Below are 569274 nucleotides of genomic sequence, written 5' to 3' on the forward strand. Positions count from 1 at the left end.
ACCCGCCGGGTGCGCCCACGTGGAAGGGGGGGGGAAAGCAGCGTTGGCGTGGTTATGTGCATGGAACCAACCAACCAACACAGGCGCAGGCAAGGATTGGTGAGGAGCAGGTACAGCAGGGAAAAAGAAAACAGGCAGGCCGTAGGCTGTGCACGAACAAAAGGGCGGCGGCAAGACCTTTGTGTCTCCTCTGGACGTCGAGCACATTCCTGCTAGTCGTATACGCCCCCAAGGAGCGGACCCTGAGAGGTAGCCGGACAGCCAACCGACTGGGACGGCCGCGAGGCGAGACAGGCAGGATACTCCAAAGGGACGCGACACGGCCAACACTGGCATGGCATTGGCATGTAAGTCAATCAAGGTACTGCACGTCGCACCAGGTCTGTCTCTGCGGCTGCATGGGGTTTCTTGGGCGGCACGGACCACGAACGAGCCTTTGGAACGGACGGCCCCGGGGGCGGCGGCGGCGGCGGCGGCGGCGGCTTGCGACGGCACGGGACGGAACGGGAGAAACACACTGGAGGACGGAGACGGAGACGGAGAGACAGACCCACGCAACGCAACCGGCCAACGCAACGGGTGAATACAGTGTGCGGGGCTCTGCACGGCCACGGTATATAATTCGTAAAAACATTGCATATCGGTGCGGATGCAGGAGGCTTCCACGAGCAATGGCCAAGGCAGCAAGCAAGCCAAGGCGAAACCAAAAAAAAGGGAAGAAAAGAAGAGGCAGAGGCAGAAAAGAAAAAAAAAGGATGGAAGGGGAGCGCTAGTTACCGCCTCGCCCCGGCTAGCTCAATGCCGAGCTCAACAAGAGCAAGAGGGTTTGCGTCTGGCCAAGGACGGGGCCTTTCTTTTTCTGGGCTGTTGTGCGTCCGTCGTCAGCCTCAGTCCCCAAGGGATGGCGACTGCAGCAGCCGCCGCCGATTCTGGTTTGCAAGTAAACAGGGTGTGCGACGGGCTGCGCGGCCGAGGCATGTATGGCTCGGTGGATGCAGCATTCGTTGGCGAGAGGGGGAGAGTTCGACGACGGGGAACGGGGGAGCGAGCTGGGCCAAGCAAGGAGACGACGAGGCGCCCCCCCCCCCAGCAGGCGAGGGAACGAGGGAAGGGGAGAAAAAAACTCGGCTCCGTCCGTCATTCCACAACCACGTCACCCACCGTACAGTCCACGCCCCCGGTACGGCATACGGCATACGTACCCGCTCCCCCTTGCCTGGGCCGGCCCTGGAGACGCTCACCGTTGGATGAGGGTCGAGGCCGGGTAAAATTGCGGAAAAAGGTCTCTCGTGCCTTGTACAAAAATACTGCTGACTCTGGCAAGGGAAACAAGACTCGCATTTGCCTCGCCCGAAGCAACACGAGACCAAAGGAACCATGCCGGCGCGGCTCAGGCGGCGTCGCCTTTGCCCCGGCCACGTAGAACAAGATGAATAAATCAAAAAATCGCACCACGTACGCACTCTGGGACAGAAGTGGATTCGTAACTATCGTAGGTGCTGTTTTTTTTTGTCTTGGGAGCATCCTGAAACACGGCCATGTATGTACAGTACATGGACTCTCTGACCTTTCTTCTTGATTAACCACCTTACCGTACGTACTGTAACGTGATTGATTGAGTTTCTGTGGTAATGAGCTGCAATGTCCCGCGGGGCCCTTGGATGGATGTACTGTACATGCAGTAAATTGGCCTGGTGATTCCTGTCCCGGCGAGACCAACACGGCCATGTGCTTGGCGGGCGATCCGTGGGCGGGAGCTCCCGGGCCTGGCCAATGGATCCGAGTCCCGACGACAGCGATGCCGACGATCGGAGAAACAAGGGGACGAGGGGAAAAAATCAAATTGAAAAAGGCAACAGGAAGCGAAAAAATTGGCTCTCGGCAGACGGAAAAAGAGCCATGACAGGAGTCATTGCCTGCAGCCCGCTGGTACTTCTCATGCATCGTCCGAAAAAGTCGCATGACACAGCTGGGCCGGCATAATTGCCTGCTCGTCGACGCCGGCCCTGCGAGGCTTTATTGCCTGTGCCCCCCGGCATAGCGCATCCTCCCAGTATCCAGGCATTCAGGCATTGTGTGTGCACTTTCTCTTCAGCTCCTCACGTCGGCGCCCAGCTCGTCCACGCTGTATGTATACCACGCTGTATACTCGGTACAGCACAGCCCTACGAGGAGGCGGCGGTACCTCGCGTCGCACCGTCCGCTCCACCCGGTGCCAGGTACCTGGCGCTCCACATTCCTACCAACACGCCCTCTCTCTCTCCCTTGCAGTCCCGCAGAGGCGCTCTTATGAAAAAGCAGCGGGCAACAAAGGACCCGGCCAGCGACCATGCCGTCATATGCTACCATCTGAACCCACCACGATTTCTTCCTTTTTTTTCTACTTTTATTCTCCTCGGGAAAAAAAAAGAAGACAATCGGCGCCATTCCTTCGCCGGGGCATGCAACGCGAAACACACAACCCAGCAGCCCGAGTCAGAAAAAAAAGAGAAACCAGGGAGGCAAAGATCGGGAGTCTGTCTGCATTAGCGGACAACGCACAAGCTAGACGGGGACTAGCATGCAATAGAGAGAGAGAGAGAGAGAGAAGAAAATTTCCATGGTCCCCCGTCGTGCTTTACTCAGACGTCAGGCAGAGACAAAAGAGACGCATCTGCAACAGGGTTGGGCCAGTAGGAGATAAAGTCCGAGAAACAGGTAGATGGAACAACAAGGAAAAAGCGATTCTAGCCCTGTTGGTCGAGACACGCATCTGACTCTAAACCCTTTGCTGCATTTCCCTGCTTTGTGCACGTTCTCAACCCGACCAGGCTAGACGATTTGATCCCTTATTTATTTTTATTTTTCCTTCTTCTTCCAGCGCTGCAGTACCGTGCCGTACCGCACTGTACCCTACGCATCCTTTCCCATTGATTCTTCAGTGGCTTGCTCTCGTCGGCCCCCAAATCTCCACTTCGTCTGGGAGCCGTAGTCCGCATCGGGAGGACCCCACGGCTCGCTGATCTCCGTCCGCCCGCCGCCAAGCCTCCAGCCCGATCCGCCTCCACTCCCCGGCCTGCTGCGACGCTGGCACGATGCGACGACGGCGACGGCCTCCGCCAAGCCAGTGGGAGGAAAGGGAAAAAAAAGTCAGGCTTGTGTCAGGCCGGTGGAAAAGGCCGGCCGGGCTGACTCGCTCGACAGACCTTGTGCGCAGGACCGAGAGCCGTTCCAAGGAACAAAGGGCAGGAGAGATTGAAGGCCGTGGAATTCGCCCCCAAGCAAGACACAGCACAGCACAGCACAGCACAGCACAGCCAGCCCCGACGGGCTCGCTCGCGTGCACGGCCTGGCTGGCCGTTGGTCTCGTCCTCTCGTCCCATCCCCATCCCATCGTCCACGGTGCCCATGCGAACCCAGAAAAGTCAATTTGCATCCAGGTGCGACGAGTATTCGCGCCTTGCCAGGCATGTTTCGTCATCCCTCGTGGGCTTCTTCTAGTCAGGCCCGAAACGCCTCGCAAAACCAAACAAAACACGCTCAGTCAGTCGTCGCCTGGCCCCTCTCGCAGCGTAGACAGCGCACGTAATCCCTCCACTGACTCTTCCCCTCAGCCCTTTTGCTCTCGTGGTTTTTAACATGTTTGATGTACATGGAAAATCCGAATCAAGGTTTCGAGTCTTGGTTCCTGGCCGCCGCCCTCGACCCGCCGTGGCAAAGTAGCATTGCAACAGCCCTACCCCGAAGTAGGTTAGGTACTGTAGCTGCCCCCGAGAGGCACCTACTATGTAATTACAGTATGCCCTGCAAGGAACAACGAACGACCTCTTGTCTTGTGCCTTGGTTGGGCGTCGCAGCGGTAGCATCCATGTAGGTAGCGTGTACGCCACCACCACCACCACCGCCACCATCATCGTCTTCGGCTTGGCCGGGTAGCGCAGCCTCGCGCGACGCCTTGCACCGGCGCTTTCCCTGTGGCCATGAAGAGTTTTCAAGACAAGAAAAAAGACATGAAAGTGCACAGGGATGGGGGGGGAGAACAGAACAGCAATAATCTGCACCGGCAGTTCCGCCGTCGCACGAAGCGCCGTGGACCTGGGCCTTTGCCGAGCGACTGCCCCAGACCCCCCCCGGTACTCCGTACATGACGGGCCCTGCCGTTTCGACTCCATCCGCCCGTGTCTGGTCTGTCTATCTGTCTGTCGGTTTGCATGTCTGTCTGTCTCCATGTCCGAGTGCGCGATACATACAGTACATCGTACAAGCTTCCTCCTCGTCGCCAGCGCGAGCGAAACTTGAATCGAGGCAAGACAGCCGAGGCATCAACAGACGTCTGACACGAGGCTTTTTTTTTCGAGACACAGCCAGTATTGATTGATTCAAGCCGCCTGGCTTTCAGCTACGTACTCGTACTCTATCTCGCTTGCCAGCCCCACCTCTCCGACTCTCGCATCCACCCGCCGGCAACATTCTTTTTGCTTCTTCCACAGCACAGCTTGGACCGCCGCCTTCAATCCGTCTTGTTCGGCCTCTCGTAACCTCCCAGCTCGCCTACTTTTCGTCATCCCAGTGTCATGCTCATCCATCCAGTTTCTCCCGTGCCATGCAAGTAAACAACACCCAAGTCTGCATGTGGTACACACCGCCTCGCGAGGCGTCCCATTCCCCATAAAACTCCTTGCAGCGCAGGCCTTCCCCGGGCCCGAGGATCTTGCGTAGAAAAACAGTGGTGAAAGGAAACAAAAAATGAAAGCGACTTTTTCTCCAGGTCTGATATGCAGTGCTCCGAGCCATGCCCCCAGTTTTTGAACATAAGACAACAAAGTGAAGTTGGGAAAGAAAGACTCTAGACGAGGTCGTGTTGGGCAGGCTTGGCCGCCGAGTATCGTGCAATTTGTCCACGCCATGAGTGAGTCGAGTGAGGTCTGGTTGCCGTCCATCAAGGTGCGCACACAGTGCAGCGTGGATGGAAGCGTGTATAGTCTTGGTCGGCCCCGACAAGGGGGGCAAGTGGGTTGTGGTTCCACCAATCTAGTATGACCGCCTTCGTTGTATCCGGACTTGCTCAAAAGATATGGCATAAGCCTTGAGCTCCTGCCTCGACTTGTCGGACAGCTGTGCTGAGTCGACCGACGACGTGGTGCTCTGCATCGAGCAGAGGCTGCTGTGGGAGCTCGAAGGGGTGAGGTTCGAGGCCGAGGCGTCGAGGGCAGACGAGTCGCCCAGGTACAGGCCCACGCGGCTCGGGTAGCTATGCGTCGGCTTCCCTCTGCTGTGGCTGCCAAAGTCAATGGGCGGTGGCAGTTGGAAGCTGTTGCGGGTGGATGGTAGCGTCGAGGCCGTCAGGGCCATGGTCGACGTGGACCAAGGGTAGCCGTTGCAGGGGGGCGTCATGCCGGGCGAGCTGGCCTGGGAGCTGGGCGTCGTCGACGTCCACTCGTGGTCGGCTAGCCTGCACGACTCGGAGCAGTAGGCGGCGCCGTCGCTCTGCACCTGCTTGTCACAGGCCAGGCAGAACTGGTGCGTCCACAGATCGAGAGCCATGGTAGCGGGTGTGGATGGGAGAGGTTGTGGGTGGAGGAACGGTGCACCCGAAGAAGGACTTGCGGGACGGAGAGGGAGAGGAGAGTATCCCCTTTTAAACGGTTTGTCGACGGGCTCGAGCACAGAGGATTGCACGACGGGGTTGTGGCAGGCAAGCCCCTCGGGGTGGGCAGCGGGTTTGATGTCGAGCTCGTGAGTCAAGGCGGGACGGGGTGTATCTTGGAGCAGCAGAGTGGTGGCTCCGAGCTGGATGAGTTGTAGCAGTTCAAGATGGAAGACGAAGGAGAGGATGAGAAGCGGCAACAAGAGGAGAAGAAGACGAGGTGGTAGAGGCGATGATGGAAGAGGAGCTGGCGAGCAGGATGGAGATGGGGAGCAGGAGGAGGGCAGCGGGACGCATATGTATGTATTCGGCTGCTCACAGCCCACCACGGCCTGACAGTGGACTGAGTGGAGTGGTGCTGGATGACCACTTTTCCGCGAGACAAGAGGCTTTTTAGCGCCGTTGGCAGCTTGCGACTGGGCGCACTCTTGGTACCTGCCGACAAGTCCACATGTACCCATTTCGTGCGTGCATGTTAGCGGCACAGGCGGGGAGGGGAGGGGGGTGTCGACGGATCGGATCCCTCGTACCAGGGTACGGACGGACGGAGGCTGGCTTGCATATGGGGGGCCGGTATCGAGTACACGCCGGCGCTGCGGCAAAGTGGGAGGGGGGCTGGCGCAGGACCTAAGAGGCCCCATGGCGTGCATACAGGCTCGTGCCTTGTGTGGACGGGCGTCGCAATGGGCCTGGGGGGAAGGGGGGAGGGGGGTGAGAGAGGGGTCAGTTTAGGGAAGGGAGGGGGAAGGGGGGGTGTTTTGATGAGCGTGAATGGCAGTTGGTGGTGGATAGGTAGATTGGGGGATTTCACCACTGATCACGGTCCTCGACAGGTGGGGACCTTGTCGTTGTCGTTGTCGTCGTCGTCGCCGTGGTCCACGCCCTGCAGCGCACGATGGCGTCTGTCTGTCTGTCTCTTTCTGGGGGGAGGGCGCAGAGGTTATGCAATGCCTTGTGCGTGCGTGTGTGTATGTGTGTATGTGTGTATGTGTGCATTGCGCATGGAGAGCAGTCTACATACTCCATACTGTACGCATGTCGTCGTCGCCCTGCACGCATTCGTCGACAGAGCCGAATTGATTGACAGACAAGAGACCAGTTGCAGACACACATACACACACATACACACACATACACACACAAGCACACACAAGCACACACACACACACACGCACGCGCGCGCACACACACAGACACACAGACACACAGACACCCCGAGAAGAAGAAGAAGACGACGAAGAAGAAATGAGCACGAGGGACAAAGGGTCTCGATACCCGTCTTGGGTGAGTGCGTGCGCGCGTGCGTGCGCGGGCGTCCGGTGGGTTTGGCTCCCGGGCGGTGATCATGAGAGCAGAGGCGGCCGCCACGGCGCAGCCAGCTGCCCCGTTTCATGCTCCTCACCATAAACGGCCAGCTTGGCCAGCATCCTGGCCGCAAAACAACAGACAGGGACGGGGGCCTCAACAGGCTGCCGCTGCTCTGGCACTTTCCCGAGTCGCATGTCATGGCAAGAAGAAAAAGGCCATGGTCACGCCACGGCCATCGCGACCGTGTCATGTTTCGAGACGCCTTTTTTTAATGGGGTCTCTCGGTCTTCTCTTCCGGTCCCGGCCTCTAGTATGCCCCTCCAACAAGCGAGGCCGGAAAGCACGCCAGCAGAGGCCCGGGCCCTGCTTTCACGATGGGGATGATGATGCCATGCCACGCGCACGCCGTGGGTTCCAGGGCCACCATGGATGCCAAGCTCGCCAGGCACAGTGGCCAGCAAGTTGCCGGACCACGAGGCGTCCAACCCCGTGGAGGCTGGGCACGAGCTCGCACAATACAAATGCGAATAACGCCATCTATATTCATCGCGTGCATGCGCCCACCTGGATACTGTGCGTGCCGGGTGTTGGTGGGCCATGGACGAGACTCGCCATCGCCCTGCCCTTTGTTCGCCTCTGTCTGGCTCCCTCGGCCATGCCCTCCTCCGCCCCCTTGGATGTCCCCCCCCCTTGGATGCGCAGAGGAGCCTCGTTGGCAAGGGCCTGCAGCCTGAACAACGCTGGCGGGTTGCGAGATTCCTGGTGTCCGTCTGCACAAAGGGTTGACGAACCAGTGGTGGACGATGAATGGGTGGGTGGAGAAGCGATGCATGTTTATTACAGGCTCTCGAAATCCATCCATCCAGGCACGCACAATCCAGACACCCGTAACTTACGTGTACTGTAGATCTGTTGCTGTCAACAGCTGGGCATCTATCCGTCTGGCTGACTTTTCTCGAGGCTGCAAGCACCGTCGCAGCCGAGCAAAACACGCAACATGTGCATGGAATCTGCAGCGGCCGTGGCATGAGCAGCCACTCGGCGCAAATTGCCAAATGATGGGCATCGTCATGGCCGCCACCATGATCCTACCAGGCGCTTGCAGCAGGCAGCGGCTCGCTGCACTGCCAGCTGCTGCCTGCACCTGGCAATGCCTTGCTTGGCCAACCTTTTCCAGCAGGTTTTTTATTTTGTTGTTGTTGTTTTGCCCACGCCCTCTGCTGCAGCCCCTCTGGTGTTGTGCATTTTGCATTGAATTTGTTCACGTCGTCCTTGTCTTTGGCGGCTTGGCCCAAGTACAGTAAAACAAGAGCGCAGCGACGATGTATTCTCTCCCTTGGTCCCCCCCTCGCCAAGTGCGGTAAATACGTCGTCCGTGGCCCCTTTGTGGGCGCTTCCAACTGGAAATTACCCACCTCGGTCGGTGCCTGGCTAAAAAAGGTACCCGCGGTCGCGGCGCTGTTGTGAGCCGGCCAGAGCGAGGAGGGTAAAAACGGCTCCTCGGGGCCCACGACGAGGCGCAAGGAGGGGAGTGCATCCGCACCTGGTTAGTGGTTAGCAGTAGTCGGTGAGTCCCTACAAAGGGAGGGCAGAGAGACAGGCGAAAAGACGGCATCACGGACTCAGGCCTTTCTCATCATGTCTGGACTGGCCAGACCTGTTAGGCCCTTGTCTCAGCGCCCTGCCTTTGGGGGGGGCGCGCCTGAAGAATCTCGAGAACAGCAGCCAAGGGGCCTGGGGTGTGGCGTGCTGCAGGCCTCTCGCAACGCGGCCTAGCGCTGTCTCGCGCTAGAGGCCCTTTGCGGCCTGGCGCTGCGAACCAACGGAGCCAAGGCGTGCCGTTCCCCACTTGGCCCGGGCTGGCGTCATGTGTGCAGAGTGACTTGCGCCATGGTGGCGTATTTGCATTGTACATGATACAGCACGGTACGGAGCATCTGGAGTTTCTCTTTAATTACTACTGCACGAACCGTTTGGGCGGCCCTTCACGATACACTGTACTGTGTAGTGTACTGTAGGGACTGTAGGGACTGTATTGTATGTGCGTACATGCACGCACACAGAGAGACAGACAGACGACTCGCCCGCAGGGCGTCCGTCTTCTGCTTTGATGGATGGCATCGTCGTCGTGGCCCGAGGGCGCCCACCGCTTGCCCGTGCCCCCCGGCCTTTCCCACTCGTCGACGCCCCGCCGCGCAGCAGCGTGCGTCTGCCATGTTTCTTGTGGCGAGCCAGAGCACTGCAGCAGGCAGTCCCCTCTCGTCTGTCCTCGCCCGAGAGATTCTCGCCTCAGAGGTTCTCTCGCCTGAGAGGCGAGCCCGACACAAAGCGGCTCCCCAGGGGGGGGCCATGGCAGCGACCCGAGCTCGCCTCCGCCTCTGGCCCGCTGGCCGCGCCATCCAACGGCAACGGCTCGAGGGAAAAAAAAAAGAAAAGACATCGCGAAACCTCACTGGAACGTGATGCCGCGTGGGGGGTGGAGCCCGGGCTCCATGGCCTTGCATGGCCTTGCATCGCATGGCCTTGCATGCTGTTGCACCACGTTAGCCGTTGACCTCACATCAGTAGACCTCAGTAGACCGACCTTGGTGGCCCTCTGGCCACCCGTTCTCCAACTCGCCCATCAGGAACTGCCTCTGCGTGGAGCTGCAGACGACGTCCGAGACGGGCCAAGCTCTCGCTCCTCTGCATCGTTCGACCTGCAGCAGCCGTATGCACGCCCGCCCGCCGCCCATTGGCTGCCCAAGATTCTCGCCCTCCGCCCCGATCAATTGATTCGAGCAATTCACGCACACGTCCAATGAGAGCTTCAAATCCCTTCAAGGGCTACCCCGCGGATGGCTCATGGGTGCGTGGGTGCGTGTGTCTGTCAGTTCTGTCACCGTCCCCCTTGTCCATCGACGCACCTCTTCCTGGCCGTCTGGGTTCGAGTGCTCCAACTCATCTCAATGTGAGTCGTCGACTAGCCGGTTTGGATGCAACGCCCGTGACTATTTGAGGACTTGACACGGAAGCTTATTGAGACGGGCTGCGCAAAGGCCACGCCATACATTGTTCTGGAATCCCAGGGTGCGCAAAGGGGCTCAAAGTCCGAGCCCAACCGGTCTTTTCCCCATCCACTGCCGGGCCATGGCCAACGGCCAAACAAAGTCGTCAGCTCGCTGCACTATGATGTCTTGGTGTGTCGTGATGATCCTCGAGCCGTCTTGCTTGTCCACCCTCCTTTGGCTCCAGCATGGGGGGTCGGGTAGGCGGGGGAGGCAAGAGAGAGAGAGCTCTGCCGCGCAAACCAACAAGGGAACGACGAGACGAGCGACACCACATGTCATGTATAATCTATTAATCTGCATCGCTCTGGGCGCTGGAGCCATGTGGCCGACGCCGTTGGTGTGGCCCGCTACGTTGGCTAGGCATGTTTGGACCGCGGCCTGGCCTTCTGCTCGTCCTCGGGGGGAACCATCAAATCCTGTCCAGCAAATCATACTGTACAGACAAGCCTTCTCTCTCTCCGCGCTGGGCCGAGTTGACAGGGGACTCAGGACTCACCACCTGACCTCTTCGTATCGCCCTCCAGACAAGATTCGGGGCGCCGCGCTTCCGTTGATCAAAGGACCCTCTCTCCTCCTCCTCCGCCCTGTCTCGATTCGATCTTGAAGTTGCCGCTCCGGGGCGCAGGTGGGTGGGTAGGTGCATGGGGTGCCAGTATGCCAGTGTCCTCTCGCGACACTCACTCAATCAATACAAGCTGCGCGCGCGGACATCTTCTCCCCACATGGCCCGTTTCAACGCCTTCGACGGCGCTGCACAGCATGTGGGCGAGATGGGCGAAGCCCGCCAAAACAAGGGCCCCGGGGCTCGCGACTGGCATGCGATTCATTCGCCGGCGGGTCAGCTTAATGCCGATGCTACGCTTTCCCCCGGTCCCGGGAGCACGATGTGACGACGAGGCGGAGTCGGGGCGGGGAGAGAGAATCCGGGGTAGTCAATGTCTAGGCCCCATCTCATCTCCTTGTCAAGGACTGTGTGTGTTTGTCCGGGCTGCCGGTCGGGGTCACTTGGCCATGCCGTCTGCCCCGGACCACTGTTTGACTACACATGATCTGCAAGCCGTTGCAACGCTCAGCAGAGTGCCTTTTACCCCGTACAAGACCCCGGCTTGCTGCAAGTGCCATGGCATGGGTAGAGGGAGTGTAGGTTGCCTCTAGAAGAGAAGCCAGCGCCATTGTCGTCATGAGGGTCTGGTAAGCGCCAGCTTAGAAATCAGCGAGCTCAATGCCCTGGGAAGCCCGCATCTGCGCGACATCTGTTTGATTTTCTCTCGAGAGCGTCGTCATGACCAAGGGCGTGAGCACATGGAGAGAGGGCTAGCAGCAAGCTACCAGCTGACGTTGGCCTCGGTCCCTCTTGGAGAGGACAGATGGAGAGGAAAGAGTGGCCTCGGTGTGTGGGACAGGATAAAGTATTCATACCTGCTGTGCAACCGCTGACCTTGGCTCCCCTCGCTCAACGCCGCCGAGCATGCGTTATGCATGGCGCGCCGGGAGTTGGGTCCGCAGACGGCGTCTGGGGAAACAAGAGGGAGAGAGGCCAGTGGGTTCGTATGCACATACATACATACACACATACATACATACATTACTGTACATACATACAGCAGCCACGATGATGGTTCGCGGTCCATCCCTCACGGCGCATGTCCTGGGCCCTGCAGAGGTAGTGGGCATGCGAGGGCTTTACGAGGGGATACTGCACATGGCAGTGGGCACCAGGCCAGACTATCGAGTCTAGCCCCTGACAGGCAGATACTGCAGCCGTCTGCTGCTGCTCTGCTGCTGCTACTGCTGCTGCTGCATGTGCTGCCGCAGTGTCTTATCCGAGCCGTGGAGCCGAGTGGCTGGGCATATGCCCTCGCAGCGGGCATTTCCTTGTTGATTCGCTCCTTTGATTTTCCCCCGTCAACCACAACGCCGGTTTGCATTTCTACTCGTGCCAACCTCACGATGCTCTTTCCACGTGCGGCGACGGTCTCTCGTCTTGCGCCGCGGGACCTGGACACGAGGCCGTGCTCCGATGCTCAAGGCTGAGAGGAAGGAAGAGGGGGATACCGACTAACACACACACACTACCGTCCTTGCACTACCACACACACACACACGTGTACACACACACACACACTCGTACACACACACACGAGGGCCAAGATGGATAGCACGCCTCAGTAGTAAATGCAGCTAAAAGGAAGAAGAAAGGGGGTGCGGACACCAAACGGCCGGCCGGTGCAACGAACCCGTCTCGGCATGGTGTTTTCTTCTCATCGCCCCTTTCCGCCCAGATAAGCGCGCGTGGCCCACGGAATACACACACACACACACAAACACACACCCGCCAGGTAGGCGGCGGCGTGCAGCATCTACTTGCTGGGCACAGCCGGAGTTGACTGCCCGCCGGCGGCACGGGCGACGAGGAGGGAAAAAGCAAGGAGAATATAAAACGGGGGTGGGGAGCGAGACGCAACTGGGTTGTTTCTTTTTTCGTCGGCGTCGAGGACTGTGATGACTCTTTTCGGAGGGTTTCAGCCTGCTTGTCCATGACGATGGCATGGTGAATGGCAGGGCCTGGTCTCAAGGAACTCTTGCTGCGGACCGAGATGTTTCTGCCTGTCTGGGCTGCGGGGGGGGGGGCAGATTGACGCTCACTCAGCATGCCTCGCTTGCATCGAAAAGCGTGTGCAAAGGGGTAAAAATAGAAAACGGGTGCTGGTGAGGAATGTCGAGTAATTCATCCCATGCTCGTCCTGTTGGTCTGCGTCATCTTGGCCGTCGTCGTTTCTTTTCTTGGTTCCCTTGTGCTTCCATGTGTGCTTCCTTGTGCTCCATCATGTATGTAGGTCTCGATGGACATGGACCAGGGAGGGAGGATGATGAGAGCCGGGGTGATGCGAGGGCCTGTCGGAGGAGAAGGGGGGGAAGGGGGGGGAGAGAGAGAGGGAGAGAGAGAGAGGTCGTGTTCGGATGAGTGGAAGGCGAATGGATGGGCTGATTCGCAGATGGCCCATCTCGTCGGTCACGGGGCCTCGCAGCCAATCGAGGCTTCGTGACTGCGCCTACGGGACGAACGCCCTCCTGTCCCAATTCCATGGTTTGGGCGTGGTTTGGGCGTGGCTTGGGCATGGCGCACCCTCCTCCGACGGCGAGAGCCTCCGAACGAGTTGGGCCGAATCAGCCACCCCGGTGGAGGGCGGTAAGCTGACGGATACGGGGAGCTTTTGCTGCTGATGGTGGGCAGCCAGGGCACGGCGCGTCCAGAACGGGACAGAGGCGAGACCGAAGAGGCAATGGGTCATCTGCTTTGGGAAGCGCGCACGCGGTCCATGTCTCGCGCTTTGCTGCTTTGCCTGCCCGTTTGGGCCGAGGAGTTTGCTCTTTGTCGTCGAGAGAAGATGACGCTTCGTGTCTTTTGCAATGCAGGCAGTCTGTGCGGACCAGCCCCTTTGAGACGTTGATGATGATGACGACGACGACGACGACGACGACGACGAAAAAGGAGGCTAGAACATTCTGGTGGGTTGATGGAGACCGAGGTCATGTCCGAGACCAGCCCCTTTTCACCATCTCGTTGCTTTTTGCCCCTTCTCATGGCCGCATTCGATCGCGATTGCGAGAAAGGGAAATTACGGGGAACCTTGTTCGTATTGTCGAGGATGCTCCATTTATCCCAGACTGCCAACCAACCTGCCAAGAGATGGGCGGGGGCGGCCCGCCGCGACAGGGCCTCTCGGTGCTTTTTCCTCTCCCCCAGGGCTCTTTTTGCCCCTGGGCGGACTGTGGGCTGTGTGCGTGTGGGGGATGCGCTCCACTGATGAGAGGGACCGGGACGTTGCACCACCATCTGGAGTGGAGCCGGCTGTGTACCTGCTGTACCTACACTTAAAGTACGGTGGTCATGGGCGTTGACAAAGCAGAGAGGTCCGGCTTCTGTTTCCTTCACCATTAGCCTGGCCGTAGCCCCCCGAGGGTAGTTTCTCTCGGGCCAAGCAAGGCAGGCCACCGTCGGCCGCTGTCCGAGACCCGGTGAGAACAAACGCATCGTGGTGCGCAGGCCGCCGAGACAGCGAGACTTTTCTGTCTCACGACCACGGAGACTTTTGGTCAGTACAGTACGTGGATGCTGAGTGTATCAGACAGGTCCAAGACGGCAGATGCAAAGCCACTCTCGCGTCGCATCGTGGGGAGATGCAGCATCAAGGGGACGTCGGCTCGCGCGCGTCCGTTTCTCTGGACTGGAGCCTTGCCGCAGTGTGTACCGAGTAGATCTGGAAGAGGGACCTTCATTTCCAATCCACGGCCCTCTACTGGCTGGTCGGCGTGACCATGACGCTTGCATGACAAGGGACACTTTGTAGATATCTAAGTACCTAGCTAGGTATGTATCCGTACTCCGTACTGTGGTGCTTACCTCTGTACCTACCTTATCTACAGTACTAGTAGGTAGATGGCCATGCAAGATGCAGTTAATATGGACAACACTGGAGGCGCCGGATATCGCAAGACCCCCCGGAGCAGCCACCAACCTGTTAGTACTGTACTATACGGAGTACTAGGGTGGAGGTACTGTCCACTGTCCTTTGTCCACTGTCCACTGTCCACTGTCCACTGTCCACAGTTCTGTCCCACCACCATCCTCTCCTCCCCCATCCTCCTCTCCCCCCTCCACCACATCTGTGCCGGGGCTCGCTCACGAGGGCCTCTCTCTCTGCTCGAATCGCCACTTGATTGCCCTTGTGCAACCATGCTCTGCCGTGAGGGGGACCCCGCCGTTCGTGCCAAAAACAGCTCCACGTCGACCGTCTGTGTGACACATCACAATCTGCGCCAGCCAGACTTTTCTGCCCGCTCAACAATCCTCGATCCGCCGTGCTCGACTTGGGCAGATATCACGCCACCCCCGCCTCCGTCGGTAGCCAGGAACACGGGGGGGGGGGGGTTCATAGACAACGACGGCCATTGGTCATGGTCCCATGGCGGTGGTGGTGATGGCGATAATGGTGATCTGGCAACCTTGGACGAATGGAGGCGCCTCGGCATGCTGGTGCGGTAAGCTGGAGATTCAGTGCTCACGGCCACGATGAAGCCCTTCTTTCTCGCAACTCGCCCCGTCCCTCCCGCCGCCTCTTTGAGCGCCATTTGCACCCGCCAGCCCCGACCAGGCTGGAACAGAGGCTGTCCAGCCGCTCCGAGCTATTTATTGCCGCATTAGCAACCCCAGCAGCCTCGGTGGACGAATGGGACCCGTGGTCCTGCAAGGCAAAATCAATCTGTGCAAAGGGGGGCTGGCTTCGTCAGAGATGGCGGCTTTGAGGCAATTACATAGCCTTCCGTGTAATGCTGTAGGTCCGACTGCCGCCCATCGCCTCCCCCGTCGCTGGCCGCCGTCGTGGGGGTAACGGAGCCATGACGGCAGCGCACATACAGCAAGTCGCACAGCCGATCCTACATACACCAGACACGATACTGTACGCGTGCTTGTCGGCCTTGGCCAATGGACGCGGCTTTGCTGGCACACGATGCGACGGCACCACCTTGCGCAGAGCAACGCTGCGTGCATCTGTCAACTGCATGTGCATGGGCGGCGCAGCGGTAATTACAAGCAACTATGACTGCGCACCGTTACGGAGTAACCAGTTTCCATCCCTGGGCCCTCTGTTCTCCGGTTCCAAGGGGGAGCCAAATCGTCGCCCTGGGGGCGTCTCGTCAGCTCCTGTTTATATGTTAGCAGCAGGCCCAAACTTGGTCAGTCTGCTGGCTTCCAAGTCGCTGCCGGCCGCATCAGTTCCTGTTGATACCAACCTGGGCAGTGGTGCTGATGAGAGCTGCACCTCCCCCTCCCCCCCCTTCTCTCGCTCGCTCACGCTCTCTTCGGGACCACCAACGAGAAGGCTTGACGCGGCAGCACTTGAAATAGAGTCACATTGTCGGCATGACTCGTCGTCGTCTTGCTCAACTCCCCCGGGCCCCAGAGCGCCGCGCCGCCGTCCCCACAAGCTTCCCCAAGACCCCGGACTATTATATGTGACCAGGAGCATGCCCATGCGCCTTTCCGGGCGTGTGGGCCAAACCCCAGTGGCTTCTCGCGTCTCGGCCAAGTGGCTGCAGCCGATTGTCCGTTGCAATCACCTGCATCGTGGCCACGACGCCGTGCCATCCGCCACGGCGCCCTTGTCTGCGGAGGTGGCGTCGACGACGACCCGGCAAGAAACGCCACCGCCACCCCATGAGCGTCCCGTGTGAGAGGAGAGGAAAGCCGACGCTGCTGACTGGCTTGCCGTGCTTGCCAGGGTGAAAATTTGGCTTGCCACTCTGCTCCGGGGTGGGAGAGGGTTATCGATGTGCCGGACGACGCTGTGGCACCGTGGCTCTCGTTGGTCGACAGCCGCTTGTACGCAGACGTGGCACAACATGGCGTTGTGAGAAGAGAGACGTGGCTGTTAGTAGAAATCTCTGCTAACGTTGAGGATCATAGCTGTGATTCACGCATCCTCGAGATATTCCGTGCTGGCCATGATTGAGATGCAGGGAGGTATGTGTAGCTCTCGAACTCGGCAAAGAACCTCTGCAGCACAAAAACCTACTCATGCACCCCCTTATGTCCCCATGTATGCCAAGGCAACCGTGGTGTCAATGGACGCGGGCGCCGCATCTTGTCAAAAGTGACCCCAGTTACATAAATTACTGCCCAGGTTCATTTATACATACATATCTGGAGTATGCCCTCGTAGGTAAACATTCGGTGCAATCCATGAACAAAGCACCCTAAACTTCACCTCCCCATCTCTCTCTGCTGGTAGATGGTTCGCCGACGCTTCCAACAAAATTCCTTCATTCAGGCGCGTGCAACGACCACGAGGCCATGATAACCATGCGGGGACGTATGCGTTCCAGGGTGGGCATTACCTCGAGTGGTCAGCAAGTCGGGTCCATGTGCCACTTGACTTGAAGAGACGAGGCAACGAGCATCTGGTCACTCCCCTTTGTGCCCCTACGTGTTGGCCAAGTGCGTGGTGCTTACCGTTTAGAGAGACAGGACAGCGGCGAACGGGTCCGTATGGGTGTAAAGTAAAGTAAGGCACGGCACGTGACAGCTCCCCGCCTCCTCCAGCACAGCCTAACCCCCTTTCCTCAGCGCGTCCCTCTTCTCCAAATCATCGCTTCCAGATGCCGCCATGCGCGTCGCTTCCTCTATTGGCCGGCAGAATCACCCTGTCGGAAGCCCTCGACGCTGAAGATGACATCCTGGAGAAGCTGTCGTACCCCGAGAAGCGGCTGGACTTTTGCAGCCATCTCCACGCCCATGCCGACGAGATTGAAACCATTGTATCGCACCATCTCCACGTCTCCAGGGACTCGTGCCGGGCGCCGTGGGTCGACGAATGGGTCCACGGTAGCTTCAATGTCTGTGTTCCTGTGTACGTCAATGGTGAGAAAAGGGTCATGGTCAGGTTTCCCTTGCCCTACAAGATTGGTGAATCGACCCATCCGGGTAACGCCGATGAGAAACTCCGCTGCGAGGTTGCCACGTACGCCTGGATCCAAGCCCACTGCCCATGGGTCCCAATACCCCGTCTCTGGGGGTTCGGCTTCCCCGGTGGCCCAATTGTGAGGAGCCCACGTCGAAGCCCCGAATGGCACTTCTGACGGGAATGTGTTGCATCTAGTTTACAGCCCTCGATCGAGCGCCTCTTGTTTCGCAACTCGGATGGTACATACGACGGTCGTTGCTTTGGATGCTAGGCAGGCCTTGTCCTTCCGGCTATGTGACTTGTCCGCGTCGCCTCAACCTGTCGTCGGGTTACTTGGTGGTGGATTTTGTGCAGCATGGGCGCATGCTTTCCGAGACTTGGGATGCTCTGCGCCAAGACGACAACAGACGCAAGACCATCCATCGAGACATATCTCGCATCATGCTTGAGCTGGCCCGCGTTCCCTTCCCTCGGATTGGGTCCCTGACCATGGACAACCACGCTGTCGTTTCCCTGACAAACCGACCACTGACGCTCAATCTCCACCAGCTCGAAAACGAGGGACTGCAGACAAACATTGCCCGGGACCTGACCTACGCCACGGCCGACACTTACCTGCTGGATCTGTTGGCCTGCCATGACCATCGAATCCGTCATCTGCCCAACGCCATTCTCGACTACGCCGATGGACAGTCGCAGCTCTCCGCCTTGACAATTATGCGTGCGCTCCTGCCACACTTTACCGATCGCGAGCTACGGCATGGGCCCTTTGTCCTCATGCTCACGGACCTGCACCCGAGCAATGTCTTTGTCGACGACGACTGGCACATAACGTGCCTCTCGATCTTGAGAGGGCCTGCTCCCGACCGGTCGAGATGCTGCTTCCGCCGCACTGGCTGACGGGCCGGGCCATTGACCAAATCACGGGCGAGCATCTGGTCGCGTATGGGCAACGACTCGACGAGTTTGTTTCCGTGTTTGAGGAGGAGGAGAAGACGACGGCGGCCCGCGATACAGGTAGCGTCGTCGCCTACGCGGATGCGATGCGGACTGCATGGGAGACGGGGCGCTTTTGGTACATGAGCGCCGTAGAGGCCTCGACCGGGCTCTACAACCTGTTCCTGCAGCATATCCAGCCCATCTACGGAGATGCGGCCACGGAGCCCTGGAAAGAGTTTGAGCGGCTGGTGGCGCCCTACTGGGCCCCCGGGTCGTCCGAGTTGATCTCCCGAAAGGTGCACGAGAGGGAACGCTACCTGGAGCAGATACGCGAGGCCTTTGGACGGGGGGCGAGCGAGGGTTGAGAGGGGGGGTTTGGCAGGCAAACGGGAGAAACCTCCCCATGCCTCGTTTTGGACCAGGGATAGAACTAGATGGTGGGATGGGGGAACAGGAAACATCTAGAGCAAGGCGATGCTGCAGACGAGGACGAGTCATGTCTGCCCGACGGAGAAATACCCGTCGATCTAGCTGATTTCTCGGGCATTGGCCGGCTCTGAGGCTGGCTTTGGCTGGCTGAGAACAGGCAAGCAGCTGGGGCCACGCGTTCCCGCACCTCTCACCTCGCCTCACAAGGGGGGACGCGGCAACACACAGACTGTGCGGGACCCAGGCTTTGCCGCGTTTCAGGAATCCGGACTCGTCCTCCGTGCCCCCTCTCCACTGCGATTTGCCCGTCGTCTTGTCAGCATCAAGGCCCGTGCCGTGTGGGGAGAGAGAAGAGGCAAGGCGCTGCTGCTGCTGCTGCTGCTGCCGTCCTTGTTGTACGGCATTCTTGCTGTCAGCACGGGTCCCGCGGCGAGCCGTGGTGTCACGGCGTCGTTTGCAGTAGCACCTCCCTGATTGCTTGTCGTGGGGAGCTTATGGCCTTTGGTTGTTGGCGTGCTCGTTGACGCGGCGAGCTTGTGAGCTATCGCGGGGATAATGATGACGGGGATGAGATTGCAACCATTTGCTCTATGAATACCTGAGGAGACAAAGCGCTTTTCTGTCAACACCTCAAAACCTGCACTCGCATGCTCGCCAAACCGACATGTTCCCACCTCTTCTATCCATCGTCTCTCCATATCCGACCTACTTGAGCGTCACCAGCTCCTCGGCGCTCGTCGGGTGGATGGCGACGCAGCTGTCAAAGTCGGCCTTTGTGGCGCCCATCTTGATGGCCACGCCGAAGCCCTGCAGCATCTCGGCGCTGCCCTGGCCAACAATGTGCAGGCCCACCACCTTCTCCTCGGGCCCGACGACGACGAGCTTGTAGCTCGTCGGGCCCTTGTGCTCCGGCTCCATCATGGCGTAGTACATGGCCGTGAAGCTCGTCTTGTACACCTTGACCTTGTCCTTGCCGTACTGCTCCAGCGCCTGCGGCTCCGTCAGGCCGATGCTGCCCACCTCGGGGTGCGCGAAGACGACCGACGGCACGTTGGTGTAGTCGAGCTTGGCGCTCGAGAACTGTGCCGGGCCGAAGAGGCGGTGGGCCAGCTTGCGCCCGGCGGCAATGGCCACGGGGGTCAGCTCGACGCGGCCGGCCACGTCGCCGAGGGCGTAGATGTTGTCGACGCTGCTGTTCTGGAGCTCGTCGACGGCGACGTAGCCCTTGGCGTCGAGCTTGACGCCCGCCTCCTCGAGGCCGATGCCGTGCGTCTCGGGGGTGCGCCCGGTGGCCCAGATGAGGTGGTCGACGTCGGACACGGAGCTCTCCTTGCCGGCGTCGTCCTTGTAGGTGACGGTGAGCTTGCCGTTGGCGGCGCGCTCAATCTTGGACGGGTTGGTGCGCTTGTGCAACTTGACGCCGAGGCGCTCGTACTCGTTGGTCACCGTCTCCTGGACCATGGGGTCAAAGTGGCGCAGGAAGGTGTCGTGGCGGATGAAGAGGTGCGTCTCGGTGCCGAGGGCATTGAACATGCCGGCAAACTCGACCCCGATGTAGCCAGCGCCGACGATGGCGACGCGCTTGGGCTGCGTGTCGATGTCGAAGAAGCCGTCACTGTTGATGCCGAGCTCGGCGCCGGGGATGCGGGGGGGAGAGTTGGGGCGGCCGCCGACGGCGACGAGGATCTTCTTTGCGTTGACCAGCACCTTGGAGCCGTCGTCGAGCGTCACCTCGACCTGGGTCTTGGAGAGCAGGCGGGCGCGGCCGTGCAGGAACTCGACCTTGTCGTTGTCGAGGTTGCGCTGGTAGATGCCGTTGAGGCGCTTCACGTAGGCATCGCGCTTGGTCTTGAAGGTGGTCCAGTCAAAGGGGGCGGTCTGGTCGACGGAGAAGCCGTAGGCCTTGGCGTCGTGGATCGTCTCGGCAATGGCGGCGGCGTTGTACGTGACCTTCTTGGGGACACAGCTAGAGGGACGAGTCAGAGGAAGAAGGCGGATGGGAACGGATGGACGCGGCCGACATACCCGACGTTGACGCAGGTTCCGCCGAGGCGCTTTGCCTCGACGACGAGGGCCTTTGCGCCAAACTTGGCGCTGGCCATGCGGGCCGAGGCGAGGCCGCCGCTGCCGCCGCCGAGGACGAGGAAGTCGGCGTCTTTTGTGACGGGGGCCATGACGGGCGATGAAGTGGACAGATGGCGGGACAGGGAGGCGATTCGTAGCGGGGCGGCGGCGGCGGCGGCGGCTCGGGCGAAGAGGGACGACGGGGCGGCGCGTGCGAGGGTTTGCATGGGAGCTCGTGTCGCACAGGCAGAGGAGGAGGAGGGGGAGGGGGAGGGGGAGATGTCTCTGCTAAAAGAGGGGAGGATCTAAGGTAGTGGCGGTTGGTGGGGGCGGGGAAAGAGAAGGACGTCGTTCTTGTAGCTACGTAGTATGTATTTGTATCTGGAGAAGAACAGGGAGGCAGACGATGGCGACATGCCGCCCTGCTGTCGTAGCTCGGCTCCGAGGAAAAGCAGGGGCTCTGAATCGCCGACGGATGTGTAATCATTTCTGACTATCTCATGTACGATCGTGAAGACACGGATGGCCCGGCATGGGAAGATGCGATTGCTAATCAAGCGGCCATTGGGAGACGTTGAAGAGCACGACACTGGCTTGTCAATGCGGGCAATTGGCCGTTAAACCCGTTCACAAATATCCGCGTTGCCGCCGCCAAAGGGGGCAAGTAAAGCTGCCATGGCCGGGCTCGGTTATGCCGAAGATAACCTCACTCTTGACTTCCAGCGCCGTAGAGCGCCTTTGGCCTGGGCCGGGTGACAGACAGTGTACTCTGGTACGTACAACCCAACAGGATCCCAAAGCGGCAGCATCTATAAGCTCCACTATGACATTAAGATAGAGGGACTTGGTTAAGCAGCTATTTCATAGAGAAAGGAAAGTAGATATACTCCACCTCTATCTGGCGGGGTAACGTATATAACTACAAGTGCCCCATATCTCGAGCAGTTTCCTAACGCAATCCACCATCACATCGCCTGCACCCGAGACCATGAGGGTCATCTGCATTATATGCATCAGCTTTGCGATGCAATTTCTCAATAAAATAAAATCTAGTAAATATACTACGACTAAAACATATACTCTAGATCTTTCTGACTGGCCTGTGCAATCTCTATAGCTTCTTTTCAAGACAGAACTATATTATCCTTAGGAAAATATACTATTCCTTGGTGGGCCATTTGACTGGAAAGCCCCTAGACAAGCTACTGTAATAGGGTCGTCACAGAAGCCGAATTGCTGGCCCTGTCACATATAGCCGAGGAGCAAGTGGCATTTGGCCGGCTAATCCAAAGAGCTTGGCATCCATGTTGAAGGCACACCAAAACTCTGGCGTTATAAAACTTCAGACTATCAGATTTCTGACCGAATTGATTGCGAAGCTTAAGACGAACTTAAAGCACGTTGACGCCCACAGACACTGGCTTCGACAGGAGGTGCAGGAGGAAAGGATGAAAGTCAACTGGACCGCCTCAGCAGAGAACCCAGCAGACGGTATGACGGAGGAAGGCACTTACACAACAGAAGTTTATTATGAGCCCGGTTGCGGGTCCCCACTGAGCGAATTAGCAAGTGTTGAAACCCCATTCGGGAAGCTGCGCTAGCTGGTTGGCCTTCTATTGAGCCCCTAGGGAGGTTCTGATGTGATGTGGTGTCTGGCAGCCTAACCCAGTTATCAGGAGGGTTGCCTGTGCCTCCGAAACCTCACAGAGAAATATAGCCAGATAAGTCCTTTCAGGGCTTGAAGGGTAGCTTGCTGGCCAAACAAGTTCAGCTATCAACCTAGGGGCCCGCAAACCCAAAGGGCAGGGGATCTATCTAGACGGGGGAAGAAGCAGAGAGGGACGAAGCAGAGAGGGACGAAGCAGAGGCGCAAGAGCTACGTCGGCGTCGTCTGTAGTCGAGGAGGCAGTTGCGGCCACACAAGTGGACTAATTGACGGGATCTTACGATAGTTTCAGATGTATCATTTGCACGAATTGAGCTTTGCACGGCGCGCCGATACATGTGTTTGAATTCCATAGCCAGCCATGTCACTATACCTAGGTGACTCGAAAAGGGCAGGAGGGGTATTCTCAAGCAGGGGCTTGAGAGCACAGTGGAAGAAATAGGGGCATAGAAAGGTGAATTTAGTGATGTATATCTTAGTCTATCTATTAGGACAAGGGAGGGGCTTATATAGGTATAGTAACTATATATAGCTAGCTAAAAGAGGGCATTAAGATATTCCTATACCTAAGTTAAGCCTATATAATATCCTTAGGCTAAGGGAGTTATATTAGTTAAGCAGGCTTTATTATTTATAACTATTAGGTCTACTAAGTATAACTATAGCCTCTTATACCTACTCTCCTTAATATACCCCCTTACTACCTTAGCTTCTAGATAGTAGGGTAATAGGTAGAGGAGCGTTTAGTCTAATAAATATAAGGCTATTTTAATATTAAATTCGGCTACTTTATTATTTATTTAAGGAGGTTATCTAAAAATAAAAAAGGCTCTTAATTTTATTTTATAAAAAGGGAAGGTAAATATAGTAAAAGGAAAGTTTATTTAGTAGCTAGTACTCTATACTATTTAAGTACGTCGTACTAGCCGCCCCCTCTTACTTAAAGAGGGTTCGTATAAGAACGCTACTAGGAGGTATAGGCTAATAAAGTACTCGGGTACGTAGTACTAATATATCGGCAGGGTATCGGCAGGGAATCGTGCCTACCCCGCTTATATATTATAGACCTCTCGCTACTCCGGCCGAAGAGGAAAAAATCCCTCTTCTCGTAAGCTTTAGTCTTATAATAAGGAGAACGCAATATATATAGCGCAATACCTCTAGCTATCTCTACTACCTAACTAATTATACTATAATACGTATTCCCTTATAATTTCTAAAGCTTCCCTTTTTAGTTACCTAATAAAGATAGCTACTTAGAGAAGACTACGTAACGCTCTTATAGCGCGATATAGTAATTAACTAGTCGAGGCCTCTTTATTACGTATATTAACTATCTACTTAAGAGACGAAGAATAAGGAGATATATCCTTAGAATAGACCCTTATTATAGACGATATTCTAGCTATATTAAAGATATCGCTACTTATAGGTATAAGACTACTAACTCGCTAAGAAAAGCTTATAGCTCTATAAGCGCGTATTAAGGAGCTAGAGGAGACGAAACGCCTATAAGACCGCGTTATATAATTAAAGGAGGAAATTACTAAACGTACTAGTGCTATCGCTATCCGTTTAAGAAAGCGTTAATAGTCCTACTCCCTTAAATCGGACGGTAGCCGCGGTAGCGAGGTTAAGATTAAAAATATCGCTTAATTATCTTAACCTACTAATATATAGAAACGTCTAGACTAGACTTACGATCTAAAGGATGCCTTTAAGGCAGCGCTTAAATACTTTTATCGCGATAAAATAAAGATCCTTTATATAGTAGATTATATATATAGCGACTATAAAGCGAGATAGCGCTAATACCTTAAAGAATAGACGCCGATTAACTAAACTAAATATAGTATAGATTAAGTATACTTTAAGGAATAAATACTTATTTTAATTAAGGATATTATAAATAAGGAGATACTATTAGCGATATAATTAAAAGAGGCTCGCTAATAAGAAAGCTAGTCCTTTTTAGAGTTTAGCTTATACCTTAACTCCTTAAAGAGGTATTTTAAACGCCTATTAAAAAAGGCGTATACTCTTATATTTTTTACTAAGCTAGAGCTATAACTTTAAGACTAAATTAACCTTTATTTAATACCTATTTATACCTACTAATAAAAAGAGCTTATATAAGTCGCTTAACGATATTAAGATACTACTATTAATAAGAGGCAATATACTAATACTACTTTTACCTTTAAAGGGACTAAGAATAAAAATAGTACTATACCTTAAGGTAGTATATATAGGGGAAGGAATTAAAGAGGCTAATAAGCTAGGCTAAATTATTAAGGAATATTACGAACTAGCTAACTATAAGGGGAAGACGGTTAAAATATAGGCTATATAGCTAAAGCATAGGGTGCTAGGCGCTATAGACTATAAAAGAACTATTAATATAAAGGTTATATAATAGATTAGTTAGATTAGTTAGATTAGACGATTAATACTAAGTAAACTAAGTACTAATTAGTTTAATTAGTTAGATTAGCTAGATTAATACTAAGTAAACTAAACGGGCTAAATATAATAAGTAATATCGTTATAGTAAGGGGACTATAGGTATATATAGCTACCTACTTTTACTCCTTTAGATAGATAGCTCTTTAGCTTTTAATATAGATCTTTATTATAATTCTATCTTTAATTCTAATTACTTAGTTATAGTCTATAGTTTATAACCTCTAACTTATTACTAATATAATATACTTATTACTACTTAGACTACGTATAACGACCGGTATTATTCCTAGGGGATAAACCTATCGAGGGGTTTATATTAGTAGATATAATAGGGTATAGTCTAAGCAATAATAAGCATATTACGTTAGTAATAAGTTAGAGGTCGTAGACTATAGACTATAACTAGGTAATTAGAATTAAAGATAGAATCGTAATAAAGATCTATAATATATTAAAAGCTAGAGAGCTATCTATCTAAAGGAGTAAAAATAGGTAGCTATATATACCTATAGAGACTATCCTTAGATTATAGGCCTAGCTATAATCCCTAACGTTAGATCGTATAGGGCGTAGTAATCCTATTAATCCTAGATTACTTAGATCTCTACGATCCCCTCGATCCTATATCTATTAAATAGTTATGCCGACTATTTATCCGTTAGGCCGTATTACGTGCTTAACGCGGTCGACTATTAGCGGCCTAGTAGCTATAGTCGTAACACGATATCTCCCCTCCTTTTAGTCTTATCTATAAGACCTACTATAGCTGCCTTAGCCGCTATATATAAATATACCCTTATCGCGTCGTGCGTAAGTATATCGTTCCTTATTTCTTTATCTTTTTAGGATATACTACTAATAGTATATTTAGTTATATACTAAAAAATCGTTCTTAAAAAGCCTCTAAGCGCGCTGCTCTTACTAAATATATCGACTTAAGCGGAGATCCTACCGATATACTATGCACTTAATACTTTAAAGCAAAGAAGACGAATTATCGGATAGCCGAAAATTCTTTACGCTATAATAACTATATTACTAGTAGTCGTCCTTATTATAATAGTATTTTAGTAGCCTCTTCTTATAGGTGTCTTTTAATTCTTTCTACGCGTAGTAGCTAACGTATTTCTTTTAGTAACTAAATTATTAGCAGAGTAGCGTAGGCTATATTCTAAAGAGGAGGAAGCTAGGGAAGCCTTATTAGAGCTTTAGGTATAGCTTACGAACCTTTAGTTATAAATATCTATCGCCGTTAATTATTTAGCTCGTATCTAGAAGATTTAGAATTATATAAAGGAAAAGAGTTCTAAGTTATTTTATCGTAGTATCTAAGAAGTAGATACTAAGGATAGCGTTTTACCAACGCTTAATACGTATAAGTATTAGGTAGTAAATAACTTATAATCGTTAGGCGTTCCTAATAAGGTAAATTAGTCCTTATTTAGTATTAGCGAGGAGTTTATAGATCTTAGTCCTTTAATCCCTTCTAAACCTTCTAGTAAAATTATCGAAGTAAAGAGCTATAGTAAGTTAAGTGCTTAAGTAGTTCCTAGGTATTCTCTTTTAGTCCGTATCCTTTCTATTTAATAAGGTATTCTTATTACTAACCTTATTTTCTTATATTTAGTATTTATTTAGCTTTATATTCCTAATTATCGTTAACTTTAATTTTATCTTATAGTTTAGCGTCTTATAGTACTAGTTCTAATAATAAGATATAAAATATTAGGTATATCTATATTATTATTATTAGCGAAAGTTTATAGTTAACTTTTAAAATAGTTTTCTTAACCTTAAATAGTTTAAGTTTCTTAAAATCTAATTTATTACTTAGTTATTTTATTTTAATATTTTATCGTATAAGGTAAACTATATCTCCCTCTCGAAAGATTAGTCCCTATAATCTTTTTTAATTATAGTAAGTAGATATTTATTCTTTAATAAATTAAAGTTCTTATTATATTTCTTTATATAATTTTTATAGCTAATCTACTTATAGTATCGCTCGTTCCGCTTATAGTCCTTATTAAGTAACCTTAAATACTTTTAGGTTATATCTATAATTAGCGTATACTAGTAAGAGCTTAGTTATTTCTATAATTAAGCTATTATAAATTAGTTACGCTATTAATAGCTATTTAACTTAATCGTTTTATTCGTAGCTAATATAGTATCGTAAATATTATTTAAGCGTTTAGTTAAGTCGTTCTATTTATCTATCTATTTATAGGTAATAAGCTATACTAAGCTTATATTTCGTCCTTAATTATACTATAAGAGCTTACTAAAACTTAGCTATAAATATACTTTCTTTATTAAAGATAATCTCGTTTAGTAGTCTATAATTACTAATAATTATTTATAGGAATATATATACTAGCTCTTTTATATTACTTACTTCTTTATATAGTAAAAAATACCTATACTTCGTTAGTCTATCGGTAATAATAAATATACTATCGTACTTAATATTAGTTATAGGTTCTTTTAATAGTAGTAGCTTTATAATATAGTCGAAAGCTATTAAATCCTATAGTTTCTCTAGTACTAGTAGCGGTTATAATTCTTTATATAGTTTATATCGTTTAGCTTTACTTTATACGTAAAGTTTATATTCTTTAATAACTTATTATATTACTTTCTTAAGCTATAGGAAGTTATATTATCGTTTAATCTATTTTATTATTCTTTAAATTCCTTAGTATCTATATATTAGATATTTATATATATCTTATATAACTTTATCTTATAATTTTAGTAGTATTTAGATTTTATTTTTATATATTAGAACTTCTAAATATCCTATATTATATCTATTTAATACTTTATATTCTTTTATCTATTTTAGGATCTTTTAGTAAGTCGAGTTATTAGGTTATACTTTAAATATTATATTTAGCTATCGTTACTAGTAGTTCCCGTTTTCGTTAATTTCTAAGAGCTATCCTTCCGCTATAGGTGCCCCTATATCGTAGTTACTTCGTTAACTAAGGGTATTAGCTCGACCGTTTTTTATTCCTTTTCTATAGATTATTTTATAGTCGAATTCTAATAAGTATTTAGCCTATTAGATCTATCGTCCGTTTAACTATTATATTATTATAAAATATAAGATATTCTTATAGTCTATATAGACCTTAACTTTATATTTACTTCTAAGAAGGTAGTATTAAAATTCCTTAAAAGCTTAAATAATTATAAGGAATTCTTTATCGTAGATAAGGTAATTAAGTTCTACACTATATAGCTTCTTTAAGTAAAATATAATTAGTCGTAGTCTTTCTTTATTATCTTTTTATCCGATTTATACTCCTAAAGTAAAGTCTAATATATTAGTTTTAAGTTCGATTTATCGTTTTAGATTAAAGGTAGTTAAGACTAATTCTTATATAATTATAGTTTTAATATATTCGAAAGCTTTATTAGCTTTATCGTCCTATATAATTTTTTTTTCCTTCTTTATTAAGTTATATAATAGTATTATAATCTTTCTAAAATCTTTAATAAATCGTCGGTAGTAATTTATAAATCCTAGGAAACTTTATACGTCCTTAACGTTCTTTAGCGTTAGCTATTCTTTAACTAAGTTAATCTTATCTTATTATATTTATATCTCTCTTAGTAAGATCGTATATTTAAGGAAGTCTACTTTCTATATATAGAACTTACTTTTCTTTAGTTTAACTAGTAACTTCGTATTTTAAAGTACGCGAAGTACCTTATAGATATATTCCTTATATTCTTCTAATATATCTAAGAAGATTAAGATATTATCTAGGTATACTACTATAAAGATATCTAAGTATTTATATAGGATATTATTAATTATCTATTAAAAGGTAGTTAGTATATTTATAAGTCTAAATAGTATTACTAGATATTTAAATAGTCCGAATTTCGTTTTAAAGGCTATTATCTATTTATATCCCTTTTTTATACGTATTAAGTTATAGGCGCCTTTAAGATTAAGGGCTATAAACTATTTTTTACTATATAGTCGATCTTATAGTTCTAATATAAGCGGTAATAGTATTCGGTCCTTTATTATAATATCGTTTAAGCGTCTATAGTCGATAATTAGTTATAGCTTACTATTTTTCTTTAAAATAAATATAACTAGGTAGCTTACTTTAGATATTAACGTTTATATATATCCCTTTTATAGATTCTTATTAAGGTAGTCGTATAGCGTTTATAGTTACTTTTTATTTAAGTTATAGATTTTATAGAATATTAGCGTTATTCTATCCTTAAGATAAATTTCGTGGTCCTATTAGCTATATTTAAGTAACCCTATCTTAAGTTCTTTCTTAAAGAGTTTATTATATTTCTAGTATTCCTAGGGGATATTCTTTATTTTATCTTATAGGCTTTATTTTTTCTCTTAAGAGCTAGTTTCTCTTAACTTAAGCTCTTTATTAATTTATTTAAGGTCTTTCCTTAAAGTAGTAATAACTCTTTAAATCTTTATATTATATCCTTTATTTTATTTATATTAGATACTAGGTTATATAGCTATATTAATTAGTATATAGGTCTTATTAGTCGATTTTATTATATCCGCTAGTTTAGTTACTATTTTCGTTTATATTACTAAAGCCTATAATAATTTACTTAAACGGTTATCCCTTTTATCTTATTTAGTAGCTAAATTATCGTAAAATTTTACTTTCTTCTAAATCTACTAGTCTTAGAAACTTATATCTTCGTTTTAATATAGCTAGCTAGTTTTCTAGTTAATTAGTAGGTTGCTCTCTTATAGTTATAAAAGTCCTAATATAAGGTTATATTTTCTAATATCTATAATATTAAAGTTAACTCGTTCGTCGTAGCCTTAGATATTAATATTAAGGTAATTAATCTCTATATTAATAATTCCGTTATTATAGTTAAAGGCCTCTCCTTTAATATTTATAAGTTTATATAGATCTTTCTTATATCTCTATATAAGTCGGTAATAATTAATAACTTTAGGTAAAACGTAATTACTTATTGCGCTATAGTCTAAAAGTATATACGCGTAATATCCCGCGATTTAAATATCTAATACTATTTAGTTACTATAGCTTACCGTTACTATATATAAGGTCCTTAGATCTTATTATATTATACTAGTCTATAGCCCTTTTATAAATAGCGGACCTTGTTTTTTACTTAGTCCTTATTTATTTTATTTAGGTATTCTTCTTTAATTTATTATTAATATTATTTCTTTATATCTTCGTTATATAGTATTATATTAGGGCTTAAGAGACTAATTTCTTATAGCTAATCGAAGATTTCTTATTTCTCGATACTATATTATTTATATTATACTACTTTATAGTTAATTATATACTATACTTTATAATTTTATTTATTTTTATACTAAAGGTTAAGTTTTCGTTTTATATCTTTTTATTTTATATATAGTATTTCTATATCGATTCTTCTTTAGTCGAATATAGCTTATAGCCTTTATATATATTACTAATAATCTTTTAGTATACCGTTATATTATTTATACTATACTTATACTTTTTTATATTTATAAACTCTATAGTTCGGGTATATATATTTATAGTAATCTTCTTTATTATATTTAATTTATTATATAAGTCTTTAAAAGATTAATAGTTTAGATACTTTAAAGCGAGTAGCGTTATACTATTCCTTTATTTTAGCGTATTTATAGATTTTATATATCTTTAAAAGATATCTCGTTAATAAACTATAATTATTATAGTATTTAAGTAGCGTACTATAATTAGGTTCTAATAATATAACTTAGTCGTTTAGGTAGCGTTAATCGATTTTCTAGTAGTTTAGTTCTATACTTAGGTAGGGTTTTAAAAGTACTTATCCTTTAAACCTAACTAAGAAGGCGTTATATTATGCCTTTATCTAAAAGTATATTATATAATTTAGGTAAACGTATAATATCTATAAAATATACTTATAATACTTATAAGTAAGTAGTATTTATAGATTATTTTTAAATTCTCCTTATAGTTACTATTTTTATTATAAAGCTATAAAGGTATCGACTATAGCGATAGCTATAGTATAGTCTCCTCCGCGTAGTACTAGATAATATTAAATTAATATAGCTTATTAGTTTTCTATAAGAATTTAAGGTATTTATTAAGTTTTAATTTTAAGTATTTCTTTAAATTCTTTAAAGTATAGAGCGTGTTCTTTAATTATAGTATTTTCCCTTAGTAATAAGGGTAGTAGTATAAGTTTATTCTTATCTTTCGTTTCTTTAGGTATTTCTTATTCTTTAGAGCTTATATCGTCGATACTTCGTTATTCTTCCTTAGGTTATTATCTAAGTTTCGTAAGTATAAAGGCTATATCTATATCTTCTTTATTATATTATTTATAGACTACCTATTATTATTATTGATTTTTATTTTATATATCTTCTTAGAATCGTTTACTATTCTTCTTAATTTAGTCTTAAGAGACTCCTTTAGGATAAGGGTATTTTAGTTCTACGAATTTAACTTATTTCTATATTTTAGGATCCCTTTATTATATTATTATAAAGGTTTTCTTTAATAGCTTTAAGAACTATCTAGTACCGTTTTTATCGCTTAAGTATACTATATATTTATCGTTATAGTATATAGTCTAACTAAGGAGTTTATACTTTAGTTCTTATTTATTAGTAGCGTTTAAGTATTTCTTACCTTTTAGGGCTAGTACTTAATAGGTTTTCTTCTCCTTATAAGGTTATCTATATTCTTTAAAGTAATATCTAAGTTTCCTATAGTTAAAATACTTTCCTTTACTTTTCTATATTACGTTTAGATCTATCTTACCTAGGTTAGTTATATAGGTATAAGTAATAGGAGTTTTACGTTTCTTTTTATAGTTAGCGCGTTAGTTAAAGTTATTCCTATAAGAAGGGTTTTAGTTTCCTCTTTTTTATTTCTTTTCTTAGTATTACGTATACTATCTATTATCGATTTATACTACTATAGTAATATAGTTTAAGAGGCCGTTAGGTTAATCTTCCTTATAGAGTTTGTCCTTAACTTCTTCCTTAAGTTTATTATAAAATCGCGATATAAGGGGTTCGTTATCTTATTTAAGTTTTAAGGTAACTTAACGGAATTTAATAGTATAGTCTAATACTAAGGTCCTTTATTAAAGTTCTTAAAGTTTCTATTCGGCTTCTTATTCTTTATCGGTTATTTTAAATACCTTAGTAATAGCTTCTTTAAATCCTTAGAAACTAGTAAAGACTTTATCCGTTTCGCTATTTCGTTATATTAGTTAGTTATTAAGATAGTCCCTTATAATAGGTCTAAACTAAGCGAGTGCCGTTCTAGATAAATAATTTCCTATATAGAGTACCTTTTCGACTAAGTTTAAAAGTTTCGTTAAGTAGAACCGGTAGTAGGCCTTAAGTTAAGTAAGAAAGTCTTAAAGAGTACTATAAGTACTATCGAATAGTCCTAGCTACTTTAGTTTAACTACTTCTCTAAGGTCCTTAACTTATCTATTACCTCTTTTATTCTTAAGTAACTATACCTTATATCGAAGGGTAATAATCTCGCGTATTATATCTTAAGGCGATATAGTAGCTCTAGAGTTAGTTAATCTAGCTTACTATATAGGTATATTAATAGTTACGATATTACTTAGAGTAATATAGTATTATATTAAATAAGAGCTTTTAACGTATAACGACCGGTATTATTCTTAAGGGATAAATCTATTAAGGGGTTTATATTAATAGATATAATAGGGCGTGGTTTAAGTAATAATAAGTATATTATATTAGTAATAAGTCGGAGGTTATAGACTATAGACTATAATTAAGTAATTAGAATTAGAGATAGAATCGTAATAAAGATCTATAATATATTAAAAGCTAGAGAGCTATCTATTTAAAGGAGTAAAAGTAAGTAGCTATATATACCTATAGAGACTATCCTTAGATTATAGGCCTAGCTATAATCCCTAACGTTAGATCGTATAGGGCGTAGTAATCCTATTAATCCTAGATTACTTAGATCTCTATAATCCCCTCGATCCTATATCTATTAGATAGTCGTACCGACTATTTATCCGTTAGGCCGTATTATATACTTAACGCGGTCGACCGTTAGCGGCTTAGTAGCTATAGTTATAATACTACGCCTTATTATATCTATTAATATAAACCCCTTAATAGGTTTATCCCTTAGGAATAATACTAGTTATTATATATTAAAAGCTCTTATTTAGTATAATACTACGTTACTTTAAGTAATATCGTAACTATTAATATACCTATATAATTATAAGAAGGTATAAGTAATAAGCGTAAAATCGGGTAATCGATAACGTAAGCGGAAAGATCGGTCGAAGGAGTATAGGGTAGGATTTCGTCCGGAATTTATAATAAGTATATAAGGGGCTAAATAATATATTAAAAGAATAGCGTTATAAAAGATACTTACGAACTTACTTATTTTATCTACTACTCCTAGGGAAATCCTTTATCTTTTATAGACTATTGCTCGCCTACTAGTAGACTAATTAGTTAGCTTTCTAGTATATTCTATAGTACTTAAAAAGCTCTATCTATAGTATATCTTCCTAACTTAGTAAGTAGTCTAATTATAGCGTAATAGTTAACGTAAGACTATAGGTTCTAGTATAAGTAGTAGATTTAACTAGAATGTTCTATAAGAGTCTTTAACTATTATAGGTTATAGGCTTAGGCTACGGCCTAAGCTATATAGTTATATATAAAGGGCCGGATCCCGTATATATATATATAGGCTAGCTATATATAGGAGAGCTCTATATAGCTTATTAATATTATCTTATAGATAGTACCTACGCGTACGCCTTTGCTTACTCCGTAATAGTATAAGCTATTAATTAATAGATCTAATAGATATCTCTCTAAAGAGGGCGCCTCCCCCTTAAGGAAGCACTCCGCCCCTCCCTAAACGGATAGGAAGTATTATAGCTATCTTAGAAGCGATTAGAAGCGCGACGGCTAGCGAGAAGGACGAGGTTCTCGCTATACTAAGGGAGCCGTCTACGAGACCGGCTTTAACCCTTATAACCTCCGTAACGCCGGTTACGGCGGCGATACTACCGATAAAGAAGCCGCTCCCTTAGCCGACTTAGGATAGTAAGCCGGAGTCCTTTTACTTCTTCCTTAGCCGGCTATAGACGAAGTTTATAACCGACGAGAAATAGGGCTTAAATAGCTATTGCGATATAGTATAGTATTCGCTCCTTTATACGCTACCGGAGCCTTAGATATAGCGGATCTTTAAATTCTAGGATAAGGGCGGCCCTAAGGGTAGACGTAACCTATAAGACTTCTTTTAATACCTTATATATACGTTCGGTAATATATAGGAGCGGGAGAAGGTATAAGATAGGCTATAGACCCTTAAGTAAAGAAATAGATAAACCTTTAGCGAATTCCTTCTTAATTTTAAAGAGACGCTCTTATAAGTAGCGGGGACTATAGTATAGGAAGATAGCGCGAAGCTTATATAGCTATAGAATTCGATTACGCTAGCCCTATAAGAGCTACTTATCCTTATAATTATACCTACTAACTATAGCGAGTATATAAGCTAGTTAATAAAGGTAGCTTAGGGCTATAAGTAAACGCTACGTTTCTAAAAGCTTTATAAGTATATACTATATAGCGGTAATAGGATTACCGCCCTTCTATAAGATAAATAACCGGCTATTAATATAGACGGGGATACCTTAATATCGGCTACTTATATAGACTAGGCTAAACGCGGTAAGAAAACGCCGTCGACTACCCCCTATACTACCCTATACTCTAAGTAGCGGGCGAAGTAGGTAATAAGCGAGGAAATTAAGAAGAGGAAGGCTAACGGCCGCTACTTATATTACGGAGTATCTACGTACTTTATATTAAAATACCCTTTCTTTTTAGCTAAGCGGCCTATAGCGGTTTAAGTAGTAAAGATAAAACCGCTCCTCGCCTTAGATAATAAAAAGGACTCCGCCCCCCTAGGCCTAGAGGAAAAAGAGTAGCTCTAGAGTAAAGATAGGCTCTAGAGCCCTAATTACTAGTACTAGTAAAAGAGAAAGAAGAATTATCCGCCTATATAAAAGAGGAGCCTACTTTAATATAGGTTATAATTAATAACTCCTTACCTATTGCCGCCCTTATAGACGAGGGCTGCTAGTACTACGCTATAGTTAACGAGGCGCTTACGCGAGAGATATAAGTGCCGGTAAAAAAGATCGCCTTAAGGCGAGTAAAGGGCGCCTTAAGCGCAATAGAGGGTATAGTAATTAAGGGCATTATATAGCTAGCTATAGAGGTCGACGGCTACTATAAGCTTATTATAGCCTATATAATCCCTTAACTAAAGTTTCCCTTAATCCTTAGGAAACCCTAGTTATTATATATAGAGTTATACTTAGTTTTATACTAAAGGAAGCTATAGTTTAGGCCTATATAATAGTAGGTCTACTATAACGATAGTTTTATAAGCGTAGGACTAAGCGTGCGAGCTTTATACTTAGTATAAAAAGTCCTTACCTCTATCTTTATAGGAACTATATAACGGGTAGAGTAAAGGTAAGGCTAGGTAGCGGCTAATATAGCGGTCTATATAGTTAGCTTAGTAGATATCGATAAGGCCCTTTAAATAAAGAAGCTAAAGTCGCCCTCTAAGCTATAGTAATAGATACTAGAGCGCTTTTATAACCTCCTACCGCTATTTAAGTCCTAGGAAGCGGATAAGCTTAACCTATATAAGCTAAGGGTAAACTATAGGATTATACTCTATACTAATAAAAAGGGGTAGGAACTACCTATACTATTTAGACCGCTATATAGTATATTATACGCGGAGCTATTAGTACTAAAAAAGATATTAAGGGACCTCCTAGATAAGGGTTTTATTTAAGTAAGTAGCTCTAAAGTAAGAGCGCTAGTCCTATTTATACGTAAACTAAGGGGCGGGATATAGTTCTATTACGATTATAAGGCCCTAAACGTAATTATAAGGCTAGACCGCTACCCCTTACCCTTAATCTTAGATACGCTCTATAACTTTTCGAAGGTAAAGTAGTTTATAAAGCTAGATATAAAATAGGCGTTTTATAAGGTATAGATCTTAGAGGGTAATAAGTAAAAGACGGCGTTTTATATATACTATAGCTTATTTAAGTAGCTTATAACGCCCTTTAGCCTCTTAGGAGCGCCCGCTACCTTCTAGCGTTATATTAATAATATACTTTAAGAATTCCTCGATAAGTTCGCTTCTATATATATAAATAATATCCTTATCTATACGAGCGGCTCCTATAAGGACTATATATAGAAAGTATAAAGGGTCTTAGAGCGCCTCTAACTTTATAGGCTCTACCTCGACCTAAATAAGTACGAATTTAAGGTTAAGAGGGTTAAGTACCTAGGCTTTATTATCTATATAGGCATAGGTATATAAGCGGACCCTATAAAGATCTAGGCGATTTAGGACTAAGCTACCTTAACTACGTAGATAGGCGTATAGAGCTTCCTTAAGTTCGCGAACTATTATAGGATATTTATTAAGGGCTTTTCCTATATTATAATGCCCTTAAATAAGATTACTAAGAAGTAGACCGCCTTTTATTAAGGGCCTATATAGGAAGGAGCATTTTATACGCTTAAGGACCTATTCTCTTAAGCCCTAGTACTACTTTAGTAGGACTTTAACCGGTCTATATTAGTTAAAGTAGACTATAGCGGCTAGGCACTTAGAGAAACGCTCTCTTAGGAAGTAGATAGGTAGAAGTAACTAGTAGCGTTCTACTCTTATAAGCTAACCTTAGTAGAGCGGAATTACGCTATTTATAATAAGGAGATACTAGCGATTATTAGCTACCTTAAGTAATAGTAAGCGGAGCTCTAGAGCTATAAGAGTTTTAAGGTTCTTATAGACTATAGGAACCTTAAGTACTTTATAACTCGCTAGTACCTCTTAGAGCGGTAAGCCCGCTAAGCGAAGTATCTCTTATACTTTAACTTCTTAATTAAGTACCGCCCTAAGCGAGACTCCGCGGTCCTAGACGCGCTTTCTTAGAAGGATTAAGACTAGCTAATAGGAGCGGATATTAAGGCCTAGGATCTATAGCTTATCTCGTAAAAAGCACTATAGACTTATATAGGAGCTTCCCTAGTAAAGGAAGACGCGGTACTAGTAAATAAGCTTCCCCCCGCGCCCTTACCTTAGTCTAGCGAAGAGGGATAGACCGGCCTAAGGGTACGCGCGGCGAGAGTATTCTAAGATAAGGCCCTTTAACGCTTATAGGATAGGATAGCGGCTCTAGACTATACCTATAAGAGTATACGCCGCGCTATTAAGTCTAGCGCTCGATACTTAGATCTAAAGCTAAAGCTAAAGGTATAGGTAGCCGACTACTATATCGACCTATAGGGGCATTTACGCTAGCGGGGGAGACTATAAGTACTAGGCGCACTATATACTATAGAAGCTAAGGAGAAAGAGGGACCGCTAGAGCTAAATAAATAAAATAAGCTCTAAGGGAGGCTAGTCTAACTTATTTATAACTCTAGCGTTATAGGTTACTTAGGTAGATAGGGTATAGTAGTAGGCCTTATAAGGGACTTTTACTAGCCCCTCCTATAGTACTACGTTCGTCGCTTCCTTTATAACTATAATATTTACGGCCGTACGAAGATTTAAAGGGTATAGCTTAAGGGGCTACTTAAATAGCTTTTAGTACCCGACTAGTTCTATATATATATATAGATAGACTTTATAATAGACCTCCTACTTATAGAGGGCGGCAACTACTATATATAAGTAATTAAGGACCGACTTAGTAAGTCTATAATATTAAAGCTAATACTATCTATAAATATAAAGTCTTATATAAAGCGCTTCTTATAGTACTAAGCCCGCTCGTATAGCTAGCTAGCCTTTATTATAAGCGATAGGGGATCGAATTAAACTAGCTACTTTTAATAGTACTTATACTAGCTACTTTAGATTATATAGCTACTTAGTATAGTATATTACCTATAGACTAATAGAGGGCCTAAGAAGGTTAACTAAGAGGTATAGGCTTACGTATAGGCTATTATAGCCTATAACTAAGTAGACTAAGACCGGTAGCTCCCCGCGGCCTAACTTATATTAAATAGTAAACTATATACCTTTATTAAGATAGCCCCTTTCTTTATAATATATAGCTTTAAACTACCCTTATTAGTTCCCTTTACTATAAATATAGTAGCGGAGTAGTATAGTAATTTATTACTAAAGGGCCGCGCCTCTATATTTATATAAAAGCTATAAAAGACTATAGATTATTATTAATCTATAATAGCCGCTACGGCGTAAGATTAAAAGCGGTACGCTAATAAGACTAAGGCCCTAGTAGATAGGTTTACGGTAAGAGATAAGGTATAGCTAGACCTTTATAACTATAGGTTAGTATAACTAAAGAAAAAGCTTAACTAGCTATACGTAAAGTTTATAGTATAGAGGGTTATTAGCCTATAGGTTATAGAGCTTAATAGTCTCTTAATAGGGGTCTATAATAAGATTAATATAGACCTCTTTTATAGAGCTTCCTTTAACCCGCTACCTAGATAAGAAGTAGTAGATGCTAAACCGCTTATAATCGAAGTAAAAAGAGAGAACGAGTTTAAGGTTAAAGAGATATAAGCCGCGCGCTAGAAAAAGGTTAGTAAAAGGAAACGCTAGGAGGTCCTCGTTAAGTAGTATAGGTATCTCGACCCTACGTAGGAACCTATATATAAGTTTACGAGAACTATAGCCCTTAATAAGTTTAAAGCCTTATTTAAAATAATAAATAAAAATAATAGACTAGCGGACTATTAATAGTAGCCTAAGCTAGGACTATAAAGTAAGTAAAGTAGAGTAGGTAGTTACGATAATATAAGCGTAATTATATAAGCGGAGATAAAAATAGCGTTTATTTTAAGGTAGAGCCCTTAGACTACCTAAACTTACTCCTTATCCTTATCGTTATCCTTATCGTTATCCTTATTATCCTCCTCTACCTTATTAGCGGCGGCGGCGCTCTCTAAGGCGCTTAGGCGGCCCTCTAGGCCCGCGAGCTAGTCGGCGGTAGCGGCGGCTCTAAGGGCTCCGGGGGCAAAGGGGGCCCGGCTAGTAGCAGCGGCGGGGGCGGCGGCGGGCACGGCTAAGGGGACCGCTAATAGGGCGACGGAGGTAGTATCCCTAGTACCGGGAGAGTTAGTAGTAGAAGTAAAAGAGCTAGATAAGAGGAACTTACTTAGGGATAAGGCCCTAGCGCTTAAGGGCGCGGAGATTGCGATAGGCGGCGGCGGCGGCGGTAAGGCGCTTCTTAGTAGCCCCCTATACCTACTTATACGCGCTAGCCTTTTAAGCTAACGCTATAGCGAGTAGGATAGGAGGCGCCGCCTTATAAGCGCGGCCGGCACGCGCGTATTAATAATAACTACCGCTATAGCGGCGCCTAACTTAGTCGGCGTAGGGGAGCTCCTATAACGCGTACTATATATAGGGGGCCGCGCGGGCGGCTCTAGCCTATACTTAGCGTTTATACTTTAAGAAGTTAGCGGAAAATAGCTACTATACTCGCTAGGTAGCGGACTTATAGGGGTAGTAGTAGCGGAGGTAAGGGTAGAGGGGCTAGGCGTTATAGCTAGCGGCGGGGATAGTATCGTTACCTAGAAGGGCGACGTAAGGGCGGCTAGCGTAGTAGAGGTAAAGGCGGCGGTAGTAGGCGCGGTCGCGGGGGCGCGGGTAGGAGTAGCGGTAGTAGTAGAGCTATTATCGGCTATACTTAGTATAGCGTCGACGAACGACTTTATACGCTCTAAGAAGAAGGAAGTAAGGGAGGGGGAGGTAGATATATCTATCGCGGAAGTTAGTATTATAGATTATAGCCTCCCGCTTTATAAGGCGGAGAACTTACTAGTTAAAGTTATTATTATTAGGGCTATTATTACTATTATAGCTATTATTATAAGTATATATTAATAAAGCGGCCTATATAACTAAAAACGAATTAATACCTTAGGTAAAGTAAAACTTACTTATTATTACTACTACTATAGTTAAAGAAGGAGAAGAAGGAAAGAAAAGAAGAAGGAGGGGATACCGCCTTATATACCCCTAGGTAGAGAAGGCTGCTTAAGGCTAAGGGGACGGGTAACCTAAGGCTTACGTAGGTCTAGGCCGGCCGCCGGCTACCTAGGGGCATATATAATAGGTTACGCCCTTATTTAAATAGCTAGCTAGCTAATAAGTATAGAGCTTAGTTCCGGCTACTTAGGCTAATAGGCGCGGGGATAATAAGGCTAGTAGGGCTAGTATAATTAATAGAAAAGGGTAGGGTAGAGCTAGCGGCACGGGCCCTATAATACGGAAGCTATTAATAAGGCAACGCCGCGCCGCGCTTAAGGGAGGGTATTATATAAGAGTCTTTAACTATTATAGGTTATAGGCTTAGGCTATAGCCTAAGCCGTATAGTTACGTATAAAGGGCCGGATCTTATATATATATATATAGGCTAGCCGCGTATAGGAGAGCTCTATATAGCTTATTAATATTATCCTATAGATAGTACCTATACGTACGCTTTTACCTACTCCGTAATATATTCTATGCCCTACCTATTCTTATATCGCGGATATCTTTAGAACCGCTAGGCTAAAATAGGCAATAGGGTATCCGTTCTACTCGTAATTAACTTATATATTTTATATATATTTTTATTTATAAGGATAGGCTTATCCTAACCCGCTTTTCCTAGAGGAAGGTATAGTTATCTAGTAAAGGTCTTTGTCTTTTAAGGGTTATTCCCTTAGACCGTATTATAGAGCCTCTTTTTACTAGCTTATTCTATAAAGCCTCCCTATACCTATTATTTCTTTATAATAGTAAAATAGGAATATAAGGGTATATTCTTATAATAATAAACTAGATTAACTAACTCTAGAGCTACTATATTGCCTTAGGATATAATACGCGAGATTATTACCCTTTAATATAAAGTATAGTTACTTAAGAACGGAGGAGGTAACGGATAAGTTAAGGACCTTAGAGAAGTAGTTAAACTAAAATAGCTAGGACTATTCGATAGTACTTATAGTATACTTTAAGACTTTCTTACTTAACTTAAGGCCTACTATTAGTTTTACCTTATAAAACTCTTAGACTTAGTTAAAAAGGTACTCTATATAGGAAATTATTTATCTAGAATAGTACTTACTTAGTTTAGACTTATTATAAAGGACTTTCTTAATAACTAACTAGCGTAACGAGATAATAAGATAGATAAAGTCTTTACTAGTTTCTAAGGATTTAAAGAAGCTATTATAAAGGTATTTAGAATAACTAATAAAGAACGAGAAGCTAAATAGAAACTTTAAGAACTCCGATAAAAGATCTTAGTATTAGATTATATTATAAAGTTCTATTAAGTTACCTTAAAACTTAACTAAGATAATAAACCTCTTATATTATAATTCTACGATAAGCTTAAAGAAGAAGTTAAGGACGAGCTCTATAAGGAAAATTAACCTAATAACCTCTTAGACTATATTATTATAGTAGTATAAATCGACGATAGATAGTACGCGCGATACTAAGAAAAAAAATAAGGAAGAGGAAACTAGAACCTTTCTTATAAGAATAACTTTAATTAATATACTAACTATAAAAAGAAGCGCGAAACTCCTATCGCCTATACTTATATAACTAACCTAAGTAAGATAGATTTAAGTATAATATAAAAAGGTAAAAGAAAGTATTTTAATTATAGGAAACTTAAATATTACTTTAAGGAATATAGATAACCTTATAAAGAAAAGAAAACCTATTAAGTATTAGCCTTAAAAGGTAAGAAATACTTAAACGCTATTAATAAATAGGAATTAAAGTATAAACTCCTTAGTTAGACTATATACTATAATAATAAATATATAATATACCTAAGTAATAAGAATAGTATTAAATAGTTCTTAAAGCTATTAAAGAAAACCCTTATAATAATATAATAAAGGGATCTTAAAATATAAAAATAAGTTAAATTTATAGAACTAAAATACCCTTATCTTAAAAGAGTCTCTTATTACTAAATTAAGAAGAATAGTAAATAATTCTAAGAAGATATATAAAATAAAAATCGATAATAATAATAGGTAGTTTATAAATAATATAATAAAGAAAATATAAATATAGCCTTTATACTTATAAAACTTAGATAATAACTTAAAAAGGAATAATAAAGTATTAATAATATAAGCTTTAAAGAATAAGAAATACTTAAAGAAATAAAAGATAAAAATAAACTTATACTATTACCCTTACTATTAAGGGAAAACGCTATAATTAAAGAATACGCTCTATACTTTAAAGAATTTAAAGAAATACTTAAAATTAAAACCTAATAAATACCTTAAATTCTTATAGAAAACTAATAAGCTATATTAATTTAGTATTAACTAGTATTATATAAAGGAGACTATACTATAGCTATTACTATAGTTAATACTTTTATAGCTCTATAATAAGAATAATAACTATAAGGAGAATTTAAAGATAATCTATAAATACTACTTACTTATAAGTATTATAAGTATATTTTATAGATATTATATATCTACCTAGATTATATAATATACTTTTAAATAAAGGTATAATATAACGCTTTCTTAGTTAAGTTTAAAGGATAAGTACTTTTAAAACCCTACTTAAATATAAAACTAAACTACTAGAAAATCTATTAACGCTACTTAAACGACTAAGTTATATTATTAAAACTTAATTATAGTATACTACTTAAATACCGCGATAATTATAGTTTATTAATAAGATATCTTTTAAAGATATATAAAATCTATAAATACGCTAAAATAAAGGAATAATATAGCGCTACTTACTTTAAGGTATCTAAACTATTAATCTTTTAAAGACTTATATAATAAGTTAAATATAATAAAGAGGATTATAATAAATATATATACCTAAACTATAGAGTTTATAAATATAAAAAAGTATAAGTATAGTATAAATAATATAATAGTATACTAAAAGATTATTAGTAATATATATAAAGGCTATAAGCTATATTTAACTAAGGAAAAATTAATATAAAAATACTATATAAAAAATAAAAAGACGCTAAATAAAAACTTAACCTTTAGTATAAAAATAAATAGAATTATAAAGTATAGTATATAATTAATTATAAAGTAGTATAATATAAACGATATAGCGTTAAGAAATAAGAATTCTTTAATTAGCTATAAGAAATTAGTCTCTTAAGCCCTAATATAATACTATATAACGAAAATATAAAAAAACAATATTAATAATAAATCGAAGAAAAATACCTAAATAAAATAAATAAGGACTAAGTAAAAAATAAGGTATACTATTTATAAAAGGGCTATAGACTAATATAATATAATAAGATCTAAGGACCTTATATATAGTAATAGTAAGCTATAGCAATTAAATAGTATTAGATATTTAAATCGCGGGATATTATATATATATACTTTTAAACTATAGCGTAATAGGTAATTATATTTTACTTAAAGTCGTTAATTATTACCGACTTATATAAAGATATAAGATAGATCTATATAAACTTATAAATATTAAAGGAGAGGCCTTTAACTATAATAATAAAATTATTAATATAGAGATTAATTACCTCGATATTAATATCTAAGGCTATAATAAATAAGTTAACTTTAATATTATAGATATTAAAGAATATAACCTTATATTAAGGCTTTTATAGCTATAAGAGAGCAACTTATTAATTAACTAGAAAACTAGCTAGCTATATTAAAATAAAAATATAAGTTTCTAAGACTAGTAGATTTAAAAGAAAGTAAAATTTTATAATAATTTAGCTACTAAATAGGATAAAAAGGATAACTATTTAAGTAAATTATTATAGGCTTTAGCGATATAAACGAAAATAGTAACTAAACTAATAGATATAATAAAATCGATTAATAAGACCTATATATTAACTAATATAGCTATATAACCTAGTATCTAATATAAATAAAATAAAGAATATAATATAAAGATTTAAAGAGTTATTACTACTTTAAGGAAAGACCTTAAATAAATTAATAAAAAGCTTAAGTTAAGAGAAACTAGCTCTTAAAAGAAAGAATAAAGCCTATAAGATAAAATAAAGAATATCCCTTAGGAATACTAAAAATATAATAAACTTTTTAAGGAAGAACTTAAGATAGGGTTACTTAAATATAGCTAATAAGACTATAAAATTTATCTTAAGGATAGAATAACGCTAACGTTTTATAAGATCTATAACCTAAACGAAAAGTAACTATAAACGCTATATAACTACCTTAATAAGAATCTATAAAAAGGATATATATAAACGTTAATATTTAAAGTAAGCTACCTAGTTATATTTATTTTAAAGAAAAATAGTAAGCTATAACTAGTTATTAACTATAGATACTTAAATAATATTATAATAAAGGACTAAATACTATTACTACTTATATTAGAACTATAAGATTAACTATATAGTAAAAAATAGTTTATAGCCCTTAACCTTAAAGGCGCTTATAACTTAATATATATAAAAAAAGGATATAAATAGATAATAGCCTTTAAACCGAAATTTAAACTATTTAAATATCTAGTAATACTAAGATAAAATAATAAAAGATATAAATAAATACGTTTAGTTATACTTAATATATTAAGGTATAGTATTTAAAAGGCATCGCCTTTATAGTATTATATAATTATTACTATATCTTATATAACTATAAGAAGAATTATTAATAGACTTTATTATAGGTTTACTTAAAGTATAGTATAATAAATAAGACGTTAATATAATCTTAGTAATTATAGACTAATATACTAAGTATTACCTTTTCTTTTTTATTTTTAAGATAATAATAGCTTTAAAGCTAATAGAATTATTCTATTACTAAGTTAAATTAGTATATAGACCTCTAAAAGGTATTATCTTAGATAAAGGGTCCTTATTTATAAGTAAGTTTTAGTTAGATCTTTATTTTATCTTATAAGTAAAACGTAGGCTATCGATAGTATTTTACCTATAAACTAATAGGTAAATAGAATAAATAAACTAAGCTATATAGTACTACTTAAGATACTTTACTAACTTAAAATAAACTAATTAAGCGTTACTCCTATATATTACTTAATTTATATATAATAATATAAAGAACGTAATAACTAAGTTATTACTTAATAAAGCGTTAATAGGTTATTAACTAAACTTTTATATTAATACTAAGGACGATATTATTTAAAGGGGGGTACTAAAAGTAAGAATAAGAGTTACTAAGCTATAAGAGCTATAAAAGAAGCTTAAGGAATACTAAGGAAAAGCTATTAAATCGTAAGTAAAATACTATAATTTAAGGCACTAACCGCTTATATTAAAAGTAAGAGACCTTATAGTATTATCGATAAAGAACTTATACTTTAAGGATAAAAAAAGAAAACTTTTACTTAAGTATATTAAACCGTTTTAGGTCCTATAAGCTATTAAAAAGTAAGTATATCGTCTTATACTCCTTAAGAAGTACTTATACTTTTATAACGTTTTTTATATTAGTCTCTTAGAGCTATAAAAGGAGCGTAAAGGTACCTATAAAGATAGCGAAACCCTACTAATACTAAACTTAAAGGACGATAAAGGTAAATAAGAAGTCTAAGAGATTAAAGACTAAAAGAGATCTAAAAGTAATACCTTTTTCCTTATTAAATAAAAAGGATAGCTAGCTAAGTATAATTAATAGGTTAATATTAAAGATATAGCGAATAGCTAAGACTTTATTAAAGAATATACTACTTACTTAACTAGGAAAAAGAAGTATAAGACTAAGTAAGGTAGGGAAACCTATTAGTATAAGGAGACGCTACTAAATTAATAACGAATCCTTACTAAATCGCTACTAACTTATTAATATATTAGTACGCTTAAACGTCCTATAACTATATATAAAATAGTAAAATAAGAAAATAAGGGAAAAACTATTTATACTACCTATTAAATATTATTAAGGAAAATAAAACTAAACTATAACTTTATTAAGGCCTTAATAATAAAAGAGAGAAAGATAGTTATAGCTAAATAAAAGAAAGATAAGATCTATTTATTACTTTTAACTACCTCTCTTCTTTACTAGCATAGTAGGAACTAACTAAGGCGCCCCCTTTACTATATTAAATACCTTTAGAAATACTAAAACTACCTTATCCTTTACTCCTTCTTTATCCTTTATATTAAGACCTATCTTTATTAGTATAGCACTTACCTTAGCCTTAGTAAATAGTAAAGCGTATTACTATAAAGTATAGCCTATATTACTATCGATAAGGTAGAGTTTTAACTAGGATTCCTAGGCTTAGTACTTTAAGCTTATATAAGCGATATTAAATAAAGGTATAAGGTTAAGGTAAATAATAAGCTTATAGCGGTTATTAATTAGTATATAGTAGTTAGCACGCTTAACCTAGTATATCGTTAGGCGGTCGCTAATAAAAGGGTTAAATAAAACTTATAATAGTAGACTTTTATATACCTATAGTCTTAAAGGACTTATAATAAGCTATCTTAGTAGCGTTAAAAGCCTTAGCTAAATACTATACTATAATAGTAAGATAGCGCCGATTAGCCTCCTTAAAAATAAGTATACTTATATTTAAGCTATCGTCCTTAGTATCCTTATTACTAGTCTTTAGCTTATTAAGCTTACGTAGGTACTTAATAATAGCGACTATATTAGCTTAGTTACTAGATATAAAAGTAGTAGCCTTAAGAAAGATTAGCTTATTAATCGTAATATTTAAAATTAAGGGGAAACTTACTTAGTTATAAGTTACGGTATATCTATAATACTACTTATAGCGCGTTAAGGAAACCCTTAAGAAAATATAGCTAATTAAGAGCACCTTAATAGGCTTAGGCTTAGTCGTACTATACTCCTTAATAACTATCCTAAAATAATATATATACTAAAGCTTATAAGGGATAACCTTATAGGCCTTAACTAAGCGGGCTTTAGCCTTAAATTAAGTGCGCTTCTTTATAAGAGCGCGACCGCTTTATACCGCCGCTTAGGTGCCTTTATCTTTAGCGCCGCCGTTCTTAAGTTTATCGGTAAGAGGAGTTAGATCGCGGCTATCTTTATTATTACTATTATTATTATCTTAGCCCTTATTTAGCTAGGTATTAAGATAGTCTTAGCCCTTATTTAGCTAGGCCTTATTATTAATATTAGCCTACTTATTTTAAGGAGCGGCCTAGGTAACGATCTATTATTAGCTAAAGCCGCTTTATTAAGATAAAGTAGCTAGGTTATTAGCACTTACCTAAGAGCGCCTAAGTACGATCTCCTTATTAGTATTAGTATCGCTAACGGGGGTAATAGACTTATAAGTTTCCTAGCTTATAAAGGTAAGCTTATCGATAGCTAGAGCTAAGGCATTTAATAGGGTAATAAGGATATAACCCTCGCTAACGTTAGGTCTTAGACTAGAAGTCTCTTAGGACTAGGATTCCCTTATACCTTTCTTAGCTTTCTTTATTAAAGGGGAACTAGCGTTACTATAAGACTTTTAGGCTAATCGCTTATACTTTAAAGGCAAACCCGCCGCTACCTACTTCTATATATAGTATAGGAAATCGGCGTTATAGTTCTTTATCTTTATTAGTATAGAAAGTATTATTATTAATAAATTATCGATAAAAAGTAATATAAAAAGGTATAAGGGATTAATAAAAAAAGGGCGTAAAACTCTATAGTAATTATAAGTAAAAGAGTTAAAGAAGAAAAGAAAATAAAAGAAGTAAGAGATATATATATACGCTCTTTATATTATAGTTACGCGGCCGATATATAAGTAATACTATAACGGTTACTTAGCGGTAACCGTTAGTATAATAACTATTAATATTATAGAGCGTAGACTAACGTATACTTATATAGGCGTATACGCGCGATATATAACTAAAACTATCTCTCTTTTTAACTAAATATATATAGTATAGTAAAAGTAATATATATTAAAGATATAGCTAAGACGTCTATATAAGAAGGGAGATAATTATAAGAGCGCTATTAAGAGGTATAAGCTAATAAAGTACTTAGATATATAGTACTAATATATTAGTAGGGTATTAGTAGGGAATTATACCTACCTTACTTATATATTATAGACCTCTTACTACTCTAACTAAAGAGGAAAAATTCTTCTTTTTATAAGCTTTAGTCTTATAATAAGGAGAATATAATATATATAGTATAGTACCTCTAGCTATCTCTACTACCTAACTAATCGTACCGTAATATATATTCCCTTATAAGTATATAAAAAAGGTATTAAAGTTAATAAATTTTTTTCTTTATTTACTAACGGATATACTATTTTATATAGATAATTATAACTAAATAAAAAAACCTTTTAAGACTAGATTTAGGCTACTATATAGCCCTAAGGCTAAGAGATTCTATAATACCTTAAGTATATTTAGAAGTATCTTAGTTCTATTAATATTTATATTTAAAGGAGGTTAGTTATACTAGTATTCTTAAGAGGTCTTAGCTAGTATTCTAAGCTAGCTCTATTCCTTTAATTCTTAATTATATAATAACTAGCAACCCGTTTAATATATAATAATATATAAAGTAACGAGCGATTCTTATTTTATAAGATAGGATTTTATCTATAATTAATATACTACTTATTAGCTTATATAATTAAGAGAGTATATTATAGCTACTTTATTTATAGTAGGAATACCGTTCCTTATAGCCTCCCTTAAAGAGTAGATTTATATACTCTTTACTAATTTATTTATAGTAGTATATATATAGGGTAAAACCCTAATTTAAAAAAACTATTCTTATACCTTAATAGGATATATAAAAACCTATTCTTTCTTAGGAAAAAAAATCCTTAGGTATATACTAATAGAAAAACCTATAGTAGGAAAAATCTATAGTTATAATAATTATTTATAGGATAACCTTATATAAAGTAAAACCTATAATTACTAGGAAAATCTTAATAGATAAAAACCTAGTAAATATTTTTCTAAGAAACCTAAAAAGGAAAAACGTAGTAAGGGAAAGATATAAAAAGTATAAGAAATATCTAAAAACTACTTTTTAATTACTTAGGAACTTATATTAAGGATAGACTATCTCTAAATTTATAAAGTAATCTAGGTCTTAATTCCTTTATAAAAATATTAGCTATATTATCTTTTAATTTAATAAAAAAAACTCTAATTTCCCTTTCTCTTATATTAGTTTTAGTATAGTAATAAGCTAATCTTATATACTTAGACCTTTTATAAAATTCCGGATTTTCTACTAATTTAATAGTAGTAGTATTATCTATTAAAATAAGAGGTATAGTATTAAGAATCTTAATAAATAGATCCTTAGTAATATATTTAAAAAGTATATTTAAATAAATAGCTTCTTTATTTACCTCCTTAAGGCTAATATACTTTACTTTATAGGTAGAAAAGGCAATAACTTTCTACTTAAAGTAAGCCTAGCTTATTATATTATTATATATATAAAAATAGTAACTAGAAAAGGATTTTCTATCTATTAAATCTAACGCCTAGCTAGAGTCGGTAAAACCCTTTATATATAAATAGGTAAAAGGGATATTATAATTATATTTAATCTTTAGGCTAAGGAGTTTATTTAAATATTTCTAAATTATATTTAAAGCCTTAAAATATATTTAGTTAGGCTTAGCCGCGAATCTAATATAGGATATTATAGAATATAAGATATCTAGCTTAGTAAATAAGGCTAAGTATAATAAAGATCCTATTTCTTTTTAAAAATTATAATATATCTTCTTTAAAAGGTAATTCCTTTGCTTTTAAAAGCTTAAAGCTTACTATAATAGGTAAATTCGAAGTTCCTAAACCTTCTTTATTAAATTCCTTTAATTTATTTAAGGTATAATTTTCTTAGGATATATATAGCTCTTTATTTTCTCGGTTTATTATAATATTTAAACCTAAGAAGTCTTTTATATCTCTTAAAATAGTAAAATCTAAGAATTTAAATAATTCTTTAAATAATCTTTCTTTTATTATTCTTATATAAAGAGATATAAGAAGTATATAAAAATATATAAAGGTAAAATTAAAAGTAAGAGGTTAAATAAGTAAGGTAGAGATATATAATTCTTATAAGGGTAGTAATTATAGTAAGGGAATAATTATTATATTACCTTAATTATCCTTCTTTTCTTTATTTAACGCTTTTCTTTATACTTATTTAGTATCTTAATTAATAAAGAAGATCCTACTTAAAGAAGCTATTAATATCCTTTTAACTACTAAGCTTTTTATTAGTTTTCCCCTCCTTTTTAGCCGTTACTAGTATATCCGTCTTATCTTTCGCTACCTCTATAAAAAGCTATTATTACTTTTACTTCCCTTCTTACCTTTACCCTCCTCTTTATACCTCCTTTTAGCTCCTTTCTTAAAACTAATTTTTTAGCTTCTTAGGTCCCTCTTACTAAGGGATATCTCTAAGAACTATAAAATTAAGCTATACTTCGCGATATACCCCCTTAGCTATAGCCTACCCCTTAAGGGTAAAGCTAAATAATTAGGCCGGTAAGCGTATAAAAGAGGTCTTAGTTATAAAAGTCTTTAACTATTATAGGTTATAGGCTTAAGCTATAGCCTAAGCTATATAGTTATATATAAAGGGCCGGATCTTATATATATATATATAGGCTAGCTACGTATAAAAGAGCTTTATATAGCTTATTAATATTATCTTATAAATAGTACCTATATATATACCTCTACTTACTCTATAATAATATAAGCTATTAACTAATAAATCTAATAGATATCTCTTTAAAGAGGGTGCCTCCTCCTTAAGAAAGTACTCTGCCCCTCCTTAGATAGATAGGAAGTATTATAGCTATCCTAGAAGCGATTAAAAGCGCAACGGCTAGCGAGAAGGACGAGGTTCTCGCTATACTAAGGGAGTCTTAAGGTAAGTCCCTGCACATAGAAATGGGCACCCCCCTGTTTTGGGCACCCCAAAAAAATCACGACCATTTTCAACACCATTAATTCAATCCCTTCTCACTGCCCACCACCGTGCACTACGATACAATCGTCACCTATTTCTGAAACCTCAGCTTCGGTTTCATCAGATTCTTCATTCTCAGCTGCGTTCACCTCCTCCTGCGCCCGTCGTATTGCCTCAATATTGGCGAACCTCGAATTCGGGCTCGTGACCACCCTCTTCCTTTTTCGGCTTGACGGCCGCCAATTGTGTTTCCAGTGCCTGAATCTGCAATTGAGCTTTTGCTAAAGGCCATCCTTCTCGTCAAACCCTTTTGTGATCTTCCTGAACAGCAATCTCTTCGTGGGCACGTCGTCGTCTAGCTGGTTGAATTGAACTACCTGAACCTTCAGATCTTGCGAGCGCCTCGGGGTCGACCACGCAATCTGGGATGTGTCTGATTGCCAGTCACTGGTGGGTAAGTGGCTATTGAATGCATTGGCCACATTTTTCGCGTTCTTTTGCGTCTGTTGCTGTTCTCCAGCAGAAGAGGGCTCAAAGTGGCTTCGCCATCGACACCGGCCACAAACCCGTCGCTTTCCAGCCACCCTTGATGTTTGACACAGTGAGCGCTTGCTCGCGTGCTTTCTGGTAGCAGGAAAGAAAGTTTTGCTTGCCGACTGGGCTTGAATCGGTCAGGAGGCTGAGAAATCCGACCTGTTTGCGGTAGTAGTGCTTAAGAGCGGAAGACAGACAAATCGAGCGGTTGCAGCACATGAGAGGTATGGGGAGGTAAGAAAAGAAGGTGAATCTGATGCTGGTAGCATAGATACATGAAGTCAACCGTCTCGTGACTTCCGTGGCCGTCCAATACTAGCAGTCTTCGCTCCGAAGGGTCGGGTGGCTGGGTTCTTGGAATGAACACCTTTCGAGCCACTCCACCGCAGTTTGGTCCGAAGTCCAGCCGTTCTTTGTCGCAGTGAATTGCCAGTCACTAAAAGTACTGAGATCTTCTGGGAACCACTGTTTCTGGACCGATTTGCCCTTGAAAATGACGAGTGGAGGAGGAAGGTGCCGGCAGCGGACACGCACTCGATGAACGACGTCCAGACCCGAGAACCAGGCGTCTTCTTTTGTACAGATCGTTTTTCAGCACTGCCAACGACCAGGCCATTCTCCCCAAGTCCTTCCATGATGCCTGCTTCATCCATGTTGTACCTGTTCTCCGGCTTAATAGCCAGAATCTCGGGAAGGAAGAAATTGTTGAACCAAGGCCGAATTACCTCGGTAGAAGCGCCGTTGACACGCGCAGAGTCTCTGTGATGGCACTTCTGGGTCGAACTGCAGGATTTCGTCTTAAAAATGCTTGCATCCAGTGTTTTCCGAGCGGTGTGTGGTCTCCTTTGACGGCGAGCATGCGCTGCGCGAACTGCCTGATCTGCGAGTGAGTGGGAGGAAGGCCCAAGGCGTCCTGAATGAGAATCCATTCGGTAAGTTGCTTTTCCTGTGTCTGAGAAAGCCTCTGAAGAGCAGAAAATGCATCCTTTCTGCATTCGTGACCATGCATGCGATTGTAAAGAGTTGCCCTCAGGACGCCCCAATCGCGAGCAGCCTTCTTGGCGGATCCGCCATTGGCGATTGCCTCAAGGGCGCTGTGAATGTCAGACTCTGTATATTTCATCAGTAGTGGCTTGAAGACACATGCGTCAATTTTTTAGCAGATTGGATGCGTTTCCGCGGTGAAATTTGCTGTTGAAGTTGACGCAGCCGTTTAGGTTGGGCACCCATCTTGGGTGCCCAAAACAGGGGGGTGCCCATTTCTATGTGCAGGGACTTATATAAGCAAAAGCGGAATTTTAGGAAATCAAGGAATCACGTAAGACTACGTAATAGAGGGGAAGAAGGAGTATAAGGTAGGATTTTCAACGGAATTTATTAGTAGTATATTAGTATATAGAAGAGGTATTAAAGTTTATTTTCCTATCTATCTACCAGCGGACATACTGTCTTATATAGACAATTATAGCTAAACGGAAGAACCTTTCGGGACTAGATTTAGGCTGCCGTATAGCCCTAAGACTAGGGAATTCCGTGATACCTCGAGTAAGTCTAGAAGTGTCTTAGTTCCACTAATATTTATGTTTAAAGGAGGTTAGTCGTGCCGGTGTTCTTAAGAGGTCTTAGCTAGTATTCTAAGCTAGCTCTATTCCTTCGATTCCCGATTATACGATAACCGGCAACCCGTTTAATATATAATAACATGTAAAATAATAAGCGATTCTTGCTCTATAGGATAAGATTTTATCTATAATTAATATACTACTTATTAGCTTATATAATTAGGAGAGTATATTATAGCTGCTTTATTTATAGTAGGAACACCGTTCCTTATAGGGAGCCGTTTATAAAACTAGCTTTAACCCCTATAACCTCTATAACGCTAGTTATAGCGGCGATACTACTAACGTAGAAGCCGCTCCCTTAGCTAACTTAGGATAGTAAGCTAAAGTCCTTTTACTTCTTTCTTAGCTAGCTATAGATAAAGTTTATAACTAATAAGAAATAAGGCTTAAATAGCTATCGCGATATAGCGTAGTATTTACTCTTTTATATACTACTAGAGCCTTAGATATAGCGGATCTTTAGATTCTAAGATAAGGGCGGCCCTAAGGGTAGACGCGACCTATAAGACTTCTTTTAATACCTTATATATACGTTTAGTAATATATAAGAGCGGGAGAAAGCGTAAGATAAGCTATAGACCCTTAAGTAAAAAAATAGATAAACCTTTAGCGAATTCCTACTTAATTTCGAAGAGACGCTCTTATAGGTAGTAGGGACTATAGTATAGGAAGATAGCGCGAAGCTTATATAGCTATAGAATTCGATTACGCTAGCCCTATAAGAGCTACTTATCCTTATAATTATACTTACTAACTATAGCGAGTATATAAGCTAGTTAATAAAGGTAGTATAAGGCTATAAGTAAACGCTATATTTTTAAAAGCTTTATAAGCGCTCGCTATATAGCGGCGATAAGATTACCGCCCTTTTATAAGATAAATAACTAGCTATCGATATAAATAGAGATACCTTAATATCTACTACTTATATAGACTAGGCTAAATATAATAAGAAGACGCCGTTAACTACCTCTTATACCGCTTTATACTTTAAGTAGTAAGTAAAGTAAGTAATAAGTAAGGAAATTAGGAAAAGGAAGGCTAACGGCCGCTACTTACGTTATAATACGTTTATATACTTTATATTAAAATGCCCCTTCCTTTTAACTAAGCGGCCTATAGCGGTTTAAGTAGTAAAGATAAAACTACTCTTTACTTTAAACGATAAGGAGGACTCTGCCCCCCTAAGCCTAAAAGAAAAAGAGTAGCTCTAAAGTAAAGATAAGCTCTAAAGCCTTAGTTACTAGTATTAGTAAAAGAGAAGGAGGAATTATCCGCCTATATAAAGGAGGAGCCTACTTTAATATAGGTTATAATTAATAACTCCTTACTTATTACTGCCTTTATAGATAAGGGCTACTAGTACTATACTATAGTTAATAAGGCGCTTATATAAGAGATATAAGTACTAGTAGAAAAGATTGCCCTAAGGTAAGTAAAGGGTGCCTTAAGCGCGATAGAGGGTATAGTAATTAAAGGTATTATATAGCTAGCTATAAAGGTCGATAGTTACTATAAGCTTATTATAGCTTATATAATCCCTTAACTAGAGTTTCCCTTAATCCTTAAGAAACCTTAGTTATTATATATAAAGTTATACTTAGTTCTATATTAAAGGAAGCTATAGTTTAGGCCTATATAATAATAGGTCCGCTATAATAATAGTTTTATAAGTATAAAACTAAGCGTATAAGCTTTATACTTAGTATAAGAAGTCCTTACCTTTATCTTTATAAGAACTATATAATAGGTAAAGTAAGGGTAAGGCTAGGCAGCGGCTAATACTATAGTCTATATAGTTAGCTTAGTAGATATCGATAAAGCCCTTTAAATAAAAAAGCTAAAGTCGCTTTTTAAGCTATAGTAGTAGATACTAAAGCGCTTTTATAACCTCTTACTACTATTTAAGTCCTATAAAGTAAATAAGCTTAACCTATATAAGCTAGGGGTAAACTATAAGATTATACTCTATACTAATAAGAAGGGGTAGGAACTACCTATACTATTTAGACCGCTATATAGTATATTATACGCGGAGCTACTAATACTAAAGAAGACGCTAAGGGACCTCTTAAATAAGGGTTTTATTTAAGTAAGTAGCTTTAAAGTAAAAGCGCTAGTCTTATTTATACGTAAACTAAAGGGCGGGATATAGTTCTATTATAACTATAAGGCTTTAAACGTAATTATAAAGCTAAACCGCTACCCTTTACCTTTAATCTTAGATATACTTTATAACCTCTTAAAAGTTATAAGAAGGTATAAGTAATAATCGTAGAATCGGGTAATCGATAACGTAAGCGGAAAGGTCGGTTAAAGGAGTATAGGGTAGGATTTTATCCGGAATTTATAATAAGTATATAAGGGGCCGAATAATATATTAAAAGAATAGCATTATAAAAGATACTTATAAACTTACTTATTCTATCTACTACTCCTAGGGAAATCCTTTATCTTTTATAGACTATTACTCGCCTACTAGTAGACTAATTAGTTAGCTTTCTAGTATATTCTATAGTGCTTAAAAAGCTCTATCTATAGTATATCTTCCTAACTTAGTAGGTAGTCTAATTATAGCGTGATGGTTAACGTAAGACTATGGGTTCTAGTATAAGTAGTGGATTTAACTAGAATGTTCTATGCCCTACCTATTCTCGTATCGCGGATATCTTCGGAACCGCTAGGCTAAAATAGGCAATAGGGTGACCGTTCTACTCGTAATTAACTTATGCATTTTATATATATTTCTGTTTATAGGGATAGGCTTATCCTAACCCGCTTTTCCTAGAGGAAGATATAGATATCTAGTAGAGGTTTTTATCTTTTAAGGGTTATTCCCTTAAACTATATTATAGAGCCTCTTTTTACTAGCTTATTCTATAAAGCCTCCCTATACCTATTATTTCTTTATAATAGTAAAATAGGAATATAAGGGTATATTCTTATAAAAGTAAAGTAGTTTATAAAGCTAAATATAAAATAAGCGTTTTATAAAGTATAGATCTTAAAGGGTAATAAGTAAAAGACAGCGTTCTATATATACTATAGCTTATTTAAGTAGCTTATAACGCCCTTTAGCTTCTTAAGAGCGCTTACTACCTTCTAGCGTTATATTAATAATATACTTTAGGACTTCCTTAATAAGTTCGCTTTCATATATATAGATAATATCCTTATCTATATAAGCGGCTCTTATAAGAACTATATATAAAAAGTATAGAGGGTCCTAAAGCGCTTCTAGCTTTATAGGCTCTACCTTAACTTAAATAAGTATAAATTCGGGGTTAAGAGGGTTAAATACCTAGGCTTTATTATTTATATAAGTATAGGTATATAGGTAGATCCTATAAAGATCTAAGCGATCTAAGACTAAGCGGCCCTAACTATATAGATAGGTATATAGAGCTTTCTTAGGTTTATAAACTATTATAGGATATTTATTAAGGGCTTCTCCTATATTATAATACCCTTAAATAAAATTACTAAGAAATAAACCGCCTTTCGTTAAGGGCCTATATAGGAAGGAGCGTTCTATACGCTTAAGGACTTATTCTTATAAGCCTTAATACTACTTTAGTAAGACTTTAACTAGTCTATATTAGTTAAAGTAAACTATAATAGCTAAGTACTTAAAGGAACGCTTTCTTAAAAAGTAGATAAGTAAAAGTAATTAATAGCGTTTTACTCTTATAAGCTAACCTTAGTAAAGCGGAATTATACTATTTATAATAAGGAGATACTAGTAATTATTAGCTACCTTAAGTAATAGTAAGTAGAGCTCTAAAGCTATAAGAGCTTTAAGGTTCTTATAGACTATAGGAACCTTAAGTACTTTATAACCTATTAGTACCTCTTAGAGCGGTAAGCCCGCTAAGCAGAGTATCTCTTACGCTTTAACTTCTCGATTAAGTACTGCTTTACGCGGGACTCTATAATCTTAAACGCGCTTTCTTAAAGGGATTAAAACTAGCTAATAAGAGCGGATATCGAGGCCTAGGATCTATAGCTTATCTTATAAAAAGTACTATAGACTTATATAGGAGCTTCCTTAATAAAGGAAGGCGCGGTACTAGTAAACGAGCTTTCTCTTATACCTTTACTACTAAATAAGCTTTCCCTTATACTTTTACCTCGGCCTAGTAAGGAGGGATAGACCGGCCTAAGGGCGCGCGCGGCGAGAGTATTTTAAGATAAGGCCCTTTAACGCTTATAGGATAAGATAGCGGCTTTAGACTATACTTATAAGGGCATACGCTACGCTATAGAGTTTAGCGCTTAACGCTTAAATCTAAAGCTAAAGTTAAAAGTATAGGTAGCTAACTACTATATTAACCTATAAGGGTATCTACGCTAGTAAGGGAGACTATAGGTATTAGGCGTACTATATACTATAGAAGCTAAGGAGAAAGATAGACTACTAAAGCTAGATAAATAAAATAAGCTTTAAGGGAAGCTAGTTTAGCTCGTCTATAACTTTAATATTATAGGCTACTTAAGCTAGTAAGGTATAATAGTAAGCCTTATAAGGGATTTTTACTAGCCCTTCTTATAATACTATATTTACCGCTTCCTTTATAACTATAATATATACGGCTATACTAAGATTTAGAGGGTATAGCTTAAGGGGCTACTTAAGTAGCTTTTAGTACTTAACCGGTTCTATATATATATATAGATAGACTTTATAATAGACCTTCCGCTTATAAAAGAAAGTAACTACTATATATAGGTAATTAAAGACTAGCTTAGTAAATTAATAGTATTAAAGCTAATACTATTTATAGATATAAAAGCTTATATAAAGCACTTCCTTTAATACTAAGCTTACTTATATAGCTAGCCGACCTTTATTATAAGTAATAAAAGATTAAACTAAACTAGCTGCTTTTAATAGTACCTATACTAGCTACTTTAAATTATATAGCTACTTAGTATAGCCTATTACTTATAGACTAATAAGGGACCTAAGAGGGTTAACTAGGAAGTATAGGTATACTTATAGGTAATAGTAGCCTATAATTAAGCGGACTAAGACCGTTAGCTCCCTATAGCCTAGCTCGCGTTAAATAATAGACCCTAAACCTTTATTAAGATAGCCCCCTTCTTTACTATATATAGCTTTAAGCCGCCCTCTTTAATCCTATTCGTTATAGATATAGTAATAAAGTAATATAGTAGTTTATTATTAAAGAGCTACGCTTTTACGTTTATATAAAAGCTATAGGAAACTATAAAATACTATTAATCTATAATAGCTGCCTTAGTATAAGATTAAGAGTAGTATATTAATAAGACTTAGGCCTTAGTAAATAGATTTATAATAAGAGATAAAGTATAGCTTAACCTTTATAACTATAAATTAGCGCGGCCGAAAAAGAAGCTAAACTAGCTATATATAAAGTTTATAGTATAAAGGGTTACTAGCCTATAAGTAGTTAAGCTTAATAGTCTTTTAATAAGGGTCTATAATAAGATTAACGTTAACCTTTTTTACTAAGCTTCCTTTAACCTATTACTTAAATAAAAAGTAGCGGACGCTTAACCGCTTACTATTAAAGTAAAAGGAGATAACGAATTTAAGGTTAAGGAGATATAAGCTATACGCTAAAAGAAGGTTAGCTAAGGGAATCGCTAAGAGGTCCTTATAAATTAGTAAAGGTACTTCGACTTAATATAAGAACCTATATATAAGTTTATAGGAGCTATAGCCCTCGATAAGTTTAAGGCCTTATATAGACTAGTAAATAAGAATAATAAACTAATAGACTATTAGCGGTAGCTTAAGCTAAGACTATAAAGTAAGTAAAATAAAAGGGGTAGTTATAGTAATATAAGCGTAGTAGTATAAGTAGAGATAAAAATAGTATTTATAATATAGTAAAGCCCTTAAACTACCTAAGCTTATTTCTTATTATTATTATTACCTTTATTATTATTATTATTATTATCGTTATCTTTATTAGCCTCCTTTTACTTATTAGTAGTAGCGGCGGCGCTCTTTAGCGCGCTAAGTCGGCCCTCTAAGCCTATAAGCTAGTTAGCGGCGGCGGCGGCTCTAAGGGTAAAGGGGCGGCGGCTAGCTCCGGCAGCGGTAGTAAGAGCGGTAGTAGCGGCGGCGGCGGGCACGGCTAAGGGACCGCCGATAAGGCGATAAAGGTAGTATCCCTAGTACTAAGAGAGTTAGTAGCGGAGGTAAGAGAGTAAAGGGGAGAAGAACCTACTTAGGGATAAGCCCCTAGCGCTCTAGGGTATAGAGGTTATAGTAAGTAGCTACGGTAGCGGTAAGGCGCTTCTTAGTAGCCCCTTATACCTACCTATACGCGCTAGCCTTTTAAGCTGACGCTATAGTAAGTAAGATAAAAAGCACCGCCTTATAAGTATAGCTAGTATATATATACTAGTAATAACTACCGCTATAGCGGCGCCTAACTTAGTCGGCGTAAGGGAGCTCCTATAATATATACTATATATAGGGGGCCGCGCGAGTAGCTCTAGCTTAGACCTAGCGCTTATACTTTAAGAGGTTAGCGAAAGACGTTTATTACGCTTATTTAACTATAGACTTATAGGGGTAGCGGAGATAGAGGCGGGGGCTAAGGGGCCGGGCGTTATAGGTAGTAGTAGGGATAGCGTCGTTACCTTAAAGGGCGACGTAAGAGCGGCTAGCGCGGCGGAGGTATTAGTAGCGGCGGTAAGCGCGGTAGTAGTAGCGCGGGCGAGAGTAGCGGTAGCGGCGGAGCTATCGTCGGCCGCGCTTAGTATAGCGTCGACGAATAACTTTATATACTCTAAGAAAGAGGAGGTAAGGGAGGGGGAGGTAGATATATCTATTATAAAAGTTAGTATTATAGATTATAGCCTTTTACTTTATAGGATAGGGAACTTATTAGTTAAAGTTATTATTATTATTAAGGCTATTATTATTACTATAGCTATTACTATAAATATATATTAATAGAGCGGCCTATATAGCTAAGAATAAACTAATGCCTTAAGTAAAGCGGAACTTACTTATTACTATTATTATTATAGTTAAAAAAGAAAGAAAAAGAAAGGAAAAAAGAAAAAAGGTTACTACCTTATATACCTCTTAGTAAAGGAGGCTACTTAAGGTTAAGGGGATAGGTAACCTAAGGCTTATATAGGTCTAAGCTAGCCGCTAGCTACTTAAGGGTATATATAATAAGTTTCGCCCTTATTTAAATAGCTAGCTAGCTAATAAGTATAGAGCTAAGTTATAGCTACTTAAGCTAATAAGTATAAGGATAATAAAGCTAGTAGGGCTAGTATAATTAATAGGGAAAGGGCTAGGTAGAGCTAGCGGTATAGGCTTAATAGTATAAAAGCTATTAATAAGGTAGCGCTGCGCTACGTTTAAGGGAGGGTATTATATAAGAGTCTTTAACTATTATAGGTTATAGGCTTAAGCTATAGCCTAAGCTATATAGTTATATATAAAGGGCCGGATCCTATATATATATATATAGGCTAGCCGCGTATAAAAGAGCTCTATATAGCTTATTAATATTATCCTATAGACGTTACTTATATATATACTTTTACTTACTTTATAATATTAGTTTATACTTATCCCTTACTTAAGAAATCTAGGTTTTAGCCCTAGGCTCTTTTAGACTTACTTTAGGAAAAAGGGGCCTTAAAGAGGATATTAAGTCCTATAAGAAAAGGGGGCTTCTTTAAGGATAAGTCCCTAAAAAGGGGGCCTTTTAAGAAGAATAAGTCTTAATTAAGCTAGGGGCCCTCCTTTAAGATAAGTCCTAATTCCTCTTTTTAGCTATAGACGTCTCCTTTTTTTATATACTATTAGCTCCTCTTATAAACTCTTAAGGTAAGCTTTTAAGGATAGCTTCTCTTAAATGTTTTCTAGCTTAATTTACTATAAAAAGATAGCTAGCTTTTACTTTAATAAGGGCTTTATAAGACTATTAGCTTTTATTAATACTATTAAAACCTAATAGATAGAAATAAGTCCCTTTTAGACCTCTTAGCGTAACTAATACTAATAGATATTAATATATTATAGCTAGGTTAATAGCTTACTATTTTCCTTTATAAGAATTTATATAGTCTATATATTATTATATTCTATAGCTAATAGGGACGGAATTTATAGTCGTAAATATATTAGTAGCTAGCTAAGGAAAATCGCTTCTTTTAATACTTTTAAAAGAGTTAGTAGCTCTACCTCTATACTTAAAGTTATAATAATAGCTTACTTTAAAGCTTTTTAAGTAATAGTTCCTTTAAAAAGGGTTATAATATACCCTTATTATTATAAAGTAGGTAAAGGTATAAGCTTAGGTATAGTCTATTAAAAGAAGGTTAATAATCTATAAAAGGGAAAAGGAAGAAAAGTATAAGCCTAGCCTATATAAGCGCGGAGGCCGCTTATATATAGACTTAGCCTAGACCTTAGTCTAGGCCTATATAAGGTAAAAGCCCTTATATTATACCCTTACCTAGCTTTTAAAGAGGCGCGCCTTTAAAGAATACTTAATACCGCGCTTAGGGGGATAGAACCCTCGCGTAGACTATATACGCTTAGTCGTAGAAAAAACATTAGTAAATAACGTATAATACCTTCTTAAGTAAGCTTCTTAGATAGACTATATTATTAGTAAGGGCCGCGCCTTAAGAGTTAGGCTTTAGTACTTTTAGCTATAAAGTAAAGGTATATAGAACGGTATATAGCTAGCTTTAATAAGCTTATAGTATCCCGCCCCCCCTATATTAGCGTATAGTAGTAGCTCTTAGTACTATAACGTAAGGGATAGTACTTATAAGAATATACCCTTATATTCTTATTTTACTATTATAAAGAAATAATAAGTATAGGAAGGCTCTATAAAATAAGCTAGTAAAAGAGGCTCTATAATATAGTCTAAGGGAATAACCCTTAAAGATAAAGACCTCTATTAGATATCTATACCTTCCTTTAGAAAAAGTAGGTTAAGATAAGCTTATCTTAATAAGATAAAATATATATAAAATATATAAGTTAATTATAAGTAGAACGGATACCTTATTGCCTATTTTAGCTTAGCGGTTCCGAAGATATCCGCGATATAAGAATAGGTAGGGCATAGAATATTCTAGTTAAATCTACTACTTATACTAAAACCTATAGTCTTACGTTAACTATTATATTATAATTAAACTACCTACTAAGTTAGGAAGATATACTATAGATAAAGCTTTTTAATTACTATAAAAAGTACTAGAAAGCTAACTAATTAGTCTACTAGTAAGCGAGTAATAGTCTATAAAAGATAAAGGATTTCCCTAGGAGTAGTAAATAAAATAAGTAAGTTTATAAGTATCCTTTATAACGCTATTCTTTTAATATATTATTTAGCCCCTTATATACTCGTTATAAATTCTAGACGAAATCCTACCCTATACTCCTTTAACTAATCTTTCCGCTTACGTTATCTATTACCCGATTCTACGCTTATTACTTATACCTTCTTATAGGTTATAAGCCTAGCTTTTCTATAAGTTAGGTAATAACTTTAAAATTCTAATACTAACTATACGACCTCGAATTATTTAAAATAAGCTCTAGGGATAAGTTCGAATTTACTAAACTTAAGGGTAGTTCTAACTATACCTTTTAGGCTATTTAAATATAGGCTCTTTTAGTTAAAGAGAAGCTTTTTACTACTATATAGTAAGAAAATTACTTAAAGATAAAAGAAGTACTTACTTTAATTTTTCTTTATATTAAAGATAGTCCTTTAACCTAAATAAAGTATATAATAAATACTAAAAAGGTATAGGATAGGTTAAAAAACCTATATAACCTTATTTCCTTTACTTTAAATTACTTACTTATAAAAGAGCTTTTTAATACTTTAGTAATAGATTTCGAATCCTTAGAAGGCTACCTAAATAAAGTAAAAGAGGTATTTAAGGAGCTAAAAGTATAGAATATTATAATTCTAGAAGTAGTTATTATAGCTTAGATTTTAAATAGCCTTTTAGGCTTATTTTCTAGCTATATAACTAATATAACGTAAGCTCTTTAAAATAACTTTAAGGCTTTTAATCTAAAGTCTCTCTTTAGTAGTCTTATAGACGAATTTAAGAGGACTAAGCTTTTAGAAAATCCCCTTAAGTAAGCTTTCTTTACTAAGAAGCCCTAGAAAAAGATAAAAATTATATTATAATATATTTACTATAAGAAGAAAGGGTATCTAGTTAAAGATTATTATTATCTTTACTTAAAAAAGGCCCTTAAAGGCTTTTCTAAAAAAATAAAAAAATAAAATAAAGGAATACCTTCTAAGAGGCCTAGAAAGCCTCTTATAGAAGGAAGTCCTATTAAATTTAACTCTTACTTTAATAAGAAAACGAAAAAACCCTCTTCTCTATATATATCGGAAGTAGAAAAAAATAGAAATCGATAATTAAACGGATAAAAAACCGGAAATCGATTTTTCTATTCCTCCTCCTACCCTTAGAGGTTATAAAAGCTCTAAAGAAAAAGCAAAGGTATATATCTCTTTAAATATCCTTAAAAAAGCCGTATTTAATAATAAGTAAATAGGACCTTTAAATTCCTCTTAAATTAAAGACCTTATATATAAGGTAAAAGAGAAGGAAATCCCTTATAAAACCTTAGAGAATAGAAATTTCTATAATTTTATATATAATACTAGTACTACTAAGTATATAGTATTAGAAAAGAAATTCCTTATTAATTTTTAAACTATCTCTATTAAGGTTAATTAAGGAAAGGTATACTATAAATAAAGCTTTTTAAGTATTATAGAAAGTACTAGAAAGCTAATTAATTAGTCTACTAGTAAGCGAGTAATAGTCTATAAAAAATAAAGGATTTCCCTAAGAGTAGTAAATAAAATAAATAAGTTTATAAGTATCCTTTATAACGCTATTCTTTTAATATATTATTTAGCCCCTTATATACTTATTATATATTCTAAACGAAATCCTACCTTATACTCCTTCGATTAACCTTTCTACTTACTTTATCGATTACTTAATTCTATACTTATTACTTATACCTTCTTATAGTACTTTAGTATATAAAGCTTTACTCCCTCTTATATAAGGCTATATAAGTACTCCTTTTTTCTATAGTTATATTATATTAGCGGCCTTTTTATATCTTAGCTGCCCTTTTAGTCGCTATAAGTATATATCCTATCTATATAGTAGCTACTACTATAAGCGAGGGGACGCTAATAAAGCTTATAAAAGCGTTACTAAGGTTACTTATTACTAGAGTCGCTATCGTTAAACCTAACCTTCTTTCTATCTTAGCGTATACGCCCTTTTACTACTTAAAGTATATTTACTTATACCTCTTAGCGCGGGCACTTTAAAAACTAATAGGATTTACTACTATAGCCTATATAGCGACCCTCTTATCGCTACCTCTTTTTATCCTTAGTCCTTAAGGTAAAGATAGAGATATCTATAGTATTACTAGCGTTATCCTCTTTTTATATTATAAAAGAAGATAAAAAAAGAAACTTATTACTATTAAGCTCGTAAAGAAGGTAAATAAGATTAGTATATATATTTAGTAATATAGACCTTTTACTTAAATAAGTATACTAATTTATATTTAAGCTTATAATAAAGTAATTATACTTTACTATATTAAGCTAGCTATATACGTTTACTTAATAAAGCACCTCTTTAAACTATATAAAGTAGGCTAGAATAGCTTTACTTTACTTTTAATAGAGTATTATAAGCTCTTAGCCTACTAACTTAGCTATATTAAGTTCGTTATAATTAATATAAAGCTTCGCGAGGAGGTTAGCTAGTCTATTTATACTAGTACGCGTAAATAGTAAGAGATACCTTTATAAGTATAAGGATAAGCTTACGTAAAGATAGTCGAATTAAGCGTAGATATCCCTTATTACGGCGCTATTAATATAGAGCTTTGCTTTTATATAAAGTAGCTATAGCTTAAGCTCCTTAAAGGAGCTATTAAACTTACTAAGGTATAGTAATACCGCTTTTAGTTATATAGAGCCCTACTATTATAAGAGGCTCTTAATTACCTAAGTAAACTAAGTATTATATTTACTTTAATTTTATAACTATAAAAGTATAGATATTTCGCGTATATATATACTAGCGTAGGCGGTTTAACTAAACTAAGTAATTAAACGTTAGCTTTAAAGGCAGCTAAAAATAGCTATTTTATATATAGGGATATAATAAGGGTAAAATAAAAAGTAGATTATACTATTATAGAGTAAGTAAAGGTATAGGCTTAAGTATAGTCTATTAAAAGAAGGTTAATAATCTATAAAAGGGAAAATAAAGAGAAGTATAAGCTTAGTATATATAAGCGCGGAGGCCGCTTATATATAGACTTAGCCTAGACCTTAGTCTAGGCCTATATAAGGCAAAAGCCTTTATACTTATAAGCTCTTTCTATTTAATAAATTATTTATAAAGAACGAATCGCTTAAATAAGGAAAGATTTTAGTAGCTAGTTTCCTTCCCTACCCTCTTAAATATAAACTATATAATCTTATTAAATAAAGATAAAGGATTACTTAGTTTATTACTTCTTAGTACCTAAGGCTAGGATTCTAGTTATACTTAGCTAGCTAAGAGACCGTAAAAGAGATATTTAGTTTAGTAAAAATAGCTAAAAAAAGTAAGGAGCTTACCTTTTATTAATATTAGTATTTCTCTTACTCCCTAGCTTAAAAGGACGTATTAAGTAAAAGCTCTTTATTTAATATAAGCGTAGAAGGAAGCTTCTTTTTAAGGGAATTAAGGAGGAATTTATAAGCGACGTTATCGATATAAGCGTCTTAGGTAAGCTAGATTATAAGAGCGCTACTAAGAGGTATAAGCTAATAAAGTACTTAGGTATATAGTACTAATATATTAATAAGGTATTAGTAGGGAATCGTACTTACCCTACTTATATATTATAGACTACTTACTATTTTAATAGAAGAAGAAAAATCCCTCTTTTTATAAGCTTTAGTCTTATAATAAAGAGAATATAATATATATAGTATAGTACTTCTAGCTATCTCTACTACCTAACTAATCGTATTATAATATATATTCCTTTATATAAATAGTTTATTAAGACCTATTTTAAAGGATTTATATCCTTAAGAACTACTTTAGCTCCCTTAGCTTAGTTATCTTATACCTTTATTATAGGCCTTTTATAGCCTCCTTTATAGTAGCTTCTTCCTCTTTTAAGTAAGCTTAAATAATATTATTAATATAGAAAAAGACTATAATTTTACCCTTTTATATTATATATAGTTCCTAAGAGACTTTCTTAAAGCCTAGGGCTTTAAGGGAACTAGTTAAATACTATTACTAAAGAAAGGGTAATCTTTATAGTCTATATAAAGCTTTCCTAAGCTATAGAACCTTTCCTAGCTATTAAAAGCTTAGTAAAAGGTATATATAAATAACTTCTTTTTTTTTAAGTAGGTAGTTAATAAAGGCATTAACTATATCTATCTAATTAAGCTTAAAGTTAAATTCTACTACTATAGCTATAAGGGTCTAAAAAGATATCCTTACTAAGGTAGTTACTTTAGTAAGTAGATCCCCTTTTTCCTATTAATTCCTATAAATAACTAGCTAAGCTTTATACTTTTAAAGGAAGCTATATTTATTAGTCTTATAAATAAAGACCTACTTATAGCTAAGGACCTATTTTCCTCTTACTTTTTCCTTAAAGACCTCTTTAAAAGACCCTATCTCTTTATATAAAGCTAAGTAGTTTTTCTAGGCCTAGAAAAACTAGTCTTTAAAGGGGTGTTTTTCTAGCTACTTTTAGTTTACTAGTAAGTCTAAGAGGTCTCTTTTATATAACTTCCTTACTAATATTAGCTTAAAAAGCTAGCTTACTATAAACGCTTTATAGGAACCGTTTTTTATAAGCGTTAAATAAATATTAGAAAAATAATCGAAATAAGAGAGAGGTTAGTCTTCTTTTATATCGGGCCCTATACCTTCCTTTACTTTTCGAAGTAGGGATAAAAAGGTAGCTAGGTAATCCTTTAAGAGAGGTGCCTTTCCTACCCCTTTAAGGGTTAATATAAAAAGACTAATAAAGAAAGCTACTTTTAGATCTTCTTTTTATTCTATAAGAGGAGGTATAGGAAGGTAAGTATATTTTAGCTCTATTACTTTCTTATAGTCTCCTTCTTTATTTAGATTATTTAATTTAGTAGCTTCCTCTTCTTCTTTTTTAAAGTTAGCGTTATCCTTAACTACTTTAATATTAGTTTCTTTCTCTATTTCTTTATTTAAGACCTCTTTTTAAGACTATTAAGAAAGAGGGATTTAGATCTTTTAAATTAGCTAATATTAAGAGAGTAAGAAGAGCTATTAATTCCTCTTTCTATTAAAGAATCTAGATTCGTCGAAAATTATATCTTTAGTTAAAATAACCTTTTATAAAAAAAGAATCTAGATTAAAAAGATATTTATAAAATTATAACTAATAAGGTAACTAATAAAAGCTTTAAGATTAAGCTTTCTTTTCTTTTTTCTTTTTAGCTATATATCGGTAGTTATTATATATACCTTATAGCTATAGGTATAAAGGTAAGCTAGTAAGGCCCTTTTTTTATAAAGAGCTTAAGAGGGGATTTCTAGTTTAATCCTTAAGTAGTCCCTTTAAGGGTCCGGTTTTATAAGTAATAAGCGGTCTTAATAACTTTACTTTAAAGGTTATAAGGAAGCTTTATAGTAAGTCTTATTATATAGGCCCTTTTTATTATAGTACCCCTTAATCTTTCTACCTTTTTATTTTAGGCCTAGGTATATAGTACTAATAAGAGGGGTAAAATACCCCTTTTTTAAAGCTAATTTAAGATATCCTTTATAAATAACTCTTTATTAAACTATATCTTCTTTACCTTATAACTAAAGTAGGATTTTATTTAGTTAATAAAGTCTTAAAAGGTAAACTAATTATACTTACTTAGGTAGGTTTATAAGAAATAAGGGAAAACTATCCTTAAAAAAGCATTTATAAAAAATATTACTTTAATAAAGCTTTCTTAGTTCTTAAAGATATTAGTTTAATTAACCTAAATTTCCTTATATAGCTAGTCTAGCTATAAAAAGGTTTATTTAAAAATTTATCTCTTAGTTTTTTCTTAGCTAAAGTATATAAGGGAAGATATATTATAATATAATTAATTAAGTAATAAAGATAGCTAAAGGTACTATACTATATATATTATATTCTCCTTATTATTATAAGGGCTTTTACCTTATATAGGCCTAAACTAAGGTCGAGGCTAAGTCTATATATAAGCGGCCTCCGCGCTTATATAAGCTAGGCCTATACTTATCTTTCTTTTTCCCTTTATAAATTATTAACCTTCTTTTAATAGACTATACCTAAGCCTATACCTTTACTTACTTTATAATAGTATAATCTACCTTTTATTTTACCCTCTTTATATCCCTATATATAAAATAGATATTTTTAGCTACCTTTAAAGCTAACGTTTAATTACTTAGTTTAGTTAAACTACCTATACTAGTATATATATATATTATTATTATTATTATTAAGATTATACTAAGGACCTAGCTAAAGGTATCTAGAACTTTAATATTAAATAAGAGGGAAAAACTAAAGTACTTAAGGGAAAACCCTCCCTTTTTTTAGTATAGGTCTACCTTAAATAAGGTTATAGTAGTAGTATATAGGAAATTTACGCCGGCTACTATAGGCTCCTCTTACGATATTATATCTTAGCGTAGGCCCTCTTAGGCTATAGCCGCTACTATCCTAAGCAGCCGCGGCCCGGGCTCGCTAGCCCGGGCCTAGGGTTATAGGTAGTAGTCTCTCTTTAAGGGCCCGACTAGCGGGCGCTTCTATTTACTATAGCTCCTATATCGTAGCTATATAGCCGCGGTCGCGTTAGCTTATCTATCTATTAGTTAGTAGGGTAGGTAATATCCGGTTACCGGGCCGGGCGCTAGTATAGGTCGCTCTTAGGTAGGGCCGGCTAATCGAAAATTCGGTTAGCTAGCTCTATTAATCGTAAATCGGTTCCTATCTAGCTATATAATTTCCCGATTAAGGGCGCGGCGGCTTATATTTACCTTTTATCTCGTAGTTACTAATTACGCGCGCCCGGCTCGCGCTTATATATACCTACCCTCCCCCCCTAGTTCTATATATACCTTCTCTTATCTCTCTATTATCTATCTCTTTTATAGGCCTAACTACTACCTTACCTACCTTATTTCTATAACTCTAGGTCTCCTTAGTACTATATTTAGTTCGCTCGTTATTACGTTATAATATCTAACTAAGAAGCCGACTTAAGTAGTAGTAGCTCGCTTCCTTTAAAACCCCCTTTTTATAAGAAAGTCGCTATAGTAGTAGGATCGGAGCGCTCTATCCTATATTTTATATATATTAAGTATCTTATTAGTAAGCTTACTTATAAGTCCTTTACTAGCTATTAAAACTAGTCTTATAAGTATTAATCTTAGCTTTATCTTAAGTTAGTCCTACCTTTAGTATTTTTACTAACTTTAATAGCTATAAAGGCTAAAGCGTATATTACTTATACTAACTTTAACTAGTCTTATTACTAAGTAAGTAACCCCTTCCCGCTATAGTACTATCTAAGTTTAGTACTAATTTATATTTTAGATTACCTTTAAGGGCGAGGAGGCTACTAGTACCCTTTACTAAGTATAGTCTAAGGTTAATAGCCCTTCCCTTATTAAGGGTTTAGTATAAAAGCGCTTTTATCGTACTACTCTAGAAACTTATATTTATATTAGTCGGAAGGCCCCCGCCGCTAAGGGTAAGGGCGCGTTAAGCGAGTCCGCCCTTAGTCTAGCTATAGTCGCTAAGAATATCGAAACGCTTACGTTAGCTTTTACTTATTTTATAGATAATACCCGCTATATATATAAGTCCTTAGAAAAGCACTTAAGTAAGTTTAGCGATACTATTAAGACCTTAGCCTAGGTTAAGCTTAAGTCGCTCTTAGTTATAGTATATATATATATAAAATATCTATACTTTTATAGTCGTAAAATTAAAGTAAATATAATATTTAGTTCGCTTAGGTAATTAAGAGCCTCTTATAATAGTAGGGCTCTATATAACTAAAAGTAGTACTATTATACCTTAGTAAGTTTAACGGCTCCTTTATAGAGCTTAAGCTATAGCTATATTATATAAAAGTAAAGCTCTATATTAATAGCGCCTTAATAAGGGATATTTATACTTAATTTAATAATTTTACTATAAGCTTATCCCTATACCTTTAAAGGTATCTCTTACTATTTACGCGTATTAATATAAATAGACTAACTAACCTCCTTATAAAGCTCTATACTAATTATAGTAAACCTAATATAGCTAAGTTAGTAGGCTAAGAGCTTATAATACTTTATTAAAAGTAAAGTAAAGCTATTTTAGCTTACCTTATATAGTTTAAAGAGGTGCTTTATTAAGTAAATATATATAGCTAGCCTAACGTAGTAAAGTATAATTACCTTATTATAAGCTTAAATATAAATTAGTATACTTATTTAAGTAAAAGGTCTATACTATTAAATATATATACTTATCTTATTTACTTTCTTTATAAGCTTAGTAGTAATAAGTTTCTTTTTTTATCTTCTTTTATAATATAAGAAAAGGATAACGCTAGTAATATTATAGATATCTTTATCTTTACCTTAAGGACTAAGGATAGAAATAGGTAGCGATAGGAAGGTCGCTATATAAGCTATAGTAGTAGATCCTATTAGTTTTTAAAGTGCTTACGCTAAGAGGTATAGGTAAACGTACTTTAAGTAGTAAAAGGGTATATACGCTAAGATAGAAAGGAGGTTAAGTTTAACGATAGCGACTTTAATAATAAGTAATCTTAGTAATACCTTTATAGGCTTTATCGGCGTCCCTTTATATATAGTAGTAACTATTATATAAAGAGGATATATACCTATAGCGGCTAAAAGGGTAGCTAAGATATAAGAAGGCTATTAATATAATATAACTATAGCGAAAAAAAGTACTTATATAGCCCTATATAAAAAAGAGTAGAGTATTATAGAGTAAGTAGAAGTATATATATAGGTACCGTCTATAGGATAATATTAATAAGCTATATAAAGCTCTCTTATACGCGGCTAGCTTATATATATATATATAGGATCCGGCTCTTTATATATAACTATATAGCTTAAGCTATAGCTTAAGCCTATAACCTATAATAATTAAAGACTCTTATATAATACCCTCCCTTAAGCGCGGCGTAGCGTTACCTTATTAATAGCTTCTATACTATAGGGCTTATACTACTAGCTCTACCTTACCCTTTTTATTAATCGTGCTAGCCCTACTAGCTCTATTATCCCCGCGCTTATTAGCTTAAGTAGCCGGAACTAGGCTCTATACTTATTAGCTAGCTAGCTATTTAAATAAGGGCGCAACCTATTATATACGCCCCTAAGTAGCCGGCGGCCGGCCTAGACCTACGTAAGCCTTAGGTTGCCCGTCCCCTTAGCCTTAAATAGCCTCCTCTACCTAAGGGTATATAAGGCGGTATCCCCCTCTTCCTCCTTCCTTTCCTTCTCCTCCTTTTTTAACTATAGTAGTAATAGTAATAAGTAATTTTTACTTTACTTAAGGCGTTAGTTTATTCTTAGCTATATAGGCCGCTTTATTAATATATACTTATAGTAATAGCTATAGTAGTAATAATAGCCCTAATAATAATAACTTTAACTAATAAGTTCTTTACTTTATAGAGTAGTAGGCCGTAATCTATAATACTAACTTCCGCGATAGATATATCTACCTTCCTCTCTCTTACTTCCTCCTTCTTAAAGCGTATAGAGTTATTCGTCGACGCTATACTAAGCACGGCCGATAATAGCTCCGCCGCTACCGCTGCTCTTACCCGCGCCCCCGCGACTACGCCTACCGCCGCCGCCTCTACCTCTACTATACTAGCCGCCCTTACGTTGCCCTTCTAAGTAACGACGCTATCCCTACTACCGGCTATAACGCCCGGCCCCTCTCCCCTTACCTCTACTACTACTACCCCTATAAGTCCGCTACCTAGTAAGTATAGTAGCTATTTTCCGCTAACTTCTTAAAGTATAAACGCTAAGTATAGGCTAGAGCCGCCCGCGCGGCCCCTTATATATAGTACGTATCGTAGGAGCTCCCCTACGCTAACTAAGTTAAGCGCCGCTATAGCGGTAGTTATTACTAATACGCGTATACCGGCCGCGCTTATAAGGCGGCGCCTCCTATCCTACTTACTATAGCGTTAGCTTAGAAGGCTAGCGCGTATAAGTAGGTATAAGGGGCTACTAAGAAGCGCCTTACCGCCGCTACCGCCGCCTACTATAATCTCCGCGCCCTCGAGCGCTAGGGCCTTATCCTTAAGTAAGTTCCTTTCCTCTAGCTCTTTTACTTCCGCTACTAACTCTCTTAGTACTAAGGATACTACCTCTATCTCCCTATCGGCGGTCCCCCTAGCTATGCCCGCCGCCGCCCCCGCCGCTACTACTAGCTAGGCCCCCCTTACCCTTAGAGCCCTTAGAGCCGCCGCTACTACCGACTAGCTCGCGGGCTTAGAGGGCCGCCTAAGCGCCTTAAAGAGCGCCGCCGCCGCTAATAAGGTAAAGGAGGATAATAAGGATAAGGATAAGGATAATAATAAGGATAAGGAGTAGGTCTAAGTAGTCTAAGGGCTCTGCCCTAAAATAAACGCTATTTTTATCTCCGCTTATATTATTATACTTATATTATTATAACTACTTACTCTACTTTACTTATTTTATAGTCTTAGCTTAGGCTACTATTAATAGTCCGCTAGTTTATTATTCTTATTTACTATTTTAAATAAGGCTTTAAACTTATTAAGGGCTATAGTTCTTATAAACTTATATATAAGTTCCTATATAGGGTTAAGATACCTATACTACTTAACGAGGACCTCTTAGCGTTTCCCCCTACTAACCTTTTTCTAGCGCGCGGCTTATATCTCTTTAACCTTAAACTTATCCTTTCCCTTTACTTTAATTATAAGCGGTTAAGCGTCCGCTATTTCTTATCTAGGTAATAGGTTAAAGGAGGCTTTATAAAGAAGGTTTACGTTAATCTTATTATAGACCCCTATTAAGAGACTATCGAGCTCTATAACTTATAGGCTAATAACCCTTTATACTATAAACTTTATATATAGCTAGTTAAGCTTCTTTTTTAGTTATACTAACCTATAGTTACGGAGGTCTAGCTATACCTTATTTCTTACCTTAAACTTATTTACTAGGGCCTTAGTCTTATTAGCGTACCGCTCTTAATCTTATACTATAGCGGCTATCGCGGATTAGTAATAATCTATAGTTTCTTATAGCTTTTATATAAATATAAAGGCGCGGCCTTTTAGTAACGAATTACTATACTACTTTACTACTATATTTATAGTAAAGGGAACTAATAAAAGTAGTTTAAAGCTATATATTATAAAGAAAGGAGCTATCTTAATAGAGGTATATAGTTTACTATTTAATATAAGTTAGGCTATAAGAAGCTACTAGTCTTAATTTACTTAGTTACGGGCTATAATAGCCTATAGGTAAGCCTATACCTCTTAGTTAACCCTCTTAAGCCCTTTATTAGTCTATAAGTAATATACTATACTAAGTAGCTATATAATCTAAAGTAGCTAATATAGGTACTACTAAAAGCAGCTAGTTTAATTTAATCCCTTATTACTTATAATAAAAGCTAGCTAGCTATATAAGCGGGCCTAGTACTATAGGAAGCGCTTTATATAGGACTTTATATTTATAGATAGTATTAGCTTTAATACTATAAACTTATTAAGTCGGTCTTTAATTACCTATATATAGCGGTTGCCGCCTTTTATAAGTAAGAGGTCCGTTATAAAGTCTATCTATATATATATATAGAACTAGTTAGGCACCGGAAGCTACTTAAGTAGCCTCTTAAGCTACGCCCTTTAGATCTTTATATAGCTATAGATATTATAGTTATAAAGGAAGTAATAAATATAGTACTATAAGAGGGGCTAGTAAAAGTCCCTTATAAGGCCTACTACTATACCCTATCTACCTAGGTAACCTATAACGCTAAAGTTATAGATAAGTTAAACTAGCTTCTCTTAAAGCTCGTTTTATTTATCTAGCTTTAGCGGTCCCTCCTTTTCCTTAGCTTCTATAGTATATAGTGCGCCCGGTACTTATAGTCTCCCCTACTAGTATAGATACCCTTATAGGTCGATATAGTAGTTAGCTACCTATACCTTTAGCTTTAGCTTTAGATTTAGGTATTAAGCGCTAGACTTAATAGCGCGGCGTACGCCTTTATAGGTATAGTCTAGAGCCGCTATCCTATCCTATAAGCGTTAAAGGGCCTTATCTTAAAATACTCTCGCCGCGCGCGCCCCTAGGCTAGTCTATCCCTCCTCGCTAGACTAAGGTAAAGGCGTAGGGGGAAGCTTATTCGCTAGTACCGCGTCTTCCTTTACTAAGGAAGCTCCTATATAAGTCTATAGTACTTCCTATAGGATAAGCTATAGATCCTAGGCCTCGATATCTACTCTTATCGGCTAGTCTTAATCCCTTTAAGAAAGCGCGTCTAAGACTATAGAGTCTTACCTAAGGTAGTACTTAATCGAGAAGTTAAAGTATAAAAGATACTCCGCTTAGTAGGCTTACCGCTTTAAGAGGTACTAGCGAGTTATAAAGTACTTAAGGTTCTTATAGTCTATAAGAACCTTAAAGCTCTTATAGCTTTAGAGCTCTACTTACTATTATTTAAGGTAGCTAATAATTATTAATATCTCCTTATTATAAATAGTATAATTCCGCTTTACTAGGGTTAGCTTATAAGAGTAGAACGCTACCGGTTACTTCCGCCTATCTACCTCTTAAGAGAGTATTCCTTTAAGTACCTAGCTACTATAGTTTACTTTAACTAATATAGACTAGTCGAAGTCCTATTAAAGTAGTACTAAGGCTTAAGAGAATAGGTCCTTAAGCGTATAGAACGCTCCTTCTTATATAGGCCCTTAGCGAAAGGTAGTCCGCTTCCTAGTAATCTTATTTAAGGGTATTATAATATAAGAGAAGCCCTTAATAAATATCCTATAATAGTTCGCGAACCTAAGGAAGCTCTATACGCCTATCTATATAATTAGGGTAGCTTAGTCCTAAATCGCTTAGATCTTTATAGGGTCCGCCTATATACCTATACTTATATAGATAATAAAGCCTAGGTACTTAACCCTCTTAACCTTAAATTTATACTTATCTAAGTCGAGGTAAAGCCTATAAAGTTAAAGGCGCTTTAAGACCCTTTATACTTTCTATATATAGTCCTTATAAGAGCCGCTTATATAGATAAGGATATTATTTATATATATAAAAGCGAACTTATTAAGGAAGTCCTAAAGTATATTATTAATATAATACTAAAAGGTAGCGGGCGCTCTTAAGAGGCTAAAGGGCGTTATAAGCTACTTAAATAAGCTATAGTATATATAGAACGCTATCTTTTACTTATTACCCTTTAAGATCTATACTTTATAGAACGCCTATTTTATATCTAGCTTTATAAACTACTTTGCCTTTAAAAGGTTATAGAGCGTATCTAAGATTAAGGGTAAGGGGTAGCGGTCTAGCTTTATAATTACGTTTAGAGCCCTATAGTCGTAATAGAACTATATCCCGCCCCTTAGTTTATATATAAATAAGACTAGCGCTCTTACTTTAAAGCTACTTACTTAAATAAAACCCTTATTTAAGAGGTCCCTTAGTATCTTCTTTAGCACTAATAGCTCTATATATAATATACTATATAGCGGTCTAAATAGTATAAGTAGTTCCTACCCCTTCTTATTAGTATAGAGTATAATCCTATAGTCTACCCTTAGCTTATATAGGTTAAGCTTATCCGCTTCTTAAGACTTAAATAGCGGTAGGAGGTTATAAAAGCGCTTTAGTATCTATTACTATAGCTTAGAGGGCGACTTTAGCTTCTTTATTTAAAGGGCCTTATCGATATCCGCTAAGCTAACTATATAGACCGCTATATTAGCCGCTACCTAGCCTTACCCTTACTCTACTTATTATATAGTTCTTATAAAGATAGAGGTAAGGACTTCTTATACTAAGTATAAAGCTTATATACTTAGTCCTATACCTATAAAACTATCGTTATAGCGGACCTACCGTTATATAGGCCTAAACTATAGCTTCCTTTAATATAAAACTAAGTATAACTCTATATATAATAACTAGGGTTTCCTAAGGATTAAGGGAAACTTTAGTTAAGGGATTATATAAGCTACGATAAGCTTATAATAACTATCGACCTTTATAGCTAGCTATATAATACCCTTAATTACTATACCTTCTATCGCGCTTAAGGCGCCCTTTACTTACCTTAGGGCGATCTTTTCTACTAGTACTTATATCTCTTATATAAGCGCTTTATTAACTATAGCGTAGTACTAATAGCCCTTATTTATAAGGGCAGTAATAAGTAAGGAGTTATTAATTATAACCTATATTAAAGTAGGCTCCTTTTCTATATAAGTAAATAATTCTTCCTTCTCTCTTACTAGTACTAGTAATTAAGGCTCTAGAGCTTATCTTTACTCTAGAGCTACTCTTTTTCCTTTAGGCTTATAAGGAACGGTGTTCCTACTATAAATAAAGTAGCTATAATATACTTGTCGAGAAGAAGGTCCGAACGAGTTGAGGTCCCTAGGTCTCTCTAGGTAATACAGCTTGAAACCAGGTAAGAAGGGAAGTCTGCAGACTATTGTTTCTTCTTCCTAGACCACTGAGGGGTCCGGAGGATCTCCTATTCGATCGGGATCCTCCAAGGAGTCCGGTATATCTTTTACTGGCTCGGGGACCTCAAGAGATTGAACTATCGACCTAATAGCTTGGAAAGCTATTGATCGGGGAGATCGAGCTGAATGTGCTGACGTAGATGGCTTACGCGGCCTTCAGTGAGAGGCAAGGAGTGCCCTCTTCCTGATAGAATGTATATTATACCTGAACACGGGATATGAACATAGGGAAGGCACAGAGGGATATAAAAGGGGAGGGCTAGACGGATACAGGGCAAACAGAGGAGAGAAAAAACACATGCACATCACCGACTATCAGATCATCTGAGAATCTACCTACGAAAAGTCCCTTTATCCACTTTTATGCCCACTTATGCTCTCTTCTTCGAGAGTTATGAGCCCGGGAGAAACAGACCTGTTTCTGTAACTTCCGGTGGCAATGCAACCTTGAGAAAGAACCCTCTTCCCGCACGCTTCACACCACCTCGGCTTATCTTCGCCACCTTTTCGGCCCCTACGGCAGTTGAAGATGTCGAAGACCTCGGCTATGGCGCCGACGAAGCGGACAATTCTAACTGAACCCCAGGACTGGGACCGTTGGGTCAAGGAGCCTGAGCACGAGTGGATAAGCTTATCCACAAGCTGATCTTTCAAGATGGCTCTGAAGCTATGGAGCTACCTGAGCGCCCGACTTTTGACGACTTTGCACAAGGCGTTCGACAGTTTGTTAATCTAACCAGCGAACAGCAAAGAGCTTACTCGGCGGCACTTCATGAATATGAGGGCAGGCGTAAGGAATACCTTTACGAGACTAAGCTAATCACGGCAGCCAGGACAGCTATTACGGAGTCTATTAGCACTGCTAAACTAACCTCCCTTCGAGAAGGGGATACGCTTAGACAGTGGCTGCAGAAGCTAGAAGCATCGACTGCTCCTTCACGCGGCTTTATGACTGACCGAATTGGGAAGCAGTATTCGAGTCACCTTCGTACTAGTACTAAGACTAACATATTAGACTGGCTGACTAAGTGGGAAGAGATTATAGAAGAAGCTGACCTTTACTTCCTAACTGAGGCACTAACAGGCCAGTGGCTACGAGATATAGCTAGCGTCATCCGACCTCTTAGCGATGGATACGCCACTATCTTCTACGAAGACAGCCGAAGAATCGATGAAGAAGCAGCAACTGCTCAATATAGGGTCTATCAAGCTCTTCGACCAGACTCTATCGGAAGCACGCCTACTTTGGCAGCAGTACCACCTTCTTCGACTCACTGGACCTTTCAGCTTGTTGCTAGAAAAATCAGAGAAATTGCAGAGCAACAGCCGCACCAGCAGAAAGGAGGAATCAAGAGAGGTGGCTTTCTAGCTGATAAAGAAACTGATGAAAACGACCCTTCTGAAGAAAGACCGAAAAAGAAGAGAAAAGGGAAGAAACCTGACACAACCAAAAACACAGAGAAAACCGATAAAACCGATAAAAACCGATGCCCTGCGTGTGGACGGATAAGTCATGTTCTTTCTGACTGCTGGGCTCTCTTCGAAGATAAACGCCCCTCGTGGTGTGATTCGAATCCTCGAATAGAAGAAAGGGTGCAAAAGGCCCTTGAAAATGACCCAGATTTGAGAAAGAAGGTGGAAAAATCCGTCATGAGAAGGAGGCATAGCAACTACCGAAGAATCGGATAGTCGGAAGAATCGTTGGGCACGCAAACCCTGCCTTTGTCTTTAAGGCTAGCCAAACGACCGCCTCTAACGACTACCCTCTTCGAAAGTCGACTCTGCTAGACTCAGCAGCTTCTTTACATATTTGCAATAACCTATCGAAATTCCGGTCTTTTAGAAAAGCAAGAAACGAATACCTAGTCACAGGGGATTCAGAAGTCCGGATCGAAGGTTATGGCAGAGTCAACGTTACGGTCACGGCCCTAGGCGGGTCATTACGGTCTTTACGGTTAAAAACCGTTGCTTATTGCCCGAGATTTTCAGCAAGCCTGGTATCTTTCCAGGCTCTTCGAGACGAAGGAATCTACTGGGATACCTTCACAGAGCCAACACGGCTAGTCTACCGAGACAAGAGACCGATTTGTATTTTATTTCTCCCGGGACCCAAGACCGACAGCGTCAGCAGAAGCTAGCCTTTGGCACGCCCGACTAGGTCACCCGGGACCCCTAGCTTTACTAAAGCTAGGACTACGAAAAGGAGTGCATATTCGAGGTCCGAGGACCCATGAATGCCAGCACTGCGCTCAAGGGAGGGCAATAAGACAGGTTTCTCGAAGAACCCCTATTCGAGACGAACGTCAAGAGCCCTGCCAAGAGATTTGGATCGACTGGACCGAGCTTACCCTGATTTCGAGGGCTATGTCCGTGTGATGTTTATCACAGACGCATATTCGGGCATGGTTTTCCCTATTTCCTTAAGACCTATCATTCAAAGCATCACCTAGCCGCACTTCGAGATTTCGTTAGCTGGATGAAGCTTCGTTTTGACTACACGGTGAAAATCGTACGGTCTGACGGAGAGCTATTCACTAATAAGATTAAGAAGTGGCTACGAAAGAGAGGAATTTCAGCAGAAAAATCAGCCTCGAATACACAAGCCCAGAACGGAGGGGCAGAGCGGTCCGGTGGAATTGTTATTGAAAGGGCTCGCAAGATGAGGATTGCAGCAGGCCTTCCTCACGACCTATGGAAAGAGACCGTGGAAGCATCCTGCTATCTACGGAATCGAACCCCTCGAGCCCCTAGGACTACGAACTCGATTTCGAATTCGTCGGAAGACTGGAAAACACCTCTTGAGCTCTTTACGAAGAAGGATCAACCTCAACAGCATGCCCAGCTCAAGGCGTACGGCTGCAGAGCCTATGCCATGACTTCTAACGCACAGCTAGGCAAGAAAAAGAGGCAGAAGCTTGATCCACGGTCACATATAGGATACCTGGTTGGATATAATTCAACGAATATCTTCCGAATCTGGATTCCACAACGAAGAAAGGTCATTTCGACAAGGGATGTTATTTTCGATGAATTTACCTATTTTGATGGGAAATTCGAGCAGCCGACGCTGCTTCCTAGCATCAATGACCTAATTCAACGCGTTGAGATACCGGAGGACCAGAAAATCAACCAGGAAATCCTTGACGAAGAATCGGAGCTTGAGAGCGTGTTCGACGAAGACTCGGAGGAAGAAGAAGAGGAACAGACCGACCTTACCGATAACGAAGAAGACTATAAGAGGGCTAGGAGCTTGAAGAAGCTTCTCTTATAACACCTCCACTGACAGAAGAAGATCCTGAGGCAGGATTCTTGGTCTCTCTTCCGGTTGCTACCCCTAAGGGGTGGGGCGGTTTGACAACTCCTGAAAGCTTCCTTTTATCAATCGACGAGTCAAACAGACCTCTTTCTACATCGTCTACCAAGGAATCGTCTGATCAGATGATAGGGTAGATCCGGAACTCAAACCACTGCCGACTTTGGACCGATTTAATGACTTTTATCCTACTCCTATAGAGGACGGGGTACACGGAGCCTTTATTGCTGGACGACTATTCAAGCCAAAACCAAGGACCAAGGTACACAAGAAGGACCTACCAGACCCACCAGAAAACACCAAGCAGCTAGAAAAGCACCCTTTAAAGAGGAATTTGTTCAAGCTCAAAAGGACCACTTAGCCTCTCACGAGGAGATGGGGTCCTTTATCGAAGTTCCTTGGAAGAAGGCTGCGGGCAAGCAAATTCTATACTGCAAATGGGTCTTTACCTATAAAACGAATAAGCATGGGTTCCTTCTAAAGTGCAAAGCCCGCCTTGTGGTCTGCGGCAACCAGCAGGAAAGGGGGGATCTACCGACTCGAGCAACGACCCTAGCAGGGATGTCTTTCCGGGCACTCATGGCTATTGCAGCAGAATTCGACCTCGAACTTGATCAAATGGATGCAGTAAACGCCTTCGTTAACTGTCCACTCGAGGAGGAGGTAGTCTTTATGAGGATGCCTCCGGGTTTAGCAAACCAGGCAGAATTCTTTTGCTCCGAAAGCCCTATACGGTCTACGACGATCCCCTTTGCTTTGGCAACAGCACCTACCCGATCCCTAGAGGAATTAGGATTCGAAAAGGTCCCACAAGAACCTTGTGTGATGAAGAAGGGGGCAGTCATTGTCTTCTTCTACGTTGACGATATTGTCTGGGCCTATAAGAAAGAAGACCAAGGAATAGCTATGGAGGCTATGCGAGGACTGCAAGAACGATATAAAATGACATTGCTTGGGGAGCCCCGCTGGTTCCTAGGCATACACATCCTTCGGGACCGGACTAAGAAGACGATTTGGCTGACGCAAGATGCCTATATCGAGAAAATAGCCCACAAGCTATTAGGACCGGACCGACTTTCCTCAAAGCTTCCAGACACACCAATGACAACAGAAGAGCTACTCCCTTCTACTAGCCGAGCAAGCGAACAGGAAATTCATAGGTACCTACAGAAGGTAGGATCTATCCTCTTTGCAGCTATTTCGACGAGACCAGATATCGCCTTTGCGGTCTCTCGGCTAGCTAGACATAACCAGAACCCCAACGAATCACACCAGAAGGCAGCAGACCGGGTTATTCTTTACCTCTATAATACCCGTTCCTTTGAATTCGCCTAGAGGATCAACCGACAAGAGAGCCGATATCTTTATTTGCTCTAGTGATTCTTCCTTTGCCGATAATTCTCTTGACAGAAAGAGCTCACAGGGTTATATTATGACCCTATTCGGTGGACCTATTGCGTGGAGAGCTTCGAAACAAGCAACAGTCACTACTTCTAGCACCGAAGCCGAATTGCTGGCTATTTCAGAGGCAGCAAAAGAAGCTATTTTTCTTAGCCGGATGCTTAGGGCCCTATACCTTCAAATTCCGGACCCTTTGCAGCTAGAATGTGATAATAGTCAGACGATAAGACTGCTTGCAGAAACGAACGCGAAGCTATCAACGAGACTACGACATGTTGATATCCATCAGCATTGGTTACGCCAAGAGACTCAAGAAGGAAGAATTCAAGTCCGTTGGGTTCCAACGGCACAGATGAAAGCAGACGGACTAACCAAGGCACTCCCTCGTCAGAAACTACAGAAATTCCAAGAGATTATTGGAATAGTTGACTTAAAAACCAGGCTTCGGCTTGAGACCCGGATGGAAGACCTACGAGACCGGATTCTAGTAGGACGGTTAGGAGAGAGGCCCTTGACCGCATAGGAATATTAGGGGAGGTCTCCTGGCCACGACTACACGGTAACCTCGTTGAGGACCTATAACCCTTTGGCTGTAGCTTTGACCCGTTGGGACGGCTCATAGCTAAGGGGGTGTGTCGAGAAGAAGGTCCGAACGAGTTGAGGTCCCTAGGTCTCTCTAGGTAATACAGCTTGAAACCAGGTAAGAAGGAAGTCTGCAGACTATTGTTTCTTCTTCCTAGGGGAGGGCTAGACGGATACAGGGCAACTGGACAGAAAAAAAAAAACACATGCACATCACCGACTATCAGATCATCTGAGAATCTACCTACGAAAAGTCCCTTTATCCACTTTTATGCCCACTTATGCTCTCTTCTTCGCGAGAATACTCTCCTAATTATATAAGCTAATAAGTAGTATATTAATTATAGATAAAACCTTATCCTATAGAGTAAGAATCGCTAGTTATTTTATATATTATTATATATTAAATAGGTTACCGGTTATCGTATAATCGGGAATCGAAGGAATAGAGCTAGCTTAGAATGCTAGCTAAGACCTCTTAAGAATACCGGTACGACTAACCTCCTTTAAATATAAATATTAAAGGAACTAAGATACTTCTAGATTTACTCGAGGTATTACGGAATTCCTTAGTCTTAGGGCTATACGGCAGCCTAAATCTAGTCCCGAAAGGTTCTTCCGTTTAGCTATAATTATCTATATAAGACAGTATATCCGCTGGTAGATAGAGAGAGAATTATTAACTTTAATACCTCTTCTATATACTAATATACTACTAATAAATTCCGTTAAAAATCCTACCTTATACTCCTTCTTCCCCTCTATTACGTAGTCTTATATAATTCCTTAATTTCCTAAAATTCCGCTTTTGCTTATATACCTTAAGAGGTTATAAGCCCGGCTTACTCCTTTTAAGCTAGGAAATTAACTACTTATACCTTTAAAATTCCTCGTCGAAATATTTAATTAAAATTCCTTTCGAAATTCCCCTTAACTTCTTTTACCTTCCTACGCTCTTAAACTCCCGTCTAGACTTCTCGATCCCTACGAACGAAATAATACTGAATTTATATAAAATAAGTAGATAGAAAGAATATAAATTTACTAGACTTAAGGGAAATTTAAATTATACCTTATAGACTATAAGGATAGAGGCTATCCTTATAAAAGAAAAGCTTATTACTGCTCTAGAGTAAGTAAATTATATATAGACTATAGAGGCTTTATTTATAATATTCCTTTAAGTTAAAGATAGTCCCTTAATATAAATTTAGTATCTAAAAAATGCTAAAGAAGCGTAGGATAAGCTTAAAAAGCTATATAATCCGTCGAACTTTTCGTCGAATTATCTACTTATTAAGCAGCTCTTTAATCTTAGTCCCTTAGACTTTAATTTAGAGAAATACCTTTATAAGGTAAAGGAAATCTACGAGGATTTAAAATCCTATAATATAGAAATTCTAGAAGTTATTCTTATAGCATAGATTCTTAATTGCCTTAATAAGGAATTTAGAAGCTATATTATAAATATTACGTAGAGCCTTAAGTATAATTCTACGGCGTTTACCCTCGAAACCCTTATAGCTAGTCTTTTAAACGAAGCTAGAAGAATAGAGGATATAGACGAATCTTTAGAGAAAGCCTTCCTAATACAAAAGAAGCCTTAGAAATCCTATAGAAATTCTATAGATACTCCTTATTATAAGGAATATAAAAAACCAAGGCATTTTATAGTAAATTGCTATAAATTATACCTAAATAAGGCTCCTATTTATTAGGTATTAAATAAAGGAAAAAAGGATAATAAGACTTAAATTTCTAAGAAGAGAAAATCTTCTTCTTTTTTTAGGAAGAAATCCCCTTCTAGTAGTATTTCTACTACTAATAAAAGAAGGAAGGCTTAAATTACTAAGCTAGAGTCCGATTCGAAAGATAGTAATAAGGTCTTAAATATAGCTTTATAAGAAGAAAATATAGACCTAGATATCGACCTTATAGACCTTTCTAAGGCCCTAACCCCTATATAAACGTCTAAGGATTTAAAGGTAATTTTAACCTCTATAAATACCCCTATAGTAGAAGCTAATAAAGACTTTCTTTTAAGACCTCTAAAAGCCTCGATTCCTAGAATAAAGGAATTAGTCTTAAAGGTAAGAGAAGGAGGATTTCCTAGTTATAAGAATAAAAGGATCTTTAATTTTATTTATAATACCGGAGCTACTAAGTATATAGTATCTAATAAGAATTTCCTTATTAACTATAAAGAAATTAAGTCTAAAGTTTACTAGGGAAAAGCTTCCTTTATATTAGTAAAAGGAAAGAGGGACTTAGTATTTAAGTTCCCGTATAGTAGAAAAAGGTATATCCTTTAAGACTGCTTTTATATACCTAAATTAAGGGTAAATATACTATCCTAATCTTATTTTAATAATACCTATGCCTTAATAAAAGGAAATAAAGTCCTTTTATTAGATAATAAGGCTAAGGTCCTTACTAAAGGATTTCTTAGAAATAAATTATATTATATTCCTATAAAACCTTTATTAGAAAGCTAATCGATCCTTATTATATCTTTAAAAGTAAAGGATATAGATTTTTATACTTAGTACTTACGCTTAGGGTATATAAATAGTAGGGCTATTTTAGAAATATTAAAAAGATATAATAAGGATATAAAAATACCTTTAAAAGAGGAAAATAAAATAAGGCAATACGAAATATATATTAGAGCTAAAGCAACGAATAAGGTTAATAAACAACCTTCGTATAAGTCTTATTCTTATTTAGAAAAAATAGTATTAGATATTTAGGGGCTAATTAAAGTGCCTACTTATAATAAATATTACTATTATATTTCTTTCCTAAACGTAGGAACCTAATATCTAGAAATATACCTTCTTCGAAAAAAGAAAGAAGCTCTAAATAGGTTCCTAGAATTTAAAAATAGGGTAGAAAATAACCCTAAAAATACTAGGATTAAAGAAGCATTTTCTAATAATGCTAAAGAATTTATATATAAAATAAAGCTTTATTACGAAAAAGAAGGAATTACCTTTAATTCTAGTCTTCCTAGGACGCTAGAATCTAATAGTAGAATAAAAAGAATAAATCGTACTATATTAGAAAAAGTATAAGCTCTTTTATTTACTACTAGGCTTCCTAAATATCTATAGGGAGAAGCTGTTTTAATAGCTACTTATTTATATAATAGATTACTATATTCTACGATAGGATTTAAAAGTCTTATAGAAAAGAGGGATAATATAATACTACCCTTTAAGACCTTAAATAAAATTAAGACCTTTAGAAGCCTTATATATTATAAGAATAAAGACCTTAAAGATAAGCTAGATAATAAAGCTTTTAAGGGAATAATAGTAGGCTATTTAAAAAATATATATAAAATCTAGGATTTTTCTAAGAGAAAGATTACTATCTCTAAAGATATTACTATACTAGAAAATAAATTTATAAAAAATCTAGAAATCTCTAGTAGTAATAATACCTTTGATTTTAATTTTATTCCGAATAAAAATAAGCTAGAAAGCTATATCCCTATAGAGGAAGCTACTAAAGAACCTAGAGATAAAAGTCCCTTGCCCTTTATAGAAGAAGAGTCTTTAAATAACGATCCTATTCCTACTACTAGTAAAATAGTAGTAGAATTACCTAAGAAGCCGGAAGGGTTTAATTCTAACTATATCGAATACCCTAACGTTAATTTATTTCTAAACTGCGATTTTATAGAGTTAATTCTAGCTAGTATAGAAAATCAGGATCTAAAAATTCTAAAGACCTATAAATAGGCAATAAATAGCCCTAAAATAGTATTTTAGAAAGATACTATAATTAAGGAAATTATCTAGCTAATTAAATATAAAACTTAGGAATTTTCCTACCTCCCTAGGAATAAGGAGGCTATAGGAGGCCGCTAGGTCTATACTATTAAGAAGGATAGTTAAAATAATATAATAAAATATAAAGCCCGTTTCGTAATATAGGGATTTAAGTAGATCTATAGCTTATATTTCCTAGATACCTTCTCGACTATAGCTAGACCTAAATCTATTAGAATTCTACTTATTTTAGCTATTATCTATAAATTCGAAGCTTTATAAATAGATATAATAAATGCCTTTATATATACCGATATAGATAGCGAAGTATATATCGATCTTCCTATAGGCTACGAAGAATATGCTCTTAAAGAATATTATTTAAAATATAGATTAGCTTATAGAGCTAAAGGAATTAAATTAACTAAATTCCTAGACCTATATAAAACCGGTTAAATTAAAGCAAAGCTAAAGAAAGCATTATATAGCCTAAAATAAAGTCTTAAGCTCTAGTATAATTATTTAAAAATTATACTAAATAATCTTAGATTTCTTTCTCTTTCATAAATAAAGGAGTATTTATAAATAAGGACTATAGTATAGCCTTAGTAATTTACGTCGACGACTTTCTTATAGTAGGGCCCTCTAAATCTATAATAAAAGAAAGATTATTTAAAGAATTATCTAAATTCCTAGACTTTACTATCTTAAGAGATATAAAAGACTTCTTAGGTTTAAATATTATAATAAACTAAGAAAATAAAGAGCTATATATATCCTAAGAAAATTATACCTTAAATAAATTAAAGGAATTTAATAAAGAAGGTTTAAGAACTTCGAATTTACCCGCTATAATAGGCTTTAAGCTTATAAAAGTAAAGGAATTACCTTTTAATAAAGATATATTATAATTTTAGAAAGAAATAGGATCTTTATTATACTTAGCCTTATTTACTAGGCTAGATATCTTATATTCTATAATTTCCTATACTAGATTCGCGGCTAAGCCCGACTAAACGTATTTTAAGGCTTTAAATATAATTTAGAAATATTTAAATAAATTCCTAGCCTAAAGATTAAATATAATTATAATATCCCCTTTACCTATCTATATATAAAGGGTTTTACTAACTCTAGCTAGGCGTCGGATTTAACGGACGGAAAATCCTTTTCTAGTTACTATTTTTATATATATAATAATATAATAAGCTAGGCTTGCTCTAAGTAGAAAGCCGTTGCTCTTTCTACCTATAAAGTAGAGTATATTAGCCTTAGGGAGGTAAATAAAGAAGCTATTTATTTAAATATACTTTTTAAAAATATTACTAAGGATCTATCTATTAAGATTCCTAATACTATACCTCTTATTTTAACGGATAATACTACTACTATTAAATTAGTAGAAAATCCGGAATTTTATAAAAGGTCTAAGTATATAAGATTAGCCTATTACTATACTAGAACTAGTATAAGAGAAAGGGAAATTAGAGTTTTTTATATTAAATTAAAAGATAATATAGCTAATATTTTTACGAAGGAATTAAGACCTAGATTACTCTATAAATTTAAAGACGGTCTATCCTTAATATAAGTTCCTAAGCAATTAAAAGGGGTTTTTAGATATTTCTTATACTTTTTATATCTTTCCCCTACTAGGTTTTTCCTTTTTAGGTTACTTAAAGAAATATTTACTAGGTTTTTATCTATTAAGATTTTCCTAGTAATAATAGGTTTTACCTTATATAAGGTTATCCTATAAATAATTATTATAACTATAGATTTTTCCTACTATAGGTTTTTCTATTAGTATATACCTAAGGATTTTTTTTCCTAAGAAAGAATAGGTTTTTATATATCCTATTAAGGTATAAGAATAGTTTTCCTAAATTAGGTTTTCCCTATATATATACTACTATAAATAAATTAGTAAAGAGTATATAAATCTACTCTTTAAGGGAGGCTATAAGGAACGGTGTTCCTACTATAAATAAAGCAGCTATAATATACTCTCCTAATTATATAAGCTAATAAGTAGTATATTAATTATAGATAAAACCTTATCCTATAAAGTAAGAATCGCTCGTTATTTTATATATTATTATATATTAAACGGGTTGCCGGTTATCGTATAATTAGGAATCGAAGGAACAGAGCTAGCTTAAAATACTAGCTAAGACCTCTTAAGAATACTAGCACGACTAACCTCCTTTAAATATAAATATTAGAGGAACCAAGATACTTTTAGATTCACTTAAGGTATCACGGAATTCCCTAGTCTTAGGGCTATACGGCAGCTTAAATCTAGTCGCGAAAGGTTCTTCCGTTTAGCTATAATTATCTATATAAGATAGTATGTCCGCTAGTAAATAGAGAGAGAATTATTAACTTTAATACCTCTTCTATATACTAATATACTACTAATAAATTCCGTTGAAAATCCTACCTTATACTCCTTCTTCCCTTCTATTACGTAGTTTTATATAATTCCTTAATTTCCTAAAATTCCGCTTTTACTTATATACCTTAAGAAGGCTTAAGGGGGCGGAGTCCTCTTTATTATCTAAGGCGAGGAGCGGTTTTATCTTCGCTACTTAAACCGCTATAGGCCGCTTAGCTAAAAGGAAGGGGCATTTTAATATAAAGTATATAAATACTCTATAATATAAGTAGCGGCCGTTAGCTTTCCTCTTCTTAATTTCCTTGCTTATTACCTACTTCGCCTACTACTTAGAGTATAAGGCGGTATAAAAAGTAGTCGACGGCGTCTTCTTACTATATTTAGCCTAGTCTATATAAGTAGCCGATATTAAGGTATCCTTATCTATATTAATAGCCGGTTATTTATCTTATAAAAGGGCGGTAATCCTATTACTACTATATAGCGTATACTTATAAAGCTTTTAAAAACGCGGCGTCTACTTATAGCCCTAAGCTACCTTTATTAACCGGCTTATATACTCGCTATAGTTAATAGGTATAATTATAGGGATAAGTAGCTCTTATAGGGCTAGCGTAATTAAATTCTATAGCTATATAAGCTTCGCGCTATCTTCCTATACTATAGTCCCTACTACTTATAAGAGTGTCTTTTTAAAATCGGGAAGGAATTCGCTAAAGGTTTATCTATCTTTTTACTTAAGGGTTTATAGCCTATCTTATACCTTCTCCCGCTCCTATACGTTGCCGAACGTATATATAAGGTATTAAAAGAAGTCTTATAGGTCGCGTCTACCTTTAAGGCCGCCCTTATCTTAGAATCTAGAGATCCGCTATATCTAAGGCTTTAGTAGCGTATAAAGAAGCAAATACTATACTATATCGCGATAGCTATTTAGGCCCTATTTCTCGTTAGTTATAAACTTTATCTATAGCTAGCTAAGGAAGAAGTAAAAGGACTTTAGCTTACTATCTTAAGTCGGCTAAGAGAGCGGCTTTTATATCGGTAGTATCGCCGCCGTAACCGGCGTTATAGAGGTCGTAGGGGTTAAAGCTAGTCTTATAAACGGCTCCCTTAGTATAGCGAGAACCTTATCCTTCTTACTAGCCGTTACGCTTTTAATTGCTTCTAGGATAGCTATAATACTTCTTATCCGTCTAAGGAGGGGCGGAGTACTTCTTTAAGGGGGAGGCGCCCTCTTTAAAAAGATATTTATTAGATCTATTAATTAATAGCTTATACTATTACGGAGTAAGTAGAGGCGTATATATAAGTACTATTTATAGGATAATATTAATAAGCTATATAGAGCTCTCCTATACGCGGCTAGCTTATATATTTATATATAAGATCCGGCCCTTTATATATAACTATATAGCTTAAGCTATAGCCTAAGCCTATAACTTATAATAGTTAAAGACTCTTATATAGAGCTTTATATACTAAAGTACCGTCCCTTATATTATAGTACTAAGAGCTATTACTATATACTAATATAAGAGGGGCGGGATATTATAAGCTTACTAAAGCTAGCTATATACTATTATATATACTTTTACTCCTTAGCTAAAAGTACTAAAGCTTAACTCTTAAGGCGCGGCCCTTACTAATAATATAGTTTATCTAAGAAGCTTACTTAAGAGGGTATTATATATTATTTACTAATGTTTTTTCTATAACTAAGCGTATATAGTCTATATAAGAGTTCTATCCCTTTAAGTATAATATTAGGTATTATTTAAAGGCGCGCCTCTTTAAAAGCTAGGTAAGGGTATAATATAAAGGCTTTTACCTTATATAGGTATAAGGAAATATATATTATAATACGATTAGTTAGGTAGTAAAGATAGTTAAAGGTACTATATTATTATAAGAGCGCTACTAAAAGGTATAGGCTAATAAAGTACTTAGGTATATAGTACTAATATATTAGTAGGGTATTAGTAGGGAATTATATCTACCCTACTTATATATTATAGACCTCTTACTACTTTAACTAAAAAAGAGAAATCCCTCTTTTAGTAAGCTTTAGTCTTATAATAAAGAGAATATAATATATATAGCGTAGTACCTCTAGCTATCTCTACTACCTAACTAATCGTACTATAATATATATTCCCTTATAGCTATATATATTATATTCTCCTTATTATAAGACTAAAGCTTATAAGAAGAAGGATTTTTCCTCTTTTATTAAAATAGTAAGTAGTTTATAATATATAAGTAAGGTATTTATAATTCCTTACTAATACCCTACTAATATATTAGTACTATATACCTAAGTACTTTATTAGCTTATACCTCTTAATAGCGCTCTTATAATTATCTCCTCCCTTATATAAACGTTTTAGCTATATCTTTAATATATATTGCTTTCGCTACGCTATATATATTTAGTTAAGAAGAGAGGTAGTTTTAGTTATATATTATATATATATACTTATATAAGTATATATTAATTTATACTCTATAACGTTAATAGTTATTATACTAGCGGTTATTACTAAGTAACTATTATAGTATTACTTATATATTAGCCGCGGAACTATAATATAAAGAATATATATATATATCTCTTACTTTTTTTATTTTATTTTCTTCTTTAACTCTTTTACTTATAATTACTATAGAGTTTTATACCTTTTTTTATTAATCCCTTATACCCTTTTTTATTACTTTTTATTAACGATTTATTAATAATAATACCTTTTATACTAAAGAAGATAAAGAACTATAACGCTAATTTCCTATACTATATATAAGAGTAGGTAGTAGCGGGTTTGCCTTTAAAGTATAAGCGATTAGCTTAGAAGTCTTATAGCGACGCTAGTTCCTTTTTAATAAAGAAAGCTAAGAAAGGTATAAGGGAATCTTAGTCCTAGGAGACTTTTAGTCTAAGACTTAATATTAGCGAAGGTCGTACCCTTATTACCTTACTAAATACCTTAACTCTAGCTATTAATAAGCCTACCTTTATAAGCTAAGAAACTTATAAGTCTATTACCCTTATTAGCGATATTAATACTTATAAGGAGATTATACTTAGGCGCTCTTAAGTAAGTACTAATAACCTAGCTACTTTATCTTAATAGGATAGCTTTATTATAAAGTAGGTAAAGGTATATATATAAGTACTATTTATAGGATAATATTAATAAGCTATATAAAGCTCTTTTATATATAGCTAGCCCGCCCTTATATATATAGGATCCGGCCCTTTATATATAACTATATAGCTTAGGCTATAGCCTAAGCTTATTACCTATAATAGTTAAAGACTCTTATATAATACCTTCCCTTAAGCGCGGTATAAGGCTGCTTTATTAATAGCTCCTATATAATTAGGCCTATATTACTAGCTCTTCCCTACCCTTTCTTATTAATCGAGCTAGCCTTACTAGCCCTATTATCCCCGCGCCTATTAGCTTAAATAGCTAGAACCTAGCTTTATACTTATTAGCCGGCTAGCTATTTAAATAAGGGCGTAACTTATTATATATACCCTTAAGTAGCCGGCGGCCGGTCTAGACCTATATAAGCCTTAGGTTACCTATCCTCTTTACCTTAGGTAGTATCTTTTACTAAGGGGTATATAAGGTAGTATCCCTCCTTTTCCCCTTCCCTTCCTTCTTTCTTTTCTTTAACTATAATAGTAGTATTAATAAGTAAGTTCTACTCTACCTAAGGCATTAGTCTATTCTTAGCTATATAGGCCGCTCTATTAATATATACTTATAGTAATAGTAGTAGTAGTAATAATAGCCTTAATAATAATAATAACTTTAATTAATAAGTTCTATATATTACTAAGTAAGTAGCTATATTTTATTATACTAACTTCCGCGATAGATATATCTACCTCTCCCTCTCTTACCTCCTCTTTCTTAGAGTATATAGAGTCGTTCGTTAACGCTATATTAGCCGCGGCTAACGATAACTCCGCCGCTACCGCCGCTCTTACCCGCGCCGCTACTACCGCTCCTACCGCTACCGCCGCCGCCTCTACTACGCTATTCGCCCTTACGTCGCCCCTTAATATAACGACGCTATCTCTACCGCTACCTATAACGCCCGGCCCCTCGGCCCCTACCTTTATCTCCGCTACCCTTATAAGTCTATAGTTAGGTAAGTATAATAAATATTATCCGCTAACCTCCTATAGTATAAGCGCTAAGTATAAGCTAGCGCCGCCCGCTTAGCCCCTTATATACGTTATACGTTATAGGAGCTCGACTACTTCAACTAAGCTAGGCGCCGCCGCGGTAGTAGCTACTATTAGTATACGCGCGCCGGCCGCGCTTATAAGGCGGCGCCTCCTATCCTTCTCGCTATAGCGTTAGCTTAGAAGGCCGGCTTATATAGGTAAGCGTAAGGGGCTACTATAAAGCGCCTTACCGCCGCCGCCGCCGCCTATTATAACCTCCGCGCCCTTAAGCGATATAGCCTTATACCTAAGTAGGTCCTTACTCCTTTACTTCTTTACTTCCGCTTTTAATATACCTAGCGCTAAGGATACCGCCTCTATCGCTTTATTAGCGGTCCTTTTAGCCGTGCCCGCCTCTGCTACCGCCGCTGCCCCTACTACCGCCGCTAGCTGCCGCCCCTCTACCCTTAAAGCCGCCGCTACTATTAACTAGCTTATAGGCTTAAAGGGCCGCCTTAGCGCCTTAAAGACCGCCGCTGCCGTTAATAAGAAGGAGGAGGCTAATAAGGACGACGATAATAAAGATAATAATAAGGGTAATAATAATAATAAGGAATAAGCCTAGGTAGTTTAAAGGCTCTACTTTATAATAAATACTATTTTTATCTTTACTTATACTATTATACTTATATTACTTATATTACTATAACTACCTCCTTTACTTTACTTACTTTATAGTCTTAGCTTAGGCTACTATTAGTAGTTTACTAGTTTATTATTTTTATTTATTAATCTATATAAGGCCTTAAACTTATCGAGGGCTATAGCTCTTATAAACTTATATATAGGTTCTTATATAAGGTTAAGGTACCCGCGCTACTTAATAAGAACCTCCTAGCATTTCCCCCGGCCTACCTTCTTTTAGCGTATAGCCTATATCTCTTTAACCTTAAATTCGTCGTCCCCTTTTACCTTAAATATAGGCGGTTAAGCGTCCGCTACTTCTTATTTAAGTAGTAGGTTAAAAGAGGCTTAGTAAAGGAGGTTAATATTAACCTTATTATAAACCCCTATTAAGAGACTATTAAGCTTAACTACTTATAGGCTAACGACCCTTTATACTATAAACTTTATATATAGCTAGTCTAGCTTTTTCTTTAGTAGCGCTAACTTATAGTTATAAAGGTTAAGCTATACTTTATCTCTTACTATAAACCTATCCGCTAGCGCCTTAGTCTTATTAGTATACCGCTCTTAATCCTATACTATAGTGGCTATCGCGGATTAATAGTATTTTATAGTTTCTTATAGCTTTTATATAAACATAGAAGTATAGCTTTCTAGTAATATACTACTATACTACTCTATTACTACGTCCGCGGTAAACGGGATTAAGGAGGGCGGCTTAAAGCTATACGTTATAAAAAAGGGGGCTATCTTAATAAAAGTTTATAGTTTACTATTTAGCGCGAGCTAGGCAATAAGGAGCTAGCGGTCTTAGTCCGCTTAGTTATAGGCTATAACTACCTATAGGTATGCCTATACTTCTTAGTTAACCCTCTTAAGTCCCTTATTAGTCTATAGGTAATAAGCTATACTAAGTAGCTATATAATTTAAAGTAGCTAGTATAAGTACTACTAAAAGTAGCTAGTTTAGTTTAACCCTTTATTGCTTATAATAAAGGCTAGCTAGCTATATTAGCGGGCCTAGTACTAAAAGAAGCGCTTTATATAAGCTTCTATATTTATAGATAGTATTAGCTTTAGTACTATTAATTTACTAAGTCGGTCCTTAATTACTTATATATAGCGGTTACCGCCCTTTATAAGCGGGAGGTCTATTATAAAGTCTATCTATATATATATATATAAAACTAGTCTAGTATTAAAAGCTACTTTAGTAGCCCCTTAAGCTATACCTTTTAGATCTTTATATAGCTATAAATATCATAGCTATAAAGGAAGCGATAAATATAGTACTATAAGAGGGGCTAGTAAAAGTCTTTTATAAGGCCTACTACTATACCTTATCTGCCTAGGTAACTATAAGAAGGTATAAGTAATAAGTATAGAATCGGGTAATTAATAATATAAGCGGAAAGATCGGTCGAAGGAGTATAGGGTAGGATTTCGTCCGGAATTTATAACGAGTATATAAGGGGCTAAATAATATATTAAAAGAATAGCGTTATAAAGGATACGTATAAACTTACTTATTCTATCTACTACTCCTAGGGAAATCCTTTGTCTTTTATAGACTATTACTCGCTTATTAGTAGACTAATTAGTTAGCTTTCTAGTACTTTCTATAGTACTTAAAAAGCTCTATCTATAGTATATCTTCCTAACTTAATAGGTAGTTTAATTATAACGTAATAGTTAACGTAAGACTATAGGTTCTAGTATAAGTAGTAGATTTAACTAGAATATTCTATGCCTTACCTATTCTTATATTATAGATATCTTTAGAACCGCTAGGCTAAAATAGGCAATATAGTATCCGTTTGACTTATAATTAACTTATGTATTTTATATATATTTTATTTTATTAAGATAGGCTTATCTTAACCCGCTTTTCTTAAAGGAAGGTATAGATATTTAGTAGAGGTCTTTATCTTTAAAGGTTATTCCCTTAGACTATATTATAGAGCCTCTTTTACTAGCTTATTTTATAGAGCCTCTATATACCTATTATTTCTTTATAATAGTAAAATAGGAATATAAGGGTATATTCTTATAGCTTCCCTTAAAAAGTACTAGGTAAATAGTGCTCTTTACTAGTTATTTCTTTTATAGTAGAATTAACCTTATTAAGAATAAGGTATATAATAGGAATATAAGGGAAAATTTTAAAACCCTTTCTAGGAAAAACCTTAGTAAGAAAAATCCTAGTTATAATTATAATTTTTTCTCTTTTTTTTAAGTAAACCTTTATAAGGAAAAAGCCTTATAGAGTTATTATAAGAAACCTTTAATAAGGAAAAAACCCTATTTTTATAAGTTGTTTTTTACTAATAGAAAACCTTTTTAAAGGAAAAAACCTATTAGTTATATATAAAGGAAAAGCTAAGAAAGTAAAAGATAGCTAAAAAACCTTTATTAAAAGGATATAAGCTTTTCTTTTTTAAGGCTCTTTTAATTTACTAAGGGAAAGAAGCTCTTAAAACTTAAAGAATTTTTCTTTTCTTAGTTCCTTAGTAAATATATTAGCAATATTATCTTTAGATTTAATATAGAAAATCCGAATCTTCTTTTCCCTAATATTTTCTTAGGTATAAAAGTAAGCAATATCTATATACTTTATCTTTTTATAAAATTCCGGATTTTTAGCTAATTTAATAGCTGCCTCGTTATCCGTTAAGATAGGAGGTATAGTATTAGGAATTCTAATAGATAAGCTATTATTTATCGTATAAAATAGCCGATTTAGATATAAAGCTTCTTTATTAGCCTCCCTAAGGATAATAAATTTAGCTTCGTAGGTTAATAAGGCTATAGATTTTTGCTTTTAGTAGGCCTAGCTTATAATATTTTTATAAATATAGAAATAGTATCCGGAAATAGATTTTCTATCTATAAGGTTAGACGCCTAGCTAGCGTTAGAATAACCTTTTATAAAATTATAAGTATAAGGGATATTATAATAATAAATTATCCCTAGGTTAGGGTATTTATTTAAATATTTCTAGAGAGTATTTAACGCTTTAAAATATATATTATCTAGTTTCAAAGTAAATCTAGCATAGGAAATAATAGTATATAAAATGTCTAGCTTACTTATTATAACTAGATATAATATAGCCCTTATTTCCTTTTAGTAAATAAGGATTTCTTTTTATAAAGGCGTTATAGTAGCTTTTTTAAGCTTTACTCCTACTATAGTAAGCGTATTAAAAGTCCCTAAGTCTTCTTTATTATATTTTTATATTTTATTATAAGTATATTTTTCCTAGGATATAAATATCTCCTTTTTACTTTAGTTTATAATTATATATACTCTTAAGAAGTCTTTTAGTTTACTTAGAGGCTAAACCTTTATATAATCTACTACTTTTTTAAGTAGACTATTTATTATACCTCTATTAAGCCTTATTATTAAGAGGTTATCTACGTAGATTACTATTATAATTTTATATTATATATTTATAAATACCTCTTTATCTATAGGAAGGGCCGAAAATCCTATCTTAGCTAATATAGAGCTAAGATAGTTATACTAAAGCTTTAGGCTTTATTTAAGGCTATATAATACTTTCTTTAATTTCGCTACTAGCCTTTTCTTTTTATATAGCTCTAGAAACTATAAATAGCTAATATTATACTTATATTAGTTTTTATTAAACTAGTCTTTAAGTATTAGCCCTTTATAGCTTATAAGGATTTTTATATAAATATCTATATCTATTTTAGTATATATAAAGGCATTTTTTATATCGTATTATAGTAGAGTATAATTATTAAAAATAGCTATTATAAGTAGTATTTTAATAGATTTAGGTCTTACTATTATAGAAAAGGTTTCTAAATAATCTAGGCTATAGACCTAATTAAATCCTTATACTATATAGCAGGCTTTATATTTAATAATATTATTATTATTATCCTACTTTATTTTATAGACCTAATAGCTACTTAGGGCCTCCTTATTACTAGGAAGAGGCTTTAATTCCTAGGTATTTTAGTTTAAGAGCTCTTTTATTTCTAGAAATATAGCTCTTTTTTATTTTATAGCTTCTAAGCTATTTATAGCCTATTTAAATATTTTAGGCTCTATAAGATCCTTATTTTCTAGTAAAGATAGAATAATCTCTTTACTTTTACTATTTAATATAGTATTTATTTCGGGGTATATAATATAGTCTTTATAAAATCTATTTAGCTTCTTAGGTATATTAATATAGATTTTTAGATCCTTATTTAATCCCTTTTTTAAAAGAAGATTATTTCCCTTTTTTATAAAAGGGTTATCTTCCTTCTCTATAAGAAGGTTATCTTTCTTCTTTATAAGAGGGTTATATTCCTTCTTTATAAGAGGGTTATCTTCCTTCTCTATAAGAAGGTTATTTTCCTCTTTATTTAAAGAAGAGTTATTACCTTCTTTATATATAGGTTCCTTTTATAAATAATTATCTAGGACCTTATTTATAAAAGGTAAGGTATTAAAATCGAAGTTCTTAAGGTCTTCTTCTTTTTAATTTTCTATATTATTATTATTAAGATTACGCTAAGGACCTAGCTAGAGGTATTTAGAACTTTAATATTAAATAGGAGGGAAAAACTAAAGTACCTAAGAGAAAACCCTCCCTTCTTTTAATATAGGTCCGCCTTAAACGAGGTCGTAGTAGTAGTATATAGGAAATTTACGCCGGCTACCGCGGGCTCCTCTTACGAAATCGCGTCTTAGCATAGGCCCTCTTAGGCCGTAGCCGCTATTATCTTAAGCGGCCGCGGCCCGGGCTCGCTAGCCCGGGCCTAGGGTTATAGGTAGTAGTCTCTCTCCGAGGGCCTAACTCGCGGGCGCCTCTATTTACCTTAGCTCCCGCGTTATAGCTATATAGCCGCGGTTATATTAGCTTATCGGTCTATTAGTTAGTAGGGTAGGTAATATCCGGTTACCGGGCTAGGCGCTAGTATAGGTCGCTCTTAGGTAAGGCTAGCTAATCGAAATTCGGTCGGCCGGCTCCGCTAATCGTAAATCGGTTCCCGTCTAGCTACGCGACTTCCCGATTAAGGGCGCGGCGGCCTATATTTACCCTCTATCTTATAGTTACTAATTATACGCGCCCGGCTCGCGCTTATATATACCTGCCCTCCCCCCTTAGTTCTATACGTGCCTTTTCCTATCCCTTTATTATCTATCTCTTTCGTAGGCTTAACTATTACCTCGCCCGCCTTATTTCTATAACTCTAGGTCTCCTTAATACTATATCTAGTTCGCTCGTCGTCGCGTCGTAATATCTAACTAAGAAGCTAACTTAGGTAGTAGTAGCTCGCTTCCTTTAAAACCCCCTCTTTATAAGAAAGTCGCTATAGTAGTAGGATCGGAGCGCTCTATCCTATATTTTACGTATATCGAGCGTCTTACTAGTAAGCTTACTTATAAGTCCTTCGCCGGCTATTAAAACTAGTCTTATATATATTAATCCTAGCTTTATCCTAGGTTAGTCCTACCTTTAATATTTTTACTAACTTTAATAGCTATAAAGGCTAAAGCGTATATTACTTACGCCGACTTTAATTAGTTTTATTACTAAGTAAGTAACCCCTTCCCGCTATAGTACTATCTAAGTTTAGTGCTAATCTAAGTTTTAGATTACCTTTAAAGGTAAGGAGGCCGCTAGTACTCTCTATTAAGTATAGTCTAAGGTCGATAGCCCTTCCCTTATTAAGGGTTTAGTATAAGAGCGCTTTTATTATACTACTTTAGAAACTTATATTCGCGCTAGTTAGAAGGCCCCTACTACTAAAGGTAAGGGCGCGTTAAGTAAGTCCGCCCTTAGTTTAGCTATAGTCGCTAAAAATATAAAGACGCTTATATTAGCTTTTACCTATTTTATAGATAATACTTACTATATATATAAGTCCTTAGAGAAGTACTTAAGTAAGTTTAGCGACGCTATTAAGACCTTAGCTTAGGTTAAGCCTAAGTCGCTCTTAGTCGCCTAAAGACTCTTATAGCGGTTAACGATCTCGCTAACTATTTCTATCTTATTATTAGCGATAGCCCTAATATAGAGGATAGTAGCTTTAATCTTACTAGTCTTACTAGGCCCGTTCTAGCCCTAATCCCTATCGATAAGGGGAAGGGTAAAGGTAAAGGTAAGGCGGTAGCCGCGTCTAAGGCCCTATTTAAGGCTAAGGCTAAGGTATCTATGCCTATAGCCGTCGCGGAGCCGGCTTAGGAGCTAACTATATCTCCCTCTAACGCTAAGCTATAGCCCGGTAGTTCTCTTAGCGCTAAGCCCGCCCTAAAGCGTCCCTATCTTACGTCGCTTATTAATCCTATTAACGCTCCCGACTTCGTTTAGTAGCGTCTTTATAGCTATCGCGGTTTAGTCCTAGCTAAGATTATTATTAGTCTTAACCTCGATTAGATCTATAGTTATAGTATAGGCTATAGCGAACGCCTTTATACCGCTACTAGTATAGGTCCTACCTTAGTATAAACCTTAGTCGTTACTTTATCTTATAAGCTAGCTATCTAGGCTAGCTTTAGTTCGGGTTTAAGGTTAGGTCCGTTTAGTCGTCGTTAGGGTTCTTATAGCGGTAGTAGTCGCTATACTCCTCGTAAGCCTTAGGTTACTCCCTCCTATACTCTACGTACTACCTTAAGGAGGTCTTATTATTCCCGCCGCGATAATAAGGTAGACGTTACTACCGATAAGCTAAGCTAAGGTTATAGTTTAAGGGGGGCTAGTTATTAGCTCTATCTTAGTTTAGTTCTAAGTTAGGTCTTATTTAGTTATAGTCTTTTAATAGTAGGTCTTATTCTATAGCTATTAAGGTCGGTTTAGTTAAGTTATATTAGTTCTATTTAGTCTATAGTTTAATCGGCGAGGTTTACGCTTAGTCTAGGTCTAGTTTAGTTAAAGCTATAGTCTTATAATTATAAGTCCTCTCCCTTTCTAGGTCGCCTTAATAGGGGAGGTAGTTAGCTAAGGTAGTCTTAGTCGGGGCCGCTCTATCCCTAGCGCGACCTTAGTTTTATTATCCGGTATATCTAGATATAGCCTCTAAGCTAGGTCAAACTAGCGGAGCTTACCTAAGTAGAGGAACTATTATACTAGCGGCGCTATAGTCCTTTTCCCTTAAAGGCCCGCTCTTATATTACCTATATCCTAGGCCTATATTAAGAGGGACTCCCTTACCTTTACTATTAATAGATAGTCGATTATTATATAGTAGATAGTATCCTATCTTTATTTATAGGTATATATTAGCGAAACTATACTAAGGACCTATTAGTCGAAGAGGAAGTCGTTAAGCCCGATCTTTCCTATATATATCTAGGTAATTACTATGCTAATATACTTAGGGAGGCCCTCGTAATAGTCTAGCGTTATCGCTTTATCGAACTAAGGCGGGAAGTTAGTAAGGTAAAGGGTAGTCCGGTATTATTAGATCGCGTCTTCCTTAGCGTTCTATTAAGCGGCCTATTCCTCGTTTAGCCTTTCGAGTAACTTAGCTTTATCTAGGAGGTCGTTTATTCCTATTTAGCTCTAGACCCCCTTTATCTCCCCCGCGAGGGGGGGTCTACCTAGAGGTAGTACCGCTAGGGGTCTGCCCCTTCTTTAGTATCGCCTCCTTTTAAGTATACCTACGACTACGTTAAACGCGCGTTAGATTTAGCTTAAGAGCCCTAAGTCTTCTAGCCTTTAAAAGGTATTTATTATTCTTTAGTTTAGGTAGAGGTTAATTAAGGGCACCTATACCTCCGCTTTAACTTAGTAGACTAGGGTCGCGTAGTAGGCACCTATTACTACTTAGAGGCAGGCTAACTAGTCCTAGGTAAGGTCCTACGTAATTCTATATAGTTTCCCCCCCGCGGGCGTTATCTTATAAAATATAACTATAGCGTAAGAGATTAGGGACTAGATTACCTTACTATAGACTTCTTTAGCGTATAGTAGGGTATAGCCCTATATAGACGCCGCGAGCTTAGTTAAGGCTATAGTCTAGCGCTTTAACTTCGCTTAGAGTTATTTTAGGTATACCTTTTAGTATAGTTTCCGGTATACTTAAACCCCTAGTAAGCGGGCCTCTTAGACTAGGGTTACTATATCGGCCCTAAGGTAGACCGGCGTCGTTATCGCTTATTTCCTTTATATAAAGTATAGTAATTCGCTCTTTAACGGTTTAAAAGTAACCGCGAACTCGGTCGCTTATTCCGCGTATACCTTCTAAGCTTCCTCTAAGCGTGCTACTATAGTAGCCTTATTAGGTCTAATACTAACTATATTTATATCGTTAGTGAAGCTAATAGTATAAATACTATATATTATACTAAGCCTTTTATATAAGGGGGTTATATAGTATAGAAATAGGATTAAGGATAGGGGGGAGCCTTAAGGGACTCCCGTTAGTACTTAAGTTAGCTCTAAGGTCCTCCTATTAAAGTAAAGGGTCGATCTCTTATCGCTTACGAAGCTTAGTATTAAGCTCGTAAGCTACCTAGGGTATCCCTTAAGCTTTAGTTCCCTTATAAGCTTATTATAGTTAACCGTATTAAATACGCCCTTAATATCTAGCTATAAGAATAATACGATGCCCTTCTAAGCCTATATCGCGTATATTAGTTCTATTACTAGTAAGATCGCCGCCTCCGTAGAGCGTTCCCTTTTATTCCCTATTTATCCGTTTAATAGGATACCGTTCGCCTCTACTACTCCCGCGATCCTCTAGGCTAGTATCTACTTAAGTACTTTTCCTACTATAAGTAGGAGGGAGATTAGTCTTTAACCCCTTACTATATAGTAGGCGTCCGGCCTCTTACCTAGCTTCCGGATAATTACTATATTTACGCTATAAAACTAACCTAGGAAATATAAGAGTCGGGTATAGGCGTTAAAGATCGTAGCTAGTCGCTAGACTAAGGCTAAGCTATACTTCTTAATAAACCTTAAGGGGACGCCGTCTAGACCCGCCGCTTTCTAGCTTACTATCTTACTTAGCGCCCTTATAATATTAGCTAGCTAGATCTATTAATTAACTATAAGGGTCGCCTCGGCTATAGGCTAGGGTAGCCCTTAAGTTATACCGGCCTCTAGTAGGAAGAACTTAGCGGCTAGTAGCTAGGCCTTCCCTTTAAAGGTTTCTATTAGTTAGTCCTCGCCTTCCTTAACTAACGGTAGGATATAGGTTAGTTTTAGTAGTAGCTTACTACGGAGTCTTACTTACCTCTCTACGTTTTAAAGCTTAGTATTATTAGCGCTAAATTCCTCTAGGAACTCGCGCTAGTAGGCCCTCCTCGCCTTATAAACGGTCCGCTTTTAAGCCGTAGACGCTTTATATAGGTCTTCCTAGTTCGCTTTATTCCTTTCCCGCCTATACTTCCTCCTTACCCTCTTAGCCTCCCTCGTTACCCTCCTTACCTCTAAGGTAAACTATATATTACCCTTAAGTAATACTCGCCCTTAGTATAGAACTATAGCTATCGCGATCTATTCTAAAGTAGTAAAGATATAGTCTAGGTCTTTATCGATATCCTTAAGCGTCTAGAGTATTAACTAGTATAGTCTTAGCTAAGATATAGTCTTAGCTTCGACTAGCTTTACTTTTACTTCTTTTTACCTTAAGGCCGGTTTAGGTGCCTAGGCCTAGGTATCGACCTATAGTATAATAGTTTAAGGGATATAGTCTAACCTAGTTAGGTCTAGGTTAAGCCTAGTATACTATATTCCGGTTTCTAGCGTTACTTAAGCTAGGTCGATAGTACTATCCCTTTAACTATAGAAGAATCTTATATACTCCCCTCTTAGGGTAGCGAGTTTAAGTTATAGCTTTATTGCCTCTTATATAAGTTATATCGCGCTATTTAAGGTTTTATTATATCCGTCCTAGAGCGGGTAATAGATATTAAAGTCCCTTATTATTATTATAGGGTACTTTAGTTTAATTATACTTAGGTCGTATAGCGCTCTTACCCTCGCGGCCCTTAGTAGTAAGTAAATCGCCTATAGTTTAATACTATCCCTAAAAATTACCTTACTTTAGTTTAGTCCGGACTAAGGCGACTAAGTCCCTAGCCTAAGCCTTTTATATATATATAGCGCGTACCTCCCCTCCTTATAGACTAGGCTATAAGGCGCCGCTTTAGGGGGGGGGGGGCCGCTTCTTAGTATAGCTTTTACTTCCTATAGTACTATTAAGTTAAAGCTAGCCCGGTAGTAAAGCGCTAACTAAGCTAGCTTATATCTCTTCTATATATTTTAAAATAGTACTTTTAGTTATATATAAGTAGGGTCGGGGTAAAAAGGGTTATATATATAGGGAGGGAGGTGCTCTATCTCTTAGCGCTTCTCTATCTACTATACTTATAAATATCGTTCGTACTTAGTTCGGCCTCCTTAGCCCTACTAGCTAGCGGGTGTCTTAAGCTCGACCTCTTATCCTAGCGCGGTCTACTTAGTCCTTACTTCCGGACTACGGTCGATTTAAAAACGCCCTAGGTTTCGATAGTAGGGAGCACCCGTTACTCGGCATATATCTAGGTATTCGCGAACCGTTAAGGTTAACGTAGGTAGTTTTCCCTTGCCTTTTCCTAGGCTTTATTCGCTATAGGGTAGGTTTAGGTCTACGATAGGTAGTCCCCTTAGTATAAGATATAGTTATAAGGGATTTCGCCCTTCTTAGCCCTATATTCGTCCTTGCCTCTATCGTATACTATACTCCTATATCGGCTATAAAGTTATATTAATATATATTACCTAGCGATATAGCTATATCTATAGTAGTTATAGTACCTCTATAATTAGACCGACTTATCGTAGGGTTTATATCGGAAGATCTATACTTTAAGGACTAAGCTTAGGTTATAGAGCCTATTAGCTTCCTCTAAGCTACCGACCTTAATAAGTATAGTTATCGCCGTCGATATCTTAGATTAGGGGCGTAGCGCCTAGGCCTAGAGGACCTTAACTTTATTCGCCTCTATAATCTTATAAAGTAATCGCTCCCTATCTACTATTGCTACCCTTAAGAGGACGTTCTTTATAACTACTATATATACGCGGCGGGAGATTATAGCCTCTAGTCTAAATATAGCCTTAACCTAGCCTTAGTCCCTTTAATAGGCTCTCGCCGTAGTATTAAATATAACTATAATATCTCTACTTTAAAGGCGCCTCGCTACTATAGTACTTATAGCTTTTAGGGCTATATTTACCGCCTTTACTATATCCTTTAGTTCGCGACTTAGGATTTTAAGCGGTGCCTTAGTAGGGACTACGATAATCTCGCGTTTATAGCACGGTAGGACCTATTTTACTATAGCTTTATATTAGGTCGGTCCCTTAGTCTCGGCTACGACCGCGGCCTAGGTTCGCTTAGGGCCCCCTAGGCCTAAAGCGATGCCTAGGCGGAGTTCTTCCTTAACTACCTCCTTAATTATATCCCGGATTATCGTCTTAAAGCTCTTATCCGCGTAAAGTACCGCTAACGACGCGCTACCGGCGCGGCTCTTCGCCTTAGAGAGCCGTTCGACTACTGCCTATACCCTACCGAACTATACGCTTAGGATAAAGCCCGCGAGAAGTTTTCGCTTAAATATATTAATATATATTCTATATATTAATCTTAGAAAAATACTTAGCTCTTTAATAATAGTTAATAATCTTTAAAATAAGGGGTAAAGGGTACCGATTCTTTTATATAACTTAGTTAAGTCCTTAGTAGTCTATATATAGCTATAAGGTACTATCTTTTTTTAGAATAAAAAGGATAAGCGCCTTAGCTAAGCTCTTTAACTCCTAGATTATTTTCCTATTTATTACGTCTTAGATCTAGTCGCGTAATACTTAAAGTTCCTTTTACGATAAAAGGTAAATCGGTCTATAAAAGGGTTCTATATTAAAGACTAAATTAATTAAGTAATCTATTCTTTTTCTAGCTAGTAGTAAGTCGGATTTATTAGCTAAGAAAGTATCTTTAAACTAGTAAAGAGTTAGTAGGATTTCGGCTTATTCTTCTTATAGAATCCTTTTATCTTTATCTTTATTTAGTAGTAAGATTAGCTTAAGGTTAAGCGCTATTATATATACCCTTACTTTATTCTTATATTCTTAAAGGAATCTATAAGGGTTTTATAAGGTTTTACTACCTAGTTAATATTTAAACTACTATATTTATTTCTATAGGATAATATAGATATATTTATCCTTTAAGGTAGTAACTAATAAAAGGATTAATACCTAATCGTTTAGCGTTAACTTATTAGTACTAATATAAAAATAAGTAATTATCTTTTTAGTGCCTCTTATATTTATTATTTAAAGTAGTACTAACTATACTTTATACTCTTTTACCTTACTATTATTAAGCCTTAATAACTTAAGGTATAATAGCGCTACTTATAGTAATCCCTACTATTAGGTAAAGTATACGTTTATAAGGTTAATAGTACTATAAATATCTAAGTATATAGGGACTTTAATAGGGTTTTACTTTAATATCGTTATAGGAGTTTTAAGTAACTATCCTATAAGTATTAAGTTTACTAAAGGAAAGGCATTTACCTTAATATCTTACCTTTTCTTTATTTTATAGTATTAAGTCTAAGAGTCTTTACTAGGGTTTCTACCTTTAAAGAATTAGTATATTTTATAGATAGGTATCCTAGCTTATTATATTAAAAATATATAATTCCTAATTAAGTAAAAGATCCTCTTCCTCAATAATATCCCTTAGTTTAGCCTTTAATAGGTATATTACTAGCTTACTAGTTATCGGTCAAATTAATAGTATTTCCTTAATAATTCGGCCTAGCTTATTAGCCTCTTTAATTCCTTCCCTTATATATACTACCTTAAGGTATAGTACTATTTCTATTCTTAGTTCCTTTAAGGGTAAAAGTAGTATTAATATATTACCTCTTATTAATAGTAGTATCTTAATATTATTAAGCGACTAATATAAGCTCTTCTTATTAATAAGTATAAATAAGTATTAAGTAGGGGTTAATTTAGTCTTAAAGTTATAGCTTTAACTTAGCGAAAAATATAAGAGTACGCGCTTTTTCTAATAAGCGTTTAAAATACCTTTTTAAGGAGTTAAAGTATAAGCTAAACTTTAAGGGAGACTAGCTTTCTTATTAGCGAGCCTCTTTTAATTACGTCGCTAATAGTATCTCTTTATTTATAGTATCCTTAATTAAGATAAGTATCTATTCTTTAAAGTATACCTAATCTATACTATATTCAGTTTAATTAATTAGCGTTTATTCTTTAAAGTATTAGCGCTATCTTACTTTATAGTCGCTATATATATAATCTACTATATAAAGGATCTTTATTTTATTATAATAAAAACGTCTAAGCGCTACTTTAAAAGCGTCCTTTAGATCGTAAGTCTAGTCTAAACGTTTCTATATATTAATAGGTTAAGACAATTAAGCGATATTTTTAATCTTAACCTCGCCTACGCGACTACCGTCCGATTTAAGGGAGTAGGACTATCGACGCTTCCTTAAACGGATAGCGATAGTACTAGCGCGTTTAGTAATTTCCTCCTTTAATTATATAACGCGATTTTATAGGCGTTTTATCTCTTCTAGCTCCTTAACCCGCGCTTATAAAGCTATAAGCTTTTCCTTATAAGATAGTTATCTTATACCTATAAGTAGTAATATCTTTAATATAGTTATAATACTATTTATAGTAAGGGTCTATTTTAAGGATATATCTTCTTATTCTTTATCTCTTAAGTAGATACTTAATATATATAATAAAGAGGCCTTAACTAGTTAACTACTACGTCGCGCTATAAGAGCGTTATATAGTCTTTTTTAAGTAGCTATCTTTACTAAGTAACTAAAAAAGGAAGCTTTAGAAATTATAAGAGAATACGTATTATAGTATAATTAGTTAGGTAGTAAAGATAGCTAGAGGTACTACGCTATATATATTATATTCTCCTTATTATAAGACTAAAGCTTATAAGAAGAGGGATTTTCCCTCTTCTATTAAAATAGCGAGTAGTCTATAATATATAAGCGGGGTAGGTACGATTCCCTACTAATACCCTACTAATATATTAGTACTATATACCTAAGTGCTTTATTAGCCTATACCTTTTAGTAGCGCTCTTATATAGTATTTATATTTAATAGTCTTTAGGCCCCTTATTTATACGCCTTATTATTAGCCTAGCTTATATAAAGCTAAGGGGCCTAGGTAACTAAGTTATATATACTAAAGAATACTATCTCTTTAGGCTATTAAAAGAGGGTCCTTTATAGTAAACCTATTCCTCTTAGTAAGGAAAGCTAACTTCTTAAGAGGTTCCTTCTTAAAAATAAGTCGGAATTTAAGAATAAATTAACCGAATTTTTCCTTAATAAGCTTAATCGTTTAATTCTTTTAAACTAGCCTTATAGGCTTAGACGTTATATCCTAAAAGATTCCTTCCTCTTAAAGAAAGTAGAAGGAAATTAGGCTTATTAAAAAACAAGGGTAAAAAGCTACCCTTTTTCGTTAAAGAATTTATATAGTCCTATTAAGTAATTTTATTATAAAATTCACCCTTTTATACCCCTCTATCTATATAGTTAATTCCCTAGTAATAAGGTATTCCCTTTATACCTTTTTAAAAGACCGGAATTATAAAAGTATATTATAAATATTAAGGGAAGTACTAGAGTTAAAGATAGCTAATTTATTAAAAGGTATAAGTAATAAGCGTAAGATCGGGTAATTAATAGCGTAAGCAGAAAGATCGGTCGAAGGAGTATAGGGTAGGATTTCGTCCGGAATTTATAACGAGCATATAAGGGGCTAAATAATATATTAAAAGAATAGCGTTATAAAAGATACTTATAAACTTACTTTTTCTATCTACTATTCCTAGGGAAATCCTTCGTCTTTTATAGACTATTACTCGCTTACTAGTAGACTAATTAGTTAGCTTTCTAGTATATTCTATAGTACTTAAAAAGCTCTATCTATAGTATATCTTCCTAGCTTAGTAGGTAGTCTAATTATAACGTAATAGTTAACGTAAGACTATAGGTTCTAGTATAAGTAGTAGATTTAACTAGAATGTTCTATGCCCTACCTATTCTCGTATCGCGGATATCTTCGGAACCGCTAAGTAAAAATAGGCAATAGGGTATCCGTTCTACTTATAATTAACTTATGCATTTTATATATATTTTATTTTATTAGGATAGGCTTATCTTAACCCGCTTTTCCTAAAGGAAGGTATAGATATCTAGTAAAGGTCTTTATCTTTAAGGGTTATTCCCTTAGACTATATTATAGAGCCTCTTTTTACTAGCTTATTTTATAGAGCCTCCCTATACTTATTATTTCTTTATAATAGTAAAATAGGAATATAAAGGTATATTCTTATACTTATAGAGGAGGGCGGCAAGGACCCGCGCTTACTATTATCGTCGTTATTATCGTCGTTATTACAGCGGCCGGTAGCGGAGAGCGTAGCGGCGGCGGCGGCGGCGCGGGCAGTAAAGTTAACGGCCGAGAAGCCGGGTAGCGGGTGGCGCGGAGCGGCGGTAGGCGCGGAGCGGCGGTAGGCGCAACTAGGGCGGCGGGGGTAGTAGTTAGGGTAGCGGGCGAGGCGAGGGCGCGATCGACGAAGTCGTTAATCTTAGCGGAGAAGTAAGATAAGGCGGGGGAGGATATATTAAATTATTTAAATTACTAGTAAGGGTATAGGTTAGCTTATATATAGGCGGCAGCGCACGGCTAAGCGCTAGGAGACTTATAGTTATAGTTATAGCTACTACTACTAATACTAATAATAATAGTATAGTTAAAAGGAAAGAGTAATAAGAGCGCGCTAATAGGTTATTTACCTCCTAGCCGCGCGCCGAGGTATAAGATTAATGTTATAAGGGACCGCCTATAAAGAGAGGGGTAGGGACCTTATATAAGGGTATTTACCCTTAGTATAGGTCTAGGTATTAGCCTAGACCTTAGCTAATAGCGTTATAGGGTAAGGTAGGCTATATATATAAATATATATTTAGTAGTAGTAGGCGTAGCGTATAGTTAGATCCTATATAGCTTATTATTATAATATAATAAAAGGCACCTATAGTATAACCCTTTACTTACTTTATAATAATAAATAAAGATTTCTATTTATATAAATAGTAATACTTATAGTAATACTTATTTTTTTAGGCTCCTTAAGTAGAAGTATATAATCCTTAGTTAGCCCTTTATTTTTATATTTACTTAAATAAGTTTAATACTAGTTTATAATATATTCTAGGACTTAGTAGTTAAAATAAATAGGATATAAAAGAGAGTTAATACCTTAAAAAGCAACGTTATAAAATAAAACTATAAGTTTATAATTTCTAAACGATATACTAAAGGCGATTTACTACCTAAGGCTTTATAACTACGTTGTTATTAGGATAGGAAAGGGCCTATAATACGCGTTAGTAATACCTCTATTAAGGGTGCCCTTATTTTATATAGTATAGCGGTATTTTACTAGCTTAATAGTTATAAGCCCGGTTACGGGCCCCCGCTAGGCGAATTAGCGAGGGTTAAAAACCTATTCCGGAAGCTGCGCTAGCTTGTTAGTCTATTATTCGACTCCTAGGGTGGTCATGATACGCTGCGGGTAGCTGACAGCCTAAATCCAAAGAGTTAGGGGGGTTGCCTGTGCCTCCTTAACTACACAGGAAATCCTATCTATTTGCCAGACAAGGCCCTATTAGTCTTACGGGTAGCTTGCTAGCTCCATAGAAGATGCAGCCATCAACCTAGGGGGTGTGTCAGGACAAGAAAGGGCCTATAATACGCGTTAGTAACACCTCTATCGGGGGTGCCCTCATTTTGCATGGTGTAGCGGTATTTTACCAGCTTGACAGTCGTATAATCGCGAGAGATGTCGCCTTAGCATGGTAATCCTTAAAGATATAAGCAGACGCCTATAGACGGCATTAGCGGGTTTACGAGATAGCTGCTAGGAATGGGTCGCGTATACCAACTTATCAAGGGATCTTAAATACGCAAGTGACTCGCAATTTGACTTTCGTTTCTTATTATATAATTGGAAAGGTGGATAGGATTAGCGTTCCCTGCCTGCGCGCCTAGTGATGCATCTGCCGTTATTCGAACAAGGCCCTGTGAAAGCTTCCTGACAGGCGTTCCAAACAACGGTAAGTATCTCAGGCCAAGAAGGGTCCGAACCACTTTACCACTTGGTGGAAAACCATGCATGTTTTACTCTTGCTCGCAGGCTTTCTGCATCCGAGCACACCCGAATAACCGCTGAAGTGATGAAAAAAAACAGACGTCAGCTACGCAGTACGGATAGGTGGCATGGCTAGACCCTTGTTTTTCTTACACCACTTGCCGCCCCTCGGTGGACAATTTCGGGATCGAACACGATGACGGTGGTGCATGTCATGAATTGATGAGTCATTGGCTGACAAAGACGTGATTCAACGGAGTACTCCGTACGAAAAACACATTCCTTCTTCTCCACGGCACTTGATGTTTGAAACATGACGCCGGGAATTCGCCATACGCTGGAAGTCCAGTTCGTTTCAAGTCGTCGGGCACACCGCCGAGAAAAGTCGCCGTCGTCGCAGAAGCAGAGCACAGGGCTCAGCGGCAGGGCTGTGCCGTGCAAGACGAACGAGGGAAAGATGCGAGCCGACACTCGCGGCGCCTGAAACACTCGCGGCGGCCGTGGAGAGCCGCATAACCGGGCTGCTGTCATGGGCATGGGAAAGACTCGGCACTAGGCGCTTGCCGAGCGCTTCCTCTCAGCCGGAAGAGGCGGCTCTGCCGCTTTGGGCACTCGAGGATGAACAACGGGCCCGGGTGGACCAACCCATGGGGCTTGGCAAACGAAACAATCCGTCGGCGTTAACCTACGAGTCCTACCCGTGACTGCTCTCGCCGAGTATCCTGATGGAGGACAGACGACCCTGAGCCGGCATTCGGCGCTGATCCGGGCACGGACGATGGATCAAGCATCTTGTTCTTGTTCACCCTACTATCGTTCGTACCCAGCTCGTGAAACCTGGGCCACGATGAGGCTGCTGGACTCGACTTGCGTACGCGTCGCCTACCTGACACATGCACCACCTCGTCTGGCGGAAGGCGGGTTGTGAATGTATGTATGCCAGCTGTGTTGGACACGGTTTGTGCGACTATTCTTGCTCGGTCCGGTGCCGTGGCTGACGAATGCAGGGTGATTGCCACAGTCTGATGGGTGAAGCCGGGTGAGATTGTGTGAGCCAGAGGCACCCGGTTTCGCGCACGACGTGGAATGCAGACGACGAAGCGCTGCCGGACCATTCACCTTGACAACTGATGAGGATGGTGGCGACGAGGATTGGCCCAGAGCTTCCGATGCGAACAGGACGCATACAATCTTAGTTGGATACCGACATGCAGGTGGCCGCATGCCGTCACATGCGCAGTTTCAGTCCGCATGTGCGTCCGGACCGGCAATGGTGAATGATGATGCCGCTGCCGAGGGCGCCCATTGGCGACAGGCCGGCGCCTAAGTGAGCCCACCACGTTGATACATGGACACATGAATGTAGTTCGGGGTGTTGGCCCGGCCTAAATTTAGGCAAGAGACGCAGCAGTCGAGGCACGCACCTGGGGATGGCCTGGGCGGGAGGTTCTCACACTCGCTGACTTACGACACGGGGGCGGCAAGGTTGGGTGAGGAGAATACGAAGATAGCCCACAGGCGTCCCTGACTTTTTAAAGTTCAGAATGAGAATGTAGGGCTGATTTGGAAGACTAGGTCTTACGCGACTCCGGGACCCTTGGTTGGACGCGACACGGCGCAAGGATGCTGGCGCGGTGGCTACGAGAACGGCAGCAGGCAAGCAAGAAGGCGTCGCAAATGGATGATGCTGACTCGCTGGGTGGTCTGCAGCCGTCGTCGCCAGTCAGTTGACCGGGGGGTCGAGCGAGTCAACGGCAGAGCGACGACGTTTGGTTGTCCATGTGCTCTCTTCCTTTTCCTTTTGTTCTCTTGCCAGGCCATGCCCCCTTTGGTGCTAGCGAGAGCAGCCAACACGGGGAGTGGAGGGGAGGGGGGAGGGAGAGAGGGGGAGCAGTGAAAGCTGGCCCCCCGGCAGCTCGTCCCCCGGCAGCTCGCCCCGGCAGCACGCCGTCCCGGGCGTCCCTGCACTCACACCGTCATCCGAGACATGACATGGCCGCTGCTGCACGGCAACCGGGTGAAGGAGCTGAAGGATAAAAGGCAGGTATGCGCTCGAATGACGGCAATCCGCCTTGCATTGCTCCGCTCACGGCTTGGACTAAAATCATCTCGTTCTGTTTGTGTGCCCGCCGCCCGTTGATCATCAACAAACAGGCTGCCGTGTAACCCGCCAACAAGCCCTTTTTTAATTCACACCGCCCTGTCTATCTGCTACCTACAGTACACTACATACAGTACAACATTACATTACATACTCGGCTTCCTGCTTCACGCCCGCTTCACGCCCGCTTCACGCACGCTTCCCGCACGCAACTGTGCGTCGCCGTGCATAAAGCCGTCCTCGAGCCCCCGCCGCCCGCCTGTCTCTGGCGGTGCTCGTCCGCGCTCGCTCTCCCCATTTCTCCTGCCGTTTCTTCGTCCTCCTCCCTCGTTCTTTACCCCCTCCCTTGCCATCGTTCGTCCCCTCAGTCGCTTCGCCGTTGGCCAGCATACACAACAAAAACTCTTCCGTCGTTTGCATTCCACCGTCGTCCACCATGCGCGCCGCAGCCATCGTGACGGCCTCCCTCTCGGCGGCCCTCGTCGCCGCCCAGGCCACCCAGGACGCCCCTCGCATCTCGGGCAACCCGACCGACGTTGCGTACGAGGCCACGCTTCCCAACGATGCCTTCTTCAAACAGGGCTCCCTCAACGGCAACGTCAAGGGCTCCATCCGCGCCCAGGCCCCCAAGGACGGCAACGGCGTCAAGTTTACCGTCCGCTTCGACAATGTCCCTGCCGAGGGCGGCCCATTCCGTGAGTTTCCCTCGCCATGCCGGCCGTGGAGCCCCGACTGACGACGTCTAGTATACCATCTCCACGCTCAGCCCGTGCCCAATGACGGGAACTGCACCAAGACGCTGGCTCACCTGGATCCCTTCAACCGCGGCGAGCAGCCTCCCTGCGACGCCTCGGCCCCGCAGACTTGCCAGGTCGGTGATCTGAGCGGCAAGCACGGCAAGGTGACGCAGGACCCCTTCCAGGCCGAGTACCTCGACCCTTTTACCTCGCTCAAGGAGGGCGACCAGGCTTTTTTCGGAAACCGATCCTTCGTCTTTCACTTTGGCAACACGACGCGCATCACGTGCGCCAACTTTGCCCAGGTGGACGCCGACGACTCCGGCTCTGGAGACAACAGCAACCAGCAGCCGTCGGCCCTGCCGGCCGTGGGAAGCGCCGCGGGCGCCGCGGGAGCCACTGGCAGCACGAGCCCTGGCCCGACGGGCAGCCCCTTGGCTTTCCCGGGCGCGGCCACGACGACCAAGTTGTCGCTGTCCCTGGTGCTGGTGACGGTGGCGGCGCTGGCGTTTGCTCTGTAAGCTCTGGAAGCAGACGACGAGAGGAGAGTGATGCGAGTCCATGTGCCCGGTCCCATCCCCCAGCATGCCATTTGGGGCCCTTTCACTTTCATACCGGCTTAGATTCTTGTGTAATTATCATGAAAATGGCCTTGTAATCGTGGTAATAACGCGGAATGGCAGTAGATGAAGTCTGTTTTTTCATGTCCAACGCCCACCTCGTCGTACCTCTGCGATGCAAGGGCCTGCTCTGTGACGCTGGTACATTGCCGTCCCGGCACTGCATCCGCCGAAGGGAACTCGATCGATGCGAGTCTCGAAGCGGCTCCCTGGGACGAGTTGTTTCTAGTGCTGACTTCGTTGCGCAAGGCGTCTTAGTGAGGCCGTTTCTCGACCCAAACACACAGTTTATCGTCAGGACTTTTTGAACAAGAGGCGCATCGTGGGGAGGCTCCTGCGAGGCATTCTGATCAACCTCGCTCTCTTCCCTCCATCATCGTGCCAGCATAACGAGTCTTTTGGCTGCGAGCGGTCGTGTGTTGTAGGTACAAGGTACCTGCTTGCAGCGCAGAGGCACGCCAGGCAGCTGGCAGCTGGCAGCTGCTTGCACGTGATGGCAGGCACTTGCAACGACACGACGGCCATTCCTATTTCCAAATTTCAACTTCCCTTCTCCAGCAACGCCGTAGATTTTCCTCGAGCAGCCTTTTCTCTCCTTGACATTTCTTGCTCTCCCTCGCAGTCTTCCCTCCGCTCTTTTCCCCTCACGGCCCCGATGCCCTCGATTGGCCCTCCTTCGCTCTTTGCCTGCGCCGTCTGGGACCGCCTTGCGACGGAAAACTAGCGCCCGACCATTGCTTCGCCCTTTTGCCTCGTCTGTCGCTGTCGACAGCTGCCTGGGCTTGCGCCATGGCCAAGAAGAAACCCAAGCAGCCATCGGTCGCAGGAGAAGATGGCGCCGCCGACAAATCGCCTCGAAGCCCCGACGCCCCGGCCCCTCCTCCCCAGCAACCGTCGGCAGCCAAGAAGAGCTCCAGGGCTCCAAGCGAAGCATCTGTAACGCCTTCGTCCTCGTCGCTCATAATATGTCGCAACAAGTAGGTGGCAACCCCCTCCCCCAGTCACCTGTCGACGTTTGCGCTGACCGTCTCGGCACCTGCAGGCACTGGCGACACATTTCTTCCTTCCACGGCGCCTGGCTCCAGATGCCCACTGAGATCCTCGAGACCATCGCAAACATAAACTACAACACCCAGCGTCCTCGCCCCATCGATCCCGCCATCCTGTTTGACCTCATCAAGATTCGCAAAAACGTCGACGAGGCCGCCGACCTCGCCGTCAGGGCTGCCAGCGACACCGCCTCCCCGACGCTTTCGTCCGTCAATGGTGGCATGCCAGGTGTGTCCTCGATGAACGCCTTTGGCCTGGGCTTGACCGGTCACGGCACAAAGTTAAGTCGCGAGAGAAGGTTTCGCATGCGAGAACTGGCAAGCCAGAAGCTTGCCCGTGCCTATCGCTTAGACGAGATTGCTTCCAGTGTCGCCACCATGCAGGGCGCCTCGACCCTCGAGGACATTGGAGCCCTGGTGCTCCAGCACAGTCCCGAGGATCCTGACGCCAAATATGTCCACTTCTTCCACCAAAAGATCCCCTCACGCCACCTGGCCGAGTCGACGAGCCTGCAACCCCTCGAGGACATCATGTCCACCAGGGCTGGTCAGCCAGAGGTACTGCGCACCCTGGCCACGGTCAAGATTTTCAAGGGTGACTTGGACGGCGCTGCCCAGGATCTTACAGACGCCATGGCCCTGTCGAGATATCGTGGGGAGTCGCATCGGTCCAGTGCTGACAGTGTGCAACAAGCCCAGCAGGCACAAGGCAGTAGGAGGCGGCTGCCAGATGTGATTCTTTCCCAAGATGGCCAGCCAAGCGGTCTTGACTCGCAGCTTCTCTTCCAGCGCGGATGCGTCTACCTCTCCATGGCCAGCCTGTGCGTCTCGGACGGCATTCCCTGTCCGACAGCCCCCTCTGCCGAGGCAAACGGCTCCGAGAAGCATGCCGCCGACGACGCTGATCATGATGGGCCTGACGCCGAGAAACGAGATGCAGACACCAGTGCCGAGGCCTTGAAACTGCAGGCCGATTCGCGAAGACATGTCAAGTTCATGGCCAAGCGAGCGCTCCGGGACTTGATGGCCTTTCTCGCCCAGTTCGACTACACGCCCGACATGCCCATCAAGCTCAACAAGGAGTTCAATGAGCGCGTCTTCCTCGCTTCCCAGGGCGTCCGGAATCCTCGCTGCTCCGACGCAGGCGGCCCATTGGAGCCGCACACGCTTTACTCGCTGGCCGAGCTTTTCTCGGCCGTGCCGCCTTCGAATCTCCCGGCGTACCCAAGTCAGGACATGGTTAGGCGCGATGAACTGAGTCCACGGCCGGCCACTACTTGCGAGTGGGTGACTTACCATCCGCTTCTCACCGAGGCTCTGCACTCCCTCCTCCTGTGCCATTGTCTGGCTCAGACTTCGGTCAAGGAACTTCAGCGCCACGCATACATGGTCGCGCGCCTCGTCAGGCTGTGTGAGGGCTATCCTGTATTCCAAGCGAGCAGGTCGCCCGCACGTACAGACTGGGTCGAGGTTCTCCGAAGAGCTAAGAACTGGCTGAATCTCTCGCCGAGTTGGGAAAGTCTCTGCTTCCCAGCGCCCCTCCCGGTCTACGACCCGCATCCCCACCCAGCGTCGGCTGCGCATGATCCAGCCAGGGCCACTGCGGCCACGGCCCTCATTAACGGCAGCTCCGCCGTCTCGGCCCAGGAGAATCGCAAGGCTACCCTCCCCGAGCCGAATCCGGCGGAGGATATACCAGGGAAACGGACCGTGGATCGGCAGGTGACCCACCAGGCAACGACCTCAGCGAAGAAGAAGGATGCCGCCCTCGACGTCAAGAGCTCGGCGGGCATCGGGCCCAGCAGGAGCGATTCTACGCCGGCTCCGGCCCCGGTCAGCCTTGAATCTGCCGTGTGGTGGGCCAGCGATGACGGCAGAGATTACCCCATTGCGTCGGACCGCTCCGTGTGCATTGCGCAGTGGGTGCTGGAGGCGCCCCAGGTCACTGGAATCAAGCGCAAGAAGCGCGCGAAGAAGAGCACCGCCAAGGTAGGCGAGGCGGCCGAGGACCTCGCCAAGCTGGACTTTGGCGAGGCCAACGATGCGTAGGTGCCACGCCGCTACGGCGACGAAGCAGGACCGAGGGGGCCGTCTCTCTGCCAGTTTTGTACTCATGGATACTATCAGGATCCCCCCGTGAAGGAGCTTGGGGGGGTGAAGTTGGGGTTTGCTCCTATCAGAAAAGGAGAATACCGAGCGCGAGCGACGGAAGAATCAGAGTCGCATGCATATGCGTACTCTTAGCGACACAGATGATAGCATGGCCTCGAGACTTGGTCTCTGGAGCCCTTAACCCATCTTTTCATCATCTTTTTCATGCCCAGACACGTTGTGCAATTCTATCAAGACGTTACGTGACATGCCGCGGTGAAGAGGGAGGGTCGCACCACGCCGAACGCCAAGCCCCTGTGTTGCCCGCTCTTGTCCCCCCACCCCCCATTTCCCTCCATTATATGCAAGTACCTAGCTGGTTCCGAGGCCGCCAAACGCCTGTGCTAAGCCCTCGGCCAGGGTGTTCCGTCGCAAGAACCGAGCCCAGTTCCATCAACCCAAAAGGAGAAGAAAGGGACACGCGTAGGAATCCAAAACAGGAAGAAATCAAAGGGGAGAGGTAGATACATCATCCAACGCCTTGCGTGCTGCCCCAGCCGCAAGATATTCCAACAACCTCACAACAAAAGGAGTAGAAGAAGATCCAAAAAGAAGAAAGGAAAGGAGGGTGCGCCTAGTACCACGTCGCGTCCACCATGTTGTTGCTGGCATTCAAAAAGTTGTCAATGTCGCCGGCGCCCTCCGTCTCGAGCACGTTCATCAGCTCCAGCTGCTGCTCCTGCGTCAGGCTGCCCTGCCTGCCAGGCGGCATCAGCGACGAGGACGACGACGACGAGAGAGAAAAGGTGCCGACAGCGTTGAGATCCATGCCGACGTTTTGCAGACCGAGACCCGTCGGCGCCGTCTCGGCAAAGTTGTTGGGCATGGCATCGTTGAAGAAACCGCCGCTCATGAGGCCGAAGTTGTAGGGCGAGATGAAGGGGGCCGGCGGCGAGAACCAGTCGACCGGGCTCGTCGTCGTCGGCAGGGGACGCTGTTGGGGGCCGGGCTGGGGGGCTCGGGATGTGGTGAAGGAGGGCGTGGCCTGCGAGGGCTGCGGCGTCTGCGACGACATGAACTTCTGGGGCGGCGACGGGTTCATTTGCGCAGACAGCGCACCGGCGTCGGCCGACGTGTCCGACAGGTTCGAGCCCGGGGGCATGCCGGGCGGCGAAAACGAGGTGCTCGGCGTGGCCGTGGACAGACCGCCCGTCGGCAGCGACTCGGGCGGCGTCGGGAGCTGGTTGGAGGTTTGCTCCGACGGCGAGGTGAGCGTCTGATCAGGTGACGTTGTGGACACCCCGCCACCTTCAAAGGCGCCATCGCCCGACTTCAACCAGTCGGGCGGGAAGTACGAGAACCTTCGGCCGCTCGACTCCGAGGCCGGATTGCCAAAGATTGAATTGGAGCGGAAAGTCGGGTGCGGCGGCGGGAATCTATTGTCGAAGGCGTACGAGTTCATGGACTCGGCGGGCGAGTCGAAGACGAAGCCAAACTGGGGCGGGTTCAGGTAGGGAACCTGCTGCTGCTGCTGCTGCTGCTGTTGTACGTTTCCAGGCGACAGCTGCGGTTCGGCGCCAGAAGGCGGGCTCGCCAGGGAGAAGACGGGCCCTTGGTTGTCTGCTCCTCTCAGCTCGTAGCTCTGCAGGCAAGCCTTGGCAAAGATGCCGTACAGCTGAGAGGTGTAGGCCGTTCCGGGCCAACGTTCGGCACACCGGTCGAGGCTCAGCAACGACAGGTTTACCAGGCTCTCCACCTCGTCTCGTGAGTGCGCCCGCCGTACCTCCGGATATGACGTGGCCCAAAGCAGAGCGTTCAGGGCCGCATTGAGCGTCAAGAGAAAAACCCACGTAATGGACATTGTGCCACTCTCTATCTGCTTGTGGGACTGGTCCAGCACAAATGCCGAGCTTTCGAAGCAGACCATTGCCGCCTGCGCCGACGGTTGAGGCACTTGCGGGGACGGCCTGTACAGGGAGATCCTCAGCTGGTGGTAGTAGCCAGTGAACCTGTGCTTGTCTGTCAGTGACATGTGCCCCGTCCAGAAATGATCAAGGACGGCGTACCAAGGCCTGAACCATAGGGGGTTCTCCGGAGACCCGTCCAGCCAGTTCTTCAGCTTCTGCTCCAGGCTGCCGTACCAAGGGTGCGAGTCGTCCTTGGGCTCCGCCCGCTTCTTCTCATACAGTATCCTCCGGATCTCGGCCTGAAACTGCCGCGTCTTGTACAGGTGAATGGCCACGAGCTTGCGCTCGCTCGGCAGCCCTGACTGAATGCCGTTTGGAGTGATGTGCTCGTCGTCGACGGTCGAAAAGAAGCCGACTTCCATGCGATCCTCACTGGTGGCGAAGCCACTGGGCCGCCCCATGTGGCCTGCAAGACCGGACTCGACAGTCGCCACGATCCACACGAGGCGTCGACGCATGTCGATAGTCTTGGGATCCAAGTTGTAGCCTGTCGAGATTGTCTGCTCGTCGGCCAGGCCCTCCTGCTGACAGATGCGCGTCGCAAGGCCAATGACGTAGTAGAAGGGGGTCCTTGTAGGCGTGAGCAGCGAGTATTGACCTATCAACATCAAGCACTGCAGTGATTTCAGGTCCTTGGGCCGAATGAGAGTCTCGGCATACTGCATGGCAGCCACATAATAGCTGTCTGCCAACCCCGCGTAGTGGATGTCGAGCTTTTGCAGACTGACAGCGATGACCATTCGTACGACGAAGTTCTTGTAGGGATCGCCGTCGCCATCGTACACGGCGACCAAGTCGCGTTCGAGATCCTGCTCGTGCAGCACGGGCCAAAGCAGTTGAGCTGCGCATGTTAGCATTCTCCATAAGCCATGGGCCAGGGCGCGTGGTCTCACATTTCTGTTTGTAAACCTCCACCAGCTTGTCCGCAGTGTCGCGCTTCGGTAGTGACTCGGCCGGACGCTCGCTGACCATGGGATAGCTCTTCTTCCTGCCGCCAACGGCCGGGCCGGTCATCTGGATCGACTGCATACGCGCCTGGCTCCTTGCACGAACCTCGGGTATCAGCTCCGAGATGCGATGCGACTCAGTGTAGCGCTTGGCCTCCTCCATGAGAAGACGGGTCATGGCGATACCACTGCTGGGGCCTAGGTAGCGGGGAGTCTCGTCGCTGGCCTTGAGGCGGATCATGCCTCCGGGACGCACAATGTCTTCGTTGCTGCAGGGGTAGTCGGGCTCGTCGTCGGTATACTGGCCGAGCTCGGCCTCGAGGGCCCTGACTCTGTCCTGCAGGCTGATGACATAGTAGCGATTGATTTTCTTGCCCTTTGTGGTGTCGAGGTACTCGCATATGGAGCCGGATCTTTCGCAGGGCAGGCAGCGAGGCAAGGTGGGATCGCAGCGTGTTTTTCTCTGGCGGCAGCGGCAGCAAGCTGTCAAGGTATGGGCGACGCGATGGCCGGAGCCGTCATCATCCGAAAAGTCGTGGAGCGGCTGGGGATGGCTCTGGCTCTGGGGCTGTGCGACGTGCGCATGGTTCTGGCGAGGCGGGACCGAACCCAGGCCCTGGCGAAAGATGTGCGCAGGGTCCATGAGCTCCAAGTCGCACTTGACCAAGCAAGCGGCAAGGGGGAGCGAAGGGTCTCGAGGAAGATGGATCGAGGTTGCAGGGCGAAGGAGCCGTCAGGAAGGACGAGGAGCAGACGAGCGTCGGGCTGCGGCTGGGCAGGGAAGCGGCGACGAGGACGGTCTTGAAGGCTTGCCGGCAGGCGGCATCACCACCGACCGAGGGAAGACACGGGCCGGCGAAATGTCGAGAGGCTGGGCGATGGTCTAGGTTGGAGGCCGCATATGAGACGAAGGCAGAGTTGGTTGGGGAGGTAGCGAGGTCACGGGTCGGACAGAGGCGAGGCGAGGCGAGGCATGCCAGAAGGACGCTGCTGCTTCCAATTCGGATGGTGCTGCTGCTGCTGCTGCTGCTGCTGATGATGATGATGATGCCGGTGGTGGGTGAAGAGGCGACGTCTCGAGGCGGACGCCGTGTGCGTTGGGCCAGAGGGAAGGGAGGCTGGTTGGTGCGCTATCGGTACCGGGCCTTCGTACTTCTGCCAGGCCTGGAGGGGACGGACGGGCCGCTTGAATCGACAGGGTTCCTTGGCTGAAGTCGGACATGGACAGGGCAAGGACGTCCCTGGCCGGCAGAGGGATCGTCATGCTGGTGCAAGCGGCAACTACCTTTTAGCGCCCCAAGGTAGCATGCTCGGTGCAGTGGCCTGCCTGCCACAGAGGGCCTGGAACCAACAGGACGTGCCATTGCACACGGCCAGCGTCGACGGATACTCGGCCGCTGGTAGCCAGGTACCTGCCGCCCCGAGCGTCTGTGCCAAGCCCAGCAGGTATCGCGCCAAGACGCTCACGTACCACTCATCCCACATTGTCCAGCACCCAGGTAGCCTTGGCATCATTTTGATTCCCTCCAACGTGACATAGGGGGTGGGGGGAGAAAAGGACCGAGCTGGAACGTCTTCTAAAAACAGGTGCAATGAAGAATGAATTACGAAAAAAAAATGGGCAGGCATTGCGAGCCCCCGGTTGAGCAGGACCGGAAGAAGGGCGGGCATGGCCGGTTGTCGCGCTACTTGCTGCGTGGCACAGAGCAGAGCGGGTGTCTGGCCGGGCCGGCTCGGGGACCAGCCACAGGGGCTCGGAAGCCTGGGGGTTGCTAGATGCACGCGGAAGAGACAAGAGACACCACGAGAGTGCTTTGCTTGTGGCTCACTCTAGGTTCTCCACCCCCCTCCACCCCCCTCCCCCAGCAGCAGGCACAGTCGCATCCCGTGGGGCGGCCTTGAACAGCCAGGGGGGGACACGCAAGATGCCGCGCAGACGTCGATCGACGTGCAGAGACTCCCCTGTTTTCAACACCTCTGTCCGATGCAGGGCATCTATTCGTCTGGCGTCTCGGGGGGCTCCACGAGTGACGGGATGTCCATTGTACTGTACAAGGTGAGAAGGTGAGAGCTGCGAGATGGGAGAAAGCAGCGGACGAGGCAGAAACCCTATTCGCAAGCCATTCAACTCGTCATCGACCACCAACACACAGACCAAGGGGAGCCCGAGCTCAGTGTCTACAGCGCACTATTCCAGGGCACGCTATACCCGATTAATCCGTGGCACATGCCATGATCTGCGCGCTGAAGTGTCTATTTTACTACCTAGTATTATTACCTGCCTTACCTACGTAGCTTGTCTGGAGTACAGGATGAGCGGATGAACATGTTGTGTTTGACGGTCATGATACATTTTCACACACACACACACACACACATAAATATATATATATGACTCGTCGAATGAAAAGTCGGCCTCCCTCACCTGGGTCGGCAAAGTCCAAAGGCATGCCAAAGTCGTCTTGTACGCATGCGTCCCGAGCTGCCCGAAGCAGGCGCACGGGGAGGAGACTGGTTACCTAACTACCTGCCTATACCTACATAGTACTCGGGGCTACTGCACTCACAGATCACTTGCTGGCAAACAAACTTTGCGCCACGTTCTCCGCCTCCACCTGCCCCTCCCCCGGTGAGCCTCCTCATGTACCGGTGAGCTGGCTGGTGGTAGATTCGAACACTTGCTGTAGCTCCCTGCCGGCCTGCCTGTTGCTTTCTGCTGCTGAATCAAAGCCTCTCCATCTCGTCCAGCACGGCATTGTACATGTGCATGGGAACGGAGAGCCCGAGCGATGTATCTACGGGGTAACCGGAGCACACTTACAGTATAGCACCCTCGCCTTGCGCATTGCCAGTGGCCGGGGATTGCCCATGGATGCTGTGCCCATTTTTACCCTTTCCTAGAGTCATGTCCACATACGGAGTATGATGAGGCGACAAGAGGAAGATGTCAGCGGGGCACAGACCGCCAACCACAATGTCCGTCAAATTACGCACCGCAAAGAAAGACCCTGGTCATAATACATACAGTACATGATATGTAGGTAGAGCAAGGCGCAGCGGTTTGCGGCAGAGCAAGAGTCGTTATTGATGCTGAGCAACTATAGTAGACGTGACGAGACCTACTGTACTCGATCCTGTACCTGGGACTGGTTCGAGAGTACTTGGGCGGTACCTCCGTGTCAAGGCAGGCACATGCAGCGACGTCCGCGTTCGTGAATTTTCACCCAGCCTGCCTGTCAGAATGGGCCGGTCTTAGCGTCTACATTAGGTACCGCCGGGTAACTGGGCAGGCTGGTTGGTAAAGTGGTAGATACCCCTGCCTGTACTCCGTACTCCTGTAGACTACCCTCCCCCCTCTATTCAAGACGGGGGGCGGGGGGGCAACAGCGTCGTCGCCGTCTTTTCCTCTGCACGAGCATCCATCACCACCACCATCGCCTTTGCACTCGCGCGCATGACGTTTACAGGGTACCGTTGACTAGGTGGAATCAATCTCGCCTCTGGATCCTGCGGTGCGCTGCGTCGGCTGCGTGCACGACATCCGCACCGTGCGGCCGCTCCTGCTCTTCAATCTTGCTCTTCTTCATCTCAGCCAACGAATGCACGCGCGGCCAAGGCACTCGTCCTCACGATCCATCGTCGACGTCGCGCCTACACCATCGCCGATCCCGCCACAGATCGTTGTCCGGCCGGGTTCGTCTTTGGCGAGAAAACCATCGTCCACGCTAACCCTTACCTCGTGTCGGCTGCCCTGCTTTCAGCAATCCGTCTGCCACACAAGTCATCCTCGTCTGGCAATCCCGGCTGTCATTCCCGGCCAAGGCACTCTGAGAAGCTCGGAGCATAGCAGCTACTCACCTCCCTTGGCTATACAGCACTTTCTCTCGCCCGTCTACCCATCGTCGGCAATTCACCTCTTGCGACAACCAGTTCTTGACCGATTCCCGCCGAGGGCCCCTTGTCGCCTCGACAGCGAGCCGCCGCGCCGACGTACGACGGGCCAGCGGCCCCTCCAAACCGTCGGTTCGTGGGCCATGCCCCGCACCAGTTTCTCTCGCAATCCCCTGCTCAGGGTCTCGCGGCCTGTGTCGGCATGCTCGCGATGTGAGTCTTTTCCATCCCGCCTTCGTCATTTGCCGTCGTCCTGCCTGGTTTCCCGTGGTGCTAACGACGCCCTCAAATAGGCCGCGCCGCCAAGGTCAAGGTGAGAGAGCGCCGACCAACCACGTCCCTCCAGTCGCTGACTCGTCCTTTACCAGTGTGACGGCAAGCTGCCAGCCTGCACAGCCTGCGAAAAGGCCGGCCGCGAGAATGAGTGCTCAGCCGCCAACGACCAGTTTGCCAGGGGCAAGGAGCGGAGGTGAGTCTCAGCTTCTCCCAAGAAGCCGGCGCAAGCATGACTGACCCCCCCCAGTTATGTCGCTGCGCTCGAGTTGCGCATCGAAAAGCTCGAGAGGCGCCTGCAATATGCCAAATCACGAAAGGCATCCGTTGCTCTCCATGAGCCAGACGCCTCGGTAATGACCCAAGTCGACCGCAGGGATTCGCTTGCCTCGATCCGCGCAGCCATCCATCGCAAGGCCGCCAGGACCCGCGAGAACCATGACGTCAACTCCCTCGTCTCCGATTTTGGCTTCTTGTGGGTTTCGCTGCCGCGCCGTCTCCTCTTCCTCCAACTTGCTGATCCGAGCCAAGGTCCGTCGACGCCACGTCTCGCGACTTCGAGCCCTCTGCCAGCAACGTGACTTTTGCGAGGCTCGTCCTGGCCGCCACAACAAACGACAGCATTCCGGGTCCGGCCCCTCCGGGTTTGCCCCCTAGGCCCGTTGCCCATACCATTGTGCAGTACTTCATGACCAACATCTACTCCCTCTTTCCCTGCTTCTCCGAGACGACGCTCTTGACCATTCTCGACGACGTGTATCGCCAAGATGACCGCGTCGTCAAGGACGCGGGCTACTGGCTTCTGTACATGGTCCTCGCAATTGGCTCGACGGCACAAAGCCAGAGGATCAACGACGACTTCTACGCCCAGGGAGTCAACTTTGTCTCCAAAGCCTTGCCCTACGCCGACAGGGCTCTTGCCCCTGGATACGTCACCCAGATCCAGTCCATTCTGCTCTTGACCCTCTATTCCATGTTCGACCCCTCGCACTTTGACAGCTGGCACCTGATTGGCTTCACGGCGCGGGCGGTCGTGGACCTGGGCTTCCACCAGGAACCCCCACAGGCGTCGGGATCCGACAAGTCTGCCTTGGACATGCGGCGCAAGATATTCTACTGCGCGTACGCTCTCGATCGGTAGGTCAAGCCGTTGTGCCAAACCGGCCGTGTCGCCGCTGACTGGACCTTTGCATCAGTGCCATCAGCATGGCCCACGCGCGGACCTTCTCCTTCACCGACGATGCCGTCAACGTGGCGTTTCCCATCGCTTCGAGCGCCGGTCGGAAGCAGTCGATGCCGGGGCCAATCGCAGGTCCGCAATCCGCAGATCCGGCCCTCCTCCTCTTCCAACTACGGCGAGCGCAGTCTTTTTGGTACCAGGAGCTGTACCAGTCGGATCGGACTCCGCTCCCGAACTCATCGTCGTTTCTCTGGCAGATGTGCATGGAAATGCGCGAGTGGGGGGAGTCGCTCCCCGCTGCTCTGCCGGCGGGAATACGGCGCATGTTCGAGCAAGAGCTGTGGTACAGCTACGTCTACTGCATCGCTCCGTCGGCTCGGGCTCCGCAGATCACCGACTACAGCCGGACCCTCATCTTCGAATACTCGCTCGCCTACCTCAGCAGCATGCACGACACGGCGCGCGGCGGGCTCAATGCTGCTTTCTATACCTACCACGATGCCCTAAAGGTCTACTTCATGGCCAACCAGTTCATCGCGGTACTCCGCGATGCCGAGGACATGCTCATCTCGGGCACCCAAGTTCCGCCGCCGCCCTCTCTACCGGGTTCTGCCCCGGCTCCCATGGTTCCGCGCCGTCAGCTGCGGCCCGGCACCCCGGTCGAGGACAACTTGGGGAGAAGCCTGTGGTGTCTCGGACGGATCCCCGAGACTTTGGCCCTGTACGGTACGCGCTGGGAGGATGCGCTTATGCTCAAGCAGAGTTTCGAGCGGATATCGGCCGACACCATCGAACGGCTGCAGAAGCGTCAGCAGATGCGGAGCGTGCCCATGCCGCAGCATCAGAATTCCTATCACAATGGGGTTCCCTCGGCTGTTCCGCCCACGGTCATGTACGCGCAAATCCCGCAGCATCAGCATCAGCATCAGCATCAGCAGACGCCGCCGCCGCCGCCGCCGACGCCGATGGACATGAGGTGGGCAGTGGTTGATCCTTCACACATGATGCAGGTGGCGGGACGCCACTGAGCCGTTGCACGGTGCAGGAGAGCCGCTCCTAATGTATTGAGACCGACTTTGAAGTGACAGGCGCGGATTTGCTTTGGCGGGCTCTACCAGGCTGGGGTTGGGGGAGTTTTGTTGTTCGGATTTATACCCGCTCTGAGGCACTTCACATCAATTGTGGGCCAGTGAACAGATGTTTCAAAAGGCATTCTCATTCATAGACTACTCAGCTGTACCTAACTGTTGTTTCACACTGGCCCAAGAAATGCAATGAGAGGGATGACGCTCGTCCTGGCGCGATTAGCCAAGCACTTTAAGAGGCCACATCTACTGTGATATAAAGAGTGAGGGAGGTGAGGTGCCAAAAGGTGATGGATATATAAGTTCTTTATTCGCTCAAGACACTTTCATTTATATTTGTTCCACTTTGGACTCTTTCTTCCCAACGCTGCCTTGCGGGGCCCCTCGATTCCTCTCAAACCAGACTCTTGGATTGTCCCTTGGGCCTGATATCAGAGGTGCGAACAGGTGGCTCTCTGGTTATTGGAACACGTCCGGGCCTCGATGTCGCGCTGGAGGTAGATGACGTCGCGGATTTTCCCTGCGGGCTGACCTCCCGGCTTGTGCCTACAGTCTGTCGTGACCCTGCCCGCGCCCGCGATGTCGGCTTGTTCGAAGCCCTTGGCGGAGCTGTCGCTCAACTGGCTGTACTGCTTGGATCTCGGTCCGGCGACGCGGCCAACGTGGCTGAGTCCGACCGGGTCCGCCGAGTCCCGGTGTTGACCTGAACGAACGAGCTTTCAAGCGGCTAGAGAGGCTGGCGAAAACGGGCTTGACGTTCATCTTTATCAGAGACGCCAGCGTAGGGATGCGGGCGACTATAACGCTGAGCCACAGTTTGAGCAAGCTGAGCAAGGCGAGATGGAAGAGGTTGTAAGCAAAGTCGGGGTCATGGCGCGTCGTGATGATGAACTCGGGTCTCCATATCGTGCTGACGATGGCCCTGAAGGCAAGTGAGCTCTTGGAAGCGTACACACATGATGCCAATGCTGAACATGACTCGGAGCGAACTGCCAGCTGCATACTCCAAAGCACCGGCAGGGGCAGGATCAGAATGGCACTGTCGATGGCTATGTTTAGAGACATCGACGTCACACGGTTAACGCTGAGTTCTCGATACCATCCGCCCGGCTTCTCCTCGTCTCATTAATCAGACACGGGCCTGCATCTAGTCGTCAAGGTGACGAAAACGGTGACGCCGTAGCAGATGCACAGCACCACGAGACCGAATGCCCAGCGCTTGAACTTGAGAGCGCCACAGCTTCGCGTGTAGAGCCAGAAAACGGAAGGCTTGATGACGACGGTGCTGAAGATCCAGATTATGGAGTCCGCAATGATGGGATGCCATGCATCGACATGAGTGTACGCAACGGGGGCGTCGGTGCGAGATGCGGGAGGAGCATAACCAGAGACGGGAACATCGTTTGTGTGCTTGCCGAGGCCATGGTAGATGGCCCAGATGGTCACGCCACCCAGGGCCACGATATTGGCCTGATGGCCGGGAGACGGACGACGAATCAGCCGGCGTAGGGGGGGACTCGTCCGACGTGGCATCTAGGCCACGGCGAGCCACGGGGAACCCGCGATGCCCCCCAATGAGAGCAAAGACTGCCTGCTTCCAGGTTTTTGTTGAGACTTTACAGCACAACCAGCTGGCTCTTTCGCGGTTCCCGGGAAGGAAACGCCTCGCGGTGGTCGGGGCTGTGCATGTGGATGTCTGCTTGGGGGCCGGGACGGGAGGGTGTTTGCATTGGCCTCTTGCCCCCAATAGGCCCTCCTGTACAGCTGGTCAATGACTATACGAATACAAACCGGACAAATACATGGCTATATGTATGTATGCACATACCTCGGTAGCATGTATATGTGCACACCCACTGCCGGCCAGGGGGGTTTCGTGTCCGTGCGTGGGCTGGAAGAAGGCTCTCGTCAGGCGCAGTGCTGCTTTTGCGAGCCACAGTGGGCGACTGGGCGTCTGCGAGAAGATGACTGCATCCTGGACGCGGCTGCTGAGGAGCATAGCCAGCGGGGTTGGACGTATCACATCCGGTGTTGGCTCCGTGATGTTGAGCTGTCTCGCGTCGGGCTCCGTCTTACCACGTCAAATGCACCAAACCACACACAATGCCTGTGCGTCGATACGTGGGCGAGAGTGCTTCTGTTGGGCAAGGGTGCGTTGGCTTTGCCGCCTTTGAAACTGACGACATGGTATATACTTCATATGCAGCACATTCCATGCCCCCCGCGTGTGTCGGCGGCGGCACGGCCGGCCTGATGCTGGCCACCCGTCTCTCCAAGGAGGCGGATGCTCCCGGCGGGCCGACCCGACGCAGCGGGCCGAGGCACGGGGCCGACACTATTTCCCGGCTGCGGCTTGGACGAGTCCGGACGCATGCTCCCGCGACGCGTCCGGCCTCGTCACTGGCTGTCCCGGAGCCGGAGGGCGTCGATCCGGCGACCCGCAAGCGCGCAGCTACTCGGCCGTCGCCTTTGCTGGGGCCGGCGCGCGGTGGCGGGAATGCGCGGGTCCGGTTCCGGAGCGGGTCCGGTTCCGGGTCCGGCGCCAACGCCGGGGACCTGACCGTGCCTACGCACTGCAGCCGGCGCAATCCGTGGTGCAGCTCCTGTCAGCCGGCTACGTCGGCCCTGCTGCGGCCTTGTATTCGTGGTTGTTATGTAGGCCGGTGCTTCCTCCGGCCCCTCGTTGAGTTCCCGCTTGGCCATGATGGCTACTCCGTGCAATCTCGGCAACGCAATCAACTCCTTCTTCGAACCAGACACAGCCGTAACAATACAGCAACGGTAATGCGTAGTCGACTCTTACAACCGTCAAGGGAGCATCCAGCAGATCTGTCTACGGCTTCGGCCTCGGCCTCGGCTCCGTTCCAGGACCCGACCCTGCGCTCGAGCTGTCCGCTGCACGGCCAGGTTTGAATTTGTACCCAGGAAAAAGTGCTTGGCGGCCATTCGCCTTCTGATCTATTCTTCGCCTTGCTTTCCATCTACGTCAGCGGCTTGATGGTCCAAACGGAGTGCTTGCTTCATCCACTCAAACACCTCTCATCAACCTCCATCACTAGACGGCTGCTACGTCACGCACCTCCCAGTCATCGCTGCCCCCGTATCGTCTTCAGAGCGGCATGGCCCGTACCAAAAGTTCAAGGGATCGTAAGAACTGTAAGACGCGTGTATGTATACCAGCGAACGGGTTGCAAGACACAAGGCCAAGGGGCCGAGGGATACGACGGCCGCCAATGTTGAGCTCGGCCACGTTCGGCAGGCGGGTTTATAGGATGCGTGTGTGTGAGGAGCCGGCTGATGTGAGAGTCTGGCGCTGACCTATTGGCCCTTACGCAGTCCTTACGAAGTCCTTATGCAGTCACAAACCCGACTGTTACACAGACGAAAAGCCCTCCCCCCGAGGGACCTGTAACGGGCAAGCCGCTTTAACGGCGGCTGCGCCGCCTAGCTTCTAGAACCTTCCATTGGCTCGAAGCTAAAATACTTCGTCACGCCTTGCACTTTAGAGCAGTGGTGCAAGGCGTACAATCAGCCGAAGGCTGCAAGTCTGCTGTCAACGGTAAGGCAGGCCTGAAAATTCAAGAATCTACAGTCATGCATTCATTGCGTCATCTACGTCTTGGTAGCATCAAGTGGAGTTACGTAGCCCTAACCGTTCTTATACGGATTCTGAGTGAGAACCTGCCAACTCCTAAACCTTTCCTGAACTTTGTTGGGTCGGCGGCAGTGGTGTCCCCAGCACTACACGCGGTTGGCTCATCGAGTCCTCGGAAGAAAACCTCACTGTATGACGTTCCTGGAAACTTTCAGATGATGTAGGCTGGGCTTTAGGTATCTTTTGCTCGGGTTGTAAGCGAGCATCTCGGTCTGTTCTTTTCGCAGCAGGCCCGTCAGCGGAGGAAGGACGGACCGCGACCTCCCTCAAAGTCTGGGTTATGCGTCTGGACCTGGAGTACTTCAATTGATCAGCATTGAACATCTTGTGGAGCGCGAGATAAAGCCAACATGATAGGCGCGCTTATTGCGGCAGCCCAAGCAGCTCTTGGTGTGCCCAGCCGACTTTCTTCTGCCGAGGAAGTCTTGCGCTGGTTTCTCCTCGCCACAGCGAATGCATACGATGGAAACCACGCCACCTTGAGACCCTCGATGAGGCATAGGGTTCACTGCGGTTGAAAGCAGCTGCGTACGATGGGTTTGTTGGCGACCCGCGATGCTCAGAGTAGCTCTGTGACATTCAGGGGCAAGTGCAAAATTGGACCCACTTTTAGAAGGCCATCATCCAGTTGAGTTACGTTTTAGAAACCATACAACCAATCAGATGTCAGAAAACTTAACTGATCCCTGCTGCACCAAACCCTCATATTAGGGAAAACTTATTCGATTAATGTAAAGTCAGCCTACGGCTGAATAAAATGCTATTGTGCTCTCATGTAGTAGATTCTCTTTCTTTCTTTCTTTCTTCTCTATCTTGATAGTAAACAGCATAGGGACTAGTTAGTTGTATCAACTCACTAGAGGCCTTTCACATACTATCAAGATCACTGAAGACATTGAAGACACTGAAGACACCGAAGACACTGAAGACACCGAAGACACCGAAGACACTGAAGACACCAAACTGAGTCCCGTCGAACTATTAGCGTTCAGCGAAGTCGCGATGGCCGAAGATAACAACAACATGCAGCCGGACGTCCTCAGCGCCCTGGTTGCCGAGATACGAAGTCTGAGAGAAGAGAGTTCCCGAAGAAACACCCAGTTTGAAGAACGTTTTATTGCCCTGGAACTCCAACAACACCAGCAAGCCCGTTCGTCTGAACTCCTAGAGCCAACGCCATCTGTCACCCCGGCTGTCCCCATTGAGGACACTCGTGTGGTCGCCACTCACAACCCTCACAACCAAGCGCCCCAAATTACGAGACATACCGAAATTCGGCGGCGACAAGGCCCAGTGGCGAAGCTGGAAACTAGAAACCGAAGGAAAGCTACGAGTCGACAAAGAAGCCCTTGGAGATGCAGAAGGCCACTTTATGTACATCTTCATGAGCCTAGAAGGCAAGGCTAAAGACAACGTGACCACATTTGTGGAGATGCAAACCGAGAAGAAAACGTTCAATGTTGCTGAACTACTCAACCGCCTCGAATTGCTGTACGGGAGAGGGATCGCAAGCAGAGAGCTACACGCAACCTGCATTCGATTAAGCAAGGAGAGAATGAACCGTTCACGTCCTTTTACCCCCGCTTTGAGAGGGAGATCGCCAATGCCAACGCCGAGTATTGGCCAGATGACAGCAAGATTTCCTACCTCCAGGAGGCACTAAACGATAAAATGAAAGCAGCCCTCATAGGCTCTGACCCTCTGCCATCAGCAGCTATGTTGGGCTGGCGAGGAGGTGCGATTCGCTGAGCAGCCAGATGGAATTGTTGGGTCAGTGGAAAAGGCCTCGAGGCAACACAAAGAGTTCGGACAACTATGACAACCACCAGAATCATGGAGGCCAGGCTGCCCAGAAACAGCCTGGCCAGAAAACCGAAGTTAGACGAGAGGATATGATGGAATGGGAACCAACTCTACAAGCATCCGCGAAAGTGAACGCTGCGCGCACCCGCAGTGATAAGAACACATATGGTTACCAATCCAAGCGACCAGAAGACCAAGCGCTGTTGGGCAAGCGTGCCAAGTGGGTCGACCAGGCCGAGATGGACGCCCGTTACCGTGAAGGGCGTTGCCTCCGTTGTGGAAGAGACAACTGCAGAATCGAGCGCTGTCCATTGGCTGCGCCTATCCGACCCGCAAACACGACCCGACGCACTCAGGTCAATGCCGTGACCCCGTCACGACCAGCGGTCACTAAAGCCGAGGTCGCCGAAGACGATACTTCTTCTCATAACGATGAAGATTCAGACTAGGGACACGCGGCGGCTGTGAGAGAATGGGATGTGAGCGGAAAAGCAAAAATGGACGGAGAACCGTTCATAGCAGACGTCAGGGTGAACGGCACAGACTTCGTGCCATCTCTTGTCGACTATGGCTGCCTCTGCTACGGCGCGGTTAGCAAGCGCACATTTCACTCTCTCAGTTGCCACATATACGCGTCCAGCCGCGCATCTTGGAGAATGCAGCGGGAGACGGCAAGGAGGTCAAAATCGACAAGATCACGTATGTGTCGATCGACCTCGATGGACATCAGCAGCATCGTGTTTTCATGTACGTCATCGACGATCTGAACTGGGATATGATCCTGGGTAAACGATGGATGGAAGACCAGGATGTTCACATCCATGCGAAGGAAGGATATCTCGAGATCGGGTCAATGGAGTTCAAGTACGAGACCGACGACGTTACCAGCCTCCACAGCTAGATGTCTCTAATGTCATGGCCGCAACCTTTTAGCAGAAGCACGCCGTGACAAACGCAAAGGCGGCATTGGAGTTCACTCGGTCACGATGGCGGATATTGACAAGGCCCTAAGACCGAAACCGAAGACTGACGTAATGGAGAAGCTGCCACCACAGTACCACAAGTGGTCTCGAGCTTTCTCTCAGCAACTGGCCGACCAGCTGCCCCCTCATCGGCCAGGTGTGGACCTGAAGATCGAAGTGCTGAAAGACGAGCATGGCCGAGAGAAGCCCTACCCTGGGGACCGCTTTACAGCATGTCCCGCGAGGAGCTATTGGTACTACGGAAGACTCTCACAGAACTACTCGACAAGGGATTTATTAGAGTCAGCAGCTCGCCAGCCGCGGCACCAGTCCTTATGGTGAAGAAGCCCGGCGGAGGCATCCGCTTCTGCGTGGATTACAGAGGTTTGAACCATATAACGAAGAGGGACCGCTATCCCTTGCCCTTACTGAGCGAGACCTTGCGAACGATAGCCAAGGCAAGGTGGTTCACCAAGGTAGATGTTATAGCAGCGTTCCATAAGATCAGGGTCGCCCCCGGCGACGAGGAAAAGACAACTTTCAGAACGCGCTATGGATCCTTCGAATGGCTGGTAGTTCCATTCGGCCTGACAGGCGCACCAGCAGCCTTTCAGCGGTACATTAACAGCGCGCTCCAGGATTACCTAGACGATTTTGTGTCAGCATATATCGACGATGTCCTGATCTTCTCCTCTGGAAGCCTGCAAGACCACCGCGACAAGGTCGGCAAGGTCCTCCAACGACTGATGGACGCCGGGCTGCAACTGGATATCAACAAGAGTGAATTCGAAGTCAAGGCTGTGAAATACCTTGGGTTTATCATCGAGGCGGAGTGTGGGATCCGAGTCGACCCTGAGAAGGTTGAGGCTGTGAAGGAATGGGCAACCCCGACGAATGTTAAGTCCGTGAGGAGTTTTATTGGATTCGCGAACTTCTACAGGATGTTTATGCCAGAGTTCTCGGTGATAGCGGAGCCGCTAACGCGGCTAACGAAGAAGGACGTGCCATTCCGTTGGGATGAATTGTGCGAAGAAGCCTTCGAGAAGCTCAAGGACTTGTTGATCACGGCCCCGATCCTTGCACACTTCCATCCAGAAAGGGAGACTATCGTGGAAGCAGACGCTTCAGGATTCGCGTCGGGAGGCGTGCTCTTGCAGAGAGATGATAAGGATGGACTGGTACGACCTGTCGCATACTTCTCGAAGAAACATTCGGCAGCCGAAGCGAACTACGCTATCCATGACAAGGAGCTACTCGCCATTCTCAGATGTTTGGAGCAGTGGGAACCAGAGCTACGGGCAGTAGAGCACTTCAAGATCCTAACGGACCACAAGAACCTGAGGTACTTCTACTCGGAAAGGAGGTTGACAGAGAGACAAGTGCGGTGGTCGGGTTCCTGTCCAGGTTCCAATTCGAGCTCGAATGGAGGCCGGGCCGCAAGGGCGGATTGCCTGACGCACTCTCTCGACGGGACCAGGATATGCCGGCCAACTACTCCGATGAACGACTAAAGGGACGCATTATGAGGCTATTCCAAAATGATCACCTTAGAAGGGTCCCAATATCGACATTGTCTACCAACACCGAGGGTGCCCAGGAAATCAACTTCGGAAAAGATCAGGATATTTGAAGATGAGGAGTTACAGCAGCTGTGGCACGCCGCACGGCAAGAAGACAAGCTTTATCAAGAACTCACGAAGCTGGTAGCAGATGGAGCGAAGAGTGTGCCAACAGACTTACAGAAGGAGAAGGTTGTCAGCATTTCAGAATGCTCATTAGACAATAGAGGCCTGCTGTGCTTTAGAGAACGCGTCTGGATACCCGGTTCGGAGCCGCTACGTACAAAGATCATCCAGGAAACTCACGACTCTCATATCACCGGACATCCTGGAAGGGACCTCACGTACTCGACTCTGTCGAGACGCTTCTTCTGGCCGGGTGCCGCTAGCGATGTACGTCGGTTTGTGCGCAACTGCGAGGTTTGCGGACGAAACACCATCTGGAGGATACAAAGAAAGGACTCCTAAAGCCGCTCCCTATTCCGCAACGCATATGGAGCGAAATTACCATTGACTTTATTACTGACCTCCCACCGTCGGGGAAAGATGGCGCGACGAACTGCATGGTGGTCACGGACCGACTCACCAAAGGCGTCGAACTCGAAGGATTGAACGATATTTCCACAGAAGCGGTTGCAAGAAGACTCTTCGAACGACACTACCCTGTCCATGGCATCCCAACGGCTATAACCAGTGATCAGGGTCCCCAGTTTGTCAGTGGTATGTGGAAAAGTTTCTGTCAGATGCTAGGGATCGAGCAGCGGTTGTCGACGGCGTACCATCCACAAACCGACGGTGCAACAGAACGAATGAACCAAGAGGTAGAGAGGATTCTTCGGATATGGACGAATTATCTGCAGGAGAACTGGTTAGACTTGCTTCCAATCGCGATGGCGACTATTAACGAGAGGAAGCAACCTCCACCGGACTGAGTCCGTTCTTCTTCATGCACGGCTACCACAACGAGCCAATCCAATTAGTTGAGCATCGAAGAACGGAAGACACGACGCAGGGGGAAGCGACAGCGGAGGATTTTATTCAGAGACTACAGGACGCCACGGAGTTTGCGCAAGCAGCGATAGCTATGGCCCAGGAAATACAGCAAGCGCAAGCCAACAAGCACAGGACAGCCGCACCGAGATACGAGCCTGGGGATTGGGTATACCTCAACTTGAGAAATGTCAAAACATCGCGACCCTGCAAGAAGCTCGATTGGCTACATGCCAAATATCAAGTGCTCGCGGAAGTTAGCCCACATGCCTACAGGTTGGATGTGCCTGGGCGCATCCATCCAGTCTTTCACGTCGACCTACTCCGGCCAGTCCCCGGAGACCCATTGCCTTCGCAGAAACTCGATCAAGAGAGTGCCCCACCGGTGCTGGTGGACGGCGAAAGATGTACCTTGTTGAAAGAATTCTGGATGAAAGAATGGAAGGTACGCATAAGAAGGTGCTCGTAAAATGGCATGATTACTCGCAGCCTACGTGGGAACCCCTTACTACTATTCGACACACCGATGCATGGAAGCAATGGAAGAAGCATAAAGGAGTGTCACCTTCTCAAGTCATCTTGCCACAGATTGCCACGACCCCGGAAGAGGAAACGTTGGAAGGGAGGAGGTAATGTAACGGGCAAGCCGCTTTAACGGCGGCTGCGCCGCCTAGCTTCTAGAACCTTCCATTGGCTCGAAGCTATAAAATGCTATTGTGCTCTCATGTAGTAGATTCTCTTTCTTTCTTTCTTTCTTCTCTATCTTGATAGTAAACAGCATAGGGACTAGTTAGTTGTATCAACTCACTAGAGGCCTTTCACAGGACCGATCAAGACGCTGCATATCATGGGGGCCGGGGGAGTCCAACCAGTCGCCACCACACGCAGCGCGACACTCGATTCGAGGCCCCGGCCGGCCGTAACCGAAGCTACAGCTACTCGAGGCCTCGACCCCCCATCACGACGTCTCGCCAATGTCGTGCAAGTTACACGCGTACCAGGTACAGAGAGAGCATCGAGTCTCACGCAGGCCCGTCGTCTCGGGTGCCCACCAGCGTAGCAGTGCGACTCGGAAGAGGCTCGTCATACCCGTCCATGTCCTTTGTTAGTCGGCGCCGGGATGCAACTCCTACGGGTCCAGCTGGTGGCGGCAACCCTCAGCTATTTGCCCTTGGGGCCCGGACCTGAGCAGGGGGCTCGGTGTACGTCTTGATGAATACGCCTTGGACATATGTATATCAGCCTCGCCAGCTGGGGAATGGCTGCCCAGATCGTCCAGAGAACAGCAATATCCCGCGTCCCGCCAAGAGCATTCGATCGTTGGGCGTCAAGGAACCAGGCCATCGTCAAGCCCGACGGTGTCGAACTGTCGACAACATTGACGCTGTCCAGACGCATCAACCAAGGCCAACAACGATGAATGCCCCCGACCTCCTCGTCCCCGCCATGGGCCTCGTCGTCGGTGTCCTCGCCCACGTCTGCCTCTTCATCCGCGGCGAGTGGCACCTCCAGACCCCCCAGATTGCCCTCTCCCACAGCGCCCTCTACCTCGCGTGCCCTGCGCTCGCCGCCGTCTGCCGCGGCTCGGTCCTCTGCGGGCTCCTCGACATGGTGGCGCGCGGCAGTTGGGGCTACCTGCCGGGCCTCGTCGGCAGCATCGTCCTGTACCGCGTCTTCTTCCACCCCCTGACCGCCGCCGGCTTCCCCGGGCCGTGGTACGCGCGCGTCTCCAAGCTGTGGCACGTCTGGGCTGCCAGGCACTCCAAGAACCACCTTGTGCTTGCCCATCTGCATGCCAAGTATGGCGACTTTGTGAGGACCGGTAAACAAACAGCCCCTGAGGTCCCTCGGGATGCCGCAAGCCCCTGAGATGCGTGTCTGACGACGCCCAGGCCCGGCCGAGGTGACCGTCTTCCATCCCGACGTCTTCGTGGCCCTGGAGTCGCCTCGCTCCGAGTGCATCAAAGCCGACTGGTACGATCTGATACACCCCAGCCTCGGCCTCGTCACGGTCCGCGACAAGTCGGTCCACGCCGCTCGCCGTCGAGAATGGAACCGCGGCTTCACCGCCAAGGGTACGTCTCGGCCGGCATCCAAGGGGCACGAGTATCTACTGAGTACTGACCAGCCGCCCGGACATGTAGCCGTGGCGGAGCACGAGGCCAAGATGCTGAAGCACGTCGACCAGCTTGACCGGTGCATCGAGGCCGATGCCAGGGCCCGCAGGGTCTCCGACGTGCGCGACCTGCTTCTGTGGTTTGGCCTCGACGCCATGAGCGACTTCACCTTCAGCAGGTCCTTTCGCATGCTGCAGGCCCGCGACTGGCACTACATGGTCCCCAAGCTGCTGAGCGCCTTCTCCCTCGTCGGGCCCCTGAGCCCGGCCCCGTGGCTCTTCCAGCTCAGCTTCAAGCTGGGGCCCCGGGTCGGCGTGCTCGGGGACTGGTTCGACGCCGTCGCCTGGAGCAGCGCGCAGATGCACCATCGGATCCAGAGTGGCAGCTCTGGCCAGACTCCGGACTTGGTGCATTACTTGATGGAAGGCGATGCCGACGCCAAGGACGAGGACAGGCGCCTCTGGCTGGAGGGAGACAGCCTGGTTGCCATTCTGGCTGGGAGGTATGTCCCGAGTCCTTGCCCTTGCCCTTGCCCCTGCCCTTGCCCTTGCCCTTGCCCTTGTCCACAGGCGCGTGAAGCCTGGATCCGCGTGCTCACGGCCTCGACGCAGCGAGCCCACGGCCGTTGCCCTGACGGCCGTCTTCTGCGAGCTTGCCAAGCACCCCGAGCACGCCCACAAGATCTACCTGGAGCTCGCCCATGTCCACGTCACCGACCTCGCGGCCCTGGCCGGGCTGGCCCACCTCAACGCGGTCATCAAGGAGGCGCATCGTCTGTATCCTGCCCTGCTCACCGCCGGCAACCGAAAGACTACGGCCAGGGGCATCGATATCGCAGGCACATTCATCCCTCCCAACACCACCATTGTCGCTCCTCGATTCTCCATTGCGAGAAGTAAGTCTCCCCAACAAATGCTGTTGTCCGCAAGAGAAGACATTCGTGTTACGTCTGACCATGTATATCCCATACCAAACTCACTCTCTGCTAGGAGACGACTGCTTCGAGAAGCCTCACGACTTTGTTCCCGAGCGGTGGACTACGCGTCCCGAAATGATCCTCAACATGGCCGCCTACAACCCATTTGGCATAGGTAAGGCGGCTCGACCCCTTGCTGTCGACCTGGACGCAGCTCGTTGCGGCCGTCAGGCGTCTCTGCTGCTCCGGGCTGACCCGAATCCTGCTTGCAGGCCATCGCTCTTGTGTCGGTCGCTCCATGGCCATGGACACGATGAGATACGTCGTTGCAAGGCTCGTCAAGAAGTACGAATTCCATGCCGGGCCGGGCGACGACAACCTGCGCGTGATGGAAGACATCAAGGACCGGTTTACGCCTCGACCGGGGGCATTGCGGCTATGTTTCGTGCCAAGGGACGAGGCATGACGATGGAAGTGTGTCGAGGTGCTGCAGTCAGCTTGGCTCGACGTGGTAGATTCGTTCCACGTCCCCAGATCCGTTTTGCATTATACGAGTAGGACTGTGTTCCATGCAGGAAGGAGAACGAGGAGAACATCAGGCAGAGCTATGTATTCACGGGTCTATCCGTGAGCTCCGTCCTCATACTGCATGTGTCGAAGAGGCGGGAGCAGGGGCGAAAATGCCTCGCTGACCACACCACACATCTGGGCCCCTTCTTCGTTTTGCATGTAGAAGGCTTTTGCCCTTGCAATATACAGTACGCGTGTATACAGTACGCCTGGATGCCTGGATACCAACGTCTTCTTCCGTTGGCCCCCAAGCACATGCACTCATGCGCGCCGTGGCCACCGATACCCCGGCCTCAGCTTCTGTCGACATCTCACCTGGCAGCCATCTTCGTCCAGGCCAGCAGGCAGCAGCTCGAGTGCTTCTACTATACACACACCTCTGGCACAGGCAGTCTTTACATAGCACAGCACATGGCCACGCTCCGGTATGGAGCATCGCGAGCTCTCTTCTCTTCCATCCATAGCCGTCGTATCAGCACTTGATATGCCCATCCTAATTTACACGCAAAGGCGAGCCCGCGAGACATCCTCAAAATCCCCCCCCTTTCTCTCCTGCCCGTACCAGGGTCTACATCACGACGGGAGCGAAGTCGTTGGCTGTGTATGTGCGGCGCAGAGTTAAAAATTGCCGAGCGGGACAAGGGGAGGAAGGGCGGTTTGTTTGACCGGTACTCCTCAGACGCCATCCACTCGCCACCTACCGTTCTCCTTCTCTCTTTGTGTTTTCTCTTTGCGAATGCCTCCCTCGCCTAGCATCGCCACAGCACAGGGGTCATCCTTTCTTCGTCGTCTCCTTCCCTCCCGAGCGCTTGCAAGGAGACAAATTTCTCCTGGGGCAAAAAGGAAAAGATCATAAGAGTGCAAGTCCATCCCGAACCGTGCGGTATTCCGCCATCTTCAGGCGGGCTGCTAAGAAATACAAAAAGACATCCAGGACAAAAGGCACAGGCTCGCCGCGGATCGAAGCGGGTCGTTGGTAAGGGGGGGGGAGGAAGGGGGCGGCGACGGATCCAGTGCCTCGACAGCAGAAGCGTCGAGGCCGAGGCGGGCCGAAGCTGGAGACCGGAAACGTATCGTCTTCCGGGAGCTCATGGCGGCCACGGGCATTAAACAGCTCGAACGTCTTGCAGGTGCAGGTTCTTGGTCTGGCGGGGAAGCTTGCCGTCGCGCTCGTAAAGGTAGCCGCAGCTGGCGCACAAGGACTTTGGCTTACCGATTAGCGACTCTGCAAATTCAGACCCAGGCGGAGAAGAAGTATAGAAAAGGCGGCTCACCTTTTGGCCAGCAGGACCGTCGCGGACGGCCCAGACGCTGGTTCCCCACGTGCGGCAGTGGGAGCAGCGCCAGGTGGTCCTCTCCATGTCGGTCAGGGCGCCGCCGCCTCCGTAGCCGCCGTCGGGCGTGCCTCGGCCTCCCGGCGTCCCTCCGCGCGCAAGTGGGCTCAGGCTGCGGAACCGACGCTTCTTCTTAAAGCGCTCGCCCCTGCCCATCCTCTCCTCCTCCAGCTCGGCGGGGGCCCCAAACGGGGTGCCGCCCAGCATGCCGGCCGTGGAGCTGAAGCGCGCCGTCTCGCGCCGTAACCTCCGCACCTGCCGTTCGCGGTCGCCCTCTCGCTTCTCCATCTCTTCCTTGCTCAGGATCTCGACCTTTGGCTCCCATTCGTCTGCCAGGTGTTCGGGGTCATACCGCCAGCCAGCCTCGGTGCCGTTGGCAGCGTCGTTGGGCAAGTCCTGCTGCACTCCGCCCCAGCCCGAGACAAGCCCGCCTGCTTCGCACGCCTCCTTCTTGAGGCGCAGGACCGCTTCGTAGATGGCGTGGGTCATGGCGGGCACCCACTCGCCCGCCAACCCGAGGTCGGCACACGTTGTCTTTGCAAAGGCTTCGGCTGTTCCGGGGGGGTGGAGGAGAGACCACTCGAACTTGTCCGTGTAGAGCATGGACGACAGGTTCAGGTTGAGGTGGATGACGCAGCGATAAGTATCGTCGGGGTTATAGTCGTCCGAGTCGGGCAGGATCGGCGTCGCTTCGGCCGTCACGTTGGGCGCGGGAGCCTGAGACGGCGTCGCCGGTCCTCCGGTCTGGGCGGGCGTATCTGGCCGCGACAATCCCCTGGCAAACGACGCGGGAGAGCCGGCTCTAGACTTGAGCGGCAAGCTCGGCCGGGGCGTGCCGACGACGGTTCCGTTAGCGGCGGCGGCCGGCAGTTGCGTCGGCGCCGGAGCAGTCTGTTCTGTGTGGAAGAGTGGGTGCAGGGCGACGCCGGCATACTCCTCGAGCTGTGTGCGGATCTGCTTGCTGATTTCGGCCACGACGTTGGCCCGGTTGGGGAGGTCGAGGTCCTGGGCCAAGGTCTGGGCAAACTGATCCGTGGTTATGAGCGTTTCGTGCAGGTTCCAGCAGAAAATGTCTCTCAGCTTGTAGGGAATCGTGGCCTCGCCCTGGCGGTATTGCGGCATGGAGATGTCGACGGCGTTGGGATTGGGGGGCGGAAAGGGCGCTTGGGGGATAAAGGACGGTATGTCGAGGTCGATGCGGATCGGGATGAGCGTCAGGGGCAAGTTGGCCTGGGCCGAGTTTTGCTGGTCGCTCCTCACGGACCGGTTCTTGCCCATCCAGTCCCGCCAGATGCCCTGGACGTCGACGGGCTCCCTTGTTTCCTTGCCGGCCTTGTCGGCCATGTCGAGCCTCGAGGCCGAGTCCTCCTTGCGCAAGCTGCGCAGGCCCGTGGGCCGCCGGCGGGGATCATCGCTGTCATCGTCGAGGTCGTCGAAGCCGTCCTCGGCGTAGTTGATGATGGTGGTGCCTCGCTTGGTCGTCCTCGACAGCGGTCCGACGGGCGCGGTTTGCAGGACGGGCGTGAGGAGAGAGTTGTTGTAGGCGCGCAGCCGCGGCGCGTACGTCGACTGAAAGGCCTGTGGTTTCGATCGTTCCATCATGTCGTGTGCGAGCCCGTGGCTGTCACCTCATGCTGGCGCAAGGAGCTGCCACCGAGGCCAGATGATGGCGCACCGCCCTTTGTTCGCGCCCTCGCTTCGGCGATGCGCGAGGCTGCAACAGCGCGTTGTGCCCGCGGCGGTTCGCGCTCGACGCCGGGGAGTCCAAGGGGAAAGTCGCGAGTAGCTGCGAGCCGGGGCGATGCTGCATGGATTGGCTGGCTGACTATGACTTGCCGGGCGAAAAAAACGACGGTGCTGGCGTCGCGACTGGGGCAATCATAGCAAAGCGTTGCTGGCGGGAAAAATGGGACTTGCTGTCCGCCTCGCCCCTTACGTAATCAGGCAACGACGGCAGGCTTCCTTTTCTTCCTTTTTTCCTTCTTTCCTTCTTTTTCCACAACTTACCCTACACCCCGCCTGCCTTCGTCGTAGTCACTCTGCGACTTTCTCTTCATCCACATCTTCGACAAAGGAAGCAGCTTCGTCATGGCGTCCAACGCAGCAGCAGTGATCCCTTCGCTCCTGTCTCGCCTGTCGCAGCCCGCCCGCCCGTGGGCTCTCCGAGCATCGCAGTTCACACCCAAAGGTGCCGCCTCATCGTGGACAACAAGAGGCTTTGCACCCTCCCATGTCCGCTTCGCCCACGCCATCCCGCGTCCCGCGCAACCCAAGGGCCCCTCCGTCCAGCTCAAGCCCCAGCACGAGGCCGAGGCCATCGTCTCGGGCCAGGCTCCCGACAGCGAAAGCGGGCGGCCCGCCATCCCGCGACACGCCCACCGCCAGGCCGCCTACTACCAGCTCTCCTTCACCTGCGTCCCCTGCGGCCACCGCTCCCACCACAACATCTCCAAGCAGGGCTATCACACCGGCTCCATCCTCATCACCTGCCCTGGCTGCCGGGACCGCCACGTCATCAGCGACCATCTCGAAATCTTTGGCGACCGCAAGATCACCGTGGAGGATCTCATGCGGGAACGGGGCCGCCTCGTCAAGCGCGGCAGCCTGGGCGAGGACGGCGACGTCGAGTTCTGGCCCGATGAGCCGCCTGAGCAGTCCACGAAAGAGACGTCCGAGAGACTGACCGGCGATTCGAGGGAGGCGCGAGACTCGTGACGGGCCCCCCCCTTGCATGTACAACTACGACGAGTTTCCCTCGCATGCCAAGTCATTGGAGAGTGGCAATGCGGTCCCGGCGTCAGCATCATTTTATTTCAAATACCCCTCTCTGCCTCGGAGTAATTACCGCGTCGTGCGTTGGTAGTTTGGGTCAAAAGACGAGCAAACAAGACTCGTCCGAGACGGATCGACGTCAATGTATGAATACTATGCACAATGCAATTGGACTCGGCCTACAGTCCCTTCGAAATGCACTCATTGAACCCTTTTCCGTCTTCCAAAACGCCTTGCCCATGCTCACGCCAACCAATGCCGGCCAATCACCACGAATTGTAAGACTGCCGCATCGACTTGTGCTCCCTTGACCGCACCTTGCGCCGCTCCTTGTTCTTCTCAAACCTCTTTCGCTTGTCTTGCCCGTACTTTTCTGGATGAGCAACCGCCTCAATCTTCCTCTTGCTCGTCCTCTGCATCCTCCTGGCCCTCACTTCCTCGCGAATCTCCAGCAGCGTCTTGCTGTACGCCGTCGTGCCAAACTTCTTCTGCAGCGAGTCCATGAGAATCTGGGCTCTCGTCTTGACGTCCTCGAGCTTCGTCTTGAACCCCTCGTCGTTGCTGAAGGGCGCCGAGATCGACGGGTCAGTCAGATGCTGCAGCGGCGTAAGAATAGTCTTCAGAGACGGTTCAATCTGCAAAATTGATGCCCTGCGGCAGACTGTTTCCAGAATCTCCATGGCCGCCACCTTGGAGTTGATGGCCGCCGACCTCGGGGGGATTTCCTTTCGGATAATCCCAGATAGTCGCCAAAAGAGATATTCCAGATTCTTTCGATCGTAGTCATCCACCTCGGCCTCTTCCTTGTCTTCCGAGCCCTCCTCGGGCTCCAATTCGTCCACCGTGACCTCTGTGGCCGGAAGACAAGACCCTAGGAAAACCAACATCTGTACGAGTTCGGTAGCCAGGGTTTCATCAACCTCATGCCCGTTCAGCGTCCCAAGAGCCAGGCGCGTGAGCTTGAATGTGTCATCAACCGTCAACACGAGGCCGTGAGAGCCCTCAATGGTTTCGCCCCTCGAAGAGCTGCGCCTCTGCTTCGCGAAATCGACGAGGTAAGTGTTGATCAATCTCGAAGCTGTCAGTTTGACAAGGGGCGCGGGATGCCGGAGACAGCCAGCAACGTCTGCCCATAGTTCCTCTCTATTGGCAGACAGTGTCTGATCGCCCGATACCATTGTCAAGTGTCGGACGATTCCAAGTGTGGTTTCCACGAGCTGCTCGTCCGCGTCCACAATAACCTTGGATCCCAGGATGCCCATGCATTTCGCCAGTACGAGCCTGAAGTCCTTCGTATTCTTGATCGAGCCCTCATTAGACTCGAAATAGAAACCAAACACTTGTAGTGCCAGCCTCTGAACCATCGGGTTGTTATCCTTTTCCAGCCATGATCGTAGAAGCGTCAGAAATTTTTGAGTCCGCTCCTTGTCCGACTTGTGGAAAATCTTCTTGAGCAGCTCTGCGGCGGCGAGGCGGCACTTGTCGCTGTCGTCGTTTGCGAGGACCAAAAACAGCGGCAAGAAGCACGTCCCTGCGATTTCTTGAACAAAGTCATCCGCCGACTTCATGAGCAGCAAGTGTATAATCTCCATGACGGACAGGCGGCCACCCTCGCGGTCGTACTTGAGGTTGGCCACTACAAAGTCGAGTTGCTTGCCCCATCTCGCCTTCTTCTGAGGGTACTCCCGGATGAACTGGAAAAAGGCGCCACGGGCCAGGTCTCGCGTGTCCTTGTCGTCGTTGCTGATCATCACCGTGCCAACATGGTCAACTGTGTCGTAGACTACGGCAGTCTCGATGCGACGATCCAAGACGGACCGCAGAAAGTTGAACGTGACATGCCGATAGAGCGGCTCCGTGAAATCCTCCTTCAACTTGCCGAGAAGCATGTCAATGGCTGCGTCCTTGATTGGAATGTCTTGTCTTTCCCGAAGAACCACTGCAAGCATCTTCAGCGCAGCTTGAGACAGGTCTGTGGTGGATGAAGTCGCCATTGAGATGCTCTTTGTTGCCTCCTTGACGGCAACCTTGTAAATGTTCTTGCCGTCGTCGGTGGTGAAGGGGACTTTGACGATGGTGGCAAGGAGTCGGAAGGCTGAAATCTTGACTTCTTCCTCGGTACCAACGATGGCGTCACCCAGAATTGGGAGAAAGCCGGCGACACTGGATGGAGTTCGCAAGCTATCATGCTTCTTGAACATGGACCGCAAGATGTCAAGCGCGAAGCGCACAAGTTTGTATGTGTGCTTCGTGGTTTTGCCGCGCTCTCCGCTCTTCTTTGCGCCCTTCTGCACGAGATACTTCCTCAGTCTGGGGTCCAGCTTCTGCTCAGCTTCGGGCCGCTGGCTGCGATAGGTCTCCTGGATGACTTCGTAGCAGAAAACCAATGTATCGCGAGACTCGGCTGCAGGATTCTGCAAAAGGCCAGAGCCTATCCGGCCCATCAGCGAGTCGATCTTGCGCACCATCTTCAAGTCCACCTTTTGCATGAGAAGTGACTGAAGGGGTCTGACAAGCGCGACAAGGCGGCTGATGGAGGCATTCTTTGCCACCAGCTCCATTGAATCTTGGCTTTTGGAGCTCTTGATTTCTTTCATCTGGCTGATGTAGCCATCGGCATCCTTTTCCTGCCCAATTACGCCGAAAATGTCATCCATGACAACAGTGACAATGCCAGGCAAGCAGTGGTCCAGATCTCCGGGCGCAAGCGTTGGCACCACAGCCACGAGGATGGAATGCATCGTGTATGAGAGGACGTGCAACTGATAGCCTCGAGTGAGCGCGCCTCGCAGTTCCTTGAGGATAAATCCGAAGAATGACGGTCCCAAAACCACAGCAATCTTTACCAACGTGTCTCGAGCCATCTCTCTAGACTCCCACGCCTTGCTGCGCAAGATGTGGCAGATATCTGTCAACACGCCGGCAAGCTTTTGGTCCATTTGTTCTGAAGGCAGCAGCTTTAATAGCTTGACAATGACCACGCCCACCGGTACTCGATAACTGACCTCTGATTCGTCCTTTTCGTGGAGATGCTTGACAAGAGGAGGCAGGAAGTAATCGAGGACATCAATTGCAAGCTGTGGTGTCTTGGGCGCCGTTTGGCGTAGTCTCCGCAGGACCGGCGAGAAGACTTCGTCCGGCTGGTCCTCGTCCGGCTGGTCCACGTCCGGCTGATCCACGTCTGGCTGGTCCATGTCCATATTTTCCGGTTGTTGGCGGTCCAGAGAGTCAACCAGAGCATCCGAGAACCTGCCCAGGAGTCGTATGGTATGCTTCTGCATTTCCGGACGTGACACTATGTAACTACTGTATCGATGAAAAGTAGATCGCCAGTGGCTCCACTGGAGTGACATGGCGAGATTGGCAATGGTGCTTGTTGCTTGAGCGCCAAGGCCGTGGTCGTCACTGCCGTCGACTCGCCCGAAGATGAAGTGTTCCAGGAGGGGGATGAAGAACTGGGTGAGATTCTGGCTGCTCATCTCCTTGGCAGAGTTTGCCGCTTCCAAGGTGCGAAGAGCCTCGAGCTGCCGAGATGTAGCAGGGCTCAAGATGTCGAAAAAGAAGGTCGGCTCCAAGGTGTCCTCCTGGCGTTCGCTCATGAGACCGCTCAGGTCGGCGACGGGGGCCCAGTCGGGCATCACGGTTAGGAGGAATCCAAAGACACGCAAATATTCTCGCCGAACAGTTCCGGATGACTCGCGCGCACCAGAATAGATCGAGGGCATCAGGATATCCTTCATGTATGCTTCGAACGCCTGCTTCGAGCTCTCTGACTGACAATCAGCAGTCGTTTTGATGAAGCGGCGTATGCCATCAGCCGAGTTTGATGAAAGAATTCCAAACTCCTCATCCATGCGAATGAAAAAGATCAAGTTGTGCAAGAGCGGTAACCACTGCTTTGGCGTCCAGGGGAGATCTCGGTCAGTTGAAATGGCATTGAACGATGCCAGCCGCCTGTCGTAGTCTGGTTCGTCGACGCGGCCCTCTTTGAACGTGTTCAGCTCCAAGCAGAGGCTGGCGATCTCTGCTACATCAGCGTCTTGTTGAGAAATGGCTTTCATTGCTTGACACAAGGAGTGCCGGTTCTGCCTGTCTTTGAAGTAGCTGAAGAGGGACGACAGCGTGTCGTAAACCTCGCTCAACAAAACCAGATCCTTGGCAGCATCAGATACTGCGACAAACTGCTCGACAATCAACAAGATCCTGCCCTTGATTTTCGGGTTCACGCGTCGTGGGGGCTGTTTCAGCAGGAAGCTTGATATGCGGATGACGGCCTGTGCGTTGTCCAGGTCCTGCAGGACGGGCGCGAGTGCCAAGATGGTCTCGACGCTTGCCTCGAGTAGGCTGTTGCTAATGGTCGGCGTCCTCAGCACAGTCATGATGTTGGCCAAGATGGCCCGGGCGTTTGGATCAAGGAGCTCGGCCATGATGACTTCGTTGAACTCGGACTCGCTGGCGGGCGCAAGAGCGAGCCTGACCAAGTTCTGAAGAAGTACGAGGACGAAGATTTTGACCTCATCCTTGGTTTTCTCGACCCCGAGACAGGCGACGACCTTGGGAAGAACGCCTTGAGGGAGGCATTTTTGGTGTGGCGCGAGAAGCAAGGCCGACCTGGGGAGCACCGACAGGGTAGAGACCAGTTGCAACATGCCCGACACGCCCTGCGTCGTCTCGGTCGGGAGATTGTCCAGTCTGGGGGCTATGACTTCTTCGACAATGACGTCGTGGTAAGGATCCCATTGAAAGTTTTGCGCGTTTTGGAAGAGCGCTGTCAAGCACTTGATGCCCAGCGATCTTGTTGCCTTGAGCAGCGAGTTGTTTCTGTTCTTGTCGTCTTCTTCCGAGCCGGTCTCCTGATCAGACAATGATTCGTTGAGCCTCCTGGAGGAGTAAACAAGGCAGTAGAGAACCGCATTGAGTAACGTCTCCACGTAGGGCTCCACGCTTGAGCCAAGTTCTGATATGAAGGACGATATCATGTTCAGAAAACCCATTTGTTTCCGAACTGATAAAATGGCCTCTTCAAAGAACTTCTTTCGCTGGGTGGGTGCAACGGTGACGCGGACTTCCTTCAACTTGCCCGCAGCGATATCAAGAAAGCTCCCCATGTCGTCCACCGAGAGGTTGCGCAGCACGGCAAGACGGGTGGCTTGGAGACCGTTTCGGCCACTTGCTGCCCCCTTTTTCGAGATGGTGCGGCCGTACAGAAGTCGCAGTAAGACGGGCATCAGTTCAGATCGGTGCTCGGGTTTGATGACACTGTCTCCCTGCAAAAAAACAGCGATTTCGTCCTTGAATCGAGCGTCGTCGAGCAAGTACTCGAGGTTTTCCTGGTACGTTTTGACTCCCTCCTGCTTCCAAGCCAAAATGGCTTTGAGTGCGAGTTTCTGGATCTCGACGTCGCCGTTTTCCATCAGTTTCAGCAATGCTCTATACACGCTATCCTGCTGGTACACAACTCTTGGATTAACGAATCGAGAAAAGACTCCCAAGATTGCCTTCCGATCAGCCAATGACCAATCCGACCTTTGATCTTGGGGCGCCTCTTCGTCGGGAGCACTGGGCGCTTCGTCCTCGTCAGTCAACCACGAGAGAAGGTGTGGCACCAGCCGGCGAGATCTTTTCTCCGCGATAGTCGGCATCGCATTCAAGACTTTAAGCGCGCGAGATCTGGCATTGGCGAGAATGGGCTCGGCCAACTGTTGCTTTTCGTCGAAACTTCGCAGCATCATATCATCGGCCTTCTCAACGATGTTCAGAATAGCGTCAGCTGACCTCTCGAGGTAGCCCAATGCAGTACACTCGAAGTTGGTATATACTGGAGGGCGGGTGGTGTCGCCCGCGTGAGCAGATGGAGTCCACCGAGCAGAGGGGTTCTCCAGCCACTCAAGTGCAATCGCCGCCACCGCGTCTTCGCCGAGCTTGGTCTGAGTGATGTGCTGCAGCACTTCAACTGCGGAGTCCCAGACCGGAGATAGCTTGACGGTCAACATGCCGAAGATGAACCTAGGAATAGCAATCCTCGGCCCCGAAGAATCGATCGAGGAATATTGCTGGCCCAGCTTTCGCAGCAGCATGGCAATGGTTCTCGTGTTGTCAAGACGCAGAGGAATCTGCTCGAGTTCAATCATGATGCCAACACACTCTGACAGTCCCTGAGTGTCGCCCAATTGCTTTAGAAGCTCGAGAGAGGCTAGCCGAATGTGATGAGACGGGGAACTGAGATTTTCAAAGAGAGATTCCGTCGCAGAGTCCTCGCCAGGCGCCGACTCATCACTCACAGGGCTGTCTTGCTTCTCAGTCTCGTGACGTCCCTCAAGACGAAGCCGCTCGTATTCCAAGTAGGCCTGGAGAAAACCAACAGACCGCGCAAAGCGCCGGACTGCAGCACGAAGCAGGGGGCTCAGGGAGGTGTCAAGGAGCCCGCCCGCCTTGCCCATGCGGAGGTAGGCTTGGAATCCATGGCTAACAATGAAATGCACCTCATCTGACGCCAGAGAAGACGACGGTCGGAGGGCGAGCTTCAGCTTTCGTAGCAGCAGTTCGGCAATTCGAGCATTGGTCGAAGGATGAACAGCAGTCATCTCAAGTAGCTGAAGCAACCCAGCATACTGAGGCAGGCATCTGTCTCTCCAGACCTGGGGATCTTTGTTGTAAGGACCTCGTTCCGGAAAGGGGGAGATTTCCAGGCGCTCAAACTTTGACACGATCTGATCTTGCCAGGCCTGGGGTAGTCTGCAGCAGTTTTTTTCGCCGAGGGGCGGGAACGCTCCGTCTTTGATCATTTTCGGGAGCAACACGCACAGTACGTCTTGATTCTGCCCTTCGGACCAGTGGGTTGCCACGAATCTACGAACTGTTAACGCTTGCCCAAGGCCAGGGTACGGCTGAACCTACTTCTGAAAACTGTTCCGGAATAAGATCCCAAAACGGTTCTGGTCCAGATCACAGAAATACGCGCAAAATGGGATATACCATTTTAGGAGCGGTTCTCTGGTCAATGATTGGAGGAGCGGCGTAATGTGCGGTATCAAAACATCGATGGGCGCGTGGTACCAGACAATGGCAACCCTGGAGATAATCGAGTTCCACACAATGTCATGTTGGTCTTGGCGTATGTCTTCCGCCGACTTTCCAGTGATGCTGAGAAGGGAGACTAGCTCGCGGATCAGGGGGTCCCAATTTCGGACTCGGGTCCCCTTTCGGACACCAGCCAGAACACTGAGGATTTTTATCAAGGGGGCCGTCTGCCACTGGACAGAGCCGTGTGCAAAGATCTCCCTTTTGGACCGAATTTTATCGAAGACTTCCTCCGCCAAACTCTCGATGGTATCCGCAGTTACGTAGTGGATGGTGCTGGTGAGAACTCCACAGACAAGGTCGAGCCAATGAGAGTCTCGGTTTAACGTGTATTCCTCCTCGGGGATGGCGTCTATGAGGGCGGAGATGATTGCGCCGCCAGCTGAATGGATGGTCATGTCGGTCCCCTTGACTGCCTCGGCGAACATGGTCATTAGACCGTCCTTGTACAGAGTAAACTGACGGGTTTCTGCCGCACTCGGCAGGTCATTTCTGACGTGCTCGACAAACGAAACGAGCGCCGCCTCGCGGTGAGACGGAGCGGCAGCCTTGCGAACGAGGAAGCTCATGGCTTCGGCGGCGAATCGCGCAATGTGCGGAGGCTGTCGGGACTTGCCGAGGAGCGGCGTCAGGACGTCAAATGTCGGCTTCAAGTCGGGTACTAGGAGTTTGGAGAGATATTTGAAGAGAAATGCCATGGCGCCAAACGTCCACTCAATGACCTCGACCTCCTGGGGTTTCTGGACGATAGCCAGGAGCAGGCCCAGACTGCGGGGAAAGTGTTTCTCGAAGCGCACGCCCAAGTCATGCGCAAGCGCCGTCAGAAGATCGAGCAGCGGCTCGAGGGCATCCTTGTCGTGCAGAGATATATACTGGGCCAGCAACTGCATAATCCTCTCTTCGTAGTGGAGGATCTGCGGCAGGCTCTCGGACAGGGGCAGAACCGCAGACTTGAAGGAGCAAAACGGCTTCGACAGGTTGAGCTCGCTCCATTTCTGCAGCCCATTCTGGAAGTAGGATGTCGACGTCGACAGGTCTTCGGTGTCGAGGTCATGGCGGCGGACTTTGCGCAAATGTTGCAGCGAGTTGAGCCTTGCGATCTTGGTCGAGAAGGACTCCCAGCGGTGGTTCTTGAGGTGGTTGCCGCCGAGCCTGTGCTTGCGCACCTTTTCGATGCGCCCAGACTGTTTGTTGGACGGCATCGTGGCGGTCTGATGGCTGCGAGTGTGCGGTGGCGAGCCAGAATTACCATGCCGACGAGCCAGCTTCGACTTCGCGATAAAAACCTCGCCGCCAATTCCCGTTGCTTTAGAAAAAAATATAAAGCGGGCCCGGCGATTGGCGGCAATAGTGCGGGAGAACTGATAAGCTCTGCACAGTAACAGAGGCCCACTCGAGCTAGAAACCCACCAATCACATGCCGTGCGCAAACCGCTTATCGCTTCACTTAAGCTCGCCTCCAAGTCCAGTCTCTGGAGCGATTCCGTCATCCGCATCAGCTTCGAGGGCCCACGAGGCGCTGCAATGGCCGCGCCCAAGATGTATGTGCCGTGCAGCCCGTAAAGCAACTTCATCGCCTCCAGTCACTAACGTCGAACCTACAGAATCGTCCTCGGCAGCCTCAATGGCCAGCTCGAACCGGCGCTCCAGAAACTCGCGACGCTCCATGCCAAGAACAACTTCTGCCTCGCAATCCTGACCGGCGATGTCTTCACGCCCGCGACAAGCCCCGAGGTCATCTCATCGCTGGCAGATGGAACCCTCCACTTTCCCCTTCCAACCTACTTCACCGTCGGCACGCAACCCCTGCCCGAACCCATTGCCGCCAAGGTCGAGGCCGACAAGGAGATTTGCCCAAACCTTCACTTCCTCGGAAAGCGCAGTGTGACCAACACTTCAGATGGAATTCGCATCATCGCTCTTGGCGGTCTTCTCGACGCCAATCTGGTCGGCGGTCAGTCCAAGGAGCAACACCTCCCGTTCCACACCGAGGACGATGCCAAAGCGCTGCGTGGTGCCAATCGCGCCGACATCCTCCTGACGTCCATCTGGCCGGCCGGTATCTGGAACCGCTCCCAGGTGGCTCTCGAACCGTCTCAGCAAGCGGCTCTCCAGAGCACCAAGGCAATTGCTGACCTCTGCGCCGCCCTCAAGCCTCGCTACCATCTCTCGGCGTCTCCGGGTGCATTCTTCTACGAGCGCGAGCCGTTCATGCATCCCTCGGATGAAGACTCGGACGCGAAGACCTTCACTCGATTCATCTCTCTGGCCCCCTACGGTAACGATTCCAAGGCCAAGGCCATGTATGCATTCACCCTGAACAAGACAGACACGGGCCCGCCTCCGGGGTTCACGGGCTCCCCTTTCGCCGCCCAACCGAGAAAACGGCCGAGGCATGATGAGCCTTACAGTCGGTTTGGCGGAGGCCACCACGACGGTCGGCGCGGCAAGCGACATCGCGCGTCTCCGCCTCCCGGCCCCGATCGGTGCTACTTCTGCCTCTCCAATGCCAACATCTCAGTGCACATGTGCTGCAGCGTCGGCGACGAGTCCTACATCACCACGGCCAAGGGACCGCTGCCCACGTCTGCGACCTTTGCGGAGCAGGGGCTAAGCTTTCCTGGCCACTTCATCATCATACCCCTCCCTCACGCACCTACCATTGCGAGCATTGGGTCCCTGCCGGACCCGGCGAGCGAGGCGGTCCGCACACTGCATGAGATGACCCGCTTCCGCGAATCCCTCCAAGCCATGATTTCGGCCAAGTCATCCCACAAGCTGGGCACCGTCACGTGGGAAATCAGCCGCGAGCGCAACGTGCACGTCATCTGGCAGCTCGTCGCCATTCCCGCAGAAATGATCCAAAAGGGCGTGGCCGAGGCCGCCTTTCGCGTCGAGGCGGAGAACCAGCGGTACCCAGCCCTGCTCACAAAGGACCTCTCTCCCGGGCAGCAGGCCGACTACGGCGACTTCTTCCACGTGTGGCTGTGGGCCGATAACGGCGAGGACAAGATTAAGGGCAAGTCTCTCGTCATGCCGCTGCCTGCTGATCTGCGCTTCGACCTCCAGTTCGGCCGCCGCGTTCTGGCCAAGTTGCTCGGCCTGGAGGACCGCTTCATGTGGAAGGCCTGCGAGCAGACGGTCGAGGAGGAAACCAAGGACGTCGAGGCTTTCCGTGGGGCTTTTGGGGAATGGGACTTTACGCTGAAGTAAACTGGGGAGGGGTTATTGCGCTCTGCTCAGCTGGCATCTCGATGTCCTTTTTTGTTGCATTGTCTTCGTCGGCGTTGGCGAGAATCGATAGGGCGGATCTACACAGCTCAGGCGCGAGGGTTGATTCCGGCCACGGAATGCTGGACCGACGAGACTTTCTCATCTTACGGTAGCGCAGAGATTCTGAGACATCCACGGAATACCGAATTCATCGATCACGTGCAGAATTCCAAGTGTTTCTGGATGACGTTGCCCAGCCGCTACAATTCCGGACATTGTTCCTAAGTCGGACGTCTACGTGTCAAGTTCATAATCATGGAAGTTATGGGCATATAACTTTTTTTTGTCTTTATGGCTTTGTTTTTTGATCTTTTGGTTTTTTTTCCTTTGGTCGGTCGGGTTCCTACTCGAAGAAATAGTATGAGCCAGCGCGGGGAGACAAATAGACCCCTTTTTCTTCAGACATGCTCGTGTCGTACCACCACCACCAGCGTCTCCCTACCTAGGCAGACTCCCTCACACCTGTCTCGCACGCGTGTGAGCCTAACCAGTGGAACAATTAATGAAAAGGGGCGTGAGGTCGTGTATCCACGCACAGCGACCCATCAAAGATAGTATGAGAGATGATCCTCCCGTTGGGAAGCATGAACAAGAAACAAGAAGGCATGCTGTCGACTTGGTTTTCGTGGTGAAGGGCGGGGGGGTATATCCGCATCGCTCGCGCGAGGGTATTTGACTAAACAGTGCGTGTAAAGGGCTGTGTCGATTGTGATCAGTGGCCTTGGTGACCTGTGCCGAAGCCTTTGGAGGCAAGCCCAAGGTTGTGCCAGACTCAGTAAGGGCACATCGCGTGGGGTTCAAGTCGAGGGCACCACTTAAAATGTCCAAGGAAGGCGGCGCAGTCCCAATGTCGAGAATGAGACCTGCATCTCGCGACTAGGTCCAGAGGTCGCTGCTCGTCATCTTCCGCAGCAATGAGAACCGAACAAAGACAAAACGCCGAGATGCAGAGGATGCAAGACCCCGGGAAGGATCCCGAGGGACAATGATGTGACGGGTGCCAGAGACCTCGGTCTCGGTGCGTCGAACACAGTCAAGGACGAGCGTATGGCTCGGAAGCCGTCGGCCGAACAAGGAAAACGGGAACAGAGAAGAGTGACGGGTCGGGTCGTCGCAACCCTCGAGATGCAAGGGGCCAAGTGGGATGTAAACAAAAATTAGGACGAAAAGGAAAGAATCGAGTCAGCCGCCTTGCGTCGTGGATAGCAGGCGATGGTGAGCAAAAGATATGCGTTTCCATATCAATAGGAGGCCATGCGACGAGCCGGGGATCGCTCGCCCGGGACCAGCGAGTGGCCAAACATTGTCATGGAAGCTACCCGTTGATCTTGGTGTGGGGCCACAGCAGCCCAACTAAGTGTCTTCGCCACTTAGTTGGCCCAAAAAATCCGGCACAGCCCAAAAAATCCGGCACAGCAGGGTCCTCAATTTGGGGTGCAAAATCAAGGGAAATTCTACGCTTCGCTTCATGGTGCCGTCAATGCGACTTCAAATAGCTAAAATATACATGTGATCAATAGCTGCGGATCACCTAAAGACGCAAGTAACAACGAAAAGTGAAAAATCACGTCTTTGGGCCTATTTAGGAGCTGCCGCCTTCCAGTCAAGAGATAGGAAGACCGCGTTTGTGAGTCCAAATAGACGTATTATGTAGTAATTTCGCCTGTTGTGCGTCTCTGAGAGCTATTTTATCCATACCTGTGTTCCTGGAGCGTCTGCTGTATCTTGTTGGACGATCGGGTGCGCGGTCGAGGGCATGGTGTATCGACTACCGCTTCAACCGCTGCTAACGGCGGCGATGAGGGTATATTCTCTTGCGTGTCGAGTAAATTGTCCTCGTCTTCATCGTCGGCGCCATCCTCACTATGTTTGTCAAGATCGAGGCCTGTGAAATAGACGGTATCGTCACTGCCGGGCAACGACGACATATCTGTAAGTGGGCGAGGTCGGGTCGCTGCGCGCGCCTGACATCTCTGGCGGAGTTATTTCTCTTCGTGGTATCATAGAAAAGGATTCCTTGGATGGCTCTTTGAGCTCCCGCATGAGGGTATCGCAACTTTGCTCCAGAGTGTAGAACTCAACGTCTCGTCCCGTAAACTCTAGCCAGGGCTTAAAGTTCAATGTCTTGACTCTGCCATTGACTAACTGCTTCTTCCCGACTTTATAGTCTTCTCGGATCTTCTGCATCTCTCCACGAACTCGTTTAAGATGCATCCTTATCTCCTGGCGCGTTTGAAGCCGGGTTTGCTTTGCCTGGAGCTCCTCATACTCCCGGGTGATGTCGGCCATGCTGGAGCTCGTGATAAACTCTCCGCGCGGCCTGACAATCTTGCCTCTCTTCATTCGATTCGCATACGCCTGGGTTCGGCTATTCTTATCGCTGACTATGCCCTGGGAATGTGACGCCATCGCGATAGACTCGGTGTTCACTTTCGCAAGAACCCGCAAGTTTTCTCGTGATGGCGAGCTCATGAGGGGCCCATACCGTTGCCGGATATCATTGAGGGCATCCGCGGCGACTTGGAAACGCGTCTCCGAGGGTAGGAGCGAGGCGTATGCAGGATTGATCGGCTGCTGTTGTCGTAGCTGCTCGTGGAGGATCTTGGTGATCACCGGCGCTGGGTCGACAGGAAAGAGGCCTGTTTTTCAAATGCCGCCATAATGTTATGCCGCGTGAAGCCAGCCTCATATACGTCCTGAAAAGCTGTGAGGAAGTTGACCCGCGAAAATGATATGTTGCCTTCTGCGAGCGACTTCGAAGCGCTTTCTGATGTGCTGACTTTAGTGGCTGGAATACCCCAACATCAAGCGGCTGCATGAGGTGGGTGGAATGTGGAGGAAAATAGCAATGATGATATCAAACTTGATACAATACTCAGCAAAGTCAAGGGTGGTATGCCCTGTAAAGCCATCCACAACAAGCAATCGGTAGATCTTCTCGTCGTCAGGCCGTTGGTTTGGCGGCGCCTCCACGCGACTCATCCCCATGTTGGGGCGCCGAAGATGCTCGTCACAGCCGAACCACTCTTCCAGCGAATTTCCTGACTGTTTTGCTTGCGCTGACGATGCCCAAGACCAGCAGTTGAAATGCCTTGCCCACTCAAGGTGTATCTCTGCGTTGGAAAAGCCAGTTGGCGACTGGGCAAACCGTACGCCTGTCATGATGTCGATGCCGGCCCAGTTGGTGGTAGGGTAATGTTGGAAAACAAGCCAGGGTGGAAGAGAGTCCCCCACTGCGTTAACTGAGGCAATTACCGTGCAGGATTCTCGGTTTGCTGGGTCTAAAACTCGGGGCCGGGTGCTCTTGACTCTAGTGGTGCGCGTGATGAGAACTTGGATGCGTTCTCGCAGGCACCCAATGCGTATTCCGGCCTCGTCTTCATTCCAGATCTCTGAACTGCCAATACGGTAGCTGGTGATGATTTCTCGAAGCTTTGAGTAGAAAAATTCGACTTCTTCTACCCCGTGGGCTTCAAAGGACTTCCGGGCTCGTTCAACTGCTTTGAGATACGTCTTCGCGATCGCAGGATGACTTCCACGCCAATTGTCAAGCCAACTTGACGAGACCGGGCGGGCATTGGGATCTCGACGCATTCTTATTGCATTTGCAACAGCTTCAAGTTGCTCTCGTGGCGGGCATGCCGGTGCGTTCCATCCACTGTACATACGCAACCAGGGCGTCGTCTTCGTCCTCCGTCAGCGCCAATGGACGCCCTGGAGCACGGGAAAAGGGTTTCTTATGAAATTAATGGCTCTCTGTACGGATGAGCTCTTCACATTGTAACGGATGGCCGCATCTCGCACGGAAAGAGGCGTTCTTTTGGTGTTGTTGAGCGACGAACATCGGCTCTGGGGTCGCGACGAGACGCCAGAACGGCTTTGCTGCCTCCAGGGTAGCCATGTTATCTGTCATAATGTATTCCGGCAAAAGATACGTAAATAAAGTCAAGTTGCGCGAGAAAACGCGGTTGAGATGCATAGGGTTGACGTTTTGGAGGTGGGCTGCTGTGCCGGATTTTTTGGGCTGTGCCGGATTTTTTGGGCCAACTAAGTGGCGAAGACACTTAGTTGGGCTGCTGTGGCCCCACACCAAGATCAACGGGTAGTCGTGAGCCGGGTCGACTGGGTCCTGTGGGGGAGTCGTTGACGCACGACTCTCTCTGGCCAAAGGCAAAAGATTGCGCGCGACCGAGGCCTTTTCGGGCCTTTAATCGTCCCATTTCGCGCTCGCACGTGCGCTGATGCTTCTCGTCCGACATCTCAACGTATTCCGGGGGGAAACACCTGCCGCGGTGCTCGGCGAAGAAACCGCTGTATCCGCCGTCCAGGATGTAGACCTCGGGATACGTCAGGCGAGGGTAGTGTTCGGCGTTGACAGTACGATCCTCGGACCGGATATGGCGGGCCATGAGCGGCGCCCGGTGGGCAGAGTACTCGCAGTGGAAGACGAGCAAGGTTCTCCCGGCCATTGGCGTTTGGAAGAGCTGGGAGGCCAGCAGCTCCTTGTCGTTGTGGTTGACTGCCCCTTCAATGTGGCCCCCGTCGTACTCGTACTCGAAGCGGCAGTCAATGACCACCTTTTGATCGAACTGCTCGGTGTATTTCCCGTCCAACACGTCCAGGAGCGTCTCCTTGCTAATGCGAGGGATGATGTCTGTAGGATCTTCGGGCAGGAAATGGGGAAGGAGCAGTTCGTGGATCTCCTCAATGTCCATGACGGACTTGAGCGAAGAGGTGTTGGCTTCTTCACTGTCGGGCTTCGGCTTCATGATATCAGCGGGGTGCTCGAACATGCTCAGCGAGCGTCGAAACTGCTTTCGGTTCCTCAAAAACGGGTTCGACTGTCGCCTAGAGTGGCAGTTCAAAGGCGACCCATGACGTTGGCTGCCGGATCCCGCCAGGCCGACGAACAGTGGTCTGGGGCGAGAGGCCATGGTGGCGGAAGACGGGGGGCTATTAGCTGACTGCTCCCGCGGCGGAGACGCCGACTCGAAGCATTCGCCGAGCGAGAGATTCGAGCTCGAGTGGCTCAGGCCACAGTCGGCTCCGAAGCGAAAGGCAGGCAATTGAGGCTCGGCCTGGGCTCTGCTGGGGACGGCAGTGGTGGTGAGGCCCTTCATACGACTCAGAGAGGGTCGACGGGGAGCAGCTATCTTGCGGCTTCACACGAGACTGTCAGTATGTATGGTCTGCTTGCGGACACGACAGGAATGCTCATTGAGACTGACTCAGCCACGATTGGTTTAGACGGCTCCAACGAGCCCTGGCGCGTGATTGGGGCCGGGGAATCCAGCACCATGTCGTCGTCATGGTCGTCGTCGACAGTAGGTGTCGAAATGGGCGTCGGAGATGTAATCTCAACCTGCGTGCAGAAGGGCGTCTTGTGCGGCAGGGGAGACACCTCCATGAGCTCCGTCGTCGGACCCGGCGACGACGAGGGGAGAGGAGGGGTCGTGACGAAGTCTGGACCAAGGTCAGCTTTGTAACAGGCCATTCAGTCTTGGCTCATGTTCAGGCGGTACTTACGCCTGCTCTCCATGCCGCTCATCATGTTGGCAGTAAATAGCGCGCGTCGGGGAGTCGGGAACTGAGGGCTAAGAGGCGTCGAGGGTTAGCAAGCATCACACGTTGGAGCCAGGCATGGCACGAACCTGGCGTCACTGTCGAGGCGGAAGTTCTGGGAGAGGTCCGCAGCCAGGCTAGCAGCAGGCGAGGAGCCGCGGACATCCTTGACGTTGAAGTAGTCAGAACCGCTCTTGTGCAGCTGCTCACGGAGGCTAAAGGCCCCAGAATGGCTCGAGTAGTGCGAGTGTGGTCCAGAACGGAGGATGTCTCTGCCGCCCCAAGCCGGCGCAGGCATGAGGGGGCGGTGCAGAGCCGCCAACGGAGAGGACGCCTCCATGATTGCACCAGTACGAAGCTTGCTCGTGCAGACGAGGGAGCATGCGGCGATGTTGCTACTGGTATATGTCGTGACGGAAAGAGTGGCAATTAAGGAATGAGTCCCCGGGGTCCGGTCCCAGAAGAGCAAAAGCGAATGCTGCGACGGTTTATAGACAAACAAAGGTATGAACAAAGAAAGAAACAGCCACGGGGCTCTCGATACGACTGCAAGGACCCGAGGGGTGTGGGAGCGTGCGTGCCCAGGTGCCGGTCCGTGGCGTCAGTCCCGTCCAGCCCAGACCAGGTGCTCCGGAATCCGGGGACCGACGAGGGGGAACGACGGTTTCGTGGCTCGCTGTTATCGTATCGAGGGCATTGGGGACGGCGAGGGCTCGGCGGAGGGGGAGGGGGCGGCGGCCGTCGACTCGAGGCCCGTCCTGGCTGGATGCCTGGAGAGGGAGCGGCCGCCTCGGGCTACGGGTAGCATGCAATGGGGCGCGGATGGGTTTTTTTCGGGCGGTCTCGTCTGGTGCGAGACGAGGGCGGATGGGGCGTTTGAAAAAGTCCCGGGCCCGGCAGAAACTGGTGAAGAGGGTCTGAAGGGGGGGGGGGGTCCTGCTCGAGTGGTGTCAATGCTGGGCGGGCCGTATGGAGAAGAGGCAGGCCTACCTCGCCCTCTTTCACTCGTCCCGTCTCGTGGCCGTACAAGGCACTTGGTGATGGAGGGGGAGGGAGAACAAAGAGTGGGCGAGGGAGCAGCGCCTTTTCAATGGGCGTGCAACGGGGCCAGCTGGGTACCGGGCGCTGGGATGGAGATGGGACGTTGTTAGGGGCGACTGGGAAACCCAAGACCTGCCTAGTAGCGACGAGAGAGTGGACGGGGTGGATGCGTAGTACGGGCGGCGGGCAGGCAGTAGTACTCCGTATGCTACAGTATGTATGGATGTGCACGCATGCTTGCCCAGACAGGCAGGTAGGTGATTAGGTAGTAGGAGTATAACGGCTGTACTGTCTGTATTGTGCTAGGCAGCCTTATGAATAGCACAGGTAATCGGGACTAATCCAGTATAGCCGGCCCAGCCCTGCCCTGTCCACGCTGCGCAACAGCGCTGTGGCAGGACGCACTGATCAGTGAGCAGTACGTACCTGCATACAGCACAGGTCCGGGCACCAAAGGTACACACGCCTGGGGAGGGGAAAGCCCCGAAGGGCGGACGAGAGGTGGGGTGAAGCTCGAGCTAGCAACCGTCAGCTCTGCGAATGACTTTGGGCCGGGAAGATCCATGGATGGATGAGACGGCGCGGCTACCCAGTGGAGATGGATCTCAGCCCGCCCTTGTCGCCATGCGGCAACTCGTACCGGGTACCCGCCGCCGCCGCACGGACTGCGGGAAGCTGGTCGTACCGAGGACTGCGGAATTAAAATACCTTTTGCACTTGGGCTCTAGTTAGGCAGGTGGACAACGTTGAGTTGGGTGCTGACCTAGTGTCTCTAGTGGCCCCCACAGTTGCTCTCCCTTTGGCCGCCTGGGACACTGGCAAATGGCGAGTTGCAACTTGTCCACCGTCTGGTGTTTTTTTTTAAACAGCAGACCGCTCGCGACTGCTGCTGCTGCTACTACGTATGTACAGTACCTCCTGTAAGCGCAATGTCTAGCATCTTGCTCGCCTGCCTTTCGGGGTTGCGATGTGCAGACGCACAAGCCTCCTGTGGCGCGCGGCTTACACAGCCATTGCTCGGAATAGGTACGAAAGTACCTTACCTTGTACGTATATGGGACTCCGTAGCGTGATTCTCGTGGATAGGTACGCATCGGCTGTGCCTCGTGTGCAGAAATGTGCCCAGAGATGCGTTGTACATATGCATGTACACATGTAGGTATGCAGGCGTGTAGAATGTGCACATGGAACACATGGAAGCCCAGGCCCAGAGTGGCTTAGACCCGGCGCAGGGGACCGAGCCATATCCGGTAAGTCGACGTCGTTGCTCAGCAAAGGGTGGGGCGGCCAGTAGGGCAAGCGAGCGGGTACGACATGACTAAGGCCTGGCTGTCAACCGTCGAGGTATCCGGATACCTGGATCCGCGGCCAGCCGGAGCGCATCTGGCCAAGTATCTCGATACCTTGTCTCAGGCGCGGTGCCAAGGGCAACCGCTTTCCTTGCTTCTTCGTGTCTCCTGCTTTCTGCTTCTGCTTCTCCTCATCCTAAATAGAGGGCCACCTAAAAAAAAGCATTCGTTCTTTGTACTGTACAGCACGTACGAAAAAAGAACCACGACCGACACAGCCCGGCATCGCTCGACTCATGATGCCAGCAGTCGAGGCATGTGAGTGAGGACACTCTTACTCCATGGCAATGTCTGGGTATCGGATGCTTGATCGGAGCACGTCATTCCGGCGGATTCCAGTTCGCGTCCTCCCGTCCTAGCCTTCGGCTGCTGAGAGCGAGCCTCGGATTTCACAATGGCCCACCGCGCTCCCCTGTCCACGCTACAGTACCGGTACGTGCCATCTTTCCACTCCCATCATGGGTGCTCCTCCCCGTTGCCGGGTTGAGACAGCCACAGGCGTGGCCAACCGGGACAAGGGGACTGACTAGTCGTGGGTATCGTGGCCGCTCATTATCGGTCGATGAATGTGCTTTCATTTTCCTTTTGCAGGGTTTTCTTCACCGCACCCGTGTCTAATGCAGGTTGGTGCATCGGAGCATAGCTCAATCTTCCTCTTCTTCGTCTCCTTGTTTTTTTCCCCCTAGGATCCGTGAGAGGAGAGCTGAAGTCAGCCATGTCTACGGAGTAGAAATTGCCCTGCACCTCTTGCATCTCCATAAAACACCAGCCAGCATAATAATGAGAGAGACAAGGCGCACACACGTCATACCCGCACCCCCATGGACCACCCTGTCCCTTCCTTACATGCGTGATCCCTGGTGCGCTTCATTGGCGATTCTGGCGCTCCCTTGACTAATACTTGCAACTACCTAGGTCTCTCCCGGCCATCTTACCAACGACAGCTTGTTGACTCTTGGTGCCACGGCCAACGACTACAGAGTAAGAGGAGCTGCTGGGTGTATCCCGAGTCCCGGACCCGTCCCGAACCAAGCCCGGTACGTACCCGGCTACCTCCCTGGCATCGAATCCTTCCCTGCAAGGAAAAGCAAGACCTGACAAGGTTGTCGCCCTCCCTGGAGAGCCGCTCATCTCGATTCGCCCTGGTGGATCAGGAGGGATGCACGCCGCGCGGGGAATCAGTCTCCCTGACGAAAATCTGACATGCCGCTCCCTTACCTCTTCTTTGCCTCGAACCATATGCCCAACCACGGCCGGCTGACAACTCAAAAGCGCTTCAGACATCGCTCGAACAGCCTTGTACTGTGCTTACCCGTTCCCCACACACCATCCTTTGTTTGATACCTCCCTCCATGGACATCCAGTGTCGTGTCGACCCATATCTGAGCAGCCTGACAGCCAAGGCGCCCGGATTGCCTTTGACACCCTGCGCGGGCAGACGACTCCGGTTTGGCCACCTCTCCGCCGCTCACCCAAGTAAACAAAGCTTATCCTCAAGCGTCAACCCACGGCCGGGTCCGCCGCGGCGGCGTCCATGCAGCTCTGCTTGGTCCTGGCCACGGGGACAAGAGCTCTGGCAATAGATACCGGACCGCCTCCGCTCCTGTTTCGTAACTATGTGTTGGGTCATGTATCAGAACAAAGGGCCCTTCCCTTCCTCCCACCCTCCACCCGTCGGTCGGATCGCCCGAGTCCCGGACGCCGGCCAGCGCAAGGTAGGCCGGAAACTTTCTGGGGTCAAGAGCAGGGCCGGCGCCCGAGAGAACGTGGAATTGGCATGAATGAGGATTGTTGGATCCAGTCAGAACAGGGTTCATCCGAGCCGTAAAGCGAGTGGATAGATGTTTTGGCAAAGACTCGACCGCGTTGCCGTTCACGGGACGCGCTCATCGTCGATGGAGTGCTTGCCGTCCCGATCCATCGAAGCGGACCTTGGCCGGCTCCGCGCCAAGGCTATGCGCCATGTCCGTCGTCAACTGCGGAATGGTGTTCTCAGCAACATCCCGCTCCTTCTCCCGTTTCTCTGATAGCCTGCAAGCCACTATGGTGCCATCCATCCTCGCCAACCCAAGCGTCTCGCGCCCCACTCTCGTGCCCTCCATCACGTCGACCCGGCGCCATTTGTGGACGAGTGCGCAGCCACATGCCGTATGCGTCGGCTCGTCGAGGCGAGCGTACACACGTCAAGCAGCGCTAGACGCACCGACAGGGGCCTTTGTCCTTTGTTTACAGAAAGTTGTTGGACCAGCTCGTCGTTGACTCCCTTTGGGGGTTAAACAAAAGCAAGTGCCCTCGTCGCCATTGAAACCAAGCTTGGCCAATCGCTTGCGCGAGCTCTCTGCCTCGGTGTCAGTCAGCGCTCCGCTTGCATCTTCAGCTGACTTTTGCCCGTCTGGTCTCCCCAATCAGGGCACGATGAGCGGCGGCCGAAGCAGGGATCCCCGCCGACGACGACGTCTCAACAGCGACCATGTACAGCAGGCTCCCACCCCTCCTCATGTGATCCCATGACGCGAGAGGGGAAACAAAGGCGAGCCGAGAGCCAAGCCAGCACTCATGATGCATCGGATGGCACACGGGGCTCGTTTGAGCTGTGCAGGGTTGCAAGGGTGGTTCGTATCCGCCGCGAAAACAGGTCCTGCCGCTTCGTGTGTGTACAAAGTCCAAGTAAACAGAAGAGGGGCAGGCCGCGTCGGCCGCGTCGACCGCGTCATGGCCCCGCCCGGCAACGCCCGTGCTGTGCCACGGTGTCACGTGCCATCCCCGCGCAAATGCGGAGGCTATTTTGGTGCCCGGGGACCGGCTGGGCCCGTCAGTGCCGGCAGCCCGCTTGCTTGCCGGCCGAGGGGCGCCTGTGAGTTTTCGACAATGGCAATGCGCGGTCAGTGCAAAATGACTGTGCCTCGCCAGCGTGGCGCTTTTGAGTTTTTCGTTCGATTCCTCTGCTCTGTTGGAGCCCCGGTCGTCCGGGGCTGAATCCAACACGGTAGCATGCACTCGCACAGGCTGCATCTTCCCGTCGACATGATAATCGATGAATCATCCATCGGCGCTGTCGAGTGGCCTTCTAGAACGCCAAGCAGAGCAGCCTCTACGAAGTACATGTGGCTGCAATGCCGAAGCGTCCGAGTGTGAGCGCAGACTAGCCCGCTTCAGGTGGAGAGACCTGCTCTTGTGGTTAGCCGAGTAAGAAAGAGTCTTGCACGGACTCTGCGTGTGAAGTATTCATAGACTCGGGGATTCACTGGGGTTTTGTGCGGCCAAGGATTGTCCCGTAAATAGCAGTGTCGTTGCGCATTGTTTTACGGGGTTGGCTGGGTTATTGGTTGGTTATTATTGAATTTTGTCACACGCTTATCGCGCAATCATCTTCCGATCTGAGATAGGCAACCGCCACTCAATGACAACTGATGCCCTAAAGATAGCATGTGCTTGGACCCGTCCACGATGAAGCCTTGTTGCCTGGTTGTCGAGTCGAGACCCCGTGACCATCCGTCAAGATTGATCGTCGCACCAAAAGCAGCTGAAAAATGATCGCTGCTATAGGGTAGGACAGACGGGGTCTGATCCCCACCCCGTCCATCTTGGTGGGGTCCCGCACTCGAAGGCGGTATGTAGCGGCAGAAAAGATGATCCAAGTCTTTTTTTGGCCAGTCGACGGTCACGATGCGTCCGAGTGCAATGCCGATCGCATCAAACAACTTGCGCCGACCTCTCCGCACAGATGGGTGGCAAACGAAAGCGCGGGGCCAAGGACAGTTCTAATCTTGGCCCTGGCCTCCCAAAACGAGCCAAGGGCGACTCCAAGATCCCACACGCCGCGACGAGGCCCAGCCTAGAACCGGCCCCATTCGTCGAGGCTCCCATTGCCGACGAAAGACGCCGAGAGGCCGCGCTCTACGATCTCCTCGGAAGCGAGGACGAGGGAGACAGGATTGCGGCAGCCGACTGCATCGTCTCGAGTCTGCTAGGCGACCAAGGGGTTCCCGAACCGGTGCTTCAGAGACACCTTGACCGGCGCCTCTTCCGGGGACTCGCGAGCGGCCGCAATGCCTCGCGCCTTGGCTTTAGTCTCGTCATCACTGAGATCATGAGTCAGCTATTTGGCCAGAAGAGCAGCCTCGAGTCCAAGTACCCCGGCCTGACGTTCGACTCGGTACTGGCCCTGTTAGTGGACAAGACGCAGGCCGTGGGCAGCCTGCCGGGGCAAGAGGAGCGAGACCACTACTTTGGCCAGCTCTTTGGCATCGAGTGCTTCGTGCGGTCTGGCGTCGTGTTTGCCGACACCTCGAAATGGGACGCGGTTTTGGACCTGCTCCTGAAGCTGGGAAACAAGAAAGTATGGCTGAGGTCACAATGCGGATGGGTCCTGGTCCAAGCTCTGGAACAAATGAGCGAAGACGAGGTCAAGAATACGCTTCTCAAAGTCGAAGCTGCTGGCCTGGCCAAGACCCCGGAAGGCGCGGCGGCTTGGCTTGTTGCCCTGAACAGGTACCCTAAGCTGAGGTTGAAGCCCTGGCGCAACCCCCTGTCCTCCAAATCTCTCAGTGATCTGGCTGCTGTCCTAAAGGAAAGCTTCAAGGTCTCCAACACGGACGCCGATGAAATGGCACAGGGCAACGGCAAGCAGGTCGGCTGGTCTGCGCAGCTGCATTTTGTGTGGGACATTATCCTCGGGTGCTTCGTAAAGGGGGGAGCGGAGGCGGACTTGGATGGCCTGAATCAGTTCTGGAGCCGCGTCGTCGACGGTAAGAAAGAAGTCCCGACCCGAGCCGGATTAAGAAGCAGGCTAACTGGGGCAGACGGGCTATTCTCCAAGAACGCGACCGACGGCCAGAAGTTCAAGGGCTTCATGGTGTTTCAGAAAATGCTTCAGGGGCTGGTAGATCAAGATGCCAAGCTCGAGTGCCTGTTCAGCAAGAACTTCATGACGTGCCTGATGAACCAAGCCGCCAAAGAAGACCGCTACTTGCACCGAGCAGCCGTGAAAACCCTGAAAGCCATCGAGGGGCTGGTCTCGACCCATCCCGGGGCTCTGGTCCCCGTGCTTCGAAATCTCCTGGGGAAGAATGGTGTATACAGCTTCGACCAGCGCACCAGCACCAAGACCGTGGACAAGCTGCTACAGATCATCAACCTACAAAGCGCAGAAGGCGCCTTGGCCGTCATCCGGCAACCTATTGCGTCTCTGAAGCAGCGAGAAAATGACGAGGCCAAAGTTACCCTGAGACTGTACGCCGACTATCTTTCCAAGGTCCTGAATGCATTTGCGTCAGACGCCCCTGCAGAGTCCCTCTCCGATGCCAAGAAGGGTGCTACGTACGGGCCCGTCTTGCAAGAGCTTTCCGCGCTGGCATACTCGCAGCCAGAGGGCATCCCGCAAGGTGCTCTGACAGAGCAGCTGCGTGATCACTGCCGGTCCCGCATTGAATCCTCACTGGCGAGGCTGACGCGAAGGACGGACGACTTTAAGACTTTCTGCGGTGCGGTGGCCTCCATCGACCCGTCCTCGCGGACCATGACCGAAGAGATCAAGTCAGCAATCAACGATGCTCTCTCTCGGATGAAGAAGCTTTTGAAGAACAAGTCGAAGAAGCAGGACGAAAAGGGCCTAGCCCAGGGGCTGGCAATGCTTCATGCCGTGTCCATCTTCCAACTGTACAATGAAAACCCAGACGCGATGGAAGTGCTGGACGACCTCGCCCAGTTCAGCGACAGGCTTAAGACGGGCCACGCCGGCGATGGAGGCGAGGGAAGCTCCGAGCTCCTGGTCGAAATACTCCTTTCGATGGTCGCCCGCCCCTCGTCGTTGATGAGACAAATATCGCAGCAAGTCTTTGATGCCTTTACTGGCCAAATCTCGGCCCAGGGGCTGGCCTTGCTCACCGACCCGCTCGCCTCTGGCGAAAGCACAAGAGGTGAGAAGGAGCTGTTCAACACGGAAGAGGACGGGATGGAGGTTGATGGGAGTGGCTCGTCGGATGAGGATGCCGCTGCTGACTCGGACGTTGAAATCGACTCGGATGTGGAGTTCGTGGGGCTTGCCGGCAGCGGTGAAGGCAGCGACGAGGAGGGCGGCGACGAGGAGGAGAGCGGCGACTATGAGCAGAGCGGCGACGACGAGGACAAGAGCGACGCCGTCGCTGAGGGCCAGGCTCCGCAGGACCTCGACGAGCTGGTTGGCAAGATCCTCAACAGCCATCGCCTGGACAAGGACGACGACGCCGTCGAGTCCTGCTCCGACGGCGACATGTCTGACTCTGAGATGCTCGCCCTCGACGAGAAGCTGGCTGAGGTCTTTCGGCAGCGAACCAAGAGCCGGCCCGACAGCAAGAAGCAGAAAAAGGACGCCAAGCAGTCCGTCGTCAACTTCAAGCACCGCATCCTCGACCTCGTCGACGTCTACGTCGGCAACGAGGCCCTCAATCCGCTCGCCTTTTCGCTCCTCGTCCCGCTGCTGCGCCTCATGCGCACCACGTCGGCCAAGCCCCTGGCCAGCCGCGCGTGCGAAATCATCCTCAACTACCAGAGGGGCTGCAAGAAGGCACGTGGCGGCGGCGGCGGCAGGGAGGGGGACAAGGAGGTGGCAGCGGCGGCGGGCGACCTGCTCCCGTTGCTGCTCGAGGTGCACGGCGAGGCGGCAAAGGACAATTCGCACGCGTACTCCAAGGCGGCCAGCGCGGCCAGCCTCATCGTTGCCTCGGCCATGTTTGCCGCCGACCGCGAGGCCATCAAGCAGATGGCGGCCGTCTACGCCAAGACGCAGTCGGAGTGGGTGCTGGGCGAGGCCCGGCTGCAAAACTCTTTCTTCGCCGACTGGAACAACTGGTGTCAGAACCATGCCTCGCAGGCACGCTCTTGATGCTCGCAGGCGTCGAGGCGAGCCGACTTGGGCGTCGCACAGATTTCTCGCTATAGATAGACTGTGTACATGGAAGCCGCTTGAGAGTTGTGCTGCCCTCTTCTCGAAGTGCGTGGGAGGAGACGAAGGGGAGGCGCCGTGCTCTGCTGACTAGAGCATGCATTACTCTAGAGTTTGACCACGGCAGTTGGTAATGGCAGTACAGAGTGCACTCGTGGCACCGCACCTTACTCCTCCATCTTGTCCTCGTCCTTTTTCTCGTTGTCGTCTTCGTCGTCCGAGTCATCCTCGGCGCGCGCTAACCTCTCAGCCTCCTCGCGCAGCTCCTTGGGCACCTCCATGTGCCGGCCCTTTGTAGGCCCGTCGACGCCACTGATCCACGTCATCTCCAGCTCAAAGTCCTTGTCCTTGTTATCCTTTGAGGCCACGTAGATGATGCGAGCGGCCTGCTTGACGGCCTCGTGTATCGTAATGTTGCCGGCGGGCAGGTCCAGCTTCTCCAGCTCAGCCTTGGCAGCCTGGCGGCCCTTGCCCGTCGCGGCGCCGTAGTAGCCCCAGTATAGGCCGCTGGGCTCAATCATGTAGAGAAAGGGGCCGCCGTGCTTGCCGGGGATCTTGCCGCCGGCGCCGCATTTGGGGCCCGAGCCGACCTCGCCGTCGACGGGCGTCTCCTCGGAAGTGTCCACACCGCCGACAATTGCGGTGATGCCAAAGGGTCGGACTGAGCCGTACATGGTGTAGGCTTGCAGATAGCCGCCCATGCGGGAGGCAAGGTCGGCGGTGGGGATGGGCGTCTTGAAGTTCTGGCGCCAGCTCTGGGACTCGTCGCGGGCGCGGTCGACAAAGTGGCGGCCGTCTGGGACCATGCCTGAGTATACCTGAGGACGGGTCAGCGACTGGGAAAAGGAAGGCCCGAGGGAGATGACGTACTGCCCCAATGTGGCTGTCGATGGAAGCGATCCGCTTGTTGGCGCCGGGCTTCAGGAGCTTGGAAGCGACCACCTTTTCGACGGCGAGGACGACGCCGTCCTTGCAGCGGATGCCAATGGAGGTGCCGCCATTCTCGACGGCCTTGACGGCGTACTCGACCTGGAAGTTGCGGCCGTCGGGGGAGAAGATGGAGTTGAGGAGATCGTAGCCGGTGCCTATCGACGTCTGGACCGCGATCAAGTCAGCTTAGCCGGCAAGGCAGGGCGGCGGAAACGCTGACCATGATGGCTCTGAGCTCTCACAAGAGAGAGAGCGTCTTGGGACGGAGGAAGCTCTGTGTTTGCTAAGGGTGGTTGGGGAATTGGCGGCTCAGATTGGCGATGGAGGTTGGAGGCGGTGGGTTGGCGTGCGCATAGAGCTCCGGCAAGCAGCATCAGCAGCAGCAGGGTAGCAGGCAGCCTTGGGAGCTGCGTACTCGTGTGTGCTGTACAGTAATTAGGTAAGGTACCTTGAATTGGCGGGCGTGTTTGCCTGAGGCGCCAAGGGCACAAGGAAGGGTACCGCCACACTTGATGTCGCAGGGGCCTGTGGCTGGTGGTCTCGTCGGTGTGGTCAGGCTGTGGCTTGCCCCTCCAGGGTCGTGTACTTGTGTGATTGTACAGTAGGTACATATGCTGGTACGTAGGCACTTGGTGCATCTTTCAGCAGCAGAGCCACATCCATCATTGCCTGCCTGTCTACCTAAGTAATGACCTAATGACCTACCTAGGTAATGACCTAATGCCTAATGCACTGCTGAGGCGGAACCTGGGCGGTGTCTCCTTCTATTAGTACACGCAACTTCGCAAGAAAGCAAGACAGAAGGAGGGAGTAGTGCGTGGACCACGGAGAACTGCCATCGATGCTGCTCCGCAAGGGAGCCTGACAGCCTGAGCTGCGACTAATAAGAGTTGATGGACGGGGTCGGCAGTCGGCCTACCATGCAACTCATTAATGGCTTGGTTCTGCATCCGCGAGCATGAAGACGGCGGGCTCGAGGTCCGGTGACGTGCTGAGCTGATGTCAAGGGAGGTACTCCGTACTGTCGTAGCAAGCCAACTTACCTTACCTACTACTAGTATCACTAGCAGCATAGAGGCATGAACCCCGTGGCGGGGACTCTCCTGGCTCCAACACGAGACGCCGGGTCTCATTTGCCCACCACCATGTAAGTTTCTTGGACGTGTTCAAAGCAGTATATCAGCGCTCATGCGTGGCGGCATTGTGCGCCCTGGATATTTGCAATCGCCCCTGACTTTGGGCAGCTGTAATGAGAATCTGATGCTTTCTCCGCGACGTCAGGCAAGGCAGGCAGTAGGCACGGTCGCGGTGACGCTTTCCTCGTCCCGTGACACGCCGTCGAGGTGTCTGTCTTGCGTCACCGCTTGCCCCTCCAGGCCTCCACCGTCTGAGGTCAGTCATGGATGGCCGACTCCTTCCATTCCCTCCCGCCTCCCTCCTTTTCTCTTGCCAGCAGAACCTTCAACACTTTGCGCCTCTTGTCTTTTCCTTTCTTTTTCTTCCACACACCGATATTTCTCTCCGCATTGCCCAGGCGCTCAAGCTGTCACCCCGCCCCGAGATATACCCTGGCTCTCGGTCCCGCATCCCACACTCCCAACGAGATAAGGAACAGGGGCAGTGGAAGCAGCAGCCGCCCGAGGGTTTGGAAAGGCCTGATCGACGACCCTCTCATCCCATCTCGCCCGTCGCCCTTTGCTTTTCCGTGCCGCCGCTCGCCTTGGCCTGACTCATTACCTACCTAGCCAACCTACCTGAGGTAGTTAATACATCACGTTGCTTGCCAGCTGTCCGCCGACGACTGGCCCACGGGACTCGTACGCACGTTCTTGATACCCAACCAATATTAACCCAATCTGCTCTTGCTGCAGCGCCGACATTTCTCCTCGGCACATTTTCGCAGACCGAAAAGAATCCCCGACTCTCTTAACTCCAACGACGACTCTCGAGGTATTCCCCAGACTCCCGCCTCCCCTTCCCCCGTCAACTCCTCCGAGGCTAACGCTCCGGCTGTTCTGTAGCAGATGCTAGCCAACATGCAACCAAACGCACACCAGGTCCACGACGACCTGGCCTCACTCTTCTCTCGCTCCCTCACACTCAACCCAGAGCTTCGTGCCTCTACGCCCAAGGAGGCCCCGAGACAGGAGCCGTCTCTCTCTCCATCCGCCCCCCCGCAGCCCATCGTCTACTCCATCTCGCAGCACTATCACCACTCGGCCCACGTTGTCAAACCTTCGGCACCCCAAGCAGAGGCTCCTGCCCCCCAACGCCCCTCGTCCGAGCCTCCCCAGAGCGACATGTCTCTGTCAGAGACCATCTTGCGCCACTACGGCATAGATGCTGCCACCTTGACGCCTTCGCAGCTCCAGCTCTTCCGAATCGCCGATGAGCCCCAGAAACTCAGGCTCATCGAGCTCTGGAGCATCTGCCCCCCCAACAGGGGAGAGGAGATTCCGGCCTTGGCATGGAGCAGCGTCACCCTGGAGCAAGAGGAGCAGCTTGCCCGCATGCGCTTCGAGAGACAGCAGCAGAACCAGGTCATGAGCCTCGACGGCACCCAAGTCCAAGCGGCAGACGGCAGATGGTCCCACCCCGACAGCGAGCCCTATGTTGTGTCTGGCTACGAGGAGCTCATGAGGAGAGAAAACGAACGCAACGCGGCAGGAAACAGATCCACTGACATCTACAGCCATTTCGGCACCTCTGTTGGAGGCCCCAGCTACACCCCTGCGACGGACCCCGTGTACCTCGGCCTGGACGTTACGCGACAACAGCAGCAGATGGAAATGGCCACGCAATACGGTGCGTTTGAGCACTTGCGCAGCGCCGCCGAGGCCGACGCGATGGATGTTATGTAAGGGTCTGAATGCAACTTGCACCCGGCGTGCAGTCCACAGATACAGTACAAACATAGACAGAACCGGCCGCCGAGGGACTTTTGGTTTGGTGAAACATGGCTAGTTGGAGGCGAGATACAAAGGGTGAATCTGCATGTAATGGCTCCGGAAGGGAGTTCATGTTGCGGTGCGCTATTGCCATGAGTCGAAGTGGACGAGCATTGGGGCGATGGCGTCGCGGATATGTTTTTGCTGTTGATTCTTTATCCACACTCTCCTTCTCTCCACGTCCTCTCACTCTAGCAGGGCTCGTTCAGTGGGCGGCTGATAATGGGTCTGGAGCCTGGCCACCGCAGCAGCCAGCGAGGTATGTGACCCTTTTTCTTTCCTTCATCACCGTGCAGGCCCTCAGGTACGATTCCCCTTCTGTCGATGCTTGTTCCACCGGTAGCCCAGTCGCCGACCTTGAAGAGGATTACCAGCTGTCTGTAGCCATGCCCATAGCGCACAATAATGACAATATTGACGATTAAAAGCGGTTCCATCCTTGAAAGTGACTTTGTCTTGTGTATTCATTCCATTTAAATATGCGCTGCAGGCACTCATGACCAGAACCGTCGCCGCTCGCATACAGGGTTTGACCATTCCAGGGGTATCCATATCCATTGCCTGCGCTAGCCTTGTGCGAGGTCGTATCCAGTCCTCGTCGTCCATCGTCTAGGGGCCACTAGGCATTCGGCAACTAAATCTCCGTCTTCTCAAGCTTCTTAGCCAAGTCGTCCACCTCCTTATCCTTGAGCTGAACGACGGGTTCCTCTTGTGCCTCCTCGGCCTCCTTAACGAGCTTCTCTGCCCTCTTCTCCGGCTCGATGTCTTCGTCCTCGTCTTCCTCGTCGCTGTCTTCGTCCTCGAGATCGCTCAGGCTATCAACGCCCCAGTCGTCCTCGATGATCACGTCACCGGCAAGCTTCTCCTTGCGGGACTCTAGGAGCTCCTGAAGAGCGAGGATCGACTCATCGTCCTCGGAAAACTTGTTGCCATTCAGCTCGATTCGCCTCAGCGACGGCAGGCCGTCTTGCGCAGCAGAAGCAAAGCCCTTGACGCCGGCAGCAGTAATGTCGTTGTACTGCAGGCGCAGCGTTTCGAGCTCCTTGTTTTGTCCCTGAGCCAGAGCCTCCGAGAGCAGCAGGCCGCCCTTTGCGCCGAGAAGAGAGTCGCCGATGCCGAGCTCGCGGAGCAAGGCCCAGGTCGGGGTGACCTTTGCGAGAGCCTTGGCTCCCACGAGCGTAAACGTATTGTCCTGCAGATCGAGGATTCTCAGCTCGGTGGCATGGCTGAGGCCTTGGCTGAGGAGATGGGAGATGCCCTCCTGCCGGATACCGTTCTGGACCATCTTGATCTCCTTAACCTTGTTGTGCAGGTTGAACGTCTTGGCCCATGCCGTCATGCTGCCGTTTTCCAGTCGGTTCCTCCCGCAAATGACGGTATCCAAGTCGGGGACATGCTGGCCCTCCTTTCGCGCCGCCTCCTTCTTGGCGTGGAGCTCTGACAGGGCGTCGGCAATGAGAATGCCGGCATGCGGGCCGAGACCGTTGTTGTTGAGGTAAAGATGCTGCAGAGGGACGTGGGAGGAGAGGAAGGCGACCAGAGGCGCCTGCGTGTTGAGGCCAAAGGCGTTGTCGTTCAGGTTGATGGTGTTTAGGTTGGGCAAGTTGAGAATCGACGTAAGCAGGGAGGACAGAGCCTCGGGGATCTCGGCCAGGAGCCGGCCGGTGAAGATGTCGGCCAAGTTGGCAACCTAAAGGAAGGACCCGTCAGCAAGGCGACGAAGACGCCGGGGAAACGTGCCGAGGAGGACATACCTTGAGGTTCTTCTTGGTGGCCAGGACCTCGCCGAGGAGCTTGCAGGCCTCGACACCCAGCGTGTTGCCCAGCAAGCGGACTTCCTCGACGTCGCGGACACGGAGGTCGGCGATGTGGGCCTCAAGGTCGGCGGCGGTGTCGAGCTTGAGGCCCTTGCCTTCGATGGAAAACAGCTTGTCGGCGTCGGTCATTGCGGTGAGAAGAGCCAGGAGTGTAGCTTGGTGGGAGGTTTGGGCGACGAGTCCAGAGGTTGCTCGGGGGTTTGCAGGATGCGATTTCTGCTGTTGGCATATGACATGGTGGGGGCGGGGCAGTGAGAAGAGGAGGGCAGAGCACTTCACAATAGGCGCCCCTTAATTTCTGGGTACCTACGGTACGGAGTACTCCGTAGTCTCGGTACCAGTACAAAGCCCATGTGCTTACCTAATCGTGCATGGGCTGGCATCTGCGATTCCGCCCCGGGAGCAACACGTGACCCGGGCCAATCAGCATCGGCCCATTTCGGAACAACTGGATTTTCTCGGGTGCCAATGACCTCTAGCTGACCCCTTCGACCTCCGACCTCGAGAGCGACCACTCCCCTCATCGCCGTCCCGACTCTGATTGCGGCATATCCCCCCCCCTTGCGGCACCGGTATCGCTCGTCAATAATGCTGACAAGGTCTTGCCTGCGCTCGACGCGCATCCTCAATGGACTGCGAAATGGCGCGACTACCGTCTCCAAGGTAAGGGTGGCCAACGGGCCTGGGGCTTCCGCAGCTTCCCTTTCCACCCCCCCCCGCGGCTTGCCGAGGGTACAAGAACACCAACCCCGACGCGCCAGAACGACCAATTGCATCATGAACGCCCTCGGACACGACAGATTCGATGCTGATCATTCTCTGTCTTGTCTAGCGAGCGGCCTCGACGAGCTCTGGTGCTGCCGGCGAAGCCTCCCCTGCGCGACTCAACCTAGCGGCCATCGCCTCGACCACTGTGGCCGTCGGCTCCATCGCCTGGTACTATCACCTCTATGGCCCGGTTGCTCATGCTATGACGCCAGCTGAGGAGGGGTACGTTGTCTCGCCGCTGTCCACAAGCAAGCTGCTTGCTTGGCGTGGGCTGGGCTGGCCTGCGGCAAAATACATTGCGTCGGCCAGCCTGTTTGCTAGATTGGGTCGCTGACTTGTGTGCCTTAGTCTGCACCCTACCAAATATCCCTGGGTTCACGAGAAGTGGTTCAAAACCTTTGACCACCAGGCGTGAGTGGTCAACAGCTCGGTCATGGACTCGGCTTGCTCATTATCTTCTAGTCTCCGTCGAGGCTTCCAAGTCTACCAGGAGGTGTGCATGAGCTGCCACTCCTTGAGTCGAATCCCTTACCGGTCACTGGTTGGCAGCGTCCTGACCGTCGACGAAGCCAAGGCCCTGGCCGAGGAGAACGAATACCCTGGTGAGCCGGACGAGCAGGGTGAGATTCAGATGCGCCCCGGAAAGCTGGCCGATTACATCCCCCCTCCCTACAAGAACGAGGAGGCGGCTCGTTTTGCAAACAACGGTGCCCTCCCTCCGGACCTGAGCTTGATCGTCAAGGCCCGCCACGGGGGCTGCAACTACATCTTCAGCCTGCTGACGGGCTACCCCGAGGAACCGCCGGCGGGCGCGCAAGTCGCTCCCGGCATGAACTTCAACCCGTACTTCCCCGGCACCGGCATTGGCATGGCGCGTGTCCTCTACGAGGGCCTCGTCGAGTACGAGGACGGCACTCCAGCCTCGACGTCGCAGATGGCCAAGGATGTCGTCGAGTTCCTCAACTGGGCGGCCGAGCCCGAGATGGACGACCGCAAGAGAATGGGCATGAAGGTGCTGGTCGTGACGTCGGTTCTGTGGGCTCTCAGCATTGGTGTCAAGCGATACAAGTGGGCGTGGCTGAAGTCGAGGAAGATTGCCTACGATCCTCCTGCGGAGACCAAGGTTCGCCGCTGAAGAGGCCACTCGCTGGCACCTTGGATGTATACTAGTGGCCCCCTTAGAAACAGCTCCTTTGTTGGCGGAGGCGGGTGGATGGGAGTGGAGGGCTGGTGGTGAGCAGAAGACACGGGGAGAAGTAGAGTGTAAATCAATGATCCAGTTCACTGCTCGCTTGCAAAGCGAGGCATGCTGCTGTGGCTGGCTGGCTTGGGCATGTTTTGGCGCACTCGCGAGGTGGAATGTCGTAACTGATGTTCGCGACATGGCCAGCGGCTCTTGGGCGGCCCTTGGACGGGCCATGAGCTCCGTGTAAGCGCCAACAACCCGCGCTCGCCAGGCCCACATCAGGATGGGCCATGGGACCGACCCCCTTGGACTGACCGAGGGAAAACCATGCCCGCTGCTAGCACTAGATGTATGTTTTGGGCCGTGGACGAGCATTTATTAGTTCAGTGCGCGAGCTCGTTTAGGAAGAAAGTCATTATTACAGCCTTTACAGGTGTGATTACTGTTCCCACCTCTCCTCCGGTGACACCCGGCTCGCATCAACAGTCAGCCGAAGGCCGGACCAAACAAACGCCGGCCGGCAGGCATCGATACCCAGCATCCCATCAGGTTGCAGCTCTCTCACTCGCCCCAACGGCAAGCCTCCTTGTCCTCGTTGGGTTCTGTTACCGCCAATCTTTCTTTTCATCCTGCAGCTGTTTTTCGACATGTCAAGCCTTTGATTGCACCGAGCTCTTTCATCCTCGTTGCCACCCGCCGAGGAAGACAGACCAAGAGAGTTGTTCTTGCGAGAGAGCACAGCAGAGAGAGAAGCCCCCCCGCTCCCCCTGACCATGCCATTCGTCGTTGGCGGCGGCGACGACAACGTCCATCCGGGTCGGAAGCGCCGACGCGAGGGCGGCGAGGGCAGAGTGTACCGCCTCTACAGCCCCGAGAGGCCGGTCGACCTCTTTGTCCGCAGCAGCCAGGCGCCGGACGGGCCGCCGCGAAAGGTCGTACCCCTGTCGAAGCGACCTCGAATCGCCGATGACGAGACACACCCGGACGGCGGCGAGCGGGCTTCGACACACCGACGGCGGCCATCGCAACAGCAAAAGGTTCTGCACGACCACACCGGCCTCGGCAACAGGACGTCGCCTCGGTCCAGCGGTGTCCTGCTATCACCCTGCCACATTTGCCACCGCAAGCCGACCAAGAAGTCGGATCTCGACTCCTTTGCCGAGTGCCAGGGCTGCGGGAAGCGGACGTGCTTCGTGTGCATCAGGGAGTGCCACGGCTGGCATGCCGGCCCGCTGGCCCCCGTGCTGTCGGAGCACGAGATGCTGTCCCAGTCGTTTCACATGGACGATGTCCAAGACACGCCGCTGCATCACCCGCCACACCACCGCCTCCACCCCCAACCACCCGGCGACTGCGACGCTTGCGGGGGACAGCACGGCCACGGCGGCTACACGGACGAGGACAAGGGCTGGGATGCGTGCGGCCACCGCGCCGTCGTGTGCAGCCGCTGCTGCATCGAGAAGGGCGGCGAGGGTGAGGCCGTCTGCCTGGGATGTCTGTCAGGGATGCCCGGCGCTTGATGTGGTTGGGACACAGACATATCTTGACGAATAATGACGACGTACATCGGTAATGGAGGCACTGCAGAATGAGCGACCAACAGCTCTCGCATATAGGTTCTGGCCGTTTCCTTCTGCACACACGGCTGGCCGGGAACACATGACGCGCTGCAAGGTTGCGCGGCGTCCTTCGTCGGGCGAACTCATTCCAACACTTGGCGCGTTTCACAGGCAAGCGGGCATTCGGGAGTTTTTTTTGTAGCATCAGCTAGGCAAAGGTAGACAGGTAGTTTAAGTTACGTCGAGGTATTGTCGCCTTGTTGGTTTCATGTTGCCCCGAGCACTTATACATGAATCCATGCTCATAGGCAGCGGCGAAAAGATACCCAGACCTCTCTCAACACTGTATTTCAAGGGGCAATGCCTCAACGCCGGCGGCTTCTATTTCTACCGCTGGCTGCCAGCATCGACATAGATGCGTCTAGAAGCCCACCATCTGCCATACTCGTACACAAAGCCGCCAAAGAAAAGAACTTGCAAAAGGGGGCAAGCGAGCGACTGCCCAGCCTAGTTATATTGCATGTACGTCGCCGTCGAGTTGAACTTGAGGTTGCCCTTGATGACCTTGTCGACGGCGCTCAAAAAGTCCTTTTCCGTCGCCACCTTGCGCCGCGCGCGGATGGCAAACATGCCGGCCTCGGTGCACACGCTGCGCAGCTCGGCGCCCGTGGCGTTGGGGCAGAGGCGCGAGATGAGCTCCCAGCGGATGTCGCGCTCGACCGACATGCTCTTTGCGTGGATGCGCAGGATGCTGGCCCGGCCTTCGAGGTCGGGCAGCGAGAACTCGATCTTGCGGTCGATGCGGCCCGGTCGCATCAGGGCCGGGTCCAGCGTCGACGGCCTGTTGGTGGCAAACATGACCTTGATGTTGCCTCGGGCGTCGAACCCGTCCAGTTGCGTGATGAGCTCCAGCATGGTTCGTTGCACCTCGTTGTCGCCGCCGGCTCCGTCGTCGAACCGGGCACCGCCGACGGCGTCGATTTCGTCAAAGAAGATGATGCACGCCTTCTTGGTCCGCGCCATCTCGAACAGCTCGCGAACCATCCTGGCGCCCTCGCCAACATACTTTTGCACGAGTTCGCTACCAATGACGCGGATAAAGGTCGCGTCGGTCCTGTTGGCCACAGCCCGGGCGCAGAGCGTCTTGCCCGTTCCGGGAGGCCCGTAGAGCAGGGCGCCCTTGGGCGGGTCGATGCCCAGGCTGACGAACCGCTCGGGAGATAGCAGAGGCATCTCGACGACTTCCCGCAGCTTCTCGACCTGCTCTTTGCAGCCGCCGACGTCGCCGTATGTGACATCGGGCTTCTCCTCGACCGTCATCATGGTGACGCTGGCATCGATCTTTGGCGGTAGCGGCAGCATGATTTGATACTTGTTGCGGTCCACCCCAACCCGCATGCCCTCCTCGATATCTGTTGGGCTGACGCGGTCTCCGAGCTGGACGACGAACTTGGCAATCTGCTTGACGTTGATGACATACTTCTTCTTGGACTCGTCTCCCTTGTCGTCCTCGATAATTTTCGTACAGCGCGCAACCTGAAAGGGCTGCTCTTCGGACATGCGTTGACGATCGGCGGCGACATCCCACAGATGCGGTGGTGCTAGACCAGTGTCGGACTCCTGTGTCTGGTGAGCATGGTGTATCCCGACGCTGGCCAGGGGCGGGGGCCTCAGTACCTTGACCCCAATCTTCTCGTCGACGCTCTGCTGCTTCTCCTTGATCTGCTTCTCGAGCTTCTTTATCGATGTCCCGTACGGCGCGGCGCCGTAGGTCTTGAGGACCTGGATATCCCTAGAGGTACAAGGACATGGTTCAGCTCTGGATGGGCCGCGGGTTTGCACCTCGCACGTACTCGTCCGTCAGGGGGGTGATTTTCTTCTCCTCAATCTCATCGTCGGCGAATTTCTTCTGGTACTTCTCCCAGTTTTGACCGGTCGCGGAAGGCTGTGGTTGTCAGCCTCGAGACCGCGATGCGTTGTCGCCTCGGGAGCTCACCATGATGGAACCCGCGGACGAAGCGGCCGGCTTCCAGTGATGCCGAGAGGTTCGGGTGCTAAACCGAGAGTCGCGGATGGTTAAGCGAGGAAAGTGACGACGAGTGCTGAACGCTGCCGTTGGGGAAAGTGGAGGTCGCAAGACGGGGGCAACGGGATGTTGGTGTTGAGATGCTGCTGGTAACGCTCAGCCAAGGCGACGAAAGCAATGCCGTAATCCCAGCCCGGTGCCTTAGCTCAAGCCACAGGTGCAGCGAGGCTCCCTGGCGCTAACCGCTAATAGCAAGCTCTGCCTTGGGCTTGGCTTGGCTTGAGCTAGACGCCGGATAATTGGCCGGCCCGGTCCAAAATTTCTGGATTTGCTGCCAGGCGACGCAACGCAGGCTAAAAGGTGGGATGGCCAAGCCTCATCGTCTCTGCCCTGCCTCCAAGCGCGACGCCAACTATAACATCCCGACCAACTTGGCGCACAGAGAACTGCTGCAATCATGTCTGCGCCGGCCACAGCGATGGGCTCGTCCCACAATGCCACATTTAGGGTATGCAGAGCCACCGCCGCCCAAGGGGCCCCGCTAACAGCTCGCAGGACAAGGAGAAGCCCACGGCTGTCCGGTCCTCCAACATTGTCGCCGCCAGAGGTGTGTTGCCCACGCCGAGTCTCGCGCCAATCCCTTACTGACCGTGGCCAAGCTGTCGCCGATGCGATCCGGACGTCTCTCGGGCCCCGCGGCATGGACAAGATGATTCGAAGCGGCAAGGGGGAGACCATCATCACCAACGACGGACACACCATGCTCAAGAGCATGTCAGTCATGCACCCCACGGCCAAGATGCTTGTCAACCTGGCCGGTGCCCAGGACGTCGAGGCCGGCGACGGCACCACCTCGGTCGTTGTCATCTGCGGCAGCTTGCTGGGCGCTGCCGACAGGCTGCTTTCCAAGGGCATCCACCCGTCGGTCATTTCAGAGGCTTTCCAGAGAGCCGCGGCTGCGGCTGTCGAGGTTCTCCACGACATGTCTCAGCCCATCACCTTGAACGACACGGCCTCGCTCCTCCAAGCCGCCAACACGTCTCTGTCTTCCAAGATTGTGTCGCAGTACTCGAACCTTCTCGGCCCAATGGCCGTCAATTCCGTCACCAAGACCATCGACTTGAGGAACGCAGACAATGTCGACTTGAAAAATATTAGAATCATCAGAAAGGTTGGCGGCACAATCGAGGACAGCGAGCTCGTCGACGGCCTGGTCCTCAATCAACCCGTTCTCAAGAACGCCGGCGGACCCGCCAGGATGGAAAAGGCACGCATTGGGCTGATTCAGTTCCAGCTGAGCCCCCCCAAGCCCGATGTGAGTAACGTACTGGGAGCAAATCGAGGAACAAGCAATGCTGACTTTCGCCCAGATGGAGAATACAATCCAGGTCAACGACTATCGGCAAATGGACAAGATTGTCAAGGAGGAGCGGCTCTACCTCTTGAACCTGGCCAAGAAGATTAAGAAGGCAAAGTGCAACGTCCTGCTGCTCCAGAAATCCATCCTCCGCGACGCCGTCAACGACCTTTCGCTGCACTTTTTGGCCAAGCTGGGCATTCTCGCCATCAAGGACATTGAGCGAGATGAGGTCGAGTTCATCTGCAAATCGACGGGATGCAAGCCGGTGGCCGACATTGACTCCTTCACCGAGGATAAGCTGGGCTCGGCGGACCTGGTCGAGGAGGTGCAGTCGTCAGGCGCACGGATGGTCAAGGTGACCGGAGCCAAGGCAACGGGCAAGACGGTTTCCGTGGTTGTCCGAGGCGCCAACTCGCTCATCTTGGAGGAGGCCGAGCGAAGCTTGCACGACGCACTCTGCGTGGTGCGCTGTCTCGTCAAGAAGAAGGCCCTGATCGCTGGTGGAGGCGCGGCCGAGATTGAGATCGCCGCCCAGCTATCGAAGCAGGCGCGAAGCCTGACCGGCACCGAAGCGATTTGCTGGAAGGCATTCGCGGACGCCATGGAGGTGATACCGACAACGCTGGCAGAGAATGCCGGGCTGAACAGCATCAAGGTGGTGACGGACCTGAGGCACCGGCACGAGATGGGGGAGAAGAACGCCGGGGTCAGCATCAAGTCTGGAGGGGTCAACACCAACATATCCAAGGAGAATGTGCTTCAGCCACTGCTGGTGAGCACGAGCGCGATTGAGCTGGCGGCGGAGACGGTCAAGATGATTCTGAGGATAGACGACATTGCTCTGACGAGATGAGACGAGGTGCCGGACATTAGACGGGGCATGGAGGCTGGTTGACGTTTGACAATACCACCGACAAAGGAAGAATGAAAGCGGACGTTGCAACGAGTTGCTTGTCCCTTGGCATCGGCGCGGAATACTTGCAAGGGGAGTCGTGAGGAAATGCTGCGTTGAGGAAAGCTGAGGGCGGCGGATGCACGTAGAGCAACAGCACTCAGGGGGGCCTGTTAAAATGCTGGGCGGCAGCGAGCTGGCGCCTCTAAAACACTTCCAAAGGATGTATTTACTATAACGTCGCCATGTCCTTCAATCATGAGTCGTCCCAAGATCTCCTTTCTTCTTAATTCCTACCCAGGCAGATGCCTTGGGTAACAACAGGATGGTTCTTTCCCAAAGTCACTACCAAGGGGCCTGCCTGCTCCTTCCCTTTCCGCCCTCTTGAGCCCCCTCTCGTCCATCTCCCCTTCACCCTTTCTGGCAGAGCGAGCGTTAAACCTGCACTCTTGCCATTCAACTTCCAACACAGCAGCAGCTCGTGCCTCCCTCTCACGAAAAAACCAAGCCCAAAGACAGAGCGGCGCCGGCGGCTCTTACGATGAACCGAAACAAGGCTTCCGATGACGGCCCGGCGGCGGTGGCGGCTGCGATGCAGCGTGTGCTGCAGGTGAGCAAGCTCGCAAGAGCCTCCGAGCCGCTGAGCTGACAAGCCGCTCTCTCAGCTGCAGGAGGATCGCGCCAAGCGCATCAAGGCGGTGTCTGAAGAGCACCAGAAGGCCGTGGCGGAGCTGCGATCTCGCACGCTGGCTCGCTACAGGGGGGAGCTGAGGCAAAGGTACGCACATGCCACGCCTTCCTAGGACTGAGGGAGTGGAAACGCTGACAGAGCTGATCCACAGAGAGAAGAAACGCGCGCAGCAGGTTGCCAGGATCATGTCCAGCGTTGAGCGGCGCAGAGACATCGAAGTCAAGATGCAGGAGCTCGTGCTGCAGATGCACCTCGAGGTGAGAAAGGTGGAAGAGATGATGCTGGTGGGCTATCATGGGAGGGAGATGGATGTCAGGTCGTCGATGGAAGGGCTGTAGATGAGGGCTCATGCATGCCCAGATCTGTTGCCGACTCGACGTGATGCACAATTCAGGTTTGTAGCCCCAATTAGTCTGGATCCCTCAGTGAGCACAAGCATTGTGCGGTGATGCTTGACAGGAGAGTCCACACAGCATACCCGAAACGATGGCAACAATGGGAAAAGAAGAGAGGGGTATCATTTATTGATGCGCGACAGCCCGTCTATACCATGAGTGATGACACAGGGGAATAATGTACAGCAGAAGCAGCCGTGTTGGGCTCAGACGCCAGCTCATGCTTTGTAGCCGAATCCGAGCATGCAAGTCTTGTATTGCTCGACGAGCGACCGACAGTCGGCGGCTGGGTCAGCGGCGGTGGAGAAGAGCATGCACTCGTCCCGTTTCGACTTTTCCTCCTTGCAGACGCAGCACGGCTATGGACAGAAGCGGTCAGCGGCGTCGGGGGGTGGCGGGGGTAGGACGAGGGCCGGCGGAAGCTCACCTTGGGCCGGGAGGCGCTGTCGGGGGAAGCGGCGGCAGGCGCGGATACCGCGGCTACAGGCATGGGAAGTGGTGTTAGCGGAATCGTGTGGACTCGGTGAAGAGACGGGGAGGGACGAGAAGGGGCTTGACGTACGGATGGGCGCGGCTTTGGCGTCCATGGCGGGCTGTCGAGAAGAAGCTCTCTGGTTCCGAAGGATTGGATGCGACGGCCGAGCCGTGAGTTCCTCTTCCTTTCCCTGCCTTGCTCCTCGTCTTTTGTTTCTTACTTGTTTCCTCTAGATATGGGAGAGGAACAGCGTCGAGGGAAATGTTTAGCAGCCGGCTTGAGCTACTGTCTGGCACTGTCGCCCGGGATGGGAATTTGCTTGATGTCTGGATTTCGGCCAATCATGTCATGGACAGCTCACGTGCCCTCGCGACAGCTTCGCGATGAAGCGTCGTGCGGGCCGACGCCACGCGACAAAGAGTCTTGAAGCCACGCTCTGCAGCCGATGTCAGGGTGGCTTTGCGAGATGGTGGCTCGGGGCGCTTACCCGAGAATACTGGGTTCCATTTCTTACGGTACCGACACAGGCACAGGCATCATGCTGTCTGTCCGATTTGCAGAGAGGTGGAAGTCCGTCGTCTCGCTCGAGGTCCGAGGGCGGGGCGAGTGTTGTTCCGGCCGTCCGTTGACTCACGAGGTGTCTCGCCTCCCTTTACTAAGCATCTCTTTGTAGTTCCACCATGAACTTCATGCTTCTCACCGTCGTCGCCCTTTGAAAGTGCCACTTGATCAACAACAACGGTAATGACTCACACCATACCTCGAGCAGGCTGCTTCCAGAAGCATCCACGCGCCAGCCAACTTGCTGCCTAACGCACAGCAGCAGAGCATGAAACCTCGGGTCGTCGCCAATGCAGTGGCGAGTGTACGCGTGTCCCACACACACAGCATGATCCGCCACTCGCCATCCCTGCGTCGCAGCTACACGCTCTTCTCCATGGGGAGAGCCGGTCCCTCGGGCCCTCGACTTGGTGGGCCGGCCGACGAATCATGGCTGCTGAATGCGCGGCGGATAAACCAGCCCGGACGATGCGCTTCCAAGCGTGGCCGTACGCCAGCCCTCGTCTGCCTGCCTGGTTGACGTCGACTGTGAGTGCCTGGCGACCGTCCCACGTATATAAAGGCGCCTGTTCATGTTCCTCCAACAGAGAGAACTGTAGTTCACATCCACAGCGAGAATTCGCAAACAACCATTTCATCCCGCCTTTTACAAATATTTGAACATGAACTCGCACAACCAACAGAACGCGCCCGCCTGGGACTTCATGCAGTTTCTCGACCCCTCGTCGCGCGCCCCCGGCCAGGGCGTCGACCACCAAGCCCCTATTGGCGGCCCCTGGGGTCACCACCCGCCAACGGGCTTCGGTCACCCATGGGGCCCCGGCCAGGGGTGGGGGGGCCCGAGGCACAGGCCCGGCGCCGGCCATCCCCACCACTGGGGCGCCGGTCGACCACGCCGCCAAGACGGGGCCCCTGAGCGGGCAGCGGCTCGCGACGACGACGAGACCCGTGAGTCGACGGCCGGGGCCAACGACGAAAAGGTCGACGGCTCGGATCGCACCGTCAACAATAGCGAGCCCACCGTCCCCGACCCCGCCGAGGTCACCCCGGGAGAGGACGAGGCCGACACCGACCCCGCGTCGCGCTCTCCGTGCGGACCAGGCCGTCGCGGAGGCCGCCGTGGCTGCGGGCGTTCTCGTCGCGGTTGCGGGCCTCGGGCCGGCCACTTCCACAACCCCGATGCATTCTCAGGCCCGTCGCCCAACTGGCCCGCCTTCCACGGCATGATGCACGGCATCGTGAACCCCCTGATCCGCGACATCCACGATCAGGCACGGCGCTACACCGCTGGCGCCTTCAACTTCAACGACAACGACACAAGCTTCGGCAACAACCACCACCATCGCGACGGCAACGACCCCGCCGACGACGCCACCGCCTTCACGCCCCCCCTCGACGTCTACAACACAAAGACATCCTACGTCGTCCATGTCGCCCTGCCCGGCGCCCGCAAGGAGGACCTGGGCGTCGCTTGGGACCCGGACACGGCGCGCCTGCGCATCGCCGGCGTCGTCCACCGCCCGGGCGACGAGCTCCTCCTCGCCGCCCTGGCCTCGGGCGAGCGCCGCGTCGGCCTCTTTGAGCGCCACGTCGCCCTGCCGCCCGCCGGTGCCGCCGACGAGGATGGCGAAAGGGATGCTGTCGACGCAGACAACATCTCGGCCAAGATGGACAATGGCATCCTCGTCGTCATCGTGCCCAAGCTTGAGAAGGAGTGGACCCAGATTCGACGTGTTGACATTGAGTGAAAGGGGGGGGGGGTTTGTTTCGGCCCTCGGTTTACGGATGCCCTCTATTGAACGATTGATTTTATCACTTCTATGCCTTAACTATGCGGTCAATGAAGAACTGAAAACCCAAAAAAACCGGTCCCCGAATTTCGTGCTACCCGAGAGGTGTTCATGCCTTGGAGGAGCATACGAGATTCTCGCAGTAAGGAAAGAGGGAGGGATTCATTGTCAGCTTCATCAACGCTGTTACTCCGTCGTCTCTTGTTTACACATAATATAAGGAAAGAAACGAAAAAAGATGAAATAGGTTATTGCTCTTGCACGTTTCTCGTCCATCGTATCCCGTGACTCTGTCTAGTTATAACCTGCAATCGTGACATCAACTGGAAAAGGCATATAATGAAATGCTCCTCGGCGCTGTCGGCCACGTCTTCGTCTCGCATTCACGCAGCGCCCATCACCGGCGCACTTGGTCAGAAAAGGTTTCTCGAGGCAGAATTGATTCGGTTCGGCAGTATCGATTAGAGGGGGTGAAGGGGTCGTAAAGGACAATTGCGCCTAAAGCCTATGCTATGGGTATATGCTGGACTGGTAGATCAGTGATTGTGTGGGGGTATGTTTACGCATGGGGACCTCATGCTCCATCTTCGCCGAAAAAGAATATACGTTCATGGATGCCGCGCGCGTCCCACGAAGGACGAGAGCTCGGAAAATGAAGACGGCAAAATAACAGCGGCGGCGCGCGGGCCGCATGTAATGTGCCCTCTTGCAAAAACCCTCATTCTTGCTCCCGGAGCCAAGAAAAAAGCAGCAGCCTTCCGCTGAAACAAAGGGAAAGAATTATGTGCCAAACAGGAATCAAACCTATTCACGGCATCGACGGAGCGCGACGGGCTAGGCTTGACTCTCAAATGTCTAGCTCGCTAGCGATTTCTTCCCGCACGTGGCGGCACCACTTCAGGATGGCCGCCTCAAAGTCTGCCCAGGCTTGTGGCCCGCTGTTGTAGACAACGCCGAGAGCATCCACCTTGAGCAGCACCTCGAAGCGCAGCTCCGCGGCCTTGACCCAGTAGCGGAGGTTGTCGGCGCACCGGTAGGGCTTTTGCGTGTCGACGTGGAAGCTGGGAATCGCGCCGAACCGCCTCCTAGACTTATTCACCACGGCATTGTGCAGCCGGACGAGGCGCAGGCCGTTTTGCATGCTCTCGAGGAATGGCGTGGGCGTTCCCGACGCCTCGGGCAGCGGCGTCCACGGCGGGAGGGGGCCACCTTCGGGGTCCATGGACGTGAGAAATGACCGCTCCCGCTCGTATTCCCGGCCAGACCAGTCGCCGCGTAGCCAGGCCCAGTTGGCCCGCTCGGCCCTCTCTGCCGCCTCCAGGTCCTCCTCCTTGGTGAGCATATCCAAGACGCCGCCGATCCAGTCGGTCATTGTCTTGATCTCTTCGTCTCTCAGCCCGCCTTTGAAGTTGCGGGTGGCCATCTGCTTCAGCACCTCCATGACACCCAACAAATCCGCCCGGACCTGCTTCTCCGACTTGATGGAGTCTAGGCGTTCCGGCAGCTCGTGAGCTGTGTAGTATATTTTGGCGGCCCGGATGGCGAGCGTGACAACGTCGAGGATGTGCATGCCTTGCAGTTCATACCAACCCTGGCTCTTCTCCTCGGGCATATTGGGGTACTGCGGCGCGTCGGCGGGATCCTCGTACAGGCCGGCCTTGCGCTGCCGCACCTCGCCCAGGGCCTTGGCGGCGTCTTGCAGGGTGGTGTCCAGGTCCGCCTTGAGCTCTGCCATGGTGGGCGGCTTGGGCACCTGTGGATCCTTGTGGTGATATGTACTTACTGTGGGTGGGAGCATGCCCGAGTCGGACTCGGCGAAGCTGTCGTCGTAGTAGTCGTCATCCTCCATCTCGAGGGGCGACGCCGTCTCCAACGCATCGGCACCTAGGTCTGGGCTGCTGCCCATAGAGGCGTAAGAGGAGTCGGCATCGGATACCCTCTTGGAGGCGGGGCTGGTGCCTTGCAAGGCCGACAGATCCAGAGTGGCACGCTGCGTCTGCTTTTTGCGCGCCAGCTGAGCGCCCTTGCCGTCCAAGAGGCCGGTCCGAGCAAAGTAGTACTGCAAGTGGGCAATGCTGCCGAGACTCATGACACTCTCGCGGGACCTGGCGCTGGCGGCGAAGTCGGTGGGCTGGGGCCGCACGTATCCCCGGCGGCGACCCTTGCGCTCGGGGCCATGGCCGGAAGTGCCAGACAGATTCGAGGTATCCGAGGCCTGTGAGTGGTACGAGGCCGAGGAGTGGCGCGAGGAAACGTCGCCGCTCTGTGAGCCTCGAAAGGTGAGATGGGAGTGAGAAGAGGCGGAAGAGCCGATGGACAGGCAGCGCGTCAGGTCCGGACAGGCCCCAGGGGTGAGAGTGGGCGAGGTCTCGGGGGTGGGGGGCCGACACAGCTGCCGGCCGTTTGCGGTGGCCATGAGGCAAGATTGATGACGTGCAACGACACAAGGAGGCACGGGCGGCCGCGAGTGAGTGAGTGGGCGTCGATGCGCACGCAGGGAGGGACTTTGGATTTGGGGCGTATGCGGACGAATTGCGGCGGGTCGCGGAGTCGTGATGGCTTGTTGGTTGCGTTTATGTAGATGCAAGACCGGGGGCCATGGGGCGGCGAGGCAGGGCAGAGAAGCTCTCGTCGCCCGGTGCACAGAAGGGATTCTTAGTCGGGAGCAGTGAGTTGAAGCGGCCAACGACGTCGTCGATGATGATGTTGACGGAGTGCGGCAGCGGCGGCAGACAGACTGAAGGCCGTCAGCAGCGTGAGAAGAGTCAAGGCCGGTAACAGACGTGTGCACCAGACTGGCAAATCAGAAGCGACGGACGGAGCCGGGTCCCGTGTCAGAAATCAGATCAGGGGCTCGGGCTGGTTGCTATTGGCCCGTCTTTTCGCCTCTGCTCTCTGCCTCCCTTCTCCGTGTCTCGACGTTGCCCCCCCCCTGTTGGCACCTTGGGTGTTAAACCTGTTTCTTTTGCCACTGGCTCGAGGGAAGGACTCGTGGTGATGACTCGGTTACTCGGTTACTCGTAGCAGCAGCGGTGCTGATGTCGTTTCGATGCTGCCGTGTGCGTGTGCAGGGAGGACTCGGGAGAAGCTGGGGCTGTATGAATTAGGAGGGCAGGAGGAGGCGAATGCGAGAGGCTGTCGCGTCCAGCCCGATCCGGTCCCGACGAGGGGAAAGAGCGCCCCCCTCTCAGTCCAGACTCAGACAAGCAAAAAACCGACCTGCCGCGAGGGAAGGAGGAGCCTGAAGGAGGAGCCTGAAGGAGGAGCCTGCCTGAAGGAGAGGCCTAGAAAGGAGGGAGGTACTGTACTCGTACGGGCGTCTGTACTTATCGAGAGGGGCGGACCTCGGAGAATCATTTCACATGGCACAGGCGTGGAGGCAAGGACGGGGGGCAGCTGTTTCATTTTTATACCGTGCTGTACGTCTTCTGCTAGCTTCAGCTCGTGAGGCATGAAGATGGGGTGGGCTCTTGTCCTTTAGCTCCTCGTTTGTTTGTATCCCGGGCAACGTCAGGGGTGCTGGAGTGGGCGCGTGCAATCTCCTGGCCGCCATGCTTGTTGCGGAATGATTGATTCTTTGCGTCGACGAAGTCTTTGATGGATGCGAGTTTGATGCCGCCTATTCATCCAGTGCTGTGCTCACGGGCAATGGCCCAGTGCGTCCGGGGCATCGCAGCCTGGCCGTGATTGAGAGGTTGATGACGACGACGCAGGCCGCACAGGCAGCCAGTACCTCGGGCTACCTGCCCCAGTACCGTGGTTTAATTAGCAGGTACCCCATGGGCCGTGGAGCCCGCGCCGGTCGGTGGTGGGAGATGCAAAGATGACCTACCGAAAAAGAGTGGACTCGTCGCTGATTACAGATTCTGTACATCCGTACAGGCATCATCATCTACTGGTACCTGATTAGCCCGTTCGTCTGTCTTGTGCCGCGCTGCCAGGGTCGTCGTCGATAGCACGGCGTGTATCTGTAGGTACAGTACCTGCATCCCAGACTCTCGCCTCCCTGCTCAGACAGCTCAGACTGCTCAGACACAGGACGCTTGTCGAGTCTCGAGTCGATAGCGTGGCATTCCAGGCCGACGCCCTCTCATGACGGACCGAGGCACGGATGGACACTACTAGGTAAGCGGTGTGATGAGCAAAGGAAAAATGGGGGACTATTCCATGACGGCGAGAACGCATCTTTTCGAGTTCCCGGCAGGATCAGTCATCCGATATCCGACCCGAGACACTCACTGCCCATGGCTGATTGCTGATTGACTGCTGTGGCGAGGCGAGCACGTTTCCATGCCTCGGGGTGGCGCACGGCGTCAGAGATCTTGTGCGATGGCAATGACGTTGACTGCCACCGCCAGTGAGTCGTGTCCATCAGAGTCCTCTCCCACCGACTGCTACCAGCTGCGTCTGCCGATCCGGATTGCAGCCACGAGAGACCGACGCTTCTGCTCTCTGCTATGGTACCTCTCTCTACATGAATATTTCCAGTGTAAAATGCGCTGCTGCCGAGAATAGGGTCGAGCCACGGAACTGGGACCGGCTATGGTTTGACAGGAAGCCTGACAGTACAAGTACAGTAGGTAGACCGCGGCCTGAAAGTCCCACTTTGCCTGGTAGTGCTGTACTGTACTGTACCTATAGCGGCGGCATATTGACAGCTGCCAAGGCTCCCTCTTCATTTCATACCTACTAGGTAGTAGAGAGAGACGTGGATTTTTCATCAATGGCATGACAAGGGAACGCGCATGCGCATGCAAAGAGGCAATATCCAAACGTCAACACGGCCCAAAGACCCAGGCAGGACTGACTGTACCGAGTCTTCCATCTTGCTTCTCCTCTCCTCTTGTCTGCTTCTTCGTCTCTTTCCCCCCAACACCTCCAGCCTCTTGGCCTGCAATCTCAGCGCGCGTCGTCGTCTCCTGTTTCCCTCGCACCGTGTCCAGCGACGCGTGCCACCGGACCAAGACCAAAACATGCATTTTTATGTCGCCCAACGACACACGACAGACCGACCGCCGCCAATGGACGCATGCCCCCCGATTTGGAGCATGTTCCCACTCTGACCTCACTCGGCATGCGGTGCAGCGTTGCGCAACTGCGGCTCTCCGTCGCCGCTGGTAGTTAGCTGACCGAGGGCCCGTGGCTGCAGCCGCCATGGCCTCTTGTCTGGCTGCCCGCTAGCTTCCCGCTGCATGAGTGCATCGCATCGTAGTTTAGTTTAGTTGCTTTGCTTGTGTCCGGTAGCACGCATGTTCGTGGCGCGCCAGAGCGTAAACACGGGCGCGCAAACAACGGCACATCTCACTCTGCTTGTCCTATTCTTATCCTTCTTCTTCTTCTCTCCTCCTCATCATCACTTCTTCCTGCTGATTCGTGATCGAGTCGTGGCACGTTTGGCCGCGTGTTTCAACTTGGGCTTAAGCTTCTTAGCCCCTTCGTCTAACAGCCTCAGTCCCCTTTTACCCCCCCCCCTAGGTTAATAATATCCACTACCCCATACTCTCGCCCTTGGTGCGCAGCGCAGAGTCAAGACTTGGCCTTCTTCTTTTGTGTCCTTCCCAGTCGACGTCTCCCTTTCCCACCTCTCTCTCTCTCTCTCTCTCTCTCTCTCTCTCTCTCTCTCTCTTCCTCTCTCTCTGGCTTTCTGGCTTACACGACGACCGACCGGCTGACCTGCTGTCCTTCGCTATCCCCCGTCCCGCGCCCTGCCTCATCGCCCGCAGCCTGCAGGTCCAGAAAGCAGTTCGGACTGCCGTGTGCTACGCATGTAGGCCGCTGCTTGCAGGCTCGTGCAGGTCGGCTTGTCTCCCATTGGCAAGCCTCGGCGTATGTGGCATCGATCCATCAACCATCGTCACCACCGCGGCTTCATCACCCTGCGGCCTCGTCACCTCTCTCGCTCGCCGTCGTCGCCCCCCTGCCTGCCTTTGCCCTTGCCCTGGTGTCCCGCGCCCCTGTCCAAGCCTACAAGCCTAGCCTGCCATCCTGCGTCCTATGGTCGGTCATTTAATCTTTCTCGAACAAGTCATCCCTTGCCTAGTTTCTCGCCCTTTTATCGGCGAATCCTGGGATCGGCGGCCAGCAGCGAAAAAAGCGGGCGCGGGCCAAAGAGTCGAAAGATTGGTTGGCCTACAGGCCTCCTACAGCACTGGGCGATCGCCCTAGCGGCTACCACCCACGGCCTGGTGGTATTATTTACCTGCCGACTAGCGGACGCGACAGGGGGAGCCCCCCTCGCCGGGCAGAGGTTCCGGCCGCCCATCCATCCATTTGGCATCTGAGTCGGCTCTGTTTTACAGGGGCCGCTCACCCCCCGTCATGGCCGCCTGCGCCGACCATTCGTCCGCTCCAGCTGTCATCTCCCCCAGCCTCCACCACGACTGCGCATACGACGACAGCCAGCCTCGGCGCCATGCCGTCCTGACAAGTATCCCCAGCGACCTCTCCTCCCAGCTCTCCGTCCCACGTGGCGCCACCAGCAGCAGCCCAACCCTACCCGAGTCGCCTGTACCACCCGCCGCGGCAGCACAAGCGGCAGCGGGAGAAACACGCAAAATCAACCCTGCGACGACGACGGCGGCCATTACAGCCACAACCGCCGCCACGCCCGTCCCCGTCGTCGAGCCCATCGCCGACGGCAATAATCGCTGGAGCCACTGGAGCCGCTGCAGCAGCAGCAGTGCCGCCGCCATCGACTCCCCGTCCTCGGCCGCAAAACAAACCCTCGGCCGCCTCAGAACCACTCCCACCATAACCACCAGCAGCACCACCAGCCTTGCCAGCACGCCCACAGACAGGAATCCCCTCATCGCCTACCGCTTCGGCCACCCTACCCTGCCTCCAACCCCTGACCACCAGTCGCCTTCGGCCATTCGCAAGACGTCGCCTGGCCTGGCTGCCCGACTCAAGGCGTTGGGCTTCGGCACCTCCAAAAATCCGCCCTCGCCCCCAACCCCCCAGCACGACAACGTCGGTCGCCTCGACGAGGACCAGCTGCGTCGCCTCGACCGGAAACTCCAGGCCGCCTCCTTCAGCGCAGTCATCGCCCGGCGCGGTCGGCCTTGGAAGGGCGCCGCCGCCCCGTCCTCGCCCCTCGACAACTCGCCCTCGCCCCTCGTCCTCGGCTCTCCGTGGCTGCCCGAGATCCAAAAATCGGAGCCCCTGGCCATGGACACGCACAAGTACCGCATGCCCGAACACACAAACGGCAATGGAACAAAGGTGACTCTCAACACTCGCCGCGAGCACCTCCAACGCAATGCCCGTCCTCCGTCCCCCGACGACGCCGTGCCTCCGCCGCCCCCGCCCAAAGACAACCCTACACTGGCCGTCACCCCCCCGGCTGTCATGTCTTCCGAGGACCATTTTGTCCCTGGCTTGAGTTCCTACTTTACCTCGGCCAACAGCCGCCCGGGCTCGATATACACGCTCTCCCGCGCATCCTTCGCCAGCCAGCTCGCTCAGTTGACGTCGCTGCAGTTGCCCGACCCAGAGTCCTTGTCTAGCAAGGTCTCTGCCATTCGCTCCGCCCAGGTCGCCGCCAAAGCTCTCATAAACGCCGCTGAGCAGATCCGGAGCTGGATCTCCAAGGCACAGGAAGTCATTGGCGGTCTCGACAGCGAGGATGACGTCGAATGGTCCGCCGCCGGCGGCAGAGAGGGCCTCGAGGAGGTGGAAAACGCCATTCACCGATTCGAGCACCTCATCAACGTCTACGTCGGCGCAATCGAGGAGTTGCAAGCCCGAGGCGACATCTCCACCGTCGCCTCCGATGACCTGAGGCGGGCCGTGACGCAAATGGAATCCATCCTCGACGAGTGGGCCCAGATCCGAGCCACGCTGCAGGTCGTCCGCACGCAGGTCGAAATCGCCATGGAGTGGGAGGAGCTGTGGAACAACGTGCTGGGCGACATTCAGGGCGAAATGGACGAGCTGAGCCGACTGGTCTTTGAGATGGAGGAGCGCCGCCACAAGCCCGCCGTGTCAGCCGCTGCCGGCGATGGCGTCGACATTGGCGACCTCGAGACCATTGTGGAGGACTCCCCCGGCGCCGCCTTACGCCAGCAAAGCTCCAATCGCCTCAGTCTCTCGGGACTACCAATGACCGCCAGCTCACCAGGCTCGCCGAGCCTCTCGCACGACGATTCCAGCCTCCTCGCCCTGTTCGCCAGGATGCAACCCCTCAGGGCCTCGCTTGACTTCCTTCCCATGCGCCTCTCGGTGTTTGAGGCCCGGGCCGAGAGGTCCTTTCCCACGGCCTGCGAGGAGCTCCAGACGCGACGCAACAGCCTCGATGCGGCCTACAAGAAGCTCGAGAGAGACGCCGAGTCGCTGCGCAAGGAGCTGGGCGAGGACCGCTGGGTCATCGTCTTCCGCGGCGCTGGGCGACAGGCCCAGAAGATGCTCGAGTCTGTCCAACGCTCTCTCATCAAGCTCCGAGAGGCTCTAGACGCCGGCCAGTACTTGACAAACCCAGCCACCATGACCAAGAAGATGGAGAGCTATGAAGCCAAGAAGACACACTACGGCCCGGCCATTGAAAGGATCTTGTCCATCATCGAAAAGGGCGTCAAGGACCGCTTCACCGTCAATGGCGAGATTCTGCGGCTCTTGAGCGACACGCAATCCCGATGGCAGACTCTCAAGTATCAGTTGAGGGACATGGACGCGATCCTCGAGGAGATCCAGGCCGACCGCAAGGGACAGCACCTGCGAGACTCGGTGTCAAGCATGTTGTCCAACGACCGTTCCACCCTGGGCAGCGGCCACGAAACCCCGGGAAGCTCCCCGCCGTCGTCGGTAATCATGTCCACCCTCGGCTTTGACCCGCACACCCCGGCTCCCAAGTCCAAGGGCCGCTCCCCAAAGCCAAGCCATAGCGCTCCTCTCCCCGGCGGCAGGAGGCGTTCATCTCTCCCCGCGCCAACCTCCGCAGTGGGCAGGAAGACGGCGCCTCGGCTGTCGACGATTGCCAGCTCCCCTGCCACCACGTCCGGGCCTCTCAGCAGGACGCCACGGCCTGATTCTGCACTCGCCCATCGCCCCCGCTGGAACGGCTCCACCAACGTCGCCAGCATCGATACCGGCCACAATTTCAAGCCCATGAGCCTGACTACGCCAAGCCCCTATGCAAGATCGACGCCAGGCGCTCAGCGGTCCGCCTCGTCGCTCTCGCCCCCCAGCGCTGTCACCAGGCTGCCCACTCCTCGCCGCAATGCCTTCACTCGCGCCTCATCAGAGTCGCCCAGCGTCAGAGACACGCCCTCGAGGACCAGCCACTCGCGCCATTCATTCCGTGAGAGGCTGTCGTCCCCTGGGCCCTACTCGCAGCAGACTCTGGCTAAGCCACGCTTGTTGACCAAATGCTCCATGTCGGCCCTGGCGACAAACCGCTCCGTCTCTCTGCAACCGTCTGTGTCGGATCCACCCCCCGACGCGCGATCCATCAACCGTCCCGCCAGCTCACTTGCCTTCATGCCTCGCCGGAGCAGCCTGCTTCCGCTACCCAAGGGTAAAAAGGAGGAAAGCAGCACGGTCCGCGCGAGCTCGCGGCTGAGTTCGGTCAGTCGCTCGGCCAGCCGCTCTAGCACGAACAAGACAACGCTCTCGGACAAGGACGGAAAGCCGAGATGGCGGCCTTGAGCCGATGATGCACGCACTCGATGCACTCGAGAGGCGATGCCTGCGCCCATCACAAGGCCTCACTGGATCTGACTGGCGAAGATTCCCTGTTGCCGCTAGCATGTGTCTCGAGCCTGGCGGGTCTCGGAGAGCTCGCCACTTGTTTCTTCGAGGGATAGACATCCCTTTTTTTTCTCGTTTATAGCGCGGCGCAATGGGTGTCCAAGGCTACTTGACACGCGCGGCGGAGTTTCAGGCAAATCAACCCGGCGGCGTCACCTCACGCCCTTTCTCTCTACCGGACCGTACTTTTCGTGGCCAACGATTCGGTGTTTCAGTGGCCCTTGACAATATTTGTCTCTCACTTCGAGTTCCCCTCTTTTCCTCCCCGTTGCCACCTGGTTTCCCCTCAGCAGGCCTCCGCCCCTCTGGCCCGCCCTTTCGATTTCACCACCCCCCCGGCCCCCCGATCTAGAACGGGGCTCTGCCTCGTGCTCTGGCGGTTGAAGTGTGTGTACTGATCAGAGATGGTTTTGGAGGAGGCACGGCGGCGGGGCGCACGGCGAGTGAGGCTTGTTCTGATATACCCCGGCTCTGCGTTCCGTCTGCTACGCTGCAGATGGTCACAACCGAGCTGAAGATGTGTAATAGCTCTTTTCCTTCTGCTCTCGCATATGAAAATGCAACAAGAGGAATATGTTCATGTGATTTATTTACCTGAAGCCTCTCCTATCCGTTCTGCCCCGATGAGTGCGAATTGGGCCGCTCCGCGTGGCACGCCTTTTCTCCGGTCCTCATGGAAGGAAGGGGCCCGCGAATTGTTTCCCGTTAATGGGTTGGGTATTGATCAGCTACCAGATATAACACCCTCAACTCCCAAAATATGACCGGGTCGTCACCGCTTCGCCCCCCCTCTTGACGATGCAGCTCTCGCACCGTCCTCGACAGGACCATTCCCAAGTAGCACTGATGACGAACCCATCCGTTCCAAAGCGCCCAAGCCCAGCTGCGCCCTAAATTCGTTCAAGGCCGTCGCCCGTCCTTCGTATAAACAATTATCGCATGCCTACCCCGTCAAGCTCCCGTCTTCGCACCTCTTTCTCCTTTTGCCCAGCACTCGCCCCGTGTTCGACCATGATAGAAGGACATTCCCGGCCCTGATTCCTTGGCAGAGCAAAAGTTAGGGAGGGGGCAATCGAAAACAGCTCCTCATGTATCATTTACAGAGGCATCAGCCCAATGCCTCCCCCAGACTTCTTGACGATCTTGCCATCCTTCCTCGAGCTGCCGCTCATTGTCGACCGCGACGCCGTGGCTGAGGAGCCGCCGCTAGCCCTCCTCCCAAAGCTACCGCTCTTGCGCCTCGTCGACCCGCCGGCGCCCTTCTTCTGCCATTTCTTGCCGGAAAACTTGCGGCTGCCGCCCTTGAACGAGGACTTGGGCGCCTTGTACTGGGTCTGCTGCTGCTGCTGGCTGTTGAGACCCTGAAGCCTGCTGTGAAAGGCTTCGACTTCCGGCCTCGGCCTGGCGTTGAAGTAGTGAGAGTCTTCGCCCGCCGCCCCGTCCATCAAGTCCACTTCCATTTCCATGTCCGAGCTTATTAGATCAACAATTTCCTGACTTCCTGGGGCTTCGTCGTTTGCCTCGGCGATTTGTTGGTACAGTTCGTGGTGCTGGCGCAGGAGTGGCAGTAGTTTCGGCCCATGTTCCCTGACCTTCTCGGGATCGATGCCAGGGATGCGGTTCATCTTTTCAAGGGACGTGGTCCAGTTCATGGCCATCTCTCGAAAATCGCGCTCCGTGAAGAGGGGCCGCCTGAGCTCCTTCTTATTGCGAATCTGTTCCTCCAATTTCTGGGCCTCTGGCACGAAGGCATTGACAAGGTCTTGGTGTATCTCGGAAAGATTCCCCAGTCGCTCGTCGGACGTTATTTGGGGACTGAATTTGTTTTGAGAGGCCGGTTTAGCCGGACGATGCTGCGGCAAGGGGTCAAAGGCGTCATCCTCGTTGTCGTCTTCCCGCATTTCATCGTCTGAGACAATGAACCCATCATTGCTATAGCCGTGCGACGTCGTGGGCAGGTCGCCTTCGTCTTCGCTCTCCACCACCGCCCTTGCCCGAGACTTGCGTCTGCCCATTGGCGATGACACATATGTCGACTGCATCGGCGAGGCTTCCTGGCCCTTGCCCTTTTTCGCAGCCTTGGACTTGGACTTGGAGCCCTTGGGCTCCTCGGAGACTTGGATCGTGAGCATGAGCTTGCGCTGCTGCATCAGAAACAGGCGCGCAGTCGGCCCAACCTGAAGATACTGTATGGCTACCCCGTAGTTGCCAACGACGTTGTTCTCGCGGAAAGCCTTTTCCGCAGACAGGCGATCGATGACCCGAACAACCTCGTGTTTCTTGAGACCCTTGGCCATACCATGGTAATCGTCAGAATTCTGTTGCTCGTGGTTGGGGTACTTCTTTCCCAGCAAAATGTCGGCACACTGGTTCGCCGTTAGTCTTCTCTGGTTCTGGACGACCCGGATGGCAGCGATGGCGTATGTCGAGAAATCTTGCTGCTCAAAGACGAGTCCGGCCTGGCAGTTGTCGCACGACTTTTGGCACTGCGCCGGCATGAAGTCCTCTCCGAAATAACGAAGGACCTCTGTCCGCCGGCAGTCCGACTTGTTGTCGCAAAAGGACGTGACTCGGTTCAGCATGACCATTTGCCGCTCCTTCTGCTCGTCGTTGCCCTCTCCATCAGCTATCAGTTTCTTGAGGACCCTTATGTCCCCCTTTCCGTAAAACAGAATGCAGTCGGAGGGTTTTCCGTCTCTGCCTGCCCGGCCCGTCTCCTGGTAGTAGCCCTCCAGGCTCTTGGGCAGCCCGTGGTGCATCACGAACCTCACGTCTGGCTTGTCGATGCCCATGCCGAAGGCTATGGTCGCCACGACCACCTTCACGGTTCCTTTTTGCCAGGCTGTTTGAACCTCAACCTTCTCTTGAGGGTCGATGGCGGCGTGGTAGTGTCGCGCTGCTATCCCATTGTCGCGCAGCTTCTCGGCAACGCTCTCTGCCTGCTTTCTGGAGATGGTGTAGACAATGCCTGTCACATTCCGATACTTGGCCTGTATCAAGGTGGCGATCTTCTCCATTGCATCAGCATTCGACGTTTTCGTCCGGACCTCGTAGTACAGGTTGGGGCGGTTGAAGCTTTGCGAGAAGGTCTTGCAGTTTGTCATTCCCAGGTTGTGCCTGATGTCCACAATGACGTTCTGGGTTGCCGTGGCCGTGAGCGCCATCACAGGGACCTCGGGAAACCTGAGGCGGACCTGTCCGAGAGTCTTGTAATCCGGCCGAAAGTCGTGTCCCCATTGACTCACACAATGGGCCTCATCGATGACGAGCCGGGCAAACTTGCCCTTGCGATACAGGCTCTGCATCCCACTGTTGAAGGCTGCGTTTTTGCTGACCATCTCGGGAGTAACGTAGAGCAGCTCAATGAAGTGTTCTGGGCTGCGCTCGTTGAATGCGCTCATCACCTGCCTCTTGTACTCTGCCGAGCACTCGCCGTTGAAAGCAACAGCTTGGATGCCCAGGGCCTTCATGTGATCGACTTGATCTTGCATCAGACTGAGGAGGGGCGAAACCACGATGGTGACGCCCCTCGTCTTGCCTGTCCGAATCACCGCTGGAAGCTGATAGCAGAGGGACTTGCCGCCGCCCGTGGGCATCAAGACAAAGGCATCTTCCCCAGCCAACGTTGCATTGATCGCCTGCAGCTGGTTGTGGCGGAATCCCTTCATCCTGAACCGATCCTTGAGTATCTTCTGTACTTCGGGAGACCACGAGTGCTTCATGAGCTCCGGGGGGATGCTCAGTGGAGGCAAGACCGGCGCCGCCTGTCTTCTTGAAGGGTTGCGTGCCTTTGCCGGGGGCAAGACGTTCCCTGATGTTTCCAAAAGGACCCGGTGAGACCCTTCGTACGATTCTCCTGCGGACTGACGGGTCTCATAGTCTTGGGCAAAAGCCAACATGGCGTCGTCGTCGCTGAAGTCGCTGAAATTGTCATCGGCAGCATGGACGCGACTTCTCGGTGTCGTTGTGCCACGCATCTCCGCTTGTGTGGCTCTTCGACGGACCACGGGAAGAGCCATCATCTCGTCGTCTTGAAAATCCGAGATGAAACCCGCGTTGGCGTTGGTGTCGCTCGGTTTTTTCGACCTGGATCGACTGAGGGCCTTCAAGGGGCCCGTTGCATCTCTTGCGAGCGGCGGCTTGGACCAATCCTTGTCGTCTCGAGACGTTGAATCATTTCGCGAGATTGTCGCTGCTGGTGGTACGAAGTCATTCCGCAGGCGAGACTGCGACGCAGCGGGCAGTTGTGTCTGATGGACGACCTGTGTCCCGGTGGCCCTGGCTGGTAGCGATCCTCTTGGGCTTCGAGATCCCTCGATCGTGCTGCCGTCAATGGGCTGCGTGCTGAACACGACGGAGCCTCTATTTCTCACGGCTGAGGCAGAGTTCAGCACGGGCTCGGAGAAGATTCCCTCATCCAGCCCAGCCTCGGACAAGGTCAGGATAAGCTGCTGCTCCATTGTCTGTACCTGGTCGGTGAGCTCGTCGAGCTGAATCTCGTCGTCGTCAGTATCGAGCCCATCTGCATAAGATTGGGCGATTTGCTTCGCAAGTGTTTCTCGCCGTTGGCAAATCGATCTGTACGAATCCATGGAGTTGGTCAGATCTTTGACGGCAGTTTGCTGTCTCAGCAACCGCTCCTTCTCGGCCTTGACCTCGCTGCGCCTCTCCTTGGGCCATCTTTCGTTGATCGCTCGCATAAAGTCTTGGCCATTCTGCAGGACCTGCGTCTCTAGCAGAGCATGTCTTGTGCTCAATGCTTCCGGATTGGCCGACAGAAACGTAAGGAGCCTCGGCGTCTGGCTGGAAGGGGGAATGCAAGGATCGGGTGCCAAGGCACCAAAGGTACTACCAGCCGCACTCGTGCAGCTGGCACCTGAGCCTCCTATTCCTTCTGGTGCGGATGTCTTCCAAGAAGCGTCTCCATAACGCGAAGGAGCCGGGACATCAAAGTCGCTCAAACCATCGTGCCGTTCGGGAGGTGGGTCCGCCGGGGGTTCTGATTCCACAAGCCTAGACTGGCTGCTAGGAGCCTCCTTGGAAAGCCGGTTCACTCCCATGTGAGACGGTGGCGTGACGAATTCGTCTTCGGAATCGGGTACAAAATCGTTTTCCCTCGGTTTGTCAGCCTGCTCGGCCTGTTGGAACGCCTCCTCCTCGGAAGACAATGGAAAAGAGGGCGCCTCGACGGCTACTTTGCGTTTTTTGTGGCTGTCCCTTGTACGTTCAGTTTGACGGTTCGTGCTGGGCGTTTGATTGATTCCGGAAAGCTCGCGTCGATCCGCTATCCGCCTTGACGGCGAAGATGCTTCTTCCATGACACTCTGGAGAGCGCCGCTTCTTCTCGCGTGAGCAGATTGGCCGTCGACGGGTTCCTTGCCAGCTCGACCTCGCCGTGACTGAGCACTACCCGAGGCGTCAGCCCGACGCGCTGCAGATCTTATCCGGGGTGTGGACGTGGGCGGGTCTGCCCCCAGTAGCTGATAGACATCGGGGAACTGTTCTTCGTGGCCATCCTCATCACTGCCGATGCCGTCGCTTTTTCGCTTTTTGGGGGTCTTGGACGGCACCGGAGACCATACCGCCGACTTTTCATCCCATAGCCTGACATCATCTCCAAACTCGAGCGAGCCGGAAGAGGCGGCGGTGGCTTCGGTAAGATCCATGCATTCCAAATCGTCGGCATCAAAGTCAGTGAAGTCGAGGCTGAGGTTCGGCGAAGGCGCCCGCCGAGGACCCTTGTCTAACGCTAAGGCGCGCGACCCAGGAGTGTTCGTGTGTCCTGCGAGTAAATTGTCAGCACGGTCAGCTTTCTACATTGCTTCAGTTCACGGACCTTGACCGGCATGCTGCTTCCCCCGCCCATCGCTTGTCGTGGACGGGGTTAGGAGTTGTTGCGGCAGCTGGGATACAAGAAGCGGCTTCTTGGATTTCGTAGTCGAAGTCAACCTCCCCATGCTGCAATCCTCCACGACAACTTCGTGGGTGACGACCAAGTCATCCCCTCCCCCGGCCAATTCACAGGCCTCTCTCGAGGCAGGATGGAGAGTTCTGGGGCCAGGTCGAGGCGCAGAGACGGACGAGGGCCTGGATCGAGTCCTCGTCGGGGGCAGCGCCCTTCGCGATTGGGACAACTGCTGGGACACGGGGTCGCTGGCACTGGGATAGGATCGAGGCGCAGGCTTGGTGGATGTGATGTTGCTCAACAGCCAGGTAAGGTGCTCGGCGAGGTTGTTTCGAGTCATGAAGCCGGCGGATGGATGCCAGGCGGTCTGTGGATTGCTGACTCCGGAACCATTTGAAGCCGATGCCGCCTTGGTTCGGTTTGAAAGTGGCTCGAGCTCGGACTGTTTTTACGCGGGAGCTTGATTGACGATGGAAGAGTTGGCGTCGCAGTGCCGCTCGACGCGCCGGTTAGTCAGCGGATGCGACGGCACGTGACTAATTTGCTGCGGTGCCTGCACAGTAAATTAGGAGTAGCCGCAGGCTTACGTGATGCCGGTCATCGTCGCTCACACAATGGGCTGTTTCTCAAGTACGCGACCATGTGTACTTGGCCTAACGGACATTCGGTGCAGAACATTTAATGAAACGGGCGCTCTCCTGCCTACAGCTTGCTGTTATGCACCCTCGTAATGCCAATATAGCCCCTAATCCTCATGCTAAACTAAGATGGCAAGGTGGAGAAGAAACATCTACCGTGGGCTAATTGCCTCACCTCGCGGCTGGGCACGGCTGTCGGGGGAAGTCGGTGCTAGCCGCGAACCGTTCTGTCTGAATTCCCGGCGGCCGGGCGGGCTCCGAGCCGGTCGGCTGTTGGCCGGTGCCCGTTTCCGGACCGTCCACGGCGAGGGGGTGAAGATGATTGGCCCGCAACAAAGATCTCCGTGGCTTTCATGCGTACGGTGCCTCGTACTGTACCGCAGTTACTGTGCTGTACATTCGGGATTGGCGAATCAGTCATTACTCGCGACGGGCCGCCGCCTGTCACTGCCGACCCGATCAACAGCTCCATCTTTCGCCCTGCGGCAACGAGCCGGCTCGTCTTTTAGCTTTCCTTGTCACCAACCGCTCCTCGGACCGTCGGGTCTGTCAGTCTAGTGCCACAGAGCGCCTTATTTGTCCATCATGCCCCGGCTGTCGGTTCCGGGTGCGCCAGCGTCTCTGGTTCAAGGCAACGGCTGGCTGGAGCCGCCAGACTTCCTCTTAGCCGTTGACCGCGTTTTCCTTCCAACCTGTTTCATCCCTCGCTTGGCCGCACAACATCTTTGTCTCCGAATCTAAACCTTAACTAACACCATGTTATGGCGTCTGCCGCTCCGAACTACAAAGCACAAGATGGCCTTTGACGAGAAGAGCGGTCAAGCATCTGAGGATCACTCCCAGGGCATCATGGCAGAAACGAGGACCAACAGCGAGCGTCTGGCGAAAAAGGGGCGGCTCTTGAGTAGCTTGACCGAGGACATCCGGTCTTCTTCGTTCGCCGAGTCGCAGCTCGTCTTCCTGACGTTTTGCACGGGCATGCAAGGTAAGAGGGAGACAAGTTGCGGAATTAGCAGTTGCAAACTAATTGGCCCCTTAATCGTCAAGATGCCACCACTTTTCCCGACTATCACTGTTTCGCGTCTAATCAAACGGGCAACACCGTTTTTCTCTGCCTGGCCCTGATCCTGCCGCAACTCGATGGCGAAGCATTCATCACGTCCAACATCGGAATGGCCCTGGGCCTGTTTCTGGGGGCTGGCTGGCTGACTGGCCAGTTGAGCCACATCATCGGGCCTCGGAAGCGATGGTGGCTCCTTGTTTGCAACCTGATCCAGAGCGGCCTGGTGCTGGGAGCGGCAGCGATGCAGTATCGATACGGAATCGAGGACCGGGGCCCCAAGGCGCTCGCCGTCGTTGGCCTGTTGGCCTTTGCGGCCGGGAGTCAAGTCGTGCAGTCGCGTAGCCTATGCCTTACGGAAATAAGCACGGCTATGGCGACTGCAGCCTGGGTAGATCTGATGATTGACCCGCGGCTCTTCTCGCTGGAGAACCGGCCGAGAACCCGACGTGTCGCCTTCCTCCTGGCTCTGGTTGCGGGTTCTCTCATCGGCGCCCTCATCTATCGAGAGGTCGGTTCGGCGACGGCCATTGTTGTTTCCGGGGCCGGGAAGCTCGTCGTCACGGTGCTGTTTCTGTTTTCGCCTGCGGAGGAGAAGGGGCCGCGAGAAGAGTCACAGGTATGATTGTTGGTGGCGATGACACTGCTTTTCCTCTGTCTTCTGCTCTCTCTGCCCTTATTCTTTGCCTCTTGCTGCTGGAAATTATCAGCGGGCCAGAGGACAATCTGGAATTTCCGAGACTTTAGCTCGGCACGGCGTGGCACGGCGCTGCATTGTGTCGTTCTTTTCCTCTTTTATTCAGCATTCAGCAACAGATACCACGATACCATGCATCTAGACAGGGCAACAGAAAAGCGATTTCCGAGACCAACAACGTCGCATGTGGCGTGATGCGTGAAACGGGACTGCTGCCTTTAGCGACTAACCAACCCAGGGAGCGGCCGAGATGGAATGCATCTGGCTCACCTCTCTATGGGCCCACGATGAGCGTGAATGCAGGGTCGGACCCGAAGTCGACGATGGCCTTGGACCAGAGAACGGTCGATTTGCGTGAATGGAGTCGAGGTGAAGTGGAGTTGGGCGAGTGCTTGACGCTGTCCCCGGTAATCCTCCAGGCACCAGCCGCCGGTATCAGCAGAGCAATGGGAGGCTGAAGTGTCGAGGCCCAGATCACGGGTTCTCGCGTGCGCTGGAGCCCTGTCGCTTTAGGCAGCACAGCTTTGGAAGCGCGCCGCAGATCCCCGCGGCTGAGAAAGAGGACGTCATTCTTACAGGGGGCGGCTGCAGTACAACGCCCACTGCACGCACTGCACGGCGGTACTTGACGTAACTGCCTCGCGTCCATCTCCTCCAGCGCCTTGCACGGGCAGGTCGGTGAAGGGCCCCTTGGGCAGCCTGGAAGATGCCTGTACCGGGATCCTTCTAGCTTCTACTGACTAACGCACCTCAGCCCGGCAACATGGCAATCAATGGCTCGACGCCTGTTTCTTTTAAAAACACGTTGCATTCCCTCCTCGACGTTGTGCATCGAGAGACAGTCGATTGTCTTACGACGCCCATCTCTGTCTCTCCCTAGGCTGCACATCCATCGTCTCAACACGCCACGCCCTCGCAGCCTCCGGCGAGTGCCCGCCACATCGTCAACATCAACTACTGATCCTCTCCGCTCTCTTGCGAAGCTGCCCAGGCCGCGCATCATCTTCCATAGCCATGGCCGCCTCCGCCCTCCCGGGGCTGCCCGCTCCTCATCAGGAGCTGGTCAAACACATTGCCAAGCACCCTGAACGGGCCATGGTTGACATCATGGCGCCCTACCGCAAGCACGAAGCTCGCCTGCGAGAGCTCTACGCCCAGGATCGCCAGAATCCCCTTCTCGACGATCCTTACATCAATGTCCTTCCCCTCTTCACCGACGACACAAAGCTCATCACGACCCGAGCCAGAAGCTTATCGACCGAGTCCGCTGAGGAGATGTCAAAGTACGTCATGGCTCTCCCTGACGAAAAGCGTCGGCCTCACGAGGCGCCTGCTACCGTCTCCGACCTCGTCGAGTTTCAGCACAACTTCAATGTCTTCTCGGAATCGTCTCTGGTTGAAATGGACTGGAGTAATGTCGTTGCCGCTGGTTCCTCGGTTGTCAACTGTCTTCTGCCTGTCCCCTCCCACTTCAAGGCCTCGAAACGAAAGCTCCGAGAGTACTATCACGAAAAGTTCTGCCCTGCTTCCGATCTTGACCTCTTCCTGTACGATCTCACCCACGAACAAGCCATTGAGAAGATCAAACACATCGAGCAAGCCGTTCGCGACGCCATCCTCAACGAGGTCACCGTCGTTCGCACCAAGTACGCAATCACAATCGCCAGCCAGTACCCAGTACGGCATGTACAGGTACGGCCCAGCTGTCAAGACTCGCCGTTCGGCCCCTTGCCAATTAACCCTTTTCGCTCTCCCAGATCGTTCTTCGGGTCTACAAGTCCGTCAGTGAGATATTGACCGGATTCGACATTGACGCCGCGGGGGCGGCTTATGACGGCAAGCAAGTCTACGTCACTCCGAGAGCACTCGGCAGCTTCATCACGCAGATCAACCACGTCGACCTCACACGGCGCAGCCCTTCCTACGAAAACCGCCTTTCCAAGTATTCCCATCGCAACTTCGAAGTATATTGGCCCGATCTCGACCGATCACGAATCGACCCCACCATTTTCGAGCGAAGCTTTCGGCGCACCTTGGGGCTGGCCCGTCTTCTGGTGCTGGAACGGCTGCCCACGAACTCGGCCCGGGAAGCTTACCTTAACAAAAGAAGAATGGAGCGCGGCAGGCCGACCAAGTTCCAAAACAGATACTCGCTGCGGGGAAATATCAAAGACTCTCATGAAGACGAAATTGCCGACTGGCAGCCGGAAGACGACGTGAGTAACTACAACACATTCACCGTGCCTTACGGGAAAATGTTCCATGCAAAGCGCATCGAGAAGCTATGCTACACCAGAGATCTCCTGCTCAATGCCGAGTGGAACCAACCAAAGGATCGCAAAGTGCACCTTCATCGCCACCCTGCTTTCTTTGGTCGCGTCCAAGACGTGATAGAGGACTGCTGCGGATTCTGTCCAACCCCCGTTACGCCGGAGGAGGTTGAGATTGCCGAGAAAGAGGCCCAAGTTTACGTATCTGGCAACGTTTTCTTCCTCATCGATGATCCTGGCAGGCAGCAGATCGGCTCATTCAACCCCTTGACCGACCAAGACTGGACAGACATGGCGTACGTCGGAAACACTGCCAGGCTGTGTCAGTCCATCGTCGACGGAGATATCGACGACGTCCTCGGTTGGCTCTCTCAAGAAGGAGCGGATCCTAACAAGCGAGACTACACTGGCAGAACGCCCCTTCATCTCGCCGTCATGGTCTCGACCCCGAGGATTGTGAAATGTCTCGTCGAGCATGGCGCGCGCCTGACAGCTCGATTGGCAGACGGGAAAACGGCTCTCCATCTGGCAGCCTCGAGAGGCAATGTGGAGATCATCAGAATTCTAATGGCAAAGAGCATCGAGAACGAGGAGGCTGAGGAAGAACGGCAAGCCAAAAGACGCAAGGTCTCTCTCGACCTTAGCAAACCCGATCCCGACCTAAGGGACAGAGCTCAGGAAAACGGAGAGGCCAGAGATGACGCGGATTGCAGCCAAGACTCGGACGGCGAGCTCACCGAGGTCGACGCAGCCGAGACAGAAGCACAATCAGTGACCACCGGCTCCTTCTTAAAGGTGGAAAAGGGAGATGCCAGCCATGGTGACGACGACGTCATTGTTACTGATGACTCGGCCGATGAACCAGACTACTACCACATCGATGTTCTTGCTTGGGATATTCCTTGCTCGCCGCTCCATCTCGCGATAGTCGAGGCCCGAGAGGACGCAGTCAAGGTCCTCTACAATGTGAGTCTGTATTGCCTCGCGTCTGGCCTCAAAACCCCTTGGCGCAGCCCTCCAAGGGCGGACAAGCTGACTGGACCCTAGTATGGAGCGGACGTGATTCTTCCTGTCAAGTTCCTCGGAAGCGGCTCAATAGACACTGCTGCCACTCTGACTCTTACACTCGCCTTGACTCTTCCCCGTGAACAGGCGAAATCTATGGCTCGATTGCTCCTCAGACTAGGGGCTACCTCGTCTCAAGCCGACTCCAACGGCTACACGGCGCTTCAGCGATATATCGACAGCGGCAAAAACGAAATGATTGATACCCTGTTGGATGAGGACAAGGTTGGAGTCAAGACAGCTCTCAACCACCTGACCTTTTCTCCCCATAGCTGGAATCCCCAGACCAACTCTCCAATTCACAGCGCAGTGGAAAATGGAGACTCGCTACTCGTGCTCAAACTGCTCAATGCTGGGGCGTTTCCGCATATTGACTTCGACACCTGGTCGAAATCCGCAAAGCTATCCACGCTTCGCTCCAGCTTGGGAGATTTGGAGGGCTCGCGGCGAAAGTACCAGCAATCCATGGAGCAACCGCTGATCACCGCTGTACGGTCCGGCAACACTAGTGCCGCAATAAAGCTGCTGGATAGCGGCGCCGATCCAAACACGTTGACCTCGGAGTCTCAGTGCCTCCTCACGGACGAGTACATGTGTAGCTACACAAAAGGCACGTCGGCGTTGGACCTCGTCAGAGATCTGATTCAGGAGTTGTCCAACTACAAGGGCGAAAAACCGTTCATGTGTGAACCTCGTCTGCAACCAGGAACCGACGAGTTTCTGCAGAAGATGAAGCCAGGCACATACCAGCAATGGGTAGTGTCGGCCGACGTCAAGTCGATACGGGAAGCATTTGAGCGGGACGCGGCTATTTACCGAGCAGAAGTGAAGCGCACCGAGACGTCGTGGGGCATAGACGAGAAAAGGGAGGCCATCGCAGAGGCGCTCTCCGGACTTGAGAAATTGGAGAGTGCCCTGGTCGCCAAGGGCGGGAAGGTGTTCGTCGAGCTGTATCCCGACATTGATACTGAAAAGCGTACGAGCGCTTCCTGCGACCGTGAAACGGAGATGTCGAACAAGTACGAATTTGAATTCCGATTTACGTACGACAGCGACATGAATGAGACCAGAAGGGGCCAGTATATTGATCTGTGCGCTTATCCGTTCAAACCGTTTCGGAATGGAGACTGACCGTTGCGTAGAATGGAGGCTGCTTGGATCGGAGACTTGAGTCGCATCAAAGCTTTGACTCTCGAAGCCTGCGGTCCCGAAAATAACAAGCCGCCTTTGAAGATTGCCATTACCGACAACTTTGGAAACTCGCCATTTTCTCTCGCCTTTCTCCAGGGCCCCCAGGATGTGGCTCAAGCTATCCTTGAGATCGTCGAGGCCCAGTGGTCGCTTCCAGAAGGCGAGCAAGTCCGTTTTAGGATTGGAAACGACGATGATGACGAGGAATACGATGACGAGGGCTCAGACGGCAATCCACGGCTAGTGCCCGAGAAGATGAACAGAAGCTTCACCATAGAAGACATTGGCAAGGTCTCCATGCTGGTCGAATCTCATGTTAAGCCGTTGGAAGTCCTCTGCAGTTCCGCTCCAAGCTTCCTGACTGACAAGGGGGAAATCGTCAAAGAGTTTGATAGTAGAAGCATGTTCATGCATGCGCTTGACACGGACGATGTCTCGAGGCTCCAGTTCCTGCTAGACATGGTCCAGCGCTTCTCCGGCCAGAGATTTGCGGGAGTCGAAGAGGAATCGAGCGAGATGTTCACCCTTCCGGAGTCTGACTTTACCTGGGCTCTTGCGAATGGAAAGACTCAGTTGCTTGGCCTCCTCATCAAGAGCGCCGGCGCTGGAATTCCGCTCGACGATTTGGTCAAGAAGAGCGGCGTTGAAATCAAGCAGAAGCCACGGTATTACCAAGGGTTGACTGTTTATGGGGTCAAAAGGTACTGTGATTGATTGGCCTTTCCATCTCGAAATACACTGCTGACTGTCGCTCTGACAGAAGGAGTTGGGCAACCGCCGGCCGGAACATGGCCACGGGGACGACTGGACTGAAAACACCGCCGCTTCTGCATGCTTCCCTTGGCGGATCGTTAGAAGGCGTCGAGTTCTTCTTGAGCGACACACCCCACCGACTGTACAGCGAATTTGGCAAGTCCCAGATAGCCCGCCAAGATTCCAGGCTGCGACATCTGGAAGAAGGGCCGGGAGGCCTTGATCGAACAATTGCAAGGTGGCTTGGCGCAGACAGTGGGTTTCGCTTTTCCTGATATCCGATGGTCTTCTTGGCTTACCATCGATACAGACGACCTGGTAATACACTGTGCTATTCTAAGCGAATCGACTGCGGAGTCACGGGTGCTTCTCGAGTACCTCGTGAGAGCGCGCCCAGAAAGCATCGAAAAGAAGACTACTGAAGGAGAGACGCCCTTGATGCTTGCCTGCAGACTCGGCCGCGTTGCGCATATCAAGGTGCTCCTCGACGCAGACGCAGACCAGTCAACCCGGAACAAGAAGGGCGAGAATCTCCTTCACGCGGCACTCTGGGGCAATCCCACGGCCGCGAAAGTTAAGCATTTACTGGACATGTTTGATGCAGACCTGCGACGTCATCTGTTCAAACAGCGCAAGAGCCTCGGGGAGAACGGCACGACCCCGCTGCACAGCTGGATCTCTCAGGTTTGCGGCATGGATGCTGCCGTGGACAGTCTACGAGGATTTCCCTGCAGCATACAATTCGCCCTTCCTCCTAATGCCTACCGCAGCCGGGGGCTGGTGGTGGAGATGGCAAAGCTCTTGCTGGACTATTCGGGAGGCGAGGAATTGGACATGCTCAACGGCGCTGGCGAGACTTGCCTACACACAGCGGTCAAGAGCGAGATGATTTCGCTTGTCAAGGTCCTTGTCGATTTCGAGCCTCAGCTGTTGCTACGCGAGAACGCTGTCGGCCGCACGCCTGCGGAGCTCGCACACGACCAGCTGCAAAATCAAATCTTTGAGAGGCCTACGCCGCAGTACAGCAACAACCAACAGAACAAGTTGCAGGAACTTCCGGGCAAGTCGCCCGGCGACTTCGTCGACAAGGCCATGTTCAGGAGCAGGTCAATTCGGGAACTCAGGTCCGGAACGGAGTCTCTCGGGCTCAGCGGCGACTATGGTGTCGACGCTGTTGGGCCCATCTCGTTCGCTCTTGGCCGTGGAGAAGGGTGGCCTGGGTCGTACTTGTCCTCTGCCGATCTGAAAAGGATTACTTGGGACCTGTGTTCCACCGCTCTGGCGAAGCGGCCCGGCAAGCGCAGACTGGTGAGTCTGAACGAGGCCAACGATGTTGCCAGGAGATTGGGCGAAAGGCACACGGGGTCCCGGTATTTCAGCGTCCGGCCTCGCAACGACAACGACGACAACCGGTCGCAGGACGGGAAAGACGACGATGACACGCGCGACTTTGTCGTCAGGACGTTGCCGAGCCGCCTGAACTTGGCTTGGAAGTTTTCTCCGTTCGAGAGAGAGATGCTTGGTATGCCAGAGCACGATACGGCGGAGAGCGAAGGACGGCCTGAGTAGGGTCGTCCCTTGGCATTCGAGGGTTTATTATTGTGCAAACAGGCTGCACGCACCCGGGCTTCTGAAGGTTTTCACAATTCGAGAGCAGCTGGAATGATTTGTCTGCATATTTAATTTTGATGCTTAAGCTGGTAGGTAGGAGGATATTTGACCCTCGGCCATCTCATTGTCGATATCTGGTTTCCGTTGACGCCATCGTGACGCCATCGTGGCGAATGTCACGACAGTCGTATCGCATCCTTCAGACGGATGAGATGCAGGACCCGGCCGCCCCTGCCGCTACCTCGGCAGACAGCAGCAGGGATACGGTGTTGCCGTGGATGCAGACGCATTGCAGTTATAAAAGGATGAGCGCCAACTTGGCACCGGTGGCCTTGAGTCGCGCCTCGCCTCGCCGGCTTCCCGAACGGCATCGACCAAGTTGATTGGTGGCTGCAGACAAAGACGCCCGTCAAGGCCCTGGCAGTACTGGTGCTCCGAGCAAGGAAATCTTGTACTGACGGCGAGCTTGTGATTTCTGATATAGAGCTCGACATTGCGACGGGAGAGATCCTCTTCTAGTGGCATGGCCTCGACCATGTCTCACTAGATGGTAAGCCTTCCGCCCCCCCTATTTATTGGCGTGAATCTTACTCATGTTATAACACTCGGCCCGCCTTCAGACAGCAAGCTGCTTCTGCCTCGAGAACTGGTGGGAACGGCCACAACAGCTCCACGCCTGGGGCTACTTCCCCATCAACTCGATTGCCAAGGGGGACGGCCACTATCTCGTCTTGGCCCAGCACGCGTCGACCGTCTTCAAGATCAACGACACCGACGGGGGCATCATCTGGCGCCTGGGCGGCAGCAGGACCGACTTTGAGCTCGGCCCGGACGTCGAGTTTGGCTTCTAGCACCACGCGGGCTACCTGCTCGGCGGCAACCAGGTCAGGCAGCTCTGTCGGCGAGCCTTGCGACGGAGCGGATCTTGTTGTGGCCAAGACAAAAAGATATTCCAATCTTCAACGCGAGAGGGTTAGTCGTCACGCCGCTGAAGCCGATGCTGTGTGCCAGCCTGATGGAGATGACGACAGCCTGGATCGAGTAGAGTGTTGAGATGGGTGTCTCAGCATTCCCTTAATCGTCACACAAGAGTCCAGTCTACGTGACGGGCTTTTGAGAAAGCGCCCGTCGTCTGGGACTCGGAGCATCCCACGGTAATGCTTCTCGACCATGGCCCCGTCAAAAGCTGCTCGTCAGAGAACGCCAGGTTGGAAAGCTATTGCTCTTCAACCTCGCTCGACTAGCCGTAGTTAAGTTTCTGCACACGGTCATTGCTGTTCAAGACGGTCCACAGCATCGTCTTATGCTCCCACTGTCAGGATGCAGGATGTTGTGGCAAAAGACTTGCACTGAGAACAGACAGATAGAGGGCCAGCCACAGGGAATGTACCACACTTCCAGAGGTCCAGAAATTGTCACACTGCCCGAAAGGTAGACTATTGCAAGGCCTTATGATTCAGGAGCTCCAGGTGAAAGCGGATAATGGTCCTCGCATGACGGCGGGATGGCCGGGTTGGGCTGGCCGTAGACCCAGGGCAGAGATGGGCTGCTCATGTCGCAGTTGATGGAAGACATCTCGGCATGCCTGCGGTACCTTCGGCAGCGACAGTCGTTCCATTGAGGATAGCAAGAACCGCTTTTTCATCCCCAGGCCAGCGACTCGAGAGCCCTGATGGTTGGTCCGGGCTGGCTACCATGCCGGCTTGCCATCCCCGCCGCAAGCCCGACAGAGGACAAGGGCTTCTCTTCCGGGTTTGGCGACGCAGGACTGTAAGAAGCCGTCGACCCTTCGGTTCCAGGAGGCGTGGCAGGTCCTGCGAGTGACTGAGCGGCCACATTCGATCTGCCTGGACACGCCGTGGGCCGCTTCCGGGAGATGCGACGGCCTTGAGGACTCGGCAGACTTGGTTGTGCTGGTGGGAGACGGTAGACGTTTTGATGACTTGGGGCCAGACAAAAGCCGCCTGAGAGATATGGTCACCGGAGGACGACGGTTGACAGTAGAAGGCGATGTCGTGCTCAGGTTCGGCGGGGCTTGAATGACGATGCGAGATGATGGCAGCCCGGGGCAAATCTGCAACTAAGTAGCCTAGCCGCTGACACGCGGGGACTACTCTTGCCTACCTACGGTCGAAGCGGTAGCAGGAGGAATATGTGTTGAAAGCCGTGGCACCGTCACCTGTAAATGACTCCTCCGGGGATTGTTGCGCTGTTGTTCTTACACTAGGCATGACGGTAGCAGAGGCCTCTTCTTCAACTCACCCCGTGTCAATCCGCCAGCTATGCTCGACTCCTGAAAACAAATGATACCCTCTTCTCTGTGTTGCTTCATTTTCATATACATAAAACACTGACCCAGCGCGACACACTCACCCGCCTTCACGACACGTACGACGTGGGTTGGGGCGCACCGTCCCCCCAGATGCCCACAACAGCCATGGCAAATCCAAGCGCCGCAAGGCCCGTCCGGACCACGTAGCCCCTGGCAAGACTCTCCACCTCGACCCTGACCTCCTCACCATTCATGTCGTCAATCTCTTCCTCGCTCGCGGCCTCGCTGTGCACATCGCCAAGAACCTCGTAGCTCGCCTCCATCCTGCCGCGAGCAGATGCTTTCTTGGCGGCTGGCTTGGTGGCGGCACGCGGCCCAGGGCTGGGTAGAAGACGAGGCGCAGCCGTGGAGAGAACGGCGAGGAGCGAGGTGTAGACGAGGTACGGGTGGCGGGCGGAGCGAGGAGAGAGGACGAAGGAGAGGAAGAGAGGGGCCGAGGCGAGGGCCGTGAGGGCGTAGATGGGCGTTTTCAGGCTGTTCCGTAGCGACGTCACGGCTTGGGACGCGGAGACGGACGAGGACAGCTGGAGGAGGCTCGGCAGCGTGAGGGTTGAGACGGTGTAAGAGACGCCCTGGACGATTGCATGGTCAGCCGACATGCACCTCTCGCTGCCCACACTGTCCAAGCGCAGGTTACGAGTAGCTCTCGGGAGATGGGGACGAACCGTCAGCAGGCCGAGGGACACGGTGCCCACAAACTTGAGGAGCCCAACCGCCCTTGCGCCGGCGCACACCATGGCTGCTGCTGCTGCTGCTTTGGTGCTTCGGATGATGATGCCGCGGCTGTCGCTGCTGCTCGCAAAGCTCGATCGAAGGGGGTGTTGGATTGCACGCCAGGTCACGCAGAGTTCAAAGAGTGCGAGTCTCGACGATGGGGAGAGAGCGAGGAGGAGGGGAGGGTGAGGGGAGAGAGCGCTGGGCCGCTGCAGTGGAGCCTTCGACGTCAAAGAAGGCGGGTGAGCTGGCGCCGTCGCCATTGGCCCGCGACAGACCCACCGTGGCTTAGCTCATCCGACGAGGGCCCGACTTATCGTGACACCTCTTATCGCTCTCTTTTCATGCCCTCGCTTCTTCTCAAATTTTCCTCTTCCTTCACCCTCTACACCTCCATGATAGCCAAACAGCAAAAAAAACACGCACATCAACTGTGAGTTGCCCCTCTTCCCTTCCTTAGCTCAGTTGTCACCCTCCAATCTCGCATGATGAATCATTTTTCTACAACCCCAAAGAAAATCACAGGAAGAGCCGTCTTAGACGCCCCTCGGGCAACTTCCCGCGCAGCCCCGGCCGTCGACTTCTGCCCCGGTAGATTTCGGCACCGGTAGCTGTGCGGTGCCCCTTGGCTTGCCTTCGACTAGGACTCCGGCCCCGGGTCGATCCCGTCGCCGACACCGGGTGTCTGCATCGTCATATGCATCGACACTCCGGGGTGACAGAGGATCCCCGGGTGCTGGCCTGTCGAGGGCGGTGAGGGGAGTGGTGCTTATAAAGCGGGTTTCTGATATTGAGATTATGTTGGCGACACTTTGCCTTTTAGCCCTGGTGCTAGGTGCCACATCAGATGCGAACCTGAACTAAGTGCTGACTTGGACAAGAATCTTCTAGGTCTCCCGGCTTGCGCAAGAGAGCTCCGGCTTCACGTGGATGTGTCCCTCAGTCGGCCCATGTGCCTGCAACTAGCTCAGCACTGAAAAATATACCTCCCGATTCCTTTGACCATGATCGAGTTACCCCCTGCGCCCTCACGCTTGCTCTAAAACGCCATTGAAACACGTGTAGCCAAGCCAGTCAGTAGTCATGTATTTACTCGTCGCTGTCGCTTTCCACCAGTCGCCGGCGAACTCGAGCCGCTCTTCTCGCTTGACCGTCCCTCGGCTCTGGTTCTGACCCATCGCTCCGATTGCCTCGCTTGGACGCTTGCGGTGTGCCAACCAGCTCTGCTAGGTCAGGAATGTCCTCGCTTTCCTGGGTTGCAGGAAACCGGGAAGGCACAAAGAACGGCTTGTCTGCCCGACCTCGAGGGGTGCTCCGGCTAGTAGCGGATATGGGAGACGTGGCTTGCGAATCCAGTATACTCGATGTCGCCTGATTGTCCCCCACAACAAAGTCCAGCAGATCTGCTCCCGAGTCGGAATCGCTACTCGCCATGATATCACTGTCCCGTTCGCAGTCGTCTCCCACCTCATCGCTGTTGATGCCTCTCGCCCTCTTCCGCCGTCCCCCTTGTGACCTACCTTTTGGCTTTCGGCCTCGCCCGGGTTGGCTCTTGTGGCGTTTGGAAACCATCTCTTCTTCCCCCTCGGAGCCCATCTGTTCTGATTCCGGGGAGGCTGTGACTTGCGACATCTTCCTCTTCCGTTGAGGCTCGTCCCTCTTGCTTCCAAGGACCGAGAATCTCCCCCGGGCAGTTTGCTTCTTGGTCGTAGCGAGTGACTCAACCTTGTCGTCGCTGTCTTCCTCTCCGTCCGAGCGCACAAAGGGCCTGACAGGAATCTCCCGGTAGTTACTCCCGTCCACCTCCCGGCAAGGTCTCACCAATTCGTCAGGGTTCAGACCCATCTTGCCTAGGGCTTTAACGCATCGCCGCGTATGGGTACTGTGCTTTACCTTGACGACTGGCTGTAGTCCCCTTTGCAGGTGCGGATGCGAGACCATGCTAGGCATGTCTGTCTCCTCAACCACGCTATGGTTGAAAGGCAGATCGCGATAGGACCGGTTCAGCTCCTGGAGGTCCTCGCTGGTGAGCACCACCTTCTCCAAACCGGGCACATCGGCAACATTGTCAAGTTCTGCATCTCGCCGCCGCTTCGCCGCGCCTGCCTTTGGCGCCTGCTTCATCAAGTGCGCCACCGATTGAAAGCCTGTCTCCACGCCGTCGGGCATATGGAACTTCTTTGGCGGTTTCTTCTTGCCCGGTGGCGCGCGGCGCTTCTTGGGCTCCGGCAAGGACTGGTCCTGGGAGTTTTCCACCGGAATATCCACATGTCGCTTATCCACCTCCGGGCGGGCATCTCTTGGAACAATGCGCGTCGAGAGATCGAAGCGAAAGTTGAACCGGCTGCCCTCGCAGATGAGGCTTTGCATCTTCTCGTAACTGTCCTTGGACTTGGCAAACTGGTCTTCCTCCTTTCCCCTCATCAGGAGAAGAGTGATGTTGCCCGCTCGTTTTCGACCAGTTCGTCCCATCCGCTGCAGCATCCGAATCGGTGACGCGGATGCGTCATAGCAGACGATGAGGTCGACCTGCCCAATGTCCAAACCCTCTTCGCCGATCGAGGTGGCAACGAGGACATTGAAGTCTCCCTTCTTGAATCTGTCAATGGTCTGGATCTGCTGTGCCTGTTTCATGCCTTCACCGCGCTTGCCATCCGCCTGCCCGACAAAGACACTAGCTTTGATGAGTGGCCGATGCTTGTTGAGTATCCGCACGATGTCCTCTGCTGAGTCGCGATACTCGCTGAATACAATGACGCGCGTCGCTGAGCCTTCGCCCTTGTCCATGAAATGGTTCAGGACGACGTCTGCCAAAGCCGTCAACTTGGGGTGGCCAACGAAGCCGTCCATTTTAAGCCACATTGAGACCTTGTTCATCATTTCTTGGAAGCTGGGGTGCTCGACGAGCTGGCGCTTGTACTTCGATCCCTTCTCCCCTCTGCCCTCCTGTTCACTGCGAAAGTCGACCATGTTGTCGTAAAATGGCTTGATGCCGTGGAAGTTGAGGAGTTTAATAGAGTGGGCGAGGCCGGTCAGGACGCTGAAGATGGCTCGCATCATGAACTGGACGCCCTGGTTCACGTGCTGCCCCCGCGTGGCAAACCATTCCTTCTGCGCTTGCATCAAGCCGTACGCCGTCAGTGCCATGGGATTTCGCCCGTAGTAGATGTTCTGCGAGCCCAACTTGTCCACGAGCGGCTTGAGCGCCTCTGTGAACAACTCACAAACCAGGTTCATTTCATCCGAGGGGTCGAGGACCATGGGATCGATGTTCCTTTGATGCACGTATTGCCGGATATCGATGGAGTCCTCGGTCCGGATTTCGCAGTGAGATATGCCTAGGTTGTCGATGACCTCTTGCACGGTCTCAATCTTGGACCCCGGCGTCGCGGTCAGGGCCAAAACACGGAAGCTCTTTGAGAAACGACGGATGAGCTTGGTCACCTTTGCGTATGCATACTCTCCCACGGCGCGATGCGCCTCGTCGACGACTAAAAGCGCTATACTCTTCGGGTCGGCGTAGCCATGGGAAAGATCGTTGAGTAGAGTCTGCGGTGTCATGAAGAAGACACGCTTCGTCGCCCATTCGTCCACGCGCAACGCCGGCGGGATATCGCCTGTCAGGAGCGTCGTCTGGGAGCGGGGAATCCCCGCAATGTTGTAGCAGGCATCAACCTGCTGTGCCACGAGAGGCTTGGTTGGGGCCACGAAGACCAATTTGGCTGACTTTGTCCATCTGTAAAAGTTCAACATGACCGTGGCCGCGATAAAGGTCTTGCCCAGTCCTGTTGGCAACGCCACGAGCGTGTTGTTGAACAAGCTGTTCTTTACGATGCTGAACTGGTAGTCCCGAATGGCGCCAAGATTCGTTGGATAAACCCAGGTCTTCATGGCTTCTGGGTCGAGTTCATGATGGCTTGGCTCCTCTCGCGGTAGGTCGGCTCGAAAGACACGCGAAGTCGTCGACACGGGCTGCTGGGAAGGTTCCTGAGTGACTTCGGTACCCCACAGGGTCGTTTGTCGGTAAGTTGAAGAATCAACGCGCTTGAAGCCCCTATTTCTGGCCGGACGATTTGATCCTTGTATTTCCGGGGCCGCATTCCGCGAACGCTGCTCAACGGGTTCCGGCGATGAGAATGCATCGGATGGCAAATCTTGAAGCTCCGATGCCGCAGCGGACGCGGCGGCTTGCGGGAAGGCAGGTCTTTGGTATCTCTTTGAGGTGTTCAAGGCCGGTGAGGGAGCGAGCCTCCCCCCACGAGACGACGATACCTGCTCAAAGGCCGTGAGAAAGTCCTCGTCCGCGATATCATCATCAAATTCGTCGGCTTCCATGGCTGCAGCGTGTTGGGTGTTTTGGCTGGTGAGAAGCGTAGAAGCCGGCTTTCCCCGGAGCTCGCCCCTCACGTTAGTGTCATGCCGGAGTCTTGCGGCAGTGGTGCTGTGAGGCTGCTTGCTCTGCAATGAGTGCAGTGGCGATGCATGTCGAGCGCGACTTGAGACGCGAAGCTGATGCCGTGTCACGTGAGGTAATATACATGCATTGGTCTGGCGCAGCCCAGTCGATTAGTACCTACAGTACCTACCTTAGGTAGGTAGGTGGTAATGGGTTCCAAGTCGATACGATACGTACAGTACCCATTTGCCGGAACTGACAGTGACTCTACAGATGCACGGATGCAGAACATCAGATGAAGTCCATCTCCGCTCAAAACAAGGAGCTTGTTTCTCCCAACGTGTAGCTTGTTTGTTCGTCGGTGAACTGCCTTTTTAAGTGACCTACCTCAAGCGCCTCGGCTATCCCGAGGGGATAGTTATTATTATTATTATTATTGTATTTTCCGTCCAGCGACCTTTAGGTCGCTCAGGTCCCCGAGACGGGGCACAGGACGTGCTGAGCTGCTGGAAGTCTACTATCGCGGAGTAGGCCCACAATACGCGAAACGAAACGAGTACCAATCCGCGTCTTCTGCCCTTCCACAGAACGTAAACAATCCACCATTCAGCATTTCATCGGCTCAAAGGCGCTTCTTTGCTCAGCCTGCTGCCCGTCAGCGGGACGTTCAGGCGCGACAGCCATGTCTTTCGTTTTGGCCTCACAGGGCCGGTTCCGGAGAGCACCTCCGCCCGGCCGAGTCGGGTAAGAGAAAATGGGTGTGTGCAAACAAAGGGGAAGGGAAGGAGGGAAAGCGGTTGCTGCCGCCTAGTGGCGAGGGCAGATCGTTCCAAAGAACGAGCTTGCCTTCGCCACCTTGACGAACTGGTCGAAGTCTCTGCCTATTGCTCGGTTGACCGCCGCGCTCGGTGAGGGTGCCAACCTCATCCGATGTCGCGGCGCGATCTTCCGGCAATAGAAGAGATGCTTTGGTTCTTTTCGTCGACCACATGAGCACGTCAGTCGCGCATCGTCGTGGTTCAACCTTTCGTGGTAATCAGCGAAGTCCCGTGGTGGGTTCTTGCTGCGAGCAGATGGTGGAGCAGAGGTCGTGGAATGGTAAGTTCTGGCGGGCAGCCAGTCGTGGCATCGAGGTCGAGGACCCTGTACTGTTGGGGTGCAGAAACTTCCCACCAGGCTTTGAATGCGTCTTTTGGTCGCTGCCTAGCGACCTTGCGCAGATATGCCAGCGTCGGGAGAGCGTCTGCAGGCTCGGGTTGAGAGGTTCCTGCCTTTGCTAAGGCGTCTGCCTGCTCGTTACCTGGGATGTTGGTGTGGCCGGGGATCCAGCGGATCTCAGTGGCACCATGTTCTGCGGCCAAGGCCTGGAATTCCAGGAACTCCTTCTGGGAGGAATCTGACGGCATGCCTTGAAGACACGTCGCGACCGCGAGGTTATCGAGGCATACGACAATCTGGTCTGCAGCCGGGAGGCTCAACGCAGCACGCAGACCTCTAGGAGCCTCTCGCCTCGGCATCAAAGACCTCAGCAAGCCCAAGACGGCCGTTACCGCTGAGGACGGTGAGTCCATCCTGATGTACCGCATAGCCGTACCCCGCGGCTCCTCCGGGGAGAGGGATCCGTCCGAGTAGACGATTGCTGTCCGTGGAGCAACTGATTGGAGCCACTCGCCGAAGTTTGCCGCCGATTCTTCTTTCGGCGCAGTTTGCAAGGGTCCACGCTGGTCGCTGGCGAACCTACGTGCGAGAAGGTCTGGCCTGGCGCACCTTGGGAGCAGCTCGTCAGTGCGACGCAGTCTGGTCCGGAAAGGTTGTCGTGGACGCTGGTATTTTAACTTAATGGCCCTGTTGATGACAGGGCCCGGATCGGCTTCGTTCGCACCGCAAGCGGGTGCGCTTCGTCGAGGACTTGAGACGGGCTGCGAAGCGCGTTCGACACGCCTGGAGCAGGTGCGAAACTGGCGGTATGCCCGCCTCCCGGTGCCTGGCGCTGAGCGGCGTCGTCTTCCAGACCGGGAGGATGGCTCGCATGGCCGTGTTGAGCGACTTGTCCATCCGCCGGATGAGGTGCCGTATTCTTGATGGCCCTTCCTTTGCCGGCTTATTCCATCGCGGGCAGGTCATGCCCGGGTACCACGCCTCTGCCCCAAAGAACAATTGCGGCTCGATGCAGGCGCGGATCCCGAGGGGATAGAAAGAGGGAAAGATCTGGCTATAGGGTAGGCAAGAGGCGCTGCAGATCCCTGCCCTGCCCTGCAGTGCAGCCTTGTCGACATGGCAGTCTGGCACCCAAAAAAGTGGGGCGTCCGGCAAACGTCACTTCACGTCCTCACTTCTTTGTTCGTGTGCAAACCTTTTTCCTCCCTCACCAACACGCCCACATTCATTCACACACATACGCGCGCGAAGACTGGCGGAAGTGCCAAGCTCCTGCGTGCCGCCTTCGCTGTCTATGCTGGCGGGCGCCGGCGCGAGAGCTTCGCCCATATCGACTGCAACCTTGGCAGCTGCGTGCGATCAGAATCCACAGCTCGTTGCGGCGACAGAGTCCCCCGTCCGGCGCTGAGCTCTCATTTCTCGACAGTGACTCTTCTCGTCAAGGCTCACTCTTGCGAGGAGCGCCTTGTCCCGATTTCTCATAACTTCCCGATCGAGTCGCCCGCCGAACGCACATATCCGGAGAGGCACTCAGCGAACACCTGCGCCTATACCTACACCCACCAACAGACATCATCACCGAAAAAAACCACCACAGACCTACGCGCAACCACTCTGTGCGGTCTGGACCGGGCGCTTACCCAGGCACGTGTGCCAACCCACTCATCCACATCCTACGCCGTCCACGAAACGGTCATTCGTCTGCCTGACGATACTACGAAACAACATGGCTCCTCGCGGAAGATCATCTAGAGCCCGAGAGCCTCGAGGCTCAGGCCGAGCCGGCACAAGAGGGGGTGTCACGAAGCGCAAGGCGTCTGCAAGGATTGACGGCGATGGAGACCTGGACATGGATGCAACGAGCAAGCGGCCCAACAGAGCAGGGAACATGGACTTCAGCGGACCGAGAAGCAGGACAACTCCGCGATCGTTGCCTCCCCAGGTTCAAAGGAATCCCCGCGGTGGGTCGAGGACGGCTCAAACCGTCTTAAAGCATCTGAGGAGTGGCGATGGCTCCCTCGCTTCTCGCCTCTCAGATTCGACCGTCGGCAGGAGAAGGGGCAGAGGAGGCGGTCTGACGTTCCTACGTGTTCGCGGCCTGAGACAAAGCAAAGCTGCGGCCAACCAAGACGGAGGTCTGGGCGACCTGCTCAGCTTTCTGGAGCGAAAAGCATCTTCATTCACCACAGGAGGTCAAGCCCGGCAGGTCATGATAAAAAAGGTGAGTTGCAGCATCGACGCGCTTCCGGGATGTCGACGTGTCGTCTGCCATATAATCATTAGCGGCCCTGCCGCAAACCAGGACACTGTTGTGCCTCGGAACCCGCGTCTGACGTCATGGATCTACCTGGAATCCCTTCCCAACCCTCCCAATCTCGGTCATTTGCTGACGGCGGCAGTCTCACGCGGTGGGCGATTATGTCTTCATCGGAGCGACCAAGGAAGACGCGGAGGAGCTCATCAAACTCAACACCTTCACCTTTGCCAGCGCACAGCTGGAGATTGTCGAATCGGATGAGGACCTCGGGCACCAGAGCAAGGTCACCGAGTCCAAGGAGACACAGGAACTACGCGCAAAACTTCAGACGATTCTGAGCCAACGGTATCTGAGTGCCAACAAATTGCTGAAGCTTGATGCCCTCGCAACCGACGCGCAGCTTGTCGATCTCGGCATGTTCGAGAACCGAGAGAGAGCCCTCAAGACGTTCAAAGGACTCATGGTGATTTGCGACGGCCTCTTTCGAACGATGGCGGAGAAGAACAAAGCCATTGAGAGCATTAGCCTTGCCAGCAACAGCATCGACGATGTCTCCCAAGTCGAGTCGGTGGCAACCACCTTCCCACAGCTCAAGAACCTCGACATGAGTGGCAACCAGATTGGCAACTTGCAAGCGCTAGAGCGCTGGAAAGGCAAGTTCAAAGACCTCGAAACTCTCTACATGACTGGAAATCCGATCGAGGCCACGGAACCCAACTACCAGGCGACACTTCTGGAGTGGTTTCCCAAACTGCAGAACATCAATGGGACACATGTCCGGACTGCCGAGCAAATCGAACAGCAAGCTGCGGCCTCCAGGCCAAAGCCGATCCCTCAAAGCGGACCTGATTTTCGCGACGTCAACGGAATCGGCGAGAACTTTCTTCTCGAGTTCTTCACATCTTTTGACCAGGACCGGCAAGCCCTGGCCTCCCGGCTCTACGACGAGAGCAGCCAGTTCTCCATAGCCGTGGATGCACGATCCGTCAGAGACTCGGACGCACCGGCGCCGTTGCCGTGGTCGTCGTACATCAAGGTGTCACGGAACTTGATCAAAATTACCCATCAGAACGCCCGGATGCAGCGCCTCTTCCGGGGCGCCAACATCATCCAGGATATCTGGAAGGGCCTGCCTCTGACCAAGCACCCCAACATCAAGGAGGACCTGAGCAAGTACATCATGGACTGCCACCCCCTGCCCGGCCTTGCGGATCCCAACGGACAGATTCGCGTGGGCGTAGACGGCTTGATTGTCTCGGTTCACGGAGAATTTGAGGAGTACGACCAGAAGACTGGAGACGGGGGCAAGCGAAGCTTCTCACGCACCTTTGTCCTCGGACCCGGCCAGCCAGGCAATGGCCCAATCCGGGTGGTGAGCGACATGCTGTCGCTGAGAGCCTACAACCCTCTTCCGAATGTGTTTGCGCCACCGGCAGAAGGCGCTGCGACTGCAAACGACCCTCGCCAAGCCATGATTACCGAGCTGTCGAAGCTGACGGGCATGGTGCCTGAGTACTGTGAAATGTGTCTGTCGCAAGTGGAATGGCAATTCGACAAGGCCATTGCCATCTTCCATGAGAAAAAGGTTAGTTTTCGGCACCTCCACGGCTGGATCTGCACTGTCCACTGACAAATGACGACAGGCCGAACTACCCGCCGAAGCTTTTTCTTCGGTTCCCCAGTAGAGGCGGCTAGGAACTGCAGTCCGGGGCTGGCGTCAACGTACGACACGCGCGAGCAGCAGGGAGGAAGACAATTGAGGGGCCAGGAAGAAAAGGCTGGGGATGGCGGGAAGGAGGCCTAGCGATGACGCCCGATGAGATTGGAGTTGTGGAGCTGAGTAGTTGCGATATGTTATGGCACAAGTGCTGATGGCCAAGGGAAATTGGCCGGACGGCATACAGTTGTACAGGGGCTGGTGGCTTGCGGCTGATGGCCCTGTTCTCGACAGCCATTGGGGCAAGGATGGCTGCGGATGGTTGCTCAATGCGATTGCACGCCCTTGAGACGAGGTCAAGCAGGGAATCAGAGAGGCGGAGGGGAATGTTTAGATAGCCCGCAAGGGGACGAATCAAATGTGCAACCAGGATCTACAGTTGAGGAGTGAAGCGCCGGAGATGCCCACGTGCTCGAGCCGGTCTGCAGTGTGTGGCGTGTGGTCGGGACACGAGGGTGACGACGATGTGGTTGGGCAGATGGAACGATGAGGCTGAAGAGGAGCCCGAGCCAATGAGGGAGGGAATTGGGAGTCGAGAGGCGCTTGGAGGTGGTTCGACTTCTCCCTCGAGTGACAAAGTCGAGATTAGATTGTCGCACGCTTCGGTGATGTGCAGCCCGCAGGATTCTGATAGGCCAATTGATGGAGGGAGGGCAGGAGGGCGATTGGGTCTCAAGAAGGGTGCGGGGATGTGTCTTCCAGAGTCGACCGGGAGGTTCCAAAGGGCGATTGGCGGGAGGAAGCGTTGGGCACTTTGTAGCGCATACGGCCCTGTCTGGCTGGTACGATACCCGTTGGCTGGCTGGGCCCTCTGCGAGAGCACTAATTAATACAGCACTAAGTTGGCACCTGGCACCCAGAGGGGCCCAGCCAACGGGTCCGTACCCTGAAAATGGCGCCTGCCCCTTTGGTGGACACGATGACCTCATCGTCGCCGGCCCCTTTTCGCCTCTCCCGTACTCGGACCTGGCTTCGCCGAGCAATGGCCGGAGCCCGCCGCGGACAGGCGGGCAAGAAAAAAGCGTGAAGAGGCAAAAGAAGAAAAGGCTCACCTAGCTAGCTACCTAGCTACGAGTCACGGCGGGATCTGCGTACTCGGCAAATGCGGCGGGCTTGCCGCTCGGGTTCGTCACTCGCTTGCTCAGCGCATAAACGGGAAACGAAGTAGGGCAAAACTGGCATTGTCATGCTGTTCAAGTCTCGCACTGCAGGGGGCCATGACACAGCCGTATGTAAGGATAGCTGGTGTACTGTACGGTACTGCACGGTACTGTACGAGCAGAGACACAGAAGTGCATCAACGGCACGGCCAATGGGGTAGCTCACAGCAATCAGGGAACTCGTGCAACCCCGTTTACACGGGATACGTGTAGAACAATGGCCATGCAATGAGCATGGCGGCACACGATGTCCAAGGCTTCTGGACGCATAAGCTTGTTCAAAAGATTATTAGTGCATCTAACCTTTGCTCCGCAGCAATCGCCCGGTCCGTCATGCCACTGCCTCGGGTTCGGCCCCAGACTTCCATTGTGGGATGATGAGGAATCGCGATAAAAAAGAGGCCATTGCTGGATTAGTTGCAATGCACTCTGGCCATACGCCGTAAGCTTTGATTCATGCGCCGCGTCATTTTCGGGCACAGCATGATTCACGCAAAGCCAACAACGAGTCCTTTTCTCACGGATCAAGTGCCCCAGACTTTTCCGTCCCTAATGTACAGAAGCCTTGGGCCCAACGGTAATCATCCCGTCTCTAATCATCCCGTCCCTACCTCGGGACCTTGTCTGGGCAAAAGGAGAGTCAAATTGACATCATGGGAGGCATCGTCGGATAACGTGCTATTGTGGGGAAAAGGGGGCACAGGCGCACGCACAGGTGGGATGGCGCGTTTCAGCATGGGCGCAGCTGGTGGGGGCGGCCAGGCCTCTTTCGGGCGGGCCCCGGGACAAACTGGTGGGTGGTGACTAGACAAGGGGCGACGCATCGCAATTTCTTCCTGCGTCGTCGTCCTAGGGTGATTTTGCTGTCTGGCTGTCAAGCGCGCCATGAAGCTTCTTCGCCTCTGTTGTTCTTCTCAAGTGTGCATTAACATTTGGATGCAGTTGACGTGCTGTCTCGGGCCTCTCGGTACTTGCGGCTTGGCGTGCCGTCCGCGGCCCGAGCGAGGGAGCCAGACAGATGGACGGGAACAGGAGGAGGAGCTGTGCCGCAATGATACAGCACAGTACAGTAGATACAGTACGAACACCGCAGGCCGCAATACTACTAGTAGGTACTAAGGCACTACCTACCTACAGTAGTGCACCTACAGTATAGTACTAGTAGTGCTGCGCCGTCCGTTGGCTGCCGAAGCAGGTTCAGCCAGAGGCACAATGCTCCGAGGGAAAAGTCTAGGTCAGACAATCAATCAATGCAGTGTTATTCCTGTCGCAGGCGTCGCTCCGAGTAGATATCCGCACAGCAGAGCGCATGCACACCTGCAGCGCCCAAGAGGCACAACGTTCAGTGGGCTATTGTTGTGTTCGGGCGCTTCCCACCACCCGGGCTCTACTACCAGTCGGTAGCAGTACGGCTGGTACGGAGTAGTAGTTAGTACCTGGGGCTCTACAGTTTTTGTGCAGACACAAGGCATTGTTCGCCATTGGCACAATCATTTACTTCCACGTCTGCCCACAATCTCACCTTGCAGAGACACTCAAACAAACTCGAGTGGGTGTGCCGTCGTCGACAAACACAACAGTGATAGGCTCATCAGACGATCCCCCTTTCCCGCCACCCTGTCACAGACGGGTAGCGCCAAGAACTGGTGGATTGTACCTTGCGTCGACGGGGAACCCGCCCTATGGGGCACCGCCGCACTAGAATGCGAGGTAGCGCGTCGTCATGCGGGACCTGCCCGTCAGCGCCCCGAAAGGAACGTTGCCGACGCGCCCTGACTGGCAAGTCGCTGCAATGCGCTCCTGACGGAATACGATCCAGAAGGAAGTGCCTTAAAATACCAACCTACCTACCTTAACCTAGGTAGGTACAGTACCTATACACAGGTGCATACGGTGGCCTCGTACAAGACAGCGGCAGCGGAAACGAAGCAGGGCAGCCACCAAGTAAAGAGGTACCTAAGGTAGATACCAGGTACCTTGGGCAAGTGCAGTACAAACCCCCCTCTGGCCAACAAACAAAGCCCAAAACCTCACCCCGCATTTACCTACCTGCCGGTACTTCTTCTCCAGATGGCCTCTCCTCGCTGTCGATGGGGCAAAGCCGCCTTTGACATACCTACATACTGTAAATACGTACATACATACATTCATCAATTCCATCTTCTCTGGGCTTCGCGGGCCCCGTGCCTCTACCCAACGCCCATGCACGTAGGTACATGCGGGCTCGTGCATTACGACGGTGCCGTTGGGTTGTCGTGATTGGCTCCAGCAGTAGGGAGTACGTGCCTCCTCCCTGGCGCGTCCTGATCCCCCCCGTACCGGGTACATGCTTGCGCACACCCAGCGCCCTAGCCGTACCGTGTCGCGTCATGCCCGAGTGCACGGTGCACAGCCCGTGCCTGCGGGCCACGGTCTGCTTGGGAGGCCCCTGCTCGCTCTGCTGCTACGGTCAGGTACGGCACCGCGCACAGTGCCCCTGGTCCCCTCGCTCGGACTCGCTCCACCCCCCACCGCGCCCACCGTCCATGTTCCCTGTACCGGGACAGGGACTGCTGCACACCTCACCCGCTCACACCACGGCACTGCCTCTTCCGCCGTCCCTCGTCGCTTCTCCCTGCCTTCTGTCCTCCACCCTCTCGCTCCCCCACGGGCCAGTCCTGCTCGCTGCCATTTGGACATTTCCGCCTCGACTGACGAATTCATCACGCCCTTTCCTTTGAACTCTTTGCTTTGGCTTCGCATGCGAACCTTGTCTGGTACGACAAGACCGTTGTTATTGTTGTTGTCTCTCCTGAGACGACTCATCCGCATTTTCGATTCGACATTGACGACGACTACCATTGTCAGACTGGTCTTGCCAATACGTCCTTCCTTCGTCTCACGCCGCCAGAGCCACAGCCGTCTTCTCCACGCCCTCTTCCTTTGACCAACTCGATGCCTTTACCCATCTCGCTTGCTGCTTGATCGCGCCTGGACATTTTCGACCTACACGCTTGCCCCCAGAGTGTCTAGCACTTTGCCTGTTGATTTCCCACTCTTCGACAACAGCTTCGACCTTGACCAGGGACCAGACGATTTGATTATATTTCGCCAGACAGACCTCTGCGCTCGGGGCTCATTGGGCCCTTACTTGTCCGCCTTGATTTTGCGTCGTTGCTTCCACAGCTACTTTGACCGCCACTCACTTGGACTGATTGCACGCGCGTGCGCACCACAGCCAACCGACATTACGCCACACATCTATCTAATCGACGAATACCGCCTGCCTCGCAACGACCCTCCCAGGCATAATCAGCGATCCAATTCGGCCCGTCCACGATTCGTGATCCTGCGTCGTCCCAAACACCAGACACGCCTTGCCTGTTGTCGCGTTTCGACCACGGCCATGTCATGAACAGCCCAACACAGGCACTCGTGTCCATTTGATCCCGAGGTATACTGCACTTCGCTCCCTTGCCCCTGGCACTGGGAGAAGCTGCAAATATGCCGGTCCCGAAGCCCCCCGCTTCGCTGGACAACTCATGCTTGGTAATTCACGACAAAACGCTGTACTCTTACTCCCCCGAAGCATTCCTGTCCATCCCCCTGGAAAACGATGCACAATGGAAAAAACTCAAAATGGGCGTCAAGGTGACCGGTTCAACGTGCATGGGGTCGACACCGCCAGATGCCAGCCAGGCTGGCTTTTACGTGGTCGGTGGGAAAGGAGGTCCCGACGACTTCTCGGGCCTGCAAAAATACACGTACTCGACCGGCGAGTGGACCACCATCAAGCTCGCCGACCAGGTCACAAAGAATAGACAGGGGCACGCAGCCACCTACATCAAGGCCAATGATGCCCTTGTTATGTACGCCGGCAACCAAGACGACAGCCACGGCCCCTCCTCGCAGACATTTACCATCCAGGCATCCGAACCATTCGCCGTTCAAGGACACGAATCGAGCGCTCCACCCGCCGTGTCGCCCCTGATGTTCAGCTGGTCAGACGCCGACGCCGCCATGATTGCCGGAGGCGGCGATGCGCAAGGTACCAAAGTTTGGCTCTTCAACCCTGCCGCCCGCTGGAGAGACTCTGGCGCGAGCTTAAAACTGCCCCTTGAGGACACGACTTCCAAGCGACTCGCTCTCCACACCGCAGAGGACGGGTCCAAGTCTGTCTACGTGTTTAACATCAATGAATCCCCCATTACTGTTGATCGAATTCCTGTACAGGATGAGAATGGTGATCCAATCCACGACTCGTCTCCAGTCGCCAGGCGAAGCTTGGACGAGGCTGCAGCGCAATCAAAACGCCTCTTGGCGCGGAACAACTGGCCCAAGTACAACTCGACTTTTGCGCCCGAGAGCATGGGACCGGACGTCGTCATGACATCAGGCCCCGACGGCTTGATAGCATTCGCGAGCAAGTACAGCCTTGAGTTTTTCGACGCAAAGGACAATAGCTGGATAAACGCCACCGCCATGCTGGGCGAAAAAGAGCGGCAAGTCAAGCTGTTTTCAACGGGCACTATCTCGGCGTCCTCCTCTTCAATAACCTCGTCGTCAACATCGGCCACGTCTTCGATGACCCGGACGACCTCGGGCTCCACAGCGGCGGCGACTAGCTCGAGCGCTGCGACGGGTCAAAACAAGCAAACGTCGGACTTGAGCTCCAATGCCATTCTTGGCATCACCCTGGGCTGCGTCTTGGCCCTGATGGCTCTGCTCGGTCTCTTGCTGTTGGTTCTGCGGCGACGGAAGAGCCGCCGGCAATCTCCAGAAGTTGACGGTGCCGCCGACGAAAAGGACTCGACGGCTTTCGCTCAGAGTGCAATGCCCACCAGATCGGCCGGTCAGTTTCGCGGCCACTATCCGAAGGCGTCTCACGAGTCGTGGTCATCCATGGCCATTCTGATGGGACGCGTGGGCAAAGACAGACCCGGTCTAAGCAGGAGGCTGAGTAACGGCACAAATCGGAGCTCTGTCAGCTCACTGCACAAGATCCTCAAGAGCACCATCAGCAAGCCCATTCCGCAATCGACCACTCATCCGGCCCTCGTCGGGCAGGATGAAAGAAACGTCGCGTTCGCTCCGGACGTGGGTAAGCCGCGGCCGCGGCCTCGGAACCTGCCCGCAGAGGCCAACGACAGCACTCGCAGGAGCTCTGGCTGGAATCGTTACTGGTCTGGCGGAAGCGCGCTCCAGATGCTCGGACTGGGACCTGCAAAGAGGAATACGGCTCTCTCGGATCAGAGTTCTCGTTACTCCGAGGCCGGGAACCCTATCAAGGTCCGCCAAGACTCGGCGACTGTGCCGCCCTTGAACCTGGATGGGCGGCCTGAAGTCAGCAACGTCGTCTCCGGCAGTCCAATGGTGTCGCAATTCGCCAACGACGTGCGCTCGGAAGGCATGACGGGCAAGATTGTACGCCTCGCGTCTCGCGGGTCATCGGGCTACTCGAGTGGCGTACCGGAGAGCGTCAACGAAACTTGGGACCCCGCCGAGGCGGGCAACTGGGGCGCCAACCGAGCGCCGGCAGCCAGTGCCTATGCTCCGAGTTACTACTTTGGAGCCTCGGGCGGCGCCGTTGCCCGGCCGCCGCCTCCCTCGGGCGTGAGCCAGCAACCTCAGCTTGCCATGGCTGCCACGTCGTCTGACATGAGCTGGCTCAACCTCGGAGACCAATCTCGACGGTAGATGATGGCGGGGCCCCCGATGAGATGTCATGATATTCCCCCTTCAACGCGCTCCCCTTTTGCCTCTTGTTTTTGGCTGCCTGGCAGGCTTATACCCCAATTCTTTTCGCGAGGCGGCTTGCTCCCCTCTGCTTTCTGTTTGATGGCGACTGAGCATTGGCTTCTCCCGACTCTGCGAGATTCGGCGAGAGACCGGACTTGACTCGCTTGTGGTGGCGCGCCCCGGACGGCACGATGGTGAAGCAAAGGATTCGTGAATGGTCTGGTTGGACATATTGGACTCATAGTGCGTGCCTTGGGTCCAGGTACCTCTGTTGTACATTCTAGACTCTTGACCTGAGCTTGGTCATTTCTTTCTTTTTCTTCTTCATATTCACCCATCGGGCTGCCTATGCGATACCACGACCATGTCCTGCTGCGGGTAATTTGCTGGATTTTGGGAGAACGGAGTTAATGTGTGGTTACCGGGGGGGGGGGTAGGGTAGTTAAATGCAAGGGGCGGCTGCGGCGACTTGCTCGTGGTGAATAGGCAACCGGTGCTGTAGGTAGGATGAGAAGGAGTAAATACACTAGAAGCCGGCTTCGATGAAGAGGCTGCAACTGTGGAATATGGGGCCAGTGTTTGCCGCTGTGAAGGCGACGAGGAGGAGGAGGAGGATATTGGCGTGGAGTTTGAGGGCAGAGGATGGGATGATAGGTAGTATCGTGGCCCATGACAGGTAGTAGCCCGTCGGGTAATTACGACGGGACGGGTCCACTGAAGGAGGGAGAGGAGGGAGAGTCGGGTGGAATCGTCTAGCTACTATCAGTAATTACTTGTGCGACGGCGCGGTCACACCAGGAGATAGATGCACATGTGTGTAGGCGTATGCAAGGCAGTGGTGCGCGAAGCGGCTCCGAATGGTGGATTGATACGGGGGTGCTTATTGGCTCTGGGAGCCACGGTGGGCAGCTCGGCGTGTATCTGTAAATCTGTATGCTGCAGGTACGGATACGGTTCGGATGTACATATTGTGTGCTGGCGAGTCAGGGCGGTCGGGTCGGTGAGGCGAGAGGGCCGGGCCGGACGGAGGAGGAGCAGGACGATGAGATTGAGGAACAATGATTTTCCAGCAATGTACGACGAGGAGCGGAGGAGGAAGTGGAGTGGGCGGCCAGAGGGCGCATGAAGCTTTTACAGGGCAGGGCAGGGCTCTGTCCGGCTTCGTATGTAATTATGTACCTACCAGGTCAGCATCACTTGGCATCACTTGGCAGAGCAGACAAACAGACAAACGGAGAGAGGGCAAATGCACGCATGTTGAATACTAATTGTGTACGGTACTCGGTCGGCAGCGGGCACTTGTCTCGGGAAAGGGTCTGACCAGCAGGGTCCATAATTAGAGTACCTGCATTACCATTCCCCAACCAAGGCCTTGCTCGCGGTGGGAAGAGGGCAAAGCGTTCTTTGGCCATGGACGGCAGTGGGGACGCAACACTTCTGCTCTGTATGCTGTATGCTGTATGCTGTATGCTGTATGCTGTATGCTCTGGTAGGTACAGTAAGTACCTAAGAAGAGAAGACGGATGAACTCGTCTGCCGCTCGTCCTTACAAAAGTCCGTTTAACAAAAAAGGTGTTTTGCCAAAGCTGGCGGCGGGCAGCCAATTGGAGCCCACTTGCTCCGCCTGACTCGTCCGCCCGCTCCCACCTGCACTCTTTTCTCTTGTCTTCCCCCCTCCCCTCCCTCTCACGTGTTGTGTGTGGTGCTTGTGTGGGTGCGTGTGTGTGTGTGTGTGTGTGTGTGTGTGTGTGTGTGTGTGTCTGTGTTGTATGGGCGCGCGCACCTTTGCTACATCGATCTCTCCTCTCTCTCACTCCCGCGCTACTTCGCTTTGTCTGCCTGCGATGACCTCGTCCGTCTGGTCATTATTGTTGATCACGTCCGTCGACTTGGGATTTATTTCTTGGCGCCAGTGTCTAGCGAATTGATCCTCGTCCGCTGGCAGTGCGCCGCATTGCCTTGGCAGCTACAACCATATCGTCACCCTCGGATTGGCGTCGCATTTCGGAGGGGGATAGGAAGCCGCTTTAGAAATCGAGATCACGGGGCAAAGGAGGGGAAGAGAAAGAGAAAGGAACATTGCGCTGCGATCCGGAACTGGAGCCTCGGTTCGATCTCTGTCGCACCCCTCAGAAACACCTCTCCGGACGACCAACCAGACGACTCGACAGCCCGCGACGACGCCTCTCCCGCCTTCGATCCGCGCCGTGCCCTCTCTCATCCTCAATTCCCGGACCCCCCTCGACGCAGCTGCCCGTTTCTTCCTTCTGTCGCCTCGGTAAGGCGGGGGACCCCCGATCCCCGGTCATCGGACAGTGTGCCGGCCCCCATCCTCCGCCATGTCCTCGTCGGCCGCCTGGCACGGACATGCGGGCCAGCACCCGGCCGGCGGCGACGACGACGACCTCAACCACTTCCTCGACATGGCCGACGGCATGCACTTCGACCTGCACGCCTTCCACGACGCCGCCCCGCCCCAGCCCTCGTCCTTCATGGCCCGCCACCAGCCAGACATTGTCATGCCCGACGCCGCCCACTCCCAGGCAAACCTCTTGGGCCGCCATCACACCCCCGTCATGACCGACGCCTCCATGATGGCCACCCCGGCCCCCGACGCCTCCATACCCAACATCGACGCCCAGATCCAGTACCTGCAGCGCCAGAAGCTTCACCAGCAGCAGCAGCAACGCCAGCTCCACGAGCAGCGCTCCGCCTTCTTCCACCAAAGTCACTCGGTGCCCCCGACGCCCCAGAGCCTCGAGATGCACCCGGCCAGCAGCAGCTTCTTCTCCCAGCCCGATCATGTGCCCCGCCACGCCGTCTACGACCGCGGCTACCACCAGCGCATGACCGAGCAGCAAGATGTAGGCTCCTTGAATCGCTGTCCCCTCCCCCTCGTGCCACTTGCCGGCAAGAGAACGCAAGGAGGCTCGCCGAGGCTGCTTGCTGACCAGTGCTTCCTTGCCACAGATGGCCTTTACGCCCCTCGTGTCCCCGGCCGTGACACCTCTGGATCCCCAGTTTAACGTGGAAAACGCCTTCGCCGTTGCTGCGTCCTACTTCAGCCCCCTCACCTCTCCCGCTCTCCGGGCCCAGCACGATGCACCGTCAGCCTACGACCAGGTCGCGCAGTTCAACGACTCCCCCATCGACATGGACCTGGAGCCCCCCGCCATGAGCGGCCTCGCCATCAACCAAGACCTGTCCAAAAAGGCCAGGAAAAGCAACGCCGCTGCCGCCAAGGCCCGAGGCAAGGCGAGCATCAAGAGCTCACCCATTGCCAAGCCCCAGCGCCGAAGGACGGGCCCCAGCCCGGCCATTGTGTCCCAGTTATTGAGCGAGGTCGAGGGGCGGAACCCGTGGTCCGGGGACCAGGCCCTGCTGCCCATGCCCGCTGCGTTGGCCGATGGTCCTGAGGAGAATGCGTCCGTGTCGCCGGAGAACCTGACCGACATGCCCCCGCCTCCTATACCCAATCGACGCTCCACCAGCAAGTCCCCCTACATCCATCCCCAAAACGGGACCTCGCAGCTGCTCCCGCGTCTATCCTCGACAAGGGACGACGAAGAAGGCGGCCGGCAGCAGCAGCAGCAACCACCACTGCCCCATCCAGCCACACCCGCGTCGCTAATGAAGCTGCCGGCCTCGAGGACGAAGAGACCGCCGGCGACCAGCCCTGAGCAGAAGACGGTGACGGACATGATCGAGTCGCTCGAGCTGCCCGAGGCCGTGACCAGCGGGCCGTTGGCGCCCGTCGACAGTCCGTTTACCTCGCCCGCCCCCTCTGCCGAGCCAGGTTCGGCCGCCAAGGCGCCTGCAACTCAGCCGTTGCCCTCGCCTGGCATCAAATGCCTCGACGGCACGGCGCCGGGCCCGAGCCCGCAGCTGCAGCCCGGCTCATCGGCCCCGAGCGCGAAAAAGACGCCTCAGCTGGCGTCCCGCAACCGGAAGCGGTCGACGGGGTCGATGCATGCTTCGCCCGCGCTTCTTCCCCGGATATCGCCTAACATAAAGCCGCTGCTCCCAGGCACGCCGGGTCTATCGGCAGCAGAAGACACGGCGTCACGGCTGCTGATGTCCAAGTCCAACTACCAGAACATCCTGGAAGGCAACACGGTGCCGGGCGTGTCGTACCCCAGCGAGCTGTCGACCAACCTGACATCGAAGCGGACATCGCACAAGATCGCGGAGCAAGGGCGGCGCAACCGCATTAACATGGCGCTGCAGGTCATGGCCGGCCTCCTCCCCGACCAGCAAGAGGCCGAGGTCGGGGAGGAGGCGGAGAGGAAGGACGGGGGCAAGCTGGGCAACGTGCCCAACAGCAAGGCCAGCGTGGTGGAAAACGCCATTGTGCACATGCAGAAGCTGCAGAAGGAGAATGGCGATCTAAAGCAGCAAGTCCAAGAGCTCAAGGATCAGTTGAAAAGGATCAAGGAGTCACCAACAGACTCTTGAGCGACACCGAGCACATAGCCGGGACAGGGGCATTGTTGCAGAGGAGGAGGAGGAGGAGGAGGAGGAGGAGGAGGAGCATGGCCGGTGTTGTGGCCTGTTTTTACGCTGTTTACGAGAGGCGGCTGGTACGGTGGAGAGAGCAGGGGCGAAAGGGAGAGGCAAGATGGGACGGGGGGGGGGAGGGGGCGTTTTGGATGGCTGGACAAGTGGCGACGACGATGCATGGATGAATGCGGGAAGGGACCTTGATTTGAGCGGCGACTGGGCCTCGACACGGACGGGCGCGTAGTGTAGACGGCGCCCTTGTTGCTAGACGAATACCCCACGCAAGATGAAGAAGACGAAGAATTAAAAAGCCATTTAATGCGGTACGCTGTGCTGAGCCAAAACATCAACGTCGAGGTGCTCCATGACGTCGAGGACGAGCTTGACGCTGTCCATGAAGGAGTTGACGGCGACGCGCAGCATGCGGTTGGTGGTGGCCTGGTAGTCGACGCAGAGCAGGGTGCGGGCGTCGTCGAGGGAGAGGTGGCGGCGGACGAGGGGGGAGAGTTCGGCATCGACGTGCAGAGCGTCGAGGGCGGCCGAGGCGAGCCTGGGGTCGGGGAGGGGGATGCGCAGGGCTCTTGGGAGTCGGTCAGCGGGTGCAAGCGATAGGCGGGTGCAAGCAATAATAGGCGGGTAGCGTGTGTGCGTGTGGGAGGAGGGAGGGGGAACGGGAAGCAGAGCCCCAACATACAGGGAGCAGGGGAAGCGAGCGTCATCGGTGGTGGTGGCCATTATCGCGACGGTCGCCGGGGCATCGCGATGGTGATGGGCACGGTAGCGAGAGGAATGCTGGTCAACAAGGTCAGATGATGTTGTCGCAGGATTTCGTCGTTCCATTTTTTCCGCTTCCCCCTCTTTGCGCTCTTTGCGCTCTTTGCGATGGATGGGACGGACGGACGGAGGTACGTACCGGCCGGGGTACAGAGTAGATGTACCTACTTACCGTTAAGGTATCCGTAAGCTAAGGGGGGTTACCTGGAGGTTGAGGTATGCAGTTAGGTGGGCTGTGCTTTTTGCGAGTGTGCGTGCAATGTCCTTTTTTCCCTTCCCGATTGCCGTTCGATGCTAGCTTGCACACTGTATTCGCAGGTGCAGCAGAAACGGATGCAAGGGAGGCGCAGCAGGCGAGCATGTACAGTACTTGCAACAGTAACGGGGACAAGTAAGTAAAGGTACCTGTGGCAGCGTTGCATCGTGTGTTTTGTGTGTGTGTGCATGTGTGTACGCGTGTGTACGTAAGCAAAGGTTGAGGGGGCCTCTATTCTTCCTCTGATGAATCTGGAGAGGCAAGGGGCGGCGGGCGAACCGTTAGTACGTATTATTAGAGGCGGAGAACGAAGTTGGTCGCTGCCAGCCAGGTACTGTAGGTATCTGTACATACCTACCTAGGTCAGGGTACCTACTGTAATTAGGGGGGAGGTAATTCTGGTACGTAGCCACAGTACCCGAGGGCAGCTTGACAGGTCCTGTTGCCCCAGACGACGGCAGCGGCCCGCTGTTTTGCGCCAGGGCTGCGACCGGGCGCCCGGGAAGAATAACAGACGGCGGCCCGCCTGTACAAAAACAAGCCCGACGACGGCCAACGTCCACTTGGCGCCGCCGCCGTTATCACCATCACAAGCTCCCCTCGCCCCGTCCCATTGATCTCATCCCATCATCATCATCATCATCATCAGCATCGCCACCACCATCTTCATCCTCATCAGCATCCTCATCAGCATCGCCAGCAGCTCTAGCAGCATCCGCCAGTCGCAATTCGCTCGCCCTCCGCCGCCGCCGCCGCACGCAGAAGCAACGCAGAAGCAACGCAGAAGCAACGCAGAAGCAACGCAGCCGGCACCTGCCGCTCTTGCGCCGCTTCTTGGCCTGCTCTCTCGCGCGCGTGCGCCCGTCCGTCCTGGGCCCCCTTCTTCTTCTGCGCCAGCGAAGAGGCACGCCGTCGCTCCCTTGCCGAGCCCCTGCGATCCATCGCCGAGCTCGTCGGCCGAGGTTGCTTGCTAGCTGCCCTTTGCGCCGCCTCCCCGCATTTCACTGCCGCGACGCCCGAACCGCTCGGCAACACACCCGTCTGAGCCAAAGGGGTCGTCGAGAGGAGCAAAGGAGAGCGAGCCTGGAATAATGGCCCCTTCCTCGCGCCACTCCCAGAACATGGGCCAGATCATCGAGTACATCCCGGGTCAGCCGCCTCCCCGTCTCCCCCCCTCTCTCCTTGTCCGTCGCGCTGACCGTGCTCTCTCCGCCAGACCGGCTCTATCTCGCCTCCTACGTCCATCCTCCCACCGCCGACACCTTGTTCCCCACCGCCGAGTCGTCGGCTCCCTCGCCCAGGAAACGCTCGTCGCGCGCCCCCGATGGCTCGGCCCTGCCCGCCGCCCGCGTCCCGCCCTGCTACTTCACCGTCGACGATACCCTCCTGTACAATGCCTTCCATCACGACTTTGGCCCGCTGCACATTGGCCACCTGTACCGCTTCGCCATCCGCTTCCACGACATCCTCGGCGCAAAGGAAAACAAGGACCGCCCCGTCGTCTTCTGGAGCGCCGCTGACCCGAGGAGTGAGTCTTTGTCCCTCCAATGCCTCGAGATGACGCCGCGTAGGCTGATAGCTCCTCGTTCCAGGTCGCGCCAACGCCGCCTGCATGCTGGCCTGCTACATGGTGCTGATCCAGAACTGGCCGCCTCATCTGGCCCTCGCCCCCATCGCCCAGGTCGATCCGCCCCTGATGCCCTTTCGCGATGCCGGATACAGCCAGGCCGACTACGGCATCAGCGTCCAGGATGTCGTCTACGGCGTCTGGAAGGCAAAGGAGGAAAAGTGCTGCGACCTCGACAACTTCGACCTCGAAATGTACGAGCGGTACGAGCGCGTCGAGCACGGCGACTTCAACTGGGTCACGCCGCACTTCCTTGCCTTTGCGTCGCCCCAGCACACCCCTGCCGTCAAGATCCCCGAGACGTCGGACCTCTACGCCACCCTCCCCCGCGACCTCGACGCTGTCGACGCCCACCCGACCCTGCCGCAGCCCTTCAAGAACGTCCTCTGTCACTTTTCCGACAAGAACATTGGTCTCGTCGTCCGCCTCAACTCCCCCCTCTACTCCCCCTCGTACTTCGAGGCCCTCGGCATCCAGCACCTCGACATGATCTTCGACGACGGCACCTGCCCGCCGCTGTCGACGGTTCGCAGGTTCATCCGCCTGGCCCACGAGACCATCACGGTCCGCAAAAAGGGCATCGCCGTCCACTGCAAGGCCGGCCTCGGACGCACCGGCTGCCTCATCGGGGCCTACCTGATTTACCGCCACGGCTTCACCGCCAACGAGGTCATTTCCTTTATGCGCTTCATGCGCCCGGGCATGGTCGTCGGCCCCCAGCAGCACTGGCTGCACCTGAACCAGGGCACCTTTAGGGAGTGGTGGATCGAGGAGCGCGTCGAGCGCCGGCTCCGCAAGGAGATGGCGGCCGCCAACCCCGTCCCCAGCACCCCTATCCGCGCCATGCAAAAGACGTCGCTGCGCAACGGGCCCACGTCGACGCCGCCGAACCGAAGCCCCTCGAACCGCACCCCGCTGAGCGAGGTGGACCACGACCGCAATAACGTGGGCGTCCAGGAAGACTACCTGCCCGCCCCGACGCCCGGCCAGCCGCGCAAGACGACGCGCCTCGACCGCCACCACCCGTACCACCGCTCCACGTCCTTCCAGACCACGGCCGAGGAGGGGCACACGGTCGAACAGGAGACGGAGATTATGACGATGCACCGGCGCTCGCAGGACGCCGGCTCCGACGAGGAGATTCACCTGAGGATGCGCAGCCACCGCAAGCCTTCGTCCCAGTCGCCCGGCGGCCGCGGCGACAAGACACGGTCCGTCAGCCACACGACGTCGACGGTATGCACGATTGACAACGACTCGTCGCGCGACGCCGAGAACATCGGCTCCCTGCGCGCCAAGCACCCGGAGCGCGTGGCGAGCACCCCCAGCGTCATGACGCGGGTCCGCGGCAGCCGGCGCGCTGGGCCCGAGTCGCCGCTGCGCGCCAAGGACCACGCCGCCGGGGTCCGCAAGACGAGCGGCCGCGTGGGCAGCGCCAGCACCGTCTCGTCGGCCACGGCGGTCGCGACGGCCCGCAAGGTGTCTGGATCATAGGGCGTCAGCCCCTTGCGGAACTGTCGTTGACAGAGGGGTGGCGGGGCGGGGTTTCGGCGGGCAGAGAGAGACATGCATGGGCAGAGGCTACAGAGACGGGAATGGCAGGGCCGGGGCGACAGGGCTGGGAGGATCATTTTTTCCACTTCTTCTCTCTCTTTCTATCCTCATTCTAACGATGATGAAGACTCACGCTTTGGTTTTTTTTTTCTCCTGGAGGCATGCGGGAGGCGAGGGGAAGGGGCCTGGGAGTCGCGGTGCCATGCATACATGGGGCGTTTGAAGCGGGCTGGCTGGATGACGGGACGAGATACAAACGGGAATCTTGACTTTGGGTTTCCAAGCCGTTGTTCTTCTTGCGCTTGGTGATTGGCTTCTCTCGTAGCTGTCTTTGTTCCATGTCATCTCAGGCGATGTGGAACAGCGGCAACTCCCACTTCTGGTGGCCATCCATGGTGGCCATCCATGGTGGCAGAGGTATGGCAACGCGTCGGTTGTTCAGGGGCCTTTCCATGTCTTTTTGCCCTGCACTTTGTATTTTCTCGTCTGCTCTCGTGTCGTCTATGGTAACCCTCCAAGCACCCCCCCCCGCGCATGGCATGAGCTTCTGGTTCGAAGCGCCGGCTTGCATGGTATCACGTCATGCATCCGCGCCGTCGAGAAGAAGAAGAAGCTGAAGAGCAGGCACCAAAGCCCAGCTAGACGCGGATACTCTCGAGCGTCGTCACCACCGTCTCCATCAGCTTACCTGCCTCGCCGCTCTCGAGATCCTCGCCCGCGCGGAGGCACATGTCGACGACGGAGGCGTACAGGCGGCCGACCTTGGCGGCCAGGCCGGGCACGAGGACGGCGAGGAGGACCTTGTCGCGCCAGCGGTCGGGGGCGTAGTGGGGCTTGTGGAACGTCTGCAGCACCTTCCACAGGCCAATCTCGAGGAGGACGAGGCCGAGCGAGTAGACGTCAAAGGCCTTGCGGTGGGGCCGGCCGCGCAGAGCCGCCGGGTGGCGGTGCAGGTCCTCGATGGACGGGTTGCGCGGCGCGACTGAGAGGGCGGCGTCGAGGTCGGGCCGCGAGGCGTCGAAGCCGCTGAGCGAGGGCGCCGAGATGTCGGGCACGACGGCGGCGGCGGCGGCGGCGGCGGAGGAAAAGGCCGAGGGGAAGAAGAGCACGTTGGAGGCGCAGAGCGACTTGTGCAACCAGTCGAGCGAGTGCAGCGACCACAGGGCGATGGCCAGGGTGCGGGCCAGGCGCACGCGGTCGTTGAGGTCGGGCGTCTTGAGGTCGGTGCTGGCGATGAGGGCGTGCAGCGTGGCAAAGGACGGGGCGGGCGCCTTGTAGACGAGCCCGTAGCGCGAGCGCGCGGCGTCGTCGGTGTAGCCCACGCAGTCGACGCTGTGCAGGTCCGGGTGCCGCTCCGAGGCCGAGTGCATCATGCGCGCGAGGTCGTCCATGCGGCGGACGTGGACGACGCGCTCGTCGACGGCGTCGGCGTCGTAGTCGACCCACTCGACGACGACGTCGCCCGCCGCCTCGTGCCGCGCCCGGCACCGCCGCGGGCTGTCCAGGTCCTCGACGGCGAGCGCCGCCCGCGGCACCCTGAGCGCAAACGTCGGCTTAAAGGCCGACTGCGGCGTGCTGTCGAGGTTGATGCGCAGCCGCTTGAGCTTGGCCGACGCCTCGAGCTGCGGGTAGATGCCCGTCGATGCCGTCTCCAGCAGCGACAGCTCGCCGAGGTCGCGCTGCGCCGACTCGAGGAGCTGGTGCGTCCAGGCCCGCTGCAGCGACGGCAGCTGCCACGCCGGGAAGAGGCGCTCGAGGCCGTCGTTGAAGTCTCGACTCGCCCACGTCAGCCCACGATGCCACTCGTCTTTTGCGGCGCGTTACCTTTGAGGTCTCTGAGGAGATTGGTAAACTTGTCCTTGTCTGCCCGAGCCAAAAGGGGCCCTTGTCAGCATGTGCCTCGGGAAGCCTGGGCGTGTCCAACTCGCCTGCAATGACCCATTTGGTCCTCAGGCCAACCTCCTTTCTCCAGCCTCTGCCGGCCTTGGCCGACCCATTGGACGCCTCGCCGTCCTTGTCCTGGGCGCCATGGTCTTCGACGAGCCCGTACCTGTCCTGCAGCTTGCGGAAGTCGGCCACGGTGCCGTGCAGCTCCTTGAGGATCTGCATCGCCAGCGCCCTCAGCTGCGGGTTGCGCCCGCTGTCGAGATGGGCCTCGAGCCGGCCCTCGGCGACGCCCCATTCGCGGCCCCAGACGACCAGCCGCATCTCCTCGATGCGCACCTTGCACATGAGCCGCTGGCTGTCCGTGTCGAGCTGCGACGCCGTCGTGAAGTAGCCGTAGGCCTTGATGCAGCCGTCAAACAACTGACCTAGCAGGCCGATGACGCCAATCGTCGTCCCAACCAGCTCGGCTGCCATGGTGGTTGGGGAGGGGGGGACACGAGCCGGGTGATGAAGGGAGAAGAGAAGTCCAGATGCCTCAAGGCCGGCTTAACTGCATCGACGGAGAGCGGTGACGGCCATGACTCCCGGATTACCCTAGAGGCAGTTACGAGTTCCTGCATATCCGGCTTTCGTCTGACCTCTAATGCACGTCGGTGGCCCCAAATGCTCTTTCATATCACGTGTCAGACAAACGACGACATCCTACCGGATTGGCTTACTGTACTCGGCTTGCCGCGTCTCGCAACGAACATCCGCGCCGTGGTCTACGAGCTGCAGTCTTGGACCGGAATCTGCTCTCTTGCCGCGCTTTCCTCTACTCCCACAAGCCAAACTAGTTACACCGAAAGACCTGTGCAGATTTTGCCCCTGTTCATCCGGTTTGTTCCCCTCTCCTCCCAAGTCAAGCAGTTGTCCTTTTCTATAACGGTGCAAAAAATGGCCGCGAGATTCCGTGACGGACGTGCGAATCGTCCTGTTCCGCCGTGACGCTGTTCAACACGGTTGCTTCCTGATGCAGTCGAGAGGAGCTCTGCGATTCTCTTTGCGGCGCATGTGCGTCTTGGCGCAAGAGGATACGGCTCCATGGCTCGCGTGTCCTCAATAGACCTTCTTCTTCTCGTCGATGCTGAATTGGCCGGGGCCGCTGTTGACCAGGAGCAAGAGGCCACCAACAATCGAGAGAATCTGGAAGAAGTCGTATTTGGCGAAGTCCTTTTGCGGGTGGTGCTCGTGAAGCTGAACCAGCGTTAGCAGCGTCCCATCCACCGCGGTCAGGGTGTGCTTACCGTCCAGAAGTTGTTGACCAAGATATTAAAGATGCTGAGAATCACCACCAGGAGAATGGCACTGAACTTGGCCTTGAAGCCGACAACGACCATGATGCAGGCGCCCGCACCCAGGAAGCAGACAATGACGCGCCAGATGGACCACGTGCCGCTAAAGACGAAGCCGACAAAGAGGAAGATGAGCAGTACACGACCGGCGAGCTGAAAGTACATCTTGCGGTCCTTTTCGTCAATCTGCGGGAGCCCGGCAAACGCCTTGGTCTTGCGGACCCATGAGTCAGACAGGACCATGAGCAAGCCGCCCATGACGGACAGGTTTCGGAGGAAGAAGTTGAGGTCAAAGATGAGGCCGTAGCCAAGAGCTTGGGTGACGACGACGCCGATCAGGCCGGCAACTGCGTAGTCGGAGTGCTTCCTGATGATGACGAGAGTGGAGCAGGAAACCATGGCGAGGACGTTGACGATCAAGAACACGTGCGTGATGCCGCCGGGGACTGGCCCGGGTGTCAGCGTGTGGGGAGATGGCACGGGTCGCGGATTCAGCTCTTACTGTGTCGGTAGTCGCGGAGGTAGAGCAGCTGGTCGCCCCATTGCGTCACGATGCGGAGCGCGTCCTCCAGAAACGTGACGACAATCAGAAACCGGCCGATGGCTGGCAGATAGCTGGAGCGGGAGCGGTCAGCATTCATCCAGTACACGCGGGAGCCACCGGCTCGCAACTCACGGCTTGATGGGTTCGCTGAAGCTGTCCATAAAGTCCTCAACCTTGCTGGTGTAGGGGCGGATCTGGTCGAGGATATTGCCATCGGAGATTTCCGCCTGGTTGGCGCCGTACGGCGCAGGGCCACCGACGCCGTAGCCCGAAGGACCGCGATGGGACATGATGCAAAACAAGACTCTACTGCTGCTTCTCGGCGAAGCAGGTGTGGTTGGCTAGAAACGGCCTCGTCGGGATCGTATCCTCAGCTCCGCAGCGACGTCGTAGGGCAGCCAGCGACGACGACGACGACGACTCGGGTGTTCTCGTTCCGCGTTCGTGTAGGATGCGTGTCGGCGAGGCTCAGGAGATGGGCGGGCTAGAGTCGTACGAGACGGCGTGGGCGACTTGCGGCGCGATGAAGACTTGAAGGGGGGGTCGAGAGAGAGCTTTAGATGCTGGACGGGAGCGGCAGAGGAGGAGCGGGGGCGGAGGCGGAAGCGGAGAAGACAATGGAGGGAGAAAAGGACAGCAGAGCGGGAAAAAAATCTGTGACCAAGATCGACTAAACGTCTTTTTCGGCGACGGAGAGGTGAGACGGTCCAACTATGACCTCAGTGAAGTAGAGGAAAGGCAGGGGGACCGCGCTATCTTACAACTGTGTCCTTTCGAGCTTCCCCCGTGATTCTGCACGCCGAAGGGCCGCCCACTTTTTTTTGGGTTCCAGGGGGCAAAATGGCACTGCCAGGTAGCTGCGCAGCCTCCTCGAGGTACTTGCTGCGCCAGCGACGCACCGCGGCGGAGCCAAGTCCCGGCATCGCGCCACCTCGCTGGCCTCGATGCCTAGCTGGCCAATGTCAGCCCTAGCGTTTCTGCCCCCCGCCGTCTGCTGGCCCGTGCCGGCCAGCTGCGGCCGAGTCCCAAGCCACTGCAGCAATAGGCGGCTGGCTACTCCGGAGTCTAGCTGGAGCGCGACGAGTTTGAATTCCCGTTTCCGGAAACCTTTCAACGCCACCCAGCCTTCTTTTGGCCTTCCCTTCTTCCAACCCTATTAAATGCCATTAATCACGCCACGCTGGCCGACTCCATCCATGGAAAACTTGTCGCCCTGCCAAGCTGATGAAGCCACCTCCGGTATCCGATCTCGGGTAACCTCGTACGAACCACCGAGCATGTGCCTGCCGTCAGATTGAGACACATGCCCCGTCGTGCAAGACAGCGCTTTAATCCGCGTCGTCTCGTCCGTCACCCCTGGGAAACTGACTCAACGCGCCAGCAGTGAGGTCCAAGACCCTTTGCGCGTTTCTTCCCGTGCGAGTCCCGAGCTTTACGTCTTCCATGTCTTTCCACATTGTCGAACCGTTTCTTCTCTCGTCTCGATCTTGCCAATCCAAACAGCGTCGCAGCGTCTCTCCTCAATTCAAATGCATCAAGCAAGCCATCGCCGTCATCCAGGCATCCTTGGCGGTTTTGGCGGCTCGTCCAGAATCCTGAGCCCCCCCGCATCGTCGTACTCGACCCTGCCTTGGTCCACCGCCCGTCGCATTTCCTCTCGTAGAACCGTCCGCTCGCCAGTTGCCGGATCCCACTCCCACCCCTCACGCATCCACATCCATCGCAAGAAGGCTCGCAGCTCCTTGTCCTGGGGCATCACTCTCATCCACTCGGGTTGGAACTCGGGCTCTCGACCCTTGCCGTTCCAGTCTTGGGCTCGTCCCAGGAGCTGGTCGCGGCAAAATATTCGCCAGCTATCCAAAGTGTACTTGCCCCGGGTCATGTGTCCGATTTCCCAGGCCTCCGGGTCCTCCACGTCGTCCTCGGGCGTGAGCAGGCCATCGCTGGGCAGTTTCGAGCAGCTCCTTACAGCTACCAGTGAAGGCGCGACATCCCGCTTGTCGTAGTTCCTGACTCTGTATCTGACGTCTGGCCGAGGCGGGTTGCCCAGATAAACAGTGGCATATTTCTGTATGTAGGCGACGCGGACAACAACCAGCCCCAGGTGGCGAATCATGTCGGATAGTTCTTGCGCATTGGCCGGATCAGCGAGCTGCCAGGGCGTGGGGAACCTCTCTTTGACCCGGCGAAAGGCCGGTATGGCCAGCTGTCCGCTGGTTTTGATAAGGAAGGTGACGGCAATGAGCAGCCAAAAAGGCTCGTGTGCCACCTCTTCTTGGATGATGCCGAAATGTAAGCATGGCAAGGGCGGAAAGGGAACGCACGGCACCGTTCCGGGCGGTGGCCGCTTTGGCGAACTCTTGCCTTGTGACGGTGACTGTGCGGAGAAGTAAGGAGACGACGTCGAGCGGGAAGGCCACAGAGCCAAGCCCTGACTGCTGCTGTGAAAATTCCGTGAAGTGCGTTCCTCGGCCTGTTGAGGAGAAGTAGACTGCGGCTGGCTGCTCGATGACTCTGGGGAGCCCCGCATGGAGCCTCCGGCGCCGAGCTTCTGCCACGGCAAAGGAGCCGAGGAACAAGGCAAGACTGCCACTACACGGCATGGTGAATGCCTAAAGCATGGGTCGACCCGACGAGCATGGTCCCAGTAGTGCGACGTGGCACCGGCGGATTGCTGTCTCTTCTTGGGTTGAACCGATTGGGGCTTAATGTCGCCATTGTGAGCATAGTGGGCTGAAGCTGACGATAGCAGGGCACTGGCGTCGCGTTCCAGTTTCTGTGCGAGGGCGATCAAACTGTCCGTCTCTTGCCAGGGCTCTTCTGCCGGTACCGCATTGCCGTTGCTCAATCCAGACAGGATCAGCCAAAGAGAGGTGAGAACATCTTGACCATCGAGGCCGTGTAGCTGGAAGGGTCGTGATTGATGGATTGATGTCGCGCAGTCGATCAAAGCATGCCAATCCTCGGCCCCTGCTGATAGGCTCTGGTGTAGAAGCCGCTGGGTTTCGAGTCGAGGAGCGGTACGAGACTGGATGACGTCGCACAAGAAGTCGCGGGAATCTTCCCAGACGTCGAAGACGCACAGGACGTCCTCGCCAAAGGATGCAGTCATGGCGCGTTTTGGCCACCAGACTCGGGCTCGCAGCTGCCCTTTGTCCGTTGATCTCCGGTCGAGGTAGACGGAGGTGATGATGGTTCAATGTGAGCATTTTAGCCTGGGAATTTCCGGCAAGATCAAACGGTGGCTCGAGTCTCTCCGTCCAATCGGAGGTTTGGTGCGTTTTAGCCACCAGCCATCTGACCGTTCAAGGGCGTGCATCAGCAAGCTCTCGAGTCTGCTCTTTCGCGGTCGCATGAGATAAACCATTCAAACAGCATCGGTAGCAAACCGTCCTGAGCTGCTTGTTGCTTGTGATGCCTTGACGCATCCTGGATGGGTTCCACGGCCAGGAGGATCGCCAAGCTGTATTGACTGATGCTGAGCGGGCAAGCGGTGTTTGAGCACTCCTGTCGCATTTTGTCTCATGAAAATGACAGGACGACAATGACATGGTCGCTTCCACAGAAGATTCCAGTAGCTAAAGAACAACCAAAGGAAGCTGCCGATTGAGAAGGGGTCTCTTGCCGTGCAGTCGCTGTAGATTGGGTAGGTACATGATACTTGCGCCCTCCGATGAAGGCCTGCGAGGCTGATGCCCCAAACTTGACCAGCCAACAGACAGCCCATGAAACAAACAACTCATGGATTTACGTGCAACGCGCGCGGCAGGGCTCTCGGGGGATGCGCATCGCCTTGCGACTGTTGTTTCCGAGCGAGCTCGAGTGCAGCGCCGAGGATTGCGTGGCCCCCAGGACGTGAATGGGGCATAAAGACGCGGTGGATCACTGGTGGCGACGGAGAGGGACTTGTGAACAATGCAGCCGCAGCGATTGATTACCTTGCATGCTCTCAAAGCATGGATGGCCGATGCAGGCATGAGGCAGGCAGCTGCTGAGAATGACGTTGGAGGCAGCCGCCCCTGCGGTCGCGTGATGGCGACAGGTCGGTAATCGAGAGATTACATGAGGTGCTGTAGCTGTGCTGTAGCTGTGCATGCAGGTCTGACGCCGCAAATCCTCCTCCCGAAGCCTCTTCCGCCAGAGGTATAAAAAGGCAGGGCATAATTATCTTGGCGTCGCAACTCGACTCGATTCGCTCATCAGCACTCAGCAGGCACGTGTTGTCGAGCCCAGATCCACTGGTTAGCGCTGCTCGCAGCACAGTACACTCAGTCAACGCCCGCCTAGGCACCAGCACCTTAGGTAAGGCGGGCGGACACATCACGTGAGCATCGCTTCGGATCCCCCAATCCCCATCTTCGTCTTGCGCCTCCGCCTGGATCCCGTTCCACCTCCATCCTCACGCAGTCCTCGACTCTCAACGTCGACGCCCCGCACCCTACCGAGCCCTCGTTATCGTCATCCAAATCAGCCAAGAGATGAGTGGTCGCGGCGGGAAACTTGCCCCCGAAGTCAACCGGTGAGTCTTACTCCCTCGCCGACACGGCCGTGATTGCTTCTGCCGCGCGCCTCGCCTCCCGGGTGCCCCAGGCAATCGCTGTTGCCTCCGACAGTTGTCCCGGGCTCTGCTAACCAACATCGACAGAGCTCTGTTCATCAAGAACTTGAGGTACTCCCTCTCCATCCGCGCTCGATGCAACGCTTATTCTAACCGTCACTTGTGCAGCTACAACGTTACCCCAGAGGAACTGTTCGATCTCTTCGGGAAATTTGGCCCTATCCGGTAAGATTGCGTTGACCATCCCGAGCGGCAGCGACGCACTTATGCTAACGCTGCCATGCAGCCAAGTACGCCAGGGCATCTCCAATACGACCAAGGGAACAGCCTTTGTCGTCTACGAGGATGTAATGGACGCCAAGCAAGCCTGCGATAAACTCAACGGTTTCAACTTTCAAAACCGTTATCTAGTCGGTGCGTTGTCCACGCTCACCCACACGTTTTCTCTTGATGCGTCTCGACCGACTCAAGCCGGTGGCTGACAAGTACCTGCAGTCCTATATCATCAGCCCGAGAAGATGATCAGGTCAAAAGAGGACCTCGAGGCCCGCCGCGAAGTTTTAGCCAAGCTCAAGAAGCAGCACGGCATCGATTGACAATCCGACCGGCCTGTGGACAACCTGCAAGACAAGACACCCTCGCTCGCAGGCCGGTCTCCGACGACAACAAAGTCTGCTTCGCCGGATCCCAAGACGATTCTACGAAACGGCACGCTGGCGGCCGACAAAACGGTCGCCAAGGGGAACAGCGCCCCACGGGCGGTTCGCTTCGTCGATGTGGTGCGGAGTGCTCTCCAGTTGCGCGCCTGATGGCCACTGTTTTCCCACTCGGAGGGGAAATGGCGAGCCAACTCGTCTTCGTCTTGATCAGTCCTTCTGCGAGGCATCTTGTTACCTCTCGAAACGGCCTCAAGTCGGGAAATGCCGACGAGGCCCGTCGACTCTTTGAGATGCATGGTGTTTGGGTGGTGCTAGGCCTTTTGGGGCTCGTTAACAAGTGATGATTTCAGCCAAATCACTGGCAAGCTTTTCTCCGTTTTCCTGATGCAACTTTGTAGGGGGCAGAGAGCACGGTGGGGTCTCGCTTGCGAATAGCTTTAATTCCGAGAGAGTTACCTAGGAGACGCAGTCGTTTTCTCAATCGCTACCAAGTCGTTGTTCTACGCCGCTGTGAAGAACTGTCTAGATGTGCGTCCTCCAATTCACGAGGCTAGAAGATGTTGCCGGGCTGAAGCTGCCATTGATGTTCGCCAAGCATTGCGCTCCCTTCAGGGAGATGATGTATCACGTAGCTGGGCTCGTAGCTCTATGTCTTGCGGGAGGTAGCAGTGTTTTGTCGGGGGAGCCGTGGCGAGTAGCGACGCGTTCAGAGGCAAAGAGCACGGCTGGCCGCCGCTTTCAAGCCAGACAGCTTTAGCTTTGGCCGACGCAAGCCCGGTCCTTATGGCTATGTTTGTCTGCTGGATGACACTTTAATTCCAAGCCTTGGCGCCGAAGCGAGGAGGGAGCAGTACATATGCTACGCGAGGTAATGGGCACGAGGCGAACCTCGCTTAGGCTGTTTGCACGGGGTGAAAGTGGGCAAAAAACGAGGCTCCGAGGTCACTTGACGAGGGATGCATGCACGACTGCACGAACAATAAACAGCCTGGAGCACGAGGGGGGCCTGAAATGGACAGCGAGGCACTCTCATGCATTGCTTACGCCTCGGGTCTACAGGAGGGTCGAGCTGCTGGTGCCTCGGCATCGGTCCGAGTCTGTCTGGCTTGTTCATGATTTACCGACGCCTGGACCAGGTCCACTCGTCGGCGGTGAGGTGCTTCAAGAGAGAGGTGGAAGGAAGAGCGAGTGCTTCGGAGTAGCGGTCGACGTCGTGATGCATCATGCCGCCGTTGGCCTGAGCGAGGCACGCACCCGGGGGGAGGGGAAGTCGGTGAAATGATGGGAAAAGGCTTGGCGAACTCCAACTGATGTCCGCCTTGTGGGTCGCTGCGGGGCGTGGACAGGGAGGGATGCGCGGAGGCGGCCGGGGCTCCGGGGCCTCGAAGGCGGGCAGTCGTGCTGCTGCGCGGGCGAAGAGGCGGGCCGCGTTCTGCAGGTGATTGCTGCAGCAGCACGCGGCAAGGCACCAACTGGAGAAGCGCTTAGGCGCAGCTACCACCCTGTGTTTGTGTTCGGACTCGCCGGGCGGGGGCAGCCAGAGACGCCGACGACGACGACAATAATAATTGGGAACCGTCACGTTGCTCCTCTTCTTGTTCTGTCTGCCCTTGGACCGGCGTGGTGCTGAGAAGGCGGCCCAACAACACACGGCGCCGCCGGGTCCAAGGTGAGGTTGGAGGGCCGTCAATAACAGTGGCGCAACCATATATGCCTTCGTGAACCACTAACTAACTACCCAGTTAGTCCCGAGTGAGCATGCGCGTGCCCGAGTCGATTTTTGGCCTGCATGTTGGCCCGGCCTGCGCTTGTGAAGGAGCATCGAGGCCGTTTCTGCGGCCATGGCTCGTCGCCTGCGCCTGCGTTCGACGTCGTCACACTTTGCCAGCCAAGGCAGATATCCAAGGCATCTCTTACTGCTCCTCGGTTCACTCACTGCTTCATGTGTTCTTCTTGCTCGTATGAGGACCACGGTGTTCAAGGTAGATGCCTAGGGAGGCTCTTGCCTGTCTGCGTTGAAGTGCCTGCCTGCGTTGAAGTGCCTGCCTGAAAGCCAGGCCAAGCATCGCGGTGGGCGTGGCCAGGTACAGCGCCGGGTAACATCTACCACGTCTGGTGGCTTCCATCGGCCCAGCACGGCGCCGACGAGCTGCAGTGCGCCGGGTACCGAGTACTTGCCTCCCCTCCCCGGGACAGGTACATTCATCCGCAGGCGCTCAGTGCGCTCGCAAAGGAGGAAGGTGAGAAGCCCTCACTCGGCCTTTGTTGCTCCACGTCTCCCTCTCAAACCAACCGCTCGCCCGTTGGTGGCGGCTCGGCAGCAAGCGTCGTGACGCGGACGAGCCGACGGCCAATGGGCAACTGACCGACCGCCTAACGTCCGCTCCCCCTCGCTCTCCAGCTCTCCTGCCGAGGGATCGCTGCTCGTTTCCATCTCGACGACTCGTCCTCTCCCAACGCCCGCCCCGTCGACCCTCTCAACCATGCGACCAAAACCCCGTTGCTGGTATTGTCTACTTTAGACTTTGCGCCTGGACCCTCGGAGCCGGGACCATGGGCTGGTGTCTGGCCGTCGTCCACGTACAGGCGAAGTGACTCGACATTCGTGGCCACCTTGGGACCAGGGCCATGCTATCCCCCATCATCGCCTCCATCTCTCCGGGTCCAGCTTCTCCGAGTCACAGAAAAACCCGTTGGTCGTCATGGCCCAAGCAGAAGCTATTATACACTAACATCGAGCTACCTCGGGCAGGTACTCTGATGCAATGCCATTGACTCGGTGCCTGGCCTGCCGGTTCCTCTCAGTGTAAATAGTCCCGGGCCTTCCCACCGTGGATTCCTCCATCTTGCTTATTTTTCTTCTTGACCCTGAGAGACTGGCTCCATGTCCGTCTTTGTCTCTCGACTCAACCAACTCTCTGCACAAGATGGCCCCCGAAACCTACTCTCAGCCCAGAGGATCCTTCCAGACCACCACCGGAAGCCCCTCGCACCATGATCAGGACTCGAGTTCCAACTACGATGCCGAAGACGAGCGCCCTGTTGCCGAAGACGAAGATTCCACGACGCTGCAGTCTCCAGCTGGGCTCCTGTACAACCTCGACCAGCTCCCTGAGAGCAAGAGAGCCGCAGTGCGGGATGCCCTTCGAGAACCTCCCAAGATTTCTCTCCAGCACTGCCGCCGAATCGACAACACGTACGCCTTCCAAATGTCCGAAGTTGTGACCACGTCTGTACGAGTCCGCTCTTCCGAAAGCGCCTCTCCTCGTATCAGCTGCAGTTGTGGCGAGCAAGACGCCCCGTGCAAACATCTCGTCTGGCTGATGGACCAGGTTATGAGCCAGACTCTTTACGGCCACAACCGCACCAAGCCCCTGACCATGGTTGCTGAGGGCTATGCTGCCGAGATGGGCGACCCCTTCCAGAATATGGCGCGACACCATCTGGACGTACTTGCCGAGGGCCTCCACTGCCAAGTGACGCACCCAACGACCTACTCTGACCAAGAGGAGCCAGATTCGCATCGTGTCGTCGAATCGCGTGAGCTGCTCTCCTCTGTATACGGCGTGGATCCCGAGGACTTCCGGCCGGATCTTTTCACCCATGTCTCTCCGAGCCATGATGTGCTCCAGCATAGCGACTTGGACCACACCGTCCTGCGCATGCTTCTTGACAACCCTGTCTTCTTCCAGTACTTTCTCTCACTCTCTCGCTCGACTGATACCATCAGAGACCCCTTTCGCAAGCTGTTTCAGCGAGTGGATCGCGTGCTGCGTGATCTTGACTCGTCCGGGCCCTCATCGTCTTCACCCATGGCTGAGCCCTCGCCGGAGACGCCGGCAGACGTCTCTTGGGCGGCAGCACATCTCGTCGGCATTGTTGAACTCATCAGGGCCGCCATATATTCCCGCGACAACCCGCTGCAACCGCACGAGGCTCTGTCCGCCGCCCGCACACTCGTCCACATCCTCAACGTCGTGGTGGCACGCAACCGTGATGCTCACCCCGGGCCGAGCCGCATCACCCGCAACCTATACCTCCGGCTAGTCGGTGACCACGATCGGGACTTTGTCATCGCCGAACTGGCCCTCATACCGGAGGCGGCGAGCCACTTCCTGCACAGCCTCGAGGCAATCCACGACAAGATTGGCATCCACGGCGCACCGACGTCGTATGTCGATAAGCTACGCACCCTCCTGAGCCGCCTGAGGACGTCCGGCCTGAAGCGGCATGGGCCTCGCCAGAGATCGCAGCCCGAGGTCAAGAGAATGAAGTAGGGCTAGCTATGGATCTGCAGGGCCGTACCCTTCCTCGCTCGACGGCCCACGGCTCTTTTCCTCGCCGCTGCTGCACACGCGCCGGTCGCGTGAGCCTCTCACCACTCTTCTTGGGGCCAGTGCCATTGATGGACCATCGCCCCAGAGCTTCATCACGGAAGACGTTTTATTTCGTATCAATATCGTACAGTCCTAAAATTTCAATGTCTGATTTCAGCAATGCCTTCGCTCGACGTTTTGTCCGAGATGCATCACAACTCATACAGGATGCTACCGCGGACAACTGATGCAACCAAAAGCCACAAGATCAAACATAACTCAAACCAAGAAAACAAATCGCGGGCCACATCTTCGCTCCGCATGCTTTCGAAGGGCCACATCCGGGGCCTGAAAAGACGCTGGTCACGCTGGCAACAAGACCATGGGGTTTGTGACGTGTTTTACGACCCGGCGGCTCCGCTCCCAGCGTGGAAAGCCTCGAGAGTGCGACGGACCTCGCGCAAACGGGGGCGGCCATAGTAGTTCTCGTTCCAGTCCCCCCTTTGCATGCCCTCGCCCCTCTCCTCGAGCCACTTCTCAGAGGCGGCAATCTCCTTGGCCCACCAATCGCGAGCGGTTTGCTGGACCTCTCGGGTGGTGGACCTGCCCGTGTTCTCGAGCTCCCGCATGACAAGCCTATCGCGCTCTCTGACAATAAGCTTGCTCAAGCCGGCCTGCCTGCCTCGGGTGCAGCGATCGATGAGGTCGCGGATGGGCTCAGGCGTTGTCGTGTAATGGGGGAACTCGACCAGCGGCTCCCAGCGGTAGGAAAGCCAGACGGCCGACCTCTGCGGGGCGCTCCTGGCCTCGAAAATGCACCAGAGGACGCGTCCGAGCATGTAGACCTCGCAGGCCTCTTGCTCGGCGCGCGTCAGGCAAGACCAGGGGACATTGTAGCCCTGGCAGGGCCAGGCGTAGTCCTCGCCCTCTCCCATCTCCTGCCAGCCAGGGAGCAGGCCGGTCAGCAGGCCGGCGTACTTGCTCTGGACTTCCGGATCGATTTCCTCATCGATGGCGAGCAGTCGAACATACTCGATGGCGTTGACCTCGGGGGCCGCAAACTCGCACCAGACGCCGCGCTGCTCAAAGTCGATCATGACGGCATCCCAGGACTCGGAGAGCACAATATTGTCGAGGCGCAGGTCGGGATAGAAGATGCCCGACGTCTCGCGCAGGTGCACCAGCGCCGAGGCCAGCTGGAGCGACCACTTGGCCTTGTCCATGGTGGAGACGTGGCCGTGGAGCTGGAGGAAGGGGATGAGATCCCGCAGGCTGCCGTGGACGTGGTTCTCGACGGTGAAGCCGACGACGGCCACTTTGTTGCCGAAGTTGCACCTCTTGGTGACGAGGTGGACGGGGCGGGCAATGACGTTGGGGTGCGGCGGCATGACGAGGAGCTGCCTCAGCTCGTGATAGAGGTACTTTGTGTAGCTGGTAATGGCTTTGAAGATCCACGTCCTGCCATCGATGCGAACGAGGCAGACGCTGTCGTGCAGCTGCGACATGTACTCGACGTCCTCGATGTCGACGACGGGCGGCAGGGCCACGTGGTCGCCCCAGAAGCCGCGCAGCGTCGAGACGGAAAGCAGTTGGCGCTCGAGATAGTGCGTCGGCGCGACCGAGATGCGGGCGTCGGCCACGTTCTTTGGCAGATTCTGCAGGGCAATCCTCGACCCAAAAGGCAGGTTCCTGTAGATGTGCGAGGGGTCCTCCATGGCCGACGTCCAGTGCTGCAGGATCCGGAGCACGTGGCGCGTGATGCCCAGCCGGGCGATGCGCGAGCCATCCCTCGTGTAAAAGGTGACGTCGAGGTCGAGCACCCTGCGGAGCTCGTCGGGCAGCGTGGCGGGCTCCGGGATGAAGACGTCGACCCGGTAGGGGCGGACGGGGTTGACGAAGAGGGGCACAGCGTAAATCTGCGTGCCGAAGGCGGTGCATCCGTCGATGCGCCAGAGGGGGTTGGCGAGGGGGTCGAGACTGTCGATGCGATTCCTTGGGTTCAGGCAGGACTCGGACCACGGGACCTCGTCTGCGCAGGGCCTCGTCGATGGCGTGCCTGCTGCTTCCGGACAAGGTTCCAAGTCCGAGAAGGCGGCGGTGGGATGGATAACATCGTGTATTGATTGCTGGCTCAGCTCCATCTTGTCCTCTTTGCGCGTGCCGGAGCTGTATGTTCGCCCGGGCCCGGGCGCGTGTGTGGACGCGGAGATTTTTATAGGAGGCGCGGGAATGGTAGGACGGGGGTTTGTATTCGAATATATACAACGGCTGTGTCGAGTCCAAGGGCCCCGAGCTCGAGTCGATTCGCCTGCCGAGGGCTGCGGCTCGAAACAGGCAGAAGCGGCGGCGGCGTACCGAAGTGGCTACCTGTGAGCTTGCCCAAGGCCGTCGTGGGCGTTTGTAGATTGCTATTTCGACACCACCACCAGCCTGCAGAGCCCGACGATGAGAAGGCTGACCGGCACGATGCAAAGCGGGGAAAAGGGTCTCGCTCTCTCACGCTCTCGCTCTCCCCCCTCTCTCTCGTCTCGCTTACAGTGCTACCCCATCCCGACCGAGAATGGCGGCGGCCAAAGAGGGGACCCACGGAGTCAGAGCGCGTCGATGACCGTCCTTGGAGGGGAAGTGCGGCTGCGGGCAGTGAATCCTGGGGTATCTGGCCGGGTTGCTTGTTATGTCGGTGTGTAAGCGGGACAAGGGCACGCGTTGGGCGGCGGCTGCTGGAGAGGAGATGAGGCCACATCCGGCTGGGATCCGGTGCTGCGAGAAATCACATGATTGGGCCGTGTCCAAACCTGTACGTTCATGTGCTGAGATAAGGGCCGGGGGGGGTCACGCGGAGGGAGAAACGAAGGAGGGGTGCTTGAGAGAGCCCACGTCGACGGCTCCGATTTGGTCTGGCGAAAGGCGACTTAGACAGCACTGTAGAGTCGCGTCTTGCATCGGCGAGCCTGCTGCCTAACGGCGAATTGCTGATGACGATGCTGCTGGCTTACGGCGGCGATCCCATGGCGTTCCTGGACCCAGGGGCCTTCGAGTTATACCCGCAACCACGTTTTGGCGCTTGCTTAGCTCCCGCCATCTGCGACAAACCCCCGAGAGGCCCGACTGGCCCCAAACCATGTGTCAACAAGGCTGTCAAGCAGACTGGAACGCAAAGTAATTAAGGTCAGTTCGTTTGAGGTACCGGGCCGCATCCCTGGACCAGACACGCCCATATCCGTCTGTGCGCTGCATCTGCGTCATCCGGGAGGAGAGCCGCACACCGGCTCGAAGCGGACCGCAGCACGGGAATGCGCTCTGCGGTCAAACGTCATGTGGAACCGTTGAAAACAACGACCTCAGGGCACAGCAAACGATGGCCACAGACGAGCTACTGTCGTTTGCAGGAAACTACCCCTGCCAGACTTGGCAACCCTCGGTCGAAAGGCGGAGCGCCTCCCTGGTGGTCAGGCTTTCATGGCCGACCTTGCATCGTGGAACACTGCCGTCCCGCCGGTGCGGAGCTTGACAGGCCAAGTCAAACTCGCCGACCTTTCAGAGGGTCTTTCAAGCTGGTCGCTGGCGTCCCGAGCCACACAATGCACGGTGGCGGCGGAGATTCAGCTCAGCGAGTGCCGTGCCAAGAGCCGAGTGAAGCTCGTCCGGACCACCGGGGACAAATCGGAATCCCGCGACCCCATGCTTGACCCGGGGAGATGGAAGGCTCGCAGACAGCCGATCCCCAGCACGGCTCACCAGCTTCGAGCCCGTCATAAAGCAAGCCTAGCAGGTAGAAAGCCAGGCTTGGGAAAAGACGTTGGACAGCGGGAAAATCTCAGGCCTAGCATCTGAAGCAGCGGCAAACATAGTGACGGGGCAGCTTCTCTGACCACCCGACGAGACAGGAGAAGCGTCCGCAGTCTGCCATCGCGAGTCTAGCCCCATGCTGGCAGGGAATGAAAAACCGGGGCCAAGCAGACACAGGGGCAAACTAGAGAGAGGACGGCCGATGGTGGTTTCTAGCCAAGTGCGAGTCTTCGAGGATGGAGAAGATGCACATTGAAGCGGTGATGGTCGTGTCGAGCCGATAATACAGTACCACTTGGTGTGTACATACTTGTTCTGCAGAGCCTGTCCCGAAATCCCGGCCTGCATTGATGCGAACCCAAGCCACAAAGGCAAACCAACGCATCAGGACCCTCCGAGGGACCAGGGAATGACATTGGCGCCGTCTCGTCCTTGACAGCTACTGTAAGGCGGGGAGACAGTACGAGAGGCCGGCGATGAGAAGGTGGGTGTGCATGGCGAGGGCTGCGCAACGCCATTCAGCAGGTCGGTCCCGATCTCGCCGACTGACTGGCGATGGTGCACCGTAACCGAATTGATGGCACATGGAGCCGTCCTAGCAGCCGTAGGCCAGCCCGGGGGCTTCAGCTAACGCCCACGCCGAATACAGCGATGCGGATGCCCATCCTTCGCCACCAGGAGACTGGTGAGCAGGTGACGTCGGCGACGGGCGGCTTCAAGGCGTGGATCGCCCCAGCTCGCTCCGGCTGGAAAGGTGCGCTGCGTTGAGGAGACGGCGGGGACTGGCCATGCACGGGAGTCGTAAGCTGGCGATGATCTTGTGCAAAGCCGTGGACCAAGAATTCGTTGATGCCATCGTCGGGTATTAGTAAGGCATGTACAGTATGTACGTGCCCATGTACACGGTGCAAGCTCTAGAGAAGTCTGCACAGTAAGCGCTCCGTAGGATCTCCTGCATGGCGCAGCGTCGCGACAACTGAGGCATGTCTGTACCTTCCCTCTCCAGTAGCGCTTGATGCTTGATGGCTGCGCAGAAAGGAAATGAAAGCCAGCCGGTAATAAGCAAGCAATGCTCCGTGCAATACAAAGTACGTGCGGGCGTTGTCGCTGGACGGTGCGAAGTACGCTATACTGTACAGACTGCGAGCACGAGCAGGCACAGTGCTCCGTATCCGTACTGGCGACCAGTTAGTCGTTAGGGGTCCGCGGGAAGGAAGTGGCCACAAACGGCTCCCGTCCCCACCGTGCCTGCCGGATTCGTCACCCCCCAGGCAACTACATGCTTCCATCGCCCATTGCTTCGGAAGCACCAGACAGGAAAAAAACGAAGAACAAACGCTGCTGCATCCCCGTCGAACCGCACCGGCGACGCCTCCCGACTCAGCGACTGCTGCAGAGGCGGCCGAGGTCGCCGTCCGGGTCGGCTAGCCGACTCAGCGTCGACCATCCAGCGCCCTGTGCCCAACACCCACCAAGCCGCCTCGTCGAGCCAGTGCCAACTCTCGTCAGCGCTTACACACCGGGACAGCCACGGGAAATGCACCAAGCGGACAAAACAGCTGCGGCTGTAGAGGCCACGCTATTTTGGCGTCCGCGGCATGCGCTGTATACGACACTATGTCAGCATGTGGCTGAAGACCAAGTCTCGTCCAAGACCCCCCCTGGTCACCGAGTCGTGTGAGCTGTGCGACGATCGACCAGATCCCAGTGCATCCTTGGGCCTTTGCTGGCATGGCGGCCGAAGCACATTGGCTCATCGTCCTCACCGGTCCCCGCACCCAAGCAAAATGTTTGTGTGCCGGCCTGCCGCTGCTCTTCGACTATTGCAATACAAGACGCAGGCTCAGCCGTCCCCTACATACACATGTAGACGGCGCATGGGCTGTTCAGAGGCACAAGCGCTGACCAAAGTCACAGAAGCGCAGCTCGAGAGACAGAGGCTAAGATTCCGTCCTTCTGTCGGGACGTCGCGTGGCCGAATGACCCTCGCGAGGTCAAGCACACGTTTAAACCACGTTGTCATGGTGCACCGCCATCAAGGTCACTGTCCTTTTTCGTCGGCGCCGCCACTTTGCCACGACTGGTATTCATGGCGTTGGTCATGAACTTGCTGTTGGCAAGCCCGACAGGCAGTGCTATTGCCCACTGACTGCCAATGCGGTTGGGCACCCAAATGTGCCTCGATGTCTTCCGAACCGACGAGGAGCAGAAATGCCCGTCGAGGTCCAATCTCGACGCCCGCCAGAGCACCGGACGAGCAGCTTCGACATGGCAGACAAGTGTGCCAGCGGTCCCGCGCGCGGGTCCTATGCCGGCCAGGCTGGGAATCAATCTCCCTTGCAGCAGGGGGCTGTGATGGTCGTGGCCCGATCGGGAAACCCACGTTACTGTCTCACGCTGTAATAAGGCAGAGCCGTAGACAACCCTGGTCTGCCCCCAAGAGTACCCCTCAGTCCGCTCAAACACAATTCAGCACGGAGCCATGTTTTCGCCCTCCTCACCGGGTGGCCTCACTTCCTCTCCGAACCTCGACCACCGACTCCTTTTGCTGCTAACCTGACCGGCGCTCATGCACATCAGCGACACGCAGCTAGCATTGGCCCGCGCTACCCGCCATCCTTGCTGGACGGAAACACGCATCCCGAGCTACGAGTCACCAGAGCTTCGCCCGGTCGTGGTGGGCGCCAAAGGGTCTTCTGCCACCAGCCTCCGGGTCGATACCACCGACCATCCCGGCCTAACGCCCAACACTACAGTAGTTGGCGCTCTCCATCCACTCTGTCTTCCGTCTCCGCCTCAAAGTCCCTAGCCCGTCTCCTTCGCCTCCTTCGAGAGAAAACTCCGCTGCTACTCGCTGGCTGCTTGCTCGTAAACGAATGCGCCGTCGGATGGCTAACTCCGTCCCGGCAATGGTCCGGGTGGAACCATAGCTGGTCGACCTTACTCCCCCGGCTCCGTGCCCGCGCGCGTTCGCCCGGTTCCCAGGTTCCTGGCTTCGTTACACCTGTCTGACGTTACTTGATTTGTTCTTTTCTCTATAGTCAATGCCGAGTACCTGCCTGCCTCCCACGTGCCGGTACCTTGGTCCCTTCATCCAGCGAGCTGCCTGTTGTCCAAAGTACCCTTCCCTGCATCCATCATGGTAAGACGTCCTTCCTCCCCGGCAGCCTGCATGAAATATATCACCAATCTTTCTCCCCTTTTCTTCTTCCCTCTCTTCCACTTCGTGTCACACGGAGTCCTTCCACCCAAGCATTCGCCTCCTGCCCTTTGCCTCGAGCTTGACTCGTCTCGATCCCTTCCCCAAGCGCTCCAGCTTTCTCTCGCCTCTCCATCAAGGGATCGGGCTCTCGCCACATGTTCTGTTAGTTGACTCTTGGGACAGGACTTTCAGCCGGCAAGGTTCAAGAGACCTCGGCCCTGTGTTGGAGTCGAAGTGTCGGACCAGCCCTTCATTCCTTTGGCAGACGCGGAACACGCTCCATACGACCCGCGAGCCGTACCAGAGCACGAAGCCTTGTCTTATGGCTCGTCGTCCTCTGGCTTCCAGGCCTGTGACAATACCCAACCCTCACCTTTTCCGGCAAAGAGACGCAAGCTCGTCGATTCTACTCCCATGTCTCAAGGAAGCACCTCGTCTTGCCACTATCCCCAAGAGGAGAAGCTTCCCAAGCTAGAATCCTTCGGCCAGAACGCTCATGACCAGGCATCTATGCAGTCCTGTTGGACCGAGCCGGCCATTTCGGGTTCCATGTCGCTAGGGATCCCGCTGGCCAGGCAAATGACCAATCTGAGCCTCCTGCTGTGTCCTTGCTCTGGGCTTGGCTGGGATCAATCCGAGGGTACGTTTCCCGTCTCATCTTTTCAATGTCGCGGCTCGAACGCTACGAATCAGGACGGCCGATTGACAAACCCTTTCAAGGCTACTGCCCTCTTCCCGAGGCATCACCGACCGTTTATGACACGAACCAGCCGTATGGCGCGGAGAAGCAACCATACATGGACATACCCCCACAGCCAGGGCAAGACGGGCTTCCCTTTCTAGAACCTGAGAAGTACAGCCCCTTGCAATGCGAAGAGGCAGCTCACGGCCTGCCGCTGTCCGGATACCCCGAGCAAGAGCACGTACAGCTGGCTTCCCCACCAGACAGCGCCAAGGATGTTCTGTTCCCGCAAGATCGACCTTCTCTGGCGCATTATCCCGATGACTACTTGACTGCGGACTTGCATCCCTCCAACGGCATGGGATTCACCCCTAGCTACATGCAGAATGACGACCAGTCGCCCATGAATCAGGCCTCCGACTATCCTGTCACACTCGGTCCCCATTCTGCGTCACTCCAGAGCATGGCCAGATGTCCAGACGTGTCTCAATTTGGCATGATGGCAGTTGGAGGTGTGGCCGATCAAGCCCCCTTGGGAAATTGGAGCGAGCCATCCGTTTCTCTTCAGCCATCAAACTTCGACATTCTACTCCCAGACCAACGAGGAGGTAAAAGAGGCCCCTTTAGAGACCCAAAGCTGCGCCAGCAGACGGCGCAGACCAGGCGGACAGGGTCGTGCATCAGGTGCAGGATGCAACGCATTCGTGTAAGTATTCTGCGGAAGCGCAGTGCAGGTGGCAACTAACATACTACCCACTTGTAGTGCGAATCTGATCCGGAGGATCCCGGAGGGATATGTCTGACGTGTACAAACGTGGCCAACACAAAGGCAGGGCGCTTTCCCTGCCTGAGGTATAAAATCACAGATATGAAGCTGTACAAGCCCGGCCAAGTCCCCGGGTACGAATGGACCCGTCGATGGACGAACAGCATCACGGACCCTATTCAGAAATGGGCGTCTTCCGAGGTCAAGATTGTCCGCGTCTCGGCTGGTTTCTCGAGGCGATGCATAGAACTGCAAGTTCGAAGGTTTATACCCCAGGAAGGCGACAAACTTGTACGGACCTGGGATGTCCAGGGAATGAAGAAGTCGGTGGCAATCCCTCCCTACGCGCTGATCGATTTGGAGGCAACAAAGTCGACGTACTCTAGCCACATTCAAGACATCATGACGGACACCATTCAGCACGTCTTGGACTGTCCCGACAGTCTTTTGTGCAGGACATACTTCCGCGCTGTGGAACTAATGCGCGATCCATCGACGCCGGCGGACTCGATGAAGCTTCTTGGTCTGACGCTCACACTGTGGGTTTCCATTCGGCTCTCCACCACGTCGGGCTTTCTCGTTGGAGACGAGAGCTTGGGCATGCCCAACAATATCCTGGACGAGACTAGCCCCGACGCTGGCAAGATCCCCATGCCTCCTGTTCTGGGCGCGCAGCTAGACCTCGTGCTCATCCACCACATCCAGACGAAGCTCCGGAGGGAGATGCTGGAGATTCTGCAGAAGATGATCCTCAAGAATAAGCAGATGACTTGGTTTGTGACATACCTGGTGACCCTGATACTACTTCACAACACGGCCCTCATCACGGGCCACGACGCGGGGTATGCACGCAAGCACGGCATGAAGGTGAGTTGGGTGACTCAAGAGCTCCCTGTGGCGCACGCAGGATTCCCCTTGTCTTTTGAATGGAGGAATGAGAAGCTTCCGGGGAGGGAACCGGAAATGAGGGGGGAGTACGGAGTTGTGGTGTTTCTTTTTTGCTGACGACGGAGGACCCAGCGCCGATTTGCACGCGAGGACAAGGTCAGAGAGTATCACCTTGGTGAGACAAAGCCCTTCCTTTCCGTGTGAGACAGGGTGGCTAATCTGGCTACGCCGCCATGGCCAGGGGCAAACATCCTGCTGGCCCATTTCCATTACTGCAACAAGGGCATGTACCCATTTTCGGACGAGTGCAAGGACAAGGAGTTGCGAGCACTGGCGGATTTGAGCGATGACGAGCTCGAATTCGTTCACGCCACGAGGGAGCATGTCAAGCGGCGTCGTAAGTTGCCAACCCAGCCCTCCGACTGCGAGACCCGGATCCTCGGGCCAACGCTAATGTATGTGTGGCGCAATGCAGGACGGGAGTGGGAGCAACTTCGGGCACGCGGCGCATACGAGGATGATTTCTTTTTCGTCAGCCAGCTGTTTGAGGACAATTGGAAGCCACAATCGACGATATAAGCTGGGCCATGCATACGATGGTCGAGGGGGCGGTGAGTGGACTCGGACTTAGTCCCCGGGGGCTGGAGGCGGCCTGATGCAGAGGCTATGCAGGAACCCAGACAAAGGGAGACCAGAGCCCCGGCCGTGGTGTTGGTGCCTTGCAACTAATCAATAAATACGCCCACCGCCCCCGACTGGCATCTGAAAGGATGGTGGCGGAGGAAACATGGTTGCTCTTTTGCCGCGAGGCCGAACGACATCGGGAGGGAAGAGGTGGATGCATTTTCTTTTTCTGTATTTTGTAGAGATTTTCAAGCTCGCCGTGCATTTCATGTATTACAGGCGCCTTGTTCTCCCCATCCTGTTTCCGATCCTTGTCCGACTGGGGCCGCCACGGAGTGCCTTGGTCCCCAATCCCTGCGCATTCTCGCCTATTTGCCGGCTGTCAGCTTTCCCTTGGTTCGCGACCGCCCCTACTCTTGCTCGTGCGCGATATGTACCTTTGGACACCCAATTCGGATGCTGCCGCGCTTCCCGTGACCTCGTGTCTCATGATGAGTTATCTGAATATCCACGGTGGTGGGATATGACGAGTACGAGAGAGCAGAGACATGATGCGGCTCGCTTGCCCGCTTACCCGCCGGCCTTTTTCGCAGGCATACCCGACAGCCCTCATTCCAGCGAGGCAGGCGAGCATGGCAACGGCGGCCATGCTAGGTACCATCGTGGCCGATGTGCATCGGCGCGCGTACTCTATTCCTCTACTCCCATTGCTGGGCCATGTCTTGGTGTCGAAGGTTTGGAAGGGGAGCCAGGCCCAGGTTTGTCGGGGTCTCGCCGTCGTCTCCTCACCCTCTGCTCGTATCTTTACCTCTCTGGGACATGGCTCACGATTTACGCATGGGAAAGGAGGAAGAGAGGGGACGATGTGGAGAGGAAACGGATGCTCGGAAGAAGAGGCGGGGGAGAGCATCCGTAGATGGAGAGGGAAAACCAAGTCTTGGAAACAGGGATGGAAAGAGGGAGGGGAGAGAGAGGAGAGAGAGAGGCGAAGAAGATGTGTACAGAATTACATGGACGTTCCCATTTCGCCCCCATGCCAAGCCGAGCCCCCCCATGCTGCTGCGGTGTCGCAGCCGTGGTCCCGTCCCGCGGCCGGGTGCCAACAGTCGACCTGGCCCTTAATCCCCTCTTGACAGCTGCCAGGGGTGTGACGAGCTGGCGGTAATTCTGCCCGTGCGGGCCCAGCAGGGCTGTTCCCAGTTCCCGGGCCTCGGATTCGCGCCTGCATCGCTGCCGGATCCACAAACGTGCAGAGGGTGGGCCGAGCGCTCCATCCTGGTCTGGGACCCCCCCCCCCCTTCTCCCACCCAATGGGTCAAGCAGAAGTGTCAAACGAGTGAGGTGTTGAGAGAGATGGGACGAGATGGAGAGAGACAAGCAGAGAAAGAGAGACACAAGGAGAGACAGACTTGGTCCTCGTACATAAACAAGCACTCGTACACTTCATAACACACTCAAACATGGTCTGTACAAAGACCCAAAGACCCAAAGACCCAAATACACGCTCTCACACAACAACTCGCTTCCTACATCCCCATCCCAGAGACCCCAGCCCATTCCCCCCCCCCCCCTCGCGGATAGGCATCTTGTCTCTTCGCCTGGCCCCCTCCCCCCGCCGGGTCGGTTCCGGCAGAAGGGGAACAGGGAAAACAAAAAAGAAAGGAAAAAGCAGAGCGCACAGGGTAGCCCCCCATGGCTAGCCAGGCCCAGAACAGCCAGCCACTGATGCTCGTGCAAATCGGGGAGTCAACCGCGATGTGGCTGACCTGACGAGAACATGCCCACGAGGGAGAGGCACCCTCTACCTTCCTCTTGGGCCCTCCGGCCGATTGCCGCGTGATTTGTGTGGATGCCGTCTCACTCGTTCGCCGACCGTCGTCGCGCGGCCCGTACCCTACCTGGTACTAAACACGGACCGGCCGGGTGGCGCCCGCCATTATGACGCACCCTTGAGGTACCTAGCCGTGTCTTCTGGCTCCTCGTATGGCGACATACGAGTTCAGTTGGGCGTAAGAAGCAAAGCAAGCAGGCAATCAAGCGAATACAGCAAAGGGGAAAGGAGAGGGGGGGGGATTCAGACATGCGCCGCATATGATTCAGACGGCTCCTCTCTCCTGCAAAGATAAATAGTCGCCTCGCGCAAGGTGCTTTTGTCATGTCCAGTCTCTCCAGCCGCCAGCTTCGTCCGTCTTCAGGAACCGAACTGGCAGTAAGGAGGATCACCGCGGCACAGACTTGGCAGAATTTCGACGCGTCGTCGTGTAGTATGAGCCCCGGATGAAACGAGGCCCCGCCATATCGTGAGTGTTTCGATACTGATGCCAGCGGCAGGAAGACCTCCCAATGGCAGACTATGGAGCCGGACCCGTCGTAGGGTCGCATGCTGCTGCCCTGCCCAGTATAACGTTCCCGGCCGCGCTGAAGGAGACGTCCAGGTTGCCTGCTGCCTTCCCTCCCGTTCTGAATTCGCCGCTGGCCTGGTCCGGCTATCAGTTTGCTGAGCACTCCGAATACGTGCTCACTCTCGACAAGCTAGCCGTGGAAGAAGTCGAGCAAGCCCTCGAGCAATTCAAAGGCATGTTCCGGAGACCAGGCTGAAACCGCCATCACAGTCAGTGCTGACCAACTCCGAAGCGCTGGGCTTGGATGGCGATCTCATCTCACGAGAAATATTCCCCCTCCCCAACTTAGGACCGAGACTTGATCGGCTTCGCGTGGAAATACACCAGGGCAGAGGGTTTGGACTCATCCGAGGGCTGGACCCTCAAAAGTATTCGGTCGAGGACTTGACCATGCTCCACCTCGGCATCCAGTCCTATATTGCCAACCGCCAAGGTCGACAAGACTCCAAGGGGAACATGCTTGGTATGTGAAGCCTAGCTCAACTCTGATCAGCGCTCTCAGCCATTGACACAGCCCATAGTTCACATTGTCGCAGACAGTTCTTCCGCAGAAAAGGCGGTTCATCATCGCCACTCGACTGCTTCGATTGTAAGGCCCCCGTGCGAATCAGTTGCTGGCAGGCGCGTGTGCTGACGAAGCGCAGACATTCCACAATGAGGAAGCGGGCGACATTGTTAGCTGGTTGACGAGGAATACGGCGGCCAAGGGCGGCAAGTGCATTATTGCCTCAGCCTATACCGTCTATAACGTGATGGCCGCCAGTCGTCCAGACTTGGTGCGAACGCTCGCGCGGTCTGACTGGCCGTTTGCCCTGTAGGTCGCGCCTAGCGCCCTGCTACGACGGCCGCGGGCAATGCTCACATGCTCGTGTCTCGCAGGCCCCGATTCCAGTGTCGCCCAGTCATCTTCTACCACAACGAGCGGCTCATTACCAACTTTGGCAGAGCGGCGCTGTTGGGGAGTGCAGGCCATGGTCGCTCGAAGCAGCTCCCCGAGCTGACACGCAGCCAGCTCGAGGCCCTCGACATGATTGAGAGCATCGCCAAGGCCACGCAGCTGGAGATTCCCACCGAGCCCGGCGACATTCACTTCATCAACAACCTGGCCATCTTGCACAGGCGCGAAGGTTTCGAGAACGGGCAGTCGCCTCACGAGCGGCGGCATCTGGTGCGAATGAGACTTCGCGATGACGAGTTGGGGTGGGACATGCCCTCGGACTTGGACAAAGAATGGTCCAAGGCCTTCAACCCGGAGCGGGTAAAGGTGTGGCATCTTGAGCCAATGCCGGACGGTTTCTTTCCCTTGAGATCGCAGCCCAACTGAGCCAACGACACGACGCTATCGGCAGGGGGCATGGAACGACATCATTCCAGATCGAGTCGACCAACGGCACAAAGAAGCCGACAAGGCGGTGGGAGAGACAGGAGAGAGACTAATGGCAGGACGAGTGAGAGGAATATTGACAGCTTGGACTTGGAAAGTGTGTTTCTTTGCGGCGGCGTTTGGTTCAGAGCTTGCTTTGGTGTTGGTCGGTACCTGGCCGCGTCTAATTCGTCTCCGAGACGCGATTGGCAGCAGTTCAAAAGGTGGAGTAGATCTGATAGAGCACCGTGTGCAATGGGAGTGGTATGCTGTCGTCAACATGAGCATCAACGTGTCCGTGCTGGAGAGTCTTGGGCAGTTGGCACGGTGCGTAGCCGTGGCGAGTCGACAATTGGGGATCGGCAAAAGGACTGGACGAAGGAGATTGAGTGTCTCGGAAGAGTGTCGCGCAAACCTGAGGTCAAGGTTGTGTGTGGTCAAAGTCGAGCAGGATGCCCGTGGTCTGCAACGCTGTGTACAGTACCTGAAAGGCGCCGCCTTCAGCTGATTTATTATTAGCAATGCCAAATTGACATCGGAAAGTCGCCAAAAATCATGGGTAACAAAGGGCCGCGACCAAGTTAGGGGTTTTGAGTGGTAGGCGGCAACACGAAGACTGCCCAGGTCGGAGTTGGCACCGGGGCGAGCCCGGAGGAGCAACTGCGACGAGGTGAAAAGGTTGCTTTTTGTCCGTTTCCTCACTCGCACGGGCTGGACAGTGGCGGTGAGTGAGCAGCGACGAGAGCTCACACGTTCTTGTCTGGTCGACGGCGACGACTGAGCATCCGACCGGTATCGAGGGCCAAGGTTGTTTGTTGGTCAAGGCCAAGTGGCGGAGACAAATCTCACGAGAGATGGAGGCTGAGGCGCAAGGGAGGCAAGGAGGGGGATTTCGAGTCAGGGGCTACTCCGTAAATTATGCACAGTGCCAGAGGACAGTCCGTGCCAACTTTCACACTGTAGATGTGTCAGCGATCCGGCCAATAATTCGTCATGCTCATCTCGCGTGCTTTCGCCAACAGCCTTGCCTCCATCACCGCCACAGCCGCTCAAGGCCTCGCCCATCCGCCTTCTCGTCCAAGCACAGATCGCCGTGTGCATCATTCGCTCTGCTTCACTCTCGTTTGGAACTACGCGTGACGGGTCCCAGCTCCAAGGCCGGTCGAAGAGCATCCCATCACTCATTGTCTTGGACAAGCAACCATCCAACGCACAGCCCGAGTCATGAGACTGTCGTCGTCCCCGTTTGATTAACCCCCGGCATTGCTCCTGTCTTGACACGCCGCCTCCCTCTGTTCTGTCTGTCCTCAAAACTTGCAACCCCGTCAGTGCATACGCCCGTACGTGCAGTTCTCTGGGCCTCGCAGCACAGTCACCAGCGCCATCATGGTCACAGCGTCCAAGTCCCCCCCTGTGGGCAAATACTCTCCCAGATATCAACCCCTAAACCAGGGCGGAGAGCTGGGCGAGCCCGAAGCACAGGACGGCAGCGGCATGGCGGCCAGCTTCGCCGCGAGCCGGAATGGACCCGAACATCGCTTCTTCAGGGTTGCAACCTATGGCTTGGCCTTCTGCCTGCTTCTCCTTGTCGGCTGCAACCTCTTCTTCTCTCGCCAAAAGGTCTACTCCGGCCACAGCTCATGCCCTTGCTCCCCGCACAAGGTGCCCCAGTATTTTCAGACCTCTCCGGAGCTTTGGCCCGGTCCAACCGCGACCGGCCGCGCCGCCTTCCTGGCCCAGACACGGACATTTGATCCCACCTTGACCTACGTGCCCAATGAGCCGCTTCAGACGTCGTATCCCGTCCAGGGCATGGGGCAAGCCAACCAGAGTATCTTCAAAATGATGGGCTATCTGTCCCCCTATGCGCCCTCGCCTGGCTTTGGTGTTGACGAGTATCCCTTGCCCGCCGGCGCTGAGATCATTCAGGTCCAGATGCTGTCACGGCACGGCTCTCGCTATCCCACCACCGGCTCCAAGGTCGAGGCTCTCGGCCAACGCCTCGCCAATCTCTCCGACGGCTTTGCCCCGAAAGGACCCTTGGCTTTTCTCAAAGACTGGAAATACCAGCTCGGCTCCGAAATCTTGGTTCCAAAAGGCCGGGAGGAGCTGTTTGAGTCAGGTCAGAGGGTGCGCCGTCGCAAAAGTCGTCGAGTACCTGTCTTTGCTGACCAGTCTCATTCACATAGGCATCTTGCACAACTACATGTACGGCGGCTTGTATAATCCGAGAAGCAAGATCATTGTCCGAACAACGGTAGAGCTGCACCAACTGCCGCAAATCCTTCCGGCGCTTGCTGACATGAGACAGACGCAGGATCGAATGCTCAAGTCTGCCGAGAACTGGTTAGCTGGATTCTTTGGGCTGGATTGGTTCGTCCTCCCTCCGTTTGTTGCCAACGGCACGACGCTTACACGGCCGTCCAGGGCAAACAACGCCACCATCGAGGTGATTATAGAGGACCACGGCTTTAACAATTCTCTGGCCGGCTCGCTCAACTGCCCCAACTCATGGAAAAAGTCGTCCGGCGAAGAGGCTCGAAATACTTGGGTGCAATCATACCTTGTCAACGGTCAGTTGTTATTCTGTCGTCACCAATATGACGCTTTCTGTGATGCTGAGTAGCCTGTCGCAGCCACAACTCGATTCCAAGCCATGACCGAGGGTTTTACATGGACGGCCGACGACGTTTACGCCGCGCAGACCATGTGTCCCTACGAGACCGTTGCCTACGGATCCAGCAGATTCTGCGACTTGTTTACATATGACGAGTGGCAGGGCTTTGGCTACTCGATCGACCTGTTCTTTTCGGCAATAAGCGCATTCAACAGCCCCGCGGGAGTCAGTATTTATTTCATCGTCATCCAAGCGTGCCCTCTCTTAGTCGTGCCCTCTCTTAGTTCTCGACTGACATTTCTCTCTCTCAAAGCGCGCGATCGGCATCGGTTACCAGCAAGAAGTCATTGCGCGCCTGACGAACCATACGCTTGGCTACTCAGGCTCTCAGATCAACGTGACGCTAGACAGCAGCCCGGAGACGTTTCCACTGAACCAGAGCCTCTACTTTGACTTTTCCCACGACACCAACATCGTTTCGGTCTTGACGGCATTTGGCCTCCGCCAGTTCGCAGAGGAACTCCCGGCCACACGCTATCCTGGGAAGCACAACCTGACCATTGCCCACGTGACGCCCTTTGGCGCCCGCCTCGACATCGAGGTCATCAAGACACCGAAACCGGTCTCTCCGAATCGAGACGGTTACCTACGTGGCGAGGAGACGAGATATATCCACTTCGTCTTGAACCAACGAACATTGCCTCTGGGCAAGAGCTTCCCCGAATGCGATGCCAGTCGTCAGGATGGCTGGTGCGACTTGGACACGTTTTTGAAGGCGCAAGAAGATATGGCGTCCAAGGCCAAGTTTGACCACGCTTGTTTCGGAGACTATCCTCGCGTATCATACGGAGAGGTCACAGACGGCGCTCCGCCATGATGCGCATCACACGAGGTTGTTTGTTCCAGCAGGCGATGTTTGACAGTTCTTGGAACCTGTATCATTTCGACGTGATTTATCATCGACTCCTGGGGTTTGCCAACGCGAATGGCGCTGACGCCAGGCTACTGTTATGCGAATGTGTAGTCATTTACGGCGTGTACACCGTTCCACAGCCAGGTTTTTTCTATCAAAGCGGGTATTGTACGTCTCCAAATTATAGGAATCAACCAAACGCCGATGCCAGCTATGCGCCCCAACTGCCCCGGTCGCAGTCTCGGTAAAAATAGCAAAGATGGATCCAGAAAATAGCAAGAACAGAAGCTGCCGTCAAACACTAGACGGAAAGGGCTCAGGCCGCCCGAATTCCACCTTGGAGAGAGGACGCTGTCGACCTCTTTTCCTCGGGAGGGTCCCCGTCAGACGAGCGAGCCATGCTGGCGTGCTCTTGGATACCGTGCTGCGGCTCAATGACTTCGGGTGCCAGGGCGGGGTCGCGGCGATGGGGGCTCCAGGCCAGGAAGTCTCGTCGGACCTCGACGTAGTCGTACGAGAACTCGCCGTGCTGATCGTCATCCATGCCGAGAAGCTCAGCCTCCTCGGAGGCGCGCAGTTTGAGACCGGGGATGACGTCGATGATCTTGGCAATGACGGCGGACACGACAAAGGCGTAGGCGCTGGCGGCGACGATTGCGGCAAGCTGCCAGCCGAGGACGACAAACTTTCCGTCGAGGAAGCCGCCGGTGGCGCCCGTGTTGACGCCGTCGAGGCCGATGATCTTGCCCGTGGCAAAGAAGCCATTGAAGATGAGGCCGACGATGCCGCCGATACCGTGCTCGGCGAAGACGTCGAGGGAGTCGTCGATGCGGATGAGGAATTTGACTGAGAAGAAGCGTCAGCCGATGGTTTCGGGCCGAGGTCGTACTTCCCAGATGAAATGACTCACTCTTGGTGGCAAAGTTGCAAGCAATGCCAGACACGATGCCCATGACAATACTGGCCCAGGGATCAATGAAGCCCGAGGCGGGAGTCGCGGCAACGAGGCCGGAGATGGCACCGGAGCACCAACCAACCATGGACCACTTGCGGGCTAGACGATAGTCAAGCAGGCACCAGGTCATGGCGGCGAACATGGCGGTGAGGCACGAGTTCCAGCAGGCCATGACAGCGCGCAGGTTGGCGCCAAAGGCGGAGCCGCCGTTGAAGCCGAGCCAGCCAAACCAGAGGAAAACGGTGCCGAGGGTGATGAGGGAGATGTTATGAGGGCGAAAGTTCATCATCATCTTGTCGTCGCGGCGGCCGAGGACCCACGAGTAGGCGAGGGCCGAGACGCCGGAACCGATCTCGACAGGGATGCCGCCGGCGTAATCGAGGACGCCGGCCTTGAAACACCAGCCGTTGCTGTTCCAGACCCAGTAGGCGAGGGGGCAGTAGACGAGGGTGGCCCAGAAAAAGGTGAAGACCATGGCGGGGATGACGCGGCCGCGCTCGGCGACGGCGCCGACGGTCAGGGCGGCGGTGACGGCACAGAACATCATCTGGTAGAAGGAGTAGAGCAGGGCCGGGATGAGGGGGGAGCCGGCCGAGGGCCGGGCGAGGACCTTCATGAGGCCAAAGTGCTTGAGATCACCGATGAAGGGGTTGCCCGAGGTCTGACCAAAGGCAAGGGAGTAGCCCCAAAAATACCACTGGAAGACGATGACGGACGAGGACATCATGACGACCCAGAGCATGGACAGGGCCGACTTTCGGCGGGCGAGGCCCGAGTAGAGGAAGGCGATGCCGGGGACCATGAGGAGGACGAGACAGGCGCAGAGCAGGATGAAGGCCTGGTCGCCCGACCGATACCACTGGTTGAGGTTGATGGCGGCTGTGGGAGGGGGAGGGTGAGCGTCAGCGGATGATTACATGTCATCTGGAGCACCAGAGGGAGAAGCAAAGGCGGTGGACATACTGGGATCACCGCCGAGGTCCTCGTCGGTGCCATTGAAGACGGTCGGGGCCCCGACATGGCTGTACGACATGATGACGGGGGCCGGTCAAGGATGGAGAGGAGAGGGACGTGTTTCCAGAGGTCCAGAAGACCAAGCCGGTAGATACGGCACGAGATTCTGGTTCCGGACTGGCAGATATGCAAGATGGGGTGGTAGAAGGGGATCTGTGGAATGAGGCGACGGGATGCCAGATGCGGCCGGGAGACGACGAGGAGGATGACGAGGAGGAAGACGAGGAGGCAGACGAGAGATGAGCAGGCGCACGAGACGAAGGAGTGAATCACAGGATGAGATTGTCTATATACTGCAGTGGTATCCGTAACTTGGACCCTTTTTTTGGGACAGATAAGCACGTCTACATTAGTTAGTTAGTCGGACGAGGGAGGTGGCGAGCCGGGCGAATCCACCGAACTGTCAGGATACATATGGAGACGGGCCAAGTCTGCTGGCGGGCGCGTGTACCGACCGATAAAGAGCCCGGATAAGGTGCTGAACAGACACACACACACACCCCTGCTTGCGACTCGAACGCCGGGTGGTCTGCTTACTAGGGGCCCGGCTCAGAGCAGGGGAGGGGGTACGTACCGATAAGGGAAATCCGATTTGGACCAGACACTCTCTCTCTCACACACATGCCCCCCCTTCTTATCTCGGGGCCAGATTGTGCACCGTAGCCGAGACCGGGAGCTGAGAAGAGTGAACGGGTTATAGCGACATGCAGACGCGGATAGAGCCGCTCCCTAATACCTACCGCCCCGATTGCCCACTGCCCTGGCTCTCTCTTCCTTTCTTTTTCCTCTCCCGCCCGCCTTGTTCTCGTCGAGCGTTGTTGGTGCGCACGGCAAGGCTGTTGGCGCGCGGGGGAGCAGCACCATCGGCCCGGGGGCGGCGTTGGGTGGTGTATCCGTAGGTTCACGAGAGAACGAGGTGGATATATACCCCCGTGTTCGCCGTGGCCCGAGACGAGACGGGGCATGTCCGTGTGGGAGCCCCGTTGGCGCGACTGTCGACGCGGTTGTGCCATGTTACGCAAAAGGTCTCTCGATCTTATTCTTCCGGCAAAGGGGCCCAGAGAGGGGAGGGGCCCAGCCAGAGAGGGGAGGGGGGTTACAAGAAAGTCGCCTGAAAACGGCATGTGAATGAATGCCGGCCCAACTGACGCTATCTTTTGTCTCAAGGAACATGCTACTTACTACTGTACATCCTTCCCACCCAAGCAAAGCCGCGGGAAACCCCGACAGGGCGAAGAAGCTGCTTTCTAGGTGATGACGGATCGATTGTTTGCATGAAGAAGAAGAAGAAGCCCCCCCTTGGAATCGATAGATAAGGCAAGAAATAACTTGGGATGAATGCAGGGACCACGCGAGTCGCCCCCCCGCGCCAGCACGCGGCAGGGCCCCCCTGATTGGCCATTGGCCACATCACATCATCCTTTCTGTTATCCGCGCCCTCCTGGAGCGGCTGACTCGGTGCTTGTGCTGTTGCTTGTGCTGTTGCTTGTGCTGTTGCTTGTGCTGTTGCTTGTGCTGTTGCTTGTGCTGTTGCTTGTGCTGTGCTGTTGCTGTGCTGTGCCGCCGCCGAGGATGCCTGCAGTGCATACCCGTGCCTACTGTACATACATGCCTCAGGTTATAGTTACAGGCTTTGCTTGCTCGCCAAGACGCGTGTAAGCAGCCCGTCGTCACATGTGCTGCACAGCACAGTAAGTACACACATGCCTTGGGGGCCATGATGACCGCCAACTTCTTACTTGTGCTGACGTGCTGCTGCAATGCCACTCACTTCCTGTACCAAGCTTTATTTGCTCTGCGTTTGCCCCGCGCTCATTCGCCGCCTATGCAAACCCTCCCTTGCCGCGGCACATCGCGCCGCCCTCCCGCCCATCGTCTTCCTGGTCTTGTGCAACAACACCATCGCCTCGCCACTACCACCCATACACACACTTGTTGTATTGGCTGTCCGTCGCTTGAGCCTTGCATCACCGTGCACAAGACATGGTTCAAAACAAACCCAAACTTACCCCCCCCCCCGTATATGCCGCTCAGCTCTGCCCCCCTTCCAGAGAATATCCAGCTGCATCCTCTCAGTTCATGTTCATATGTGATGGCAAAAAAAAACCAATTTAACCCTTCTTGACGCTTCGCTGGCTGCGACAAGGCAAAGCACAAGTGACAAAATCCACAAGGGGTATCTACAGCCGACGCCTGTCCATCCTTTCCCGCTGCCCTGCCCGTCCGCCTCCGTCCCAGCGCTAGCCTCAGAAAATGCACACTTTCCCCGTCTCCTCCGCCCGCGTAATCTCGTACGTCAACATGTCGTGGTTTCGGTAGTGCAGCATCAGCCGGTACCGCCGCGGCCTGCTCCCGCCTCCTCCTGCTCCCTCCCCATCCCCTTGGGCCCCCTTCTCCTGCACCGGCCCCACGGCCATCCCGTGCAGTGGCCGCACCACCCGTCTGTAGACCCTCTCGTCCGATCGCCTCGGCAGTACCCAGTCCACCCGGAATCCGTGCTGCAACAGCCCCTGGCCCTTCTTGACCGGCGTCGCCAGTCTCGTCGGCGTCACCAGCAGCACCCGCCCGATCGGCGACCCCACCACCACCAGCGACAGTTCCGGCACGTGGACTACCATGCTGAGACGGCTCGTCGCCCTGAAAAGCAGCCTCGTCGTCGGGTTCATCAGGCCCTGCCCCATGTTCATGGCTTGCGGGCACAGAATCCCAAACTCCCGAGGCGTGCCATCGGCCCCTTGGTCCAGGCTCCGTAGCTCCATTTCCTTCTCATGTAGTCGGAGCACGTGGTATCTCTTCGCGAGCCGGCCTAGCACCGACAACTCGCCCGCCCGGTTGCGATTGCTCTTCGGCTCCGCCCTGAGGAATTGCACTAGCTCAAATGCCCTTCGAGGCATCGGAAGCACCAGTCCCTCGTGTGGCAAGTACACCATATCCAGCCTCGCTGGCGGCCAGCCCGGCCTCTGGCTCTGTCTGTGCCCTCGGCCTCCCTGTGTGGCCACGGCAGAGCTCTCGGAAGCTCCCGCGAACGGTGAAGTGAGCTGTGGCGGAGGCGTCGTTGCTGCCTGAACCGTCTCCGGCGGTATTATCAACACGTCACCGCCGTTCGTCGGCAGGTATAAGGCGCCCGTCGTGGGTATCATCTGGGGCGGCAGCCCCTGTGAAAGCTGTTGCTGCACCGTCATCTGCGGCGTCTCTGCGCCCGGCCCGACCGTGTCCACGAGCGTGGCCGCAATGTCCGACACTCCGTCTGCCGCACCCGCCAGACCGTCGAGCCCTACCTCTAGGTCGATTTCCACCCCCTCGATGACCTCTGCCTCCTCGCTCAGCTCGTCTGAATCGCTGTGCTGCGACCCGTCCGCATCCAAGTGCTGAACAAAAACGGCATTGAGGACACCCGTACCGAACGCGAAGTGATTCGGCATGTGTTCCGGAAAGGTGGCGCTGCGCTCCTGAGAACACGGGTTGTCCGGTATGTCCTGGAGATGTGACTCCATGTTCAAGGTCGAGTTGGGCAACGGGTCAAGCTCTTTGCCCGATGCGCCGAGAAGCTCTTCGACGGAGTCTACTTTGAGGAAGCTGCTCCTTGGCAGGGCGAGGATCCCCCAGCCCCTGAGGCGGCTGGCCATTAGCGCTCGTCTTTTTCGCCGGCCGCGTCACGAAGTTTCCTGTCGTGCTGCTTACCTGGATAGAGCTGGCCAAGAGTCCGAGTTTCGCAGCTGGACACAGTTGCACGGCTCGACACGTGTGGCCGGTTGAGAGGGCTTCCAAATGTCGGCCAGCCAGATCGCGCCCCTAATATCGATAGCGCAGATCATGTCTGCCGAGCCCTGGTCGTCGTCGACGAAGCACACATTGGGTATGTTGTCTGCCAGACGCCCAAGAGTCACGACAATTCTCCAGTTCCGGGCACGCTGACGCACGTGTGACTCGACATGCCCGCAGTCCCGACGGCAGCATTCGCAGCTATCGGGCTCCTGTCTTCCTTTCTTGCTTGGCGCCAGGCCCAAGGCAAAGACGGTCACCTCGCAGCGATTCGAACTGACGGCGATGAGGCGAGACTTTCTGTGGACAGCCAATCCCCAAGCAGACTTGCCGACATTCTCGTGGAGAAACGGCCTCGGCACGGTATTTCTCGGCCCATGACGAGCTCCATTCTGCACGGGGGGGGTGGCGCTCGGAACGGCACACGGCCTGCTGGCTATCCAGTCGGCAATTTCGCTCGTCAGGTAGGCAACGACGTCGCCATCATCGTAGCACGCCACCACGGCCTCTTCCATGCCAAGGGCCCCGACCATGATGTGGTTTATCGTGTGAGGATTGGAGGGATCTTGGTAGCCTCCGATGTGACGAGACGCCACGCTCGGGCGAGGAAAAAGACGAAGGTCTGGGTGTCGAGGTATTGTTTGCTTGGGGACGCTTCGTGGCACGTAGACGAAAATATTACCTTGGTAGGCGACCAAGTATAGCTACAGTCGGGTCGTCGCCTTGGTGTCAGTCTCAGGCACGGCAAGCCAAGGCGTGGCTTCTTGATGCAACGCACATTGTAGAGCTGTGACAGGGCTGTCAGGTTATTCCGGTATCGTTGCATGGTGGGCACGAGTTGGTAAATGGACGTCTCGTCGCAGTCATCGGAACCCGGCTCCTCCCAGTCAGGCACTGACCCGTCTGGGCCGGGGAAGAGGTAGGAAGCGAAGCGTTCACGCTCGCGGACAGCCTCGCTGGCGCCGCTTCCAAACTGAAAGGGGCGCCAAGGATCAGCAGTTGAGACGCCGAACGAGAGAAGAATGCGAGACGTACACGATCGTTGGCTGTCTGGGCGTAGCAGGTTCCTACCGAAACGGGCTGGAACGGACGCTTCCCAGGGCCCGTATCTGGGCTCTCCATGATGGCCGAGCTGAAGATGGCCTCGGGGCTATGGATGAAGCAGTAGATGGGCGGAACATATAAACTGCAACTCTAGAGAGAGGAAAGCGGCGGCGATCAAGCATCGAGTTGCGAGGCACCTAAGTATCTCTGCCTGGGCCGCAAAGAAGCTTTCCGACGTCAGGAGGAGGATGAGAGGATTGTCGTAATGATGAGGATAGTGGAGGTGGAGATGGACGAGACGGAGATGGATGGTGACGAGGTGCAAGTTGTTTGCTCGGGGGAGGGTTGGGGCCTTAGTGGTGGCGGTGGTTTCCGCACTGTGAACAGGCGTCTTATCGATAAATCGCACAGAACCCCCACTGCTTTCATCATGGAGTCGTCGAAACGCGGCCCAGCCCGAGCCATCCAATCACGGCCGAGACGCGACACTTGACGATGCCCTCGCCGCCCTTTTCATTGGCAGCCAGCAGGCGACTTGCATATGCCCAGCCGAGACCCTTTTTTTTTGGAAAAATCCTCCCCCGTCTACCTTTTACAGTACAAGTCCACCGTCCCCCTCGGCCAACGCCCATTTCTCATGCACGCAGCAGTCCTGATCCACGATATACAAGGCAAGCCGATATGACCCCCTTCTCGAGCAGCCGTCCAGCTCAACCAAGGTGACAGCTCAACCTCTGAAACAGGTCCCCGCCCGAGTGAAACAAAAAGCAAATCACGCCCGCATAAGCTCAAGCATGTCCTTCATCCGATAATCCAGCACGGGCGTCTCCCAGTCGTCGGCGACCAAAGAGTACGTCTCGGGCGCATTATCCCGAGGCTTGCGCGCGTTAAGCGCCCAGTATCCAAAGTCGGCGTCGACAGACTTGAGAAATCTCCACAGGTTCTTCCAGTAGTGCGCGTCCCCGCGGCCCGGGTCTCGCGGCGCGCCCAGCTCCCCGACCCAGACGGGCGCCGTGTCGCTCTCCAGCAGGTACGCCCAGTTGCGCTGCATGGTCCGCGCAAACGACGCGTACTCGCGCTGGGCGAAGCGGCCCTCGAGGCTGCCCCAGCCAGACCACGAATACACGTGCGCCGAGTAGACGAGCCGGTTGGCCAGGTCGAGCCGGACCGGCCGGTCCCTCGCGCCCGACAGGTCGTTGGCCGACTCGGTGCCTTCGACGACGACGAGCAGGTCCGGCTTCATCCTCAGCAGGCGGTTGCCGCATCGCTCGGCCGCCGCCGCCCACTTAGCCCACGGCATGGTCCCCCACAGACCTCGGACTTCGTTGCGCAGGTCGGCGCCGATGACGAGCGGGTTGTCGACGAAGCGTGCCATGACGGCCTCCCAATTCTGCATCCACTGCTCCTCCGTCTGCCGCACGCGACACAGCGGGCCAAGGTGGTCGTTGGCCCACCCGGCATCGCACGGGTCGGCCCCACAGCACCACGTCGCGCTCGTGATGTGATTGTTGACAATGACGGCCAGCCCGGCCTCGGTCAGGGCCACCGCGACGGCCTCGAGCACGTCCATGGCCCGCCGGCCCGCCAGGTCCGGGTTGGCGCGGACGAGGCGGGCGTCGATGACCGGGTCGGACCGCACCAGCTCGTCGGCGTACGGCAGCCGCACGCTGTTGAAGCCCATGCTGCGGATCGTCTCGGCAATGGCGGTCCGGTGCCGCACGTCGAGCCCGCCGGGCACGAAGAGCTCGTCGCTGGCGCCATACCAGTTGACCGACGACAGACGGAAGCGCCGGCCGCTGGCGTCGACAATGTGCCGGCCCCGGGTGCGGAGCGGCAGCTGGCACGACCGGATGCTCGTCCTATCCAGCGGCGGCGGCAGGGACCCTTTGGCGAAGCGCCGCGACTCCTGGTCCGGCACCCACCGGGCGCCGAGACGGGCCTCCCGCTTCCGGAGGTAACCGGCCAGGCCGCCCAAGACGAGCAAGACGACGACGACAAGCAGAAGCATGTTGCAGGGCGAGCGAGCGAGACCAACAAAAAGGGGGGGTGCGCCCCCGCTTGAGCGCGCGCAAGAATATCGAGGGCGCGCGGGAGCTTCGGTTGGCCGTGGGGAGTCCAGGCAAATGGACTCGGTGTCTGTCGGCGTCGGAAGCCGTGGCCTTGCCCCGAGCGAGGGAGAGCGAGCTTCGGTGGAGCCGCTCCGGCCCTGGCTGAGGCTGATATCCGCAGTGGCCCCGAACCTAAAAGGCAGCCCCACTACTTACTTCCTCTCAGCCCTGCACGACACAACATACCGTAAGTTGTAACGAGCCAAGAAAAGGGTCTCGAGCACCGCCACGTCGTCGTTGCGTCGTCGACGGTATCTTGGCGGCATGACTGCTTCCCGATGTTCATGCGTCTGTCTAGTGCCAGCCCTCCGAGGCAAGACGTCGTAGGACTTTCACCTCATTCATACCCAGCTCTGAAGGGTGAGCAACACCATCTCGTCTCCACGGGTCTGCGGATACTCAGCCAAGCCAAGTCTCTTCCTCTAAGCACTTATCTAGGTGGGCTTCCGGCGCAAACGGCCACGTCGTCATCTTAGCCTCAGTGTCCGAAATATGCACCGCCATCGTCTCAGCCTGCCCCGTCCGAGCAATGACCTGCTGTTCTCCCGCATCTCCGTGCCTGTGGCTGGAACAAACAGGCAACTCATCCTCTGTCTCCAACAGGGCAAGCATATAAACAAGATTCATCATAAAACCGTGACGCCGCGCTGTTCTTTCAAAGCACCCTCCGACTGCATTATGGCGCCAATCGCCCCGATGCGTCCCGGAGCCAGCCGGCCCCCCGAATGATGCGTCGCCCTCGAATCAAGTAGTGGCCAAGCCGTGGCAACTGATCTCCACGACCAGGCGGCACGCAGCACATGTCGTGGGTAAACTGCCAACCCATTGTCGCCAGCGTCATCTTCCCCACAGGCTGTTTCCACCTCGATAGAGGATGCTCTCGTCACTCAAAGCATGGGAGCAGACGCCTTCTCAAACGCGATGCATGCCCAGCGGGTTTACGTCTCCCTCGCAGCCCTTTGTATGTGTCGACGCTGTGTGTGAACCCCATGAAGGCTGCCGTGGTGGCCGTGGACTCGAATACGATTGCGTTGGGGCCCGGTAATTTTGAGCTTTTTGCTCAAAGTAATCCGGCGTTTCCCGCCCCATCGGAGGCGACTTTGCTGGCGAAAGTGGCGACACCACGGCGCTGGAATCTCTCGAGAGCATCTCGTATGCCCGAGAGTCTTTCTTGCCTTCGTACCGGGCGTCGACCGAGACAAACTCTTTCTTCCTGTGGTTGGCAATGGAATGCACCAGCTCAATCCATCCTGACAGCATTGACCATCGGCCCAGGAGGAAGAGGAGCCATATGCCGTTCAACTTGCGCACATGGTTAGCTTCTCGACGAGCAACGACTCCAGCATGGGGGCGAGCTTACTGCAAGCAGCAACAAGACGGCCGAAACAGTTGCCTCGTTGACAACCATGGACCGTGCCTCGTCCAGGCACTGATTCTTGTCGCCCGCAGCGCGAATCAGACACATAACCCAGCTCTTGGCGACCTCGGGATCCCGAGTAATAGACAGCACGATGTGGTCTTGGAAAACAAAGACAATGGAAAAGAAGATGACGTCGGCGATGATGATCAACACAATGGCAATGCCCCGCCACTGCAGCGCGACAACGCGTCTCACGCGGCGGTAAGCTTGGCGTGGTGTCATGGTCCGCAGACTGTTGCTATAGGTGGGTAGGCCCGAGCCCTCCGTCGTCGAGTCTGAGGTATCCGACAGAGATGCCAGATAGACCTTGACGCAGTACCCAAATGTTGCAAAAGTGATGACGACCGTGGCCGCGGCAAAGACGAGGAGCGGGATCCACAGGGTCGCCAGGCTGTTTGGGTGGTTGATGTGGCACGTCGCGCCGAAGCGAAAGGAAACACCGCTAAAGACAAGAGCGAGGATGATGCCGAGGATGGGAATTCCCCATCCAGCGGCCTGGGCGAAAATCATGAAGTTTCGGCCGACAATGACTTGCCAGCAAATCTGCAAATGCAGAGAAAAGGACCGGAGGAACGACCACATTACGCCACACCAGCCGCCGAGCATTAGCAAGGTGCCTGAGGCCCCGCAGACCTTGCTGGTTCGCATGTCATGCGGCGTGATCTTGTCGAAGCACTGGTCAGGCTGCGCAGCCAGGGGGACGACAAAGCCGAGCTGTACAAATCAGCACAGGGGGACAGCCTATCAAGCGTTGCAGTCGACTCACGTTCATCAGCATGACTCCAAACGTGAAGCACACGCTCAGATAATGGCGGTTCGTCTTGTCGACAGGCAGTGCTGCCCACGACGCGAGCAGGAAGAGGCAACATATGGCGCTAACCGTTGCCGTCCAGTCGGCCACCAAGGTAATCGTATTGAAGCTATCCGGGTATACCCAGTCCGCCATGGGGCATGGCAGACAGCAATTCAAGTCCTGGTTCCTTTGGCAAAGTCGCCCGTCGATATCTGTCACGAAAATCAGCACTGCCGAAATGCTCTGACTTGTTGTTCCGGCCACTCACAGCCGCCGTCATTGCTAAATAGACTCGAGTCGATGAATGGCGGGAGGCACAAGTTGACCCCCGTGAGGTTGCCCATGGTGTGGCCGATGAAAGTGGTCGAAGACACGATCCTATACAGCGAGTTGAGAATATTTCGGAGGACCCAGACGAGTGCTTCCTCCTCACGAGCACAGTTGATGTAGAAGTCGACGAATGCGAAAGGGGAAGAGTCGGGGCTAGTCGTTTACGGCGTGGAATATGTAGGTTGCCTCGGTCGTTAATACGTTGTATCGAATGTTTCCAGCGCCCCAGTCACAAGCCGATCCATCAGATCTTGCTCGTTGCATCGGGGTATCCAGAGTAAGACGAGCGGGGTTTGCGACAGCCGCTGGTGACTCGAAAATACAGCTTTACGACATTTCTCGAGCTGGAGATGTCTCAACCAGGCCAACGTCGAGAGAAGAGAGCTCTCAGGCTCAAGGCAAATGTTGAGAAGATGCAAAGCGGGAGCAGAGGCGGCCGTGGGACTGGACAGCGGGCACCGGAGGGTGGGCAAGAGGATTTTAATATACGCGGACATGTTCTGTCGCCTGTTCTCCCTCTTGCTCTTCTCTCTCGGGGCGAACAATGTGATTCGACGAGGCCGGGCAGGGACGACAAAGTACTGACCCATCCATGCCAACTGAGTGGTACAGCCAGTGCTGGGCATGTCATTGCCCGTGGAGGGGAGGATTTTCTGCATCGGCCACAGGTTGCAGCGCTGAGATGCAGGCAGGGGACCCCGGCCACCAACCGCTAGCACGGCGTGGCGGATGGTTGGTAGATGGCCTGGATGGTCGGCTGCATGGGAGCGCTTGTGTGTTACCTGAGCCGGTCGACATGGTTTGTACGTAACGGCGTATTGGACCTTTTCTTGCATGGGCTTTGGCACTAGCAGCATCCTGTGATGAGCTGCTGCATCCAGAGAGCGTCGGGCTGGCCAGCTAGCGTCCCTAGTCTTCTCTCTCGTGCAGAGAGGAGGGTTGGAGGGGGGCTTTGTCTTGGGACAGCCATCGACGACAAGACTGAGCTCGCGCCAGAAGAGCCGTAGCCTAGTTATGGGGGTCGGTCGTGTGCGAGTGGGCATTCGCCTCGGCGGATGCCGTCGCGTCGTGTCGTAGCGGTTCGTTCGTCTATCCGACTGTCCACCGAGGGAGGCTTCCTATCACGGTGCATGTCTCCCTCATACATGCACTGGGGACGCGGGTTGACACCGCATGGCTCGGAGAAAAGCCCCGGCTTTGGATAAAAACTGATCAAGCCGACGCCGCGATAAGATGCCGAGCCAAGGGAAGGCGGGATGCATCGACGGCGGCCCGCTGTCGAATGTCGACGATGTCGTCGGCCAACAGCTGCAGAAGTACTTGGCACTGTGCAGTAGGCAGGGCAGGGCAGTGCGAGGGAGGACAAGGCCGACCTTGTTGGTGGACAAAGGGGTTTTCTGCATTCACCACTCTGCTGATTCGGTAGCAAAAGTCTTGCCCTGTACTGTAGAGGCGGGCTGGCATGGCTGTTGGCTGACCAGAGGAAGGAGGTACTGTAGGGTCAAGCCTGGGGCCGTGCCTGCCTTAGCCTTTTGATGTGCAGAAGCGGGGCCCGCTTGCCGTCGTCGAACAAGGGTGGGCTTGGTGGGGCAAAAGGCGGGGGTACGGAGTACGGAGTACGGTACAGTACGAGCACATTACCAACTCGTACAGTGCAAGTTCCTCTCATGATGCGACCTCGGACCTGCAAACCCGCATGCCGCCGATACATATCGGTGCCTGGTCTTGCATTTCACGGCTGTGCGAGGTAGGCTGCAGAGACACACGACACGATGGTACTGTAGATGCGTTCCCAGATCGCATATCCATAATAATGGAGGAGAGATCTGAGATGGTTCGCGGCCACGGTCGTCGTTCTGCCGGCGGGTTTTGGAGATGCGGCAGATGATTCGGCGCTTGCTTTCGCACAGCTAATTACGATTAGCCGCCAGCAGCTATCCAAAACCCTATCCGCGTCGAGAGGCATCCTTGCTCGAGGAATAGTGTAGGTTGCTAGCCTCGTGGTTCCGCATGGGTGTTGCGGCTGCATCGAGCAGAAAGGCTGGCGCTTCCAGTGCTGTCTGGATATAAGGTGCTGACCTCTGCGAGATGGCTTGACGGGTTCCGGGCCGACTCTCGCCATGCTGCTCAAACCGGCGTGGAGTCGCACCCGTGTGCGCCCTTGTCGGCTATGCGACTCTTGCTGAGCATCACCACCACCAGCCAGGCCCTCGTTGCTGCCCACCTCCACGGACTGGAAGTTCAGCCTGTCTTGAGGTACCTGACGAGCTCCCCGGCGGTAAACTTGGTAGAGGGATGCGCAGATAGGGCTGAGGAGCGTTGGGTATTCTGATATGGCATGGATGCACCCGACTCGTCCGGTACAGTACGTCGGCGTCTGAGACATGCTGCTGGTGGCCCAAGGCTGGTCCATGGCAAGCGAAGATGCATGCAAGCATCGCATCAGAATTCTACCAGCAATGAGTGCAGCGTCATCCACAGACGTCCGCCCTCCCTCCCTCCGACTCTTGCTTGTGTGCATCCGGGCATGCCGAGTTCGACTCCTTGACGCAAGGCTGTTTCGTGGCCTCGGGGTGGTCGCAAGGCTCGGCAAAGTCGAGCGCTGCATCTCGTGTGTCGAGAATCCTTGAGCGAGTTGATGTTTGCTCACAGTGCCGGGACCAACATCGCACCAGGTACGTACCTGGTCCGAGGTACTCCACAATCCACCCCTTTCAAGTCGTGAGCTGGGAGATTCATCAGCTCTCGATACAGCCATCCCAAAGCCTCGCGAATCCATCACGAGGTGACGCCGTGACCGTCGGTTGTGACCGCCTCCTGTTTTTCTCCCCTTGGTTCGACCCCCTGATAGGTGCGAGGAGAGCGCGCAGACTTGGCCAGTCACAGCAGGGTTGTGGCAAGCTGACTCGCTTCTAGCTTGGCCTCGGCGCCTGTCAGATGGCGAGAAACGATCCTCGCCCACTGACTGGCCCGTTGCCTGTTGCACCTTGTGTGGTGGGCCCATTGTCTGCCACACAAAGGCCACGCGGGTGGCGTCCCGAGACCCTTGGACGATGCTAGGACTGGGCGGCGGCTGCGACGCAGATCTCTCCAAGCACTTTCTCTGCTCGGCCTCTTTTCACTCGGCCTCGATATACGCACGCCAGCAAGGACCGCACGTGAGGGCTTCTTGGCAGTCACCTGCCACCCTGCTCTCGCGCATCTCGATTGTTCTCGCCCCGGTGCTTCATTGGCTGTTGCCCAGGCTAGTACGTGTCGAGTCATCGAGAGGCGCCTATCCCTTGTCTCCATGCGACTGTGACGGCGGTGCATACCACGACCCGGATGGATGGGAGCAGTCCTGCACCGGCTGGCGGGAGACACGAGAATTGCTCAGCCGGCTGGGCGAACAATCCCACCTCAAGATCGCCGGGCATTAACCCACCCAGGCATTGCCGTGGCGCTCTCGAGTCTGGAGTTCATAGTCGTCACATGATGATTACGTCCTATCCGCATGACTTGGACACACCGTTGCGTCCTGCTTGCTTCCTGATGCTATTCCACCAAGTTTGCCAGGGAGCAATTGAAGCACGACAGACTGTCTTTGGGCACATGGTTAACATCATGACAAAAATGGACGCGCCAGTCACTTGCACAATCCATTACTTCGTACACTACGGAGTATTATCGCCTGTGAGCAGGGATCCGACCATCATCAGCTCGTTACATCAAGCACACCGGCGTGCCTTGCATGCATACATGCAAATCGCGACGCTTTTCATGAATCGCACAGTACTGTACAGTACATGCAGACGGCTACTGCGCGAGATATCCTCACCTGATTAATGACGTCCTCTATTTAGCATAGACCACAGGTTGGTGAACTTGGGACAGCTATGCAGCGCAATGCTCTTGTCTTCAGCTGCTGAGTGCACCATTCCCAGCTCCGGAGACTGATGCACTCCGGAGCGCAATGCCGCATCCTACGGTATGCCCCGCAAGATCTGGCTACCTTCCAACTTTGGGTTCACCCCGGAACTTGGGATTCTCGACTTGGCTGACGTCTAGTAACCGCTTCTGCTTGCAACCAACTTTGACGGCGGGTAGTCTGAGCCCGACTGTCGAAGAGATCAGCCAGGGCGAGATTTCGGAGGAACACTGGGGGCCAGACCATGCCGCTGGCTTGCATGTCAAGATGATTTCTCATAATGTTTCATACATACTGACATCATAAAACACGCACGACAGCTCCCGTAGGCTCCACAGCAGTAAAGGGGCCTGCTTACGCCTTTTCACCAGACCAATCTATCTCATTCACCTTTGCAAGGCAAGCTGAAATCCAAATTTCTAAGCTGGGAAATGCCGCGCGGTTGTCTTCCTTCTTACGACGTCTACTTCAAGCCTCAAGGTGCCACCAAATGAAGGTGCCTCTCCTATGTGAAATGGTTGGGTCGCGATGGGCTTGGCAAGGCGGCTTTCTCACAAAGATTCCCACCTATCCTTGATTATCTACTTTGTACTCCGTATAAAGCACGAAGTCCATGGCGGCAGTTCCCGGTTCCTCGATGACTGTGCGGCATGCGCATCCACGGGGTATGGATGGTGGAGGAAAGACTACCCACACCCCTTGAGTCGAGATAGGAGCATGCACGAAGTAGCGACGAGGACGGCTGACGAAAGGCAGCCCTGTTCCTGTTAGCATGCCTTGTCCGGCAGCGTGGTCGGTCGGTTATCCTGGTACAAGGCAGCCAAGCCTCGGTCATGCATCTGGGGTTGGCTTGCAGCAGCCAGTGGCCCGACGCCTGCAGCCGTGGCCGCCGCCGCAGGAGCAACTGGGAAAGGATCAAGCCAACAAGTCTGGGGTTTGAAACTTCAAGAGCGACGGGCTCGTCGACAGCACAACCGCATCAGCTCGGCCAAAACGGTCGCAACTGTCCGGCCTTGAGTCTCGGTGGAGCTCTGGGCTAGAAAGGGGGAGGCGGCTGGTGATGGCATCAATCAGCTTGACCTGATATCGATACCATCTCCGACGACTTATCCACAAGGGAAATGCCGTACATGCCGGTGGGGAGCTGCAGGTTGAGCCTGCACTTCTGCCTTCGCCTGCGAGATTGCGTTGGAGAAATTCCCCCGTCTTCCCAGTTGACCCACACGTGGGAAGCGAAGTTGCTCTGGGGTCTGCTCTGGGTTTCTCAAGTCGTTCTCCCAGGATGGCTCCAAGGGATGTTGAAGACCCCCGCTTGTGGCAGAGCTTCCTCGCAGCATATCCATACGGCCGATTTCGAGCCGATTCAGAGGCCATTCCGAGACGATTCCTCGGGTCATCATACGGACATGTTCGAGCATCATGAGGTTGCCGCTCAACATGCCAAAGCCACATGGGCAGGAACTGTGCTCTCGCCCTCCTCTTTCTGTTCTCGTCTGAGAAGGGCAGAGCCTTTGTCCTGGTCCGAATTTGGGCAGAAACAATCGTTTTGCGGTCGTCGTCATCGCCACGTTGTCGTTTATCGCTCAAGCAGAGCTCTGCTCGTCAGATTGCCACGTTACTCCCGCCTTGGTTTTTGGTCAAGGCATTATATGGGTCTCTGCTACATGTAGCTTGCGCGTCGGTCGTCCACGGTGGATAGCCAACTCCAGCGCCGACCACGTACTGGGAAGTAATTAGCTGGATGCCACGGTTGGGGCAGAATCGAGCAATGGAACCAAGACGCTTGCAACGGGGCCAATCTTCAGGCCCGTTGGAAGACATGGGAGATTCGGCCCGGTTTGGCCCATCCCAGAAGCTGCAACCCAACAGCTAGATTTCCATCGCCTGTTGGCCTGTGCGCAGTAGACTGACGGCTGTATGCTGCCCTGACATTCTGCCTCGGCCTAGATGTTGCCGCGAGCAGTAAAACTAAGGCTATGCAGCATGGGGGTTCCTTATGGAAATATCATTCTTGCCCGGGCTCAGCGACAAGGGCCGAACGTATCGGGCTTCCAAGGCCAGTCTTCTGATTCACTCTCCTCTGGGCCGACCTGGAAGAACGGGGGATGAGCGGGTCGATAGGAAAAAGGCCGAGTGCTGACATCTGCCTTCTAGAATCGTTGCAGAACAAGACCAGGCTGGTCTCTGGATTGCAACCTGGATCCCAGTACAGGGGAGGCCAAAGTGAGAATCACGATGCCGGCAGGTCGAAAGGGGGCGTCTCTTGCATAGACGCTGTAGCATTCTTGCCGGCCTGGGGAAGTAGAAAAGCTCATGTGAAGCGACGGCGACATAGGCCCTGGACCAGGGACGCAAGAAGTTGATCACCAAGACGGGGCTCCCCCTTGCCATGCCAGGTATAATGCACGATGACCCCCTCCCCAAGAGTTTACTGGCAGTTGAGGCAAGGATTCGGTCAGCAAGCCTAGATCGCGGACAGGAAATGCGCCTTGGTTGCAACGGAGCAAGGGCCAGGGCCTGGATGAGTTGCAGAGGAACCTCGTCGCCTTGCCCCTATTGGTGGAACATGGACAGTTTCCTGGATGAGAAGTTGATGCCGAGCCGTGTCCCTGGCCTCGTTGCCCCTGTTTTCCCCTCGTTGCCTGCAAGAATTCAGGGCCAAAAGCGGATGCGGCTCGGGCAGGACGGGGTTTGTCTTGCTTGGGAATCTCGTCCGAGAGCAGGGGGAGAGGGGGCCCGCACTCAGCCTGCACTCCTGCAGCGGGAGCCGTATATGCGGCCGCATCTAGCTTTTGCCCGGGACGACGCGCATCTCGTGTGGATGTAGCGTGCGAGATGCAACGTAGAGGTGGATGGCTGTAGTTGTCGGCTGTGGGTTGGGGAAAGGATGAATGGAGGAGGTGCGCTACCGGAGGGCATTTGAGGAGCCTGCCGAGGTGGGTGGACGGTACCGGGTAGGTAGGTAGGCTCCCCAGCCAACAGTTGACTGCTGTTGCAGCGTCTCTCTCTTTGTTTTTCACATCACGACAAACGTTGATGAGGTTGAATGAGCCACGTTTAACCCCCACAGCCCGTCCCGTCTTTTTCTGGATCCTCGATCGGCACTGGGATCAAGTGCAGCCGAGGGTAGGAACCGGAAGACCAAGGCGCATAGTTTTTCTTCGCCCCCCCCAGGGCAGAAATTCTAGGAAAGAAAAGGAAAAAATCCCACGCGAACAAGGACCAAGGAGTGGACGAAGAAGAAGAAGGAAAAATGGCCGCTCCCTCTCCGCAAAGCGCGTGGCAAATGCACGTGGCCGTCGGCAGAGCCCCCGCCGTGGTGCGGGTGACGAGGCTGCAGACGACGATCCGGGGCCCCGACGACGCCTGGGGCCGCGGGGCCCGGCCGCAGCCCATGCTCGTGTCGGCCGACGTCTCGCTACGGGCGGGCGGAGCCGGCTCGGCGTCGGCGGCAAGCGACGCCCTGGCCGGCGACACGGTGCACTACGGCCGCCTCGGCAAGGCGCTGCTCGCGGGGCTTGGGCGTCTTGCAGAGGGCGGGGAGCAGCAGCAGCCCCTGCCGCTCTTCACGGTGCTCTTGCACATGTGGCTTCACCTCACCGGCCGAGATCCCTTGTCGTCGGGCCAGGACGCCGCCGTCCCGGAGCCTCTTATAAAGGCCTCGGCTGTGCGCTGCCTCGAGTTGACGGCCCATCTGCCCAAGGCCTCGCTGCTGGGAGACGGCGTCAGCCTCACCCTCACCGGCGTCTTCCCCGGCGCCAAGGGCCACGGCGAACCTGTCGACGACGGCCGGCTCAGCATGTACGGGCGGACCTTGCGCCTCCACAAGCTAAGGGTGCCGACGCTCGTGGGCATCAACGACAACGAGAGAGAGGCCAAGCAGGCCATCATCGTCAGCGTCGAGGTGGACAACTTTGTCGCGTTGGTCGACACCTACCACGCCCTCGAGGCCTGCGTCGTTGAGGTGAGACCTTTCCCTGCTTGATTTACCCTGCGACCTGTATCGTCTGACTGGCGGCCGGGGACAGAAAATCGAGGCCTCGTCCTTTGGCACTCTCGAAGCCTTGGCCGCCCACCTCGCGGACACGGTCAGCCGGTACTTGAGGGCGGAGCAGCAGGAGCCTCTGGACGGGTCCGGATCGCATCTCACGATTACGGTGGAAAAGCCGATTGCCGTGCCGTTTGCCGACGCCCCGTCCGTGGAACTGAGGACCAACACCAACGACGTGCTTGGCCCTGTGGGGTGGCCGGGGAATTGATTCAAGGGAGACGAAACAGGCATGCTTTTCGCTATCTAAGTGCAGATGCCCCTGGAGAAAGAGGGGGGCTCCGACAAGTCCATCAAGTCATTATGTCGCATCTCGTGGTCTATCTTGCCTGGCATCATCAAGACTCTGCGGCCGTATCCAAAGACGAAGCGGACCTGGTCGCGGGGCCCATCACAGGTCCGGCTTCTCGCATTGCGGCACGTCGCTGTCTGTAATGTCCCGGATGAAGTCGGGATCGGGATCGAACATCATGACGTGAAAGTGCTCGACGGCATGGATGGACTTGAGGGCCGACCAATTCTTAAACCACATGACCTAGAGCCGGGTTTAGCACGCACGTTTTCGGTTGCCATTCCAAAACACACAGCTTGTCACAGCAGGAGATGGCGGGCTTACCTGGCTGGATTGTAGCCCGGACCGAAACGTGGTGGCCACAAAGGCATCAATCTCGGCCCGGGCCGTGTCGGTCAAGTCGCCGGTGGCCTGGTCCTCGCAAAGCTCAAACTTTGTCCAGACAACAAGGTGCACAATGCGCTTGTCTAGGCCATAGGGCCAATCGTTGTAGATGATCTTGACGTCGTCCGGGCACTGAAACGGGCGGCCCCTGGGCTTGATGGGCCCCGGCCACCGCAGGCGCTCCTTGAGGATGAAGTCGGCGACGGAGCCGTGGCGCTTGGCCAGCGCGTGGGTAAAGGCCTTGTAGCGCCGCAGGTCCGAGGGGATGCGCTGGAAGAGGTCGAGGCGGTTGGCGGCGACGATGGCGCAGACTCGTTCCCACGTGAGCAGGGTGTAGGCGGCGTCGGGGGACCCTATGATGCGGCGGTCCTTGTCGTTGAGGTGGAGGAGGAAGGGGGGGCACTCGGCTGTCCTTTGGTCGACGGGCACGTTGTAGTGCCAGTACGGGACCGTCGCCAGCGAGCCCATGTCGGCGGCGAGGGGAGAAGCGATGGTTGCGCTGTTGGGGTAGGGGGCAATTGGTGCCTTGATCAAGCAGCTCCGTCGTCGCCGGGTTGGCAACGCCACATGACTTTGACTGGGATGGCGAGTCGGCTCTGCAGGGTTGGTGCGCGGCAACGACTCATCGACGACTCATCGACGACGCTTCAATCGAGTCGTGATGCGGCAGTCATCGGGTCTGTATTCCATCAATCATGCTGCCGTCAGCCTCCCTTGCCAGTGGAAAGACTTGGGTGGGATACAGAAGCGCCAGACGTGCATAAAGACACGAGGTTTGTTCGTTCCTTGATGAGTCGCTGGTGAAACTGTCTGGAATTTTTGCAAACCAAGGTACAGTACCTACAATATGATATGTCGATACTTACCGCTAAGCGGATTAGCATTATGTTAATGAGGCCCTGACAGATGCCAGGTACCGCATAGCAATAGGTACTACTAACCTACCTAGTAAGGTAATGAGGCTGAAGCGACTTATTAGCCTATAGTCAGGTTTACTAGCAGCTAAAAGTAACCTACAGTACGGATACACTCAAAGGGATCAACCAGTCATTCTACGGAGTACCATACCAGACACTGTGCCGTCAGTGGCAAATGTCGGGCCACTGCGCTGTAGGTACCTATGTACTTGCCGTCGATGCATAATCCTCCATGTGCAACTCCAGCCGTTCGTCCAAGAGTCCCGGCGTTCTCCCCCCCCACCGGGCATAGATTTGGTCTGGGGAACCATAATTACACCATACACCATACTGTAGACCGCCAGATGGTTCTTTTGTCCCGCACGACACGGCCCGGCCTGACACCGCTCGTCTGCCGATGGCATGGGACATGCAATGTCGGCAAGGAGAGGGAGGTACAACATCTGCACAGCCACCTCGCTTCCAGGGGCTTCATGGTTCAGTGAAGAACGGCACCGCTAGCCGCTATGGCTCCCGCCTCGCTCTGTTGGGTGCGGCAAAGTCGTCACACACGGACGCGATGGTGACGAGAAGGGCCCTGATGAGCTGCTGGTCCTGCCGTCTACACGGGTCATCAAGAGCATTCACCCATAGGTATGCGGCGAATGCGACGCTGCATATGCACATGGCATCATGCTCTTCCCTGTTCAGTGTCGTCGTTGCGGCCCCTCCTCTCGACAGCATGCTCGTGAACTTGCGGGCAGAGGGGGAGAAAGAAAGAGAAAAGGAAGCAAGAGCCGCTCGGTGGAAAGTCTGGTTGGTCGTCACCCAACAACAACAGGGCCCGTGTTGAGCATCAACAAGTTGTACAGTACCGGTATGCGACTGCTTCCCCCCGCGACGTCCGTTGTCAAGACAGAGATCCGTATCGTGTACCTGCGTAACAGGACATTCTACAGATCGTGTCACTCGCCTCTGTCGTCATCGTGCATTAGGCGGTCGCGTCTCCCTTATCGTCGTTGCTCTTTAACTCCAGGGGCTGGCGGTACTTTGCGCAAAGACGTGACTGATGCTGGGTTACTTGTGCCCGTATCTCCTGTCCTCTTGTCTGCCCCGCCTCCGGTCCCCCCCCCGGCCCCCGCCCCGCACCTCATGAGCTCGTTAAACCAGCTTCTCCTTTTCTCCTCATCGGGGCCTCCATCCATTCTACGTGCCACCTACCTCCACCTCCCTCTCCCCATTCGCCTTGGGCCCATCCATACCACCGACTCCATACATAATATACGCTACCTCCCTACAGCGACGTGCCCGTCGTCGTCGACTCGCCGTGTGATAGCTCCTCGATTTCGCCCCTCAAACGGCAAGCTCCAGCGCCATCGCTCCTCTTCCTCGTACTTGCACATCGTCCGTCGACGTCGCTGGGCCCCTTCGAATCCACGTACAAAATGGCCGGTGTCAAGAGCGCTTTGCCCTCGCACCTCAAGCCCGCCTCGGAGGGCGCCGACGACAATGGCTTCGAGAGACGTCACCATGGCAAGACTCGCAGCCACATGGCAAGTCTCTCTTTCTCCTCTCTCAAGGCCAAGCACATCTGTCTCCCACCCCCCACGACGCGCAGCCAAAGCGTGCCGCCGACCTCTGAAGAGATCGCCTCCAACCTGCTCAACGTCCGCCCCAAGCGGGTTTTGTTCCGCGGCCCATGAACACCTGGGGAACGGGGGGGCGCGCGCCTCAGGCATCCCCGGCAGTAAAACGCGCGGGTGGCTGCTGCGCCTCGCCGGCCAGGACTCGCGGTTCAATTCACTTTGGAGCTCTGCCGAGCCACTGCGGCCGGCCTCCAGATTCACTGGCCCGAGCGGCTTGTCGCCACAAGGTTGGCTGGCGGGCGAACCGTCTTGTCGAAGAGCCATCGATTCACTGTCGCCCGTTTGTTGACGTAACTCGGAGCCAACGACATGTGCTTTCGACGGCCCCCCGCAGGCTGGCAGAGATCCAGAACACGTTGATCACCCTTTTCCAAGCCCACGAACGGCATCGACATGCTTTCTCTCTCCTCTTCCACCACACAATCTTCCCCCAGCCTACGCCCAACTCTGCCTCCTACGCTACCGCCTCCACCTGCTTTGCAACGACCATCACAACACCGCCTGGCATCGTTTCTTTCATGCCGCTCTCGGCCATGACTCTCCAAGACGAGCTAACCGTGCTCGTTCAGGCGTTTGAGAACACCTCGACCAATGTGGCCGCTGCCCAGATGCGCAATGCCCTAACCAACCTCGCCGAGACGGTCGAGGATCCCCAGCAGAAGAAGGTATATCGGACCTCCCCCGTGCTCGCCTGGCACGGTCGCTGACGTTTTGGGATCCTGAAGCTGTTTGAGACGGAAATGGACAACTTCTTCGCCCTCTTCCGCCGCTATCTCAACGACAAGGCCAAGGGAAATGCCGTGTAGGTTTGCTCCTCGCCAGTTGTCATCTCGCGCAGCACACTCATGTCAAGCCGCAGCGACTGGGAACGCATTGCGCCGCCGGCCCAGGGCCAGGTCGTCGACTACGAGGACCTCGCCAACTCGGAATCCGTCAACTTCCTCAGCAAGCTCGCCGTCTTGAAGCTAAACGGTGGTCTGGGAACATCCATGGGCTGCGTCGGCCCCAAGTCCGTCATCGAGGTTCGCGACGGCATGTCATTCCTCGACTTGTCGGTGCGGCAGATTGAGTATCTCAACCGAACCTACAACGTCAACGTCCCCTTTATCCTCATGAACTCGTTCAACACCAACGATGACACGGCCGCCATCATCAAGAAATACGAGGGTCACAACGTCGATATCCTCACCTTTAACCAGTCACGTTACCCCCGAATATACAAGGACTCGCTGCTGCCGGTGCCCAAGGACTTCAAGTCGTCCATCAACGAGTGGTACCCGCCCGGGCACGGTGATGTCTTCGAGTCGCTCTACAACTCGGGCATTCTCGACAAGCTGCTCGAGCGCGGCATCGACATCATCTTCCTGTCCAACGTTGACAACCTGGGCGCCGTCGTCGACCTGCGCATCCTGCAGCACATGATGGAGACCAAGGCCGAGTACATCATGGAGCTGACCAACAAGACCAAGGCCGACGTCAAGGGCGGCACCATCATCGACTACGAGGGCTCGGTCCGCCTGCTGGAAATTGCCCAGGTGCCCAAGGAGCATGTCAACGAGTTCAAGTCGATCAAGAAGTTCAGGTACTTCAACACCAACAACATCTGGCTCAACCTCAAGGCTATCAAGCGCGTCGTGGAGAATGACGAACTGGAGATGGAGATCATCCCCAACGGCAAGACGATCCCCGGCGACAAGAAAGGCGAGTCGGACGTTTCCATAATTCAGCTCGAGACGGCTGTGGGTGCCGCCATCCGGCATTTCAACAACGCCCACGGCGTCAACGTGCCCCGCCGGCGCTTCCTGCCCGTCAAGACGTGCTCGGACCTGATGCTGGTTAAATCGGACCTGTACACGCTCAAGCACGGCCAGCTGCAGATGAGCGCGGCCCGCTTCGGGGACGCCCCGCTCATCAAGCTGGGCAGCGACTTCAAAAAGGTGTCCGACTTTCAGAAGCGCATCCCGTCGATCCCCAAGGTGCTGGAGCTGGATCACCTGACCATCACGGGGGCCGTCAACCTGGGCCGCGGCGTCACGCTCAAGGGCACCGTCATCATTGTCGCGACCGAGGGGAGCACCATTGACATCCCCCCCGGCTCGATCCTGGAGAACGTGGTAGTCCAGGGCAGCTTGCGCCTGTTGGAGCACTAGAGCACGCGTCGATGGAGGCAACGGGTGATGCAGCCCGGCAGCGGGAGAGAAGATTGTATCGGCGCCGCATTTGCGCCGTGGCCGTGGACGGTAGAAGGCACAGCATACATGTTGCAAGTAAGCATGGACCACACGATTCGGTGGCCGGTTTAGCCCGGTTGAATGGGGGACCGGATGACGATGGACGGCCAGCTACTGGTATAATTCGAGATGAAAAAACGAGTCGGCAATTTCTTTGGGAAACAACCGTCAGGCAGGCCGCTGCATCTTGCGAGACGGCATACGAGATGATGATTGGAGTAGGCCATGACGTAGGTGCATCGGGAGATGGGCTCGACGCGAGGGCATTCCGCCCCAGATATCGATGACGAGATCCGATAGGGTAGGGCCGGAGATCCGGAGGTGTCTACTCCGTACTTGGTGCCGGCCTGTTGGCTGTTGGCGCAAGTTACGGGGTACATTGCTGCGTAGGATATCTGCACCACCGGGTGGTGTTGACGCTACCAGCACGTGGCCACGAGGCGGTTTTTCTTTTTTTCCTGTCTGGGGAGAAAAGAGAGGAGGGTTGTTGTTGTCGTCATCGTTGTTGTAGTAGTAGTTTTGGCTTGTTGCTGCGCGTACGGAGCCGAGGAATCCTGAAGCATTCCGCGCGGCTGCTTCTTCACCTCTCGCCGTCGCTTCCACACACCCACGCACGCACACACAGACAAGCACGCGCGGAAGATACGGACTGTAAGTCGCCGATTTTTGCTTTGCAGAAGAAAATAAACAAAAGGTAATAGTGATGAGACGAGGACGCGGGACGGACGGGTGGGGGAAATGAGGAGAGCGGGTAGACAAAGGGGGCTCGAGCTTCCTGAGCGCCGGCGCTAGGAGAGATTGAGCTATGCTTGATTGCTTGATTACGAATAAAGCGCGGATGCCCGGTGTTGAGCCCGGTGTTGAGCCCGATGTTGATGCGCAAGGCGGTCCCGTAGAAAAGGAAACGAAGAAAAGGGGCTGACCAGACTCGGGGTGCCTTGTCCTGGTCGGGCCGCGATGAGACCTTGGTCTCTTGTCTGTCTCTCATTAGACGCTGGCTGAAAAGGCCGTCTGCCGGGCTGAAAATAAGGGGCGCTGGGGGGGGGGGGGGGAGGGGAATATCACGAGTGCCTTCCTTTTGGCTTTAGCGGTTGTGGGCAACTGCCGCAATCACGACAATGCTCCATTGCCTACTCCGTACCGTTGCCCTGCTGACGAGTGCGTGCAAGGCTCCGATTTGGCCGGATAGTGCATGCGGGAGGGTAATTAAAACAATTTAACAAAAAGGACCCCTGGTCTCTCTCATATGGTCCAGGGGCCGTGATACGGGCAGGGGCCACGTTGAGGCGCTGGAGCCGGAGATGAGCAGGGAAGTAACCAGATGGATTCCAGAATTCCATGGATGGGCGGTCATGCGGATTATACTTTTCACCTCGAGATGGGACGACAAAGTTTGAGTTTATCCGTCGCAATGTGCATACCCGGTGGAGGGGGGCCTGCCAGGGACGGACAGGGAGGAGAGGAGACAATGGGGGGCGAGCGGGCGGCTTGTGGCGGCCATTGTGCTGGTGGAGACACCGTCTGGGAGCCTGCAACAGAGGACTGGTCGAGATTCTCAGTCCATTTCAGGCCAGAGAGGAGCGGCAAAAGGAACACAGAGCAGAGACAGAGGCTCGCCAGCCAAACAATAGTTCGCGACAGGTCTCACAGCCTCGCGGTCTCGGCCGCCTTTTGGACTCGAGTTAGCTCTGTACATAGTACGAAGTAGAGAGATACCGTAAACCATGGGTGAAGGAAAAGCTTGATTCACACTGTGTACATAGTCAGGTACTCAAGGTCATGTGTGCAGTGACAGCCTGGTTGTTGATTGGCTGTCCAAGCACACGGCGACAGCCGCTTCCCTCATCCGTCCTTACAGCGGCTGCTAAGTTAATGGCTTGCAGCTTCCGTGTACTCCAGACTCCACACAGTGCTGCAGACACGCCAGTACTACGCGCCCGACGCCCCCCAAATGACCTTGTCTGGGAAGGCGAGACATTTTCTCAACGGTCTCGATCTGCACACACAACAGCACACGGCACAGGTTCACGCGCGTGGCTCTTGCGCACGCACCATGTCGGCGGCCAACTGTTTTGTCCTCTCTGGTTGGTTCCGAGGCATGATTGATTCTGCAGTGATGTGCTTTCTCCGGACAGTGTCAAAGTGTGTGTGCCAGGCCCGCTTTTGACGGGATGAGGAGTGTGGTAGTGGGGGCAGGTACAGTACCAAATAGTACATGCTATCTGGATTGGTTACCTGGACGTCGACGTGGTGGAATGAAGACGCTAATTGATCTCTCAGGCTCAGGACGTGCCCGCATCGCCTTATTTTTTCCAAAGCAAAAAGGTCGGTGCTTTGCCTGTGTTGACGACCATGATGTTTTTTTGGGGCACACGTGTGCGGCCCATGCGACGTGCGGTCATGTGTCGGGGTATCCGTACCTTGCAGCGTGCATCCATGGCGTCTGCAGCAAGAACAACAAATGTAGTACGTAGTCAGTCGCCCGAAGGGGACGAGGGATTCGCGCTCTTCTCGATTGACGACGAATTGCCAAGAAGCAAAGCCCTCACCGTCGAGTCAGGGCTGCGGGCTTTCCGGTCCCCAATTTCCCGCCAGGAAAAGCGGCGGGTGCCGAGCCTCTCTGGAGCATGACAGCGGGCGGCAAGGCGGTAATGAGGGTGAAACCAGCATGGCGCATCACGGCACGATGCTACCTTGTTGGCTGGTGTTATGTTGCCCCTGTTGCCCCCCCGGGTCTCCACTGCGCGATGTTGAAGAAAGTGATTTTGAAAAGGAGAGTGCGGTCGGTACGGATAACCTGGCAGTAAAATCATAGCCGCCAGGATTGGTGGGTGAGGGTGGGAGGAGAGCGAGGAGAGCTCCCGGGGACGACTCATGCACCCACCAAGACGAGGACCAGCAGGGGGGTGTGGACGACGACTCGCTCTTGGCGCCCCGGCCAGCCAAATTAGTCGCCTTCATGCCGTGTGCGTGTGTGTTGTGGCCTGGGTTGTATATAGCCTGCCTGTCTGGGTGAAAAAGGAAAGAGATAGGTAGGTAATAAGGCGCTCCTTGCTTGTCTGTTATCACACACCCCCCCCTCCTTCCCTCACGCACATACACACGCCCCCGCCCTTCGACCCGCTGCCTTCTATCCGCTGCCTTTTCCTTTCGGCTATTTCCATCGCCGCTTCCCTCTTCGTTTCTCATCACTCGCTCCCACACTCGTTCGCTCTCACGTTCCTTACCGACCTCTGCTTCCTCACTCGCACAACCTATAATCGCTTTCTGCTTCCTTGCTTCCCGCACTCGTCGTCATCTCCAGCAGCATCGTGTAAGTTGTACCAACTCATCTCTCCATTGTCTGCCGTCTGTTGCCGCCGCGTGTCGCTGCAGCGTGTTTGGACGAGTCGCCTGGGAGAGAGGAAACGGCATTCGGCAAGAACACTCGAGGCGAGCCGCATGATAACTTGGTCTACCACGAGTCGACGTCGGCGACGCAAGTTTCACATGGAGGCTGGCTGTCCAGAGAGTTCGCGCGTCTGAGACGCAATGCCAAATGCTCAACCTTCCCAGCGCCCTCTCCCAGACAGGTTCATCATGCACATCCTAGAGGGCGCGCACAAAAACACGCATCACTACATCCTGCCTTTTATTATATCTTGCCTTGCCCGTTTCCGCACTTTGCTGACACGAACCAGTCGACCTTAATCTTCCATCTTCGCCCGACATGAAATACTCTATCATCGCCCTCTCGGCCTTGTTCGCCGCCGGCCAGGCTACGCTCGAATTTACCAACTCGGAATTCAATGTCAAGCCTGGCAGGGATTTCCCCCTCACGTGCAACAATGGGGGCTGCGCCAGTCGCTGCACCATCACCCTCATGCGCGGCCCCAATAGGAATGATATGAAGCCGGTCAAGGTTGTCGGCGAAGGCGGTATGTCAGAGCTTTCTCGACGTAACACACATCACCTACTGACACAACACCTCCGCCGATCTAGTCGGCATGGAATTTACCATCACGCCCAGTGCGGACTGGCCCGCTGGGCCACTGGCATTCAAGATCACCAACACCGTGGGAGAGGAAAACTGGAGCTTGGCGTTCCCTTTCGAAGGCACCGGTGCTGTCGACTCTGGCGCCACAGACGTCGCTTCCAGCTCTCCTGCCGTCTCGACCGCTATCTACGCCTCGGCTCTGAGCAGCGGTATGGCGTCCTCGGCCGCCGCCGAGGTCACGGCGTCTGTCAGCTCTATCCCTATTGCCGTCGCCACGCCTGGCCAGAGCTCCCTGATAAACTCGTCTTCGTCTACGACGTCGATGAGCGCTCCTCCGCGCAACCTGAACGCCACTAGCGGTATGTTAATGCTACTTGCAGTCTTTGGACCCTGTTCGCTGACGTCTTCGCAGGCTCCAACTCCGCGGGTTCGTCTTCATCTAGCGTCCCCACGTCAGGTGTTGATCGTGTCTCGGCCTCACTGGCGCTCGTTGCTGGTATTGCCGCTGTTATGGCCTACTTCAACTAGACGCGAGGGGATGAATGTGGGTGTCGCGTCCAAGTTATATGGTTGAGATGGTCTGAATATACCTTTGTTTTCCCTTGTTCAGTTCTGACCGCCGCGGAAAATCACAGACGGCAGCGGCTCTGGAGATGGGCTGAGCCATGTTGGCTTGACCGTCAGTCGCTGCCTTGACGGCGTCCTCGGGGTGTACACTATTCCGATACGTGATTAGTTATGGCTATTAGACTTAATGCGTTGCGGCATGAGCACACGCTTTCTTACGAATTGTCGACCCGGTGTATGGCCTCCTTGCGTCTGTCCGGTGCCTACAGTAGTTGTCCCGGACTCCTGCATGACGTTGTTTGTCGTGGCTGGCGGTTCGTCGTTCATGCAAGACAACTTACAGTACGGATACGCCCGCTTTTTCGCCTGTCGACCTCGCATAGATGGGCTTCGATTGGATAGCCTTTTGCGGGGCCCCGATGGCCCCGAGACAAGACAGCACCAGTTCGCCCTCCTCGCCATCTAACCAAGTGCCGGCGAGGGTGCCTGCAGCATCGACGAGACGTGGGCTCGCTTGCCCTGGGCATCTTCTGCTCCTGAGCCAATCGGTGCCCCGGTGGGGGGAGATGGTGTTTGGTTTGCTCCCGTGTGTAACAGAGGAGAAGGAGGGTGGTGGGGGATGTTAGTTGGGCTGGCTAGGGATGACGAAGCAGCCGGACATGTCTTCGTCTGCCCCGGTGCGCGCGCGCAGTCGTTGCATGACTTGATACAGTCTATTCTCTCTTTTACTTCTCTACGGAGTACGCACGCGAATGGATGCGCAAAGCATTTGCGTAGCATGCACAAAATACAGCCGTGAACTGCAAGTGGTTCCCCAGGGCAAGACAAAATAAAAGCCTAGCTAGGGCTACCAGAAAGGTATCGAAAGAAAATAGAGGTACCGTCGTCAAAAAGAGCCGCGCGCTCTGCCGCGCCACCCGCCGCCCAACCACGAACGCCCTGGCCCCCAACCAGCCGCCAGCCATGGGAGCTTGCCAACGCAACCTCGACTGCTCTCGCGGGACGACCCTTATCTAGAAATGCCTCTCCACAGTAAAAACGCAGCACCCAAGGCAAACGCCACAAACCCCCCCCCCTTTCAAGTGTCGACGCTGTCATCCATCCCTACATCGCTAGGCCCGCCCTTCCCTTTAGCTTCGCCGCCTGCTCGTCTTCACATGCCAGAACCGCCCTCGAGAGGAGCCACCATCGCTAGCGCTACAATGTGGGTATTCATTCATGCGTCCGACGACCTTGTGCGTGCCATGCGAAGACTACCGCACTGCCCCGGCAAACTCGTCATAAATTTTGCGCGTAAAGGACCCGTCTGAATCGACTCTTGCCCATACGGCACCCCCCATGCAACACAGACCCTTGTCCACTCCCGTCTTCCCAACACGGCCAAACAAGAGACCAGGGGGCAAAACGCGAACACCTATGCCGTCATACTCCTGGCGCCACTGGCGGCGCAAGCCCAGTGCCGGCAACTTCCCCGCTGCCCATGTTTGCAAAGTTCAAATTCTCAGAGTGCCAGTTCCACAGAGGCGCCAGTTCCCCGAGCTGTGCTTGCGTCACGGTTTCAAGCTCGAAGTCGGGAGCCTCGTCTTCGGCCGCCGGCGGCGGAAAATTGCCGCCACGATCCATGACGCGCTGCGTGAAGCCTTCGACAGGGACGGCACTAAAGTCGCCAACGGTGGAAAAGGACAAGCGCATCGCGTCGTCCATGCCCGGAGGCGAGCTCTCGGAGCAGGTAGAGTAGTCAGATTGGGCTCTCCCGTCGCTGGCCACTCCACTGCTCTGGGGGGCCGCCACACAGTTCCTCCGTAAAATCGGTCGAGGCACGGGCGGAATGTCAAAGTGGTCGCCATAGCCAGCAGCCACAGGAGCAGACGCGGCCGGCATGTTGACCGTATTGTGCACGGGCGCTGGGGCCATGGCCACCGATTCGGGCACAGGCTTGGGCAAGTTGGATGTCATCTTGGCCTTCTTCCGGGCATGGCTTTGACGAGGCGCCGTCGGCGACGGCAGTCTGCGCACCAGTCGCTCCAGCAAATCGTACGACGTCCTCGACGTCTTGGATATCTTATTGAGGCACTGAAGCATGGCCACCGCGTCGCTAATGGCGTACAGTATCTCGTCCCGCTCTGCCAGCATGTGATCACTGTCCTTGATGACGGCCGTGCAGAGGATGGCAGCTGTGTCAAAGATGGAGAAGACAATGAAGTGGAGCCGGCCGTCTCGGTTGTAGATGCTGTTGACCCAGCTCCGCAGCGATGTCATCAGCTTCAGCGAGTAGGAGACGCCAATGGCTCGGATGCTCAGCTCCTCGGGCGGCGTATCCGAGGTATACGACTTGACCATGTAGTGTCTGATTGGGTTCAGAATCAACAGACACGCCATGGTATTGACGTAATACCGATGCGGGAAAATCCATGGGAACTGAGAGTCCTTGGACTTGTCGGGGTTCTCCAGTTGATAGACGGGAGGGAACTGGAGTATCCATGCCTCGATCAGAACCTGATACTCCTGGACCTCGGGTGGCTTGATGATGTTCTTGGGGGCGCTGAACCGCGACGCCAATTGCCGCGTCAGCGCCGATTGCAGCTTCATGTGGAGCAACGGAGACGGCGCTTGACCCGAAAACCGCTCCAGCGTCAGCGAAGGAAGCTCAGCATTGCAGTCCTCCCTGTTGATGATTTTCGGTCGGGAGAGACCGGACGATATCTGCCTGTCGCAGGAGATGAGTGCCATAATCGCCGGGTTGGAGGGCCGGGCTCAAACTCACCAGTCCCAAGTATCGAGAATGCACCAGAGTCTCCTCCGCATTTCGCGCTCATGCTCTGTTTCTGTGCCCTCTGGTGGCTCCCTATGGTACCCTGACCGGCAAGTCAACATGCAGTCCAGGACCAAAAACAAGAGGGGAGTCACGACTTACCGAGTTCCTTGGCTTCGAGAATGGCGGCGCTGAGGACATGCCAGGCCTCGAGAAATCTGGCTTCGGCTTTGTACCAGTAGCACGAGTGCATCAGGCGTTGGACATTGAGCATATGGAAATGGCCAACGGGGATGACACTGCCGAGTTCCCGCACGGCGCAATGAAGCGTCTCCGAGAGTGCATCGGCGGTCATGCTCGAGGCACGCTGGAGGTCCGCCTGCATTTCGTTGTCCGCGTGCTGGACACAGCAGGCACATATCATTGCCAGGAGGCAGGTGTATTGAAGAGTGATTTGCCGGCCCTTAGACCGTCTTTCCCACCAGATGTGATACTCACGCAGGAAGTCGGGGGGATAGATGATGTAGTAGTGATAGTTGATATCGTGCGTAAAATTACGGACGAGATCGTCTGGAGAAACCAAGTCAGCCACTCTCGTCCCCTTTCCGAGCTCGGTCCTATTGGAGACAGGCACGAGGAAAGAACTGGGGCTTCGTGTCCGGCCGCGTGAAGAGGCGACGAGTGGGACATGTGGCGAGGAGACGTTGGGTTTGAGACTTACCCATGACCTGGCGCTGTGGCAACAGCTGCAGGACTCGCTCGATCTGAGGCGAGGAATCTGGGGCGGCAAAGTCCTCCTTTGGAGCCGACTTGGAAGATTTGGTCTATACAACACAAACGAGTCAACATGCGAATCATAGACGACAAGGGGCATGGAGCAAAAGGGATTGACAGCAGTCGTGCACGGCTCTGGGTGCCCGTGGTTACTTTGCAACACCAAAACGTACCTGTGACTCTATACCAAGCGTCGTGAACAAGCGCGCGGCGGCCAGGGCATCAAACCCGGGGGTCTCGGCAGAAGGCTTGGCCTCTGAGCGGGGGGCCAGCGTGGAGGAAGGGGGCTCGTTTCTGGCATAGTCCTTGTCCTTGACGATGGGGTGTGACGGGGCAACAGAGGGTGGGTTGGCGACGGTGTTGTTGGAGCAGTAGCTGTATCGACATTCGTCGGCTATCTTCCGACGTTGACAGCGGTCGCACGGCCACTCACGGTTGCACTGTTGATTAAGATGTTAGCACAACGGTCAAGGAAACGACAAGTTGTGCGTCGGGCATGCTCGACGGAGGCGCGTCATGGAAGGCATCCTCACCTTTTGCTTCCTGCGCTGGCACTCGGTACAGGCGGAGCGATTGTAGCCCGCCGTCACGTCGACGCTTGCCGTGGCCGGGGTCGCCGCCGTCACCGTGGCCGTCACTGTGGCGCTGGAAGCGCTCACGCCCGCGCGGACAGACATTACTGGTCTAGAACCAGAAGCCGTTGCACGAGCAAGGCGAGACGGGCCAAGGTGCCCGGACAATTCAAGGCCCGCTCCCAGGGACACTACTGTCCTGGGACTCGGCGTCGTTGTCGTCTTTGGCTTTGTCCCTGGCCGTCAAAATGACGCGGGGGTTGCGAACGACGGCGATGCAGGGCAGATGGACAAGGGAGTTGCGAGGCGGGACATGTATATCTATCGGATCGTCTTGCCAATGCCGGGCCGTCTGGGCTTGCGTGAAGTGTCTCGGTGCCGACACCACCTTTCGGTGGAGACGCCAAAGGGAGTCTTGGAAGAAGCAGAGAGTGAGGGACAGCAGGGAGAGGGAACTGAGGACGAGGAAACCGTTGGCCCTATAATTAAGTTAAGGTTGAGTCCGGCCAAGAGATAGGTAGGTACCTGGTACCTTGCCATTCCCCCGTCTGTCACTGCTGTCATCTGTACAGTAAGTTATCCGTACCTACATACGTAGTTATCCTGCAGGTGGTACAGACCATGGCACAGTTCAGTTAGTCGGGAAGGGTAACCCGGTATCTACATAACCTCGAGCGCCCCGCGCACTAGCAACGAAGCTGCCGGTAGATTGATTGGTTCGCCAGCCCAGGCCAGAGAAGCGAGGTGGGGGCTCAGACAGAGGGGGTTCCTCGTCGCGCACCAAGTATCCGCTACCTGCAGCAGGGGAGCGTCAATCTCCAGCCGCTCGCCGCTTCCCGTCCGCTCGCTTGTCCGAATCAGGCAGGGTCGGATAGGTAGTCTTGGCGGTTTATAGTACTGATAGGTCTTTCCTGTGGCTTACCACCTGCCGGGTCTCGAGGCCTTGTGTATCCGTACTCCGCGTCCACGTTCAGTACCAAATGGCCCCTCGTCAAGGGCAATATGCCGCTGCGCATATGCACGCACGTTATTGTGTGCTTTTTTGCTCAACTGCCTAGTACCAACTACCTTACCCACCGGCTGTACCCAAGACATGCTCAGGGACACGAAGCCTCCCCTACGGAGTACAGCGCTGGTCTTTGATACATTGTACGAGGCCCATGCACGGAACGGCCACGACTCGACAGACGAGCCGGTGCTGCCCAATCAAGCCCGACTCCTGTTCCTCGGCGGTGCGGCTGAAAGCCTCGCGAGGGGCTTGCCGATGCATGTGCTGGGCCTCGAGGTCGTCGACGCGGAGAAATCCGTCCATGATGCTTGGTTCCGACTTCCCAGCCAAGGTCGCATCTCCGTCGGACTCGGCTGTCGACAAGACGCCTGGCACCGCAGCTGCCGGTGGACGAGACCCGGGTGACTTGTCATGTTTCATGCCCCTTGGCCGACAGTCAGTGACGGGCACGAGAAGGCAGGCTACAGCTCGAAACAACATGTGGAGGACGGTGCAGATGCATACGAGATGGTTGGACAGGGGCCCAGTGACAGACGTGCAGACGGAGACGTCTCACCCGCCAAGTCACCAAGCACCGTGGGGATGATGCAATTCTTCAGGACGACGAGACTGTAGAAGCGCCGTTTATCCGTTATCCGTACCAAGGAATGGACGGGGCGGTATTGATGAAGCAGCAACAGGCATGCCTGCGACGCCACGTCTCCTCGCTGGCGTCTCGAGTTCCGTCACCGTTGAGGAAGCCCGTTACTTGGCTGGAAGCCGTCCTCGGTGCTCCGTTCGGACACATGCATACGCCTTCACTCGGCCTCTTGGGCTGCGGAGTGTAACAGCCTGTGTGCTCCCCCCCGCAGCGTGATTAGAACTAGGCCAGCGCCATCCGCGGCGCCTCTAAACTTGGTCGCCGACTATTCGTACCAGCAACTCCGAGGAAGTACATACACCCGGCACGGGGAAGCGGCACAGCGCGTCCCTGGCTTTTCTTGAGCTTGGAATCGATTATGTGCACCAGGTACGGAGTAGAGATGAAGGCGCAGAGGGTCAGCAAGTATCACATGTTTGGGTCTCTCTTATCTACGTAGTAGGCCTGGCATTGTCCTTTCCGTATGACCTGGCGCAAAGCAACAGACTGGACATCTAAATCTTCGGCTTTTGACCCCCGACTTGGAGTCCCTGTCGTGTCTCAACTTCTCAAGGCCAAACGGGGATTCGACTCTTCGGCAATATCCGTTGATGCTCTCCTGCCACCAATGACAGCAGCTATAGTCCTTACTACAATCTTAACGAGCACATACGGCCACATCTGCGGTAATGTACTCGATCCCGTTAGATCTCGACTCGTCAAGCCCGCAAGAGGCAGATTAGTAGTTGGGTCGGTGACGACCAGCGAACACCGGCTGCTGTATGTTTTTTACCCCGTTCTTCCTTTTTTTGGTTCTATTCCAATGTTTATGGGTGGACACGGCGACTAGCCCGACTCGTTGAGGAAGCAGGGCCTGCAAAGCAAACGGCTACCCTGGACATGGTGGGCTAGCCGCCTCGGTGTTTCTCAGACGGGACGTTGAGATTGGCTTAAAGCGCGGGCAACCTCGTCAACGGTCGCTGGGTCTTGGCGCAGGGTCATGGTTTGGTCCCCGAGAGAAAAGGAGGCGGCATCGATATGCAGCGTCGCCCCGTGGCGGTTTTGCGGCTGCTTACCATGGACCTGGGATCGCCACCCTCCTTTTTGCCCATGCAGTCTTGTGCCACGAACCAACCGACTGTATTCGTACAGTAGTTGCAGTGCATGTACTGTACTTCACGCTGCATGCATATGCATCTAGCGGAGGAGTCGCTGTCCTTGCTCTCCGTCGTTGGCCATGAGCTGTGCGACACAGGCACGTACGGATGGAGCCGGCCGCAGCTCACCCGTCGAGTCTTTTCGTGATACAAGGTGCGCGGCCCATGTCCAGAGTCGCCGGCTGGTGAGAGAGCAAGGGAGCCGCTTTAACGCGCGTCTCTCTGATGCCTTGGATGCTGTTGAGTGTTGAACCAGAACTCTACATAATAGATTACAATGGCGCCTCTGACCGCGACACAGTACAGAAACCACCCCTTGTATCCGCACATTAAGCCACTGCTTTCCCGTGCCAAGACCACTGATCACCGTCCTGGTCGAGCCTCCCTTTGCTCTTCTCTCATCATCCATGTAACCATCTTCAACATGTACGACATGTTGCCCGAGCAGTTCAAAAGCCACGACGTCATGCCAGGCGCCTCCTCTGTCCTCTTCACACCATGACACGTCCAACGGAGACCATCGATGCCATCTTCTCGGGGTGCATGTTTCTCAGGTCGAACGGGACATGCGCCGGCTTGGTATTGCGCGCTTCATGTGCCCATATCAGAACGTCGACTACGTTGAAGATAAGCCATTATCACCCTTCAGCGGGTGCCTTTGTACAGACTGCCCCCTGGACACACCGCTGCACCTGCTCGTTGCCTCTGCATAGCTGGTGGAAAGAGATGGAAGGAATAAGATGGAAGAAGGAACATGATGGGCAATGTGCGCGTCTCAGAGCCCCGGTTGCCACGCATGGTGTTGCCAGAGACTGATTGATGCACCGGCATCCCGGTAGTAAGCATGGCCGCCTGATGGCATTTCGAGCCGTCCCCGAGCTACGTGGTCTTGCCATCCTGGTCATTCGCCGCCGCTATGCTCCCCTTCCTCCTCAGATCCCCTGCCTTGAGCTTCCGCACCGCCTGGTACGACCGGTCCAGCTCATTCTCCACCGCGCACCGGATCCGCAGCGCCGCCACGGCCGGCCACACGCTCCTCTCGCCCTTGAGGATCCAGTAGTCGAGCGTCTCGCGCGTCGGCGTCTCCAGCAGCCGCACAAAGTCGCCCGCCGTCACCTCGGGCACCAGCGCCATCGACGCCGCCGGCACCTGCTCGTCCACCAGGAACCGCCGGATGCTCGACGGCAGCAGCCGCAGCGTGTCCAGCTGTCGGAGCCGGTGCCGGACCTCAACCCCGACCATGCGCACGAAAAACGCCGACAGCTGCGTCGTCCTGCTGCGCGCTTCCACCAGCGACGGCCCGTGCATGTCCGACTGCAGGAAAGGTATCAGATACGGCCGCGCCTGGCTGACGATGAAGTGGTTGACGTTGAAGAGCTCCGATATCCGTCGCAGCGGCGAGTCGCGATCCGAGTAAGACGCGTGCGTCCAGTGCCGGAAGTCGATGGTATTGGCCGGTGCCCACGGGACAATGTTGCCGCCAGCGTCCTTGCACAGAATCATGACCTTGCGCCGGCCGTATAGCGACGGCGACGACGCGTTGGACGCAATGGCAGCCGTCCAGATTAGCTAGAACGGAAGCAGCCGCATCAGCACATACCCCCGCCAGGCGCGGCTCCGGCGTCGACGTACCACGTTGGGCGCTGTGATGTAGTTGAGCAGCGTCGGCACGCCGCCCTGGCCCTCGGTCGCGACCGTGATGTTGAGGATCCGTTTGCTGCGGTTGTAGGCCTCCTCAAACGTCAAGTCACCCACGTTGGCCCGCACGCAGGCCTCGAGCACCGTCACGTCCAGAAAGTACCCGTCGCGAGAAAAGCGGCGGATCCGGCGCATCAGCGTATCCCACCTCGAGCGAAACGTCTGCTCCCGCGATTCCACCTTGGCCTTGCCGGTAAATGCCGTCAGGTCGATGCCGTCGGCCTCGAGGATATTGGGCAACTCGTCCTCGGTGTGGATGGCCACCAGCGCCGCGATCAGGGCCCCGGTTGCGATGCCCGTGATGATGCGCGGGAGCAGGCCCCGGAGGAACAGGGCCTTGACGACGCCGAGATGGCACAGGCCGAAGATGGCGCCGCCCTGGAGGACCAGCGTGCTACGGCCAAAAGCCTGTCTCGTGTCATGGATAAAGTCCAGCTTGGTCTGGTTCGTCAGCGCGACCGCCCCGCCGTGGAAGCCCGTGCTAAAGGCCGTGGGCAGCGTGCTGATGTCCTCGACGGCCTCGGCCACCTGCGTGATGTACTCGTCAATCAGGTACTTGGTGCCGGAAAAGGATCGATTGTAGAGCTTGGGGACGGTGATGTTGCCGAAGCTTCGCACGAGGCCGGAGCGGAGGAGGTTGACGAGCAGCTGGAAGTTGTACTCCTCCCTAGCTATGACGAGGGAGTTGAGCCGGTCCGTGATGAGCCTCCAGTCGTAGTATCGGGACGTCGGATTGTTTCTCCTGCAGACTGACAGTTAGATGAACGGCGGCGTGGTCGGCAGAGGGGCAGGCCATACCATAGATCGAGTCCCAGGAGGCTGTCCAGGTGAAGGGCAGCCTCCTCCCACTCCTCGAACGTCTCGGCGTTGCGCAGCAGATCCAGCCATAGCTCGACCGGGTTCTTGCGGCGGTACCAGCTAACGAGCTTCTGCATCGGCGGTCAGGAGGGCGAAGCTACATGCAGAGCCCGGGGACAAGGGGAGCAAAGCTTGCCTTTTGCCAGAAGGCGACGACGTCGACAAAGACCCTCCAGACGGCTAGCACGGCCCCCATGATTGCCGAGGAAGAGCTGCCTCATCGGATGGGGCCAGCGGACAGGTGGGTGAATTAGGTCAGCCTGGCAGTCGGGCGCATTTCCCGGAGCCGTCGACGATCGACCGTCTGCACAGGCTCATGCTAGATAATATCTTTGGAGGCTCGGTGGAGTGGCGCACTAGGGCCAGTTTAGAAGGTGTTTAAGCTTGTTGAGCGAGGGCGAGGTTCGCGCCACGGCTGAGTCAGTCAGGCATGTGATGGCACGCAGCCATATGCGGATGCGGGCGGCAAGTGTAAAAACTTGTCAACTTTTGCAGGACAGATGGACAAGAGATGCTATGGCAAATCAAGATGCCCCCCTGTCGCACCCACTCAAGTCTCAACTTCATTCTTCCTCGTCTTCGTCGTCAACCACGTTTCGCCTCCTGGCCCGACCGGCCGTGTCGCCCGCGAGCTCCACCTCGTCACCCTCTGCATCCTCGTCTCCCTCGGCCTCCGTCGTCCTCTGCCTCTTGGACCGGCGACCGCCGTCCTTGGCGAAGCCGAGCAGCTCTTCCTCTTCCTCCTCGTCTCCATCGGCGCCGCTCTCCATTTCCTCGTCTTCACTTGCCACGAGGAAGCCGTCGTCCATGTCGTAGTCCTCGTGCCGGCCCACTCCCTGCGGCAGATCATCGTCCGAGTCGTACTCGGGCCGCCGCCGCTTAGGCTTCGTCGAGCCTGGCGCTCCCCTCTTGCGTCCGGCTCCGACCCCGCGCCGCTCGCCCTCGAGGTCCCCAATGGACAGGCCCCCGCGACCAGAGCGTCCGAGGCCGCCGTCCATCTTGGCTGCGGCATTCTCACGCCGCCGCTGGGCCTTCATTCTCTCCTTTTCGGCCAGTTCGGCCTGTCTCTTCTGCAGCTCGGGATCTCTCGTCGTTCGCACAATCATGTCCTCTCCTTTCATCGCTTGGCTGGCCTGGGCCATGCGCTCCGCAAAGAGAGTCAGGGCGTCATCGCCAACGGCCTTGTTTGGCTTGACGTTGTACTGCTCCTTCAGGTGACCGACCGTCATGAGCATGTTGCTACCAAGCTCCGCTGCCGCGGCGTAGCAGTGACCGTCGTGGAGCTCGTTGTACGGCTTGTCTGGCCCGGATGCCAGCAGCTTCTTCTGAATCTCGTAGTGCTCTCCTCCGACGGAGATGGTGACGGAGCCATCGCTCCAGCGGTAGACGTTGGTGTTACTCCTAAGTATGCCCGTGCTGGAATCACGTTGAACGCGCGCGACGCATCTTGGCTGCTCAGCTTTGGCGTTGGCCAGGTCGAACTCGGAAGGCTCGAAAAGGTCTGGTTCGTAGACTTCGGGCATAAACTTGATGAACTTGGGCACGCGCAGTAGCCGGAGCTTGCGGTCAGTTAGCATTGTCCACGGCTAAACGGCCGGCATCGTAATGGCTTACCATGCCGTCTCTGGGCTTCGGGACCCGATGGCGGTAGGTGGGCTGCTCAATGACGACCTTGTCCCGCGTCTCTTGCGGCAGAGCATCGTCATAGTCGCGATGCCGTGCGTCCGGGTCCTCATCAGGATCCGAAGCAAGATCATCATCGGTCAAGACGCGCGCGGCAGGAGACGCCGCCTCGTCGTCGCCCTCGTCACCAAAGAGATCCTCTCCGCCCTCGTCGACGGCATCGAGGGGATCCTCGGAGTCAGACATGGCGTATGTGTTGGCGTTTAGTGTTGGAAGTTCTCGCGGTGAAGAATGACTGCGAACGATGCTGGGCCGGGCGTCGCAATGTGCAGCACTGCGCGGCGGCGGTTGGCTAAAGCCGAGTCAGGATCTTGCCTCTGGCTAGGCGCTGCGAGCGTGGCAGAGTGCCTCGTCGATATGGTCGTCGTTTCGTGGTCGTCGCTTCGTGCAGCTCGAGGAGGCCGACGCCATCTCTTTCTGGCTGCGTGATGTCTTGGAAAGAAAGGCACCGGGGCATCAGTTCCAGGTGTCTGTGGGTACTTGGTACCTAGAAGACGATACACTTGGAGAGAGATCATATGTACAGTACGAATACGGATACTGGGTTAAGTTAGTTACTTGATTTCGGACTGCCTGTCCGGATTACTAAACAATCGGCGAGAGCTGGCCCCATGGTGTCGCCGAGAGCTCAGATCTCAACATCAACGTACCAGACACGCGTTGTGGTTCGGCAAAAAAATGAAGCCAGTAATCCCTCGACTTCTATCTAGATATTCCGGATTGATTTGATTTGTTGGACATCCAGTGCTGCCCATAAACAGGCTGGTCTCGGCATCGTGCAGCCAGTGCAAGACACCCGTGACAGGTATCCGTACTCCGCACCGAGACCAAGCTAGTAAGCCAGATACCTACGGCGCCCACCCGTAGCAGAGCAGTTCGACAGGTTCCCGGCTAGCGCGCCGCGAGGTATCGGCCACTGGGGTGCCACTACGTGTTTGCCTCAGGTGCCTTCTATCGGTCACTTTTGGCAACTCGAATCCCAGGCGTCAATCGTCATCCTCAGCGCTTGCGACAGCTCAGCTTTCCCCAGACCGTCAGTAACACGTGAACTTTGCCCCGCCTGCTGGCTTCTCCCACATCTTTTCTCCCTTTCTCCCTTCCGCGTGCTCAGGCGTCCACCCGCAGGTACCTCCACCCGTGTACTTGTACATGCTCTTAGTCTTCGCCTCCTCCTCCCCCCCTTTCTTCCTCGACGACAACTCCGCTTTCCTTCGACTGCACTCGATTCAGCATCGGCTCTCGTCCACAAAATCTCGACCTCTTTCTTCCCCGACGGCGGCGACAGACTTTTGGCAACCGAGCCCTGCGGCAGCCTCTGTCACGTCGCTCCCCCCTCTCTCCTCTCTCCTCTCTCCTCGTTGCCTCGCTTTCTCTGTGGCTGCGCCGCCACCCGCTCCGCCTACGCCTTTGCCGTCCACCATGTCCAATCTCTTTTCGGGAATGTGAGTCGCTCCCAACACCTCTCCATTGTCTGCTATTTTTGTCTCCGGCCGCCGTCGAGCCCCGGAATCCCACCTCGTTGTGCGGCATCGCACGTGAGAGCTGGGTGGAGGGAGGGGTCTCAATTTTGATTGAATCACCCAGCGGTGAGTCTAATTGAGGGAGGGGCAAGTGTCCGCCTGTGGCCATCTCCACGCAATGGCTGCCAACCGAACAACCGTCTCCTCGGCGCTTCAACCGTCCGGTCCATGCATAGTCAGAAGAACCCTCGAGACTCGAGATCCCGCCCGAGCATGGCGTCACTGCCCTAGCGCAAGCCGCTGCACCCACATTGGCTTCTGTCGGCATCTATACTCCCGGCATCTTCGGCTTTTGCATCGGCGCATCCACTCGGCAGTACCGTGTTGAGTGAATGCTACTTGCTGTTTCGAGCTCCCTCCAACGACACGGTCCAATTGGCGGCAAATTTACCCGTCGTCTGTTACACTGGTCGCCCTCGCCCTCGCCCTGCCCCTTTGACTTGCAACATGCTCGCGACCAGTGGCTTAGTGAACTGACATACCAACCTTGTTAGCAACGCTCGTTTTCGAGGTGGCTCTAACAAACCGCCTGGTCAGCTAAAGAGCCCTTCCTCCTCGACTGCAGGCCAAGCAGCTCTCCCTGACAACCTCCCTCAAGCAAACCAACCCGGCACAAACCTCGCTCCCAAAGTCCCACCCCTGCCAAACTCTCCGTCGCTCGCCCAGACCATCGGCATGGACGAATCCAGCGGCGCCATTGCCAGCGGCGACGACATCATCAGCTCGTACCACCTGCCTCGGCCCCTTCCCCTCTGGGTCAATGGCCACTACACCAAGCACATTGTCAGAGGCAACTTCATGACTCTCAGCGCCCGGCCCAAGACGGTAGAGCAGGGCGAGTGGATCGCCCACCAGAGTAAGCCCCTCTTCGCCCGCCTTCCGTCTTTCCCCGCTTCTGACGCTCCGGATCTAGTCGTCGAGCACTACCGCAACTTGTGGAACTTTGTTCGCGTTGTGCACGAAAAGGAAGACGACGGAACGACAATCTGCAACTCGTCGACCTGCCCGCGCATGTCCGCCGGATCGTGAGTATACCGACTCGACCCGGCCTGATCCCCCACCGCTTACACCTCTTCAAGGAACCACTCCTTCACCTGGCTCAATCGCCAGCGCGAACCGGTGGAACTGCCCGCCCACGAGTACATGACGTTGATGCAGCGATGGATCTCGGGCAAAATCGATGACACCAACATCTTCCCAACCGATGCATCGGCCGTCTCTTACGCCCACAACCCCGCAATAACCACCACGCCCCTGGCGCAGCTCTCCAGCCCGGGAGAGCCCGAGTGGATGGGAAAGCGATCCGGCTTCCCGGAAAAGTTTGGTGAAGTCTGCCAATTGATCTTTCGCCAGATGTTCCGCGTCTACGCTCACCTCTACTGGGCCCACTTCACCGACCCCTTCTACCACCTCAACCTCGAGAAGCAGCTCAACAGTTGCTTCTCTCACTTCATTCTGACGGCCACTGCCCTCGACATGCTGAGGCCGCAAGAGCTCGAGCCAATGCAACCGCTCCTCGACATATGGGCGGCAAACGGCACCTTTCCTCCAGAGTCAAAGGCCTACGAGTACGCCAATCTCCGCGCCGGTGAACGCCTCTTGGAGCTGGCTGGCATCCAGTCGGAGACGCGGTAATGAGTAAAACCAAGTACTTTTTTTATTCCAAGACACAAACAACTGCCACGACCGTGGAGTTCGGGGGGTGTCCGCGAGCCGGCCTGATGGATAGAAGGTAGTTATCTGTTTCGACATCATTCTCGGGTTCCAAGAGAGAAGACATTTACGAATACGCAAAGGAGTTTCAAAGAGATGGTGTGGCCCTCGGTATGGCTACATGACCGCAGTCGTCACGAGCGCCGCAGCTCTGGAGAACGGAGGCGGACGCACTGGATGAAGGTAACTAGACCGGGCTTTAGACAATCTGTCGGCAGAAACTGCAACAGGATGATGAATGAATTGAAACTGCCGGCACCGGTGTGCGGCCTATGACGAGGTACTCGTCACCCAACATGGAGCATCATTGCCTTGACCACTTCGTTCTTTGCCGTGTACCGCGGCCGCCTTGCTGATGTCGTACTCGACGATAACGGGCTCGCTCGCGTGCACCGTGAACAGCCCTGAGTCTACATGCAGTGCAGCTTCCTCTCAATGCCCCTCAATGCCTTGACCCGGGCCTCAAACGGGCTTGTATGACAGACGCGGACACTGTGATGGCCCCCAGAGCCGACGTTGGCCACTCACCACCATGTCCCTCCTCCCCTTGGCCTCCCTCGCCCCTCGGCGCAGGGGGTGCGCCGGCTCGGAGATGAGTAGGCCCTCTGCCGGCGGCGCGAAAGCGCACGGGTAGCGGGTCCGGCCGGAGTGATGGCAAGTGTGGGCGTAGACGGGGCGCCGGAGGCCAGCGGGAGAGACGATCAGTGACTAAGGGCACTGGAAGCCACGGATCATGGCAAAAGGAGGGATGCAAGATGACGGTCCGTTGGGGATGGGAAAAGGGGAGACTTGCCTGCTCTAGAAAGGCTGGTTTCGGATCAGGACAATATGCCAACTCAATAATGCCACGTCTCGCATTCTTCTCCTTCTCAAGACCTCATTTCACCCAACTCGATGGTGTGTGGAAGTAAAAGGGAGGACAAATCACATCTGCCGTGTATCTGTGTCGAATCCAAGAGGGAGGTAGAGAGAGAGCCAAAGTAAAGCCCCCAAAGGAGTTTTGGTCTTCTACTCCCCTACCCGCACGAACCCTGTCCTACACTCTCTCGAGCTCGCTTCAGCTGCCATTTCTACCACGACGAGGACAGGAAAACGACGCGAGGCCCTGCAAGCGAGTCGCTGACCCCGTCATAAAGTAGAGAAATGCGCACAGGCGATATTCGCAGGACCCTGCGGCCGTCTGCTCCGACAAGAGAGCTCGGTGCATGTCGACGGGTGGCGACGAGACAAAGGAAAGAGGATGTGGCCGGGTTACCAGGGTCGAGGCACGAGAGTGAACGAAGGCGACGCGAGATGGGTGCCAAAGCTTGATGGGAGAGAATCCATGACCGTGAGCGAAGACGGGCACATCGCAAGCCGCCATGACTGCCCGTCGTAATAACGACAGAGAGGGATAGACCCGTACTGGAGACGGATCGTCGAGCGTCGCTAGAGGCCAACACCGCAATAGCCTGCAAACCCTGTGGGCTAGCGTCACTCGAGAGGAGGGGAAGTGAGCAGGTTCAACTGGCGAACGCTCGACCAACCGCTCACAAGAGGAACCCAGACACCAGACCGGTTCGACGATCCAGTGAGCTCGAGTCGAGTCCAAGACACCAGGACCGTATCAAATCAGCGGAACGGCAAACCAGATCTCGGTGGCTGCTCGTGGCTGTTGCTTCCAACCTGCAGCTCACGGTTGGGCTGGGACAATTCTCAGTTCCAGCCCAGCAGCAGCCCAACGAGCAGGCAGCATCATATGACCTCAACGGCTTGTCAGCGCCGGGGCACGCTTGCCGTTCACCGAGCTCGGGTTCCCGGAAGCACGCCCGTACCAAGCGACGGGGATCGATTTCGCCCCCTTCCCCCGTGCTTGCACTGCGATACGTGGGATGTTTCCCATGGAACCCCTGGATGGCGTCTCTTGTCCAACGAATGGGCCACTCCATAGGCTACCTTGCCTCGCTGTGCAACGCATGACCCCCCTCGCTCGCCTGGTAATGCAGAGGGCAGAATCGAGCTGGAGTCAAGGCAGCTCTGTTTCAGGAGCGCAGCTCGTCGAGTCTTTTCTTGAACGGCGATGGTTTGTTCATCGGCTTTGCAGAAGGACGTCCCAACTCGCATCACACGACCTCCCAGGTCACACAGGGAGCCAGGAAGAATTGCTGGCATCCGGAGAATATTCACAGTCCCTGTTGTTGGACAGACGGCTCGTACCAGGGTAAAGCCAATGACGTTGTGGTCGCCAATTCTCTGGTTCGTCTCGCAAGGACGGTGTTAGGCATCAACGGCTGGCTAATCACTGCGTGGCCATCGACGGCAGCACAATGTCAATGTAGCATGAGCACTACTGTCGCGAGCAGCGACTCTTGGCTTGAGAGCCTTGTGTAAGCCCCTGGATGCCGCGCTCGAGACCATTCCTTGTGGCTCAAATCCAGTTGCGCCAGTGGTCTGTTCTCTTACGCCCGAGTCGCAGGAGCCCGCCTGACCGAATATACCCTGGCAAGCGCGAAGTCCACGACTATCATTGGCACGCCCCCTAGGACCATAGCAGCCGGTGCCGCGGCCAGTGAGATGCCGCTCCACGCTGCTGGGCCGCCAGTCTTGGGGACGACGGAAGGATAGCCCCGGTCTGCGATGAGTCACGTCGTCGGGCCTTCAGTTGCCATCCAAAGAGGAAATGCCGGTGGCAGACTGCGTCTCACGGGGAGACTATCGGGGTGATGGTGGCCGCTGCACACAGGGTCTCGAGGCATTAACCGGTGCGTAAGCCGCTAACATCATCAACGCGGAGCTTCCGAGCCTCTTGTCGCTCTCGCCGCTTCCCGTCCCGGCGTATCCTGTGTCATTGGCGAAACAGCGCATCGAGAAGCATCAGTCTTTGGAACAAAATCGGTATTCAAGCACGGAAATAGGTTTATTTACTCGGCGGCAAAAGGGTACCGGGACCCTTGCAATCCAAATGACAAGGATAGAGCTGGGCGGCAAAGAACACGACCGGGCCGTTTAAGAAAACCGCAGACTGCAGAGTCTTTGGTCAACTAGCTGCCTCGACCGAGCATCGAAGCCAATGCCAGACTTTCCAAACGGCTTCCCATTATGAATCTCGAGAAGCGCCATCAAGCATTCGGCAGCGATCCTACCGCTGCACAATTCCGGTTCGGGCTACCGAAGACTGCGGCCAAGACAGAGACAATCTGGGGCCGAGTATCTCGGAGTACCTGTACAAGTAAGACGTCTCTTGGCCAGCAATCGGCGGCGCCTGCCAGTACTCGGTGCGCTTCCACGCCCGCAGCAATGGTGTGAGTCGGTGGCCTGAGAAAGTCTTGGAAGTCAACCGTTTGCGATAGCCATGTTTCTTCCTTTGGAGGCAAGCAATATTGACATTGACAGACTGGAGTCAGCGCGCCTCAGGCTCAATCCTTGCTCGCAAACGGTCGAGGACTGGCGTCTCACCTCCATCATAGGTCGAATGGATGATACCCAGTGGCCACATGGCAAGGACCACTAGTCAAGACGACCTTGGTTGGGCCGTTCGAGACACCACATGCGAAGAGAAGGGAGGGAATCTGGTGGCTTGATCTGAAAAGCAGGCCGTACGTACGGGGCACTTGTGACAAAGGACTGGACGACAAAGAAGGAGGCGCAAGAGGGCGAGACGGGTCCATTGCGGCGCGGGTCGATGGGAGGCGTTTCCATAGCTCGCAGCCCCTATTGGACTGGCCGACAGGGGAGGCAGCAGCACACGCAATGCGCTCGTTCCGCCGAACAAGACGTCGACGGCGTCGCTGGCTCTGTGCACACGCGTACTCAAATACGACGGTGGGAGGGCATCCGAACGGGGTCAGCATGTAGACATGTACAAGGCCGTCCAGTGAGCCAAGTCGGCGGTGTTCAGAGAAAGGAGCTGAGGACTGCAAAGGGCACCATTAGCTTCGGTGCCTAACGTGAGGAATGACGAGAGCATGGGGGAGAAACACACCGACTTGGAAGGGAGCATCGAAAGTTGAGAGGCTCGCGGGAAGGGACGCCATGGCCGCTGGATATGCGGCCATGGTGCGTGGTGGAGCTGCTGATATCGAGGGTCGTGTCGTGGTTGGATCACGGCGCTGTCGCAGCATGCGAGCCTAGCCAAACAGCGGAGAAGTTCCCAGGGCAAAGGAGCACACTCGCAGGCCCTGTAGCCCGTTTGCCTGGACGAGGCATGGCCATGGCGAGGCGTGAAGACTATGGTTGATGGGAAAGATCGGGGTTGAGTCTGGGACGGAGCGCTATTCTGTACGTTGCCCGGCTTGGGGAAGCGAAGCAGGGTTCCTCGTTCGTGGCCTGACGCGGAGGGGATGGCACCCAAAAAAGAAGCTGTCTGTATGCACGTCGCGGTCTGGGTGATGGCAGCAAAAGAGCATGGAGTTGATCGGACGATCACGTCGTATTTTTGTGCCGCGGCGAGATGCAGTCCTCTGGTCATCTGGCGGTGGAAATGGGGGGAGCGGCCTTCGAGGTACCTTTTCTGGCATCCCCACCGCACGCAGCACGCGTCTCTCCGTGCTCGCTCCGTGCTCGAGGGCCGAGCTTGTGGCGGATGTATCTCTCGGGCGGCGGTCTGCGGGCGCGGTACGGAGTACCTGGAGCTCGATACCTCGGACGGTACGGCCGCTGCGGATGTTGCCAAAAGGGAAGTTGCGGGAGGACCAGCCCTCAACAGGCAAGGGCATCCGGTGGGGGTGGGCCCATTGTCGCAAGCCACCTCGCCAAGGTCCCTCCTCCCCGCCTGATGGGCGCCATGCATCGCCCAAGGCGCAACCTCTTCGCCCTGTCACACAAAATACCAGCCTATAGACGCTCGAGGAAATGCTCCTGTGACGACCTCAGCGGGCGCAACAGCACCAAACTGGGGGCCGACGGTCTCGCGCAATGGGGTGCGAGGTGGGCAGAAGGGCAGAAGGACAACAGACGACGGGCCAGTCAAGAGCCAGAGTCGAGGCCATCGGGGTTGCCTGTGACGAAAGTGATGGCCCATGGGAGCACCGAGAGAGTAAATGAGGGCCCGCACCCCTTGCTCAGTCAGTTGCGCCCGCCGTCATCGGATGATGGGTTAGCAGGGAGTGTCGGGTGCAGCACGGCACAGTACCTGTGGGCGAGGTTAGGTATCGGCCGTTTGATGCCCAACCTGCCCTCCACCTCCCTCCCTCGTCGCCATCCATGGACGCCAACGGGCAGTGCTCTCGACCAGTCGTGCGGCCCTCTGATGGCCGCTACTGGCCTCGCGGGTCGGTTCCGACGAGGCCACCGGTGTCGAGTGGTGGCCACCGGGGTTGCACAGATCTGGGGCGTGCGCGCGCACTCGACGACGGATCCAAGGGATTGGATGCCATTCGCACCAGCACCGCAGCTCGATGGCTGGCGCCCAAAGAGGTGCCGAGCCACGCGGGCAACCCATCTCGTTCTGGCAGGGTGACTAAGGCAAGACCTCGTCTCGCCATGGTGTTACTGAGCAACTGTGCCGCGAACCGGGCCAACGAATTGAAGGATAAAAGAGAAACGGAGCAGGGAGGGCATGTGTACGGTACTTCGTGTCCGAAGCCGCTAGGTGTCCGGGGACGCGCACCTGATGGATCGACAGACGGGGCCGATTGTACGGGCAATCACTGTGCACAAGCCTGGATATTGGACGGCACAGACCCGTGAATATGCTGTGTTTCGAGCCCCAGTGCCACATGCGAAGATATGCGCGTGCCGTGCCCAGCATGTGTGTACTGTAGGTGAATGGAACTGCCCTGGTGCGAGCTACTGAACACATCCAGCGGGCAGAGACGGGACCGAGGGCCGAAGATCAACGGTGGATGGTGACGGCAACGGCGGGCGATGAGATGATTGACTGCAGGCTTGGAGGAGTTGACCACTTGCTCGCCTGGACATGTGTTCCGAATGCTACATGTGTTGAATATCGGGATGGAGAGGAGGCGGCACTCTCGTCGCCTCGATAAGGGCAGCAGCAGCAGACAGTAGGGACATGTACAGTACTGGGGATTATCAAGGCTCGGTAACGATGGGTCCCGGGCAGCGAGACGATGAGGTCTTTGTCTAAAAAGGCACCTCCCCAGACTGGGCGGCTGGCTTTCCCTGAGCGCACCCAGAGCGCACCCAGAGCGCACCCAACGGTCTAGCACCTCTCCTCAGCCTCGATATAGCGTCCGAAGCATCCCGGATACTTTGCATGTACTGGATGCTCGATGGCTCGGTACCCGAGTGCATGGACGCGCAGATGGACGGCACCTGCCTGACTTGTGCACTTGTAGAGATCCATGTAATGTAGATTGCAACTTAACCTACGGATGCCGGATGTAGGCGAAAAGTCTGGGCCGTTGCTGCATGTCTGTACGAAACGGAGCATCATGATTGCCTTTGCGCTGCACTGAGTGCACAGTCCCCAAGGCACAGTACAGACGGACCTTGAGCGGACTGGGACCATGCCCACATTCCCGGGGGTCTATCATGTTGTTTTCTTTCCCCCTTGGCCGGCCCAATGGCGCATCTCGCGATCCCCCCCTCCTCCCATGACCCATGCGCTCCGCCCGGCGTGGGGGACCAAAACGTACCAGGGGACGATGAATGGCCCTGGGGAGCCTGGGCATCAGCGGTCGGCGGCTGTCTGTTGAAGGAGATGGCAGCCCAAGTGCGGACCATGTGCTGACTGGAGCCATGCTTAGCACCGAGTTAGCAGTGCTTCTCGTCTGCTGACAAGCGATGGTTGATGTACGAAAAGTACAGTACAGTACAGTACTTGTCTTGTCCTCATGCTATCGGACGGGCGAGCGCATCATCACCGTGTTGCATCCCATTGTGTCTGTGGCCCATGCTGGATAGAGGTACCCGTAGACTCGGGCGGACGGGGGCGACCTCGACGCCGGGTATCGTGGACAGGCCCGTGGCGGAGGGGGGATGAGGTAGCGCCCGGCGCGCGGGTGGCGGGGCGGGGTACCGCCGTGGTGGCCCCCTGCCCGCGAGGCCAGGTACTTTGCCTCGGCGTCTCTCTTGTCGCCCAAGCAGTCAGTGACAGGATGGCGGCGCCATCCGCCAGCTGCCCAGCCCGCCCCGTGGGTGTAGGTACGTGTAGGTACATGCATAGACTTGCATGGGGCGCGGTAGCTACCTGCACTAAGGCTCAGGACCGGAGTAGTAGCGAGGTACAGTAGCTGGCGCTGAGATGTCCCCTCGAGGTTCCTCGCCTACTCCTTCCACCGGGCATGCAAGTCCAGTCCCCCAACCTTACTACTACTAATTACTAGTAAGTAGGTAGCTTCAGCACCGCTACTAGTATATTCTTAGCCCTCTTATCTACTCGTCCTCGTCCTCCATCATTCGCCTCTGCATCATTTATTCCACCCTCATAGCCTGCGCCCTGCCTTGTTTGTTCTTCCTCGCCCTCCTCTTCTTCCAGACAGTCTTCTTTCGGCATCCGCCTCGTCCTCTTCTACCCGCCACTCTTGCCCCCTTTGGTCCCCCATCCATAAACACTCTCCTCGCCCTCCTCTCTCCCATTGCCGGCATCGCCCTTCGACGCCGTCTCTCGGCCGCAGCAGCAGCAACACCGTCGTCTTCGCCACTTGCTCCTCTTTTGCCTTGATCTAAAAGACAACGCCCGCGTCGAATTCCCTGCGTTTCGCCCCATCTCTCTCCCTCATCCAAGACTGCTTCTCTCCGAAAGCGCCCCTCTCTTCCTCTCTTGTGAGATGTCGCGCGAGCAACCCCAAAACAAGGTGAGCGGGTGAACCTCATGCTTTTCTCCCCTCGGCCCCCCGCACCAACTCCATGGTCATCATGCCTCTTCTTTGCCCTCGACGTCGTTTGACAACGGCCAAGTGCATGCACAATGCCTTGTTTCAGTCCCGCGTCTCCCGGTCCTGCGGCAGTATCCAGATAAACCTGTTCCTTGCCCTACACTCGTCGTCGCCATCCAACCTCGTTTTTTGCGTCCGCGCTAGCTTCACCTGACCGCCTTCTTCTTGTCTGCCGCCTCAGAGCCTCAGTTGCACCCTCTTCCCCTCTTCCTCTCCCCTGACCCAGCCTGTCCATGGGCCAAAATTCTGTCTTGTTCCCCTCTTGGCCCCTGCGCACCTCCGAGACCCGCTCGTCTTCGACGACTGCCACTCGTAACCCGACCCTTCCCTCTTCGTCTCTTGATATCCGAGTCCCGCCCTCATCGCCGCCACTGACATCGACGCCGTTTCTCGGCGGAATTAGAACCTCGACCGCCGTTGTCTCTTCGCCTGTCACTGCAACGGCCCCGTGGCCTCGCACTTCTCTACCAGGGCCGTCTCCTCCGCGAAAAGCTCGTCGCTCGACGGCTTTCCGCCTTCTGCCATGGTTTCGCAGTTCTCCGGGCTCCCCTTTTACCGCGCTGCCAATCTGACAGTGGACACGAGCCATGCGCAACAAAAGTACTTCGAAGACGAGGACAAGAGTGTCCTAGACGACGCCATCCTCGACCACAGCGCCGTCGACTCGGGCCTGGAGCTCTCCCCCCCAATGGCCAACAGTCGCAGAGAGTCCTTTGCTGTCAACAGTGCCATCTTCTCGCCAAAGACGGAGGACTGGCATTCCGTCGACATGCAGTCGGTGCCTTCCAACAACCCCTTTGTTGACCAGCAGAGCAACACCAGCAACAACCCCTTTATGCGTGTCGACCAGAACCCGCATCACGTCTTCGGCCAGCAGCAGGGCGGCGGCTGGCTCATGGGCCACGGCTCCGGCTCCGGAACCGCCACGCCCTTTCAGACCTTCGATCAGGTCCCCGCGGCAGAATACGACTCTGGCACCTCTATTTTCCAGCGCCACATGCAGAGCCAGACGCCCTTCAGCAATCCTGGCAACCTCTTCGGCCCTCTTGGTCAAGGCGACCAGTCCATCCCGACGTCGCCTTCAAAGGAGTGGATGGCTGCTTCTCAATCCGTCAACAAGAAGATGCGTCCAGGCAGCCCCGTCATCAGGTCCCACAACGACATGAGACGAGGCGACGGAATCCGCAAGAAGAATGCCCGCTTCGAGATCCCTGCCGAGCGCAACCTCAGCAACATAGATCAGCTGATCGCCCAGTCTACTGACGAGCAAGAGGTCAAGGAGCTCAAGCAGCAAAAGCGCTTGCTACGGAACCGTCAGGCAGCGTGAGTGCTTCTTACACCCCTACCCGCACCGAAGCTCGACGCTGACGCAACTGCCTCCACAGCCTGGACTCGAGGCAGAGGAAGAAGCAGCACACTGAACGTCTGGAAGACGAAAAGAAGCACTTTACTACCCTTGTCACTGACATGGAAGAAGAGATCAACGACCTCAAGGCCAAGATGGATCAGCTCCTGCGCGAGAAGCAATCATACGCCGACTACATCGAAACCGTCACGCTTGAAAAGGACGAAATGATCAGAACTCACACCATTGAGACGGGCGAACTTCGCAAAAAGGTCAGCGTCCTCACTGAGCATGTCCAACGCCTCGAGAGCGGCTCGATGGCCCCTGCCGTGTCGCAAGTGAACAACCCCTTTGGCGGGGCCTACGACGATATGGGCGACATGCCCATGACCGAGGCCTGGGACGGCTCCGGCTACCTCAACGACTTTGCCGTCGATCCTCCTCCAGTCAAACAGCAGATGACCGTTGTTTCGGTCAAGAAAAACGACGCCACTATCGTCGGGGACGGAGACAAGGGTGCCTCGCAAGGTGGACTGTTGTTCATGCTGTTCCTCGTCGGCGCGTTTGTCATGTCCAGTCGATCCACGCCGGCTATTCCGCGAGTCTCGGAAGACATGCGGGCTGCATCTGCCACTCTGCTCGACAACGTGCTCAAGGACGCCGGTGTCAACTCGCAGTCGCACACCATGCAGCCCATTGTCCCCCAGCCCTCTGGGACCAGCTGGTCGCAGCCCGCTCCCAGCGGCTCCATGCCCGGCATGGGCGTCTCTCCGTCGATGCTCGAGGAGCTCGGTGATTCGTTGACCCGGCCGACAGAGGAGCAGACCAACGAGCAAATCTTTTCCTTGTCGGCGGCTCAATACAATGGGGTCAACAGCCAAGACTTTCTTCAACACTCGCCCCAGCGCTCCACCAGTCACGGTCGCAGGAATCTGGCCGAGGCGCTCGCCTCGATGCGAGCCGCCAACAAGCAGACTGGGGCCGCCGATGTGTATACACGCTCTCTACTCTGGGACCAGATCCCCAGCGAAGTTGTGCGCAACTTTGCCAAAATGGTTGCCGAATGCAGCAATGCACATAACGAGCAGCAATGCAGTGAAACAACATGACTTACGACCAACGATTACAGAACGACATTCTCACGATGACGAATACTCACGGCCCCTGTTAATGACAATCTCCTTTCCCCGCTGACGCTCTCTGACCCGGTTTCTTCTTACCAGCAACCTTGGCGTCGGTTACTTTGTCGACGCCGCCCATCCTCTTCAGATCAGTTGCTCACGCACCCAACGCCTTGATCCTTGACGTCGCCCTCTCCCTCCCGAATCCGGGTTCGGACTCGTGTTTTCTTTCCCTTGCGGGATTCCCTTCATCTTTTGAGGATCTAGCGAGCGAGCATGAGCTTGAGTTTTGCTTTGCTGAATTTTCGTCGATGCCATGTTCTTTACGACCGATTCTGCTTACGTTTATGTGATTTGTTTTCCCGGCCGGCTATTAGGTGACTGCAGAGAACCCGATGGGGGGAACGGGCGGAGCAACCGACGTTGCGAAGCGGCCCCATCCATCATGCTTGTATATTTGGAGAGGACCTTGGGTGGATTATCTCTTGAGGGCAGGCGTTGCCTCGGATCGAACGGTAGGGGCGTGGTGACGAGTTCCAGGCAGGGGACTGGGCCTGGTGCGATTGTCGACTACAGAATGGGAGGGAACCGGTGGGATGACGGACTTACGAGACATGAATCGCCGACGAGCATGTTTCCTTGGATGATCTTTAGCTTACCGCATCAAGCGGGCTTACGGCTTGAGTCGAGCCTTTGCGTTTCCTTTTTTGCTCTCAAACCGGGGCTGCTAGCTAGCTAGTTACCTTGCAGCGGGCGGCAGCAGCCCATGTCGTGTCAAATGATGAACGAAAAGTAACACTCGGTTTTCCTTCCAGAGTGTTTCGCCAGTCACCCGTGTGGTAAACGGACGCTGCCATGTGGGCGCCCACCTCCTGTCTACTGTACGCAGTACATGGGAGAGGAGGCTCGCAGCTCCCAGGCCATATGTGTAGCGGCCGTATTGCTCCGCGTACCCGTAATTCAAGTCGGCTTATACGTACCTCTCGTCCTTGGCTATACCAGGCAGCCACGTTGTAGCAGAGATGGGGGAGGGGGAGGGGAGGCGCAGAGAGTGGGTGTGATGCGACGGACGGCGCGGGGGCGACTGAGACATGAGGGGAGAGACACGGGGAGAGGGTTCACACCGCCAGCCTCTCACGGGATCCGATGGAGCGCCGAAACAGGCCGGTGGGACCACTGATGTCGAGGGGGAAAGACCAATGTAACGTCTTTGAACTCTGGGTCTTCGTTTTTTCCTCGTCTTTGGAAGAAAAAACAGATATTTTTACGTTTTGTATCTTGTATTGTCTTACATCTTCCCCGGCGGTCAGGAGAAGCTCGAAACGGGGTCCTGGGAATGGAGAGGGTTGGGGGGAGGGGGGGCAGGACTGGCTTCGATCGGGAGGCAGCAAGAGCCGGTCAAGAGAGGGGAAAAGCAGAGTCTGGATGCAGTAGCAGAGCGAGGAAGAGGGGAGATAGAACCAAGGCCCGCGGCCTCGCTGGGGATGATGGAAAGATGACGACGGTGCTTCGTGGCTGACTGGACCGAGCCCCCAATCCAGATGGTGACGCCCAAGCCATACCCCATCTTTCACGACAAAGATCGCTTCATTTCCTGCTGCTGCCGGCCTCGCCCGGCGGATCGTACTTGTCTTTCCATATCCTGCCAACCCAGTTAGTTCAATCATGTGCAGACCCAAGCTTGATCCAGTGTCACCGCCCACGTCGACTCACGATGGACTCCAGAGCACAGGCAAGGAAAATAGGGAACAAAGGCGGGACAAGTGATAGCAAGGGCCCGTGAGAGGGAAAGGAGACGTCCACGTACCAAGAATTGCCCAGCGTCTTGCTGCCGGCCTTCTCGGCCAGGCGATAGTACCTGGCCGCTGCAAACTGCGCGGAAAGCATGACATCAGCCTCATGTGACAAAAGAGACGGATGTGTGTTGCGTGCGGGCAGGGCTCTCTCTGGGTAGAATAATCATGGTTCTGGCTGGTTGCTGGTCGATGCCCAACTTTGGGCGATGCAACCCCGTGTCCGTCGCGGTGGCAGCAACGCCCGCAAAAGCTTGCCATGGGATGGTTCCATCATGATGGTACGCTCGCAGCGGATGGATGGATGGATGCGTTCAAGGCCAGCCGGGTGAGAGCGACTCTACGCTACTCAACTGCCTCCAACTATTGAGAGTGTGCTGTGTGTGTGTGTGTGTGTGTGTGTGTGTGTGTGCGTGTGCGTGTGCGTGTGTGTATGTATGTGTGCGAATCATGCGGGTGAGCAGGGACAGAGGGGGTGGCTTACCTTGTCCTTCTTGCACCCAAAGCCCTCGAGGTAACACCAGGCCACTTCGTTCATCGCGTCTGGCGCCAACTGCTCAGCCTTTGATTCCCCTCGCCAAGCGGAAGAGAAGCCCGGTCCCGCAACAAGAGGAGGGTTGGCAGCAGGCACCACTCACCTGTGTCGCCGAGGTTGGCGGCAGTCTCGTAGTACTGAAAATAGCATGGGGCCACGGCATCAGCACGCCGTCTGCCATGCTCCGTCGTCGTGCGACTCACCTGCTTGGCCGCGATGGCATCCTTGGGAATGCCCCATCCGTGGCGGAAGCAGTTGGCCAGCTCGAAGATGGCCAGGACCAGCTCTCCCTTGGCGGCGCCTCCCTTCTTGAGGCCGGCCTGGAGCGCCATCTGCTCGATGGCCGCGGCATTGGACGCTGCTGCCGACAAGTAGCGGACGGCGGCCTCGGGATCTGGAGCGCAGCCCCAACCGTGCCTGGAGAGCGGGTGCGTCAGCATCTTGTACGACCAGTCGGGACCCGCGGCGCAGCTGGCCCGCGAGGGAGACGGGCGCTTGGCAAGGCAAACGGCGCGGCCACGGCCCAGGGTGTTTCACCTCAACGCAAGGCCGTATAGGACCTGGCTCAGCGGGTTGTTGGCCCCTGCGGGATCGGCCAACCTGGCAAAGGCAACCGTCGACTTCTCCAAGTGACCTGCCTCGTGGAGGCGAATAGCCTCCTGAATGCCCTGATCAATGACATGCGACGAGACCGGGGATGGGCGCCCCTTTTGGCCTGGGTTGGCCGCGGGCTCGGCCGACACGGGTGTCGGCGGCCGACTGCGCGCCAGGCCGTTCTGCCCGGCCAGCATGGTCGCCCGTCTTTCCCATTGTGACTCGGCACGGTCGCGGTCGCGGCCATCGGCGGCGGGGACGACAATGGTGGGCAGGTTGTCGGGTACGTTTTCCGACGACGCGGGCTGGCGGCTGAGGCGCAGGCGCTGGGAGAGGCGCCGCTTGGTGGGCGACTGGCAACTAGCTTGCGAGGAGACAGACGGGCTGCGGGGGCGGAAGACGTCGAGGCTGCGTCGTGGCGATCTGTTGGGCGTTGCGGCGGTGGCGGGCTGCAGGTTGTCGCCGGGGGGCTCCAAGATATCCTGCGACAGCGTGTCGGACCGTATAAAGGTGAACTCGGGGCCGCTGAGCTTGGTCATGGCCTCTTGCTCGGCCGGACCCTCGCCCAGCTGCTGCCTTTTCTTGAGAAAGTCGCCGAGGCCCATTGGGACGAGTGATGGACGAGAGATGGACGAGAGATGGACGAGAGATGGACGAGAGATGGATGAGAGATGGACGAGTAGTAGGCAAAGTGTTTCTCCCCGCCTTTCGCGTTTCCCTCTCCACCCCAAGACGGTCAAGGGAGCCCTATGGACAATGGCCGGGTATTTATCCCCCCCCGGCGGGACAGGATTCGCAGCTCGCCGTTGCGCGTCGGGATGTCGTCGCGCGCCAATGATGGCTCCTGTCGAGGGAGGCTGAGTCAGGGCGGCAGTGCACAACACGGCGTCGTGAGCAGAAAGGCGCCGCCACCTCTGCGGCCATGCTTTTTGTCCGCTGGCTCAACGGACAAGGCGAAGCCGTCGTCGGCGGGGAAGAAAGGAGGGAGGCTTGGGTTCGCCGTTGTTGGCGTTGTATCGTTCGAGCCGGAGGGAGAGACAGAGTGTGCGGGGAGGGGCGGTTGATCAAAGGACGTGGAAGCCACGATTGATGCCGACAATGGAATGAAAAGTGCCCACCGACGGAGCCACAATGCTTGTCTCGACTAGGAAAGAGGGGCAAGCAACTTCGCCGCGATGGATAATTAGGTAGCCGTAGCCTAATAATTCCGACGAGTCATCATCGGCTGCAGATTTGAATCTTGACTTCTCCGGTATAATCATCTTAACATAGTCGAAATGCGGATCGATCTTTAAAGTTAGGCATCAGTCTGGGAAACACCATTCATCCTAGGCATGGAATGGAAATACTTGGTCTGTACCAAACGAATACCGATGGCGGCAACATGCCATCAGCATTCAAAGATACAAGCCATCACATCATTCGCCTTCTCGTGGTAGGGACCAGCATCTGTCTCAACGGTATCGTCTTTTGTTTCTCTCCTATCACAATGGACTCTCTTCCTTGCCCTTCATTGTTCGCGTCCCCTCTGCTCAATCATGCTTCAAAGCACACGAATAATGGAGGGTCAGGGGCGCCCGTCTCGTTAACCAACCGGCCAGCTCAGCAAAGGCAGCGCTCTGTCCTCCCACAATGGGACCAGAGCCAACGCCAAAACGCCTCGAGCCATGCATTCATGCAACGCCGGTGCTTCTCTCTCTTCTTTTCTCTTCCCACGCTCATTTTTTCCCTCTTTCTCTTCTCTCCCCCTTACCATCTCTCGTCTTCTCCCTCTCCCCTTTTCTTCCCTCCAGTGGTATCTTGTGCCTGTTCCGATGCAAAACAGCGGTGCATGGCCGCGCGGCAATCAAAGACAGGGCATCTAAATGGGTAAGAAATCCTTGTTGTCGTCGTCAAAGTCAGAGTCGTCCGACTTGGCTTCAATCAACTCGGCCACCTCGTCCGAGTCGATGTCGTCAGAGTCGTCGGCTTCATCTTCGCTCGACACGTCTCCCTCAGGTTCGCCCCTCTTGAAGTGGGCTCGAAGGACGCTTGCCCTCTCACGATGCAAAAGCTTACATCCCTTGGTCTTACAGCTGCCCGTGTTGCTGAAGTCGGGGCACTCAAAGACATGGCGCTCGGTGCAGCTGGCTCCCTTTTCACAGTAGCCGCAGAAGCCAAACGCTTCGCAGACGGGTGCGCCGGGCGCTGCTTGGGAATGAGCGTACGGGCAGTCAGGCTTGGCACAGTTGCCTTTGGCAAAATGCACGCAGTTGGGGACCCGTTCCGGGCTCGGTTCATGGGACAGGTCGCAAGACTCGCCGTCGGCGCATTTCCCTTCCTTGAGGAAATCTCGGCACATCGTCACCTTGGCAGGGTCATGCTGGAACCGGCACGCGGGCCCCTTGGGGCAGGAACCTGTGCTCGCTCGTCAGTAATCTCCCATACGAACCCTGGCATCTGCAGGAGTTGAGAGCCCGTCCTCCCAAGCTTAAATGTAATATTTACCAGTCGTCGAAAAGATCCTGCACAGCTCGTTCTTCTTCTTGACCACTCCGGTCCGGCTGTCTGCCGTTAGCGAGGTGCTCACCCAGTAAGGTGGAACATACCGGTGGTCTTGGACAACACGGTTCGCAACAAGATTGCCTGTTTTGGTTCGGTAAAACGTGACACCGGCCACGATGGCGCTCTTGGGCGTTGAGGGGGTAGAATGAATGTCCTCTGAGAGATTTGTCAATGCCGGCCGATATATGCCCAGACTGCGTCCTTTTTCCATCTCTGAGAACGATGTCGACTTACCCATGGCCTTGACCAGCTTCTTACCGCCGTCCACGACGCGGAAGCGCATGCCGTCAATCAGGATTTCATTTCTGCCAGCCCCAATGCCAGCGTTAGTAGGCACAGCAGAGGGGTTGGGAGGGTTGGCTTGGCGTCGCAAAAAGGCGTTGAACCTCGCCTTCTCTCCAGATTTCTGGAGCCTCAGTTTCCGTTGTCGGGTTTCCTCGATGGCCTTTGTGCGACTCTGGACTTCTTTCTCGTATATATCGGCGTTGATCAGTTGGCGGTGGCGATCCGTTCTGGACACCCAGTTTCTGTTTCCCGACGGGGCGCTATCGCTGGCACCGCCTGATTCAGAGCCAGACCTCGGAGTGCTGAGCTGGAGTGTTCGGTGGCGATGGGCAACGGGCGGACGCCCACCTCGGTATCCAGCGCGCGGATACGGAGCGCTCGCATGCCTATATGCGTTGCCTGTGGCAAGGTCAGCGCCAGGTTGATTCGTCGGGTGCGCGCGAAACCGACGGCGGTAGGGAGCTGGGTGGTTGCTTGGCGCGGCCCCAGCCTGCTGGTTTTTGTGTCGGTTGATTTGCCCTGGAAGCGGTGAGTTGCGACGGCTGTCTAGAATGGAGGCGCGAAAATGGGGATTTAGACTTACCGGCAAGCTGCCCGATGCGAGCCAAGAGCTCTTTATCCTCGTCCGACATTTGCACCCGTATTATATGAACTGTTCTTGCTGAGTCGAGTAGAGGAAAATCCCCCGCTGAGGCTTTGGGGTGAATGGCTGGCCAGTTGTAGGAAGCAAGTGGGAAAAGAGGCGCGCTGCGCGCTTCGGTGGTGGAGGAAGCAAGCAGAAGAGGCGGGTTAGTCAGCGGTGACGACGCACTGACCATCACCGAAGGCACCCACCCACCTATTCTTCTTTGTGCCCGTCCACTGTTCCAGGGACAATCAATACCTAGGTAGGTAATAATTAGCTAGGTATTCATCCAGCTCTGCGACGACATTTGCAGTCCTCTCTCTCCCAGCAGGATTGGGTCGAGTCTACAAGCCGACACCACACCGTTCATCACATTGCCTCGTCTATCCGACTACACTCTCGCAAAAGCCGCCGACAGCGAGACTACGTGCCGAGCTTTGGCGAGAAAACAGGCATCCGTCCATCCACCTCCTTCGTTCCTCACCGCGTCGCAAAGCTTTGTGCAGCGGCAGGGCGCCCGAGCCTCGCAGCCATGGCATCCTGGGTCCTGCTCGACGACAAGAGCGAGTCAGACCTGCATAAGACGCGCCTGCTCAATGTCGAGGAGAAGCCCTTCAAACGCATCACGAAGCGACTTGTGTTCATAGCCTCTGCCGTGTCCAAGACCGCCGGAAGCCAGGATGCTTCAGGCGGCCCCCAAAACCCCTCCTCGCTCCTAAACGGCGACGCGCTACAGGTCGACCTCACCCACGACTTTGCTGCCTTTGACAGCAGCATCGCCCGCTTCCAGTTCCTCCACGACGCGAACCAGCGCGAGCGCGAGCGATATGCCGCCGATCAGCAGCGCATCCTCGGCGAGTGCCAAGACGTCAGGGCAAACAACACCCGCCTGCGTGAGCAGTTAGAGAGCGCGCGCGCGACGCTGGCGCAGCGCAAGAAGTTTGACGAGCTGGCCGAGAGAATTACCTCGAGCAGGCTCCTGCGGCCCCGGGAGGATCAAGTAGTCAACTTGGCCAAGCTGGAAGACGAGTGCAGAGAGCTGGAGCGCGAGAGTGAGACGTACAGCGAAACCTGGAAAGAGCGGCGGGACCAATTCAACAGGATCATGGAGGAGGGCAAAATGCTGCGGCGGCAAATCCGAGACGAAAAGGAAGAGGTCGACCGGCGCGAGGGCATGAATGAAGGTGGCGAGGACGATGCAGAGGGCGACAAGGACGCCCAGACGCCCAGAAACATGGCGAGCGAGCTGGCGACTCCCCACGCCGACGTCGATAGCCAGCCCAAGGCTGCCGAGAGCGCCGTTGATACGCCGCGACCGGTCTCGCCCGGCGGCGCGAGAACACCCATGCCTGGCTCACCGGGACTGGACAAGCCCAGGTTCAGATCAGCTCTGTCCAGGGATGCTGCGGGCCAACGGTCAGATCAGGCTGCGGAAGACGGGTCTCGAGGTGACGTGGAGATGGAGGACGGTCAGCAACAGGCTATGAAGGACGAGGAAGGCGACAAACAAACGGGTGGTGAGGAACTGCCAGAGGTTACGGGGGACAATATGGAGGTTGATGAGTAGCGAGCGATCAAGAGGCCCGGATGAAGCATGGAAATTCTTGTTTTGTTCTCTATATCTACAGCCACTGCATCTCTAAATACCACGACAGGGAACTCAGAAGCCGAGGACGCAAATGTCCAATCAATGGACTTGTTTATTCGCAGGTGGTATCAGACTCGCGTTCATCTCACCGTCACAATAATGTTGCCGTGGAATCAACCCTGCCTGGGCTCGTCCGTCACCAAGCCGACCTTCGAGACCCCTTTGGCCCATAATGTAAACTTCCCCCCCTTCCCCCTTTCTTCACGCTGTCTTGGCCTCTTTCAGCACGGCCCTGGCCTGCTCCAAGTCGGCCGCGCTCACGTCGCCCTTGCCCTGGCTCGACTCGATCTGCTCCTCAAGCCTGGCGATGGCCTCTGTGATTCGCTTCCGCAACGGTTCGAAGACGGCCTTGGTCTGCTCGATGGCGATTTGCTGCGCGCGACACCAGATCAGCAACAAGGCCAAGCCGCACACACGAGTCCGTTCCCTCGCAGGCCAGCCCCGGCTCAAAACGCACCTGCTGCTTCAGCATAAACTCTTCGTTGCCGTCCTCCTCGCCGCCATGCCCGCCTCTCTTCGTCTTGTCCTCGAGGGCCTTGGCATGCGCCTCCTGCTCGGCCAGCTCCGTGCGGTACGAGACTTCTTCCTTGCGCAGGCGCACCACTGCGCCCGAGGCGATGGCGAGCGCCGACGGGGGAGCCATGTTTTGCTTCGCGCCGTGCGGTGGGAGCAGTTTGGCGAGGGGTCGGCCGGGGGCTGGGTGGATACTAATACGGTTGGAGGATGGGAGCTGAAGGAAGAAGAGGGACAAGGAAGAGTTCACGGATTGGATGTAGCCAAGGTTGAAGCAGGCAAAGTGTCTTGTTGTTTGGTCCTGACGAGGGCCCCCCTCACCCTCCTTATCGCGCCTTGAGGTGACGTGGGGTTCCCTGTAGCGGGGCAACGGCTCTGCTGAATTTCCACGTCCAGCGGCTGTCCCAGTACACAGAGAACTCACCTTGGCCGTATCAACCATCAACGACAGGCACAATTCAGCCCATGTATCCTTCAACGCATGCGTCTGGTCCGCTGCTCAAGCAGTCATTGCTATGTAGTAACAACCGAGGGAAGCGCTTGTGCTTGCTGGAGACTCGACTATCCAGGTCAAAACATCACAACACCAAAACACCGGTCCACGCCGACCGACGGCGACACGAGCGCCCCCCTTTCGTCCTCTCCAGCGACCCTCGCGTCACAAGTCTTCCCCTTTTTTGCAACACCCTCCCGCTCCAGGTCCAGTGTGACCCCGAGCGATAAATGGTATCTCCCTACCAACGCCTGCAACGCCTCAGAGTGGTCCAACAAGCCAATGCTCAACAATGCACAGATTCAGTATTGTACACCAGCAGACGCGCCATTTTCCCGCCGGCCGTCCAAACACATTACCATCAAGTAGTCGTCCTCACTGTCGAGCTGGCAAGCTTCATGCTTCTACGGCCACAGTGGGTGCGCAGACTGCCGCCGGCTCCGGTTCGTCCTGGTTCGAAATCTCGCCGCCGGCTTCGCGCTCGGCCCAGTCTCCCCAGAGGCCTCGCTTGCCCCTGACTCGAATGGGGGCTCCCAGCTCAGGCCCCTGCTCCACCTTGATGGCGTCCTTGGTGGCCAAAACCAGACACTCAAAGAACATCTTGGTTGCCTCTGCCTTGGTCGTCCGCTTCTCCGGTAGCAGGTTCTGGAACACGACCGACGTCTTCTTCCTCTTCTCGTCGTTGGTGGCGGCTTCGGCGCCAAACAGATCGCGCAGGATGTGAACGGCATGCTTGGTGCCGACAGACACAAGCCCGCTGTCGGCAGGATGGACGAGGGGCGCCGTGGTTTCGTCAAATGCCGGCATTGGGCTGCTCTCTTCGCGGTCACGGTGATCCTCATCGTCAGCGGGAATCTCCAAGACGGTGCCGTCTGGCGCCGCGCTCTGGTTGCCCAGCCCCTCGCCGTCGAAGCCAAAGTCGGTGTCGTCTCCGAGCTCAAGGCGAGGCGACTTGACGGCGCCTTGGTCGCTTTCCACGTCGGCGATGCCGCTATCTCGCTTCCGCTTCAGCTCGCTCACTCCATGCCCCGAGTTCAAAGACAGCATGCCGCGCAGCTCGGGAGCCCACGCGGAGCTCCTGCCTTCCATCATGATAGATGACACGAATCCGCCATTCTTCTGCAGGTCCATCAGAGCGAGTAGCAAGGGATCGCGGGGGAGGAAGGCGGCGGGCTTGATGATGTTTTGCCTGTCAGCCTGCTGTTGCTTGATGTGGCTGCTCGATAGCGCAATTTCTTCGTCGGGCATCATAATCTTTTGCTTCTTGGCGCGCTGCGCGGGCCGCCGGACCAGCGTGTGTTCGGTGTCTTCCTGCGGCTCGTATAGATCAGTATGGTTGTGGCGGACGTACTCGGCCTCGACTTCCCGGGCGAAGGCCTCGTCAATGTCAGACAGCGGGGACTCGGAGATTCTTGCGCGGTCCAGGTCCGCGGCGCCGGTCATTTCGGGCATTGCAGACTGGTCGCCCGGGTTGAAGCCGAAGTCGTCGTCGCCCATCTGGATGTCGCCTTCTCCATCCGCGATTCGCACAATGTCGTCGCCCAGGTCAAGAGCAAGAGAGTCGTCCTTAGCAGCGCCGGGCTCGCGACGCGCCTCAATGTCGGGTTCGCTAAACACGTCGTCTTCCACGTCGCGCGGGGCGGGCGCGTCACGGCCCATTTCGATGCTCTGGCTCGGGCCGCCATCCATGTCGAGGCCAAAGTCGAGCTCAAGGTCGAGATCATCCATGGGCGCCAAGGCATCTTCGTCCATGCCGTTGTTGTCCTGCAGGAACTGGCTGTTGTCAAAATCCTCTTGCAAGTTGATGTCTCTGTTGCTGACGCGTCCTTTGCGGCCGACGGGAGTCGCTGTCACTTCGTCCACCTGCGACAGAAGCCACGACGCGTCAGGGGGTGGGGGGAGCTCAAGGTTATCATATGGTGTGATCTTGTCTGGGAGCAGCAGAGCCTCGCGGTTGGGCATTTGCATATTGGCGGCCATGTCGTTGTTGCCGCTGGATCGGAAAGCCTAAGAAGACGGGAGTCAGCGTGGTGGCGGGACAGAGCGGGCGGCGAGGTCAACGAACCATTTTGATTTTCATCATGGCCTCGTTGCAGTCGTCGAGCAGATAACGCGTCTTCCGTTGATATATCCTGACGACGCCGAGCAGCAGCTGGCTGCTGAGACGTAGGGCCATGGGCGCCTGGTTAGGCGTGATGATGGCCTCGACGCTGTCGGTGACATTGGACTGGAGGATGTGGTTCTTGGAAAGCTTGCGCTCGAGGTTGGCCGACAGCCAGACGCGGGCGAGCGGGCCGCTCTTGTTGAGCAGCGTCTCTGAGTAGAACATGGTGTCGTGGCGCGACGGAGCCGGGACAGTACGATGATTGACTGGCTGGGAAGAGCGTCAGGCTGCGCGGGCGAGGCGACCGACTCCGGGCCGGTGGACGGTAGATGGGAGACGCTGAGAGCGGGCGCGGACAGCGAGTGCAGGCGAGTAAACACGGGACAGGGGCGCGTTTGTGCAAAGGGGGGTAAACAAGGCTCGGGAGCGTGTCAAGAGATGATCGCGCGCCGATAAAAACAGCGCAGGAGCATCAAGCAAGCGGCGGCAATCGCCCGAGGCGTGTTTGTCTGCGCGCGACAAAGCAAAGGCGGATGTGAGCGCGAGCGACGGTGATGATGCGGACTGCAGGTTTGGGCCCTGATGGTGGAGGTGAGCAGGTCTTGTTAGGTTCTGTATCGCAGGCCCGGGTGACTAAAATGGCGTGGCTGGGGGCGGGCAGTGGCTGTACTTTTGGTGCTCGGTTTCCGGTGGGCCGCAGCAGGTACCTGCTACATAGCCGTCGTCTCCACCGCTTCCGTCGCTGCCCACACTGACTGGCTGCACGCGGCGACATCCGCCGGTGAGTTGCCTCGGGGGGCGGCTTTTCCCGACGCTGGACTATGTAGGCAGTACAGATTATCTAACTGCAAAAGCTGTACCCGCGCTCGCGAGATCAATGTGTGTGAATGACGAGGGCGTTGCCGATTTTGCTCTCTGCTAATATTAGCCCGTGTCCACTACTGTACCTCTGGTGGCTTATTACCTAGTACTACTTACTGCACCTTACTATCTACGTAGCTAGTAAGTAGGTAGGCAGGTACGTAGTTAACTTAGTGAACCGCCTCTCAGCTCCTTTAGGGCCCTGACCCAGCATACGGGTACAGTAATGCGCCGCAGCGGGCTCTCGTTGGCGAGTGGGCAAGATGATGCTTCAAGCAGTGTCGTCCGCGTCGGCGTATGCACGCAATTCACAATGATGTGTTTATACAACAAAGCATCAAGAGCTACGTATGCTGGCGTGTCTCGCAACATGTGCTGTAAGTATTCGTAGAAGCCTCAGCCTCGACGCGCCATTGGCTGGCCCAAATACCTACAGTACCTTAGTACCTACCTTACCTACCTACCTAGGTAGGTACCGTAGGAACTCAACAAATCCGTCAGGTCTTGGCGGCGTGGGACAGGGGGGAGCGCAGGGATTAGCCCCGCAGCCAATTTGTATAGGGTACAGATCCACTCGTTCCAGCCCGAGCCAGCAAAGCTAGAAGGCAGCCCACACACAAACATACTAAATTTGAAGCTCTCGCGATGGCTATTGCCGCATTTATTGACGTTATTTGTAGGCGTTAATGACCGCGCTTATCCACAAGGCTACTAACGAGGTTGTAGATGTTACAGACGACTTTGCAGCCGCTGCCTGCTTTGAGGTCGGACAGGAATACCGACTTCAGTATAAGCAGCCCTCAAGCCTTGGTGTCAAATTGGGCATTTCCCTTACTAAAGAGGGCATCCATTACGGCTGGGTCAGGGAACGAAGTCGTCACGATGTTGAGACTGTCCTCCAGCAAGGAGGAAGCCCTTGGTGCCGTGTTGAGTGCCGCGGCAAGCGTTGGAGCAAATTTGATGCCCAGCTTGGTGTATATCGCGAGTGGCAAGAAGGGCAAGCATTCTTCTGGCTAGACTAAGATACTATTTTTACTAGGGATTTTAGTACTAAATTATAGAATCAGCATCGAGAAGTCGGGCAATTAAGACTGCCTTTTTCCCTATTGTTGAGAGCCCTCGAGCCCGTAGCAATGCCTTGAGCTCTAGGCAACGAAGCACAAGCAACCCAGTCTCACGATCTATTCGGTCTTCTGCCTCGTCGCCTTGTTTGACAATTTCCTCCTCGTCAAGCAGGCCCGAGACGCCTTCTTCGTCTTTGACGATGACGTCTCGAGCCTGCTCCCAGTTTGTAAAATCGATCGCGGCGGCAGGGATGTCTTTGACGCGGATTTCTATATCCTGCGTGCCGTCGGGCCTGATGCTGATGCCGCAGTTGAGAAACGCCTTCTGTACGAGCTCGGCCCGGCTCTCGAGGGTGCGGACGGCGCTGGCGACCACGAAGGTTGTCATGATGCGTTTTTCTCGTATAGACCACATCGTGAGACCGCGAGCCTCACGCTCGGAGACGTACTCGTCAGTAGCATCGCGAAGCCAGTCTTTAAGAGGTCTGTTGATAGCTGTATCGAGAGGCTGAAGAAGGCTCGTGCAGCCCGGCGGGATCAACGCGGTCACAACCTTGTGCTGACGTAGCTGATGAAGCACATCATCGGTCTTGTGAAAAGAAGCCACATCCATCACAAGGAGGAAGTCATCATTGCGGCTGACGATAGGGGCAAGTTCGTCACGAATCCAGTCTTTGAATAGCTCCTCGTTGTTATAGGCAGTCTCGTTGAACTCAACAGTAACCTCTGGCGAGTAGAGATGCCCTTCGTCTTGCATGATCCTTCCAAACGGCGGCGGGGCCCCATGGAAGATCACCTTCGGCTTCAACCTCTGGATGCCGTCTGCAAAGATATACAGGATTAATGTAGCCTGCCTCTTATTCCACCCACTACGATCGCTCTTGCCATCGATAGTACGTGCCCCACGCTGCTCATATGTATAGCCGTCGAGGTATTCAAATGGGATAGGCGTTTCATCGAGGTTAAGGATACGGTGCTTCCCAAAGCGGCGTGTAGGCGAGTTGAGAATAGCGTCAAGGGCGACTTGAGGCTTGTGCCGGCGGCTGACGCGTCGTATGTAGCGGAGGAAGCTGTTGACGATCTCGATGTATTCTTCGGGGCGCTTAGTCGCTTGTTTCGTCACTCTTCGACGTACGAGACCGTGCCTTCGTCGAAAGAGTCCCCACCAGCCGTTTGAGAAAGTAAAGATATTGTCTACCGCTGGGTTAAGGCTCTTGAAGATACTTCTAGCTTGTCTTTTGAACCAAGAGACTGTGACGATGGATTTATTAGCCCGGGCAGCGATGAACCGCTTGACAAGCTCCTCCTCGAGCTCTGGCCAGCGAGGGTGATATACCCTCTTTTTGGCCTCCTCAATAAAGCGTGGGTTGGAAGCCCAGCTGGATATTGTAGTCCGTGGGATCTTGAAGTGCCTTGCAACCTCACTAATTGTGGGCTCACGATAGCCTCGTTCGTTGGCGTGTGGCGACGATGGATCGAAGATTCGGTGATGCGTAAGGAACATCCTAACCTCATCTTTCTTGCGGTCTGAATAGCTTCGTTCAACGCGATTGATAGACTGACTGGCTCGAAAGACCCGCTTGCCGGGCTCTTTTGGCTTCGGGCCGGGCTTGAGGTTCCTGTCAAGCTCGCCAAGGGGCGGCATCGCGAAAATAGCCTCAAAAAAGACCTCTATGGAGCAGGAAAGTGTGTGTCAAGCTTTGCTGGCTCGGGCTGGAACGAGTGGATCTGTACCCTATACAAATTGGCTGCGGGGCTAATCCCTGCGCTCCCCCCTGTCCCACGCCGCCAAGACCTGACGGATTTGTTGAGTTCCTACGGTAGTTATCCCGTGCGGCTCCAGGAAAAGAAAGCCGGAGCCTCGAGGCACGGTAGATCGCTGAAACAGCAGAGGTGTCTTCCCTGATGACCTCCCGCGGGACCCGACCGACCCCCTGCTGCCCTGTTTTTTCCCGGGGAGACGTCTCGACGCCAAGCTTATTGCGCTGTACGACACATATCTCATATCCGTCGTCGCGGGTGCCCCCGGCAGTCGAGCACCTCCTGTTTTCCCATCGCTTCACGCCTCGCCTCGGATCCTCCCTCCAACCTCGACCTCGACCTTGATTGACCCGGATCCCTCTCGGCTTCCCCCTGCATGCGCCGCCCGAGCTCCCCTGCCAGCCGCCGCTCCCTATGACCCAGCGCGTGCGGTCCTCGCTCGGCCGATGATCCTCGAGCTTTCGCTGCATCCACGCATCCACTCGGCCCTCGCAACGATGCAGCTGCTCTGGAAAGGGGGCCAGGCCTCGGCCAACGAGTCTCTCCTCCCCATGTCCAGCCTTCCCACCATCGCGGATCACTCATCGGACTCCCCCACCACCGACAGATCGCCCTCCCGGCCGCGACATGCCCGCACATCGTCGGCGCATGCCAAGGTGAGAAGCCAGACGCAGCTGCATCCCCCCATTCTCAGCCGGGGCCGACTAACTTTGCCCATAGGGAGTGGCGGACCAATTCTCCTACATGACGCCGAGCGAGGCAGCCGCCGAGCTGCGAACCTCGTTGACACTTGGCCTTTCTCCGACCGACGCCCTGACGCGACTCGGCGAGTGCGGCCCAAACGAAATACCACACGAGCCCCCCGAGCCCCTGTGGCTTCGCTTTGTCAAACAGTTCCAAGAGCCCCTCATAATGCTCCTCCTCGTTTCCGCCGGAGCCTCTCTGCTACTGGGCAACATGGATGACGCTGTCAGCATAACCGTCGCCGTCACCATTGTCGTGACCGTTGGCTTCGTCCAGGAATACCGATCCGAGAGGTCAATAGAGGCCTTGAACCACCTTGTGCCGAACCACGCCCACCTGGTGCGCGCAGCCGGCAGGTCGTCCGCCCCTACAAAATCCCCAACCTGGCCCCCGCCTGTCGAGGACCACCTGAACCAGGTCGGTGGCTCGGGGGCCAAGACTCCGGTGGATGAAGCACTGGATGCGGCGTCGTCCAAGGTCATGGCTGGCCAGCTTGTACCCGGCGACCTGGTCCTCTTCACCACCGGCGACCGCATCCCTGCTGATATTCGCGTCACAAAGGCTTCGGATCTCAGCATCGATGCGTCCAACCTCACCGGAGAGACGGAACCCGTCCGAATCACGACCGAGGCACGATCGCGGCCAGTCAACGCACTCGGAATCAGCCATGTTCAGCTTTTGCGGCCGCAGTCCCTCGCCCCGGGCGACGGAAACGAGCCCGACAGAGGCGGCGGCGATTCGCACAACGTTGCATACATGGGGACATTGGTCAAATCCGGCCATGGCCAGGGCATCGTCTTTGCCACTGGCGGCAGCACCCATTTTGGAACGATTGCTACGAGTGTCTCTGGCACCGAGAGTCCTCGCTCGCCGCTTCAGCTTTCCATGGACGAGCTTGGGTCGCAGCTGAGCAAAGCCTCGTTTGCGTTCATTGGTCTCATTTCTGTCGTTGGGTGGCTGCAAGGAAAGAAGCTGCTCGAGGTCTTTACCATTTCCATTTCGTTGGCTGTTGCTGCCATCCCCGAAGGGCTACCCATCATCGTCACAGTGACTCTGGCCCTCGGAGTGCACAGAATGGCTCGGCACAATGCCATTGTGCGCAGGATGCCCAAGGTCGAGACCCTGGGCTCGGTGAATGTGGTCTGCACCGACAAGACAGGCAAGTCTATGCTTGCGGTAACGCTGGGCTCGTGCTAACAAACGCAGGTACCCTGACTACGAACCACATGGCGACCACCGAGATGTGGTATTTTGGCGCCGGAGGCGTTGTCGACATTGCCTCTGACACAGAAACCATGGAGGCCAAGCTTAGCCAGGCGTCAATGCGAATCCTGCGCATTGGCAACATTGCCAACAACGCGCGGCTCACTCGTAAATACACCGAAAACGGCGTTGCCGCCTCGGCGGTCCTGTCCTCGACCCTTGGTCCCGAGCAAGTAGCGCCCTATTCCAGATGGATCGGCCAGCCGACAGACGTTGCGATGCTAGACTTGGTTGACAGGTTCAATGAACATGACGTGCGGGAGTCGATTGGCCCTCGCATCAGCGAGACGCCGTTCAGTTCCGAGCGGAAATGGATGGGGGTCACGATTGGGTCGGATCCAAGGGGCGACAAGGAGTACGCGTACATGAAGGGCTCCATCGAAAAGGTGCTTGCCGCCTGCGACACCTACCTGGAAAAGGACGGCAGGGAAGTTGTGCTCGACTCGAGCCGGCGTGAGGAGGCTCTCGGAGCGGCGGAAACTATGGCCGCCAAGGGCCTCAGAGTACTCGCCTTTGCGAGTGGCCCCGTCTCGCGTTCTGCAAAAGGTAGGGCGGCATCGGGCGGCCCGCGGGGAAGCACTCCCGGTCCAGAGCACGGGGCCAGCTCGCCACGCCGGACACCGGATGATGCCTACAGCGATCTCACTTTTGCTGGCTTGGTGGGAATGAGCGACCCGCCGAGGCCAGGAGTCGCACGGTCCCTTAGGCGGTTGATGAGGGGCGGTGTCAAAGTAATCATGATTACAGGAGACGCCGAGACGACGGCCCTCGCCATCGGAAGGCAGCTGGGGATGAGCATCGCTGCGCCCAGCGCCCACTCGTCGAGCCAAACAACCGTCAAGCCGGTCCTCAGGGGAGATGAGGTGGATCAGATGTCGGAAGAAGGCCTCGCGCAGGCCTTGCAGCACACGACCATCTTTGCCCGAACCACCCCGGATCACAAGCTAAAGATCATTCGCGCACTCCAGTCGCGTGGAGATATCGTGGCAATGACTGGGGACGGCGTCAATGACGCCCCCGCGCTGAAAAAGGCCGACATTGGTATTTCCATGGGTCGCCACGGAACTGACGTGGCCAAGGAGGCATCCGACATGATCCTGACGGACGACGACTTTTCCACCATCCTACGCGCCATCGAAGAGGGCAAGGGCATCTTCAACAACATCCAAAACTTCTTGACGTTTCAGCTCAGCACGAGTGCCGCGAGCTTATCTCTCGTCTTCCTTTGCACCTGCTTTGGGTTCAAGACGCCTCTCAATGCAATGCAGATTCTTTGGATCAGTAAGTCGGCCCGGACCGTACAAGGCCCTTTACTCCAATCCTAACGTGCGCTGTAGACATCATCATGGACGGGCCTCCTGCGCAGTCTCTTGGCGTCGAACGGGTCGACCCGGACGTCATGAATCGACCGCCGCGGAGGCGAAACGACGCAGTGCTCACCAAGGCGGTTCTCATGCGAGTCTTGACGTCGGCATCCATCATCATGGTCGGCACGATGCTCGTCTACAGCCACGAGATGCTGGCGGACGGCCAGGTCACTCGGCGCGATACAACCATGACCTTTACTTGCTTCGTCTTTTTCGACATGTTCAATGCGCTGGCCTGTCGGTCCGAGTCCAAGTCCATCTTCCGAGGAGAGGTCGGCTTGTTTGCCAACAACCTGTTCAACTGGGCCGTGTCGCTCAGCGTGGTGTGCCAGTTACTCGTCATCTATCTGCCCTGGCTGCAAGAGGTTTTCCAGACCGAGGCCATTGGGTTCGGTGACTTGTTACGGCTGGTGGTGCTCTGCAGCACTGTATTCTGGGCGGATGAATTGCGCAAGTATCTGAGATATGGGACGCGGCGTTTGGGAAGCGGATACAGCCAGGCCGTGTGATAGAAAGGGGAAAAGGGGGTTGGACTGCTTTCTTTGAACGAGGAGCGGATGCTTTGGCTCCATGCCCGTGTGCGGAGTCTGTAACTTTTGCATAACCCGTGTGCTGGACAGTAGAATGGCGTGGCAAAATAGTGTATACTACAATTGAGACGAGAACAGCGATGGATGTGCGGAAGCCTTATTGCTGCGCGTCCAGCTCTGATGTTTGTCACTGAGCCTGTGTGATGTGGGGTACAGGGTAGCTCGGCGTCAGAAAGACTTGCATGACGTGGAGCCCAAAACGGCTCACCAAACAGCCCCGAAAAGACACGACAAGCACCGCTCCTTGGCACACGAAGCTCAATTGTACAGCAGCAAGCTGGAGCAGTCACCTCCACGCAGCTATGCGCGTCCCGGCCAAGCTCCCCCCCCCACGCCAATGTCTACACTCCAGAACGGCGTTGCCAGTCGCTCCCACACCCGAGAAGGCGGCGTGAAAAAGGCGACGGCCCCGAGCGTCCACGATGCCAGCAACGAGGCCGAGATGCGCGCGGCGCTGGCCGCGCTGCACGAGCGAGAGTCGGCGACACAATCTCGGCTCGGCGCCCTAGTCGCTTCGCAGCCGGACCTCTCGCGAGACCTGGGCCGCCTGGACATGCTGCGGGCGGGATTGGGCGCGCAGGTCATCGCCGCCCGGTCCATTGGCAACGAGATGCTGTCGTCGGCGGCCGAGACAGCCGGGCGCCTCAGCAACCGAGTCAAGGAGTTGGACCTGGAGAAGAGCAGAGTGGGGGAAACTTTGGGCGTCGTCGAGCAGGTCGCAGAGCTCAAGGCGTGCGTCAACGGCGTCGTTGGATCCATGGGGGCCCCCCAGGACTGGGAGGCGGCGGCCGGCTACCTGTCCCGGGCCAGCAAGATCCCCGAGGAGATTGCCAGAGGTGCCTTTGCGGCCAGCATCGTGCCCAGCGTCGAGGTCCCGGACGCGCCATGGGTGACCCTTGAGGGCGCCAGGGAGAGCCTGTGCGGCCTCTTTCTGCGCGAGTTTGAAAAGGCGGCCGATGACGGAGACGGCGCAAAAGTGACACGCTTCTTCAAGCTCTTCCCTCTCATCGGGAGGGCCGACGTCGGACTGGACGTCTACGGCAGATATGTCTGCCAGGGAGTGGCGGGGACGGCACGGGCGACGCTCAAGGACGGCGCCGGGGGCCAGACGCGCAAGGAAGGCTTCTTCTACGCCAACGCCCTGACCAAGCTCTTTGAGCACATTGCGCAGATTGTCGAGGGCCACGGGGCCTTGATCGAACGGCACTACGGCGCCGGCAAAATGGTGCGCGTCATTGAGAGGCTGCAAGCCGAGGCGGACGTCCAGGGTGGCATCATCCTCGACACGTGGAGCGACGAGCGCGGCGTCGACCGCAAACTGACCGACGTCAAAAGCTACCCCTTTTCCTTTCTGGTCCAAAGCTTCCTGCCTCAACCGCCTCGAGGGGGACCGCCTCGAGGGGGCTCTCCCGCGGTGGGAGCCGGGAGCAACGCCCGGAACAGCGAGGACGAAGGCGTCAACATGAAGGAGGTAGACGGCTTGCTTAGCGAGATTGCCGTCATGCTCGGACGGTGGTCCCTGTACACGCGCTTCCTCTCGGCCAAGTGCATGGTGAGTGGCTCACGTCTGCCGTATGCGCCCCGGGCACTCTGACAACAAGGCCGCGCAGGACCCGGATAGCGGAGACAATGCTCTGGTCATTGCCGATCTACTCGTCAAGTCGAACCTGTACCGCAAAGTATCCAACAAGCTGACAGCCCCCCACAACGCCATGACAACGTTTTTCTTTCGCCGATCGGTGGAAAAGGCGTTTCAGCTCGACGAGTATCCCAGAGGGCTCTCTCTCAGCATGAACCGGCAGCTCGAGGGAAACGCGCCGTACATCATTCTGGCCGTGGACGATGTCATGTACATTGTTGACACGGTGATCCAGAGATCCCTGTCAACGTCGCAGAGGGACGTCATTGCCTCGGTCGTGCCCACCATCGGTCGGGTATTGGGCTCCGACTTTGTCGGCATGATACAACGCAAGATGCGGGATGAGTCGTACCCCAAGCCCGTGATACAAGGAGGGTTTCCGCCAGAGGACAAGATCATCCAATTCATTGTCCTCATCAACAGCCTCGATATGGCCAACGAGTACCTGAGCAGGATCATGGCCGGCCGAATAAGCGTCGATGAACATGGCCCGTCGAATCGAGTGACGCTACAAGGCCCGCTCAAAAACTCGTTTCCCTTTGACCGGGACGTTGCCTTTGTGGCCAATGCCCTGCACACGCTGGAGACGACCCTGATCACAAAGTCAAGCGAGCTGCTGAACGAGGGCATCCAAGTGCTCTTCAACCAAGTCGTCAAGCTCCGGCTGCGGCCCGTGCTGAGCGATACATTCCGCGACGCCGACTACACGCTGAGCGAGGAGGACGTGGCCGAGATTGCGCAGCAGAACGAGGAGTCTGAGGAGCAAGTCGTGGACCAGGTCTGCCGGCGATTCGAGCACGGCTGGGACCACCTGATGAAACCGATTGCGCGGCTGATGACCGCCAAGACTTACAGTAGCCTGCTGGACATGACGGCGCGGCATCTGTCGAGGGTGCTGGAGAAGAGGGTGCTGAGCTACGGCGGGCGCATGACGGCTTTTGGTGCGATGCGGTCTGAGCGAGACGTGACGGGCATCGTGGACACGGTGTCGAGGGGCGACTACGGCGTCCGAGACGCTTTTGCCAGGGTGACGCAGCTGCTCATGGTGGCCAACATGGAGGAGGACGAGTGGGAGGAGGAGCTGCTGCTCGAGGAGGGAGAAGGCGACGGGATCGAGTGGATCCTGACGGACGAGGAACGGAGACGGGCGCGGAATCTTGTGGCGGGATGAGGCCGACTGGTGATGCCCCTTTCTTCTCAGTGAGTGGAGAAGTCGACCAATTGACCAGAGCCGGGGTCACAGCTGGCCTGATAACCAGCCAGATACCGTGCTGCTTCCCGTGTCCCGACTTCTTGTCTTTCTCTCTCTCACGCTGCTGTGTACAACTCTGTGGACAAGTGCAGCAGAGGTGCCGTCATCAACCTTGCTGACGGCCAGCTCCTGTGTAGCTTCGGTCGGCCAGCAGGGCAGTGGAGACGGATGCTGCGTTCTGGACATGTTCCGGGCGACGATGCTGCGGTATACACAGTGGCGAGCGGGCGGGGGCACACATGGAAAACTGTCAACAATATTGCCGTTTCCTACCTATCATGGGACACTTGTTTGAACTGCGGGATAGGTCCGCCCCTATTGATCGAGACGTCGTAGGGCTGCAGCGGAACGCAAAGAGCTTCTTTCGGAGCACCAATGCCATCTCGATGCCCCGGCCGGTGAACAACAGCCCGGCGAGCCAGCCTTTACCCTCTACGAATGGCTCCAATGCCATTCGGACACTACGGAAGTGATCCGACCTCTAACGCGATCCCCCTTGGCAAGGGACATGCTTCAAGACGAGAATTCGGCCTGCACAATCTTGGTGCCAACAGACTCTGTCCTTGACAGCTTCAACCAGCAGGGCCATGGCCTTGAACTACTGCCCCATCATCATGTAACTCCTCACATAATGCCCCTGCCGAGGATCCTCGACACCCCGTGCGTTCCGGTCTTATCGGCTTGGTGTAAATCCCCTTTCGCTAATTGTTGAAGGGCGCGGGTTGGTCCAACCTTAGCTTGGATGCTGTTATAAGCCCCTGGTCTATCACGCGGTCTCAAGTCTTGTACAGTACATTCGTTGCAATACGGGTTCGTGGTCGCGGATCGGTTACAACGTAGGGGGGGTCTACCCGGGGTAAATACCGTGCCCAACCAACCCAATCAAACCACCCTCACGTTGGCCTCCATCTTGTCGTTAACAACCCGAATCGCCCCTTCGCGATTCACATCGAGCATGAACTCTCACCTCCAAGGTTGGCCTAGTTCTACCCGCCCCTCTCAACACCGCTCTACATAGTGACACGCCCTATAATGGTGCACTGGACGAGCAACTTCTATGCCTCAACAACTCGTCTTTTATTCAGGAGTTATCACGAAGAGAATATTCGTTATCAGGCAATTCTTCGGAGCATTCGAAGCAGCAACTGCATGATCGAGATGAGAGTAGACCTCTCCATGCACGTTTTTGCGGCCTCGCACAACCTCAACAGCTTCCTTGGCCAAGTCAAGGACGCCAGGGGCTTTCTCTCATATGCCGGACAAGGATATAGAGACGAGATACTACAAAAAAAGGAACGGAAACGAAGACTGGCGCCGCAGGCATTGTGGTGAAATGCATCCCTGTCCTGTTGGGACCACGGCGTCAACCAATTACTTTCGAATGAAGAGCATCACGTGCAATATATAAGATATATTGAGAGTGTGACAATACATTGAGGTTTTGACGATACAATAGAAGGCGGATCTATTGCATAACGCGCAAAGCAATAGGGACTGCTTGGCAACACAACGCAAATTATATACATTTATCTATGAGTATTGCTATTTACACAATGGCATATTGCTGTTTGCACACTCGACCTATTTTTAAGATACGTACTAAAGCCAGCCCGCCCCGCCTATTTATACCGCGCGCGCCTGGCAAGTACCCGTACCGCCTAAATGCCCGCACCCGCGCCTACGCCCGCCCGCACACACACAAGAGGCAATAAAGGCCACATAACGCATGCCTCTTAATTCGCTTAAATAACACATTTCCGGGCCTTGAGCTCGAAGTTGCAACAATCGGCCCGTTAATTGACCCGGCTCCTCCTTGGCCCTTACGGCTGTGTGGGCGGCGGCGGCGTCGCCGCCTCAAATCATCCCACTCAACGATCCCTCCAACGCCTAACGAAGCCGGCTGCCCTAACGAAGCCGGCGGCGCGCCCCTCCTGCCGCGTCCTCCTCTTGATCCCCTTCCCCTTGTATTTCCTCGAGCTAATGATCCTTGTTGTGACGCTACGAGAGACCGCGGGCTATAGCTGTAAGGAACGGTGTTCCTACTATAAATAAAGCAGCTATAATATACTCTCCCGATTATATAAGCCAATAAGTAGTATATTAATTATAGACAAAATCCCATCCTATAGAGCAAGAATCGCTCGTTATTTTGCATGCATATTATTATGCATTAAACGGGTTGCCGGTTATCGTATAATCGGGAATCGAAGGAATAGAGCTAGCTTGGAATGCTAGCTAAGACCTCTTAAGAACACCGGCACGACCAACCTCCTTTAAACACGAATATTAGTAGAACCAAGACACTTCTAGCTACACTCAAGGTACCACTAAATTCCTCAGTCTTAGGGCTATACGGCAGCCTAAATCCGGTCCCGAAAGGTTCTTCCGTTTAGCTATAATTGTCTATATAAGGCAGCATGTCCGCTAGTAGATAGAGATAGAATTATTAACCTTAACACCTCTTCTATATACTAATATACTACTAATAAATTCCGTTAAAAATCCTACCTTATACTCCTTCTTCCCCTTTATTATATAGTCTTATATAATTCCCTGATTTCCTAAAATTCCGCTTTTGCTTATATACCTTAAGAGGTTATAAGCCTAGCTTGCTCCTTTTAAGCTAGGAAATCTACTTATACCTTTAAAATTACTTATTAAAATACCCGACTAAAATTCCTTTCGAAAATCCCCCCGACGACTTCTTCTACCTTCCTATACTCTTAAACTCCTATCTAGACTTCTCGATCCCTACGAACGAAATAATACCGAATTTATATAAAATAGATAGATAAAAAGAATATAAATTCTCTAGACTTAAGGGAAATTTAAATTATACTCTTTAAACTACGAGGATAAGAGCTATCCTTACTAAGGAAAAGCTTATCGCTACCTTAGAGTAGGAAAATTATATAAAAACTATAGAAGCTTTATCTTAGATTTTTCTTTAAGTCGAAGATAGCCGTTTAATATAAATTAAGAATTTAATAAATACTAAAGCTGCTTAGGATAAGCTTATAAAGCTATATAATCCCTCGAATTTCTCGTCGAATTATTTGCTTATAAAGCAGCTCTTTAATCTAAGTCCCTCGGGGTTTAATTTAGAGAAATACCTTTATAAGGTAAAGGAAATCTACGAGGATTTAAAATCCTATAATATAGAAATTCTAGAAGTTATCCTTATAGTATAGATTCTTAATTGCCTTAATAAGGAATTTAAAAGCTATATTATAAATATTACGTAGAGCCTTAAGTATAATTCTACGTCGTTTACCCTCGAATCCCTTATAGCTAGTCTTTTAGACGAAGCTAGAAGAATAGAGGATATAGATAAATCTTAGGAGAAAGCTTTCTTAATATAAAGGAAGCCTTAGAAATCCTATAGAAATTCTATAGATACTCCTTATTATAAGGAATATAAAAAACTAAGGCATTTTATAGTAAATTACTATAAATTATACTTAAATAAGGCTCCTACTTATTAGGTTTTAAATAAAGGAAAAAAGGACGATAGGACTTAAATTTCGAAAAAGAGAAAATCTTCTTCTTTTTCTTCTTCTAAGAAGAAATCCCCTTTAAGTCGTATTTCTACTACTAATAAAAGAAGGAAGGCTCGAACTATAGAGCTAGAGTCCGATTTAGACGATAGTAATAAGGTCTTAAATATAGCTTTATAAGAAAATAATATAGACCTAGATATCGACCTTATAGACCTCTCTAGGGCTCCGACTATTATATAAACGTCTAAGGATTTAAAGGTAGTTTTAACCTTTATAATTACCCCTATAGTAGAAGCTAATAAAGACTCTCTTTTAGGACCTTTAAAAGCCTCGATTCCTAGAATAAATAAATTAGTCTTAAAGGTAAGAGAAGGAGGATTTCCTAGTTATAAGAATAAAAGGATCTTTAATTTTATATATAATACCGGAGCTACTAAGTATATAGTATCTAATAAGAATTTTCTTATTAACTATAAAGAAATTAAGTCTAAAGTTTACTAGGGAAAAGCTTCCTTTATATTAGTAAAAGGAAAAGGGGACTTAGTATTTAAGTTCCTATATAGTAGAAAAAGGTATATCCTTCGAGACTGCTTTTATATACTTAAATTAAGGATAAATATACTATCCTAATCTTATTTTAATAATACCTATGCCTTAATAAGAGGAAATAAAGTCCTCTTATTAGATAATAAAGCTAAGGTCCTTACTAAAGGATTTCTTAGAAATAAATTATATTATATTCCTATAAAACCTTTATTAGAAAGCTAATCGATCCTTATTACGTTTTTAAAAGTAAAGGATATAGATTTTTATCCTTAGCACTTATACTTAGGGCATATAAATAGTAGGGCTATTTTTAAAATATTAAAAAGATATAATAAGGATATAAAAATGCCTTTAAAAGAGGAAAATAAAATAAGGTAGTGCGAAATATATAGTAGAGCTAAAGCAATAAATAGGGTTAATAAATAACCCTTATATAAGTCTTATTCCTATTTAGAAAAAATAGTATTAGATATTTAGGGGCTAATTAAAGTGCCTACTTATAATAAATATTACTATTATATTTCTTTCTTAGACATAGGAACCTAATATCTAGAAATATACCTTCTTTAAAGAAAAGGGGAAGCTTTAGATAGGTTCCTAGAATTTAAAAATAAGGTAGAAAATAACCCTAAAAATACTAGGATTAAAGAAGCATTTTCTAATAATACTAAAGAATTTATATATAAAATAAAGCTCTACTATAAAAAAGAAGGAATTACCTTTAATTCTAGTCCTCCTAGGACGCCTAAATCTAATAATAGAATAGAAAGAATAAATCGTATAATATTAAAAAAAGTACGAGCTCTTTTATTTACTACTAGGATTCCTAAATACTTATAGGGAGAGGCTATTTTAATAGCTACCTATTTATATAATAAATTACCGTATTCTACGATAGGATTTAAAAGTCTTATAGAAAAGAGGGATAATATAATACTACCCTTTAAGACCTTAAATAAAATTAAGACCTTTAAAAGCCTTATATATTATAAGAATAAAGACCTTAAAGATAAGCAGGACTTATCGTGGGGTCGATTTGCGGAGTAATTTCGGGAAATCGTATGCGATTACATATCTACCATCTGATAAGTGCCCGGCGCCGCGCACGCGAATATCTCCACGGCCAGCAGCCCAATCGAGGCCATTCCGGGGCCTGGGACTACTCCACTCCGGCGGCGCGTTTGGTCGAGGAGCACTCCGTATAGGCTACTGTCCGTCGAGATATTTGCGTTGCAGCGCCGCGAATGGGTAATGGGGGGGCTAGGCTCGGCTACAGGAACTGCGAGATAGTAATGCACCGATCCTACGGCCCTTTGATCCTCAAAAATATGTCTAGTTACATGGATATAAATATGTATAAAGACTCTACGAGGCGGCTGGCTTACGTCGACGAGGGGCGGTCCGCTTTCCCAGCCGGGTCCTCCGCCCCGACGGCCCTGACCTCGAGTTGGACCTGGTCCCGGGCCTGGACCTGGGTCATCGGGCACGGGGGTCCCTACCTGTACCCGTATCTGGCCCTGGCCCTGGCCCCGATCCTGGCCCCGCCGTCGGCGCTGTTTGAGCTCGTCGACGAGTCGGTTCAAGCTTCGGCCGGCGCGTAACAGCTCTAGCTCTGCAACGGCCGCCTCCTTGCATTTGCCGGACGCCATACGGGCCAACAGCTCGTCCCAGATCACCTTCCGGCGACAGAACTGCACTCTGACCCCGTTCCCCGGCGCCAGCGGCTTCCCACGTCTCTTCCAGCTCCCGTACGGCCTTCTGACCTGCAAACCCTTCACCCCATTCCTTCCAGACGTCCCCACCGTAAAGACCCTTGCCAGGGCTGTGACGATAGGCATGCCTGGTACCAGAGGCTCTGGGGCGGGGGCCGGGGCCGGGGCCGGAGCTGTATTGAGATTCAAGGTAGGTACTGTTGACGGGGCCGGGGCCGGGGCTGGGGCCAGCGCCTCTGCTGACCCGGCTCCGAAGTAGCCGGTAAAGGTGATAGGGACCTTGCCTTGGAGGAGGGCATCGAGGCCGCCCTGAATCCCGTCCAGCCGGGCCTCAAGCCGGATGGCGAGCCGCTGACTATTCTGTAACAGGGCCTCCCGCGTGCTCTCTATGACGCCGCTTAGTTCCGGCAGCGCGCGTCGTACGAGCAGGCTTACCGGCTCCATAGCCCCTACCGCGGTGGACCGCACGGCGACGGCGAACTCGTCCCACTCGGGCCCGCCAAAGGGCGTAGGCGAAGAACGGTAGCGACGGGTAGCGGAGCTGTAGGACGGCCAGGTCCTGCAGAAGTACTATACGCAGGCGCCGCATAAGCTTGGAAGCCGTCAGCGGCTGGGTCGTCGTCGTCGAGACCGCCTTCTGCCCAGCATTGCCGGCGCGCCCGCGCCTCAAAGCGGGGTTCCCACTCCTCGATCCACGGCCACAGCTGCTTTTGTAAGACGTACGGGGTTCGTGAGCCGCACGCGCGAGTAGTCCCCGGGGAGGCCGAGAAGCCGGCGACGATACGCATGAACTGCCGCGGTAGGTGCGTAAGATATGCCTGGCAGAGCACGCTCTGGTTCCAGCGGCCGGCCTGCGAGATCTGGGCGAGCGACGTGCCATGGGTCTCCGCGTCCTGGGCGCCCACCCTGCGCGGGAGGTGCGTCTTCTTCGACGCGATAAGGCCGGCAGCGCCGAAGATACGCCAGGTCTCTTGTAGCTGCGTCGGGTACGAGCTCCTGCTCGCGGTCCCGCCCGACGAGGACCTTGATCCGATACCAGTCCTGACGGCGCCGGAAGGACGGGGCGGTTCGCCGGCGACGTGCCAGCGCCAAAAGAAGAGCTGTGCTAGGGCCCTTGCGTACAGAATAAGGGGTCCTTGTGCCGGAGCGCGCCCATAAACTCCTTCCTCGCCGTCTTATTTAGCTTGCCGTCCCGTAAAGGCTTACCAGGCAACCACAGGGGGTCGGGCCCTCCGAAGGCGGATAGTCGAGTAGGGATAGGTCTGCAAGCTCCATCTTGCGCCGGTTCTCCCCCCGTAAGAGGTAGTAGTGGCCGAAGAGGAGGTCGACTCGCGTACGGAGGTTTTGCGGCGTATACGCGGCGCCAGTGAGAAGGAGATCCTGGATCCGAAGCCATTCATCGGGGAGGTAGCCGGCCTGGATCCCGTCGCTTCCGCGGTCTTTAAAGGAGGCGCGGTCGTGCTTCCCCCGCTGCCGGCCCCGTTGCTCAAGGAATCCTCGTACGGCGGCGCCCCGGGGATTCTCCGTATTCGCGTTGCCGTGAGCCACCTGGAGCCTCCATAGCTCGATAACGGCCGCGATATAGGCGTCGATAGTGCCCCTCGTAAGCAAAGACCCTTCGGTAAGGTCTACTGCAGCCGTCGCGAGGCCTGTGGGTGGCACGTAGCCCTCGCGGTCGTCAGCGAGCAGCTCGGCGGCCTCGGCCAGGGGACCTCAAAGCTTCGGCCAGGCTTTCGGCCTCTGCCATGGCCGCGGCCTCGAGCTGCTCCTGTTCGCGCTGTTGCCGTACCTGTACGGCCTCGCCGTTGCCGTTGCCCCTAATCTTACCCCGCGCGCGCGGCTTCTTCTTCTGCGGCGGCACAACGCGTCGTAACAGGATATCCTCTTTGAGCCACGCCGCCAGCTTGTCCGGCGTTACGAGCTCGCCGTCGGGCCAGCTATAGAGCGAGCCGTCTGCTGCAGCCCGAGGCGTATGGCACCAGGCCTATACGCATTTGTCTGTTAGCCGCCTAGGGGGCCGTACGTGACAGGGATCGAAGTGGAGGACCGGCCGGGGGACGCGCCTTCCACTCCCGCTGCTTCGCCGCGTAACTCCGCGTCGTGTTCGCCGGCTGTTCGTCCTTCTTCGCCTGGATGCCCGCCCTCCGGGCGGCACGGGCGCGCTCGTCAGCTGCCGTGTACGAGTCGTCCGCGGCCATCTCGGTCGATCGGGCAACCTTCCTACGGGCGAATGTCTGGGCTGGGTTGGCCGGAAACCCGATAAGTCGGGTGGGAACTTATCAAATGCACTTATCAGGCGTCCTGCACACGATTTCACGGGCGGCGTTTTGCGGGCGATAAGTGGTCACGTGGCCTAAGTGAATTACGACGCAATTGCGGGCACCACCGATAAGCTAGATAATAGAGCTTTTAAGGGAATAATAGTAGGCTATTTAGAATTTTTTTTTAAAATCTAGGATTTCTCTAAGAGAAAGATTACTATCTCTAGAGATATTACTATACTAGAAAATAAATTTATAAAAAATCTAGAAATCTTTAGTAGTAATAATACCTTAAAATTTAATTTTATTCTAAATAAAGATAAGCTAGAAAGCTATATCCCTATAGAGGAAGCTACTAAAGAACCTAGAGATAAAAGTCCCTTACCCTCTATAGAAGAAGAGTCTTTAAATAACGATTCTATTCCTACTACTAGTAAAATAGTAGTAGAACTACCTAAGAAGCTAGAAGGGTTCGATTCTAACTATATTAAATACCTTAACGTTAATTTATTTCTAAACTATAATTTTATAGAGTTAATTCTAGCTAGTATAGAAAATTAGGATCTAAAAATTCTAAAGACCTAGAAATAGGCAATAAATAGCCCTAAAATAGCATTTTAGAAAGAAGCTATAATTAAGGAAATTATCTAGCTAATTAAATATAAAACTTAGGAGTTTTCCTACCTCCTTAGGGATAGGGATACTATAGGAGGCTACTACGTCTATACTATTAAGAAGGATAGTTAAAATAATATAATAAAATAAAAAACCCGTTTCGTAATATAAGGATTTAAGTAGATCTATAGCTTAGATTTCCTAGATACCTTCTCGACTATAGCTAGACCTAAATCTATTAGAATTCTACTTATTTTAGCTATTATCTACGAATTTAAAGCTTTATAAATAGATATAATAAATGCCTTTATATATACCGATATAGATAGCAAAGTATATATTAATCTTCCTATAGGCTACGAAGAATACGCTCTTAAAGAATATTATTTAAAATATAGATTAGCTTATAGAGCTAAAGGAATTAAACTAACTAAATTCCTAGACCTATATAAAACTAGTTAAATTAAAGCAAAGCTAAAGAAAGCATTATATAGCTGAAAATAAAGTCCTAAGCTCTAGTATAATTATTTAAAAATTATACTTAATAAACTCGGATTTCTTCCTCTTTTAATAGATAAAGGAGTATTTATAAATAAGGACTATAATATAGCCTTAGTAATTTATATTAATAACTTTCTTATAGTAGGGCCCTCTAAATCTATAATAAAAGAAAGATTATTTAAAGAATTATCTAAATTCCTAGATTTTACTATCTTAGGAGATATAGAAGACTTCTTAGGTCTAAATATTATAATAAACCGAGAAAATAAAGAGCTATATATATCCTAAGAAAATTATACCTTAAATAAATTAAAGGAATTTAATAAAGAAGGTTTAGGAACTTCGAATTTACCCGCTATAGTAAGTATTAAGCTTATAAAAGTAAAGGAATTACCTTTTAAGGAAGATATATTATAATTTTAGAAAGAAATAGGATCTCTATTATACTTAGCCTTACTTACTAGGCTAGATATCTTATATTCTATAATTTCCTATACTAGATTCTCGGATAAGCCTAACTAAATATATTTTAAGGCTTTAAATATAATTTAGAAATATTTAAATAAATTTCCTAGCCTAAAGATTAAATATAATTATAATATCCCTTTTAGCTATCTATATATAAAGGGTTTTAATAACTTTAGCTAGGCGTCGGATTTAACGGACGGAAAATCCTTTTCCGGTTACTATTTTTATATATATAATAATATAATAAGCTAGGCTTACTTTAAGTAGAAAGCCGTTACCCTATCTACCTATAAAGCAAAGTATATTAGCCTTAAGGAGGTAAAAAAAGAAGTTATTTATTTAAATATACCTTTTAAATATATTACTAAGGATCTATCTATTAAGATTCCTAATACTATACCTCTTATTTTAACGGATAATACTACTACTATTAAATAAGTAGAAAATCCGGAATTTTATAAAAGGTCTAAGTATATAAGATTAGCCTATTACTATACTAGAACTAATATAAGAAAAGGGGAAATTAGAGTTTTTTATATTAAATTAAAAGATAATATAGCTAATATTTTTATAAAGGAATTAAGACCTAGATTACTCTTTAAATTTAAAGACGGTCTATTTTTAATATAAGCTCCTAAGTAATTAAAAGTAGTTTTTAGATATTTCTTATACTTTCTATATCTTTCCCCTACTAGGTTTTTCCTTTTATTAGGTTTCCTAGATAAATATTTACTAGGTTTTTTATCTATTAAGACTTTCCTAGCAATAATAGGTTTTACCTTTTATAAGGCTATCCTATAAATAATTATTATAACTATAGATTTTTCCTACTATAGGTTTTTCTATTAGTATATACCTAAAGATTTATTTTCCTAAGAAAGAATAGGTTTTTATATATCCTATTAAGGTATAAGAATAGTTTTCCTAAATTCGGTTTTTACCCTATATATATACTACTATAAATAAATTAGTAAAGAGTATATAAATCTACTCTTTAAGGGAGACTATAAGGAACGGTGTTCCTACTATAAATAAAGCAGCTATAATATACTCTCCCGATTATATAAGCTAATAAGTAGTATATTAATTATAGATAAAATCCTATCCTATAAAGTAAGAATCGCTTATTATTTTATATATTATTATACATTAAACGGGTTGCCGGTTATCGTATAATCGGGAATCGAAGGAATAGAGCTAGTTTAGAATACTAGCTAAGACCTCTTAAGAATACCGGCACGACCAACCTCCTTTAAACACGAATATTAGTAGAACTAAGACACTTCTAGCTACACTTAAGGCACCACTAAATTCCTTAGTCTTAGGGCTATATAGTAGCCTAAATCCAGTCCTAAAAGGTTCTTCTATTTAGCTATAATTGTCTATATAAAGTAGTATATCTACTAGTAGATAAAGATAGAATTATTAACTTTAATACCTCTTCTATATACTAATATACTACTAATAAATTCCGTTGAAAATCCTACCTTATACTCCTTCTTCCCCTCTATTACGTAGTCTTATATGATTCCTTAATTCCCTAAAAATTCGCTTTTGCTTATATACCTTAAGAATAGCTAAGTTTATTAATCTTATCGCGCCCCCGGCGCCTTCGAACGCTTACGTTAAGCCGCCTTAAGCTAGCCTAACTCGAATTAGGTAGCTAGGATGCCCTTATAGCTAGCTATAACTATAATACCGTCTATAATACTATCTATAATACTATCTATAATACCCTCGCTATAAGGGAGCTTAGTATAGGTAGCTTATTATTATAAGGCCGGCCGCGTATAATAGTAATAACGTTAAGGTCGCGGATTTATAGTAATAGCTCCTTAAGGTCTTAATAGTAGTAATTAGTATTAAATTTACCTAAAAAGGGGGGGGGTCTTTACTAACGACTTCTTAAGCTACTATCGCGAGAGAATATTATACTTTTTAAGCGTTAACCTAGCTTAAAGGCGTTAAAGGATTATATATATATAAGGTAGCCTAAGTTAGTATATAAATCGCTTACTATAAGGCCGTAATAGCTATAGCTCCTATATTAGTAAAGGTATCGCGGCGAGGGTAAGCCTATATTATATAGTAAGTAGGTTAATTACTTCGTAGGTAATTTTTATACTAAGATCCTTAAGCTAAGTCTACCTTAGGAACTAATACCTTTATTATATCTCTTACTAGGCAGCCGTTTATATATATATTATTACTTTATTCTTAATTATCTATATAAGGGTATTATAAAGATATAAGAGGTTAGAGGTGCCTATAACTAAATAAGACTTTATATCCTTATAGGCGGTCTTAACTAAGCTATTTACCTACTATCTAAAGTTATAATATTAGCTAATAAAGTAGCTTGCCTACTACTTATACTATAGTATATATTCGTTTAAAATATATATTATAATATACCCTTAGTATTAACTAAAGGTCTTATCGAGCTACTACTATACCTTATAGAAATCCGCTTTAGTTTTTAAGTAAATAACGCGCTTTTAAGCTAGGAATATTCCTTTATAGCTAAATTCGACTTTTATATTATCTAGACTAAATATAGTAGTGGCGGCGGCGTTAGCGGCTCCTTATTTAATAGCCTCTTAAGTAAGGATAGCTTTTACTTCCTAAGGGACCTCTATATTAATAGAGTTTTTAGGGCTATTAAGATCTACTAGGTCTTTTTAGTAGGACTAAATTAGAGCCTAAATATTACTATTAACGTAGAATATATAGAGTTATTATTACGTTAAAGGGAAAATATAAAGGAGGGCGTTTTTAAGGGTAGTATCTTTATCTATAATAACTATAGAGGGCTCTTATACCCTATTACGGGCTAGGCTACGCTATACGCTTAGGCTGCGCCTATATATCCGACTATTAATAGGCGTGGTTAATTAACTAGCTAAGCAGCTTAGTTAATTTATCTTCTTTTACCCTCTACTACTATTATAACGTAGTAGTCTAATTAAATAGCTGCCCTATAGTAATAAATAGTAATATAACTACTACTTTAGCCCTTATAGGGCCAACCTATTATATACCCTAACCTATATATAAAGAGCGTTAAGGGACTTATATAGCTACTAATATCCCTCTTCTTTCTCTAAGTTAATAAGGATAAAGGCGAAGTTAGCTAAGAACTTTTAGTTAGTAACTCTAGTAACCTAGAAAAGGAAGAGACTAAAGCGGTTAGTTTTATATATATTATCGAGGCTAAGAGCCTTAGAGAAACGTTTCTATATCTTTTAATACTATAGATAGGTCTATAATATACTATAAATCTTATTTTTATTTTATAGGTCGAATTTAACGTAATAAGGAAGATCGCTTACTTAAAGATACTATAAAAACACTTATATTACTATTATACCGCTAAGAGCTTTAAAATAGATCTTTTAGCGGTCGTTATAGATATCTTTAATATAAATAAACGCTATTAAAGGTTTAGCTTTATATAAGATAGTTAATATCTCTTAAGCTAGTAGTACTTTATATTAAGAGAGGTTCTACTTAAGAGCTTACTATATATTAGTCTACTAGCAATAAATATTATATATAGAGGGATTAAAGGAAGGCCTATAGTTATAGCGATCCTTAGTAATACGAAAATCCTACTTTTAAGCTTCCTCGTTATATAACGCTATTATAACGAGGTAGAAGGGGCAGTTAAGCTTTTAAGTAGAAGATTTATATAGCCTAGTACTTAAAGAAGCTCGCTATAAGCTACGATTATATATAAAGAGGAGTTATATTATAATAGAGACCCTATTAATATCTCGCTTATATATACTTAACCGCTTAATAACCGCGGCGCCGTTCTTACGAAGGGAGCCTTAAACGAAGTTATATACCTCGTCGTAGGTTTTAAAGCCTAAGGAAGGCGGTAGGGGCGGGATCATATCTTTACGTTCTTAGTAAGCATCGCGGGCATCGTAGGCATTATCTAACGTATTAAGGAGGGAGAGAAGGGGGTCTATCGCAGCGCTAGTAATAGCTTTAAATTTAGTATATATATATAGGTTATATATATAGGTTATATATACGGGTTATATATATATACAGGTTATATATATATACGGGCGGGCGCAGGCGCGGGTGCGGGCATTTAGGCGGTATGGGTACTTACTAGGCGCGCGCGGTATAAATAGGCGGGGCGGGCTAGCTTTAGTGCGTATCTTAAAAATAGGTCGAGTGTGCAAACAGCAATATGCCATTGTATAAATAGCAATACTTATATAGAAAACCACCCTTAGTCGGATCCGCTATCTACTAGCTTATCTCGACTAGCTAGGCTGTACGCCTCTCTAATAGGGTGGTCTCGCTGGAATAGGAGTGTTCGAAGGCTATAAAAGTAGCAGGCCCTCTCAAGCCGTATTTCCGGAGGGGGGATTGCTGCCTCTAGCTCTAGGGCACAACCTGTGCTATGTTGGTTGCTTCGGCCAACAAGGCTGCTTCTCCGGGACCTCGGCCAACTGCCTCATCAGCCCAACATGGGCATCTCGGAATTCATAATCTAGCATGCCCCTTTCGATTGCGAGTCGCGCGTATTGAATGGCCCTCCAGCGCTGTCCCTCGGCGCAAAACGACAGGGCCGCAAAGCGATACGGACCGGCCAGGAACCCGTCGAGGCGTTCCTGCTCGTACATGCTGATCAGGGCCTGCGCCATTTGCGAAGAGGCCGTCGGCGTTTCTTCGAGGCGACTCGTCAGGTTTGCCATCTGAGAAAGTCGAGCGTCGGACTCTTGGGACAAGCTCGCGTGCATGCTGCAGGAACCGCAGGTGCAGTTGAAGCCCCATGACAGCTCGAGCTGGGCAAGTCGCTCCTGTCGCGGCGTGAGAAGGTCGATGTAGGTTATGGTGATTTCGGTGCCGGGCGTGATTGTTGTGGCGGCGTGCACGTGGTGGGTGAGGGTTTGAGGGTCGAAGAAATAGTCGGCGTTTGGGCGGCAGTCGTGGTTGAGGCGCTGCTTCAACGTCAGCCCCTGGCTCGCTCTCAGACTGATGGTACTTTACGCTTACAGCTATTTCGGGCACGATAATGTAATGCGCCGAGTCGCCAATATCGACCTCAAAGGAGTTTGTGTCGACGCGGCCACTTATAGCATCTGTCGCAAACTCGCCGTGGAGCTGCAGCATCATGTCCTTGGCTACGGGAGGCAGCCTATCAACCGCCACGCTCTGTATCTCGATCCAGTCCTTGTCGCTTAGATTATTGTGCGCGACCTCGTCCAGAATCAGGATGGGCGTGAGTGCGAAGATGCGGTCACCGCGGTGCAGCGTCTTATTCGCAACTAGACCGCGTCCTCGACCGGGAAGCATCTTTTCCTCAAAGGGCGGCGGCATGTGCGTCGTAAACTCGGCACCCTCTTGGGCGAAGGCCGGCAGTTGGCGAAGAGATTGGGCGCCATCGGGTGTCGTGACAACCGAGATGCCTCGCCCGTGGGCAAAGGCGTGAGATGAGTAGACGCAGACGGATCCCATCGTACCTTTGAGTGTCAGACAATCGCCCTGAGATGTCCATGGGAGCGACGCTGAGGGGCCAAGGTGTCTAGGGACATCTTGGGCCAAGCTGTTGCACCATTCAAGGCTTGTTTGCAGACGGTCCAAGTGACGGAAAGGAGACCAAGCGCAAACGTATCCCGCCTCGATGCGTTGGCCGCTCGCGCAGGCGACGCCTATCAGTGTGCAAAAGGCAAAGAGAGTCGACATTGTTTCCTTCAATCGACTTCACACGCAGCGGGACAATATATGAGGCCACAGCTCCTGAACAATGCACGAAGCATGTACACACACGGCCAAGGGAGGCATATAAGACAATCGGCCATGTCCCGTGTTTCACGTTTTGATTGCTCACGACTTACATGTAAGACAGAATGTGGATATACAGTCGGAATGCGCCACAGACAGGAGTCAATCAGTCAACAATGATGGACGTGTATCATCTCGGGCACACGAGGGCACGTCAGGGAGGTTGTACTGCCTATAGGCCTGACAAGTCGAGACTCACGGCCTAGTGGCAGGGAGCGAAGAGACGGCCCCGACCTCGTCAACCTGCCCCCTGTGAGACATTGTCGGAATGGGGTGTTTCATTCGTTGCAGCCTATTACTTCGGTCCCTATCCACAGTCATCTACCAAGGTGCCCATCATTCCCCCCTCCCTCGCCCTCCCCCACGCATAGCACTGCGGCACCGAGATTCCAGGCGAGTGAGTGATGCTCGCGCACCGTCTTGGTCGGCATAATGCGAAGGCGTTGGTCGTGGCTCGATTGTTGTCCCCGCACATCCCTCAGACACGGCGCTTCTTTCTCTTCTTCTTCTTGCCTCTCATCTCGGCGCGACGAACGTTACCCTTGCTATGCATCATGCCGTCCTGGGCATCGTTGAGTGCGCCCAAACTGCCGTCGGCTGCCTGCATCCTTGACGCTGCTGCTCCCCCCTCGGACGCGGCAAGGGCGCCGCTGGCGAGGCAAGCCGCGAGAATGGCGGCAAAGGCCTTCATCGTGTGAAGTTAGGAGGACTCGATGAAGATGGTACAAAGACGATTGAAAGGATTATGATGGGTTTGGGTGATTGAGAGGCAGAAGAGAGAGGGCCCGGAGCCGAGATTTATAGTCGCGAGGTGCTCATCATCTTGGGCCAAGGGCATCGACTTTTTGCTGCCGGCCATGTCATAATGACGGACCCAAGCTGGAATGTATTTTGATACCAGTTATGTGGCTTCAGACATGTTCTGAGGTTGTCGCACCTCGGTGATTGTCCTAAAGCTAGCTACGAATATCCATAAAGTCTGGACCAAGCTGAGGGGGGGGTCTAAGGGGAAAGTGGTAGGGGTAGGTAAAAATCTTTGACCAGAGCTATTATATTAGTCACGTGTGAATTACGTGACTAATAGTTACGAGGAGCGCATGTAACTTACCGATTAGGTATCCCTTTAGCTGCGGGAAGACCGCACTAAGGTTACGGGTAGGGATACTAGCTAATTAAGACGGCCCGCTATAAAGGGTATATAATTTTACTAGTTAATAGAGCTATAATAGAAGTCCTAATAACGCGGGTTATATAAATCGCTATATTATACTAGTTATATACCTTCCTTTTCTTTATTAGCTACTTATTACTACTAGTAGCCCTTAATAGCTTATATTAATTCTATAATCTTAGCTACCTAGCTTTAAAGCCTTAGTAAGTAACGTAGGGCGAGCCTTTTTACTATAAGTAAAACTAATCGCACTTATATATATCTCTAATCGTACTTACGCTTTATTTTTAAGATATATACTAACGCTAGCCCGCCTACCTACTTATACTATATAAATAGCTAGTAAGTATCTATACCGCTTAAATGCCCTCCGTACCTATGCTTACGCCTACCTATATATATTATAGCGTACTTTTAGCTATATAAAATAAGACCCTCGCCTATATATATATATATATATTTATTTATATATATATAACCTTTAAAGCTCTTACTACGCTGCTACTTATATAGCTATAAGGGCTAAAGGAGGAGCTAGATTAATTAATAGGCTAGTTATTATAACTTTAAGCTTAAAGCTTAGAAATATATTATTTAAGCGAATTAAGAAGTATATACTATATAGCTAAAAGTATATTATAATATATATAGGCGGGCGTAAGTATAGGTATAGTAGGTATTTAAGCGGTATAAATACTTACTAGCTTTATATAGTATAAGTAAGCGGGCGGGCTAGCGTTAGTATATATCTTAAAAATAAAGCGTAAGTATAATTAAAGATATATATAAGTACGATTAGTTCTACTCTTTACTATTAAATATATTTATATTATAAAATAAAAATAAAAATATTTATAGCTTAAAACTATTATTTTTAGCCGCTTACTTTATTATAAGCTATATAAAGCTCTTTTAAAAAGCGCTACTACTACTTATACTATAAGGTTATTTATAGCTAACTAAGTTACTTATTAAGGGCTATACCTATAAAGGGCTAAAGTTATACTATAATAACTATACTAAAGTTAAGCTAAGGTAGGCTTATATATAAGTAAAGCTTAACTTAAACTTAGGCCGAATAGTACTTAAATATAGGTCGAGCTAAAAACTAAAGAAAATAGATATTTAGCGCGACTAAGATAAGGGTTTTATTCTTTCTCCTTCTTAAGGTATATAAGTAATAGCGGAATTTTAGGAAATTAAGGAATTATATAAAACTATAAAATAAAGGGGAAGAAGGAGTATAAGGTAGGATTTTTAATAGAATTTATTAGTAGTATATTAGTATATAAAAGTATCGCGAAGCATAGCTTAATTTATATTCTTAGAGATATCCTTTAGTAAGAGGGACCTAAAAGCTAAAAACACTTAGTATAAAAGAAGAAAGAAAGAGCTAAAAAGAAGTATAGAAAGGAGGGTAAGGGTATAAGGGGAAGTAAAAGTAGCGATAGTATTATAGGATACCCTATAGTCGATAATCTAGGTACTTATAACGATATCTACTTCCCTTAAGGAAGTTACCCTTAACTTCTTAAGGCTCCCTATAGAAGAAAGAACCTAGAAGCTACTAAGTAAACTCTAAGAAATTACCTAGTAATCCTAGAAATAATAACTAAGTAGATTATATAGATATTTTATAGAGATTTCCCTTATAAATATACTATATAAAGAATATACTATAATTTCCTAAGTAATAATAGCTTTTTAAGGATTATATTAATATTTCCTTAAGAAGTTATTATAAGATTATAGTAGGGAAATTATAAAGAAATACTTATACCTACCTAAGGAAAATACTAAGAAATACCGCTAATATACTATACTACCGTTATATAACTATAAGGTTAAGATATTACTTAGTTAAAGCCCTAAGTAAGGGCTTACGCTTACTATAGTATATATAAAAGATAAAAAACCCGCTAAATCTTAAGTAGGTAAAGAAGAATATAAATAGTTATTACTACTCTTACTTTAACTTATAAGACTAATAGCTAGTCTATATTTAATACGCATAATAATATATAGTAGTTAGTCTATATAATATATTTAAGTATATATATTAGCTAGTTTATTTAGTTACTTATTAGACCTATACTAGATCTAGGTAAATAGTAAGGTTAAAGTACTAGCCCTATACTTGTCGCGAAGCGTGGCCTGATTTCGTAGTTCTCGAAGATATCCCTTAGTAAGAGGGACCAAGGAAGCTAAAAACACCCGGTGTAGAAGAAGGAGCTAAAAAGAAGGTGCAGAAAGGAGAGTAGGGGCATAAGGGGAAGCATAAGTAGCGAGAGATAAGACGGATGTGCCGGAAACGGCTGCAAAGGAAGGAAAAAACCGGCAAAAAGCTCGGTAGTTAAAAGGACATTAGTGGCTTCTTTAAGCAGGATCTTCTTTGTTAATTGAGATGCCAGACGGGTATAAATAGGGGCGTTGGATAGAGGAAAGAAGGATAATTAAGGCAATATAACAATCACTCCCCTACCTTTATTACTGCTCCCGCAAGAATCAAATCTCTCTGCCCTGCCTGTCCGACCCCTTACTTTTAATTTCACCTTCGTACATTTTATATACACTTCTCGTATCTATCTTCGCGAGAATACTAAGGGACTAGTATATAATAAATAGTAGTAATTTTAATTCCCTTAACTATTTATTCTCTTAAGGTCTATATCTAGTAAAATAAAAGATAAAAAGAATAATAAAAGGGGTAAGTTAACCTTAACCTATAAACCTTAATATCTTCTTAGGAAGAAAGCTTTTACTTACGTATTAATAAATACTAGCTTCTTTATTTCTTTTTATAAAAGAAATACTTAGGGAACTTTAGATAAAAGTAGAATTTTAATATATTAAAGCTTAAGTAATATAAAGCTTTTATTAGTAGTTAGAAAGATACTTATTTTAAGGATATTTCCTATTAAGTTCCTATAAAAATAAAAGATAGCTAGATCGCTTACCTTAATAGTAAGAATAATATTTAAAAGAATTAAGAGTAAAACTTCTATAATATAACTTACTAGCTTACTTAGCTAATCGTTAAAGCTTATAAGAATAAATTAATAACCTAGAATACGTTCTAGTAATAAGGTAATATTTATCGCGAAGCGTAGCTTAATTTTATAGTTCTTAGAGATATCCCTTAGTATAAGGAACCTAGGAAGCTAAAAAATAGGTTTTAAGGAAGGAGCTAAAAGGAGGTATAGAGAGGAAGGTAGGGGTATAAGGGGAAGTATAAGTAGCGATAGCTTCTTATAGAGGTAGCGAGAGATAAGACGGATAAGCTAGTAATAGCTAAAAAGGAAGGGAAAAACTAGTAAAAAGCTTAGTAGTTAAAAGGATATTAGTAGCTTCTTTAAATAAGATATTCTTTATTAATTAAGATACTAGATAGGTATAAAGAGTCGCGTTAAATAAAGGAAAGAAGGATAATTAAAGTAATATAATAATTATTCCCTTACTATAATTACTACCCCTATAAGAATTATATATCTCTGCCTTACTTATCTAACCCCTTACTTTAACTTTTACCTTTATATATTTTTATATACTTCTTATATATCTCTTTATAAGAATATTAGTTATAAGTAATAGAGCCTTATATAAATTAGTATAGTATAGCTTCCCTTACCTTACTTTAACTACCTCTATTAAAAGAATAAAGCCTTAGAAGTTTACTAAATTATAATAACTAAGATAAAGAAGAACCTTTTAATAATACTACCCTTAGAAATATATTTATAATAATAACCTTAGTAAGCTAGCTAGTAAGCTTAATTATAAAAGAAGCTCTTATAAAAGTATAAGTAAAAGGTATAATAAGAGAAACTAAGGATAATATTATTATAAACCCTTCTTAAGTACCATTAGTATATATTAAACTAAAAGATAAAATTATTAATAGTAATTTATAGAACTAAAAAACTTCTCGCGAAACCGATATACGCCTATAGTAGGTATATATCGCGACTAAAATACTAACTAATACTAAGAATTAATTTAGTAGTATTAATTACCCTTAATAACGATACTACGCTAAGGCTAAGGGGTAGGTAGACGTAGTAGCGGCCCTCGATATACTAAGCTCGATTAGAGCGCGTAGCGCGAAGAGACGCTACCCGAATTTATATACCCCGATAGAGCGAGTTAATAAACCTAAAATAGCGATACGATACTAGCCTAAGCGCCGAGCGACCTTATAGAAAAAGTAGTATATAACGAACTCGCGGGCTTTATCCTAAGCGTATAGTTCGGTAAGGTATAGGCAGTAGTCGAACGGCTCTTTAGGGCAAAGAGCCGCGCTAGTAGCGCGTCGTTAGCGGTGCTCCGCGCGGATAAGAGCTTTAAGACGATAATCTAGGATATAATTAAGGAGGTAGTTAAGAAAGAACTCCGCCTAGGCATCGCTTTAGGCCTAGGGGGCCCTAAGCGAACCTAGGCCGCGGTCGTAGCTAAGACTAAGGGACCGACCTAATACGAAGCTATAGTAAAATAGGTCCTACCTTACTATAAACGCGAGATTATCGTAGTCCCTACTAAGGCACCGCCCGAAATCCTAAGCCGCGAACTAAAGGATATAGTAAAGGCGGTAAATATAGCCCTAAAAGCTATAAGCACTATAGCGGCGAGGCGCCTCTAAAATAAAGATATCGCGGTTATATTTAATACCGCGGCGAGAGCCTATTAAAGGGACTAAGGCTAGGTTAAGGCCGTATTTAGACTAGAGGCTACGATCTCCTACCGCGTATATATAGTAGTCGTAAAGAACGTTCCCTTAGGGGTAGTAATAGTAAATAAAGAGCGATTACTTTATAAGATTATAAAGGCGAATAAAGTTAAGGTCTTCTAGGCCTAGGCGCTATGCCCTTAATCTAAGATATCGATAGCGACGACTATACTTATTAAGGTTAGTAGCCTAGAGGAGGCTAATAGGCTCTATAACCTAAGCTTAGTCTTTAAAGTATAGATCTTCCGATATAAACCCTATAATAAGTCGGTCTAACTATAGAGGTACTATAACTACTATAAATATAGCTATATCGCTAGGCGATATATACCGATATAACTTTACGGCCGATATAAGAGTATAATATATAACGGAGGTAAGGATAAATATAAGGCTAAGAAGGGCGAAATCCCTTATAACTATATCTTATATTAAGGGGACTACCTATTATAGACCTAGACCTACCCTATAGTAAATAAAGCCTAGGAAAAGGTAAGGGAAAACTACCTATATTAACCTTAATAGTTCGCGAATACCTAGATATACGCTAAGTAATAGGTGCTCCCTACTATCGAAACCTAGGGCGTTCCTAAATTAACTATAGTCTAGAAGCGGGGACTAAGTAGACCGCGCTAAGATAAGAGGTCGAGCTCGAAATACCCGCCGGCTAATAGGGCTAAGGAGGCCGAACTAAGTACGAACGATATTTATAGGTATAGTAAATAGAGAAGCGCTAGGAGATAGAGCGCCTCCCTCCTTATATAGACGACCCCTTTTACCTTAACCCTACCTATATATAACTAAAAGTACTATTTTAGAATATATAAAAGAGATATAAGCTAGCTTAGTTAGCGCTTTACTACTAGGCTAGCTTTAACCTAATAGTACTATAGAAAGTAGAAGCTATACTAAGAGGCGGCCCCCCCCCCCTTAGAGCGGCGCCCTATAGCCTAGTCTATAGGGAGGGGAGGTGCGCGCTATATATATATAAAAGGCTTAGGCTAGGGACTTAGTCGCCCCGGTCTAGACTAAATTAAAGTAAGGTAATTTTTAGGGATAGTACTAGACTATAGGCGATTTACTTACTATTAAAGGCCGCGAGGGTAGGAGCGCTATATAACCTAAGCGTAATCGAACTAAAGCACCCTATAGTAATAGTAAGGGACTTTAATATCTATTACCTACTCTAGGATAGATATAATAGAACCTTAGATAGCGCGATATAACTTATATAAGAGGCGATAAAGCTATAACTTAAACTCGCTACCTTAAGAGGGGAGTATATAAGATTCTTCTATAGCTAAAGGGATAATACTATTAACCTAGCTTAGGCAACGCTAGAGACTAGAATATAGTATACCGGGCCCGACCTAGACCTAACTAGGTTAAACTATATCCCTTAAACTATTATACTATAGGTCGATACCTAGGCCTAGGTACCTAAACTAGCCCTAAGGTAGAAAGAAGCGGAAGTAAAGCTAGTCGAAGCCGAGACTACGTCTTAGCTAGGACTATACTAGCTAATACTCTAGACGCTTAAGGATATTAATAAGGACCTAGACTATATCTTTACTATTTTAGCGTAGATTGCGATAGCTATAGTTCCGCGCTAGGGGCGAGTATTACTTAAGGGTAATATATAGTTTACCCTAGAGGTAGGGAGGGCGACGAGGAAAGCTAAGAAGGTAAGGAGGAAGTATAGGCGGGAAAGGAATAAAGCGAACTAAGAAAACCTATATAAGGCGTTTATAGCTTAAAAGTAGACCGTCTATAAGGTAAGGAGGGCCTACTAGCGCGAGTTCCTAGAAGAATTTAGCGCTAATAATACTAAGCTCTAAAACGTAAAGAGGTAGGTAAGACTCTATAGTAAGCTATTACTAAAACCGACCTATATCCTACCGCTAGTTAAGGAAGGTAAGGACTAACTAATAGAAACCTTTAAAGGGAAGGCCTAGCTACTAGCCGCTAAGTTCTTCTTACTAAAGGCCGGTACGACCTAAGGGCTACCCTAGCCTATAGCTAAGGCGACCCTTATAGTTAACTAATAGATCTAGCTAGCTAATATTATAGGGGCGCTAAGTAAGATAGTAAGCTAGAAAGTAGCGGGTCTAGATAGCGTCCCCTTAGGGTTTATTAAGAAGTACGGCCTAGCCTTAGTCTAGCGACTAGCTATAATCTTTAATGCTTATACCTAACTCTTATATTTCCTAGGTTAGTTCTATAGCGCGAACGTAGTAGTTATTTAAAAGCTAGGTAAGAGGCCGGACGCCTACTATATAGTAGGGGGTTAAAGACTAATCTCCCTCCTACCTATAGTAAGAAAAGTACTTAAGTAGATACTAGCTTAGAGGATCGTAGGAGTAGTAAAGGCGAACGGTATCCTACTAAACGGATAAATAAGGAATAAGAGGGAACGCTCTATAAAGGCGGCGATCTTATTAGTAACGGAACTAGTACGCGTAACGTAGGCCTAGAAAGGTATTATATTATTCTTATAGCTAGATATTAAGGGCGTATTTAATATAGTTAACTATAATAAGCTTATAAGGGAACTAAAGCTTAGGGGATACCCTAGGTAGCTTATAAGCTTAATATAGAGCTTTATAAGTAATAGGAGATCGACCCTTTACTTCGATAAAAGGACCTTAGAGCTAACTTAAGTACTAATAAGAGTCCCTTAGGGCTCCCCTTTATCCCCGATCCTATTTCTATACTATATAACCCCCTTATATAAAAGGCTTAGTATAATATATAGTATTTATACTATTAGCTTCGCCGATAATATAAATATAGTTAGTATTAGACCTAACGAGGCTACTATAATAGTACGCTTAAAGGAAGCTTAGAGGGTATATACGGAATAGGCGACTAAGTTCGCGGTTACTTTCGAACTATTAAAGAGCGAATTACTATACTTTATATAAAGGAGATAAGCGATAACGACGCCGGTCTACCTTAGGGCTAACGTAGTAACCCTAGTCTAAGAGGCCCGCCTACTAAGGGTTTAGGTATACTAGAAACTACGCTAAAAGGCGCACCTAAAATAACTCCGAGTAAAGTTAAAGCGCTAGACTATAGCCCTAACTAGGCTCGCGGCGTCTATATAGGGCTATACCTTACTACGCGCTAAGGAAGTCTATAGTAAGGTAATCCGGTCCTTAATCTCCTATACTATAGTTATATTTTACGAGATAACGCCTATAAAAGGGAAACTATATAGAATTATATAGGACCTTACCTAGGACTAGTTAGCTTACTTTTAGGTAATAATAGGTGCCTACCGCGCGACCTTAGTCTACTAAGTTAAAGCGGAGGCATAGGTGCCCTTAATCGACCTCTACTTAAACTAAAGAATAATAGATACCCTTTAAAGGCTAGAGGACTTAAGGCTCTTAGGCTAAATCTAACGCGCGTTTAACGTAGTCGCGGGCATACTTAAAAGGAGGCGATGCTAGAGAGAGGGTAGACCCCTAGTAGCACTACCTTAGGGCAGACCCCCCCTCGCGGAGGAGATAAGGGGGGTCTAGAGCTAGATAGGAACGGACGACCTCTTAGATAAAGCTAAGTTACTTAAAAGGCTAAATAAGGAATAAGCCGCCTAATAAAACGCTAGGGAAGACGCGATCTAATAATACTAAACTACCCTCTACCCTACTAACTTCCCGCCTTAGTTTAATAAGGCAATAATATTAAACTATTATAAGGGCCTCCTTAAGTATATTAGCATAGTAATTACCTAGATATATATAGGAAAGATCGGGCTTAATAACTTCCTCTTCGACTAATAGGTCCCTAGTATAGTTTCGCTAATATATACCTATAGATAAAGATAGGATACTATTTACTATATAATAATTAACTATTTACTAATAGTAAAGGTAAGGGAGTCCCTTTTAATATAGGCCTAGGATATAAGTAATATAAGAGCGGGCCTTTAAGGGAAAAGGATAGCGGCGCCGCTAGCGTAATAGTTCCTCCGCTTAAGTAGGCTCTACTAGTTCGACCTAGCTTAGATGCTATACGTAGATATACCGGATAATAAAACTAGGGTCGTACTAGGGATAGAGCGGCCCCGACTAAGACTACCCTAGCTAACTACTTCCCTTACTAAGGCGACCTAGAAAGGGAGAGGACTTACGATTATAAGACTATAGCTTTAACCGAACTAGACTTAGACTAAGTATAAACCTCGCCGATTAAACTATAGACCGAATAAAATTAATATAACCTAACTAAACCGACCTTAATAGCTATAGAATAAGACCTACTACTAAAAGACTATAACTAAATAAGACCTAACTTAGAACCGAACTAAGATAGAGCCGATAACTAGCCCCCTTTAAACTACGACCCTAGCTTAGCTCGTCGGTAGTAATATCCGCCTTATTATTATAGCGGGAATAACGAGACCCCCTCTAAGGTAGTACGTAGAGTATAAGAGGGAGTAACCTAAGGCTTACGAGGAGTATAGGGATTACTACCGCTATAAGAACCCTAATAACGACTAAACGGACCTAACTTTAAACCTAAACCGGAGCTAGCTTAGACGGCTAGCTTATAAGATAGAGTAATAACTAGGGTCTATACTAAGGTAGGACCTATACCGGCGGCGGTATAGAGGCATTCGCTATAGCCTATACTATAACTATAGATCTAATTAAGGTTAAGACTAGTAATAATCTTAGCTAAGACTAAACCGCGACGGTTATAAAGACGCTACTAAATAAAGTTAGGAGCGTTAGTAAGATCGGTAGGCGACGTAAGATAGGGACGCTTTAGGGCGGGCTTAGCGCTAAGAGAACTACCGGGCTATAGCTCGGCGTTAAAGGGAGACGCGGTTAGCTCCTAAGCTAGCTCTATAACGGCCGCGGGTATAGATACCTTAGCCTTAGCCTTAGATAGGGCCTTAAACGTAGCTACCGCCTTACCTTTACCTTTGCCCTTCCCTTTATCGATAGGGATTAAGGCTAGAATAGGCCTAGTAAGACTAGTAAGATTAAAGCCGCTATCCTCTATATTAAGGCCGTCGCTAGTAATAAGATAGAAATAGTTAGTAAGATCGTTAACCGCTATAAGAGTCTTTTAAGTAACTAAGAGCGACTTAGGCCTAACCTAAGCTAAGGTCTTAATAGCGTCGCTAAACTTACCTAAGTACTTTTCTAGGGACTTATATATATAGCGGGTATTATCTACGAAATAGGTAAAAGCTAACGCGAGCGTTTTTATATTCTTAGCGACCGTAGCTAGACTAAGGGTAGACTCGCCTAACGCGCCCTTACCCTTAGCGGCGGGGGCCTTCTAACTAGCGTAAATATAAGTTTCTAGAGTAGTATAATAAAGGCGCTCTTATACTAAACCCTTAATAAAGGAAGGGCTATTAACCTCGGACTATACTTAGTAGAGGGTACTAGCGGCCTCCTTACCTTTAAAGGTAATCTAAAATATAGATTAGCACCGAACTTAGATAGTACTATAGCGGGAAGGGGTTACTTACTTAGTAATAAGACTAGTTAGAGTTAGCGTAAGCGATATACGCTTTAGCCTTTATAGCTATTAAAGTTAGTAAAAATACTAAAGGTAGGACTAACCTAAGATAAAGCTAAGATTAATATATATAAGACTAGTTTTAATAGCCGGCGAAGGACTTATAGGTAAGCTTACTAATAAGACGCCCGATATATATAAAATATAAGATAGAGCGCTCCGATCCCGCTACTATAGTAACTTTCTTATAAGGAGGGGGTTTTAAAGGAGGCGAGCCGCTACTACCTAAGTCGGCTTCCTAGTTAGATATTACGACGCGATAATAAGCGAACTAAATATAGTATTAAGGAGACCTAGAGTTATAGAAATAAGGTAAGCGAGGTAGTAGTTAAGCCTATAAAAGAGATAGATAATAAAGGGATAGGAGGAGGTATATATAGAACTAAGGGGGGAGGGTAGGTATATATAGGCGCGAGCTAGGCGCGCGTAATTAGTAACTATAAGATGGAGGGTAAATATAGGCCGCCGCGCCCTTAATCGGGAAGTCGCGTAGCTAGATAGGAACCGATTTACGATTAGCGGAGCCGGCCGACCGAATTTCGATTAACTAGCCCTACCTAAGAGCGACCTATACTAGCGCCTAGCCCGGTAACCGGATATTACCTACCTTACTAACTAATAGACCGATAAGCCGACGCGACTATAGCTACGCGGCTACGACGCGGGAGCTAAGGTAAATAAAGGCGCCCGCGAGTTAGGCCCCTAGAGAGAGACTACTGCCTATAACCCTAGGCCTAGGCTAGCGAGCCTAGGCCGCGGCCGCTCGGGATAGTAGCGGCTATAGCCCGAGAGGGCTTATACCGAGACGCGATTTCGCGGGAGGAGCCTATAGTAGCCGGCGTAAATTTCCTACGTACTACTACTACGACCTCGTTTAAGGCAGACCCGCACTAAAAGAAGGGAGGGTTTTCCCTTAGGTACTTTAGTTTTTCCCTCTTATTTAATATTAAAGTTCTAGATACCTCTAGCTAGGTCCCTAGTATAATCTTAATAATAATAATAAACTAAAAGATATAAAAAAGTTTAACCTTACTAGCTTATTTAATATAACGTTTAATATCCTTAAAGAAACTAAGAAAATAATTATATATAGAAGTATTAATCGATTTATCGATTCCTTAAAGTAAGTAGCTATTTATAAACTAGAATATATTAATAAACTAGCGATATTAATCCTAAGCTTACTTTATAGAACCGCTATTAAATAGTATTTTAGTAATCCTAGTAAATCTAACTAAGCTATACTTTATACCCTAGACTAAGGATATACTACTTAGTATACTAAACTATAAAAACGCTTTACTATTTAGCTAAAAGTAGCTTTAAGATTATTATAACTATAGTTTAATAAACCGCGGGGACTAGTATATATTATAAGGGCACGTAATATAAGGAATAAGGAATATTAAACGGACTAATAGGCTAATTAAGTTTAGAGCAATAGGTTACTTTAGCGCTTTAACGCTCTATAGCTAAGATCGTAGGATCGCTCTAGCACTTTAGCGCTCCTAGGCTATAGGATTACCTAGTACTCTTAGCGATCTAGGGAAGCTCTTAAGATATATAAGGAAGGAATAGAACACTCTTTTAAATAAATAGCTCGATAGCTTTTAATATTATAATTATTATAATCTCTATTATAAACCCTTATAGTATAGTAGTTATATACCTAGGAAGCCTACTAGCTATAACGCTAGAGTCGGTTTAAATCCGGCCGGGGGCATAATTAATTTTTAGTTAGACTAATAGACTATACTAACCTACTTATTAATTAGCTAATTAGCGCTTCTAGAAGCGCTTATAAATATACTAGCAGTCTAGCCCCGCTATAAGTAGGCTGGCCCGGACCTCGCCTACCTAGACCTAGCGACGAATTCGTTAGGACCTCCCCCCCTAACCCTGGTCCGGGCCCCCTAACCGGGAAAATAAAAACCTAGGGCCGATACTAGTAACTTAATAAGTACGGCGCGAAGCCGGTACAATAACCTAACTACCGGCCTAGCTAAAGGCTAGCATTAATAAAAAAAATAGCCTACTAAGCCTTACGGCGGAAAAATAAAGTAGAGCCTAGGAAGATATTATTATAGGATAAGGTTAGAGATAATTATATAATTAACTATTAACCGTTAACTAGAAAACGCTCGTACTACCGATTAACGCTATATACCCCGTATATATAAAGGAGTTACTTTCTAAGGTTACTTTATAGCGGGGCTAATACGATTCCGACTAACTATAACGATACCTAAGATAGCTAGCGTAAGATTCCTATATATTATAACCGCGACTTAGTATAAGGGCGGACTAGCTATAAAAGAGGGGAGGGTTTTCCTTTAGGCACTTTAGTTTTTCCCTCCTATTTAACGTCGAAGTTCTAGATACCTCTAGATAGGTTATTAGTATAAAAAAAAATCTCTATTATAATCTTATCTTTAATTTTAATTACTTAATTACCTAGTTATAATCTATAGTCTATAACCTCTAACTTCTTACTAACGTAATATACTTATTATTACTTAGACTATACCTTATTATATCTATTAATATAAACCCCTTAATAGGTTTATCTCTTAGGAATAATATTAGTCGTTATATATTAAAAGCTCTTATTTAGTATAATACTATATTACTTTAAGTAATATTATAACTATTAATATACTTATATAGTAAGCTAGATTAACTAACTCTAAAGCTACTATATCGCCTTAGGATATAATACGCGAGATTATTACCTTTTAATATAAGGTATAGTTACTTAGAAATAAAGAAGGTAATAGATAAGTTAAGGACCTTAGAGAAGTAGTTAAACTAAAATAGCTAGGACTATTTAACGGTACCTATAGTATACTTTAAGACTTTCTTACTTAACTTTAAGGCCTACTATTAGTTTTACCTTACTAAACTCTTAGACCTAGTCGAAAAGGTACTTTATATAGGAAATTATTTATTTAAAATAGTACTTACTTAGTTTAGACCTATTATAAGGGATTTTCTCGATAACTAACTAGCGTAATAAGATAATAAGATAGATAAAGTCTTTATTAGTTTCTAAGGATTTAAAGAAGCTATTATAAAGGTATTTAAAATAACTAACGAGGAATAAGAAGCTAAATAAAAGCTTTAAGAACTTTAATAAAGGATCTTAGTATTAAATTATACTATAAAGTTCTATTAAGTTACCTTAAAACTTAATTAAAATAATAAACCTTTTATATTATAATTCTATAATAAGCTTAAAGAAGAAGTTAAGGATAAACTTTATAAGGAAAATCGACTTAATAACCTCTTAGACTATATTACTATAGTAGTATAAATCGACGATAGATAGTATATATAGCGCTAAAAAAAGAAATAAGGAAGAGGAAACTAAAACCTTTCCTATAAGAATAACTTTAACTAACGCGCTAACTATAAAAAGAAGTATAAAACTCTTATTACCTATACCTATATAACTAACCTAAGTAAGATAGACCTAAATATAATATAAAAAAGTAAAAGAAAGTATTTTAACTATAGGAAACTTAAATATTACTTTATAGAATATAGATAACCTTATAAGGAGAAGAAAACTTACTAAGTACTAGCCCTAAAAGGTAAGAAATACTTAAACGCTACTAATAAATAAGAACTAAAGTATAAACTCCTTAGTTAGACTATATACTACGATAACGAATATATAATATACTTAAGTAATATAACTAGTACTAAATAGTTCTTAAAGCTATTAAAGAAAACCCTTATAATAATATAATAAAGGGATCCTAAAATATAGAAATAAGTTAAATTTATAAAACTAAAATACCCTTATCTTAAAAAAGTCTCTTAAAACTAAATTAAGAAGAATAGTAAATAATTTTAGGAAGATATATAAAATAAAAATCGTTAATAATAATAGGTAGTCTATAAATAATATAATAAAGAAGATATAGATATAGCCCTTATACTTATAAAACTTAGATAATAACTTAAAGAGAAATAATAAAGTATTAATAATATAAGCTCTAAAAAATAAAAAATACTTAAAGAAATAAAAGATAAGAACGAACTTATACTACTACCCTTACTACTAAGGGAGAATACTATAATTAAAAAATACGCTTTATACTTTAAAGAATTTAAGGAAATAGTTAAAATTAAAACCTAATTAATACTTTAAATTCTTATAGAAAACTAATAAGCTATATTAATTTAATACTAACTAATACTATATAAAGGAGATTATATTATAGCTATTACTATAGTTAATACCTTTATAGCTCTATAATAAGAATAGTAACTATAAGGAGAATTTAAAAACGATCTATAAATACTACTTACTTATAAGTACTATAAGTATATTTTATAGATATTATATATTTACCTAGATTATATAATATACTTTTAGATAAAGGTATAATATAATTATCGCGTATACTATATACGTTAATTAACGCTGTCGCTTATATTTAATAGGCGGCTATATCTTTTTTCGTGATAGTTATAAGCCTAGGCGGAGGGGTTACCCCTCCGGGAACTGCCCGGTAACTACGCACGTACTTCTTTTAGCTAGCCTAGCGCGTACTACCCGAAAGGCCCGTAGTTCGAGTCCCGCTAGCGCAATTAAGCGCGGTTTTAGTATAGGGCCTGCCTATATAAAAATTCCCGCTATAGTCTAGGATATCTAGGTATCCCGGGACGAATTAACCCGATATCCCTAAGGGGGTATATCGCGTATACTATATACGTTAATTAACGCTATCGCTTATATTTAATAGGCGGCTATTTCTTTTTTCGTAATAATAATACTTTCTTAGTTAAGTTTAAAGGATAAGTACTTTCGAAACCCTACCTAAGTATAAAACTAAACTATTAGAAAATCGATTAACGCTACTTAAATAACTAAGTTATATTATTAGAACTTAATTATAGTATACTACTTAAATACTATAATAATTATAGTTCGTTAATAAAATATCTTTTAAAGATATATAAAAGCTATAAATACGCTAAAATAAAGGAATAATATAGCGCTACTTACTTTAAGGTATCTAAACTATTAATCTTTTAAAGACTTATATAATAAACTAAATATAGTAAAGAAGATTATAATAAATATATATACTTAAATTATAGAGTTTATAAATATAAAAAAGTATAAGTATAGTATAAATAATATAATAGTATACTAAAAGATTATTAGTAATATATATAAAGGCTATAAGCTATATTTAACTAAGGAAGAATCGATATAAAAATACTATATATAAAATAGAAAAATATAAAACGAGAACTTAACCTTTAATATAAAAATAAATAAAATTATAAAGTATAGTATATAATTAACTACGAAGTAATATAATATAAATAATATAGTATTAAGAAATAAGAAATCTTTAATTAGCTATAAGAAATTAGTCTCTTAAGCTATAATATAATACTATATAACGAAAATATAAAGAAATAATATTAATAATAAATTAAAGAAGAATACTTAAATAAAACGAATAATAACTAAGTAAAAAATAAGGTATACTATTTGTAAAAGGGCTATAAACTAGCACGATATAATAAGATCTAAGGACCCTATATATAGTAATAGTAAGTTATAGTAACTAAATAGTATTAGATATTTAAATCGCGGGATATTATATATATATACTTTTAAATTATAGTATAATAGGTAATTACGTTTTACCTAAAGTTATTAATCGTTACTAACTTATATAAAGATATAAGAAAGATTTATATAAACTTATAAGTATTAAAGGAAAGGCCTTTAACTATAATAATAAAATTATTAATATAAAGATTAATTACCTTAATATTAATATCTAGGGCTATAATAAATAAGTTAACTTTAATATTATAGATATTAAAGAATATAACCCTATATTATAGCTTTTATAACTATAAGAGAGTAACTTATTAACTAACTAAAAAACTAGCTAGCTATATTAAAATAAAAATATAAGTTTCTAGGACTAATAGATTTAAAAGAAAGTAAAATTTTATATTAATTTAGCTACTAAATAAGATAAAAGGGATAACCGTTTAAGTAAATTATTATAGGCTTTAGCGATATAAATAAAAATAGTAACCGAACTAGTAAATATAATAAAATCGATTAATAAGACCTATATACTAACCGATATAGCTATATAACCTAGCATCTAATATAAATAAAATAAAGGATATAATATAAAGATTTAAAGAGTTATTACTACTTTAAAAAAAGACCTTAAATAAATTAATAAAGAGCTTAAGTTAAGAGAAACTAGCTCTTAAAAGAAAGAATAAAGCTTATAAGATAAGATAAAGAATATCCCCTAAGAATACCGGAAATATAATAAACTCTTTAAGGAAAAGCTTAAGATAGGGTTACCTAAATATAGCTAATAGGACTATAAAATTTATCTTAAGAATAGAATAATACTAACGTTCTATAAGATTTATAACTTAAACGAAAAGTAACTATAAACGCTATATAACTACCTTAATAAGAATCTATAAAAGGGGTATATATAAACGTTAATATTTAAAGTAAGCTACTTAGTTATATTTATTTTAAAGAAAAATAGTAAGCTATAACTAGTTATTAACTATAAACGCTTAAACGATATTATAATAAAGGACTAAATACTATTACCGCTTATATTAAAACTATAAGATCGACTATATAGTAAAAAATAGTTTATAGCCCTTAACCTTAAAGGCGCTTATAACTTAATATATATAAAAAAGGGATATAAATAAATAATAGCCTTTAAAACGAAATTTAAACTATTTAAATATCTAGTAATACTATTTAGACTTATAAATATACTAGCTACCTTTTAATAGATAATTAATAATATCCTATATAAATACTTAGATATCTTTATAGTAGTATACCTAGATAATATCTTAATCTTCTTAGATACCTTAAAAGAATATAAGGAATATATTTATAAAGTACTTTAAGTACTTTAAAATATAAAGTTATTAGTTAAACTAAAAAAAAGTAAGTTCTATATATAAAAAGTAAACTTCCTTAGATATATAATCTTACTTAAAGAGATATAAATATAATAAGATAAGATTAACTTAGTTAAAAAATAGCTAACGCTAAAGAACGTTAAGGATATATAAAGTTTCCTAGGATTTATAAGTTACTACTAATAATTTATTAAAGATTTCGGAAAGATTATAATACTACTATATAACTTAATAAAGAAGGAAAAAGAATTTATATAGGATAATAAAACTAATAAAGCTTTCGAATATATTAAAACTATAATTATTATAAAAACTAGTCTTAACTACCTTTAATCTAAAATAATAAATCGAACTTAAAACTAATATATTAGACTTTACTTTAAGAGTATAAATCGGATAAAAAGATAATAAAGGAAGACTATAACCGATTATATTTTATTTAAAGAAGCTATATAATATAGAACTTAATTACCTTATTTACGATAAAGAATTCCTTATAATTATTTAAGCTTTTAAGGAATTTTAATACTACCTTCTTAGAAGTAAGTATAAAGTAAAGGTTTATATAGATTATAAAAATATCTTATACTTTATAATAATATAATAGTTAAACGGATAATAAATCTAATAGGCTAAATACCTATTAGAATTTAACTATAAAATAATCTATAGAAAAGGAATAGAAAATAGTTAAGCTAATACCCTTAGTTAATAAAGTAACTATAATATAAAGGTACTTATACTAAAAGGATAGCTCTTAGAAATTAATAAAAATAAGAGCTACTAGTAATAATAGCTAAATATAATATTTAAAGTATAACCTAATAACTTAATATACTAAAAGATCCTAAAATAAATAAAAGAATATAAAGTACGAAATAAATATAATATAAAATATTTAAAAGTTTTAATATATAAAAATAAAATCTAGATACTATTAAAATTATAAGATAAAGTTATATAAGATATATATAAATATTCAATATATAGATACTAAGAAATTTAAAGAATAATAAAATAGATTAAATAATAATATAACTTTTTATAGCTTAAAGAAGTAGTATAATAAGTTATTAAAAAAATATAAACTTTATATATAAAGTAAAGCTAAACGATATAAGCTATATAAAGAATTATAACTATTATTAGTATTAAAGAAGCTATAAGATTTAATAGCTTTTAACTATATTATAAAGCTATTACTATTAAAAGAACCTATAAATAATACTAAGTATAATAGTATATTTATTATTACTAATAAACTAATAAAGTATAGATACTTCTTACTATATAAAGAAATAAGTAATATAAAAGAACTAGTATATATATTCCTATAAATAGTTATTAGTAATTATAGACAATTAAATAAGATTATCTTTAATAAAAAAAGTATATTTATAGCTAAGTTTTAGTAAGCTCTTATATTATAATTAAAGACGAAATATAAGCTTAGTATAGCTTATTACTTATAAATAAATAGATAAATAAAACGACTTAACTAAACGCTTAAATAATATTTATAATACTATATTAGCTATAAATAAAATAATTAAGTTAAATAGCTACTAATAGTATAACTAAAGTTATAATACCTTTTATTAGTAAAAAAAACTTCTTATAAAACTAATATACGCCTGCGGTAAGTATATATTATAACTAAAATACTAACTAATACTAAGAATTAATTTAGTAGTATTAATTACCTTTAGTAATAATACTACGCTAAGGCTAAGGGGTAGGTAAACGTAGTAGCGGCTATCGATATACTAAGCTCGATTAAAGCGTATAGCGTAAAAAGACGCTACCTAAATTTATATACCTTAATAGGGTAAGTTAATAAACCTAAAGTAGTAATATAATACTAGCCTAAGCGCCGAGCGACCTTATAGAAAAAGCGGTATATAATAAACTCGCGGGCTTTATCCTAAGCGTATAGTTTAATAAGGTATAGGTAGTAGTTAAACGGCTCTTTAAGGTAAAGAGCCGCGCTAGTAGCGCGTTATCGGCGGTACTCTATATAGATAAGAGCTTTAAAACGACGATCTAAGAAGTAATTAAGGAGGTAGTTAAGGAAGAACTCTACCTAGGCATCGCTTTAGGCCTAAGGGGCCCTAAGCGAACTTAGGCCGCGGTTATAGCTAAGACTAAAGGACTAACTTAATATAAAGCTATAGTAAAATAGGTCCTACTACGCTATAAACGCGAGATTATTATAGTCCTTATTAAGGCGCCGCTTAAAATCCTAAGCCGCGAACTAAAAGATATAGTAAAGGCGGTAAATACGGCCTTAAAAGCTATAAGCGCTATAACGGCGAGGCGCCTCTAAAGTAAAGATATCGCGGTTATATTTAATACCGCGGTAAGAGCCTATTAAAGGGACTAAGGCTAGGTTAAGGCTATATTTAAACTAGAGGCTACGATTACCTACCGCGCGTATATAGTAGTTACTAAGAATATCCCTTTAAGGGTAGTAATAGTAAATAAAGAGCGATTACTCTATAAGATTATAAAGGTAAATAAAGTTAAGGTCCTCTAGGCCTAAGCGCTATACCATTAATCTAAGATATTAACGGCGATAACTATACTTATTAAGGTTAGTAGCCTAAAAAAGGCTAATAGGCTTTATAACCTAAGCTTAGTCCTTAAAGTATAAATCTTTTAATATAAACCTTATAATAAGTTAGTCTAACTATAAAGGTACTATAATTACTATAGGTATAGCTATATAGCTAAATAGTATATATCGATATAACTTTATAGCTAATATAAAAGTATAGTATATAATAAAAGTAAGGATAAATATAAAGCTAAGAAGGGCGAAATCTCTTATAACTATATCTTATACTAAGGGGACTACCTATTATAGACCTAGTTTACCCTATAGTAAATAAAGCTTAGGAAAAAGTAAGGGAAAACTACCTATAATAACCTTAATAGTTTACGAATACTTAGATATACGCTAAGTAATAAGTACTCCTTACTATTAAAACTTAAGGCGTTCTTAAACCGACCGCGGTCTAAAAGTAAAGACTAAGTAGACCGCGCTAAGATAAGAGGTCGAGCTTAAGATACCCGCTAGCTAGTAAGGCTAAGGAGGCTAAACTAAGTATAAACGATATTTTTAGGTATAGTAAATAAAGAAGCGCTAGGAGATAAAGCGCCTCCCTCTTTATATAAACGACCCCTTTTACCTTAACCCTACCTATATATAACTAAAAGTACTATTTTAAAATATATAAAAGAGATATAAGTTAGCTTAGTTAGCGCTTTACTACTAAGCTAGCTTTAACTTAATAGTACTATAAGAAGTAAAAGCTATACTAAGAGGCGGCCCCCCCCCTTTTAAAGCGGCGCCTTATAGCTTAGTCTATAAGGAGGGGAGGTACGCGCTATATATATATAAAAAGCTTAGGCTAGGGACTTAGTTGCCTTAGTCTAAACTAAACTAAAGTAAGGTAATTTTTAGGGATAGTACTAAACTATAAGTAATATACTTACTACTAAGGGCCTTAAAGGCTAGTACGTTATATAACCTAAGTATAATTAAACTAAAGTACCTTATAATAATAGTAAGGGACTTTAATATTTATTACTTACTTTAAGATAGATATAATAAAACCTTAGATAGCGCGATATAACTTATATAAAAGGCGATAAGATTATAACTTAAACTTACTACCTTAAGAGGGGAGTATATAAGATTTTTCTATAGCTAAAGGGACAGTACTATCGACCTAGCTTAGGTAATACTAAAGACTAAGATATAGTATACTAGGCCTAACCTAGACCTAACTAAGTTAAACTATATCTATTAGACTATTATATTATAAGTCGATACCTAGGCCTAGGTACTTAAACCGGCCCTAAGGTAAAAAAAAGTAAAAGTAAAGCTAGTTAAAGCTAAGACTATATCCCGGCTAAGACTATACTAGCTAACGCTTTAGATACTTAAGGATATCGACTAAGACCTAGACTATACCTTTACTACTTTAGCGTAGATCGCAATAGCTATAGTTCTATACTAAAGGGTAAGTATTACTTAAGGGCAATATATAGTTTACCCTAAATATAAGGAGGGCAATAAGGGAGGCTAAGAGGGTAAGGAGGAAGTATAAGTAGAAAAGGAGCGAAGTAAACTAAGTAGACCTATATAAGGCGTCTATAGCTTAGAAGTAGACCGTCTATAAGGCGAGGAGGGCTTACTAGCGCGAGTTCTTAAAGGAATTTAACGCCGATAATACTAAGCTCTAGAATATAAAGAGGTAAGCTAAACTCTATAATAGGCTACTACTAAAACTAACTTATATCCCGCTATTAGTTAAGAAAGGTAAGGACCGATTAATAGAAACCTTTAAAGGGAACGCTTAAATATTAGCCGCTAAGTTCTTCTTACTAAAGGTAAGTATAACTTAAGGGCTACCTTAGCCTATAGTTAAGGCGACCTTTATAGTCGACTAATAGATCTAGCTAGCTAACGTTATAGTAGCGCTAAGTAAGATAGTAAGCTAGAAAGTAGTAGGGTTAAATAGCGTCCCCTTAAGGTTTATTAAGAAGTATAGACTAGCCTTAGTCTAGCGACTAGCTATAATCTTTAACGCTTATACTTAACTCTTATATTTCCTAGAACGGTTTTATAGCGCGAACGTAGTAGTAATCTAAAAGCTAAGTAAGAGGCTAGAGGCCTACTATATAGTAAGAGGATAAAGACTAATTTCCCTCTTACTTATAGTAGGGAAAGTACTTAAGTAGATACTAGCTTAGAGGATCGCGGGAGCTATAGAGGTAAACGGTATCCTATTAAATATATAAATAAGGAATAAAAAGGAGCGCTCTATAAAGGCAGCGATCCTATTAGTAATAAAACTAGTATATACGACCTAGGCTTAAAGGGGTATTATATTATTCTTATAGCTAGATATTAAGGGTATATTCGATATAGTTAACTATAATAATCTTATAAGGAAACTAATACTTTAGGGATACATTAGATAGCTTATATACCTAATATAAAGCTTTATAAGTAATAAAAGATTAACCCTTTACTTCGATAAGAGGACCTTAAAGCTAACTTAAGTACTAATAGGAGTCCTTTAAGGCTCCCTTTTATTCTTAATCTTACTTTTATACTATATAACCCTTATATAAGAGGCTTAGTATAATTTATAGTATTTATACTATTAGCTTTACTAATAATATAAATATAGTTAGTATTAGACCTAATAAGGCTATAACGGTAGTATACTTAAAGGAGGCTTAGAAGGTATATATAAAGTAAGCGGCTAAGTTTACGGTTACTTTCGAACTATTAAAGAGTAAGTTAATATACTTTATATAGAGGAGATAAGCGATAATAACGCCGGTCTACCTTAAGACTAACGTAGTAATACCGGTCTAAGAGGCCCGCTTACTAAGGGTTTAGGTATACTAGAAACTAAACTAAAAGGTATACTTAAAATAGCTCTAAGTAAAGATAAAGCGCTAGACTATAGCCCTAACTAAGCTCGCGTTATCTATATAAGGCTATACCTTACTACGCGCTAAGGAAGTCTATAATAAAGTAATCTAGTCCTTAATCTCTTATACTATAGTTATATTCTATAAGATAACGCCTATAAGGGGGAAACTATATAAGATCGCGTAGGACTTAGTATAGGACTGGTAAGCCTACCTTTAAGTAGTAATAAGCGCCTACCGCGCGACCTTAGTTTACTAAGTAAAAGTAAAGGCGTAGGTGCCTTTAATCGACCTTTACTTAAACTAAAGAATAATAGATACCCTTTAAAAGTTAAAGGATTTAGGGCTCCTATATTAAATTTAATACGTATTTAATAAGGTCGCGGGCTTACTTAAGAGGAGGCGATACTAGAAAGTAAGTAGGCCCTTAGCGGCGCTATTACCTAGTAGGCCCCCCCTTATAAAAGAGATAAGGGGGGTCCGGAGCTAGATAGGATCGGACGACCTTTTAGATAAAGCTAGGTCGCTTAAAAGGCTAAATAAGGAATAGGCCGCTTAATAGAACGCTAAGGAAGACTTAATCTAATAATACTAAACTACCTTTTACCTTACTAACTTCCCGCTATAGTTTAATAAGGCGATAACGCTAGACCGTTATAAGGGCCTCCTTAAGTATATTAGTATAGTAATTACTTAAATATATATAAGAAAGATCGGGCTTAATAACTTCCTCTTTAACTAATAGGTCCTTAGTATAGTATTACTAATATATACTTATAGATAAAAATAAGATACTATCTACTATACGTTAATTAACTATTTATTAATAAAGGAGGTAAGAGAGTCCCTCTTAATATAGGCCTAGGATATAAGTAATATAAGAGTAGGTCTTTAAAGGAAAAAGATAGCGGCGCCGCTAACGTAATAGTTCCTCCGCTTAAGTAAGCTCTGCTAGTTCGACCTAGCCTAGAAGCTATATATAGATATACTAGATAATAAGGCTAGGGTTACGCTAAAGATAAAGTAGCCCTAACTAAGACTACCTTAGCTAACTACCTCCCTTACTAAGGCGATCTAAGAAAGGGAGAGGACTTATAATAATAGGTTTATAGTATCGACTAAATTAGACCTAAGCTAAGTATAAACCTCGCCGCTTAAACTATAAACTAAATAAAACTAATATAACTTAACTAAGCTAGCCTTAATAGCTATAGAACGCGACCTACTATTAAAAGACTATAACTAAATAAGACTTAACCTAAAACTAAACTAAGATAAAGCTAATAACTAGCCTTTAAACTATAACCTTAGCCTAACTTATTAGTAGTAACGTTTACTTTAGTATTATAGTAGGAATAATAAGACCCCCTTAAGGTAGTACGTAGGGTATAAGAGGGAGTAACCTAAGACTTATAAAGAGTATAGAGACTACTACCGCTATAAGAAGCCTAACGATAACTAGCTAAGCCCGACCTTAAACCTAAACTAAAGCTAGTTTAAATAACTAGCTTACGAGATAAAGTAATAACTAGGGTCTATACTAAGGTAAGACCTATACTAGCGGCGGCGCGGAGGCGTTCGCTATAGCCTATACTATAACTATAGATCTAATTAAGGTTAAGACTAGCGACGATCTTAGCTAAGACTAAACCGCGATAACTATAAAAACGCTATTAAATAAAGTTAAGAGCGTTAGTAGGGTTAGTAAGCGATATAAGATAAAGATACTTTAAGGCGGGCTTAGCGCTAAGAGAACTACTAGGCTATAACTTAGCGTTAGAGCTAATAGAGGGTAACGTAGTAAGCTCCCGCGTTAGCTTTAAGATATCCGCGGGTATAGTAATAGTAGTAAACTCCTTAGCCTTAGCTTTAAATAGACCCTTAAATATAATAGCCGCTTTACCCTTACCTTTACCCTTACCCTTCCCCTTATTAAAAGGGGCTAGGGCTAGACTAGGCCTAGTAAGGTTAAAACCGCTACTCTTATTATTATAGTTATTACTAGTAATAGGATAAAAATAGTTAGCGAAATCGTTAACCGTTATAAAAGTCTTTTAAATAACTAAAAGCAACTTAAGCCCGACCTAGGCTAGGGTCTTAATAGCGTCGCTAAACTTACCTAGGTACTTTTTTAAGGACTTATATATATAGCGGGTATTATTTATAAAATAGGTAAAAGCTAAGGCGAGCGTTTTAATATTTTTAGCGACTATAGCTAAACTAAGGGCGGATTTACTTAACGCGCCCTTACCCTTAGCGGTAAGGGCCTTTTAACTAGCGCGTATATAAGTTTCTAGAGTAGTATAGTAAAGGCGCTCTTATACTAAGCCCTTAATAAGGGAGGGGCTATTAACCTTAGACTAAGCTTAGTAAAGGGTATAAGCGGCCTCCTTACCCTTAAAGGTAATCTAGAACTTAGATTAATACTAAACTTAGATTATACTATAGTAGGGCAGGGTTACTTACCTAGTAATAGGACTAGTTAGAGTTAGTATAAGCGATATATACTTTAGCCTTTATAGCTAGTAAAGTTAGCGAAAAGTACTAAAGGTAAGACTAACCTAAGATAAGACTAAGACTAATACTTATAGGACTAGTTTTAATAGCTAGTAAAGGACTTATAGGTAAGCTTACTAATAAGGCGCTTAATATATATAAAATAAGGGATAGAGCGTTCTAATCTAGCTATAGTAGCGACTTTTTTATAGGGAGGGGGCTTTAAAAGAGGCAAGCCGCTACTACCTAAGTTAGCTTCCTAGTTAAATATAGCGACGTAATAGCAAACGAACTAAAAGCAGTGCTAAGGAGAACTAAGGATATAGTAATAATATAGGTAAGGAACTAAGGCCTATAAAAGAAATAATAAATAAAGAGGTAGGAGGAGATAAAAATAAAACTATAAGGGGAAGGTAGGTATATATATATATAAGCTAGGCGCGTATAATTAGTAACTATATAACTAATAGTAAATATAGGCCGCTGCGCCCTTAATTAGAAAGTCGCGTAGCTAGATAGGAACCGATTTTCGATTAGTAGAGCCGGCCGACTAAATTTCGATTAGCCGGCCCTACCTAGGAGCGACCTATACCTACGCCTAGCCTAGTAACTAGATATTACCTACCCTACTAACTAATAGACCGATAGGCCGACGCGGCCGCTACCGTAGCTACGCGGTAGTAACGTAGGAGCTATAAAGAAGAGAGGCGCCTATAAGCTAAGCCCTTAAGGAAAGACTACTACCTATAACCCTAGGCCTAGGCTAGCGAGCTTAGGCTATAGCTGCTTAGGATAGTAGCGGCTATAGCTTAAGAGGGCTTACGCCGAAATATAAATATATAGGAGAAGCCTATAGTAGCTAGCGTAAATTTCCTATATACTACTACTACGACCTTATTTAAGATAGACCTATATTAAAAGAGGGGAGGGTTTTCCCTTAAGTACTTTAGTTTTTTCTTTTTATTTAATATTAAAGTTCTAGATACTTCTAGCTAGGTCCTTAGTATAATCTTAATAATAATAATAATAATAGTATAACTAGCTTATAATAGCTTAGTTATAGAAATAACTAAGCTCTTACTAGTATATACTAATTATAAATATAACCTAGAAGTATTTAAGGTTACTTAATAAGGACTATAAGTAAAATAAGCAATACTATAAGTAAATTAGCTATAAAAATTATATAAAGAAATATAATAAGAACTTTAATTTATTAGAGAATAAATATCTACTTACTATAATCGGAAAAGATTATAAGGACTAATCTTTTAAGAGGGAGATATAGCCTACCTTATATAATAAAATATTAAAATAAAACGACTAAGTAATAAATTAAACTTTAAGAAATAAAGACCGTTTAAGGTTAAGAAAACTATTTTAAAAGTTAACTATAAACTTATACTACGAATAATAATATAAATATACTAAATATTTTATATCTTATTATTAAAACTAGGGCTATAAAACGCTAAAATATAGGAAAAAAAATTAAAGTTAATAATAATTAAGAATATAAAATAGAATAAATACTAAATATAAGAAAATAAGGTTAGTAATAAAAATACCTTTTTAAATAAAAAGGATATAGATTAAAGGAAAATACTTAGGAGCTACTTAAGTATTTAACTTACTATAGTTCTTTACTTTAATAGTTCTACTAAGCAAACCCTTACTTAGAAATATAAGGTTACTAAGAATAGTATCTTAGTTTAATATATCTAAGGTACTAAACTATTAAACCTTACTAATAGTAATAGTTTCTATGTTTAATAAACGAACTAATTTATCTTAAAAAAAACGCGTTATACTATCTTCTTTATTAATAGCTTATATACCCTATTAAAATAACTTATTACCTTAGTCCTTTAAGAAACGCTTTTATTTCCTTATTTAAGCTAAGCGAGCTATTACTTACTTTAATACTTCTTTTACTTTCCGTTCGTTTAAATTAATCTTTTACTATTAATTTATAATATAATAAACTAGAAAAAGGAATATTAATAAAAAGAATAATAGGAAAGGAAAGGGATAAAATAAATAGGTAAACGCTATATTATAACTATTATATAAACGGCCTATAAAGGTATATTTAAAATACTAATTAAAACGCTTGCTAACCTTATAAGTTAAGCTTAACCGAAAATAATAGGAGTAAGGTATAATTTTAATACTATAGATCTTAGTCTAAGATACTAGCTTTAATCGTTAACGCGATTTATTAGAATTATAGGAATAGGATTTTTAAATATAACTAAATATACTATTAGTAGTATATCTTAAAAGGATAAAGGAATAAGGAACGATATACTTATATATAATATAATAAAGCTATATTTATATATAGCGGCTAAGGTAGTAAGTCTTAAAGGTAAGACTAAAAAGAAAGGAAGTATCTTATTATAACTATAGTTTAGTAAACCGCGGGGACTAGTATATATTATAAGGGCACGTAATATAGGGAATAAGGAATATTAAATAGATTAATAGGCTAATTAAGTTTAAAGCGATAAGTTACTTTAGCGCTTTAATACTCTATAGCTAGGATTATAGGATCGCTTTAGCGCTTTAACGCTCCTAGGCTATAGGATTACTTAGTGCTCTCGGCGATTTAAGGAAGCTCTTAAGATATATAAGGAAGGAATAAAATACTCTTTTAGATAGATAGCTTAATAGCTTTTAATATTATAATTATTACGATCTTTATTATAATCTTATCTTTAATTTTAATTACTTAATTACTTAGTTATAGTCTATAGTCTATAACCTCTAACTTATTACTAATATAATATACTTATTATTACTTAGACTATACTTTATTATATCTATTAATATACCCTTAATAGGTTTATCCCTTAGGAATAATATTAGTTATTATAAAGATCTTTTATAAGAGCGCTACTAAGAGGTATAGGCTAATAAAGTACTTAGGTATATAGTACTAATATATTAGTAGGGTATTAGTAAGGAATCGTGCCTACCTTACTCGTATATTATAGACTACTCGCTACTTTAAATAAAGAGGAAAAATCCCTCTTCTTATAAGCTTTAGTCTTACGACGAGGAGAATATAATATATATAGCGTAGTACCTCTAGCTATCTCTACTACCTAACTAATTATACCGTAATATATATTCCCTTATAATTTCTAAAGCTTCCCTTTTTAGTTACCTAGTAGAGATAGCTACTTAGAGAAGACTATATAACGCTCCTATAGCGCGATATAGTAGTTAACTAGTTAAGGCCTCTTTATTATATATATTAGGTATCTACTTAGGAGATAAAGAACTAGAAGATATATCCTTAGAATAGACCCTTATTATAGACGATATTCTAACTATATCGAAGATATCGCTACCTATAGGCGTAAGACTATCGACTTATAAAGAAAAGCTTACGGCCCTATAAGCGCGTATTAAAGAGCTAGAGGAGACGAAACGCCTATAAGACCGCGTTATATAATTAAAGGAGGAAATTGCTAAACGTGCCGGCGCTATCGCTATCTATTTAAGAAAGCGTCGACGGTCCTACTCCCCTAAATCGGATAGTAGTCGCGGTAGCGAGGTTAAGATTAAAAATATCGCTTAATTATCCTAACCTACTAATATATAGAAACGTCTAGACTAGACTTATAATCTAAAGGACGCCTTTAGGGCAGCGCTTAGACGCTTTCGTTACGATAAAACAAAGATCTTCTATACGGTAGATTATATATATAGCGACTATAAAGCGAGATAGCGCCGATACCTTAAAGAATAAACGCCGATTAACCGAACTAAATATAATATAGATTAGGTATACTTTAAGGAATAGATACTTATCCTAATTAAGGATACTATAAATAAGGAGATACTATTAGCGATATAATTAAAGGAGGCTCGCTAATAAGAAGGCTAGTCCCCCTTAGAGTTTAGCTTATACCTTAACTTCTTAGAGAGGTATTTTAAACGCTTATTAGAAAAGGTACGTACTCTTATATTTTTTACTAAGCTAGAGCTATAACTTTAAGACTAAATTAACCTTTATTTAATACCTATTTATACCTATTAATAGGAAGAGCTTATATAAGTCGCTTAACGATATTAGGATACTACTACTAATAAGAGGCGATATATTAATACTACTTCTACCCTTAAAGGAACTAGGAATAAAAGTAGTGCTATACCCTAAGGCGGTATATATAGGGGAAAGAATTAAAGAGGTCGATAAGCTAGGCCGAATCGTTAAGGAAATACTATTAATTTAACCGATAACTAGTAAGCTAGCGATATACCTACTAAGGGCTAAACTAAGGGACGTTATTAAGGAAGAGGATCTTTTACTTAATCGGGAATTATATATTTCTAATATAATAAGCTAGGATACCTATCTATAGAATATACTAATTCTTTAAAGGTAGAAACCTTAGTAAAGACTCTTAAACTTAATACTATAAAATAGGGAAAAGGTAAGATATTAAGGTAAACGCCTCTCCCTTAGTAAACTTAATACTTATAGGATAGTTACTTAAAACTCCTATAATAATATTAGGGCAAAACCCTACTAAAGTCCCTATATACTTAGATACTTACGGTGCCGTTAACCTTATAGATATATACTTTACCTAATAGTAGGGATTACTATAAGTAGCGCTATTATACCCTAAGTTATTAGGGCTTAATAATAGTAGGGTAAGGGAGTATAGAGTATAGTTAATACTGCTCTAAATAATAAATATAAAGGGCACCGAAAAAATAATTATTTATTTTTATATTAGTACCGATAAGTTAACGCTAAACGATTAAGTACTAATCCTTTTATTAGTTACTACCTTAAAGGATAAACGTATCTATATTATCTTATAGAAACGATAGTAGTAGTTTAAGTATTAACTAAGTAGCGAAACCCTATAAAATCCCTATAGATTCCTTTAAGAATATAAGAATAAGGTAAGGGTATATATAATAGCGCTTAATCCTAAGCTAATCCCGCTACTAAATAAAGATAAGGATAAAGGAATTTTATAGGAAGAATAGGCTAAAATCCTACTAACTCTTTACCGGTTTAAAGATACCTTCTTAGCTAATAAATCTAATTTATTATTAGCTAGAAAGGGAACGGATTACTTAATTAATTTAATCCTTAATATAGAACCTCCTTATAGACCGATTTACCCTTTATCGTAAAGGGAACTTTAAGTATTACGCGACTAAATCTAAGACGTAATAAAAAGGAAAATAATCTAGGAGTTAAAGAGCCTAGCTAGGGCGCCTATCTTTTTTATTTTAAAAAAGGATAGTACCTTATAGCTATATATAGACTACCGAGGACTTAACTAGGTTATATAAAAGAATCGGTACCCTTTACCCCTTATTTTAGAGATTATTAACTGCTATTAAGGAGCTAAGTATTTTTCTAAGATTAATATATAGAATATATATTAACGTATTTAAATTTAAGAAGGAGATAAATAGAAGACCGCTTTCTAAACGTATTATAGATATTTCGAATACTTAGTAATACCCTTTAAACTTATTAATATACTAGCTATGTTTTAGAGCTATATCTATTAAGCGCTTAAAGGGCTTATAAATATAATCTATATAGTTTACCTTAACGATATCCTTATATACTCTAAAATAAGAGAAGAATATACTAAATACTTAGGATAAGTAATAGAAAGGCTAAGGGCTATAGAGCTCTATATAAAACTATTAAAGTATATCTTTTATTAATAGTTAGTTAAGTTCCTTAGGTTTATATTATCTATCGATAGGGTATTAATAGACCCTTAATAGGTAGAAGCAATAGCTTAATAGCCTAAACCTATAACCTACTATAATATTTAGGTTTTCCTTAGGTTCTATAATTTTTACTAATAATTTATATATAGGTACTTAAGAGTTATAGCGCCCTTAACTATATTATTAAAAGGGAGTAAGAATAAGAAGAAGCTAGGGAGTATAGAGCTAAACCTTACCGAAAAGGTAGCGTTTTAAGCTCTTAAGGATACTTTTTAAGGAGCCTTACTCCTTTAATATTACGATCTAGAAAAACGTATTTATATCGAAATAGATATATCGTAATTCGCGATAGTAGGGATTATCTCTTAACCTAATAATAAAGGACGTTACTATCCGATCGTATTTTAGTTAAGGAAGTTTACTAGAGCCGAACTTAATTATAGTATTCTAAACTAAGAACTATTCGCTATCGTTAAGTTATTTAAATACTAGCGATATTACGTCGAAGGGGCAGTATATAAAGTAAAGGTATTATTAGACTACTATAACCTCTAAACGTTTATATACTAGACCTCCCTAAATAGGAGGTAAGTAAGATAGTATATATATTTAGTACTATTCGACTTTACGATTAAGTATTATATAGGTAAATTAAACTTAGCGGACGCGCTATTAAGAATGCCTAGATATAAGGGCGAGAAGCCCTTATCTATAGAACTATTACCGGAGCTATAAGCGAAGCTAGCTATTATTAATACTATATTTATATAGAGAAATAATAAGGCGTTTTTATAGGTAAAAAGATACTTAACCTTAAGTTAATATAAGTATAGTAAAGTGCCTTTATATAAGGAAAATATATAAGCTTATTTATAGCGAAACTATAATAATTTAGGCGCGAGACCTAAACGATTAGCCGATTAAGCTAAAGAGAGAGCTAGTTATAAATAGTTACTCTTAAGGAAGACCGCTAAAGAAGCGGCCTACTATATAAAGGTTTATATAGTAGAAGTTCTAGAACCGTTACTAGAGTTACTAAAACGCACTTAGTTAGTTAACGTAGTAATTAGTAAGCTAAAGGAGACTAAAGACTTCTTAAAAAGGAAGGGTTTCTAGTTAGTACGCTTAGATAGACTACTACTATAGAAGGGTTATATCGTAGTGCCTCTAGAGGTAGCTTTATAGTAAGAGCTAATATAGCTCTTCTATAACGATCTATTAATAGGATACTTTAGCTCTTAACGTACTAGCGAACTACTAATAAGGAACTTCTACTAAGATAGAATAATAAAAGATATAAATAAATACGTTTAGTTATACTTAGTATATTAAGGTATAGTATCTAAGAGGTATCGCCCTTATAGTACTATATAATCGTTACTATATCCTATATAACTATAGAAAGAATTATTAATAGACTTTACTATAGGTCTACCTAAAGTATAGTATAATAAATAAGACGTTAATACGATCTTAGTAATTATAGACTAATATACTAAGTATTACTTCTTCTTTCCTATCTCTAAGATAATAATAGCCTTAGAGCTAGTAGAATTATTTTATTACTAAGTTAAATTAGTATATAGACCTTTAAAAGGCATTATCTTAGATAAAGGGTCCCTATTTATAAGTAAGTTTTAGTTAGATCTTTATTTTATTTTATAAGTAAAATATAGGCTATCGATAGTATTTTACCTATAAACTAATAGGTAAATAAAATAAATAAACTAAGCCGTATAGTACTACTTAAGATACTTTACTAACTCGGAATAAACTAACTAAGTATTACTCCTATATATTACTTAATTTATATATAATAATATAAAGAACGCGATAACTAGGTTATTACTTAATAAAGCGTTAATAGGTTACTAACTAAACTTCTATATTAATACTAAGGACGATATTATCTAGAGGGGGGTACCTAAAGTAAGAGTAAGAGGTACTAGGCTATAAGAGCTATAAAAGAAGCTTAAGGAATACTAGGGAAGGGCTATTAAATCGTAAGCGAAATACTACGATTTAAGGTACTAACCGCTTATACTAAAAGTAAGAGACCTTATAGTATTATCGATAAAGAACTTACGCTTTAAGGATAAAAAAAGAAAACTCTTACCTAAGTATATTAAACTATTTCGGGTCCTATAAGCTATTAGAAAGTAAGTATATCGTCTTATACTCCCTAAGAAGTACTTACGCCTTTATAACGTTTTCTATATTAGTCTCTTAAAGCCTTAAAAGGAGCGTAAAGGCACTTATAAAGATAGCGAAACCCTACTAATACTAGACTTAAAGGATAATAAAGGTAAATAGGAAGTCTAAGAGATTAAAGACTAAAAAAGATCTAAGGGCGATACCTTTTTCCTTATTAAATAAAAAGGATAGCTAGCTAAGTATAACTAATAAGTCGATACTAAAGATATAGCGAATAGCTAAGACCTTATTAAAAAATATACTGCTTGCCTAACCGGGAAAAAAAGGCGTAAGACTAAGTAAGGTAGGGAAACCTACTAGCGTAGGGAGATACTACTAAATCGGTAACGAATCCCTACTAAATTACTACTAACTTATTAATATATTAGCACGCCTAAACGTCCTATAACTATATATAAAATAGTAAAATAAGAGAATAAGGAAAACTATCTATACTACTTATTAAATATTATTAAGGAAAATAAAACTAAACTATAACTCTATTAAGGCCCTAATAATAAAGGAGAGAAGGATAGTTATAGCTAAATAAAAGAAAGATAAGACCTATCTATTACTTTTAACTACCCCTTTTCTTTACCGGTATAGCGGGAACTAACTAAGGCGCCCCCTCCGCTATACTAAATACCTTTAGAAATACCGGAACTACCCTATCCTTTACTCCTTCCTTATCCTCTACGTCGAGACCTATCTCTATTAGTACGGCACTTACCTTAGCCTTAGTAAATAGTAAGGTATATTACTACGAAGTATAGCCTATATCGCTATCGATAAAGTAGAGTTTTAACTAGGATTCCTAGGCCTAGTACTCTAGGCTTATATAGGCGATATTAAATAAGGGCGCGGGGTTAAGGCGAATAATAAGCTCGCGGCGCTTATTAATTAGCGTATAGTAGTTAGCACGCTTAACTTAGTATATCGTTAAGCGGTCGCTAATAAAAGGGTTAAATAAAACTTACGATAGTAGACTTCTATATACCTATAGTCCTAAAGGACTTACGATAGGCTATCTTAGCGGCGTTAAAAGCCTTAGCTAAATACTATACTATAATAGTAAGATAGCGCTAATTAGCCTCCTTAAAAATAAGTATACCCGCGTTTAAGCTATTATCCTTAGTATTCTCGTTACTAGTCTTTAACTTATTAAGCTTATATAAGTACTTAACGATAGCGACTATATCGGCCTAGTTACTAGATATAAGAGTAGTAGCCTTAAGAAGGATTAGCTTATTAATTATAATATTTAAAGTTAAAGGGAAACTTACTTAGTTATAGGTCGCGGTACGTTTATAGTACTACTTATAGTATATCGAGGAAACCTCTAAGAAAATATAGCTAATTAAAAGCACCTTAATAGGTTTAGGCTCGGTTATACTATACTCCTTAACGACTATCCTAAAATAATATATATACTAGAGCTTATAAGGGATAACCCTATAGGCCTTAACTAAGCGGGCTTTAGCCTTAGATTAGGTACGCTTCTTTATAAGAGCGCGACCGCCTTATACCGCCGCCTAGGTACCCTTATCTCTAGCACCGCCGTTCTTAGGTTCGTTAGTAAGAGGAGTCGGATCGCGGCTATCTCTATTATTACTATTATCGTTATCTTAGCCCTTATTCGGCTAGGTATTAAGATCGTTTTAGCCCTTATTTAGCTAGGCCTCGTTATTAATATCGGCCTACTTATTCTAAGGAGCGGCCTAGGCGACGACCTCCTATTAGCTAGAGCCGCCTTATTAAGATAAAGTAGCTAGGTTATCGGTACTTACTTAGGAGCGCCTAAGCACGATCTCCTCGCTAGTATTAATATCGCTAACAGGGGTAATAGACTTATAAGTTTCCTAGCCTATAGAGGTAGGCCTATTAGTAGTCGGAGTTAGGGTATTTAGCGGGGTAATAAGGGCATAACCCTCGCTAACGTTAGGTCCTAGACTAAAAGTCTCTTAGGACTAAGATTCCCTTATACCTTTCCTAGCTTTCTTCGCTAAGGGGGAACTAGTATCGCTATAAGACTTTTAGGCTAATCGCTTACGCTTTAAGGGTAAACCCGCCGCTACCTACTCCTATATATAGCGTAGGAAATCGGCGTTATAGTTCTTTATCTTCTTTAGCGTAAAAGGCATTATCGTTAATAAATTATCGATAAAAAGTAATAAAAAAGGGTATAAGGGATTAATAAAAAAAAGCATAAAACTTTATAGTAATTATAAGCGGAAGAGTTAAAGAAGAAAAGAAAATAGAAAAAGTAAGAGATATATATATATACTCTTTATATTATAATTACGCGGCCGATATATAAGCGATACTATAATAGTTACTCGGCGGTAACCGCTAGTATAATAACTATTAACGTTATAAAGCGTAGACTAACGTATACTTATATAGGTATATACGCGCGATATATAACCGAAACTACCTCTCTTCTTAACCGAATATATATAGCGTAGCGAAAGCAATATATATTAAAGATATAGCTAAGACGTTTATATAGGAGGGGAGATAATTATAAGAGCGCTACTAAGAAGTACGGGCTAATAAAGCACTTAGGTATATAGTACTAATATATTAGTAGGGTATTAGTAGGGAATCGTGCCTACCCCGCTTATATATTATAGACTACTTACTACTTTAAATAAAGAGGAAAAATCCCTTTTCTTATAAGCTTTAGTCTTACGATAAGGAGAATATAATATATATAGTATAGTACCTCTAGCTATCTCTACTACTTAATTAATCGTACTATAATACGTATTCCCTTATATCTTTATAAATAAAACGATTTACTACTTTAGATATTATAAATAAAGCTAACTTTTATAAATAGATCTTAAAGCTTTACTAAAAAGTAAAAGTAGTACTATACTTAGAAAAATACCTTATTATACTAATCTATTAATAACTAAATATATTACTATAAGAGTTATTTTACTAGCTTATTAGTTTAAAATTATTTAATACTTAGATTAATAACTATAAGTAACTTATTTTATAGTTAGAAACTAAGCTAATAGTTAAGTTATAAGGAAAGATAAGTAATATAGTAAAAATATATATATATAAAGCGGATTATATAAAACTAAGAATAAGATTTTAATAAACTTTATCTTATTTATAGCTAAACTAACTAGTTAAAAACCCTAGGAATAAAGATAATTCTAATAAAAAGAAAATATAATAACTATATTAAGATAAAATAATTTATACTAAGTAAATATAAGCTTAGTACTAAATTAGTTAATTAGTCCTTAAATTAAACTTTAGCTTTAGGATTTAAAACTAAAGAAAGGTACTTAAGAAAACCTAATTACTATTAACCTTACTTATTAGCTTTAAATAGTATTAATTAATAATTAAAGTAAGATATACTTTTCCTAGGAAATATAAAACTAAATCTTATTTACTTAAGATAAAAAGCTAGAAGATAAAGATATAGCTATTAATAAAAGAAAAGAAACTAAAGAAATAAAAAATAAGATCTTATTTATTATTAATATAATAAAAGTAAAACTTATAGGACTAAGTAGTTTGCTTAGAATATTAAGGAACTAGCTAACTATAAAAGTAGCGCTATAAACTAAAATATTAAATCTAATAAAGCTACCCTTATAGTATAGTAGTTATATACCTAGGAAGCTTACTAGCTATAATACTAAAGTTAGTTTAAATCTAGCTAAGGGTATAATAAATTTTTAATTAAACTAATAAACTATACTAACCTACTTATTAATTAGCTAATTAGCGCTTTTAAAAGCGCTTATAAATATACTAGTAGTCTAGCCCTACTATAAGTAAGCTAGCCTAGACCTTACTTACTTAAACCTAGTAACGAATTTATTAGGACTATAAGGGCTTTTACCTTATATAGGCCTAGACTAAGGTCTAGGCTAAGTCTATATATAAGCGGCCTCCGCGCCTATATAGGCTAGGCCTATACTTCTCTTCCTTTTCCTTTTTATAGATTATTAACCTTCTTTTAACGGACCGTACCTAAGCCTACGCCTCTACTTACTCTATAATAGTATAATCTACCCTTTATTTTACCCTCTCTATATCCCTATATATAGAATAGCTATTTTTAGCTGCCTTTAAAGCCAACGTTTAATTACCTAGTCTAGTTAAACCGCCCGCGCCGGTATATACGCACGCGAAATATCTATACTCCTATAGTTATAAAATTAAAGCGAACGTAATACTTAGTTCGCCTAGGCAATTAAGAGCCTCTTATAATAGTAGGGCTCTATACGACTAAGAGCGGTACTACTATACCTTAGTAAGTTCGACGGCTCCTTTATAAAGCTCGAGCTATAGCTACTTTATATAGAAGTAAAGCTCCGTATTAATAGCGCCGTAATAAGGGATATCCGCGCTTAATTCGACTATCTTTATACGAGCCTATCCCTACGCTTATAAAGGCATCTCTTACCGTTTACGCGTACTAGTATAAATAGACTAGCTAACCTCCTTATAAAGCTCCATACTAATTATAGCGAACCTAACGTAGCTAAGTTAGTAGGCTAGGAGCTTATAACGCTTTATTAGAAGCGGAGTAAAGCTATTCTAGCTTACCTCGTATAGTTTAAAGAGGTACTTTATCGAGTAAACGTATATAGCTAGCCTAACGCGGTAAAGTATAATTACCTTATTATAAGCTTAAATTTAGATTAGCGTACCTATCTAAGCGAAAGGTCTATATTACTAGATATATATACCGATCTCGTCTACCTTCTTTATAAGCTTAATAGTAATAAGTTTCTTTTTTCGTTTTCTTCTATAGTATAAGAAGAGGATAACGCTAGTAATACTATAGATATCTCTATCTCTACCTTAAGGACCGAGGATAGAAAGAGGTAGCGATAGGAGGGTCGCTATATAAGCTATAGTAGTAAATCCTACCGGTTTTTAAAGTGCCTACGCCGGGAGGCGCGGGTAAACGCACTCTAAGTAGTAGAGGGGCGTACGCGCTAGAACGGAAAGGAGGTTAGGTTCGACGATAGCGACTCTAGTAACGAGTAATCTTAGTAACGCTTCTATAGGCTTCGTCGGCGTCCCCTCGCGTACGGTAGTAGCTACTATATAGACGGGACGTATACCTATAGCGACTAAAAGGGCGGCTAAGATATAGGAAGGCCGCTAATATAATATAACTATAGTAAAAGGGAGTGCCTATATAGCCCTATATAAGAGGGAGCGGAGCCTTATATACTAAAGTACCGTCCCCTACGTTATAGTACTAGGAGCTACTACCGTGCGCCGATATAGGGGGGGCGGGATACTATAAGCTTACCGAAGCTAGCTACGCGCCGTTTTACGTGCCTTTACTCCTTAGCTAGAAGTACTAAAGCCCGACTCCTAAGGCGCGGCCCCTACTAATAATATAGTCTATCCGAGAAGCTCGCTTAAAAGGGTATTATACGTTATTTACTAACGTTTTTTCCGCGACTAGGCGTACGTAGTCCGCGCGAGGGTTCCGTCCCCCTAAGCGCGGTATTAGGTATTATTTAAAGGCGCGCTTCTTTAAAAGCTAGGTAGGGGTATAATATAAGGGCTTTTACCCTATATAGGCCTAGACTAAGGTCTAGGCTAAGTCTATATATAAGCGGCCTCCGCGCCTATATAGGCTAGGCCTATACTTTTCTTTCTTTTCCCCCTTATAGATTATTAACCTTCTTTTAACGGACCGTACCTAAGCCTACGCCTCTACTTACTCTATAATAAAGACCTCCCTTTAACCTTAGTCTAGGCCCCCTAACTAGGAAAATAAAAACCTAGGGCTAATATTAATAACTTAATAAGTATAGCGTAAAGCTAGTATAATAACCTAACTACTAGCTTAGCTAAAGGCTAGCATTAATAAAAAATAGCCTACTAAGCCTTATAGCGGAAAAATAAAGTAAAGCCTAGGAAGATATTATTATAAGATAAAGTTAAAGATAATTATATAATTAACTATTAACTATTAACTAAAAACGCTTATACTACTAATTAACGCTATATACCTTATATATATAAAGGAGTTACTTTCTAAGGTTACTTTATAGTAAGGCTAATATAATTCCGACTAACTATAATAATACCTAAGATAGCTAGCGTAAGATTCCTATATATTATAACCGCGACCTAGTATAAGGGCGGACTAGCTATAAAAAAAGGGAGGGTTTTCCTTTTAAGACTTTAGTTTTTTCCTTTTAATAAACGCCGAAGTTCTAAATACCTTTAAATAGGTTACTAGTATAATCTTAATAATCTAATAAAGCTATCTTAGTTTATATACGCTTAGATATCTATCTTTAAAACTAAGGGCCTAGAATAACTATTAAATATATATATAGACTTTAGTATAGCTTACTTTATAGTTAAAAAAGACTAGCTTAACTACTTTAATAATATAACCCTTAATATAACTTAGTAGGTCCTACTATCTAATATAAGAAAAAGCTAAATTAAGGGTTAAGCGACCTTAAGAATTAATATCTTAGGGAAATAAAAAATAGGATTTAAGGTTAAGTAATTTACTATTAGCGCCTAGGTAGTTTAGACCCTATCTATAAGATTATTACTTAAATAAGATTTCTTAGTATTAAATAAGATTAATATACTAAACTCTAAAGGAATAATATTTATTAGCTTATATAATAACCTAGTAGTTATAGCTTACTTAACCTTATAAAGCTATATAATTTATTATTAAGTTATATATTAAGCTAACGTTAACGTCCTTATATATAAAATAAAACGCTTAATAGTATAGATTAAGAATATACTAAGAAATCGAGACTTAGTATTCTTTTTAAGAGACTTATTATTAGCCTATAACTTAATCTAAGGTATAAATTTAGTTATAATAGTTAATACTACCGCTCGCTATATTAGATTTAAGAAAGAATAATACTTAAGAATACTAATAGACTATAAGAGTCTTTAACTATTATAGGTTATAGGCTTAGGCTACGGCCTAAGCTATATAGTTATATATAGAGGGCCGGATCCTATATATATATATATAGGCTAGCCGTATATAAAAGAGCTCTATATAGCTTATTAATATTATCCTATAGACGGTACCTATATATACGCCTCTACTTACTCCGTAATAGTATAAGCTATTAACTAATAGATCTAATAGATATCTCCCTAAAAAGGGCGCCGCTTCCTTAAGGGAGCACCCCGCTACCCCTTAGGCGGATAGGAAGTATCGTAGCTATCTTAGAAGCGATTAAAAGCGCGACGGCTAGCGAGAAGAATAAGGTTCTCGCTATACTAAGGGAGCCGTCTATAAGACTAGCGTTAACCCCTACGACCTCTATAATACCGGTTATAGCGGTAGTACTATTAATATAAAAGCTGCTTCTATAGCCGACTTAGGACGGTAAGCCTAAGTCCTTTTACTTCTTCCTTAGCTAGCTATAAACGAAGTTTATAATAGACGAGAAATAGGGCCTAAACGGCTATTATAATATAGCGTGGTATTTACTCCTCTATACGCTACCGGAGCCTTAGATATAGAGGATCTCTAGATTCTAGGATAAGGGCGGCCCTAGGAGCAGACGCGACTTATAGGACTTCTTCTAATACCTTATATATACGTTCGGTAACGTATAAGAGCGGGAGAAGGTATAGGATAGGCTATAGACCCTTAGGTAGAGGGATAGGTAGTCCTTTAGCGAATTCCTCCCTAACTTCGAAGAGACGCTCTTATAAGCGGCGGGAACTATAGTATAAGAAGATAGCGCGAAGCTTATATAGTTATAGAACTTAATTACGCTAGCCCTATAGGAGCTACTTATCCCTATAATTATACCTACTAACTATAGCGAGTACGTAAGCCGGTTAATAAAGGTAATATAGGGCTATAAGTAGACGCTGCGTTTCTAGAAGCTTTATAAGCGTATACCGTATAGCGGTAACGGGATCACCGCCCCTCTATAAGAGGAATAGCTAACTATCGATATAGATAGGGATACCTTAATATCGGCTACTTATATAGACCGAGCTAAACGCGGTAGGAAGTTATTATTAAATATTCCCTATACTATTCCGCCCTTTAAGTAGCGGGCGAAGTAGGTAACGAGCGAGGAAATCGGGAAAAGGAAGGCTAACGGCCGCTGCTTACGTTACGGCGCGTCTATATACTTCGTATTAAAATGCCCCTTCCTTCTAGCTAAGCGGCCTATAGTAGTTCGAGTAGCGAAGATAGAACCGCTCCTTACCTTAGACGATAAAGAGGACTCCGCTCTCTTAGGCCTAGAAGAAAAAGAGTAGCTCCGGAGCGAAGACGGGCTCTAGAGCCCTAATTACTAGTACTAGTAAAAGAGAAGGAAGAATTATCCGCCTATATAGAAAAGGAGCTTACTTTAATATAGGTTATAATTAATAACTCCTTACCCGTCGCCGCCCTTATAGATAAGGGCTACTAGTACTACGCCGTAGTTAACGAGGCGCTTATATAAGAGATATAAGTACTAGTAAAAAAGATCGCCCTAAGGTAAGTAAAGGGCGCCTTAAGCGTAATAGAGGGTATAGTAATTAAGGGCATTATATAGCTAGCTATAGAGGTCGACGGTTACTATAAGCTTATCGTAGCCTATATAATCCCTTAACTAGAGTTTCCCTTAATCCTTAGGAAACCTTAGTTATTATATATAAAGTTATACTTAATTCTATATTAAAAGAAGATATAGTTTAGGCCTATATAACGGTAGGTCCGCTATAACGATAGCTCTATAGGCGTAGGACTAGGCGTGTAAGCTTTATACTTAGCTTAAGAAGTCCTTACCTCTATCTTTATAAGAACTATACGATAGGTAGAGCGGGAGGAAGGCTAAGCAGCGGCTAACGTAGCGGTCTACGTAGTTAGCTTAGTAGATATCGATAAGGCCCTTTAAATAAAGAAGCTAAAGTCGCCCGCTAAGCTACGGTAGTAGATACTAAAGCGCTTTTACGACCTCTTACCGCTATTTAAGTCCTAGGAAGCGGATAAGCTTAACCTATATAAGCTAAGGGTAGATTATAGGATCGTACTCTATACTAATAAGAAGGGGTAGGAACTGCTTATACCGTTTAGACCGCTATATAGTATATTATACGTAGAGCTACTAGTACTAAAGAAGACGCTAAGGGACCTCTTAAATAAGGGTTTTATTTAAGTAAGTAGCTTTAAAGTAAGAGCGCCGGTCCTATTTATATATAAACTAAGGGGCGGGATATAGTTCTATTATAACTATAGGGCTCTAAATATAATTATAAGGCCGGACCGCTACCCTTTACCCTTAATCTTAGATATACTCTATAACCTCTTAAAGGTAAAGTAGTTTATAAAGCTAGATATAAAATAGGCGTTTTATAAGGTATAGATCTTAAAGGGTAATAAGTAGAAGATAGCGTTCTATATACGCTATAGCTTATTTAAGTAGCTTATAACGCCCTTCGGCCTATTAAGAGCGCCCGCTACCTTCTAGCGTTATATTAATAACGTACTTCGTAACTTCCTTAATAAGTTCGCCTCTATATATATAGATAATATCCTTATCTATATAAGCGGCTCTTATAAGGACTATATATAGAAAGTATAGAGGGTCTTAAAGCGCCTCTAACTTTATAGGCTCTACCTTAACTTAGATAAGTATAAATTCGGGGTTAAGAGGGTTAAGTACCTAGGCTTTATTATCTATATAGGCATAGGTATATAGGCGGATCCTATAAAGATCTAGGCGATCTAGTACTAAGCGGCCCTAACTATATAAACGGGCGTATAGAGCTTCCTTAGGTTCGCGAACTATTATAGGATATTTATTAAGGGCTTCTCTTATATTATAATGCCCTTAAATAAGATTACTAGGAAGCGGACTACTTTTTATTAAGGGCCTATATAAAAAGCAGCGTTCTATACGCTTAAGGACCTTTTCTTATAAGCCTTAGTACTACTTTAGTAAGACTTCGACCGGTCTATATTAGTTAAAGCGGACTATAGCGGCTAGGTACTTAGAGGAACGCTCTCTTAGGAGGTAGATAAGTAGAAGCAACTAGTAGCGTTCTACTCCTATAAGCTAACCCTAGTAAAGCGGAATTACGCTATTTATAATAAGGAGATACTAGCGATTATTAGCTACCTCGAGCGATAGTAAGTAGAGCTCTAGAGCTATAAAAGCTTTAAGGTTCTTATAGACTATAGGAACCTCGAGTACTTTATAACCCGCTAGTACCTCTCGGAGTAGTAAGCCTGCTAGGTAGAGTATCTCTTACGCTTTAACTTCTCGATTAAGTACCGCCTTAGGCGGGACTCTATAGTCCTAAACGCGCTTTCTTAAAGGGATTAAGACTAGCTAACGGGAGCGGATATCGAGGCCCGGGATCTATAGCTTATCCTATAAGAAGCGCTACGGACTTATATAGGAGCTTCCTTAGTAGAGGAAGGCGCGGTGCTAGCGGACGAGCTTCCCTTTATACCTTTACTACTAAACGAGCTTCCCCTAGCGCCTTTACCTTAGTCCGGTAAGGAAGGATAGACCGGCCTAAGGGCACGCGCGGCGAGAGATTCTAAGATATAGCCCTTTAACGCTTATAGGATAGGATAGCGGCTCTAGATCGTACCTATAAGAGCGTGCGCCGCGCTATAGAGTCCGGCGCTTAACGCTTAGATCTAAAGCTAAAGCTAAAGGTATAGGTAGCCGACTACTATATCGACCTATAGGGGCATCTATACTAGCGGGGGAGACTATAGGTACTAGGCGCACCGTATACTATAGAAGCTAAGGAGAAGGATAGACCGCTAGAGCTAGATAAACGGAACGAGCTTTAAGGGAGGCTAGTTTAGCTTATCTATGACTCTAGCGTTATAGGTTACCTAGGCAAGCAGGGCATAGTAGTAGGCCTCGTAAGGGACTTTTACTAGCCCTTCCTATAGTACTACGTTCGTCGCTTCCTTTATAACTATAATATCTATAGCTATATAAAGATTTAAAGGGCGTAGCTTAAAGGGCTACTTAAGTAGCTTTTAGTACTAGACCGGTTCTATACGTATATATAAATAGACTTTATAATAGACCTCCCGCTTATAGAAGGCGGCAACCGCTATATATAGGTAATTAAGGACCGACTTAGTAAATTAGTAGTACTAAAGCTAATACTATCTATAGATATAGAAGCTTATATAGAGCGCTTCCTTTAGTACTAAGCCCGCTTATATAGCTAGCTAGCCTCTATTAAGAGCGATAGAAGGTCGAACTAAACTAGCCGCTTTTAGTAGTACCTATACTAGCTACTTTAGATTATATAGCTACTTAGTATAGCTTATTACCTATAGACTAATAGGGGACCTAAGAGGGTTAACTAGGAAGCGTAGGTATACTTATAAGTAGTTATAGCCCGTAACTAAGCGGACTAAGACCGCTAGCTCCCCGCTGCCTAGCTTACGCTAAATAGTAGACTATAATCCTTTATTTAAATAGCCCCCTTCTTTATAACGTATAGCTTTAAGCCGCCCTCCCCGATCTTATTTACTATTAACGTAGTAGCGGAGTAGTATAGTAGTATATTATTAAAGAGCCGCGCTTCTACGTTTATATAGAAGCTATAAGAAACCATAGAATACTATTAATCCGCGATAGCTATAGCAGCGTAGGATTAAGAGTAGCACGCTAATAAGACTAGGGCGCTAGCGGATAGGTTTACGGTAAGAGATAAGGTATAGCTCGACCTATATAACTATAAGTTAGCACGACTAAAGAAGAAACTAAACTAGCTATATATAAAGTTTATAGTATAGAGGGTCGTTAGCCTATAAGTAGTTAAGCTCGATAGCCTCTTAATAGGGGTCTATAATAGGATTAACGTTAACCTCCTTCGCCGAGCCTCCTCCGACCTACTACCTAGCTAAGAAATAGCGGACGCTTAACCGCTTATAATTAAGGTAAAGGGGGACGATAAATTTAAGGTTAAAGAGATATAGGCCGCACGCTAGAGGAAGGTAAGCTAAGGGATACGCCGGGAGGTTCTCGTTAAGTAGCGCGGGTACCTCGACCTTATATAGGAACCTATATATAAGTTTATAGGAGCTATAGCCCTCGATAAGATTAAGACCCTATATAGACTAATAAACGAGAATAATAGACTAATAGACTACTAGTAGTAGCTTAGACTAAGACTATAAAATAAGTAAAGTAGAGTAAGTAGTTACGGCGATATAAGCGCAATAGTATAAGCGGAGATAAAAATAGCGTTTATTTTAGGGCGGAGCCCTTAGACTTCCCGAGCTTATTCCTCGTTATTACCCTCGCCCTCGCTATTATTATTATCGTTATCCTTATCGGCCCCCTCCTCCTCCTTAGTAGCGGCGGCGGCGGCGCTCTCTAGCGCGCTAAGTCGGCCCTCTAAGCCCGTAAGCTAGTCGGCGGCGGCGGCGGCTCCGGGGGCAGAGGGGCGGCGGCTAGCTTCGGCGGCGGCGGCAGGGGTAGTAGTAGCGGCGGCGGCGGGCACGGCTATAGGGATCGCTAATAAGGCGACGGAGGCGGTATCCCTAGTACTAGGAGAGTTAGTAGCGGAGGTAGGAGAGCGGAGGGGGAAGAACCTACTTAGGGATAAGCCCCTAGCGCTCTAAGGCGCGGAGGTTATAGTAGGCGGCTACGGCGGCGGTAAGGCGCTTCTTAGTAGCCCCCTAGGCCTACCTATACGCGCCGGCCTTCTAAGCTAACGCCGTAGCGAGTAAGACGGGAGGCGCCGCCTTATAAGCGCGGCCGGTATACGTATACTAGTAATAACTACCGCCGCGGCGGCGCCCGACCTAGTCGGCGTAAGGGAGCTCCTACGACGTATACCGTATATAGGGGGCCGCGCGAGCGGCTCCGGCCTAGACCTAGCGCTTATACTTTAAGGAGTTAGCGGAAGACGTCTATTACGCTCGCTTAACTATAGACTTACGGGGGTAGTAGAGACGGAGGCGGGGGCCGAGGGGCCGGGCGTTACGGGTAGCGGCGGGGACGGCGTCGTTACCTTAAAGGGCGACGTAAGGGTAGCTAGCGTAGCGGAGGTAGTAGCGGCGGCGGTAGGCGCGGTGGTAGGGGCGCGGGTAGGAGCAGCGGCAGCGGCGGAGTTATCGTCGGCCGTGCCTAGTATAGCGTCGACGAACGACTCCGTACGCTCTAAGAAGGAGGAGGTAAGGGAGGGGGAGGTAGATATATCTATTATAGAAGTTAGTATTACGGATTACGGCCTCCCGCTTTATAGGGTAAGGAACTTATTAGTTAAAGTTATTATTATTATTATTATTATTAGGGCTATTATTACTACTATAGCTATTACTATAAGTATACGTTAATAGAGCGGCCTATATAGCTAAGAATAAACTAACGCTTTAAGTAAAGCGGAACTTACTTATTACTACTACTACTATAGTTAAAGAAGGAAGAGAAGGAAGGGAAGGAGGAAGGGGGGGATGCTACTTTATATACCCCTTAGTAGAGGAGGCTGCCTAAGGCTAAGGGGACGGGTAACTTAAGGCTTACGTAGGTCTAGGCCGGCCGCCGGCTACTTAGGGGCGTATATAATAAGTTACGCCCTTATTTAAACGGCTAGCCGGCCGATAAGTATAGAGCTAGGTTCTAGCTACTTAGGCTAATAAGTATAGGGATAATAGGGCTAGTAAGGCTAGTATAATTAATAGGAAAGGGTAGGGTAGAGCTAGCGGTATAGGCCTAATAGTATAGAAGCTATTAATAGGGCAGCGCTACGCTACGCTTAAGGGAAGGTATTATATAAGAGTCTTTAACTATTATAAGTTATAGGCTTAGGCTATAGCCTAAGCTATATAGTTATATATAGAGGGCTAGATCCTATATATATATATATAGGCTAGCCGCGTATAGAAGAGCTCTATATAGCTTATTAATATTATCCTATAGACGGCACCTATATATACGCCTTTACTTACTTTATAATATAGACCTTAGTAATAAAATATAGTTTTTATAGATTAACCTACTTAAGGAAACCTTAGCTAAAGGGAATCTAACTAAAGAACTAGCTAGATAAAAGACTATAAAACCTAGTAAACTATACTAGGATATAAACTTATTAGTAGAAACCTTAAAGAAAGAGAGCCCTAGGTCTATTAAAGGGGAACTCTTTTTATAAATATATAGATAAACTCCGAACTATAAGATTAGGATTTTATAAGATTATAGCCTTTTAAAGATAACTACTTTAAAAGAAGTTAAAATCTATAATTAAGACCTTATATTTATAGAAAGATTTTAATATACGGTCGCTTCCTTTTTAACTTTATAAAAGAACTAAGGTATTATTAAAGTCTACTTAGACTACTATATAGGTTAGCCTACTTATAGTCTAGTATACCTTAATACTTATACTCTTTATAATACTAAGGTAGGTATATTCTAATAGTAATTAAAGCTATATTTTAACGTTATAATAGTTAATTATAGTGTTTTCTAGCTATTTAAGCTACTAGCTACTATATAGAGCTTTAAAATCTACGTCTTAATTAGCTATAGTAATAGTAGCTAGCTTAAGGATATACTTAAGCCGCTGCCTCGTCTTAATAACTTAATTAATCTATATAAACCGGCTATTAAGATCTTATAAAACCTTTTTCTATTTTCGAGGCTATAGATAATATAATTAATACTTAAGCTATTATATTTAAAGCTAAGCAGCTATAAGCTACTAATTTTAATTATTAAGGGCGCGGCTAACTTTATTAAAGAGTAGTCGGATTATATTATTAACTTAACCGCGATTTTCTAGCCCTATAATAAAGCGGCGAACTTCTTATAATCGTTTAAGCGTTTTAAGGGCATCGTTATTAGCTAAGGAGCTAATATTCTTCCTTTTTAATAGCGTTAATAGCGTTAACGGCTATAGTAAGATAAAGCGGCTTAATAAAGGCTTTACTATATTAATTAGCTATAAACTAAACCCGCGCTAACCTCCCTTAATATTCTTTTTAGTTAGGCTAGCCTACTAAGCTTTATAGTAGATATAAAGGAAGGTAGCCTTACTAATTAGCGCTATATCGTTAAAAGATACGATTTTCTTAAGTTAATATCGGTATATAGCCTTAATAGGTAAGAAAACTAAGATATTAAGTAGTTAGAAGATATATAAAGAGTATAATAGTAGGAAAAGGAGATATATACTATTTTAGAAGCATTTATATATAAAATTATTAGTCTAATAACTCCTATAGCTATTAATAATAAGAAGAGTATTACCTTACTTATAATACCTTATTTAAGGGATAAAAACCTACTTTAGCTACTAAATAGTAATAGTATTACTTATCTAGCCCTTTAAGGAGGTAATAAAGTCCTAATCTTATAGAAAATTAAGTTTATTAAGGAACTATTAGTATTAAAGGTCTTAACCCTTAAAAATTATAAGGGGAGTTAAGGCCTAGCTTATAGTAAAGACGTATTTAATTATTATAGTTTAATAATACGATTCTAGCCGCTTTTTAAAAGTCTCTTACTTCTCTAAGCTTACTAGTACTAGACTATTAAAGCTAAGGCCCTTAAGGATACTTATTTCGTCTATAATAAAGTAAGACTCTAGTAGGATTGCTTATATAGCCGGCAGCTTAAGTAATTAAAACTATTCCTCGATATAGGCTATAAAGGCGCCGTTAACGTAAGTAGAATCGAGAGATCTACCTTTAATAGTATTAATCTCTAGGTTCTAGGCTAAAAAGCCTAAAATCTATTACTTCTTAAGCGGATAGGTATCGCCGCTAGCCTTAACGATACGGCTAGTAAATTCCTTAACCTAATAATACGTTAGAGGTAGCCTAAGGGCAGCTTAGGTAAGAACCTAGTTAGTAAGGTGTTTTTCCTACTTTTAGCTAAGCCTTTAATATACCTCTTTTACCTCCTTAATAGGCAGAGCCCCTTTAAGACGTATATAGAGGGTCCCTCTTAAAATACCCTACTTTCGACTAGTATAAAGCTAAGGCATCTTATTTTTAATAGCTTCGAGTACTTTTTAAAGCTAGTTTTTAGTATACTTAGAAAGCTAAGGTATTACTAATATAAATAGTATTTATTTTATAATTATAAGGTAAGAGATATATAAGAAAACGCGGTTATAATATAATATATTTAATAACGCGATAGTATTATAAAGAGTACTAGTATTAAAGTATACCGGACTTTAAGTAGGCTAACTTATATATTCTATAAGTAAAAAACTAATACTTATAAAAACTAGCTTTTAAAGTTTACTTACTTAGCTAAAAGGATAAAGCGTTAATTAACTAAACTTATAAGGACCTATACTAAAAGGGGCGTATAAAATAAGCTATAAAAGTAATCTTATTTACTTACTTTATATTTATAGTTTAGAGAACGGTATATAGTAATAAAAAGGGCTAAATAATAATAGACTTATATGCCCTTAATAGTATAGCTATCTTAAGCGCTTACTTAATACTACTTTTAAGAGATATAATTTAAAAGCTATAATAGAAACGCTTTATTTTTACTATAAACGCTTAGTTTTTCTTTATTAGTTCCTTATCTATAAGAAGTATTAATAAAGGTTTATAGTAATTAGCTATAAAAGCTTAGAATAACTAATAGTAGCTATAATAAAATATAAGAACTTACTTATATACGTTTAATAATTTATAGACTAAATCCTCTAGGAATATATAGAATATTCCTTTAAGTATATTAATAATATTATAATCTACTTAAATATAAAAGATAATTATATTTATTACCTTTAAGCTAACTTTTAACTCTTTATAGACTATAACCTAGCTTTAGCTAGATTAAAATTATTCTTAGGCTACTTATTTATAAAACTATTAAGGTTTTAAGTAAATAGTATTAGCTTAATAAATACTAAAGAATAAGTATAGGTATTATATAATATAGAGTTTTTAAATACCTTATAAGTACTAAAAAAGTAGCTTAGCTTAGTTAACTAGCTATAGTACTTAGTAACTTACTTTTCTTAAAAGGTAAAAGTACTTTAAGTTTAGAAAACTATAATACTTAAGAAAGTATAAGATAGTTAAGCGCTACTTAAAGGATTAGTAAGAAATAAATATACTTTTAAGGTAATATAATAACTATCCTTAGTAAAGGAATAAGCCTTTTAAGATATTATAAATACTTTAATAAAACTAATATAGTTATATTATTTTAACTTATAATAGCTTTTATTCTTATAAATTAATACTAGCTATAAGCTAGGCTTTATAAAAGTAGCCTTTTACTTAGTACTAAGGGTAAACTAAAACCTAAGAAAAACCTTACCTTAAATAAGTATTTAGCTAACCCTTTACCTTAATAAGCGCCTAATTAATAAAAAGCTTAAATATTAGCTTACTAAACTTAAAGTCGCTTATCTTTCCTAGGTATATTAAAATCTTTAGTTATATAATATCTTTACTTTACTACTAAAGGTTATTATACTAACTAACTATACTATTATAAGTATAATCTTAAAGTAAATATTACTATTTACTATTAGTATAAAGATAAATAATTAGCTTATACTTACTTTATAGTACCTTAGCTAGTTTCTTTTAAAGGTCTATTATATTCCTAGAACCTTAAATACCCTTACTAATATACTATTTTAACTATTATTTATAATACCTAAGAAATATAAATATAGGGAATTAGACTATATTTAAAAAGATAAAGCGCTAGTTAAATATATATATACTACTATAGAATCTACTATTTAACTTAACCTATATTAAAAGATCTAAGAAGTATATATAAAAGAACTTAAGTAAGCTAGTATATTAAAGTAGCTTAAAAGTAATAAGTCTTAGGTTAGTCTCTTATTTATATAATATAATAAGTTACTTTACTTAGTTAAGTTTAAAGGTCTTTATTAGCTCTATATCCTTATTACTTATACTAAGGAAATTATCGCTAACGACTATATATATAAATTTTACCTTAAATAATAAAGGATATAAAAAGAATTATCTTTTATATTTACTATTACTAGCCTTAAAAAGCTTATTAATAGCTTTATCGATAAGTATAACGCTTACTATAAAAACTAAACTTACTAATTAAAGGCCCTTAATAAGTTAGTACTAATTACTTCCTTAGCCTTACCTTTTTATATAATCGCTATAGATTTTATTATAAGGCTTTTAGACGTCCTTATAGACCGATCTTTATAAATACTACTTACTAAGGTCTATTATAATATACTATTAATAGTAACCGATAAATTCTTAAAGATAGGGCTCCTTATCTTAAGCTATAATTAGTTTACTATAAAAGACTAAGCTAAGGTACTTTTTACTAAATTAATATATTATAATTAAGGGATTCTTACTTAAATTATCTTTAACTAAGACCCTAAGTTCTTATTAGCGTTTTAAAAAGGGCTTTTTAAAAAGGACTATAAATAGTATATAAGTCTAAGTTACTAATATTTATAGCTTAGTATCTTTAAACTAATAGCTTATTAAAATAATATAACTAAGTAGTTAAAACTATACTTTAGTTCTTTATAACTAACTTCTTATCTTATTAATAGGTTAATATATTATTACTACTTTAATTTACTTTTAATAATTCTTACCCCTTAGTAATTAATACTTTTTTAAGTAAACTACTAACTAAGATATAAATAAATAATAGTAAGTAATACCTTAGAAAAAGCCCTTTATAAATAAATAAAAAAATACTTTAAGATTAAGCTAGGATCTTAATCGCTTTAGCTTAAGTAAGAATAAAAAAGTAGTATAATATAAAGTACTAAGCGCTAGAGTTTAAGCCTAAAAACTAAGTATAGCTCTAGCTAAGAAAAAGATATAGTATAGCTAATAAATAAGTAGTAAAGTTAAAGGAATATTATATAAAACTATTTAAAGTCCTTAAATAAATTAGCTATTTAGCTTACTACCTTAACTTTACTAGATCCTTAAATATATATAATATTATTTTTATTATATAGCTATAGCTAGCTAAATAACTAAACGCTTAACTTAGCTTAGAACTTAATACTAACTATTAAGAGGTCGAAAAAAATCCTTAACCTAAGAACTTAAAAATATACTTAAGGGACCGCTTATATAAAATACCTTACTAGCTAAAAAGGCTAGCTAAGTAGCTATAATTCCTAGGTAGCTATTAAGGATATTATTATTAAAGACTATATTAAAGAATTAAATATATAGTAAGAAGTATTATAAGGTTATATTACTTATACTTAAAAGCTTTATACGCGCGCTATATAATAGTATAAGCTAATATAGCTAAGAGAGAAATAATAGTATATAGTATATATTATTACTACTTATTTTCTTAAAAGTCTAAGGATAGGTTAACTAGCTAATAAGTATTAATAAGCTACTTATAGTAAGTAGTAATTTAGTTTTATAATTTAGTACTAATATTTATTTTTTATTTTAGGAAACCGATTTCTTTATATTTTTACGCTCCCTTTCTTATACTAAACTATACCTTTCTTATACTTATATTTAAGGTTCTTACTATCTAAGGCTATAAATACTATAGTAAGGACTTAGTATTTCGCTAGTATTTCTTTAATTAAATATACTACTAACTACTATACTTAAGCCTTAAAGGATTCTACTAAGTAGTTTAATTATATAAGAATAAAGTAAAGCTCCTTTATAACCTTAAATTTAATATAGCTATATTTAATAAGTAAAAATAAGATAATTATAATATATATACTAACTACCGCGACCTCTTTACTAAGGAAGGATATAATCTTAATATAGGCTTAATAAAAGAGAGTATATACTATACCCTTCTATATTTTCCTTTATTTAAAGCCCGCGACTTATATAAACGTAACTAGCTATAATTCTTTATATATTATAGCGCCGGTACTTATTATAGTACTATTATAACTCTTATAACTACTTAAACTAATAAGAATATAATATTAACTATTTAACTATAGTAAGTTAGCGCTTTTTATTACCTTTATCTTAGTACTTCTTTATATATTTACTTTAATAACTATACTTTATTACTATTAAGCTTTAGTAATTTATTTAGTAACTTACTACCCTAAGTTTTAAATATTATAAGGAAAGCCCTTAGTACCCTTTATAATACTTATAAGTAGTCTACCTTATTATTTAATAAGGATAAGCTTTTCCTTTTATTACTATATATAATAACCGGTATTATTCCTAAGGGATAAACCTATTAAGGGGTTTATATTAATAGATATAATAGGGCATAGTCTAAGTAGTAATATATATATTACGTTAGTAATATATTAGAGGTTATAGACTATAAACTATAACTAAGTAATTAAAATTAAAGATAGAATCGTAATAAAGATCTATATTAAAAGCTATCGAGCTATCTATCTAAAGGAGTATTTTATTCCTTCCTTATATATCTTAAGAGCTTCCTTAGATCGCTAAGAGCACTAGGTAATCCCGTCGCTTAGAAGCGCTAAGGCGCTAGAGCGATCCTACGATCCTAGCTATAAAGCGTTAGAGTACTAAAGTAACCCGTCGCTCTAAACTTAATTAGCCCGTCGGTCCGTTTAATATTCCTTACTCCTTACGTTACGTGCCCTCGTAATATATACTAGTCCCCGCGGTTTACTAAACTATAGTTATAATAGGATACCTCCCTTCCTTTTAGTCTTACCCTTAAGACCTACTACCTTAGCTGCTATATATAAATATACCCTTATTACGTCGTGCGTAAGTATATCGTTCCTTATTCCTTTATCTTTTTAGGATATACTACTAATAATATATCTAGTTATATTTAAAAATCCTATTCTTATAATTCCGATAAATCGCGTTAATAATTAAAGCTAGTATCTTAGACCGAGATCTATAGTATTAAAATTATACCTTACTCTTATTATTTTCGGTTAAGCTTAACTTATAAGGTTAGCGAGCGTTTTAATCGGTATTTTAAATATACCTCTATAAACCGTTCTTATAATAGGTATAATATAGCGTCCGCCTATTTATTTTATCCCTTTCCTTCCCTATTTTTTTTTATTAATATTCCTTCTTTTTCTAGTTTATTATATTATAAATTAATAGTAAAAGATTAATTCGGTCGAATAAAAAGTAAAAGAAGTATTAAAGGAAGCGATAGCTCGCTTAGCTCGGATTAGGAAATAAAAGCGTTTCCTAAAAGACTAAGGTAGTAAGTTATTTTAGCGGGGTATATAAGCTATTAATAAAGAAGATAGTATAATGCGTTCTTTTTAGGACGAATCGGTTTATTTATTAAATAAGGAAACTATTACTATTAGCGAGGTTTAATCGTTTAGTGCCTTAAACGTATTAAACTAAGATACTATTCTTAGTAACCCTATATTTCTAAGTAAGGGTTCGCTTAATAGAACTATTAAAGTAAAGAACTATAGTAAGTTAAGTACTTAAATAGTTCCTAGGTATTTTCCTTTAGTCTATATTCCTTTTACTTAATAAGGTATTCTTATTACTAGCCCTATTTTCTTATATCTAGTATTTATTTTACTTTATATTCTTAATTATTATTAACTTTAATTTTTTCCTATAATTTAGCGTTTTATAGCGCTAGTTTTAATAATAAGATATAAAATATTAGGTATATCTATATTATTATTAGTAGCGAAAGTTTATAGTTAACTTTTAAAATAGTTTTCTTAACCTTACATAGTTTAAGTTTCTTAAAATCTAATTTATTACTTAGTTATTTTATTTTAATATTTCGTTATATAAGGTAGACTATATCTCCCTCTTAAAAGATTAGTCCCTATAATCTTTTCTAATTATAGTAAGTAGATATTCGTTCTCTAATAAATTAAAGTTCTTATTATATTTCTTTATATAGTTTTTATAGCTAATTTACTTATAATATCGCTCGTTTTACTTATAGTCCTTATTAAGTAACCTTAAATACTTCTAGGTTATATTTATAATTAGCGTATACTAGTAAGAGCTTAGTTATTTTTATAACTAAGCTATTATAAGCTAGTTATACTATTAGTAGCTATTTAACTTAATCGTTTTATTTATAGCTAATATAGTATCGTAAATATTATTTAAGCGTTTAGTTAAGTCGTTTTATTTATCTATCTATTTATAGGTAATAAGCTATACTAAGCTTATATTTTATCCCTAATTATACTATAAGAGCTTACTAAAACTTAGCTATAAATATTCTTATAAAGAGAGATATAAGAAGTATATAAAAATATATAAAGGTAAAATTAAAAGTAAGGGGTTAGATAGGTAAAGTAGAGAGATTTAATTCTTATAGGAGTAGCAATTATAGTAGGGGAGTAATTATTATATTGCCTTAATTATCCTTCTTTCCTCTATCTAACGCCCCCCTTTATACCTATCTAGTATCTTAATTAATAAAGAAGATCTTGCTTAAAGAAGCTATTAATGTCCTTTCGACTACCGAGCTTTTTGCCGGTTTTTTCCCCTCTTTTCTAGCCGTTGCCGGCATATCCGTCTTATCTTTCGCTGCCTCTATAGGAAGCTATCGCTACTTCTACTTCCCCTTATACCCCTACCCTCCTTTCTATACCTCTTTTTAGCTCCTTCTTCCTTCTTCTATACCGGGTGTTTTTAGCTTCCTTAGTCCCTCGTACTAAGGGATATCTCCGAGAACTACGAAATTAGGCCACGCTTCGCGACACACCCCCTTAGCTATAGCCTGCCCCTTAAAGGCATAGCTAATACGGCTTCGGGCTAGTAAGTATATAAAGGAGGTTCTTAGCTCTATACTTCTCCCTTTACTCGAGGAAAGTAGGGGCCCTTTTAGGTCCCTAGGCTCTTTTAGACCTACTTAAGGAAAAGGGGCCTAAAGAGGGGAAAGTCCTATATGAAAGGGGGCCTTCTTAGAAGGGAAAAGCCTAATTAAATAGGGGGCCCTTTAAAGGGAAAAACCTCTTCCTTTTCTTCGGCTATAGACGTTACCTTCCCGTACGTACTATTAGCTCCTCTCGTAGACTCTTAAGGCGGGCCTCTAAGGATAGCTTCTCTCGAACGTCTTCTAGCCTAATTTACTATAAAAAGACAGCTAGCTTCTACTTTAGTAGGGGCTTCGTAAGACCGTCGGCTTTTATTAATGCCGTTAGAACCTAACGGACGGAAATAAGTCTACTTTAGACCTCTTAGCGTAACTAATACTAGTAGATATTAATATACCGTAGCTAGGTCGATAGCTTACTATTTTCCTCCGTAAGAATCTATATAGTCTACGTATTATCGTATTCTATAGCTAATAGGGACGGAATTTATAGTCGTAACGATATTAGTAGCTAGCTAAGGAAAATCGCTTCTTTTAACGCTTTTAAAAGAGCTAGTAGCTTTACCTCCGTACTAGAAGTTATAACGGTAGCTTACTTCGAAGCTCTCTAAGTAATAGTTCCTCTAAAAAGGGATATAATATACCCTTATAAGCTCTTTCTATCTAAGGAATTATCCGTAAAGGACGAATCGCTCGAATAAAAGAAGATTTCGGTAGCTAATTTCTTCCTTTCCTACCCTCCTAGGCGTAGACTATATAATCTCGTTAAATAGAGATAAAGGATAGCTCTATCTACTACTTCTTAATGCCTAGGGCTAGGATTCTAGTTATACCTAGCTAGCCGGGAGACCGTAAAAGAGATATCCGGTCTAGTAGAAATAGGTAAAAAAAGCAGGGAGCCTACCTTCTATTAATATTAGTGTTTCTCTTGCTCCTTAGCTTAAAAGGACGGATTAGGTAAAAGCTCTTTATCTAATATAGGCGTAGAGGGAAGCTTCTTATCGAGGGAATTAAGGAGGAATTTATAAGCGACCTTATCGATATAGGCGTCCTAGGTAAGCTAGATAGTCCGTTAGGACCTATTCTAAAGGATTCGTATCCCTAGGAACTACTTTAGCTCCCTTAGCCTAGTTATCTTATACCTTTATTATAGGCCTCGTATAGCCTCCCTAGTAGTAACTTCTTCCTCTTTTAGGTACGCTTAGATAATATTATCGACGTAAAAGAAGACTATGATTTTACCCTTCTATATTATACACGGTTCCTAAGGGACTTTCTTAAAGCTTAGGGCTTTAAGGGAACCTATTAAATACTATTACTAAAGAAGGGGTAATCTTTATAATCTATATAGAGCTTTCCTAAGCTATAGAACCTTTCCTAGCTATTAAAAGCCTAGTAGAAGGCGTATATAGATAACTTCTTCTTCCTTAAGTAGGTAGTTAATAAAGGCGTTAACTATATCTATCTAATCGAGTTCGAGGTCGAATTCTACTACTATAGCTATAAGGGTCCGAAAAGACATCCCTACTAAGGTAGTTGCCTTAGTAGGAAGATCCCCTTTTTCCTACTAGTTCCTATAGATAACTAGCTAGGCTTTGCACTTTTAAAGGAAGCCGTGTTTATTAGTTTTATAAATAAAGACCTACTTATAGCTAAGGACCTATTTTCCTCTTACCTTTTCTTAAAGGACTTCTTCGAAAGACCCTATCTCTTCGTATAAGGCTAGGTAGTCTTTCTAGGGCTAGAAAAACTAGTCTCTAAAGGGGTGTTTTTCTAGCTGCTTTTAGTTTACTAGTAGGTCCGGGAGGTCTCTTTTCTATACCTTCCTTACTAATATTAGCTTAAATAGCCGGCCTGCTATAAACGCTCTATAGGAACCGTCTTCTATTAGCGTTAGGTAGAAGTCGGAAAATCGGTCGAAATAGGGGAGAAACTAGTCTTCTTTTATATTAGGCCCTATACCTTCCTTTGCTTCTCGAAGCAGGGATAAAAAGGCAGCCGGGTAATCCTTCGAGAGAGGTGCCTTTCCTACCCCCTTAGGGGTCGAGACGGGAAGACTAATAGAGAAAGCTACTTCTAGATCTTCTTCTTATTCCGTAAGAGGAGGCGTAGGGAGGCAAGCGTATTCTAGCTCTACCGCTTTCCTATAGTCTCCTTCTTTATCTAGATTATCTAATCTAGTAGCTTCCTCTTCTTCTTTAAAGTTAGCGTTATCCTTAACTACTTCGACGTCGGTTTCTTCTTTTATTTCCTTGTCTAGGGCCTCTTCTTAAGACTATTAGGAAGGGGGGATTTAAATCTTCTAAATTAGCTAACGTTAAGAGAGTAAGAGGGGTTATTAATCCCTCTTTCCGTCGAAGAAGCTAGATTCGTCGAAAATTATATCCCTAGTCGAAATAACCTTCCGTAAAAGAGGAATCTAGATCCGGAAGATATTCGTAGAATTATAACTAACGAGGTAACTAATAAAGGCTCTAGGATTAAGCTTTCTTTTCTTCTTCCTTTTTAGCTATATATCGGTAGTTATTGCGTATGCCTTATAGCTATAGGCACAAAGGTAGGCTAGCGAGGCCCTCTTCTTCGTAAAGAGCTCGAGGGGGGATTTCTAGTCTATTCCTTAGGTCTTAAAAAGGGTCTCTAGGTCCCTATAGTCCCTTAGTCCCCTAGGGTCCCTTAGGGTCCGGTTCTAAAGGTAATAGGCGGTCTTAACGACTTCCCTCTAAAGGTCGTATAGAAGCTTTATAGTAAGTCTTATCGCAGGCCCTTTCTATTATAGCACCCCTAATCTTTCTGCCCCTCCGTTCTAGGCCTAGGTATTCGGTGCTAACGGGAGGGGTAAAATGCCCCTTTTTCGAAGCTAATTTAAGATATCCTTCGTAAATAGCTCTCCGTTAGACTATATCTTCTTTACCTCGTAGCTAAAGTAGGATTTTATCTAGTTAACGAAGTCCTAGAGGGTAAACTAGTTATACTTACTTAGGTAGGTCTATAAGAAATAAGGGAAAACTATCCCTAAAAAGGCGTCTATAAAAAACATTACCCTAACGAAGCTTTCCTAATCCTTAGAGATATCGGTCTAGTCGACCTAAATTTCCTTATATAGCTAGTCCGGCCGTATTAAGGTCCGTCTAGAAATTCGTCTCCTAGTCTTTCCTTAGCTATAGTATTCGCATTTAATAGTCTTTAAGCCCCTTATTCGTACGCCTTATTATTAGCCTAGCTTATATAAAGCTAGGGGGCCTAGGTAACTAAGTCGTGCGTGCTAAAGAATACTATCTCCTTAGGCTACTAGAAGAGGGTCCTTTATAGTAGACCTATTCCTCCTAGTAGGGAAAGCTAACTTCTTAAGAGATTCCTTCCTAAGGATAGGTCGGAATTCGAGAATAAATTAACCGAATTTCTCCTTAATAAGCCTAATAGTCTGATTCTTTTAGACTAGCCTCGTAGGCTTAGACGTCGTATCTTAGAAGATTCCTTCCTCTTAAAGAAGGCGGAAGGAAATTAAGCTCGTTAAAAATCAAGGGCAAAAAGCTACCCTTTTTCGTCGAAGAATTCGTATAGATCCGTTAGGTAATTTTATCGTGAAATTCACCCTTCCGTACCCTTCTATCCGTACGGTTAATTCCCCGGTAATAAGGTATTCCCTCTATACCTTCTTAAAGGACCGGAATCGAGAGAGTATATTATAGATATCGAGGGAAGTACTAGAGTTAAGGATAGCTGATTTTTATAGGGGATAATTAGAGGGCTCTAACGGTTGGTTTTAGCCTTATTAATCCGTAGGGAAGATAAAGGCCGGATTTACTATACTAACGACTTTTCCTCGAATTTACGGCTCGAATAAGGGCAGCGGCGTTAGTTGCTATTTCTTAGTAACCCGAATCTCGTCTATCTTCTTTTATAACGAGGGGTCCTCCTTAAGAGACTATTATACTATTTCTCGTAGCCTCTTTAAAGGGTTAATTCCTTTAGGTCTATTTTCCTCGAAGACCTACTAGCAGTCTTCTAGCCGATAGGGCTTTTTGCATGCTTAGTAGGTAGGTCGATTCCTCCTCGTACGTTGTCTCTTCGAGGAATCCTTATCCCTTTCTAGAAGGTCTACTTAAAAACCCCCCCTTTTTACCTATTATTGCTGATTTTAACGAAGAGGTTCGATTTCGACTAGTTCCCTGATTTTTCGACTAACGGACTAAAAGGTCTATTAGGGGACTAGTCGGGCCGGTCTAACTAACGGGACCGGACCTAGAGCAAAAGGCGGAGCCGGGGCCGGGACTAGGGCGGCCGTTAAAGACTAGGTTAAGGCTCTTGAGGGAGGAGGAGCCGAAGGAGCAACAGCCGCAACAGCAGTAGCGGGGGCCGCAGTAATAGGGGCTATAGCAGCTATAGGTCGAGCCGTCTAGGTCGAGTGCTAGCTACGAAGGAATAAGACTACTTACTATTATACTCTAGCAGCCTCTTCGTCTAGTTCTTAGCTAGCTTCTCGAAAGATAGTCGAGTAACCGTTACTAATAGGCTTTATTAGCAGAGATATATCCCGTAGCTACTAGCCGGAAAGAGCTTCTATAAGGAAGTATTAGTTAGCTTCCTCGAGGATTTCTTCCTACTTAGCTAGCTATAAAGAAGCTAGTAGGTTCCTAGCTATAAGAATATACCCTTATATTCCTATTTTACTATTATAAAGAAATAATAGGCATAGGGAGGCTTTATAGAATAAGCTAGTAAAAAGAGGCTCTATAATGCAGTCTAAGGGAATAACCCTTAAAAGATAAAGACCTCTACTAGATAACTATACCTTCCTCTAGGAAAAGCGGGTTAGGATAAGCCTATCCTTATAAACAAAAATATGCATAGAATGCATACGTCAATTACGAGCAGAACGGATACCATATTGCCTATTTTAGCCTAGCGGTTCCGAAGATATCCGCGATACGAGAATAGGTAGGGCATAGAACATTCTAGTTAAATCCACTACTTATGCCAGAACCCATAGTCTTACGTCAACCATCACGCCACAATCAGACCACCTACTAAGTTAGGAAGATATACTATAGATAGAGCTTTTTAAGTACTATAGAATATGCTAGAAAGCTGACTAATTGGTCTACTAGTAGGCGAGCAATGGTCTATAAAAGACGAAGGATTTCCCTGGGAGTAGTAGATAAAACAAGCAAGTTTAAAAGCATCTTTTACAACGCTATTCTTTTAATATATTATTCAGCCCCTTATATGCTCGTTATAAATTCCGGACGAAATCCTACCCTATACTCCTTCGACCAATCTTTCCGCTTACGTTATCGATTACCCGATTCTACGCTTATTGCTTATACCTTCTAACACTAGCAGAAAAAGCTCCTAGGTAGGCCGTATAGGTCTTCCTAATACGGTTAGTTATATAACCTCTCGAGGGAGCTATTAAGGTCTCGAGCTTTAAAAGCTACTGCCTAGGAGTCTCTTCCTCTCGAAGAGAGATTAGCTTTACGGCACTAACGGATTCCGTTATCGCCGTACGAGCAGCCGTTTATAGCTTCGTTTTATAGAGGTATTCCTTTCGGTAACTCTCGTAGTCGCCTAAGGCAGCAGAAAAAGCTCTCTATTATATAGAGGTTAGCTCGGAGAAGAGGGTAGCTCCCTCTATAAAGTCCGTTGCCCTAGGATAAAGAGGGGGCTCGAGAGGGTCCTACTTATTAGAGAAGACTAAATTATAAATAGTTCTATCTATACGAGCCCGTAGCTCCTTTACCTACTTATCCTAATCTTAGGGATCTATAAGAATCGTCCTACGGACCGTAGGGACGGTAGAGGAGTCGTTTTTCGATATTATTACGGGGAAGGGTAGAAAAATTAAGTAAAAATCGGCTTTTCTAGTAAGAGGGGTAAAAGGAAGCTACGAGGGATATAAAAAGGGTGCCTTTTATAGTAGCCGGAAGGTATAGGAATTCTATTCCTCCCGGGCTTATAACTCTCGCGAAGAGAGATATAAGAAGTATATAAAAAGGCACGAAGGTAAAATTAAAAGTAAGGGGTCGGACAGGCAGGGCAGAGAGATTTGATTCTTACGGGAGCAGCAATTACGGTAGGGGAGTAATTATTGTATTGCCTTAATTATCCTTCTTTCCTCTATCTAACGCCCCCCTTTATACCTATCTAGCATCTTAATTAATAAAGAAGATCCTGCTTAAAGAAGCTACTAATGTCCTTTCGACTACCGAGCTTTTTGCCGGTTTTTTCCCCTCTTTTCTAGCCGTTGCCGGCACATCCGTCTTATCTTTCGCTACCTCTATAGGAAGCTATTGCTACTTCTACTTCCCCTTATACCCCTACCCTCCTTTCTATACCTCTTTTTAGCTCCTTCTTCCTTCTTCTATACCGGGTGTTTTTAGCTTCCTTAGTCCCTCGTGCTAAGGGATATCTCCGAGAACTACGAAATTAGGCCACGCTTCGCGACAATAATAATATATAAAATAACAAGCGATTCTTACTCTATAATATAGGATTTTATTTATAATTAATATACTACTTATTAGCTTATATAATCGGGAGAGTATATTATAGCTACTTTATTTATAGTAGGAATATAATTCCTTATAGAGGTAGGCCTATTAATAGTTAGAGTTAGGGCATTTAGTAAGGTAATAGGGGTATAACCCTCGCTAACGTTAGGTCCTAGACTAAAAGTCTCCTAGGACTAAGATTCCCCTATACCTTTCTTAGCTTTCTTCGCTAAGGGGGAACTAGCGTCGCTATAAGACTTCTAGGCCGATCGCTTATACTTCGAGGGCGAACCTACCGCTACCTACTCCTATATATAGCGTAGGAAATCGGCGTTATAGTTCTTTACCTTCCTTTATATAAAAGGTACTATTATTAATAAATTATCGATAAAAAGTAATATAAAAAGGTATAAGGGATTAATAAAAAAAGGCGTAAAACTTTATAGTAATTATAAGTAGAAGAGTTAAAGAAGAAAAGAAAATAGAAGATATAGGAGATATATACGCACGCTCTTTATATTATAGTTACGTAGCCGATATATAGGTAATACCGTAACGGTTACTTAGCGGTAACCGCTAGTATAATAACTATTAATATTATAGAGCATAGACTAATATATACGTATATAAGCGTATACGCGCGATATATAACCGAAACTACCTCTCTTCCTAACCGAATATATATAGTATAGCGAAAGTAATATATATTAAAGATATAGCTAAGACGTTTATATAGGAAGGGAGATAATTATAAGAGCGCTACTAAGAGGTATAGGCTAATAAAGCACTTAGGTATATAATACTAATATATTAGTAGGGTATTAGTAGGGAATCGTGCTTACCCTACTTATATATTATAGACTACTTACTATTTTAATAAAAGAGGAAAAATCCCTCTTCTTATAAGCTTTATTCTTACGATAAGGAGAATATAATATATATAGCGTAGTACCTTTAGCTATCTCTACTACCTAACTAATTATACTATAATATATATTCCCTTATAGCCTAGCCTATTATAAAGATATATTCGATAATTATAGTTTAATAATACGATCTAAGCTGCTTCTTAATAGCCTCCTTCTTTTCTAAGCTCCTTAGTACTAGCTTATTATAGCTAAGGCCCTTAAGGATACTTATTTTATTTATATTAATACGTGATTTTAGTAAGATTACCTATATAGCTAGTAGCCTAAGTAATTAAAACTATTCCTTAATCCTATTAATAGAGGCGCATTTAATATAAGTAGAATTAAGAGATTTACCTTTAATTATACTAATCTCTAGGTTTTATACTAAAAAGCTCGAAACCTAGTATTTTCTAAGCGAGCGGGGGTCTCTACTAGCTATAATAATACGGCCGGTAAATTCCCTAAGTTAATAATATATTAAAGGTAGCCTAAGGGCCGCTTAAGTAAGAACCTAGTTATAGAGGTATATTTCTTACTCTTAACTAAGCCTTTAAGATACCTCTTTTACCTCCTTTATAAGTAAGGCTCCTTTAAGACGCGTTTAAAGGGTTATACTTAAAATACCTTACTTATAACTAGCTTAAAGCTAAGGTATACTATTATTAATTCTCGCGAAGAGAGATATAAGAAGTATATAAAAATGCACGAAGGTGAAATTAGGAGTAAGGGGTTAGACAGGCAGGGCAGAGAGATTTTATTCTTACGGGGGCAGTAATAAAGGTAGGGGAGTGATTGTTATATTGCCTTAATTCTCCTTCTTTCCTCTATCTAACGCCCCTCTTTATACCCGTCTAGCATCTTAATTAATAAAGAAGATCCTTCTTAAAGAAGCTACTAATGTCCTTTTAACTACCGAGCTTTTTGCCGGTTTTTCCCCTCCTTTCTAGCTGTTGCCGGCATATCCGTCTTATCTCTCACTACCTCTATAGGAAGCTATCGCTACTTCTGCTTCCCCTTATGCCCCTACCCTCCTTTCTGCACCTCTTTTTAGCTCCTTCTTCCTTCTTCTACACCGGGTGTTTTTCAGCTTCCTAGGTCCCTCTTACTAAGGGATATCTCCGAGAACTACGAAATCAGGCTACGCTTCGCGATATTAATAGCTTCGAGCGCTTCTTATAGTTAATTTTCGGTATATTTAGAAAGATAAGGTATTACTAATTTAAATTATATTTATTTTATAATTATTAAATAAGAGATATATAATAAAATATAGTTATAATATAATAGGTAGTTAATATAATAGTAATATAAAGAGGTATTAAAAGTAAAAAGTATTAAAAGCTAGGTATATTAACTTAGCTAGCTCGTTCCTAGTAATCCCTTTATAGCTAAGGTATTACTATAGTTAGATAGTATAGGTTAGGTTAAGCCTTTTAAGTAAGCGCTATATCCTTATAGTTATATCGAAGTAGCCTTCTAGCTTAATAATTACTACCTAGCTATCTATAAAAATAAAGACTAGTTAAGGAAGTAAAGGGTTCTTTAATAACCTTAGTAGTAGCTAGGGTCTTTTAAAAAGGTCTTTTAAAACCCTATTATTATTATTATTAAGATTATACTAGTAACCTATCTAAAGGTATCTAAAACTTCGGCGTTAAATAAGAGGGAAAAACTAAAGTACTTAAAAGAAAGCTATCCCCTCTTTTTTAGCTAGTCCGCCCTTATACTAAGTTATAGTTATAATATATAGGAATCTTATACTAGCTATCGTAGGTATTAGTTTTTTTTTTTAGTTAGTCGGAATTATATTAGCCCTACTATAAAGTAACCTTAGAAAGTAACTCCTTTATATATATAAGGTATATAGCGTTAATCGGTAGTACGAGCGTTTTTAGTTAATAGTAAATTATATAATTATCTTTAACCTTATCCTATAATAATATCTTCTTAGGCTTTACCTTATTTTTCTATTATAAGGCTTAGCGGGCTATTTTTTTATTAATACTAGCCTTTAAACGGGCCGGTAGTCGGGTTATTATACTAGCTTCGCGCTATACTTATTAAGTTACTAGTTATAGCCCTAGGCTTTTATTTTCCCGGTTAAGGGGCCTAAACCGGGGTTAAGGGGAGGTCCTAATAAAATCGTTGCTAGGTCTAAGTAAGCGAGGTCCGGGCCGGCCTACTTATAGCGGGGCTAGACTACTAGTATATTTATAAGCGCTTTTAAAAGCGCTAATTAGCTAATTAATAAGTAGGTTAGCGTAGTCTACTAGTCCGACTAAAAATTAATCGTTCCCCTAGCCGGATTCGAACCGACTCTAGCGTTATAGCTAGCAGTTCTCTTAGGTATATAACTACTATACTACGAGGGTTTTAAAACCCTATAAATCGCGAATAGCTCCGCGATAGCTACTTTAATATAAGGGCCTAACTTAGCGCCGAATTCGCATATAAACTCGACTTAGACCGTAGACGTCGCATTTTATCCGCTCTTCCTTAGTCAGTTCTCACCTTCTCCTTGCCTTTTATTGACACGTTGTGCTGCATGACATGACACGTTGGCGCCCGCTCCCAGGGTTCCTAGGTATCGCCCCTAATCGGCCGTCGCCCAATGCAAGCTACTGCGGGAAGGAATTGCCGGTTAGTGCCGCAACCACCACAAAACCTTCAAATAGACAAATAAATCCCCCTATAACATTTTTATCGTTAACTCAAACGACGAACTTTCGTTCCTCAAGGCTCTTTGCGCGAGCCACGACCGCCGATCTCCTATGCGGCAGTCATCTCCTCAGGAACCCGATTCCCAACCAGGTCTCTCCTCTGCACTTTCGACACGAGCATGATGCTGTCGAGCGTTAGGCACTCCCCGCGTGCCTCCAAACTGTACCTTCGAGGTATGAGTTGACGAAGCGTGAGGAACCTTGTACGATGCCGATCTGTTGATAATGAGCTGGATACCACTGTAGCCAGTGCAGTCTTTCACGATGTGAAAAGTCCGTAGTATTTACCCTAATTACATGTCGCGGACGAGATCAACTGTGGCACAGTGAAACGAACCGCCGAGACTGTTGACATGCTGAAAGGGGCATAGGATCGGCTCCATGTTAAACTTGCACTTAACCCAGTGGGCAAACTGTATGTCGTTTTCCTCCACAAAGATACGCCGCTCGTCGAGGCTAAATGCATTGAGTACCAGCCAAGGCGAGCACATATACATGGGTGGGCGGTGGCTCTCCCGGCGTTGTGGTGCGTAAGGGTAAGGGTGTAGTTCCCAGGTGTCACAGGCGAAGATGGCATGCCGCCGAAGTTCCTCCTCGGTGACGCGCTCAGGGTTGTACACCAAAACACCCTCCCGAAGCGGTAATATAGTTGCGTCAATATGCATGGCATGTTTGTCAATTGTGCGGAGAATTTCGACAGAATAGCCCTCGGGCACAATGGCTCTTAGATACTGCACGCCCTTCAAGTTGGTTACGTGGCTGAGCTGTCCAATAATCGTCTTTCCGAAACGGAGGAAGTCAGCCGTGTCAAAGGCCGGCCTGCTGTTGTTGATGGCCCACTTCGTATCATCCTCGTTGCCGTTGCTGTTATTGTTGTGTTTAGAACCGCCGTTACTCACGTCGCATACGCCATCATAAATAGAATCGTGGCCCTTGATGACGGGTGCTCGATAGATCCTCCCTATGCCGTTGCCATTTCTTAATTGGTTTAGGATATCCGAGTATCCTAACTTGATCTCGTCTCGGCGACAGCGCCAGGCAAAATGCGCTTCGATCAACGTATTGCCAACTGTCATGAGCCCGTCCCGGGGCATAGCACCCGTATAGCCACCTATGTCGGACCAGTTTATTTCTTTCGGTCGATAGACACGTACACTGTGACTCTGTAAAAGGCGGGCAAAGTTGTCTAGCTCCCACCGGGCCTTGGCCACAATATTAGCCGGGAACGGGTTCAATGGCCTGAACTCGGCAACATAGTCGGCTGGCATGGTCGCTGCTATCATGTGACGCGGCTCAGACGGAAATACTGAGTGCTCCGCGCGACCGACAATGACGGCCCTCAGGGGAGACCACTCATTGTCTGCTGAGAGAACGAGCGTTTCAGCCACCATCTTTAGAAAGAGGCAGTGGATTTACGAGGGAGATGGATGGTAAACGTACCTCCGCACTTTTCTAGCAAACCCGGCTAGCCGAGCGGGGTTCAGCTCGTCCTGTACTCCACACCCTCCCGGTTTCTGCAAGCAGAATAGGAAATGCTTAACGGTTTCTCTCATTTGTCCACGTGGACATTGCCGTGACAGTTCTTTGTGATTCACAGCAAGGGATCCACAAACCCATCGCATACTCTATACGTGGACCAATGAGTGCACGCGTTCTAGGACGTAGGGACATGCAGACGCGGATTAAAACCCTGTATAAATCAATAATAACTTATGTACTGTAACATTCCTGCAGTCGGGATCGTCTGCAGGGGTTAGTCGGCTACCGGCGGAGTAACTAGCGGGGCGGACGCAGTCATGAATGTATACGTATATAAGTCGGGCCGTCTGCTAAACTCACGCGGCGCAGGCTGTTCCTTTAAGCGGCTAACTACATTTAACGAGCAAACGCCATCAACTAATTCGCAAATGGACTGCAACGATGAATTCTACGACGAGATCCAACCGGTGATTCCGCGGCCAAACCAGATGAAAGTCCTCGTTCTAGGATTGCCGCGGACGGGTACCACATGAATGTACACTCCGCTATCCTAATTAGAGCATGCAACCCTAACTTGGGCGATCACAGCTCTTTGTGCCGCCCTAAAAGTATTGGGCTTGAATGCGTACCACTTTAGTGAAATATCGAGAAACAAGAACAACAAACATTTTCAACTCTGGTTAAAGGCTGTACAAGCAAAGTATGACGGCTTGGGGGAACCATTTAAAGGCGAGGACTTTGATCGTATCCTTTGGAACTACGATGTACGCCCTCCCGTTCTTATATCTCTAAAACCATTTTATTCGAATGTCCTCTGCGAGCGCTCATGGACTGCAGCATCAAGTATCGACCGCTACCTCTTAATGGTTATACTGTATCGCCTATGTCACCGAGACTGATGTGTAATGATTCTGACTAGGCTGTCACGGACGACCCATGCTGCCTATTTATCGAAGAACTCATCGACGCATATCCTGAGGCGAAAGTCATTCTCACCGTACGTTCTCGCGAAGAATGGCTCCAGTCCATGCGGAAGACTATTCTTAAAATACTCTCCTGGAGATCCTGGCCTATCCTCTGTCTGTTAGATGAGGAATTCATGGGTCCCTACCAGGCCCTCCTTAAGCGTACGACCTCTATCTTATCTCAAGGCCACCTGCCTTACAAGCCATATGCCTATCCGGCTCTCCTTGAGTCATTCGATAAGCATAATGATAATGTTCGCCACGCCGTACCGAAGGAGAGGTTTCTAGAGTTTTATCCGAACCAAGGCTGGGATCCATTATGCAAGTTTTTAGACATGGCAGTGCCGGAGGGCAAGTATCCGCATCTCAACAATGCAAATGATTTAATGCGGCTTGAACACTCCTTATATTGGGCGAGATGGCATTGGGTGGCGCAAAAGATAGCTAGGAAAGCCGGCGTCGTAGTCTTAGTATTACTTGCTGCGCTATGCGTTGACTGGACCTAGTAGCTATAATCGAGCGCAATTTCAAAGTATAGATTAATTATTAGGATTTACAATTCAGACAGGATTCTATATATTATAAGGTAATTGCTATACCGGCATAAATAAATAGCTATACTAGTATAGCTCTTATATAGGTATAGCCTATAAAGCCTTTAATTCGCTCTATTTATTTCTTAGTTTATAGGTATATCCTCGTAAAGGCGGTAAAGCTAAATCTCTTAATAAGGCCGGATCTTTAACTAAGGCGAATACTAAAATAAAGTCTGGTTTATAATAGAAAACAAAGTTAATTTTAGTCCGCCCTTAAGGATAGCTATCTATATTTTTATTCTCTAACTACTATAAAAGAAAGAGCCTCCTAAATACTATTAAGTAGCTCTTATTAATTTCTTCGCCTATAAGTATTAAGCTATATCTTCTATCTATTAGTATATACTCCTATAGTTCGCTTAGCTCTTAGAATAGCTAGCTAGCTATACGTTTAGTACTAGGATAATAGACTAGCCTAGTATATAGCTTAGCTATTAATCTATCGACTAACTCTTAGAGTAAGCCTAGCTTATTTAGGTCTAGGTAGGGTTAACTTATTTAGGCGTCCTATTAGTCGACCTTATCTATACCTTAGCGCCTAGCTTACTAGCTTTTTAGCTAGCTAGCTACTTAACTAGCTACTTACCTTAAAGGCTAGCCGTGCTAAAATAGTCTATATAGTATTCTTCGGTTAACTATATAAAGCGGTAGCGATCTTAGGGTTAAGGATTTATTAGTATTATCGCGAAGCGTAGCTTAATTCTATAGGTCTTAGAGATATCCCTTAGTAAGAGGGATCTAGGAAACTAAAAACACTAGTATAGAAGAAGGAAGAAGGAGCTAAAAGGAGGTATAGAAAGGAGGGTAAGGGTAAGAGGGGAAGTAAAAGTAGCGATAGCTTCTTATAAAAGTAGCGAGAGATAAGATAGATATACTAGTAACGGCTAAAAAAAGAAGGGAAAAACTAGTAAAAAGCTTAGTAGTTAAGAGGATATTAATAGCTTCTTTAAGTAAGATCTTCTTTATAAATTAAAGAAACTAAAGGGATTTAAAAAGGGGCGTTAAATAAAGGAAAGAAAGATAATTAAGGTAAAATAATAATAACTCCCTTACTATAATTATTACCTTTTAGAGAATTAAATAACTTTGCCCTACCTATCTAACCCCTTACTACCCTTTTTACCTTTATATATTTTATATATACTTTTTATATCTCTCTTTATAAGAGTTATAAGCTTAAGAGGGGATAGTAACCCCCCCCCTTATAACTTTTAGTTAAGCTATATAAGAGCTATACTTAAGTAGGCCTATAGTTCGAATCCTACTAGCACCTATATTAGCTATTTAAAGGGGGGAATTTAGTAGTTAGTTTAAGTATCCTAGGTAGGCTTAGTATCCCTAAAAGTATATATTAAAAAGTAAGATATATATATTAATTATAGTATACTTATTAAAGCATATGTTTTACTTTTACCTATATAGTATAATAGTCTTTATAATAAGTATATATCTTAAGAGTATAGATCTTATAAGTACTATTATAAATAAACCTCTTAGTAAAGTTTATACTACTCCTTAGCTTTATATAGATCTTATAATAATAAGGTATACTAAGCTTAGTTAAAACTAAGTAGTTCTTATTATAATTCTTAAGAAGGTTAAGAAATAGACTCTTTTTTATTAGTATTACCTTTCTTACTAGCTAATATTATCTTATAATAAGCTTAAGATACTTTAAAGAAAGTACTATTTAAAGTTCGCTTAAATACTTAGAGCTAGTTCTTATATATTTTTCTATATTAAGTATCTTATTTACTATATAAGTATTATTAAAATCTTATATTTAATATTTTACTATATCTTAAATAGCTTTAATAGGATAGTAAAAATAGCTTTATCTTATAAAGAGAGAAATAAAAAGTATATATAAAATATGTAAAGGTAAATTTAAAAGTAAGAGGTTAGAAAAGTAAAGTAAATTTATTTAATTCTTATAAAGGTAATAATTATAATAAGGGAGGAATTATTATATTTTCTTAATTATCCTTCTTTCCTTTATTTAATAGCCCTCTTTATATCCCTATAGTATTTTATTTAATAAAAAAGATCCTACTTAAAGAAGCTATTAATATCCCCTTAACTATAAAGCTTTTTATTAGTTTTTCCCTTTTATTCTAGCTATTACTAGTATATCCGCCTTATCTCTTACTACCTTTTTAAGAAGTTATCGCTACTTTTACTTTCCTTTTTACCCTTACCCTTCTTTTTATACCTCTTTTTAGCTCCTCTTCTTAGCTCCTTCTTCTTTCTTTAATACTAGAATTTCTAGCTTCTTAGGTCCCTCTTTTTAAGGGATATCTCTAAGAATATAAATTTAAGCTATGCTTTATAATATACCCCCTTAGCTATAGCTTTCCCCTTAAAGGTAAAGCTATATAATTAGGCTAGTAAGTATATAAAGGAAGTCTTAATTTATACTTATCTCTTACTTAAGAAATCTAGTTTTATTAAGCTCTTTTAGACCTACTTTAGGATTAAGGGCCTAAGGAGGAATTAAGTCCTATAAGAAAAGGGGTCTCCTTTGAAGATAAGTCCTTTAAAAAGAGGGCCTTAAAGAAGAATAAGTCTTAGTTAAGCTAAGGGCCCTTTATAAGAATAAGTTTTAATTCCTCTCTTTAGCTATAGACGTTTCCTTTCTTATATATATTAGTAGATCCTTTTATAGACTCTTAAGGCAGGCTTTTAAGGATTGCTTTTCTTAGACGTCTTCTAGCCTTATTTACTATAAAGAAATAGCTAGCTTTTACTTTAGTAAGGGCTTTATAAGACCGTTTACTTTTATTAATACTATTAGTACTTAATAGATAGAAATTAGTCCCTTTTAGACCTCTTAGCGTAGCTAATACTAATAGATATTAATATACTATAGCTAGGTTAATAGCTTACTATTTTCTTTTATAAGAATTTATATAGTCTATATATTATTATATTTTATAGCTAGCGGTAATAGAACTTATAATTATAAAGATATTAAAAACTAGCTAAGGAAAATAGCTTCTTTTAATACTTTTAAAAGAGCTAGTAGCTCTACCTTTATACTTTAAGTTATAGTAATAGCTTACTTTAAAGCTCTCTATATATACTATAAATAAAAGAAAGATAAGGTAATTAATTAATACTATTATAGAGTAAGTAGAAGTATATATATAGGTACTATTTATAGGATAATATTAATAAGCTATATAGATCTCTCTTATATATAGCTAGCCTATATATATATATATAGGATCCGGCCCTCTATATATAACTATATAGCTTAGGCCGTAGCCTAAGCCTATAACTTATAATAGTTAAAGACTCTTATATAATACCCTCCCTTAAGCGCGGCGCGGCGTTACTTAATTAATAGCTTCTATACTATTAAGCCTATACTACTAGCTCTACCCTACCCTTTCCTATTAATTATACTAGCCCTACTAGCCCTATTATCCCTACGCCTATTAGCCTAAGTAGCTAGAACCGGGCTCTATACTTATTAGCTAGCTAGCCGTTTAAATAAGGGCATAACCTATTATATACGCCCCTAGGTAGCTAGCGGCCGGCCCGGACCTATATAAGCGTTAGGTTGCCTTTCCCTTTAGCCTTAGGTAGCTTCCTCTACCTAGGGGTATATAAGGTAGCATCCCCCCCTTCCTTCTTCCTTTCCTTCTCCTCCTTCTTTAACTATAATAGTAATAGTAATAAGTAAGTTCTACTCTACTTAAGGCATTAGTTCGTTCTTAGCTATATAGGCCGCTTTATTAATATATACTTATAGTAATAGCTATAGTAGTAATAATAGCCCTAATAATAATAACTTTAATTAATAAGTTCTCTACTTTATAGAGCGGGAGGCTATAATCTATAATACTAACTTCTATAATAGATATATCTACCTCCCCCTCCCTTACTTCCTCCTTCTTAGAGCGTATAGAGTCGTTCGTCGACGCTATACTAAGCACGGCTAATAACGGCTCCGCCGCTACCGCTACTCCTACCCGCGCCCCCGCGACCGCGCCTACCGCCGCCGCCTCTACCTTTACTACGCTAGCCGCCCTTATATTGCCCTTTTATATAATAACGCTATCCCCGCCGCCGGCTATAATACCTAGCCCCTCTACCCTTACCTCTACCTCTACTACCTATATAAGTCTACTACCTAGCGAGCGTAGTAGCTATTTTCCGCTAACTTCTTAAAGTATAAACGCTAAGTATAGGCTAAAGCTACCCGCGTAGCCCCTTATATATAGTACGCGTCGTAGGAGCTCCCTTACGCCGACTAAGTTAGGCGCCGCTATAGCGGTAGTTATTACTAGTACGCGCGCGCTAGCCGCGCTTATAAGGCGGCGCCTCTTATCTTACTTATTATAGCGTTAGCTTAAAAGGCCGGCGCGTATAGGTAGGCACGGGGGGCTACTAAGAAGCGCCTTACTACCGCCGCCGCCGCTTACTATAATCTCCGCGCCCTTAAGCGCTAGGGCCTTATCCTTAAGTAAGTTCCCCTTCTCTAGCTCTTTTACTTCTATTACTAACTCTCTTAGTACTAAGGATACTACCTCTATTACCTTATCGGCGGTCCCCTTAGCCGTGCCCGCCGCCGCCCCCGCCGCTACTACTAGCCGGGCCCCTCTTACTATTAGAGCCCCCGGAGCCGCCGCTACCGCTAACTAGCTCGCGGGCCTAGAGGGCCGCCTAAGCGCCTTAGAGAGCGCCGCCGCCGCTAATAAGGTATAGGAGGATAATAAAGATAAGGATAAAGATAATAATAAGGATAAGGAGTAGGTCTAAGTAGTCTAAGGGCTCTACCTTAAAATAAACGCTATTATTATCTCTACTTATATTATTAAGCTTATATTATTATAACTACCTACTCTACTTTACTTACTTTATAGTCCTAGCTTAAGCTATTATTAATAGTCTATTAGTTTATTATTTTTATTTATTATTTTAAATAAAGCTTTAAACTTATTAAGGGCTATAGTTCCTATAAACTTATATATAAGTTCCTACGTAAGGTTAAGATACCCGCGCTACTTAACGAGGACCTCCTAGCGTTTCCCCTTATTAACCTTTTTCTAGCGCGCGGCCTATATCTCTTTAACCTTAAACTCGTCCTCTCCTTTTACCTTAATTATAGGTAGTTAAGCGTCTACTACTTCTTATCTAAGTAGTAGGTTAAAGGAGGCTCTATAAAGGAGGTTTATATTAATCTTATTATAAACCCCTATTAAGAAACTATCGAGCTTTATAACCTATAGGCTAATAACCCTTTATACTATAAACTTTATATATAGCTAGTTAAGCTTTTTCTTTAGCTATATTAACCTATAGTTATAAAGGTCTAGCTATACTTTATCTCCTACTATAAACCTATTTACTAGGGCCTTAGTTTTATTAGCGTACTACTCTTAATCTTATACTATAGCGGCTATCGCGGATTAGTAATAATCTATAGTCTCTTATAGCTTTCGTATAAATATAAAGGTATAGCCCTTTAGTAATAAATTACTATACTACTTTACTACTATATCTATAATAAAGGGAACTAATAAAGGTAGTTTAAAGCTATACGTTATAAAGAAAGGGGCTATCTTAATAGAGGTATATAGTTTACTATTTAACGTAAGTTAGGCTATAGGGAGCTACTAGTCTTAGTTCGCTTAGTTATAGGCTATAATAGCCTATAAGTAAGCCTATACCTCCTAGTTAACCTTCTTAGGCCCTCTATTAATCTATAGGTAATATACTATACTAAGTAGCTATATAATCTAAAGTAATTAGTTTAGGTACTACTAAAAGTAGCTAGTTTAATTCGATCCCTTATCGCTTATAATAAAGGCTAGCTAGCTATATAAGTAGGCTTAGTACTATAAGAAGCGCTCTATATAGGACTCTATATCTATAAACGGTATTAGCTTTAATACTATAGACTTACTAAATCGGTCCTTAATTACCTATATATAGCGGCTGCCGCCCTTTATAAGTAAGAGGTCCGTTATAAAGTCTATTTATATATACGTATAAAACTAGTTAGGTACTAAAAGCTACTTAAGTAGCCCTTTAAGCTATGCCCTTTAAATCTTAGTATAGCTATAGATATTATAGTTATAAAGGAAGTAGTAAATATAGTACTATAAGAGGGGCTAGTAGAAATCCCTTATAAGGCCTACTACTATACCTTACCTACTTAAGTAGCTTACGATACTAGAGTTATAGATAAGCTAAACTAGCTTCCTTTAAAGCTTATTTTATTTATTTAGCTTTAACGGTCTATCTTTCTCCCTAGCTTTTATAGTATACGGCGCGCCTAGTACCTATAGTCTCCCCCGCTAATATAGATACCCTTATAGGTTAATATAATAGTTAGCTACTTATACTTTTAGCTTTAGCTTTAGATCGAGGCGTTAAGCGCTAAACTTAACGGCATAGTATACGCTTTCGTAAGTATAGTTTAAAGATAATATCCTATCTTATAAGCGCTAGAGGACCTTATCTTAAAATACCTATACTATATATACCCTTAGGCCGGTCTATCCCTCCTCGCCGGGCTAAGGCAAAGGTATAAGGGAAGGCTTATCTATTAGCGCTATGCCTTCCTCTACTAAGGAAGCTCTTATATAAGTCTATAGCGCTTTTTATAGGATAAGCTATAGATCCTAGGCCTTAATATCCGCTCCTATTAGCCGGTCTTAATCCTTTTAAGAAAGTATATCTAAGACTATAGAGTCTTACTCTAGCTAGTACTTAATTAAGAAGTTAAAGTATAAGAGATACTCCGCTTAGCGGGCTTACCGCTCTAAGAGGTACTAGCGGGTTATAAAGTACTTAAGGTTCCTATAGTCTATAAGAACCTTAAAGCTCTTATAGCTTTAAAGCTCTACTTATTATTACTTAAGGTAGCTAATAATCGCTAGTATCTCCTTATTATAAATAGTATAATTCTACTCCGCTAGGGTTAGCTTATAAGAGTAAAACGCTACTAGTTATTTCCGCCCGTTTACCTCCTAAGAGAGCGTTCCTTTAAGTGCCTAGCCGCTATAGTCCGCTTTAACTAATATAGACCGGTTAAAGTCCTACTAAAGTAGTACTAAGGCCTATAAGAATAGGTCCTTAAGCGTATAGAACGCTCCTTCCTATATAGGCCCTTAATAAAAAGCGGTTTATTTCCTAGTAATCTCGTTTAAGGGACTTATAATATAAGAGAAGCCCTTAATAAATATCCTATAATAGTTCGCGAACCTAAGGAAGCTCTATATACCTGTTTACGTAGTTAGGGCCGCTTAGTCTTAGATCGCTTAGATCTTTATAAGATCCGCTTATATACTATAAGAAGGTATAAGTAATAAGCGTAGAATCGGGTAATTAATAACGTAAGCGGAAAGATCGGTTAAAGGAGTATAGGGTAGGATTTCGTCCGGAATTTATAATAAGTATATAAGGGGCTAAATAGTATATTAAAAGAATAGCGTTATAAAGGATACTTATAAACTTACTTATTTAATCTACTACTCCTAGGGAAATCCTTTGTCTTTTATAGACTATTGCTCGCCTACTAGTAGACTAATTAGTTAGCTTTCTAGTATATTCTATAGTGCTTAAAAAGCTCTATCTATAGTATATCTTCTAAACGTAATAGGTAGTCTAATTATAGCGTAATAGTTAACGTAAGACTATAGGTTCTAGTATAAGTAGTAGATTTAACTAGAATATTCTATGCCCTACCTATTCTTATATCGCGGATATCTTTAGAACCGCTCGGCTAAAATAGGTAATAGGGTATCCGTTCTACTTATAATTAACTTATGCATTTTATATATATTTTATTTTATTAGGATAGGCTTATCCTAACCCGCTTTTCCTAGTAGAAGGTATAGAGGTCTAGTAAAGGTCTTTATCTTTAAAGGTTATTCCTTTAGACTATATTATAGAGCCTCTTTTTACTAGCTTTATTTTATAAAGCCTCCTAATACCTATTATTTCTTTATAATAGTAAAATAGGAATATAAGGGTATATTCTTATATATACCTATACTTACGTAGATAATAAAGCCTAGGTACTTAACCCTCTTAACCTTAAATTCGTACTTATTTAGGTCGAGGTAAAGCCTATAAAGTTAAAAGCGCTCTAGGACCCTTTATACTTTCTATATATAGTCCTTATAGGAGCCGCTTATATAAATAAGGATATTATCTATATATATAAAGGCGAACTTATCGAGGAAGTCTTAAAGTATATTATTAATATAATATTAGAAGGTAGCGGTCGCTTTTAAGAGGCTAAAGGGCGTTATAAGCTACTTAAATAAGCTATAGCGTATATAGAACGCTATCTTTTACTTATTACCTTCTAAGATCTATACCTTATAGAACGCTTATTTTATATCTAGCTTCGTAAACTACTTTACCTTTAAAAGGTTATAGAGCGTATCTAAGATTAAGGGTAAGGGGTAGCGGTCTAGCCTTATAATTATATTTAGAGCCCTATAGTTATAATAGAACTATATCCCGCCCCTTAGTTTATATATAAATAAGACCGGCGCTCTTACTTTAGAGCTACTTACTTAAATAAAACCCTTATTTAAGAGGTCCCTTAGCGTCTTCTTTAGTACTAATAGCTCCGCGTATAATATACTATATAGCGGTCTAAACGGTATAAGTAGTTCCTACCCCTTCTTATTAGTATAGAGTATAATCCTATAGTCTACCCCTAGCTTATATAGGTTAAGCTTATCTACTTCCTAGTATAAGGGCTTTTACCTTATATAGGCTTAGACTAGGGTCTAAGCTAAGTCTATATATAAGCGGCCTCCGCGCCTATATAGGCTAGGCTTATACTTCTCTTCCTTTTCCCCTTTATAGATTATTAACCTTCTTTTAACGGACCGTACCTAAGCCTATACCTCTACCTACTCTATAATAGTATAATCTACCCTTTATTTTACCCTCTTTATATCCCTATATATAGAATAGCTATTTTTAGCTGCCTTTAAAGCTAACGTTTAATTACCTAGTCTAGTTAAACCGCCCGCGCTAGTATATATATATATAAAATATCTATACTCCTATAGTTATAAAATTAAAGCGAACGTAATACTTAGTTTACCTAGGTAATTAAGAGCCTCTTATAATAGTAGGGCTCCGCACGACTAAGAGCGGTACTACTATACCTTAGTAAGTTCGACGGCTCCTTTATAGAGCTCGAGCTATAGCTACTTTATATAAAAGCGAAGCTCTATATTAATAGCGCCGTAATAAGGGATATCCGCGCTTAATTTAACTATCTTTACGCGAGCCTATCCCTACGCCTATAAAAGTATCTCTTACCGTTTACGCGTACTAGTATAAATAGACTAGCTAACCTCCTCGCGAAGCTCTATACTAATTACGGCGAACTTAACGTAGCTAAGTCGGTAGGCTAAGAGCTTATAACGCTCTATTAAAAGCGGAGTAAAGCTATTCCGGCCTACCTTATATAGTTTAAAGAGGTGCTTTATTAAGTAAATATATATAGCTAGCCTAACGTAGTAAAGTATAATTACCTTATTATAAGCTTAAATTTAGATTAGCGTACTCGTTTAAGTAAAAGGTCTATACTACTAGATATATATACCGATCTCGTCCGCCTTCTTCGCGAGCTTAATAGTAATAAGTTTCTTTTTTTATCTTCTTCTATAATATAAGAAGAGGATAACGCTAGTAATACTATAGATATCTCTATCTCTACCTCGAGGACCGAGGATAGAAAGAGGTAGCGATAGGAGGGTCGCTATATAGGCTATAGTAGTAAATCCTACTAGTTTTTAAAGTGCCCGCGCCGGGAGGCGTAGGTAAACGCACTCTAAGTAGTAAAGGGGCATACGCGCTAAGATAGAAAGGAGGTTAGGTTTAACGATAGCGACTCTAGCGATAAGTAATCTTAGTAACGCCTCTATAGGCTTCGTCGGCGTCCCCTCGCGTACGGTAGCAGCTACTATACGGACGGGACGTATACCTATAGCGACCGAAAGGGCGGCTAAGATATAGGAAGGCCGCTAATATAATATAACTATAGCGAAAGGGAGTGCCTATATAGCCCTATACGGGAAGGAGCAGAGCCTTATATACCGGAGTACCGTCCCCTACGTTATAGTACTAGGAGCTACTACCGTATACTAATATAAGGGGGGCGAGATACTATAAGCTTACTAAAGCTAGCTATAGGCTATTTTATATACCTTTACTCCTTAGCTAGAAGTACTAAAGCCTAACTCCTAAGGCGTAGCCCCTATTAATAATATAGTCTATCTAAGAAGCTCGCTTAGGAGGGTATTATATATTATTTGCTAAAAAGTTTTCCGCGACTAGGCGTACGTAGTCTACGCGAGGGTTCTATCCCCCTAAGCGCGGTATTAGGTATTATTTAAAAGCGCGCTTCTTTAAAAGCTAGGTAGGGGTATAATATAAGGGCTTTTGCCCTATATAGGCCTAGACTAGGGTCTAGGCTAAGTCTATATATAAGCAGCCTCCGCGCCTATATAGGCTAGGCCTATACTTTTCTTCCTTTTCCCCCTTATAGATTATTAACCTTCTTTTAACGGACTATACCTAAGCCTATGCCTCTACTTACTCCGTAATACCTAGGACTTAAATAGCGGTAGGAGGTTATAAAAGCGCTCCGGTATCTACTACTATAGCTTAAAGGGCGACTTTAGCTTCTTTATCTAAAGGGCCTTATTAATATCTACTAAGCTAACTATATAGACTGCTATATTAACCGCTACCTAGCCTTACCCTTACTCTACCTATTATATAGTTCTTATAAAGATAAAGGTAAGGACTTCTTATACTAAGTATAAAGCTTATATACTTAGTCTTACGCTTATAAAACTATCGTTATAGCGGACCTACTATTATATAAGCTTAAACTATAGCTTCTTTTAATATAAAACTAAGTATAACTTTATATATAATAACTAAGGTTTCTTAAAGAGTAAGGGAAACTCTAGTTAAGGGATTATATAGGCTACGATAAGCTTATAATAACCGTTGACCTCTATAGCTAGCTATATAATACCCTTAATTACTATACCCTCTATTATACTTAAGGCGCCCTTTACTTACCTTAAGGCGATCTTTTCTACTAGTACTTATATCTCTTATATAAGCGCCTTATTAACTACGGCGTAGTACTAATAGCTATTATCTATAAAAGCGGTAATAAGTAAGGAGTTATTAATTATAACCTATATTAAAGTAAGCTCTTCTTCTATATAAGCGGATAATTCCTCCTTCTCTTTTATTAATACTAGTAATTAGGGCTCTAGAGCCTGTTTTTATTTTAGAGCTACTCTTTTTCCTTTAGGCCTAAGGGGGCGGAGTCCTCCTTATTATTTAAGGCGAGGAGCGGTTTTATCTTCGCTACTTAAACCGCTATAGGCCGCTTAGCTAAATAGAAGAGGTATTTTAATATAAAGTATATAGATACTCTATAACGTAGGTAGCGGCCGTTAGCCTTCCTCTTCTTAATTTCCTCGCTTATTACTTACTTCGCCCGCTACTTAGGGTATAGGGCGGTATAAGGGGTAGTCGACGGCGTCTTCTTACCGCGTCTAGCCCGGTCTATATAGGTAGCCGATATTAAGGTATCCCTATTTATATCGATAGCTAGTTATTTATCTTATAGAGGGGTAGTAATCCTATCGCCGCTATATAACGTGCGCTTATAAAGCTTTTAAAAACAAGGCGTTTACTTATAGCCCTAAGCTACTTATATTTACCGGCTTATATACTTACTATAGTTAGTAGGTATAATTATAGGGATAAGTAGCTCTTATAAAGCTAGCGTAATCGAGTTTTATAGCTATATAAGCTTTACGCTATCTTCTTATACTATAGTCCCTACTACTTATAAGAGCGTCTCTTTAAAATTAAGAAGGAATTCGCTAAAGGTTTATCTATCTCTTTACTTAAGGGTCTATAGCCTATCTTATACTTTCTCCCGCTCCTATATATTATTAAATATATATATAAGGTATTAGAAAAATTCTTATAGGTCGCGTCTACCCTTAAGGCCGCCCTTATCTTAGAATCTAAAGATCCGCTATATCTAAGCCTCTAGTAGCGTATAAAGGAGCAAATACTACGCTATATCGAGATAGCTATTTAGGCCCTATTTCTCGTTAGTTATAAACTTTATTTATAGCCGGCTAAGGAAGAAGTAAAAGGACTTTAGCTTACTATCTTAAGTCGGCTAAGGGAGCGGCTTCCGCGTCGGTAGTATCGCCGCTATAACTAGCGTTAAGGAAGTTATAAGGGTTAAAGCTAGTCTTATAGACAGCTCCCTTAGTATAGTAAGAACCTCGTCCTTCTCGCTAGCCGTCGCGCTTTTAATCGCTTCTAGGATAGCTATAATACTTCCTACTTATCTAAAGAAGGGTAAAGTACTTCCTTAAAAGGGAGGCGCCCTTTTTAAAGAGATATTTATTAGATCTATTAGTTAATAGCTTATACTATTATAGAGTAGGTAAAGGTATATATATAGGTACTATTTATAGGATAATATTAATAAGCTATATAGAGCTCTCTTATACGCGGCTAGCCTATATATATATATATAGGATCTAGCCCTTTATATATAACTATATAGCTTAGGCCGTAGCCTAAGCTAATAACCTATAATAGTTAAAGACTCTTATAAATACTAGCTAAAAGAAAGGGGGGAAACGCCCTTTATATAGTTAGCTAAAAAGGGGAAAGGGGATATATAAGCTAAATATTATATAGCTAGGTATATAACTTAGTAAACTATAGTAATATCCTTCCTTATTATATTAAATTACCTCTTTATAAAGAAAAAAAAAACTACTTATAGTCTTATCTACTAGGCTATATATATAGCTAGGCTATATATATATAGCTAGGCCGTAGTAGCGGAGGTCGTTATATAAGACTAAGCTATAAGTAGTAAAGGTTATTAGGCTACTTAGTTAAGCTATAAGGATTATAGCTACTATTATTATACTTATAGCTACTAGGCCGCTAACGGTCGACTATATTAAGTATATAATATAGTTTAATAGATAAATAGTTAGTATAACTATTTAATAAATATAGGATTAACGGGATCGTAGAGTTCTAAGTAATCTAAGATTAACGAGATTACTATACTTTATATAATCTAATATTAGGGATTATAGCTAGGCTTATAATTTAAGGATAGCTTCTATAAGTATAAATAGCTACTTACTTTTACTCCTTTAAATAAATAGCTCGATAGCTTTTAATATTATAATTATTAAGATCTTTATTATAATCTTATCTTTAATTTTAATTACTTAATTACTTAGTTATAGTTTATAGTTTATAACCTTTAACTTATTACTAACGTAATATACTTATTATTACTTAAACTACGCCCTATTATATCTATTAATATAAACCCCTTAATAGGTTTATCCCTTAGGAATAATACCTATCGTTATATATTAAAAGCTCTTACTTAGTATAATACCGCGTTACTTTAAGTAATATTATAACTATTAATATACCTATATAGTAAGCTAGATTAACTAACTTTAAAGCTATTATATTACTTTAGGATATAATACGCGAGATTATTACCCTTCGATATACGGTATAGTTATTAGAAGACATAGTTATTAAATATATATTATTTATAGCGTACTTATTAAAGCGCGCGTTTTACTTTTACCTATATAGCGTAATAGTCTTTATAATAGTTATAAGCCTAGGAGGAATAGAATTCCTATACCTTCCGGCTACTATAAAAGGCACCTTTCTTATATCCCTCGTAGCTCCCTTTTACCCCTCTTATTAGAAAAGCCGATTTTTAACTAACTTTTCTACCCTTCCCTTATAATAATATCGAAAAATAACTCTACCGCCCTTATAGTCTATAGGACGATTCTTATAAAGCCCTAAGATTAGGATAAGTAAGTAAAGGAGCTATAGGCTCGTATAGATAAAACTATTTATAATTTAGTCTTCTTTAATAAGTAGGACCCTCTTAAGCCCTTTCTTTATCCTAGGGTAATAGAATTTATAGAGGGAGCTTCCCTTTTTTCTAAGCTAACCTCCGTATAATAAAGAGCTTTTTCTACTACCTTAGGTAATTATAAGAGTTACCGTAAGGAATACCTTTACGAGATAAAGCTACTAACTACTACTTATATAGTAATAACGGAATCCGTTAGTACTATAAAGCTAATCTCTCTTTAAGAGGAAGAGACTCTTAGGTAGTAGCTTTTAAAGCTCGAGACCTTAATAGCTCTCTTAAGGGGCTATATAACTAACCGTATTAAGAAGACCTATATAGTATACCTAGGAGCCTTTTCTACTAAGAACTTACTAGCTTCTTTATAGCTAGCTAAGTAAGAAGAAATCCTCGAGAAAGCTAACTAATACTTCCTTATAAAAGCTCTTTCCGGCTAGTAGCTATAGGATATATCTCTACTAATAAAGCCTATTAGTAATAGTTACTTAACTATCTTTTAAGAGGGTAGCTAGGAACTAAATAAAGAGGCTACTAAAGTATAATAGTAAGTAGTCTTATTCCTTTATAGCTAGTACTTAACCTAGATAGCTCGACCTACTACCCTTATAGCTACTATAGCCCTTATTACTATAGTCCCCGCTACTACTACTACTACCCCTCTAGCTCCTCCTCCCTTAAGAGTATTAATACTATCTTTAACGGCTGCCCTAGGCCCGGCCCTAGCTCCGCCTCTTACTCTAGGCCCGGCCCTAGTCCTATTAGTTAGACCGGCCTAGCTAGTTCCCTAATAGACCTTTTAGTCTATTAGTCGAAAAATTAAGGAACTAGTTAAAATTGAACCTTATTAATATTAATAATAAGGAGTAAAGAGGGGAGGTTTTTAAGTAAACCTTCTAGATTAAGATAAAGATTCCTCGAAGAAGTAAAAGACTAAATAACGAAATAGCTACTTAGCTTATAAATCCCTAGGCTATTGTTTATTATAATATTAATAGGTCTTCGAGGAAAACCGACCTAAAGGATTTAATACTTTAAAGAGGCTATAAGAAACGATATAATAGTCTCCTAAGTAGGACCCTTTATTATAAAAGAAAATAAACGAGATTCGGGTTACTAAGAAATAGTAACTAATAATACCGCTGCCCTTATTTAAGCCGTAAATTTAAGGAAAAATCGTTAGTATAGTAAATCTAGCTTTTATCTTCCTTATAGATTAATAAGGCTAAGACTAACTATTAGAGCCCTCTAATTATCCCCTATAAAAATTAGCTATCCTTAACTCCGGTACTTCCCTTAATATCTATAATATATTATTACGATTCTAGTCCTTTAAGAAAGTATAGAGGGAATGCCTTATTACTAGGGAATTAACTATATAGATAGTAGGATATAAAAGGGTGAATTTTACGTTAAAACTACCTAATAGGTCTATATAAATTCTTCGACGAAAAAGGGTAGCTTTTTACCTTTAATCTTTAATAAGCTTAATTTCCTTCCGCCTTTTTTAAAAGGAAGGAATCTTCTAGGATATAACGTTAAAGCTTATAAGGCTAGTCTAAAAGAATTAAACGATTAAGCTTATCGAGGAGAAACTCGGTTAATTTATTCTTAAATTCTAACCTATCCTTAGGAAGAAACTACTTAAGAAGTTAGCTTTCCTTACTAAGAGGAATAGGTCTACTATAAAGGACCCTCTTTTAATAGCTTAAGGAGACGGTCTTCTTTAGTATATATAACTTAGTTACCTAGGCCCCTTAGCTTTATATAAGCTAGGTAAATAATAAGGCATATAAATAAGGGGCCTAAAGACCGTCGAATATAAATACTATAGCTAAGGAAAGACTAAGAGACGAATTTTTAAATGAATCCCTTTACGGCCGGACTAGCTATATAAGGGAATTTAGGTCGACTAAACTAACGTTTCTAGGGATTAAGAAAGCTTTATTAAGGTAATGTTTTTTATAGACGCTTTTTTAGGGATAGTTTTCCCTTATTTCTTACGGACCTACCTAAGTAAGTATAACTAGTTTACCTTCTAAGACTTCGTTAACTAAATAAAATCCTACTTTAGCTACGAGGTAAAAAAGATACGGTCTAATAAAGAGCTATTTATAAAGGATATCTTAAATTAGCTTTAAAAAAAGAGCATTTTACCCCTCCCGTTAAAACTAAATAATAAGCTTAGAACGGAGGGGTAGAAGATTAAGGGGTACTATAATAGAAAGGGCCTATATAATAAGACTTACTATAAAGCTTCCCTATAACCTTTAGAGGGAAGTCGTTAAGACCGCCTATTACCTTTAGAACCGGACCCTTAAGGACCCTAAGGACCCTAGGGAACTAAACTATAGAATAAACTAGAAATCCCCCTTTAAGCTCTTTATAAAAAAGAGGGCTACGCTAGCTTACCTTTATACCTATAGCTATAAGGCATACGCTATAACTACCGATATATAGCTAAAAAGGAAGAAGAAAAGAAAGCTTAATCTTAGAGCCTTTATTAGTTACCTTATTAGTTATAATTCTATAAATATCTTCTAGATCTAGATTCCTCTTTTATAAAAGGTTATTTTAACTAAGGATATAATTTTCGACGAATCTAGCGTCTTTAATAAAAAGAGGGATTAATAGCCCCTCTTACTTTTATAACGTTAGCTAATTTAAAAGATCTAAATCCCCCCTTCTTAATAGTTATAAAAAGAGGCCTTAGATAAGGAAATAGAGGAAGAAACTAATATTAAAGTAGTTAAGGATAACGCTAACTTTAAAGAAGAGAAAGCTACTAGATTAGATAATCTAGATAAAAAAGGAGACTATAGGAAAGTAGTAGAGCTAGAATACGCTTACCTTCCTATACCTCCTCCTAAGTAAGAAGAAGATCTAAAAGTAGCTTTCTTTATTAGTTTTCCTATCTTAACCCTTAAAGGGGTAGGAAAGGTACCTCTCTTAAAGGATTACCTATATAAAAGGCATTACTAAACTAGGTATATAACTAGGTTATAGCTAAATATAGTTTATTATCTTAATAAAGAAGAGAAGAAGAGCGGAAGCGTATCTATCTAGATCCCCCTTTTATAATATACCTATAAGCTTAAGGGCTTAGGGGTAAGAGCAGGGGTTCCTTTCTAGGGTCCCCCTTAGAATTCTAGCTTAGAGGGCTTTAGCCTATAATATTATCTCCTTCCTCTAGTAAATCGGGGTCTTTTCTTATTAGATCGGCCTATTTTTACGCCCGCGTCCTCTCTAACGTTATCTCCTTAGCCGTGCTTTTAAATAAAATCTTCTAGCGTAACTATTTCTTCTAACTCCTCGCGAGGCTCCTAGTTTAGTTCCTTATAGCCTTTCTATTTTACTAGGACTATACGACGGGACCCTCTCCCTCGGCGCCTATTCTCTACCTAGAGCACCCTCTCGACGGTAAACTCGCCTTCTATCTAATCGTTAGTACTACTTACTATTAGCGGGGGTTACTAGTTATCTTACTCTTAGGAGGGCAGGGGATCTATAGCGGCCCTCTTTAGTAAGTCTATATAAAAGCAGGGCTATACTCTAGAGGGTATATTAAGCTCTACTAAGTAAGAATCGATTACCCGGGTTACTTAGTATTTTACGTTAGACTACGAGAGCTTCTTTAATAGCTAGGGGGTCTCGATATTTTAGAGATTTAACTAGACCTTATCCCCTACCCGGTATTCCTCTAAGGCTTAACGCTTTTCGTTTACCGCGTCCTCTATAAGCTACTAGATAGAAGCTATTACCGCCTATATAAACTCCTAGGCTTTAGCTAGTCGCTTTATAAAGGCCTCGGCTCGCTTCTTTAGATCTAACCTTAAGGAGTTCTCTAATACTTATAGTACTAGCTCTATATAGTAGCCGTAGGTAAGAAAGAAAGGGCTATAACCTAGCTTTATATCCCTATTATTAATAGCTAGTATTATAGAGGGCAGTATTAAGGCCTACTTAAATTAAGTATATAAGATAAAATAGCGTAGGTAAGCTAAGACCTCTTAATTTATTCGTTCTATACTACTATCGGTCTATAGGTGGAAGGTAGTAGACAGCCGCTACTTAATAGATAGTAGCTTATAGAGGTATCTCTAAAAGTCCCCTACCTAATTTAATCCCCTATCTAATATTATTACCTAAGGGAATCTATAGAAGTAGTAGTAGCATTAAATAAATCTCTTAGCGTAGTCCTTTGCCTTTATTATCGTTATTGCTTCTAACGTAGTGCTCTTTAGCAGCCGGTCTATAATAACTATTAAGAAGTATAGGTCCCCTTTATCTTTTACGGGCAGTTCCGTTATAAAGTTAATTAAAAGCTTACTATAGAAGCGGTCGGGCACGGGTAAGGGCTTTAAGAGCCCCTTTTTCCTTTCCCTCTATACGTAGGAGCGGCTATATACATCGTAATTTCGGTAGAAACGACGTACTATCTTCGCTATTCCGGGCTAAAAGAAGTTTCTATTAATAATTACGAGAGTACTATTACGGCCGGGGTATCCTATAATATACGAGTTATAGATCTTTTAAATAAGGGCCGTTTATAAAGGCTCCTAGTTTAGAATCTATACGCGCCTTCGGAACCGTAGTATGCCCCGTTTATTAAAGTCGCACTCGCTAATAGAGGCCTTAAGGTTAAGGTTTAAAGGGAACGTTCTTTCCCTATCTTATAGCGCGCTATATATCTACTTCGTCGTATTATCCTCGGATAGCCTATAGTCCTAGAGTAGTTAGAGCTCGGGTTCGAAGAAGATCTAAGCACCTATAGGGATCCTAGTAAGAGTATTTCCTACCGGTATATTAATTAAATAGATAGCCCCTTATATCCTAGGGGGTATCCCTAACTACGAATCCTTAAAGAGTTAGAACTCCTTATATTATAAGCGCTTATCGTCTATACCCTTTAGGATATCTTACTCCCTTCTTAAGAGGGCATCGGGTCGCTCGCAGCTCTTCCTAGCCCGAAATCGAAGCTTAAAGTTAAATTATAAGAGAGTCTAGGACTAGCGAACCTATCTCTTTAATAGCCTCCTCTTCGTTATAAAGGGCTAGAGGTTCTTATAATTAAAAAGTACTAAAAAGAGCTTCTCTAGTCTAATTAGCATCCCTCGCTATTCCTTAAAGTAATATATAATAGCTAGGAGCTCCTTATTATATATCTCGTAGTTATACTCTACTAGTAAGAGCTTCTTCGAGAAGTATACTACTAAGCGTAACCTCCCTACGTCGTCTACTTAAGAGAGGCAGGCGCCTATAGCCTACCCCGAAAAGTTAGCCTCTATAACTATCTTACGAGAGTCTTCCTATATAGCTAGTATAGGCGCTATATAAAATCGGTCCTTTAGCTTATTAAACGCCTCTTATTAAGCCTTCCCCTAGTACTATTAGGCGCCTTTTTAGGTTAGCTTTAAAAGCGGCGCTACTAAGTCCTTAAAATTACTAATAAAGTCTTTATAGAAATTTATAAACCTAATAAAGCTACGAACCCCCTTTATATTCGTAGGGGGTTCCTATAATCTAATAGCTTCTACCTTTTCTAGGTCGACTTTAATTCCCTCCTTAAGAGTAATAATAAAGCTAAGGTATTTAACTTCTTTTACTATAAATTCGTACTTCTTTAAGTCTAGCTTTAGCCCGGCTTTTTCTAGCCGGTCTATTACTAAGAGGACTTTTTCCTAATAGTCTACTAAGGATCTATCGGTATAGATTAGGATATCGTTAATATACGCGGAGTAGAACTAGTCTAGAAACTTATTAAGGGTGCCGTTAATATAACGCTAAAAGCTCGCTAGGGCTCTAGTAAGGCCTATAGGAGTAATAAGCTACTTAAAGGAGCTAAACCTAGTTCGAAAAGCAGTCTTTTATTCTTCCCTTTCTTTTATCTATAAGCGGTAAAAGGTAGCGCGCACGTTAACTTTTATAACCTATCTTACTTTTAAAATAGCCTATAGGGTTTCTTAGATAAGCGGGAGGGGGTAGCGATCTTTCTACGTTACCGAGTTAAGCGCACGGTAATCTATATAGAAACGTAGGCTACCGCTAAGCTTATAGGCGAATAAGACTAGGGCCCCCCCTAGGGAGCTACTAGCCTTAATCTACCCTTTATCTAGGAAGTCTATAAGGGTATAGCGGAGGACTAGGAGCTCCTCTCTTAATATACCGTAGAGGGGCCCTTAGGGGACTTCCTTATCCCGACCTTCTATATCCTTCTCTAGTGTCAGAACGGTGGTTCTGCGGCTCGGGCCTAATGAGGAAATAGGTGGGTATGTACGATGGATCAAGGCTTAATGCAGCAGCTTGTGTGCAGCTGCAAAAGAGGTTGTATTGATTGTGATGATTGTGTGTTCTTTTTTCTTCTTGAGGCCTCCAAGGAGGCCTCGTCCCTAAAGGGGAAATTGGCTGCCGGATTTGCCCGGTGTCTGCACGTGATGGTGCACGTGATCCGACATGTGTTTCTACCCGTCAGTTCCGACACACCCCCCCAGCCGAGCCCTCTTCCATGTGGAAGAGTGGGAGGCTGGCCCATGATCATGTTCTTGCTCCCTGACTCATGGAGGAATCCCCCCTGCAGTCTACAGTGCCCGTAGGCAAAGGGCCCTTCTTTCTAGGCCGCTGCTATGTGCTGCCTTACACAACTTGGTCCTCCCACATCTTGTATGATTGTTCTTGAAGTATTGAGTCGGTCGATTCGGGGAGCTCTCGTGACGCAAGGCGGTCGGAGATATCGTGGAGGCCGATTTGGTTGACAAAGGCTTGGAACTTAGGTCCTTGGAGGCCTTGGTGAGACCGTCGGCCATCATCTCGGCGCTTGGTGTGTATTGACTTCGAGGTTCCGTTCGTGATTTCTTGGCGAAGCCAGTGGTTGTGAATGTCGACGTGCCGCAGCTTGGTTCGTAGCGTTGCCACCTCCGCGGTTACGATGCGTATTGTTTGCGTGTTGTCGCATTGGATGCTGATTCGAGTGGTCGAGTTTTACGTCGAGTTCTCGGATCAGGCGGCTCACGTATATCGATTCCTTTGCCGCTTGTGAGGGCAAGTGGCTCCGCCTCTGTGGTTGAAGTGGTGACAGTGTCTTGTTTGTTTGCTCGCCAGCCGATGAGGCCTCCAAATAGCTTCATTGCGAAAGCTTGAGAGCTCTTGCGGTCTGATGAGTTGTCGGCGAAAGAGGCATCGCTTGCCACTTCGAAATCGTCCCCACCCCAGGCGGAGCGCCAGCCCTTTGTCTGCTGCAGATAGCAGATCACGCGGTCGGCCGCTTCGTGATGTTTGGGTCCCGGGTTGGAGTTGAACTTTGATAGCTTTGAAGTTACAAACGCGATGTCTGGGCGCGTGATAACCGCAGCGTATAGCACGGAGCCTATTTTCACTTGGTACGAATTGATGTCAGCAAATGAAGCAATGCCGTTGAATGGGAAAAGTTCGTTAACCCCATCAGGGTGTCAAAGCTCCTGTGTTTCTTCGCGAGGCGCGAGATCTTGTCGATGTATGAGGCTTGTGATAGCCAAATGAAGCCTTTCTCGCGGTCTCGAAGAATCTCGATGCCAAGAAACCACTGAAGGCTGTTACCACCTGTCAGCTGGTATTTCTCACGCATTTGTGCTTCCAGGGCTTGCGCCCTCGTCTCGTTCTTTCGCTGATATGCGTGGCATTTACGAACGCGTTGACAGCGTCGTATTGGATCAGTTCGGGGTCGAACCTTGCCGCCATCGCCATCAATGTGCGAAAGCTTCTTCCAGCAAGCGTGGCTGCGTAGGTTTCTTGCCCATTTCGGAGCTGTTGATCCCCTCGCACCACCAGTCTTGCCTTGCATTTTGAGAGCCTCCCGTGCTTATCGAATTTGTATACGTAAACCCACATGCAGTCAAGCACTTGGGCCTTCTTCGGGAGCTCTGTAGAGCTCACCTCGAACCAAGACTTCATGTCTTTATGGCTCTGAAGGTGTACTTCCTCTGCCTCCTCGAATTGATGTCCGAGAGGGTGGTCTCGCAGTTGGGAGTGGTGTTTCGGCACGTCTGGAAGGTCTCGGCGATGGATCTGTTTCTTCATGATCAGCCGTTCAAGATATGCTTTGTCTTTAATCTTGTGGCTCAGCTTGTCTTTTGCAAGTGGTCCTGCTTGTGTGCCTGCCATGAAGGCGGCATGCCAGTTGGCTGTGTGTTTACGCGAGGGAAGGATTCCTTGACCCTGCTGCTGAGAGGATTCCTCAAAGCGGTGTGGTTGTTGCGAGAGAGGGGTTCCCTCTGCTCGCTGCGACGAGGGTTCCTCAACGCGTGGATGTGGTTGCAAGAGAAGGGTTCCTTCTACTTGCCGTGAAGAGGGTTCCTCAACACGTGATTGTCGCAAGGGAAGGCTTCCTTCGCCTTGCTGCGAAGAGGGTTCCTCAACGCATGGGTATGGGTGCAAGAGAAGGGTTCCTTCTACTTGCCGTGAAGAGGGTTCCTCAACACGTGATTGTTGCAAGGGAAGGATTCCTTCGCCTTGCTGCGAAGAGGGTTCCTCAACGCAGTGTGTTTGTGTGGGAAGGATTCCTTGCTCCACTGCTCCAAGCTTGAGGTTCCTCGTTGCCGGGCATGATTTGCACTGTGCGTGGGAAGTGTTCCCAGCCAGGCGTGCTCGAGGGAAGATTCCCAATGTGAGCTTCCATCAATGTGCGAGGGAAGGATTCCTTGACCCTGCTGATGGATGATTTCCTGGGGCTCGTTGAGATCAACTCGCTTTTCAGGCAGATTTGTTTGTATTGATGCGGCAAGCAGGGCCGCCGGAGGAGTTGAAGGAGGCGTCGGTAGCAGCTCGAATCGGGCTTCTGTGTATCGACTTTCCTGACCTTCCGGGTCTTTCTCAGGCTCTGCTGTGTGCTCGTCATCGTCATCGTGGTCAAATTCGAAGATTTGCTCGTCAAGCGCCTGTGGGGCTGCTTTCGGGCGATTTCGTCGTCTTCTGGAAGACTTATGTGTGTGAGGGCTAGAGCTAGCTCCTCGAGGTCTGCTTCCTTGACGTTTTGAGCGAGGCTCTCGAGTGTTCCATCGAAAATCTGTTGCTCGTCAAAAATAACGTCTCAGGTAGAGATCACTTTGCCTTCTGATGGTACCCAAATTCGGTATACGTTGGAGGACGTGTATCCCACAAGGTATCCTATCCAAGCCCGTGGGTCAAGTTTCTTGAGGCGATTCCTCTTGTCTTGGGTTGATGGAGTCATAGCAAAGGCTTTGCAGCCGTAAGCTCGGAGATGCTCTTGTGCGGGCTTTCTCCCTGTTAGATCTTCATATGGCGAAGTCCACTTAATTCTGCATTTTGGCGTGCGGTTGTTGAGGTAGACGGCAGATTTGTAAACTTCTCTCCACAGTTTCGAAGGAAGGTTGCCTCTCATTGCACGTGCCTTGTCTTTGATCACACCCCCTGAGCGCTCGGCACCTCCGTTTTGGTCTTGAGTGTAAGGGGCCGAGGTTCGACTTTGAGGTTTCTTCCGAGCAGGAACTGTGTAACTGCCGGCTTTTGGCTCGTTAGTTCATTGTCGCATTCGATGACTTTGACCTTAAAGTCAAATTGGTACGTAAGGTAGTCGACAGCGTGTTTAAGGGTAGTGATGATGGTATCGGCTTTCCGATCTTGGAGGTAGTAGTCCCAAGAAAAGCCGCTTGCTCTATCGGTGAGAAGCATCAGGGAGTTAAATCCTTTCGAATCAGGCTGAAGGTCGTGAAAATCGATCGCCAGTCTCTCGCCTTTACAGTGGTCTGCAGTGCGAGGCTCTCGTCGAATCATCCGTTTTGCCTTTGCTGTCCCGCAATTGTCGCATTGCGCGGTGGTGATTCCCTTGATTCTAACTCCTCTGGAGCAGTTGACAAGGTGTTCTAGGGCCCTAGGTCCAGGGTGTCCTAGTCGCAGATGCCATACCTCGGCTGATGCCTTTTGAGGCTTCCGCTTGGTGAAGGAATTGAATGTGTTTCGGCGGGGGAAGAAAGCCCGCCCCGAGAAAAGTTGAGGAATATATTTAAGGACCAATTTACCATGGCGTCGTTCCACGAGGCCGACGATGCTTCGGTCAGGGCGCGCAGGCTTGGTTTCCTGCTTGGTCTTCATCCCACCAAATACCCTGTTTCTTAAGTAGCTGGTAAGAGACGAGGTTGCAAGCAAAATTCTCGCAGTAGGCGGCATCGAGCAGCCTAAGCACCTTTGATCCTATTGGAGTCTTGACCTGGATGTCGACGTCGCCGTATCCTGGATAGGGACCTTGTCCTCGCCGGCCCAGAGAAGTCTCCTTCTTGGGCTGTGTGGAAGTTGATGAATCGAGTGATCTCGATGAAGATGTGGATTGTGGATCCAGAATCAAGGATTGAAGAGTGGCATAGAGGGTAGGAATCAACAGTAAATGATCCTTTGACCTGACTAGGAAGAGTGATGAGGAAAGACGCGATTGAAACCTTCCCCATCGCTCGTACGAGTCAATCGTCTTTGTTGTCTTCCCAGTGCACCGTCTTCTTCTTTCCTTTGAGTTTTCTACCTCCTTGGCGATCTCTGGATCTTGAAGGTTCTTCTCTATGATGTCTGCCCTCTTCCCAGGCCACCAGCTGGCGGCGCCTTTTGGGTCGACGCTCCAGCATTTTTCGATGGTATGGCCGTTGAGATCGCAGAGTCTGCAGAGCTTTTGTCCTTGTTCGTTGGTAGTAGGGGCTCTTGGCCTCTTTCCTTTCTTGTTGGACTTGCCCTTGTCGTTGTAGGTTGGGCCAAAGGCTCCCTTCTTCACCACGGTGGGTGTTGCAGGTAGGGTGTCGATGAATTCGGTGAATATGTTTGACATGGTATGCATGTCGAAACTTAGGTCTCTTGTTCTTCCAGATACTTGGACTGATGTCACCCACGCGGGGAACTGTGGCGAGATAGCCTTAAAGAAGTCGCGGATCCAAATTGAGTGGTGGAAAGCTTCTGGGAGGCCCTCCTGGATTCCTTCGTTCATGGCTTTCTTCCAGGTATCCAACCAGAGGTGCCAGTTTCGAGGGGCCTTCACGAGAGGCTTGACTGCATCTTCGTAGTTGTTTTGAAGAGTGCGGAGAACTTCTTCCTGTGATCCCTTGGCGTGTTTTTGCAGCTTTGCGTACCACACGCGCAAGGACTCATCGGGGTTGCAGCAGGTCTGATAGTATGTATGACATATCGTCTTTGAGATCCAGTCCCGAAGCTCGCGGAGTGAGTCTTCCTGTTTTTCGTATAGTCGAAAGTGATGGGTGTAGATTTGCCACTGTTGGGAGTATTCTTTCTGGGCCCTATCTCTCTGGGGCCGTCTGCAGCTCCGCAAAGTTTGGAGGCACTGGCTCGGCCGGGAACCTCTTGAGGAGCCCAGCGGCAGGGTCGTTGGCAATCCACAGCCAGAGCTTTCGGTCGCAGGCGTGAGCGTGGAACTTGTTGTTCCAGATGGACCAATCTTGCGGGTTGTTGAGCAAGACCTCCTTATTTTTTGTGTTGGTGTCCATCTTGCTTAGTGTTAGGTGTTTTATAGGTATATTTCGATCGCTATGTATTCGGGTTGTTGGTATTTCTCAAAGGGAGCCTTTTCGTAATGGATGGTTGGTAGCAAATAGAGATGTGAGACTCTTAATTGTCAGAACGGTGGTTCTGCGGCTCGGGCCTAATGAGGAAATAGGTGGGTATGTACGATGGATCAAGGCTTAATGCAGCAGCTTGTGTGCAGCTGCAAAAGAGGTTGTATTGATTGTGATGATTGTGTGTTCTTTTTTCTTCTTGAGGCCTCCAAGGAGGCCTCGTCCCTAAAGGGGAAATTGGCTGCCGGATTTGCCCGGTGTCTGCACGTGATGGTGCACGTGATCCGACATGTGTTTCTACCCGTCAGTTCCGACATCTAGGGTTATAGACGTATTAAAGCCTAGTCGGTAGGAGGGCAGCGCTTTCCCTTTATTGTCTTAGAAGAGCTCTTATTTATATCGTAGCTCGGCGGGGAGGGCGTCTTAAAGAGCTTTATCGGACAGCTTCTTCTTTAGCTAGAGGGCGATATTAATATCGCTTATTATAGCCGCAAAGATCCTTATATTCCTATCCCTCTTAGCCTACTTTATTATACCTATAAATATTAAGTTAGAGACTAGCCGTACGTTAGTAGCCTATACTATCGTAATACGTCTTTTTATCTAATTAGGCGTATTACTCTCTAGCTACCCCTTTTCTCGTACTACTAGGCCGTCCTTTTTACGGCTAAAATAGATAGCCCTCTTCTAAGCTAAGTAGACTATATTATTAGTCTCTATCTATAGTTTTCCGAGAATTATATTATAGGATAAGCCCTTAATAACGTATCCCTAGACTCGTTTCCTACGCCTATTAATATCGATAAAGGTATAGGTAATCTTACGAATCTATCGCTTCTAATTATTATTTTTAGCGAGTTATAACTCGTATAGTTTAATTAGTATACGCGGGAGCTTCCTTCTATATACTAGGTTAAGGGAGAATATAAAGGCATATAGACATCCTATATCGAATAAAGAATCTATATAAAATATTAAATTAACTAGGGTCTTAGGTAGGAATAGCGTTATATCTATTCCTCTAACTGCCTCCTCGACTTCGTATTTTAAAGGAGCTTCCTTAACCCTCTAAGCACGACTTCGCGTAGAGGTTACTCGTTTTCCGACTTAGAATCCGATTCCGCGGAGGATATCTCTTCTACTCGTAACTATTCCTGCTCCCTACTCCCTATAGCGGCACTATAGACGTCTACGGGCCTTATAGGGGGTAGGAACTTAGTATAATTCTAGGCGATATACCCCCCTTTTTAATAACGTATATATTTCCTCTCTTGCTAGAGCTAGCGGAATTCCTCCGCTAACCGCTATAGGGCGCGTTCCTTTACTAGTCCGGTCTAACTACCCGGTCTGTCCGATCGACCTCCTTATAGTTAGTTAATTAGAGTAGCTAGCGCTTTAATCGTTATAGCGTTAATACCTAATATTATTATATCCCTATCTATATCGACCTTTAGTAGGGCTACCTTATCCGCTAGCTAGGTCGCCCCTTACGTAAGGTACTAGGTTTTAGTATGCTTTACGTATATAGGCCGGTATATCGGTAGGTCTTTTAATCTTCTAGCTACCCTTTTTACTTTTTAGACCTAGGCATCGTAGTTATCGTCTATAAGGTTCTTTAGGACTAGCTTAGCTTATAAGGACGTATTAATACTAGCGTTAAGCTAAATAATCTTTGCTAGGTCTAACTATCCTAACCCGTTATACTAGGCTAGTTTATATTTAAAATCGTAGAGGAAGTCGGTAAAGTGCTAATATTAGCCTATCCTTATCCTTACGAGCTGCCGACCGGTAGCTTGCCGGGCCTACTTATCTTTAAATGTTAGGAACGGTGTTCCTACTATAAATAAAGCAGCTATAATATACTCTCCCGATTATATAAGCTAATAAGTAGTATATTAATTATAGACAAAATCTCATCCTATAGAGCAAGAATCGCTCGTTATTTTATATGTTATTATGCATTAAACGGGTTGCCGGTTATCGTATAATCGGGAATCGAAGGAACAGAGCTAGCTTAGAATGCTAGCTAAGACCTCTTAAGAACACCGGCACGACCAACCTCCTCTAAACACGAATATCAGTGGAACCAAGACACTTCTAGATTCGCTCGAGATATCACGGAATTCCCTAGTCTCAGGGCTATACGGCAGCCTAGATCTAGTCCCGAAAGGTTCTTCCGTTTAGCTACAATTGTCTATATAAAACAGCATGTCCGCTGGTAGATAGATAGTGAATTATTAACTTTAACACCTCTTCTACACACTAATACACTACTAATAAATTCCGTTGAAAATCCTACCTTATACTCCTTCTTCCCCTCTATTACGTAGTCTTACGTAATTCCTTGATTTCCTAAAATTCCGCTTTTGCTTATATACCTTAAGAGGTTATAAGCCCGGCTTACTCCTTTTAAGCTAGGAAATTAACTACTTATACCTTTAAAATTCCTTGTCGAAATACCCGATTAAAATTCCTTTCGAAAATCCCCCTAACGACTTTTTCTACCTTCCTACGCTCTTAAACTCCCGCCTAGACTTCTCGATCCCTACGAACGAAATAATACTAAATTTATATAAAATAGGTAGATAGAAAGAATATAAATTCTCTAGACTTAAGGGAAATTTAAATTATACTCTTTAGAATATAAGGATAAGAGCTATCCTTACTAAGGAAAAGCTTATCGCTACCTTAGAGCAAGAAAATTATATAAAGACTATAGAAGCTTTATCCTAGATTTTTCTTTAAGTCGAAGATAGCCCTTTAATGTAAATTAAGCATTTAATAAATGCTAAAGCTGCTTAGGATGAGCTTATAAAGCTATATAATCCGTCGAATTTCTCGTCGAATTATTTACTTATAAAGCAGCTCTTTAATCTTAGTCCCTTAGGCTTTAATTTAGAGAAATACCTTTATAAGGTAAAAGAAATCTATAAGGATTTAAAATCCTATAATATAGAAATTCTAGAAGTTATCCTTATAGCATGGATTCTTAATTGCCTTAATAAGGAATTTAGAAGCTATATTATAAATATTACGTAGAGCCTTAGGCATAATTCTACGGCGTTTACCCTCGAATCCCTAATAGCTAGTCTTTTAGACGAAGCTAGAAGAATAGAGGATATAGATAAATCTTCGGAGAAAGCCTTTTTAATACGAAGGAAGCCTTAGAAATCCCATAGAAATTCTATAGATACTCCTTATTATAAGGAATATAAAAAACCAGGGCATTTTATAGTAAATTGCTATAAATTATACCCGAATAAGGCTCCCGCTTATTAGGTATTAAATAAAGAAAAAAGGAACGATAGGGCTTAAATTTCTAAGAAGAGAAAATCTTCTTCTTCTTCTTCCTTTAGGAAGAAATCCCCTTCTAGTAGTATTTCTACTACTAATAAAAGAAGGAAGGCTCGAATTACCGAGCTAGAGTCCGATTTGGAAGATAGTAATAAGGTCTTAAATATAGCTTCGTAAGAAAATATAGACCTAGATATCGACCTTATAGACCTTTCTAGGGCTCCGACCCCTATATAAACGTCTAAGGATTTAGAGGTAATTTTAACCTCTATAAATACCCCTATAGTAGAAGCTAATAAAGACTCTCTTTTAGGACCTCTAGAAGCCTCGATTCCTAGAATAAAGGAATTAGTCTTAAAGGCAAGAGAAGGAGGATTTCCTAGTTATAAGAATAAAAGGATCTTTAATTTTATATATAATACTAGAGCTACTAGGCATATAGTATCTAATAAGAATTTCCTTATTAACTATAAAGAAATTAAGTCTAAAGTTTACTAGGGAAAAGCTTCCTTTATATTAGTAAAAGGAAAGGGGGACTTAGTATTTAAGTTCCTATATAGTAGAAAAGGGTATATCCTTCGAGACTGCTTTTATATAACCGAATTAGGGGTAAATATACTATCCTAATCTTATTTTAATAATACCTATACCTTAATAGGAGGAAATAAAGTCCTTTTATTAGATAATAAGGCTAAGGTCCTTACTAAAGGATTTCTTAGAAATAAATTATATTATATTCTTATAGAACCTTTATTAGAAAGCTAATTAATCCTTATTACGTCTTTAAAAGCAAAGGATATAGATTTTTATACTTAGCACTTACGCTTAGGGCATATAAATAGTAGGGCTATTTTAGAAATATTAAAAAGATATAATAAGGATATAAAAATGCCTCTAGAAGAGGAAAATAAAATAAGGCAATGCGAAATATATATTAGAGCTAAAGTAATAAATAAGGTTAATAAATAACCTTCGTATAAGTCTTATTCTTATTTAGAAAAAATAGTATTAGATATTTAGGGGCTAATTAAAGTGCCTACTTATAATAAATATTACTATTATATCTCTTTCCTAGATATAGGAACCCGATATCTAGAAATATACCTTCTTCGAAAAAAGGGAGAAGCTTTAGATAGGTTCCTAGAATTTAAAAATAGGGTAGAAAATAACCCTAAAAATACTAGGATTAGAGAAGCATTTTCTAATAATGCTAAAGAATTTATATATAAAATAAAGCTCTATTCCGAAAAAGAAGGAATTACCTTTAATTCTAGTCCTCCTAGGACGCCGGAATTTAACGGTAGAATAGAAAGAATAAATCGTACTATATTAGAAAAAGTACGAGCTCTTTTATTTACTGCTAGGCTTCCTAAATATCTATAGGGAGAAGCTGTTTTAATAGCTACCTATTTATATAATAGATCACCGCATTCTACGATAGGATTTAAAAGTCCTATAGAAAAGAGGGATAATATAATACTACCCTTTAAGACCTTAAATAAAATTAAGACCTTTAGAAGCTTTATATATTATAAGAATAAAGACCCTAAAGATAAGCTAGATAATAGAGCTTTTAAGGGAATAATAGTAGGCTATATAGAAAATGTATATAAAATCTAGGATTTTTCTAAGAGAAAGACTACTATTTCTAGAGATATTACTATACTAGAAAATAAATTTATAAAAAATCTAGAAATCTCTAGTAGTAATAATACCTTTGATTTTAATTCTATTCCGAATAAAGATAAGCTAGAAAGCTATATCCCTATAGAGGAAGCTACTAAAGAACCTAGAGATAAAAGTCCCTTGCCCTCTATAGAAGAAGAGTCTCTAAATAACGATCCTATTCCTACTACTAGTAAAATAGTAGTAGAATTACCTAAGAAGCCGGAAGGGTTCGATTCTAACTATATCGAATACCCTAACGTTAATTTATTTCTAAACTGCGATTTTATAAAGTTAATTCTAGCTAGTATAGAAAATCAGGATCTAAAAATTCTAAAGACCTATAAATAGGCAATAAATAGCCCTGAAATAGCATTTTAGAAAGATACTATAATTAAGGAAATTATCTAGCTAATTAAATATAAAACTTAGGAATTTTCCTACCTCCCTAGGGATAGGGAGGCTATAGGAGGCTACTAAGTCCATACTATTAAGAAGGATAGTTAAAATAATATAATAAAATATAAAGCCCGTTTCGTAATATAGGGATTTAAGTAGATCTATAGCTTAGATTTCCTAGATACCTTCTCGACTATAGCTAGACCTAAATCTATTAGAATTCTACTTATTTTAGCTATTATCTATAAATTCGAAGCTTTATAAATAGATATAATAAATGCCTTTATATATACCGATATAGATAGCGAAGTATATATCGATCTTCCTATAGGCTACGAAGAATACGATCTTAAAGAATATTATTTAAAATATAGATTAGCTTATAGAGCTAAAGGAATTAAATTAAATAAATTCCTAGACCTATATAAAACCGGTTAAATTAAAGCAAAGCTAAAGAAAGCATTATATAGCCTAAAACAAAGTCCTAAGCTCTAGTATAATTATTTAAAAATTATACTAAATAATCTTAGATTTCTTCCTCTTTTAATAGATAAAGGAGTATTTATAAATAAGGACTATAGTATAGCCTTAGCAATTTACGTCGACGACTTTCTTATAGTAGGGCCCTTTAAATCTATAATAGAAGAAAGATTATTTAAAGAATTATATAAATTCCTAGATTTTACTATCTTAGGAGATATAAAAGACTTCTTAGGTCTAAATATTATAATAAACCGAGAAAATAAAGAGCTATATATATCCTAAGAAAATTATACCTTAAATAAATTAAAGGAATTTAATAAAGAAGGTTTAGGAACTTTAAATTTACCCGCTATAGTAGGCTTTAAGCTTATAAAAGCAAAGGAATTACCTTCTAAGGAAGATATATTATAATTTTAGAAAGAAATAGGATCTCTATTATACTTAGCCTTATTTACTAGGCTAGATATCTTATATTCTATAATTTCCTACGCTAGATTCGCGGCTAAGCCTAACTAAATATATTTTAAGGCTTTAAATATAATTTAGAAATATTTAAATAAATTCCCTAGCCTAAAGATTAAATATAATTGCAATATCCCTTTTACCTATCTATATATAAAGGGTTTTACCGACTCTAGCTAAGCGTCGGATTTAACGGACGGAAAATCCTTTTCCGGTTACTATTTTTATATATATAATAATATAATAAGCTAGGCTTACTCTAAGTAGAAAGCCGTTGCCCTTTCTACCTACGAAGCAGAGTATATTAGCCTTAGGGAAGTAAATAAAGAAGCTGTTTATTTAAATATGCTTTTTAAAAATATTACTAAGGATCTATCTATTAAGATTCCTAATACTATACCTCCTATTTTAACGGATAATACTACTGCTATTAAATTAGCAGAAAATCCGGAATTTTATAAAAGGTCTAAGCATATAAGATTAGCTATTACTATACTAGAACTAGTATAAGAGAAGGGGAAATTAGAGTTTTTTATATTAAATTAGAAGATAATATAGCTAATATTTTTACGAAGGAATTAAGACCTAGATTACTCTATAAATTTAGAAACGGTCTATCCTTAATATAAGTTCCTAAGCAATTAAAAGGGGTTTTTAGATATTTCTTATACTTTCTATATCTTTCTCCTACTAGGTTTTTTCTTTTTAGGTTTCCTAGAGAAATATTTACTAGGTTTTTATCTATTAAGAATTTCCTAGCAATAATAGGTTTTACCTTATATAAGGTTATCCTATAAATAATTATTATAACTATAGATTTTTCCTACCATAGGTTTTTCTATTAGTATATACCTAAGGATTTTTTTTTCCTAAGAAAGAATAGGTTTTTATATATCCTATTAAGGTATAAGAATGGTTTTCCTATATTAGGTTTTTACCCTATATATATACTACTATAAATAAATTAGTAAAGAGTATATAAATCTACTCTTTAAGGGAGGCTATAAGGAACGGTGTTCCTACTATAAATAAAGCAGCTATAATATACTCTCCCGATTATATAAGCCAATAAGTAGTATATTAACTATAGACAAAGTCTTATCCTATAGAGCAAGAATCGCCCGTTATTTTGCATGTTATTATGCCTTAAACGGGTTGCCGGTTATCGTATAATCGGGAATCGAAGGAATAGAGCTAGCTTAGAATGCTAGCTAAGACCTCTTAAGAACACCGGCACGACCAACCTCCTCTAAACACGAATATTAGTGGAACCAAGACACTTCTAGATTTACTCGAGATATCACGGAATTCCCTAGTCTTAGGGCTATACGGCAGCCTAAATCTAGTCCTAAAAGGTTCTTCCGTTCAGCTACAATTATCTATATAAGACAGCATATCCGCTAGTAGATAGATAGTAAATTATTAACTTTAATACCTCTTCTATATACTAATACACTACTAATAAATTCCATTGAAAATCCTACCTTATACTCCTTCTTCCCCTCTATTACGTAGTCTTACGTGATTCCTTGATTTCCTAAAATTCCGCTTTTACTTATATACCTTAAGATTAAACTACTCCCGGAAGTGCTATAAGAAGGCTTTAATATTATATAGCCCGTTACTACCCCCTCTTTAAAACTAATAAGCTATACGTAGCTTCTTATTACTAGGGAGGGTTCCTATAAGGTCGAGGTAGACTGCTTTAGCGCTCCTAAGGAACTAGCGGTCGACTTCTATCTTAGCGCGGTATATATAAAGGAAGAGGGGGAAGGATTCCGGCTTCCTATCCTAGGAAGGCTATTTAAAGGCCTTCCTCTTTAACTTATAGGGGGTTAAGGACCGCGGTATTAGTAGGAAGGAGGATTATTAGGTAGGTTATTATTAGGCTAGCTAAGCTTAAAGCTAAGTCTATTAAGTTTAGAGTAGGTTAAGTATTACTATTATCTAATCGGGCGTAGGCTAGGGTTCTAGGTCGGCGGTATTACTTACTATATTAAAGTCTTAGTCTATCTTATTAGGAGAGTAAAAGCGATCTATAGAGGAAAGTATAAGGGAAGGAGACGCTATACTAAATAAAGGCACTTAGTATATAGAAGGGAAGATTAAGATAATATATAAAAGGTATTACTAAACTAGGTATATAACTAGGTTATAGCTAAATATAGTTTATTATCTTAATAAAGGAGAGAAGAAGAGCGGAAGCGTGTCTATTTAGATCCCCCTTTTATAATATACCTATAAGCTTAGGGGCTTAGGGGTAGGAGCAGGGGTTCCTTTCTAGGGTCCCCCTCGGAATTCTAGCTTAAAGGGCTTTAGCCTATAATAACCTAGCTGCTTTTTTATCCTTACTTCGAGAAGTAAAGGAAGGTATAGGGCCTAATATAGTTACTAAAGAAGACTAACCTCTTTTTTATTTCGATCGTTTTTCTAACTTCTATCTAATACTTATAAAAGACGGTTCTTATAAAGCGTTTATAGTAAGCTAGCTTTTTAAGCTAATATTAGTAAGGAAGGTATATAAAAGAGACCTCCTAGACCTACTAGTAAACTAAAAGCAGCTAAAAAGGCACCCTTTTAGAGACTAGTATTTCTAAGCTTAGAAAGACTACCTTACCTTATATAAAGAGATAGGGTCTTTTAAAGAGGTCCTTAAGGAAAAGGTAAAAGGAAAATAGGTCCTTAGCTATAAGTAGGTCTTTATTTATAAGACTAATAAATATAGCTTCCTTTAAAAGTATAAGGCCTAGCTAGTTATTTATAGGAACTAGTAAGAAAAAGGGGATCTTCTTACTAAGGTAACTACCTTAGTAAGGATATCCTTTTAGACTCTTATAGCTATAGTAGTAGAATTCGACCTCGAGCTTAATTAAATAGATATAGTTAACGCCTTTATTAACTACCTACTTAAGGAAGAAGAAGTTATTTATATACGCCTTTTACTAAGCTTTTAATAGCTAGGAAAGGTTCTATAGCCTAGGAAAGCTCTATATAGACTATAAAGATTACCCCTTCTTTAGTAATAGTATTTAATAGGTTCCCTTAAAGCCCTAGGCTTTAGGAAAGTCCCTTAGGAACTATATATAATATAGAAAGGTAAAATTATAGTCTTCTTCTACGTCGATAATATTATCTAGGCCTACCTAAAAGAGGAAGAAGTAACTACTAAGGAGGCTATAAAAGGCCTATAATAAAAGTATAAAATAACTAAGCTAAGGGAGCTAAAGTAGTTCCTAAGGATATAAATCCTTTAAAATAGGTCCTAATAGACTATCTAGCTTACCTAGGACGCTTATATTAATACGGTCGCTTATAAATTCCTCCTTAATTCCCTTAATAAGAAGCTTCCCTTTATACCTATATTAGATAAAGAGCTTTTACTTAATCTATCCTTTTAAGCTAGGAAGTAAGAGGAATATTAATATTAATAAAAGGTAGGCTCCTTACTTTTTTTAGCTATTTTTACTAGACCGGATATCTCTTTTATAGTCTCTTAGCTAGCTAGGTATAACTAGAATCCTAGCCCTAGGTATTAAGAAGTAATAGATAAAGCTATCCTTTATCTTTATTTAACGAGATTATATAGTCTATACCTAAGAGGGTAAGTATCACGACCACGGTCTAGCGAACCGCGGGACTAGTATATATTACGAAGACACGTAACGTAGGGAGTAAGGAATATTAAACGGACTAATAGGCTAATTAAGTTTAGAGCGACGGGTTACTTTAGCGCTCTAACGCTCTATAGCTAGGATCGTAGGATCGCTCTAGCGCCCTAGCGCTCCTAGGTAACGGGATCACCTAGTGCTCTTAGCGATCTAAGGAAGCTCTCGAGATATATAAGGAAGGAATAGAATACTCCTTTAAATAGATAGCTCGATAGCTTTTAATATAATTATTACGATCTCTATTACGATCTTATCTTTAATTCCGATTACTTAATTACCTAGTTATAGTCTATAGTCTATAACCTCTAACTTATTACTAACGTAATATATATATTATTACTTAGACTACGCCCTATTATATCTACTAATATAAACCCCTTAATAGGTTTATCTCTTAAGAATAATACCGGTCGTTATATATTAAAAGCTCTTATTTAGTATAATACCGCGTTACTCTAAGTAATATCGTAACTATTAATATACCTATATAGTAAACTAGATTAACTAACTCTAGAGCTACTATATTGCTTTAAGATATAATATGCGAAATTATCGCCCTTCGATATAAGGTATAGTTACTTAGGAACGGAGGAAGTAATAGATAAGTTAGGGACCTTAGAGAAGCAGTTAAACTAAAATAGCTAAGACTATTCGATAGTACTTATAGTACGCTTCGAGACTTTCTTACTTAACTTAAGGCCTATTATTAGTTTTATCCTACTAAACTCTTAGACTTAGTTAAAAAGGTACTCTATATAGGAAATTATTTATCTAGAACGGTACTCGCTTAGTTTAGACCTATTATAAGGGACTTTCTCGATAACTAACTAGCGCGACGAGATAATAAGATAGATAGAGTCTTTACTAGTTTCTAAGGATTCGAAGAAGCTATTATAAAGGTATTTAGAATAACTAATAAGGAACGAGAAGCTAAATAAAAACTTTAAGAACTCCGATAAAGGATCTTAGTATCGGATTATACTACGAAGTTCTATTAAGTTACCTTAAAGCTTAATTAGGACGACGAACCTCTTATATTACGATTCTACGATAGGCTTAAAGAAGAAGTTAAAGATAAGCTTTATAAGGAAAATCGACCTAATAACCTCTCGGACTATATTACTATAGTAGTATAAATCGATAATAGATAGTACGCGCGACGCTAAGAAAAGAAATAAGGAAGAGGAAACTAAAACCCTTTTTATAGGAATAACTTTAACTAACGCGCTAACTATAAGAAAAAGCGCGAAACTCCTATTACCTATACCTATATAACTAACCTAGGTAGGATAGATCTAAATATAATATAGAAAAGTAAAGGAAAGTATTTTAATTATAGGAAACCTAGATATTACTTTAAAGAATATAGATAACCTTATAAGGAGAAGAAAACCTACTAGGCACTAGCCCTAAAAGGTAAGAAATACTTAAACGCTACTAATAGATAGGAACTAAAGTATAAACTCCTTAGTTAAACTATATACTACGACGATAAATATATAGTATACTGAAGCGATAAGAATAGTACTATATAGTTCCTAAAGCTACTAAAGAAGACCCTTATAATAATATAATAAAGGGATCTTAAAATATAGAAATAAGTTAAATTTATAGAACTAAAATACCCCTATCTTAAAGGAGTCTCCTAAGACTAAATTAAGAAGAACGGTAAACGATTCTAGGAGGATATATAAAATAAAGATCGATAATAATAATAGGTAGTCTATAAGTAATATAATAAAGAAGATATAGATATAGCCCTTATACTTACGAAACTTAGATAACTACCTAAAGAGGAATAATAAAGTATCGACGATATAAGCTTTAAAAAATAAGAAATACCTAGAGAAATAGAAGACGAGAACGAACTTATACTACTACCCTTGCTACTAAGGGAAAATACTACGATTAGAGAACACGCTCTATACTTCGAAGAATTTAAAGAAATACTTAAAATTAAAACCTAATAAATACCTTAAATTCTTATAGAAAACTAATAAGCTATATTAATTTAGTATTAACTAGTACTACGCGGAGGAGACTACGCTATAGCTATTACTATAGTCGATACCTTTATAGCTCTATAATAAGAATAGTAACTATAAGGAGAATTTAAAGATAATCTATAAATACTACTTACTTATAAGTACTATAAGTATATTTTATAGATATTATATATCTACTTAGATTATATAATATACTTTTAGATAAAGGTATAATATAACGCCTTCCTAGTTAAATTTAAAGGATAAGTACTTTCGAAACCCTACTTAAGTATAGAATTAGACTACTAGAAAATCGATTAACGCTACCTAAACGACTAAGTTATATTATTAAAACCTAATTATAGCACGCTACTTAAATACCGCGATAATTACGGCTTATTAATAAGATATCTTTTAGAGATATATAAAATCTATAAATACGCTAAAATAAAAGAATAGTATAGCGCTACTCGCTCTAAGGTATCTAAACTATTAATCTTTTAAAGACTTACGTAATAAATTAAATATAATAAAGAAGATTATAATAAATATATATACTTAAACTATAAAGTTTATAAATATAAAAAAGTATAAGTATAGTATAAACGATATAACGGTATACTAAAAGATTATTAGTAATATATATAAAGGCTATAGGCCGTATTTAACTAAGGAAGAATCGATATAAAAATACTACGCGAAAAATAAAAAGATACTAAACGAAAACTTAACCTTTAGTATAAAAACGAATAAAATTATAAAGTATAGTACGTAATTAACTATAAAGTAGTATAATATAAATAATATAGCGTTAAGAAATAAGAAATCTTTAATTAGCTATAAGAAATTAGTCTCTTAAGCCCCGATATAATACTATACGACGAAAATATAAAGAAACGATATTAATAATAAATTAAAGAAGAATACCTAAATAAAACAAATAAGGACTAAGTAAAAAACAAGGTACGCTATCTATAAAAGGGCTATAGACTAGTATAATATAATAAGATCTAAGGACCCTATATATAGCAATAGTAAGCTATAGCGACTAAATAGTATTAGATATCTAAATCGCGGGATATTACGTATATATACTTTTAGACTATAGCGCGATAGGTAATTACGTTTTACCTAAAGTCGTTAATTATTACTAACTTATATAAAGATATAAGATAGATCTATATAAACTTATAAATATCGAAGGAGAGGCCTTTAACTATAATAACGGAATTATTAATATAGAGATTAATTACCTTAATATTAATATCTAGGGCTACGATAAATAAGTTAACTTCGATATTATAGATATTAAAGAATATAACCTTATATTAGGACTTCTATAGCTATAAGAGAGTAACTTATTAATTAACTAGAAAACTAGCTAGCTATATTAAAATAAAGATATAAGTTTCTAGGACTAGTAGATTTAAAAGAAAGTAAAATTTTACGATAATTTAGCTACTAAATAAGATAAAAGGGATAACCGTTTAAGTAAATTATTATAGGCTTTAGCGATATAAATAAAGATAGTAACCGAACTAGTAGATATAATAAAATCGACTAATAAGACCTATATACTAACTAATACGGCTATATAACCTAGTATTTAATATAAATAAAATATAGGATATAATATAAAGATCTAAAGAGTTATTACTACTTTAAGGAAAGACCTTAAATAAATTAATAAAGAGCTTAAGTTAAGAGAAACTAGCTCTTAAAAGAAAGAATAAAGCCTATAAGATAGTATAAAGAATATCCCCTAGGAATACCGGAAATATAATAAACTCTTTAAGGAAGAACTTAAGATAGGGTTACTTAAATATAGTTAATAGGACTACGAAATTTATCTTAAGGATAGAATAACGCTAACGTTCTATAAGATCTATAACCTAAACGAAAAGTAACTATAAACGCTATACGACTACCTCGACGAAAATCTATAAAAGGGATATATATAAATATTAATATCCGAAGTAAGCTATTTAGTTATATTTATTCTAAGGAAAAACGGTAAGCTACGACTAATTATCGACTATAGACGCTTAAATAATATTATAATAAAGGACTAAATACTATTACCGCTTATATTAGAACTATAAGATTAACTATATAGTAAAAAATAGTTTATAGCCCTTAACCTTAAAAGCGCCTATAATTTAATACGTATAAAAAAGGGACGCGAATAGATAATAGCCTTTAAAACGAAATTTAGACTATTTAAATATTTAGTAATACTATTTAGACTTATAAATATACTAGCTACCTTTTAACGGATAATTAATAATATCCTACGTAAATACTTAGATATCTTTATAGTAGTATACCTAAATAATATCTTAATCTTCTTAGATACCTTAGAAGAATATAAGGAATACGTTTATAAGGTACTCCGCGTACTTTAAAATATAAAGTTACTAGTTAAACTAAAGAAAAGTAAGTTCTATATATAGAAAGTAGACTTCCTTAGATATACGATCTTACTAAGAGAGATATAAATATAATAAGATAAAGTTAACTTAGTTAAAGAATAGCTAACGCTAAAAAACGTTAAGGATATATAAAGTTTCCTAGAATTTATAAATTACTACTAATAATTTATTAAAGATTTCGGAAAGATTATAGTACTACTATACGACTTAATAAAAAAGGAAAAAGAATTTATATAGGACGATAAAGCTAACGAAGCTTTTAAATATATTAAAACTATAATTATATAAGAACTAGTCTTAACTACCTTCGATCTAAAATAATAAATCGAACTTAAAACTAATATATTAGACTTTACTTTAAGAGTATAAATTAGATAAAAAGATAAGGAAGGAAGACTACGACTAATTATATTCTACTTAAAGAAGCTATATAGCGTAGAACTTAATTACCCTATCTATAATAAAGAATTCCTCGTAATTATTTAAGCTTTTAAGGAATTTTAATACTACCTTCTTAGAAGTAAATATAAAGTTAAGGTCTATATAGACTATAAGAATATCTTATATTTTATAATAACGTAATACTTAAATAAACGATAGATCTAATAGGCCGAATACTTATTAGAATTCGACTATAAAATAATCTATAGAAAAGGAATAGAAAACGGTCGAGCTAATACCCTTAGTCGACGAAGTAACTATAATATAAGGGCACCTATAGCGGAAGGATAGCTCCTAGAAATCAACGAAAACGGGAACTACTAGTAATAATAGCTAAATATAATATTTAAAGTATAACCCGATAACTTAACTTACTAAAAGATCCTAAAATAGATAAAAAAATATAAAGTACTAAACGGATATAATATAGGATATTTAGAAGTTCTAATATATAAAAATAAAATCTAGATACTATTAGAATTACGAGATAAAGTTATATAAGATATATACGAATATTTAATATATAGATACTAAGGAATCTAAAGAATAATAGAACGGATTAAACGATAATATAACTTCCTATAGCTTAAGGAAGTAGTACGATAAGTTATTAAAGAATATAAACTTTATATATAAAGTAAAGCTAAACGATATAAACTATATAGAGAATTATAACCGCTACTAGTACTAGAGAAACTATAGGATTTAATAGCTTTCGACTATATTATAAAGCTACTACCGTTAAAAGAACTTATAACTAACGTTAAGTACGATAGTATATTTATTATTACCGATAGATTAATAAAGTATAGATACTTTTTACTATATAAAGAAGTAAGTAATATAAAAGAGCTAGTATATATATTCCTATAAATAATTATTAGTAATTACGGACTACTAAATAAGATTATCTATAATAGAGGAAGTACGTTTATAGCTAAATTTTAGTAAGCTCTTATAGTATAATTAGGGACGAAATATAAGCTTAGTATAGCTTATTACCTATAAATAGATAGATAAATAAAACGACTTAACTAAACGCTTAAATAATATTTACGATACTATATTAGCTATAAATAAAACAATTAGGTTAAATAGCTATTAATAGCGTAACTAGCTTATAATAGCTTAGTTATAGAAATAACTAAGCTCTTACTAGTATACGCTAATTACGGATATAACCTAGAAGTATTTAAGGTTACTTAATAAGGACTATAAGCGGAACGAGCGATACTATAAGTAGATTAGCTACGAAAATTATATAAAGAAATATAATAAGAACTTTAATTTATTAAAGAACGAATATCTACTTACTATAATCGGAAAAGATTATAGGGACTAATCTTTTAAGAGGGAGATATAGTCTACCTCGTATAACGAAATATTAAAATAAAACAACTAAGCAATAAATTAGATTTTAAGAAACTTAGACCGTTTAAGGTTAAGAAAACTATTTTAAAAGTTAACTATAAACTTTCGCTACTAATAATAATATAGATATACCTAATATTTTATATCTTATTATTAGAACTAGCGCTATAAAACGCTAAACTATAGGAAAAAATCGAAGTCGATAATAATTAAGAATATAAAGTAGAATAAATACTAAATATAAGAAAATAAGGTTAGTAATAAGAATACCTTATTAAGTAGAAGGGATATAAACTAGAGGAAAATACCTAGGAACTACTTAAGCACTTAACCTACTATAGTTCTCTACTTTAATAGTTTTACTAGGCGAACCCTTACTTAGAAATATAGGGTTACTAAGAATAGTATCTTAGTCTAATATATCTAAGGCACTAAACGATTAAACCTTACTAATAGTAATAGTTTCCTTATTTAATAAATAAATCGATTTATCTTAAGAAGAACGCGTTATACTATCTTCTTTATTAATAGCTTATATACCCCGCTAAAATAACTTACTACCTTAGTCCTTTAAGAAACGCTTTTATTTCCTAATCCGAGCTAGGCGAGCTATCGCTTCCTCTAACGCTTCTTTTACTTTCCGTTCGTTTAAATTAATCTTTTACTATTAATTTATAATATAACGAACTAGAAAAAGAAGGAATATTAGCGAAAAAGAATAATAAGGAAGGAAAGGGATAAAATAAACGGGCGGACGCTATATTATACCTATTATAAGAACGGCCTATAAAGGTATATTTAGAATACCGATTAGAACGCTCGCCGACCTTATAAGTTAGGCTTAACCGAAAATAACGGGAGTAAGGTATAATTTTAATACCGTAGATCTCGGTCTAGGATACTAGCTCCGATTATTAACGCGATTTATCGGAATTATAAGAATAGGATTTTTAAATATAACTAGATATACTATTAGTAGTATATCCTAAAAGGATAAAAGAATAAAGAACGGTATACTTACGCACGACGCAATAAGGGTATATTTATATACGGCGGCTAAGGTAGTAGGTCTTAAGGGCAAGACTAAAAGGAGGGGAGGCATCCTATTACGACTACGGTCTAGCGAACCGCGGGACTAGTATATATTACGAAGATACGTAACGTAGGGAGCAAGGAATATTAAACGGACCGACGGGCTAATTAAGTTTAGAGCGACGGGTTACTCTAGCGCTCTAACGCTTTACGGCTAGGATCGTAGGATCGCTCTAGCGCCCTAGCGCTCCTAGGCGATAGGATTACCTAATACTCTCGGCGATCTAGGGAAGCTCTCGAGATATATAAGGAAGGAATAGAATACTCCTTTAGATAGATAGCTTAATAGCTTTTAATATAATTATTACGATCTCTATTACGATCTTATCTTTAATTCTAATTACTTAATTACTTAGTTATAGTTTACGGTCTATAACCTCTAACTTATTACTAACGTAATATATATATTATTACTTAGACCACGCCCTATTATATCTATTAATATAAACCCCTCGATAGGTTTATCCCTTAGGAATAATACCGGTCGTTATAGTAAGGAAGAAAACTAGCTATAGAAATCTTCTTTTATTTAAGCGATTCGTCCTTTATAGATAATTCCTTAGATAGAAAGAGCTTATAAAAGTATATTATATCTCTTTTTAAAGGAACTATTGCTTAGAGAGCTTTAAAGTAAGCTATTATTATAACTTTAAGTATAAAAGTAAAGCTACTAGCTCTTTTAAAAGCGTAAAAAGAAGCGATTTTCCTTAGCTAGCTACTTATATCTTTACGACTATAAATTCCGTCCCTATTAGCTATAAAATACAATAATATATAGACTATATAAATTCTTATAGAAAACGTAAAGCTATTAACCTAGCTATAGTATATCGATATCTATTAGTATTAGTTACGCTAAGAGGTCTAAGAAGGACTAATTTCTATCTATTAGGTTTTAATAGTATTAATAAAAGCTAATAGTCTTATAAAGCCCTTACTAAAGTAAAAGCTAGCTATCTTTTTATAGTAAATTAAGCTAGAAGACGTTTAAGAGAAGCTATCCTTAGAGGCCCGCCTTAAAAGTCTATAAGAGGAGCTAATAGCCTATATAAGAAGGTAACGTCTATAGCTAAAAAAGAAGAAAGAGGTTTTCCCTTTAAAGGGCCCCTTATTTAATTAGGTTTTTCCCTTTTAAAAAGGCCCCCTTTCTTATAGGACTTTCCCCTCTTTAGGCCTCTATTCCTTAAATAGGTCTAAAAGAGCCTAGGGACTTAAAAGGGCCCCTACTTTCCTTAAGTAAAGGGATAAGTATAAAGCTAAGAACCTCCTCTATATACTTACTAGCTTAAAGCTATATTAGCTATGCCCTTAAGGGGCAGGCTATAGCTAAGGGGCTATATCGTAAAGTATAGCTTAATTTTATAGTTCTTAGAGATATCCCTTAATAAGAAGGACTAAGGAAGCTAAAAACACTTAATATAAAAGAAAGAAAAAGGAGCTAAAAAGAGGTATAGAAAGGAGGGTAAGGGTAAGAAGGGAAGTAAAAGTAGTAATAGCTTCTTATAAAAGTAGCGAAAGATAAGGTAGATATACCGGTAATAGCTAGAAAAGAGGGGAAAAACTAGTAAAAAGATTAGTAGTTAAAAGGATATTAGTAGCTTCTTTAAGTAGGATCTTCTTTATTAATTAAGATGCTAGATAGGTATAAAAAGGGGCGTTAAATAAAGGAAAGAAGGATAATTAAGGCAATAAAATAATTACTTTCCTACCTTAATTACTACCCCTATAAGAATTAAATAGCTTAGCCCTACCTATCTATCCCCTTACTTTTACTTTTACCTTTATATATTTTATATATACTTCTTATATCTCTTTACGTAAGAGTAAGAGCCTTATTTAAGTATAATTTATAGTAATTTACTATAAAATACCTTAGTTTTTTATATTCCTTATAATAAGGAGTATCTATAAAATTTCTATAGGATTTCTAAGGCTTCCTTTATATTAAGAAGGCTTTCTTTAAAGATTTATTTATATCCTTTTTTTTTAGTTTTATTTAAAAGACTAGCTATTAAGGTTTCGAGGGTAAATACTATAGAGTTATACCTAAGGCTTTACGTAATATTTATAATATAGCTTCTAAACTCCTTATTAAGGCAATTAAGAATCTATACTATAAGAATAACTTCTAGAATTTCTATATTATAGGATTTTAAATCCTTATAAATTTCCTTTACCTTATAAAGGTATTTCTCTAAATTAAAGTCTAAGGGACTAAGATTAAAGAGCTGCTTAATAAGTAGATAATTTAATAAAAAGCTTAACGGATTATATAGCTTTTTAAGCTTATCCTACGCTTCTTTAGTATTTTTTAAATATCGAATTTATATTAAGGGACTATCTTTAACTTAAAGGAATATTATAGATAAAGCCTCTATAGTTTATATATAATTTACTTACTTTAAAGTAGTAATAAGCTTTTCTTTTATAAGGATAGCTTTTATCCTTATAGTCTATAAGGTATAATTTAAATTTCCCTTAAGTTTAGTAAATTTATATTCTTTCTATCTACTTATTTTATATAAATTCGGTATTATTTCGTTCGTAGGGATCGAGAAGTTTAGACGGGAGTTTAAGAGTATAGGTAGGTAAAAGAAGTTAAGGGGAATAAAAAAAGGAATTTTAATCGGGTATTTTAACAAGGAATTTTAAAGGTATAAGTTAATTTCCTAGCTTAAAATAAGTAAGCTAGGCTTATAACCTCTTAAGGTATATAAGTAAAAGCGAAATTTTTAAGAAATTAAGGAATTATATAAGACTATATATTAAGAGGGAAGAAGGAGTATAAGGTAGGATTTTTAATAGAATTTATTAGTAGCATATTAGTATATAAAAGAGGTATTAAAGTTAATAATTCTATCTTTATCTATTAGTAAATATACTATCTTATATAGATAATTATAGCTAAACGGAAGAACCTTTTAAGACTAGAGTTAAGCTACTATATAGCCCTAAGACTAAGGAATTCTATAATACCGTAAGTATATCTAATAATATCTTAGTTCTACTAAAATTTATATTTAAAGGAGGTTAGTTATACTAGTATTCTTAAGAGGTCTTAGCTAGTATTTTAAGCTAGCTTTATTCCTTCGACTCCTAATTATATAATAACTAGTAACCCGTTTAATATATAATAATATATAAAATAACGGGCGATTCTTACTTTATAAGATAGGATTTTATCTATAATTAGTATATTACTTATTAGCTTATATAATTAAGAGAGTATATTATAGCTACTTTATTTATAATAGGAAAATACTATTCCTTATAGCTTAGAATCCTACCTATCTTATTTCCCTATCTTTAAGTCTTACTAGTACTATACTTAGATCTCTTAACTTTATTTTATAATATTTAACTAAGAAGCTAACTTAGGTAGTAGCGGCTTACCCCCTCCTAAGCCCCCTCCTTATAAGAAGGTCGCTATTATAGTAAGTTTAAAGCGCTCTATCTTATATTTTATATATATCGGGCGCCTTATTAATAAGCTTACTTATAAGTCCTTTACTAGCTATTAAAACTAGTCTTATAAGTAATAGTCCTAGATATATCTTAGGTTAGTCTTACTTTTAATACTTTTACTAACTTTAATAGCTATAAAGGCTAAAGCGTATATTACTTATACTAACTTTAACTAGTCTTATTACTAAGTAAGTATCCTTATCCCGCTATAGTATAGTTTAAGTTTAGCGCTAATCTATATTTAGATTACCTTTAAAGGTAAAGAGGCTATACGCGCTCTCTATTAAGCTTAATCTAAGGTTAACCGTCCTTCTTTTATAAAGGGTTTAGTATAAGAGCGCCTTTACCGCGCTACTTTAGAGACTTATATTTACGCTAAGTAAAAGGCCCTTAACGCTAAAGTAAGAGCGCGTTAAGTAAGTCTACCCTTAGTTTAGCTATAGTAGCTAAGAATATTAAAACGCTTACCGCGGCTTTTACTTATTTTATAAACGATACCTACTATATATATAAGTCCTTAGAAAAGCACCTAAGTAAGTTTAATAATACTATTAAAACCCTAGCTTAAGTTAAGCTTAAGTTACTCTTAGTTACTTAAAAGACCTTTATAGTAGTTAATAATCTCGCTAACTATTTCTATCTTATTACTAGCGATAACTATAATAATAAGTATAATAGTAATAATTATACTAAGCTTAGTTTAGCCTCTTTTAAAAAGGGAAAGGGAAAGGGTAAGGGTAAGGCACTTATTACGTTTAAGGCCTTATTTAATACTAAGGCTAGGAGGTCTACCGCTATTTCTATACTTATAGCCGTCTTAAAGTTAGTTTAGGATCCTATTATATCCCCTTTAATTAGCTTTAATATTAAGCTATAGCCTAGTAGTTCTTTTATCGCTAAACCTACCTTAAAGCGTCCTTACTTTATATTACCTATTAACCCTACTAACGCTCTTAACTTTATTTAATAGCGTTTTTATAGTTATTATAATTTAGTCTTAGCTAAGATTATTACTAGTCTTAACCTTAATTAGATTTATAGTTATAATATAAGCTATAGTAACTGCCTTTACGCTACCGCTAGTATAGGTCTTGCCTTAGTATAGTCTTTAATTATTACTTTATTCTATAAGTTAGCTATTTAAACTAACTTTAATTTAGGTTTAAGGTTAAGCTTAGCTAGCTATTATTAAGCTTTTTATAGTAGTAGTAGTCCTTATACTCCTTATAAGTCTTAAGTTACTCCCTCTTATACCTTATATACTACCTTAAGGGGGTCTTATTATTCCTATTATAATAGTAAGGTAGATATTACTACTAATAAGTTAAGCTAAGGTTATAGTTTAAGGGCTAGTTATTAGCTTTATCTTAGTTTAGTTTTAGGTTAAGTCTTATTTAATTATAGTCTTTTAATAGTAGGTTTTATTTAATAGCTATTAAAGCTAGCTTAGTTAGGTCTCCTTAGTTTTATTTAGTCTATAGTTTAAGCGGCGAGGTTTATATATAGTTTAGGTTTAGTTAAGCTAATACTATAGTCTTATTATTATAAGTCCTTTCCCTTTCCTAGGTCGCCTTAATAAAGGAAATAGTTAGCTAAGGTAGTCTTAGTTAAGGCCGCTTTATTACTAGCGCGACCCCGGTCTTATTATCTTATATATCTATATATAGCCTTTAAGCTAGGTTAAACTAACGTAGCTTACTGAAGTAAAGGAACTATTACGCTAGTAGCGCTACTATCTTTTTCCTTTAAAGGCCTACTCTTATATTACTTATATCCTAAGCTTATATTAAAAGGGACTTCCTTACCCTTACTATTAATAAATAGTTAATTATTATATAGTAAATAGTATCTTACTTTTATTTATAGGTATATATTAGTAAGATTATATTAAGGACCTATTAGTTAAAGAGGAAGTTATTAAGCTTAATCTTTCTTATATATATCTAAGTAATTACTATACTAATATACTTAAGAAGGCCTTTATAACGGTTTAGTATTATTACTTTATCGAACTATAGTAAGAATTTAGTAAGGTAGAAGGTAGTTTAATATTATTAAATTACGTTTTCCTTAGTATTTTATTTAGTAGCCTATTCCTTATTTAGCTTTTTAAGTAACTTAGCTTTATTTAAGAGGTCGTTTAATCTTATTTAGCTTTAGACCCCCTTTACCTCCTTTATAAAGGGGGGCCTACTTAGAGGTAGCGCTGCTAAGGGCTTACTCTCTCTTTAGCGTTACTTTTTTTTAAGTATACTTATAACTATATTAAACGCGCGTTAGATTTAGCCTAAGAGCCTTAAGTCTTTTAGCTTTTAAAGGGTATCTATTATTCTTTAGTTTAAGTAAAGGTTAATTAAGGGCACCTATACCTCTGCTTTAACTTAGTAAACTAAGGTCGCGGGGTAAGCGCCTATTACTACGTAAAGGTAAGCTAACTAGTCCTATATTAGGTCCTATATAATCTTATATAGTTTTCTTCTTATAGGCGTTATCTTATAAAATATAACTATAGTATAGGAGATTAAGGACTAAATTACTTTATTATAGACTTCCTTAGTATATAGTAAGGTATAGCTTTATATAAACGCCGCGAGCTTAGTTAAGGCTATAGTCTAGCGCTTTATCTTTACTTAAAGCTATTTTAAGTATACCTTTAAATATAATTTCTAGTATACCTAAACCCTTAGTAAGCGGGCCTCTTAAACTAAAGTTACTATATTAGCCTTAAAGTAAACTAGCGTTATTATCGCTTATCTCTTTTATATAAAGTATATTAACTTACTCTTTAATAGTTTAAAAGTAACTATAAACTTAGTCGCTTACTTTATATATACCTTTTAAGTTTCTTTTAAGCGTACTACTATAGTAGTATTATTAGGTCTAATACTAACTATATTTATATTATTAGTAAAGCTAATAATATAAATACTATATATTATACTAAGCCTTTTATATAAAGGGGTTATATAGTATAAAAATAGGATTAAGGATAAAGGGGAGCCTTAAAGAACTCTTATTAATACTTAAGTTAGCTTTAAGGTCTTCTTATTAAAGTAAAAGGTTAATCTTTAATTACTTATAAAGCTTTATATTAAGCTTATAAGCTATCTAAAGTATCCTTTAAGCTTTAGTTCCTTAATAAGCTTATTATAGTTAACTATACTAAATATACCCTTAATATCTAGCTATAAGAATAATATAATACCCCTTTAGGCCTAGGTCGCGTATATTAGTTTTATTATTAGTAGGATTACTACTTTTATAGAGCGTTCCTTTTTATTCCTTATTTATCTATTTAATAAGATACTATTTACCTTTACTACTACTATAATCCTTTAAGCTAATATCTACTTAAGTACTTTTCCTACTATAAGTAAGAGGGAAATTAGTCTTTATCCCCTTACTATATAATAAGCTTCTAGCCTCTTACTTAGCTTTTAAATAACTATTATATTTATATTATAGAACTAACCTAAGAAATATAAGAGTTAGGTATAAGCGTTAAAGATTATAGCTAGTTACTAAACTAAGGCTAGTTTATACTTTTTAATAAACCTTAAAAGGATACTATTTAAACCTATTACTTTCTAGCTTACTATTTTACTTAGCGCTACTATAATATTAGCTAGCTAGATTTATTAGTTAACTATAAAGGTCGCCTTAGCTATAAGCTAGGGTAGCCCTTAGGTCGTACTAGGTTTTAATAGGAAGAAATTAGCGGCTAATATCTAGGCCTTCCCTTTAAAGGTTTCCGTTAGTTAGTCCTTACCCTTTATAATTAGCGGCGGGATATAAGTTAGTTTTAGTAATAGCTTACTATAAAGTCTAGCTTACCTTTTTATATTTTAAAGCTTAGTATTATTAGCGTTAAATTCCTTTAGTAACTTATACTAATAGGCCCTCCTTACCTTATAAATAATTTACTTTTAAGCTATAAACGCTTTATATAGGTTTTCTTAGTTTACTTTACTCCTTTCCTACCTATACTTCCTTCTTACTCTCTTAGCTTCCCTTATTGCCCTTCTTACCTTTAAGGTAAACTATATATTACGCTTAAGTAATACTTACCCTTAGTATAAAACTATAGCTATTACGATCTATACTAAAGTAATAAAGATATAGTTTAGGTCTTAGTTAATATCCTTAAGCGTCTAAAGTATTAGCTAGTATAGTTTTAGCTAGGATATAATCTTAGCTTTAACTAGCTTTACTTTTACTTTTTTTTACTTTAAGGCTAGTTTAAGCACTTAGGCCTTAGTATTAACCTATAATATAATAGTTTAAGGGATATAGTCTAACCTAGTTAAGTCTAAGTTAAGCTTAGTATATTATATCTTAGTCTTTAATATTACTTAAGCTAGGTTAATAGTACTATCCCTTTAGCTATAGAAAAATCTTATATACTTCCCTTTAAAGGTAGTAAGTTTAAGTTATAGTCTTATTACCTTTTATATAAGTTATATTATACTATCTAAGGTTCTATTATATTTATCTTAAAGTAAGTAATAGATATTAAAGTCCCTTACTATTACTATAAAGTACTTTACTTTAATTATACTTAGGTTATATAATGCTCTAGCCCTTATAGCCCTTAATAGTAAGTAAATTACTTATAGTTTAGTACTATCCTTAAAAATTACCTTACTTTAGTTTAGTTTAAACTAAGGCGATTAAGTCCTTAGCCTAAGCTATATACCTCCCCTCTTTATAAACTAAGCTATAAGGCGCTACTCTAAAAGGGGGGGGGGGGGCTACTTCTTAGTATAGCTTTTACTTCCTATAATACTATTAAGTTAAAGCTAGCTTAGTAGTAAAGCGCTAACTAAGCTAGCTTATATCTCTTTTATATATTCTAAAATAGTACTTTTAGTTATATATAAGTAGGGTTAAGGTAGAAGGGGTTATCTATATAAGGAGGGAAGCGCTTTATCTCTTAGCGCTTCTTTATCTATTATACCTACAAATATCGTTTATACTTAGTTTAGCCTTCTTAGCCTTACTAGCTAGCGGGTGTTTTAAGCTTAACCTCTTATCTTAGCGCGGTTTACTTAGTCCTTACTTTTAGACCGCGGTTAATTTAAAAACGCCTTAGGTTTCGATAGTAAGTAGTACTTATTACTTAGCGTATATCTAAGTATTCGCGAACTATTAAGGTCGTTATAAGTAGTTTTCTCTTACCTTTTCCTAGGCTTTATTTACTATAAGGTAAGTCTAGGTTTATAATAAGTAGTCCCTTTAATATAAAATATAGTTATAAGGGATTTTACCCTTCTTAGCTTTATATTTATCCTTACCTTTATTATATACTATACTCTTATATTAGCTATAAAGTTATATTAATATATACTATTTAATAATATAGCTATATATATAGTAATTATAATACCTTTATAGTTAAACTAACTTATTATAAGGTTTATATTAAAAGATTTATACTTTAAGGACTAGGCCTAAGTTATAGAGCCTATTAGCCTCCTTTAAGCTACTAACCTTATTAAGTATAGTTATCGCTATTAATATCTTAGATTAAAAGTATAGCGCTTAAGCTTAAAGTACCTTAACTTTATTTACCTTTATAATCTTATAAAGTAATCGCTACCTATTTATTATTACTACCCTTAAAGGGATATTCTTAGCGACTACTATATATATATAGTAAGTAATTATAGCCTTTAGTTTAAATATAGCCTTAACCTAGCCTTAGTCCCTTTAATAAGCTCTTACCGCGGTATTAAATATAACTACGATATCTTTACTTTAAAAGCGCCTCGCTACTATAGCGCTTATAGCTTTTAAAGCTATATTTACTACCTTTACTATATCCTTTAGTTTACGGCTTAGGATTTTAAGCGGTGCCTTAGTAAGGACTATAATAATCTTACGTTTATAGCGCGGTAGGACCTATTTTACTATAGCTTTATATTAAGTTAGTCCCTTAGTCTTAGCTATAACTATAGCTTAGGTTCGCTTAGGGCCCCTTAGGCCTAAAGTAATACTTAGGCGGAGTTCTTCCTTAACTACCTTCTTAATTACTTCTTAGATTATTATCTTAAAGCTCTTTTTAATATAAAGCACCGCTAATAACGTATTACTAGCGCGGCTCTTTACCTTAAAGAGCTATTTAACTACTACTTATACCTTACTAAACTATATACTTAAGATAAAGCCCGCGAGTTTATTATATACTATATTTTCTATAAGGTCGCTTAGCGCTTAAGCTAGTATTATATTACTACTTTAGGTTTATTAACTCGCTTTATTAAGGTATATAAATTTAAGTAGCGTTTCTTTACGCTATATACTTTAATTAAGCCCGGTATATTAAGGGCCGCTATTATATCTACCTACCCTTTAGCCTTAGGTTATATCGTTACTAAGGGTAATTAATACCGTTAAATTAATTCCTAGTATTAGTTAGTGTTTTAGTTATAATATATACTTACTATAAGCGTATATTAGTTTTATAAGAAGTTTTTTTCTTTTATAAAGTATAAGATAATATACTTACTTTTTAATAGCTAATAAGACTTAAAATAGTTTAATATACTTAAGTAAGAGCTTTCTTTTTTTATCTTTAAAGTATAAGTTCTTTATTAATAATACTATAAGGTCTCTTACTTTTAGCGTAAGCGGTTAATACCTTAAATTATAGTATTTTACTTACGATTTAATAGCCTTTCCTTAGTATTTCTTAAGCTTCTTTTATAGCTTTTATAGCCTAGTAACTCTTACTTTTACTTTAAGTACCCCCCTTTAAATAATATTATCCTTAATATTAATATAAACGTTTAGTTAATAACCTATTAATACTTTATTAAGTAATAACCTAGTTATTACGTTCTTTATATTATTATATATAAATTAAGTAAAAAATAGTAGTAACGCTTAGTTAGTTTATTTTAGGTTAGTAAAGTATCTTAAGTAATATTATATAGCTTAGTTTATTTATTTTATTTACTTATTAGTCTATAAGTAAAATACTATTAATAGCTTACGTTTTACTTATAAAATAAAATAGAGATTTAACTAAAACTTACTTATAAATAAAGACCCTTTATCTAAGATAATATCTTTTAAAGGTCTATATATTAATTTAACTTAATAATAAAATAATTCTATTAGCTTTAAAGCTATTATTATTTTAAAGATAGGAAAGAAAAGGTAATACTTAGTATATTAGTTTATAATTACTAAGATCGTATTAACGTCTTATTTATTATACTATACTTTAAGTAAACTTATAATAAAGTCTATTAATAATTCTTCTTATAGTTATATATAATATAGTAATAATTATATAATACTATAAAGGTAATACCTCTTAGATACTATACCTTAATATACTAAGTATAACTAAATATATTTATTTATATCTTTTATTATTTTATCTTAGTAAAAGTTCCTTTTTAATAGTTTACTAGTATATTAAGAGCTAAAGTATCTTATTAATAAATCGTTATAAAAGAGCGATATTAGCTCTTACTATAAAGCTACTTTTAAAGGTACTATAATATAACCTTTTTATAATAGTAGTTTATTTAAGCGTACTAACTAAAAACCCTTCCCTTTTAAGAAGTCTTTAGTCTTTTTTAGCCTACTAATTAATATATTAACCGACTAAGTATATTTTAGTAACTTTAATAGTAGTTCTAGAACTTTTACTATTTAAACCTTTATATAGTAAGCAGCTTTTTTAGCGGTCTTCTTTAAGAGTAACTATTTATAACTAGCTCTCTTTTTAGCTTAATTAGCTAATCGTTTAAGTCTTATACTTAAATTATTATAGTTTCGTTATAAATAAGCTTACATATTTTCCTTATATAAAGGCACTTTACTAAGCTTATATTAGCTTAGGGTTAAGTATCTCTTTACTTATAAAAACGCTTTATTATCCCTTTATATAAATATAGTATTAATAGTAGCTAGCTTTACTTATAGCTTTAGTAATAGTTTTATAGATAAAGGCGTCTTACTTTTATATCTAAGTATTCTTAATAGTATATTTACTAAGTTTAATTTACTTATATAATACTTAATTATAAAGTTAAATAGTACTAAATATATATACTATCTTACTTAACTCCTATTTAAGGAGGTTTAGTATATAAACGTTTAAAGGTTATAGTAGTTTAATAATACCTTTACTTTATATACTACCCTTTTTATATAATATCGCTAGTATTTAAATAACTTAATAATAGTAAATAGTTCTTAGTTTAAAATACTATAATTAAGTTTAGCGTTAATAAACTTCCTTAACTAAAATATAATTAGATAATAACTTCCTTTATTATTAAGTTAAAAGATAATCCTTACTATCGGGAATTATAATATATCTATTTTAATATAAATATATCTTTCTAGATTATATATTAAAAAAGTAAGGCTCTTTAAAAAGTATCCTTAAAAGCTTAGTATATTACCTTTTTAATAAGGTTTAGCTCTATACTCCCTAGCTTCTTTTTATTCTTACTCCTCTTTAATAATATAGTTAAAGGTACTATAACTCTTAAATACCTATATATAAATTATTAGTAAAAATTATAGAACTTAAGGAAAACCTAAATATTATAGTAGGTTATAGGTTTAAGCTATTAAGCTATTACCTCGACCTATTAAAGGTCTATTAATACCTTATTAATAAATAAAATAAACCTAAGGAACTTAACTAACTATTAATAAAAGATATACTTTAATAGTTTTATATAAAGCTCTATATCCCTTAGCTTTTCTATTACTTATTCTAAGTATTTAGTATATTCTTCTTTTATTTTAAAGAATATAAGGATATTATAAAGGTAGACTATATAGATTATATTTATAAGCCCCTTAAGCGCTAAATAGATATAGCTTTAAAATATAGCTAGTATATTAATAAGTCTAAAGGGTATTACTAGGTATTTAAAATATTTATAATACGTTTAAAAAGCAGTCTTTTATTTATCTCTTTCTTAAATTTAAATATATTAATATTTATTTTATATATTAATCTTAGAAAAATACTTAGCTCCTTAATAGTAGTTAATAATCTCTAAAATAAAAGGTAAAAGGTACCGATTTTTTTATATAACTTAGTTAAGTCCTTAGTAGTCTATATATAGCTATAAGGTATTATCTTTCTTTAAAATAAAAAGGATAAGCGCCTTAGCTAAGCTCTTTAACTCTTAGATTATTTTCCTTTTTATTATATCTTAGATTTAGTTATATAATACTTAAAGCTCCCTTTATAATAAAAGGTAAATCGGTTTATAAAAGGGTTTTATATTAAGAATTAAATTAATTAAGTAGTTTATTTTCTTTTTAGCTAGTAATAAGTTAGATTTATTAGCTAAGAAAGTATCTTTAAACTAATAAAGTATTAATAGGATTTTAGCTTATTCTTCTTATAAAATCCCTTTATTTTTATCTTTATTTAATAGTAAAATTAGCTTAAGATTAAGCGCTATTATATATACTCTTACCTTATTTTTTATATTCTTAAAGGAATCTATATAGATTCTATAAGGTTTTACTACCTAGTTATTACTTAAACTATTATTATTATTTCGATAAGATAATATAGATATATTTATTTTTTAAGATAGTAACGAATAAAAGGATTAATACTTAATTATTTAGTATTAACTTATTAGTATTAATATAGAAATAAGTAATTATCTTTTTAGTACCTCTTATATTTATTATTTAAAGTAATACTAACTATACTTTTTACTCCCTTATATTACTATTACTTAGCTATAATAACTTAAGGTATAATAGCGCTACTTATAGTAATCTCTATTATTAAGTAAAGTATATATTTATAAGGTTAATAGTACTATAAGTATCTAAGTATATAGGGACTTTAATAGGGTTTCGCTTTAATATTATTATAAGAGTTTTAAGTAACTATCTTATAAGTATTAAGCTTACTAAGGAAGAAGTATTTACCTTAATATCTTACCTTTTCCTTAATTTATAGTATTAAGTCTAAGAGTCTTTATTAAGGTTTCTACCTTTAAAAAATTAATATATTTTATAGATAGGTATCCTAGCTTATTATATTAAAAATATATAATTCCTAATTAAGTAAAAGATCCTCCTCCTTAATAACGTCCTTTAGTTTAGCCCTTAGTAAGTATATTGCTAGCTTATATATTATTAGTCGAATTAATAGTATTTCCTTAATAATTTAGCTTAGCTTATTAGCCTTTTTAATTCCTCCTTTTATATATACTACCTTAAGGTATAGTACTATTTTTATTCTTAGTTCCTCTAAGTATAAAAGTAGTATTAATATATCGCTTCTTATTAATAATAATATTTTAATATTATTAAGCGACTTATATAAGCTCTTCTTATTAATAGGTATAAATAAGTATTAAATAAAGGTTAATTTAGTCTTAAAGTTATAGCTCTAGCTTAGTAAAAAATATATAAGTATATACTTTTTTAAATAAGGGTTTAAAATACCTCTCTAAGGAGTTAAGGTATAAGCTAAACTCTATAAGAGATTAGCTTTCTTATTAATAAGCCTCCTTTAATTATATTACTAATAGTATCTCTTTATTAATAGTATCCTAATTTAAGATAAGTATTTATTCCTTAAAGTATACTTAATCTATACTATATTTAGTTTAGTTAATTAGCGTTTATTCTTTAAGATATTAAGGCTATCTCGCTTTATAGTTACTATATATATAATCTACCGCTTAAAGGGTCTTTATTTTATCGTAATAAAAACGTTTAAGCGCTACCCTAAAAGCGTCCTTTAAATTATAAGTCTAGTTTAAACGTTTCTATATATTAGTAGGTTAAGATAATTAAGCGATGTTTTTAATCTTAACCTTACTACTATAACTACCGTTTAATTTAAGGGAGTAGGACTATTAATACTTTCTTAAATAGATAGCGATAGTATTAGCGCGTATAGTAATTTCCTCCTTTAATTATATAATATAATCTTATAAGTATTCTATCTCCTTTAGCTCCTTAATGCGCGCTTATAAAGCTATAAGCTTTTCCTTATAAGATAGTTATCTTATATATATAAGTAGCGATATCTTCGATATAGTTATAACGCTATCTATAGTAAGGGTTTATTCTAAGGATATATCTTCTTATTCTTTATCTTTTAAGTAGATACTTAATATATATAATAAAGAGGCCTTAACTAATTAACTACTATATCGCGCTATAGGAGCGTTATATAGTCTTTTTTAAGTAGCTATCTTTACTAAGTAACTAAAAAGGAAAGCTTTAGAAATTATAAAGGAATATATATTATAGTACGATTAGCTAGGTAGTAAAGATAGCTAGAGGTATTACGCTATATATATTATATTCTCCTTATTATAAGACTAAAGCTTACTAAAAAAGGGATTTATCCTCTTTAGTTAAAATAATAAGTAATCTATAACTCGCGAGCGGGGTATATATAATTCCCTATTAATACCTAACTAATATATTAATACTATATACCTAAGTACCTTTTTAGCTTATACCTCTTAGTAGCGATCTTATAAATATATATCTATATAGTTAGTAATACTTATAATTATAGCTTATTTACTTTATAAAAATAAAGTTTTTATTCTATCTTTTTATTAAGTAGGTCTCCCTTTAAGATTTATAGTAAATTACTCTTAGTATAAGTATTAGGGCTATTTAAGCTCCTATATACTATCTAGGTTAGTATACTCCTAAGTCTTATAAGTCTTAGCTTATAATTTAATCCCTTTAATCTATAAGGTTTAGTTAAGGCTCTCTCTTAGTCTTATAATATAATTATCCTCTTTTACTTCCTTTAAAGATTTCTTACGAAAAAAAGGGGTCTAGCTTAATAAGTAGTCTCCTTTTTAAGGGATATATAACTTATATATTTCTAATAGTACCCCTTAGTATAACTATATTCCTTACCTTTATATTTTAATTTAAGCGTTATAATAGCACTAATAGCTCGTAAATAGCTTTAAAGGTAATTTAAGTAGGTAAAAGATAATCTAGCTATATAAACCGGGCTAAGAACTCTTAATTAAAGGCTTAAGAGTATATTAAAAGTAAGAAGGGTATAGAAAGGTAAATTTAATTATATATCTTTATCTCTTTATTAAGATAAGAGAGGGGCTTATATAAGTATAGTAACTATAAATAGCTAGCTATAAAAAGGTATTAAGATATTCCTATACCTAAGTTAGGCCTATATTATATCCTTAGGCTAAGGGAGTTATATTAGTTAAGCAGTCTCCCTTATATATTACTATTAAGTCTATAAGGTACTATTTTAGTCTTTTAAGCTTACTCTCCTTAATAATTACCTACTTTTAAGGAAAATCTACTATTTATAGTACTATATTAATCTAATATCTCTAAGTCTTAGTTTAAAGATCTATCCTTTATCTTATAAGCTCTTTACCTATAACTCGATCTTTCTAAATTTATATTTAAAAGAAAGGTATATATTTTCGCGGAGTAGCTCGCGAAGTACCTATAACGTAGTCATCTCTTCGAAGTCCGCGTATAGCCCTTAAGACTGCTGGGAGCATCGCCTTCGCGGTCCCTAGCTAATTAGCTTAGCTTCTTAGCATCTTCATCTTTTAATTATTTTCACGATGCACCCGACTTAGAGTCACGGTCCCACGGCCATAGCTTTCTTGCGCACGACAGTGCCAGAAGTTCCTTAAGCAGAGATCGACTATTTCTCTCGATCAACAACAGCTCTTGGAACGGCGTCGAGAAATTAGCAGCTAAATCACTCTTAAGAGGCTCGTTTGCTAGTGTGGAAGGAGTAATAGCTTAACAAGTTTGCCAAGGAAAGAGCAACCGAATCACTAGTGCAGTGATTCACTCCGCGGCAGGCACCTCAGCAAGTAAAAAGTGATGCAAGAATATCACCTCCGTCATGCAATAAACTATTCTATAAAGGCTGCCTAGTACCTTGTCTACTTATGCTGAATATCAACCAGAAATCACGAACTGCTGCCTCGTGGGTCAATGCCTGCTATGTTGACGAGACTATGGAAGAGGAAGGCCAATCGTTTCAGGCTTCGGCCGAGAACCCACATCCTGGCCGGTATTAAGTATGAGCCAAGAGGTGGTAAATTATACCAGGGAGCCATTGGACTCACGGGTGCGGCGAAAAGAACAGGCATCTATCTGTTACTAGAGGGCAGGGCGGAGCTGCTCAAGCAACCGGCTGAAGAGCTAGGCTTTCGGGCATGATCGAGGAGTAATGAGCCTCCTTCTAGGAACGTCGGCGAAGCTATATGTCACGCAGTCTCACCGAGCCGTTGGTCTTTCTATAAATTTTCATTACCATGTCGGCATAGCCAATGACTCCAGCTCACTTCATGCACATGCCCACGACTCAGTATCAGCTCATTTCTCGATAGCATTGACTGCTTTATAGGCAGAAATGCTGGAAAAGCGTCCGGTCGTTGCCCCGGCTAGCCACCCCGAACCCGGTTGATCCTGACAGCCATAAAGGGAGAGCGGCAATGTTGAGATAATACACTGCATAGTGCTTACTACCCGCCAATCTTCTTTCAAACCAGGCCAACTTCTCACGCCCGACCTTTGGTAGCTCTTTGTCTGCCCAGGATGCTCCTATCATATAGGCCATCTACGAAAGACGATACACGGGTCCACACCCACTCAAAGCAGAGGACAGGCGTTGGAGGGATTTCTTGTACAGACCTGAGTATCCGTCAGGTTATGCCCGTCGATGAACAGACATGCCTGGCTCTTACCTTGTTTGCTTGTACTTGCATACATATATATGTGTGTCTACAAACCCCCTTCTTTCTTCCTCAGAGTCTGTTCCTTCCAACACTGCATTCCACACTCTTCTTCAATACTGTCCCTCACTTTCAGGTTCCAACACTACTGCTCAACACATACACACTATGAAGTCCTCGTCCATTCTTGCCGTGGCAGCCTTCTTTGCTCGAGGTGCCGTCAGTACCTGCGAGCTCGCCGGAACACTCGCTGGCACGACTTGCGAATGGCAAGGCACGGCTCCGAATTGCGGAGAGGCCAAGGCGGGCTTGGAGCTCGGCAAAGACACGGACAAAGGAGAGCAGCTGGTCGCTTGGACCCGAGATCATACTTGGAGCCAGTTGTTTGTCGCCGACTATGAAATCTCGGGGAGCCGTTTTCAACTCAACCAAGATATGCTGCCCTGTGCGGACCAGTACGGCCAGAGCTGCTGGGGAGGGTATAAGCGGCTTGTCTGCAACGGAACCAAGGTACGTCGTGACAGAGACCCAAACGATATCAACATTCTAAAACAAGAATAAGATTCCTCAAGAGACCGTGGATATCATCAGCTCGCCACTATCGAACTCACCCTGCGCCCAAGGCGACGAAGTCTGCATCGGACCCCGTCCCGAGAGTAGTGACCTGGCATTTGGTTACATTGACATTGGTAAAGGGTCGCATAGGACCTAAAAAGTAGGCTAATAGTGTGGGATACCGCACATTTGTATGCGCGGAAACCCCCGCCCGTATGTGAGACCGCCAAAAACTCTTATAACGTAAATAACGCTACTTACGCTGCCAAATTAAATCTGTTTACAACTGTTAGGGTGCTGGGTGACAGGCAAACCTACCGTGACTAGCGATAAATACGAAGTGGTGCTCGCTATGTCTAGTGGTAGTCCTCCCGTGACTCTAGATAGTCGTAAGATATACTATCCGAGTAGTAAGAGTAAAAGGCTTATCCTTTCTAACTATCCGGTCGTTAGGTCCGTCTTTTATATAGACGAGTCTAATATTGCTTATCTAGTTCTCAAACGGGTGTTTGAGAGCGCACGTGGAAGTGAGAGTCGGTTATTGATCCCAGTAGAACATAGTGAAAGTGTAGTACATGTTCGAGCCGTGCCGAGAGCCGTGAACATCCTAGATTTTCTCTCTTAAAGCCCATACTGCTTAAAGTACCTCCTCGCTTCATTTCGCCTTCCCTCTTAAATGCTTTCGCTAGCATTGGTGCTGCTCGTGCAGACACTTTTACAGTGTAGTAAGAAGACTCTTGCTTCAAATAGATCTTTTAGATCTTTATGGCTTTGCGAATGTACATCCCTTGCGGCGAATGAGTTATTGGTTCCCGGCGGAATGAACTGGAGAGGTCAGATGCCTGACCTTGCTGTCCTAGGGTCGGCTTTATGGACAAGATTTCCCCTACCTTGTATGCACATCTGCCTACCAAAGCATGCTCCTCGTCAAACATGTCAATGTAGATCTGCAGTCCTTTAAAATGGATAGCGATGGCCTCTTCCACGATTCCTTGTGCTAGAAGCGTGCTTCTAGGGCGTACATGGCGGGTGGCGTTTTGGGGCTGGCCTCTAATTAGCGGTGCTCGCAGTATTTGCTCCGCATTGTTCAGGTCGCCACGACGATACAGGAGAAACCCCAAGTAGAGCTGAGTGATTGTAATCGCACCCGATTGCTCTGGGGCGCGTTGCCGCATAGTTTCTTGGCTTCCAGTTGAGCATCCAAGGCATCCTCAAATTTCTGTAGCTGACTGAGAGAGTTGCCTAATCCCGTCAATATTCGAGGCATGCGCCGATCGTCTTTGCCGATATAGCCTTTGGATATGGCTGTCAAGGCATAATTTCAGGCCAGTTGATTACTTTCCGCGCCTCGGGTAGGCTGCCCAGACTCGTTGAACATGCGACCTTCCATGCGGCGGCAGTCTGAAGGATACAGCTCGTTCGGAGTGCTCGCTACTATATTTCAATAACTTTTCGGGCGAGCGCAAAAGTCTCGGTGGCGGCGTGGTGATGGAAACGTTCAAATTGATAGCTGAGAACGCTCTTAGTTACAACACGGTGTGACTAGACACTTGCGATGCGCACTCGAAGATAAGTTTCCCCAGTTTATTCTCCAAGTCTGCAAATGTTGAGGAAGCCTCCAGGAAATGTGCAGCCAGCCGCTTGATGTGCACCAAGCACAGCTCGGAGTCTCTGAAGAGATCCGGAGGCCAATGTTGCGTGACATTCGGGAATTCTGCTTGATGATTCGAAAGGAGGAAAAGGATGAACTCCTTCAACTCTTTGTTATAGTTGTTATATTATACCTCTGCAACACCAGGGACAGGTGCATAGTCCGCGTAGATGGTGAGCTGTGCCCTGTTCTCATGCTCGGAGAGTGCCTCGACCATCTAAAGAGCTGTATCCGGCTGCGATGGGACGTTGCCATGTAGTAGTCTGTTCTAAGACTCTTGAAATTGCTCTTGTATATCTTTACAGCCGGGTATTGTGTCGTTGGCTACGCCGAGGAGTACTGACTCACTTTCTTTGAACGCTCATGCATACTCTATCTCCTTTTCACTCTCTGCGGAGCTTCCGTTGAGATGAGCGACTGCTGAAATCACGACGCCGGTCAAGAGCCGTTACGGGCCTCTTGCAGGTAGCCACGCGTGTGTGTTATGTCAGGATGGATGCCTTCCCCAGCCGCCTTTCCTGGAATCATCCCCGGCTCCCCAAATCCGGATGTGGCAGGCTCAAGGCTGTTTCCGTCGCGACTGGGGACAATCTACTCACTCTTGGCCTCGTCCGCAGTCCTGTCAATGTCGTCCTTGCCATTGTCCCCGGCGCCATGGGAATCCCCGTCGCTCCCCTGCGCGACTTCTTGTGCAGCTTTTTTACTCTCCTTGGCCTCCTCGTCGGACTCTACTTTCTCGTTCTCGTGGGCCTCGTCGACCAATCGGTCTCCGAGATAGTCCTTTGGTTCGATGTGCTCAAGATCCGTCCCCTCGACGCCCTTGACCTCGTGCAATGGACTGCAGTCGCCAATCGTCCTCTTCTTGCCGGAGCTCCCCTTGGTATTCTTGTTGGGCTCAACGGCACCAGATACACGTTTTTTTGCCTCCTCATCAAGGCGGGGGACTTTGGCCCAGCGGGCGATAGTTGTCCTCGGGATGCCGAAGTGTTTGGCAGCGTCGGCATAAGAGGGAGCGCGATAGCCTTGCTCGTTGGCCTGTGACACGCTTGGATCGAAAACTTGGTAATGGCTAAGGAACATGACAACTTCATCCCTCTTATGGCGGGAATAGCTTCTCTCAACACGGCGAATTGGCCTCGTGGGCTTGAAAGGGCGCTCGCCGGGCTTCTTCCGCTTTGGAACCGGCTTTGCCTTTTTATCCATTGGTAGCTCAGTGAGAGGCGGCATCGCGAAGACGGCTCTTTCAAAGCTTCAAAAACGAGGAATGTGTGTGTATGGGCGTACGTGGGTGGGCACGACGAGCCAAGCGAGGATGGATGGCTAGGGCGAATTTGAGTCCGTATATACTGTAAATTCGGTGGTGCGTCTATCGGTAAGGCCCAGACCGCCAAGAACGTCTTAGTTTCTCGAGCTACAGCGACAAATTCGGGCAGTCTTGGCGATCGACAAGGGCGGGGGCATCCAACAAGAGATTTCATAGGAGGGCAGATCACTTGCCGACGGGGTTCCCCGCTGCCAAGACTGCCCGGATTGGCAGAGTTATTGCGGCACTGCGATGATTCTTCGGTACGGGGCCGTCCACGCACGTTTTAAAGCCAACTATTGAGGAGAGTGGGCATAAGAGGCCACAGTCATGCCCAATAGACCTAATAGTCATGCATAAGGAAGCCTACCTAACCAACATGACTCCCCTAGCCCAAGGACATTATGCAGGCCTAACTTAGGTATAGGAATATCTTAATGCCCTCTTTTAGCTAGCTATATATAGTTACTATACCTATATAAGCCCCTCCCTTATCTTAATAGATAGACTAAGATATATATTATTAAATTTTCCTTTCTATGCCCCTATTTATTCTACTATGCTCTTAAGCCCCTGCTTAAGAGTTATAAGCCCGGCCTATATAGCTAGACTATCTTTTACCCGCCGATATTACCTTTAAAGCTATTTACGAGCTATTAACGCCGTTATAACGCTTAAATCGTAGTATTAAGGCAAGGAACCTAGCTATACTAAAGGGCACTACTAGAAATATACGAATTATATATCCCTTAAAAAAGGATATTACTTATTAAGCTAGAACCCTTAATTTTCCTAAGATAACGTTAAAGGAAGTAAGAGGGGATACTTATATTATAAGACTAAAGGAAAGCCTTAATTAGACCTTATAGATTAAGGGGATTAAATTATAGGCCTAGACTTATAAGATTTAGGAATATACTAACCTAGATAGTATAAAGGAGTTTAAATAGCCCTAATAGCTAAACTAGAAGCAATTTATTATTAACCTTAAAGGGAGACCTTTTTAATAAGAAGATAAAACTAAGGCTATATTCCTTATAAGGTAAATAGGCTATAATAAATAATACTAGGAAATAAATAACTCCTTTTATAACCTTAAGAAAAGGTTCTAGCTATAATTCGATCGCTATAAGGTCTAGTAGAAAGCCTTAATCGCACTTAAAGAATTAATTAAGAAAACGATTAGTAAAGGGCCTTATAGGGCAACCTTAATATATAATAGCTTAAGAGAGAAAATTAAGGAATTAAAGAAATAAGCCCTACCCTTAATAGTAAAGGAGAAAAAGCTAATTTATAAGAGATATATAACCTCTATTAATAAAAGAGGTATATAAGACTAGGAAGTATAAGTAAAATAGCTCGACTAAATTATTATAGATTAATAAGACCTTAAGGTCGATATACTTAATAATATAAGAATTAGATAGGATTTTCTTATAGTAGTAAACGAGTAGGACCTATATTAGTCTATAATAATAAAGGCTCTTAACCTTTATAATAAAAGATATAGTAAAGATTAACTCCCTTAAGGAACTTAATACCTAACTTTAAATAAGAATATACTTATAAGAAGAAGTTATAACTACTTATAAAAAGAGGAAGCGCTAATTAAATCTCTAGGAAAGTAAATATATAAGCTAAATACGTTAGCTATAAGTAGTACGTTAATAGCTTACTAAGCTAATATAAAAATTACTACTTATTATAAGTAATATATAATAAGAAACCTTTATTAGGCTAAAAATATAGTAATCTAGCTAAATAGAATATTAAAAAACAGCTAAAAGACTATCTAAATAAGAAAGTAAAATACCTAGCCTAGACCCTTAATTCCTACCTTAAAGGAAGAGAACTAATAAATACTATTATTAGTAATAATAAGCTAGGAAAGACTATTAATATAGTTACTCTATCTAAGGTAAATATAGCTATTAAAGGAACGCTATTACTTACTAATAAATTAATCTATAACTTAAGGGCCGATATAAACCTCTTTAATAACCTAGGATAGTTTTAGAAAGGAACCTTTAAGTAAGGTTCTAATAATAAAGTCTAGGTTAAAAACTAAGCTTTTAAGATATAAGAAATAAGAATAGTAGTTATTATAAGAGTCTTTAACTATTATAAGTTATAGGCTTAGGCTATAGCCTAAGCTATATAATTATATATAAAGGGCCGGATCCTATATATATATATATAGGCTAGCTATATATAAAAGAGCTTTATATAGCTTATTAATATTATCTTATAAACGGCACCTATATATACGCCTCTACTTACTCCGTAATAGTATAAGCTATTAACTAATAAATCTAATAGATATCTCCTTAGAAAGGGTACTACTTCTTTAAGGGAGTACCTTACTACCCTTTAAGTAGATAAGAAGTATTATAGCTATCTTAAAAGCAATTAAAAGTACGATAGCTAGTAAAAAGAATAAGGTTCTTACTATACTAAGGGAGCTATTTATAAGACTAGCGTTAACCCCTAAGACCTCTATAATACTTACTATAGTAATAGTACTATTAATATAGAAGCTACTTCCTTAGCTAACTTAAGATAGTAAGCTTAAGTCCTTTTACTTCTTTCTTAGCTAGCTATAGATAAAGTTTATAATAAACGAGAAATAGGGCTTAAATAGCTATTATAATATAGTATAGTATTTACTCTTTTATACGCTACTAAAGCTTTAGATATAGCGGATCTTTAGATTCTAAGATAAGGGCGGCCCTAAGGGTAAACGCGACCTATAGGACTTCTTTTAATACCTTATATATACGTTCGGTAACGTATAGGAGTAGGAGAAGGCGTAGGATAAGCTATAGACCCTTAGGTAAAGGGATAGGTAGACCTTTAGTAAATTCCTCCTTAACTTTAAAGAGACGCTTTTATAAGCGGCGGGAACTATAGTATAAGAAGATAGCGTAAAGCTTATATAGTTATAAAACTTAATTACGCTAGCTTTATAGGAGCTACTATAAGAGTCTTTAACTATTATAGGTTATAGGCTTAGGCTATAGCCTAAGTTATATAGTTATATATAAAGGGCCGGATCCTATATATATATATATAGGCTAGCCGCGTATAAGAGAGCTCTATATAGCTTATTAATATTATCCTACGGACGGCACCTATGCCTATACCTCTGCTTACTCTATAATAGTATAAGCTATTAACTAATAGATCTAATAGATATCTCTCTAAAGAGGGCGCCTCCCTTTTAAGGAAGTACTCCGCCCCTCTCTAGATAGATAGGAAGTATCGTAGCTATCCTAGAAGCGATTAAAAGCGCGACGGCTAGCGAGAAAGATAAGGTTCTCGCTATACTAAGGGAGCTATCTACGAGACTAGCTCTAACCCCTATAGCCTCTATAACGCCGGTTACGGCGGCGATACTACTAACGTAGAAGCTGCTCCCTTAGCCGACTTAGGACGGTAAGCCGGAGTCCTTTTACTTCTTCCTTAGCTAGCTATAAATAAAGTTTATAACTAATAAGAAATAGGGCCTAAATAGCTATCGCGATATAGCGTAGTATTCGCTCCTCTATACGCTACCGGAGCCCTAGATATAGCGGATCTCTAGATTCTAAGATAAGGGCGGCCTTAAGGGCAGACGTAACCTATAAGACTTCTTCTAATACCTTATATATACGTTCGGTAACGTATAGGAGCGGGAGAAAGCGTAAGATAGGCTATAGACCCTTAAGTAGAGAGATAGATAAACCTTTAGCGAATTCCTTCTTAATTTTAAAGAGACGCTCTTATAGGTAGTAGGGACTATAGTATAAGAAGATAGCGCGAAGCTTATATAGCTATAGAATTCGATTACGCTAGCCCTATAAGAGCTACTTATCCCTATAATTATACCTATTAACTACGGCGAGTATATAAGCTAGTTAATAAAGGTAGCTTAGGGCTATAAATAAACGCTATGTTTTTAGAAGCTCTATAAGCGCACGCTATATAGCGGCGATAGGATTACCGCCCCTTTATAAGATAAATAACCGGCTATTAATATAGATAGGGATACCCTAATATCGGCTATCTATATAAACTAGGCTAAACGCGGTAAGAAGACGCCGTCGACTACCCCTTATACCGCCCCGTACTCTAAGTAGTAGGCGAAGTAGGTAACGAGCGAGGAAATCGGAAAGAGAAAGGCTAACGGCCGCTACCTACGTTACGGAGTATCTATATACTTTATATTAAAATGCCCCTTTCTTTTAGCTAAGCGGCCTATAGCGGTTTAAGTAGCGAAGATAGAACCGCTCCTCGCCTTAGATAATAAGGAGGACTCCGCTCCCTTAGGCCTAGAGGAAAAAGAATAGCTCTAGAGTAAAGAGAGGCTCTAAAGCCTTAATTACTAGTACTAGTAAGGGAGAAGGAGGAATTATCCGCCTATATAGAAAAGGAGCTTACTTTAATATAGGTTATAATTAATAACTCCTTACCCGTTACTGCCCTTATAAATAAAGGCTGCTAGTACTACGCTATAGTTAATAAGGCGCTTACGCGAGAGATATAAGTACTAATAGAAAAGATCGCCCTAAGGTAAGTAAAGGGCGCCTTAAGCGCGATAGAGGGTATAGTAATTAGGGGTATTATATAGCTAGCTATAGAGGTCGACGGTTACTATAAGCTTATTATAGCTTATATAATCCCCTAACTAGAATTTCCCTTAATCCTTAGGAAACCCTAGTTATTATATATATAGTTATACTTAGTTCTATACTAAAGGAAGCTATAGTTTAGGCTTATATAACGGTAGGTCTACTACAATAACGGTTTTATAGGCATAGGACTAAGCGTGCGAGCTTTATACTCGGTATAAGAACTCCTTACCTTTATCTTTAAAGGAACTATATAATAGGTAGAGCGGGGGTAAGGCTAGGCAGCGGCTAATATAGCGGTTTACGTAGTTAGCTTAGCGGATATCGATAAGGCCCTTTAAATAAAAAAGCTAAAGTCGCCTTCTAAGCTATAGTAGTAGATACCGGAGCGCTTTTACGACCTCCTACCGCTATTTAAGTCCTAGGAAGCGGATAAGCTTAACCTATATAAGCTAAGGGTAGACTATAGGATCGTACTCCGTACTAATAAGAAGGGGTAGGAACTACCTATACTATTTAGACTACTATATAGTATATTATACGCGGAGCTACTAGTGCTAAAGAAGACGCTAAGGGACCTCTTAGATAAGGGTTTAATTTAAGTAAGTAGCTCCGAAGTAAGAGCGTCGGTCTTATTTATACGTAAACTAAGGGGCGGGATATAGTTCTATTATAACTATAAGGCTCTAAATATAATTATAAGGCTAGACTACTACCTTTTACCCTTAATCTTAGATATACTCTATAACCTTTTAAAGGTAAAGTAGTTTATAAAGCTAGATATAAAATAGGCGTTCTATAAAGTATAGATCTTAGAAGGTAATAAGTAAAAGATAGCGTTCTATATACGCTATAGCTTATTCGAGTAGCTTATAACGCCCTTCGGCCTCTTAAGAGCGCCCGCTACCTTCTAGTATTATATTAATAATATACTATAAGACTTCCTCGATAAGTTCGCCTCTATATATATAGATAATATCCTTATTTATATAAGCGGCTCCTACGAGGACTATATATAGAAAGTATAGAGGGTCTTAGAGCGCTTCTAACTTTATAGGCTCTACCTCGACCTAGATAAGTACGAATTTAAGGTTAAGAGGGTTAAGTACCTAGGCTTTATTATCTATATAAGCGTAGGTATATAGGCGGATCCTATAAAGATCTAGGCGATCTAGGACTAGGCGGCCCTAACTATATAAATAGGTATATAGAGCTTCCTTAGGTTTACGAACTATTATATAATATTTATTAGGGGCTTCTCTTATATTATAAGTCCCTTAAACGAGATTACTAAGAAATAGACCGCCTTTCGTTAAGGGCCTATATAAGAAGGAGCGTTCTATATACTTAAGGACCTATTCTCGCGGGCCTTAGTACTACTTTAGTAAGACTTTAACTAGTCTACGTTAGTTAAAGTAGACTATAGCGGCTAGGCACTTAAAGGAACGCTCTCTTAATAGGTAGACGGGCGGAAGTAACTAGTAGCGTTCTACTCTTATAAGCTAACCCTAGTAGAGCGGAATTACGCTATTTACGATAAAGAGATACTAACGATTATTAGCTACTTTAAGCAATAGTAAGTAAAGCTCTAGAGCTACGAGAGCTTTAAGGTTCTTATAGACTATAGGAATCTTAAGTACTTTATAACCCGCTAGCACCTCTTAGAATAGTAAGCCCGCTAAGTAAAGTATCTCTTATACTTTAACTTCTCGATTAAGTATTAGCTAGAGCGGGACTCTATAGTCTTAGATACGCTTTCCTAAAGGGATTAAGACTAGCTAACGGGAGTAGATATTAAGGCCTAGGATCTATAGCTTATCCTATAAGAAGCGCTATAGACTTATATAAGAGCTTCCTTAGTAAAGGAAGGCGCGGCGCTAATAGATAAGCCTTCCCCTATACCTTTACCTCGGCCCGGCTAAGAGGGATAGACCGGCCTAGGAGCGCGTACGGTATAGGTATTTTAAGATAAGGTCCTCTAGCGCTTATAGGATAGGATATTATCTCTAAACTATACCTACGAGAGTATACGCCGCGCCGTTAAGTCTAACGCTCGACGCTTTAATCTAAAGCTAAAGCTAAAGGTATAAGTAGCTAACTATTATATCGACCTATAGGGGCAGCTATATTAGCGGGGGAGACTATAGGTGCTAGGCGCGCTATATACTATAGAAGCTAGGGAGAAGGATAGACCGCCGGAGCTAGATAAATAGAACGAGCTCTAAGAGAAGCTAGTCTAGCTTATCTATAACTCTAGTATTATAGGCTACCTAGGTAAGCAAGGTATAGTAGTAGGCCTTACGAGGGATTTCTATTAGCCCCTCTTATAGTACTATATTCGCTGCTTCCTCTATAACTATAATATCTATAGCTATACTAAGATTTAAAGGGCATAGCTTAAGGGGCTACTTAAGTAGCTTTTAATACCTAACTAGTTTTATATATATATATAGATAGACTTTATAACGGACCTCTTACTTATAAAAGGCGGTAACCGCTATATATAGGTAATTAAGGACCGACTTAGTAAGTCTATAATATTAAAGCTAATACTATTTATAAATATAGAGTCTTATATAAAGCGCTTCTTATAGTACTAGGCCTACTTATATAGCTAGCTAGCCTTTATTATAAGCGATAAGGGATTAAATTAAACTAGCTGCTTTTAGTAGTACCTATACTAGCTACTTTAAATTATATAGCTACTTAGTATAATATATTACCTATAGACTAACGGAGGGCTTAAGAGGGTTAACTAAGAGGTATAGGCTTACTTATAAGCTATCGTAGCCTATAACTAAGTAGACTAAGACTATTAGCTCCCCGCGGCCTAACTTACGTTAAATAGTAAACTATATACCTTTATTAAGATAGCCCCTTTCTTTATAATATATAGCTTTAAACTACCTTTATTAGTTCCCTTTACTATAAATATAGTAGCGGAGTAGTATAGTAATTCGTTATTAAAGGGCCGCGCTTCTACGTTTATATAAAAGCTATAAGAGACTATAGATTATTACTAATCCGCGATAGCCGCTATAGTATAAAATTAAGAGTAGCACGCTAATAAAACTAAGGCCCTAGTAAATAGGTTTATAGTAAGAGATAAGGTATAGCTAGTATTATAGAGTAAGTAAAGGTATAGGCTTAGGTATAGTCTATTAAAAGAAGGTTAATAATCTATAAGGGGGAAAAGGAAGAGAAGTATAGGCCTAGCCTATATAGGCGCGGAGGCCGCTTATATATAAACTTAGCTTAGACCCTAGTCTAGGCCTATATAGGGCAAAAGCCCTTATATTATACCCCTACCTAGCTTTTAAAGAGGCGCGCCTTTAAATAATACTTAATACCGCGCCTAAAGGGATAGAACCTTTGCGCGGACTATATATACCTAGTCGCGGAAAAAACGTTAGTAAATAACGTATAATACCCTCCTAAGCGAGCTTCTTAGATAGACTATATTATTAGTAAGGGCCGCGCCCTAAGAGTTAGGCTTTAGTACTTCTAGCTAAGGAGTAAAGGTATATAGAATAGCGCGTAGCTAGCTTTAGTAAGCTTATAGTATCCCGCCCCCCCTATATCGGCGTACGGTAGTAGCTCTTAGTACCGTAATATAAGGGACGGTACTCCGGTATATAAGGCTCCGCTCCCTCTTATATAGGGCTATATAGGCACTCCTTTTCGCTATAGTTATATTATATTAGCGGCCTTCCTATATCTTAGCCGCCCTTTTAGTCGCTATAGGTATACGTCCCGTCTATATAGTAGCTACTACCGTATATAAGGGGACGCCGACGAAGCCCGTAGAGGCGTTATTAAGATTACTCGTTACTAGAGTCGCTATCGTTAAACCTAACCTCCTTTCCGTCTTAGCGCGTACGCCCCTCTACTACTTAGAGTACGTTTACCCGCGCCTCCTAGCGCGGGTACTTTAAAAACTAATAAGATTTACTACCGTAGCTTATATAGCGACCCTCTTATTACTACCTCTTTCTATCCTTAGTCCTTAAGGTAGAGATAGAGATATTTATAATATTACTAGCGTTATCTTCTTCTTATACTATAGAAGAAGATAAAAAAAGAAACTTATTACTACTAAGCTCGCGAAGAAGGTAGATAAGATTAGTATATATATCTAGTAGTATAGACCTTTCGCTTAGATAGGTATACTAATCTAAATTTAAGCTTATAATAAGGTAGTTATACTTTACCGTATTAGGCTAGCTATATATATTTACTCGATAAAGTACCTCTTTAAACTATATAAGGTAGGCTAGAATAGCTTTACTCTACTTTTAATAGAGCGTTATAAGCTCCTAGCCTACTAACTTAGCTATATTAAGTTCGCTGTAATTAGTATAAAGCTTCGCGAGGAGGTTAGCTAGTCCGTTTATATTAGTACGCGTAAACGGTAAGAGATACCTTTATAGGCATAGGGATAGGCTCGCGTAAAGATAGTCGAATTAAGCGCGGATATCCCTTATTATAGCGCTATTAGTATAGATCTTCGCTTCTATATAAAGTAGCTATAGCTTAAGCTCTATAGAGGAGCTATCGAACTTACTAAGGTGCGGTAGTACCGCTCTTAGTTATACGGAGCCCTACTATTATAAGAGGCTCTTAATTACCTAGGCGAACTAAGTATTACGTTCGCTTTAATTTTACGACTATAGGAGTATAGATATTTCGCGTATATATATACCGGCGCGGGCGGTTTAACTAAACTAGGTAATTAAACGTCGGCTTTAAAGGCAGCTAAAAATAGCTATTTTATATATAAGGATATAAAGAGGGTAAAATAAAGGGTAGATTATACTATTATAAAGTAGGTAGAAGCGTAGGCTTAAGTATAGTCCGTTAAAAGAAAGTTAATAATCTATAAAGGGGAAAAAAAAGAGAAGGATAGGCCTAGCCTATATAAGCGCGGAGGCTACTTATATATAGACTTAGCCTAGACCTTAGTCTAGGCCTATATAGGGTAAAAGCCCTTATAGCTAGACCTTTATAACTATAGGTCGGTATAGCTAAAAAAAAAGCTTAACTAGCTATATATAAAGTTTATAGTATAGAGGGTTATTAGCCTATAGGTTATAAAGCTTAATAGTCTCTTAATAGAGGTCTATAATAAGATTAATATAGACCTCCTTTATAAAGCCTCCTTTAACCCGCTACCTAGATAAAAAGTAGCGGACGCTTAACCGCCTATAATTAAGGTAAAAGGAGAGGACTAGTTCGAGGTTAAAGAGATATAGGCTATATACTAAAAAAAGGTCGGTAGGGGGAAACGCTAAAAGGTCCGCGTTAAGTAGTATAGGTATCTTAACCTTATATAAGAACCTATATATAAGTTTATAGGAACTATAGCCCTCGATAAATTTAAAGCCTTATTTAAAATAATAAACGAGAATAATAAACTAATAGACTATTAATAGTAGCTTAGGCTAAGACTATAAAGTAGGTAAAGTAAAGTAAGTAGTTATAATAACGTAAGTATAATAATATAAGTAGAGATAAAAATAGCGTTTATTTTAGGGTAGAGCCCTTAGACTACTTAGACCTACTCCTTATCCTTATTATTATCTTTATCCTTATCCTTATTATCCCCCTCTACTTTATTAGCGGCGGCGGCGCTTTCTAGGGCGCTTAGGCGGCCCTCTAAGCCCGCGAGCTAGTCGGCGGCAGCGGCGGCTCTAAGGGCTCTAGGAGTAAGGGGGGCCTAGCTAGTAGTAGTAGCGGGGGCGGTAGCGGGCATAGCTAAGGGGACCGCCGATAGGGCGACGGAGGCAGTATTCTTAGTACCGGGATAGTTAGTAGCGGAAGTAAAAGAGCTAGAGGAGAGGACCTTACTTAGGGATAAGGCCCTAGCGCTCGAGGGCGCGGAGATTACGGTAAGCGGCGGCGGCGGCGGTAAGGCGCTTCTTAGTAGCCCCCTATACCTACCTATACGCGCCGGCCTTCTAAGCCGACGCCGTAGCGAGTAAGACGGGAGGCGCCGCCTTATAGGCGCGGCTAGTACGCGCGCACTAGTAATAACTACTACTATAGCGGCGCCTAACTTAGTTAGTATAGGGGAGCTCTTATAACGCGTACTATATATAAGGGGCCGCGTAAGTAGCTCTAGCCTATACTTAGCGTTTATACTTTAAGAAGTTAGCGGAAAATAGCTACTACGCTTACTAAGTAGCGGACTTATAGGGGTAGTAGAGGTAGAGGCGGGGGTAGAGGGGCTAGGCGTTACGGCCGGCGGCGGGGACGGCGTTATTATATAGAAGGGCGATATAAGGGCGGCTAGCGTAGTAGAGGTAGGGGCGGCGGCGGTAGGCGCGGTCGCGGGGGCGCTAGTAAAAGCAGCGGCAGCGGCGGAGCTATCGTCGGCCGTGCCTAGTATAGCGTCGATAAATAACTCTATACGCTCTAAGAAAGAGGAAGCGGGGGAGGGGGAGGTAGATATATCTATCGCGGAAGTTAGTATTATAGATTATAGCCTCCTACTTTATAGGGCGGAGAACTTATTAATTAAAGTTATTATTATTAGGGCTATTATTACTACTATAGCTACTACTATAAGTATATATTAATAAAGCGGCCTATATAGCTAGGAACGAACTAACGCCTTAGGTAGAGCGGAACTTACTTATTACTACTACTATTATAGTTAAAGAAGGAGGAGAAAGAAAGGATAAAGGAAAAGGGGGATACCGCCTTATATACCCCTAGGTAGAGGAGGCTACTTAAGGCCGAGGGGACGGGTAACCTAAGGCTTATATAGGTCTAGGCCGGCCGCTAGCTACCTAGGGGCGTATATAATAGGTCGCGCCCTTATTTAAACGGCTAGCCGGCCGATAAGTATAAAGCCCGGTTCCGGCTACCTAGGCTAATAAGCGCGGGGATAATAAAGCTAGTAGGGCTAGTATAATTAATAAGAAAGGGTAGGGGGGAGCTAGTAGTATAGGCCTAATAGTATAGAAGCTATTAATTAAGTAACGCTACGCCGCGCTTAAGGGAGGGTATTATATAAGAGTCTTTAACTATTATAAGTTATAGGCTTAGGCTATAGCTTAAGCCGTATAGTTATATATAGAGGGCTAGATCCTATATATATATATATAGGCTAGCCGCGTATAAGAGAGCTCTATATAGCTTATTAATATTATCCTATAGATAGTACCTACGCCTATACCTTTACTTATTTTATAATAGCTACTTATCCTTATAATTATACTTACTAAGTATAGTAAGTATATAAGCTAGTTAATAAAGGTAGTATAAGGCTATAAGTAAACGTTATATTTTTAAAAGCTTTATAAGTATATATTATATAGCGGTAATAAGATTACTACCCTTTTATAAAAGGAATAGCTAATTATTAATATTAATAAGAATACCTTAATATTAGCTACTTATATAAACTAAGCTAAATATAGTAAGAAGTTATTATTAAATATCTATTATACTATCTTATACTTTAAGTAGTAGGCGAAGTAGGTAATAAGTAAGGAAATTAAGAAAAAGAAAGCTAATAGCCGCTACTTATATTATAGCGCGTTTATATCCTTTATATTAAAATACCCTTTCCTTTTAGCTAAGCGGCCTATAGTAGCTTAAGTAGCTAAGATAAAACCGTTCCTTACCTTAAATAATAAAGGAGACTCTACGCTCTTAAGCTTAAAGGAAAAAGAATACCTCTAGAGTAAAGATAGGCTTTAAAGCCTTAATTACTAGTACTAGTAAAAGAGAAAGAGAAATTATCTACTTATATAAAAAAGGAGCTTACTTTAATATAAGTTATAATTAATAACTCCTTACCTATCGCTGCCCTTATAGATAAGGGCTACTAATACTATACTATAGTTAATAAGGCGCTTATATAAGAGATATAAGTACTAGTAAAAGAGATTACCTTAAAGTAAGTAAAGGGCGCCTTAAGTATAATAACGGGTATAGTAATTAAGGGTATTATATAGCTAGCTATAAAGGTTAATAGTTATTATAAGCTTATTATAGCTTATATAATCCCTTAACTAAAGTTTCCCTTAATCCTTAGGAAACCCTAGTTATTATATATAGAGTTATACTTAGTTTTATACTAAAAGAAGCTATAGTTTAGGCCTATATAATAGTAGGTCCGCTATAATAATAGTTATATAAGCGTTAAACTAAGTATATAAGCTTTATACGCGGCTTAAGAAGTCCTTACCTCTATCTTTATAGGAACTATATAATAAGTAAAGCGGGAGGAAGGCTAGGTAGTAGCTAATATAGCGGTTTATATAGTTAGCTTAGTAGATATTAATAAGGCCCTTTAAATAAAGAAGCTAAAGTCGCCTTTTAAGCTATAGTAGTAGATATTAAAGCGCTTTTATAACCTTTTACTACTATTTAAGTCCTAAGAAGTAAATAAGCTTAACTTATATAAGCTAAAGGTAAACTATATAATCGTACTTTATATTAATAAAAAGGGGTAAGAACTACCTATACCGTTTAAACTACTATATAGTATAATATAAGTAGAGCTACTAGTACTAAAGAAGACGCTAAGGGACCTCTTAAATAGGGGTTTTATTTAAGTAAGTAGCTTTAAAGTAAGAGCGCTAGTTTTATTTATATATAAACTAAGGGGCGGGATATAGTTTTATTATAAGTATAAGGCTTTAAACGTAATTATAAGGCTAGACTACTTCTTCTTACCCTTAATCTTAAATATACTTTATAACCTCTTAAAGGTAAAGTAGTTTATAAAGCTAGATATAAAATAAGCGTTTTATAAGGTATAGATCTTAAAAGGTAATAAGTAAAAGACAGCGTTCTATATATACTATAGTTTATTTAAGTAGCTTATAACGCCCTTCGGCCTTTTAAGAGCGCCCGCTACCTTTTAGTATTATATTAATAATATACTTTAGGACTTCCTTAATAAGTTTACTTTTATATATATAAATAATATCCTTATTTATATAAGCGGCTCTTATAAGGACTATATATAGAAGATATAAAGGGTCTTAAAGCGCCTTTAACTTTATAGGCTTTACCTTAACTTAGATAAGTATAAATTTAAAGTTAAGAGGGTTAAGTACCTAGGCTTTATTATCTATATAAGTATAGGTATATAGGCGGATCTTATAAAGATCTAAGCGATTTAGGACTAAGCGGCCCTAACTATATAAATAGGTATATAGAGCTTCCTTAGGTTTATAAACTATTATAGGATATTTATTAAGGGCTTCTCTTATATTATAATACCCTTAAATAAGATTACTAAGAAGTAAACTACTTTTTATTAAGAGTTTATATAAAAAGGAGCGTTTTATACGCTTAAGGACTTATTTTTATAAGCCTTAGTATTACTTTAATAGGACTTTAACCGGTCTATATTAATCGAAGTAAACTATAGCGGCTAGGTACTTAAAGGAACGCTCTCTTAAAAGGTAAATAAGCGGAAGTAACTAATAGCGTTTTACTCTTATAAGCTAACCTTAGTAAAGTAGAATTACGCTATTTATAATAAAGAAATACTAGCGATTATTAGCTACCTTAAGTAATAGTAAGTAAAGCTTTAAAGCTATAAGAGCTTTAAGGTTCTTATAGACTATAAGAACCTTAAGTACTTTATAACCTATTAATACCTCTTAGAGTAGTAAGCCCGCTAAGTAGAGTATCTCTTATCCTTTAACTTTACGATTAAGTACTAGTTAAGGTAGGACTCTATAGTACTAAACGCGCTTTCTTAGCGAGATTAAGACTAGCTAATAAGAGCGGATATTAAAGCGCGAGACCTATAGCTTATCTTATAAGAAGCGCTATAAACTTATATAAGAGCTTCCTTATTAAAAAAAGGTATAAGGCTAATAAATAAGCGCTTCCTTATACCCTTACCTTAGTCTAAGAAGGAGGGATAGACCGGCCTTAAAGCGCGTATAGTAAAGGTATTTTAAGATAAAGCCTTTTAATACTTATAAGATATAATATTATCTCTTAACTATACTTATAAGAGTATATACTATACTATTAAGTCTAGTATACGACGCTTAAATCTAAAGCTAAAGCTAAAGGTATAAGTAGCCGATTATTATATCGACCTATAAGGGTATATACGTTAGTAAGGAGACTATAAGTACTAAGTATACTATATACTATAAAAGCTAAAGAGAAAGATAGACTACTAAAGCTAAATAAGTAAAATAAGCTTTAAGGAAGGCTAGTTTAGCTTATATATAACTTTAGTATTATAGGCTACTTAGGCTAGCAAAGTATAGTAGTAAGCCTTATAAGGGACTTTTACTAGCCCCTCTTATAATACTATATTTACCGCTTCCTTTATAATTATAATATTTATAGCTATACTAAGATCTAAAGAGTATAGCTTAAAAGGCTACTTAAGTAGCTTTTAATACTTAATTAGTTTTATATATATATATAGATAGACTTTATAATAGACCTCTTACTTATAAAAGATAGTAACTACTATATATAGGTAATTAAAGACTAACTTAGTAAGTCTATAGTATTAAAGCTAATACTATTTATAAATATAAAGACTTATATAAAGCGCTTCTTATAGTACTAAGCTTACTTATATAGCTAGCTAGCCTTTATTATAAGTAATAAGGGATTAAATTAAACTAACTACTTTTAATAGTACTTATACTAGCTACTTTAAATTATATAGCTACTTAGTATAGTATATTACTTATAGACTAATAAAGGGCCTAAAAAGGTTAACTAAGAGGTATAAGCTTACTTATAGGCTATTATAGCCTATAACTAAGTAAACTAAGACCGGTAGCTCCCTATAGCTTAACTTACGTTAAATAATAAACTATATACCTTTATTAAGATAGCCCTTTTCCTTATAATATAGAGTATTACTATTTATATAGATAAAGGTCTTTATTTATATAGACGATCTACTTTTTCTATATATACCTTACTTACCTAGGCCCCGCTACTTAATTTAGCTATACTAACGTAGTAAAGGAGGGAGCCGCGCTAGTATAAAGATTATATATACTTATAAGCCTAGGGCAGCTTAATTCGTTTAAATAATATATCTTCGCGATTATTATAAGATATATATATATTATATTATATATTACGGCCCGGCTAATAGTCCGGCCTAGGCTATATAGGCATAAGCTCTATAGCTCGGATAACCTCTTTTACTAATAAGGCTAGTATAGCCCTTATACCTCTACCCTATCTCCCTTAAGATCTATTATAACTACGGTCTAGTAAACCGCGGGGACTAATATATATTACGAGGTTATATAACGTAGGGAGCAAGGAATATTAAACGGACTAATAAGCTAATTAAGTTTAGAGCGATAAGTTACTTTAGCGCTCTAACGCTCTATAGCTAGGATCGTAGGATCGCTCTAGCGCTCTCGGCGATCTAAGGAAGCTCTCGAGATATAAAAGGAAGGAATAGAATACTCCTTTAAATAGATAGCTCGATAGCTTTTAATATTATAATTATTACGATCTTTATTACGATCTTATCTTTAATTCTAATTACTTAATTACTTAGTTATAGTCTATAGTCTATAACCTTTAACTTATTACTAACGTAATATACTTATTATTACTTAGACCACGCCCTATTATATCTATTAATATAAACCCCTTAATAGATTTATCCCTTAGGAATAATACTAGTCGTTATATATTAAAAGCTCTTATTTAGTATAATACTATATTACTTTAAGTAATATCGTAATTATTAATATACCTATATAATAAGCTAGATTAACTAACTCTAGAGCTATTCTATTACCTTAGGATATAATACGCGAGATTATTACCCTTTAATATAAGGTATAGTTACTTAGAAATAGAGGAGGTAATAGATAAGTTAAGGACCTTAGAGAAGTAGTTAAACTAAAATAGCTAGGACTATTTAACGGTACTTATAGTACGCTTTAAGACTTTCTTACCTAACTTAAGGCCTACTACTAGTTCTACCTTACTAAACTCTTAGACTTAGTCGAAAAGGTACTCTACGTAAGAAATTATTTATCTAGAATAGTACTCGCTAAGTTTAGACCTATTATAAGGGATTTTCTTAATAACTAACTAGCGCGACGAGATAACGAGATAGATAAAGTCTTTACTAGTTTCTAAGGATTTAAAGAAGCTATTATAAAGGCATTTAGAATAACTAATAAGGAACGAGAAGCTAAATAGAAACTTTAAGAACTTTAATAAAGAATCTTAGTATTAAATTATACTACGAAGTTCTATTAAGTTACCTTAAAACTTAATTAAGACGATAAACCTCTTATATTACGATTCTATAACGGGCTTAAAGAAGAAGTTAAGGACGAGCTTTATAAGGAAAATCGACCTAATAACCTCTTAGACTATATTACTATAGTAGTATAAATCGATAATAGATAGTATATATAACGCTAAGAAAAGAAATAAGGAAGAGGAAACTAAAACCCTCCTTATAAGAATAACTTTAACTAACGCGCTAACTATAAAAAGAAGCGTAAAACTCCTATTACCTATACTTATATAACTAACCTAGGTAAGATAGATCTAAATATAATATAGAAAAGTAAAAGAAAGTATTTTAACTATAGGAAACTTAGATATTACTTTAAAGAATATAGATAACCTTATAAGGAGAAGAAGACCTACTAGGCACTAGCCCTAAGAGGTAAGAAATACCTAAATACTATTAATAGATAGAAACTAAAGTATAAACTTCTTAGTTAAACTATAAACTACGATAATAAATATATAGTATACTTAAGTAATAAGACCGGTACTAGATAGTTCTTAAAGCTATTAAAGAAGACCCTTATAATAATATAACGAAGGGATCCTAAAATATAGAAATAAGTTAAATTTATAGAACTTAAATACCCTTATTTTAAAGGAGTCTCTTAAGACTAAATTAAGAAAAATAGTAAACGATTCTAAGAAGATATATAAAATAAAACTTAATAATAATAATAGGTAGTTTATAAGTAATATAATAAAGAAGATATAGATATAGCCCTTATACTTACGAAACTTAAATAATAACCTAAAGAGGAATAATAAAGTATCGACGATATAAGCTTTAAAAAATAAGAAATACCTAGAAAAATAAAAGATAAGAACGAACTTATATTACTACTCTCGCTACTAAGGGAAAACGCTATAATTAGAGAATACGCTTTATATTTTAAAGAATTTAAAGAAATACTTAAAATTAGAACCTAATAAATACCTTAAATTCTTATAGAAAACTAATAAGCTATATTAATTTAGTAGTAACTAGTACTACGTAAAAGAGACTACGCTATAGCTATTACTATAGTTAATACCTTTATAGCTTTATAACGAGAATAGTAACTATAAGGAGAATTTAAAGATAATCTATAAATACTATTTACTTATAAATACTATAAGTATATTTTATAGATATTATATATCTACCTAGATTATATAATATACTTCTAGATAAAGGTATACTATAACGCTTTCTTAGTTAGGTTTAAGGGATAAGTACTTTTAAAACCCTACCTAAGTATAGAACTAGACTACTAGAAAATCGATTAACGCTACCTAAACGACTAAGTTATATTATTAGAACCTAATTACGGTATACTACTTAAATACCGCGATAATTATAGTTTATTAACGAGATATCTTTTAGAGATATATAAAATCTATAAATACGCTAAAATAAAAGAATAGTATAACGCTACTTACTTTAAGGTATTTAAACCCTTAATCTTTTAAAGACTTATATAATAAGTTAAATATAATAAAGAAGATTATAACGAATATATATACTTAAACTATAGAGTTTATAAATATAAAAAAGCATAAGTATAGTATAAATAATATAATAGTATATTAAAAGATTATAGGTAATACGTATAAAGGCTATAAGCTATATTTAACTAAGGAAGAATCGATATAGAAATACTATATAAAAAATAAAAAGACGCTAAATAAAAACTTAACCTTTAGTATTAAAATAAATAGAATTATAAAGTATAGTATATAATTAACTACGAAGTAGTATAATATAAATAATATAGCGTTAAGAAATAAAAAATCTTTAATTAGCTATAAGAAATTAGTCTCTTAAGCCCTAATATAATACTATATAATAAAAATATAAAGAAACGATATTAATAATAAATTAAAGAAGAATACCTAAATAAAATAAATAAGGACTAAGTAAAAAATAAGGTATGCTATCTATAAAAGGGCTATAGACTAGTATAATATAATAAGATCTAAGTACCCTATATATAGTAATAGTAAGCTATAGTAACTAAATAGTATTAGATATCTAAATCGCGGGATATTATATATATATACTTTTAAACTATAGCGTAATAGGTAATTACGTTTTACTTAAAGTCGTTAATCGTTACTAACTTATATAGAGATATAAGAAAGATCTATATAAACTTATAAATATTAAAGGAGAGGCCTTTAACTATAATAATAGAATTATTAATATAGAGATTAATTACCTTAATATTAATATCTAGGGCTATAATAAATAAGTTAACTTTAATATTATAGATATTAAAGGATATAATCTTATATTAAGACTTTTATAGCTATAGGAGAGTAACCTACTAATTAACTAGAAAACTAGCTAGCTATATTAAAACGAAGATACAAGTTTCTAGGACTAGTAGATTTAAAAGAAAGTAAAATTTTATAATAATTTAGCTATTAAATAAGATAAAAGGATAACCATTTAAGTAAATTATTATAGGCTTTAGAGATATAAACGAAAATAGTAACTAAACTAGCGGATATAAAATCGACTAATAAGACCTATATACTAACTAACACGGCTATATAACCTAGTATCTAATATAAATAGAATAAAGGATATAATATAAAGATCTAAAGAGTTATTACTACTTTAAGGAAAGACCTTAAATAAATTAATAAAGAGCTTAAGTTAAGAGAAACTAGCTCTTAAAAGAAAGAATAAAGCTTATAAGATAGAATAAAGAATATCCCTTAAGAATACTAGAAATATAATAAACTCTTTAAGGAAGAACTTAAGATAAGGTTACTTAAATATAGCTAATAGGACTACGAAATTTATCTTAGGGATAGAATAACGCTAACGTTCTATAAGATCTATAACCTAAACGAAAAGTAACTATAAACGCTATACGACTACCTTAATAAGAATCTACGAAAAGGATATATATAAATATTAATATCTAAAGTAAGCTATCTAGTTATATTTATTTTAAAGAAAAATAGTAAGCTATAACTAATTATTAATAATAGACGCTTAAACGATATTATAATAAAGGACTAAATACTATTACCGCTTATATTAAAACTATAAGATCGACTATATAGTAAAAAATAGTTTATAGCCCTTAACCTTAAAGGCGCCTATAACTTAATATATATAAAAAAGGGATATAAATAAATAATAGCTTTTAAAACGAAATTCGGACTATTTAAATATCTAGTAATACTATTTAGACTTATAAATATACTAGCTACCTTTTAATAGATAATTAATAATATCCTACGCGAATACTTAGATATCTTTATAGTAGTATACTTAGATAATATCTTAATCTTCTTAGATACCCTAGAAGAATATAAGGAACACGTCTATAAGGTACTCCGCGTACTTTAGAATATAAAGTTACTAGTTAAACTAAAGAAAAGTAAGTTCTATATATAGGAAGTAGACTTCCTTAAATATATAATCTTACTAAGAGAGATATAAATATAATAAGATAAAATTAACTTAGTTAAAGAATTACTAACGCTAAAGAATATTAAGGACGTATAAGGTTTCCTAGGATTTATAAATTACTACTAACGATTAATTAAAGATTTCGGAAAGATTATAGTACTACTATATAACTTAATAAAGAAGGAAAAAGAATTTATATAGGATAATAAAGCTAATAAAGCTTTCGATTATATTAAGACTATAATTATATAAGAATTAGTCTTAACTACCTTTAATCTAAAACGATAAATCGAACTTAAAACTAATATATTAGACTTTACTTTAAAAGTATAAATTAGATAAAAAGATAATAAAGGAAGACTACGACTAATTATATTTTACTTAAAAAAGCTATATAGCGTAGAACTTAATTACCCTATTTATAATAAAGAATTCCTTATAATTATTTAAGCTTTTAAGGAATTTCGATACTACCTTCTTAGAAGTAAATATAAAGTTAAGGTCTATATAGATTATAAGAATATCTTATACTTTATAATAATATAATAGTTAAACGGACAATAGATCTAATAGGCTAAATACTTATTAAAATTCGACTATAAAATAATCTATAGAAAAGGAATAGAAAACGGTCGAGCTAATGCCTTTAGTTAATAAAGTAACTATAATATAAGAGCACCTATAGTAAAAGGATAGCTCTTAGAAATTAATAAAAATAGAAACTACTAATAACGATAGCTAAATATAATATTTAAGGTATAACCTAACGACTTAATATACTAAAAGATCCTAAAATAGATAAAAGAATATAAAGTATTAAACGGATATAATATAGAATATTTAGAAGTCTTAATATATAAAAATAAAATCTAGATACTATTAGTATTATAAGATAAAGTTATATAAGATATATATAAATATTTAATATATAGATACTAAGGAATCTAAAGGATATTAAAATAAATTAGATAATAATATAACTTCTTATAGCTTAAGGAAGTAGTATAATAAATTATTAAAGAATACGAACTTTATATATAAAGTAAAGCTTAACGATATAAACTATATAGAGAATTATAACCGCTACTAGTACTAGAGAAACTATAGGATTCGATAGCTTTTAACTATATTATAAAGCTACTACTATTAAAAGAACCTATAACGTTAAGTATAATAGTATATTTATTATTATTAATAGATTAACGAAGTATAGATACTTTTTACTATATAAAGAAGTAAGTAATATAGAAGAGCTAGTATATATATTCCTATAAATAATTATTAGTAATTATAAACTACTAAATAAGATTATCTTTAATAGAGGAAGTATATTTATAGCTAAATTTTAGTAAGCTTTTATAGTATAATTAAGGACGAAATATAAGCTTAGTATAGCTTATTACCTATAAATAAATAGATAAATAAAACGACTTAACTAAACGCTTAAATAATATTTATAATACTATATTAACTATAAATAAAACGATTAAGTTAAATAGCTACTAATAGTATAATTAGCTTATAATAGCTTAGTTAGAGAAATAACTAAGCTCTTATTAGTATATACTAATTATAGATACAACCTAGAAGTATTTAAGGTTACTTAATAAGGACTATAAGCGGAACGAGCAATACTATAAGTAAATTAGCTACGAAAATTATATAAAGAAATACAATAAGAACTTTAATTCGTTAAAGAACGAATATCTACTTATTATAATTAGAAAAGATTATAGGGACTAATCTTTTAAGAGGAAGATATAGTCTACCTTATATAACGAAATATTAAAATAAAACGACTAAGTAATAAATTAGATTTTAAGAAACTTAGACCGTTTAAGGTTAAGAAAGCTATTTTAAAAGTTAACTACGAACTTTCGCTACTAATAATAATACGGATATACCTAATATTTTATATCTTATTATTAAAACTAGTACTATAAAACGCTAAACTATAAGATAAAATTAAAGTCGATAATAATTAAGAATATAAAGCCGAATAAATACTAAATATAAGAAAATAAGGTTAGTAATAAGAATACCTTATTAAGTAAAAGGGATATAAACTAAAGGAAAATACCTAGGAACTACTTAAGCACTTAACTTACTATAGCTTTTTACTCCGATAGTTCTATTAAGCGAACCCTTAATCGGAAATATAGGGTTACTAAGAATAGTATCTTAGTTTAATACGTCTAAGGTATTAAACGATTAAACCTCGCTAATAGTAATAGTTTCCTTATTTAATAAACGAACTAATTTATCTTAAGGAAAACGTATTATACTATCTTCTTTATTAATAGCTTATATACCCCGCTAAAATAACTTATTACCTCGGTCCTTTAAGAAACGCTTCTATTTCTTAATCCGAGCTAGGCGAGCTATTACTTTCTTTAACGCTTTTTTTACTTTCCGTTCGTCCGAATTAATCTTTTACTATTAATTTATAATATAATAAACTAAAAAAAAAGGAATATTAGTAAAAAGAAGAATAAGGAAGGAAAGGGATAAAATAAATAGGCAGACGCTATATTATAACTATTATAAGAACGGCCTATAGAGGTATATTTAAAACACCGATTAAAACGCTCGCTAACTTTATAAGTTAAGCTTAACCGAAAATAATAGGAGTAAGGTATAATTTTAATACTATAGATCTCGGTCTAAGATACTAGCTCCGATTATTAACGCGATTTATTAGAATTATAAGAATAGGATTTTTAAATATAACTAGATATACTATTAGTAGTATATCCTAAAAGGATAAAAGAATAAGGAACGATATACTTATATATAACGCGATAAGGGTATATTTATATATAGCGGCTAAAGTAGTAGGTCTTAGGGATAAGACTAAAAAAAGGAGAGGTATCCTATTATAACTATAGTCTAGCAAACTATAGGGACTAATATATATTACGAGGTTATATAATATAAGGAGCAAGGAATATTAAATAGACCGATAGGCTAATTAAGTTTAAAGCGATAGGTTACTTTAGCGCTCTAACGCTCTATAGCTAGGATCGTAGGATCGCTCTAGCGCTCTAGCGCTCTTAGATAACGGGATTACCTAGCGCTCTCGGCGATCTAGGGAAGCTCTTAAGATATATAAGGAAGGAACGGAATACTTCTTTAGATAGATAGCTTAATAGCTTTTAATATTATAATTATTACGATCTTTATTATAATCTTATCTTTAATTCTAATTACTTAATTACCTAGTTATAGTCTATAGTCTATAACCTCTAACTTATTACTAACGTAATATACTTATTATTACTTAGACTACGCCTTATTATATCTATTAATATAAACCCCTCGATAGGTTTATCCCTTAGGAATAATACCGGTCGTTATAAGATCCCCTTCCCTATATATTTATATGCGCTTATAATCTTCCTAATAACGGCTAGGTAGAGCCCTAACTACCTCCTTTATCGATCTCGGCTTATATACGCGTACAGCGTACGCTAGCTTTAAGGCGGCGGGTGCTTACCTAACTAGACCGCGGCAGCTATCTCTACGTGCCTCTAACTAACTATAAGGCTAGCTATAAAGCTAGCTACGCGGTATCGTTATCTTCGTCTCGATATAGCCTTAAGTCTTAAGGTATAGGTAGGCTAGTATTCTTAGTAACGCAAGGTCGGCTATAAAGGCTTTAAACGATATTAGGGTCTTAGATTTAAAGAAGTAGCTTATTAAGATCCTAATAGTAAGGATTAGCGTAATTTATATATAAAAGGGGGGGCTTCTCTACTAAAAGCTTCTTAAGCTACTACTAAGGGTAAATATTATACTTTATAAGTAGAACGTTAGCTTAAAGGCATTAAAAGATCGTATATATATAAGGAAGCCCTTACTACTATATAAATCGACCTATATAATATAATAGCGGCTATAACTCTTACTCTTACCTAGGCTTTAAGGGTATCGCGGCTAAGGTAAGCTAGTATTACTTAGTAAGGAGGTTAACCGCTTAATAGGTAAGTTTAACGTTTAGCTTACCTAGCTATTTTTAGCTAAGATAAAGAAGCCGCTGCCTTAACTTTTAGTAGGCCGCCTCTTAGATATAAGAGCGTTCTTTATTCGCGATTATTTACTTTAATATAGTATATAAGTAAAAGAGATCGCTAGTATTACGGAGTACCATGCCCCACCCCCCTTTCGGTAACACCCACCTTTCGGTAGCGCAATTGAAAAATTCTCCACCAAAAGTCTACCATTTGAACTACATGAAATATGATCAGAACTTAACATTATAAACACAAAAAATATATCATTCCGTAGAGAAATGGACGCTCTTATATGTACCGGCGCTTTTTTACCATTCGCCCGGATCTGGTGGTGACTGGAAGGGCTTCGGTGCCACCTTGACTTCAATCACTGAAGCTGTCTCCACCTCTGAGACCGCCTCCTCCTCTGTGTCAGAATTCAGCACAACGGCTATCTCTTGGCTTTTAATTTGGGAATGGCTTCCTCAGCCACCAAAGCTTCACTGAGAGTCATGAACCGTCTGTTCGGGTTCGGAATTGCTCTCCTCTTCTTGCCTCTCTGCAGCCGGGCCACTTCTTCCTCTAGCTTCGCGATTCTGTTGCTGTGCTCGGCAAGCGTCTGTTCTTGGGCTTCAAAGCCTCTAGCTATCACGGCGTATCGTCTCCGGGTGCCAGGAGTCTTGTTCTTTCCGAAATCGCGAATCTGGCGGCTGTTTCTTGGCGTATCATCAGAACCCAAAATGGCGCGGACTTTGGAGACGTCTCTACAATGTCCGCGTGAATTTCTGGATGCCGCAATGCCTTGGATCGTGAGATCGGCCAATTCCCAGTGACCCTCCAGCCGGACAATATATTCTTTGCCGTCATTCCAACCTCGCGCGCTTTAGCATATGCCCGTATAAAATTGACCTTATGAACAGGCGCAGAATCGGTCAAACAGGTCAATTTCTGAAGTTCTTTCCGGTAAGCTGCCTTGGAGGCATTGAATACACCGTTATCTAACGGCTGGAGGCCATGAGCAGTGGGCAGGAAGGTAACAGCAATAAACGTTGTTCAAAAAGCATGTGGCCATCCATGCATCCTGGTCTCGGTTAACAGTAATTCCTACAGAGGTGGATAAAGAAACGCACCGTTGCATGACTTCCATGTCCATCTAATATGATCAGTCTAGCATCTGAGGCATCGGCTGGTCGCGTCTGGGGCAAATAGACCCTCTCAAGCCACTCAATAGCGATATGGTTGTCCGTCCATCCGTTGGGCGACGTTATGTAATGCCAGTCGGCTATTTTGCCGAATTCCGTCAAGAACCACTGTTTCTGAAGCTCTTTGCCCTTAAAGATAATGCCAGGGGTAAGGACACGGCCGTCCGCGGTGATAGCTTCAATAAATGAGGTCCAGTTGCGGGACTGTGGCCCTTTCAGAAGGGCCTTCCGTTTTGGGTCTGCACTCCCAACCACAAGACTATCCAAACCTGGCAAAAGAGTCTGGTTAGTAAAAGTAATGAAAGACAAGCCAAATACTCACCAAAGCCAGACATAATACCGCCTTCGTCAACATTCACGGTATTTTCTGGTTTAATCCATCCATACTCCTTTTCCCTGATATCGAAGAACCAGTGAACCGCCCGAGGCGTAAAAGCATTAAATCGGTTAGCTTCCTGACGTCTCCCACGCTTGTTCTTGATGTCCGGATGGCGATTGATGAATTTAGAGACCCAGTTGCGCCCCACTGTCCGCTCGTTGTTCAGTTGCTTTATAAGAGCCTCCACATGCGCGGATCTGACTGTGGGAGGGAGCATAGCCGAGAGACTCTTGGCGGAGGATCCAAGAAACCAAGCGAGCTTCCTGAGACTTACTCAAGAGTTGACGAGGCTGGATCTGATCAGCCAGGGCTACCTGGCCTTTGAGTCTGTCGGAAATAGACTGCTGAGGTATGTCATACTTTTGGGCGGCGCGGTACTGCGACAAGCCGTTTTGTGACATCAATTATCGCATTAGCCATAATATCCTCCGTATAAATACTCCGAGGCCGCTTTAAGGTCATTTTGGTCATGTGGTGGAGGAATAACGAGAAGAATCATCGTCAGGAGGCGGAAGGAGATTAGGGGTTGGATGGTAATTTCGCGTGCAAGGTACGCACAGGCCGCAGACCCTGTACAAACATTCAACCATCGAAAAGTAGAATTCAATCAATCCACTATCTACTCCAAGTGACGGCTTGTGAATATCTTCAAAGCTGGCTGGAATCCGTGTAAGTGAAATTGATGGTTTTTGGTGGGGATATTTTCTAATGCGCTACCGAAAGGTGGGTGTTACCGAAAGGGGGGTGGGGCATGGTAAGTAGAAGTATAGGCTTAGGTACGGTCTATTAAAAGAAGGTTAATAATCTATAAGGGGGAAAAGGAAGAAAAGTATAGGCCTAGCCTATATAGGCGTAGAGGCCGCTTATATATAGACTTAGCCTAGACCTTAGTCTAGGCCTATATAAGGTAAAAGCCCTTATATTATACCCCTACCCGGCTTTTAAAGAGGCGCGCCTCTAAATAATACCCAATACCGCGCTTAGGGGGATAGAACCTTTACGCGGACTACGTACGCCTAGTCGCGGAAAAAACATTAGTAAATAATATATAATACCCTCTTAAGCGAGCTTCTCGGATAAACTATATTATTAGTAGGGGCCGCGCCCTAAGAGTTAGGCTTTAGCACTTCTAGCTAAAGAGCAAAGGTATATAGAACGGCGCGTAGCTAGCTTCGGTAAGCTTATAGTATCCCGCCCCCTTTATATCGGCGCACGGTAGTAGCTCCTAGTACTATAATATAAGGGACGGTACTCCGGTATATAAAGCTCTACTCCCTCCTATATAAGGCTATATAGGCACTCCCTTTTACTATAGTTATATTATATTAGCGGCCTTCCTATATCTTAGCTACCCTTTCGGTCGCTATAGGTATACGTCCCGTCTATATAGCAGCTACTACCGTACGTAAAGGGACGCTAATAAAGCCCGTAGAGGCGTTACTAAGATTACTCGTCGCTAGAGTCGCTATCGTCGAACCTAACCTCCTTTCTATCCTAGCGCGTATGCCCCTCTACTACTTAGAGTACGTTTACCCGCGCCTCCTAGCGCGGGCACTTTAAAAACTAATAGGATTTACTACCGTAGCCTATATAGCGACCCTCCTATCGCTACCTCTTTCTATCCTCGGTCCTTAAGGTAGAGATAAAGATATCTATAGTATTACTAGCGTTATCCTTTTCTTATACTATAGAAGAAGATAAAAAAAGAAACTTATTGCTACTAAGCTCGCGAAGAAGGTAGATAAGATCGGTATATATATCTAGTAGTATAGACCTTTCGCTTAAATAGGTATATTAATCCGAATTTAAGCTTATAACGAGGTAATTATACTTTACCGCGTTAAGCTAGCTATATACGTCTACTTAATAAAGTACCTCTTTAAACTATATAAAGTAGGCCGGAATAGCTTTACTCCGCTTTTAACGGAGCATTATAAGCTCCTAGCCTACTAACTTAGCTATATTAGTTTCGCCGTAATTAGTATAGAGCTTTATAAGGAGGTCGGCTAGTTTATTTATACTAGTATACGTAAACGGTAAGAGATACCTTTATAGGTATAGGGATAGGCTCGCGTAAAGATAGTCGAATTAAGCGTAGATATCCCTTATTACGGCGCTATTAATACGGAGCTTCGCTTCTATATAAAGTAGCTATAGCTCGAGCTCTATAAAGGAGCCATCGAACTTACTAAGGTATAGTAGTACCGCTCTTAGTCGTGCGGAGCCCTACTATTATAAGAGGCTCTTAATTGCCTAGGCGAACTAAGTATTACGTTCGCCTTAATTTTACGACTATAGGAGTATAGATATTTCGCGTATATATATACCGGCGCGGGTAGTTTAACTAGACTAGGTAATTAAACGTTGGCTTTAAAGGCAGCTAAAAATAGCTATTCTATATATAGGGATATAGAGAGGGTAAAATAAAAGGTAGATTATACTATTACGGAGTAGGTAGAGGCATAGGCTTAGGTATAGTCTATTAAAAGAAGGTTAATAATCTATAAGGGGGAAAAGGAAGAGAAGTATAGGCCTAGCCTATATAAGCGCGGAGGCCGCTTATATATAGACTTAGCCTAGACCTTAGTCTAGGCCTATATAGGGTAAAAGCCCTTATAGCCGGTACCTATAAGTAAATATAACTTTATATTTTTATATATAGTCTTAACTAAGCTATTAACCTTCTAGCTAAAGTTACGATAGCGGCTAATATAGTAATAAGCTTACTACTCTTACTATAGTATATATTCCTTAGAAATATATCTTACGATATAGCCTTAGTATTATCTATACTTATAATTAAGCGCCCGCTAAGCCGACTAGAAGCTTACCTTAGTTAGGGTATAGATAACGGCCTTCTAAGTAGTAAATATCCCCTCGCGGCTATAGTCTTTAAGTTATATAGGTTATATACTTAAGATCTTATCTTTAGCTTCTTCTTATATAGCGACTCTACTAAGGAAGATATTAGTAGGATTATTAGCGCCGTTAACGCTATTAGCTTTATTATTATTATTATTATTATTATTATTAACGCTGCTAGGCTCCTTTTAATATAACTTAATTTTTACGTTAATATTAACGTTAATATAGTAAACGTAAAGTTATTACTATAACGAAGGGAAAATATATAAGAGTGCGTTTTTAAGGGCTTTTTCCTTATCTATAATAACTATAAAAAGCGCCGGGACCTTAACTTTAAGGCAAAGCTCGTTAAGGTATTTATAAAGCTACTAGAACCCTTCCTCCTTCTCTATATTAATAAGGCTAAAAGCGAAGTTAGCTATAAATAGTTAATTAGTAACTTTAGTAGCCTAGAAGAGATATATCTTAAATCGGTTCGTTTTATATATATTATTAAGTCCTAAGACTTCTAGAAAGCGCTTTTATATTTACTTATACTAAGGGTATATTTAAAAGATAGCCTCGACCTTTTACTTATTATTATTAACGCTAAATTTAACTATATACTTAAGGCCGCCGCGTTAAAGGTAATCGATAAAGGCCTAGGTTATAGTCTTACTACTAAGGGCCGCGGTATAGATCTTCTAGCGGTCGTTATATATATCTTACTAGCGGAAGAAGCTCTCTTTAGTAGAGTCCTTAATAATCGAGGCTATCTCGCGAGCTAGGAGGGCACGATACTTAGAAAGGCTTCTCTTAAGCTCTTACTATACTTAGGTTTAGCGGCGATAGACGTTATAAGCTAAAGGGTTAATTAATTGCCTATAGTTATATTAACTATCGTTAACGTAAAAAGTCTACTTTTAGTAGGATCTTTTTATTATACATACGATAATCTTAACGGGGTAGTTAAGCTTCTATAAGGAAGCTTTATAAAGGCCGCTACTTAATAAAGCTTATTAGAAGCTATAATTATAAATAAATATAACGTATATAGGTAAGGCTTGCCTATTAATCTTACGCTTACGTAAGCTAGAGCTCCTAACGATAGCAGCGCTATAACTATAATAGAAGCTTTAGAGGAAGTTATAGAGCTCGTTAAAGGAGTTAAAGGTTAGCGAGGGGGGTAGAGGTAGAATTAATAGCCTAACGAGCTCTTTAGTAGGCTCTTTAGCAGGCTCTTTAGTAGGCTCGTTAAGGATAAATTATAGGTCTATCGCGAATAGCTTTACTTTACGATATAAGTAGGAAGGGTAGATTTCTCCCTTAGCGGGGCTTTACGCTATACTTAGCGCGGCTCCCTCCTTTACTACGTTAGTATAGCTAAATTAGGTAGCGGGGCCTAGGCGGGCGGGTTACGCGTAGAAAAAGTAGATCGTCTATATAAATAGAGACTTTTATCTATATAAATTCTAAAGGTATATAAGTAAAAGCGGAATTTTAGGAAATTAAGGAATTACGTAAGACTATATAATAGAAGGGAAGAAGGAGTATAAGGTAGGATTTTCAACGGAATTTATTAGTAGTATATTAGTATATAAAAGAGGTGTTAAAGTTAATAATTCTTCCTCTATTTACTAGCGGACATGCTATCTTATATAGATAATTATAGCTAAACGGAAGAACCTTTCGGGACTAGATTTAGGCTGCTATATAGCCCTAAGACTAAGGAATTCCGTAATACCTCGAGTAAATCTAGAAGTATCTTAGTTCTACTAATATTCGTGTTTAAAGGAGGTTGGTCGTGCCGGTATTCTTAAGAGGTCTTAGCTAGTATTCTAAGCTAGCTCTATTCCTTCGATTCCCGATTATACGATAACCGGCAACCCGTTTAATATATAATAATATATAAAATAACGAACGATTCTTACTCTATAAGATAGGATTTTATCTATAATTAATATACTACTTATTAGCTTATATAATCGGGAGAGTATATTATAGCTGCTTTATTTATAGTAGGAACACCGTTCTTTATATAAATAGTAATACTTATTATATATAGCTTTAAACTACCTTTATTAGTTCCCTTTACTATTGTCGCGAAGCGTGGCCTGATTTCGTAGTTCTCGGAGATATCCCTTAGCACGAGGGACCAAGGAAGCTAAAAACACCCGGTGTAGAAAAAGGAAGAAGGAGCTAAAAAGAGGTGCAGAAAGGAGGGTAGGGGCAAGAGGGGAAGCAGAAGTAGCGATAGCTTCCTATAGAGGTAGCGAGAGATAAGACGGATATGCCGGCAACGGCTAGAAAGGAGGGGAAAAACCGGTAATAAGCTCGGTAGTTAAAGGGACATTAGTAGCTTCTTTAAGCAGGATCTTCTTTGTTAATTAAGATGCTAGACGGGTATAAAGAGGGGCGTTGGATAGAGGAAAGAAGGACAATTAAGGCAATACAATAATCACTCCCCTGCCGCAATTACTGCTCCCGCAAGAATCAAATCTCTCTGCCCTGCTTGTCCGACCCCTTACTTCTAATTTTACCTTTATTTATTTTTATATACTTCTCGTATCTCTCTTCGCGAGAGTTATAAGCCCGGGAGGAATAGAATTCCTATACCTTCCGGCTGCTGTAAAAGGCACCTTTCTTATATCCCTCGTAGCTTCCTTTTACCCCTCTTACTAGAAAAGCCGATTTTTAACCGACTTTTCTGCCCCCCCTCTTTCGCAACGATAACGAAAACCGACTCCTCTGCCGTCCCTATAGTCCGTAGGACGATTCTTATAGAGCCCTAAGATTAGGATAAGTTGGTAAAGGAGCTACGGGCTCGTATAGACAGAACCATCTATAATTTAGTCTTCTCTAATAAGCAGGACCCTCTCGAGCCCCCTCTTCGTCCTAGAGCAACGGAATTTATAGAGGGAGCTTCCCTCTTCTCCGAGCTAACCTCCGCATAGCAGAGAGCTTTTTCTGCTGCCTTAGGTAACTACGAGAGTCACCGTAAGGAATACCTTTACGAAACGAAGCTACTAACGGCTGCTCGTACGGCGATAACGGAATCCGTTAGTGCCGCAAAGCTAATCTCTCTTTAAGAGGAAGAGACTCCTAGGCAGTGGCTTTTAAAGCTCGAGACCTTAATAGCGCCCTTGAGAGGATATATAACTAACCGTATTAGGAAGACCTATACGGCCCACCTAGGAGCTTTTTCTACTAGGAACCTACTAGCTTCTTCGTAGCTAGCTAAGTAGGAAGAAATCCTCGAAGAAGCTAACTAATACTTCCTTATAAAAGCTCTTTCCGGCTAGTAGCTATAGGATATATCTCTGCTAATAAAGCCTATTAGTGACGGTTACTCGACTATCTTTCGAGAAGCTAGCCGGGAACTAGACGAAGAGGCTGCTAGAGTATAACAGCAAGCAGTCTTATTCCTTCGAGGACAGCACTCGACCTAGACGGCTCGACCTGCTGCCCTAGTAGCTGCTGCAGCCCCTATTGCTGCGGCTCCCGCTGCTGCTGCTGCGGCTGTTGCTCCTTCGGCTCCTCCTCCCTCGAGAGCCTTAACCCCGTCTTTAACGGCTGCCCCGGTCCCGGCTCCGCCTCTTGCTCCGGGCCCGGCCCCGGTCCCGTTAGTCAGACCGGCCCGACTAGTCCCCTAATAGACCTTTCAGTCCGTTAGTCGAAAAATCAGGGAACTAGTCGAAATCGAACCTCTTCGTTAAAATCAGCAATAAGGGGTAAAAAGGGGGGGTTTTTAAGCAGACCTTCCGGACCGGGACGAGGATTCCTCGAAGAAACGTACGAGGAGGAATCGACCTACCTACTAAGCATGCAAAAAGCCCTATCGGCTAGAAGACTGCTAGCAGGTCTTCGAGGAAAACCGACCTAAAGGAATCAACCCTTTAAAGAGGCTACGAGAAATAGTATAATAGTCTCTTAAGGAGGACCCCTTATTGCAGAAGAAGATAGACGAGATTTAGGTTGCTAAGAAATAGCAACTAACGCCGCTGCCCTTATTCGAGCTATAAATTCGAGGAAAAATCGTTGGTATAGTAAATCCGGCATTCGTCTTCCCTACGGATTAGTAAGACTAACCGTTAGGACCCTCTGACTATCCCCTACGAAAATTAGCTATCCTTAACTCTAGTGCTTCCCTTAATATCTGCAATATACTCTTACGATTCCGGTCCTTTAAGAAGGCACGAAAGGAATATCTTATTACCGGGGAATTAACCGTACGGATAGAGGGATACGGAAGGGTAAATTTTACGATGAAATTACCTAATAGGTCTATACGAATTCTTCGAAGAAAAAGGGTAGCTTTTTGCCCTCGATTTTTAACGAGCCTAATTTCCTTCCGCCTTCTTCGAGAGGAAGGAATCTTCTAGGATACGACGTCTAAGCCTATAAGGCTAGTCTAGAAGAATTAGACCATCGGGCTTATCGAGGAAAAATTCGGTTAATTTATTCTCGAATTCCGACCTATCCTTAGGAAGGAACTACTCGAGAAGTTAGCTTTCCCTACTAGGAGGGTAGGATCTAAGGACCCTCTTCTAGCAGCCTAAGGAGACGGTCTTCTTTAGCACGCACGACTTAGTTACCCGGGCCCCCTAGCTTTATATAAGCTAGGCCTATAATAAGGCGTACGAATAAGGGGCCTAAAGACCGTCGAATATAAACACTGCGGCTAAGGAAAGACTAGGAGACGAATTTCTAGACGAACGCCTTTACGGCCGGACCAGCCGTATAAGGAAATTTAGGTCGACTAGACCGACGTCTCTAGGGATTAGGAAAGCTTCGTTAGGGTAATGTTTTTTATAGACGCCTTTTTAGGGATGGTTTTCCCCTATTTCTTACGGACCTACCTAAGCAAGCATAACTAGTCTGCCCTCCGGGACTTCGTTAACTAGATAAAATCCTACTTCGGCTACGAGGTAAAGAAGATACGGTCTAACGGAGAGCTATTTACGAAGGATATCTTAAATTAGCTTCGAAAAAGGGGCATTCTACCCCTCCCGTTAGCACCGAATACCTAGGCCTAGAACGGAGGGGCAGAAAGATTAGGGGGTACTATAATAGAAAGGGCCTATACGATAAGACTTACTGCAAAGCTTCTATACGACCTTTAGAGGGAAGTCGTTAAGACCGCCTATTACCTTCGGAACCGGACCCCGAGGGACCCTAAGGACCCTAGGGGACTAAACTAAGGAATAGACTAGAAATCCCCCCTCGAGCTCTTTACGAAGAAGAGGGCCTCGCTAGCCTACCTTCGTGCCTACGGCTATAAGGCATACGCAATAACTGCCGATGTATAGCTAAAAAGGAAGAAGAAAAGAAAGCTTAATCTTAGAGCCTTTATTAGTTACCTCGTTAGTTATAATTCTACGAATATCTTCCGGATCTAGATTCCTCTTCTACGGAAGGTTATTTTAACTAGGGATATAATTTTCAACGAATCTAGCTTCTTCGACGGAAAGAGGGATTAATAGCCCCTCTTACTCTCTTAACGTTAGCTAATTTAGAAGATTTAAATCCCCCCTTCCTAATAGTCTTAAGAAGAGGTCCTAGATAAGGAAACGGAAGAAGAAACCGACGTCGAAGCAATCGAGGATAACGCCGACTTCGAAGAAGAGGAAGCTACTAGATTAGATGATCTAGACGAAGAAGGAGACTATAGGAAAGCGGTAGAGCTAGAATACGCCTACCTCCCTATGCCTCCTCTTACGGAATAAGAAGAAGATCTAGAAGCAGCTTTTTTAGTTAGTCTTTTAGTCTCGACCCCTAAGGGGGTAGGAAAGGCACCTCTCTCGAAGGATTACCCGGCTGCCTTTTTATCCCTGCTTCGAGAAGCAAAGGAAGGTATAGGGCCCGATACGGATACTAAAGAAGACTAACCTCTCCCCTATTTCGATCGTTTTTCCGACTTCTACCTAACGCTAATAGAAGACGGTTCCTATAGAGCGTTTATAGCAGGCCGGCTTTTTAAGCTACTATTAGTAAGGAAGGTATATAAAAGAGACCTCCCGAACCTACTAGTAAACTAGAAGCAGCTAGAAAAACACCCTTTAAGAGACTAGTTTTTCTAGGCCTAGAGAGACCACCTAGCCTTATACGAAGAGATAGGGTCTTTCGAAGAGGTCCTTAAGGAAAAGGCAAGAGGAAAACAGGTCCTTAGCTATAAGTAGGTCTTTATCTATAAGACTAATAAACACGGCCCCCTTTAGAAGTGCAAAGCCCGGCTAGTTATCTATGGGAATTAATAGGAAAAAGGGGATCTACCTACTAGGGCAACTACCCTAGCAGGGATGTCTTTTCGGACCCTTATAGCTATAGTAGCAGAATTCGACCTTAAACTTAATTAGATAGATATAGTTAACGCCTTTATTAACTACCTACTTAAGGAAGAAGAAGTTATCTATATACGACTTCCTCCTAGTTTCTAATAACTAGGAAAGGTTCTACGGCTTAGGAAAGCTCTATACGGACTACGAAGATCACCCCTTCTTTAGTAACAGCATTTAATAGGTTCCCTCGAAGCCCTAGGCTTTAAGAAAGTCCCTTAGGAACCGTATATAATATAGAAGGGTAAAATCACGGTCTTCTTCTACGTCGACGATATTATTTAGGCCTACCCGAAAGAGGAAGAGGCTGCTGCTAGGGAGGCTATACGAGGCCTATAATAAAGGTATAAGATAACTAGGCTAAGGGAGCTAAAGTAGTTCCTAGGGATACGAATCCTTTAGAATAGGTCCTAACGGACTATCTAGCTTACCTAAGACGCCTATATCGATAAGGTCGCTTATAAATTCCTCCTTAATTCCCTCGATAAGAAGCTTCCCTCTACGCCTATATTAAACGAAGAGCTTTTACCTAATCCGTCCTTTTAAGCTAGGGAGCAAGAGAAACACTAATATTAATAGAAGGTAGGCTCCCTGCTTTTTTTAGCTATTTCTACTAGACCGGATATCTCTTTTATAGTCTCCTAGCTAGCTAGGTATAACTAGAATCCTAGCCCTAGGCATTAAGAAGTAGCAGATAGAGCTATCCTTTATCTCTATTTAACGAGATTATATAGTCTACGCCTAGGAGGGTAGAAAAGAAAGAAATTAGCTGCCGAAATCTTCCTTTATTCGAGCAATTTATCCTTTACGGACAATTCCTTAGATAGAAAGAGCTTATAAGGGTATATTATATCCCTTTTTAGAGGAACTATTACTTAGAGAGCTTCGAAGCAAGCTACCGTTACGACTTTAAGTACGGAGGCAGAGCTACTAGCTCTTTTAGAAGCGTTAAAAGAAGCGATTTTCCTTAGCCGGCTGCTAATATCTCTACGACTATAAATCCCGACCCCGTTAGCTATAGAATACGATAATACGTAGACTATACTAATTCTTACGGAGGAAAATAGTAAGCTATCGACCTAGCTATAGTATATCGATATCTACTAGTATTAGTTACGCTAAGAGGTCTAAAGGGGACTTATTTCCGTCCGTTAGGTTTTAACGGCATCGATAAAAGCTAACGGTCTTACGAAGCCCCTACCGAAGTAGAAGCTAGCTGTCTTTTTATAGCAAATTAGGCTAGAAGACGTTCGAGAGAAGCTGTCCTTAGAGGCCCGCCTTAAGAGTCTACGAGAGGAGCTAATAGCCCGTACGAGAAGGTAACGTCTATAGCCGAAGAAAAGGAAGAGGTTTTCCCTTTAGAGGGCCCCCTATTTAATTAGGTTTTTCCCTTCTAAGAAGGCCCCCTTTCTTATAGGACTTTCCCCTCTTTAGGCCCCTTTTCCTTAAGTAGGTCTAAGAGCCTAGGGACCCGAAAGGGCCCTTGCTTTCCTCAGTAAAGGGAGAAGTATAGAGCTAAGAACCTCCTCTATACGCTTACTAGCCTAAAGCCGTATTAGCTATGCCCTTAAGGGGCAGGCTATAGCTAAGGGTGTGCATGCGTGGCTGATTTCGTAGTTCTCGGAGATATCCCTTAGCACGAGGACCAAGGAAGCTAAAACACCGGTATAGAAAAAGGAAGAAGGAGCTAAAAAGAGGTATAGAAAGGAGGGTAGGGGTAAGAGGGGAAGTAGAAGTAGCGATGGCTTCCTATAGAGGTAGCGAGAGATAAGACGGATATGCCGGCAACGGCTAGAAAGGAGGGGAAAAACCGGCAATAAGCTCGGTAGTTAAAGGGACATTAGTGGCTTCTTTAAGTAGGATCTTCTTTGTTAATTAAGATGCTAGACGGGTATAAAGAGGGGCGTTAGATAGAGGAAAGAAGGACAATTAAGGCAATATAACAATCACTCCCCTGCCGCAATTGCTGCTCCCGTAAGAATCAAATCTCTCTGCCCTGCTTATCCGACCCCTTACTTCTAATTTTACCTTTATGCATTTTTATACACTTCTCGTATCTCTCTTTACGAGAACTATAGATATAATAGTAAAGTAGTATAGTAATTCGTTATTAAAGGGCCGCGCCTTTATATTTATATAAAAGCTATAGGAGACTATAGATTATTATTAATCTATAATAGCTACCGTAGTATAAGATTAAAAGCGGTATCCTAATAAGACTAAGGCTTTAATAAATAGGTTTATAGTAAGAGATAAGGTATAGCTAGACCTTTATAACTATAGGTTAGTATAGCTAAAGAAGAAGCTTAACTAGCTATATATAAAGTTTATAGTATATAAGGTTATTAGCCTATAAGTTATAGAGCTTAATAGTCTTTTAATAAGGGTCTATAATAAGATTAATATAGACTTTCTTTATAAAGCCTTATTTAACCCGCTACTTAAATAAAAAGTAGTAGACGCTTAACCGCTTATAATTAAAGTAGAGGGAGAGGATAAGTTTAAGGTTAAAGAGATATAAGCTATACGCTAAAAAAAGGTTAGTAAGGGGAAATACTAAGAGGTCCTCGTTAAATAGCGCGGGTATCTTAACCCTATATAAGAACCTATATATAAGTTTATAAGAGCTATAGCCCTTAATAAGTTTAAGGCCTTATTTAAGATAATAAATAAAAATAATAAACTAATAAACTATTAATAGTAGCGTAAGCTAAGATTATAAAGTAAGTAAAGTAAAGTAAGTAGTTATAATAATATAAGTATAATAATATAAGTAGAGATAAAAATAGCGTTTATTATAAGGCGGAGCCCTTAAACTACTTAGACTTACTTTTTATCTTTATTATTATTATTATCCTTATATTTATCGTCCTCCTTTACCTTATTAAGGGTAGCGGCGCTCTTTAAATCGCTTAAGCGGCCTTTTAAGCCCGCGAGCTAGTTAGCGGTAGCGGCGGCTCTAAGGGCTCTAAGGGTAAGGGGGGCTTAGCTAGTAGTAGTAGCGGGGGCAGCGGTAGGCATAGCTAAAGGGACCGCTAATAGGGCAATAAAAGTAATATCCTTAGTATTAAGGGAGTTAGTAGTAGAAGTAAAAGAGCTAAAAGAAAAAAACTTACTTAAGGATAAGGCCTTAGCGCTTAAAAGCGCGGAGATTATAGTAGGTAGCGGCAGCGGCGGTAAGGCGCTTCTTAGTAGCCCCTCGTACCTACTTATATACGCTAGCCTCTTAAGCTAACGCTATAATAAGTAAGATAAGAGGCGCCGCTTTATAAGCGCGGCCGGTATATATATACTAGTAATAACTACCGCCGCGGCGTTACTTAACTTAGTTAGCGTAAAGGAGCTCCTATAATATATATTATATATAAGGGGCCGCGCGGGCGGCTCTAGCCTATACTTAGCGCTTATACTTTAAGAAGTTAGCGGAAAATAGCTACTACGCTCGCTAGATAGCGGACTTATAAAGGTAGTAAAGGCGGAGGTAAGGGTAGAGGGGCCGGGCGTTATAGGTAGCGGCGGGGATAATATTATTACCTAGAAGGGCGATATAAGGGCGGCTAGCATAGTAGAGGTAAAAGCCGTAGCGGTAAGCGCGGTCGCGGGGGCGTAGGTAGAAGTAGTAGTAGCGGCGGAGCTATTATTAGCCGTGCTTAGTATAGTATTAACGAACGACTTTATATACTTTAAAAAAAAGAGGTAAGGGAGGGAGAAGTAAATATATTTATCGTAGAAGTTAGTATTATAGATTACGGCCTCCCGCTTTATAAGGTAAGGAACTTATTAGTTAAAGTTATTATTATTATTAAGGCTATTATTATTATTATAGCTATTACTATAAGTATATATTAATAGAGCGGCTTATATAGCTAGGAACGAACTAATACCTTAAGTAAAGTAGAACTTACTTATTACTACTATTACTATAGTTAAAGAAAGAAGAAAAGGAAGGAAAGAAAGAAGGGGGGGATATTACTTTATATACCCCTTAGTAAAGGAAGCTGCTTAAGGCTAAGGGGACGGGTAACCTAAGGCTTACGTAGGTCTAGGCTAGCCGCCGGCTACTTAAGGGCGTATATAATAAGTTACGCCCTTATTTAATTAGCTAGCTAGCTAATAAGTATAGAGCTAGGTTCTAGCTACTTAAGCTAATAAGTATAGGGATAATAAGGCTAGTAAGGCTAGTATAATTAATAGGAAAAGGTAAGGTAGAGCTAATAGTATAGGCCTAATAGTATAGAAGCTATTAATAAAGTAGTACTATACTATACTTAAGGAAGGGTATTATATAAAAGTCTTTAACTATTATAAGTTATAAGCTTAAGCTATAGCTTAAGCTATATAGTTATATATAAAAGGCTAGATCCTATATATATATATATAGGCTAGCTATATATAAAAGAGCTTTATATAGCTTATTAATATTATCCTATAAATAGTACTTATATATATACTTCTACTTACTTTATAATAGTTATCCTTATATTTAATAAGGGAAAGATAACTCTATTAAATACTTACTTTATCTTAGAAATACTAATAAGTATCTTCTTAGCTAAGCTAATAATAATAATAGGAATATTCTAAAACTAGCTCCTAAGATATCTTTATTTAAAACCTATAAAAGATATTTATTTAAACTAAGTAACTTTAAAAGCTAATTTATAATAAGAATACCCCTATAATATAAAAAGCAGGTATTTATTATTATATAAGCGCCTAAGCCGCTAACTAAAGGAGTAAGTAACTTATAGTATCGCTACCTTAAGTATCTTAGTTTAAGATTACTAAAGAAGCTATTAAAAGCTTACTTAGGTACTAAGCTTTAAGGCCTTATAATATATAGCTATTAAATATATATAATAAAGAAAGCTAAGAAGGAAGTCTTAATAAAAATACTATTATTAAAGCTTAAAGATTTAAGGGTATAAGTTAGCTTTAACCTTTATACTAGCCCTATAATAGTATATAATAAGAAAAAGAACTTTACTTTATTTACTTATATAAATATATTTATAAGGTTTTATTACCTAATAAAAAGAAAAATAAGTATTAAGAATATCTTTAATAACTTTATAGTATTACTTAAGACTTAGTATAAAGTTAAAATAACTATATTAGTTATTAATAAGGAAAGGGCTCTTTTAATAATAAAATTAGTAGATTATATAACTAATAAAAAGATATAAGTTATATAGTTAGCCCCTTTAACGCTTATATAAAATAGTTATATAAAGAGATTAAAGGTAATAATAAAGAAAGGTAAGGGTTATAAAGCTTAACTTAAAGCTTTTAAAAGAGTTATAGCTAAAGATATACTATATAGCGGTATACTTACTTAATATAGTACCCTTTAAATTATATAATTATAGCTAGTAAAGCTTATATAAATATTAATAGACCTAGATAAAAGAAAATAATCTATTATATTACTATATTAAAGATATTAAACTAAGTATTATATATTTAAGGGTATTTAGCTATATAGCGTTCTTAATAATAATTATAGTATTAAAATATATTAAGTTATATAAGATATAGTTCCCTCTTAAATAAAGAGCTTATATTAGCTACTTAGTAAGCTATAAGCCTACTTAAAAATATATTATATAGATACTATTAATTAAATAAAATAAACTAATAGTATTAGCTAATATATAGTTTAATAAGTTTATAAGCTATAATATAAAAAGAAAAAGGTAAGCTTAGCTAGTTAAAATATATAGCTATAATATCCTTAGAATATAGCTATAACTAACATTATAAATAGTAGGGAACTTAAAACCTTTAAGGTACTAAGTTTATTTAATAATAATATAAATAATAGTTAGATACTAGAAAAAGTAATTACCTTCTTATAAGACCTATTACCTTTATATACTTTAGAAGATTAAAGATTAAAGACGCCCTTATAAGGATTATATAAATATATATATCTTTTCCTTTTAAAAATAATAAGCTTAAGGATAAAGATTTTAATATTACCCCTTTTACTTAATACTATATTTAATATAAAGCTACTAAGTATTATACCTCTTATACTTATAATAAATAATATAGCTAGTAACCCCTTTTATATCTTATTAAAGAGATAGTTTAAAGATATAATACCTATATTAATTAACTTATCTCCTTAAAATAAACATAATAATATACTTCTTAACTTAAAAGGTAAAGAAATAATTATAGTATAGGTTTTAAAAGATATAAGGGTATTTACCCTTAGTATAAGTATAAAAGCGCTACTAAGAAGTATAAGCTAATAAAGTACTTAGGTATAGAATACTAATATATTAGTAGGGTATTAATACGGAATTATATTTACCCCGCTTATATATTATAGACTACTTACTACTTTAATAAAAGAGGAGAAATCCTTCTTTTTATAAGCTTTAGTCTTATAATAAAGAAAATATAATATATATAGTATAGTACCTCTTTTTACGTAAAGAGATACGATATATATATATTTAAAATATATAAAGGTAAAATTAAAAGTAAGGGGTTAGATAGGTAGGGCTAAGCTATTTAATTCTTATAAGGGCAGTAATTAAAGTAAGGGAGTAATTATTAAATTAACTTAATTCTCTTTCTTTCCTCTATCTAATACCTTTCTTTATACCCGTTTAGTATCTTAATTAATAAAGAAAATCCTACTTAAAGAAGCTACTAATATCCTTTTAACTACTAAGCTTTTTACTAGTTTTTCCCTTCCTTTTTAGCCGTTACTAATATATCCGTCTTATCTCTCGCTACCTTTATAGGAAGCTATTACTACTTATACTTCCCCTTATACCCTTACCCTCTTTTTAGCTCCTTCTTCCTTCTTTTATACTAGGTGTTTTTAGCTTCCTTAGTCCCTCTTACTAAGATATATCTTTAAGAACTATAAAATTAAGCTATGCTTCGCGATATACCCCCTTAGCTATAGCTTGCACCTTAAGGGTATAGCTAATATAGCTTTAGGCTAGTAAGCGTATAAAGGAGGTTCTTAGCTCTATACTTCTCCCTTTACTTAGGGAAAGTAAGGGCCCTTTTAAGTCCCTAGGCTCTTTTAGACCTACTTAAGGAATAAGGGCTTAAAGAGGAGAAAGTCCTATAAGAAAGGGGGCCTTCTTAAAAGGGAAAAACCCAATTAAATAAGGGGCCCTTTAAAGGGAAAAACCTCTTCCTTTTTCTTTAGTTATAGACGTTACCTTCTCGTACGGGCTATTAGCTCCTCTTATAGACTCTTAAGGCGGGTCTCTAAAAATAGCTTTTCTCGAACGTCTTTTAGCCTAATTTACTATAAGAAGATAGCTAGCTTCTACTTTAATAAGGGCTTTATAAGACCGTTAGCTTTTATTAATACTATTAAAACCTAACGGATTAAAATAAGTCCCTTTTAAACCTCTTAGTATAACTAATACTAGTAGATATTAATATACTATAGCTAGGTTAATAGCTTACTATTTTCCTTTATAAGAATTCGTATAGTCTATATATTATTATATTCTATAGCTAATAGGGACGGAATCTATAGTTATAAAGATATTAGTAGCTAGCTAAGGAAAATCGCTTCTTTTAATACTTTTAAAAGAGCTAGTAGCTCTACCTCTATACTTAAAGTTATAATAGTAGCTTACTTTAAAGCTCTTTAAGTAATAGTTCCTTTAAAAAGAGATATAATATACCCTTATAAGCTCTTTATAAGAGCGCTACTAAGAGGTATAGGCTAATAAAGTACTTAGGTATATAGTACTAATATATTAGTAGGGTATTAGTAGGGAATCGTGCCTACCCCGCTTATATATTATAGACTACTTACTATTCTAATAAAAGAGAGAAAATCCCTCTTTTTATAAGCTTTAGTCTTATAATAAAGAGAATATAATATATATAGTATAGTACTTCTAGCTATCTCTACTACCTAACTAATTATACTATAATACGTATTCCCTTATAATTTCTAAAGCTTCTTTTTTTAATTACTTAATAAAGATAGCTACTTAGAGAAGACTATATAACGCTCCTATAGCGCGATATAGTAGTTAATTAGTTAAGGCCTCTTTATTACGTATATTAAGTATCTACTTAAGAGATAAAGAATAGGAAGATATATCCTTAAAATAGACCCTTACTATAGATAGCGTTATAACTATATTAAAGATATCGCTACCTATAAGCGTAAGATAACTATCTTATAAGGAAAAGCTTATAGCTTTATAAGCGTAGGTTAAGGAGCTAGAGGAGATAAAATACTTATAAGCTCGCGTTATATAATTAAAGGAGGAAATTACTAAACGCGCTAGTACTATCGCTATTTATTTAGGAAAGCGTTAACGGTCTTACTTCCTTAAATTAAACGGTAGTTATATAGGTAAGGTTAAGATTAAAAATATCGCTTAATTATCTTAACCTACTAATATATAGAAACGTTTAGACTAAATATATAATCTAAAGGATACCTTTAAGGTAGCGCTTAAACGTTTTTATTATAATAAAATAAAGATCCTTTATATAGTAGATTATATATATAGCGACTATAAAGTAAGATAGCGCCGATACTTTAAAGAATAGATACCGATCGACTAAACTAAATATAGTATAGATTAGGTATACTTTAAAGAATAGATACTTATCTTAATTAAGGATACTATAAATAAAGAGATACTATTAGTAACGTAATTAAAGAAGGCTTGCTAATAAGAAAGCTAGTCTCTTTTAGAGTTTAGCTTATACTTTAACTTCTTAGAGAGGTATTTTAAACGCTTATTAAAAAAGGCGTATACTCTTATATTTTTTACTAAGTTATAGCTATAACTTTAAGACTAAATTAACCTTTACTTAATACTTATTTATACCTATTAATAAGAAGAGCTTATATAAGTCGCTTAATAATATTAGGATACTACTATTAATAAGAGGCGATATATTAATACTACTATTACCCTTAGAGGAACTAAGAATAGAAATAGTACTATACCCTAAGGTAGTATATATAAGGGAAGGAATTAAAGAGGCTAATAAGCTAGGCTAAATTATTAAGGAAATACTACTAATTCGACTAATAACTAGTAAGCTAGTAATATACTTACTAGGGGCTAAACTAAGGGACGTTATTAAGGAAGAGGATCTTTTACTTAATTAGGAATTATATATTTTTAATATAATAAGCTAGGATACCTATCTATAGAATATACTAATTCTTTAAAAGTAGTAACCTTAGTAAAGACTCTTAAACTTAATACTATAAAATAAGGAAAAGGTAAGATATTAAGGTAAACGCCTCTCTCTTAGTAAACTTAATACTTATAGGATAGTTACTTAAAACTCCTATAATAATATTAGGGCGAAACCTTACTAAAGTCCCTATATACTTAAATACTTATAGTACTATTAACCCTATAAATATATACTTTACCTAATAATAAGGATTACTATAAGTAATACTATTATACCCTAAGTTATTAGGGCTTAATAATAGTAAGGTAAGGGAGTATAGAGTATAGTTAGTACTACTTTTAATAATAGATATAAGAGGCACCGAAAAGATAATTACTTATTTCTATATTAGTACTAATAAGTTAACGCTAAATAATTAGGTACTAATCTTATTATTAGTTACTACCTTAAAGGATAAATATATCTATATTATTTTATAGAAATAATAGTAGTAGTTTAAATATTAACTAAGCAGCGAAACCTTATAAAACCCTTATAGATTCCTTTAAGAATATAAGAATAAAGTAAGGGTATATATAATAGCGCTTAACTTAAAGCTAATCCCGCTACTAGATAAAGATAAAAATAAAGGGATTTTATAAGAAGAATAGGCTAAAATCCTACTAACTCTCTATTAGTTTAAAGATACTTTCTTAGCTAATAAATCCTACTTACTACTAGCTAGAAAAGGAATAGATTACTTAATTAATTTAATCCTTAATATAGAACCTTTTTATAGACCGATTTACCCTCTATTATAAAGGGAACTCTAAGTATTACGCGACTAAATTTAAGATACGATAAAAAGGAAAATAATCTAGGAGTTAAAGAGCCTAGCTAGGGCGCTTATCCTTTTCGTTTTAAAAAAGGATAGTACCTTACGGTTATATATAGACTACTAAGGACTTAACTAGGTTATATAAAAGAATCGGTACCCTTTACCCTTTATTTTAGAGATTATTAACCGCTATTAAGGAGCTAAGTATTTTTCTAAGATTAATATATAGAATATATATTAATGTATTTAAACTTAAGAAGGAGATAAATAGAAAACGGCTTTCTAAACGTATTATAAATATTTCGAATACCTAGTAATACCCTTTAGACTTACTAACGTACTAGCTATATTTTAGAGCTATATCTATTAAGCGCTTAAGGGGCTCGTAGATATAATCTATATAGTCTACCTTAACGATATCCTTATATACTTTAAGATAAAAAAAGAATATACTAAATACTTAGGATAAGTAATAAAAAAGCTAAGGGCTATAAAGCTTTATATAAAACTATTAAAGTATACCTTTTATTAATAGTTAGTTAAGTTCCTTAGGTTTATTTTATCTATCGATAGGGTATTAATAGACCTTTAATAAGTAAAGGTAATAGCTTAATAGCTTAAACCTATAACCTACTATAATATTTAGGTTTTCCTTAAGTTTTATAATTTTTACTAATAATTTATATATAGGTACTTTAGAGTTATAGCGCCCTTAACTATACTATTAAAAGGGAGTAAGAATAGGAAAAAGCTAAGGAGTATAAAGCTAAACCTTACTAAATAGGTAGCGTTTTAAGCTCTTAAAGATACTTTTTAAGGAGCCCTACTCCTTTAATATTATAATCTAGAAAGACGTATTTATATTAAAATAGATATATTATAATTCGCGATAGTAAGAATTATCTCTTAACCTAATAATAAAGGGCGTTACTATCTAATTATATTTTAGTTAAGGAAGTTTACTAGAGCTAAACTTAATTATAGTACTTTAGACTAAGAACTATTTACTATTATTAAGTTATTTAAATACTAGCGATATTATATTAAAAGGGTAGTATATAAAGTAGAGGTATTATTAGACTACTATAACCTCTAGATATTTATATACTAGACCTCCTTAAATAAGAGGTAAGTAAGATAGTATATATATTTAGTACTATTTAACTTTACGATTAAGTATTATATAAGTAAATTAAACCTAGTAAACGCGCTATTAAGAATACTTAGATATAAGGGTAAGAAGCCCCTATTTATAGAACTATTACTAAAGCTATAAGTAAAGCTAGCTACTATTAATACTATATTTATATAGAGAAATAATAAGGCGTTTTTATAGGTAGAGAGATACTTAACCTTAAGTTAATATAAGCGTAGTAAAGCGCCTTTATATAAGGAAAATATATAAGCTTATTTATAGCGAAACTATAATAATTTAAGCGCGAGACTTAAACGATTAGCCGATTAAGTTAAAGAGAGAGCTAGTTATAAATAGTTACTCTTAAAGAAAACTATTAAAGAAGCGGCCTACTATATAAAGGTTTATATAATAAAAGTTCTAGAACCGTTACTAGAGTTACTAAAACGTACTTAGTTAGTTAATATAGCGATTAATAGGCTAAAGAAAACTAAAGACTTCTTAAAAGAAAAGGGTTTTTAGTTAATACGCTTAGATAGACTACTACTATAAAAGGGTCGTATTATAGTACCTCTAAAAGTAGCCTTATAGTAAGAGCTAATATAGCTCTTTTATAACGATCTATTAGTAAGATACTTTAGCTCTTAACGTACTAGCGAACTACTAGTAAGGAACTTTTATTAAGATAGAATAATAAAAGATATAAATAAATACGTTTAGTTATACCTAGTATATTAAGGTATAGTATTTAAGAGGTATCGCCCTTATAGTACTATATAATCGTTACTATATCCTATATAACTATAAGAAGAATTATTAATAGACTTTACTATAGGTCTACTTAAAGTATAATATAAGGGATAAGACGCTAATATAATCCTAGTAATTATAGACTAATATACTAAGTATTACCTCTTTTTTCCTATCTTTAAGATAATAATAGCTTTAAAGCTAATAGAACTATTCTATTACTAAGTTAAATTAGTATATAGACCTCTAAAAGGTATTATCTTAGATAAAGGGTCCTTATTTATTAGTAAGTTTTAGTTAGATCTTTATTTTATCTTATAAGTAAAACGTAGGCTATTAATAGTATTTTACTTATAAACTAATAAGTAAATAAAATAAATAAACTAAGCTATATAGTACTACTTAAGATACTTTACTAACTTAAAATAAACTAACTAAGCGTTACTCTTATATATTACTTAATTAATATATAATAATATAAAGAATATAATAACTAGGTTATTACTTAATAAAGTATTAATAGGTTACTAACTAAACTTTTATATTAATACTAAGGACGATATTATTTAAAAGGGTATACCTAAAGTAAGAGTAAGAGTTACTAAGCTATAGGAGCTATAAAAGAGGCTTAAGGAATACTAGGGAAAAGCTATTAAATCGTAAATAAAATACTATAATTTAAGGCACTAACCGCTTATACTAAAAGTAAGAGACCTTATCGTACTATTAATAAAGAACTTATACCTTAAGGATAAAAATAGAAAACTCTTACCTAAGTATATTAGACCGTTTTAGGTCCTATAAGCTATTAGAAAGTAAGTATATTATCTTATACTCCCCGAAAAGTACTTATACTTTTATAATATTTTCTATATTAGTCTCTTAGAGCTATAAAAGGAGAGAAAAGGCACTTATAAAGATAGCGAAACCCTATTAATACTAGACTTAAAGGATAATAAAGGTAAATAAGAAGTCTAAGAAATTAAAGACTAAAAGAGATCTAAGGGCGATACTTTTTTCCTTATTAAATAGAAAGGATAGCTAGCTAAGTATAACTAATAGGTTAATACTAAAGATATAGTAAATAGCTAAGACCTTATTAAAGAATATACTACTTACTTAACTAGGAAAAAGAGATATAAGACTAAGTAAGGTAGGGAAACTTACTAGTATAAAGAGATAGTACTAAATCGGTAATAAATCCCTACTAAATCGCTACTAACTTACTAATATATTAGTACGCTTAAATATCCTATAACTATATATAAAATAGTAAAATAGGAGAATAAAGGAAAACTATTTATACTACCTATTAAATATTATTAAGGAAAATAAAACTAAACTATAACTCTATTAAGACCCTAATAATAAAAGAGAGAAAGATAATTATAATTAAATAAAAGAAAGATAAGACCTATTTATTACTTTTAACTACCCCTCTTCTTTACTAGTATAGCGGGAACTAACTAAGGCGCCCCCTCCGCTATACTAAATACCTCTAGAAATACTAAAACTACCTTATCCTCTACTCTTTCTTTATCCTTTATATTAAGACTTATCTCTATTAGTATAGTACTTACCTTAGCCTTAGTAAATAGTAAGGCGTATTATTATAAAGTATAGCTTATATCGCTATTAATAAGGCAGAGTTTTAACTAGGATTCCTAGGCTTAGTTATCTAAGCTTATATAGGCAATATTAAATAAGGGCGTAGGGTTAAGGCGAATAATAAGCTCGCGGCGCTTATTAATTAGTATATAGTAGTCGGTACGCTTAACCTAGTATATTATTAAGCAGTCGCTAATAAAAGGGTTAGATAAAACTTACGATAGTAAACTTTTATATACCTATATATAATAACCGGTATTATTCCTAAGGGATAAACCTATTAAGGGGTTTATATTAGTAAATATAATAGGGTATAGTCTAAGTAATAATAAGTATATTACGTTAGTAATAAGTTAGAGGTCGTAGACTATAGACTATAACTAGGTAATTAAGTAATTAGAATTAAAGATAAAATTATAATAAAGATTATAATAATTATAATATATTAAAAGCTATCGAGCTATTTATTTAAAGGAGTAAAAGTAGGTAGCTATATATACCTATAGAAACTATCCTTAGATTACGGTCCTAGCTATAATCCCCTTTATAGCTTACTATAGCTTACTTATAAGCTATACTCTTAAGTAGTAATCTATTTATATAAGGCTTACTTAGCTTACGTATACTTTAGGTAAGCTAAGCTTAAGTAACTTCTTATCCTAACTATTATTCTAAGCCGCCTTATTACGTTAATATAGCTAGCTCTCTTATAGCCTACTAACTATAATCGTAATATATTATCTCTCTTCCTTTTAGTTTTATTTATAAGACCTACTACTACCTTAGCCGCTATATATAACTATACCTTTATTATACGTATATATATTCCCTATTTATCCTTTCTATCCCTTAAGATATACTACTAATAGTATATCTAGTTATATATTAAAGGATCGTTCTTATAAGACCCTTAAGCGTATTCGTTTAGCTAAGTCTATTAATTATCTTAGTTTCGACGTTATACTATATTCTTTTTATTCGTTGCGTAGCTTTTACTATAAAATACTAAAGAAATCTTCTAAGTATACTAAATATATATAGCGGGGTTATTCCTACGATACGTCGGGCGTAGTAATTAGCTCTTATAGGTAACTTCGTTATTATACTTATTATTTATAGCTAACGTACTTCTTAGTATCCTAAATAAATCTAGAGTCCGATCGATTAAATAAAGAAGAAGAAATTACTAAGGAGCGAATATTAAAAGCTTAAGCCGACCTAAATAAAGCTTTAGCTTATTTAGCGCGGCTTCGCTATTAAAAGCGTTAGCTAAAGATAAAGGGTACTATAATAGTTTATTAAGGCCTTTATTTCTTAGATAACCTTAATAAGGCTAAGCGCTAAGAATCTAAAGCGGTGGTCGATATTTAGTCTATAAGTAGATTTAATATAATTAATTAGAATGCTATTAGTTTATTAGGCGATTTTACAATACCTAGGGTAGATTTTACTAGTAAAACTATCGAAGTAAATAACTATAGTAGGTTAAGTGCTTAAGTAGTTCCTAAGTATTTTCTTTTAGTTTATATCTATTTTACTTAACTAGGTATTCTTATTACTAACCTTATTTTCTTATATCTAGTATTTATTTAGCTTTATATTCTTAATTATTATTAACTTTAATTTTATCTTTTAGTTTAGCGTTTCTTAATACTAGTTTTAATAATAAGATATAAAATATTAAGTATATTTATATTATCGTTAGTAGCGAAAGTTTATAGTTAACTTTTAAAATAGTTTTCTTAACCTTAAATAGTCTAAGTTACTTAAAATTTAATTTATTACTTAGTCGTTTTATTTTAATATTTTATTATATAAGGTAGACTATATCTCCCTCTTAAAAGATTAGTCCCTATAATCTTTTCTAATTATAGTAAGTAGATATTTATTCTTTAATAAATTAAAGTTCTTATTATATTTCTTTATATAATTTTTATAGCTAATCTACTTATAGTATTACTTATTCCGCTTATAGTCCTTATTAAGTAACCTTAAATACTTCTAGGTTATATTTATAATTAGCGTATATTAGTAAGAGCTTAGTTATTTCTATAACTAAGCTATTATAAGCTAGTTACGCTATTAATAGTTATTTAACTTAATTATTTTATTTATACTTAATATAGTATCGTAAATATTATTTAAGCGTTTAGTTAAGTCGTTCTATTTATCTATTTATTTATAAGTAATAAGCTATACTAAGCTTATATTTCGTCCTTAATTATACTATAAGAGTATACTAATACTTAGCTATAAATATACTTCCTTTATTAAAGATAATCTTATTTAGTAGTCTATAATTACTAATAATTATTTATAGGAGTATATATACTAGCTCTTTTATATTACTTACTTCTTTATATAGTAAAACGTATCTATACTTCGTTAATCTATTAGTAATAATAAATATAATATTATACTTAACGTTAGTTATAGGTTCTTTTAATAGTAGTAGCTTTATAATATAGTTAAAAGCTATTAAATCCTATAGGTTCTTTAGTACTAATAGCGGTTATAATTCTCTATATAGCTTATATTATTTAGCTTTACTTTATATATAAAGTTCGTATTCTTTAATAACTTATTATACTACTTTCTTAAGCTATAGGAAGTTATATTATTATTTAATCCGTTTTATTATCCTTTAGATTCCTTAATATCTATATATTAAATATTTATATATATCTTATATAACTTTATCTTATAATACTAATAGTATCTAGATTTTATTTTTATATATTAAAACTTCTAAATATTCTATATTATATCTATTTAGTACTTTATATTCTTTTATTTATTTTAGAATCCTTTAGTATATTAAGTCGTTAGGTTATACCTTAAATATTATATTTAGCTATTAGTACTAGTAGTTTCCGTTTTCTTTAATTTCTAAGAGCTATCCTTTTACTATAGGTGCCTTTATATCGTAGTTACTTTATCGACTAAGGGTATTAGCTTAACCGTTTTCTATTCCTTTTCTATAAATTATTTCGTAGTTAAATTCTAATAGATATTTAGCCTATTAAATCTATTATCCGTTTAACTATTATATCGTTATAAAATATAAGATATTCTTATAGTCTATATAAACCTTAACTTTATATTTACTTTTAAGAAGGTAGTATCGAAATTCCTTAAAAGCTTAAATAATTATAAGGAATTCTTTATTATAGATAAGGTAATTAAGTTCTATATTATATAGCTTTTTTAAGTAGAATATAATTAGTTATAGTATTCTTTTATTATCCTTTTATCCGATTTATACTTTTAAAGTAAAGTTTAATATATCGGTTTTAAGTTTAATTTATTATTTTAGATTAAAGGTAGTTAAGACTAGTTCTTATATAATTATAGTCTTAATATATTCGAAAGCTTTATTAGCTTTATCGTCCTATATAAATTCTTTTTCCTTTTTTATTAAGTTATATAATAGTACTATAATCTTTTTAAAATCTTTAATAAATCGTTAGTAGTAATTTATAAATCCTAGGAAACTTTATATATCCTTAACGTTCTTTAACGTTAGCTATTCTTTAACTAAGTTAATTTTATCTTATTATATTTATATCTCTCTTAGTAAGATCGTATATTTAAGGAAGTTTACTTCCTTACTTTTCTTTAGTTTAACTAATAACTTTATATTCTAAAGTACGCGAAGTACCTTATAGATATATTCCTTATATTCTTTTAAGGTATCTAAGAAGATTAGGATATTATCTAAGTATACTATTATAAAGATATCTAAGTATTCGCGTAGGATATTATTAATTATCTATTAAAAGGTAGCTAGTATATTTATAAGTTTAAATAGTATTACTAGATATTTAAATAGTCCGAATTTCGTTTTAAAAGCTATTATCTATTTATATCCCTTTTTTATATATATTAAGTTATAAGCGCCTTTAAGGTTAAGGGCTATAAACTATTTTTTACTATATAGTCGATCTTATAGTTTTAATATAAGCGGTAATAGTATTTAGTCCTTTATTATAATATCGTTTAAGCGTCTATTATTAATAATTAGTCGTAGCTTACCGTTTTTCTTTAAAATAAATATAACTAAATAGCTTACTTTAGATATTAATATTTATATATATCCTTTTTATAGATTCTTATTAAGGTAGTCGTATAGCGTTTATAGTTACTTTTCGTTTAGGTTATAGATCTTATAAAACGTTAGCGTTATTCTATCCTTAAGATAAATTTCGTAGTCTTATTAGCTATATTTAAGTAACCCTATCTTAAGTTCTTCCTTAAAGAGTTTATTATATTTTTAGTATTCCTAGGGGATATTCTTTACTTTATCTTATAGGCTTTATTCTTTCTTTTAAGAGCTAGTTTCTCTTAACTTAAGCTCTTTATTAATTTATTTAAGGTCTTTTCTTAAAGTAATAATAACTCTTTAAATCTTTATATTATATCCTTTATTCTATTTATATTAAATACTAGGTTATATAGCTATATTAGTTAGTAAGTAGGTTATATTAGTCGACTTTATTATATCCGCTGGTTTAGTTACTATTTTCGTTTATATTACTAAAGCCTAGAATAATTTACTTAAATAGTTATCCTTTTTATTCTATTTAGTAGCTAAATTATTATAAAATTTTACTTTCTCTTAAATCTATTAGTCCTAGAAGCTTATATCCTTATTTTAATATAGCTAGCTAGTTTTCTAGTTAATTAGTAGGTTGCTCTCTTATAGCTATAAAAGTCTTAATATAAGGTTATATTCTTTAATATCTATAATATTAAAGTTAACTTATTTATTATAGCCTTAAATATTAATATTAAGGTTATTAATCTCTATATTAATAATTCTATTATTATAGTTAAAGGCCTCTCCTTTAATATTTATAAGTTTATATAGATCTATCTTATATCTCTATATAAGTTAGTAATAATTAATAACTCTAAGTAAAACGTAATTACTTATCGCGCTATAGTCTAAAAGTATATATATATAATATCCCGCGATTTAAATATCTAATACTATTTAGTTACTAGAGCTTACTATTACTATATATAGGGCCCTTAGATTTTATTATATCGTGCTAGTTTATAGCCCTTTTATAGATAGCGTACCTTATTTTTTACTTAGTCCTTATTTATTTTATTTAGGTATTCTTCTTCGATTTATTATTAATATTATTTCTTTATATTTTTATCGTATAGTATTATATTAGGGCTTAAGAGACTAATTTCTTATAACTAATTAAAGATTTCTTATTTCTTAACGCTATATCGTTTATATTATACTACTTTATAGTTAATTATATACTATACTTCGTAATTTTATTATTTTTATACTAAAGGTTAAGTTTTCGTTTAGCGTCTTTTTAGTTTTTATATAGTATTTCTATATCGATTTTTCCTTAGTTAAATATAGCTTATAGCCTTTATATATATTACTAATAATCTTTTAGTATACTATTATATTATTTATACTATACTTATACTTTTTTATATTTATAAACTTTATAGTTTAAGTATATATATTAGTTATAATCTTCTTTATTATATTTAATTTATTATATAAGTCTTTAAAAGATTAATAGTTTAAATACCTTAAAGTAAGTAGCGCTATACTATTTCTTTATTTTAGCGTATTTAGAGACTTTATATATCTCTAAAAGATATCTTATTAATAAACTATAATTATTACGGTATTTAAGTAGTATACTATAATTAGGTTTTAATAATATAACTTAGTCGTTTAGGTAGCGTTAATCGATTTTCTAGTAGTTTAGTTCTATACTTAAGTAGGGTTTTAAAAGTACTTATCCCTTAAACCTAACTAAGAAAGCGTTATATTATACCTTTATTTAGAAGTATATTATATAATCTAAGTAAACGTAGAATATCTATAAAATATACTTATAGTACTTATAAGTAAGTAGTATTTATAGATTATCTTTAAATTCTCTTTATAGTTACTATTCTTATTATAAAGCTATAAAGGTATTAACTATAGTAATAGCTATAGTATAGTCTCCTTTATATAGTACCGGTTAATATCGAATTAATATGGCTTATTAGTTTTTTATAAGAATTAAAGGTATTTATTAAGTTTTAATTTTAAGTATTTCTTTAAATTCTTCGAAGTATAAAGTATATTCTTTAATTATAGTATTTTCCTTTAATAGTAAGGGTAGTAGTATAAGTTCGTTCTTATCTTTTATTTCTCTAAGTATTTTTTATTTTTTAGAGCTTATATCGTCGATACTTTATTATTCCTCCTTAGGTTATTATCTAAGTATTATAAATATAAGGGCTATATTTATATCTTCTTTATTATATTATTTATAGACTACCTATCGTTATTATTAATTTATATTTTATATATCTTCCTAGAATTATTTACTATTCTTTTTAATTTAGTTTTAAGAGACTCCTTTAAGATAAGGGTATTTTAGTTTTATAAATTTAACTTATTTCTATATTTTAAGATCCCTTTATTATATTATTATAAGGGTTTTTCTTAGTAACTTTAAGAACTATTTAGTACCGTTCCTATCGCTTAAGTATACTATATATCTATTATTATAGTATATAGTTTAACTAAAGAGTTTATACTTTAGTTCTTATCTATTAATAGCGTTTAAGTATTTCTTACTTTCTAAGGCTAGTACTTAATAGGTTTTCTTCTCCTTATAAGGTTATTTATATTCTTTAAAGTAATACCTAAGTTTCCTATAGTTAAAATACTTTCCTTTATTTTTCTATATTATATTTAAATCTATCTTACTTAGGTTAGTTATATAGGTATAGGTAATAGGAGTTTTGCGCTTCTTTTTATAGTTAGCGTATCGGTTAAAGTTATTCTTATAAGAAGGGTTTTAGTTTCCTCTTTCTTATTTCTTTTCTTAGCATCGCGTATACTATTTATCGTCGATTTATACTACTATAGTAATATAGTCTAAGAGGTTATTAGTTCGATTTCCCTTATAAAGCTTGTCTTTAACTCCTTCTTTAAGCTTATCGTAGAATTATAATATAAGAGGTTTATCGTTTTAATTAAGCTTTAAGGTAACTTAATAAAACTTTATAGTATAATCTAATACTAAGATCCTTTATTAGAGTTCTTAAAGTTTCTATTTAGCTTCTTATTCCTTATTAATTATTCTAAATAGCTTTATAATAGCTTCTTTAAATCCTTAAAAACTAGTAAAAACTTCGTTTATCTCGTTATCCTATCGCGCTAGCTAGTTATTAAGAGAATCCCTTATAATAGGTCTAAACTAAGTAAATACTATTTTAAATAAATAATTTCCTATGTAAAGTACCTTTTCGACTAGGTCTAAGAGTTTAATAAGGTAAAACTAGTAGTAGGACTTAAGTTAAGTAAGAAAGTCTTAAAGTATACTATAAGTACTATTAAATAGTCCTAGCTATTTTAGTTTAACTACTTCTCTAAGGTCCCTAACTTATCTATTACCTCCTTTATTCCTAAGTAACTATACTATATATTAAAGGGTAATAATTTCGCGTATTATATCCTAAGGCGATATAGTAGCTCTAAAGTTAGTTAATCTAGCTTACTATATAAGTATATTAATAGTTATAATATTACTTAGAGTAATATAGTATTATACTAAATAAGAGCTTTTAATATATAATAACTAGTATTATTCCTAAGGGATAAACCTATTAAGGGGTATATATTAGTAGATATAATAGGGTATAGTCTAAGTAATAATAAGTATATTATCTTAGTAATAAGTTAGAGGTTATAGACTATAGACTATAACTAGGTAATTAAGTAATTAGAATTAAAGATAAAATCGTAATAGAGATCGTAATAATTATAATATATTAAAAGCTATTAAGCTATTTATTTAAAGGAGTAAAAGTAGGTAGCTATATATACCTATAAAGACTACCCTTAGATTATAGTCCTAGCTATAATCCCCTTTATAGCTTACTATAGCTTACTTATAAGCTATACTCCTAAGTAATAATCTATTTATATAAGGCTTACTTAGCTTATATACGCTTTAAATAAGCTAAGCTTAAGTAACTTCTTATCCTAACTATTATTTTAAGTTGCTTTATTACGTAAACGTAGCTAGCTCTTTTATAGCCCGCTAACTATAGTTATAATACTATAGTCTTAAAGGACTTATAATAGGCTGTCTTAGCGGCGTCGAAAGCCTCGGCTAAATACTATATAATAATAGCGAGATAGCGCTAATTAGCCTCCTCGAAAATAAGCACGCCTACGTCTAAGCTATCGTCCTTAGTATCCTTATTACTAGTCTTTAGCTTATTAAGCTTATATAGGTATTTAACGATAGCGACTATATTAGCCTAGTTACTAAATATAAGAGTAGCGGCCTTAAGAAAGATTAGCTTATTAATCGTAATATTTAAAGTTAAGGGGAAACTTACTTAGTTATAGGTCGCGGTATATCTATAGTACTACTTATAGCGCGTTAAGGAAACCCCTAAGAAAATATAGCTAATCGAGAGCACCTTAATAAGCTTAGGCTTAGTCGTACTATACTCTTTAATAACTATCTTAAAATAATATATATACTAGAGCTTATAAGGGATAACCCCCTAGGCCCTAATTAAGCGGGCTTTAGCCTTAGATTAGGTATACTTCTTTATAAGAGCGCGACCACTTTATACTACCGCTTAAGTACCCTCGTTTCTAGCGCCGCTATTCTTAGGTTTATTAGTATAAGGAGTTAGATCGCGGCCGTTTCTATTATTACTATTATCGTTATCTTAGCCCTTATTTAGCTAGGTATTAAGATAGTCTTAGCCCTTATTTAGCTAAGCCTCGTCGTTAATATTAGCCTACTTATTCTAAGGAGCGGCCTAGGCGATAATCTCTTATTAGCTAGAGCCGCCCTATTAAGATAGAGTAGCTAGGTTATTAGTACTTACCTAGGAGCGCCTAGGCACGATCTCCTCGCTAGTATTAATATCGCTAATAAGGGTAATAGTCTTATAAGTTTCCTAGCCTATAAAGGTAAGCTTATCGATAGTTAGAGTTAAGGTATTTAGTAGGGTAATAGGGGCACGACCCTTACTAATATTAGGTCCTAGATTAAAAGTTACCTAAGACTAGGATTCCCCTATACCTTTCTTAGCTTTCTTCGCGAAAGGGGAACTAGCGTTACTATAAGACTTTTAGGCCGATCGCTTATACTTTAAGGGCAAACCTACCGCTACCTACTCTTATATATAGTATTAGAAATCGGCGTTATAGTTCTTTATCTTCTTTAATATAAAAGGTATTATCGTTAATAAATTATTAATTAAAAGTAATAAAAAAAGGTATAAAGTATTAATAAAAAAAAGTATAAAACTCTATAATAATTATAAGCGGAAGAGTTAACGAAAAAAAGAAAATAAAAAAAGTAAGAGATATATATATATACTCTTTATATTATAGTTATACGGCTAATATATAGGCGATACTATAATAGTTACTTAATAGTAACCGCTAGTATAATAACTATTAACGTTATAAAGTATAGACTAATATATACTTATATAGGCGTATACGCGCGATATATAACCGAAACTACCTCTCTTTCTAACTAAATATATATAGTATATCGAAAGTAATATATATTTAAGATATAGCTAAGACGTCTATATAAAAAGGGAGATAATTATAAGAGCGCTACTAAGAAGTATAGGCTAATAAAGCACTTAGGTATATAGTACTAATATATTAGTAGGGTATTAGTAGGGAATTATATATACCCTGCTTATATATTATAGACTACTTACTATTTTAATAAAAGAGGAAAAATCCCTTTTCTTATAAGCTTTAGTCTTATAATAAGGAGAATATAATATATATAGTATAGTACCTCTAGCTATCTCTACTACCTAACTAATTATACTATAATACGTATTTCCTTATACTCTTTCTATTTAAGGAATTATTTATAAAGGACGAATCGCTTAAATAAAAGAAGATTTCGGTAGCTAATTTCTTTCTTTCTTACCTTCCTAAGTATAGACTATATAATCTTATTAAATAAAGATAAAGGATAGCTCTATCTACTACTTCTTAATACTTAGGGCTAGGATTTTAGTTATACTTAGCTAGCTAAGAGACCGTAAAAGAGATATCTAGTCTAGTAAAAATTGCTAAAAAAAAGTAAGGAGCTTACCTTCTATTAATATTAGTATTTCTCTTACTCCCTAGCTTAAAAGGATAGATTAAGTAAAAGCTCTTTATTTAATATAGGTATAGAGGGAAGCTTCTTATTAATAGAATTAAGGAGGAATTTATAAGCGACCCTATTAATATAAGCGTCTTAAGTAAGCTAGATAGTCTATTAAGACCTATTTTAAAGGATTTATATTCCTAGGAACTACTTTAGCTCCCTTAGCTTAGTTATCTTATACCTTTATTATAGGCCTTATATATCCTCTTTAATAGTAGCTTCTTCCTTTTTTAAGTAAGCCTAGATAATATTATCGACGTAGAAAAAGACTATAATTTTACCCTTCTATATTATATATAGTTCCTAAGGGATTTTCTTAAAGCCTAGGGCTTTAAGGGAACCTATTAAATACTATTATTAAAGAAGGGGTAATCTTTATAGTCTATATAGAGCTTTCCTAAGCTATAGAACCTTTCCTAGCTTTTAAAAGCCTAGTAAAAGGTATATATAGATAACTTCTTCTTTCTTAAGTAGGCAGTTAATAAAGGCGTTAACTATATCTATTTAATTAAGTTTAAGGTCGAATTCTACTACTATAGCTATAAGGGTCTAAAAAGATATCCCTACTAAGGTAATTGCCTTAGTAGGTAGATCCCCTTTTTCCTATTAATTCCTATAAATAACTAGCTAGGCTTTATACTTTTAAAGGAAGCTATATTTATTAGTCTTATAGCTAAAGACCTACTTATAGCTAAGGACCTATTTTCCTCTTACCTTTTCCTTAAGGACCTATTCGAAAGACGCTATCTCTTTATATAAGTCTAGGTAGTCTTTCTAGGCCTAAAAAATCTAGTCTTTAAAGGGGTGTTTTTCTAGCTACTTTTAGTTTACTAGTAGGTCTAGGAGGTCTCTTTTATATACCTTCCTTACTAATAGAGGCTTAAAAAGCCGGCTTATTATAAATACTCTATAGGAACCGTCTTCTATAAGCGTTAGATAGAAGTTGGAAAAACAATTAAAATAAAGGAGAAATTAGTCTTCTTTAATATCGGGCCTTATACCTTCCTTTACTTCTTAAAGTAAGGATAAAAAGGCAGCTAAGTAGTTCTTAAGGTATATAAGTAAAAGCAGAATTTTAGGAAATTAAGGAATTACGTAAGACTATATAATAGAGGGGAAGAAGGAGTATAAGGTAGGATCTTTAATAGAATTTATTAGTAATATATTAGTATATAGAAGAGGTGTTAAAGTTAATAATTATCTCTCTATTTACTAGCGGACATACTATCTTATATAGATAATTATAGCTAAACGGAAGAACCTTTTACGACTAGATTTAAGCTACTATATAGCCCTAAGACTAAGGAATTTAGTAATACCTCGAGTATATTAAGAAGTGTCTTAGTTCTACTAATATTTATATTTAAAGGAGGTTAGTCGTACCGGTGTTCTTAAGAGGTCTTAGCTAGTATTCTAAGCTAGCTCTATTTCTTCGATTCCCGATTATATAATAACCGGCAACCTATTTAATATATAATAACATATAAAATAACGAGCGATTCTTACTCTATAATATAGAGTTTTATTTATAATTAATATACTACTTATTAGCTTATATAATCGGGAGAGTATATTATAGCTGCTTTATTTATAATAGGAACACCGTTCCTTATATAGCCGAAGTATAACCTAGTACCCGCTCTAGCCGCCCTATAGTTAATAGGGTTAGCTATAGCCCGTACTAACTTTAACTAGCGTACTAGGGTCTATCTAAGCTATTATTACCTAGTACGATATTAAGAGAATAAGATTTATATCTTATTTAGCGTCGATAATATAAGTAGATCGCCTTATTATATAATTATATATCTTAATATCGACTATAAATCTAGGTTTATATTATATACTAGCTAAAGTAGACCTTTAAGAGATTTCGGAGGTAAGTATTAAAAACGGGAGGATACTATTATATTAAAAGGATCCTACCTCTTAATTATTAAATAAGCTCTTTAGAGATTAATAATTATATTACTAGCCCCTATTCTTTACTCTCTATTTTATCGTGATCGTATGTCTCTCGCTTACCCCGTAACCGTTATTATCGCTTTACTTACCTTCTTACTTTTTCTACTTCTTCCTAGCTATAGGATAGTGCCCGAATAGCCGATTTCTTTGCCTACCTTTATATATACTTTAGTTCCTAGCGCTACCGCCTACTTACGTCTTTTTCTCTCGCCTTTATCTTTATCTTATTTATCTCTTAAATCTTTAGTCTTCGTTCCTTAAAGCTCTTTACGTAATCTATAAGGGGTTACCTTACCTATACCTATAGGCTTATAGTAAGCGGTAACTAATATAGTAGGCGGTAGCCTATTATAGTAGCTAGTAAATAATATAGTAAGCGGTAACTAATATAGTAGGTAGTAACCTATTAAAGTAGGCGGTAACTATAGTAGGAGGCTTATAGGTAAGTTAACCCCTTATAGTTATATAAAGAGCCCTAAGGAATAAAGATAGAGGTTAGAATAAAAAACTAAAAGGTAGGTAGTAGCGTTAGAAACTAAAGTATATAAGAATATAAGTAAAGAAAGGGGCTATTATTATCGCGAAGCGTGGCCTAATTTCGTAGTTCTCGGAGATATCCCTAGGCACGAGGGACCTAGGAAGCTAAAAAATAGGTTTTAAGGAAGGAGCTAAAAGGAGGTATAGAGAGGAGGGTAGGGGTAAGAGGGGAAGTAGAAGTAGCGATAGCTTCCTATAGAGGTAGCGAGAGATAAGACGGATATGCCGGCAACGGCTAGAAAGAAAGGGAAAAAACCGGTAAAAAGCTCGGTAGTCGAAAGGATATTAGTAGCTTCTTTAAGTAGGATCTTCTTTATTAATTAAGATGCTAGATAGGTATAAAGAAGGGCGTTAGATAGAGGAAAGAAGGATAATTAAGGCAATATAATAATCACTCCCCTACTATAATTACTACTCCTATAAGAATTAAATCTCTCTGCCCTGCCTATCCGACCCCTTACTTTTAATTTTACCTTTATATATTTTTATATACTTCTCGTATCTCTCTTCGCGAGAGTTATAAGCCCGGGAGGAATAGAATTCCTATACCTTCCGGCTACTATAAAAGGCACCTTTCTTATATCCCTCGTAGCTTCCTTTTACCCCTCTTATTAGAAAAGCCGATTTTTACCTGACTTTTCTATCCTCCCTCTTCCGTAATAATAACGAAAATCGACTCCTCTACCGTCCCTACGGTCTATAGGACGATTCTTATAGAGCCCTAAGATTAGGATAAGTAGGTAAAGGAGCTATAGGCTTATATAAATAGAACTATCTATAATTTAGTCTTCTCTAATAAATAGGACCCTCTTAAGCCCCCTCTTTATCCTAGGGCAACGGACTTTATAGAGGGAGCTACCCTCTTCTCCGAGCTAACCTCTATATAATAGAGAGCTTTTTCTGCTGCCTTAGGTAACTACGAGAGTCACCGTAAGGAATACCTTTACGAGACGAAGCTATTAACTACTATACGCACGGCGATAACGGAATCCGTTAGTGCTATAAAGCTAATTACTCTTCGAGAGGAAGAGACTCCTAGGCAGTAGCTTTTAAAGCTCGAGACCTCGATAGCTCCCTCGAGGGGCTATATAACTAACCGTATTAGGAAGACCTATACGGCCTACCTAGGAGCCTTTTCTACTAGGAACCTACTAGCTTCTTCGTAGCTAGCTAAGTAGGAAGAAATCCTCGAGGAAGCTAACTAATACTTCCTTATAGAAGCTCTTTCCGGCTAGTAGCTATAGGATATATCTCTGCTAATAAAGCCTATTAGTAACGGTTACTCGACTATCTTTCGAGAGGCTAGCCGGGAACTAGACGAAGAGGCTGCTAGAGTATAATAGTAAGTAGTCTTATTCCTTCGTAGCTAGCACTCGACCTAGACGGCTCGACCTGCTGCCCCTATAGCTCCTATAGCCCCTATTACTGCGGCTCCCGCTGCTGCTGCTGCGGCTGTTGCTCCTTCGGCTCCTCCTCCCTCGAGAGACTTAACGCCGTCGTTAACTATAGCAGCGGCCCCGGCCCCGGCTCCGTATCTTGCTCCGGGCCCGTCCCCGGTCCCGTTAGTTAGACCGGCCCGACTAGTCCCTTAATAGACCTTTTAGTCCGTTAGTCGAAAAATCAGGGAACTAGTCGAAATCGAACCTCGTTAATATTAGCAATAAGGGGTAAAAAGGGGGGGTTTTTAAGCAGACCTTCCGGATTAGGACGAGGATTCCTCGAAGAAATAAAAGACTAAGCGAAACGGCTGCCTAGTATATAAATCCCTAGGCCATCGATTATTATAATGCTAGTAGGTCTTCGAGGAAAACCGACCTAAAGGATTTAACCCTTTAAAGAGGTTATAAGAAACGATATAATAGTCTCTTAAGGAGGATCCCTCGTTATAGAAGAAAATAGATAAGATTCGGGTTACTAAGAAATAGTAACTAACGCCGCTGCCCTTATTCGAGCTATAAATTCAAGGAAAAATTGTTAGTATAGTAAATCCGGCCTTCGTCTTTCCTATAGATTAATAAGGCTAAGACTAACCGTTAGAGCCCTCCGATTATCCCCTATAAAAATCAGCTATCCTTAACTCTAGTACTTCCCTTAATATCTATAATATACTCTCACGATTCCGGTCCTTTAAGAAGGCATAGAGGGAATACCTTATTACCGGGGAATTAACTATACGGATAAAGGGGTATAGAAGGGTGAATTTCACGATAAAATTACCTAATAGATCTATATAAATTCTTCGACGAAAAAGGGTAGCTTTTTACCCTCGATTTTTAACGAGCTTAATTTCCTTCCGCCTTCTTTAAGAGGAAGGAATCTTCTAGGATATAACGTCTAAGCCTACGAGGCTAGTCTAAAAGAATTAGACTATTAAGCTTATCGAGGAGAAATTCGGTTAATTTGTTCTCGAATTCTAACCTATCCTTAGGAAGGAATCTCTCGAGAAGTTAGCTTTCCCTGCTCGAAGGAGGGTAGGTTTAAAGGACCCTCTTCCGGCAGCCGAAGGAGACGGTCTTCTTTAGCACGCACGACTTGGTCACCTAGGCCCCCTAGCTTTATATAAGCTAGGCTAATAATAGGGCGTACGAATAAGGGGCCTAAAGACCGTCGAATGCGAATACTATAGCTAAGGGAAGACTAGGAGACGAATTTCTAGACGGACCTTAATACGGCCGGACTAGCCGTATAAGGAAATTTAGGTCGACTAGACCGACGTCTCTAGGGATTAAGAAAGCTTTATTAGGGTAATGTTCTTTATAGACGCCTTTTTAGGGATAGTTTTCCCTTATTTCTTACGGACCTACCTAAGTAAGTATAACTAGTCTGCCCTCTAGGACTTTGTTAACTAGATAAAATCCTACTTTAGCTATAAGGTAAAGAAGATACGGTCTAACGGAGAGCTATTTACGAAGGATATCTTAAATTAGCTTCGAAAAAGGGGCATTTTACCCCTCCTATTAGCACCGAATACCTAGGCCTAGAACGGAGGGGCAGAAAGATTAAGGGGTACTATAATAGAAAGGGCCCGTATAATAAGACTTACTATAAGGCTTCTATACGACCTTTAGAGGGAAGTCGTTAAGACCGCCTATTACCTTTAGAACCGGACCCCTAGAGGGACTACCTAAGAAATAGACTAGAAATCCCCCCTTAAGCTCTTTACGAAGAAGAGGGCCTCGCTAGCCTACCTTTATGCCTACGGCTATAAGGTATACGTAATAAATACCGATATATAGCTAAAAAGGAAGAAGAAAAGAAAGCTTAATCTAAGAGCCTTTATTAGTTACCTCGTTAAGTATAATTCTACGAATATCTTCCGGATCTAGATTCCTCTTTTACGGAAGGTTATTTTAACTAGGGATATAATTTTCGACGAATCTAGCTTCTTCGACGGAAAGAGGGATTAATAGCCCCTCTTACTCTCTTAATATTAGGTAATTTAAAAGATCTAAATTCCCCCTTCTTAATAGTCTTAAGAAGAGGTCCTAGACGAGGAAACGGAAGAAGAAACCGACGTCGAAGTAGTCGAGGATAACGCCGACTTTAAAGAAGAAAAAGAGGAAGCTGCTAGATTAGATAATCTAGACGAAGAAGGAGACTATAGGAAAGTAGTAGAGCTAGAATATACCTACCTCCCTACGCCTCCTCTTACGGAATAAGAAGAAAATCTAAAAGCAGCTTTTTTAGTTAGTCTTTCTATCTCGGCCCCTAAGGGGGTAGGAAAGGCACCTCTCTTAAAGGATTACCCGGCTGCCTTTTTATCCTTGCTTTAAGAAGCAAAGAAAGGTATAGGGCCCGATACGGATACTAAAGAAGACTAACCTCTCCCTTATTTCGATCGTTTTTCCGACTTCTACCTAACGCTAATAGAAGACGGTTCCTACGGAGCGTTTATAGTAGGCCGGCTCTTTAAGCTATAGTTATTAGTAAGGAAGGTATATAAAAGAGACCTCCCGGACCTACTAGTAAATTAGAAGCAGCTAGAAAGACACCCCTTTAAAGACTAGTTTTTCTAGGCCTAGAAAGACTACCTAGCCTTATACGAAGAGATAGGGTCTTTCGAAGAGGTCCTTAAGGAAAAGGTAAGAGGAAAATAGGTCCTTAGCTATAAGTAGGTCTTTATCTATAAGACTAATAAATATAGCTTCCTTTAAAAGTATAAAGCCCGGCTAGTTATCTATAGGAATTAATAGGAAAAGGGGGATCTACCTACTAAGGCAACTACCCTAATAGGGATATCTTTTCGGACCCTTATAGCTATAGTAGTAGAATTCGACCTCGAGCTCGATTAGATAGATATAGTTAACGCCTTCGTTAACTGCCCTCTTAAGGAAGAAGAAGTTATCTATATACGCCTTCTACTAGGCTTCTAATAGCTAGGAAAGGTTCTATAGCTTAGGAAAGCTCTATATAAACTACGAAGATTACCCCTTCTTTAGTAATAGCATTTAATAGGTTCCCTCGAAGCCTTAGGCTTTACGAAAGTCCCTTAGGAACCGTGTATAATATAGAAGGGTAAAATCACGGTCTTCTTCTACGTCGATAATATTATCTAGGCCTACCTAAAAGAGGAAGAAGCTACTACTAGGGAGGCTATACGAGGCCTATAATAAAGGTATAAGATAACTAGGCTAGGGGAGCTAAAGTAGTTCCTAGGGATACGAATCCTTCGGAATAGGTCCTAACGGACTATCTAGCTTACCTAGGACGCCTATATCGATAAGGTCGCTTATAAATTCCTCTTTAATTCCCTTAATAAGAAGCTTCCCTCTACGCCTATATTAGACGAAGAGCTTTTGCTTAATCCGTCCTTTTAAGCTAGGGAGTAATAGAAATACTAATATTAATAGAAGGTAGGCTCCCTACTTTTTTTAGCTATTTCTACTAGACCGGATATCTCTTTTACGGTCTCCCGGCTAGCTAGGCATAACTAGAATCCTAGCCCTAGGCATTAAGAAGTAGTAGATAGAGCTATCCTTTATCTCTATTTAACGAGATTATATAGTCTATGCCTAGGAGGGCTAGAAAGGAAGAAATAAGCTATAGAAATCTTCCTTTATTCGAGCGATTTATCCTTTATAGATAATTCCTTAGATAGAAAGAGCTTATAGGGGTATATTATATCCCTTTTTAAAGGAACTATTGCTTAAAGAGCTTTAAAATAAGCTACCGTTATAACTTCGAGTGCGGAGGCAGAGCTACTAGCTCTTTTAGAAGCGTTAAAAAAAGCGATTTTCCTTAGCCGGCTGCTAATATCGTTACGACTATAAATTCCGTCCCCGTTAGCTATAGAATATAATAATATATAGACTATATAATTCTTACGGAGGAAAATAGTAAGCTATCGACCTAGCTACGGTATATCGATATCTACTAGTATTAGTTACGCTAAGAGGTCTAAAAGGGACTTATTTCCGTCCGTTAGGTTCTAACGGTATCGATAAAAGCCGACGGTCTTATAAAGCCCCTACTAAAGTAGAAGCTAGCTATCTTTTTATAGTAAATTAGGCTAGAAGACGTTTAAGAGAAGCTATCCTTAGAAGCCCGCCTTAAGAATCTATAAGAGGAGCTAATAGTATATAGGAGGAAAGAGACGTCTATAGCCGAAGAGAGGAATTAGGACTTATCTTAAAGGAGGGCCCCTAGCTTAATTAGGACTTATTCTTCTTAAAGGCCCCCTTTTTAGGGACTTATCCTTAGCCCGGGGCTAAAACGCGGATTTCTTAAGTAGGGGATAAGTATAGACTAAGACCTCCTCTATACGCTTACCGGCCTAGGTATTTAGCTTTACCCTTTCTATAAGGGCAGGCTATAGCTAAGGGGGTGTGTCGCGAAGCGTGACTTAATTTCGTAGTTCTCGGAGATATCCCTAGGCACGAGGGACCTAGGAAGCTAAAAAATAGGTTTTAAGGAAGGAGCTAAAAGGAGGTGCAGAGAGGAGGGTAGGGGTAAGAGGGGAAGTAGAAGTAGCGATACCTTCCTATAGAGGTAGCGAGAGATAAGACGGATGTGCCCGGCAACGGCTAGAAAGGAGGGAAAAAAACCGGCAAAAAGCTCAGTAGTCGAAAGGACATTAGTAGCTTCTTTAGATAGGTATAAAGAGGGGCGTTAGATAGAGGAAAGAAGGATAATTAAGGCAATATAATAATCACTCCCCTACCGTAATTGCTGCTCCCGTAAGAATTAAATCTCTCTGCCCTACCTGTCCGACCCCTTACTTCTAATTTCACCTTCGTGCATTTTTATGCACTTCTCGTATCTCTCTTCGCGAGAATTATTAGAAGAGATAGCTAGTCTCCTTTAAAGCTAGTCTCCTTTAATAGCTATTAAAAAAGCAAGAATATAGCTAAAGCGGTATTAGGCTATAGGTAATAAAAGAGGAAGGGAATATAAGGAAGGTATATAGGTAAGATTTCTAAAGAAAAGCAGCTGCTCTTTACCTTAGTTACCGATCTAGGCACTTAGCCTATAGCCTCGCGGTCGGCCTAAGCGGCTAGGCGGGAGGATCGAGAAGGGAAGTAGACGGGATACGGCTACCTAGCTAGGGCGAGCGCTTCGTCGACGGCCGGTTATAGATAGATAGATATACTAGTAGGAGAAGGAGGTATTAGTAATTAACGAGGTTAGTATATACGAGGCGCGAACGCTATACGCGGCTAATAAGCGGCTCTACCGGCTACGGGGGTCGCCTTAAGACTTTAGCAGGGTCCTAGTAGCGATCCTCTACGGCGACTTCTACTAGTTCCGGCCGGTGTAAGTGCGGTCGATCGTGCTGCTAAGCGTGGCTATGCTATACCGTAGGGCGAAGATAAGGCGTTCGCGGCCGAGCAGCGGCGGCAGCACGATAAGGCGCACGCGCTATAGAGGAGGTTTACGACGGTTATTATATTAAATAAGTAGATATAGGCCGCCGGCGACCCGGAGCTACGGCGGCTGCTCGGCGGATCCGCTAGGGGGGGGGGGGGCAGGACCCGTTAGACCTAGACCTACTAAACTTAAGGTGCTATAGGGAGGGTAGGCGGATTTCGTAGGAGATAGGCCTAACGGTAGTAACGCCGCTAATAGGAACCGCTAGAAACTTTACCTAGAGGCGGCGCGCGACTTCCTCTCTAAGAATAAGTAGAAGGAGGGCACGCCGATAGGGGAGGAGGCGGTGCTAGTACTAGGCTACGACGACGATAGCGCGACCCTAGTACCGGCCGTCCTTATCTTCGTGCCCGGTATATTAGTCGTTATAAACTAAAATACGTACTAGGGGTTAAAGCCGGTAAACGGGGCTAGGTATATAATAGTAAACGTAAAGATAGTAAAGTTAAATTACTAGCTAGATAACTAAAGATACTTACTTTCCTTATAAAGTACTATATTAAGTTATAATATAAACTTATTACTTATTTTACTATATTTAATACTTATAATTTAGTCCGGTCTAAGCTATTATAAACGATATTAATCCTTTTAGCCCCTCCTTTTAGTATAAAAAGGGAGTAGGTATAAAAGTAGGTTAATACTAATACTTAAAATAAAGAAACTATATATAGAGCCTACTATAAGCAGCTTACTTTAGACGAGGCCGATATTATTATACTAAGGAACCTAACGATATCCCTATATAGTAATTAGGACTTTTATAACTATATTAAATAATTATTTTCGTGAATTTATAGATTAGGCTTTAAGGTAAATAGTATTATATCTCTAAACCTATTAGTATATAGAGACTTCTTATTCTAGGGTTATCTTAGAAAGGGAGTTAAGGTAAGTTATATATATACTATAGAAGAGTAGAGGAAGAACTTAAGGACCTTTAGTATCTAGAGTAATATAAATAGCGGCTAGACTTATATAAGTATTACCTCGGCGCTACTTTAGATATAGAGTCCCTATTATATCTTATATAATACTATATAGTAGCCGATAATTAAGATAAAGGAGAAGCTAGTATTTTATAATTAGGTTAAAATAAAAAGACTAGAAGGAGATACCGTGTTTTATCTTATAGCTAAGAGTACTTACGCGTAGCTATAAAAGGTATTATATAATAACTAGTTAGACGATAGTTACTATAATTATTTTACTTCTATAGTACGTATATAAATATAACTTAATAAGCGCTATACCGATATTATTTTATAATCTATAGCTTTAAAAAAGAATATAATAGTCTATAGTATTATTAAATAATAAATATTATTCGCTATACTTTAGCTTAGTATAATAGTATACTTATAAGTATTTATAAGACCGCTCTAAAAACGTATTATTAAAACGCTTATAGATCTCCGCTTACGAGAGGTTGCCTTATTCCTTCCTTAGCTTAGTAAGTAGGTTATCTTCTTTACGCGTAAACCTAGCTCTTATACTAAAAGTCCGCCCTACCTAACCGCTAGTCGCTTTAGTAGTTATAGTATAGCGCGTATTACCTATAGGAATACTTCCTTAGCTATACGATATATAAAATAGCTATTTAAATTATAGCTAGAATATGCCTACGCTGTCTACGATAACCCGCTTAAATATAATATTCTATAGAGGCTACTCCTTAAATATTACGGCGGATATCCTAACGTTTCCGTCTTTAATAAGTCGTACGACGCTAGCGGACTAAGTATACTACGTGCTAATATATATTTAACCTTTCGTATTAATAGGAAATAAGATATATTACTACTATAGCGCTAGGGCTTCGTAGTAGTAGAATTATACCTAACCTTCTAACGTTTACGCGGAGATTGCTTAGTAGGGTCGTTAGGGTCGTAGGCTACGCCGTCCTCCTAGCTGCCCCTTTCGCCGCTATTCGCCGCGGCGGGATAATACTATATATTAATATATACGCCGCTAGAATAATTATTATAATTATTAGAAGTATCTATCTAATATCGCTAGGCCTTACTACTAATCTTATAATTACCTTAGGCTAGGTTACTATTACTTTAATTCGTGCTCTTAAGGGAGTATAATCCTTAAGCCTTTAATAGTAGGTTAATTAGATACTAGGACTCGGTTTCCGTACTATAATCCTTATAGGCGTTAGCTTTAAGGTCTTATCTTATTAAAATCCCTAGGGATTACTATTTTAAGGCGTAATCCTTATATATTTCGGAAATATTATCGAGTTATATAAGAATACTACTTATAAGTAGATAGTCTAGTTAATTTAGAATACTCTTAGTAGGGCTCTACGACGCTTTATCTACTCGGGGTAAGCTATATATAGGCGGTATTAGGGCTAGCGTAGGCGAAGGCGCTATAGGGCTACTTAGGACCGATATTAATATTAATAGTCTAGTACCTATCGTAGCCTTTCTACTAGCTTAATTAACCGTTAATAACCCTAGCTAGCGGGATTCCTTAGCCCTACTAGCTCTATTAAATACCGCGCTAAGGCATTCTAGCCTATTTATTAACCCCCCGACTTATAGGTAATAAGGTATATAAGAACTTACCTATACTAGTAGTGCTACTAAGCTATACTTTAGCTATAGATATAATAACGGCGTTAGCCGACGGAAGTATATTAAGAGATCGCGAGTTATCTATATCGTAATAATTATAACTATTGCCCTTACCCCTAACTTAGTTATCTATATTATTAGCCTTAGATTCTATATTAAATAAAATCGTTATCGGCCTATTTAAGGGTCGCCTATAGACGGCGGGTATATAGTTTAAGCTTGCTTTTACCCTAGGGGATAAAGCTTATCGCGAGGTTATAAAAGTAAATAAATACTACTACTATATCGATAGCCGCGGTAGCCTTAGCTATAGCTACTAAGTCTGCCTACCGCCCCTTAAGGGAGGAACTTAAAAGGCTTAGCTATCGAGAGTAATAGTAAAAGTTATTATTAGGGTAGGCGAATCTTTTATAGGAGTAAGTAACGCTATTTACTTATAAATAGTTAAAGAACCTTACTAAAAAGTATTATTAAGAGTATAAGTACTAGATGCCTTAAATATATAAGCGAGCCGCGCTTACTGCTCTAGCCGACGCTCCCTTTACTTTAGCTTAAATATTCTCCCTAGGCTCTAGGTGCTCTCGGGCTTTCGTATTATTCCGTTAGTCTATCCGTCCGAAATAATATATAGGGCTAGACCTACGTAAGCTAGCCTCTTATTTCTACTATTACTCTCTACTAACTATATAGCTATTAGACTATACTAAACGCGGCTAAAAGGATATAGTAGAATCCTCCTTATAACCCTACTATAGACCGGCTTACGCTATTAGCGGCCCGTTATACTTAGTAACTCTAAGTTAGCCTTAAGCTCTATACGTTAGTCCTTAGTTAGTATTAGTACTCCCGTCCCGTTATTATATTCTACGGCCTAGATTAAAGGATAAGGCTCGGTACCTAGTTATAAGTATCCTTAGAGCGCCTTTTCTTAGCATACGTTTAGCGTAGTAATATATACTACGTTGCCTCTACGCGACCCTTTATTAACGGCTAAAATTAATAAAAGGGGGCTTAGTTATACCTTAGATAGTATATCGGAAAGAGTCCGGCTAAGGGAACGCCGGGCTATATCCCTTGTATTAATAGACTATACGCTAGCCTTTCCTCCTTATATTATACTAGTTCGTAGCGCGAAAAGGGTAATTTAGCTCTTTAGGGATAGCGCCGGTCTAGCTATATTAGTTAATAGACCTACCTCTTATATTACTCGTTAGCGCTATTAGCAACCGCGTATTTTTATAACCGACTAAGGGGCATATAGGCTTCCTTTACCTATTAAATAGGAGCTAGCGTTTAGAGGGGCAGCTATAATAGTAAGAGATAAGATAGTCCGAGGTTAGGTTAAAGATAGAACTTATAGCTAGATAGATAATAATACTTAAATATAATAGCTTAATTTAAGTTAAAGAAAGCGTATTATATAATAATAAAGATATATATACTTAGTAGTAGTAGTAGCGGCGGCGGTATTTCTAAAAGAAAGGGGCGTAGACGCGTTTAGCGGTAGAGGGCGAAGCGAAGAGGTCTATATAGAGGTCGGCGGTAGACTAGCGGTATAGGCGAGATAAAGACAGCGTATATAAGGAAGGTAGGCGGAGGCAGAGGATAGGGTACGGTAGTAAGTAATAGCTAAGTATATTATAGAAGGAGAGAGAAGTTAAGAGTATATATCGATAAGCAAGGGTAGGTATTAAGATATTTATATTCCTACTATATTAAGCGTTATAACTAAGATTACGGGGTATAAGCGAGGTTAGGGCGGCGGCGGCGCGATACTTAATCGGGGAGGGGCTATTTCCGGAGGCGGAAGCAGCGTATTAGAGATTACTATATAAAAAATAAAAAGATATAAAACGAAAACTTAACCTTTAGTATAAAAATAAATAAAATTATAAAGTATAGTATATAATTAACTATAAAGTAATATACTATAAATAATATAGTATTAAGAAATAAGAAATATTTTATTAGCTATAAGAAATTAGTCTCTTAAGCCTTAATATAATACTATATAATAAAAATATAAAGAAACGATATTAATAATAAATTAAAAAAGAATACCTAAATAAAATAAATAAGGACTAAGTAAAAGATAAAGTATACTATCTATAAAAGGGCTATAGACTAGCACGATATAATAAGATTTAAGGACCCTATATATAGTAATAGTAAGCTATAGTAACTAAATAGTATTAGATATTTAAATCGCGGGATATTATATATATATACTTTTAGACTATAGCGCGATAAGTAATTATAGTTTACCTAGAGTTATTAATCGTTACTAACTTATATAAAGATATAAGAAAGATCTATATAAACTTATAAATATTAAAGGAAAGGCCTTTAATTATAATAATAGAATTATTAATATAGAGATTAATTACCTTAATATTAATATCTAGGGCTATAATAAATAAGTTAACTTTAATATTATAGATATTATAGGAATTATAGTAACCTATTATACTTATCTAGCTAGCTTATATATACTATTATATATATAGCTAAGGATAGCTAAGGCTATATAGCTAGCTTTATAGCCTCCTCCCTTTTTAAAAGATTATAAACGATTATAATATACTAGTTACCTTTATTATCTATATATATATATATTAAGACCTATTAATACTAATTAGTAATTAATTAAGTTAATTATAGATAAGTAAGGTAAAAGAGGTAGATTATAATCGTCGAAAGTATTACTAGATCTTTATATCCTATAGGCTTTATTCTATTTTAAATACCTAGAGAGGATTATCTATACTAAGAATAAGGAATCTTTATATTTAGGCTGCTAAGAGATTTCTTTTAAACTATTAACTAATCTAGCCGTTACTTTTAAAGACTAAAGAAGTAGCGTTAATTAATAGTATATCTATAACGTATTACTTAATAAGAATACGTATAAAGCTAATTACGATATTAAATATAAAGCCGACTACCGATTCTATTACTATAAAAGATATAGATAACTAGCTTAATTAGCTTAAAGACCTAATAAGGGATATAGCTATCCCTAAGACCCTATATAGATAAATTAATATTAATATTTAAGAATAAGACGTTATACTAAATAATAATAAAGAGGCTATTATAATATACGTTATAAGGTTTCTATTAAAAGGAGAATTTAATATATATCTTTAAGGATATAAGATCCTAAGTTACTTCTAAGAATATTTTAATAGGTAGATAGAAGAAATATAGGAGAATACTAATAAGACCTATAGGAGAATACTACGATAGCTCTTAAAGCTATAAGGGATATATACTAGAAGGAGTAACGGCTTAATTATAAAGTAGTTTATCTCCTTATAGACTATTAAAGACCTACTTAACTAGCCTATTAAAGATTTTAAAGAGATAATATTTAATAAGGGTACTAGCGTATATAAGAGGTAGAAGGCATTAATATAAAGATCTCCTACCCTATATAGAACTACTACTACTACTACTATACTAATAGCCTTACTATAACCTTTTATAGCTACTTCGATTACCGCTATAGCACTTAAAATAAAGGATATAGAAGACCCCCTTTTAATATAAGCTCCCCTTTTAACTTTACTCTTAATAGTTAACCTCGACCCTTAAGCGCGCTTAATAGCTTACTTAATAACCTACCGGTTTAACTACCTAGAGATCGTTTAAGTAGTTACTATACCTACTTAGCCTACCGAACTAAGGTCGTTAATAGCCCTAACGAACCTTATAACGACCCCCTTAGAGGCGTATATAAGGATCCTACTAGATAAAGTCGTAAATAAGATCGTTAACGCTAAGCTATAATAGAAATTCGCTAAGCTCTAGGTTAAAGATAAGAACTATATAGGAGAACTATATAACCTTCTTAATAATAAAGTCCGGATCTTTATAAGTATATACTATACTCTTTAAGCTACGCCCGATAAATTCTATGCCCTTTTCCCTAAGATCCTTATAAGAAGAGCCTAAATATACTATATTAAGTAGATTAAATAGACCTTAACGTTTTAAAAGGCATATAATAGCATTAAATAATACTTTAATATATAAGTTAACTATATCTACTATTATACTAACTAGACTATAATTACTTTTAATAAGCTTTATACCGAAAATACTAATAAATCCCTTTATAATATACTTTAATTACTCTTTAATAAGCTTTAGTTATATTAACGAGCCCTTAGTAAAGACTATATAAGAGATATCCCTTTACGTATAACGCTTATTAACGTATACCGTAGTATACCCGAACTCGAATATAC

The 569274-nt window shown here is 45.2% G+C and overlaps 80 protein-coding genes across 80 annotated transcripts; 40 read left to right on the top strand and 40 right to left on the bottom strand.

Moving 5' to 3' along the window:
• Window positions 1-5010: 5010 nt before the first annotated feature.
• On the bottom strand, window positions 5011-5523 carry HRG_08032 (life-span regulatory factor domain-containing protein; the record flags this gene model as incomplete). Its single annotated transcript, XM_044866503.1, has 1 exon — window positions 5011-5523. The coding sequence occupies one exon, from the start codon at window positions 5521-5523 to the stop codon at window positions 5011-5013; it is 513 nt and encodes a 170-aa protein (XP_044718392.1).
• Window positions 5524-17145: 11622 nt separating this feature from the next.
• Window positions 17146-18754, top strand: HRG_08033 (Aminoglycoside phosphotransferase; the record flags this gene model as incomplete). Its single annotated transcript, XM_044866504.1, has 4 exons — window positions 17146-17382; window positions 17449-17586; window positions 17646-18254; window positions 18302-18754. 4 exons carry the CDS (start codon window positions 17146-17148, stop codon window positions 18752-18754), a joined length of 1437 nt encoding a protein of 478 aa, XP_044718393.1.
• Window positions 18755-19523: 769 nt separating this feature from the next.
• HRG_08034 (pyridine nucleotide-disulfide oxidoreductase domain-containing protein) lies at window positions 19524-21109 on the bottom strand (the record flags this gene model as incomplete). The annotated part of the gene is made up of 2 exons (XM_044866505.1): window positions 19524-20784; window positions 20844-21109. 2 exons carry the CDS (start codon window positions 21107-21109, stop codon window positions 19524-19526), a joined length of 1527 nt encoding a protein of 508 aa, XP_044718394.1.
• Window positions 21110-51916: 30807 nt separating this feature from the next.
• On the bottom strand, window positions 51917-52895 carry HRG_08035 (tc5 transposase DNA-binding domain-containing protein; the record flags this gene model as incomplete). Its single annotated transcript, XM_044866506.1, has 3 exons — window positions 51917-52295; window positions 52361-52729; window positions 52882-52895. 3 exons carry the CDS (start codon window positions 52893-52895, stop codon window positions 51917-51919), a joined length of 762 nt encoding a protein of 253 aa, XP_044718395.1.
• A 28124-nt stretch (window positions 52896-81019) lies between these two features.
• Window positions 81020-81793, top strand: HRG_08036 (reverse transcriptase (RNA-dependent DNA polymerase) domain-containing protein; the record flags this gene model as incomplete). The annotated part of the gene is made up of 1 exon (XM_044866507.1): window positions 81020-81793. The coding sequence occupies one exon, from the start codon at window positions 81020-81022 to the stop codon at window positions 81791-81793; it is 774 nt and encodes a 257-aa protein (XP_044718396.1).
• A 31428-nt stretch (window positions 81794-113221) lies between these two features.
• On the top strand, window positions 113222-114043 carry HRG_08037 (copper/zinc superoxide dismutase (SODC) domain-containing protein; the record flags this gene model as incomplete). The annotated part of the gene is made up of 2 exons (XM_044866508.1): window positions 113222-113480; window positions 113532-114043. 2 exons carry the CDS (start codon window positions 113222-113224, stop codon window positions 114041-114043), a joined length of 771 nt encoding a protein of 256 aa, XP_044718397.1.
• An 888-nt stretch (window positions 114044-114931) lies between these two features.
• HRG_08038 (histidine kinase group protein) lies at window positions 114932-117240 on the top strand (the record flags this gene model as incomplete). The annotated part of the gene is made up of 2 exons (XM_044866509.1): window positions 114932-115119; window positions 115185-117240. 2 exons carry the CDS (start codon window positions 114932-114934, stop codon window positions 117238-117240), a joined length of 2244 nt encoding a protein of 747 aa, XP_044718398.1.
• A 676-nt stretch (window positions 117241-117916) lies between these two features.
• On the bottom strand, window positions 117917-120839 carry HRG_08039 (fungal specific transcription factor domain-containing protein; the record flags this gene model as incomplete). Its single annotated transcript, XM_044866510.1, has 4 exons — window positions 117917-119291; window positions 119349-119655; window positions 119704-120090; window positions 120143-120839. The coding sequence occupies 4 exons, from the start codon at window positions 120837-120839 to the stop codon at window positions 117917-117919; spliced, it is 2766 nt and encodes a 921-aa protein (XP_044718399.1).
• A 3391-nt stretch (window positions 120840-124230) lies between these two features.
• On the top strand, window positions 124231-126568 carry HRG_08040 (fungal specific transcription factor domain-containing protein; the record flags this gene model as incomplete). The annotated part of the gene is made up of 7 exons (XM_044866511.1): window positions 124231-124300; window positions 124381-124400; window positions 124456-124556; window positions 124611-124835; window positions 124892-125497; window positions 125557-126403; window positions 126452-126568. 7 exons carry the CDS (start codon window positions 124231-124233, stop codon window positions 126566-126568), a joined length of 1986 nt encoding a protein of 661 aa, XP_044718400.1.
• A 1182-nt stretch (window positions 126569-127750) lies between these two features.
• HRG_08041 (uncharacterized protein) lies at window positions 127751-128158 on the bottom strand (the record flags this gene model as incomplete). The annotated part of the gene is made up of 1 exon (XM_044866512.1): window positions 127751-128158. One exon carries the CDS (start codon window positions 128156-128158, stop codon window positions 127751-127753), a length of 408 nt encoding a protein of 135 aa, XP_044718401.1.
• Window positions 128159-132580: 4422 nt separating this feature from the next.
• Window positions 132581-132984, top strand: HRG_08042 (uncharacterized protein; the record flags this gene model as incomplete). The annotated part of the gene is made up of 2 exons (XM_044866513.1): window positions 132581-132673; window positions 132724-132984. The coding sequence occupies 2 exons, from the start codon at window positions 132581-132583 to the stop codon at window positions 132982-132984; spliced, it is 354 nt and encodes a 117-aa protein (XP_044718402.1).
• A 294-nt stretch (window positions 132985-133278) lies between these two features.
• On the top strand, window positions 133279-134675 carry HRG_08043 (reverse transcriptase (RNA-dependent DNA polymerase) domain-containing protein; the record flags this gene model as incomplete). The annotated part of the gene is made up of 4 exons (XM_044866514.1): window positions 133279-133383; window positions 133450-133825; window positions 134015-134387; window positions 134450-134675. 4 exons carry the CDS (start codon window positions 133279-133281, stop codon window positions 134673-134675), a joined length of 1080 nt encoding a protein of 359 aa, XP_044718403.1.
• A 2365-nt stretch (window positions 134676-137040) lies between these two features.
• HRG_08044 (cytochrome p450 domain-containing protein) lies at window positions 137041-139093 on the top strand (the record flags this gene model as incomplete). Its single annotated transcript, XM_044866515.1, has 6 exons — window positions 137041-137416; window positions 137487-137669; window positions 137739-138213; window positions 138323-138606; window positions 138701-138802; window positions 138900-139093. The coding sequence occupies 6 exons, from the start codon at window positions 137041-137043 to the stop codon at window positions 139091-139093; spliced, it is 1614 nt and encodes a 537-aa protein (XP_044718404.1).
• Window positions 139094-140303: 1210 nt separating this feature from the next.
• HRG_08045 (SNF5 / SMARCB1 / INI1 domain-containing protein) lies at window positions 140304-142133 on the bottom strand (the record flags this gene model as incomplete). Its single annotated transcript, XM_044866516.1, has 2 exons — window positions 140304-140399; window positions 140472-142133. The coding sequence occupies 2 exons, from the start codon at window positions 142131-142133 to the stop codon at window positions 140304-140306; spliced, it is 1758 nt and encodes a 585-aa protein (XP_044718405.1).
• Window positions 142134-142619: 486 nt separating this feature from the next.
• Window positions 142620-143246, top strand: HRG_08046 (DNL zinc finger domain-containing protein; the record flags this gene model as incomplete). The annotated part of the gene is made up of 1 exon (XM_044866517.1): window positions 142620-143246. One exon carries the CDS (start codon window positions 142620-142622, stop codon window positions 143244-143246), a length of 627 nt encoding a protein of 208 aa, XP_044718406.1.
• Window positions 143247-143569: 323 nt separating this feature from the next.
• HRG_08047 (down-regulated in metastasis domain-containing protein) lies at window positions 143570-151585 on the bottom strand (the record flags this gene model as incomplete). The annotated part of the gene is made up of 4 exons (XM_044866518.1): window positions 143570-149896; window positions 149942-150038; window positions 150108-150152; window positions 150201-151585. The coding sequence occupies 4 exons, from the start codon at window positions 151583-151585 to the stop codon at window positions 143570-143572; spliced, it is 7854 nt and encodes a 2617-aa protein (XP_044718407.1).
• A 322-nt stretch (window positions 151586-151907) lies between these two features.
• On the top strand, window positions 151908-153596 carry HRG_08048 (uncharacterized protein; the record flags this gene model as incomplete). The annotated part of the gene is made up of 2 exons (XM_044866519.1): window positions 151908-151924; window positions 151988-153596. 2 exons carry the CDS (start codon window positions 151908-151910, stop codon window positions 153594-153596), a joined length of 1626 nt encoding a protein of 541 aa, XP_044718408.1.
• A 3833-nt stretch (window positions 153597-157429) lies between these two features.
• On the bottom strand, window positions 157430-159558 carry HRG_08049 (rhodanese-like domain-containing protein; the record flags this gene model as incomplete). The annotated part of the gene is made up of 5 exons (XM_044866520.1): window positions 157430-157538; window positions 157809-158816; window positions 158885-159119; window positions 159183-159250; window positions 159308-159558. 5 exons carry the CDS (start codon window positions 159556-159558, stop codon window positions 157430-157432), a joined length of 1671 nt encoding a protein of 556 aa, XP_044718409.1.
• A 5774-nt stretch (window positions 159559-165332) lies between these two features.
• HRG_08050 (DNA polymerase phi domain-containing protein) lies at window positions 165333-168470 on the top strand (the record flags this gene model as incomplete). The annotated part of the gene is made up of 2 exons (XM_044866521.1): window positions 165333-166356; window positions 166411-168470. 2 exons carry the CDS (start codon window positions 165333-165335, stop codon window positions 168468-168470), a joined length of 3084 nt encoding a protein of 1027 aa, XP_044718410.1.
• Window positions 168471-168697: 227 nt separating this feature from the next.
• On the bottom strand, window positions 168698-169683 carry HRG_08051 (proteasome subunit domain-containing protein; the record flags this gene model as incomplete). The annotated part of the gene is made up of 3 exons (XM_044866522.1): window positions 168698-169348; window positions 169401-169625; window positions 169681-169683. 3 exons carry the CDS (start codon window positions 169681-169683, stop codon window positions 168698-168700), a joined length of 879 nt encoding a protein of 292 aa, XP_044718411.1.
• Window positions 169684-171496: 1813 nt separating this feature from the next.
• On the top strand, window positions 171497-172321 carry HRG_08052 (uncharacterized protein; the record flags this gene model as incomplete). The annotated part of the gene is made up of 1 exon (XM_044866523.1): window positions 171497-172321. The coding sequence occupies one exon, from the start codon at window positions 171497-171499 to the stop codon at window positions 172319-172321; it is 825 nt and encodes a 274-aa protein (XP_044718412.1).
• Window positions 172322-173042: 721 nt separating this feature from the next.
• Window positions 173043-174354, bottom strand: HRG_08053 (ran GTPase-activating protein 1; the record flags this gene model as incomplete). Its single annotated transcript, XM_044866524.1, has 2 exons — window positions 173043-174098; window positions 174163-174354. 2 exons carry the CDS (start codon window positions 174352-174354, stop codon window positions 173043-173045), a joined length of 1248 nt encoding a protein of 415 aa, XP_044718413.1.
• A 459-nt stretch (window positions 174355-174813) lies between these two features.
• HRG_08054 (cytochrome c1 family domain-containing protein) lies at window positions 174814-176128 on the top strand (the record flags this gene model as incomplete). Its single annotated transcript, XM_044866525.1, has 4 exons — window positions 174814-174888; window positions 175058-175215; window positions 175342-175404; window positions 175456-176128. 4 exons carry the CDS (start codon window positions 174814-174816, stop codon window positions 176126-176128), a joined length of 969 nt encoding a protein of 322 aa, XP_044718414.1.
• An 824-nt stretch (window positions 176129-176952) lies between these two features.
• On the top strand, window positions 176953-177699 carry HRG_08055 (uncharacterized protein; the record flags this gene model as incomplete). The annotated part of the gene is made up of 1 exon (XM_044866526.1): window positions 176953-177699. The coding sequence occupies one exon, from the start codon at window positions 176953-176955 to the stop codon at window positions 177697-177699; it is 747 nt and encodes a 248-aa protein (XP_044718415.1).
• A 546-nt stretch (window positions 177700-178245) lies between these two features.
• On the bottom strand, window positions 178246-179737 carry HRG_08056 (ATPase family associated with various cellular activities (AAA) domain-containing protein; the record flags this gene model as incomplete). The annotated part of the gene is made up of 4 exons (XM_044866527.1): window positions 178246-179358; window positions 179416-179530; window positions 179592-179683; window positions 179735-179737. 4 exons carry the CDS (start codon window positions 179735-179737, stop codon window positions 178246-178248), a joined length of 1323 nt encoding a protein of 440 aa, XP_044718416.1.
• A 484-nt stretch (window positions 179738-180221) lies between these two features.
• On the top strand, window positions 180222-181977 carry HRG_08057 (TCP-1/cpn60 chaperonin family domain-containing protein; the record flags this gene model as incomplete). The annotated part of the gene is made up of 4 exons (XM_044866528.1): window positions 180222-180272; window positions 180320-180371; window positions 180424-181079; window positions 181135-181977. 4 exons carry the CDS (start codon window positions 180222-180224, stop codon window positions 181975-181977), a joined length of 1602 nt encoding a protein of 533 aa, XP_044718417.1.
• Window positions 181978-182557: 580 nt separating this feature from the next.
• Window positions 182558-183045, top strand: HRG_08058 (uncharacterized protein; the record flags this gene model as incomplete). The annotated part of the gene is made up of 3 exons (XM_044866529.1): window positions 182558-182626; window positions 182682-182794; window positions 182859-183045. 3 exons carry the CDS (start codon window positions 182558-182560, stop codon window positions 183043-183045), a joined length of 369 nt encoding a protein of 122 aa, XP_044718418.1.
• Window positions 183046-183320: 275 nt separating this feature from the next.
• HRG_08059 (cytochrome C oxidase copper chaperone (COX17) domain-containing protein) lies at window positions 183321-183689 on the bottom strand (the record flags this gene model as incomplete). The annotated part of the gene is made up of 3 exons (XM_044866530.1): window positions 183321-183461; window positions 183530-183582; window positions 183665-183689. 3 exons carry the CDS (start codon window positions 183687-183689, stop codon window positions 183321-183323), a joined length of 219 nt encoding a protein of 72 aa, XP_044718419.1.
• Window positions 183690-184800: 1111 nt separating this feature from the next.
• Window positions 184801-185886, top strand: HRG_08060 (hsp20/alpha crystallin family domain-containing protein; the record flags this gene model as incomplete). The annotated part of the gene is made up of 1 exon (XM_044866531.1): window positions 184801-185886. The coding sequence occupies one exon, from the start codon at window positions 184801-184803 to the stop codon at window positions 185884-185886; it is 1086 nt and encodes a 361-aa protein (XP_044718420.1).
• An 889-nt stretch (window positions 185887-186775) lies between these two features.
• Window positions 186776-188344, bottom strand: HRG_08061 (uncharacterized protein; the record flags this gene model as incomplete). Its single annotated transcript, XM_044866532.1, has 1 exon — window positions 186776-188344. The coding sequence occupies one exon, from the start codon at window positions 188342-188344 to the stop codon at window positions 186776-186778; it is 1569 nt and encodes a 522-aa protein (XP_044718421.1).
• Window positions 188345-192246: 3902 nt separating this feature from the next.
• On the top strand, window positions 192247-195570 carry HRG_08062 (cortical protein; the record flags this gene model as incomplete). Its single annotated transcript, XM_044866533.1, has 1 exon — window positions 192247-195570. One exon carries the CDS (start codon window positions 192247-192249, stop codon window positions 195568-195570), a length of 3324 nt encoding a protein of 1107 aa, XP_044718422.1.
• Window positions 195571-196769: 1199 nt separating this feature from the next.
• HRG_08063 (DEAD/DEAH box helicase domain-containing protein) lies at window positions 196770-201917 on the bottom strand (the record flags this gene model as incomplete). Its single annotated transcript, XM_044866534.1, has 3 exons — window positions 196770-201454; window positions 201509-201575; window positions 201666-201917. The coding sequence occupies 3 exons, from the start codon at window positions 201915-201917 to the stop codon at window positions 196770-196772; spliced, it is 5004 nt and encodes a 1667-aa protein (XP_044718423.1).
• A 1093-nt stretch (window positions 201918-203010) lies between these two features.
• HRG_08064 (uncharacterized protein) lies at window positions 203011-203900 on the top strand (the record flags this gene model as incomplete). Its single annotated transcript, XM_044866535.1, has 2 exons — window positions 203011-203200; window positions 203263-203900. The coding sequence occupies 2 exons, from the start codon at window positions 203011-203013 to the stop codon at window positions 203898-203900; spliced, it is 828 nt and encodes a 275-aa protein (XP_044718424.1).
• Window positions 203901-204986: 1086 nt separating this feature from the next.
• HRG_08065 (ankyrin repeats (3 copies) domain-containing protein) lies at window positions 204987-210820 on the top strand (the record flags this gene model as incomplete). Its single annotated transcript, XM_044866536.1, has 8 exons — window positions 204987-205664; window positions 205730-206850; window positions 206908-206983; window positions 207038-207208; window positions 207290-208398; window positions 208450-209199; window positions 209259-209506; window positions 209562-210820. 8 exons carry the CDS (start codon window positions 204987-204989, stop codon window positions 210818-210820), a joined length of 5412 nt encoding a protein of 1803 aa, XP_044718425.1.
• Window positions 210821-211409: 589 nt separating this feature from the next.
• Window positions 211410-211713, top strand: HRG_08066 (arylsulfotransferase (ASST) domain-containing protein; the record flags this gene model as incomplete). The annotated part of the gene is made up of 2 exons (XM_044866537.1): window positions 211410-211412; window positions 211483-211713. 2 exons carry the CDS (start codon window positions 211410-211412, stop codon window positions 211711-211713), a joined length of 234 nt encoding a protein of 77 aa, XP_044718426.1.
• Window positions 211714-213241: 1528 nt separating this feature from the next.
• On the bottom strand, window positions 213242-213931 carry HRG_08067 (uncharacterized protein; the record flags this gene model as incomplete). Its single annotated transcript, XM_044866538.1, has 2 exons — window positions 213242-213766; window positions 213860-213931. 2 exons carry the CDS (start codon window positions 213929-213931, stop codon window positions 213242-213244), a joined length of 597 nt encoding a protein of 198 aa, XP_044718427.1.
• Window positions 213932-215226: 1295 nt separating this feature from the next.
• HRG_08068 (type III restriction enzyme, res subunit domain-containing protein) lies at window positions 215227-217799 on the bottom strand (the record flags this gene model as incomplete). Its single annotated transcript, XM_044866539.1, has 5 exons — window positions 215227-215279; window positions 215429-216149; window positions 216192-216731; window positions 216777-217541; window positions 217584-217799. 5 exons carry the CDS (start codon window positions 217797-217799, stop codon window positions 215227-215229), a joined length of 2295 nt encoding a protein of 764 aa, XP_044718428.1.
• A 3551-nt stretch (window positions 217800-221350) lies between these two features.
• Window positions 221351-223404, top strand: HRG_08069 (leucine rich repeats (2 copies) domain-containing protein; the record flags this gene model as incomplete). Its single annotated transcript, XM_044866540.1, has 4 exons — window positions 221351-221423; window positions 221499-221683; window positions 221862-223304; window positions 223363-223404. The coding sequence occupies 4 exons, from the start codon at window positions 221351-221353 to the stop codon at window positions 223402-223404; spliced, it is 1743 nt and encodes a 580-aa protein (XP_044718429.1).
• Window positions 223405-228214: 4810 nt separating this feature from the next.
• HRG_08070 (pre-mRNA splicing factor CLF1) lies at window positions 228215-230272 on the top strand (the record flags this gene model as incomplete). The annotated part of the gene is made up of 1 exon (XM_044866541.1): window positions 228215-230272. The coding sequence occupies one exon, from the start codon at window positions 228215-228217 to the stop codon at window positions 230270-230272; it is 2058 nt and encodes a 685-aa protein (XP_044718430.1).
• A 2381-nt stretch (window positions 230273-232653) lies between these two features.
• HRG_08071 (helix-loop-helix DNA-binding domain-containing protein) lies at window positions 232654-234769 on the top strand (the record flags this gene model as incomplete). The annotated part of the gene is made up of 3 exons (XM_044866542.1): window positions 232654-233178; window positions 233285-233855; window positions 233928-234769. The coding sequence occupies 3 exons, from the start codon at window positions 232654-232656 to the stop codon at window positions 234767-234769; spliced, it is 1938 nt and encodes a 645-aa protein (XP_044718431.1).
• Window positions 234770-235129: 360 nt separating this feature from the next.
• On the bottom strand, window positions 235130-235549 carry HRG_08072 (transcription factor pcc1 domain-containing protein; the record flags this gene model as incomplete). The annotated part of the gene is made up of 2 exons (XM_044866543.1): window positions 235130-235394; window positions 235509-235549. 2 exons carry the CDS (start codon window positions 235547-235549, stop codon window positions 235130-235132), a joined length of 306 nt encoding a protein of 101 aa, XP_044718432.1.
• Window positions 235550-236965: 1416 nt separating this feature from the next.
• Window positions 236966-238965, top strand: HRG_08073 (dual specificity phosphatase, catalytic domain-containing protein; the record flags this gene model as incomplete). The annotated part of the gene is made up of 3 exons (XM_044866544.1): window positions 236966-236993; window positions 237061-237372; window positions 237437-238965. The coding sequence occupies 3 exons, from the start codon at window positions 236966-236968 to the stop codon at window positions 238963-238965; spliced, it is 1869 nt and encodes a 622-aa protein (XP_044718433.1).
• Window positions 238966-239663: 698 nt separating this feature from the next.
• HRG_08074 (prion-inhibition and propagation domain-containing protein) lies at window positions 239664-241386 on the bottom strand (the record flags this gene model as incomplete). Its single annotated transcript, XM_044866545.1, has 3 exons — window positions 239664-240796; window positions 240850-240888; window positions 240954-241386. The coding sequence occupies 3 exons, from the start codon at window positions 241384-241386 to the stop codon at window positions 239664-239666; spliced, it is 1605 nt and encodes a 534-aa protein (XP_044718434.1).
• A 624-nt stretch (window positions 241387-242010) lies between these two features.
• Window positions 242011-243080, bottom strand: HRG_08075 (SURF4 family domain-containing protein; the record flags this gene model as incomplete). Its single annotated transcript, XM_044866546.1, has 4 exons — window positions 242011-242148; window positions 242199-242692; window positions 242749-242861; window positions 242923-243080. 4 exons carry the CDS (start codon window positions 243078-243080, stop codon window positions 242011-242013), a joined length of 903 nt encoding a protein of 300 aa, XP_044718435.1.
• A 1262-nt stretch (window positions 243081-244342) lies between these two features.
• Window positions 244343-245902, bottom strand: HRG_08076 (methyl-CpG-binding domain-containing protein 4; the record flags this gene model as incomplete). Its single annotated transcript, XM_044866547.1, has 3 exons — window positions 244343-244711; window positions 244760-245341; window positions 245420-245902. 3 exons carry the CDS (start codon window positions 245900-245902, stop codon window positions 244343-244345), a joined length of 1434 nt encoding a protein of 477 aa, XP_044718436.1.
• Window positions 245903-247268: 1366 nt separating this feature from the next.
• Window positions 247269-248157, top strand: HRG_08077 (RNA recognition motif domain-containing protein; the record flags this gene model as incomplete). Its single annotated transcript, XM_044866548.1, has 6 exons — window positions 247269-247309; window positions 247436-247459; window positions 247517-247573; window positions 247635-247762; window positions 247844-247933; window positions 247997-248157. 6 exons carry the CDS (start codon window positions 247269-247271, stop codon window positions 248155-248157), a joined length of 501 nt encoding a protein of 166 aa, XP_044718437.1.
• A 2777-nt stretch (window positions 248158-250934) lies between these two features.
• On the top strand, window positions 250935-252284 carry HRG_08078 (Zinc finger, SWIM-type; the record flags this gene model as incomplete). The annotated part of the gene is made up of 3 exons (XM_044866549.1): window positions 250935-251240; window positions 251340-251593; window positions 251645-252284. 3 exons carry the CDS (start codon window positions 250935-250937, stop codon window positions 252282-252284), a joined length of 1200 nt encoding a protein of 399 aa, XP_044718438.1.
• A 440-nt stretch (window positions 252285-252724) lies between these two features.
• HRG_08079 (tyrosine-protein kinase) lies at window positions 252725-254464 on the bottom strand (the record flags this gene model as incomplete). Its single annotated transcript, XM_044866550.1, has 1 exon — window positions 252725-254464. One exon carries the CDS (start codon window positions 254462-254464, stop codon window positions 252725-252727), a length of 1740 nt encoding a protein of 579 aa, XP_044718439.1.
• A 5264-nt stretch (window positions 254465-259728) lies between these two features.
• HRG_08080 (uncharacterized protein) lies at window positions 259729-262229 on the top strand (the record flags this gene model as incomplete). The annotated part of the gene is made up of 6 exons (XM_044866551.1): window positions 259729-259954; window positions 260035-260702; window positions 260760-261629; window positions 261783-261825; window positions 261892-262047; window positions 262126-262229. The coding sequence occupies 6 exons, from the start codon at window positions 259729-259731 to the stop codon at window positions 262227-262229; spliced, it is 2067 nt and encodes a 688-aa protein (XP_044718440.1).
• A 2388-nt stretch (window positions 262230-264617) lies between these two features.
• On the top strand, window positions 264618-266000 carry HRG_08081 (taurine catabolism dioxygenase tauD, tfdA family domain-containing protein; the record flags this gene model as incomplete). The annotated part of the gene is made up of 5 exons (XM_044866552.1): window positions 264618-264849; window positions 264909-265139; window positions 265198-265265; window positions 265321-265490; window positions 265556-266000. The coding sequence occupies 5 exons, from the start codon at window positions 264618-264620 to the stop codon at window positions 265998-266000; spliced, it is 1146 nt and encodes a 381-aa protein (XP_044718441.1).
• Window positions 266001-267425: 1425 nt separating this feature from the next.
• Window positions 267426-269533, top strand: HRG_08082 (histidine phosphatase superfamily (branch 2) domain-containing protein; the record flags this gene model as incomplete). The annotated part of the gene is made up of 6 exons (XM_044866553.1): window positions 267426-268161; window positions 268229-268296; window positions 268351-268412; window positions 268467-268612; window positions 268676-268881; window positions 268970-269533. The coding sequence occupies 6 exons, from the start codon at window positions 267426-267428 to the stop codon at window positions 269531-269533; spliced, it is 1782 nt and encodes a 593-aa protein (XP_044718442.1).
• A 352-nt stretch (window positions 269534-269885) lies between these two features.
• Window positions 269886-271557, bottom strand: HRG_08083 (ammonium transporter family domain-containing protein; the record flags this gene model as incomplete). The annotated part of the gene is made up of 3 exons (XM_044866554.1): window positions 269886-270415; window positions 270480-271403; window positions 271488-271557. The coding sequence occupies 3 exons, from the start codon at window positions 271555-271557 to the stop codon at window positions 269886-269888; spliced, it is 1524 nt and encodes a 507-aa protein (XP_044718443.1).
• Window positions 271558-273784: 2227 nt separating this feature from the next.
• HRG_08084 (CRT10 domain-containing protein) lies at window positions 273785-276422 on the bottom strand (the record flags this gene model as incomplete). Its single annotated transcript, XM_044866555.1, has 5 exons — window positions 273785-275156; window positions 275220-275692; window positions 275738-276004; window positions 276079-276273; window positions 276336-276422. The coding sequence occupies 5 exons, from the start codon at window positions 276420-276422 to the stop codon at window positions 273785-273787; spliced, it is 2394 nt and encodes a 797-aa protein (XP_044718444.1).
• A 694-nt stretch (window positions 276423-277116) lies between these two features.
• HRG_08085 (cellulase (glycosyl hydrolase family 5)) lies at window positions 277117-278352 on the bottom strand (the record flags this gene model as incomplete). The annotated part of the gene is made up of 1 exon (XM_044866556.1): window positions 277117-278352. The coding sequence occupies one exon, from the start codon at window positions 278350-278352 to the stop codon at window positions 277117-277119; it is 1236 nt and encodes a 411-aa protein (XP_044718445.1).
• Window positions 278353-279512: 1160 nt separating this feature from the next.
• On the bottom strand, window positions 279513-281009 carry HRG_08086 (G-protein coupled receptor; the record flags this gene model as incomplete). The annotated part of the gene is made up of 5 exons (XM_044866557.1): window positions 279513-279555; window positions 279636-279754; window positions 279813-280586; window positions 280639-280877; window positions 280934-281009. 5 exons carry the CDS (start codon window positions 281007-281009, stop codon window positions 279513-279515), a joined length of 1251 nt encoding a protein of 416 aa, XP_044718446.1.
• A 7179-nt stretch (window positions 281010-288188) lies between these two features.
• HRG_08087 (dihydroneopterin aldolase domain-containing protein) lies at window positions 288189-289161 on the top strand (the record flags this gene model as incomplete). The annotated part of the gene is made up of 2 exons (XM_044866558.1): window positions 288189-288866; window positions 288931-289161. 2 exons carry the CDS (start codon window positions 288189-288191, stop codon window positions 289159-289161), a joined length of 909 nt encoding a protein of 302 aa, XP_044718447.1.
• A 180-nt stretch (window positions 289162-289341) lies between these two features.
• HRG_08088 (uncharacterized protein) lies at window positions 289342-290094 on the bottom strand (the record flags this gene model as incomplete). Its single annotated transcript, XM_044866559.1, has 2 exons — window positions 289342-289485; window positions 289567-290094. 2 exons carry the CDS (start codon window positions 290092-290094, stop codon window positions 289342-289344), a joined length of 672 nt encoding a protein of 223 aa, XP_044718448.1.
• A 1873-nt stretch (window positions 290095-291967) lies between these two features.
• Window positions 291968-294318, top strand: HRG_08089 (UTP--glucose-1-phosphate uridylyltransferase domain-containing protein; the record flags this gene model as incomplete). Its single annotated transcript, XM_044866560.1, has 4 exons — window positions 291968-292075; window positions 292738-292833; window positions 292894-292970; window positions 293028-294318. 4 exons carry the CDS (start codon window positions 291968-291970, stop codon window positions 294316-294318), a joined length of 1572 nt encoding a protein of 523 aa, XP_044718449.1.
• A 3790-nt stretch (window positions 294319-298108) lies between these two features.
• Window positions 298109-298903, top strand: HRG_08090 (uncharacterized protein; the record flags this gene model as incomplete). The annotated part of the gene is made up of 3 exons (XM_044866561.1): window positions 298109-298316; window positions 298381-298734; window positions 298788-298903. 3 exons carry the CDS (start codon window positions 298109-298111, stop codon window positions 298901-298903), a joined length of 678 nt encoding a protein of 225 aa, XP_044718450.1.
• A 1461-nt stretch (window positions 298904-300364) lies between these two features.
• On the bottom strand, window positions 300365-303145 carry HRG_08091 (fungal specific transcription factor domain-containing protein; the record flags this gene model as incomplete). Its single annotated transcript, XM_044866562.1, has 6 exons — window positions 300365-301649; window positions 301707-301797; window positions 301857-302264; window positions 302416-302518; window positions 302642-302908; window positions 303002-303145. 6 exons carry the CDS (start codon window positions 303143-303145, stop codon window positions 300365-300367), a joined length of 2298 nt encoding a protein of 765 aa, XP_044718451.1.
• Window positions 303146-306704: 3559 nt separating this feature from the next.
• Window positions 306705-308577, bottom strand: HRG_08092 (patatin-like phospholipase domain-containing protein; the record flags this gene model as incomplete). The annotated part of the gene is made up of 4 exons (XM_044866563.1): window positions 306705-307394; window positions 307458-308265; window positions 308322-308452; window positions 308518-308577. 4 exons carry the CDS (start codon window positions 308575-308577, stop codon window positions 306705-306707), a joined length of 1689 nt encoding a protein of 562 aa, XP_044718452.1.
• Window positions 308578-308944: 367 nt separating this feature from the next.
• Window positions 308945-310250, bottom strand: HRG_08093 (leo1-like protein; the record flags this gene model as incomplete). Its single annotated transcript, XM_044866564.1, has 2 exons — window positions 308945-309940; window positions 309996-310250. The coding sequence occupies 2 exons, from the start codon at window positions 310248-310250 to the stop codon at window positions 308945-308947; spliced, it is 1251 nt and encodes a 416-aa protein (XP_044718453.1).
• Window positions 310251-311483: 1233 nt separating this feature from the next.
• Window positions 311484-313219, top strand: HRG_08094 (mob1/phocein family domain-containing protein; the record flags this gene model as incomplete). Its single annotated transcript, XM_044866565.1, has 5 exons — window positions 311484-311506; window positions 312079-312116; window positions 312183-312440; window positions 312498-312609; window positions 312664-313219. The coding sequence occupies 5 exons, from the start codon at window positions 311484-311486 to the stop codon at window positions 313217-313219; spliced, it is 987 nt and encodes a 328-aa protein (XP_044718454.1).
• An 8421-nt stretch (window positions 313220-321640) lies between these two features.
• On the top strand, window positions 321641-323571 carry HRG_08095 (bZIP transcription factor domain-containing protein; the record flags this gene model as incomplete). The annotated part of the gene is made up of 2 exons (XM_044866566.1): window positions 321641-322440; window positions 322503-323571. 2 exons carry the CDS (start codon window positions 321641-321643, stop codon window positions 323569-323571), a joined length of 1869 nt encoding a protein of 622 aa, XP_044718455.1.
• Window positions 323572-325170: 1599 nt separating this feature from the next.
• Window positions 325171-327110, bottom strand: HRG_08096 (HCP-like protein; the record flags this gene model as incomplete). The annotated part of the gene is made up of 6 exons (XM_044866567.1): window positions 325171-325225; window positions 325391-325455; window positions 325861-325919; window positions 326015-326048; window positions 326115-326328; window positions 326449-327110. 6 exons carry the CDS (start codon window positions 327108-327110, stop codon window positions 325171-325173), a joined length of 1089 nt encoding a protein of 362 aa, XP_044718456.1.
• Window positions 327111-328366: 1256 nt separating this feature from the next.
• Window positions 328367-329966, bottom strand: HRG_08097 (zinc finger c-x8-C-x5-C-x3-H type (and similar) domain-containing protein; the record flags this gene model as incomplete). Its single annotated transcript, XM_044866568.1, has 6 exons — window positions 328367-328902; window positions 328993-329048; window positions 329094-329205; window positions 329284-329733; window positions 329785-329853; window positions 329918-329966. 6 exons carry the CDS (start codon window positions 329964-329966, stop codon window positions 328367-328369), a joined length of 1272 nt encoding a protein of 423 aa, XP_044718457.1.
• Window positions 329967-330491: 525 nt separating this feature from the next.
• Window positions 330492-331526, top strand: HRG_08098 (tho complex subunit 7 domain-containing protein; the record flags this gene model as incomplete). Its single annotated transcript, XM_044866569.1, has 1 exon — window positions 330492-331526. One exon carries the CDS (start codon window positions 330492-330494, stop codon window positions 331524-331526), a length of 1035 nt encoding a protein of 344 aa, XP_044718458.1.
• Window positions 331527-331808: 282 nt separating this feature from the next.
• On the bottom strand, window positions 331809-332250 carry HRG_08099 (tubulin binding cofactor A domain-containing protein; the record flags this gene model as incomplete). The annotated part of the gene is made up of 2 exons (XM_044866570.1): window positions 331809-331979; window positions 332065-332250. 2 exons carry the CDS (start codon window positions 332248-332250, stop codon window positions 331809-331811), a joined length of 357 nt encoding a protein of 118 aa, XP_044718459.1.
• Window positions 332251-333009: 759 nt separating this feature from the next.
• HRG_08100 (rad21/rec8-like protein) lies at window positions 333010-334942 on the bottom strand (the record flags this gene model as incomplete). Its single annotated transcript, XM_044866571.1, has 3 exons — window positions 333010-334377; window positions 334435-334620; window positions 334679-334942. The coding sequence occupies 3 exons, from the start codon at window positions 334940-334942 to the stop codon at window positions 333010-333012; spliced, it is 1818 nt and encodes a 605-aa protein (XP_044718460.1).
• Window positions 334943-336378: 1436 nt separating this feature from the next.
• On the bottom strand, window positions 336379-337399 carry HRG_08101 (DDE superfamily endonuclease domain-containing protein; the record flags this gene model as incomplete). Its single annotated transcript, XM_044866572.1, has 2 exons — window positions 336379-336434; window positions 336757-337399. 2 exons carry the CDS (start codon window positions 337397-337399, stop codon window positions 336379-336381), a joined length of 699 nt encoding a protein of 232 aa, XP_044718461.1.
• A 1501-nt stretch (window positions 337400-338900) lies between these two features.
• On the top strand, window positions 338901-342286 carry HRG_08102 (e1-E2 ATPase domain-containing protein; the record flags this gene model as incomplete). The annotated part of the gene is made up of 7 exons (XM_044866573.1): window positions 338901-339059; window positions 339124-339486; window positions 339565-339777; window positions 339838-340306; window positions 340354-340518; window positions 340588-341691; window positions 341748-342286. 7 exons carry the CDS (start codon window positions 338901-338903, stop codon window positions 342284-342286), a joined length of 3012 nt encoding a protein of 1003 aa, XP_044718462.1.
• Window positions 342287-342704: 418 nt separating this feature from the next.
• On the top strand, window positions 342705-345177 carry HRG_08103 (COG4 transport protein; the record flags this gene model as incomplete). The annotated part of the gene is made up of 2 exons (XM_044866574.1): window positions 342705-343919; window positions 343978-345177. The coding sequence occupies 2 exons, from the start codon at window positions 342705-342707 to the stop codon at window positions 345175-345177; spliced, it is 2415 nt and encodes an 804-aa protein (XP_044718463.1).
• Window positions 345178-350685: 5508 nt separating this feature from the next.
• HRG_08104 (centromere DNA-binding protein complex CBF3 subunit) lies at window positions 350686-353214 on the bottom strand (the record flags this gene model as incomplete). The annotated part of the gene is made up of 8 exons (XM_044866575.1): window positions 350686-350757; window positions 350810-351002; window positions 351261-351376; window positions 351452-351575; window positions 351740-352116; window positions 352223-352714; window positions 352806-353000; window positions 353080-353214. The coding sequence occupies 8 exons, from the start codon at window positions 353212-353214 to the stop codon at window positions 350686-350688; spliced, it is 1704 nt and encodes a 567-aa protein (XP_044718464.1).
• A 6068-nt stretch (window positions 353215-359282) lies between these two features.
• Window positions 359283-360342, bottom strand: HRG_08105 (SET domain-containing protein; the record flags this gene model as incomplete). The annotated part of the gene is made up of 2 exons (XM_044866576.1): window positions 359283-359825; window positions 359881-360342. The coding sequence occupies 2 exons, from the start codon at window positions 360340-360342 to the stop codon at window positions 359283-359285; spliced, it is 1005 nt and encodes a 334-aa protein (XP_044718465.1).
• Window positions 360343-361147: 805 nt separating this feature from the next.
• HRG_08106 (uncharacterized protein) lies at window positions 361148-361360 on the bottom strand (the record flags this gene model as incomplete). Its single annotated transcript, XM_044866577.1, has 1 exon — window positions 361148-361360. The coding sequence occupies one exon, from the start codon at window positions 361358-361360 to the stop codon at window positions 361148-361150; it is 213 nt and encodes a 70-aa protein (XP_044718466.1).
• Window positions 361361-428106: 66746 nt separating this feature from the next.
• HRG_08107 (lysine amidinotransferase) lies at window positions 428107-429081 on the bottom strand (the record flags this gene model as incomplete). The annotated part of the gene is made up of 1 exon (XM_044866578.1): window positions 428107-429081. The coding sequence occupies one exon, from the start codon at window positions 429079-429081 to the stop codon at window positions 428107-428109; it is 975 nt and encodes a 324-aa protein (XP_044718467.1).
• A 639-nt stretch (window positions 429082-429720) lies between these two features.
• On the top strand, window positions 429721-430722 carry HRG_08108 (uncharacterized protein; the record flags this gene model as incomplete). Its single annotated transcript, XM_044866579.1, has 4 exons — window positions 429721-429814; window positions 430022-430056; window positions 430212-430289; window positions 430702-430722. The coding sequence occupies 4 exons, from the start codon at window positions 429721-429723 to the stop codon at window positions 430720-430722; spliced, it is 228 nt and encodes a 75-aa protein (XP_044718468.1).
• Window positions 430723-491002: 60280 nt separating this feature from the next.
• HRG_08109 (uncharacterized protein) lies at window positions 491003-491546 on the top strand (the record flags this gene model as incomplete). Its single annotated transcript, XM_044866580.1, has 2 exons — window positions 491003-491344; window positions 491397-491546. 2 exons carry the CDS (start codon window positions 491003-491005, stop codon window positions 491544-491546), a joined length of 492 nt encoding a protein of 163 aa, XP_044718469.1.
• Window positions 491547-493631: 2085 nt separating this feature from the next.
• On the bottom strand, window positions 493632-494267 carry HRG_08110 (uncharacterized protein; the record flags this gene model as incomplete). Its single annotated transcript, XM_044866581.1, has 1 exon — window positions 493632-494267. The coding sequence occupies one exon, from the start codon at window positions 494265-494267 to the stop codon at window positions 493632-493634; it is 636 nt and encodes a 211-aa protein (XP_044718470.1).
• A 25422-nt stretch (window positions 494268-519689) lies between these two features.
• HRG_08111 (DDE superfamily endonuclease domain-containing protein) lies at window positions 519690-520618 on the bottom strand (the record flags this gene model as incomplete). The annotated part of the gene is made up of 5 exons (XM_044866582.1): window positions 519690-519717; window positions 519767-519789; window positions 519848-520107; window positions 520161-520418; window positions 520492-520618. 5 exons carry the CDS (start codon window positions 520616-520618, stop codon window positions 519690-519692), a joined length of 696 nt encoding a protein of 231 aa, XP_044718471.1.
• Window positions 520619-569274: the final 48656 nt, after the last annotated feature.

This window comes from Hirsutella rhossiliensis, assembly GCF_020360975.1.
Source record: "Hirsutella rhossiliensis strain HR02 chromosome Unknown scaffold00009, whole genome shotgun sequence".
In the NCBI taxonomy this organism is placed as follows: Eukaryota; Fungi; Ascomycota; class Sordariomycetes; order Hypocreales; family Ophiocordycipitaceae; genus Hirsutella; species Hirsutella rhossiliensis.